At 47.3% G+C, this 470777-nt stretch overlaps 14 protein-coding genes and 2 long non-coding RNA genes across 32 annotated transcripts; 8 read left to right on the top strand and 8 right to left on the bottom strand.

The window, feature by feature from the left end:
* Window positions 1-979: 979 nt before the first annotated feature.
* Window positions 980-16496, bottom strand: MICOS10 (mitochondrial contact site and cristae organizing system subunit 10). Its single transcript, XM_062593331.1, has 4 exons — window positions 16390-16496; window positions 4916-4963; window positions 4162-4271; window positions 980-1227 (listed from the first exon to the last, which is right to left on the bottom strand). The coding sequence occupies exons 1-4, from the start codon at window positions 16454-16456 to the stop codon at window positions 1219-1221; spliced, it is 234 nt and encodes a 77-aa protein (XP_062449315.1). The 5' UTR covers window positions 16457-16496; the 3' UTR covers window positions 980-1218.
* On the top strand, window positions 15855-83979 carry CAPZB (capping actin protein of muscle Z-line subunit beta). Of its 3 annotated transcripts, XM_062593329.1 has the most exons (13): window positions 15855-15994; window positions 24514-24698; window positions 25411-25481; window positions 26829-26935; window positions 43675-43764; window positions 56194-56315; window positions 60883-60996; window positions 70615-70756; window positions 71276-71392; window positions 79061-79126; window positions 80370-80446; window positions 81720-81832; window positions 83728-83816. In XM_062593329.1, exons 4-12 carry the CDS (start codon window positions 26933-26935, stop codon window positions 81820-81822), a joined length of 834 nt encoding a protein of 277 aa, XP_062449313.1. In that variant the 5' UTR covers window positions 15855-15994; window positions 24514-24698; window positions 25411-25481; window positions 26829-26932; the 3' UTR covers window positions 81823-81832; window positions 83728-83816. The 3 variants fall into 3 exon arrangements, with proteins under 3 accessions (XP_062449313.1, XP_062449314.1, XP_062449312.1); XM_062593330.1 differs by lacking the exon at window positions 81720-81832 and having other exon boundaries at window positions 83728-83979; XM_062593328.1 differs by lacking the exons at window positions 15855-15994; window positions 24514-24698; window positions 25411-25481; window positions 26829-26935 and having other exon boundaries at window positions 43657-43764.
* A 1408-nt stretch (window positions 83980-85387) lies between these two features.
* SLC66A1 (solute carrier family 66 member 1) lies at window positions 85388-90951 on the bottom strand. The gene is made up of 7 exons (XM_062593326.1): window positions 90747-90951; window positions 90432-90561; window positions 90112-90199; window positions 88667-88821; window positions 88278-88370; window positions 87858-88043; window positions 85388-87644 (listed from the first exon to the last, which is right to left on the bottom strand). Exons 1-7 carry the CDS (start codon window positions 90905-90907, stop codon window positions 87546-87548), a joined length of 912 nt encoding a protein of 303 aa, XP_062449310.1. The 5' UTR covers window positions 90908-90951; the 3' UTR covers window positions 85388-87545.
* An 84-nt stretch (window positions 90952-91035) lies between these two features.
* Window positions 91036-95870, top strand: LOC134149933 (aflatoxin B1 aldehyde reductase member 2-like). Its single transcript, XM_062593274.1, has 7 exons — window positions 91036-91246; window positions 91698-91885; window positions 92413-92517; window positions 93480-93576; window positions 94008-94107; window positions 94531-94660; window positions 95298-95870. The coding sequence occupies exons 1-7, from the start codon at window positions 91039-91041 to the stop codon at window positions 95457-95459; spliced, it is 990 nt and encodes a 329-aa protein (XP_062449258.1). The 5' UTR covers window positions 91036-91038; the 3' UTR covers window positions 95460-95870.
* Window positions 95871-97070: 1200 nt separating this feature from the next.
* On the bottom strand, window positions 97071-100499 carry MRTO4 (MRT4 homolog, ribosome maturation factor). 2 transcript variants are annotated; one of them, XM_062593273.1, is made up of 9 exons: window positions 100418-100499; window positions 100279-100337; window positions 100059-100162; window positions 99892-99973; window positions 99452-99519; window positions 98626-98777; window positions 98070-98146; window positions 97921-97963; window positions 97293-97407 (listed from the first exon to the last, which is right to left on the bottom strand). In XM_062593273.1, the coding sequence occupies exons 1-9, from the start codon at window positions 100443-100445 to the stop codon at window positions 97391-97393; spliced, it is 630 nt and encodes a 209-aa protein (XP_062449257.1). In that variant the 5' UTR covers window positions 100446-100499; the 3' UTR covers window positions 97293-97390. The 2 variants fall into 2 exon arrangements, with proteins under 2 accessions (XP_062449256.1, XP_062449257.1); XM_062593272.1 differs by lacking the exon at window positions 97921-97963 and having other exon boundaries at window positions 97071-97407.
* Window positions 100500-100622: 123 nt separating this feature from the next.
* Window positions 100623-112909, top strand: EMC1 (ER membrane protein complex subunit 1). Of its 3 annotated transcripts, XM_062593555.1 has the most exons (23): window positions 100623-100733; window positions 101019-101143; window positions 101413-101478; window positions 101647-101740; window positions 102172-102300; window positions 102846-102972; window positions 103358-103507; window positions 103728-103895; window positions 104491-104562; window positions 105041-105100; window positions 105369-105491; window positions 105736-105832; window positions 106698-106814; window positions 107796-107995; window positions 108246-108395; window positions 108818-108979; window positions 109272-109391; window positions 109647-109784; window positions 110171-110344; window positions 110512-110722; window positions 110961-111045; window positions 111565-111694; window positions 111915-112909. In XM_062593555.1, the coding sequence occupies exons 1-23, from the start codon at window positions 100639-100641 to the stop codon at window positions 112092-112094; spliced, it is 2973 nt and encodes a 990-aa protein (XP_062449539.1). In that variant the 5' UTR covers window positions 100623-100638; the 3' UTR covers window positions 112095-112909. The 3 variants fall into 3 exon arrangements, with proteins under 3 accessions (XP_062449539.1, XP_062449542.1, XP_062449541.1); XM_062593558.1 differs by lacking the exon at window positions 101413-101478; XM_062593557.1 differs by lacking the exon at window positions 105041-105100.
* Window positions 112910-113487: 578 nt separating this feature from the next.
* UBR4 (ubiquitin protein ligase E3 component n-recognin 4) lies at window positions 113488-194739 on the top strand. Of its 4 annotated transcripts, none has more exons than XM_062593536.1 (106): window positions 113488-113631; window positions 116984-117081; window positions 117818-117921; window positions 118633-118762; window positions 118867-119006; window positions 119367-119469; window positions 120123-120264; window positions 120442-120566; window positions 121030-121154; window positions 121421-121480; window positions 121619-121809; window positions 122039-122138; window positions 122227-122364; window positions 122873-122990; window positions 123393-123580; window positions 124142-124301; window positions 124434-124519; window positions 125511-125680; window positions 126312-126594; window positions 127193-127325; window positions 127801-127880; window positions 128788-128916; window positions 129359-129541; window positions 129755-129877; window positions 129967-130196; window positions 130809-130933; window positions 131536-131633; window positions 131773-131930; window positions 132673-132882; window positions 133880-133981; window positions 134893-134993; window positions 135590-135788; window positions 136018-136206; window positions 136538-136601; window positions 136797-136988; window positions 137604-137674; window positions 137808-137955; window positions 138484-138711; window positions 138994-139164; window positions 139276-139458; window positions 139752-139910; window positions 140193-140345; window positions 140628-140855; window positions 141742-141899; window positions 143025-143196; window positions 143572-143773; window positions 144069-144232; window positions 144723-144939; window positions 145333-145549; window positions 148111-148174; window positions 148659-148793; window positions 149455-149629; window positions 150182-150319; window positions 150781-150902; window positions 151251-151362; window positions 152099-152229; window positions 152433-152547; window positions 152744-152848; window positions 153760-153915; window positions 154447-154615; window positions 155368-155464; window positions 155903-156010; window positions 156485-156601; window positions 157765-157974; window positions 158733-158882; window positions 159598-159825; window positions 159937-160015; window positions 160467-160706; window positions 161664-161832; window positions 162510-162654; window positions 163353-163438; window positions 163875-163962; window positions 164099-164292; window positions 166979-167218; window positions 168364-168502; window positions 169051-169176; window positions 169353-169481; window positions 169947-170290; window positions 170511-170601; window positions 170995-171079; window positions 171492-171619; window positions 172405-172534; window positions 173035-173192; window positions 173712-173821; window positions 174026-174167; window positions 174949-175030; window positions 175610-175783; window positions 176248-176369; window positions 176757-176954; window positions 177078-177158; window positions 179392-179479; window positions 179880-180007; window positions 180457-180564; window positions 180847-180966; window positions 181682-181872; window positions 182225-182398; window positions 182933-183032; window positions 183626-183844; window positions 184114-184227; window positions 184925-185067; window positions 185402-185527; window positions 186356-186550; window positions 188377-188601; window positions 191969-192059; window positions 192634-192796; window positions 193548-194739. In XM_062593536.1, the coding sequence occupies exons 1-106, from the start codon at window positions 113495-113497 to the stop codon at window positions 193610-193612; spliced, it is 15447 nt and encodes a 5148-aa protein (XP_062449520.1). In that variant the 5' UTR covers window positions 113488-113494; the 3' UTR covers window positions 193613-194739. The 4 variants fall into 4 exon arrangements, with proteins under 4 accessions (XP_062449520.1, XP_062449519.1, XP_062449518.1 ...); XM_062593535.1 differs by having other exon boundaries at window positions 152370-152547; window positions 153784-153915; XM_062593534.1 differs by having other exon boundaries at window positions 152370-152547; window positions 153778-153915.
* A 3157-nt stretch (window positions 194740-197896) lies between these two features.
* On the top strand, window positions 197897-235864 carry IFFO2 (intermediate filament family orphan 2). The gene is made up of 9 exons (XM_062593305.1): window positions 197897-198507; window positions 221870-221930; window positions 222262-222357; window positions 224597-224737; window positions 226508-226650; window positions 229603-229723; window positions 232353-232442; window positions 233073-233203; window positions 233936-235864. Exons 1-9 carry the CDS (start codon window positions 197897-197899, stop codon window positions 234039-234041), a joined length of 1500 nt encoding a protein of 499 aa, XP_062449289.1. The 3' UTR covers window positions 234042-235864.
* Window positions 235865-239501: 3637 nt separating this feature from the next.
* LOC134150081 (uncharacterized) lies at window positions 239502-240761 on the bottom strand. The gene is made up of 2 exons (XR_009960586.1): window positions 240671-240761; window positions 239502-240246 (listed from the first exon to the last, which is right to left on the bottom strand). It is a non-coding gene; the product is annotated as an uncharacterized LOC134150081 (long non-coding RNA).
* Window positions 240762-240982: 221 nt separating this feature from the next.
* ALDH4A1 (aldehyde dehydrogenase 4 family member A1) lies at window positions 240983-247018 on the top strand. Its single transcript, XM_062593202.1, has 15 exons — window positions 240983-241038; window positions 241410-241506; window positions 241652-241744; window positions 241841-241888; window positions 242136-242291; window positions 242564-242713; window positions 242803-242877; window positions 243542-243729; window positions 244318-244391; window positions 244532-244728; window positions 245105-245152; window positions 245660-245812; window positions 246086-246207; window positions 246498-246616; window positions 246754-247018. The coding sequence occupies exons 1-15, from the start codon at window positions 241013-241015 to the stop codon at window positions 246864-246866; spliced, it is 1659 nt and encodes a 552-aa protein (XP_062449186.1). The 5' UTR covers window positions 240983-241012; the 3' UTR covers window positions 246867-247018.
* A 21816-nt stretch (window positions 247019-268834) lies between these two features.
* On the bottom strand, window positions 268835-374032 carry PAX7 (paired box 7). 3 transcript variants are annotated; one of them, XM_062593247.1, is made up of 10 exons: window positions 373948-374032; window positions 371718-371953; window positions 370831-370960; window positions 369734-369862; window positions 322240-322439; window positions 306930-307095; window positions 305984-306183; window positions 280583-280648; window positions 273046-273292; window positions 268835-268950 (listed from the first exon to the last, which is right to left on the bottom strand). In XM_062593247.1, the coding sequence occupies exons 1-10, from the start codon at window positions 374030-374032 to the stop codon at window positions 268835-268837; spliced, it is 1575 nt and encodes a 524-aa protein (XP_062449231.1). The 3 variants fall into 3 exon arrangements, with proteins under 3 accessions (XP_062449231.1, XP_062449232.1, XP_062449233.1); XM_062593248.1 differs by lacking the exon at window positions 280583-280648 and having other exon boundaries at window positions 369734-369868; XM_062593249.1 differs by lacking the exon at window positions 280583-280648.
* Window positions 374033-402333: 28301 nt separating this feature from the next.
* On the bottom strand, window positions 402334-404627 carry KLHDC7A (kelch domain containing 7A). Its single transcript, XM_062593709.1, is given in 3 exon segments — window positions 402334-402563; window positions 402566-404109; window positions 404221-404627. Coding segments are annotated over 3 exon segments (2172 nt in total). The 3' UTR covers window positions 402334-402342.
* A 499-nt stretch (window positions 404628-405126) lies between these two features.
* IGSF21 (immunoglobin superfamily member 21) lies at window positions 405127-425293 on the bottom strand. The gene is made up of 11 exons (XM_062593708.1): window positions 425262-425293; window positions 419549-419943; window positions 410059-410171; window positions 409784-409905; window positions 409404-409522; window positions 409168-409283; window positions 407979-408450; window positions 405964-406049; window positions 405697-405889; window positions 405552-405590; window positions 405127-405395 (listed from the first exon to the last, which is right to left on the bottom strand). The coding sequence occupies exons 1-11, from the start codon at window positions 425291-425293 to the stop codon at window positions 405322-405324; spliced, it is 1761 nt and encodes a 586-aa protein (XP_062449692.1). The 3' UTR covers window positions 405127-405321.
* Window positions 425294-438072: 12779 nt separating this feature from the next.
* ARHGEF10L (Rho guanine nucleotide exchange factor 10 like) lies at window positions 438073-458099 on the bottom strand. Of its 7 annotated transcripts, none has more exons than XM_062593062.1 (27): window positions 458060-458099; window positions 453144-453388; window positions 452810-452871; window positions 452611-452694; window positions 452311-452483; window positions 451690-451806; window positions 450989-451097; window positions 449767-449873; window positions 449525-449602; window positions 449239-449418; window positions 448775-448891; window positions 448272-448364; window positions 447975-448148; window positions 447299-447444; window positions 447143-447157; window positions 446635-446834; window positions 446417-446532; window positions 446123-446250; window positions 445928-446028; window positions 444766-444887; window positions 444470-444556; window positions 444171-444370; window positions 443025-443179; window positions 442583-442728; window positions 441218-441392; window positions 439580-439702; window positions 438073-438969 (listed from the first exon to the last, which is right to left on the bottom strand). In XM_062593062.1, exons 2-27 carry the CDS (start codon window positions 453338-453340, stop codon window positions 438470-438472), a joined length of 3705 nt encoding a protein of 1234 aa, XP_062449046.1. In that variant the 5' UTR covers window positions 453341-453388; window positions 458060-458099; the 3' UTR covers window positions 438073-438469. The 7 variants fall into 7 exon arrangements, with proteins under 7 accessions (XP_062449046.1, XP_062449045.1, XP_062449050.1 ...); XM_062593061.1 differs by lacking the exon at window positions 458060-458099 and adding an exon at window positions 457770-457880; XM_062593066.1 differs by lacking the exons at window positions 444171-444370; window positions 458060-458099 and adding an exon at window positions 457770-457880.
* LOC134149853 (uncharacterized) lies at window positions 450509-451953 on the top strand. The gene is made up of 3 exons (XR_009960522.1): window positions 450509-450692; window positions 451494-451685; window positions 451786-451953. It is a non-coding gene; the product is annotated as an uncharacterized LOC134149853 (long non-coding RNA).
* A 3517-nt stretch (window positions 458100-461616) lies between the features above and the next one.
* RCC2 (regulator of chromosome condensation 2) lies at window positions 461617-469666 on the top strand. The gene is made up of 12 exons (XM_062593271.1): window positions 461617-461934; window positions 463808-463901; window positions 464270-464413; window positions 464664-464795; window positions 465310-465398; window positions 466145-466272; window positions 466870-467035; window positions 467116-467296; window positions 467961-468066; window positions 468186-468258; window positions 468404-468481; window positions 468570-469666. Exons 1-12 carry the CDS (start codon window positions 461617-461619, stop codon window positions 468672-468674), a joined length of 1614 nt encoding a protein of 537 aa, XP_062449255.1. The 3' UTR covers window positions 468675-469666.
* Window positions 469667-470777: the final 1111 nt, after the last annotated feature.

The following is a 470777-nucleotide window of genomic DNA, read 5'->3' as shown; positions in this document are numbered from 1 at the left end:
CTTTTCTGGCATAGTTTAAAAAACAAACATTGTGCAACTTGCTTTCCCTTGTCTCCCCTTTCTGGAGAGGAATTTGTTGTCATTCTTCCATCTGCTTGTGCTCACCATGGAGCAGCACAGGCTTTAAATAAGGGAAAGCTCACTATCAACATACAGCTATCTCTTTCTGTCTTATCAGATCTGTATTTGCAGCTTGTGCTACCCAGACAATATGCAGCAAGCATCTTAACTGGAAGGAAGAAGAGAAGCCCTTAAGAGCCATCTCAAGAGTTACAAAAATGCACTGAATCAAGAAGCGGTGAAGGAGACCTCTCAAGTCAGGAGAGGAGCGGTAGGCTACATGCCAACAAATAATTACAAGGACTGGGGTAAACGTAAAGTACAAGAGAGTATTTGGATCCGTGACTTGCCAAGGCAATAAATAGCTTTAAATACTTGTGACCCATTCCCAGACACTGAAATCTAAGCGTTCTCCCACAGAAGAAGGATGAAAAAACAATCAACCTAAAATGTAGGCTCCGAGCCAGATGACCTGTGCATCTGTTTAATTAGCCCACTGTACCAGGAGAGTTTCAAACTTTGTTCACTCCATGACTCAAAGCTTCGAGAGACATCAGCTAGCTGAGTTAGTCACGCAGCTCGGATTTGCCCTTTTCTATTATGCCTCTTTGGAGAGGACAAAATTCCAGTTCTAAAGGGCAACTGAACAAACAGGACATAGGAGTATTTATATTCCTCTCCAAACACCGGCACCAGCAGCAGGGGTCTAGCGGGTGATTTATGAGGTGGGAATGCTTCTTTGAACTGTATATTTGATGGGGGTTGCTTTTCAAGAGTGGAGAGGAACATTCGACGGCTGTCTTTTCTGAAGAACTTTCACAGTGGCTTTACCCAGGTGGTCACAGTTGCTAGGTATTCAAAATGAAGTCCTCTCCTTGCATTCTCTCGCTCTCACTCACATACAAAGTCAACACACCAGAAAAGGCCATTTTTGCTTTATTTATTTCCCAGAAGAGCTCTTCCTTGCACTTTCCAGACACAAGATACAAAACAACGAACAAAACTTTGTTTCATGTACAGAAACAGTTTGTTGGAGTATAAAGAGTTACTGGTGATCGTTATTGAAGAATGTTGGCTTATTCCAGGGGCACTTCAGTATTCCTGAGGAATAATCATTGATTTCTCCTTCCTTCCCACTGGGATAGTCTTAGCCATTAGTCACTGTTCCTGTAAAGCAAGAAGGCTTACATTATTAAAAAGCCATTTGGGTTCCATACATGGAAGGCACCGTACGATGTAAAGCAAGCCACTAAGCCTCCTAATATTTCCAGAAGGTAGGCTAACATTTTCATCCTCAGTTAGACTGAGGAGTTGAGCATGAAGACGTTAAGCAGTTAATTTTCATAAAGGAAACATGTCATGTTTTCATGCACATAAGCCTCCACTCTGATAAACTGGGTACTTCAAAAGCCCCCCAAATTATTGTGCTTTCAAGTTAACTACTCATAATCTGTACTATTAGATAGAAACCACTTCCACAAAGGGCAGAAGGAAAGGCTCCATTTGATGAACCTCTCTTCATATTGTTGCAAAACAATACAATCCACATTGCTACAAGAGTACAGTTTTTTTTGGTGATAAATAATACAGGCTAAATAGCTGGAAAGTGATACTTCACATTTTGTGAGGCAACCTAGGCAACTTGATTTTCAGCCATATGATTTTAAGCCTAGGAATTACTGCTGGATGCAAATTTTAACTTCAGGTAAAGTCACAGGGAAAGCCATTTGATCGTAGGACTTAGAGCCCTTAGAATCTTACAACTACTGATTTGAGTTTTACTGCATTTTAAATGGTCGCTTGCTCTAGATGAACGGAATCTTCTACAGGTGTCATCAATTTAATAATCCAGAGACTGGGCAGTGTGATGACAGTTACAACCAGAATGGGTGCGAAGCTGCTTTGTAATCTCCTGCTTATTTGGCAAAATGAGGGTCCTCTGTCCTGTCTTATTCTCACTCAGAATTCAGAATCAAAAACTTGATTCTGAAGAATCAAGACTCCAGAATGGATAAAGCCTTGACTAACCTCATCTGACTTCACAGTGGATTGTGGTTTGAGGTTGGACTAGATGACTTCCTAAAGTCCCTCTCAATCTCAGTTATCCTAGGAGCATATGAACTTGACAGGTTCAGAAAACTAGAAATAACTTCCGTTCAAGTCAATCCATGTTCTATTTCTCTCTCTCTCTTAAATAAAGCTGATCTGTCTTGCAGACTCTTCTGACAAGTTTGTATTTGAACAAAAAAATCCAGCTTTGTAAAGGAAGTCCTAAAGAGTTTTGTTAGAACGGTATTTGCTAGGAAAAAAACAGATGAGTGATAATGCAACAATATTTTCCAATGCTCCTAACCACCAGAAATGAAATAATTTTGCTGTAATAACCCTGGAGCCATTATCCATGACACTACATTTTGGAGAGAATTAATGACATTAACCATTAGATGGCTTCATCTGCCTCTTCCCTCTCTCAGCATGTTCAGCCTCTTTGTGCCAGAGAAAGCTAGCGGAGACAGTGTGCTGGAAACTATTTGTCTAGTCTTGTGCCATGCAGGCAGCTGTGCTTCTTCTGGGAAGTGTCCTTTCAATTACCTCATGCATCGAAGGACCACCCTTGCTTCAGAGCACAGATTAGACCTTAATCCAAATAAAACCCCCTACCAGGATGACCCACGGGTCGACTTACTGTTGCCCAGTATCCCTAGTAAAAAGCATCTTTCAGTGAACGCTGTTTTCTCAGAACATGTGAACAAGACATTTCCACTCACAGAAAATCATAGACATTTCATTTCAGTTTCTTTTTGAGGACCTAAGCTGGAAGAATACACTCAGAATGAAGCAGAAAACTAATTCGTTTTTCACGTTAACAGATCTGTCCAGAGGAATCGTGCACGGATGTCTGGCTCTAGAGCATCACTGGGATGTAGCTCGGAATGCTCTATCAGCTGGACATAAGGCCCAGTTACTCTGTACTGCTATCCAAAGGACTTTATTTTGAATTTTATTTTGGAGAAGTAGTTCAAGAGTCTTGAGACTGTTTGCAGTTCTTTAGTCAACTGGAGAGACTCTTCTCAAACAGGTATGTCTGGTAAGGTTGCAGACGGCTGGTAAAAGCCAATCTGCCAATAAATCTGAGGAGGACCAGACTTAACTTTCACCTCTAGATGCATCTGGAAAAAAACTAAAAATATTTTCAAGACACTTTTATTAAGCCAAAAAGATATACATGATCGATTTTTTTGTTTTGTTTTGTTTTTTTACTTGCCATGAAATGCTTCTGGCAGAACATCTTACCTGAGTACTTTCTAAAGTAATAAATTAACTGTAAATACATCCTGGCGGACGTCTCTCCAAATTGAGAGATGTGTTCAGAGAGGCATCACTGAAATGCTTTTAGCAGTACATGGCTTCACAGGTTCAAAACACCCAATTTTTCTACATGCCACAACAATAAATTAGCACAAGAATAGTCCCAACTTCTACTTATGAAGAAATAGAGAATATTAATTGAATTCATTTGCAGACCTAGTGCACTCCAAGTCACTATAGGTAGTTTGTAAGCATCTGGATGGTTCCTTCTAATCAATCTATTTTTAAATATTTTATTTCAGCATTGGTGATGGTAACACTCAGTAGTCATTTGAATTATCCTCTTCAATACTTTTAAGACTGTACAACTTCTTCAGACTATTACATGACTATCCAGACAAAAAAGCCACAAAACTTAAGAATGATGAGTTTTCATGTTGCAAAAAGATTAAAGCCTTGCTTCTACAGGCAGATCCACTGAAACACATGCCTGACATGACTTAAAATTTCTTCCTAGCTCACCCCTTTCCAAGGCTGAAGACAGAATGTTACTCTTATTTTTTCAGCTTTTCTAATATGTATTGTATTAGACGTGTTTACGAGTTTTGGGAAAAGCTACCTGCAGGATCCGCTAATCCTATGCACCAGATATTCAAAATACCGTAAGAGTAGGGGAACACAAGTTTCTTCTAACAGGTACTTTTTGGGAAAGGGACAGGAATTCCGATTTAAACGGTGTCTAGATATACCATTTAATGCTAATAATTAGTAGTAACCAGTAGCGGTACTTACTTTTACAAATTTGCCATGGAGAAGATATGGAGACTGAAAGTCATGCTGACAATTGGAATAAGCCATTCCTAACCCCATCCCTGACCCAAAAGCAATAGGCCATGTCTTTCCTGTGGGGAAGGTAAGCAGAGGGGAAAAAAAACAAAATTAAAAAAAAGATCTTGAATTCCTGTTTCAGTGACAGTCTTGTCAAACAAATGCCTAGAAGGAATAAATGACTATGAAGATGCATATTAGGCATTCAAATTCTGAGTCCTAGAATCTATCAAAAAACAACAAAAAACACTTCAGAAAAATAACAAGAGTAAGTAATAAGATATTGTATTTAGAATTAGAGGGTGAACTCTGAACTCAAGATATAACTGAAAATTACTTTGTTAACAATGTATAATTAAAAAAAAAAAAAAAAAAAAAAAAAAAAGAAGAACTGAGATTAGCTTTAAGACCCTAGCAAGACTGGCATAAGATTATGTCTAGACACCTGGCTCTAGTAATTTGGTTCAGGGTTTTCTGTAATTCCAAAACTTGAGTTGAGCACAGCAGGAATTCAGAGAGATGCCACATCTAACAACCTTATTACACCGCAGCTAGAAGTTTAGATAACTGTATTTCAGCTGAAATGAGCAATAATGAAGGAGTTGGTACAACACGCCAATTAAGTCTTACATGCCTCAAAGATTTCTTGGTTTTAAAGTGCACCTACACAGACATAAGTTACGAAACCAGGCAGTCAAGGTTAGTACAATATACTTACTTTTGAAGAAGATGACTGAGAAAACGATTCCTAATCCAAATCCAGCACCTGTAAGAAAAAACGCAGCAAGTGAGGACTAAGATAATGCATAGCAATGGAAAATACTTCAGTTCTTTTCATTAATCCTTTGTTCTGGCTCAGAAATACCAAAATAGATAGTATTTCAGCACACCAAAATAAACAAACAAATAAATAAGTACTCTTAAAAAATAAAAATATTCTTGAAAAAATAATTCTTATTTTCTTAAATGTATTTAGGTAGCTAATTCAGATGTGAATCCTTATCCATTCAATAACATTACAATTGGAAAGATTTGGGAAACAAACTAAATCCTCATCCCAGGGAAAGTTACTGAATTTCTGTCACCGTTTACAATGTGGAAGAAAGATTTATTTGGCTCATTGTCACTGAATGAGAAACACTTAAATGAATTATTGGGTCCTTGAGCTTTAGATTTTGCAGATGAATATCTTATTTAGTTTATCTCGCTGCTTTAACTACTTCAACGTGTGTCCGGAGGGCAGCGAAACTTTGATGCTTTGTGTTACTCTATACCTTGCAAAGGAAAGCTCCAGGCTGCTTATCTTTCACATCCACAACATTCATTATAGAGTGTATTTAAACACATTAGGAATGAATGACTTTTCACATCCTTATACTGTATAGACATAATTGCAGCAGTTCAGAAATTTATCCAGCACCATTAAAGAACTTAGTTGGCATATTTAAAAATAATTTCTGCTTTCCTTGGAAGGTGTGCTCATGATTTCTTGTAAGAAGTCAGGCAAGTCTGCAAAATTCTTCCCAAAACCCAATAAATAACATTGAAAAATTTGAGTCCAGGGGATAAATTCTACCTTTAGTTATATCCATTAATGACAACAGTTAGAAAGGCCATATGTATGCTCCCTAAAAACATTAGTTTCAGGTTTATTTTACAACATAAGTAAATAAAATAAAAAACCCCTCTTATTTTAATGCATGAAATCTACCTGACATAACTGAGTTTTATTAATTAAAAAACTTCTTTTTAAAGTAGTCCTAAAAGCATGCAATCCTTTTTTAAGCTCCTGTTGAACGCATTACTAAGTGGGTCAAGTCCAGAACAATGCCAAAGAATCCTATACCCTCTTGGCATACAGCGGTAATCTTTTTTCCGTTTCCTTTTGCTCTTTAAACCTTTTCCCTTGCAAAAAGTACACTAACGGTTGCTCCTGTTGAAGCACAGATCACTGAAACAATACTCACTGTACTGCCTAGTAAGTTAGGCATCTTATACTTTTCACTGATTAAAAAAAAAAAAAACACTCTTGAATATTGGAACAGAGATGACTGCCTAAACAAAACCCCTGATATTTACCCTCCAGTTGACTTCACTATCTGTATTTACTGAGAAATGGAAAGCAAAGTTGCTCTGAAAACTTTTTGTGTTATTACATATTTTCACTTGATCCAATTGTGATAAAGGTAACTGCTTTACCAGGTCATTACAGTTTTAGAGCAGGTTTACAAAACATGCAGTTGCAGGGAAGAACTTTGACCGCCTGCCAAGTGGTCCTGACAACTCCCCCAGACATCCCAGAAACTGAGCATTTCGCAGAAGGTCAGGTTTTCACTCTAATCATTCGCACAGCTAAGGAAAGTCTCGGTTCTTCAGATGTCCGGTCAGAGCTTCAGGCTTCTTCTGTACTTCAGATAGTGAGAGATAAAATACTTGGAGAATTTTTTATTTATTTATTTTTATAAACAGTTAACTCTACTCATCCTGCACAACTGCCCAGCATTTACGGTCAGAGTGGAAGAGCCATCATGGATTAGTAAGAGCAGTAGTTCATCCATACTAACATCTCCACTCCCCCTCCCCAAGAAGGGCCTTCCTTCTGTACCTTTGCTATAATGCAGCTGGTGTTGGCTCGAGCCAAATATTTATGCTATTAAGGATAATTACTATCTTCAAGAATTCATCCAACAGACAACTGTTTGGCCCTCCGACCTGGCTCCCTCTGACTGTCTTCTACAATACGTAGTTACGCCGCCTTTTTGGTTTGGGCTGTTGTACTTTAGGTCCAAATATGACTTTTGGAGGCAATTACTTTCAGTTCAGACAGCCCTAGGCGTTGTTTGAACTGTCCGGCTGAGGCGGCCCGTCATGCAGGGAGCGATACTGTTCTGTGCTTCCTTTCCAAGGAAAGATTCCCTCTGCCAATCCAAACAGTTTAGCTAATCAATGAGAAATGATTTACAGGATGACAAACTGTGCATCATCTAGATGCAGAGCCCAAGCAATTGCTAATGTCGCCACATTTTCCATGTTACCAGTCAAACCCACAAGCCTGCTTACCAGTGTGGTTGCAGACTGGTTACATTTGTCTTTAAAAAAAGGTTGTGCTAAGAAAGTCACTACAGTTAATATAGTAGCTATCTTGCTATCTACATCTATAAAGCATTATTTTGTATTCTCTACCCTCCTTCAGATGCACTCTCAATTACACCCCCATCTGCAAGGGCACCACACAGATGCCATCAGTGCCATTTCCTGTTGGCCATCAGGGATGCTGCAGAACACACCTGGGGTGAAAAATATATTATTTCTGCCAACTGCAAATCAATACAAGGCCTAAAACAAAATCTAGGTCTTCCTCCACACTAATGCCCAGCACCGTTTTTAAGCATGATCTCGCATGACAGACGTTTTAAGACAGAAGGATATGTTTTCTCTAAGTTTTTTCCTACCACATTCATTTAAGCAGAACAATCACTACAGGTGACCATGGAACTATAGTTACTGTGGTGCCTACAAACAAGATTCTGAAGAAGTGAAAGTCTGGTTCCAGAAAAAGGATTTTTATTTTAATTGCTTCTCACAAAAAAAACACCACAGTGTCAGTTTTAGAGGCCATCACCCCACTCTACTCCAACCGAGAGAGGAATACAGCGGTAGATTAGCTTAGAAAGAAGATGGTAACAGATCTGGGGCCTTGCTCTAGGTTAACGAAAAGCTACAGGGAAACAAAAGCGGAAATCCAACAGCTAATTTTTTTTGTTTGTTTGTTTTCTATACAAGAAGGCAACTTGAAAAACAAAGCCTTCTTCACTTCCTTGATCCCAAAGTCAGGTTCTTTCCACTTCCCACTGAAAAATGGGCTAGAAATTATGCTGAGAAACGTTGCTTATCAAAACACCCCTTTCAACAAGAAAGGCTCACATCTCCCCTCTTGTGCAAGCCAGTGCATAGACATTTGCTCTTTTCCAATTGGCTTGAATGGTCAGTATTGGTTTTAACTTAAAACCAGAAGCTTTAGCTGCATTTAATTTCGTACCCTGCCTGGTTAAGAAGCTATTTCTGTGGACAGTTTGTCACTCATCTGCATTCCACCAGGAAGTATTTGAGGTTGTGTGGTCATTTCCTGCGTCTCCAAGACCAAGGGGGAGCTAAAACATCTTTTCTTGGAAACAAAGTAATGCATTTCACTTTAATTCTATATAAAGTTACACAAGAGATAAACAATGGCAGAGCTGCTGATGAGTTTTACAGGTTTAAGTTCTCATGCTCAATTTCCTTTAAAAGAGGCAACATGTTGCTTCAAAGAGCCTCCCACCTGACCAAGGGACACTCAGTCTGCAGCTGTTTCCACTAAAGATCAGCACCTCTAGGCCAGGCTTTAACTTCATAACAATAAAACATGAAAGGTTTATCTTACAATAAAAACAAACGAACATGGAAAAGCTAAGGGCTTGATCCATGCTGGGCACGGTCTCCCTCCCTTTCTTGCATGACAGACTCTTTGGAGGAAAAGGCCACAGGAAAGAGTGCAACACATTTTTCACCTTCTCTGACAGTTTAAAATGTTTAACTAGAAAACCAGGCTCTTCCACCCTACCTCTATCAATTCAGCTTAAAACTCATTTACAGTCATTGTCAACATGGGACAGGATGGTTCTGTGGACACGTTACTCCCGTTCCCCCATAAGCATTCCTGGCTGCTTATGTACCAAGAGAACCAGGAGGAATTGGCATTAGGCAGAGAGCCTAGTCTAAGAAACTTTTTCTTTCTACTTTTCTGGCTCATACCTCTTCCAAGAAAAATGTCATGGTACCTCAAATCAATCTAACACACAGACAAGTACGCGCCATATACCCAACAGGACATCATAAAAGCATCTCATGGAGAAACATAAATCTTTAAGATGGACTCCTGCCCCAGAAGAACATCTGGGAAAAGCTTTTTCTATAAACATAATCAACAGTCCATACAACCGAGATACTATGCAGTTCTTTCCTAGGCTATCCTAGCTACAGGCTGAAGCAGCTATCAAGACAGCCACACCTCGATATACATGTCTTTGGTAGTTTGAAGCTTAACATAGAAGGATTAAACTCTGCTCATTGGCATTTGGCAGAGGTGTTGCCGTTACGGTGGCATTCGGAAGCTTTCCGATTATTTAAGAATCTTCTTTTTGTCATCAGATAAGTCTCTTCTCCCATTCCTTATGCCCAAATACAAACCACACAACTTCAGCCTCCTTGCCTTCATGTTCTGTTGTTTTACATTCAAATAAAATAAATTATTAAAACAAAATCATGTAGCAGCTCCTGGAAGATGGCTTACTAGTTCTAAGAAAGTGGCAACTACTCTGTATGGACTAGACTCTCTGAAACAGGATTTCAGCAATCTAGTCCTTAACTAGTTAGGACAGAGAAGATTTCCTCTCAGCTAAAAAGACAATTTCCATTAGCAGCAAAACAAATCCTGCAATAGTTTCAGTAACTTAACTTGACTTTTGGGACAGTGAAAGCCATAGCCTTAAGGTTTAACACCAGTTCTCATCCACAGGCCTGACAAACTGGAGGTCTCACGTGAGCATCTGCTCAGTACAGCACTAGAATTTGCTTGATGTAAAGAAGCATTAAAAAAAAATGAAGATCTTAGAAACAAATAAAACACTCAGATTATCTCAAACTATCCATTTTCTGTTGTTGTTGAAGAGTGTTTCTCTCCTCCCCCCCCCCAAAAAAAAAATCCATGACAAGATACATAGATAAATATTGTGCAAAAATGGGGAAGAGTCTTTTTCTTATAAGAGAACCTTCACAGAATAGCACCTCGCATCAGTTAGAAATCTGAGACCATGCAATCACTTATTTACTGAGAGAACTAATTTTAAACAGCCTCTTAGCTATGCCTTTTGTGCCAGAAATCAGACTTTCTTCAAATACCAACTTTGAAGCTTTCTTTCTCATCTCCCCTGTTGCGTGGATTGTTTACATAGCAGAAAGAAAGATGAGGAAGGATATTGGAAGAAAGCGCAGTGAAACTATATACTAAGTAATCTAGGAAGAAACAGGAAAAAAAGTCTGTTTGTTTTGTTCTTGCATTTGACTGCAGCAACACGTAATACTTGGAATGACAAAATAAGAGTATCCAAATCCCAGAACAATGTAAAAATCTCGATATGTTTTCAGGGGGCACTTTTGCCCCCAAGCACTCCTGCTGTTCAACCGCTATCCAAAGACTAACCTTAGATAAACATCAGGACTTTCACACATGGACACACAGCAGCTGGAAGTATCAGTGTTAGCCACGACCTCCTAAGCAATCACAGTGATAAGAGTCTTGTAGTCTGGCCAGAAACGGTTCATATCCAGAGTGCCCAACGGGTTGGTGAGACAACAGGGCACATCAAGTTTTTCAACAAAAATGAGAGCTGCACTCGCATTAGATGCACATATATACCTGACCAGCAAGATACTCATAATATGGACAATACAATTCTGACAGAAAACTCTGTCTTGTCTTACTGTAATAAAATGATGCCGCTAGCGACAACAATAACATTGAAAGAAAAAAAAAAGTTTTGCTGGAGTGAACACATTCACACTTAGGGCTTTTGCAAGTCTAGCTGTGAGGGTTGGCAATCAGGCTTTTCCTTTCCCATCCAATATAGGTTGACCATTACTGACGTCTACTGGCCCAGCTAAGAAACAGGGACAATTAGAACAAGAATCATAGAATCAGTAAGGTTGGAAGGGACCTCTGGAGATCATCTACTCCAACCTCCCTGCTCAAGCAGGGTCACCTAGAGTATGTTAGACAGGGTTGTATCCAGGCGGGCCTTGAATATCTCCAGACAAGGAGACTCCACAACCTCTCTGGGCAACCCATTCCAGTGCTCTGTCACTCTCACAGCGAAGAAATTCCCCCTCACGTTCAGGCGGAACTTCCTGTGGTTCAGCTTTCGCCTGTTGCCTCTTGTCCTGTCACACGGGAGAACTGAAAAGAGTTTGTCTCTGTCCCCCTGACACCCTCTCTTCAGGTACTTGTACACATTGATAAGATCCCCTCTCAGTCTTCTCTTCCCCAGGCTGAAGAGGCCCAGCTCTCACAGCCGTTCCTCATAGGGCAGGTGCTCCAGCCCTTTGATCATCTTCATACCCCTATGCTAGACTCCCTCCAGTAGCTCCATGTCTCTCTTGTCCTGGGGAGCCCAGTCACAGTTTTTCTGTCAGGCTGTCTTGCCCAGCAGAAGTCCACAACAGTCTGGAAGAAGGGACCAGCAGGACTTCCCTCACTTTCACTCACAACCTGGCTAGTTAGTTGATCTAGTTGCTTTAGGGAGGACAACTTGGTCAGATGGTCTGTCAAACAGCTCAGAGAGACGCTCGCTCACTTTTTAAGTCCTTCCTGGAACAGTAGAGATGCTTTTGAGGAGATGAGCTCTGAAATCTGAAGCAAAGGCCTCCTTTAGGAAGAACACCAGGAAACAGTGCAGTTAGGGCAATAGAGAGCTAGATTCATGAAGGGGACCCCTCTGCAAGAAAAGACTTTTTGTCTTTTTTCCAAAAGGAGATAACAGTCACTTAATATTTAGGTGGGCAATGAATTCAGAGTTCTGCTAACAATGTAATTAAATATTGCTGCTAGACTTTTGACTAAAAGCCTATTCTTCAAGGAGTGCTTGTCCAGCTCTTCAAAATGAGACATCTTTCTGTTGGCTGCATTGCCTCCCACACAGTCCAAGTGAGCCATAAGCAGTTAGTATTTATATTAATTTGTCTGCTACAAGATATGACTAGTAGAATTGGACCCTCTCCTGTATGATAGGGGAAAATAGGATTACCACTGAAGTCCAAATAACAGTGCAGCTGTGTGCTTGCATAATATTCATGTTCTCCAATATTAAAAACAAAATTCCAAATAAAGTAAGTCTCTTGTCCTTGTAGTTTAATTAGCCACATTATGATAGGCAGGTAAAATAAATAAATAAATAAAACCAAACCAGTTTAGAACAGGAATCTCAGCATTTTTATATATTTAGAAAACATTTAATTCAGTTTTCAGAAAGTGTAATCAGGTTTTATCATTATATTGACTGACTTTATCCTATTGATAACCATGTAAAGCATTATTTAAAAATACTGTAATTGAAATCCATACAATGAATCTTTCTGAAAAAGTCCATCTGTGGAATGACACAAACAATACATGTTCATCCTTGCCATTAAAAAAACAGCTATTCAAGCAGACAAAAGAATGCAGCCAGAATAAATCACCCTAAAACTGTAGTAGAATTTAAAATGTTTTTTCTTCTCTTAAATAAAGTTCCTATTAAAAGGGAATCAGGAGAGTTTCATTTTCAGATGTCAAAACAGGATTAAAGGAAAACGAACATTGCTACAGTCGGTTACTTAGAAGCTTCCAAGCTGAATTTTGGACAGACAGAGACATGCATGAAAACATCTGCATCTCCTGCAAATAACCAACTTCAACCTGGGAACTTAACATACAAACGGAGACGCAAACAGCTTTCCCAGGACTACCTGTTAGTAGCAGAAAAATTATAGCATTTAAGTCATTTAAAAATACAACGGTTTCAATACAAAACACACACTCAATCTTTACTGCCTTACTGTTCCCTGGGAGCAGCATATAAGAATCATTTGTCCAAAGTTATGTGCTCTCAGAGGAAAGCAAGCGTCAGTCTTTCAGAAGTACAAATCTGAGGCCCAAGGTTGAAAGCCAGTGGGATGGAAGATGACCACAATACTATTTACTTCCATTTCTTTTCTCCACAGAACTCTACTTCCTTGATATATATATATATTTTTTAATAACAGTATTGGTTGGGATAGCTGGAGAGGACATAGGAACGTAAAGCTTTGCACTTCGAGAAGAAATCCACTGCAGCTGGATTCTCTTTTCCTACACATGAAAGGAGTAAACTTTCTGATGCATAAGAAAATTAGTATTAGGAGAATAGAATGTAAAGTTTAATTATATTGGTGATTGCACAGGTGAACAGCCTTGAAAATTGTGCACAGCTGGAGTCAGCATGATCTAGATTGCTCATCACAGAAACAGACTGGTCAGCCAAGAAAGCACAAATCAATCAACTATGCACAAAACCTTCCTACTGTGTGGTTACAACTAGGTTTAGAAAGGGAAGGGGAAGAAAAAAAATAATTTGATCTACCTAGACACATTCTCATCATTAACAAAACAAATAAATAAACTACGTCAGCCCTAATAAGGGTGGGTTAGCACCTAAACTGCATTTAACTATGTTTCGAAGTCTTGTGCAGGCTTTACAGTATCATTTGCTCTTTTAAATGAAATACTATCTTATCAGATTTGACTGTGTTCTGTTTTGAAGTAGCAGGGGGAAAAACGAAAGAGTTTAGTATGAAGTTACAGGATGTGCAAACGGAATGAGCAAGAAGTCAAAAATATAATATTGCACTTACAGATGTAACCTAAAACATATGTATTTTGGACATTTTGGTGGCAATCCTTCCAAGAACTTGATTTCCAACCAAAACAATACAGCATAATTACAAGCTATATAACCAATTACAAATAAAACGGCTTAAAAAAATCCTGTAGGCTACACAGCCCCTGCTATCATTTTAAAACGTACTATTGCTATTAGAGGTATGCCAATAGCTGCTACGTCCTCTTCTCACTCTCTTCTCTTCCCCATGCCCCCTCATCTCTCGAATAAATTTATAGGAGCTACCTGTGTCTACAATTCTGACAGACACCAGGAAACCATCTTGCACACAAGGCTTCAGAAATTCAGTGCCTTCTTTACTTACAATATCTGAAATGGGAAAACACAAGGCTATTCACAATGTTTCTCTTCCCCAGCCATTGGCTGGAATTACGTATCTTGCGATCGTGCTCAGGAAGGATGTAAAGGAACGTGCAGGAAGGAAACTACGGCTACCCAAAGGAAAAGTCTGACAAAGAGCTACTAAGGATTTGGTTAACTTTTAAATCCCACAAAAAAAGGCAAGAGAAAGAAAGATAATGAAGAAAATTATTTACTTGAGATTTCTAAGACAACAATGTCCTTGTTTATCACTCGAGCAAAAATTACAGTAACATTATGAAAACAGTCAGCACAACCACTTAAGTTTTTGAAGCCCTTGCAAAGAAAACAACCATTTCCACTGAGACAGTCTGAGAAAGTTTGTGTTAGCACTTGTTGAACAGTCCCCATTGCTAAGCCACCAGCTCATTTCACATGTAAAGGCCACCATCATCTTCAGTCACTAACTGCTGGAGCAGAAGCAACTTCTGGACTCTTACAACTTTCAAAGTTCACAAGCCATTTGTTGTTAATATTATGAAATAGGTTGTAACCACAGAGGTCTCAGTTACTGGATCAATTACTAGATGAAAGGACACAACACAGAAAAATGCTATCACAGAAAAGAGAAATATGTGTCTGAGGACATCACGCTAGGTCTAGTGCTACAGTTCCCAAATTAAGAACTGCAGCCCATGTGCCCTTTTCACGTGACCTACTGAAGAACTTCAATTTTACTGAGATCTCTGCTCAACACCTCTAGTCATCGTTGAGCTAACACTGGGAATTCTTGGTCTAGTTTTAGTGCAGAAAATATAATCACACTTTCATCCATCCATCACCACTGCAGGATGGAAGGGAACACCAAATGAAAAAGAATAGCCTGCTGGAATGACATGCTGCATCATAAAGAAGTCTCTATCCATTTCTTTCAACCTCCCAGAGAGGTTTTCCACATACAGCATTCCTACATGCTACACAGCTGCAGCACGGAAGAAATTTTAGTTTATAATTTGGCATACTTAATTTTTTATGATAAAACAAGCAATGCTACAGAAACATAAACATATCTGGACATGTTTGTCAGACAAACCTGAATAGAATTTCATAAGACAAAACACTGCTCCGGAGCACTTGACACTTTTCAAAGGCCTGCTATAAACAATGGAAGTTTCAGTTTACTCAAAACAATTAAACATCTTTTCTAACGGAAAAGTATTAAGCAACCAAAACACAGAGTGCCTCATCGGCCTGGAAAAGCATTAGGCAATAAAAACACAGAATCCCTCACCAGTTTTCAAGCATAAGACCACTAGAGAAAAAAGTCACATTTTTGAGATATTATTTATGTTTTAGAAAAAAAAAACTCCAGCACCAACACAGAACCCGCACCCTTCACGTGTGATATCTCACTTCTTGTTTCATACATTGTATTTAAAGATCTGCGTTGGGCAGACTCATTCCTTAAAGCTGCAACCTCCCTCTAGTTAGTCTGACAGCCAGTCACTGGAAGAGCACAGAACCACACGTGCATAGTTACAATCACTTTATCAGCTTTAATGAAACGTTATATAGGGGAGGTACTGATCGTACAGACACGTGCATGTTTCTAACTTTAAGGATAAAGAAATTTGGGGAAAGCAAAACAAAAACAAACTTGTATTCGTACTTAAATAAAACACACAACGGCCTGCAGGGTTGGGACATCAGAGGGGAAGCATTTCAATGTCAAACGGCGGCACATGCCAAGGCGCTGAGCGTATCACGCCGTGCATATCTCTGAACAAGTGCAGTCCACACGGCGTGATGCGACCCGCTCGGCGCAAGGGAGATTTATCAAACCGAGCCGCCACCTGCCTGGCGGCACTGAGGGAACCTCACGGAGGCCGCCCGGGGCAAGGGGACACCGGAGCCTGCCCTGGTGCCCTCAGGGACCTTCAGTAGGGATTAACCGGAGATGAAAAACAAGCTTCGGCTCCGTGGTAACGGTAAGGCCGGGATGGGGGGGAGGGGGCGCCAGAGGCGGCCCCATCGTGTGGGTGTGTGTGTGTGTGGGGGGGTGCTGCGGCCAAGGTCACCTTGCCAGGCCCGGGGCGGCGCGGCTGCTTCCCGGGCGACGAGGGGACACAGGGCGGCTGGGCCGCGAGGACACACGGCGGCTGGGCCGCGAGAGGCCGCCACCACCGCCGGCGGGTCCCCTCCGCCACCGCCGGTCGGGGCCGGGCCCTGAGGCGAGGCCCGGGGGGTTGGGGGACACTGGGCCTCAGTGTGGCCCTTCGCCGCCGGGCCCGGCCGAGCGCCGGGAGCCTGGGGGGTGGCGCCTCCACCGCCCCGAGGCGCCTGGCCCGCGGCCTCCCCACGCCCCCCGCCGCGCCGGCCTTACCCAGCTTAACGGCGGCGTCCGCCAGGCACCGGTCCCACTTCCTGCCCAGCTCGCTCTCCGACGCCATCTTCGCCGTCCCCTCCCACCTCAAGCCCGCGCGCCGCTCTCGCGAGACCCGCCGGCGCGGAGCGGGCGGGCGGCCGAGCACCAAGTCTCGCGAGATTTCCTTCCCGCCCTCCCCGTAACGGTCGGCGTGCCCGTCGCCGTTGTCAAGGTTACTGCGGGCGAGGGCGTGATGGCGGCCGCCTCGGCTGGGCCCCCAGGCCCCGGGGGAGGGGGGCGATGCCGGGCCCCCATCTCCTTGTAAAGCCGCGTAGAGTCTCACAGAGCACCCACACAAGTCTTGTATCCCACAGGCTACACAAGCGTGTGGGGCCAGCCCCGAGGACCTCTATTTAAGAGCGGCCTAAGCCTGAAGTCAAGGGGGGAGGTGGGTGGTGGCAGGGGAAGGTTGTTTTTTTTTTTTTTTGGGGGGGGGGGGGGCTGGCTGGCTGGCTGGCTGGCTGGCTGGCTATGTGCCGTGTTGGGTTGCCCATGTTAGAGAAAGGAGCCAGGGAAAGGGCGTGAGCAACTCAAAGAGGTATTTTTGCAGGCCCTGAGGTGTGCACTGGTGTTGCAGAAACGCGAATGTAAGCGCAAATAGCTTTAAGCAAGCTGTAAGGAACTTTATACTCCGAGTGATGTGTAGGCTTCTTCAAAGCTTTCTTCAGAAGCCTTGTGAAAACTACAGAGTATGTTTCAGATGACATCTCTATTCGTGCTTGGTAGGACAGTTTTTAACAGTAACTATTCTTTTACTATTTTTTTTCCAGTTTTCTGTATCAAATGTAAAGGATGAAGTGCTATTGCTTTATAAAACTGAACCTCCTAAAGTATGATCAAGTCAACAAATGGAAATCAAACAGAACTCTCTGAAGTTTTCCAGAAGTTCTCTGAATTCACTTGTTATTGTTTGCACTCTGATCTGTCCTAATGGCATGACTAGGTTTGATCCAGAGCAGTGATCTAAGACTTTCATACTTGGTGTAGCTTAACTCCTTCACAAATTACTAAATGATCCCAGTTGGCTGTGGCTTTTAATTAATTTGCAAAATCTAAATGCATTTTTTCCCTTTTCTGGAACACAAACAAGTAGTTGCAGGTTCAAAAGTTTTGCATGAAGGAGGCCGCTGTCCCCCTGTAAAGGGAATCTCTGGCTCTCTTGCTCTCCCTGCAACTCACTCAAAGTAGTTTGCATTACTGTATTGTCAGTATGAAAACTAGTGCCATGCATCAAGTTACTTGGAAAAATATCAATGGAGTGACATAGTTTTTTACTTTAACCAGATAAAAAAAAAAGCATTTTCAGAAACAACAGGTTCACTGGTACGTCCTAATGTGCCAGCTCCTCCGTGCACTTCCCAGCATTCTCAGTCCTGGAAAATACCAGGAGAGAAAAGATAGTCGAGATACTCCAGATACTTCCCCTCTCCCTCAGTTAAAATTACAGAAATCAGTATTTTAAAATAATGCAGAAATATAATCTTCCCCTTGGCAAAAACAAATACTTGGTGCTGGCTGATGCGTAGTCTCACTTCACACTTACTCATTTTCAGACTTGCAAGCTCACTGGAAAGCTCTGTTGGTTCAGGGATGAAGGAAGAGGTGGCGAGCAGCTGGACTGCAAGTAAGGTGCTTTATAAAGGGTCACGTTGCTCTATAATGGCTCTCAGTGTATTTGACAGCCTTGCATCAGGAACCTGGTGCACTAAACCCCTTCTAAGGAGATGGAATAGTTCAGTGTAATTGTTTTGAACATCCAGTTTCCTTCTGAGAATTCTGTCTGCTTCTGTTAAATCCTGGAGGAACTGAATGATCAGAGGGGGACTCTGGAAAATGTTATCCATTAACTAACTAGAGTCCATTCTCTGAACCCCTTTTCCTTTCCCTCCTCAGCCCCTGGGCAAAATTAAGGTAGGAGGGAATGTGTCCAAAGACAGGCTTTTTCCTCCATTGCTATAGTTACTTGGCAATGAGACCCTTCAATGTAATGTTGAATATTTATTATCGTGTGACTCCAAGGTGACATTTAGAACACGCTGTTTTGAAAAACCTTTTTTTGCATTTCATGGCCCCACATGTGCTGTCCCAGAGTTCTTTCCCTCCCTGTTTCCCTCACGTTCTCTCTTCTTATTTCTTTCCTGTCTTTTTGTTTGTGATAATTATATGGAAAAAAAGAAAAATAAAAGGCTGATGGTTGAAAGAAGCCAGACAGTTTCAAAAATTCCTGATTTGTATCTAATGGAAGTTAAATTCTCATAGGGTCAGAAACCTGTAGCAGCAATTTGCTTAATTAGATACCTAACTTTAATTATATATTAAGCTAGTAGGTCTACTCACACGCTAAAAGTTAGGCATTTGCTTAAACACATTGTTGATTAGTAGTTCAACAGATGCTCGTCAAACAAGCAAATGGGCAGAACTGGAAATCTAAGATGGAAAGGCACTGCTGCTGTTCTGCAAAACTGCAGTTTCCCAGGTGCCTTGTGCAAGGGGCCAAGCACAGGGCTTGGAGAAGGCAGAGTCTGCATATGCACTCAGAAGTGCTCTCCATCTCTGCAAAATACTTGCTTTTGCAGACCCCTCCAGCCCTCGAGATTACTTCTGTAACAGGTGAGGAGCTTCTCACTGCAGCTACTTATTTGAAGGGTTGTAAACCCACTTCTCAGCCACCTGCCAGGATTTCAGGACCCCTTTTAATGTATCAAACTGCTTCTTTTCTATTAATCATTTACTCTAGCTTCTACTTTTTGCTGCCCTCCTCCCTTGCCCTGTAGTTTCTGTTCTGAAACTTCAAGCAAATTTCTTTTAAATCTTGATTCTTCCCAAGGATGAAGGTATAGTTTCTTACTCCGGTGCCCAGCGCTAGGCACATTTTTCTAAGAATCTTATAGCATCTCTCCTGTATGTTCCCCACTAGATGCTAATCTGCTCTGGATCTCCTCTTTTCTGAAGAATACGCGTGTAGTTTCTCTCATATTTTTTCAGTATCATGAATCCCTTCCTACACACCCCCCTCCGCCAAGAGCAGCAGTAATCTGTATAGGAGGGAGCAGTGTAGGAGTTACCTGCTTGAAACGGTTGATAAAGCCTGAGTAAGTGGGCCCCCAGTTTGCTGTGTCTGTACTCCCAAAACAGCTCTTTCATGTTATGGAGAGAATCAGACGTGGGCAGGAAACTTGCACTCTGTCACTATGCTGTTTTTATTTTTATTTTTTTCCTCATCTCCTTTCCACACCTAATCAGCGTTAGTAGGCAGTTACCCATATTTACTTTTCTTTACCAGCCTTACGCTACCCAAGCAACAACAACTAAAAGTCTAAATCCTAAGTCAGAAGAAAAAGAACCCCCTCCTCAGCAGGACTTTGCTCTAAAATGGGAAAAGTGCCAGAGACTCCATTAAGTCTAGTTTGCTATTATTGATTTTATGTGGAAGACAGTCAGATACTGTGGGGATGAACAATAGTCTGAAGGCTTAGATAGAGTTGCATTAAGAAAGTAAGCTTGTAATACAGAGTAAAATATCATTCAGTCTTCTCATAGTGATCACATTCACGTTAATAAGCAAGTCCATTTTGTGTCTGCGCTAATGTATTTTCATGACAATTTTGCAAAGCTGATGTAATGTGATACTGAATAGCATGATACTTGCTGCTACAGTTGCCAGGTACAGCTGATGGAAGTGGAGCTTTGAAAAATGGAACAAGATGTGTCACAGCTCGTTGTGCTAATTCTGTTTTAAGCTGCTTTTGTCATGAACATGAAGTTTGCCCCCAAAATCTCTGCAGAGGAAAGCACTTACATGGAAAGACTGATCTGAGCCTTTTGCTAAATAATTTTGGCCGTCTCTAGTACAGACTAAGCGCTGCTACGACGCGTCCCATCTTTATTTGATCTGTACTATTTTGTGATCCACTTCTTATTTTCCTAGTAGAAATGAGAAAAGAACTAATGCACTGTATTGACAGAGGCTTTTTAATGAATAGGTCTGCAAGCGAGTGCTATTTATCAGCTCTTTAAGTACATTTTTCCATTAGTCCATGTCACTGACTAATTCTATACAGATTCTAACTAGTGAACCATAACTATTGTATTAAGGAATCCAGCCCTTGCAATTCTTTTGGCTGGTATATTAGTAAGCTTCAAATGAAGTGCAACGTGCAAGGAAAAAGTAAGGGAATGGAAAATTTTGTTTCTTTCTGGTGCAATCAGTTTCTCCTTGATTCTTTTTTAATGACAGCCTGCAGACATCATTACTACAGCTAATGACCAAGTTTGACAAATGTTCTCAATACTCACTTTGCTCAGGCTAAAGACATTTGTGGAAGCTCCTGTCTATAAAGCTTTCTGTGCTTAAAGAAGAGAACGTTAGACAAGCAGTCCAAAGCACGGAAGTAAAGTTTTTACTGAGCGAGGATTTCAGGTATTTCTTGGTCACATTTGCCCATTTTGTACTACACATCTTGCGAAACACAATTGTAGAATAGCTTATTGGACATGTGAAGACAGAGTGTGGCTGCAAACAACGCCGAGGCATGTCTCAACACAAACAATGTTCTCAAGATGTGGACTGGCACTTCTGGGCAGAAATAAAGCAGTAGTGCATGAGGATGTTACCTAACGCACGAAAAAAAGAATTTTCTTATGTTCAAGGTACTGACTAGATTGCGCATGTGACTTTCTAACGTGATCCTGCTTAAGCCCATCTCTGCACACCTCAGTTTCAGTTGAGTGATTAAGTCTCAGTTTCTCAATCTGTAAAAGAGGGGTATGAAATATGATCTTATCCCATTTATTTAGGCAAAATACATTATAAAAATAAAGCAAAAGCTCAACCTCGGATAAGCCCAGTGCCTCTAGCTGTACGGATGTGCAAGTGATGTGTAACTTCTGACTTTCCTGTCGTCACTGTGAAAAACCTGCCCTGGTGGTAAAGTCTTATTTTTGGCAAGTGTATGGACTGCTAGGTTGACTGTCTTTTCCATTAATCAAATACGCTTTTAAGACAGACAGCACATCTGCTTGGGTGTTGATGAAGTGAAAAGTGTTGTTCTGGAGTCTGTTTTTAACATTCTTCGCATAGGAGGGAAAATGCCTCTAACAAAATACTAAAATACTATTTTATTAAATACAGCATTTTGATTTACTCATCAGTTACTGTAGTGATTGGGAAAACTCTTAAAACCTTTACATTACGAGAGCACCTTTAGCAAAGCTGCCTTGCAACTGGAGGAAAACTTTGATATTGTTTGTGTGCTATTTTGTCAGTGTGTATAATGATCTCCATAGTGAGAAATACCTGTGGTTTAAATAGGGAATTCCAAACCATCGAGTGGTGTTGTAGGTACCTTTTACCTATATTAGTTTCCAAGAAACGCTCATTTTTCAGCCTCAAATCAAATGATGCTGCTGGTTTACTGACCCTGAGTAATAAAACCCAAGGAACTAAACTTTACCATTGCTGGAAGCAGAGACTCTTTCAGCAGTGAACTCAATTTAGGAGAACCCTCAATGATGGTTTATGGGTTTCTTTCAAGTGCCACAAGTTTGACATAGAAGAAAATGGGCAATATGACCTAAAAATCCCAAGCTGTCTTTTTCTTCAAACAGAAAAAATAATATTCAGTAAAGCCTGGCATGTTTTCTGTAGGACCTTATTTCTAAGTACATAGCTTCTCACAAGTATCTTAGGTCCTTGTGGAATTCTGGAATAAACAAAACAGCATTTCATCATGCATGCAACTCATTCAGGGGATGAAATAAAAAGCATATCATGTCAGACCGCAAATGCTTTATGAAGTTCTGGCTTAATGTGAAAAATACTCTGTAATGCTAATAAAAAGTATTTATTCTTTTGCTTTCTGAATATAATCAAATATACAGGGAAAGCATATGTATTTTATAGTTGCTGATTGCAAGATCAAAAGCACCGTTATTAATTGCACATGAATCTGGTGTTGTAGGGCCATTAAGCCGTCAACTGATATCATTGTTTGCTTCCTTTGTTTATAGACCTTCATTTTACAGATGCATAATGCCTGACACTAAGCCCTTTGAGCACACTCTTTTCTCTTTATGTGGATGATCCCGTGTCATGATATGCGGGGAAACGCCTGTAAGCTGACTAGATCCAATGAAGTACTTGAAACCGCTCTGAAAGTGGTGGTGCAGGTCCCCTACCTCTCTTCGGCTCTCTAGAGCCTGGGAATGCCAACACCTAACGAGCCTCCTGCAGAGCGCCCTGGGGCGCGGATCACAGGATGTTTTTGTTTTCCTCTCTTAGCAATCTGCACCAGTACCGACTAATCTGTATAGCACTGTATTGCGGTGGATGCTCTTAACTCCAGAAAACATAGAGAATAGAAATAAGTCTCATCCCTAGATTTAAAAATGCTGTATGAAATACAGCTGCATATAGGGAAACTCAGATCTCTGGGCTTTGAACCTGCTGCTGAGCTGTAGACTTGTGACGTAACTTGGCTTTGCGATCTGCTCCAGCAATTTTAGTGTTAGGATCTTCTTTTGCCTTTGAAACCTGCTTGGGGTTTTTACAACCCTGCAAAATGGATGGAAGTTATTTCCGGTCTTATCGAAAGGCTGTTTTTGCTCGTTTGTGTAATAACTGTTCCAAAACGCAGAGCTACGCAGAGGCTGGGCCTCTTCTCGAGCCACTCTCCAGGCTCAAAGCTCCTGTTGCTAATAATGTTTTCCAGTCTTCTCTCGTTTCCTATCCTGCCTTATGGTTGCTGTATAGATGACCTCTTCAGCTGCCTTTGTAACGCGTCTTCTGCGGCTATATTGAAACCTTATTTTTATGGCTAAATTTCTTCCTTTTCTTGCTTTCTGCAGTTATCACTCACTGTCACAACATCAAATCAGAATCAGACTTTTCCTTGAGCAGAGATTTTTCAGTACCTGTTTCTTCCACCTGTCTTGTGGTTTTCACAGTTGTTTGGCTGTTAAAATAGGAACGGATAAACTTATTTCTCTTTCTGTTGTTAAAGTGAACAAACATATGAACAAAACCTAGCAAAGTGGCCCTAACTCTCAAGTAATCCCAACTGAATTTACTTATGTGAAGAAAAAGCCTGCTGTAAGCAGAGGAAATAATACTACTGCTGTCCTTATGCCAATCAAGTGTCTTTTACCTGTGCTTCTTAAAATCAATGTGCCAGTTATGTTGCTGTTACTGCTAAAGTGATTATTTTCCTTAAGTAGATTAAATAAAAAAAGAATACAGCATCATATACAAGGGTCATCCTACTTAGCCCTGAGCTAACACCACCTCTGGAGAGGAACAAAACTAACAACGCACTTAATAACACTATCTTGCAGCACTTGTGGATTTATTGCATGTCTGCCACATACAGACTTGAACTGGTGTTTTTTTAGCTGTCAACTCCTCCAAAATCTCAGGAGAAGGTAGGGTGGCTACAACTGTAGTTAGAGGTGCAGAACCTTCTGCCTGCTCAGCTACAGTCTGCACTGCAAATTGCAGCCTACAAGGAAGAGTCTGGTCCTACATCTCAGTAAACAATCAACAAAAATTCCCTTAAGCATGTCCTGCTATAAACAAGCAAAGCAAGCAGCTGGTCCTCATTTGAAAAGATGTTCCATCAGTTTCAAAAGGAATCTGCAGATCTTCTTAATGCAAATATTTTTGGGAAAACAAAAAGCAGCTGTTTATTCTTCTTTATACCTATTAGCAGGAAAACAAACTCCAGAGTGCTTGTATTTCTTCCACTAAGAAAAACATTCCCTTGGCCTCAACATTAATTTGGATCTTAAATTGTTTAAACTACTCCAGGCTGCATGATTCTTGCTCTATTTCTTCAGTAAGAAGCTAGAAACAGTTGTTCCTAAATACAAGAACTGCTAAACTAAAAGCACAGTGATCATTGCATGCCTTACATGAGTTTTGTGACAAAAATCATGAAGTTTAGATCATTCATTTTCAAGTTGATCAGTTCTATCCTCCCGGGTCTTGCCCCAAGGAAAAATTCACATAAGATGTGTGGAGCCCTCTGTAATGAATAATTTGTTAGTGTAATGAACAGACTTGCTTTTTTTAATTACTGCTCCTAGATGCCTCTGAGGGAACATAAGGACTGAAGGATCTGCATACTGTACAAGAGAAGCCTGTTCAGATTACTGCACATTTTAAATTGGCCTCAAAGAGGCTAGGCTGACTGGAGTTGGTGAAGAATCGGATTCAAAGATCTAGAACAGGAAATGCCTTCTGAAGTCACGTGGCCTATCTGCTAGACATGGTAAGGTTGTTTCCCATTTTATGGTGTATTTGATAATGGCTTAACTCATGAATTTGTGTCCTACTGTTTTTCCTGTGAAGTGATGCAGCTCCTGATTTTCTTGAGAGATTATTTCACTGATCACGATCCTCTACTTGCTAGATTCGTTTTGTTTCTGCACTGAAAAGAGCAGCAGTTTAAAAAATGCCAACAAAGGCATGGGAGAAATGCAAAAGTGGGCAAAGGTGAACTTAAAGTAGTGAGAGCAGATTGTCAGAGTAATCAAAATATATCTAAGTTTTGATTTTATAATTTGCATGAACAGTGACAGCCATTATGTGTGCATGTGAGTCATGTTAATTTACCTACGTAACAGCTGTGCCCTTAAACTACACAGCTCATCCTGGCTGTCCTAACTGAGCACACATATCTGAACAGTTAACTCCTCTGGAAATTTAACTTGTTGCTTGCAAAACAACAAAGCTGTTTTGTCCTGAATACGTGTTAAGCAAAATAAGCATTGTTAGAGTTGTTATTTCTTGGAAGCTCTGGTCTGGGATCTAATACTTAAAACTTTAGAGTTGAGCCACTAACAACCATGATAATACATTAATGCAAAATCAGAACTTGGCCTTGGTCAGCCTCTGCCAGAAGGATGTAAAACTAAGTATCACATCCAAGGAAAAAATGAAAGGGGCCTCTTAAGAATACATAACTTCTATTAAAATTTCAGTGCAGCAATTATACACACTGTCAAGAGTTTCACACCCTCTCCAGGAGGATTACAGGAGAGCAGGAAGCAGGGTGAGTCCCCTTGTCGGCATTTCCAGTTTCCATAGCACAAGTAAACGGAACAACAAAAGAGGGCTTAGTTTGCAGGGGCCAAGTCTGCACCGCAGAAGCCGGAAGGCACCAGTTCTTGGGATCCTGGCACTCCCGCTCTGGTGAAACCCAGGCCAAATAATTGTTCCAAAGAAGCTAGAGGAAAATGTTGTCATGTAATAAATCAGATCTTCTCCTGGGGTAACTAGTTCAGTTGCATTTAACTTTACATGTCCAAAATAATTCAGAAGTGCAGGGGCTGGAATCAAGGTCAGTTTTATCTGAGATGGGTAAAAGTGAATTAATAGATTAAGAAAAAAAATGCTTTCCTTTTGGGATAGTCTGCAAAAAGCAAAAAAAAAAAAAATGTATATACACCCAAATTTGCTGATTTTGGATATCTGCATCACAGCTGCTTAAGCCCTGAAGTCATCGAAATATGTAAGCCTGTGCTTAACTTGAAGCAGGTACTTACATGCTTTGCTGAATCAAAGACTAAGCTGCCAAAGGAGGCTGAACATTTGCCTTTGCAGTTAATTAACCTTGTCCTTAAGTAGCCAGAGGCTGATTATTTTTTCCTCACAACTCACACTCGCGAGCCAAACAATTAAGAGATGAGTCTCTTCTAGGCAGCCTAAGCAAGGATGCTTATCAGCGCTGCCTCTGCAAGGGCCAGCTGTCAGCGGCCTGTTGACTTGAGGAAACGTTCAGGCTGGCTAATCGTGGGCCTCGTGCTCACTTTTTTCAGTTAATCTTAGGAAAAAAAGGTAAAATGAAAAAGGAGGAAAAAGTAGAACAGAAATAAAGGGGAAAAGGGGAGGAGGGAAATGGGGAAAAAGGATAGGGTGGAAAATAAGGGAAAAAGGACGAAAAAAAGGGGGAAAGAAAAAAAAAAAAAAGATGGGAGGGAAAAGTCCGTGGAAGCGGATGCGGCGCTTGCCGAGGGAGCCCGGGCTCTTGGCGCGCCCTCTGCAGGCCCCGCCCCCGGCTCTGATTGGCCGCCCGGCTTCCGGCCTCCACCCAGGCCGGGCTTCCCCCCCCCCACCCCCCTCCCGCCGGAGTTGGTAGCTCCCGCCGCCCCCCCCGCCCCCGCCAGCCGTCGCGCTGCCTCCGCCTCCAACCCCCGCCGCCTCCCGCCCCGGCCGCGCTTTCCCCTCCTCGGCCGTCGCGCGCTCCCTCCCCCCGCCCCCCGGCGGCGGCGCGGAATGGGCCCGCCCCGCTCGTGCGCTGCGCTCCATACTTGGCGATGGCCGGCGGGCCGCGCGCTGATTGGCGGCGCGGCGGCGGCGGGCGGGGCGGCGCGGCGCTGACCCGGATGTTCACTCCTAGGCAACGGCGGAAGTGCCAGGGCCGCGGCCTGCCTCGGAGGGAGAGCGGACGGGACCGGGAGGCGCCGCCGTTGCCACAGCCCAGCGCAGCCCCGCCGAGCCGCCATGGTAAGGGCGAGGCGGCCGCTTCCTCAGCGGGGGGCTCTGGGGGCTAGGGGCGCCTCCGCCGCTCGGCTGCCCCGGCGCAGCGCTGCCGGGGAGGCCCCGTGCGGGGAGGGCCGGTGGTGCGGCGGGCGGCAGCAGCCGTTGGGAGCTCGGGGGGAACCGTTGGCTCCCTGAGGCCGGCGAGGCAGTCGCGGTCTCGCCGCCGGGAAGCCTTTCCATTTCCTGCGCGCACCCCGCTTAAAGCGGGCCGTAACCCCCGGAATGATGGGGGGGGGGGGTCGGCAGCCGAGTGAATCTGCCGCGGGCCCGGGTCGGCTCCCCACTCTGCCTGCCCGGGTTTGCTCTAGCGGAGGCCGCCTGAGGCGACGTGACCCCCAGGATGGGTACGTTCCCTTGGAGTTCCTGGATTACCTCATCTTGTGGGAGAATTTGCGACCTGGGTGTTGAGTGTAACGGTGTAAGACACATATGTTTAGATAAAAGAGCAATTCCCAGTGCCTGACTGTGTAGCCAAGTGAAGACTAGTTAAGGAAGCAAGCGTACTCCTTTCCTTCCTATCTTTGTAAGAATTTCAGGGGCAATGCCTTATTTATCTTCCAAGTTGGAGACGATTGTGATCGTGCCACCAGTATAAAAATCTCAATTTCTAGTGAACGATGAAGAACACCTAAGATCAAGAATCTGCTATTCTATTTGTTTGAGGATGTGAGATGCTGTACCTGACCTCTGCATGTGGAGAGTGACAGCACTGAACACATTATTCCAGTTGTACATAAAAGAAGATTCTTGACTGCAGACTCCTATATGTGTAAGACCTGACTGTAGACTTTGAAATGAAGATTCCAGTAAGCTATCTGAACTTTGGCTGTAGTAGGAATCCTCATGGGGGGGGGAAATAAAGAAAAGTTGGTAGACTTCACATAAAGTGAAAGTGATGACAACCAGGTTGTTCTTTTAAGGGGATGCAAAAGTATTCTGCGAGGATAAGAACAATCCAGTTTGGATAAGAAGAATCCAATTTGGCTTTAAGTGTAACTGTATTAGCTCTTTGGGTAGAGCACGAACACTTTAGAAATTTTGTGAGTCTTACTGGCTTGTATTCTGTTACCTGATTTTTTCATGCTTAGTAATGGAGAGTGCTGGATATGGGAGAGATTTGATCAGGTCTTCCAGCAGTATGTGCTAGTTTAAGTTGTGGAGTGGACCTCAAGTGTGAACGTGCTGCAGTGGCTTTGTTGTTCAGTGGCTCTTTACAGATTTGAAGGCTCAGTTAAGTTGTAGTAATTTAAGTGTGGTTTATCTAGGTCTAGTAGGAGTGTATAAAACAAATCACTGATCACATTCAACAAGGACAAGTGACCAAATCTATTATATGTTGTTGGTGGAAGTACAGACTGAGTTTCAAAGCTAACATTGGTGATGTCTAACAAAATCTTCTGAAACTTTACTGACTCCATAGAATTAACTTACGTTACACAGATAATGCAATTGCTCTGTGTAGTTTCAACTTAAGTCTTAGTATATAAGATATCTCCAGTATCTTTAATCTTAAAGGTTATGAAAGCACAATATCGAAATGCAGCACGAACCTCAGAAATGTCCCTGGCATTGAAGGCCGGAGCACGTTTCACAACGGCTGAGAAGAGTTCTTATGGTCCAGGATGTTAGGTCAAGCACCTTCTTTGTACTGCGGCGTTACCAATACCTGTGTGGAACAGATGGATGGGAGCCGCCTTTTCTTTTGCACAGTCATTCAAGACCATCTCAAATCTGAATCATTCTTACTGAGTTTAAGTGGGAGTTCAGAATCAGAATTTCAGTCAGCTGCTAGGTGGAATGGGGCAGGGCAATGCATGAAGCTTGAAAACTGTCTAGATAGGTGTTGGTCTTCTGTGCTAAAAATAAGCTGATGGGCATGACTTTAGAAGGTGGAGCTGCTGAGGTTTCTGGAATTGTGGGTTATCAGTGGATAAAACCCAGCCACTGTCCATATAAATGGGGGGAAAAAGTCCTTTCCAGATCGTATAAACTGCCTTGATTGTGCTTATTAGTATTTCTTGTGCTATGCCACTCCTTAGTAAAAAGCAGACAATCTTGGTAAAATTTAAATTTAATCAACTGTAAGTTTGAATCGTCTAGTATAGGGTTAGCTGCATGTTGTCTATTTAGAATTTGCAAGGTAACTGAAAAGCACTGAAGCACAGCCAGTGATGCGTGATGTGACGCTGCTACTCAGGTACTTATTAGTTACTCTGAACAGCACATTAAGATTAATTTTCAGGGTAGGGGCTGTTTGTCTTGGGCAATGCTTTGCTGCTTGACTGATAACTTGGCTTTGTAAAAATTGCTTGTAAAACATTATTAAATGACATGTAAAACTGAGCAACCCAAGGCAGTACTCTTCCAGATACCTGAACACTGAGCGCCTGTCTCTCCTGCTACCCTAATCGTGTCACTTTTGAAACTCTTGTATATAGCGTAAGAGCTCGGGGTAGGTTTGCAGTGCCCGCAGAAAGTCCTTTGCGCCTCGTGCTTTTGGAGAAATACTGACTTAAGCTATTTTGTAGAGTCCATGTTTTATTAGCCAAGCCAAGTATGTGAGTTTAGCTAAATGTTATCTTAAAAGGCAAATTCCCCAAATAATCAAGTTGGAGGATGTCGTTGGGGTAGGAAATACTGCCATTGCAGTGATGCTTACTCTTGTGGTTTATTAGTGAAGGAAAAACATTCTCAAGATCAAGTTGTTCAAATAGGATTTCCTCATTTGGTAAATACATATGCTGGTATCTTACTAGTTGACAGCTGGGAGTAAAACAAAATGAAAGTACGTTCAGCTCTATTGAATTAGTCTATTTTTAGTGCTCATTACTGTAGTTGCATAGAGAAATGACTTTTTGGGAAAGAAACATTGCTGTATCACTCAATTTCTACTTGTACAATTGTCAGCTGTTTTCTGTCAGTTGGCTTTCTTGCGTGAGGGATGTGTTGTGCGTGAGCATACAACATTCCCCTTGTAGTAACTAGGTCTGTTGTGGTGGCTGCCAGTGCTGTGTAGTAGTCCAGTTTGAGTTTGACTGGGTTCGTGGATACTTCCAAAGACTGTAATGGAGAATGCAAGGGCTGGAGTTTATTCTTCTGCTTGTCTTGTGGAGGTGTATTTGGTCAAGTCCAAATGACTCCTTGCTATGCTAAATAAACTTGTAGAAAGTTGTTTTTTTTGTTGTTCCCCCTAGAGCTGGGGCACATTGTAGTAGAGCCACTTAAAGCTGAAAGGAGTACATTTTGGTGTCAGCACATGTGCTAGCAGTTTTGCCAGAGTCATGATATTCTGTAAGGCGGAGTTTAGGCCTCTGTGCTAAGCCTCGTTTTCCATACTGCTTTTATGCAATCTGATGTTTTAAGAACTTTTTTCAGGTAAAGGATGCAACTGAAATATATGGAAGTTGCTCCAGGTGTTTGTTTTGTTTCCTTAATAATCACATTCTTCAAACACTGTGTGTTGTAATTGCCCTGTTTTCCCATTGATTTACACCAGGTGTCCTGAAGAGTCTTAAACCCCAATCCAACCTTCGTCTCTCTCACTTCAATGCACAAAGTCCAAAGCATGTGTGTACTTCAATTCTTCTACTGCTTTGCTGTTTCCAGGAAAGAGGGAAAAGATCTTATTTTAAAACATGGAACTTGAAATATGAATTTCCTTTATGGATGAAACCCGTGTGGTTTGAAGAAGCAATTAATGCAGCTGGACAGCCTAAGCCTTTCACATGCTTCATAGTCTCTATAGTTGAGTTGTTGCCCGAGGTTTGTTTGCTGATAGTCTATGCTATTAAAAACGCTTTGCAAATTTGAACGTGGAAGTCAAGAATTCAGCCCAGTGCAGTGGGAGATTGCAAACACTTTAAGATAAACTTACCTTTCTTTGAAGTCTTTAGTGCAGCGCCTTCTTAAGTACTTAAGTCCAAAGATGTTCATGTTAATACTGTGTGAGAATTGATCAAATACTATGAGTAGTATGCCAAAGCAGTGCACCTAAATGTGCAATGCCTTTGGAGAATATTAAATTTTTGTGGCTCAGTTGAACGGAATAATACTGGGTTCCCATCATCTTCGCCTGCTTTGGCCAGAATTCACTAATGTGGTCTTAATGTCCTGAAGCAGTATTGGGAGCAGATCTTCCAAATGAGCTGTCCTGGGAAGTCCAAGCTCCTGTGTGTGTGTGACAGGTGAAGCATTTCTCTTTGAAATTTCCTTTACGCGGCACTAGTGTAGATGCTGATTGAGTAAGTTTTCATGATAGTTCCCTGTTAGTTGAGCCGAACTGGAGAAAATGCAATGTACTCAGGGAAGTTGCTCTACTTGTGTTACATATTTTTAGCATAGTGGCATAAGACTTGGCACCAACCAATAAGATAAATTTTTTTTATGTTACCTGGTGCTGTTCTTTTGCCCTGCCTTCATCTTTTAGTACTTGAAAGGAAAACACGCAGTTTGCTTTGGGCTTGTGCTCTTTGGTCAATCCAGCTTGGAAGAGACTGCATAAAGAATTGCAGAATGTATTTGCGCACGCTTGTGGCTGCCCTTCTCATAAATTATCTATCTTATTACTGCTCTGTGCTAACTAAGTCTTATCAGTTTATATTTCACCAGCGTAGCCTGGCTTCTTTTTCAGTGCAGGGTTGGTCTAGGAGGCCTGCTTCTATGCTTAAACCCACGAGACTTTCCTCCACGCACTTGCAAGTGTGTTGCAGAGCGTGTCCTTGCTGGTGCTGTTTCCGTGAGTGCAATACGAGTGTCCCACGCGTCTTTTTTTGTTGCTGCACAAAGTGGAGCTGAGTTATTTCCTGGCAGATTGACTAGGATTTTAAGTTGCATCTTGTAAAGTGGACAAGTTATCAGCCTTGGTGAAAGCAGAACCTGGGATCTGGCAGTTTTAACTGCATCAGCTAGACAAGAATGAACTGGCACTTAAGAGGATTTTGTGTGGAAGGAAAAAAGGTTGAGACTGCATTGAAGATGCGTAAGCTTAGTGGTTGCCTTAAGCCACCAATCTAAGCTACCATAAATAATATACTCTTTATTCAGTCAAGGAATTTTTTTTTATTATTTCTTCAGCTGAGGCTTGCTATCTTGACTACTTAACAGAGCACTGAGTTTGAAAGCGATGTCCTGTTACCTGCCTTCCCCAGTTATTTTTGCTGCAGTAAATATCAGGATTTAAAAAAAGCTTGCTGCTAGCAAAGGTGATTGGCAGTTGTCTGATAGCCTGTGCTTGCAATCTGAGACAGGCTCTAGGAAAAAAAAAAGAGCTCTGATCTTACTCTAAGCTAATTTAAAGGATGAGAGCACTATGAAATGGAGGAATGAGGTAAAATATCAGCTACGTAATGCTGATTACAGCAGTTAAATCCAGCTATTCTGTCAACATTATCTACTGAGTTGGGTTGCTGTACAAATCTAGGAGTCGGAGTTTTGGATGTAACACTAAGAACAGATGTGATCTTGGCTCAGCAGTGATGGAGCTCTGCTAGATGGTCAAGTGCAACCCTCACGTAGCCATTAGAACAGCTGGAATTATTTCTTAAGAACTAGGAATGCTGAAGGGAAAACGGCACTCGGTAAGGTGAAAATTGGCTGACAGCGAGTATGAGCTTCATCTTACGTTGAAGGATGCGGCAGGAGAAATCTGTCAAGGATTGCAGTTGGCACAGACGGGTTATGTGAAGCACTACTCCAGTACAAGCTGTCTACTAATTAAACTTACGAAAAGGTTAGCCAGAGTTATGTGCATTGCTAGATCACATATCTGTCCAGAGTTATGATTTACAGCCAGGTTAGGCCTATTCAGAAAGGGCAAGGAAGATGTGAAAGGGTTGAAAGATTAGCCAGAACGGGAAGGTTTAGGAGTTATGGTGGGGAAAGGAATCCCAGACAACGTGAACATCCTTCTAGGTGGAGAAATGATGTTCTTATGGCCTAATTATATGCACAGCTATTAGCCTTCTGGTTTAAAACCTGAAATCCTTATAAGTGACTCTGCTAAACTCTGAACTCTCTTGCAAATTTTGAAATGCAATCGGCAAGGTGTGTCTTGCTAAAAGTAAGTAAAAGACATTAACCTATTTTTTGACATTTTGGTAATCGGAGAACAGTCAGGGATGAGAACTAATTAGATAACTTCTCCCTCTCTTCCTTACTAGGGATCTGATTACTTGCCAGAGTTATCCCATGAATTTACAACCCTAGCTAGTAGACACTGGAAAGTGCTGAGTTTGTGTACTAAATTGGGTAGCTGTAAGTGTGGTGGCTGCTTTCCTGCAGTGACTGAGCTGGACACTAGCCATGGGGAGGCATAAATCATTATCCTGAATTCATAATGCTAAATATTTCTGTGTTAGCTATGCTTTTTAGTAAGTGTATCTACATTTGTAGCTATCTTGGTGATGGACCGTATGCCTCCTTGCTGCTCTATTACTGTAAAAATCAAGAATAGATGAATATAGTAAAAAGGATTTAAATAACTATGGCTCTTGGAAATGTGGAAGATGGTTGAATTTCTGGTGAATGTTTTCTGCAGATCTCAATGTACGTTTTCTATAATGTCTTTGATGGAAGTGACTTCTCATATGGGGGGAAAAAAATCTAGGTTGTAGTTGACTGGAAGAAGAACCTGGATCTGCCATGGTGGGAAGGAATTTGCCAAGTTCAAGAGTCCCTTTTATTTAAAGATGCTTATAGGCTGTTCCTGCAAATTACACTTGTGTTCTCTTTGTTTCAGTTGGGCAGTTCTCTTCAGATTTGCTCATGACCAAGTTTATTCAATCATGAAATAAGCCATAGATGAGTAAACCAACACTTGAATATCCAGCATTAGCAGGATTAAAAGAAAACCAACGCAAATAATGCATTCATAGATGTTCAAGATGACAAGTGACAAAATCTAATTTCAAGAGCTGTAGTATTTGTAGCTCTAGTGTTTGTGAGTTAAAATGTTGAAGGAGTTTCCATGAAGAAACATGCACACATGTCTGAAGTTGCTAAGCATTTGCAGGCAAAGCTTGGTGCCACAGGGCTATCTTCTGGAAAGGGACTGCAGCTCACAGTAGAATCTCATGTTTAGGAGGCTTGTGATAACAGTGCCCGTTATAAAGCAGGACTCCTCAAATGGCAGGTACTGATATCTGATGCATTCCTGCAGAGATCTCTTAATTTCTGCTGTTCCAGCTCTTTCCTCCAAACATCTACTACACCTCCCAGTCCCAAAGACGACCAACAGAACCTGACTGGCCTGATGGCCAGTATTGTTTTCTGCTGGGGAGGCTTAAGTTTATCCATTAAATTCCAGTAAAAATTTGGTTGTCCTGCTGTAAAGGCTGGTCTGATGTCGGAGCTTCAATAATGCTACTTGAATGGGAGGCAAGAAGCCAATGTGCCTGCGAAGAAGGGTCACCAACGCAGGGCAGAATACCTACTGTATTGGTTTATTTTGAAAGCTGCTCTCACCCAACTAGTGAAAGTAGAAGGTATATCGAGAAAGAACAGAAAATGAGTTGGGGGGGGGGATAGGGAGCATTAATTTGGGGTGCATCTGCAGGGTTAAAGCTTGAAGAGCTGTACAAAATGGCTAGACAAAGGTAGCGAGAGTTTAGCTGGCGATGTCAGGAAGAAGATTCTGTAAATGATTTCCTGTTGTGTGAACTGCAGAACCTTTACTAGCCGCTTGGCGTTAGTCCGCTCTTTGGAGTGAGTCAGTGTGAGTAAACGGATGGAGGGGCGAGAAGGATGATCAGGAGGTATATTGCTAGTTTTAGAAAGCTAGACTGCCATGCCTAATACCTTAAAATCAACTACAGGATTTGTGAAGCTACAGAAAATGACTAAAGTATAGCGCTGACTTTGAGTCACAAGGCTCTGCCTAGAGGTATTCTAATCTACCTGATGCATTAATTAGGACTGAGAGGTGATTACGCTGTCAGTAAAGCAGTCTCCGTCTCCTTTGTGGTGGTATATATGTGCTTGTGCTCCAGCCAGTGTTGATTCTGATAGTGAAACTGTTAAGCAGACATGTAAGCTTCCTTTATGAAGTGTTTGCAAGAGCAAGTGTCGTTTTTGTTTCTCAGTGCTGTGCTGTAACAGCATTTTCATTTTTTTTACTGATATTTCCTGTCTGTAGAAATACCAAACAAACAGAACTTGCGTCAAATCCAGACTTAAACTGGAGAAAATAAATCAAGTGTTCAATTTTGTACAGAAACTTCAGCATAATTCTTAAATTTATTTAGAGTAGGTGGTCAGCTCTACCATCAAGTTCGGTGACTTTAATCCTATTTATTAATAGCTAGTGATATTGTTTTGCAGTCTGCAGCTTTTCTATATAGCTGTAGTGCTTTCCCCATTTTATTATTTTTTATGTGAGCCTAATAGATTGCACATATACTTGATGCCTTGATTTATTGGAAAAAGGCTTTTTGCAAAGTTTGTGCAGTACAGGAATTCTTGGCACCAGATGAAAGCTAGTAAATTATGTTGCCGTGTTCAATGTTTTGTATTTATAAATATATATAAAAATTATTTTATAAATAAAACATTGTTTCAGTTACTCAGAAGACAAACACTGGTGCAGAAATCATTAGTGATCATGGCAAGAGGTCAAGCTGACTAGCCTGTTCCCAGAGAGGCTTGCTTGTTGCTGGTCCATTTGTGACAGTGTGTCAAAATCTTCTTTGTTTTCTCACTTCTGTTTGTACTCTCTCTCTGTTCCTTGGACAGGTGACTGAGATTTGTACTGGAATTTATATAAACTGATGTTAATATAAACCGATATAATGACCAATGTTAAATTAGTTCTGAAAGCAGATGCAAGTATCTGACCTCCTGAAATCCCTCCTTAGTGGGAAGGAGGTGCCAAAGCATGTTGTATCCTCCTCCTCCTCTTCTCCTGCACTGTCCCTCATTGTGTACTATACATCTTTATAGGTGTCCTAAGAGGAGGTGGTATGCATCTAGTAGAAAAATAACTTGAAGTAGTGAAAACTAGCTGCAGAATGTACTTCAGGAGATGCTGAATTCTTGCATATAAAGCAAATAACAAATTCCAGTCAAATGTTTTGCTCCAGACTACCAGGGGTTTTAGAGTTTTTGCCAATTGGTGCGAAATAAGCTTGACATATAGTCACTGTGTGAGACTGAGCTTCTTAATAAGCTAATGCAAGTGGCTTGGGTTTATTTTGAAACTAATGGACAGAGAGGTCTCCAGTGCATTACAGCCCCTCTCATAACTTCTTCTGAGGTTCAGGTAGGACGCTGGGTGATATCCTGCAAATAGCGAGCGACATAAAGCTTGCCTGATGTAGGAGTAACAATGAGGAAGTAAGTTGAACCCTAATCTATGAATCAAAGAACACGTGAAAGCATCTACCTGGAGGTAAAGAAATGAGGGAGGAGTTGGCAAGTCACTGATGGCAAGCTAGGAGGTGCTTGTTGAGTTTGAATGGAGATGTCCTCTTTGGTAGTGGCTCCTAGATGGCTGTTGCCACACTTTTAATCCACCTAGAAGGAGCCTGAGTTGCACTGCCAGCCTGAAATGGTGATAAGTATCCAGTGGCATCAGCATGCTGGTGGTAGTGAAACTTGAGCTGCCTCGTTCGCTGTCCTTCTCGTAGATGAGTTTAGCGCCCTAAGTGAGCCTTCGCTGCAGGCTTGTAAGTTACTTGTCCCTCTTGAAAGAAGTAATCCGGTACAAGCACTTCCCCTCTCAAGTGAGCGTGACTGAACTTGCTGGATCAGTGTAAAACAAAAGCCCCTCTAGAGCATCTCTGAGAAGACTTTGGCCCTGGTGTGATGTATGCAATTGCTGTGTGAGTAAATGCAGGTTACAGAGGAGCTGCGGGAGACTGAGTACAGCAGCTTTTGCTTGCGCCTTGTAGTTCAACATTTATTTAATTGAATATTTAATCCTTCTCGTTTGAAATCGTTAGAATGAGCATTCTCAGCAATCTGTGTTACTTGGTCTTAACCACAACAGTAATGTACTGGAGAACTGAACTAAATATTTGTAAACATATTGCATGCTTACAACTGTGAGGCATTAATAAAAGCCACTGGATCATGCTCTAGCCAAAGAAAACCAAGCTAGAAGTAGTTGAAAAGAAGAATGTAGTCTGCATCAGTGTCATGTTTTTTGTTAATCTTTGACCTTACTCTTTAGGTTGATAAAGAAGTTATCTACAGTCTGGAGTATTCTGGGTTTTCTTCTACCTCATTCCTGCCTATTTCTTAAAAATAGGCTGTCACTGTTCTTCCCAGTAGTACACCTAGCTGTCAGGAAGCCATGATTTATAAGTGTATTACAAGTGGTTTTAATAGGCTCTGCCCAAAGAGGGTTAATAGTCAAGGGAAGAATTTTGTAGGAAAACTGATTGTGTGAAATATGTGCAGTTGCTGGAAGAGGCATGATGGCAGAACTTGTCCGGAACACACGCTGCACAGAGTTACTGCTGTTCCCATCTAGTATCCTGGGAAGTGAATGCTGACAGCCTGTTGTGTTAGGAGCAAAGCAGGGAATCCTGCGACTTAGAAACCTACTCTATATTTTATTACGCAGAGGTTATAGTCCTTCAAGCCTCCGAGAATGCTAAAGATTCTAGCAGTGACACTATGCTGTTGTGTAATTCGAAAAAGGAATCTTATGTCTTTTGAGTTCTAGCAGTTGGAAAGGATTAAAAAGACAAGCAGGACAGGAAATTGTGTGTCTACTTCAGTTTCTTAAAAAAAAAAAAAAAAAAAAGGAGAGAGAGAGAGAGAGAAATTAGTGTTAATACTACAGAGTTGAACAGTTGGACATTCCTTTTGGGAGAACTGACAGGAAATAATGATTTACAATCCTGGAGTATGTCTGCAACATAAAAGGAAGGGGAAAAAAAGTCACTTGCTGGTTGTGTACTTCTGGTCCTGGATAAGAAATGCCTGTTTTGATGAATTAGCTTACTGAGAAATTTTGCTTAAAACTGACTAGTGATCAAAGTGGTGGGATGCGTGGCTGCTTCAAATTGCGTAACTTAGGCAAATATTAAATTTTTGGTATCTTTTCAGATTATGGCTGTGTTACAGTTCTGTTCTGTGAAAACTGAGCTACCAATTTGTAGCTCGAGTTTGGATAGCTTTTCAGATAGCAGTCACGAGCAAAGCTTGTGCTCTCGGCACCTGGAAGACCTTCGTTTTCTTACCCGTTACAACGGTGTGCGAGAGCCACACAAGCTCGGCGTTTCGGAGGCAAAGCCGAATGTTCGGTTGACAGACATGAACAGCTCTAGCCAGGTAGTCAGTGCTCTTGCTACACATACAGTTGGTTGATTATTTGTTTTTATTCCAGCAATTATGATAAAAGTTTAATTTTAAAAATTTTAAAGTCCTCCAGTTCTTCTAAACTTTCATCGGAGTTGGGGAGGAGGACAGGTCAGCACGGTGCGGTCATGCCCCGAGTGCCAGTGGTGTTGTACTTGGTTTTCCAGTGGTGTTGTACTTGGTTTTCCAGTTGCAAAGATCTAGTGGCCTAAATAGCTTATTTCCCTGAAAGGACTAACATAAGGCGAAGCTACTGCTGCAGTAGCGTTTAGCCACCCCAGCTGGTTTCTGTTGGCTCAGGAGTTAGCTCAGAGTAGTGTTATTATGGGGACGATGCAGAACTGAAACTGGTCTGGCTTTCTTTTTGAAGAAGCTGCCTAACTCTGTTTATGCCAGGCAATAACATAGTCAAATGAGGAGCAGCTATCAGAGCTGTGAAGACCAGGCAATTAAATCTGCAGGCTTATGTGATAAATACAAGCAAGTTCCTGCTGGCTGTAAGGCTGAGAGCTTTCAATATAATCTTTTCCCCTCTCAAATGTAATGGCCTAGCCTTTGAAATGGATAGAGCTGCAGTTTTGTATAAACGTGCTTTTAACCCTATTGGTATGGTGAAATCTCAGTTAATTAGCGATGGATAGTTGTGAAAGCTTGTGCGTGAAGCCTTGGAATTTTTGTCAGCTCTTGCTGACTGGTGTTATCAGTGTACAGTATCGTGGCTGGGAGAGGGTTAACAAGGGCAGAGCTGTTCCTGGGCTTAGTGCCCCCATCCTTGCCAAGTCCCGGGGAACTGGGCTGGTTAGAGGAGCTGAGGAGTGGGAGTCGAAAGGGAGTTAAGCTGAGTTGTTGCACTTTGCATCCTCTTCGGTGGTGACTGCTGCAAACGCAAGGTCAGAAGAGTCAAATGCTCTTAAAACAAATAGTGTCAGTGGTGCACCTTTGTTTTGAGTACCGAAAATGGAAACACATTGGTTTATTATGTAGTCTACAAACACACTTGCTCAAAACAATTAAACAAAACCTGTAGTAACTTCCTGGGTTTTCCTGTTTGTCTTTTCTGCATTGAACAGCATCTGTCCCAACACAACCTTTGAACGATATTGCTTAAATTATGAGTAGAATTAAAAAAAAAACTGTACAGTTATGCATCTGTGTAACCATACATCTACATAATTATTTTTAGTACAAACTTGTTTTTATTTGAGCCTCAACACAGAGTGTTTAGATGACCAGAGACCTGTGGACGTTTTGGCGGAGGGTGCTTTTCCTGGAAGTAAAGCTAAGTGCAGTGAACACCCTGAAGAGAAAAGCAGATGCTGGCAAAGACAGCTAAACAAACTTAGATACTCTTATAGACATCTTCATAATGTTTTTCCCTGCAGTGGTACCATGGGAACACTATAGCAGATACTTAACTGGAGATTCTAGATAGCTGAACATCTTTGGAGGAAACTTATTACAGAGCTTTCATCTAAGGTAATATTTTTAGTCTTTGAAATTCCTATGATCTCTAAATCCTTTGGTGACTTGAGCTGTAATAAAACTTCATTTAGGATTTCTGTCTGAACTCCCTACTCCTCCACAGGAGTTCTGTGCTGGATGAAGCAGGAATGGTGGAAAACTGCCTCATGTCAAGTAAACACTAAGCTCATTAAGTCCTGCAGCCTCAAAGAGCTTGGCTCCAAGAGCAGCCCAGACTGGGAGACGGGCTGTCTAATCACCTTCTCAGTGAGCAGAGGTTTATAAGCCTCTCCATGTCTACAGGCAAGAATTCTGTACGAGTGTTTTGTCTGGAGATCTGTTAAGAAAGCCCTGTCTTCAGTATCTAATTTACCCTGAAAATTAAGCAAACAGAAATCTACATGTGGACTGTAGAGGTAGATTAACTCTGTTCTTGTTATGGCATAGATCAAATGGATTGAGTCAACTGTAGTAAGGTAAAATATGTCCAGAGTTGGGGGGGGACACCCTCATTCTTACGCAGTTTGTGAAGACTTTATGGGATTTTTAAGTGCCTATGTTAGTTCTTATATGCTGCTGTCAAAACTGAAAAAAATACATCACTGGGAGCGCTCTTTCCTTTATACATTCAGAGAACATGTACTGCTGGTTTTGACATCTTAGATGTGGTTCCTATCTCTTTGTATGTAAATGTCTACAGCTACTTTAGATACTCCAGCAGAGACAGAGGTCTGGAACCAAAGGTTGCTGCTTTAATGGTGGTTTTTTAGCATCATCTTTCCCTAGTTTTTCTGTCTTCTATTAAACAATTCCAGCTGGCAGAGGAGGAATGAGCACTTCCATCAGTGTTCCCACGATCACTAAGTAAGGAGCACGACCCTGTGACCACGTGCCAGCTTTCCTTCTTTGACGTAAGAGATAGTGGGAGGTAAAGACAATACTTGGTAAGAAAGATCCCCTGCCTGAGCTTGGCTGCGGGAGCTGGGCTGTCACAGGCCACCTAAATAGTGCCTTTCTCTGGAGACCGAAAGGCTAGTAGCAAAAAGTGCATATTCTGCCTTATCTGTATTTGGAGGAAAGAAGAAAACGTTACCGTCACTAGGCAGCAGGAGGTTGTTCCTAAGCCCTTTGGTTGTACCTTTCCTTTAGCACAGACTGATATTTCATCTTCAGCTGTTCTTAAATATTTGGCCCTTCCCGAGAAGGGGACTGTTTTCTGTGCCCGAGTAGGAGGAAGTGATTTGCCAGAGCACTCGTGAACAGTATTTGGGGTAACTTCCTATTTTTGACCTTGCCAACTGCACAGATCAGCCTACGAGGGGTGGGGAGGGGGAAGGGAACAGACTGACCAGAGCTTTTGAGGCTTCTTGAGATATTAGTGCTTGATGAAGATCTAGTGTGGATGTAGTTGCTTGGCCCTCATTTCTCCAGCTCCTTGCTGGTAACCTTCTGTTGCAGGCTACGTGCTTCTTTGCCAAGGTAATAGCATCTTCATAGTTAAAAGGCAGCCATGCAGTTTGCCACTTTTGCTGATCTGTTTTAATAAAACAAGAAGGAGTTGTGCGCCACAGAATTCTGTCTGCAAGGAAGATGCAAGAGCAGTATCCAGTCTTTTGCCTCCATTGAAACCTACCTTGTACGGAGCGTCATCTTTACTGGAGGGGAAAAAAATTATTAATGCACATCTAATGAAAATGAGGGGAAGCTTGGACTTTGTAAAGACTTAGTCACCACTTCTGATGTGAATGTGATAGTCAGTTTAGTAATGGATATGTGGTAGCTTTTGAAGATAACTAGACTTCACTCCAGACTTGATTCACCCAAGCATCTGCTTGCTGTGTTATTCAAGTATTTAAAGAATATGGGGATGTTATATGCTTGTGAGTAAATCTTCCTTCAATCACAACCAGTTGCTATTACAATCTTCTATTCTTAGCGTCAATGCACCTTGCTTTTAGTTGAGGTGAGGGCTTAGATATTTGGGATACTATGGCAGCTGTGTCGGGGTTGATGCCTACTCTCTTGTGAATGAGAGTATTTTGAAGAGATGATGTCCTGTAGCCTAAAGTGGATGAGAAATAAGTAATCCCCCAACCTAGGCAGTCTTAACTTGCTGGCTGTTAAATACTTACTTTTGCTAGTGAGCAGCTAGTGGCTTTTGAGAATGGATGTCTAATTTCAGAATGGATGTCTACTAAGCTAAGAACTCCTTCGTTTCTTCAGTGGTAGAGTATAACTTAATTGCAGGAAACTTCACTTCCTGCTTCTCCTTACGTGTTTGTGTGTGCTACTTTAACAGTTTGATCATGTAACTGCTTTAGTTTTGAAGCCTTCCTTAAATACATTTTTTTAGAGTGTGGATGAACATAAGAGGGAGCCATTAATGCGAAGTACGTTGTAGGTGGCTGGAAACAGCAAAGAGAAAAGGAAGGGTAGGAAGCAATAAAAACAAACTTGCTGTGCTTCTGCTGTATGATGACCTGTGAAACGAAGTGACTTGTGCAGATTTTGGATACTATTAGGTTTGTGGAGAAATACCTGTTTATATCTGTTGGCAAGAAGTAGAGCTAAAGGGTTCAGCTGATCAAGTATCTGTGGGAATGTCTGTTGCAGATATTCAGCCTCTCTAAAGTCAAATTTAATCTCTTTTTTTTCTTGTCAAAATTGGATATAAGACCAGCTGCAACAAGCCCAGTTGGACTATGTTGCTGTGGTTTCTCTAAATAACTAAAGCCCCTGATTTCTCACGTACAGGGAGCTTTTAGTTTGTGTTTTGTAGGAAGAAGGAAATAATGTGTCAAATCTTGTGTACATTTCAATCTGTTCTTTGATAAAGCTGAAGGAGGGAGAGCTCTGCATTGAAACAGACTTTGCTTTGGATACTGATTATCTCAGACTGAACTGCACAATATAAATAAGGAAGTACTAAAACTGCTTCAGGAGGGGAATCTTACAGTTTGCTAACACAGATTATTGTTAAGATACCATAGGAAAAAAACAGTGCGTGAAACAAAGTAGATTAATGTAGAACAAGGCACTGGTAAAATGGGTTTCTGGAGGGGTAAGGCTTTCTGCTGCCCTTCCTGAAGAAGGAAGTAATGCAGGGACAGGTATGCAAATATGTTATGCTTCGGAGAAGATAGTTATCTATAAACTGTATAAAGGAATTGCCTGTGTTGCAGCTGCACACTTGAATCGAGGATTTGTAAATGAAACCTGTTCACTGTATATGACGGAGTTGCGTATTTAACCATTTCCATCAACTCCAGTAGCAGAGGGTCTGCTGTAGCATGCCTCGTACAGTGGGATTTCAGGCTCGTGAAGATGCATCTCTTGCACTTGCCTCAATTAGTGTCAAGATAGCGTGCACAAAGTCTACAACGAGATTTCATCTGCTAGCTCGCGTTGAAGAGACGATGTAGCTTATGCTTTAATTTGTGAAGTTTCCTGTTCTGCATAGAATTGTAGCATCAGAACAATAACCATACAACCAAGATCCAAGTCTCACGAGCTGAAAGCTTGGTGCTGACAAAAATGGTCCTGCTGTGTTTCTTGCTTTGCTCAGTCATGTATTAGAGCTGGTTCAGCTTGCTGAAGGAGGCATGCAAGCGTTGGAAAGTCTTTGATGAGGTAAGGATTAGACTCGTATTCACCAGCAGCAGGATGTTAAATTGGTGACATGCCACCAGTTTAAGCCATGCCCTCAAATCCCTGGCCTAGCAATATGAAGGCAATCATCAGCAATCAAATGGCACTGAGCTTTATTGACATCTCTCGATATTAATATAAAAGATGATGTTGCTTAGAACTAGAATCTATATCTCTGTCCTGTTAGAAGAGTTAAGCACAATTCTGGTGCAGTTTGTGCTTTTTTTTGTGTGTGTATGAATGAGGTACTCAGCTGTACGTATTGTGACTGAAGGATGTTGTTATTTCTGCAGAGTGACCAGCAGCTGGATTGTGCCTTGGATTTGATGAGGCGTCTGCCTCCCCAGCAGATAGAGAAGAATCTCAGTGACCTCATTGACTTGGTGAGTATTGGATGTTTTAACCAAATAACGGCCTGAGTGTGATGAAGGTCTGGTTTGTAAGTATATGTCGTGAAGCATCTTTGAGGTGGGGTGATCCATGGTTCTCTACTTGCATTTTGGCAAGGTCCAGGAATAGAGCAATTGCCAAAACAGTGTCAGGAATCTAGATGTTTATTTTGGGCAAGCCAACAGATGCTAGTATGTGCGCATGGGCATGCTTTGGATGAAGGGTCATTAGCAGCTTTTTTTTTTTTTTAATAAAATCACCAGTTTGGAGGGTCCTGTTCAGTAAAACTATTTTGGAACAGTTAATCCAAGCTCGATGCACATGTATATGTGGGTATTATCTCCTGTTAGGCTAGCTGCCAGCCTATGCTTTCACACAGGATTTCTGCTGTAGGTACAGTGGACGTGCTATGACATGTGCTTCAAAGACATGACTGTGATGGAATGTTTCAGAACTGTAACTCTGGGATTCTGGAGAATGCTCAAGTTTGTTTATCTGTAAACAATGCCAGTGAATATCTGAGGGTGTGGGGGAGGAGGAGATGATGACCTCCCCCCAAAAAAACCAAACATGGCTGAGTGACGTTGTGCTAACACCTTTTTTTTTTAAAAAAAAAAAACTCTTGCCCCAGCAACATTTACTTCTCTTCCATAAATTGTTAGGAGTGGAAACTAACCTGTAAAGACTTAATGATGCACATGCTCATCACCAGCTGCATAGAATTTATTTGTCCTTGCTGTGAAGTGAGTAGATATTCTTGGTTTCTTACACTTGGTTTCTTACAGTGTCAACTGTCCCAGAAAAGTGTGTGACACAGTTGCCCCTGGAACAACTTTATGTATTACAGAAATATGGATATAATGTACATAAAACCTGCTGTATAGGCAGTTGGGAAAACTTCCCTTGTCCAGTCCAAGTACATGGCTTGTCTACAGCTTTCTAACCTAAGCTTCCAAGCTTTTGTGGACTGATGACATGGAGAGGTCTTTGACCTTTGAATGAAGCCTGTTTTACCTTTTCATGAGAAATGCATTCCTTTTCTGTGGCCAAACGTCTGAATTTATTTTCCTACATTTCTGACAAACCTGGAGCCTTGTCTGATGAGAGACCTTAATCTGATGGTTCTGCACATCGTAGCCACTTGAACTTAGTACTTCACTTGTTTAAACAGTGCTTGAGCCCTCTGTCATCTTTGTGTGCAGACGTGCTGATCTTGTATCACCTATAGTGTAAGTGATGCCTAACCTTCAAGTGAAAGTTTAGCTGACCTGTTCAGCAGACCTCCAGACGAAAAGATCGTATGTAAAGGATTCCCTCGAATGGCCTTGGACCTCTTGTGTACGAGCATCACAGTGGATACCCTGTTCAGATTTCTGAAGTCTCAAAAAGTTATTTGTATCCCTAGATCTATTCAGGAGATCACTGAGGATGCAGGAAGGGAAAAGCCTTTCCTACCTGACCAAAGAAGTTGATATTTGATCTGGTATGTGCTCAGCATATTCCTTCAGCAGCAGAAGTCCTACAGAAAGAAGCTTCAAGAAAAGCTTCAAGCAAGCCATATTCACCATGAATAAACTGGTGAAATGCCTGAACTCTTCTCTGCCAAAGACTTTTTCTTTTAATAGATCAGGAAAATAATTCCTTCTGTTGTATGCTTTGTGCTGTGATTTGAGTAGGCTTTCCATATGATATTGAAGCTGATGTTAGTGAACTTGGGAGGAACGGTCAAAAAGCTATAGCTGAATAAAGTTTATCAAATGCTACTTAAATGCTGCTTTTAGCCCCGTAAGTCAGGGTACAGGTAAGAAAACTGGGTCAGGAAAGAAATTACTCTGTGCGGGAAGGTAGTATTTCTCTTCCTTGAAAGCGTTTAGTAATTGGCTACATCTGCACCATCTAGACTCCTCGCAAATGAAACATCATTTTGTGGCTACTGCTGGACGTAGGATGAAGAATAACTAAATCGTTGAGATGGTTTGGTGTGAATACAGTTGATTTTCTGATGAAGCTTGGAGTGAACTAAGATCAAGATTTGAGCAAGTCTAAGGACTATCTGGAACAATGAGATGTTTGGGGAATTATGGTAAACTTGACTGTATAATTAGCATGAGGTTTTTTTAATGACTCAGAAAATTGCTGGTTACCTCTAAATGTTGGAATTACTTCTGGATGGTGCTCATTAGTGCTCTACATGCTTTCTGTCAGCAGCACGCTCGCTAGCCTTCTTCTTCGTATTGAAAGTGTAATGTGAAACAGAGCAGTTTGAACCATGCTCATTAGAATGAGGGTCTATAATTCCCACTCTGCTTTCTGCATTCCCTGCTCTGGGATGGAGTTGAAATAATCTGTGAAATCCAGAATGACTACTTTATTGCTGAGACATCCATAGATCTCTTTTGCAGCCTGCTCTGACTGACCTTCAGCATACAGAAGTTCACACTCCTGTTAGACAAGAGCAATGTATACATTGATACTGCAATAGTAATATTATACCTGCAATGGTTCCAAAAACATCATGAGTCAGACTCAAGCAAATAGTTCTTGACCTTTTTTTGGCAGTTTTATCGAAACCTTTACAGTCTATGGTTTTATACTGTTTGCTATCATTACCAGACAGTAGCCTCCTTGACTCGCAGGACGGTTGAGGCTGGAAGGAACCTCTGAAAATCATCTAGTCCAACCCTTTACCCTGCTCAAGCAGAGTCCTAGAGCACATTGTTCAGGATTGTGTCCAGATGGCTTTTGAATATCTTCCAAGGAAGGAGACTCCACAACTTCTCTGGGTCGCCTGTTCCAGTGCTCAGTCACCCTTGCAGTAAAGAGGTTTGAAGTAAAAGGTCAGACTCCAAATGCATGACAAGCACGAGCAGGTTCATTAAATCTGTGATAGAATTATAAAAGATGGCACGCTGACTTCCCTTTCTTCGTATTTCGTTTTCTTGCCTCATTACACTTCCATGCTGGAGTAGACTTGACACAGAGGCCCAACTCTTTTTTTCTTTCTTTTTTTTTCTTTTCCCCTCCTCTGTGTATGGAGCATAGCTTATTTCTTAAATCTGCTTACAGCTTACCTTTAATAGTCTTTCTATAGTTCTGTGCCATGAGGCTGGAAATTGCTCTCCAGACCGGTGTGTGTAACTACTGTTCTGATGCTGTTTTTTTAAGATCCAGTGAGAAGAGATGGTGATGACTTTGACTTTGCATGCAAAGAGGTTTCCAAAACCAATATAGTAAGAAACTGACATCAACTTCCAAGGCTTGTCATCCTGCTGGGAAGGATAACAGTGCTTAAGTCCCCTCACTCAGGTCCTTGTTGCTCTATCAAAGCCAGGTTCTGCTGCTTTTTAATAAAAACATCTGAATGCCAGTGCATGTATGGAACATGTTCAGGATTGTACATTACTGCCCCCAAGTGTTGAGCTGACAAGGGAAAGGGTCCAAACTTGAACATGAAGAAAGAGGTTGGGTAGAAGAGGAGAATTTTTGGGTCACTGGCCCTCATCAGACCAGACACTTTTCATTCGTTAGCAATAACAGTTTGTGGTTTGCCCTTTTGCCACATCTGTTGTTGCTTTTTCAGGCTGCAGAGTCTTCAATTAGAGTTCATTAGAGACCTTGTCAGTCATAGGACTCTCAAAGTCCTGCCTGAAAGAAACTGTGCGTGGTGCTAGTAATGTTGCTAGTAATGTGCCTTGGCATGGAGTGCTCTGTTTGGAGTTTAATTAGTCGTTACTTGTACATAGACTACTTGGAGGCTGTCAGAATATACATGAGGACTTCGAAATCACACTACAAAAAGTAGAGTTTACTGTAGGTGCATAACCTTTTTAAGGATGACTGATCTAAACCTGAATAGTTTTCTGTTTAGCTCTTTTGAGCACAGGAATAACAAGCCTTGGAACATATAACTGTCCACAAGCAAGTTCACAGTGTAATGCAGTTCCCATAACAGCAAAATCGTAAAGGTGTCTACACTGTTCTTAAATGGTGTTGTCATGAGGGTACCCCAAGTGATAGCACTCATCGTATTATTACAGGTTTTGATTCTGTGTTGCGTGGATACTGTCTCACCTCCTTATTGCCTTAAGTTGTCCAGAAGAAATAGGCGCTATCGATATCCTGTACTTCTGTGATAAGTAACGAAACAGATGCATCTCCCTTCTGTTCCTGTCACTTGTCTGAAAGGAGAATGTTAAAGGCATTTCTGGATGGAAAAGCTGCTTGTATCATTTAAGAATAAGATTTTCTTCTGGTTCATGACACCAGGTGGTGTGAAGTAAGAATGCTGGTAGAAGTCACTTCTGAGTGGCTAAATGGTTTGTATCAAAAGATCAGGACAGTCCTGAAGAATTATCCTGCTTCCTTCCTCTTGAGATAGCAAGTTGACAAACAGAATTTCTGAGGATCTCTTTGAAATAAGTATCTCTTGTCTCTTGCAAGAGTATTTGAATCTATTTGCTTTGGCTAGAAGACAATGGAGTTCTATTTAGCTGGAAATAAGTGCCACCTTCGACAGAAATATCCTATAAATGTGTGGCTCTTGTAGTCTGTCTTGAAGTTAATGTAAGAGCTTTTGTTTTTGAGAGAGACATCATGGAAGGTGATTCATAGTGTTCTGCGTTTCAGGAAGCAGGTGGAACATTCCATATTTATGTTCCAAAGCCATAAGGTTATATGGAGTCTGACCTTAGTTTAGGCTATTCTGGTGTGCAGAATACCTGCCTGCCTACTTCATTTCCTCCAAAAGAGTATGGTTAAATGCCTCACATGAGTGGGCTTGGGGAGAGAGGAGGCATGGGAGTGTGTGGGGTAAGTCAGTGTCCCTGTACTTTTAGCTGTGCTCTTCCCAAGAGAAACCTTGAAGAAGGCAGAGGCTTTCAGGTAGTGCTGTTCTGGAGGATCTCTTCCAAGGACAACTTGGAAGCACAAAGAACAAGGTAGGTGAAAGACAGTCTGTCATGCCTTCCTTTTTTCTTGCAAGGCTGTTAGCTTTGCAGATTTATCTTGGAGGGGTGAATCTCTGGCCAAGGCAGAGAATAGGAGGAGAAAGATGGAATTTGGATTAATTGTGCTCATGGGCCATGTGCAGCAAATAAGGGGTCTCTAATAGGTCAGTCTCAATGACTTTGACCTGAGTAGGAAAGTTAATGTGCTCTCGGCCTTGGCAGAAGCTAGGCAGGTTCCTTTGCAAGTAAGAAATTCCTGTTGAGTGTTTATTCTGGATGTTAGCCTATACATATACATGTGTATATATATAAACGAGACAAAAAAATCCAGCAGACTCGGAAAGATCAGGTTGCTAGCATGAAGCGGGGACAGAGAATCATCCTGACAAAACTGGATCAAGAAACAAACAAGCAGACTGGCCAAAGGAGTGGCATTTGCTCACAGCCATGACTACTTCATCTCTTTTCCCAGTAAGATTAAGATATAGATAACATTCTACTTAGTCCCATTTCTACTCTTTCTGTGTTAAATATGAAAACTTACTGGAAGTAGCAACTCAAGTCCCTGCTACCATGGAAGGATCAATAGAACTTAAGTTCTTCCCCATAAATGTAGTAACCAATAACTTTTTTTTTTTTTTTTAAGGGTTCATTTGCAGTTAAAAGATTTGGGAAGGTGCTAATCTTGTGTTTTGGTTTCTCATCACAGGAGCATGATTAGAAGTTTTTAGTAGAATGCATTATTCTACTTTTCAGAAGGTCACAGAGTGATGTTTCAAAGTGTTTGAGATATTTGAACACTCTTCAGGAGCTTGCTTCCTATGGATAGTGTACTTCTAGACAAGCCTCAAGTGTGCTTGCATGCCTTTAGTACCTGAAGATACATGAAGCTGAAGAATTTATCCACAGAGAAACTTAATTGCTCGGGCGCAAACCATGAAGAACATGAGAATGTGATTGAAACTCTGTGTTTTGAATCCAAAAGCCTCAGCAGTATACAGTATTGAGTAGAAAGATAAAAACACAATTGAATGCAGATGGTTAGTTGAACGAGTAGCAAGGGTGGAAGGTGATTTAAAAAAAATAATTAAAAAAAATCAGCCCCAGTAAAAAATGGAAGCAGAGCTGCATTGATGGCCCAGAGGTCTCAAAGCCAAGATCCCTTGACCTGCGGTTCTTTCTGAACTTGTTGACGTGTGTGATAGGCTCTAAGCTCTCAGCAGCTACCCAGCTGGGTTTCTAACACAGAGGGGTTTGGCTAAGGAACAGGAGTCTTGTTCACTGAGTAAGTTGATAGTTGCTGAGAGCCAGTTTTCCATTTGGTGAGTGGCTGTGAGTTAGAAGCATTTCCAGCTAGAAAAGATTGCCTCTGGATACCTTGATGGGAATTGGAGATAGCAATTAATGTATGTAAATTGTTAATGTGACACTTGGCCTAGAGTTAGCAACCCCATTTCCCATTTACTTGCATGAAATTATATAAATTTTGACTTCACTTCTTGTTTCATATTCACTATTCTTTCTCTTTTTAAGCCTAAGCAATCTTCCCCCCTCCCCCCCGGCTTCTCCCATTGCACTGCTGATGTTGCAAACCCTGAGAAAAATGCCTGTTTAGATACATTTCTAATGGAATATTGGGGTGGTGGTAGAAGGGAGGTGCTTGATTGGTTTGAAGTCTAATTAGAAACTCATCTAACCTCTTCCAAAGAGAGAAGCGAGGCTATGGAAATGTCATGGTAAAAGAGTGAATGTCCCTGTGTTTTCCTTAATTGTTGCTGGATATCTCCAGCACCAGCTGGACTCTTGACACAAATAGTCAAGACTTCCCAAGATATTGATACGCTGTGATGGCTCCTGGGACTTGTGACTGGTAATGAGATACAGAAGCCTTCGCCTGGAGGTCACTAGTCAAAATCTAGGGCAGTCTGGTTGTGCCTGCCAGATGGCTAGCTTTTGTTTCTCCATAAGCTACCTAATGCTGCCTCTAGCAAAAGCCCTGTTCTATCCCACAAATCACAAGGAATGCCGAAGATTGTTTTTTGAAGAGCAGTCACCTTTCAGAGTTTTTATGTATAGTCCTTCAGCTAAATTGAAAAATTCTCTGTAATCAACGTGTTTCTGTTGTGACACTGCTAACTAGACCAAATCAGCTCTCCAACCCTATTACTTTTTGCCTTTTTTTTTTTCTTTCTTTTTTTTCCTTGCTTTTCATTTTTGCTAGTACTTGCTGTGCTGGAATTCAACACAAATACTTGAATAAAGCTGAGCTGTTTCAAATATCAATTACATCTGGTCTTAAATGGACTTCTGTGCTTAAGTGTCACTTAATAAACAAAGCTTGAGAAGAATTTGTGGCCCTTGGACATCCGATGGATCAAATTAAGGTTTAGCAATGTGTAGATTTGTGGGGGTGACTTTACTAGTGGTTATAGGCCCACGATGAGTAGAGCCAGGCTTTCTTCCTGAGTTTCCACAACATCCGCTAAGCCGTGTCTGTGTTCTGCAGGAACAGGAAATTCTGAGGCTGTGGAATGCCTCAAAAATTATAACGATATTTTATTAGACGCTGGCCCAGAGGGGAGGAATCCAGGCTGAAGTGGATTCTTGCAGAAGCACTGGGTAACGTGTGTTGCCTGCTGTTTGCGTTTGAGTGATTCTTCCCGGGCAACGTGGACAGTCTGTTTTTGCTTCTGTAATGACCTAAGTTGTCTTCCCTCTTATCCCTAAAATACGTAAATAAACAAAATAAAAGCTCTAGGATTTTACCCACAATTAAAAAATACATCTTTCTATGTGCATGTGGGTTTTATTTAAAAACTGCTTGTGTCATGTGTAAACGGATGCTGCGTGCAAGTATTGATTTTTTTTGAAACTCAGGTGGACTAGATCTAGTAGTATGTCACTGAATGTTCCCTCTCATTCCTTGAGGAAAGATGGGTTTCATCTTTAATTTTGCTGCATTTAGTGTAGTTTCCCAGTGTGTGAGGTTCCTGTGCAGGTCAGTACACACTTGAAGCAGACTCTGAAACGGGGAGAAGCAGGTATTTCTAAGCACAGAAGCTCATGCAAACAGCATTACTCTTTCAGTTATAAACATGATTTATTTCAGTCAAGGCTGTAAGAGGGGAAAAAAATATTACCTTAGTGTATGTGAAATGCATAGCTGCTAAACCAGAATCCTAACTCTGTTCTGAACAGGTTAGGTGGAGATTTTGATGCAGTTCAACTGGCATGATCAAAACAAAGGTGGAGAAGGGATGGGGTACCCAAAGAGCTAAACTTGCGTTTCTTCTGAGCTTTTTTTTTTTTTTTTTTTTTTTTACAAGTTTATTTAATCATCTTTAGAAAATGATACAGAAACAATTGTTTAGTTGATAAACCTCCCTTTGCGACTCTCTTATTAGGCTCGCTGGTCCAGCAAGTGTACAGTTTCTGCTCTGGCACAAATGATTATTTGTCTTGATAGCAGAACGGCTGACTTAATTAAAACACTGTCCGCATACCTGGCTCACTGCGATGGAGACTACTGTTACACGAGACAACAGAATCCTTGTTCGACACGCGGTAGAAGATGCTGAACTCGGTTTCATTCATTCCCCCTCCCTTCTGTACTACACGCTCATTGTATATCCGCTCGGAAAGCCGGGGAGGGGGGAGACCCTCACGAACACGGTGCTTGTTGCACGCTCGGTGCTTCTCAATGGCACTGCTATTCAGCTCCCTTCTGAACAGCCGAGTCTGAACCCCTGAGATTGCTCTTTTCTTTTTCTTTTTTTTTTCGTTTTTAATTTACACTGAGGGTGGTCTATACATACAACCACTGTAATAGATGGTTGAAGACTTATTTGTGGAAATACAGGCGCATTGGGGGCTGGTGTGTGCTATGAGCCGAATTAACTTAGTAATGACCTTTAGCAAAAGATATAAAGTTAAGATTGTATTCTACGTTTGACCTTCCACTGCTTGTAAGAGGGGAAAACTTGTGTCAGAATAAAGAGAGGGAGAACGCTCTTTGCTTATAAAAGCAGCTACTCCTGTATTCAGTGTTTTTCTTGTAATGACACTTACTTATAATGAAGTGATAAATTGAATAAAATCACTGCTTTGGCATTTCAGGATTTGGCCTGCAAGGGTGGGTACACTTTAGTGTATAAATCGAAGTAAAAATTCCCTATATATGATGGTTGGAGAGAGGTGCGCCTACCCCAGTACAGCGAAGTGCCTTTTGGCTTTCCGCTTACCAAACAGCAAGCTAGCAGGAAAGGTTCGCAGTGCAGCTCATCTGGTTCAGACTGAAAATTCAGAAAGTAAATGGATCACTTGATCTTCTAAGCGCTGCAGCCTTCAGGAGAACTTAAGATTCCCCCCCCCCCCCCATGAATATAAACTCTTAATTGTAGAAGAATCTGAATGTGCATCAAAGTAATTTAAATGCTTTAGGAAGCATATGAAAAAATTTAAGGAAAGGTACATGTAAAATAATTGCTCAGTGGTTACACTGCAGCAGTTTGTTTAGCCTGGCTGTGCCAAGTGTCTTACCATTGCTTGTTCTGAATTGCAAAGGACTTAAATTCAGAAGGAATTGAGTATTCTCACAAGCACGTTGCTGAGACGTTTAAAAATACAAATGACTTTGGATTACTGCCTTTGCCTTGTAAGCAGCTTCATGACATAGAAGGGGAAGACTAAGGTGTGTAAATCCTTTAAATTCATTCTTAGAAAGAAGTACAATAGCTGTTGAAAACTGATGTAGTAAATGGCACGGAAATTATTCTCTTGGAGTAACTGTGCCACGCTTGGATGTTTTGCTGATAGTTAGAATTACATGAGTAGTTCCATCATCTGGAATATCGCCTTTCTTTTTGTAATGCAATTGAAATTATCTGGCACTCCCTAGGTAGGTGAGTGGGGTTTCTTCCCCATTTTATGCTGAAAAAAACACAAATAGTATCTTGCCTAAAGTCCTGCAGAATGTCTGTAACAAGAAAAATAGGTTTATAGTATAGTGCAGTGTTATACTTGAGATAAGATTATATGATACAGTACATTTGCTTTAATTCTGTAAGAGTTACCACTGCTCTTAGAAAATGAAGTGGTTTGTGCTTAGGAGTGTCTGTATTATCAGCTGATCCAGAGATAATTTTAGTTCATCAGTATGGTGTGGAAATTAAATACAGTGCATCTTAAAAGCAAGGTGTGCTTTTATTTTGTGGCAGTGGCTCTCCACGTTGTCTGAACAGTCTCTTGAATAGCTGGACTTCTTCATTTGTGTGGCTTTTTATAAGAGTCTTAAATCCACATGTCTATTAGCAGCTTTTCTGCAGGGGAATTGACTTCAGCCTTTGGTTGTCTTAAGTTTGGGAGTTCTTTGGAAAATGCTTTGTGCATATATTTTAGTTCGAAGGTTTGTGCAGCGAGACCTCTACTGGTCTCTTACCCCGCGTGTAGCAGCCTAGGGCTTTTCCCAAATAAATTCGACAGAAACGGTGTCTGGGAAAAATGCCACTTTTCTCTGAATTCTGCTTTCATCGCTATTATTCATCTAAATGGGCAGCAGAACGAGGAGTCTGTTTCTAGACCCCTATCTCAGTGGCAACGGGCAGCTGGCCAAAGAGCAGCCGAGAAGATGCAGTATGTTCAGCCGGACCCTCTTGAGAAGGACCCGGAGCGTAGCTCTCGAAGATGAGGCACTTTGGATCTTGTTGGATGTGCATCTGAAAGTGAAGCAGCCGTCTCAAGTTGCTCTTTGCCCGCGTAGTTAGCCTAACATTAATAGCTAACGGAGAAGTGAAGGAAGAGGCAAAGTGGAACCAGATGGGCTCGTGAATACAGATGCATCATTTCACTTGACTTGTGCCATGACACTTGTGATTTGTATCAGCTTCATGGAGTATTGGGATTGTCTGTTTGCAGAAAAAGTGAAGATTTTCCTAGAAGCTGCTTCCTTCCTTTCCACTTTTTATTTATTCAGTCGCTGCCTAATGGTTTTGAGATTGCTTCAGCCAGGTCCCCAAATATCAAATGGTGACCTCCTACAAGAAAGGTTTATACAAATACTCACTGCTTGTTCCTTATTCTAATCTGAGGTCTTTTCCTGTTATCACTGGGTACCACGTTATGGTGTGTGTTGAGTGAATAAAAAAAAATACATTAATATTTCAACTTTTTCCTGCTCTATCAGTAGCTTTTCCAACAATTTCTTGGTTTTCCTCTTAGTTTTCATTTGCTTATGGGATGACTGGGTGAGTTAGCTGTTACGTCTCTTGCTAGTTGAATCTAGTTTTCCCCTTTGGCTTTTCTGTGTTTTTTTCTTTTTCTTTTTCTTTTTTTTTTTTTTTGTCTTTTATGGTCATGTTATTTTATATTTGTCCTTGCTTACTTTGACTTAATATCTTTCTCTGTATGTTGGCTTCCTCTACTTGGGATTAGGTTTGATCTTCCATTATGCTTTGTGTTAATACAGTTTGCGCTTCTGCTTTTGAAAGCTGTTGCACCCCTTAACCTGTTTTTCCCTTTAGATTCGTTTCCTTTGAGATCGTACCAACCATTTCACCGAACCAATGGCAAGAAGAGAAGAAAGCAGGTTTCCTTAGGTTTATTACGTCTTCCTCCCCGCTTCACTTGCGAGTTGTGACTTCCTCCTGCGTGGAGGAAGCTGCTAGTGTGTACAGACGTAACTCTGCGGTGGCCAAAGCCTGCAGCGAACGGCTGTTGATGGCAATAGCTTGGCTGTCGCCAGCTCCAGAGCACGAGACCGAGGGATGGAATTTGCTATTTTTGTTTGTGCTCCCGTTCGCCCTGGCTTCAGGCTGCAAGATGTCAGTTCATCTCTTTGTAGTACATCAAAGCTTCTCTGCTGGGTTAAAAGCAAATCTCCTAGACCTTCTCCAGACAAAGTGCAGGGAGACAGCTGGGATTATGAATCCATTAAAAGCTACCTGTGCAGGAGACGTTTGATTTTATATGGACGCACGCTCACATGCACACATATATTTTTATTAGCCAGCCTGGTAATGTTTGGCGAGCTGCCTGGAAACTATTCTAAACTCTACCCAGAGTGGGAGCTTGTGAAAAATAAATTCTAGTGTATGGATGGCGTATTCTTTTAGCAGTTCCCTAGTTTCCACTCCATTATAAATATTTACCTTTATTCATCAGTTCTCAACAATCACTTTACTGGCCTTCTTTGGCAAGAAGCTAACAGCGAGAGTGTATATATTTAAAATTACTGGACCACACTAGTGGTTTGGTAATTAAGTCTGAAATTATTAGAGGTGGAGGCATAGGATTGTGTTGTAACTTAAGTGCAGCTTTTCTTTTTTCTTTCTTTTTTCCCCTCTTAGGGTTCCTGGTTTTGAGACAGATGTGGGCTATTCATAACAAAATCTGTTCTTAGGTCTCCTTTAATCTTAATGTATTATCCTCTCTCTCCTCCCTGTTTTTTTTTTTTTTTTCCTTCTCTCTCCTAACCACCAGGTCCCAAGCCTGTGTGAAGATCTCCTCTCCTCTGTTGATCAGCCGTTGAAGATTGCTCGAGACAAGGTAGTAGGAAAAGACTATCTATTGTGCGACTACAACAGAGATGGAGACTCGTATAGGTGAGTTCGTATCCAAAGAAAGGAACTGATTTACTTTTCAAAGCAGAACTATGTGCTAATGTTGCAGTCCTTTCTCCCTCTTATTCTGAGGAAAAAAAACCCCATATGATACTAAACTCTGTTAACTGATGAAGTAGGGACTGTTTCAAATCCTTGTGTCTCGGGTAAGACCTTGACTGTGGACATAGTCCTTAGCCGGTATTTACTTAATGCAGAAAGGGTTAAACATCATTTCCAGGCCCCTGGAAAGTCTTTCTAGTTCAGGTAACCTGGTTATATGGCTGCTAATCTGATGGGTTTTGTGGGGCAGGTCCCTACTACCGTTCATCTTCTGTGCTGAGGGAACAAGAGTCAGCCGTTCTGCCTGCTCTGGTTTTGATTATAAGGGTTATATCCCTGGCTGCCATTGTTCCTTCACTGTAATAACTTACAGTTTTAGTGGTAACAACTGGAACTGATCTACAGTGAGAATTTAGCTTTGCTTTGTGCAGATTTGCAGTTGTGACTTAAACACGTTTGGCCAGGATGCTTCAAGAATTCTGTTTCAAGGTGGAATGTCAGAAAATATTTAACTTTTTTTTTTTCTTTGACTCATCATTGCAGAATCAGGTAATAGCTTCTGGTAAGACATTTAGTTTTCCTCCCGGTGTTATAGCATTCTTGTTTAGGCAAACTAATGTCAGTCAGCCATTTGTGAGAGTTGTTCATAAAAGGTTGTAGATTAATTGGTTTTAAGCACTTTGAGTTGCAGTAAAGTTTCTTATTTAAATTGAGAACATACTTCTCTGTAGATGACTGATACAAAGAACATACTGAGATTCATTTTGTCCTAAAAATGGAAGGAGGAGGCTGCTGATGAATGCAGAGTTTCAGTGTTTGCATCTGAATTGTGGCTGACTGTAAATCTTAGTGAGTTTTTTTTATACATCCTCTATTGCAGTGGACCAGCAAGTGAGAAGATCGCTGAAGTGAAGTATTCACTGATGTACTTTAGGAGACTTTTAACATGGGAACTTGGTAGAACCCTCTAAAAAGGGCTCGATGCTTTTTAAAAGCATTTGTGTGTTAAGCTCTTATGTCTGAGTTAGGTCTGCGTTAGGAGGCAAGATGATGTGCACACATCTGCGTCCCTTGTGGCAGATGCAAGAGAAGGGCCTAGATCACAGATACGGTGTTTTCCGTGGGTCCTCTGGGAGATGCTTTCTCTCTGACGTTGCTGATGCAGTCCTTACAGTCTCCTTGAATCCTTTTTAGTCTGTTGACAGAAAACATGTCTCTAAAGCTTGCTGAGCATCTATCACCACAGACACAGAAAACTTGAAAAGGCACTTGTCAAACAATACTGTGACATGCTGCAATAACTAATAACAGCTGCTCTCCCCCGGTATTTAATTAGTGCATTTGGCACCTCTTTCTTTAAGGTTAGTTTTCAAGCGTGCCTCGGAAATTTGCTCCATCTCTTTCTTGCTGAAAAGATACTGAAATGGTTACAAGGAAGCAGGAAGACTTATGTTTTTAAAAATACTTAGAAAATTTCAGGACGTATTATGTGATGAGATTCCAGAAAAGGTATTTTGGTATCTATTTCGTTCAATTGGATAGCTGTAACGTGTGACCTACTGGTATTAAAGAATGCCTGCCTTCTTGAAGACTACATTCTGCCTGCCTTCTTGAAGACTGCATTCAAGTGTTCTGGACTGAAGCGATTCTTCCTTCTGGAATTGATTGGCCTCAGTTCTGTTTCGTGAAATAAATTCTTTCTTTCCTTCAACACAGAGCAAATGCTTTTGAAAACCTAAAGAAAAAAAAACCACCCCAACAAAAGCCTAATGTGCATGTGTTAATCCTATTCTGTGCCTGTTTTTCCGACACTGTTGTTCTTACCTCATAAAATCTGAAGTTGTTACTGGGAAGTGGCTGTTATACTAATTTAATCAATTAGGCCAGAATCTAAGAGGAGTTTAACATGCCTTTAAGACCTTTTGATAGTTCCACAAAGCTTTTCAGAACTACATGCTAGATCAGAAATCTCAACAAATACTATTCCCTGCTTGTAAAATGCTACGTCCCAAATTACTGTGTGCTTCAAACAAGATTTCAGTGTTCTTATCGGAGAGGTTGCTAATTGCATTTGTTCTGCATTTTAATACGAATTTGTGCTCTCTTATCCAAGGATTTCAAAGCGTCCTGCGGACGGCTGAGCTTCATACTACTTCTACAAGAAAGGCAGGCAGACCTTGTCACTGGGAGCCACGTGCTGTAGTTTTTACCTTGATAAGAGTGCCTCTACAGTTTGAGAGTCAGCTTGGAAAAAAAGATTATGGGATGTTCAGCTGTTCTGGTGATTAAATTTGCTTGTTTTGCAGTGCATCATCGTAGAGGGAAGTGAATATCCTGGGAGCTTTGCCGATGCTTGGCAATTGCTTTTAGCCAATTGTAGTTTACTCCCTTCTTCATATTTAGATAGGCTTTGTTTTCTTCATGTTGAGCATGGATCAGTCCAAAAGGTACATTTTGATGTCTCTCTTAGGTCTTCATGGACTGCTAGTTGTTGTTTTCCTCATGTTATCGTGCCCTCTGTGCACGTTTTGAACAGAGTTCCTGCAATAACACAGGTTTGTGAGCCATCTCAAACAGCAGTGGAATCCATGGTTTGAAGGCAGAGCTTTTTAAATTTTTTGATATAAGACTTTGGGGTCTCTGACTTTTTCCATTCTAAGTATGTTTGATCACTCTGTTGAATGGAATCCTTATGGGGAATTTGGTGCCAACAACACAGTTTGAAACCTGTTAGCTGAAACAAAAAACATTCTCTTTTAAGGAAATTAGAGGCCTGACTTTTGAAATGTAAGCGCTCTTGTCCATCTGTCTTTCTTCAAATAGTCACCATTTAAGCTTTTAAACGTGTTCTGAGTACTCTTCTACAAAAAGAAAAAAAATGGGGCAGTGTTACGAATTTCTTTAAGTGAAGTTGTTGCTGGCGCCAGCTGTAATAGGTTGAAAATGCCACAATCTGCAAGCTAGAAGAAAATATATTACTAGGCTTCTAAATGCCATTCCTGCCACATGCAAAAGTGATCTAATGATTACAGTGAAAATCATCTCCAACTTCTACATGGATTCCCTTCTCAGCAATTTCCTTGTACCTGATGGAGAAGCACAAAGTCTTTTGAGTGTACAGAAAACAGCAGATTTTATTTATTTATTTATTTATTTATGAAATCTGCCTTTTTGTATTTAGTAGAAGAAGAGGAAGAAAAGCCAAGTGCATCGTATGAACGCTACTGATTAAGTAGTATAGTTCTGCATTGCACCGTGTACAAACCCCGCCTTTATTTTCACAGACTTCTGGTAGAAGGGTCAATGTACTGTCTGCCTGATTTTTTTCAATGCAGTTTGGTTCCTGTTTGTATTGCCTGATGTATGTAGGTGTTTGGTTTGGGCACTGGTGGTGATTGTCGTGTGAGCTTCTTCCAGATTTAAGAGAAACGTTGGGCGAATACTACTGTAGCTGTCTACTCTTCTCCAAAGCAACTGGGTTTTTAGCAACTGTTTTTAAATAGGAACTACTGCCTGAAAAACATTGCCCTAGGTGGGTGTGACAGAATGATTTAGCCTTTTCCCGATGTCTCACCTTTTGAGTCAAATGGGGTGGGGAGGAGTGTGAGGGGAGTGAAGTGTTGTGGAAGCAGAGCCTGTTCTTTGTGCTCGGCATTAAGCAGATGTCAAAAACTAGACACCTCTCTGAGAAATGAGGAACAAATGGCTACTGGGGAAAAAGCCATTACGTATGGACTGCGTTAGGTACCTGTGTTAGCAGGCTGGAGTATTTTGAAAAGTGAGTAGGGAAAGGCTAGTGGTACCTTTTTTGAAACCAGTGGTGATATGTGTGGGTTGGTTATCCACAGGGGAAATGAAAAGGAGAATGCAAGTTTATAGAATGGGAATTATAAAAGTCTCAAGCAGATGGGCAAAGGGTTCCATTAATCCTTTTATACCAAATCTTTCATTAAAAGCTCCAAATCTCTTCCACACCTGCAGAAATTAATAGTAGAAACTTCATCTTTACAGACTCTGTTAAATCCTTCTAACTGTTCAAATGTTTTCCTAATGCTGTGCTAAAAGTAGATTTATTTTAAAATAGTGGAGAAGAACTTAGACCTTAATAGGAGGCAATAGTATCTGGCATAAGTACTATCAAATCTCAGACAGACTACCCAACTATCTATGTTTGCATGCAAATTATTTTAAATGTGTAATGTGTAACAGCTAAGGCCTCATCTTTGAGTATTTAAGAAGTAACGGAAGAAATTCAAACACAAGCATGATTATTCATACAATAGAAACCTGAAGACAGGGGACTACCCCCAGGTACACTGTAGAGTTTAAGGAGTCAGTCCTGCCTTTTGTCAATGTTTGAAATGACTGTTTATGGTGAGATTCTTATAGACTGACTTTGTTTTTGCAAGTCCAGCATCTGTGGATCGGGTCAGACCCACCATTCTCCAACCTTTCAAAGTTTGCCTTCATTGCCTAAATGTCTCCGTTTTCTTTGTCTCCTTGGCAGATCACCCTGGAGTAACAAATATGATCCTCCCCTGGAAGACGGTGCCATGCCATCTGCTCGGCTGCGCAAGCTGGAGGTGGAAGCCAACAATGCCTTTGACCAGTACAGAGACTTGTATGTCAGTTCTACCATACAGAGCCCTCTGCTTTCTTATGTTTCCTTCAGCAGGCGTGCGATACGTGCAGTGAGTCTAAAATGCGATCATTAGCTGCCTTTGAGAGTGGCATACCAATGTATAGCCGAGGAGGAAGGGTAGGCAGCAGCTGATCTACTCTTGGTGAATTTATCCACTGTGATTTCACAAAATAAAAATATGGTCAAATTTGTCAGCTGGTTCCGAAGGCAGATGTTGAAGTGCTTTTCTGCCTCCCTCCCCTCTTTTAACAGATTAATGGAATCTTTGTCCTGAAATGACCTGTGTTCTCTTTGATCTTGGCTAAGTTCATTTTTAAACCATCTGCTTTCCCCATTCCCTCAAGACTGTAGCCTCTCTCAAAAGAAAAAAAAAAAATAAAAAAGGAAAGAAAAAAAAGAGTAGCAGCAACTTTCACATCCTCCTGTAAAATGGTACATGTTAGTATATGGAAATGCAGCAGTTACATGGGGATTAATGTGCTTCTGTTGCAAAGGCCATTCTCTGGTGCTTATGTTTTAGCTCTGATCTTGTTAGATATAAAGCAAAGGAATTAACGGAGCAGATGTAAGAAAAATGTTAGGCGTTGTTCTTCTGAAGTGCGGTAGCATACTGTCCTGGTGACTTTCCAATCAAAGAATTTGTCTAAAAGATGAGACTGCACAGAATCTTGCATTGCATTCGCGTCTAATGCCTCACAATGCAATCAGGTTTAGCTGTTTCCCATATAGAGTGCAGTCTCTTAAGCAGCAACGGGGTGGAAATGTTAACGTTGTTAAATCTAACACAAGTGTGTTGCAAACTGAAACTTGTTGCTTTATCCAATAAAGGGATGTTTTCTTATTGAAGATCCCTAATGACCTTAGGAAAGGTGAGCAGACCTCTTTACTTCTTCGTGTTGCCCCAAATTTGAGATAAAACACATCCCTAGATGTAGTCCTTTGTGTCACTGTTGAAATTTATACTATTTTAGCATTAATAACTGCAGGTAGAAAAGTATTATTTCTTGTTTCTGCGATGTTGCTCCGCATGGTGCTTGCTTCACTACTCAGATTTAAAATGCATCTTATACTGGTCATTGCATGGCTAATGGCAGAGGAAGATGCTTATTTTCTAAAGAAAAAGAAGTGTTTTTGAGAATAGGTGCTATTCCCATTCTTCTGGTGGCAGCATTAATTAGGTCCAAGCTTCCTCTTGATTGACTCATTTTCTGTGCTCATTAAGTGATAATGCTCATAAAGTTCATCTCAGGCCTTTTTCAAAACTTCAGATACTCTCAGGTTTCCCTTGTGTCAGTCCCATTTGGCCCCTTTCCTTTTTAGATTTCTGTTCTACTCGGGTGCAGTGAGTATGCACCTACATTTAGTGAGTCATTGGCATATATTTGCCATTTCCCAAGGATGTTGCCACCTGCTCCTGTGGGTCTTTGAGGGAAACAAACTGTTAAGTATTTGTTAACAGTTGGTGTAAAATAATCCATTCAGATTTGTTCGCTGGTGACTAGTCTTTGAGTTTTGTCCCTAAAAACTTACAGGCCAGTGCACTGAGTAACAGTAGTTTGAAGCAAGCTTGAAGCACTTTTGTAGTATCACTTGGAATTGCTTCAAATCATGAAAGTTTGTTAAGAAAAGCTTTGCCAGGCCACTGCATCTTCAGTGCCTCCTAACCAGTGCAGAGTTACTTCTTGCAAGTGTCTGTTTTAATGCAAACTATTTTAAAGTAAGTCTAGGGTTGCCCACCTTTTATTTCTGGAGACATACTGTTTTCTATTTAGGTCAAAGACGAAGTATACTAGGTTTTAATTCAGTCTCTAGTAAATATGTTAAACCAGCATATTTCTTAGTTATCTGCTTTACAAAAATGCATGTCGCTTTCCCAAAAAACAACGGTTTAATTTTGATCTCCTGCTGCCAGGTTTAACTCAGACACTGCCTGAAGCTAATGCCCTGGTATGTTTTTGTTCAGGAGGTTATTATTCCCAGATGGATGTCTAACATCTTACACCGTTCGATTAGAACCCTGGCTCTCCACTTCCAATATCGTGAAGATAATTTCTTCAAACACATGGTTGTAATTTATTGCCCTTTGCTTGACGGGTGCGTGCAATTGATTGAAATCAAAGCATAATGAGGACCAGGGAGCCTGGATAAATCTATCTATTCTAGATTCTGTGCTCTGTCGTTTGGGGTACAAGATAATCAGGGCTTTAATGAAGTAATCTAATCATCCTTTATTGTCTGGAAGAAGTTGTTTTTGAAGTGATTAAATAGACCTCCCCGAGGAAGGATGCTGCAGATGTGAATATTTCTGCAAAGAAGATGAGCTGTGGCAACTTTTGACTAGTTTAGTAAGCTGACATATGTTTAGAGAGCTATTTCTTACCTCTCTTTCTTGAGTTCAGTTGGATTTATTGATCCTTTTAATTTCTAAAAGCTTTAAAAAAGATAAAATTCTCATCTGAATCATTCTGTTTCTGAAAATATGTTTGTTGATGAAGGTTTTGAATTCCTTCAACAGAGTAAGCTAAGCCATAAAGCCTTGAACTTCCCTTCTATCTTTGTTTTCAAGTTGATCCGTTTTCAAAGTTGTTATATTAAGGCTCTGGACAAGGAATTTCTTAGGAGGGGAAAGAGGTCTGGAAGAGGATTGACCTCTAAAATATGTCTTCATTGTGTGTAATCCTCCTGTTACTGAATTTGAGGTCGGGATCACGTCCAAACTGGAGTTAGTGCCTCAAGTAGTTGACTATGTTAGCAGTGCTGAGGAGGGCACCCGTGCCCAGTGATCTGAACACTAGCAGTGCACTGAACGGGGTGCAGTTCAGTGTGCAGCCCTGGTGTTGCCTAAATTGAACCATCCACCACCTTTCTCTTTTCAGCTCGAGGAGGAAAGGCTACAGCAATCTCTGGTATGCGTGTTCCTGCAGGAATAAGTAGATTCGTGAGCCTTTTGCTAGATAGCTCGAAGGGGCTGCTGGTCGGGTGCAGTTGTGACATCCCATTGACAGACAAGTGCTGAACAGCCTTCATCTGCCTCGGGGGTGTCTCATTTTACCTCGTTTCTGGCTCTTTGCCGTCAAAGCTTGTGCCGTTGTCCCTACCACCAAGCATGTTCGTACGCTGTAAGCTGCTGGATAGCTTTTCCCCTTGCTAGCTGTTTTTACAGCTAGTTTGTTTTGCACTGTGTACATGGACTACCTTTGATACTAGCCTTTGTCCACTCATCTTGATATGAAAAACTGGAAAACCTCTCTGTGCTGCCCTCAGAAGGTAACTTTTATGGAGTGATGCATAGTTTGCAACCTAACATCACCTTCCCTGCCTCTCTATATTCCTTTACCTGGTATCGTATGTCCCTTTACCTGGGCTGATGGACGACGAGATCCTCCGAGCGGTGTTTGTTCCTCTCTGATTTGGAAAATGCTTTGTTTTTCTGGCAGGGAAATTGCTGTATTGGTTGGTTTGGCTGGCTTTGATTTATTTTGTGTATGGAACAGTGCTGATCCCACCAAGTAAACAAAAGGCGAGTACCAGATGTCAGCGGCACGGTTTGCGTTTTTGGCCTTAGCGCAGTCTACCCGTGCTCCTGCCCTTAGCCGTGCGTGGGGGAAGAGTCGCTCAACTTCGATGCCGGCAGTGTAACTTCCAACTCACAAAGTGATTAGGCAGCTGTGAGCTCTTTATATGAGCTCTCTGTCTGTGTTTAGATGTAAACCTAGTTTGCCCAAACTGAAAACCTGGGGAAAGCTTTGAAGTGACTTTATTGCCATTAGCTCACTGTTCCTCATTAATGGTTACTAGCCCTTTGTGATGGCTTTCTCCTGGGCATCATTTTTACTGTGGTTTTTGCAGCGAGGGCCCTGCAGATTGAATCCAGATGCATTTGTTGTGCATCGCAGCACTAAGGAAACCTGACTTTCCATCTCGCTGCCGGCGAGGGTTTTGCACAATAGGGTGTGACATCAAGATTATGTCATCTAGGAGAGTCTTGCCTCCGGGTTAGAGTGATAAGTACAAGGTCAAGCCTCAGAAGAGGGCCGTAGACTGCCAGGATGCTAGCTGCTTTAATGTTTGTGTGCTATTAAAATTAAAACTGTGATGTTTTCCCAAGGAAACTGCTTGGGTATAAGAGTAAACAGAGCAGAATTGGGGTCCCTTCCTTAAGTTGCCTATAGCCAGCTCAAAAAAGAATTGATAAGAGAAGCTGCTCATACGTGTTACACAGACTAGAGTGAACTTACTGGAAAAGAGGAAAAAAACTGAGCAGGCTGTGAAAACTGACAGCTTTTCCTCTGAATTTTTTTCTTTTTTTGGTGCTTCATTTTGGAGCCTCACTGTACAGATTACATTCTTATGTTCTGAATCTCGGATTTTCAGCGGAGGAGGAGTTTTTCCCTTGGGTTCCCACGGTTCTCTCTGTGATTGCATAAAATCTGAACACAGGGGGTGGAAAGCTTGTGTTAGGAGGTCGGCACTGATGATGCGATGTTGTCCTCAAACACCATTCCATTTAGGCTTAAAATCCCTAAAAAGGAACGGTTTACATCCTTGCAAGATGGAATGGAACAAAATTGTAAAGTGTCAGTTTATCGTGGCTTGGAGTTTCTTGTTCAGTTAGCTCTAATAATACATACTTATGCTTTCACTTGCAGGAATACCTCAAGGTTCTCACAAATATATACATTTTATATTTTGTGTGTGTGTGTGTATAAATTGAATAGATGACACACAAGACTTGTGTTGCTGTCTTTTCCCCTCCCACTCGTAGTTGAATTATGGTCAGCTGAATTATAAACGTGTCAGACCGCTGGTCGATGAAGCGGTGGGCTGTCTCTGCCAAACGCCCTGGTCAAACGGATGAGTACGGGTGAAAGACTTGTAAGCGCTCTCTGCTTCCTGGCGGTTAATGGACCAGTTAAGCGTTTAGACGTGTTACAAAGTGATCCGTTGTCTCAGTTATTAGGTGGCAAATGGAACTGTTTCCAGGTGACTTCTCTAAAGGGGTTTGATCATTAGATTCAGCACAGGCCAGAAGTGATTGGATGGCAAGGAAATGTGAGCAATAAGTTTTTTTTTTTTTTAATAATGAAAAGTATTAAAAAGCCATTGAACCTGAGGTTCTGGGACGTTTTTTTAGCTTTCAGGATCCCATTGTTTGAATGCCGTTTTCCTTCCATGCAGAGTTCTTACACTGCACAGCTCTGCTCGTATTTTGAGTCATCCCGCCACGGTCCAGATGTGTGCTTTTAAGTACAACTGGCATGGAAGTTGCACATACCTAAGTAGATTGGTATGTTTGCTCAGGGGACTTGTGCACCTGTGTATGCTGGAAAGAATTTCTGTAAAATACCTGTACAGAGTCCACAAGCATACTTGGGGCTGTGTTCATAAACTGGTGAAAAGCAGCTGGTTTTATACACCAAACATTTAACCTTCATTTTAAGCATTTAGGTAACATTCTAAGTAGTGTTATATGGTGGCCCTCCTAGGAGCAAGGAAGGAGAGAAAGAGGAGTTTTAAATCATCTGCACTCAAGCCAGTGAGGAGAAGTGTTGCTTCCCGGTATTAACCTGCCCTTTTATTATAGAACAAGCTGGTTAGCTTCATTGCAAGACCACTGGACTGAGGACAGAGATGCGATGAGATTACAGACAGCTCTGATCTTTTGGTGTTGTCCTAAGGATGCTCTTCCCCTTGCTTGAGCTACTAGTTTGCAGGTGATTTGAATAAAACCCTTAGCAGAGTTTTGGATTTGGTGGCAGGTAGGTTGCACTTCACCTCTTTCATCATATTTCTTGTGCTGTCAGTGTATTTGTTGGTTTGAAATGACGGGGTGCAGGTGTAGAGGGGAGTGTGCAGTGAAATGTGTACCAAGTCCCCTGCTGTGATACCCAGTCGTCTGTCTGTTTTAGTAACAGCTGAAGTGTCTGCTTTCTCATCTAATCTTCTGGGTAATGTTTTTTGTGGGTTTGAATTACTGTTAGACACTAACTTTTATGCTTGTGACTTTAGTCATTGTCACTGTAATGAAAACATTTGTAGGTGAATGCTGCAAGTTTTTCTTTGGGGTAGAGTTTGGTTTTTTTTGAGATGAGTGTCTTGAAGTCTGATCAAGATCGATGGAGGTGCTTCCTTTTTCGATGCTAAACTTCAGCAGTTGGAAGAAATATCTATATAACCTCTGGAAAAAGGAAAATAAACTCTACTGCTTTACAAGATTCAAGCTGAAACGTTGTGCAACTCTTTTGGAAGACTTGCACAGCCAATCTGAGCTTCCAGGTACTGGTACTTGGCATCAGGATTTGGTGGCTTAGTGTTGCAAGAATCATAAGCCAGATACAAAAACCACCCACTGTCTTTGGCCCTCGGTTACTTACTGGAAAATGCACAAGTGTTTTTATGGATGAGTGATTTGGTTCTAAAGTGTAATTGAGAGTCATAGCTTGTTTTTATTGCTCTGTGGTGGAAACTCATTTTCTCAGTATATAGTCCAGCATTCATTGCAAGGCTTGTGGGAAGTGCAGAAGGCTATTGGGAAGGTTACAGTGTCCTTTCTGATCTGTTCCTTAATGGCAAAACAAAGCAATTTCTCTCTCCTCCTTTTTGGAGGGGTATAGTGGAAGCGGGGAGGGATTTCCTCCCCTACCACGTCCCTCGTGAAGTTATGGCTTTGTTCTGGCCGTGCTCTCTCCGTTTTATGGTTACAGTTTGAGTTCCTTAAACAAGTTTCCATCCTGTGTCTCCACCCGCCTAAACTTCAAACACTTCATAAAGCTTTGGATCACTCTTAGCTTAAATATTTTCTTTATTCTCACATTCAGAAAGTAGGTCAATCCAAAGTGTGAGGTGTTGGGTTTTTTTCCTTTTTAAATAAAAAAGGCTTTTTTCCAGGAGTTCTGGGGCTGATGAGTAACGGGTATAGAGCTTGAGCTTTTGATCTCTTGGGCATCTTGATTTGTGTTGGTCCTTGGATGCTTTGGGGGCTGACATGAGCACTTTTAAAGAAGATTGTCTCTGCCATGTGCCATTTAGAAATGCCATTATACGGAAAGTCCGGAGCAGGAGTATCCAGGTGGGCCATCAAAGACGACTCCATTCGATCCGGGAACGACATACCGCTTTCTAAGTGTTCTGCTGCAGCGACTGCATGCCATCTTCACGGGCCCGTGCGCTGCTTTGCTCGTACGTTTCTTTAGCAAGATGCCAGTTTATGCCTTGCAGGAGCATTTTCCAAGCTCGTTACCTCTCCTGCTTGGATTTTATTAACTGCTGCTTTCTCATCCGGTGATGGGGGTTTCTTGGAGAGGGTCCAGTCTTCTTGCAGCGAATCCAGGTTTATGAATGTAGATTTAAATTCCTACCAATCTGCCTGTCATCCAGTTTTCTATTACGTAGCAGCTAATTAACCTGTAGCACTACTTTATTTTTCCTGAAGAAAACAGGTTTCAAGGCATGTTCCCCTCCCCAAACATTGCTTTCCTGGATTTAAGTAGTCTTCAGAAATCTCTCACTTCAGTACATTTTAGTTGCTGTGTGCGGAAAGGTGAAATATAATGTTGTGATCAATTATATATATTTTTCCCCATGAAAAATGTGTGATTTTTTTTGTACGATTAAATATTGGTGAAGCACCCAGCAGATTTTGGCTTATATTTATCCCGACATGCCTTAGATTCGTAAGTGCTCAATCACTGGCATTGTTGTTTAAGTCTCAAGATATGGGATCTGGCTATGTCAAAGCAACTTTATTGAAATAGCATGTTAGTATTTAAAACAATATTAATACTATATTTGATTCATTAAGTATACAAAGGCAAGTTAAAGCATTTCCATGTGTGCACTGTTAGTTCTGGCGGGAGGTTCTTCAGATGGTTTTATGTGGTTTCAGACAACATTTTAGCACATTCTTAAAATACCCACAAAAGCCTTTATGTAAAATCTCATAAAGGTGAAGCACATAAAAAATATTTTTTCCCTGTTTCATGTCATTAGGATCAAAGTACAGTAGGTAAGAATAAATTTCCAAAACCCTTGTTTCAGTCCCTCTCTTAATTAATGTTTCATGCTCATAGCAAGCTCATAAAATAGGTAATGGGGAAACTCTCTGTACACACCGTAGTATTCTCAGGGGCTGCCAGTTCATTTTGAGAGAATTCACTTATGAGAGATATATCTGTTTTTCTAAAACAGACTTGCTCTGGAAATAGATAATATTTTCTGCTCTCTAGCCTTTCACTCCTACTGCTCTTTTGTCTGAGGAAGCATCAGTCCGGTTGGAACGTAGGTTTGTTGAGAAACTGAATTTCCCATCAACCGCGGTAGCTAAAATCCATTTGTGAATTCTCAAGGAGCTGTAAAAAGGGGTGCATGTTGGTTTGTTAGGTGTAAATTGCTGCAGAGTCCTTCTGTAACATTATATTATCAGTGGCTAAACAAATGTCATAGGACAGTGCTGTTCGTTTGCTGCTTAAACACTAAGTCTTTGCAGTAACTTCCTGCTCTCTTTCCCGGTTTGTAGAAAAGGAGGGGTTTTTAATTCAAATTATTTCTGCATCTGCGGCACTTGAATCTAATACATAAAGTCCAAAATGGCACAGTAAATTAGATCTTGAGTGCCGTTAACAAATGTCAAGCTCGTGTTTAAAAAGGAGGGGAGAATGAAAATAGGAGAGTTCAGCAGGTTTCGCGTGTCTGCGGTGAGCGATGCTTCTCTTTTTTTGCCGAAGAGGAGAAACATGCAGGCACTTGCAGGGCTGTGTGATCACCTTGCTCATGACAGCAAGAGGCAGGGATATAGGGCTGTTTAATCCGCGTGACATTTTTCCAGCTTAGCAGCTGGGAGCTGTCAGTCAGAGAAGCTCGACGTCTCCTTGGATGAAAGGCTTTTGCTCTCCTCTGGACACAAAATTCTCAGGTGTTTCGTCTGCTTTATACATGCACATGTATATGAAAACTGCTATTAGGTGGTTTACCTTATTCTCTCCTGTATACTGCATCCCCAGCTGGACTTTCATGTAAACCTGGACAGCATCCCTCCTTTCCTAAGAACCTTGGTTCGATTTAACTCCACTTGCAATGAATCAAAAAATCAACTTCACACAAACTTCTGAGACAGCAGCATAAAACTACTTACTTGCTCCCTTTTGTCTTAATTAGCGGGCTTTGTTGTAAAGAACTTCCAGACTTTCCCAATAGGGAGAGAAAAGGGCGAAAAAAACTCAAAACCCTATAAAATAAAGCCTTACTTTCAGCCTACTTTGTAGCTTGCTTTTTTACCAGCTGTTAGAGTTAATTGGAATCAGAGGAACTGTTTGCTGAAGAACTATGGAAGTCTGTAACTAGCTCCGTTTCTCACCAGACTTTTATTCTCCTTAAGAGAAATACACATTTTTTTTTAGTGAAAATCAATGCACTGTAAAATCATTTTAAACTGCTATGCTTCTAGGTATCTAGCTGTTGAGAGTGTGCTATCTTTAAAAATATATATCTTTACTAGGATAGAGAGACTCTGCATGTTTAAGATTATGATAGTTGTTACTATCTGACTTTGGCTTGGATCCTGCTTGCTTTTAACCTGCCTATTGGATTGCTTCCTTGCAGGTATTTTGAAGGTGGAGTCTCCTCTGTCTACCTCTGGGATCTGGATCATGGTTTCGCCGGTGTGATCCTCATTAAGAAAGCTGGAGATGGATCAAAGAAGATTAAGGGATGCTGGGATTCCATCCACGTGGTGGAGGTTCAGGTACAGCCTCTGGGGCAGCTGATATTCCTAAGTGAAAACAAAACCCAGTTAATTCCAGACAATTAATGAGCACAGGTGTTCGACAGAACAATGCAATATTGTGTGGGGGCTGTAAACTCCTTTCCCCTGTTAATTTTTGAGAATTCCCTGAAGCAATTTGGATGAAGATAAGTCAGGACTGTAATCAAAAAGAATCCCAGAAGAATTGAAAGTATGCTACTTTCTGTGCATGCGATCATGAGATAATTTCTTTTTTCGACATAAAGGTCTACAGATGAATATCACTAATTAGGTAATAAAAACAAGGTAATGGCAGGTTAAATTGCTACAACCAGTTTTGCTTTTGGAAATCTGGGGGAATGTGCACACGTACAATTATTTTTTTAGAAAACAGGCTATGCTATGTGAGCGGCGCTACACATACCTGTCTTGCTGATTGTGGGGCAAGAGACCTTTTAGGTTTTGGAGCGAGTGTGATCGCTTGTCTCTCTCCTTTTTTTCTCACCCCTCCACCTTCAGGAGAAATCCAATGGCCGTACTGCTCATTACAAGCTGACCTCCACAGTGATGCTGTGGCTGCAGACTAATAAAACTGGGTCTGGTACCATGAACCTTGGAGGGAGCCTTACCAGACAGGTATGTCTGTATGTTAGCCCTAGTTTATGCTTTGGACCTATGGCATGCCTTTCCGTATTTATATGCCTAATAGCCTCGATCAGAAACAAAAAGTTTATTTTGTGAGGTTTTGTATAAACATCTATTCTCCTGCTGCATTTGCCATCCAGTGAAACAGTCAATGCGTATATCTGTGGTCACCAAGACACCTCTTGAACTTCTCTTGATGGCTTTCAGTTAAAAATATAAAACACACATTCTTTCTTTTAAGTGTCAGTTTTGCATTTGATATACCTAAATTTTTCTATTTTCTTATGTGTAGTCCAGGCAGATACTTTTATCCATCAGATTTGTCCACCCTTTTACCAGAGGATTTTCAGCGGATTGTAAAAATATAAGACAATCTCTCTTCTGTATTTTGTGTTGACTACAAGATTCTTTTATTCTTAAAATCTTCATGTATCTCTTAGTATCCCTCGTAAGTATTTTGCTGCTGCTGTACCTGGACATCGATGAAAGTCAAACCTCTTCTAAACACTTGAATTTTTGGGCCAGTGCAAATTGCTTTGACTTCCTCTTACTACAGCCATTTTTTTTGCAAGTTGCCAGACCTAGGACTGTTCAGGCCATGCTGCTGTCTCAGTCTCCGACAAGCAGGGTTGTAGCAGACTGGTTGAAGGTGGTTCTGCCCCAGCCACCTGCCAAAGGTTGTTTTCTTGGTATCTCAAGCTGCTAATGAATTGGGATTTGTCTAAGATCTGGACTGTGGAAATCAATGACTTGAACATCTTAATAAACTCTAGGGGACAGCAGACGTATTGTTACGGTCATGAGTGACTAGAGAGATTGGCAGTAGCTAAAACTGCTTTATGAGACTTCCCAGGGTGGACTGTGGCTTTCCATACAAAGGACAATGCAGACTCTGTTAAATGGTTGGTGTTTCCGTATGGCTTTGAGCCAGGCGAAGGGAAGAAGGACCTGTGATTGCGGAGAGGAGCTGAAATTGTGTGTTAGCATTGCAGTCTCAAAAGCTTGCCCTAGACCTAGAGGACTTTTCTTTCCACGTTGTTGACTTACAGAAGAAGCTGATGGAGGAGTGGGGAGAAAAAAAAAGCCCACTTTGGAGACAGTTTTCAGCGTTGTGTACTCTTTTAAAACTTTTTCAGTAATTACACCCAAGTTAATGGTGACCTGGACAAATATTTAATCGTAGGCCTTCCTAATACTTTAAATTATAGCTGTGAAGTGGAGGCCAAGGGCTTGACTGCGGCTGTGGCGTTACGGTGTGTGACAGCTATGCCAAGGAAAACAATAGTCTGTTGAGAATGGGTGTCCTCAGTACACCTTGGCCTGAACTGCTCGGCCTTGTTTAGTTTGACTTTCACTCTTCGAGCTTCAGTGGGGAGATTCATGCTTCTGTCATCGTTTTAACAGCAGATCATTTAGTTCATCTGTGATGCATTAAAGCAGGGGCCTGCTTCCAATGTAAGTAACCATAAAAAAGCCACCGGGGTAATGATGCACTGCTGCTGCACAAACAATGGAAACTTGACTTTCAAGATCTTGCTTTGGGCATGAGATTTTTCAGCTTTGCAGATGCCAGAGGAGGCTCAGCAGTGGGACAGGGTTTGTCAGAATCTGCTGCAAGAAAGGCAAAATCTTCATCCTGCCTTGAGGTACGCTGTGCGAGGAGGAACTGTTTGTCCAGAGCCATTTATTTAGCTGCAGCTAGACTGAGCTCCAGAGTGCCGGGCTTTTCATGCTGCGATTTCAGTGTGCCACATCACCTAGGGACAGCAGTGTTTTGGGGTTTGTGTGTGGTTTTTTTTTGTTTTTTGTTTTTTTTTAATGGACTTTTCATGCAGTCTGCAGTGAACTTGGGTACTGAAAACAGGTTTTAGTTCTGTTGGGAGTGCTGTGTTACTCTTTTACCTTGACAGTATCAGAAATCTAATGCCCTAAGTGTAATTTTGAAATAACTTTGTGGTGAATTCTACATGGTTCTGGTCAACTCCCCATTTAAGCTACTGATTGAGCACCTTTGATCCTAAAATGTGAATAGCAGATGGCCTTGTGTTTCAGTGGGAGCTTTTGAAGTGTTCACAAGCTTTGTAATATCCTGGCTTATAAACTGATGGCAGAGAGAACCTTTCAATGCCCTGAAAGGGAAGTCTGTTGAGAGCCATTACATTGAAACCAGTTTCGCCTCCTAGCTGCAAATCGGCTATTTTTTGAGTGATGACTGGAATGATTAACTTGGTGGCCAGAAGCAGGCGCAAAGAAACAGCTAATGTAATGCCTCCTAATTCACCAGTGCTGGCAGCTACGCGTAGCTGGGCATGTCTCGTGTTGAAATGTTATGGTGCTACGCCATGGGGAGCATTTTCAACTTGGGATGGAAACATTTGCTCAATAATTCCCGTTCCAAATGGCTGCAGAGATGACACTTGGTGCAACTAATCAAGCAATACTTTTCCTTTTTTTTGTGCCTGGACAGTGTGGTACAGCTGAACGTGGATGGAGAAGCTAGAAACAGCTGTTCTCTGCTGTCATTTCCTGTTGGTGGAATATTGTTGCCTTGCATCGGACACAAACATGCTTTTTTTTGTTGTTGATGTTGCCTTTGTCAAGACGATTTGGAAAAAACTTATCTCGTGTACACCCAGACTCCTCTGGGGTAGAAGGCTCCCAGTGAGGCTATTCCTAAACGTCACACTGAATTTCTCAGAATAGTTTACTTTTCTCTCTCTTCCCAAGACACTGTGTGTTTGAGTATTCTTAGGGCTGGCTTGGGGCCACGGAGATGTTACGTTCCAGAGAGATACTCCTTGGAAGACATTGCCCTATGCAATATCTGCTTTAATATCATACAATGAGAGTTGACACATCTCTTCCTATCCTCTAAGCTACTCCTCCTCATTGGCTCTCCCAGTGCAGCTTTTGGTATGCTGCAGTAGGAGCTGGCATATGTAAATAAATGTAAATATTGTGTCTTTGTCCTTGTTTAGAATTGGAAAGTAACTGTACAAGCATTTATGATTTGTAAGGGGACAGAATAAGGCAAGAGAAGGAGCGACGGGAGAGAGTAAGGACTTTACCTGTTTTGCGAGCCTGGAAATCTCCTTTGGTTAGCTTTAAGTTACTCGGCTTGGTGATTTTTGGAAGAACTGCTTCAGGCTTTTGCTTTATCAATTCAATTTTGCAATTTTTTTTTAAGAGTTGGAGTTTTAACTAATTGAAATAATATGTCGTGTGATCCGTTCACTGAGCTATGAATTTCGGCTTTGTTTAAAATGTAGAAATTCAAATTCTTTCCTAGTTCAGTATGGAAGTGTGTGTGTGTTTATATACATACACAAAAAATATCCAATGCTATATGCGTACGTGCATAACTTGCATGTGATTGTGTGTTTGTATGTATAAATTTGTACATACACGTATGCATTCACACGCACATCTGTATATCTAATGATAAAAATTCTGGTCAGATGCATGCACTTAAATCCATCCGTTGGTTATAATTTTAGTTTGACAGCTTGGATAGAGTTAAAGACTAAGTGACACCTTCACATTAGACTCCTTGTTAGATACTTGTTGAAAGTCATATGTGTGAGAAAATAATTTTCTACTCGCCTAGTGAACATTTTGTTCTAATCTTTAGCAATATATGTTTTTTTTAGGAATAAATACTGACACAGTGAATGTGGTCATCTTGGTTTTGAGTATAAGTGACGTTATAGGAGAACGCTTGGGTTGGACTGGAAGGAGAAAACTGATTTTGTTTCATCTCCTTCCCCCAAAGGCACAAAATGTCAGATAGAGAGCTTTATTTTACAGTTGCCTAAACAAGGGTGCTCTCCCAGGCACTTTGTGTTCTGGAGACAAGGCTGGATGCAGTTCAAGGGAGCTCCGAGTTGAAGCACCACAGGCCAGGATGGAGGAAGTAACTCCCAGCTCACATCCGACACTGGCAGGCTTCAGTAAATACAAGGAATGAGGCTGGAATTTGGAGAGGGGAAATAGTGATTCGTGTGTTATATGCTGTCTGCCTTGATGAGGGACAGCAGATTGAGGTGGTGCACGTCCGAGAGAAAAGCACAGGACGTGCTACCTTCAGTTAACAACAAAGGGAGCAGCTTTTAGAGGGAAATGGAAAATACTAGCAGCTTTTCCATTACCTTGCACATTCTCCAATGACTGCAGGTAACTCCCACCCCTTTCCTGATTCAAGCCAGATGCTTGGCAGATGGTTGTCTCTCCCTGACGGACGTCAGGGTCCTGTCCTCTCGGTGTGTATGTTGGAATTGCTTGCGTTGCTTGCCGTGGCACTGTACTGCTTTGGCTCAATTTTGTGGTTTCATTAGGCTGCGCTTCGACTTGAGATAAGGGCAGCTGTACGGTCCTGTTTCATTTTATGTAAAGCAGAGGTAGCCTTCCAGTTTCTGGCAAATAGTCAAAACAGCACTTTGGACAGAATTCTGGAGCTCCCTTCTTAGAGGCAAAACTAACAGGTGCCTTTCTGAGATCTTGCACACAAAAAAAAAACCTGTGTGTTTCTCCGAAGCCAGGACGAACATTGTGAGGAAGTGCCGATTTGCTGAGAAAGAAGTTGGCTCAAAAGTCAGAGTTTATTTACATCTGTCAGTATGGGAAGGGGAGGGTATGAATTTGTGGAGGAAACGTAGCCTGGGATTTGAGATTAAAGCTCTACAGATGTATGTTGATTTTTGTATTTGAAATATGAAGGTGAAACATTTTGCCGAGCTGGATGAAGGCTGATTTGTTGCAAACTGAGCTTTTCCTGCATTCAGGAAGATGTGCGCCGTGATATATTGTAGCTCAATAAAACACCAGCAGAGACATTCTGCCATTTATCATAATAGGTAAATCCTCCGAGGCTTGTACTCCGCAATTAGACAAGTCATATATTTCCCTCAAGTTGAGCTTTCATGTAAAGGCCTATCCCACTGGCTTCCAGATGCTGTGAGGAGACGGGGAGAGTATTTCCACCAGAGAGATTTTCAAGTTGTAGCAGCCACAATCCTTAAGCTCCCCCTCAGCAAGTGGTTGCTAAATGAGCAGTATTTTGGGGTGCGGAGGACTGCAGAGGTGTACTGAACGCTAACTGTCTAGGAAATGATTTCTGCTTTACGTGGATTTTTACGGTGGTACAGTTGTGTAATAGTTGGGTTGGAATAAAAGAGAGGGAGTAGAAGAGATGAGCAAGTATGGACTAGTAGCATAGAGAACTAATATACAGTCACCAGATATACTCATGGTTTTGAATTTACAGTTTGGTAAAGGATCAGGGGCACCTTGGTAACGCTGATAGAAATAAATGTGCTTGAAGGCTGTGGAAGGATGAGGTAAGTTTTCAGTGGATTTGTGCAAAGCTGCGAGTTATATGGTGCTCACAGCCTTCATTTGTATGGTTGGAGTTTGAAATGAGTGTTGGAGAAAAAGGCCAAATTTTGCCTCATTGATATCCAAATAATTCCACATATTTTCCACCTGCAGACTTCAGTCTGCCCACTGGCTGTGGCTTTGGGAGCTGTTGGCTTGCATTGGTCTGTATCTCTCGGACGGGAGAAGAGCGACCGAGCCATGTAGATCGGGCTTGGCTCATTCCGGAGTGTTAGGTTTTTTGGCTGAGCTCAACGGCAGATGGGGAGTGACAGTGGGAAGATGAGCTGCTTGTTAACATCAACTTGCAGAATGGAATTTCCCCTCAAAGCAAATTAACCCCTTTCTTTAAGCAGCTATAAGCTTTCGGCTTAGACTTGTGCAGGAACAGCCCACAGAAGGAAGCTTTAAAAATCCCAGCGACTCGGCTGTTTGTGTAACATGGCTGCTTACTGACTCCGAACTCCATTAAAACAGCCTCTCCTAACATCTGGCCTTCTGCAGCATATACAAAATGTTTTCCTTCTGGCAGCGGATTTTATGGAGATGTAATAATATACATTTTGCAAAAAGCAATTCTATTTTCAGATTCTGTTTCTTACCCAATGTGCTTGGTGTGTCCAGGTGTGGAGTAGACGCGGTGGGGAGTCCGTGGAAATAAATTACCCGCTGCCAACTCCCCTGCTGCCCCAGTTTTGGTCAATTTGCTGCTAGTTCCCAAACTCACTGTAACATGTATATGTGTGTTTGCATAGTTCAGATTTATATTCTCCCTCTACTGTGGTTGGATCCATTCTCCTGGCAGCATGTCTCCACTATATGTAAACAATCCGACTGTAATCTAAAGGAAAACTTAAACGTTCTTGTTCTTTTTCTCCCCCACTTCTAGGTTATCTTTTGCCTTCAGGGTTCCAACTAAATTACATGCTTCCCCAAGCCTGTTAGATACTTGGCTTACTAGAAGAAACCTGTAGCTGGCCCAGATTTTTAAACTCTGCCCTGAGGGAGGGATATGAACAGATGGATAAGAGAATTCAGTGGGATTAGTAAAACCCTTTGAAGACTGTTCTTCCCACTGCATTTTTCTCCCAGTTGTGTTTTCATGCCATCTCAGCACATATTGTATCAGTTGAGTTTCCTGTGACTGATGTTCGTTGTTCAACAGCTTGTCTGCATTTAGTCAGAAGAATTTTCATCTCCAGAACCAGGGGAGATGGTCGTCTTCTCTAGCACCGGAAGCTCACAGATCGTGTACGGCCAGCCGCGGCCTCCAGATGAACATCCTATTAGGCAAAGGTGGATCGAATAAAGAGCACATGGCGTTTTACTCTGCCAGCTCGCAGTTGTGATCTTGGTCAAGAGGGAGCTTCCGAATCTCTGCTGGTTTGCTACCTGTCTCCTGTTCCAACCGTACTAAGAATAGGGGACCGTTACATGCTTAATGTGATCCAGCTCTACAAACGGTAGTTGTCTTCTTCCCTCCAAACCTCCCTCCAGTACTTCCTTCCCCTGGACAGTTAGGCAAATGTATGGTATACTGGTTCAGCTTGTTGATCTAAAAGAAAACACCAAAGACTCATTCGGTGATATTTCTCTTCCTGTATAATTGCATACGAGTGTCATCTTAAAGTCGGCGGTAGTTTAAGTCATCAGCAGTCTTGCAGGTAGCTGTGACTTCTGCATTCTCTATTCCTTCCCTTGGTACTGGCAGATAAATCATGTCTAAGGTGTAGTTCACCAGGAGAGCCTGAAAACGGAGACTCTGCCGCACGTGTGCTGGAGGTAGCATCGAGATGAAGATGCAAAGCAACAGCTGGCTTTGCAGGGATAGTTCACAGCTGTTAAACTGGCAGCACCAAACTTGTGTGCATCTCATCAGCAACAACAACGTCTTTCACGTCCCCACGCTGTGCTACTGTGCTCCTTGTCCTGCTGCGTGTGCGCTACCGTAGATCTGCAGCCCCTTAGCAGGCAGGGAACGACCATTTCGTAGTGCCTGGCTACGCCTTTGGGTTACGTAGAAGTGAAGGAGCTTGCTTGTGCCAACAGGGTTTTATTTTGATTCATGGTTTTCATTACCTTATGCTTCCCTTATGAAGATGTGAGTCATTTGTCTAGTTCTGGGAATTTCTCATTATGTTATTAGCCTGTGTGCACATTGAAAGAATAGTTGCTTGAGGATGTCGACATCCATGTTCTTCAGTCCCCTCTCTCGATACGTAAAATTTCTACGTATCTGCTCTCTGATTTTCACGCTAGCAATGGCTCCGTGTCTTTTTGTTCTAGATGGAGAAAGATGAGACTGTGAGCGACTCCTCTCCACACATAGCCAATATTGGACGCTTGGTAGAGGTAAGTGCGGTCAAGCCATCACAGCTTGAGCCTGCTGCAGGCTCTCTTGCCCGTGTTTGGTCCCATGCCTAAGAATTTTGTTGTATGCTTTTGTCTTTACAAAGTTATTTACTCCTTTTGTACAAAGTCTAGTCTTCTGATTTCGCTCGGTATTTGACGGCTTTGCGGTATTTGCGCAAGTTTGTAGATAGAAAAAGTCCACTCTGTGCACTATTTTGCTCTTTCCTACTCAATACAATAGTAAAATTTTCATGCAAAATATTTTATCACTAGTTAATTCAGCACTAGTTAACAATTTCCTACGCTCATGCTTGTTGTACAGTCACTTTTGGGCAGAATTATTTAAAGCCAGGCTGTAATGTACAGAACTATCCTTTAGACTGAAATTTGAGTGTGTAGTAAGCACTTCCTAAATCCACTGGAATTGTTTTTGTTGGTACTTTGTTTTATTGCAGTTGTCGGTCATCTCTGCTCAGCATGCTGAGAGTGACGCGTGTGATTGCATTAGCCACTCAGAAGGGCTTTGGTGCGACGCTGTCCTGTATAAAGCTGTTTTAGATTTCCTTGATCTTCATAGTTGCTTTGGGAAGAGAGAAGGAAATTCTTAAATAAAATAGATTATAATGCATTTATTAAACTGAGGCCTCGAAAGCAGGCAGATATTTCTTTTTTTTTCTAAGTATCTGGCTTGAGTGAAAGTGACCTACAGAAAGAAGATACTGCTTACTTGCAAGATACGTCTCAAAACAGTTTGCTACCCAGGTTTAACGAATTAGTCAATAGCTCAAAAACTCAAAGAAACCCACAAGCACAAAACTGGACGTGTTGGCTGTGCTAAGTGACTGACTTGCAACTTGGACTCTGTTCAGTGCCACCAAATTCCCAAGCAAGGTTGAGGTGAAATGCTATTTCTTTTTTGCAGTTGGATGCAGAAAAATTGGACAGAAACTGCCCTCTTGTGGTCCTGAACAGGTATCTTGTGTGCACAGTCTAGAGCAACAGCCAGGAAGAGAAACTGCTCAGACAGCAATGGAGCTAAACCTTTCTCTTAGATAAGACCAGAGAGATGAGGTCGTATAGTCTCCCGTGAAAGTTTATGCGGTAGGAATACGCTGCGTTGAACCGTGCTCTGGCGGGTGTTGTACGTCCAGATGAACCTGTAAGACAACGTAGCAGGATGTAACTGCACCCATGCTAAAAACCATTGGAATGACTAAGAATCTGGTTTCTTGCTTTCTTACAGGATATGGAAAACAAAATCAGAAGTACATTGAATGAGATTTATTTTGGAAAAACAAAGGACATCGTTAATGGGCTGAGGTAAGGGGCTTTCCAGCTGCCTGCGTTCCCCGTAGTGCCCGTGGTGCTGTGCCCAGCCTGGCCCTGGTCAGCTTTCTTCTGCTGGAACTTCCCTTTCCTACACAAAGTCTTTTCACATTCCTAATTAATCGGCACGATTTGGAAACACTGTTTGTGCTGTGGTGTTTTGGGAACACTGCTTTTCTGCCTTTTAACTGCAGGAATTTGAAGCAATGTTTTAATCCCTTGTTCCCTCAACAGGAAGAAAATAGCAGTTAGCAATGCTTGTTCTTCAGGATTATTTTTAATTGGGGGTTTTACTTCTCCACATTCCTAAAAGTGGTCCTTAAATTCTGAATCTTCTTTCTAGCATTCTTAAAAACAGTTAGCTGGTCCCAGAGTTAAAACATGACATTAATGGTTTGCAGTGTTTAGGCTTTTGTTTTAAATTCTCACTTTCTCTCAATACTTCTGGCCAAAATGCAGTGTACTAGAAAGATAACTGAATAAGCCCTCTGTGCCTTTCTGAAGGGAACTGCACTGTGCTTTGCAACCCCTGCTCATGCCTGGTCGGGGGTTCTGTGTAGAAATCCCAAGTTGATTGTTCTCAGACTCCTAGAGGAAAGTGCAGACCGGTGATGCCAAATCCTCTCATTTTAAACATCACAAATAAACGTCCCCTGCACAGGGTGATGATGCAGAATGGACGAATGGCGCAAGTACGTGTGCTGCTGAAATATGGGGGTGGGGGGAATCCATAACCTCTCCTTCAGACGATAGAATAATGGTGCTAATTAAATATTTGTGATGCCTTCTTAACAGCATGGGCAGAAGCAGTCGACAGTATCTGAGAAAGCAGCTGCTCTCTTTTTTTTTTCTTCCCCAAACCCCTGCTTTCATAACAGGCCTGTATTTTCATTTTGTGGTGTGCAGGGGTTTAGCCAGGAAGCATTTATTAGCATTAAAGGGAAATATGTAATGCAGTCTTTTTCCTTGTGAACATTGCCTTAAGCTTTTGTAATTGAATCTATTTCCTATGTCTTCCCATTGCTCGGTTTGAGTCATGTTATCCTCTGCATTGGTTTTGCTGGTCTGTTTAGAACTTGTAACGTGTGGAGCATCTGGCTTTGGCTTTTTTCTAGCCTTTTCCCTGTTTCTTCTAACCTGTGTTTTTACAATTATTCTTCCTGAGCGTGCTTCTGGTGGTTTCCAGCATACCAACTCTGTGTTACTGAGTTCTTCTGACTGTTCTTTTCCCTGTTTACTTCCCTCATTTCTAAACTGCTCTCTGTAGATCTATTGATGCTATCCCCGACAACCAAAAGTATAAGCAGTTGCAGAGGGAGCTTTCTCAAGTGTTGACCCAGCGCCAGATCTACATCCAGCCTGATAACTAAACCAATCCAGGTACCCCTGCCTGTGAGGTGTGACAACCAGCACTAAACCAGGACTCACCCAGCCAAGACCTCTGCATGATAACTGAGACCAGAACTAACCCCTAACTCCTGTGGACTGATAAAGAACATTTGATCCATGTTTCACCCAAGGGTTAATTCTTCATCTGGCCAACTAAGTGTTGTGATTTCATTTTAAGTGTTTCTCTTCCCCCTTATTCCATTTGAAATATCACGCTCTGAAATGTGGCAGGACTTACCGCTTTGCACTCTAGCTCGGGAGCAAGAAAACAGCGTGCGGTCATGTACCCAAAGCGGTGTTAGCTTGGACTTACTCTGTCCAAAAACCCTTGGACTCCGTCCCTTGTGCGCTGTCAGTTTTTACAGCTGTGGTACACCACTTTAATGAACAAATTCCCTGTAATCTTAGTCTTCCTTGCAGAAAGACAAGAAATCTTGGAAATAAATGGCTGTTCTTGCAGTTATGAAAAATTATGGCTGTGGTACTTCCTGAGACTTCTGAGTAAACAGGAGCTTCCCGCACACGCATCTCCCCCGTTTGCCTTGTGCATCTTGAATTGCCTTGGAGCTTGAAACTTCAGTCCCACTCGAGCTCTGCTGAAATGTTTCTGGCCTCCATTTGCTTGTGCTCTGCACAGCCTGTAAAGGGATTTGTTCCTGTGCTCGCGTTTGCGCTGGAGCTCTGAGTGCCTAGGACGCGCGTCGGTGACTAACCCTGAGCCAGTTTAACCTTCCACTCCAATTCCTAATGAGTTACAGATGTTGTCTTAAACGCGTTACGCTGACGAAGGGGAAAATGCACTGTTTGTTGATAATGGCTGAGAACCACTTCTTTAGCCTATGACAAATGCAAATATAAAATGTATATATTTTTATTAAAGCAGTGAAGTGTCTCTCCGGAGACAAGAGAATGGAAATACTGTTATAAAAATGTTAGGAAAATAACAGACACAAAGAACAGCCTTGTTTACAGGAGACAGCGTCCAGGCAAAATAAAGTAGCCTTGACTACAGAAGACAGTGTGAACTATAGTTTATGTGGGAAGAAGTCCTACCAAACTGGATGCTAATCACTTCTCTGTTGTGTTAGCATCTCCTGAAGAGTCTAGTATTGTTATTCTATTGATGATCATGTTTATGAGTTCAGGTTTTTTTTAAATAAGAAGTCTCTTACTGCACTGCTGAAAGTCTAAGTTCCTCCACAGCCGCCTAACAGAGCAGTGAGCCATGATGAATCCTTAAAGGATTTTTTTCCGTGACCAAACTTCTAGTAAAAGGGAACCCGTGAAATAATCTTGCCTGCAGTCTCTCTGTTACTCTTCAGCTGCTTTGGTTTACCAGTTGCTATAGGTGAAGTATAAGCTGGAAAAGCAAATTCCAGATCAGAAACTACAGCCGCTTTTCCCCCTGGTGAACGTGCTGGCAGGAGGTTGTGACATGCTGCCCCTAGCCCAGGAAAACTCTGCGAGAACTTTCAGGAGCTCCCACAGCCCGGCCCCTTCCGCCTTCGCTGGGAGAGGCTGGATTTCTCTGCCTTCTCGGCATGATTGGTTTGAGATGAGAGCGCTAACACCCTTTGCTGGTAGTACACCTGGATTTTTCCAGTTGTCACATGAAAATTGGGAATCTCCTTCCAGCATAGGGAGGCTTCATGGGAAGCACCGTGTCTTTGGTGCCATCCTTGCTAGAGTGAATTTTGCTTTGATATACTCACTGAAGTGTTCGCTTTGCTTTCTGTCTTCCCTGCTTACAACAGGCAAGCTGAGTTTTGTTTCCTCTAAGCCTGGGTTGAGGTGCTTCTCCTCTAGACTCACGTGCCAGAAGAACGGTTAAAACGGCCTCCTTTCCGCTGCATCGCTTCTGATTTGTGCTTCCTCTTTCCCAACAGGTCTGTGCAGACTTTTGCAGACAAATCAAAACAAGAAGCTCTTAAAAATGACCTGGTGGAGGCTTTGAAGAGAAAGCAGCAAAGTTAAAATACTCTTCATGCTAACGAGACTTGCCATGCACTCATTAGATTCCTTTCTTAGAAAACTCATTTCGCCCCCACCCCTTTTTCTGTTACATTACATCACAACTTGCATTCAATACTGCCCATGCAACGCCATCTTCTCCCCGTGAATAAAGCTGTACAAACTTTTTCAGTCTCTGAGGCCTACTTTGCACCACATTTTACTATCGAGACCTTAGGCTATGTTGCTGTAGAAGTCCATGTTTTTTCCCCCCTCCCCTTCTTCCACCCTCCTCCCATTTATATGCATAAACACGGATCATCGTTTGTCTTTTCCTCTCCTCTCCTGCCTTTTGTTACATTGGTGTAAAAAATGTAAAACAAAAATTTATTAAATACTGTGGTGTGTGAAAGAGGAAGAACTGGAAAAAAAAATAAATCTATTCCACGTATGTTTGGGGGCTGGGCACAGGGGCTGGCTGGTGGGAGGGAGGGACGAGAGGGTGTTCCTCGGTGTTGTACTATACTGACTCAACCAGATTCGCAAGGAGACGGCGGTTAGGAGACCTGCTGAACGTTCTGCTCTTCTAGAGCCTGGTTCCAAGGCGCTTTTCTGTCAATTTTTAATGGAATGCAAAAGGGGTTTTTGTTTCGATTTTGGTTTTTTTTGTAAAGCTTAAATTGAATCTACATCTGATACTTGATCCTCCATACTAAAAAAAAAAAAAACAGAAAAAGATTGAAAACAACAAAAAAAAATAAAAATAAAAAAAATCCCAGGAGCAGCATGTGCATTTGGTGTCCTTATTTCTCTTTCCTTCCCCCTTGCGTTACTTGGGGTTTGTGCCCTAAGCGCGTTCCTTCACGGCACCTGGAAGCGATTGCCCTGTCCGTAGGTAGACGCGCTCGAACGCTGAGGCAACCACCGAGCCCGGGAATCCGAGCAGCCTCTGTGTTAGATGCCGGCTTAAAGCACGAAAGCGCTTTTCCTCTCGCTCCACCTTCCTCACTTCGAGTGAGGTTCAACGTGCTGCTGCTCCTCACACCCCCAGCGGCGCGCGGCTGCCGGCCTTGCAAGCCGTCGGCATCCGGAAGCTGGCATCCCGCCGCACGCTGGGACCGACGCTTCAGGCGGCCAGCAAACGCGGAACAGATGCCTGGCTGCCTCCAAAAAAACAAAAAAAAAACCAAAACAAAACAGAAAAAAAAACGAGAAGAAGTCCTGCAGGCAGAGGAGAGGCTTTTTGGTGCACCAACGCTTGGCGGTTTTACGTGTGTGGATGGTTCTGCCCACAGATGGTAGCGAAAAGGCAGCTCGGGGCCTCCCTGCGCGGGCTGGGAACCTGCTCCAGACCTTCCCTCTCGCCAAAAAAAAATCTGGCCTAAGGGGCTCATTAAGGCAGGGGGTGCTCCGAGTTGCACCTCGCTCTGCTCCAGGTCTGCTGCATCTGCGTGCTTAACGACCTCTTTAATCCCGGTGAAACACGGGAAGAGAAAGCACGTGCCTGCTGGGCTCTTCCTGCACGTGGCCGACGGCGTTCGCCTTTGGATGAACCGCAGCAGAGCACGCCTGTTGGCATTAATATTGATTAACATGCTCTAATTTTACTCTAATTTTGCTTTTCCAGCGTGACCCGTTTAACATCCAGACATCTGCAGGTGATTATGGTCCCGTGCCGAAGTATTTACCCAGGGGCCTCCGGGCTCTAACGCGACTCATATGGGACGCAGGCTGGAGAAAGGGCGCGCGCATATGCTCGCCTTAAAGCGGGCAGCGCTGAGGGGCTCATGCTGGGATTTTTGTTGGTGTTGCCTCTCAGACCCTTTTTGATGTCAGAAATAAGTTCGCGTGAAGCGTTGAAGCTGGAAAAAAAAATAGCATGTGAAGCCGGGACGGGGGGGAGCATCTCGCTTCCTCGCTGCCGTTTCCGATTGCAGCGGGCGTGTGTGCGCGAAGGGTTCGGAGCAGGAGGGCGTGGGTTGGCTTTCCTTCGCCAAAGCTGTCCCTGCACACAAGCCGGAACAAAAGAGCATCTGATTTCAGTTCCTTTTGTGGCATATGGAGGACAAGCACTTTTCACAGAAAAATTGTGCAGGTAGAAGCTTTGAGATAGGCACAGCTAGTGCGTCAGTTTATTCCTCTTCTTGAAGCGGCATAAATTAAGTGTTTGGCTACAAACCTCCAGATCGGGCTTGGCTTCTACGAGCCTGCAACTTCCTGAATCTGCTGTCGTGTTATTCCGCAAGTTCGGGACAAGTTCATTCGTGCCTGCACCTCTCCTGCTGCGCTGCAATGCTCACGTATTTCTCAAATCTTAAATCGCAGGCTCTTCCGGGAACAGGGCTGAATTAGAGCAGAGCATCAGCGGCTGTTTCACCTTGCTCCCATCCTACCTAAACCGAGTAGGGCTGAATTAAAGCAGCCCTAAACCAGCATCACCCTTATCGGTGTTTCAACTGCACCTGAGGGGGAAGGAATTAAGTTACATGTATTTTTTGCCTCCTTTAGTTTAGTTCACCATCCTCTAGGTGAGCTCAGTCAATTCAGGGGCTCAGTTTTTCTTTTAATCAACCTGCTGCCGTAGCCTGATATGCATTTAGTCGCGTGACTCCTATTTTGCAGCTGTCAAGGCTGTATTGCGTAAACACGGAGCTGCGGCTCAGCGAGGACGGACACAGGGAGCAACGACTTCCCCTTCCCAGGGAAGGGCAGATGTCACAGGACAGGCTGAGCAAGAGGAAAGCAACGATGATAAACAAACAAACAATGAGAGGGCTTAAAACGGGGGCTCAGGAGGTGAGCAGCTGGGACGGGTGGATGTTAGGAGAGCTGATGGTTGACAGAAGTGAGCACAGGTAACGGAGAAAGGAAGATAGTTTCTCCTGTCTAGCCCTCAGCCGAGGTGTAGGGCTATCATGAACACCGCTAGGAAGGGGGTGGGACAGAGGAGTTGGGGATAAATTTGTCAGGGAGAGAGGATGGGACTAAAACCAAGCCTGAGCAGAAAGCCAGCAGCCAGGACTGCAGCCTTGCTGAAAGCCACAGCAAAACGAAAGGCAGCAAAGTCCATGCGTTTCTGGGAAAGGGGGAACACAAAGTTAAGAGGCAGCAACAGCCAGATAAACCTGCAGAACAAAAGCAACGGAGGCATGGGTGGGGGGCAAGGACTTGTTTTTATAGAAGTGTGAGCCATTGCAATCAAAATACATATGCGTGGACTAAAACACTTTTGCTACTCCCTCTCCTCACCAGTTCCCCTCACTGCCGGCTCTTCCAGAATTTCAGCGGTGGAGGTGAGAGCGCAGCAGCGAGCGAAGGGCAGAAGGGAAGTGTGTTTGTGCAGGTGACGGGCCACTCTTAGCTCTGTCCCCTCCCCGCAGCTCCTTGGGCTCTTTTCACTTTTGCCAGTAACAGGGAAGCTCGAGATCCCCTTTGAGATACAGTACAGAGAGCAGAAGTGGCCAAGCGCAGCTGTGGGGCTCAAGGGCAGTGAAGAGCGACCGTCTGAGGTATCTAGTTCTTCCCCGTTTATGCTGTTAGCATCATTGGTATCGACAAGACACGAGGTCTCCCAGCGGAGTCCTAGGCAGGCAGGACACTTTAGCAGCATAACACATCACTCCCTGCCTTGTGGCCTCCTCTGCCAGGGGCCACTCAAAGAGGATGACAGGATGGAGAGTCCAGTTTGCCTGGCTTTAAAGTCAGCTTTCTTGCCTGCATCATCATGTCCTCATGCTGGGGCAAGCGCCCTTGGTCAGCTGTCAAAGGGCTCGTCCTGCTCGCCAAGAAGGGCGTCTCCCTCTTCCGGAGCACCAGGCCTTTCTCTCTGGTAAAGGAGGAACTGGAAAGAAATCTGGGGAAGGGTTAAGGTTCCACACATGGAGAAGCATCACTGTCTGCATGACAAGCTGGGTCTTACCACCCCCCAAAAAAGATGCTCATGCTGGGAAAGCAGGCAAACAGTCTTTGATGTGGAAACAGCACAAACAGCCTCATGCAAGCAAGCATCTGAAGCATTTAGCTGTTGCAACACAATTAGTCACTAACATGTGAGGGAGAAGGATACAATTACGTCAAGGGAGAGGACACCCAGGCTGCCGATGAGCCAGGGAAGATGGTGTAGGATGTAGTCGCCTTCGCTTTGGCCCGGCTCTGGGTTCTTCAGGAGCACGCTGACGCCATACAAAGTGTTCCCCAGCATCACCAGAGCAAACAGGGAGTAGGAGACCCCAACAGTCGATTTCCTCTTGTACTGAAGGGAAAGCACACAAACAAAACCCTGACTCACATGCCTTTCAATTCCCCTCTTCACTTGTAAATAAATAAGCAAAAGCCCCACTCAGAGTCTCTGCATTTCAAAGGGAGAGGAGAAAAATCAAGATCCCAAGTAAATACCCCACTGCCCCTCTTTAATTTACCATCCCAAGCTGAAAGAGCCCAGGACCAGGCTGCCCCCCCCCCCCCCCGCACACAGTGTGGCACTTACGTTAGTGTAGATCTGGGGGAGCCGGGAGCACAGGTACAGCACGGAGGAGATGGAGCCGATGGCGAAGCCGATCATTTCATTCCTGGTGAACGGCTGCAAGGCAAGGCAGGCCGTGAACAACGCGCGTGTTTTCGGGGATACGCTCGTGTACCAGAGCCGCCAATCCGCGCAACAGCGATTGTGGGACCAAGATCAAGTCTCTTGCTCCTCCAACCGTACCTTGCCTGGATAATCCCAACCAGAAGTGGGGTTACATTGGTGTTGCCAAGGATCATAAGCAGCAGATACGATTTCCTGCTGCTTATTATCGCTGCTTAATATTTCCACCCCCGTGAGTGGTTTGTCTCTTCTCTGCCCTCTTCACTACTCTGATTTAGGAACCGGCTCACCGTATACCCGGACTCCTGCACACCAGCGGACAGCAGAGCCCTCCCTTTGAACGCAGCCGGTTCCCGCACCAAGCCGGTGTCTCTGCCCAGGAAGGACACGGTTGACGCCGTTCCGAGGAAAACGAAGACAAAGGCAGCGTTGATCAGAGCACGGACTGCAGAGCAAGCAGAGGTCATCAGGGACGGCTCGTTTGTCAGCCCCGAGGGCGGCCGGCTCTACCCTCCGGCAGCCCTCCTGGGGAGGAATACTGCTGAGTAAGAAGTTAAAATTCTCTTATCTTTGTCTGTGGCTGCAGAGTTAGTAGCAAGTAACTAGAGCAATAACTTGCCTGGGCTTTTTATCTTGCAGTGATAAGGATGATTTGCAAGTTATCTGGGAGGAAACTGTTCCTATCTGAGCTGACCAAGAACAGTAAAGTTTCTTCGGTTTTAAGATTCTTTTAAAAACCATTCCACTCATCTTGAGGCTTTTCGCTGCCTTAAATCACAGCGGTGCAAATTCAAACCCCTACCGTGCCAAGCTCTTTCACAGCAGAACTTGTCTGTAGACACTGTTTTTACTTTCTAGCTCTCCTATTTCAGCCAGATATTGTCCGACTGGATTTACAGGTTGCTCCAAAAATCAAGGCCTTCGCGTTCCTGTTACTAGTTCTGCCCATTATGGCTCCAGCTGCACAGCCTGCCATGATGAGGGATGGCAGTAAGAAGGGCTCTCTTTGTATTAGATTCTGTAATTAAGTTCTCCAACATTGGCTTTCTGTCAATCAGCTTAATAAGTTAAAAAAGTTTCAGGGTCCTGAGAGATTCCTGTTTGTAGTGCACAGGAAGCCACTATGCTAAAAAGCAGCTTTTTTTTCTTGCTGTTTATGAAAACTGCAGTGCAACTAAACAGCTTCTCCTTTTTTTAAGCCTCTCTTGGGTTTTTTTAACCCCATCCCAACAGGGAGAAAGTTCTTCCCAAGGCCTCTCCATAGTGTTGGGGCTGCCCTTACTTGCAAGAAGGTCACTCACCCCAAAGCCAGCCGGTGACCGATGGCACAAGAGCCAGAAAGCTCTCCCCCTTCCCTTAAGGGACCTAGCAGCAGCTCCAACATGGAGCTGCTAGGTGACCGTAAGTCATTTCCTCCTGTGCTTATGCAGCTTACCAGGGGTTTCATTTCAACCCAGGCACCACGCATGGTTTCTTTGTGAGCTAGCAGCTATTCAGGACCTGTGGCCCATTTTAAAATAGCGCAGCTTTTACAGGTGTTCAGATAACAGCAAAAGCAAGCAGAGGCACCTAACAGCTGTATTAGCATGTATCCAAGGTACCACTGCCAAGATGGATCTCCCCTGGGGATTGCTCGCTTTGACTGTGCTCTCCTGGCTCCATAGCTGAGTATAAGCAAGCTTTAAAGACGCTGGAAAGGGACAGCACTGCCAAGCTATGGTTATAACTAACTCACATCCTCCACTTTGGTTCTTGGCTTTGTAGTAGCAGTACAGGGACAGCATGACCAGGTCTGCCAGCACGTAGTAAATGGCAGTGTAAACCTGCGGGAGAAGGACAGGTTGGTCACGTCGCAGGAAGGGCTCCCTCCGCAGCCAGCCCCTCCGCTCCGAACGAGGGCTGCGCGCCGCTAGCTGCCCCGACGGCTTCGAGCTCGAGCAGCGTATGCCAAGGAGAAGGGACGCGAGCAGCCCCGCAGGGTCCCAGTGCAGAAGCAAAGGGAGGGAGCGGGCTGCGCCACGGCTGCCCCCTCCACACCCCGGGCTCGGGACCCACCTGCAGGGGCAGCTGGTTAGCCAGGAAGGAGCCGATGAGGTTGAGGAGGTCTCCGCCCAGCCAGCCCAGCAGGAAGTAGATGGAGAGAGCCTGGTCCATGATGCCCGTCTTGCAGGCCTGGTACAGCTGCCTGCAGGGAGGGAGTTCAGCGCTGACCCCGGGCGCGGGGCCGCGTTTCTGCGGCTGCTGCAGGGACAACGAGGCGCCGGGGCCAGGCTCGCTGCCTTCCCCCCTCCTCCTCCTCCTCGTCCCCTCAGCGCAGCCCCCCCCCCCCGCCCCGGGATCCACCGCCTCGCTGCGGCCGGGGTCACTCACGGGAAGGAGGCGGCGGCGAAGCAGCCGATGGAGACGAGCCCCAGCACCACGCTGGCCACGTCGCGGCCGTCGCGGGCGCACTCGTTGAACACGTCGCGCACCCACCGCGAGCCGTTGGGGCAGCCCGCGAGGGGGGAAACGGCCGTGGCTGCCGCCGCCATAGCAGCCGGCGAGGCAGGCGCCGCGCTGCGCCGTTTAACCTCCCTCCCCGCCGCCGCCGCCGCCGCCGCCCCTTCCGGCCCCGCGGCCCCCTCCCCCGGGGCGCATGCGCGGCGGCATGCGGCGGGCGGCGATGGCGGCGGCGGCGGCGGGGGCCGTGCGGCCCGGCACGGTGCTGGGCACCATGGAGATGGGGCGGCGCGCGGGGCCCGAGGCCAGCGCGGCGCTGCTGCGGGCTTTCCTGGCCCGCGGCCTCCGCCTCCTCGATACCGCCTACATATACGCGGGCGGCAGCTCCGAGCGTATCCTGGGGACGCTGCTGGTCACCGAGAGTTCGCCGGGTACGGGGGGGGCGGCCCGGCCCGGCCCGGCCCGGCCGTGAGGGAGGAGGGAGAGACGGTCGCCCCCGGTCCCTGAGGGAAGGGGCGTAACGGTCGCCGCGTAACGGTCGCCCGCGGTGCCTGAGGGAAGGGGCGTAACGGTCGTCGTGACGTAGTCTCCCCTAATCCCTGAGGGGAGAGGGGCGCAACGGTCACCCTGTAACGGCCGCCCCTAGTCCCTGAGGGAAGGGGGCGTAACCGTCGCCGTGTATAGGTCGCCCCCGGTGCCTGAGGGAAGGAGGCGCAACGGTCGCCGCGTAACGGTCCCTCCCGGTCTCTGAGGGAAGGGGCTCCCATGTGAAGGCTGAGCCTGGGAAAGCCCGACCCTGGTCCCTGAGGAGGGGCGCCTCCCCCTTGCAGTGTGCGCCTTCCTGCCTCTTCATCCCCTGCCTTTCTGCTTCTCTCTCATCAGTGGAAATCGCCACAAAGGCCAATCCCTTGGAGGGGAACACGCTGAAGCCCGACAGCATCCGGTCGCAGCTGGAGACGTCTCTGGAGCGGCTGGGGAGGAAGAGCGTGGAGATCTTCTACCTGCACATGCCTGACCATGGGACCCCAGTGGAAGAGACGTTGCGTGCCTGCAATGAGCTGCACAAAGAAGTAAAAGGCCAAACTCAGATCACCTCTTAATTCTTACCCCGTTTTTTAAATCATGGCTGAGCTGTGCAAAAAAAAAAAAAAAAAAAACTCACAAAGGAACAAAAAGGAAGAGGGAACACAGCTGGTGGGGGAAGGGCAAACAAAACAACTGATAGTCTTTTGCATGTTCACAATCTGATGAACTTTGTTCTCAGGAGCTCTTGCAAGCATTACTTGAACTTTATTTTCTGCTGTATAAACTAACTAGGTTAAAGTTAGTGTTGGTAATGGGTGAAGAAGAGTTATTCTCCTCATCGATGTCATTTAAATCAGACAAATGCAATTTAAATGAGAAGGTGTGAATTAATAAAAGGGGAAGTATTTTGTCCAATCTGATAGTTCATCTTCATTTGGAAGAGGTAAACAGGGATGAACACAGAGCTCGGGGGACTAAAATTTGGTGGCTCTTTTTCACTGTATGCACTTGCACCATGTATGTACAAATGTACTCCTTAAAACGAACTAAATACCCTTTCATTCCATTACAGGGAAAGTTCAAAGAGCTTGGTCTATCAAACTATGCAGCATGGGAGGTAGCAGAAATCTGCAGCATCTGTAAACACAACAAGTGGGTGATCCCAACTGTGTACCAGGTGAGGGATGTGGGCTTGCCACGCTCCAGCATATCTTTTGTGGAAGCTGAGACAAGTCAACCCAAAAGAATCTGAGGCTTCAGATCAAAGTGGCTGATGGCAGGTTGTCTGTGTTGTTACAGTGACGTCAGGTCAGTCGCCGTGAGGTAGGGTCTGTGAGCCCCTAGTCTTGGAACAGACCCCAACGTGTCAGATGTAAACACAGAACAGGAAGCTGCTGCAGTTAGTCTGGGAAGTGCTTTCAGGACATGCACAATTAGAAAGTGGAGTGAGGTCATTTCTTAGATAAAGCTGAGTATGTGTTTGTTGTCCATGTCAGTAATAATACCCTTGATATGGAACTTAAAGTTTTTTACATTATTGAGCAATCTTTAGAGAATCTGTTGCTAAGCAGATAGTAATCTTGTATGACCTGAAGCCTCTCTGTTCTGATCCCTTCTGGATAAGATATAATATTGTTAGGCAAGGGTGGGGAAAAGGCTTTTCCAGCTCCTTTGGTGCACCATTGAGAAAACTGTGATTAATAGACTGGGGCACTCGCACACTGTTTAGTGGGAGTTAGTCTGCAGATATTCACGCTTTGAAATTCTGACGAGGCATTTGACTGCTACAGACCTGTTGTTTTTTCAGGAACTAGTAAAAAAGTTAAAAAGACTTACATTTTCCCAGATTATTTGGCCATGAGGAAGGTCCCAGAACACCAGGTTTTACTTCTGAGCAGAAATTAAGATGAAAAGCGGAACAAAGTGCAGAGATGCATTACTCTCAGCATTAACTATGTTGTTGCTGATCAGTGCAGCAGTGTCACTGCTGCACCTTACCAAGGTACCATCTGATAAGCGGACATAAGTCATGATTTGCTAGCCGGGATTTGTGCCAGGAGGCCTGAAGCTATTCTGTGCAAATCACCACTGCTGTGAACTAGTGTTTGAAGTTCTTTGTCTCCTTCATGTTCGTGGCAGGGCATGTACAATGCAACCACTCGCCAGGTGGAGACTGAGCTGTTTCCTTGCCTGAGATACTATGGATTGCGGTTCTACGCCTACAATCCACTGGCTGGTATGGGGAGGAATGGGTGAGGGTGAGGAGCTGTGAGTGGGGTTGTGGAGGCTGGGAGGGCCACGGCCATGGTACACCAAAAAGAGCCAAGAAACTATTCTGCAGCCCTCAGCTTTTGTTCAGGTGTTGTACATGTTGGAGCTGTTGGGCTACTGCCTCACTCCAACTGTGGATTGATTTTGTGACTCAGAATTGGAGACGGCAGTTGTCATGGATGGATTATAAGAGTGAATGATCAGGGTTCATTTTTACATCTGTGAATTGGAACAGCCACATGCAGTCCATTCTTTCATTTGCTTCCAGGCCAGTGCTGATGGACAGACCCTGCACGTAGAGCTGTGGGTGGTCATGGAGGCTTTGAGACTAAAATTCATGAAACGCGGGCTATAAAAGAACCACCCCATCACTAACATGTTGCCGACCCTTTGCAGGAGGACTGCTGACAGGCAAGTACAAGTATGAAGACAAAGATACAAACCAGCCTGCTGGAAGGTTTTTTGGGAATGACTGGGCTGAGATCTACAGGAACAGGTACATTTTCAACTAATAAAAGAGCAGGGAGGTGGGGCAGGAATGGCTGCATACAAACCTAATAATTAGCTAGGAAGCAGCAGAATTGACCAAAACTTGTTCAGTGATTATGTCCACAGGCTTGCATCCTCTCTGGGCTGCAGCAGGGCAGATTTTATGCTGCCCTCGTTTGGGACTCAGGTAACAGGGTGCTGAGCATTTTCCTTCTTTTGAATGTGGTTGGGGCCACGGCTTGCATTTAGGCTTTGTGGAGAGGGTTTTAGGCTCAGCTTCCTCCTGACTTACTGTGAAGTCCTTGGAGGCTAGGAAGAGCTGTATGAGATTTTGTGAAAGCCTTTCATACTTGCTTGGAATATAGATCTATGATTCATTAGAGGAAACTAGAGGTCTTAGAGGTAATAACATTCGTTTCTTTTGCTGTAGATACTGGAAAAAGCACCATTTTGAAGCAATTGCCCTAGTAGAAAGAGCTCTGAAGGATGCTTATGGTTCCAATCCACCAAGCCTGACCTCTGCTGCTTTGCGTTGGATATACAATCACTCCAAACTTCAGGTAAGAAAGAGCTCTGATGCTGCTGTAGACAGCAGTCTGCGCAGCAGCACCACAACTGGGCAGCATCTCATCTGCTTGCAGTACACAAACTGGGAAATGACTGCGTACAAACAGTTATCTTTCCATCTGAGCATCCCATGGGCTTGTGGTGCTTCGAAATGAGCAGCGCTGTATGGTCTATGCTTGCCAGGCTGTTGGGATGCAGACAACTGTAGGAGTGAGTCACCTTTACCTTTCTGCACCCTATCTTGCACTCGTCAGACTGGAAGAAGGTGGAAGATTTTAAGGGCCAGTTGCTATGGTCTTGGCTTCCCACCAAAACAATTTCCCTGTGAGAAGATAACTTGGCTTTTCACTGGGCTAGGAAATTAATGTTATTTCCCCATTTCCCAGAGTGTCCCTCTTGCCTCACAGAAGAGTAGTATGTGGCAGCTTTTGATGAACTGCCATATTGTGCAGATGGTGATTACTAGGTGCTGGCCTTGTAAGCAGAACTTCATTGCGTCAGTTGTCTAAACATCCCATAGTTATTGCTTTACTATGTTGCTTGAAAGAAATGTTTAAAGATTGGCCTGTGATGGCTTAGGAGATGAATTAGGTTTCTTTCAGGATGGACAATTCCTTTACCACTTTACAGGGTTCCCTCGGAGATGCGGTGATCATTGGCATGTCCAATCTGGAGCAGCTAGAGCAGAACCTTGACTGCAGCGAGGAGGGTCCTCTGCTCCCGGCTGTAGTGGAAGCGTTCGATAAAGCCTGGAAACTCACTGCGCACGACTGCCCCAACTACTTCCGCTAGAAATGAGGGCAGGGAAAGGAAAGCTGGTGTCAAGGGGCTAGATAATCAGATCTGCCAGTCTCAAGTACACATTTTAAATCTCTTGAATGGGAGAGGTACTTATCCACCCTGCCCTTTGATCCACACCAACAGGCTGTGAATTCCGTCCATGAATGAAACTCGTAGGATCAGCTTTTCTTGTACCTACGCTAACACTGTCGGCACTTGTTGTGCGGGCGATGCCTTATTCTTTCTCGCCTCGTGCGCCTTCACTTTTGCACAATGTGTATGATGATTAAGGATGCTTCTGATATGGGAAAAAGATTATGTAATTGGGTGAAGGCTATCGTTCTGCTTTCAGTTATTATGGTACCTTAAATTTTAAATAATTACCTCTGTAGACAAATAAAGATTTCTCTAATGCAGACCTTATCTCTGATTTGTAGCATAGTTTATGGTTTGACAGCTCAATCCAACTGTAGTGGCAGCTAGGATCCTGTGATGGGGGAGCTGGTTCAGGGACAACACAGCTGCCTTCATTGTGGAAGCGACTTTGGCCAAGTCCTTGGACCTGTATTTCCTATATTCCAGCTGTGGGCCTAAGCATACCTGAAAAGACTAGAGCCAACCTTGAAACAACAAGGCCTGATGAAGCTGGCCTGAGCTGACAGGAATGCTGTGGCCAGGATGCGAGCTCGTGACATTTTAAGTTGAGCATCAGATGAAAGAGCCTTTAATTTATTTGGCCAGCTTGAGATGGTATTAGAGATGACAACCTTTCCCTTTGCTACATAAGCTTAGCTGTTCAGCACTGTCTACCCAACTTCCCTTCAATCTGTCAACATCAGGAGTTGGAACAGGAGACAAATTGACATTACAAAACAAATGCCAAGCTTAGTCCTGTTGAATAAGGAATTTCAACATGTCAGCCTGGAGACAGCACCTTGGGAGTTTGACTGTGGCTTCTGCGAGACCTGCCATCAGCTAACTCCAAGAACATGCTGCCTCCTTTCACTGTTCCTCTTATTTCCTAAGTGATTTTTCCCTTCCCCCCTCCTACCATGGCTGGTCCATACACCATTTACCTCCCCCTTTCCACTAGGGAATACAGCTTCTGTTCTTTGACAGAGTCCCTGCATGTGCTCCTTTAGCTCTGCTGTGCTTGTCATCTCCTGATCACTGCTCAGGAACACTGAAATCAACAGATTCTTCTATATCAGAAGCTGAGCATGGTCCTTGGCATCTTAGCTGGTGCTATGTGTAAGCTGCATCACAAACTACTAAAGCTTTACTAGAGTAGTGGGCACGGAGAGGGATGTTTACTTGAAGCATCTGCCTGAGCCTTCAGCTCTGCACTCAAAAACAGACTTGGCCCAGGCTGCCTAGAATTAAAATTACTCCTAACGTAATAGAAGTTATAAGCATGACAGACTTGGCTGCACTGTAAGTGTGAAAGTTGACTGTTGAAACAGAAGTGGATCTCCCTGGAAACTGCCCCTTCTTCCGAGGGACTGCTGCTGCGAAGACGGCCGTTCAGACTTTTGCACACACAAGCATTTACGTATGCTCTACCTAGCTTTCACATCTGATGTAGCCTTCGAGCAGATCCAGTGGTACTCAAACAATAACAAGTAGCAGTAACAACAATCCAAAGTTTTATACATAGGCTTATATAAAAAAACATAATCAGATCATCCTTTATGAAGGGCATGTTTGAAGTGATCAGCCTTGTCTTCCTGCTGCAGGCAGGGAAGAAAAACACCTCTGTCTTTGAAATACAGTAGAACTGTCTAGTGTCCAAATGCAAGGACTGCCACTAGTCCTCATTGCTGTCATCCTCCTCTTCCTCCTCCTCTTCGTCATCCTCCTCCTCTGGGTCTCCCGTAAGCTGCTGGAAGTCTCCCGTCTCAGAATTCCACAGGAATTTGATGGTCACTTTGAACTCTGCCATCTCATAGCCAAAGAGTTTCTAGGAAAGGAGACACACTTATCTGTCATTCCTGCTCGGTCATCTCTGTGGCAAGCCTACCTAAAATACTTCCACTAAGCAACTCTTCCACATGGGGACTGCAGCAAAGCAAGAAGCAAAGTAAGTGTTAGATTTAAACCTCAGAAAATCTGAAAGCAGCTATAGTTCAGCTATGGAGCTATGGTTCAGAGCTGAATTCAACTCTATTCCAATTTAATACTCTTCTGGTTTTACAGCTAGTGTCAAAAGCTTCCTGTACGGGTACTACTTAAAGTTAGTTTCAGGAAATATTGTGCAGAACAGTTGCTTTCTCTAATAGGCAAGAGTTAGTACAGGGTTGCTCATTTTGCTGACTGTAACTGCTTAATGACCAACTTGGCCTCCACTGCATTTTGGATTACCAGCTCTTCAGACTGGCTGTTAAACCTCAGTCTTCGGTACTACTGCCTTAGAGCCAAAGCAGAGTTTTGGTGCTTGCGTTAAGAATACACAAGAACGTTAGCTGCATCCTACCGATTCTTATCAAGAAGCGCTGTTCACGTTTGTCTGAGAACTCCTACCCTCAAGGAAAACAAAACCCAACAGTTAACAATGGTAGCATACCTGGAAAGATTCGGGGGAGCTACTAGTTCGCGCAGATGCCGTGCTGACGCATTACTCACCAGGACACGAGCTTGTTCAGGGGTCAAAACGTCCCCTTCTTTGCAGACTTCGTAATCTGAAAGTAGCGTCACCACTCCTGCAGGAATGAGAGGGAGAGGGGCTGAGTCTTGGAGAGAGGGGAAACCCGGGAGGAAGATAGTTCAGGGCTGTTGGACGGATCAGAACTTCCTGCCAGTCCCAGTTTACCATCCGACATGAAGCCCGTGGCAGATGACAAGGCAGTTTTAAGTGAAAGACAGCTGACTTGACAGCATTTCAGACAGACAGGAGCGTAACCAGGGCAGATGCAGGAGTTCGTAGCAAGCCTCAGTTCTTGATACAGGCTTCTAAATACTGAATAAATCCACTTCAGCCATTAGGAATGCGAAGCCGGGACTAAGACTTTCTCAAACGCTGTCCTTCAATTCTACGTTACTATTTAACCTTGTCCTTAAAAAAAAGCTTATCTGCACCAAGATGGCAGTTATCTTTAGCAACTTGCAGCAAAAGTTCGTGAAGTAAAATTTAAGTGGCAGAAGGGCAATTAAGGTCACTTTCTGCAGCCAGATCACCTACCTTTTTTTAAAGCCGTTGGCAATCCCAGCTGCCGTAGCTGAGGCTCCATGGAGTGGGGAAACTGCTCCAAGGGCCCCGTGTCCAGGCTGACTGTGTATGTTGCCTTGTTCCCTGCACGGGCAAAGTCCACCTCTTTGAACTGGGAGAACCATCTGGGATAAGGGACAGGTAACAAGACCATCAGCTGCGTAAGAAACATCGCACGGGCTGAGACTGAGATCATTCCCGGCTGATTTCTTCAACAGGGAGCAAATCAGGACAGCACTTAACCCTGAGCTTCACAGTAGTCTCTGTGGCTGCAAATATCCAAAGAACTTTAGATGTAAAGTGGGCTAATTAAAACCATAATGGAATTCCATGGGATAGGTGGGTACACAAGAAAATGATAAATTAGGAGTTAGATTCAAACAGAAGAAACACACTGTGTTGGCTCCATTTATGGGCAGGAGATGAATACACGTGATCACCACCACTATCCTCATCTACTGCTAAGCTCAACTGTTAGAGCATTCCCTGTCCTCCTACGCTCAGCTTCCGTGGTCGCAGCCACGCGAGACAGACGGCCCTCCCGTGTTCTTTCTCAGTCGTGGTGTAGCCCGCTGTAGCTATTTCCCCTGCTGCAGCCCTCAACCTTATGGTGCCAGAGCCAGACAAGCAGAAAAATCTCATGAGAGCATCACAGTTTTGAGAGCAGCGGTGAGCGCAGTGGCAGATTTGCCACCACCAGCAGCCAAAAAACAACAAAAAAAAAAAAAAAAAAGAAAGAAAGAAAAAAAGCCCTTTTCTGCACTTCAGTATCACAGCTACCAGCCACACGCATACTTACTCATTCACCTCCTCTTTGGTGCGGTTAGTGAACAGGAGACCGACTTCACCTCTCAGATGTTTGCTGACCTGGAACAAAGAAGCCACCCATGGGATTCACCAGCACTCCCAGCAGGCAGCATCCAGCCTCCTGGCGTTTTCTGGTGCAGGGTCCAGTGCAGCTGCAAAGTCCACGAGCAGGCAACACCACCACACAGATCTGCACAGTCAGTTCTACTCACAATCGCACCTGACATTTTCTTCTTGCCTTTAGGCGTCATTTGATACTGGCTTGCTCAGTTAAGGACAACATACACGCAGAAATATGATTGGAAAAGCTCCGCCTTGACTCGAAGCTTATTCCACGCTGACGAAAGCGGCCGTGTTTGCAAGCTGTTCATCGTGCGCCCGGCACGGGCGAGATGCTGCGCGCACCGCAACGCTTTAGCCTCCGGCACGTACCTTGTGCAGGTTCTCCTTGTACTCGCTGGCTGGCTCCCGGCCCAGCGCCACCATCATCACTTTGTTTTTCCCGAAGAAGATCCTGAGGCGACACAGGGAAAAGCGGCTCAGTGCGGGCGGCGAGCGCGGGGCGCGGCGGGGGGGTGGGGGCTGCCGCCGCCGCTCACCTGCTGTGCTTCCAGGCGCTCCTCACGCTCTTGAGCTTGTTGTTGCGCATGTTGGCCACGGAGAAGAGGAAGAGGTGCCTGTAGGTGTCCACGCACTGCCGCAGCTGCGGGCGGGAGCCGTCAGGGGCGCGGAGGGCAGGAAGGGAGGGAGGGAGGGAGGGAGGGAGACCCGGCGCGGCCCGCGATGGGGGCCGGGGGCAGGCCGCGGCCGCGCACTCACCTCGGCGATGAGGGCCTGCTTGGCCTCCAGCCCCTTCCTGGGCGTCCGCGTCAGGGACACTGCGGGGAGCGGAGCAGAGAGGGAGCGTTAGAGCCGGCGGCGGCGCGGAGGGGGCCGCGCGGCGCGGCGCGGCGCTCACCCTTGCGGTCCCGCTTCGACTTCGGCATGGTCGCCGCGCCGCGCCGCGAGGCCCCCTCCGTGCCGCGGCGCCGCGGGGGCTGCTGGGAACGTCCTCAGACCGCCCGCGCCTGATCCGGCCGCTTTTCCGCACAGGCGCCGGCGCGGGCGGCCCCGGTGGAGCGAGGCCCCCTGCGGCCGCCGACGCCGCGGGGCGCGCCGGGATTGCGGCGGGCCGCTGTCATGGCGGCAGCGCTCGGGGGGCTGGTGGTGCTGCTGCTGCTGCTGGCGCCGTTGGTGGCCGCCGTCTACGAGGACCAAGTGGGCAAGTTTGACTGGTGGGTGCGGGCCGGGGCCGGGGCCGGGGCCGGGGGGAAGCGGCGGGGGGAGCTGGGGGGCCGGGCTTGCCCCGTCCGCGGTGCCGGCCCGGTAGCGGTGGGCCTCGTCTCCGTGCGATGTGCGTGTGCGTGGGGGAAGCAGCTCTTCTGCTTTGGTTTTCCCCCTCTCCGTTCTTTCCTGGTGCCCCGTCCTGCTGTATCCTCTCCGTGTGGGGGCTTTCCCCGCTCGCTGCCTCGGTGAGGCTCCTCGTGGCCCCTTCTCACCCCTTCCCTCTTCTCTCCCAGGAGGCAGCAGTATGTGGGGAAGCTCAAGTTCGCCTCCCTGGAGGCCTCGCAGGGCTCAAAGAAGCTCATCGTGGCTACCGAGAAGAATGTTGTGGCTGCGCTGAACTCCAGGAACGGTGAAATCCGTGAGTGAGCCGGGTTTTAGGGCTGAACAGGATTTTCTCTTGGGCAGTCTGCTGGCGGTGGTGGGGCTAATGCTATGTTTTCATATCAGTAAGTTAATATTGGCCAGACTGCTATGTCAGCTCACAGATCAAAAGCTTACTGCTTAGGACAGACAGACTCATGCATTGCAGGAGCTTTTAGCTGTAAAAAACCTAAATTTAAACATAATAGCAAGTAAAAGCATTTGGGGGAGCAAATCTGTTTCCTACTTAACTCTTTGTTCCTTCAGTGTGGCGCCACGTAGATAAGGGAACTCCCGAAGGAGCAATAGATGCGATGCTGATCCATGGACAGGGTAAGGAGAATATTAATAGGTATTCTGGGGAATAGTAACTGTCCTTGCATGAGAGATTCCAGCCATGTGTTGTTGGACTAACCATTAAACTTGCCAAAACTACTTGTCTCGCTACTTTATGATGGAAAAAGTCCTGTATTTATGTCCTTTTGTTTGCTTTCTATGCAGATGCCATCACTGTGTCCAACGGTGGGCGCATTCTCCGCTCCTGGGAGACCAACATTGGTGGGTTGAACTGGGAGACATCACTGGACACTGGCAGGTGGGTGCTTGGACTGTCTCTTTCCCTTTGTAGTGCTGATGTAGGAAGCAGAGGTTGTGTTCTAGGGAAATGTTATTTAGGTGTGAGGTTTCTAAAATAAAACATGGACAAATACTTTAGGAATTCCTGAAGCTTACAGTCAGGTCTAATGCTGTTTCTACCCTTTGGCAGACAAGTAGTAGGAGGAGATACAAAGTCTTTCATAGGTAAGTTTTCTCCCCCAGTGTACAACATGTTGAACAGGGAATGTGCCGCTTTGATATGGGGCATTTGCATTCCAGCCTAATACTCTCTGTTGAAATCACTAAAGATAGGTAAAGCGGACTATGTTTAGTTTCGGTTTGCTATTGAATGCTTGAAGAAGGTCTTTAAACAGAGTGGATTCTTCATAAACATCATTTTCTCCTCCACTGTTTCTGCCCTGTGCTTAGTTTCCAGATGGCTAGTCTGGTGGGGCTACAGGACACTGTGAAATACGTGGCGGTCCTGAAGAAGGCAGCCGTCTCTCTTCACTACCTTTCCAATGGGCACCAGAAATGGGTAGAGCATTTACCAGGAAGGTAAGAACGTATTTTAAGCAGAAGCTTCAATTGCTGACGTGCAACCTGATCTCTTGAGAATAAGAGGATGCTGTGCTTTCCTTTTACTTACAAAAACTACTTAGGTACTAAAACAAATAAAGCTAGGCGTTACTTGCTGAAAGGATAAAAACAGAGTCAGTAGGGAGGGAACTTCCATGTGTTTTATGAGCGTTGCCAATGGAATACTCTTTCCAGAAAATGACAGAGGTCCTCCCGTCTGAAACCACAAACTATTTTGCTTTGTTTAATTGTATAGGAAGAATATTGGGCAGAGTGTAAGAGAAGGATGGAGAAATTCACCACCTGTTATGTCTCTGTCATCTTTACATTTTTCATTGCAGAAAGCGGTAACTGAAGGCGAGATGTCCATAAAATATTGTGCTGATGGAAAGAATATTTCTTTTAGAACAAGCGAGTTAGGAGTTGAGTCAGTTTTTCCTCAGAAGACCCATAATAGTGTAATTTGAGTGTAGTTTTGAGCAATAACTGAAGATGATGCTTTACAGTAGCTGCTTCTCTTACAGTGAGACTGCTCACTACCAGCTATTATATTCCCACGGGACTGGAATGATCCACGTACTTGGAATTGTTCCTCAGAGCCACTTGAATGTTCTAACCTTCAGTGTGGAGGATGGAGAAATCACAAAACAGGTAGTGCTTGAATAGGGATTCAAAATGTTGGATTTGTTGCCAGCTTGGCTTTGATGTTACTGAATGTTGTTCCAACTAGATAGCTATGGTGCGATGTGCAGAGAAATTAATTTTTAGAGTACTAGAGTCTAAACTTTCCTTTTACTGTGGCATTGCTTATGGGCCAAGAAATAGATTTCCACTGCTGAATGCCCTGAAAAGCAAAAGTTAATCAGATTTGCATCTGGCAGAGTCAAGACCATCCTGGAAATCTCAGGCTGATGGACAGTTTGTCCTGGGGTCATGGGTAAAAACACTTCTGACTTTAATATCTTGGTCATGGCCATGTTGGTTCTTCAAAGTTTTTTTCTGCTGTTGACAACTTTGCCTGCGTCTTGCTTGGCAGATCGTAGTAGCAGCCCCATGGCTGAAGAGCTTACCTGGAGCATGCGGCGTGGTGGGGGAGGCCGTGCTGGTGTGCGTGGACGTGGAGACGCTCTCGCTCTATGTTTGCTCCTTGGCGACGGAGCAGGAGATGAAGCAGATCCCACTGCAGGTGAGCAGCGCTGACAGAGCATCATCAGTAATTACTTGTCCAACTAAGCATACCAAACTGATTGATCCAGAGCTTTGCTCCAGTGGTAGTGCAAGCTTCCTTGCTTCTATTCCATGTTTATCCTGATACGAACAACCTCTTTATAAAGCATGCGTTGCTGGTTATAAAAGGAAGATGCTAGGTTCACTGGAGAAAACATGTGCTGATCTCCCTCTCTCAGTCGCTTGACCTGGAGTTTGCTGATGGCTTCCAGCCCAGGATATTGGCCACTCAACCCAGTTTTGTCAGCATTTCGCGGACCCAGTTCTTCCTTCAGCTGTCTCCAAGCCACTTCTCCCTGCTGCAGTACAGGCACGGGCTGCTCAGCCACCTTCGGGACTTCCAGCAGGTAACCAAGATAAATGCAGCTGCAGAACTCTTAACTGAAAGAGCTGACTGTAGCTTAAAAATTTTAGAAACAAGCAGAACCCCCTGCCCCCACCTGGCATTGCGAACAAGCTGCTGAGTTTCCCATTTCAATTGTGCTTTCTGCTGCAACATTTGAAAACCATTTGATTTCATTCATATTAGCTGATGAAATATTTTTAAACGTCAGTTTAGGTGTGCTTTGTTGCTGACAACTGTTAGCGTGGGGTAGATCTGCTGGTTTTGAGCTAGACAGAGAGTCGTGTACGTCTAAATGACCAGTGACATAGTAGTACTTCTCTGAGACCAGCTGAGAAGTTTTGAAAGGTGAAAAAGCTTTAAAAAGCTCAATAATACTAAAGGTAGTGGTTCAAAAGCTTGTGCAGGTCAAACATTTACTTCTTTACAAGAACCTTTTTTAGGCTTTGAAGAAGTGTAATTTTATCTTTGGTGAGATGATAAAATCTGGAATTTGGTTGTAGAGGAGCCACTGTTAGTTTCAGTAGGGCTTAATTTCCTGCGCAGGTAGTTCTTGTTGTTTTTGTTGGCTTTAAGCTTTCCTATTAATTTATTTTCAGGCAGCTCTGGTGAGCTTTGCAACAACTGGGGAGAAAACTGTGGCTGCTGTCCTCACCTGCAGGAGTGAACTGGTGAATACAATTTGCTTGTACTATGTGACCAGCACAGTTTTGTAATATGGACATGCGCTGAGATTGGATTCCTCAAGAATTTTCCTTCACAGGTCCAGGAGTGTTTAGTAACCTCAAAAAGAGTAAGATTTTATTAGTTTTGCAGACATGTGAAGACAACACAAGCAGATCTTGATTACATCCAGCTGAAGCTACCTCTGGCTTCATGAAACACGCTGCCTTGTGTACAGCCTATTTTAACCTTGTGTAAGCTGCTTGTATGCAGCCTATGAATCAGCTTTATCCATCCATAGAGGGTTTCTGTTCTTAGGAATATTGAACTTAGCAAGCTTTCATCTTTTTCAGAACTGTCTCTGGCCTGTTTTTAGAGTCAAGTCCAGAGATAGAGCTTGCTGTTGTCAGGCACTCAAAGCCCCATATTCATCCACACACTCATTGTGCTCCCAAGCCATGTTATCTCTTCTCATCCTCACTGCAGAAATCTGGAAGTTCTGATGGCCTTCATGCTGAAAGTACTCTGGAGGATTCCCAGAAACAGGTATAAAACAAGTTTGTTCCCAAGAGCAGTGGAAATTCTTGATGATTGATAGTCCATTTTCTTCCTTCACATGGGAACAGAATGAAAATGGTATTATATCATATTTTTGGAGACGCGTGTTTTGCACCAATTCTGTATAACCAATCTAAAACCATCTTAAAACCTCTTGAAGCCACAAGAATTTGCTAAACATGAAACCTTCTTATGGAATTTGATTTGGTGTGATGTGTGTGTTTAACTTGTTTTTTTCTCCTCCATGATGTTGTAGGAATCCTTAACTTGTTCCAATCACACCTACAATATTAATCTCTACCTGGTTGAAACTGGTCAAAGATTGTTGGATACCACAATTACCTTTAGCCTGGATCAGAGTGGTGCCAAACCGGAGCAGGTGAGCAGGGAGCTTATTTCAATCATGTGGCTTATCAGACTTGTACTGCTCTCTATAACCCAATTTGGCAGGACCAGTAGAGCTCTTCAGACAAGGTGAAAGGCTTGCTGCTGATGTATGAGACTGGTGCCTACAGCCATACTGTTTGTACTCCTTTCACTTTTGAGGCCTGAGGGTTGTTTCTGTTTTGTCCAAGCAGCTGATGGACATCATCCTCAGTGCTTCACTTGCTCTTTTTTTCCAGCTATACATCCAGGTCTTTCTGAAGAAGGATGACTCTGTGGGCTATCGAGCGCTGGTACAAACAGAAGATCACATGCTAGTGTTCCTCCAGCAGCCTGGTAAGTGGCACAAACAGCTAAAATGGTCCATTTTGTCACTGTAGGACAAGAAGTTATCTCCAGAGTTATGGAATCCAGTCCCAAACTATCATATCTTATCACTGCTCTCTTTGGAAAGTGGCAAAATTAATTTGACTTGTGTGATTGCAATATACAGGTTACTGAGCTTAATGGATGGTCCTGAGCTAAGTCCTGGGAAGGAGACCAGAAAGTCATATTATCTTCCACTGTCACAAGAGAATCCATCTGAGAAACCTATTCTGCAGTGGTGTTTGTGCAGACAGAGCCTTTGAGTTTCATGGATTTCTACAGATTTCAGAACTCTCATTGTAGAATGAGAGCCTAAGCCCTCTTGTAGATCTTTCTTAAAGTGTCTTCAAAAAAGATCTTCAAGGCAAAATTGTTAGTTTACAGAAAAGGCTGAAAGTCTGTCTTGACAACTTGAATCCTCGAGGGCTTAATAGGCATTCCGGAGTTCATACGTTGTGTCTGTTATTTTAAATGGACTTAATGGCTTCAACCCTTTCAAAATGTTTGATTGCTCTTATTGTTCCTATGTTTTCTGAAGTGATTCCAGTTGAATAAGGTATTTTTCATAGTCTTTGTGTGAAATACTAGGGCACATTATATTAAACAGATGTACAGTATTTTGCATTGCTTCCAGAACCAGTGATTTGCATTTTAAGGACCATTGGAAGATCTTAGAGTGAGCAAAGATTTTACCTTTGAAAATCTATTTCCAGAGATGAAATTCAAAAGATCTTCAGTTGCTTTAGCCAATCCTGATAGTGGACGTAACACATATGTGCAGTATGCTTGTGCTTTTTTTTTAATTTGCCGATATTCTACTTGTATTTCTTTCCAGGAAAAGTTGTATGGAGTAGAGAGGAGTCACTAGCAGAGGTGGTAAGCTTGGAGATGGTGGATCTACCTCTAACAGGGGCACAGGCTGAGTTGGAGGGGGAATTTGGAAAGAAAGCAGGTAAGCCATAAACTTAATGGTATTAGCTATAAACATGTGAGTTTCTGGTTTTTTGTTTTGTTTTGTTTTCCTGAAGAAATGTATAGTTTTTCTCTAAGCCGTGAGTTCTTTGGATTTAAATTTTCACTATTGGCAACATGATCAATAGGATCAGAAATAAACTCATTTCTGTCCCAACTTTTAAAGCCCAATGCCAAAGGCAAATCACGTGAGTCTATGAATGTAACAGAGGTAGGAAAGACTTTTGCCATCTTTCCTAAACATTTCCCTTTGATCCTCTTATTGTCTTTTCTGGAAGACTCATTTGCAATAGCTTTTGTTTTTGCTTTGTTTTGTTTTTCTTGCTGTCCTGGATGCAGCCATTCAAGGTAACCTCAGAGACTGTATGCAGTGTTTCCAAATCTTTCTGACAAGTTTTTTCTAGTGCATCTTTATCTTTTTTACTGCTTGTTTTCCTCAGTGGTGAAATATAGTTGTCTGGTGTTTTTAGCTCCTTGACAGGAGCAATATAAACCCTCACTGGGCAGAATTAAGTTTTGGGGTTTTTTTCCTTCCTCACATGTGGTTCTGTTACTCTGAATAACAAGCACAAACAGAACTTGAGACTATGTAGGCAGGTTAGCTTTGGGTGGGCACTTGCTGAGTACACCAGTGAGAAAGAAGGAATACAAAAGAAGAGAGCATATCCTCTGCAAACTGAAAGTTTGCTTTCAGTTGCTGAGAGTGTCTTTTGGAATGAGCTGCACTAGGGTGAAGTGGGAAAAGGACGGTAAATACCCAAAAGTCCGTAATAGAAATGGTAAATATAAATCTGCTGTTCTGGAGAGGAAGGCAGAAGCCAAGAGTTGTCTAAGTTCAGGCATGGCCCCTTACTTTTACTGACGGAGACTGTAATTGAATTATAGAATGGGAAGTAACATTTTTCCCCTTCAGTTATGTAATATTTTCCCCCTTCAGTTATCATTTTTGGTCCTTTTGTAGATGGTTTGCTAGGGATGTTTCTGAAGCGGCTGTCCTCCCAACTTATCCTGCTGCAAGCCTGGACAGCACATCTTTGGAAGATGTTTTATGATGCCAGGAAACCCCGGAGCCAGATCAAGAATGAGATTAATATTGATAATTTGGCTAGAGATGAATTCAATCTCCAGAAAATGATGGTGATGGTCACAGCTTCAGGCAAGGTGAGGAAGGTAGGGTAGGAATCTGTTTCTAGACTGTAGCAAAGGATCTCACCACTGAATTTTCCCTGCATCATGTAAGAATATCCTGAAAATATGAGCAGTGTGTTTTGTGGTGGCATTGGAGAGGGACTAAGACTCTTCTTTCTTTGTCATCCTCCAAAGCAAGCTGCAGAGCTTAAACTGCAGTGCTTAAATGTGAAAGATGCGTTGATCTAGACTTTGGCTTTTTTGTGGTCTCTCTGTTGCTCAGCTTTTTGGTATTGAGAGCAGTTCTGGCACCATCCTGTGGAAGCAGTACCTCAGGAATGTGAGACCAGGTTCCTCCTTTAAGCTGATGGTCCAGAGAACAACAGCCCATTTCCCCCACCCTCCACAATGTACGCTGCTTGTGAAGGACAAGGTGAGTTCCTTTTCTCTATCCCTCTGTTGAATCCGCTTAACTAGGGAAACTGCATTTAGGAAGCATTTTTGGGGGGTGATCATGTGGTTATCACTGATGTGGGTAGGGAGAGGAGGGGAATGACAGCTGAAGGGAAGCAAAGCTCAACACAGTCCTAACTCTGTCGGGATGCTTGTTTTGAATTATTTAAATAAAAAGAATAATGTGATTCATTTTTTCAGCAGGTGGCAGATAGGGGTTAGATAGAACAATGTTTACTCTCTCAACAGAGGATTGTTTTGGTATGCGTGTTCAAACAGAACGCGTTTTCAGAGTGGAGCGGTTGAACCCAGGGTCTGAATAGCCCGCACCAGTATGTGGTGATGGAAAAACAGCTCTTTTGTTGGCTTTAAAGAAAGTTTTGCATCTTGTTTGTTTTTTAGGAAACCAAAATGAGTTTTCTCTATGTCTTCAACCCCATCTTTGGGAAGCGGAGTCAGGTAGCTCCGCCTGTTCTGAAGCGTCCGATCCTTCAGACTTTGCTTCTGCCTATTATGGATCAAGACTATGCCAAAGTACTGCTCCTGATTGATGATGAGTATAAGGTAAATTGCTTTGCCTCCAGGCAGCATTCTTCCTGTTCAGGTTAATTATTCCTCCCATTTTTTTGGAGCAAGGTAAAAAAAAAAAAAAAAAAAGAGAGAGAGAGAGTTAGAGAGTTACATTGAAAAAAAGAGATGAGGTTATTTATTCAAGTAAAACTTCATAACAAATGTGTTCTAAAATATCCAGTGGTCTTTTTTTGTTTGTTTTGCATGTTTGTTGGTTGATTTTTTTTTAATTATTGTTTTATATTATTATTAACCTGTGTTACAATTCTTTCCTTTTCTTTTCTAGGTCACAGCTTTCCCAGCAACTAAGAACGTTCTTCGTCAGTTAGAAGAAATAGCCCACTCTATCTTTTTTTATTTAGTGGATGCCGACCAGGGAAAACTGTCTGGGTTCAGGCTGAAAAAGGTATAGAAGAAACATTACAGCATAAGTGATATTTTCCTGTAAGTTCTCTAGATAACAGTAGATCTTTGCACTTCTTTTATGGAGTTTTGTTTGGAGTGTAAACGGTTCAGCTCGCTTTTGACTTCTACTAAGCCTCAGAACATTCCTAAAAAGCTTTCAAAATCCAAAAGCGGAGGAAGCTTCCTGTGTCTTATTAGTGGAGACTCTGTCTTCAGAGGATCAGATAAAACCTTCTACATCCTGTGTTTCTTGCAGGACCTGACAACAGAGGAGAGTTGGGAGGTGGTCATTCCCACGGAAGTGCAGAAGATAGTGACTGTGAAAGGGAAGAGATCCAGTGAGCATGTGCACTCCCAGGGCCGCGTGATGGGTGATCGCAGCGTTCTCTATAAGGTGCTGTAGAAACTTTTGTGGTGATGCATTAGATCACTGGAAGATCTCTATACCCTGTTTAGGCACTGCTGGTACTAAATCTTTGCTCTATGATGCCATTTTTTTCTATACAGAAGTCAGTGTCCCTAACCTAAGAAAATCAGAATCTTCTGCAGAAGATACTAATTTTGGTGGGCTTTTTTATATGAAATGTTTTCATGCAGCAATTAAAAGCCAATCAAACATCTGAGGATGGGAGGGATTGCTGCTTGATTTCTCCAGATGATCTATGCTAATAAGATATTTTGTTCATTACTTCTCTGGTCCCACATGAAATGCAGGTAACTATGGTGCCTTGGACACTAAAGTAGGGATCTCAGCTGCCTTTTTTTCTTTTCCTGCTACAGTCCTTGAATCCAAACCTGCTTGCTGTGGTGACAGAGAGCACTGATACACATCATGAGCGCACTTTCATTGGAATACATCTGATCGATGGAGTCACAGGCAGGATCATTCACTCGTCAGTGCAGAAGAAAGCGAAGGGACCTGTTCACATTGTCCATTCGGAGAACTGGGTGGTGGTAAGAACTCCTGTCTTCTTGTGCTTTATTTTTAGGAGGTAGGAGCAGTTGCCAAACCTGTATGCAAACTACTTCCTGACCTTTCTCTGATTTGCTGCTACCTCTGTACTGTAGACTTGACTTGCTCTGTATTCCTGAAGGACATCCATCTTCCTCTCTTGTTTCAGTACCAGTACTGGAATACTAAGGCACGTCGGAACGAGTTCACTGTGCTGGAGCTGTATGAGGGGACGGAGCAATACAACGCCACAGCCTTCAGCTCCCTCGACCGTCCGCTTTTACCTCAGGTCCTGCAGCAGTCTTACATCTTCCCGTCTGCTATCAGTGCCATGGAGGCCACTATCACTGAACGAGGCATCACCAGTCGTCACTTGCTCGGTAAGTGCACGCTGCTCTGTTCTGAATGTATTCAGAGATTGTTGCTACCTGCACGAACCAGGCATCACACTTAAAACTGAGCGATAGGCAGCTTTTTGCCAAAGATCCTACCTGCTTTTTGGCTGCGTTGGACTCTTGACAAGTGCAAGGACATGCACGAGGAGGGCATTTACATTAGTTGTTAGAAAATGCTGTCAGAAATGACCATTTGTAAGATGCACCTCTTTTTAATGCACAGTTGGGCTTCCCTCTGGGGCCATCCTCTCCCTTCCAAAGGCTCTGCTGGATCCTCGCCGTCCTGAAATCCCTACGGAACAAAGCAGGTAAGGAAAGCGCGATAACCACTGTTCACGGACAACGTTCATGAGCCTTTTGAGAGTGACAAGTTTGTGTGTAATATGCTGAAGTAGAACAAATTTTCGTGGACAGATTCAAGACAATCTTTTCATGACACTTCATGCAGCTGTCTTTTTGCCCATCTGTGATGACAGAGGACATTTATCTGTAACACAGCAGGTCCTGTCACCAGGGGAAAAATGCCTATTGTTTGCTGTTAAAGAAACAGCAGTCGATGTAACCAAAGTTTCTAGAATGACACTTGATTATTTTTAAACCTTTAGAACCCTAAAAGGAGTCTGCTGCAGTATAGTGTGACCCAGCTGGCACGTGTTTTCTACTTGTTGCAAAAATAAACCTGCACTATGAAAAGCTGCTAAATTTGTTACTTTAGGTCAGTAGTTTACAATGGTCAGACTTGATTCCTAGGAAACAAAATGTGAGTGAAGTTTTCCTTTGCATGCTATGTTTAGATGGTTTTTTATTTCTCTTTCAACGCCTTTCAGAGAAGAGAACTTGATTCCGTATTCTCCGGACGTGCAGATCCATGCTGAGAGGTTTATCAACTACAATCAAACCATATCGCGAATGAGAGGAATTTATACAGCCCCCTCTGGCCTAGAGTCCACTTGTTTGGTGAGTACAGGGCAGAGGCTTCTTGGCAGAGCTGTGGAGATGGCAGTTAGAGCAGCACGATACTATAACCCGTGGCAGGGAGTCTGTAACTTCACATCACACAGCTGCTCGCTGCTTAATCATTTCTTCTTTCAATGAGAGCTAAAAAGGTCCATCGCTTTTGATGTACCTGGCTTTGTGCTTGAAGCTGCATTACCAGCGTGTGATCTCCTCTCTTTAGGTTGTTGCGTATGGCCTGGACCTCTATCAGACCCGAGTGTACCCATCGAAGCAGTTCGATGTCCTGAAAGATGACTATGACTACGTGCTGATAAGCAGCGTTCTCTTTGGCCTGGTTTTCGCCACTATGATTACAAAGAGACTTGCTCAGGTGAAGCTGCTGAACCGTGCCTGGCGGTAAGCCTGCGGGCGAAGGGAATGTTGAGGGCATCGATGAGGCTGGAGAAGAAAGTATCTGAGACTCGGACTGGCTGATGGTCTGCAACCCAGTGTCGCCGCTGGGTTCATTTAGAAATTCCTGTTTTCCTGGCTGCAACGGAGGTGAGTATCTATATTGCATTTCTGCTGGAAGATATTTGAAAGGAGAAGCTGCTAGGACAACAAAACAGTATGTTGCCTGTATGCCTCCTACTGAGAAGAAATGGAACAGAGACAATAAAGAGACATCAGTCTGTTATGACTTTAAAAAAACCCTCCAAAACTTTCAAAATGAGGTTAAAAAAAAGTCCTAATGCCCTAGAATCTGGTGCTCACATTATCTTCCCAAAGCACGGTACCCCGATTTTACCTGAACCAACGTTCTCAGGATGAGTGTCCAGTTGATGCTAACTCTTCTTCAACCCCAACCCTTACTCAAGCCTTGGCAAGAGGGGCAGTCGGACACTGACAACTACTGTGGTTTGAATGCTGGACTTGGTAAATGTGTGAGCTACTGTATGCAAGACGTGAGAAGAAGAGGTGGCGCTGAATCAGTTCACTGAGAGGAACATTCGGAGTTGCGTGAATGTTGGTGGGAAATTTAAGCATGAGACCATTTGAAGTATGTTGCAAGGGCGTGGGAGGAGTTTGAATGTCAAGTCTCTCATGGTCTTTATTTATTATTTCTTCCTGTTTTGAAAAATTTCCCATGTTTGGTGGACAGCTCAGAGCTCATTTATTTGGCTGTTTCTGGTGTCATTCTTTAACAGAAAGAAAATAAAGAATCGTGTCCAAAAAGGTGAGACGTGAATTGTGTTGAACTGCACCTGTAAAGTGGCTCATTGGTAACTCAAAGCTGGGTTTCATGAACTGTCATTTAGGAGTAAAGATCTTTCGTTTTCCCTCGGTGGAGCTTGGAAGTTGGCTTCTATGGTATGGTTTAATGTCAGGCTCTGATTTTAAGTTGTCCTAATCAAGTTTTGCAGCTAGTTGTACCTCACTGGGACACTTCTCCTAACGGTCACCGCTGTACTTAAGCTCCCTCTCCAAACAACACAAGGGTGCTGCTTCACGCACCGAGTCCCCACGGTTTATTAAGTGGATTTGCCTCTTTTGGGTCATTCTTCAAGGATGACAGAGGGGAGGGAGGAGGCACCGCGCATGCGCACACCCACCCGCCCCTGTAGGGCCAGGGCGCACGCGCCGCAAAGTTGCTGACTCATCTACTGCGCAGGCGCCGGGGCCGGGCTCCGCGCTTCCAATGAGAAGGCGCGGCGCGTGCGGCGCCACTTCCTGTCTGGCGGCGGGGCGGGAGGGGCCGCTTCCGCCTTGCGCCGTCCCACTGCGCCGCTTCCCCCCCCCCGCGCCCAGCGCAGCGGCAAGATGGCGGCGGGCGGCGGCGGCGCGGGGGCCGCAGCGGAGCTGGGCTGGGAGGTGGCCGTGCGGCCCCTGCTCTCCGCCTCCTACTCGGCTTTCGAGATGAAGGAGCTCCCGCAGCTGCTGGCCTCGGTTATCGAGAGGTGAGGGGAGGAGCGGGGTCTCCCCGCCGGGGCAGGCCGGCCGCGGGGGGTGGGGCAGCGTTAGTCGCGGCCTGCCGCAGCCCGGGAGGCGCCGCGGCCGGGAAGGGCAGAGGGGCCTTTTCTCGGCGCGTGGGCGCACTCCGCGCTTCGGCGCGGTTTGTAGCTCGTTTTGCGGCCTAAGACGCTAGGTCGGAACAGCACAGCAGCGTGTCCTCCAGTTACACGTTAGGAAACGAAGACTAAGTGCCGTAGTAACGAGGATAACAAAATCCAGCCTTGTGGTGTGCTGTTTTGGCGCAGAGTGGCTGAACTGGGTGCCTGAAACCAGTGCGCTGCGCCTTTGTACGTAGGCACAGCGGTCCGCCCAGGCACCTGCGCGTGCTGAGCGTTTATGCTATCCAGGTGCTTCTTAGAGTAATTTTTCTTTTACTGACCTTCCCGCCTCAGCTCTGTCTTGTGGAGCTCTGCTGTCACTGTGCTTAATGCTCATTGAATCGTTTCTGTATGACAGTATCACTAAACAGATATGCTTGACTTTTGTGGGAGGGTCCTTCCCCCGCTTAGTGAAAATGATGGCTTTAAAGTCATGGAAGTTCGAGGGCCGTGGAGTCCTGCGGAACGATGTCTTGTATTTCGTGCGTTGGCGTAGCATGTTACATGTCACAGGGGATGAAAATCCCTTCTTCAGAGTTGGAGTCATGCTCTTTATAGTCTGCACAAATAACCTATCCGTTGATTTCTGAAAAGGCTGTATCTGCTCAGCTTATTTTGGTAAGATGCTTGGCAGGTGTTTCAGAGAGACTGCTGGTTGATATAGCCCACAAACTAATCACCAGTAAATAAAAATGGCGTAATAACAGCAAAATCAGCACTGTGATTCTTTTTGAAATAAATAGATTTACATGTTTTTCTCACGAGTGGTTTGCTTCATTTTTGAGTTTAGGCATCAGCAGGTCACTGGAATTTTCTTATTAGCAGGTACATTCAGGAATTAGTAGGCTTTGGCCTCTTATTTAACATAAGTTATGGAAATACTGACTGGGAGAGACACAGTTGACTTGGGATGCGGTCAGTTTACAAAGTCTGTGGTGGTCAAATGGGTCTGATTATTTTTTTTTTCAGGAGTCTTTCAGTAGCCAGCAAACTCCTGCACCTACTGTTTATGCCTTTTCAAGGAAGAGGCTGCTTTTGTGCCTGCTGTCTTACACAAGAGGTCTATTTCTGACCCCTTTAAAATTTGGAAGCAGAACTGAGAAGGGAGATGGTATTTGTTGCTGACATGTTATATTTGATAGTGACATGGAGGCCTCTGGGTTAGCGTGAGTAAGGATTTTTTTTTCTGTGAAGCAGATACTTAAGTGACTCTCGCTATGCAAAGCCTGAATTATTAATAAATTTCATTATATAAAAAACATTATTCTGGCTTATTCTAGATTAAACTGTTACATTTACTTGCAAAGACTTGATGATGATTAGTTGACAGTTGTCTTCCACTTTTAAAGGTTGTTTTATACCCTAAGATGTCCATGACTTATTTGTATAAAACACAAATCACTTATTTTCAGACTGTCATGAAATACCCTGACTTGTTCTAGTTTCTATACCTTTATTTCTATATCTCATGGATTTTCCACATTGCACAGCTTGACCTATGCAGCAGAATGGTAACGGAGGAGCTGCCAAATTTTTCTGTACTACAGTATTCCCAATGTGTTCTTATTTGTTCTCTTGAAATATATTTCATATATTTCCTGCTTCTAAGGTATGGTTGCACATAGAGGTAGATGAGCAAAACTGGTGTCTCAGCATATGAGATGTGAACTTTTTTGCGTGTTTGAGTCTGGGCTTTTGACCCAGCAGTGCATTTCTGGCAAGCGAGCCTGGTGAGGCAAACCTTTGAAATCCAGTACTGTTGCGTTACTGAATGTTTTCAAGCAAAGCTTCCCAGTTTGTAACAGCTATTTTTCCATTTAAGCTTTTTGCGTAGGCTACTGAAAAAAATGTTCTCGGGACTGTGAAAGCACAGCTACAAAGCTGTTGAGTATTTCTCTCCCTCTTTCTGTGGCAGACAAAAACCCCATCTTCCATGGTTTGTTCTGTTTCAGTAACACTTTCCCTTGGGTCAGGAAGAGATGACAGAAGATAGGGAAAGTGACTGGGCATAAATAGGTCAGACTTGAGGTCAGCAGGGAACGGTGCGTCCTCTTCCTCTCCCCGTTCGTTAAAGCTGGCATCGTTGGCTGCGAGCGCGTGAAGGGGATAAGTGGCTCATTTTGCAGTGGTGCTGGCCGTTTCCGGAGGCAGAATGCTGAACATGGGAAATCATCGTTTTAGTTGGATATAGCAATCCTTGGCGGGATGAGACCTTCGTTTAATAGGCAGGTGTCTGTGTTACTTAATTTTATTACAGTAAAAATCAAGGGCTGAGCTAGCCCTGGAGGCAGAGCACTGTTTCTCTTCAGCTTTCTGTTCAAGCAGGATGTGGTGTGAAGCTTTGCTGCTGCTGCCTTTAGCGCGTTGTTTCTGTGCGTAATAGATGTCTTCCTTGGCTAGGAAGCTTCCTTGAGAAACCCGTGTTGGTGTATATTTTGCTTTACAGTTTTCACTTTTGATTTGAGCTGATGTTAAATTTTTGCTCACTCTGCGCTCTGTGTGGATTTCTGCGGTGGTGGAATAGCGAAACGATGCGGTTTTCAGAAGTTGTAAGTCTCTACCCATGAGGCAGGTTAAGAGTGTGTGATTTATTTTTCTCTGCTGTGGGTTACCTGCTAAAACTCCGTACTCTCCAACACAAATACACGTTGAGTATTTGTTGTTATAGCGCAACTGGCTGTTTTGATTCTCTGTTTTGCAGAATTGCATAAACTTCAGTTGACAACGTGCCTTGATAGGGAATGAATGCCTGTATTCCGGTCCTGGCAAGTGCTGTGTAGCATTAACAGAACAAACTGTCCAAACTTTGCAGGAGTTCAGTAGTAAGCAAGCTTTAGGTAATTCTGGAAGGGCAGTTTTTTAAAGATGCTGACCTGTTGGCAATATAAATGAAAAATACATGCAGTATCAAAATTGTTTCCTTCAACTTGTGATGTGGAGAGTGATCCTGGTGCCTCAATCCACGTGCTACTGGAGGGATCTGCCCTGAGGATGCGCGAGATGGGACGTAGGGCAGAGGTTTCTGTCTTGGTCTGGAAATACCGTTTTGTTTTCCAGATGGGGATTTGGAAAGAGTATGGGATTTTAACGAGCTCGGCTTGCGTATATTAGTAGATATATCGTGTTCTGAGTGTTGTATGGCAGCTGCTATTGTGCTGTATCTAATTGACTTATCTTCTGTTCCGTTCTCTTATCGCAGCGAATCTGAAATCCTGCACCATGACAAACAATACGAGCCCTTCTACTCCTCCTTTGTTGCACTTTCTACGCATTACATCACTACTGTGTGCGGTCTGAGTAAGTGTTCTCCATGCTCTGCTTTTGTTTGCTCTTAACGACTAGGAGATAGTAAAAGTAGACTAAGATTGTTGTCCTTTCGGTATTTGTCTCAAATCCTGTTTCTGAATCACCAGGCTAGCGTTGCTAGCTTTTGTTCTAACGGCAAATGAATTCAGATGGAAAGAGGCATTTGTCGATATCAGAGTTTGGCCTCGAATTGTGGGTGGCTTTGATTTTTTTGGTGTTTCGTATGTTGACCTGACTTCATGTAGGGGAAATTATTTTTGGTCAAATACTTCATTTGAATGTATTTTCAGTGTTTTTAAATTACTCTTTAGCATGTGAAAGTAAAGTTATGTTACTGTGCTAGACTTAATGATCAAGAGTTTTTGACTGAAAACATTTTAGATTGTTTAGTCCGGAAGAACTTGATAATTTCTGTGAAAAAGTCAACCTCTTTCATGTTCTTCAGTGCTTTCTCTGTCAGTTTGGTATTAATAGTAAGTGTTCCTAGAGAAGCCGTTGTATCTGTTCGTTTTAGTCCCTGCACCTGGGTGGTAGGTATCATCCTTACTTTATGGACACTTCTTTTGTTACATTTTGGTGAGACTGAATTCATATTGCATCTGTGTCTTAGACAGGAGAGATTGTCTGTGCGCATGTGTGCATTCTGTTATTTTGAAAGCATTAAGAATACATTACACTGAATTATTTAAAAACTAGTGACTGATGCAAACATCTATTTTTTTTTCAGTACCAAGAAACCAGCTGCAGTCAGTGGCAGCTGCTTGCAAAGTTCTGATTGAATTCTCACTGCTGCGTCTTGAGAACCCAGATGAAGCGTGTGCTGTCTCACAGGTGAGCACAGATTTTGAACGTGTGAGCAAAAGGCCTCTTCCATGTTTGCTTCCATGTTGTACAAAGCAAAATTCCTGAAGTTCTGAAAATGTTTAAGATCTAGCACTTTGGTAGATGCTACTACCTGCTGTGTCTTCCCTATGCTTTCTTTTTTTTCAAAATTTCAGCTTGGGAGCACTGAAATGAATGTTGCCTGAAGCCTTGTTTAAACAGACCTGTTCGGGAACGTCAGCTAATTCAAGTGTTTCTGATGCAATTCCCTGTAGTCTGTTTTGTTTTTATATAATGATGTAGATCAGAACAGTCCTTTCAGTCTTTTAGGACAGATTCTTCTCGGGTTGTATTTTAGTCTTCTAGGAAGAGCTTGAATCTTAAAAGGCTTTAAGAGGAAAAGCATGTTACATTATGTTAATTAAATCTGTTCAGACACTGTAGCTTCTGACAGGGCTTGTCTTAAGCCTTAGCATGCCGTAAGAAAGATAGCTTTTTCAGGCACTGTTCCATAACAAGTGCACAAGACAATGTTAGCTGAATCAGCTGCAATTAATAAGCCTTCCTGATCTTTGATATGAGAGCAGAGTTGATCTGTGAGGGTGCAATAACCTTATTAGCTGAAGTTGCAGTTGTTTCAATGCAGCTGTTGAGAGTAAATGACACCAAAGAATAATTGGAATCAAGAGAATTTGAATTTTACGTGATGTCTCTTTGCAGAAACACTTGATTCTGTTGATAAAGGGGCTGTGCACAGGCTGCAGCCGCCTGGATCGAACTGAAATTATTACTTTCACGGCAATGATGAAATCAGCCAAGTTGCCTCAGACCGTCAAAACGCTCTCTGATGGTAGGTGTTTTAATGTATGATTATTTCGCTGTGGCACTTGAGTTAGGCGTGGAAAATACAATGTTTTTGATAAGTGAAACTATGATTTGCTGCTTCTCCTACAGTAGAGGACCAGAAGGAGCTGGCCTCCCCAGTGAGCCCGGAACTAAGACAGAAGGAAGTGCAGATGAACTTCCTGAATCAGCTGACATCAGTGTTTAATCCCAGAGTCTCATCATCGCTATCAGTCACGCCAGAGACACAGGTGATCAAGTAACCCTAGAATAGAAGTGGTCTGTTTTTTTTTTTTTTTAGTGTTAATAATGTTGACACAGAGAAGGGCAGTGGGCAGTAAGTGGTAGCTTTTTAATCCACATGTATAAGTAAAACCTTTCTTTACTGTTTAAATATCCCTTGCTTGTTGAGGAACAAAGTAGCAGAAAATACAGTATGCCTTGAACTGGTTATAATGATTTTAACGGCTTATGGAAGCTAATGTTTTCTGTGATACTTGCAGCTCTTTGGAACTGTACTGCTGATGAGCCTTTCTCCTTTAGGGAGACTCATTGCAATACTATGTGCTCTAAATGCTTCTGTGATGTATTTAGCATACGCTTCTCTTTAGGTGGAAGGAGAAAATGAAGATCAGGCTTCTACAGATCAAACCTCTGCTGCAAAGACGAAAAACATATTCATCGCTCAGAATGTAGCCAGCCTGCAAGAACTTGGTGAGAATCAGATTTTTAGGTTGGGGGGGGTAAAAAAAAAAAGGGCTAGAGGAAATGTCTGTCCTGTGTTACACCCTATGACTCTGAACAGGAGGAAACTTTCTGACCTAAAGCAGTTGTTCTTTAAGAGCCACTTGTTGGTCATCATGTTATATGCTGACATTGCTACGGGAAGTTGTGATTGTAACATAGTCTCATTTTCATTGTAGAAGAAATGAACACAATATATTTGTATACAGCAGCTGTGTTTTGCGGGGAAGAAAAAGGACAATATGAAGTAGCATTGTGGGATGAGTTACTGAGCAGGTGTGGGAGGAAGGGAGAGCTTGCTGTTTGAATTAGGCCTGATGTGCCATGTAGCATGCACACAGAGCCTCTGACACCTGTTACAAGTAATGACTGAAAATGTCACTCTCTGGTTAAGCATTGTAAACTAGGTTTAAGTCTTTAACCTATTACCTCATCTATGATGGTATTTTTTCACCACAAAGTGTAATTAAGTCAGCTTCTGATGAAGGTCAGATGAAACAGATGGTAGACATGAAACAACAGGAGAAAGCGTAGTATTGAAGTTAGCCTGTGGCTCATCTGTTTGAGCTAAAAACTCTCCCACAGAACAATAAAAATAAAGCACTGCTATTTTTGTTTGGTAGGTGGCTCTGAAAAACTGCTGAGAGTGTGCCTGAACTTGCCGTACTTTTTGCGATACATAAATCGATTTCAAGACGCAGTGTCAGCCAACTCGTTTTTTATTATGCCAGCCACGGTGGCAGATGCCACTGCTGTTCGCAATGGGTAAGACTCTGTAGTCGCTGTTCTCCAGTATATGCTGGGTGCACTGTAGGAGACAATGTAAATGGGCAAACTGTGTGGTATTGGTTACTGTGCTGCTTCTGTGAGCTGTCTGATGCAGAAAGCCCTTTTCTGAGTGTACATTGCATTTCTGAACCTTAATTTGTGGTGTTACTGTAGATTTCATTCGCTGGTAATAGATGTGACCATGGCTCTGGATACTCTGTCTCTGCCTGTACTGGAGCCCCTGACACCCACGCGGCTCCAAGATGTGACTGTTCTTGCTCTCAGCTGTCTCTATGCAGGTGAGTGGATTTTCTTTATTGTTTGCAGAGCTTTAAGGTGCTCTTGCTTTTTCTCTGCTTTGTTAAGTACCTATTTAAGGGTCAGCTTAAAAGCAACCTTTATTTCCCATGGACTTGAAAGCTAATTGTATAATGTGGTGACTCTGCCAATCTGAAAATTGTTCCAGTTACACTGATACCCTGATATATTCTATAAAGGTGAGCGAAGGTGAGTGTGAAGATTGCCGTAAAGATGATATTGATTTGTTTACATACATCATATTTTATTTATCAGACAAAACTTTACTCTTTTGGGAATACTTCAGAAAGATTTTCTAATCTGTCAGTTGTATTACTGAGTATTCTCAACTCCCTCAAGTTTATGTGCGTGTTTAATAGTGCTTGTCCTAATGTACTGAATAGAAACAGTTAGTCCCAAGATCATCTATTAATAAGAATGTTACCTTCACTTATCTACAATCAGGTGTGAGCGTGGCAACTTGCATGGCCATCCTACACGTGGGTAGCACTCAACAGGTACGAACTGGGTCAACAAGTTCTAAAGAGGAAGATTATGAAAATGATGCTGCCACTATTGTACAGAAATGTGTAAGTAGATGAGAAGGAGAACATATTTGTTGTTTTCATTCTTGGCAAGTGATGTACCTAGAATTTGTATTTATTTGGATTGCCGTACATATCTGTTGCTGCTAGGCATTAGGCTAGCTGATCTCTCAAGAAGTAATGGGGTTGTTAATTGTGGAGGGCAAAAAAATTCCTGTTTGAGACATGGGAGTCCTAAAAGTGTGTGGAATGGTTTAGTTATTGCCCAGTAGAGTTCTTAAACGTTATGGAGGTTTTTGATTTATTTGCAGCTTGAAATCTATGAAATGATTGGACAAGCCATCAGCAATTCACGCCGTGCTGGTGGTGAGGTAAGATTTGTCTCTTCAGGAAGCGTTTTTGCTTTTTTGTGCTGGTATATTTTGGCATTTGGTTTTATACTCTCTCTCTCTCTTTTTTTTTTTCCCTTCCCCCTCCCCTCCTCTACTTGTTCCATTTTTGGATGATAGCATTATCAGAACTTCCAGCTGCTTGGGGCCTGGTGTTTGCTAAACAGCCTCTTCCTCATCTTGAACCTCAGCCCCACGGCCTTGGCTGATAAGGGAAAGGAGAAAGATCCATTGGCCGCTTTACGTGTCAGAGACATTATTGCTCGCACTAAGGAGGGAGTTGGGTCTCCCAAGCTAGGACCTGGGAAAGGGTATGTTGATGTTTCATGGAGGTAATCATTTTCCATGTATCTAAGAAGGCATAGCAAGCAACTGCTTCAGAGTCTTGCTGGTCTCTTTAAATTTTCTCCATGTTTGTAATTCGAGTCTTGATTCTTTATTGCCTAGTTCTTTTCTTTCAGTTTAGCAAAACAGTTCCTTAATCCACTTGCTCAATTTGGTGTTCTTTGAGGTTACATCTTATCTTTTGTTTTTCTGTAGACATCAAGGGTTTGGTGTTCTGTCAGTAGTGCTAGCGAATCATGCCATCAAACTGCTATCATCGCTCTTTCAAGATCTGCAAGTGGAGGCATTGCACAAGGTGTGTAGGTAGCATGTATGTTCTTGTGAAATATTTTCCTTTCTGCATGGATACACACTTCAAATTCTCTTTCGATGCTGTTGTCCAGGGCTGGGAGAGTGATGGTCCACCAGCAGTGCTGGATATCATGGCACAAAGCACTTCAATTCAGAGAATCCAGCGGCTGATAGATTCTGTACCACTCACTAATTTGTTGCTGACTTTGCTGTCTACTTCCTACAGAAAGGTAGGAACTGGCATGCTGCTAGAGAAGTTGTGTAGCAGAACCACTCTCACAAAGTGTCAGCTGCATGAAAAATTCTTTCATTACAAGCTATGAATATATTAAGAAGAATTTAGAATTAAGCTATCAACTGGGGGCTCTCTCTGTCTCTCTTCCCCCCTCCCCCCCACCTTTTAGGAGACTGTAGGTTTGACAAACCTGTTCTAGAACAATTTTTCTGTAAGCTCAGTGCTATTTGTGAATTAAGTGAGAAGATGAAAAGTCTGTGTTCAACACAGGTGCTTTTTTGTTGAAACTGTTACCTGAAGTGTTGCTTACAAGCTTGGTGTAGATGACTTGTTTTGAACTTTTCTACATATTTTTGATACAAATTAAGGGGGGGGAGCCTTGAAGAAATGTTAATAGATAATTTAGTAGATTTTTGCTGGAAGAAAATTAAAACCGTGTTAGGAAGATGGTCTTGTTTTCAAGTTCTTATCTTCCATGTTTCTAAAATTTCACTTGTTTTAAGGCTTGTGTCCTGCAACGTCAGAGGAAAGGCTCCATGAGCAGTGATGCAAGTGCCTCCACTGATTCAAATACATACTATGAGGATGATTTTAGCAGCACTGAGGAGGACAGCAGCCAAGGTAGAGTTTGCAGCAAGCAACTTAACTCAGGATTTTACACTTTCAGACTTAGTGGAAACCTAGCTCCTGGGCTTTTGCCTTCATGGACTGGAATGAAATAGAATGCTGCAAATACGAAGCAGTTTGTAAGATCTATTTGGCAAAAGCAGAGTATATTCTTTTATGTAAACTGAAGCCAGAGACCCTGGGATTTGGCAGTAATTCTTAGGAGGAGGTTGGAAATAACTTCTTGTGAATTCCTGCTGGATTGCTGTAAAAGTACTTGGCCTTGTGACTGGAAGGGGAAAAATGAAGATAGCAGCAGCCTTAACTCTGAAACTCTGCCAGGTTTTTTCTAAGCTGAGTGGTTTGTAGAAGGTAATCACTTAAAATACTGTCTTTGTTTTTCCTGCATCCTATTAGATGATGACAGTGAACCCATCCTTGGGCAATGGTTTGAAGAGACGATCTCTCCAAGCAAAGAGAAAGTGGCCCCCCCACCGCCCCCTCCACCACCGCCTTTGGAGAGCTCCCCTAGAGTGAAAAGCCCTAACAAACAGACTGCTGGAGAGAACGGGAACATCCTGGCCAGCCGAAAAGATCCAGAACTGGTAGGGGAAGATCTTCACGGTTAATGAAATAGCTGACGTGCTGTCAGTGGCTACCTGTGTTGACAGATAACATGATAAGTGTCAGGTGTTCGAAGTACACTGCTGATGGAGAATCAGTGACTGTCTTGGCTTTGAAAAAAATTTTTTGCTGTACTCTTTTCTATAGTATTTGTTATTGCCAAGGGAGGAAAGAAGAAAAATGGTATCCATTTGGGTTATAGAGGGAGAGGGAAAACGAGGGCAGAACTATTAAGTAAAATACTTGTCTAAGAGAATGCTTTTAACAACTCCTCTGGGTAAAGTTGAAGATTAATCATGCGGTTTAGAAGATGGACTTGCCAACTCTTCAGAGAATTACAAAATCCGTCCTGATAAAGAGCACAGTAAGAGTGCAGTGAGCTGGACTGTAATGAGTGAAGTTAATCTGCACTCTACTGCCAGGGTGGAGTGGGAGACTCGATTTATTTTGCTGATTTAGTGACAGTTTTGTTTCTGTTTAATGCTCGCTTGCACGCCTTCTGTTTTTGGTGCTTCTATAGAGCCTTTCTCTTTCTCTTTCAGTTTCTGAGCCTAGCTTCAAACATTTTGAACTTTATTACTTCTTCTATGCTGAACTCCAGGAATAACTTCATTCGCAACTACCTGAGCGTGTCTCTTTCGGAGCAGCACATGGCTACGCTGGCGAGCATCATCAAGGAGGTGGATAAAGATGGACTGAAGGGTGAGTGAGCAGAACTTCTGTACTAGTGAACACGTAGAATAGGATGTATAGATGTATGTTTTCTTTGTTTTATGTGGATATTTTAGTTACAAGAGAGCAACGGTGGTAAATGACTTGTTCTCTGTGTTATAGGCACATCAGATGAGGAGTTTGCTGCTGCACTGTATCACTTTAACCATTCCTTGGTGACCTCGGATCTTCAGTCACCTGCCTTGCAGGTTGGTCTGTGATGAATGGGTAAATGAACTGAAGAGCTGGCATATATTAATGTCTCTACATGGAGTATGTATTAATTCCTTTGCTTTCGTGTGCTAACTCTGTGGCCTTCTAGGTTTCTTTGCTAGGCTGTGTGCTGACCTGGCTTAACATGTTAAGTAGGGGTTGTCAGTCTACTTACCAGTTAGTGAATTCAATCCCTATACTTTTTGATGACTCTTCTACTGCTATTTAAAATACTTTTTCTAAAGCAGCTAGACTCTTAAAAGAAGGTACATCTGAAAAGAAGCAGTCATTACTGTGATCAGTAGAAGGAGTGGTCTTCCAAATTCTTAGATCTTGAACATAGTACTTTTCTTATTGAATGCTGAGATAAATAAAAATTAATTTTTTTATGTCAGTTTTAAAGGGCATTGAATGAAGAGCCTGTACTGTTTCTTGAAGCAAATAGTCCCAACTCCACTCCTTTTATTGGATCTAATGGAGTGTTTTCCTTTTCTAAGCTCTTTGTTTCTTACTCTGCCACGTCTGGAGAAATATTATACCCTCCAAAGGCACTTCTGATCTGTTGTGACCTTTTACAACTTGAAGAATACTCAGTTTCTAACGTTTACTAGTTATAGTACCAGCCAGAGTAAATGTAGACTCTACAAGCTGACCTGTATGACTCTGCCAAAGCATAACATCTCCTGTTAGGATTTTGCCGTAAATGAGTAAAGCTCATTAATACCACTTTTAATTCCCCCTCCCCTCCCCCTGCCTCCACTTTGGCATTGCAATTGAAAGGTGGTTGTGTTTTAAGTGGCAAAGTGGAAACGCAAGTTCCTTCAATACCTGTACCAGTACTCTGGAAAGGAGAAATACTGATATATTAACCATTTGTAGCCACTAAGAGCCCTACTGTTTATTGCCATCTGTGTGTTCAAAGGATGCTGTTAACTGAAGTAGCAGGTAGGATTTGCCTCTTTACATCAAGCCTCTGTTTTGTTCCAGAACACACTTCTTCAGCAGCTGGGAGTTGCTCCTTTCTCTGAAGGACCATGGCCTCTCTACATCCATCCTCAAAGTTTGTCGGTGCTATCTCGACTTCTCCTAATTTGGCAACATAAAGCCAGTGCCCAGGGAGATCCCGATGTCCCAGAGTGCCTTAAAGTTTGGGAAAGGTGGGATAATTTTATGTTATGCTGAAAATTAGTCCTCTCTTACCTGTCTGATGTTCTATTAAATGACAGTTCTCCTGGACCAACTTAACTCCAATGGCTATGCAGTGCTCAGAGGAGCTCGGAGTTATTCTGTGTTGCTGGAATTCCTTTTGTGTTGTATAAGAAATGAAATTGGTCACCAGAATTTAGGATTTAGGTGGGTGGAAATTGAAAAACCTACAGCAGTGCTGGTTTTAAAAAGGAGATGCAAATGTCTTATTTCAGCAGGTTTCTGGTAGGAGCAATGGTCCCAAGCCTTTTCCACTTCGTGTTGTTACCTGGATGTGAAAGCTTCTAATTGAGTTTAACTGACTTAAAGTCAGAGTGGATGGCCTTTCCGGTGGGAATGAGTTTGCATCTCTTTTTCTGCTTTAAATGATTGTTCGTATTTCCCATGAAATGTGTTTGCTAATTGAATTTATGAAGGTTTTACTTTTGTATAGTCTCATTCCAGTGGATGGTATAGTATTTGTTAGAAGTATAAGCAGAAAATAATTATTGAAATGTTTCTTGAAGTTCTAGTTGAAAGGATTTTAAGAAGGGATCTAAGCGAACAGAAATGTCATTTATAAACCTCCTTTTTTATTGTCAGGTTTGTGGGCACACTGAAGCAAAATGCCTTGCAGGGGACTCTTCCCAGTGACACAGAAGATCTGAATGTCGAACATCTCCAGCTGCTGCTGCTTATTTTTCACAACTTCTCTGAAAGAGGCCGCAGATCCATCTTGACGCTCTGTATCCAGACAATCCTGGAGCTGACAGTGAACATGGACACGCAGCTGTGTTCTGTACCGCTCATTGTGGCTCGTCTGCTCTTGGTGTTTGACTACCTGCTCCATCAGTATTCCAAGGCCCCTATGTATCTATTTGAACAGGTAAGATTTTGAGATTGTGTTTTGGGTATTTATTTGGTCATTCAGCAGAAATCTGTAGCAGGTGATCATTTGCTGTGTTGTGGTCTCTTCAGGGCCTTTGAAAGTAACTCAGTTTTGATTTTTGTTAACAGCCTTTGGGATAATAACAAATAAATAATTGCATCTAATTCCTGGCAGCGGATTGAGATACAGTGTAAATTCCTGGTGTAGCTACTGTCTAATAAACACAAAAATGAGGACAATGGGCAAGGTGAAAGCCCACCTTATCTTTCAAAAGCATGAGTATTTGGGGTGTTTAGGCACTATTTCATGAATACTTTATACATAGTCTTCTTGCTTTAGCTTTTCACTATTGGGCTTGTTTGGTGCTGTTCTTGTCAGTGGGTTGCTAGTGTTCAGCTTTTCCAGTTGTTGGAATCATGACTATTGATTTAAGCTGCTTACTCCAAAGTAAAAGTTACCAGGGATGGTCCAGGGCTTCCCTCAGATGCTGGGAAGTTTGCATTTTAGCAGTGGAATTGTTTGGGGCTTACGGGATTCCATCTGCCACCCTAAATAATGAGGATGCCTTTTTTTCTTTTTTTTTCCTTCCACTTAGGTGCAATATAATTTGCTGACTCCACCCATTGGCTGGGTGAGTGGATCCCAGGACAGCAGCAGACGAACTTCTGTCCCGCTCTATCATGGATTTAAAGAAGTGGAAGAAAACTGGACTAAACACTGCTCATCAGGTCAGAGAGGGAAATGTACAGGAATTTTTTTTTTTCATTTCAAGATACGGTTTTACAAAAAATTGAAGCCCTTTCTGAGGCCTGGCATGAGTACCTTTCCCTGCTTTTGAGGGGTATAGTTAAAACAGATGAGATAAAAATGCATGTAATTTTAAATAGAAAAGGAAGAAGTCAACAAATACTTTTGAGCACTTGAGCGGTTTTATTGAACGAAGTAATTGTGGTCTAGGAGCATGCTACAAGAACTTCAAAATAAGTCGTTATTTCTTATGTCAGGGCTATGGGAGTTCGAAAACCTTGGCTGCCTGCACCGTTGGTTAAAAGCATGTATAATGTATCATGCCACTAGATCAGTAGACTCTGATACAAGCTTTAAAATATGAAAGGGCTTTGGGGGATGGAGGGGAGAGGGTGAGACAGTACTGCTAACTACAGCCTGTCACTTTGAACATTATTTTCACTACTCACGTTCCAGATGCAGTTCCACAGCCCAGGTTCTACTGCATCCTCTCTCTAGAAGCTTCTGAAGATGATCTGAACCGTCTAGATAGCTCGGTATTGGAATTTTTGTTTTAAAGACATTTCTCTAAGCTTTTAGAGGATTTGTACTGTCTTGACAACTGGCAGAGAAAGTAGAAGGAAAGACTTGATGAAGCAGCTAGCACAGAAATCTTCCTCCAAGCGGAGAGAAGAATAGTGGGTCAGTAAGATTAGATGGGATTCTCATTCTCTTTTGGTACTTCCCTGCAAGTCAGGGAAATCTGTATGCAAAGTAAAGTGTATTACTATGAAGATGTATTGGGCTACTTTTAGTAATACCCTAAAAAGGGCTGCATGTATTACTATAGCTTTAGAAAGTTGCAAAAGACTTTTTTTTTTTTTTTTTGATATGATGAATATGTTGCTTACATTGAAGTATGTAAGCAGAGCCTAACTTAAAAGCTGTTGAGTGAGGTAGTCCTTGCTCATCCAGTTCTGTCCTGATGTCTTGGTAGCTTATTTGGGAGAATTGAAGGCTGCCTGGGTTGCACTGAAGTAAATAGTAACTAAGGAGAGATGACAGAATCTTTTCTGTTCATTTGTAGCCCGTGATTGTAATAAGCATGATATGACAGAGGGCTCTATCGTGTCTGTACTGATTTTTTTTTTCAGTGCTGATGAAATATCTGAGATAAAGACACTAGGTAGTGAAGTTGCTTTACCTTCCTTTTGCTCTGTGTTTTTTTTATTTTTCCTGGATTTTGTTGTCATTAAGTTTTGGATGACACGCCAGGGTATGTATATGCAGCATGTATTAATGCTGTATTGGCACCCTGACTTGAGGGGAGAAGCACTTGACAGAATTAACCTTCTGAAGTTATTCTGAGGCTATTCTGAATATCTGAAGGAGGACTTTGACTGTATAAAAATGATCAGTTGTACAGTCTGCAAGGCAACAATCCTGATTTGGCCTCTTTTGCAGGTTTGTGAAGTCCTTTTCTCTAGGACTATGAAGTATGATGAGCTTTACACAGCCTTGACTTCACTCCTTGCAGCTGGATCACAGTTTGATACGCTCAGGAGGAAAGAGAACAAAAATGTCACTGCACTGGTGAGGCTTTGGGTGTTGCAGTAACGTTGTCTGTGTTGAGAAAATGGAGGATCTCTAGTCTGGAAAGTGGTTGGAGGAATGAAGAACTTTAAAAAAAACTTATGGCTAGTGGTAGTACTTTTGGTGATAGTAAGTTCTGTACGAGCTTTTAATTCATAACATGTTTTAGACTTGCTGTATGCCCCTGGGAGTTCCAAGAGGTTTGACTGAACCTCCCCCAACTCATCTTTAGAAGGAAGTGAGGTGAGATGATTAAATGAAGTCAGACTCAGCAGAGTTAAACTTGGTGCATAATGTGACAAAAAGTCAGTCCAGCATTTGTCATCTGATTTGGCACATCTGTGGAAGTCCAGGGGTCCTTGATGAGCTAACATTACAGTGGCTGTAACGATTGCAGCAGCATTTTTTCTTTACTAATATATCCAACTGTACTTCCATTTAGGAGGCCTGTGCACTTCAGTACTACTTCCTGATACTGTGGCGGATATTGGGGATTTTGCCTCCATCCAAAAACTACATGAATCAGTTGGCCACGAACACACCAGAAATGAGTGAATGTGATATTTTACACACGTTGCGCTGGTCTTCCCGTCTGCGTATCGCATCTTATGTCACATGGATCAAGGTACAGCCTCATCTTTATAGGGGTGTTTTGTAGAGTTGTGAGTGTGAATCTCTGATATTCTACACTGACTGCACACGGGAATCACGCGGGTTTGGTGGTTAGAAAATGCAGACGCAAGTTCCCATTCCTCAAGTGTTCTAGTCTGGTAGTTGGCGGTGTGGTTAATTTTTATAGCCTTTCTAAAATTGTTAAGTGTGATGAATCTTTTTCTAGGATCACCTTACCAAGCAGGGCATGAAAGCTGAACATGCCGCATCTCTCATTGAATTGGCCTCAGGCAAGTGCAGTTCAGTGAAGTATGATGTGGAAATAGCAGAGGAGTACTTTGCTCGGCAGGTAGGCTAGTGTGAACGCTACTGTGTACGTGGGTCATCTATTTTTGTGGAATGATTTGCACTTACAGTTCCATTACTTTATATTTTAAGATATCTTCTTTCTGTGGCGTTGACTGCACCACTATTCTTCAGCTGCATGAAGTTCCTAGTTTACAGTCCATTTACACCCTTGATGCTGCAATTTCAAAGATCCAGGTTTCTCTAGATGAGCACTTCTCCAAGCTAGCTGCAGAAACTGATCCGCACAAGTCTTCGGAGATAACCAAGAACCTCTTGCCGGCTACGCTGCAGCTTATTGACACTTACGCTACGTTTACCAGGTACGACCTTTAGCACCTCTCACAGGACTGTGACTTCCTTCTGTGCATGGGGCTTTTCACTTTGTGTTTTGTCGTCTTAGAATTGGGTACCTTTTTATAGTCCAGTGTAATTATTCTAACTTATCCTCTAAAATATCAAATGTTTGTTCTTTTTTTAAAAAAATAACTTCTTAAGCACATGTGTGTAGTTGTTACTTCTCAGTAGTCTACTTGCCTGATCTTTCAAGACCCTGCAAAACAGCTTTTCTTCTCCTTATCTTACCAATCTGTGGAGTAGTACTATGCAAAGATACTTCACTGAGCTATAATTGAGACTATCAGAGAGACTGGTAAGGGAGAGAGGAGTGTTAATTCTTACAGTAAGTCTGAGGTCTTCTCAACTCTCTTTAGCTCCTGTGTACAAGAAAGCAAAAGTAAATCGGTTTTTCTTTTGAGTAGTCACTTCTCCTGGTAAGTGGCTTAGAGGAGATAAAAGCACAGAACTCCCTTAGTGGTGTCACATGAAGTATGGGGCACAACTTCTGAAGTTTGCTTTCCTATTTATCCCTGTATTGGCACACTTGGTTTTGAAATGCTGTTTCCTGAAATGACTCTTTTCCATCCTGAATGCAGATCTTACTTGCTGCGGAGCCTCTCCGAAGAGGGCTCCCCTGAGAAAAAACCCTCTGAAGAGAAGCTACGAGGTTATGCTGCTGTCCTCGCGATTGGATCCAGCCGTTGCAAGTCAAATACTCTAGGTGAGAGTCCTGGAGAGTTTAGATGTCCTTTTGCACGTAGCTGAAGCTTTCTACAGTCCTGCCAACATCATTTTCAAAGCTATGTGCTGCTTAGTGCCTTATCTTTCTTGACCACTTATTTCAAATCTGTGTGTCACCTGTCAGCAGCAGACTGGATATGTCTTCCTTTTAGTATTGTAGCAGCTGAAAAAGAGAGGGTGCCTTGAAAAAATAACTATCTTATGGGATTATCTGGCTTTGAAATGCTTTTACAGCCATGTCAGTGCTCCAGCAGCAAAGCAGGGCATAGTAGGGGGAATTCTGAAATTTCGTACGTTAAAGAGTGTTGTGAATTAATATTTTTTCCATGTTTCCTTTTGCCCTAATAAGATGAAAGAAGCGGCAAAGCTCATGCAAACTTTAGCGATAATTTTGACTTGTAGCAAAGTGTGAAACTAGCCTTCAGCAGAACTAGAGTTCAAAGTTAGCTGTGTCTTTCTGATCAAGACAGTTATGACTGATTCAAATAAAGATCCAGTTTTAAACAGTGCCTTAATAGCATTCTACTGTTCAGCAATATCCATGCAATTATTCAGTGACTTAAGTGCCTGTATTGACTGCAGGTCCAACGCTTGTTCAGAATTTGCCATCAGCTGTGCAGACTTTATGTGAATCGTGGAACAACATTCATACAAATGAGTTTCCGAACATAGGCTCATGGGTGAGTCCAGTCCTGTGGATAGATGTGACGTAATCTTAACTCTGTAAATTGCTGGGAATGCTAGGTAGTGTGCTTTTCAGTTTAAAGATAAGTTCTTCTGATTCTCTCTTTTTTTTTTTTTTATCTTGATTTTTCTTAGCGCAATGCCTTCGCAAATGACACGATCCCTGCAGAAAGCTACATCAGCGCAGTTCAGGCCGCTCACCTCGGCACGCTGTGCAGTCAAAGTCTACCTCTTGCAGCTTCCCTAAAGCACACCCTCCTCTCCCTGGTCAGACTTACTGGGGATCTCATTGTGTAAGTGCCCTTTTTTATATTGTAGTCTTGCTTTTTATATTGTATTCTTGCTTTCTTTGCTCTTTTGAATTTCTGTCTTCATCCAACTCTTTAGATAGAGCATTTCCTGAACTGTGTATATATTTTGAACTAAGCCTTTAATTGAGCTACTTTACACTCAAGTTCCAAATTCAAAAATGAATGAAAATTAGCCGTGCTGTCTCTATTAAATATCTCTAGAAGTCAGACACCTTGCAAAAAATCTATAGTGCTTCTTGTTGAACCAGGAAAATGAACTGTGGCAATATGGATCTAATGGATTAATTTGTATTTTGTTACTGTTTGGTTGTGTGATATTTTCAAAGCATAGGAAAGAATTGAAATGAAAACAGTTATTTTTTTTCCGGTGACCTTTTTTAAGATATTCTGAAACAAAATAGTTACTGACAATGCAAACATGTCTGAAGACCATACTAAACGGTAGTAGGACTGTCTAGGAAAATGTTGTAGCTGTGTGTACGCGAAAAATTAAATAAAAATAAAAGGCAAAATCTTGGAAATGAGAACCATTTTTCCAAGGGGAAAATGGTTGGGATGGTATGGGATGGTATATCTATTCCTGCTTTTTGCAAAGGGCTTTTAATTTAGGCTTCCATTCAGACTTGTCTGTCTTGTATGACATTTGATTTATTCAATAAGGAAATTTCCTTGCTGTATCATGTAGACACTTACCTTTTTTGTTTGTTTTGTTTGTGTTTTCAAGGTGGTCAGACGATTTGAACCCACCACAGGTCATTCATTCCCTGTTGCCCCTTCTTTTGGAGACCAGCACAGAGAGCGTGGCAGAGATAAGCAGCAACTCCCTGGAAAGGATCTTGGGCCCTGCAGAGTCTGATGAATTCCTCGCACGTGTTTATGAAAAGTTGATCACAGGATGCTATAACATACTGGCGAATCACTCTGACCCAAACAGGTAGTAGGTAGTCCTCTTTCAGCAAAGCTGCCTACAAAGAATTATTGCAGATCTTAATAAAGTAGTTTCTTCAGTAGCACAACAGAGAGGCTAAAAACCAGCTTATTTTCATCTGTTGAAGACTGTTGTACTTGTTGACTAAAAAATGCAGAATATTTTATCCAAGTTACTTTCAGTGTTGCAATTTAGGCAATGTGGATTTTAGCTGTTTGTTGTGACTCTGGATGGATCACGTGATATATCGTGATACTTTGTTATTTAAGCAAATAAATTATGAAAATACAAGCACAAAATCAGAGCTGAAGATGTCAAGCTGATTTGCTTTACGTTCCTTTGTCTCTCTTTTGCTCTTATATGAATGCCTAATCCCTGATGTGTAACGGCAAACTAGCCAGATTTATGCTTCCCTCTCCTTACTTGCTGTACGTATAGAGAGAATAAGCTTGATGCACAGATGTTGATTCCACCAGGCTGGAACATAAAACTATTAGGATGATTATATTGCATCTTGTTAATACTGATCCCCTCTGGATGGGAGGTATTCAGAAGGAGATCCACTGCGCCTTGTGGTAGAGAATGTAAATATAATTGGATTTTACTTGGGGGTTGCATTGTGGAGTGCAGATGAACAGAGGAGGGAATGAAGAGGAGTAAAGCTAAAAGAGACTTAAGGTATAAAAAGAGCAGCCAGTTAGAGGAATTTCTAATGTGATGTGTCTGAGAGGTCTAGATGATTCTAGGATTCTGAATGCGTAATTTTCCTTACAGCATCATCCACTGCTTTTTTTCCTGATCATTTGGTAGATTTGTCAGTGTTTACGTCATGGTAGTTGATCAGTTGTTTTCCTCCTGCGTCTTGGAAGGAGAGTCGCTTTCAGCTCGCAGAAGGTTTATTAGAATTGTGTTGGCAGAATTAGTCGCTTCTTGGCTCTCAGTTGTTGCAACTGTTGATATTTTGTTTATATATTTTTGTTTAATGTGCATCTTTGATCCTCAGTGGCCTCGATGAGTCCATCTTGGAGGAATGTTTGCAGCATCTGGAGAAACAGCTGGAGAGCAGCCAGGCCCGAAAAGCCATGGAGGAATTCTTTTCAGAAAGGTAAAGCCATCCTGCAAGTTGTAGGCCACAGACTTTATTTGTCGTCTTTTCTCTTAGCTTATCACTCTTGATACTTATGTTAAAGCCTTTGTGCCGGAAAATGCAGAACTGTATAAACACAAGATACTTTTCAAGCGAAACAGGAGAGTGGAAAGACTTTCTGTGTGAGAGAGGAGCTAGGTCTTAGTCACTCCTAATAAAATACTCAGTGAGTCCTTGTAGCGATCAGCAATGAAGATGTTGGAGATTGGAAATGCGAGTGTTGTGTCGAGGGCCTTAAAAGGACATTTTTGGGAGGTGTTGGTGTATAAGGCGCTACCATTTGGGTTGCAAAATCCCATGTTTTCTCATCCCTCCTCTGGGCAATAGATTCATATTTTTAAGGGTAGTAGTAGTGTGTTAGCCTGACTTACAAGAATGAATGCAGACTGTGATAGAAACTGCATAGCACAACAGCAATGTTGGGAAGGGATGCAAGAGAGGGACTGGAGAAAAATTTCTTCCTATTAGAAAGTTTACTGATTTTTGCTCTCGACTTGTTCAGCAGTCCAAAACTGAAACAGTTTGGCTGTTGTGGGTTGTTAATGTGAAAAAAGAAAACATAGGCCAAGAAACATTGAAATTTAATTTGGAAACAGGTGCCTCTGTGATGAATTTGTGATGAATAATGGTTTGTGAGATATGAGTCTGAGATTTAGAGGTTTGAATCTGAGCGGAGAGTTTGCCATTTGTCTGAAAGCACCTACTGTGGCTTGGTTGCAGAGCAATGTTGGCGTTGCAGTGTGCTTTCCAGACTTCTTCCATCTCTGCCTAGGGCAAACAATTACATATCAGAGTAGCTGTAACTAAATGGAAGTGAGGAAAAAGGGGCTTTTACAAAACTTGACTTAATTTTTTCCCCCTTCCAATAGTGGAGAATTAGTCCAGATCATGATGGCAACAGCCAATGAGAATCTCTCAGCGAAGTTCTGTAACAGGGTGCTGAAATTCTTCACCAAGCTCTTCCAGCTGAGTAAGTGCTTGTGTTCACTATCTGCATCATGCTTTTGTCCACCTAACACTGTTCTTTCACCTTCCCATTGCAATCTCTCTAGTACTTCAAAGAGAAGCTTTGAAAGGAAGTGACAGATTTATACTTTACATTTTCCCGTCTTGTTTGTGTTTTGCTGTTTTCTTTCTCATTTCCCCTACTCAGCTGCACGTGGTTTTTGGCCATATTCTTTTTTAGTATGGGGGAGGGTAAGATGATTTAGCTCTGCGAAAAGGCAGGTGGGCTTTCTGTGCTCGTATTCTCACAAGGCCTGTGAAGAAATAATTTTTACGTGTTGGAGAAATGCCTTTTGCTCTTTATAGGTGATTACTTGTCACAGTAAAGAGGGAAAGCATGTGTTTGAGAGAAGCTAGCAAAGGAACAAAACTTAGAATGACTATCTAGTCGTACGCTTCATACTCTGTGTGCGAACGTGCGAAGTCTATTCTGTTTTGCACTTGGCACCATCTCCAATGAAACATTTTGTATCTGAGTGAAACCAGGAACAGAGGGAAAGCCATCTTCAGAAACATCCCTTTATAGCCTCTCTGTCACTCACCGGTAATTTTTCCTATTAGCTGAGAAGAGTCCCAACCCCAGCCTATTACGACTTTGTGGCTCTTTGGCTCAGTTGGCTTGTGTGGAACCTGTACGTCTGCAGGCCTGGTTAACCAGGATGACCATGTCACCACCCAAAGATTCGGATCAACTGGATGTTGTTCAAGAGAACAGGCAGTTGCTGCAACTCTTGACAACTTACATTGTTCGGGAAAACAGGTAAGGTACAGCTTTTGTCAATGGTACACAGTTTATTTGTTTTGCTCTGTAGATATGTAAGTTAATTATGAGTTGCTGATGGCTTCCTGTTGTCAGTTTTCGGATAGAATAATTGAGATAAGGCTATTCACAATGCAGGCATTGCTGTGTCAGTGCTCTTGCAGCGTGGAGCTTAGCTTTACCTTAGTGGGTGGTATACTGTATCTGCAACTTTCTTCTTTTTGATTAGCCAAGTCGGAGAAGGCGTGTGCACTGTTCTGCTGAGTACTCTAATACCAATGGCAACAGAAATGTTGGCCAATGGCGATGGTACCGGCTTTCCTGAGCTGATGGTCGTGATGGCAACTTTGGCTAGTGCAGGACAAGGTGCAGGACATCTCCAGCTTCACAGTGCTGCTGTTGACTGGCTAGGCAGATGGTAAGAGCAAACTGTCTACTACTGTTTGTTCACTTCTATGGCTTTTCTAGCAGTTTAGAGCCAGGAGTGAATGTTTGCTGATACAGACTTGTTTTCCAGTTTAATGGAATACAGAGTGATTGAGATGGGCCTCTTTGTATGTCTCTATGGGGAACAACCATGTGATCTCTTTGACTTTTCCACGCTTGGTGATTTAAGTAATTACTGCATTGATGTATTTCCTGTTGCTGATAGCTTCAAGCATTTCATTTGCTTTCTGTTTGTGAGAACTGTGCTTATACTTCCTAAAGGCTGTCAGTTGTAACAAATTTTCCTCTCTCTTCTCTTACAGCAAGAAATACTTGTCTCAAAAGAATGTGATAGAAAAAATGAATGCCAATGTCATGCAGGGGAAGGTAAGGCATGTGGCTGTTACTCAATTTGCAGGATTAAATCTCAGGCATGAGCTGTATCGGCTGTCCTGTTCTGCTTGCGTGGTGGGGGTTGAAATGGATTTGATCTGGGGGGGGGTGTGTTACATTTTTCCTGTGCTATAGCAGCTATTGTGGGGTGTAAGTGTTGCCTCTCGTTTTCACGATCTTTGCTTATAGCATGTTACTATCCTGGAGTGTACGTGCCATATCGTCTCTTACCTGGCTGACGTCACCAATGCGCTGAGCCAGACCAGTGGCCAAGGACCAAGTCATCTTTCCGTTGACGGAGAAGAACGTGCTATTGAGGTGGATTCGGACTGGGTGGAAGAGTTGGCTGTGGAGGAGGAAGACTCTCAAGCTGAAGATTCGGTAAGTGAAAATCATGGTTAATGCTGCAAATGAGATGGAGACTTCTGTTGCAGTGATCAGAGTTGTTCAGGTTATAAATTAAGATATTTTTGTCTGTTCCTAATGTGAGGTTGAGTGAAGAGCCTTAGTTGTCGGATCTGGAAGGGAATGTGTCATTCCTGCGTGAATCTTTTGCCTTCATGATGTCAACAAGGTCAAAAGCTTTCTTCTTCTAAAGAAAGGAAGAAATGGAGCAGGAATAAGATCTCTGTTTTTAGCAAATTGTTATCAATTATTAGCTTTCTTTATTGACAAGCAACTTAAAGTAGGCTATTAAGTGCTGCTGGGTGAAAAGCGAGGTGTTATTAACTCATTCTTTAAAATTTCTCATCTCCAAATAGTATTTTTGTTACTACTTCCTTTTTATTGGTTCATTCTTTCTAGTTACTGTAAAATAAGGCCATGTCGTCTTTCCACGTGATTTGATACCAGCTGCCTCCTTTTGGCTAGATGGTGCCAAAACTAACTGTTCTTGAAATGCACATTTAGTAGATGAAGAACATATTCTGTACCATGGGCCTTCAGCATGGCCATGCAGTTGTAATGCCTTACTAAAACACCTTTCTTTTCATACAGGATGAAGATTCTCTTTGCAATAAACTCTGTACCTTCACCATCACACAGAAAGAATTCATGAACCAGCATTGGTAAGAATCTTTCAAGACTTCCTGGTCAGGATTGCGGCCTGATGTTTCTGGCTATTGAGAAGGAGAGAAATGCAGTCTGTAGAGTCTTCCTAAGGCACTGTAATTTTTAACTCATCTTGTTTATTTTGTACAGGTATCACTGTCACACTTGCAAGATGGTTGATGGGGTTGGTGTTTGCACAGTTTGTGCTAAAGTTTGTCACAAGGATCATGAGATTTCTTATGCCAAATACGGATCATTCTTCTGTGACTGTGGAGCCAAGGAGGATGGCAGTTGCCTGGTAAACTCTCTTTTTGTCAAAATTCAAGCAGTTTGGCCCCCTAAAAGTGATTTACTGAGTTTTTAAGGACTTCTGCAGAGTTTTCTGTTCTTCAGTAATTTATGTCACAATACGAATACATAAGAATAGAGACTTGAAGGCCTTGGTTTTACAAGAACTTTAGCTTGCTTACAGCTTGTCTGGTGACTTAATGTTTTTTCGCCAAATAAATGCATTGACAAATCTCTCTACTGGATGGCAACTGGGATTCCACATACTTTATCCAGAATTCACAAGTTGACTTGAGCTGTCTGACTGTCAGATACCAGCTCTTCCCATGCTTTCCACTAGCAGCAACTAAGTTGCTTTGAAATATGAATGTTTTCCTAAAGCTTGGGTGGAGAGCAACATGCAAGATACAGGACGATTGTTCTTACTTCATTAAAATTGCATTCTGTGAGAATTACATTCTGTGTTTTTTTGTTTTTTTGTTTTTTTTTTGATTGCCAATTTTGATTTGGGCTCTCAGTATTGCTGTTTCATTCTCAGGCTTTGGTGAAGAGAACCCCCAGCAGTGGTATGAGCTCTACCATGAAAGAATCTGCATTCCAGAGCGAGCCCAGAGTGCCTGAGAGTGTCATTCGACATGCAAGCACGTCTCCCGCAGAGAAAGCTAAGGTCACTATCAGTGAGGGGAAGGGCCCTGACGAAGAAAAACCCAAGAAGAGCAGCCTGTGTAGAAACATCGAGGGCTGTCGGGAGGAACTGCAGTCCCAGGTATAATTATAAGCTAGCTGTTAAAGGGAAGGCGGTCTATGGTGCAGGTTAAGTTTGAATTCTGTATTGAGTGCTGTCATTAGCAGTTTAGTCTGGTGAAGGTTGAATCTTAGGCAGGCTTTTTTGGTTATCAGCTAAGTTGCATCATTTTTGAGCTTTTCATTATGCTAACGGAGATCATAAAAGCAGCATCAGGTTTTAAAGAATAGCTGAAACGCAGCTCTTGTGAAGATTTCCAGCAGGAGTATCTTGTGTCTGACTTGCCACATCTGTTTCTTGTAGGCTAACTTCTCCTTTGCTCCTTTGGTGCTGGAGATGCTGAATTTCTTAATGGATGCCATCCAGATAAACTTCCAGCAAGCTTCAGCCATGGGCAGCAGCAGTCGTGCACAGCACGCTCTCAATGAGCTGCACACTTTGGACAAGACAGTAGAAATGACAGATCAGTTAATGGTATGATACTGCAGGTTTTAGGAATACTTGGAGTACGAGTGGGAGGGATCGCTTTTAAGCAGATAAGTTTGTGATACGCTTTGTATGTGCTGTTCATTACCGATGACTCAGGTCCCAACTCTTGGCTCTCAAGAAGGTGCTTTTGAAAACGTCCGCATGAACTACAGTGGTGACCAGGGCCAGACGATCCGACAGCTGATCAGCGCTCACGTGCTGAGGCGGGTGGCGATGTGCGTGCTGTCTTCCCCGCATGGACGTCGGCAGCACCTGGCTGTGAGCCATGAAAAGGGCAAGGTGAGTTCTGAGAAGACAGACACTGCTAGCTCTGTGAATGAGGTTGGATTGTAAAAAAGAATGAAACAGCCTTAAAATACTAAACAACAGATAGAAAAAGACTCAGGCTCCCTGTCTTTAGATCTGGGTCTTCTGTAAAGTATTAGATAACTGAGAAAAAGCTCTTCAGAGAAAAGTATTCTTGCAGCAGACACGGTGAAAACTGGGAGGATGTAATGATAGAATTGATTACAGTGTCCCCCCCCTTTCTCCTGATGCTGAAGTTGGATAACTAATTTCATTTCATTTTGTAGATTACAGTTCTCCAGCTCTCAGCATTGCTGAAACAAGCAGACTCCAGCAAGAGAAAATTGACCCTTACTCGCCTTGCATCTGCACCAGTTCCATTTACTGTCCTGAGCCTCACTGGAAATCCCTGCAAGGAGGACTACCTGGCTGTGTGTGGACTGAAAGTAAGTGTCTGACAAGCCCTTTTCTGGACAGTTGGAGGTATCTTCTCAAACCAGGCTGTATTTCTTTGCTCTGAGGAGTTGAACTGTAAAAGTTAGAGGTCTGTCACTAATACTAGTTCATAAATCACTTTCATACTAGATAAACTGATACATACTAGGTATATAGATATCCTATATGAATCACTGGAGCGAAGAGGAATGCTGGCTTTTAACTCTGTTCTTGGCTTAAAATGTCTACATTTTTTGTTCTAATATTTGACTTAATGTTTTTCATTACTCAAGGATTGCCACGTGTTAACGTTCAGCAGCTCTGGATCGGTCTCTGATCATTTGGTACTTCATCCCCAACTAGCCACTGGAAATTTCATCATTAAAGCTGTGTGGCTGCCAGGATCTCAAACAGAGCTTGCTATTGTGACGGCAGACTTTGTGAAGGTATGGTTAGTCGTAAGCTACAGATGGTATTTCATCGTCTTGTTTTCAGACATTAGAGCCTGGGTCTCTAATGACTTGCGTGTAGGAGAATATTACAGCATTCTTAGTTAGAAGTGAATTAGAAATATAAATTTGAGGTGTTTGACTATTTTTTTTTTGTTGTTAAAGAGAATGTCCCTGACATCTAGTAGGCATTCGCTTGTCTCAATTTATGTCTGTTTGCATTGTCAAAAAGGACTGTTCTCTAGCTTAGCAGTTAACTCTTCCTGATTCTTCCCACAGATTTATGACCTTTCTGTAGATGCCTTGAGCCCGACATTTTATTTCCTTCTACCAAGCTCCAAAATCAGGGATGTCACTTTCCTCTTCAATGAGGAGGGGAAGAACATAATAGTGATCATGTCCTCTGCTGGGTACATTTATACGCAGCTTATGGAAGAGGCAAGCAGTGCCCAGCACGGACCATTCTATGTCACCAACGTACTTGAAGTCAACCATGAAGACCTAAAGGTAATGATGGCTTCCCTTTCTTAAGGTATGAGCTGCAGCAGCTTTTGCTTTCATTTGCATCTAACAGTTGAAGGCAGAAATTGTCTTTTTTCCTTCTTTTTTCTTTCTCTAATTTCCCAATCTAGATCAGCTTGGTTGCTGTTCTTCTAAAGAGAGAAATATCCTTGCAGTGAAAGGGGGTGAGGGTGAAAATTAAACTCCTTGATCCTTTGATCTAGAAAACAGATCATGTTTTCCATGGTTGGGTTATGCCCATGTATGAAGTTATGCCCAACAGGATTTCTCAGCAGGGAGATGGTTTCAGAGCAGGGCTGTTCTCAGAGCAAGGTACTCTAAAGGTGCAGTAACCAGAATTGGCAAGGTTTTCAGCCACTGCTGGGGCTGCAGAGGTGCTTTGAGCATCCTTTCTGGTTGGTAGCAGCTCTCAAGTGCTCTTGGTGCATGCTACACGTGCAGGTGCCTTTTGAAATCTGTCCAAATTTTATACGGTGCTTTTCTCCCAGGCTGCTCCAAAACAGGGAGATAGATGAGAGGATCTTGCAGGAAAACTCCTTTATGAGCTGAGAACATGGGGAGGACTCCATGTGAGATTGTCATATAACATTCGAGCGTACAGACGCTGTAGCTGAGCACACTGCCTACAGCCTGTGGGTATGCAGTCTCAGTATCCCATTCAGAAGCCTTTGAAGTATCTGATAGATGAGTTCACCAAGGAGCTCAGCTCATAAAATTGTCATTTAGGACTGTGTTTAGGGCGATGGGGGCAGCTGGGGAGAGGCTTTGGAAATAATTCTGTCAGCTGAGAAGTTAAAATGCCTGACTGCTGGGAGTCGTTCAGAAGATGCGTGTTAATCTGCAATGCCGTTGTTTTTCTCCGATCCTGCAGGACAGTAACGGCCAGGTAGCAGGAGGTGGTGTGTCGGTGTATTACTCCCATGTCCTGCAGATGTTATTCTTCAGTTACTGTCAAGGCAAATCCTTTGCAGCCACCGTCAGCCGGGCCAATCTGGAGGTACAGCGGCTATTCCCAATTAACATAAAGAGGTGAGGATCATCTGGAAGACTCCCCCAATATTTCTGTTTCTCACTAATCCTTAACAACTCAGCTCCTCATGGCCAAAGCTGGTGGTGAAGTTTGTTTTCGTCTGATGATTTCGTGCTATTCTCCATGCTGTCTCTGCCCTGATTGCAAAATAGTTTGAAACCATAGCTGGCTGCGTGGGCAGTGGGGCGTGAATGCATTTCTTCTGCTCGCTAGGATTTCACGGCAGAAAGGTGGCTTCCGAGCAGCCTTGCCGCTCAGTGTGGAGCTGCTGCTGGTGCAGCAGCTGGAACTGATGGGATTACCCACCCGCACGGGGGATGCAGAGCAGGAAGCCTTTGTTTCCTTTCGGCGCCAGTGCTGCAGTGGACCTTGTCATATTAAGGCTCATTTTCAGGCTTCCCTGAGGGAGACCTATCTCTTATGCTATGAAAACGTCAAGGAAAAATCTCTTCTATCATCTATTCTGACAACTAGAGCTGGGCACTTAGGCCACAGATAGCCTAACTCTCTCTCGCTAGCCTAAGACAAAGCCATTAACTTGAATAGGTTTTGTGGAAGTGCCAGGTTGCAAGAGCTCCATTGCTCCCGGTCAAATTTGGTATAATATTTTTGCAGCTTTTTGTTTCAAAGAGCAGAATCGCACAGATTCTCTTGTGTTGGCCTTTGCTTAGTACTGTTGGGTGTATTGAAACGTAGAGCTGCTCATCTGTTTGTGTTGACTCTTAACACTGCTAGGATGTAGCAGTATAGTTTGTTATTCCTCCAGTAATGGTTGATAACAGGAGCACGTGCTTTTAAAAAATAGCTTAAAGCTGTTTTAAAATTACTTCCTTGGTTTTGGGCAAAAAATACTGCTAGGTAAATGTCTTCTCTCAAGTCTTCTGGGTAGAGATCAGGGCTGTGAGTTGGGGTGCTCGTGCCTTCTGCTCACTTAAATGACTCCTTGGTTTCTCACCTATAAACTGGGCAACAGGGCAGCTATGTTCCTGGCTGTTCATCAGTGAAGTGCTTATGGTTCCTGCTGAAGAGGAAACTTTAACTAGTTTGAATGGTAAATGATTTTGTCTATTTCCACATGTTGTTACTTCTTAAATTAATGTCGTTCTGCCTTTTATCTCTTGCAGTTCAAATGGTGGGAGTAAGACTTCACCAGCGCTGTGTCAGTGGTCTGAGGTCATGAACCATCCTGGCTTGGTCTGCTGTGTTCAGCAAACCACGGGTGTTCCACTGGTGGTGATGGTGAAGCCAGATACCTTTCTCATCCAGGAGATTAAAACCTTGCCAGCGAAAGCAAAGGTTGGTTGTGGTTCTCTGTGTTTCTTGGCCATTCAAACATAAACTTTCTTGTGGTTCCATCACAAGATGGTTTTTCATAATGCAAGTTTTTGTCATGGTGTCCTGAAGAAGACTCCCACTCATAATGGCTTTTAACTGCTGTTGGGAATGTTTTTTTTGTTATACAAGCTTTTTTGACTCATCTGTGTTTTTTAAAGCGTTTAGAACATATTTTCCTCTGCTTCCAAGCAGTTATGTTTTGCTCTGGTTTATCATCATCTTTGAGCTTCTTATCTGCACTCTCTAATTTTTGCAGCCTCTCTCATGCAAAGAGTTTGTTGCTGCAAATGGCAGTTACCGGATTCTTCCCTTGACTCATATGCCCCACTTTTCCAGATTCAGGACATGGTGGCCATCCGTCACACCGCCTGTAATGAACAGCAGAGGACTACTATGATCTTGCTGTGTGAAGATGGCAGTCTGCGGATCTACATGGCTAATGTAGAAAATACTTCCTACTGGCTCCAGCCCTCTCTCCAACCTAGCAGTGTCATCAGCATCATGAAGCCAGTTCGCAAGCGCAAGGCAACTGCCATTAGTAAGGCATTTTTTTTGTGTGTGTATTTTGTCTAAGGTACCAATGGCAAATACAGATGTGAAAATTGATCGGTGTCCTATAGAAACTTCAGACAGTCACTTCTGACAGTTACTGGTTAACTTCAGGACTAAGTCTGACAGTCATGGGGGAATGTTTTCATAGGCATGTATGATAAATGCATAACTATTGGACCACCACAGGCATTTCCAAAAGAAGTGAGCTCAATCTGCAGCTTTTGTACCTTAGCTTTATCTGTTAATATCTCTTGTAAAAAATTCTCTCTCTTTTCTTTTAGCAACTCGCACGTCTAGCCAAGTAAACTTCCCTATTGACTTCTTTGAGCACAACCAGCAACTCACGGATGTGGAGTTTGGAGGCAATGACCTGCTGCAGGTTTACAATGCTCAGCAGATAAAGCACCGGCTCAATTCCACTGGCATGTATGTGGCCAACACAAAGGTAAATGAAGCAACCTGGGGAGCTCTGTTAACACTTCTAGGTGACATTACTGGCAGGGTTGATGGTGTGTCTTTTCTCAGAAGTCTGCATTGTTTTTCAAACAGTCCTATGCAAAATCAGTAATAATACTGTTACACACACACTGAAGGCACCTACATACAGATTTCCATTGTATGCTCAAATGCAGACATCTGAACAGTCAGCTCTGCATGCAAATTACAGCCAGTCTTCTGCTTTCAAGGATTAATCCTCCACTATAGAAGGCTCTACAGAACAAACTGTGTGTCTGCTTTCACATGCAGGGCTTCCAAACAGGCATTTGCTTCTAAAAAGAACACAGTAGAAAGTCAGATTTGATTCTCGGGGAATAGCTCATTGTGCCATGGTGCAAAATGGCCCTTGATCTTGCAGGGAGATGATGTAATGTAAGGTTGTAGTTAGCAGTGTGGGTTTTTTTGACTTTCCCTGAGCTGTGATTTGTTTCCTACAGCCTGGAGGTTTCACCATTGAAGTGACAAACAATAACAGCACAATGGTGATGACAGGCATGCGGGTCCAGATTGGCACGCAAGCAATAGAAAGAGCACCCTCGTACCTGGAGATATTTGGCCGCACCATGCAGCTGAACATGACTAGGGCTCGCTGGTTCGATTTCCCTTTCACTCGTGAGGAAGCCTTGCAGGCTGACAAAAAGCTAACCATCTTCAGTAAGTCTTTGTTGATTGTTTGCTTTGACTACCTGTTGGTCTAGCTTGTTGAAGCTACTGTGCTTGATCTCGTAGTAAGGAGGATTTCCACGAGCTGTTTGTTGGACCTGAGCACAGGAAGAGTTTGAGGTGCAGATCCTGCACATGTAATGGTTCTTGAGGGCCTGGCTTCTTGTTGCACTGAACAAATGTGCCATACCTCAGTTCAGCTCAAGAATTTTGTGTTGAGGTAATATGGAAGGAAAGCAGCCTCGAAAAGGAGGTGAAACAGTAAGTCAGTGGGTGTATGAAAGTAACAGTGTAATCACTATCCTGACCTGAAGAAGCTGTGCTTGTTGATATTCAGGAGAAGGTGTTTTACGAGTGTTTAAGAAACCTCTCTTGTCATTGCAGTTGGGGCTTCTGTGGATCCTGCTGGAGTCACAATGATGGATTCCATAAAGATTTATGGCAAAACCAAAGAGCAGTTTGGGTGGCCTGACGAGCCCCCCGAAGATTTTCCATCTGCTTCCGTGAGCAATGTTTGTCCCCCAAACCTGAATCAAGGCAACGGTACTGGAGACACGGAGACAGCTGCCCCTGCTGCTGCCAGCGGAACTGTTCTGGAAAGGTATCTGTGTAGTCTTGCTTTTATTTGCCTTTGAAAAGTGGCTAGTTGCTCTAGAGGGGCCCTAGAAACACTTGTGTGTTCTTAACGGGGAGAACGTGCAGGGTTAGTGAAGCGTTCTCAGTGCCATACAAAATAGCACCTGAACTATCAATGATTCTCTCCCGAAGAGGGCTTCCCACTCACTCTTGAAGTATCTGGCGGAGTAGAGGATAGATCTGTGTTCGCGCTTCATGTTGCTAAGTTCATTTGTTACGGCTGTCTTGATGAGCTAGAAGAGATTTCTGCTGCCTCGGTATATTTTCTCATTTCAAGCTAGCCCTTTTTTAGTCTCCAGAGCTCTCAAAAGTTAGGCCTCTCTGAACCTGAGTTCAGTTTTGAGGAGGACTTTGTGCATGACCTTGCCCTAGACGAGTGATTCCCAAGAGCTTATCTTACAGGCTGAACGTTACAACTACGGTGGTGTAAAAAGTGATTGCTTTTTTTTTTTTCTTTTCCTCCCCTACTATGTCCCTGCTGAGAAACCAACTGCAGGGCTGAGTTGGGCATGCATTTGGCAGAAGCGAGAGAACTTTTTTACATCCATCATATTTTCTTTCCATGAGCTCATATGGTCTATGCTGTAAAGGTTGTAAAAAGCCTGCAAGCTGGTAGGAACAGGAGCAGGAGGGAAAACAGATCAGAGAAGAACCAGCACTGCTGAAAACTAAACATTTTAAAGTATATGCTCCTGGATTTAAGTCATGCTTTAAGGGGCAGTTGCATCTTGTTGCAGGATTTTGGCAGCTATTGCTGTCCTGTAATATTTTATATAATAGTTCGTGGGATTTTCTCCTGTGCATAATTTCTCTTTTCTTCTCTCCTCTGCTTTGACATCTCCACAAGATGTCTCTCTCTCTGCACAGACGTGCTTTTTGTTTTCTCCAAAGCATTGAGATTATTTTCTTAAAACCCAGAACTAAAGTATTTTTATTTTTACTTACGTGTTGCAGAATACTGTTACCTTATAATGGGCTTCTTGAGTAGGAACAGCTAATAGTTGGCAGGAGGCAGTTTTCCCATCAGAAGTTTGGTGTCTGTATCTTTGAATTTGACCCTCAATGATGCTTTAAGCGGTGTGTTTGGCTTCTGTTCTAGGTGGCCTGGATCTCCTTTAATTTCTTTTGCTATTAGGCAGGCGTGCACTGCCCAGATAGGTAGAGCCCTGCTTAGATTTACTGTATATATTGCTCTCCCAGCTTCCTGATTCCCCATTTAATTTGCCTTTTGCTTAGAATGTGTTCTAGGGAGTTTTTCTGTGAGCTTTACACATGTTTGTTTTTTTTTCTTTTTTTTTTTCCCTTCTTCTCCCTTTTTCTTTGCTCCCCCAAAGTTCTGAAACTGAGTCCCTAACCACCTTGGACCGGTTAGTATGCCATCCTTTTCTCTGCACGAATGAGTGTGTGTCAGAGAGACGAAACACATGATGTGGCTTTTGTTGACTGTTTTCTGTTTTTCAAGCGACATTTGCTTCTTTACATTCTGGTCATTGCATGGCAGATGATTTAGCGAAATGTAAAGAGGAGGCGGTTTGCAGCTTTCCGCTGGATACAGCGTAACTGTTGTTTGTTTGACAGACTCTTCTTGCTTTTGTCCCTCCTTATGTCTTTCTCCCACTTATATTTCCCTACTAGCTTTATGGAGGGTGGCTGAGAGTAGGGGGAATGTACTGTTGTTTGTCACCACCACACCAGAGAGTTTGCCTCGTTCTTGTATTGTTTCTTCTACTTAGCATCCACTCCTTCGTTGTTATTCCTCCCCTTAACGCTATCTCTTCCGTCCCGTTATCCGTATTCTTGCACTGCTCCTTTCGGTGTGTCAGATGGCATTTCAGGTAGTTGCACCGCAAGGCGAGGAGTGGTGCTGCAAGGGAGATTCAGCACTGCTGCAAGCTGTAAATGAGGTTTTCCCTTGGGGCAAGTATTTTACTAGCCTGCCTTGCCTGCTGTCAAAAGTGGCCGAATGCAGGCTGTATGGACTTTAGGATCTCTCACTTGAGTCAGACTTGGTGCTCAGAGTTAATTTTCCTCCGGAGTATTTTGGGCTGATACTCCAAATTGAAAAGAGCAACCTGTGTGAAAATAGCAAGCGGGTAGAATCTTGCTCCCTTAGAAAAGTCGGTTACGCTTTTTCCCATGTGTCATGCCAACCCTTGATCTGCAGTCATATGTACGTCTGTGGGCCATGGTGAATTGGTACTGTCAAGACAATCCAAGTTATCCCTGCTGCAGGCTGCGTAAGGAAATGTTTTATCCTCTTTGGTAGAGAAAAGCCCCTGTCTTTCAGCTGTGGATTATTAAAGCAGTCCTAAGTTTGTCTGTGAGCGTGAGCCAGGTTTAACTCTGGTCTGTAACACAATGAAATGATATGCATGGTGCCTGTGGCAGGTTTTATCATGCTTTGATTTTGTACTTGGCATTCGTTAGCTGTCTCTGAGCTACTCATGACTGTAGCCTGCATAAAGCAAAGTGCTAAGGAGGGAGAAGGGTTGCTGTACTCAAGCCTGCTTTCCTTTCTCCCTTCAGGCTAGTAGTGAGTTCTTTAGAAGCGCTGGAAAGCTGCTTTGCTGTAGGACCAGTCAACGAGAAGGCAAGTAACTTTCTGAATACATGCTTGAGCTTTCAGAGACGAGGGAGGAGGGGCAAGATCAGCAGCACCTCCTGCAGCCCTAGGGGCCTGATACCAGAAGAGAGCCGCATCCGTTTTGCTCAGAGCACTGATCTGAAAGTTGACTTAGCGAAAAGCGTTTGAAACTAGTTTAGAATGACAATTGGCATTTGCATTTATCGCTGGTGGGATTTTTGTGCTGTAGAGTGACCTCGTTTGCAAAAACAGCAGTGTAGCAGCCCGCAGATCTCAGAAGGACTTCTCTTGTGTAGACGTGTGAATCATCCTTTAAATGTCAAATAATAAATTGAGTGGGATATCAAAACTGTTTTGAGTGGAGGTAGAAACCTGTGTGCTCAGCAGGGAAGAGTAGAGCGAGGAGGGGAGCCTCAGGTACACCGAGAAATCGGACTCTTAGCGTCACCTTCATGGTAAATGTACTGAAGAACGGTTTTTGTCTGTTCAGGAGAAGAATAAGGTGGCAGCTCAGGAACTGGCTACTATGCTGTTGTCAATGCCAGCTCCTTCCAGCGTCCAGCAGCAAACCAAGAGTCTCTTGGCCAGCTTGCACACCAGTCGTTCAGCATACCATAACCACAAGGTAATGTGCAAGGATTTCAAAGTCTACTGTATCTTGCCAGTTTATGGTTGAGGTGCAACATGCCCCTGGAAAGCACTTTGTCCATGCAGTTTATACCTGCTGGATAATTTTTCTTTTTGGAAGGGCCTTCCTGAGAGTCTGTTTCATCAGAACTTCACTACTTAAAATGCTTCTGGAAGACTTTGGTGGGAAATAATACCTGTTAATCTAGGAAAATCGCTATCTTGAATCATGTGAAGTTTGTTTGCCAGCTGTGTCCCATAGCTCTGTTTCCTCTGGTTCCCATTTCTGCAGGCATCTAACTCTAGTATGATAAGAAAATGTAAGGATAAATAGTGGTTAGACTATACACTAACATAACAGAAATACGTAGATTCCTGTTGAAAACTGCTTAACTGGCAAGCAAAGGCTATCTTTATACACTGGTCTTTCCATTTACATTACAGTCAGGGGTGGAGGGGAGGAAGGAAGAGAAAAACAATTCTGCAGCCAGACTCTTTTCTTGTTATTGGATGACTTTTAATATTAGTTGTCCTTTCTAAATGATCCTGACCAAGAATTAATGCAGTGAGTGCCAGATTTCACCATGCAACTGTGTTTCAGTTGTTTTGCTGCTGTTGTCTCTTTTGTTCCTTTACCTACAATATCTTTCACTTTACAGGATCAAGCATTGCTAAGTAAAGCCATTCAGTACTTGAGTTCCTCAACCAAAGAAGGGAAAGACCTTGATCCTGAAGTGTTCCAGAGATTGGTTATCACTGCTCGATCCATTGCTATTATGAGACCCAACAATCTTGTTCATTATACGGAGTCAAAGCTGCCACAGTTGGAATCAGGTAGATAAGTCTGGATTTTTTTATTCAATTTTCTCATGTGATAACTGAAAATGTCTTGTGGTGTCTGGCTCAGTGCGACAGTGATCGTAAATACTTTATCTTGGAGAGCTCTCGAGTAAATGTGATCATTTACAATCCCTTTCATCTCTCCTTTTTTAAGGGCTACTGTTCCACAATCTTTGTAGAATCTTATGCTACTTAAATGTTAAGAAAAAAAAATTCAGACAGTAAGTCAGAAAGGGAGCATCCTAGAATGGATTCAGAGCAAAGGTATTAAAAGGAGTCAATTATTGCTGTAAAGGAAGAAAGGTTTCCCACAAACACAGATGGACTGAAGATGCTGGGGACTGTTCATAAGACATTTCTCTCTTGAGCAATCCTATTACCAATTTTTAAAGTATAAATGGTTCTTGGCATGTTTAGTGTGAGATAGTTTTTGTAATGAAGATATCGGAGCCTCTAACAAAAGCCCTTTCAAATAAACGTAGTGTTACTCTGCTGGTTGATGCTTTTGCCTGTGCAGTTCTGACAGCTGTTTTTTGATCTGTACAGAGAGTGAAGAAGGACAAGAGGCCCAGAAACACGCTGAAGGAGATGGGTGCACGTTTATTACCCAGCTGGTCAACCACTTCTGGAAACTACATGCCTCAAAACCCAAAAACGCCTTCCTTGCCCCTGCCTGCTTGCCAGGTGTGCTACCTCTTTATTTGCTGTTACTGAGCTTACGTATTTTGCAAAAACATTTTTTTTAAGCTTGTAAATAGAATAAGTGGCTTGTTCCAAACTAGACTTAAGATCTTAATGATGCCGTGCATGCCCTCTAAGTATATCTGCAAATTCTGCTCTAATGCTTTTGTTCAAAAGTATAAGGGGACTGATGACTGATGATTTATTCGCATCTGACTATGTGGATGGTTATTTTGGTGTTAAAGGATATTTGGTGGCACTGGTATATGGTACGTGCATTATTCTATATGTTAGAGTGGCAAGAAGGGTATGTAAGGTAATTTTGAACTGGAACTTTAGTATTTTTAGGCTGCTAACGTTGTGCCCTGAAGTCTACAAACAAAAGATGCTTCCTGCAAGTGTGTCGCTTCATATGCTGAAATGGACAGATAGATGATTACAGTCCTACTTCTATTCCTCTTCAGGTCTGACGCATGTTGAGGCCACGGTCAATGCTTTGGTGGATATTATCCATGGATACTGCACATGTGAACTGGACTGTATCCACACAGCATCCAAGATCTATATGCAGATGTTACTTTGCCCTGTACGTAATCTTGCTCTGTTCTGTATCATCCTGTAGTACTGTAACATAGAGGCAGTTAAATGCAAGACAGTTTGCAAGGTTATGCAGAACGAAGATATGCAGCCAAAAACACAGCTGGGAGACAAGTGAATGAATGAGAAATTATGTGGAAGGATAGGTAATGCTGTATAGCTGCTGGTGGAAATAGTGTTTAGAAGTTAGGAGGTGACGTATGCTTTACATGAATCGTGTGAGATTCTTACACAATCTTAATCTTACAGAGACTAAGTGTATTTCTAGCTGCATTTCCAAGTACTATGAAGGAACAGTAAACCTTTGAAATTTAACAATTAATTTTTAACCCTGTAGGATCCTGCAGTGAGCTTTTCTTGCAAACAAGCTTTGATCAGAGTGCTGAGACCAAGGAACAAGCGGAGACATGTGACCTTGCCATCTTCCCCTCGGAGCAATACTCCTATGGGTATGCGAGATCCGTTTGTCTTTGTCTTTAAAGAGCATGACCTACCTTCTTTGTCATAAAAGATAAAGCTCGTTCTTGACAAGAAAATAAACCTCGTCCTTTAAATGGAACAAAAACAGTCTTTCTCCTTTCTTTTCCTTTCTTCCTTCTCTCTTGTCCCCCAAAGACTATTTTGTTTCCACATTCACCTCTTCCTTGATGCTATTGGTCTCAAATTAGAGATCTTTCTAAGATATTCCCGTTTCTGTAGTAGGGACGGTTAACTGTTTGGTTAACTGGGTGTAGTAGTTCAGACAATTGTATTTTTGTGAATATCTTCAAGTCTTTATAAATCAATCTTAGAAATGTGTGCAGACTAGAATTAGCATATCGTATCTCTATCCAAGAGATACTTTATAGTATTTGTGTGAATTTTAGTTGTCCTGGAAGCTATTAAAGACTGTGGGTAAATAAAGGACAGCTTAGTTTTTTTTTGTTTTTTTTTTTCTATCTGGCTTGCCTCGTACTCTTTGGGAGGCTTGTAGGCCTGTAGGTGTTAAAGTTTCAGCCTCAGGAATGCTCCGGATTCCTGCAACAGATAGAAGTGGGATTGAAAAAACTAATCCTGGGCTCTCTACGCAGCAGCGTTGCAACCCACTGTAATAGGGCTGGTATGCTGTTGATGCTCATGGTATTGGCGACCTTGCTCTTGTTGTGAGGAAAGAATGCATTTGTGAATTAATCCTTTGTAACTCAGGAGATAAAGATGACGATGACGACGACGATGCAGAAGACAAGCTGCAAAGTTCTGGGATTGCAAATGGTGAGCATATCCGACAAGAGAGCCAGGAGCAAAGCGAGGTTGATCACGGGGACTTTGAGATGGTGGTAAGTCCGAAGGACTTCTCTTTGAACCTTTCAAGTCTGTTATGTGCTTGGATTTAGTTTAGTTAACATGGATCAATCCTTAGTGCTCCTTTAGCTAGTAGTGGTTTGGCAACAGCTCTCACTGTGTTCCTTCTCGATAGTCTGAATCAATGGTTCTGGAGACTTCTGAAAACGTGAATAATGGGAACCCTTCTCCCCTGGAGGCTCTTCTGGCTGGAGCAGAGGGTTTCCCACCAATGCTGGACATTCCTCCAGATGCAGATGATGAAACAATGGTGGAATTGGCTATTGCCTTGAGCCTGCAACAAGATCAGCAAGGTAAGATGTGCGCGTTATCGGCCATTACAAAGGCAAATAGGGTATGAGGAAATTGAGAAAGAAACATAGAGCAGAAACTGTTGATGTGACCACCAACAAAGCAGAGGAGATCCATAAAATGTAGCGGGAAGGCCAGCGAGAACTCTTTTTATGAAAGCATTATTTATACTAATGTTCATCATTTGTTCTCCTGCAGGGAGCAGCAGTAGTGCTCTTGGACTTCAGAGCTTAGGACTGTCTGGCCAAGCACCCAGCTCTTCCTCTCTCGATGCTGGAACGCTCTCTGATACAACAGCATCAGGTAACTGTTCACTGCGAAGAATCAAACTTTTTTAGTTCATCTTAAAAATGTATATAGCCGTCCTGCTTGTGCTGTGGTGTCTTCTGCAGGTGCTTAATCATTTCAAAATGATTTTGACAAGGAGCACTTAACTGGGTGCTGTTTTGTTCCTTGCTGTAAAATGAACAATGCCACTGGATTTTTGCGGCTTAAAGCATGTGTCTGCTTTTCCTGTGGTTATTCGACTAAAATGCATCTTGTTAAGGAAAAGTTTCGGGGGTGAATTTTTGATGTTACATGTGGCTAGGATCAAAGTAAAGTCCAAGTGGCAGTTTTTGCAACGTGCTAGCTCTTTAAGTTATTAGATTTTGCTCATTTTAAAGAAATATGGGAAGATTAAAATAAGAAAAAGTACAACATATTTCTCTTAAACTTCTTGGTTATTTCCAGGCCCAGGGCAAACACTTACGAAATCATTTATTTTCTGTATGCGGGCAGAATGTAATGTGTGAATCATTTTGAGTACTACCACTTGCACCTGCATAGGATAACTACTGATATCAACAGATGCCAACAGCAAATAATTCTCATCTGTATTTATGATTATTACTCAGCTCTCTTTAGCAAGCTTCGTCTATAATTTCTAACCTAAATGATGACTTTAAAATGTGTTGGTAAATAAGGTTTCGAAGGGCCAGTTATTACTTTTGGCTTCATGTATAATTGTCCATTTGATGAGAAGGTTTCCTTCTCAAGGTATCTCCCCTACACTGCTTTTAGCAGGCTTAAATGTACAAAAGACACTTCCGAGTTCCCTTATGATTTGTAGTTGAAAATTGACCCAGAAACCTAAGATGAATCCTTGTGGCTTTTCTTTCATGGTGTGTGCTTCTTTTGGAGTTTTATCAAGACAGTGTTTTTACTTGTAACAGCTCTCGTTATTCTTTTAGCTCCAGCATCTGATGATGAAGGCAGCACAGCTGCAACAGACGGCTCGACTCTTCGGACCTCACCCGCTGACCACGGTGGAAGCGTGGGCTCTGAGAGCGGCGGCAGCGCAGTGGACTCTGTGGCTGGTGAGCACAGTGGTAAGCACCTCTTGCTGGACTGGGGTTTGCACATCAGATTTTTACTGTAACTTTGCGGTGGTGGGGGGAGAAGGTGATCCCTGACAAAGAGAGAATCTGCTCCAAATAGGAAAGTTCTTCATGTATTTAAAGGTTATCAGTAATCACAAGCTTTTATGAAAAATTACATCCGTGCTGCCCATGCTGTATACAACACCCCTCTTCCAACTCTGTTTAAATCTAATTATTGCTATGGAACCAATTCAGTTTGTGTCACCAAGATGAGGCTAGCAAATGGAACGTTGCTAGGTGCAGGTGCTTAATTGTTTCAAAATGATTTTGTTAAATAGCGTCTCTGGAAACGATGTTTGTTTTTTAAGTTTGAAGATAACCACAGACACCATCTCCTTATAGCCATAATTTTGAAAGGATAGCTCAACTTTATGAGTCGCTGTGAAGCGCCAACACGTATGTTCAGTTGAGCTAATATTCTTTCCCCTTCCCTTTTTTTTCCTTTTTCTTCTTTCTCCTTTTTCCTTTGATCTTTTTCAGTGTCTGGTCGTAGTAGTGCCTATGGGGACACAACAGCAGAGGGCCACCCTGCTGGACCAGGCAGTGTCAGCTCAAGCACGGGTGCTATAAGCACTACTACTGGCCAGCAAGAAGGAGATGGTTCGGAAGGCGAAGGCGAGGCTGAAGGAGATGTCCACACCAGCAACAGGCAAGGGGCTTTGTTTTCCTTTTCTGAGAATAGTACATCTGTTCAGCAGCACCATTGTTTGTAGCAGAATAGACCATAGGTGCTTAAATGCATTGAAAATGATTAGCAACTTTGGAAAATAGAAGTCAAAAGTCAGTCTGGCAGGGGTCTGAAACAGTCTAGAGCAAACTGTGCCTCTGCAAAATGCCTCCATCTGTGCATTCACCAGTGTAACATGTTACACAAACCTGATGTTTGTCCTATAAAACTTGTACATGTATAAAAGTGATGAAAAAAATCCTGCATAAGGCTGTTAAACAGAGGGCTCGCTAAAACATAAAGCTTGGTAGATAGTGAAATTCAGTGCCACGGAAAAAGTAGTATGTGCTGAACACTTTGAGACTTGAGAAAACACTGTGGTTTCTCATTACATGAGAACATGCTCAGTCATTTGTTTTACAGTGAGTTTGGAACTGACTTATGTGTTTCTAGACAGTTAATTTCTGTAGGTAATCATACTCAGCAGTATCGTTCTGAAGTGAAGAAGTAACTGTGTCCTTTGTCAGAGTTGCTCTGCATCTTTGACGTTGCTTGGCTGTCAGGGACTCTCAGGGAGTCCACTCCTGTCCCTGTTAAGTTGATCACTTTAGGATTTCTTCTTACTCTCAACTTTTGTGATAAATTCTAGTGCTCTGTTGGTGATCCTGCTGCGTCCTGTTTATTGTACTATGTGGAAGGGCTTCATGTCTAATTCCTGGCTTCTGATTTCCCAGGCTGCACATGGTCCGACTGATGTTACTGGAGAGGCTGCTGCAAAACTTACCCCAGCTGAGGAATGTTGGAGGAGTCCGTGCCATTCCTTACATGCAGGTAGCTGTGGAAGGCTGAAAAGTTAGGGCTTAATCAAAGAGTTAATCACTATTGCTACGGATTCTTTTTTATTTGCACGTGCTTTTCTCTTCCTCTTCCCTGTCCAGGCACTGTGCAAGTCCCTCTTTAAAGTGTTCATTGTATTGCACAGCATTCTTTTCCCATAGATTTTTTTGGTAGATATGTACCCTTTTTCAGTGCGGGGTTGCTGTTGGCTAGTGAACCTAAGGGCTAAAACCCTTGAATCTCATGACTTTGGAAGAGTCTTTGGGGTTTATACTAAATGGTCATATTGGGGTGTGAGGGTGCAGGCAGAATTTGGGAAAGAGCATATATTAATCTAAGATGATATCTGCAGGGTGTTTACAGAAGCTATTCTGCATCTGTCTTGAAAATGTGGAACCTGTCTTCTGATACTTCCCTGACTTCTATTTCCAGGTTATTCTGATGCTCACGACAGACCTAGATGGAGACGATGAGAAAGACAAGGGAGCTTTGGATAACCTTCTGTCCCAGCTCATTGCAGAACTGTGCATGGACAAAAAGGTAAGTTAAACTGAGTACACGCTCTCAATTTGCTCCTCTTAGACAGGGTTTCTTTCCTTGGGAGAAATTAGGTACAGAGGAGTCTTACAAACGGATTGCTGTGCCAATGTACTCAGACAGTTTCTTTTTCTTGGCTCATTGCATATAAGGTAGAAAACGACATGAGTGTAACTCCCTCCTGCCTGGTTCTGGCATCAACAAGTTAGCATAAATTCCTCAATATAAGGGTAGACAGTGGCCTGGATTCCAGAGAACAGTTACAAAAATGAAAAAAAAAAAAATCTCTATGTTGTATTACATATCACCGATCATGCCTGTTTGAAGAGCTGAATTAAGGGTAATAAAAAAACAGCATGAAAACTTGTTTTTGCTTGAGCTTCATTTAGAAATGCTTCTTGAGGATCAGAGCATTGAAATTTTGATACCTGGGACATTGTGCTCAAGTCTGTTAGTGAGTAAACTGTGTCCCTGCAGGATGTTTCTAAGAAAAATGAACGCTCTCCTGTGAATGAAGTGCACTTGGTGGTAATGAGACTGCTTAGTGTGTTCATGTCCAGAACTAAGTCAGGATCCAAGTCTTCCATTTGTGAGGTATGTTCTTATGTTCTTCAAACTGCTTTTTTCAGGGAAGTGATGAGGTTGGGGAGCTTTTGGTCATCAAAGATGGTCTAAGTGCTGGTAACTATAATGTGTGGTCTAAGACTGAAAAACACCCAAATGTGCTTTGGAATAATTTGTGAGTAATCAACTGTGTTGCCATTACCTGGCTATTGTGAAAAAAGATTTCTGCTGAAACTCAGAATGGAGGAAACCAGCATGAAAAGATAAATAGATTCACTTGTTTTGTGGGGAGTTTCTGACTGGGCTCAAGGCAGCACATAAATGATGTTTCTTAAAATGGCCTAGCGGATTTTTTGTTGCATCCTACTGGTGCTGAAGGGGTTAAAGAGGATTTGTAATGTGATTATTGGAAAGCAATATGCTGCTGTGTCAACGTAAAAGTCGCTAAGAGGATTCCTTAGATATTTGTTGCTAAAAGGTACAGTAATAAGGCATAAAAAGCAGTATGTGTGGTGGGAAGGAGATTAATAAAAAAGCATAGAGGTTAAAAAATTTAGTCTGAACTGCATCAAATTTTAATGAGCTTATGAGCTGTGGGGTTTGTTTGGATTTACAGGGCTGCTTTAATAGTTTTATTTACAGTAGCTTTTTCTCCAGCCTTTGTTATTCACTAGAGCTTCCCACAGAAATCAAAGCTCATCGTCTTGCAGAATGCAGGTGGAGCAATACCTGGGTGGAGCAGAGCCTCTGAGCAGCATCTGTAACAGGGACTCTTTCTCTACCGGAATTCACCCCCAGTTGGCCAAATCCCAGATAAACAAATAGAAATCCCAACTTAAAAAAAAAAAGCAAAAATAAAAAAGCACCCTAGTTGTCTAATCCATTGCATAGTGGCCTCTGGCACATGTGTCGAGGGGAGATTAGAGTTAAGAGGAGATTTTATTTGTTTTCTTTTACTAAGCGCTTGTTCAAAAGAGTCTCTGTAAATATTTGAGTTGCTTTTCTTAAACACACACACAAAAAGAAAAACCCAACCTCAAACAAACCCCAAACTTAAAAGCTGCCTGTAAAGTTTCATAAGAACCTGCTTTTATCCTTACTGTCAGCAAATGCTGTCTGACTCTCAGCTTCCCTTGCTCTTCTGAAAATGTGGTTCTCAGGTGCTCTAATAATCCCTCTCCTCTTTGTCTCAGTCTTCCTCCCTCATCTCTAGTGCCACTGCTGCTGCGTTGCTGAGCTCTGGTGCTGTTGACTACTGCCTGCATGTGCTGAAGTCTCTGCTTGAGTACTGGAAAAGCCAGCAGAATGATGAGGAGCCTGTAGCCTCCAGCCAGCTCCTGAAACCTCACACTACTTCTTCTCCACCTGACATGAGCCCTTTTTTCCTCCGCCAGTACGTGAAGGTGAGTCCTACCCTATGCTATTAACATTACACAACCCACATAAAAGCGCTGCTTCACGGATATGAAAGCATCTGCAGAAGTGCTGTGCTGTCAAGTTGACATCTGCCCCACAGTTGTGCAATTAAAATCCATTCTTTCGCGGTGTAGTTAGTTAGGATTGCTTTGAGTTCTCTGTCAGAGTAGCCCAGCTTGCTAGATCCACTGATGCACTCCTGAACCAGGCAGTTCTGTGGAGCTGCTGTCATTGTTTCTGGTTGAAGTGTTAATCTTCCTGAAGGGAAGCTACTTCGTCGTGTGACTCCTTTTGCTTGGCAGGCAGAATTTCTGAACCGCTGCTACTTACTGTGGCAAGGAAGCCTAGCAGCTGATGAGGATTTTCATACTAAATCCTAGGCTTGTTCAACCACGGTGCCTTTATTTTAAGATTCCACTAATGTCAGGGGAGGCTTTGACATATGCACAGGTGCAGTGAAGTAAGCCTAGTTAAAGGTAAGAATGTCTCCTAAGCTGAAGGCTAGTGCATTAAAATGTCTTAGGCCTCTAGAGAAGCTTTCTGCATCCCAACAGTTGCCTTTTAGTTGAAGTCCTGATGCAAATTTGTTGGTTTTGTGCTCATTTATCAGTCAGGAGTGTTTCTTGTGGTAACTAAGGTGCAGAAGGGCTGTATTTTTAGAAAATGAACAACTGCGCCCTGTAGTTCTCATGCCAACACTGAGAGTATTCTGTGCCGGGGGCTGATTGGATCTTCCTGCTTCCAGGGTCATGCTGCTGATGTTTTTGAGGCCTACACTCAGCTTCTGACCGAGATGGTACTGCGGCTGCCCTATCAGATCAAGAAGATTGCAGACACAAACTCCCGCATTCCACCTCCCGTCTTTGATCACTCCTGGTTCTACTTCTTGTCTGAGGTAGGTGAGCGTGTGTCACACCTGCAAATTTTAACTGAAAAATATTAGTAATGTCTTTTGTGGGAGAAGTGAGCTTCTGTAGGACTGTTTCAGGTCTTTTTCTGATTTTCTCCTCCTTAAAAGGTCAACTTTTCGCATTGCTTTATTCGTGTTTAATGAGAATCTGTATGAAAGCATGTTTGAAGAAGACGACTGCTATTCTCTCTGTAACTCAGTGCTGTTTGCTGCCAGAAAACTCAGATACAGTACCTTTTCTGAGATGGTACAATATAATAGCATGTTCTGCTGTTAGTACTTGGTCCTTTAAAAAAAGAAATCACTAAGATATTTGGAATTTACATTTTCAGTTCCCTTGTCTGATTGTACAGCTTCCTACTTGAGATAAGTTACCTTACATTCATACAAGTTTGGGAAAGTATTTCTTGATTGGGCTTGACTAGCCTTTTATTTGAGATCACAGACAGATAACAAAGAATGGCCTTTGGAAGCAGTTTCACAGTTTCCCAGCTCAGGATGCTGTAATATTGCAGTGTAATGTGTCTTCTGCCTCAGACGTTTTTACAATGGTGAATTTACAGTATCTTAACCCTGAAGGGTTCGTTTCTGCATCTCCAGTTTGTTTTCTCTTTGTAAGAAAACCCATTGTATTTTTGGTGCTACGGGGTGCCTGTTGGTGAGTTCACTGTACTAATATCGTAGGCTTTTCTTTGTCTAGTACCTGATGATCCAGCAGACTCCGTTTGTGCGCCGCCAAGTCCGCAAGCTTTTGCTCTTTATCTGTGGATCAAAGGAGAAGTACCGCCAGCTCCGAGACCTTCACACCTTGGACTCTCACGTTCGTGGAATTAAAAAGCTCCTAGAAGAGCAAGGCATCTTCCTTCGTGCCAGTGTGGTCACAGCAAGTTCAGGCTCTGCCCTGCAGTACGATACATTAATCAGCCTGGTAAGGAGAACTGTGCAACTGTACTAGGAAAAAAAGTGTACGTTGCACTCATGTAAGATGTCAGTAATAGAAATACTGACACTTGTAATCCAGTCCTATTTTGCCTTTCAGATGGAACATTTAAAGGCTTGCGCAGAGATTGCCACACAGCGAACAGTAAACTGGCAGAAATTCTGCATTAAAGATGACTGTGAGTTGTTTCTCAGAGTATTTCAGAGGGCAGAGGGCATGTTTTTTTATGTCTCGGTTTGAATTGCGGCTTCTCAGATGGGGAGGCTCAGCAGAGAGAAATAAGAGTTTTGAGTAGGACTGAATTGTTTCCAGCACTAATTATCACAGTGCTCCAACTGCATCTGCTCCTGAGCTAAAGAATGTGCGGGGATTCGGTTATTGGCAATACAGTGTAATGGATAACTTAAAAGAATGGGAATAAGAGATTTGCTTTGTGTTGCTTGCACTGCTGTTGTGCCAGGGTGCAGTTTGGGATGAAACACCTTACCTTGGTGAACCCAGACTTTGTGCTTTCCTGATGTAGGGGTGGATGGTTCTGCTAGTTTGTGGAACAGTCCTTGTTGTGTTCTGAGTTCTCTTGATTTAGGTTTCAAAGATTTTTGTTTGTTTGTTTTTCTTTTCCCCTGCAGCGGTTCTTTATTTCCTCCTTCAAGTCAGCTTCCTGGTAGATGAAGGAGTATCCCCGGTTCTCCTGCAGCTGCTGTCTTGTGCTCTGTGTGGCAGTAAAGTGCTGTCTGTGGCTTCATCTTCTGGATCAAGTACCTCTTCCGCCTCTGCTCCTGCAGCCTCAGGCTCTGGGCAGCCAGCAACACAGAGCAAATCCTCCACTAAAAAGAGCAAGAAAGAAGAAAAGGAAAAGGAGCGAGAAGGTGAGCTGCAGCTGTGCCCTGTTCTGTGCTGCTTTTAGGGTTAAAGCCTGCTGCTCTCAATTTTTCATATTCCTGTTCAGAGGCAATTGCTTTGCATCTTGTGATAAATACTACTGCAGTGAAAGGGGCATGGCTCTTGGCAAGAGCACCTGCAGAATTTAGCATCAGCTAGGGCAGAAGGACAGTTTTACTGCAGGTGGGTTGGAATGGGTCAAAGATGAAGCAGTATACTCTGAAAGTTTGGACTCAAATTAGGTGCTGGGTGTATTCCAAGCCCACTATGAGTGTCTATTAGTTTGACTGGGCTTTAGATTGTGTCATGAAAATTGCCTGTACCAGTGACAGAGAATTTCCATGTGAGCTCTCTGGCCCAGGTTGCAGGAGACTGAAAGACTTATGGGGATTAAAACAAGTACTGGAGATGCACACCTAGTTAACTCTTCTTTTCAATGACTATGTTCAGGCTTGTTTCCTCTGCCCAATTTATAAGCTACCTTGGAGCCAGAACTGCTTCTTAGTAGATGTCCAAACTCTTGGGAAAGTAATTAAGCTTTCCTATAAAAATCTTGGGCATGAATACTGTCTTGGCTTTTCTTCAAGGGACCATTTTGTTTTTCTCTCAGACAATTCTATGATGCTTTCTACTTTATAGATGTCCCATGGTGGATCTTTTTTTTTTTCTCTCTCTCTTTCCCCCCCACATGTTTACGGGCAAGTATTTCAGCAGTTTACCTGTGTACTGATCAAGAATATTAGGTTATGTTTTGCACAAAAGAGAGGAACATTGAACTTGTTTGTTGCCTGTGAACATCTACAGTACATGGACTGAACCACAGTCACTGTCCACGTTATCCTTGCTGAATGTTCTATAAAGCAGAAAGCTGGCCTGCCTGTGATTTACTCTGCTTCATCATCTTTCTTAAGCGTTTCTTTCTTGTGCCACCGGGTGTCCCCTAGGTGAGAGTTCAGGCAGTCAGGAAGATCAACTGTGTACAGCTCTGGTGAACCAGCTGAACAAGTTTGCTGATAAGGAAACCCTCATCCAGTTCCTGCGCTGCTTCTTGTTGGAGTCCAACTCATCCTCAGTGAGATGGCAGGCCCACTGCCTCGCACTCCACATCTACAGGTGAGCACGGAGGAGGCCGCTGAGCTGGCTCATCAGTGAAGCTCTGCTATGGGTGAAGGTGTGCACACCTGATAACGGTGGCTCTCTGTCGGATGTCTCTGTAAAGCACTGGCCAGCTAGTCTCAGCTCAAACAAGCTCTGTCCTGAGGAGGTAGTGCTTGAGCCTCTGTCCTAAAGGGTGCTGAGGCTTGCAGATGGATGGCATCCCTTTGAGTTGCTCATGCTGTTCTGCAGTTGTCAGGGCTGGGGCAGGGGTGGCTTATTTATTGCTGATCAACTTCAGTGATCATCTGAAAACAGCATTTTATTTTGGCTTGCACAATCTGCCTCATGACGTCTACAGTATAGGTATTTTGAGGGAGATACAGACTGACGCAGTTAAAAAGGTGGGAATGTAGATGATATAGGGGAAGACAGAGTTCAGAGTGCTGAGCTCCTTCAGGACGCTGTTCTGTAGTTGCGAGGTAGCTGCCTTCATTTCAGAAAGCACTGGAATACTGCCAGTGGCAAGAAGAGATGAGGTTTAATCAGGTGAATTTGGATGTATAGAAAGATAAGTTACCTACTTGTAGATGCTTTGGTTAACTGTAGCACGTATTTTCCTTTTGAAGACTATGTACCAAGCAGTCTATGCAGTTATTTCCATGAGCTGAATGGATATGTAATCTGTTCAACAGGAACTCTAACAAGTCCCAGCAAGAGTTACTGTTGGATCTCATGTGGTCAATCTGGCCAGAACTTCCAGCCTATGGAAGAAAAGCTGCCCAGTTTGTAGACCTCTTGGGATACTTCTCTCTGAAAACACAGCAGACTGAGAAAAAGGTATAGTGGCATTCTGAAAAGAAGGAGCAGCATCCCAGGTGCCGCTGCTGCTTCTAAATTCTGTTAATACTTGTTTATGATAGAACTGTTTCTGTCAAAACTGCTTCTGGGAGAAATCATTCCCAAAATTTGAGTGTTAAAGCATGCAGACTCCTTAAGAAATTATTCTTTGAATTAAATTGTTAACATTTAGCATTTTGAGGATGCATGTTGAGGGTGTTTTTTTTTTCTTTTAAACAAAAAAACATTTCCTGTTCCCACAGGAAGACTTTGTGGGAAAATGTATTTCTCTTCCAGGTCTGGTTTATGGATTTTTGATATTATGGTTCTTAGAAATCTCTTACAACCACTCCTTTTGAACAAAGGAAGTGGTAGGATTTCTCAGGGGACCAGCGGGCTGAGAACATATACTTTAGACTCACTGATAGTTGCATATATATGTGCAAAGAGTTGGGAATGCCCTGCAGAAGCTTAGCAGGAATCTGTGGTCAGTGGCTGGCTAATAGTCATTATTGCGGTGAAGATTTCATTTTAGGATCAATTACATTTCTGGCTAATGATTTAACCGCACAAATTCTTGCGGGTATGGTGTATGCATCTTCTGGGTGACATGGAATGCCAGAAGAGGAGAAATCTTTGTCATTGTTGCCATAAAAAGAATATGTAGGGAAGATGATATTTTCCTAATTGTTTTTCAGTTGAAGGAATATTCCCAAAAGGCTGTGGAGATTCTCCGCACTCAAAACCACATTCTTACCAATCACCCCAACTCCAACATTTACAAGTGAGTCACTGCTGGCTTTGATCCATTTTATTAAAGGAGTTTTTCAGCAGATGAGCTGTTATCCAGAGCAGGGGGACTGGATATTTCTTCTAATAAAGCCATAGTGGAGGAGGGCCTCCTACTGATGTTATGTGCTTGTTGCAGCTGGCATTTTAGGAAGGGCAGTCTCCTATTTACCAAGTTAACGAAAAAACAAAAACCCCTCTAATTATACTGAAATGCTGCTTGGTGAAGAGCAACACTTTTCTATGTAGCAAAGATAGATGGAAACTTACTTTCTTCAAGTTACATTGTAACACTTTGTTATGAAATTTGGGAGTGGGGTGAGGGGTAGGGTGGGACTACAGCTAAACTAAAACTATTCTGATTGCTGGAGTGACTCATGATTGCAACACAGTGAATGTCAAATTACATATGTTTTCTTCTCTCGCTCCAGCACTCTGTCTGGGCTGGTGGAATTTGATGGCTATTACCTAGAGAGTGATCCTTGCCTTGTCTGCAACAATCCAGAGGTGCCCTTCTGCGTAAGTAGCTGGTGTTCTTTAACCCGGTAGGGATCTGTAAGGATCCCAGCCTTTTATGGCAGCGTGATTTGCAGTGTTTCTGTGTTTTGGGGGATGTGATCGTAGTGGCAGCGTGTCCCTGTTTTTGTCTTCCCAGTACATAAAACTTTCCTCCATTAAAGTGGACACACGGTATACTACCACTCAGCAAGTGGTGAAGCTCATTGGCAGCCACACCATCAGCAAAGTGACAGTGAAGATAGGAGACCTGAAACGCACCAAGATGGTCCGAACCATCAACCTCTATTACAACAACAGGACAGTGCAAGCCATAGTGGAGCTGAAAAACAAGTATGTTCATCTCTGTATCAGATGCATGGTAGGAGAACTGGTGGGGGTTGAAAAACACAAATTTAATATGATACTTATACATTCCTAGTACTGATATGGTTCTTTCTCAAAGCAGTTATTGTACAGATGCACTGACTTAGCTTGATAAAACTTGCAGGTTATTTGTGGAGAAGAGTGCTTCCTTAGCATTGTGTTGTTATGCCATGTGCATCTTACAAATTGGGATGTAGGCAAGAATAAGTCCTTGAAGATCCACATAAAACTATCTCGTAGTTCCTTTGTGTTGAAAGACAGTTTCCTCGTCCAGTTGGGAATCAAAATGCTCAAGTGTTTCTAACCTGGGCTTGTCCCCTCTGAGTGCCTCCAGACAATTTCTCCAAAGTAGTTTATTGTTTTATGTGTTAGGCTGTTTTGTCCTGGATTTTGCTTATATTGCTAATCTGCAAACTCTGTAATCTTTTTTTTTTTTTTTTTTCCCCTCCCTCCAGCAGCTAGGAGGTATATCAGTCTCTGAATTTAATGTTATTTCTGGTGAGGTGAATAGGTGGAATGTGTATTTGCCATTTTGCACTCAGTTGGTTTCATCTGTCTGGCTTCTTTTTGGCTCACATTCCTCCTTAAGCTGCTACCAGTCACTGGAAGTGCACCTTGAGTGGGATTGTTCTCTCAAAAGATGTTGAAGAAAAAAATCCAAATTTCTCCTAGAGCCTGAAACATGCCTGTAAAATTAGTGTACAACAATTTTGTGCAGGCTCAATTTTAAACGCTTAACTTAATTGTCTGGAGACGAATATCAATACCAAAACCACAGCCTGGGGAATCTGATTCTTGAAACTTATCTTGCAGCACGTCCAGAAACGCAGAAAGCGTTAAATAACGAGTCGGTAGTAGAATTAAAATTAGAAGTCGAATGGCCTAACTCTTGACTGCCGCTTTAGCCCTGCGCAATGCTCCTTTCCAATACGTTGCTCCGCCTGAAGCCGGTTCTGTTTTGTACTTTCCCCTCTTCCTTCCTGAGACGGTCTCACCAGAATCGGATCCCTGTGGCTTAGGGAGTTAATCTGTGCCTGCTGCTTATTGCTGCTTTGAGGCCGCAGGGCCCCCCCCATCCCCTGCTGTGAGGTCACAGGGGCTGCAGCCCCCCCCTGCTGTGACATCACAGGGGCCGCAGCCCCCCCCCCCGCCCCCTGCTGTGATGTCACAGGGGCCGCAGCCCTCCTGCCCCTGCTGTGAGGTCACAGGGGCCGCAGCCCCCCCCCCCCCCCCGCCCCCTGCTGTGAGGTCACATGGGCCGCAGCCCCCCCCCCCCCCGCCCCCTGCTGTGAGGTCACATGGGCCGCAGCCCCCCCCCCCCCCGCCCCCTGCTGTGAGGTCACAGGGGCCGCAGCCCCCCCCCCCCCCCGCCCCCTGCTGTGAGGTCACAGGGGCCGCAGCCCCCCCCCCGTGAGGTCACAGGGGCTGCAGCCCCCCCTTCTGCCCCCTGCTGTGGTGTCACAGGGGCCGCAGCCCCCCCCCCCGCCCCCTGCTGTGGTGTCACAGGGGGCCGCAGCCCCCCCCATCCCCCCCCGTGACGTCACAGGGGCCGCAGCCCCCCCCAGTGACGTCACAGGGGCTGCAGCCCCCCCGCCCCCTGCTGTGACGTCACAGGGGCCGCAGCCCCCCCCACCCCCTACTGTAAGGTCACAGGGGCCGCAGCCCGCCCCCTGCTGTGACGTCACAGGGGCCGCAGCCCCCCCCCCCCCGCCCCCTGCTGTGAGGTCACAGGGGCCGCAGCCCCCCCCCGCCCCCTGCTGTGAGGTCACAGGGGCCGCAGCCCCCCCCGTGATGTCACAGGGGCTGCAGCCCCCCCTTCTGCCCCCTGCTGTGGTGTCACAGGGGCCGCAGCCCCCCCCCCCCCGCTGTGAGGTCACAGGGGCTGCAGCCCCCCCCACTGTGAGGTCACAGGGGCTGCAGCCCCCCCCGCTGTGAGGTCACAGGGGCTGCAGCCCCCCCCGCTGTGAGGTCACAGGGGCTGCAGCCCCCCGCCCCTCGCTGTGACATCACAGGGGCCGCAGCCCCCCCCCCCCCGCCCCCTGCTGTGGTGTCACAGGGGCTGCAGCCCCCCTCTCCCCCCTGCTGTGAGGTCACAAGGGCCGCAGCCCTCCCCGCCCCCCCGCTGTGAGGTCACAAGGGCCGCAGCCCTCCCCACCCCCCCGCTGTGAGGTCACAGGGGCCGCAGCCCCTGCCCGCTGTTATGAGGTCACAGGGACCACAGCCCCCCCCGCTGTGACGTCACAGGGAGAGGATTACGATGTCACAGAGCGAGGCTGCTGTTTCGGGTTGGGAAGGAGCAGGGGGAGCGCAGGAGATCTTTGGAAGTCGGGAGCCTGTTCCCATGCGAGCGTCTTTCCTAACGGAGGTGAAAATCCCTAGGTGTTGTCTGAGGCACTGAAGTTTTTCCATGAGGCATCAACAGCTCTTTAATCCAAACTGGTCTCTCCCTGTGAAGCAGATAAAAGCTTAAAATACATTCCTGGCTACGTGTCATGTCAGTGCAGAAGCTAAGGAAACGAATCCTAGAACTGCTCTCCATTCATCCCCTTTAAAGTCGATTTTGAGCTGAGGCGGTTGTGTTTGGCTTCCCTTCATCTGTGGGCAGGAGGGTACTTTCCTGTTGAAAAGAAATGCGACTTGCTTTCTTTCCCAGGCCGGCTCGTTGGCACAAAGCCAAAAAAGTCCAGCTGACCCCAGGCCAGACGGAGGTGAAGATCGACTTGCCGCTGCCCATTGTGGCTTCCAACCTGATGATTGAATTTGCAGATTTTTATGAGAATTACCAGGCTTCCACGGAGACCCTGCAGTGCCCTCGGTGTAGCGCGTCTGTCCCGGCCAACCCGGGAGTGTGTGGGAACTGTGGAGAGAACGTATACCAGTGCCACAAGTGCAGGTACGTCACCCTCGTGCCTGCCCCCGGAGTCAGTGCAGGGGGTTTCTGGAGCCCTTGTGCTGTTGCCCGTGTTGAATGTTCAGCAAAACTCCCTGCTACTTAAATACATGATTCTGGTTAATACCGCTGCACAATCAAGTTAGTCTAGAGTATAAAACAGGCTTATAGGGATTTAACGTTAATGCAGGCGAGCAAAAGAAACCTGATATGACAATGTTGAAAGAACACAGAAGTTTCAAATCAAGCCCTCAGAAGTTTAAGAAAGAAGATTCCCAGGGTAAGGTTATTTTTGGCTGGCCTGTTCAAGGGTTGAGAGGCTGGGATTCAGTTACCGGAATGTGAACAGGGGGTGCTTTCTGTGCAGGATGGACAGTGCTCGCTTGTCTATTCAGTGCTTTTGTTGTGCTCTCCTCATTCAGACTAAGGCTCAGGGCCTAATTTACTGTGCGCTATTCAGGCTTTAACCACAGAGTTATAAATCCTTCTCTTTTTTCTTTTTCGAGATCTGTCTCCTCGTCTGATATTTCTCCTCCCCTTGTGGTTGTCCCACACTCCCCTCTAATCCTGAAGGGATTCACGGTGCTTAGGAGATTCTTCGCAGGGATGAATTGATTATTGGTATATTGAGAGGTTTTCATATCCCCGGTTGAGTTACAGGAGCTGTAAATCAGTTTGTGTCATGCTACTCTGGTCTGCAACAGGAGATAGTTAAGTGTGCTGTAGCTAGTCCTCCTGCAGCAATGCACAGTGTTAGCTATTCAAAACATAGACCTTAAAAAACCAAAATGGATTCTTTTTATCTGTATTCTCATAAAGGGCACAGTGCCCTAGTCTGGCATTCTGCTGGGAAATAGTGTAGTTAAAGTAGCATTGATGAGAACAAATTCATATCCGTTACTGCTTACTGGGATGAGTATGGTAGCTATCCTGTAAGGATTTTTGGTGCCTGATTTATAAGTTGTGATTTACGTGTACCTTATGTATTTTGCTTATGATGCTTTCCCAGGGCAATTTGGTAGATGAGCCGTTTTATGGGCCATTCTTCTTTTACTTGCCAAGTGCATTCACAGCTTGCTTATGTCATTCCCCTAGTTATCTCTGTAAGCTTAACAGCCTTCTTTTGACTGTTCTGGCTTGCCTTTCAGATCCATTAATTATGATGAGAAGGATCCTTTCCTTTGCAATGCCTGTGGGTTCTGTAAATACGCTCGCTTTGACTTCATGTTGTATGCCAAGCCTTGCTGCGCAGTGGATCCTATAGAGAACGAAGAGGATCGAAAGAAGGTGAGACTAATAGCTGATTCATTTGCTTTGATGCTGATGATCTCAAAAAGATCTCAGTTCTGTCTCTGTTTTTGAGAGAGGTATGGAGTACAGTCTCTTGTTTACTAACTTACTCCACCAAATAGATAATTCTTCAGATGATGTTATCCAGTGCTTTATTTCTCCTGAACTAGCTATCTAGCACTGCACCTCTCTGTCTTGTTGTACAAGAGGGTGAATTTGGAGGAAGCTTCATGGCACATTTGCAGTCATCTGTAGGAGCTTCTCTGGCATCTGGAAGCAAAGTATCAAGGATTCTGGCTTCCCTGTTGCATTTTCTGCAGAGGAATCTCACTAGGCTTTCTGTGCCTGGGTTTTGATGTGTGGCCACCATGATTTCGAGGAGCCCACGTTCCCAAAGCATTGTAATTAGTGCTGCTTCTCAGTCAGAGACAGAGAAAGGTGGAAGAGAAGAAAGACCTGGAGGCTATGGGGTGTAGTTTTATGGAAGTGGAATTAAAAAGCTTGTCAATGTAAAAACAAGAGTTTCCTTGTCTTTTTATTTGTAGGCAGTAACAAATATTAACACTCTGCTGGACAAGGCTGACAGAGTGTATCACCAGCTAATGGGACACCGACCACAGCTGGAAAACCTGTTGTGTAAAGTGAACGAGGCTGCTCCTGAAAAGCCACAGGTAACAGGAGACAGATGCATCTTCGCAGAACCCTTGCAGGAGACAAGCTCGTGAGACACTGACCTTTTATACTGCCCAGAAGAGCTAAAGGTCTTTGCCTCAGGTGCTGCTCTGTGAGTGTTACTTGTATGTGTAGTCTCTGCATCCGATTTCTTTTGTTTTCCCCTCTGTACCAGGATGAATCTGGTAGTAGTGGAGGGATCAGCTCTACCTCAGCTAGTGTGAACAGATACATACTCCAGTTAGCCCAGGAGTACTGTGGTGACTGCAAGAACTCTTTTGATGAACTTTCCAAAATCATCCAGGTACGATGCTGTTTGATTTGAATTTAGGCCATTTGTTACCCTATATTACTAGATACAGTGCACATCAGAAGTAGGAAGTAAGATGCTGCTGTTCTGTGTTCAGTGATATAGCTAATGATAGGTGTTCAACTGCATATTTTCAGGGAAAAGACCAAAAAGATTGTTTCTAAAAGCTGCATTTACTGTGAATGTAATTGATGTGTAACCTTTACAATATTATATTGCATGTAATGCAGAAAACTTGTCTTTATATAGAGCAGATAACTGAGTTAGGCTCGGATTTCTAATGAATTTCCCAAGTGTACCATTGACTTGAAGGATTTTGAATTTTGAGATACTTGGTTAGCAAGGTTTCTCCATAAAATATGTAGTGAAAAAGAAAATAGCATAGCCGGTGAATAGGATTAGCAAACGTGTACTTTTTCATAATTCCATAGTTTTCATTTCTCCTGCTCTGTATTGCAGAAAGTGTTTGCTTCTCGAAAGGAGCTTCTGGAATATGATCTGCAGCAGAGAGAGGCAGCGACTAAGTCCTCACGAACTACCGTCCAGCCCACGTTTACTGCCAGCCAGTATCGTGCCTTGTCTGTTCTAGGCTGTGGCCACACATCCTCAACGAAATGCTACGGCTGTGCCTCAGCCGTCACTGAACACTGCATAACATTGCTCCGGGCCTTGGCCACCAACTCTGCCATCAGGCATATCCTTGTGTCCCAGGGCCTTATCCGAGAACTGTTTGACTACAACTTGCGCCGTGGCGCAGCCACTATGCGGGAGGAGGTCCGTCAGCTCATGTGCCTTCTGACCAGGTTAGGTCTGATTCTCTGTTCATGTCTGATGAACTCTGGAAAGCCACATGCTTAAAAAAAAACCCTATTGGAAAGGTCTTATGGTGGAGATGTCTTACATATGCTGTATGTTTTTGTACGTTTTTCATCATTTAAGTTGAAACCACAGGAGTGTTGAGTATTTAGTGTGCATAATATTAAATACAGAGCATAATAGTATTTTCTTTGCTTCTGAAATTAGGGACAATCCAGAGGCCACACAACAAATGAATGACTTAATCATTGGGAAGGTTTCTGCAGCTCTGAAAGGACACTGGGCAAATCCAGACTTGGTAAGAAACTGCAGTGTCTTCCTATTTCTCTTTTCTGACCCCCTGAACTGCTGGTGTTTGCTAATTATTATATCTTCTCTATTATCACAATCTGTCTGTAATATGGATAGCGTTTCTGTCTTGGTGGGAATTAAGATATATGTCGGAGCAAATCACAAAGTTGTGCAAAGATAGACACACAAGTTTCCTCAGGCAGTTTTGCCTGTTGTAGCTGTGTATCGCAGCTTCCCTTGCAGCCTCTCAAACAGATTGCTAGTTATCCCAAATAGGTATGGGATTAAGTTTATTGGGATGCCTGTGTTTTGAACATGGGCTTTTTATTATCAAAAGACAAAAGTGACTGCTGCATTACCAAGAATTCCTGAGATTTTCCATATGTTGTCTGTATTACAGGCTAGCAGCCTCCAGTATGAAATGTTGCTGCTAACAGACTCTATCTCGAAGGAAGACAGCTGCTGGGAGCTCCGACTGCGTTGTGGTGAGTTCGAACGACTAATGTGAAATCTTTATTTTAAAACATTATAACCACATCTGTGTACAGAAACGAAATTTTTATGGAAGGAAAGTGATCCTGGCTCAGATGGCTTGTGGTTTGGGTTAGAAGTGCAGTTAGCACCAGATACATTATCTTGAGATGAAGCTATTTTTTTGACTTGGGAGTGCTGAAAAGCAAAAAAGTGGAGGAATAAAGCTGGAAGGGAAGGATCGCAAAGTTCTTTCCTGTAAGAGAAAATAAATGTTTCTCATTCGTAACTCCATGAGAGTGTGATAGCTTTAGCTTAAGGACATGAGCTTTTACCAGATACTGAGCACTTCTGATGTGCTGTGCAGAGCTATAGAGATGTCACATCTCCACGTCCTGTGTATGAACACTTATATCCTCCTTTCAGCTCTCAGCCTCTTTCTGATGGCGGTGAACATTAAGACCCCAGTGGTGGTGGAAAACATCACCCTCATGTGCCTGCGCATTCTGCAAAAGCTGATCAAACCACCTGCTCCAACCAGCAAGAAAAATAAGGTACTGCTTCACACAGGTGCTGAGCAAAGCATGTCAAAGCGAGCTGATTGAAGTCTGGCACACCAGCCGTGGAGAGAAACACCTTTGGGAGGATACTAGAGATTTCTTTTCCTTGTCACAGTTGCTGGGGAAGCACAAGTGCAGCGGGTTGTGTCCTGTGACTCTTGCCTTTGCAGACTGAGAATTACAGATTATTAGTTTCCATTTTCAAGTGTTGTTTGGTGGCTTTACTACTATTCAAGACAGTACTTTGCTTTTATCCTTTCAGATTTGTGGCATGGGGGAAGAGGAGAGCTACTTCAAAACTGCAACTTAGTTATTTTAGGCAAGCTCTTGGTGCTTTCACCAGTTCTGTAGAATCAAGTACCTTTGACTCAAATTTAAATGTAGAGCTGCAGTTCCCATAATATGATATCGATTGGCTGCTCTTACTTGGAAGTTGGATAACGTTTGCAAAGGGGAGCTATGTTTCTCCCTTGGCTTAGCTATCTGATATTCATGGCTTGATGTCAAAGATGAGTGTACTGATATTTCAGTAGTATCAGCATCTTCTTTAGTCTAAAGTATCTATCTTAGTTCATTGTTCTTAGTAGTGGGAAATGAGAAAAGGAGTGTTGCTTGACTCACAGCAAAATTGGAAATAACTGCTTTGTAGGGATAATGTGCTTTTATGCAAGAGCTGCATTTACCTATCCACTGAGCAGGTGCAGCTAATGGTTACACCTGCAGGAGTAACTCTTAAGAGGGCCAAATGTGACTTCCACAAATCTCTTTTTGCTTGTTAGGATGTGCCTATGGATGCACTCACCACTGTGAAGCCTTACAGCAATGAAATCCATGCACAAGCTCAGCTGTGGCTCAAGAGGGACCCCAAAGCATCATACGAAGCTTGGAAAAAGTGCCTCCCTGCCAGAGGTAGTCTTGAGCTTTCATCTTTGTGTAATTTAGCTCGCTTTGTGAAAGAGTATGCACGTCCTCCAAGTTTAACAAGGAACACGCTTGTGTAGAGGTGTCAGCTTCTGTCCTGTGACATCAGATATCATCTTCATGCTTAGCTGTAGTCCTTAGCAATTACAGCACTGATCTGTCTAGGCTACCTGGCTAAATCTCTGAGCAGAAAATGCACTGTACCTGAAGAACATCGTGGAAAATCAAAAATGAAATTTGCTGTTTATTTAAAATGAAAGCAGCCAACTAAAAGGTAGAATTGAGTAACCTGAGAGGCTCTGGGATTTGCATCTGGATTGGAGGTGAACGTATGTCCAAATGGAAGTGAAAATGGCAGTAGAAAGAACCAAGAAGCTTCTCAGAATTCCAAATGGAGTTGGAGGTGGTCCAGTATGCAAAATAAAATACAACAGTGTTAGTAATTACTAGCTGCTGACAGTTCTCTTAAACTGTGTTCAATTTTGCAGGTATAGATTCCAATGGGAAAGCTCCCAGCAAAACTGAGCTTCACCAGCTCTACTTGTTGGAAAAATATGTCTGGAAATGGAAACAGTTCATGAGTCGCCGTGGGAAGAGAACTTGCCCTCTGGATCTCAAGCTGGGACACAACAATTGGTTGCGTCAGGTAAGTGCTAGTGAAAACTTGATTGGGATGCACCGACCTATCCAACAGCTTAGGACAGAGTTAACCATCAGAGATTATTGATGCACATCTGTGTACTTTGCAGTCAGTCTGAGCAGTGATTTTTTTGGAGAGACTGTAACATCTAATTCTGAGAAAGATTTGCAGCTTTGTTCCATACAAATGCTGTTTAAAAATGTTTATCCAGTATTCTGGATATGCTCTCGGAGTCTTAAATTGCTACGATGCTTCTACCAGTCTAATAGCTGCATTTGGACTACTGGGTTTTCATCGGTCTTGTACAAAGGCTTTTCTTCCTGTATACGTGCATCAGTATGTCGCCTACGCAGTGCGTTGTTTGAAAATGTTGATGGAGAACAGGGTAGACCACCTCACTGAACCAAGTCTTCGAGGGAACAGAGGTGCACTGCTATCCCGATGTATGCTTTGCTGTTTTAGTAAAATGTTGTTAGTTTATATGTGCACATCAAATGATACCTTATTTTAATGCTCTTACCTTAGGTGCTGTTTACTCCTGCCACGCAAGCCGCCAGGCAGGCTGCGTGCACTATTGTGGAAGCTCTGGCTACCATCCCCAGCCGTAAACAGCAGGTCCTTGATCTCCTTACAAGGTATTCCTTAGGATGCCGCACTTGGCAGCTCCGGAATGATTTTTCTCTAATTCCCATGAGAATTTTTCTCCCTAAAAATAGGGAGAAAGTTTGGATAAGTTTCTGGAGGGGTGCTTTTTAAACTTTCTTTCTATGCTAAACTTAATTTGTGAATGTTGCGTATTGCTGTGAAGCAGTTGCCAACCAGTGCTTTCTTTTCACAAGCTACCTGGATGAGCTGAGCGTTGCTGGCGAGTGTGCTGCTGAGTACCTGGCACTGTATCAGAAACTCATCAAACCTGCCCACTGGAAGGTCTACCTGGCTGCCAGAGGGGTTTTGCCCTATATTGGCAGCCTCATCACTAAGGTATGGGTCTCTGGAGGAGCTGTGTAGCAGTGGGAAGCTTGTCCCTGCCTTGTCAGTCAGCTCATTTAACACTTTGAGATATGTTACATCTCTCTGTTCAGTGCCCTGTTGCTGACCCATGTCTGGTTTAGAAAGTTTGTACTTTTGCAGTATCTGTCACCTCTGAGCACAAAATAACTCCAGCTGTATCTGGCCTCAGTGCAAACTGGCCAGTTCATGTTAGGTAGCTTTTCTCTGGGCGTCTGTGCTAAAGGGTATAAATATTGCTCCACTGACTTGGCACTGGGTCCTGGCTGGAAGCTGTCTTAACTGGCAGACTGGACTCCAGAAGCCCTTAATGACAAGGGAGGATGAGGTGTGCTACTATTCCTCCAGTGTGAATTACAGCCTGCTGAAGAGGGAACGCTTTTAAGTTGTAATCCTCAGATAGTTGGGTTTTAGCAGTTCGCTAGTGAGACATAACTCAGTCCCATGACAGATAACACCCTCTGTGTTAATGTTGGTCCTGAGTCCTGTGCACCTAGAGCGCAGGGGGCACAGCCTGGCACTGAGAGTTGTCCTGGCGGGCCACTCGAGCAAAAAGAGGGAGAAGATCAGGAGAATATTTGGGTCAGTTTTTCTCCCCCTGTACTTCAACACTGCAATTCTGATTTCTCTGTGGTTGGCTGTTTCTTTGTTATGTTCACATACAGGTCAGTTAGTTTTCAGAGTGTTGGACACTGTCCAGCTAGTCATTATCAGCATTGTAGTTTATCCTAATGGGCATGTTAATTATTTTCAGGAAATAGCTCGTTTACTTGCCTTGGAGGAAGCAACGCTCAGCACTGATCTGCAGCAGGGATATGCCTTGAAGAGTCTCACAGGTATTTGCTGGCATCAACAGAAGTCATATAGTGGGATTAGAGACAGGGTGATTGTTGTTCTATTACAGCACGTAGCAGAGTTTTGAACAGATGTGCTGCAGTGTTCTGCAATCATCGGCATTGGAATTTTACCCATCAGTTTAGCTCTGTCAGTGAATAGATTTTTCCCATAGGTTTTTGTGGTCGGTTTTAGTTTTTAGTTACCTGAACTAATTTTGTGTCATGAGCAAACTTTGTTGTATCACTTTACAACAAAGTGATACAACATGCTCTTCTCCATATTTTGATTACATTTATTGAACAGTATAGTTCCCAGGACTATTGTAAACACTGCTGATTTATTCCTTAGTTATTAACATTTTAGCAACTTGCCCTTTTATTTCATTGGGGTGGCTTTTCTTTGCCGTCTCTGGTATACTTTTTTCAAAAACTTGTTTGAAATGGAAATACATCATATCAGTTCGATCACTCTTTTTCATATTTTCTTTTATGATGGAGCTTCATATTTGCTGGCCACAGGAAACTTTCAGCTAGCAAATCAAACTGTTTCTACTTCCTAAACGTTTCGTTTCTATATAGGTCTTCTCTCTTCCTTCGTGGAGGTGGAGTCTATCAAACGACACTTCAAAAGCCGCCTGGTGGGTACAGTCCTGAACGGTTACCTGTGTTTGAGGAAGTTAGTGGTGCAGAGAACAAAGCTGATCGATGAAACCCAGGATATGCTGTTGGAAATGCTGGAAGATATGACAACAGGTAAAGCCACTGGAGTTCCAGAAATCCAGACTCTAAATCAACCAGGAAGGAAAAAGCAGGTGGTATAACTATATAAAGGACTCATAAAGGTTCTAAAATGCTACTATAGGGATGGGTTTTGTTGTTGTTGTATTGTTGTTTGTTTGTTTACTGGCTTGGACCTTTTAATATTTCCTTTTGGCACAGTAAAGGTAAATGACGTTCCTGGAATCATCTCTTATTTCCCAGAAATTTAAACTTCCTCCTTAACCGGGCTGTTTCTACTGCAGCACAAGCATGCAAAGGGGTTTCCCAGTAACCATGCCAATAAACAGCCTTTTCTTTGCTAGGTGGCTGGTACATGAAAGAAGAGGGCACCGAAGAGTGGTTCTTGCTGCATGAGGATTTGTTGTGTATATTGGGTTAAAATAGAGCCCTTAAAAACTGGTCCATGTGTCTCTCTTAATGCTTCCTTTTCTTGGCAGGCACAGAATCCGAAACAAAGGCATTTATGGCAGTGTGTATAGAGACTGCAAAACGTTACAGCCTTGATGACTACAGGACACCTGTGTTTATCTTTGAGAGACTTTGCAGTATTATCTATCCTGTAAGTATACAGATGGCTGTAGCATCACTTACAAAATGAGACTTCTTGAATAAAGTTGTTTGCATTTCAGCAAAGCAAAATAATAGCATAGACAATGATGATTTAATATTGGCCAATGTAGAGCTGTAGTAATATGCTGTCTGGTTTTGAGGTTTTAATATTCAGGTTCCTTGCTCTGGCCTGTTTTGTGCAAAGGAGAACAGGTAGGGTTGTCATTTTGCGTTCTTACCAAAGTCTGTGTGAGGCAATATAAAGCAGGATGCACCAGTGATGAAAGGACTTATGGTTTAGGGATGCCCTGCAAATTGCTAATATGTGAATGCAGGAAATGGAGCGTGTTTTGGGGGGGGGGGGAAATGTCACACTGCCTCTGCTTTTGCTCTTTAGGAAGAGAATGAAGTGACTGAGTTCTTTGTAACGCTGGAGAAAGATCCCCAGCAGGAAGACTTCTTGCAGGGCAGAATGCCAGGCAATCCCTACAGCAGTAATGAACCTGGCATTGGGCCACTCATGAGGGACATCAAGAACAAAATCTGTCAGGACTGTGACCTGGTAGCTCTGCTGGAGGATGACAGTGGAATGGAGGTGAGAAAGCCCAAGTGTGGATGTCTTGCACGGACATGTGGAACTCGTTCCTAAATAGCTTATAGCTGCTAACCTAGCAATGCGGTGTGAACTTGTTCGAGACTTTTTTTTTTTTCCTTTCAGCTTTTGGTGAACAATAAGATCATTAGTTTGGACTTGCCTGTAGCTGAGGTCTACAAGAAAGTGTGGTGTCCTACTAATGAGGTATGTGTCTGTAGCGTCGTCTTTGATATTTTAAAAGAAAATCATACGAGTCGGGATTTATTTCCTGGCATATAATTTTCCTAGCTATAATTGTTCAGCACCTTTTTGTGCTCTATTTGGATACACTGTTGCTCAATTCTGCAACATAAATGACTTAAAAGGGCATAATACCGACCCAGGTGAGTGTATTGAACTTAGGGTGTAGCACGTGCAGTTATCTGAGCTGTCATTGTGAGCAACAAACTTTCTTACCTTTCCTTTGGGGAAATGGCTGAATTTTGTGTCACTGCCTTTCAAAACTCACTTCACGCTCCATCTGCACATAGCAGTTTAATGCGAGCGTACAGCCTGGGATACCAGATTGCTCTGTCAATCTGCATTTCAGAGATGAACCCAAATTATTTGTGCAGAGAGAGCGTCCAACATTTCTCCGTATCGCTTTGTGCTACTACTGTTGTGCTTTTCATTTAGAACTCCAAGAACTTGGCAGATATAATCCACTCAATTCGCTACAGGCAGGTATCGCCTGTTTTCCAGAAGAAGATACGAACACAACAGTCTTGAGGGACTAGGCCAACAGTGTCACAGCAAGCTCATTCCAGAGGTGGACATAGAGCCCAGAACAGGCCATTCCCTTCGTGTTTGTGGTGGCCACTGAAACTCCCACTGAAAAGGAGTCTGTCAGAGTGAATCTTGCCCATTACCGATGTGTTCTCTAGAGTTTCTGCTAGTAGCACTGGAGATTTTAAAAGAAGACCAGTTTGCCTAATGTTTCTCATTCGTTCTCCTGTTTGAGTTGATTATACTCACAGGAAAAAAAAATCAAGCTTTGTTTAAAAAATAACACACGCTGTGAAATCCAGCCCAGGCAACTGATTATTTTTTAGTAAGGTACCAACTTTGATAGGGAAGCGAGGTGCAGGGCTTACCCGCTGAATTCTCATCTGAGCTCTGATCCCTTTACCAAGGGGAATAACTCGTGACGACTGCGTGTGCCACTGCGGCCCGCGTGCCCGCTCCGAGCGGGGAGCTGCCGTTCCCGGGGGACGCTGCGCTGTACCCGACGCGCTCCGCTCCTGAGGTGCGGTGCTGGCCGGGAAAGGCAGAGTTTGCTCAGCGGTACGGTCGCCGAACGGCTCTCGTCCGTCTTCCTTTGTGCACACCTTGACGAAGCGCTTCTGGAGCTCCGGCTCACGTTCCCTAGGAAATAGGCAGGCTCACAGGAAGCCAACCTCAGGCCCCTTTTTGTTCCCCTTGTCTCTCACTGGCTTTTTTTCTTTTTTTTATTATTATTATTATTATTATTATTATTCATCTGCCGTTTTACCAGGACCCCTGTGGTGTTAATTGCTGGTCTCTAGTGCGGCCTTTGAGCAGATCTTCCCCCCGGGGCTTTCCCGGCGCTTATGTATTTGCTGTGACATTAAGCACTGCTTATTCCACATTAGGCTTAGTGCGCTTTCTGACAGGTTTTCTCTTGCAAGGTCTCCTGCTTCCAAATCTGGGATTTTTCCTTTCTGCTTTTTATTTAGACCTATGGATTAAAATGGAAATTTTAGTGATATGCAGTCAGTATTTCCAGCTGGAAATGCATCTAGAAAACCAACCCCTTCCCAGAGTAAAAGTGTGGCTGGTCCTTTACTGTTTTAAGCTCTCTACTTGTAGCAATATACTGTCTTAGTGAAAACCCATTAAATTGCCCTTACTTCTCTTGTTCCGTTTTCCATCGCTGCAGATTTTTCATAGTTGAAAGCATGGCTTCAATTAGCCTCCTCTGCTTCATTTATTGGGCTATGCCTTATCTGTGTATATCCCAGGTATGCTGTGGAATACCCTAGAAAAGGAAGGTTGATGCATAAAGCAGACATTTCTCTATAGATAAATGCATGTTCTGCTTGGACAGATTGTTCCTTGATGCTAAAGGAGGGGACCAAAGGAGGAAAGACTTTATTACCACACTATCCATCTAATTGGCAACATCAGGAAAAAACGGACAGACCAGCTGATGATTTGTTGAACGTTTTTGCAGGTTGTGGCTTTGCAGTTGTTATTTTTAATTCATCTTAATAACGGGAGGATGAGGGAGTGAAAGATTGTTCTGTGTTATCTTCTGTCAAAAGAGCACAAAGGAGAGAGAGACTTACATGTCTGCTGCACACTGTAAAGAAAATCACACTCGTGTACGTGTGTCCAGACAGGCATAGTTAATATAACGCCCTCCTCTCTCTCGCAGGGGGAGCCGATGAGGATCATTTACCGCATGCGAGGGTTACTGGGAGATGCCACTGAGGAATTCATCGAATCTCTAGACTCCACTACTGGTAATGCACTTGTCTCCCAAAAGCTCGGATTAGATTTGAAATCTGAGGGGTTCGCTGTAGAGCAATGACACTCTTATCCTTTCTGCCGTGAGCTTAAAGTTGATTGACGTTACTTTTGCTGCATTTACCTGCTTCCCCCACAGTGAATGCTGATTTTTAACAACACTTAACGGCTGTACTTTCAACCTGAATACTTGTATGGCACAGGACCATTCACTGTTGCTCCTCTTCATATTCCTGCTCATCGTTCTTTTCAAATTTGACATGGTTGCTGTAACTTCAGCTGCTGGTACATGTGGCCTGCTGCTCTGTTTTTACTTCACTGTTTAGTCCTCTGTGGGCTGCCTGAGCTTGCCATTGTGGCTTCTTCCTTTCTTCATAATCTGTGTGTATCCTGTAGATGAAGAGGAGGATGAGGAAGAAGTGTACAAGATGGCAGGTGTGATGGCCCAGTGTGGAGGCCTGGAGTGCATGCTGAACAGACTGACTGGGATTAAGGACTTCAAACAAGGCCGGCACCTCTTAACGGTGAGTCTGGGATGCTGTCCTTTGGAGTTAGGAGTTGCATGGCAGGAAGTTCCACAGACATGAGTGAAGTTTCCACCTTTTGCCATTTGTCTTATGTCTCAGTTCAAGTGTTGGAGCAGAGGTTGCAATTCACTCATTTATTAGAACCTGAAAATTCCCTTCTTTCTCCCTCCCAGTCCCCTCGGTTAGCAATTCTTTACAAAACTTTTGAAACATGTAGAAGCCGAAGAGTCGATAAGACTGAATCGTACCTTGCTAGAATGATTGTTTTCTGTCTTGGTTATAACGGAAAACGAAAGCTGTCCGAAGGTTAATGTTGGTATAAAACTCTGACTTGTACTTTACCCCTCAATCTGGAAACTAGCTAAACGATCAGGTGCTTTTTGTTTCAGTAATATCTCGATGCTCATTTTGAAGCTACAGCACAGAATGCGTTCTCTGTTTTTTAGGTGCTGTTAAAACTGTTCAGTTACTGCGTGAAGGTGAAAGTAAATCGTCAGCAACTGGTCAAGCCTGAGATGAACACTTTGAATGTCATGCTGGGAACCCTTAACTTGGTAAGGATAACTGAGGGGGTGCAGTTAGCTTGCGAATGACCGGCACCAAGCCAGTCCTATTCAACAAGTAAACTTGGGCTTCCGTAAAGTGTCTACTGTGGTCTTGAATGAGTTTAAAACTAGCTCAAATTGTCTTCCTTCCTTATGACAACTGTAAGAGATGTCTGGACTAGCCCAGCAGATTTTTTCTTAGCCATTCCCTAGCTACAAGTAACAGGAAATGTATAGCTCAGTTAGACCTGTTAGTGTTGGTGCTGTAAAGAGTGCTGTTATCTTCTCCAGGCTCTTGTGGCTGAGCAGGAAAGCAAGGACAGTGGAGGAGCAGCCGTGGCAGAGCAAGTGCTCAGTATAATGGAGATCATACTGGATGAATCCAATGCAGAACCTCTGAGTGAGGACAAGGTGAGGGGCTGATCGGGAATGTTGACTGCGATTCAAGGCTTGTGCGTGTCTTATTACAGTGATGCTGAGCTTCAGGACTTGTAGAGGTGTGTTGAATGGGAGTCTCACCCTTCCCAGCCAGGTCTTAGCCGGCCTTGGAGGTAGGGCAGGAGGAGTGCCCTGAACTAAAGGCACTGTGAGGCTGCTTCTGGATGGTTTGTGCATGGTTGAGGTGGGGGAGAGTAGGTACTGCTCGGATGCCTTCTCTGCTCCTTTGGGTCACAGGGCTGTGATCCATAAAGAAAGAGGCCATTCTGCCTTTAGTTATTGAGTGCTTTTGTACATATTGAGAACATAGTTGATTTTCCAGCTATTTGGGGATATAAACTATCTCCAGTTTACATACCAGTCATTTTAAAAGATGAGAATGAAACTTTTCTTATTTTAATGTAAGAATCTGACTTCTTTGGGGCAGAAATTAGACCTTTTTGACTAGAGAATGCTTTAACAGTAGGTGAAGGAAGTCAGGTGTCAGCTAGAGGAGTTGATAGCAGCCATTCCACTGGACATTTGGGAATGAGGCTGGCTTTTTTTCTTTTTCAGTCTATTTTATCAGGGTCGAGAGCTCTAATTCATCAACATCAGGGCGGTATACCAGCTACTGGGGAGAGAGAGGGTTTTCATGAAGGATGTTGATTAATTCCTGAATGTAAACCATGCCCCTCTTCCTTTGCAGGGTAACCTCCTGCTGACTGGTGACAAGGATCAACTGGTAATGTTGCTCGATCAGATCAACAGCACTTTTGTCCGCTCCAATCTCAGTGTTCTGCAAGGCCTGTTACGCATCATTCCTTACCTGTCCTTCGGGGAAATGGAGAAAATGCAGATTCTCGTTGATCGATTCAAACCCTACTGTAACTTTGATAAGTATGTCAACAGATTTCAACTAAAAATATGTGAAATGAGATACACGGAGAAATCTGTACCTTTTCTCATTGATGCTCGTTTCAGTGCAGTGCAAAGCTTCAGGGATTCCTGGTGCATAACTTTAATTTCCCTTTTCACTTACAGCGATTTCTAGGAGAAATATGTGACTCTGTAGCTCAGGAATACGGTTTTAAAGTGTATTCTGCAATGATGAGCCTGAGTTGCGATGGTGGATGTTCTGAGTCTCTGAGCTGGAACGTGTGTGCATTCAGTGATAATATAATAAGAATCATTATCCAGACCGATTTTTTTTTGAACAGCCTCCAAATCACTGTTTCTTTTCCTAACTCAGGTATGATGAGGAGCACAGTGGAGATGACAAAGTTTTCCTAGACTGCTTCTGCAAAATAGCAGCCGGGATAAAGAATAACAGCAATGGCCATCAGCTGAAAGATCTGATCCTCCAGAAGGGGATTACACAGAATGCCCTTGACTACATGAAAAAGCACATTCCCAGTGCAAAGAAGTGAGTTGCTTCCTTGTGTACGTGGTAAACTTTAGTATCCCTATCTCACTTTAGCACCACCAAGTAGAGCCATCTTCCAAGAAAACAACATGTCCACATTTAGAAGCACTTGTACTTGGTACTGCTGTGGTGCAGAGGGTCTGTTAGGCCATTACTACTATTAGAAGGGGCTAAAAGTTCAGTAATATTTCCATTTGGAATCCTTCTGAACTGATTTCTTGGATGCTGTGATCTGTGCGTTTCCTTCCTGTTTCCTACCCATTATCCTATAACGGAGCTTTTGTTGTTGATGACCAGCTCATAAATACAAAACAAATCCTGAGGCTGAGAGTTGACACTGACTATTAGTGTGCACAACATGGAAGTGGGAGTGTGAATGTCACTTCGTTAATTAGTGGAGGAGGAATGCAGAGGGAGGGATGCTTCTCTTTGCCTGCAGCCTGTGCCCTGCAAGCTGTGCTGTTGGCCGGCGGCCAGGTGCCTTTTCAGAACGGGTGACTGTCCTTCAACTGCTCCCTCTTGTTTTCTGTGCAGTTTGGATGCAGACGTATGGAAGAAATTCTTATCTCGGCCTGCGCTTCCTTTTATCCTACGCCTGCTTCGAGGACTTGCCACGCAGCACCCTGCTACACAGGTAAGGAGGTCGTCTTAGAAGCAGAGCAGGACAGGACTGGCTTGTTACTCTGCTTTTTGTGGCCGCAGCTAAGCAGCTATTTCTGTAGTAGTTAATTCTCTGCTGTTTATATTGAGCTTGGAGAAGTACGCTGGCTTCAGGTGTTGTCTGCTAGTCTGGTAAAGACTGGAGGGCAGAGATTTTGCCTTAAATATATTTCATGCTGTATGGTGTGAGGTTTACACACAAGCTTTTGAAGAAAAGGTAATTTGGGAGTGTGAACTGTATAGTATTGATAGGCTTCTCGAGGCCAAATGGCTACTTTAAAAATGCTGTTTATATAGCATTCACATCTGAGCTTTTAGTAATGTCCAGTGCAGAAGCAAATTGCCACTGTCTTATATACAGCTTTAGGCCCCAGGGTCCGTAGTGTAGAAGCATCAAAGAAGAAAGTAAAACACTACAGTTGCTGAAAAATGTTACAAATCCGTACTTCTGCTCAGCTGCTATGGGTGGGATTAGAGGGAACAGCTGCTGTTGTGGGAATCCTTTTTTCTTTCTTTCTTTTTTTTTTTTTTTTTTTGAAAAAGATGCTCTGTTTCAATCTTAACTAGGTGCTGATAGGTACAGACTCCATTACAAACCTGCACAAACTGGAGCAGGTGTCTAGTGATGAAGGGATTGGGACATTAGCAGAGAATCTTCTGGAGGCACTGAGGGAACATCCAGAGGTGAATAAAAAGATTGATGCTGCCCGGAAGGAGACACGTGCGGAGAAGAAGCGTATGGCTATGGCAATGCGACAAAAGGCCTTGGGCACTCTGGGCATGACGGTAATGTCTGTTTGCACTGACGGCAGGCTAGTGATCTCACGATCTTTTTATTTCTGTCCTGCTAAAACTGCCACACAAGGAATTGTGTAAAATGATTTATTGACAGATATTGGAGAGCTCAAGCCCATGGTGTGTCTGGCACCCCTGGGAGAGTAAATATGGTTGCTACTAGCAGGCTGGGAAGTAGATTGGGCATTCCTGATACAGTGGTGGGGATGGTGCTGTTCATTGTGGTCTTTTCAACCTACTTGAATCATTCTCCCTTTCAGACAAATGAGAAGGGTCAGGTAGTGACCAAGACCGCGCTGCTTAAACAGATGGAGGAGCTTATAGAAGAACCAGGTCTGACTTGCTGCATCTGCAGGGAAGGATACAAGTTTCAGGTAAAGTGAGAAACATTTGTAAAGCCCTCTAATCCACTGAGGAAACTTGCCAGCATACAGCTGGCCAAGGCTTGGTGCTTTGGCCCTGGGAGAGCGGGGAATCGCAGGTTTGGTTCGAGAGGTTGTTGGGAAATGAAAAGGGAGAGATGCACATGTATGTATGTATGTGTGTCTATTTTTAAAGTTGTATCTTTTAGGGCTTCCTCAATAATTATTGAACCCATTGCTCTAGGCAAGACATTTGAGATGGTTTCTGGACCAAGTGAACTCTTTAGAGCTCCTTCATTGCCCCTCAGCCCCTGAATGATACTAGAAGCATCAGAACAGCCTTGCTGACTTCTGTTTATAGTTTGTTATAGCCAATTTATTCTGGCTTGTTTGCTTGTTCTTAACTGTAGCAATTACCTTTGGGGGTGGTGGTGTGTTCAGAGGGGGGCTCAGCGGTTTGTTTCGAGTGGATGTATGTGTGTGCGTGTCATTCTGTTTTGAGTTCTGCTGTGATAAACCCCTTCAAACTCATTGTATCTTACTTTCATTCCTACTGGAAAAAAAGAATTGACCCATGTCGGGTTGAAGTAGGAAGGTTGTTGCCTTAATGGCCCGAAGAGACAGGAGTCAGTGCAGTGTCAAACCAGTATAAAGCGTGAACTGTTTACAGATGTGAATAAACTCTAACACGCTGTTGTCTTTGTTGCAGCCAACGAAGGTCCTAGGTATTTATACATTCACCAAGCGTGTTGCACTGGAGGAGTTTGAGAACAAGCCCCGAAAACAGCAGGGGTACAGCACAGTCTCTCATTTCAACATCGTCCATTACGATTGTCACCTTGCAGCTGTAAGGTACGCTGTGGTTGCGGGCGGAGTAGTGCTGGTTGATGTTACATTTCAAGGTGGTTTTGGGGTATGGGACTTGCCCTTGTAACTCAAAATGGATTTGCTTATGAGTTGGTCATTTGGTAGCTTGGAGACTGCCACTGGCTTCTCTGTTGTGGTCTGCTTTAATACAAAAAAAGAGAGGTCAGGCCTGAGCACCAAAAGGTGAAGTCCACTATCATTAGAAATAACTGCTGCATGGTTTGAAGGAGCTATGGAATTGCCATTTTCTTGATGACTTCTTTGACAAAAGCTTGCCTACTTCTAAGTTGCCTGGCCATGGCTTGCTTTCTCACTGCAGGCTGGCTCGTGGCCGTGAAGAGTGGGAGAGCGCAGCCCTACAAAATGCCAACACAAAGTGTAATGGGCTCCTGCCAGTCTGGGGACCTCATGTGCCAGAGTCTGCTTTTGCTACTTGCTTAGCAAGGTGAGTAGGCCAAGTTACTCCCCGAGTTGTTTTGCGTTTGGAGTAGGTGAGGCAGTATGTTACCACAGTGGCATGAAAGTTTCAAACCATGTAATCAAGAGGACAGCAGCTGAGTCTTAGTAACCCTGAACTGTTTCAGACTCTGCTGTCAAGGAATCCAAAACAGATTACATCTCAGAAAAAAGAGCCGGTGTCTGTCTGCTTCTTGGCTTCACATTGATCCATGACCTGATCAGTTCTTTACCTCCATAGGCCCAAATCGCTTCTGAACATACAGTGTGCTAATAACAGTGACTTGCTTGCAGATGGGTGCCTGTATTCTGTCTGAGGAGTGGGAGAGAATTCAGATAGGGAGGCGCTTTACTAAATAAACCTGTCTGACACCAACAGGTTCCCTTGCATAGATTTCCAAAGTATGTTGGACAGTAATGAAGGTCAGTAACTGATGAATTCTGACCAGTTCCCAAAAGCAAATGAAGATTGTTCATCATGTTGTCCATACTCTAGTCCATGTAGCTGTCTCCTTTGGTAACATCTCGAACATATTTTAAGCCAAGGAGCTTTACCCTAAGCCCTGAACATGGGGAAAATATATGTATAGGCAGATGGGATTGGATTTGCAAGAGCAAGCCAAGAGCTTCCCTTCTAGGGAGGTTAACAGAAAGTTGGCAGTGCTTGCGTTTTCATGTTCTCCTTTGTTTTTTAAAGCTTTTCTCTGCAATATTTGCTCAGGTCTGAGCTTTTGGATTATTTGTGGTGCAGGAGAGGAAACTTAATCAGCATTTTTAAAGGATATTTAATAAAGTAACACTAACTGCTGTTTTTCAGACACAACACGTACCTCCAGGAATGCACAGGGCAGCGGGAACCCACCTACCAGCTCAACGTCCATGACATTAAACTGCTATTTCTCCGTTTTGCAATGGAGCAATCATTCAGCGTAGACACTGGAGGAGGAGGAAGGGAGAGCAACATACACCTCATTCCATACATAATCCACACGGTGCTTTATGTCCTCAACACGTCAGTATCTCCTTCTTAGCAACAGCCTGACCCTCCCTCACTTAATCTCAGAACAGGTCTACAGGTGGTACAATTTGGACTTGTATGTGCATGTGGCCAGAAAGGTGGGAAAACTCACGAATTCTAGAAGGAACCAAACTGCCTGTTTTAAGCAGAGTTACAGGTTGAAATTGTTCACAGTGAAGCGTCGCAGCTTGTGAACATGCAGGTTAACAGGGAGCAGAACACACTACTGAACAGAAGCACGTTGGGAATCATCTCCTTTTTCTCTTCTAGGTGTAATTATTACCTCTGGGCTGAGCAATGGGATTATTAAATTAAAGGAACACTGCCAGTTTAGTTTGTTTTGGAAGAGCAGTAAGGAGACTTCAATGAAGTAATTACTATTGATTGAAAACCCAGCCCTGGTATTATTATTTGAGGTGACAGTCAGCTTCAGCTCAAGTTCTGACACTAGATTTCTTCTGTAGTGTTCAGGTTCTTAGACTCTCTCTCTCTCTTTTTTTAAGACTATGGGGGGTGTTTTGGTTTTTGTTGTTGTTTTTTTAATAATTAACAGCAGCATAACAGCACTTCCCTTTATTTTATAAGAACTTACTTATACAAAGCATAAGTATCAATCGTGCTTTGGCTTGACACTATGTCTGAGTGTACAAATGTGTAGATACTTAACAAGTTTTGAAAACATGAGCTAGTTCTGGTAATACATCGTATGTAAGAAAAAAAGTGCCTACTAGGCTTTTATTTACACAGTGGGGTACAGGAAAGTAATATTAATTAGATGAGGGTATATATATGTCTCTTAAACCAAGGTCACTTCAAATTGAGTGAAATGAAATCTCAGCTTACTTTCCATCCTGGAACTAATCAGCATTTTGGCTCTTAGATATTAAAAACAACACACAAATTGTTTATCTCCATATCCCTACACTATTGTTTACTGATTCCCTTGAGGGACAAATGAATGAAACTATTCATTTCGTTTCATAACTGTTTGGTGGCACTAGAGAGATCAGAACCCACTGTGTGGCTGCTGTGTAAAAATGCATTACATAGTTTCCAGAAAGTCTTTGTTTCTAAAGGTATTAAATGTAGAGGATGAAGAACTATCAGTTGGCTACCTGCTGCATAATGTAGCGAAGGAAAAGTTTATCCGAGTTGACTGCTAGACAGAGTTTTGTCTGCTAGGGATACTGCTTTATGCATTCCTGGTAGGGAAAGCATGCCTGACTTCAAAATCAAGGAACTTACTTGACTGGCAGCTGCTTTCTGATCAAGTAGAGCAGGAGGTTGTGGTAGGCAGTGATGCATCTTCCCAAGGCACGTGGTAGCTCAGAGTGCATAGCTGCTATGCTATCTTTTTGTCTTCGAAATTGGCTTCTATCTTATCCTTGATTGCTTTTGCAGTATATGAATAATATAAGTTGATTCTAAGGTCTAGAAGCTGCAGTCACATGCTTAGTGTTGGCCAGGAGGTGAGTTGTTACAAGGTGAACGCCCGCCCTGACTCTTTGCCGAACAAAAGGGGGAAAAATGGCTTTATAATAGCCTTGCCCTCTACTGGGGTGATGCAGATCGCCTTGCAAACCTCTCTGTTGCTATACACAGCTCTAAAACATGAGTTTGCTAGGCTTGTATGTCTCACCATGAACAAATCCTTAACTAGTGGATGACTTTGGGGAAGATCTGAGAGTGCAAAGCGAGCGATGCCTTATTTTCTGGGTAGAACTGCTTGAACGTGGTACTTCAAAGCTTCTGAGAAGTAACAAATTACGTGTATGAGCAGGTGAGTTGGAACAGCTGCTGATGCTTCTCTTGTGTTTCAGAACTCGAGCAACTTCGAGGGAGGAGAAAAACCTCCAAAGCTTCATGGAGCATCCCAAAGAGAAGTGGGTGGAGAGTGCCTACGAGGTGGACGGGCCCCATTACTACACCGTGCTGGCGCTGCACATCTTGCCCCCTGAGAAGTGGAAAGCCATGCGAGTGGAGATCCTCAAGAGACTTCTCGTTACCTCCCACGCGCGTGTGGTGTCACCAGGGGGAGCCAGCAGGTTAGCCACAACCCCATCGCTGCTCTGCAGCTGCCATATTACTGTCACAGCAGTCAGAGCCGCAGCACAGCTTACAGGCAGCTAAGGAAAGGAACGTGCGTATTTTAGAATAGTGGCTATTATAGGAGGTTAATTTCTCCTATTTTAGAATAGGAGATATTAACCCTTGCTGAGTAGTTTCGTACTCTGCATTGCAGAGGCATGAGCAGGAGCATTCAGTTCTGGGTGCTTGTCGGAGTGGATGTATCAGGAGATGTGTCGTGCTTTTAATTTTTTCTTTTCCAGAGCCGTTAGCATGCTCTGTGCTTGCCTTGGCTAAAGAGACTGTTTCTTTGCTCTTTATAATCAGTGCAACAGCTTCCTTAAATAGAAAAATAGAAATAGAAATCAAATGCTGTTGCTTTCAAAAAAAAAAAGAGGAGGAGGGAGGGAAATCAATAGCAGCTGTCAAGCACTTGAGAAATACAAGAATAAATGGCTGTGCCTGCCTGACAAAAGAAAGTATTTCCGGAGAAGGAGGGGGAATTCCGTTTTCTGAAAGGAAGATTTTAAATAGCTGTCATAATTAGGACTGAATTCATTATTATTCTAAGTCGTCTTAAAGGGCGTTCTTATTCTGATGACATAATTACGTGTTTGATAAAGTCATTACATTGTAGTAACATACAACACAGCATGCATCAATGCTATTAGAGGCATCAAAAGCAAAAGAGCTTCCTTGCCCTTAAGGGGTCCACCGTATTGATTCCTGCGTAGTTTCTGCCGTTCGAGCGCAGCCTGTTCTGCGTTCGTGTCTCCCGTTGCCGCCGCTCGAGTTCCTCGCGGCTACAGGAGATGCTACCCGGGAGGTCTGCTTTCTCGGACGCGAGGACGTGCTGCCTTTCACGTGGCCTGAGAAAGCGATTAGCAAAGGAAAGTCCCTGTGGGGTTTGCCGCGGGCGTTCCGTGTTTCGGACAACCCTCCGCAATTAATTCCTGTTTCTTTCCCAAGTTATCTCTAAGCACGTATGCAATAAAAGCGCATCGAAATGGACATAGCCAGAAACTTCCAGCTAACCATCTGATCTGTGAGATTTCAGGGGAAAACACTTGGGAATAGTTGTCAAGAATTATGTCAAGGTTTATTCAAGGGCTTTCTTTAATCCCTGTAGACTAAGAGAGCATGAAGCCTTGACTGATAATGCTTTTCAGAGATAGAAATATGGGAATTCTTATTTCCAACGTCTTAGCTTATTTACTCTTGTGGTGAAGCCAGGAAGGAGGAGATGGACGGTGATGTGCTCTGCAGATAAGTACCAACGCCATGAATTTGTAGGCTAAGCCAAAGGGGAAGGTAGTTTGACACCTGTAACATTGGAGTAATTTGCCTGTGTACAAAAGATGAGAATCAGCATTCTGCAGGGGCGTTATCTGGGAATGCAACCATATGGAGTGTGTCGGGATGGTGTGGACCGAAGGTTAGAAAGATACAAGGGTTCACTACTACTCTCACCGGGGAAGCTGGAGAGAAGTTGCTATAGCAATTGTCCGTGCGTCTAAAAGCAGCTGAGGATCAACTTGTGTTCTTAAAAAGCCCCTGCAGACCTTGCTGATGAAGATGCCGCTCGCTGTAGCCAAGGAGTAAGGCAAGCTGCCAGTGCCCTGTCCTGTGCTCGGGGGCTTTCTCCAGCTGCCCAGCATCCTTTCTCTGCTGCGAGCTGCAGCTGTGACGGTTTACGTGCAGGACCCAAGTGAGAAGTGCTCAGCACCTACCGTGTTTTAGGAACATCTCGTATTTAAACCCAGTGGCAAAACTTACCAGTATGGAGAGTTGATTTTTTTTTTTAATTTAATTTCTACTAATACTGTTTACAAATTCCAAAGAAAAGGATCAATTGACTGAATATCCGCTGATTATTATTGACCCAAGAATTCAGGCTAGAAAAATCCTGTAGACAATTTGCAGTGTAGTTTTTGTGCGGGGTTTGAGGGGATGGTGTCCTTTTGGATTTTTTTTTCCCTTTGCTCCTGACTCTGACCTTTTTAAAATATTCATGAGAGCAGTACGACTTCCCAAGTGTTAATGTCTGACTTTCTGCTGGAAATCCATGCCTGGCTGATGAGGCTGAACCAGCTTACATTAATGAAAATGCAGCGGCTATTATAGGATGTAGCTGTTGCAGAAGGTAGCCACGCAGCCCTAACCCACAAGGGCCTTTCAGCTTTCAATTAAAGGAACAGAGTCCGATTAGATCAAAGAAATGAAAAGAAAATTCTGTCTTGCAGAATTTGGGAGGCTGGCATTAGCCCTGCTCTAAGTTGCTCTTCTTCCCGTGGAAATTTAGTCACCTTTACTAATTGGTTTTCCTTTAAATAATTAAGCTTTGCTGCCCGAGCAGACTGCCACCTACCAAGATCACGTAGTCACGCATTCATAGCTGCTTAGAATAAGAGCAGCAAAGCATTTGTTTCACAAGACATAAGCTTGGGCCCATAGTTAGCTGATGCCTTGTCTCGATGGCTTGTGTCCGTGGCAGCAGGACTAGCTCTAGGTATATGAAAGGTATATAAAATATATATAAAAATATGTATACATATTTTTCAAAGCCTTTGAGGAGTGGGCAGGAGGCAGCATGTGATGAAGCCAGATGTACCTGTGAAACGCATGCAAGAAAATTCCTAACCCATTAGACTTGCTGGCAGGATGTTCCATCTTGCCAGAACCTGTTCATGATTAATCCTGTAAACTTCAGCAAATTGTGGGAGCAAATTGTTATCCCGGACCAGCTCTGCACCTTTTATAGCATTTCTCCAGCTAGGCAGTAGCCTTTGAAAAGAAGTCCTTTCATGGCAATAGAATAATCAAGCAGGTATTAAATTTTGAAATTCTTCCATTTGTTCAAAGCTATTCTGTGGGGCCAGGGCAGGATATTTCCCTCAGAGTCTTTCCGAACCATTTTTTGTGAGTTAAAAGCAAAGAAAATTTATTCTCTGCCATTAATACAGACTGTTTGAAACCTAGAATTACTCATTTCCACAGGGTTCAGGACTCTCCTATACTCAAACCACTGCCATGCATTTTTTTTTCCCAGCTCTGCTGTTGTCTTCCTACGTAGTCTTAGCAGACCACTTCCCTCTGTGCTTATTTTCCATCCTGTGAATTCAGATTTGCCTGACTGACCTGCCTCGGTTACGCTCGGTACAGCTTGTAGAGCAGTTTAGTAGCCGTAGGAGTCGGTGGACAGAAATCAAGGGTGCACTCCGAGACGTGCCCCGCGCGTATTATTGATGGGCTTTTGGGCCATTTCAGCTTTCGTGCTATTCATCAACGGGTTACCAAAGGGGGGTAAAGTGATTAACTCGGAGATTGATTTCATTATCTTCCCAGGCTGGCAGATAAGACAATGAAGGAATATGCAACGTACCGCTCTGGCCTTCTCTTCTGGGCCCTAGTAGATCTCATTTACAACATGTTCAAGGTAAGAAAAACCATTACAGTTAATCTGCGTCAGCTTTCTAATCTGAAGACCTGCGCACACGCTTCAAAGAGAAGGCAGAGTTTGAAACCCCTTCTTCCAGAGTCTTGGAAACTTAGAATTTCACCTGCTTACGCAGACAGAAAGGCTGCAAGAGTTGTTCGGTGCTTGTGTACCCGCAGCAATTTGATACCCGAGGAACCGAGCGGTTCTCGGAGCTCGCAGCCCTCCTGTGTTGTTCTCTCGCTTCTCTGCCTGTTTATTCTATTTCTGGTTCACTCGAGCAAGGATGTTCCGCGCTGCACCAGGGAAACGGCTGGGTGAGGGGGACGTGGGGTCATCCACCAGATGTTTGCTTAGGGCTTCCAAAGAGGGTTAAATAATTCGAGTGAGAAAATGCCCACGACCTTTTTTGGTACTTCGTGGAGAAACGTTAAGAGGTCGTATAGGAGGCTTCTTTACGAGGCAGGGAACTGGAGTTCAAGGGCACCGAGGAGAAGGCATCAGGTTTGGAGCTCTTCTTCCGAAAGGTTATTTCTGTGGGCTAATTTGCACTACTGGTCTCACTTCCTCGCAGAAGGTGCCTACCAGTAACACAGAGGGAGGCTGGTCCTACTCTCTGGCTGAATTTATACGACACAACGACATGCCAATACACGAAGCCGCAGACAAGGCCCTGAAAACCTTCCAGGAGGAGTTCATGCCAGTTGAAACATTTTCCGAGTTTTTGGATGTGGCTGGTAAGCATTCGCTTTACCTTTTATAGGCTGTCTTATGTAAATGGTGACTGCCAGTGGCTTGAGACAACAGCATTCCAGGCGCTGTTGCGGCACTTTGTTTGTGTGAGACAGGGAAAGGAGGAGACCTCAACGCTCGCTGTTGCCTAAGCCATTTCAATAACACTTGGCAGACTTGCTTGACATCCCCAGACAGGAAAATTTCTCTCGCCTGATCCTGCAGGTGTGCGGCTCCCCCCCCCCCACCCCCCACACACCCTGCTTTGCAAAACACGTGTAATTGCATCACAGCTCGAGTCTTGGGGGGTATAGGTGATTTAAAGGCTGCTCATATGCAGATTTGTAATGTGACCGGGTACTGGAGACTGCAGTTCTGTGCCGTGGGAGTTCCTACAGTAGGAAATTTGATCTCCCGAGAACAAAGAGATGCTGAAAATTCACCTGCAGAGAGGCTACTCTTGCTTCTGTTAAGAGTTAATAGTGCTCCAGCGTAGAGCTGCCAGCCAGCTAGCGGGGTCCCTACGCTCGTTCTGTCGCACAAGAATAAGCGTCATATGGATTTAATGGACGCACGCTTCAGTGCCTTCTGCACGTGTCCAGCGAGGGTTTATCTTTGTCTTGTCCATACCTAAAATAACGTTGCAGCTGTCATTGTTAACTCATGATACGTACGCCCTAGCCCAAATTCCTAACGCGGGCAGAGGAAACTGCTTTGTCGAGCTAATGAGTCCGTATCGTCTCTTTTTGTTTTAAGGACTCTTATCAGAAATCAGTGACCCCGACAGCTTTCTCCAGGATCTTCTGAACTCCATCCCCTGAGCCAACCGGTACAGAGACGCATCGTGCGAGGACTACGTTAGCTTGCCTTCCATCCCTTCGTGTTCCTCCTTGTGCAGCCTGTCCCTTCCCTGAGGAGTGCTGCAGTTTGTTGGTTTCTTTTTTTTTTTTTTTTATTTTATTTTATTTTATTTTCTACATTTTTTTTCCCTTGGAGTGATTTGGAATTAGATTTGTTTTATCTTGTATTTCAGTGCTTCTAACTGTAAAGCTTCATGTATTCAAACTGGTTGAAAGAACTTGTACAGGGGAATCCAAACCAGAAAATCTTAATGCTTTAGTGTGCACCTCTGTGAAGCTGAATAAATCAAACAAATGGGTAAGATGGGCTTGCCTAGTATTTTAACAACACAGTAGCCTAAATGCTAGGTTCTTTCTCACCTTTTCTTTCAGAGCTGCTGCTCTCAGGGCTGAGAGCAGCTGCTCTTCCTGGCCCGTAGCACAGACAAGGGAGCGCGCAGGAAACGAGACTTGCAGTGAGCAAGAAAGCGGGTCGACACCGTGTTTACCGCCTCTGTGTACGACAGAGCAGGTTTCCTCCTGCCCGAGAGGTTCGTGGCTTGCAAGGGGAGCGTTTCCTTCCCTCCCTGCCTTACCTGGGCGACGGGAGCTGCTGTCCCAGCTGCAGCCGTTTGCCGTGGCGCCGGGGAGTTTAACCCCTCTCGGAGGCTTCCTGCCTCTCACAGTGTCTTTGCTGACTTTATTCCCACCGAGGCTGCGTTCAAAGCAAGCGTACGTTTTATCACTTCAGGTAGCGTGCCGATGGCAACGTTGCCTCCGAAAGGGACGGACGGATGCTACTCTCAGCTTTTTTAGTATTATTATTATTTTAATATTTTTTCTCTATCCAGTAAAGTTGTCAGTTTCAGCAAAATGCATGGAGAACAGACACTGGGCGCTTCTTGATCTGGCTGCTTGCTCTTTCGATAGCAAAAGCTTGTGTTTTGGTGTGCGTCCCTTGGCTTGAAGCCGCGTACCCCTTTTGAATACAGCCTTGCCTTTTCTCGGCGAGTTCTGCATGCTGGTAACTTACTCTGCCATCAGTTCTGCCATCCTGTAACCCGCCTGACGGACGGTTAAGCTGGACTCTAATAAAGCTTTTCCCTGTCTTTCTCGTCTCTGTTTGAACTTGAGTTTCCGCAATCCTAACGCAGGCCCGCCACGCGGTGCGCAACGCAACCCCGTAAATAATAATCATCTCAGCGGCTGAATAACCAGGCAGCCTGTTTGATGCCTTCTATTAGTGCTGAGCATGGGTTATGGTTTGGTGATTAGCAAATGGGTGAAGCCACGCGATTGCTTTTTCCTCGCCTCCGTGGGTGCTGATTTCACCTCTGTGTAACGTGTTTATGGGTGGATGCACAACTTGCAACCCAGTGACACTGTACAGCAGCCTGGCTCTAAGAAGTCAGACACTACTAAAATCCTTTTGCTTCCAAAAGTAAAGGACCTTTCCACTCGGTGTAATTTCTGAAAGCGGCAGTAAGCAGGTCCCAAGAACCTGGGTTTTTATTACTGTGGTTCTGACGCATCTCCCACTACACAGAGTTCAGGTGCAAGACTGAAGCCCCAATGCGTTTCAGCTGCATATTTTTGGTAAGATTTGCTCCCTGCACACCATTTAGATTATCCTCCCCCCTTCATTGGCATATATTTAGACTCTGATAACACATCTCCCCTTCCTACATCTCTTTTTTTTGTATAAAGTTGGGCAAAACCCCGCTCTGAGCAAGCGCTGTTAATATTCGCGAAGGAAACCACGGTGCCTTTTCAATCAGCTTTTCACTTCGCTGTAGCAATAGCTTTTCCCTCCTGCCGCAGCCCCAGCGTGCCGCGTGGTCCATCGTTGGCTTTTGCTCCACTGTCGTCGCTTCACGGAAACAGAAGGATGTTACAAGTGCCTTGCGCGGTAGCCGTCTTCCCCGCAAGCACGGTAACTTCAGCGTTGCACGAGCGTTTGCTGATGCAAACCCTGGTATAATCCTGTTTCTGCTGGCACAGGTCTTTTGCCAAAACAGCCTCTGCTGTTACAGAAGCTCGTAAAGTTTATAGCTGCAGAAAAGAAAATAGAATAGTTGTGTTGTTTCCTCCTCCGGTGCAATTGTATCAGCAAATGCTTGAGCTTACCTAGAGCCGAACACGATTATCGTTCGTTCACTGACAATTTTACAACCCCGAGGAAGCCTTAAGCAGGGGCTAGAGTCCTATAAACGGATTTCCGCAAGGCCAATTGGCAATAAACCACTCAAGCCTGGAGGCCTTTGCAAAAGTCCAGGCGCGGATTTTGGAAAGCGGGGTAGCAGTAACAAGTGCTGCTCGGCCAGAGTGGGAGAGGGCTGTGATTTATGGGGAAGCCTCGTTCAAAAAGAAGACAAATAGCTAATAGCGATAGGAGCTCCAAAAGCCCTAGGGAAGGGCAAAAATGAAAAATATTTTGGAAAGCTTCAGGTGTCGCAGCCCGCGTGTGCAACGCTAGAGCCGTGGCGGCGCTGCACGATGTCCAAGCGCTGGTGGGGCTGGCGGAAGCGCTCGGCACTGCGGTTCAGCGGAGCTTTTGGGAAAGCACGCTTTTTTTTTAATTATTTTCCTAATTCGTATTAAACTTTATTGCAGCAGGGCAACACAGGGGGTTATAATCTCCCTCCCAATTTCCCCTCCAGCCCCGCGAGGGTTTTTTCTCTGATATTTTCCATCCTGTCTTCCTACCGCCGGGATGCTCCGGTGCCCCATAGTGCCCCAAGAGGGAGAAAAGCAGCCCTCAGCCCCCGGTATGAATTTCGCCGTCCGCTAACAGGCGAAACCCTCCTCACAGAGGCGAGGAGCCGCCCCGTCCGCCTTTGGAGAGCTTCTATTTATTTAATTATTTATTTTGCCTTTGCCACTTTTTTGTTCTCCGTTGTTTGCTAATACTCTGAGTCCACCTTTGGCTGTCGCGCGCTGAAACGATGCGGCTAACAGCTTCCAAAAGAGAGACTTGGGGGTTAAAAATGGATCTGATTTCCGCCCAGCTCAGCTTGCAAAATTTGGGAGGAAATTAAAAAAAAAAATTTAAAAATTAATCAGTGCCAGAGCTGACCTGATCTCTGGGCAGCAAAGCGCTTATCAGGGCCAGGCCGAGAGGCTTCTGGCCGGATGTATTTTGACGTGGAAAGCCAGAGTTGACGTTCATCCCGACAGGTTCATTTCTCCGGAGGGGAGATTCATTTCTCCCCTGGGAAATGCTGCCTGTTCCTCCCCCCGCACCCCGTGCCCTATCCGCGTCACCCGACGTCGGGAGTCGGCAGCCGCGGCGTGAACAAGAGCGAGGAATTACGGGCGTTTTCCTGCATTTAGTTTAATTCGGCGCCTCCGCCCAGGACGTTGCCTTCCCGGAAGGGAAAGTGGGAAAGGCGCAGCTAAAACCTTAATGCTCCTTGCATAACACGTACATTAGTTTGTGCTGAAGCAGCACGCTCCGTGCGGATGGCCGTCACCAAACTTCAGTCTCTCTAATTTAATCTTACCCGTGAGGGAGCTTCCCTAGAAGCCCAAAGCACTAACAGTGCGAATTTTAGCTACTTTTTCACTATTAAAGTCATTTACCCAGTATTCAACTATTCTAACAAGCTGCCAAAGCAGCCCCGGCTGTTCCCCCCGGCTGCGGCAGCAGGGCCGGACAGCACGTCCCGCTGGGAACCCCCCTTTTTTGTTTGTTTGGTTGGGTTTTTTCAGTTTTTGTTGCATTTATTTTCAATTTTCGCCCAGGCTCCGGCCTCGCCGCGGGGCCCACGTGGAGCTGCCGGCCGGGGGGCGTGGCCTGGCGGTGCGGAGGCGTGGCCTCGCGCCGCAGGGCGTGGTTCTGCGGCAGGGGGCGTGGTTAGGCGGCGGCGGGGGCGTGGCCTCGGCGCGGCGGGCGGGGCTTGGCGGCGGCGGCGCCCGCAGCGGTAGCGGCGGCGGGCGGCGGCGGCGGCGCGGCGGGGCGGAGCCGGGCCCGCCCCGCGCCGGCGGCCGCTCAGTGCCCGGGCAGCGGCGGCGGATGCGGCAGAGGCAGCCGCGGCTGCCGCAGGAGCGCGAGGCGGCGGCGGCGGCGGCGCGCGCGGCACCTTCCCCCCTCCCCCTCAGCCGTTAGCGGCCGTTGGGGTCCCCAACGGTCGCGTCGCCTCAGCCGCGCCGACCGTTAAACCGCCACTTCCGGCCCCCCCTTCCTCCCCCCGCCCCCCACTCACCTCAGCGGCAGCGGCGGCGGCGGGCAGGGGCGGCCGGGCCGGGCCGGGCTCCCGCAGCATGATGAACTCGCTGCTCTTCGGCGAGATGGCCCGCGCCTTCTCGGCGGGCGCGGCGGCCCCCGGCGGGGCGCCCTGCCCGCTGGGGCCCGGCGGCGGCCCCGGCGGCCCGGCGGCGGCGGCGGCAGCGGCAGCGGCAGCGGGGGGCCCGCCGGTGACGGCGGCGCTGCGCAACGACCTGGGCTCCAACATCCATTTGCTGAAGGGGCTCAACGTGCGGTTCCGCTGCTTCCTGGCCAAGGTGCACGAGCTGGAGCGGCGCAACCGGCTGCTGGAGAAGCAGCTGGCGGCGCAGCAGAGCGAGCGCGACCGCCGCCTCCGCTACAAGACCTTCTGCCGCGACCAGGCCGTGCAGACGGACGCCGTGCCCCCGCAGCCCGGCGCCGCCGCCCTCTCGCCGCCGCAGCACTACAGCCGCCTGCCCGGCACCATCTGGAGCTACACGCAGGTGCGGCGCACGGGCGGCGGCGGCCTGGAGACCCTGCAGGGTCCCGGCGTCTCCTGGATCCACCCGGACGGCGTCGGCGTCCAGATCGACACCATCACCCCCGAGATCCGCGCTCTCTACAACGTGCTGGCCAAAGTGAAGCGGGAGCGCGACGAGTACAAGAGGAAGTGAGTGTGTGTGTGTGTGTGTGTGTGTGTGTGTGTCCGGCGCAGCTCCCCCCACCCCACCCCGGGAGATGCCCTCAGCATCCCCGAAGGTCGTCCCCCCCCCCCCCCCGCCCCAAACCCCCTCCTCCCGCCGCAGACCACCGGAGGGTCCCTCCTCCGCAGGCCCCTCTGCCCTCACTGTCCGCACAGCAGCGTCGTCAGCTTGACTTCAAAACAACCGCCACCACCCCCCAAAAAATCCCCCTCCCTTCCAAAATATCCCTCTCTGGAGAAGAGAATTAATCCCTCGTTAATATTGCTTTGCTCCTAAATTTAGCTCGTCGTCTTTTTTTTTCTTCCCTTCTCTTCCCTCCTCCCCCTTCTTCTTGAGCCGATGGCTCCGGTAGTCGATTCGGCGTGCCAGCTCTCCTGAATTAGCTCAGTGCTGCAATATTTGGGTTGCAAATACTGCAGGGGAAGGTTTCCGTTCAAAGATGTTTCTCTGAATTGGTTAAAAATAAAAATAGGTGAGAGGACCACAAACCCAATTATTAAAACCCCCATAATGGTAGCCTCTGCAAACCTCGGTAATCTTGAGGTTTTTCTTAGCTTACTGCAAAGCCTGGGTGTTTTTTTTTTTTTTGGGCTTTCACACGATGGTTTTTTCCTAGCGGTTGACAGTGAGCCTTTTGGTTTTGCTATATCTGCCTGCTCGCCGTAGCTGTGATGGAGATGGTGGCCAGGAAAAAAAGGGGAGTTGGGATTCTGCAGGGAGATTCCTGCGTTGTCTGAAGAGCTGTGTGTCCTTTGGGACTGCTGTGCATGCTCCCATTTTTCAGGTTTTATCACCCTAAAGTGTGTTTGCTCGTTTCTTATTTTATTTTATTTTACTGGAGAACAATGTATGTTTTTTTTTTTTTTTTTTCTGGAGGCAGCCAGCGTTTCTTGGCTCTGCGGCCTATGAAGCACATCTTAATTTCTTCTCTCCAGTGTGGCAGAACTGCAGTGTTTTCTCTGTATGCTTCTAGTCGTCAGCTTTTAACAGTTCCTGTGAATTAACGTCATTTGGAGAAGTTTTATAGACAGGTATATGCTGTACGAGTAATATTTTCTGGTGTACTTGTTCACCAGCAAAGTACTACCTCCTTCCAGTGCATCATCTTGAAGCTTGGATGCCCTGATTTCCAAGCTTAGTACCGTGACTGGACTCCCTACTGAATTTGGGTGAAAGGGAGGGGTTTTTGTCCAGCAGACACAGTCATGCCATGGTGGTGTTTTTGTAGTTAGTACCAAGGAGACGGGTGTAGTGGCACTTGAAAGGAAATTGCGTTTGATAATGTTTTGTTTAAGGAAGATATGTGTTGGGTGCAAGTTATCTTGCCATAAGCTGGTGATACTTCCTCTTTTTAATGGGTATTTGCTTTTTTGTCCTTACACAAGAGGAGGCTAAAGGGTGGTCTGAGTTCAGGTCTGTCTACTAGTATGTAGTTAACGCTGTCTGGCGTTCTCTTCTGTACAGCAAGTTCTACCCCCAGCATCTTTATTCAGCTGTAATTGCTTGTACGGTTATTGCCATGGATCTTGTATAAACCAAATAAATGTATTGGGAGGGGGGCGGCGAGACTTCTTGTAGGCAGCTACAGATGCTTGTTTTCAACACCCTTCCTTTTCCTAGAAAAGGCTTTCCTCCTAACGCTTGGAAATAAAATGTGGTTAATGCATAATCAGCATGTACCACTCTAGTATTATATTTGCAGTGTGTCTTTTATGGTATGTTCATTACTGAGTAATAGGAATGATTATTCCATTCTTCAGTGACCTTCACTGATAGATATCCCACATCATGCTCTTTGGGATAGGTAGGCCCTTTGGTTTGTGGCCTTGAGCACACTTCTGCGTGCTTACGAAGTACTACTGGGCGGTTTTCATCTGAGTAGTTGGAGCAGATTAGTCAATTTGATTTCCTTAGCACGAGCTAACGTGGTGTTGCAATGCTTGTCAGTAATCCTGCGGAGATTGGTGCAAGCGAGCGTTGTTTCTGGGCTGATGAAGTTTTGTCTTTTGTGCGCGTACAGACATACGTGTACATAAACACATGCTTTGGGTTTATGCTATCTTGCTGTGAACCCTTCTATGACCAAATTGTATTTAGCGAAGTGGTCTGCAGCTGGAGAGGAAGCCTTGTGCCTGTCTCCTGGAGGTGTTGCTAGGGGGTTGCACGTGTTTCTCACTCGGTTTTGGGGCCAGGGAGAGGCCAGCAGGCATCTTGGGCAGCTCGAAGCGCAGGCGCTTGGCCGAGCAGGCGGTTGGTCCCTCGCGGCACCGCTGTGGAAGGACGTGGCGTGGAGAACGCTTAAGCAGGTAGGGATGTGTTACAGCTTTCCCCTAAAACAACTGAGGCTTTTTTTCCACCCCTCCAATGTGACTGCTTGATTAAGGAAGGCACAGCTAGCAAACACTTCTGTTTTAAAATATTTACCTACCAGGAAAACACTGTGGTATCAACACACCAGGCAGATGATTACTTGGCCAAGAGCGCGCATACTTCTTGGTCGGAAGCGTCTGGCTCATGTGATGTGCCTGGTGTCGTCGAGGACACCGGCTCGCTCCCACCCCCTCTTCTCAACTGGAAAACACACTGGTCGAACTGAGAGGTGAAATCATGATTTTGAAGATGGTTTTACTGCTGCTGCTAGGAAGTAATAGCTGACGATCATCAGCAATATTCTTCCGAGTGAAGTTCTGTGTTTGGGTTAAAACACTTTTTGGAATTATAAATGGCTTCTCTGTTAGGAAAATGTGTTCTGCTCCTTTGTTCTGTTCCCCAAAATCATTTTTCTTAGACTTGGATCGTATTTTACCAACATTTTGCTTATGTCTGAAGTACAAATGAGAAAAGGCTTCCCTAAGGAGCCTGGCAACTATTTTAAACAAAACTTACTCTTTTCAAAAAATCAAATCATGTTATTTCACAAAAATGGTATATAAACTCAAATCTTTTTCTTACTTAACTGTGATGTCTTCACCCTACAGTCATACCTACAGTGATTGGTTGTGCTTTTACAGTGTGGGCTATGGTTTCAGCCACCCAAGTCAGCGATCGGAGGAAAGGCTTATATGAAAATTGAACTTTTTTTTTCTTCTTATATTTTTTCCAACCACTGCTAACATTTAAAGGAGGGTCTGCTAATAGATCTGATTCCAAATGCTTTTGGAACTTCTGTCTGGAATTAGCTTTTTCCGTTAAGAAAGTGGGGGGCGGAAATCATCCGCCTTCGTGCGACCGCTAAGCCGACCGTGCGTTGGGTAACGGCCGCGCTGGGGGCCGCGCAGCCGCGGCGCGATCTGGCGCCCCGCGTTCCCGGCCGAACCGCGCGCCCGGGTCGTTAAACCCGCGCCGCCGCGGGAGGAGGAAAGCGTACGCGCTCGCTTTTCCCTTCTTGGCGGTCGCACGGCCGAGCGAGGCTGAAGCGTCGCGGGCGTTCCTCACGAGCCGGCTCCTTCGCGTCCGCGGGCGCCTTGCCCCGAGACCTCCCTCGGAGGCGAGGCGACGCTTGTAACGCTGCCGCCAGCCGGAGCCTGCTGCGCCGGGGCAAACCCTCTGCAGCCTCCTGGCCTTCCCCCGCGAGGAGCCTGGGAGAGCGCCGGTGCGGACGCTTGCCTGGATCGGTCTATTAAGGTGTCAGAATTTCGTTCTCCATTGGTCCGGGTACTTAGTCCGCCAGATGTTAGTCGTCTTTTCCAGCAGGGTCTTAACCGTTACTAACAGTTGAACTGGAAATAGTTGTTTTACCTCAGGATGGAATTTCATTTGGAAGATTAATAAAGTCCACTTGAAATAGAGATTACCTTAAATTTGCTGCAGCTGGAGAGGACAAAGATTATCATTGTCAAAGGCAACGCGCGTCAAAACTAACTGGGTCTCGTTCTTTAAAAGAGGGAACTTAATAAAAATGTGCTTAAGACAAACCCCGGAGGAATGTCTGAAAACGTTTAAAGCTAAAATATCAGTGGTAACAAGATGCAAATGTTACATACGGACCCGCTGAAAAACCATTTTTTTAGGCGCAGAGAGGAATGTAATCAGCATGCTGGACTGCTGTCCACGTTTCAATTGGTTACAGAGTTGGTAATAATGCGTTCTCTGTGCGCAGCCATATAGTTTTAATTCTGATATTTCTACTCCTTACATTTTAAAGGAGTAGTTATGTTTCAATGTGGCTTTTCACTGCACTTATTTAGTATTCCTATTTCCAAAGTAGTCACGCATCCTGCTATTGGAGATTCTGGATACCCCTTAGAAGATGCCAAGTCTGATGTTAGATGCTTGCTCTCTTGAAATTTGATATTCAGTGTTGAGCAGATAGTTACTTGCACTGGTGGGACTGGTAGTTTCTTTCTGAAAAATAAACAAAATTGTCTAATGTGAGGGGAGGGGGGGAAACTTGGCTGTGTAATAGAAAACAATCTTTGTAGTTGCAGGGTTGAACTCCTTGGAGCTGTGAAAATTAAACCCTTTGAGAATAATTCATTTTTAGGTGTTAGATGCATTTTTTTCCTTAAATCATGCCACGTTTGTTTCTCTAATGAAATTCAAAGATGTGCTTTCACAATATACATGACTATCTGAAGTACTCCTAACAAATCTTTGATTTTTTTTTTTTTGTCTTGATATAAGTAGAAGCAGGGATTTCTGGACTGTAGTAAAGTAGGAAAACTTTTGGAAAGAGAGGAGCCTATTTTCCTTTGATCCTTCTTTTTAATAGTGCTCCACAGACTCAAGTGGGATTGGAGCTGTGCTTAGTTAAATGTTTAAGCAGATAAAACTGTGTGTGTGCCTTGCTTAACCTGCCTTGTAATGGGAGCAACCAGAGAGGGCCAAGATGCTAAGCCTGATTTGGAATTCTTTTCTAAATTACATAAGGTAACTATTTATTCTGAACTTTATCTTTACTTAACTGATAATTCTAAATTTCGATTAAAATAACCAATTCACAGACCAACTAAATTGGCTATGATGGGGTGAAAAATCCCTCCCGCCTCGCGTTGTGGTTAGAGTTTCAGAGAAACTTGGGCTAGGATCTGTGCCATGGTCTTCAAAGAACAACTTCCTCTGCTGAGAAAGAACCACAAGGCTTGGTGTGTGTATAGCTTGAATATACCTTTTGATTCCTGCTGTGACTCATGGAGGGAAGCCATGGATTTTCTGAAGACAAAAAAGCAGACTTCCAAAATAGAACTTAAGGACTGAGTAGGTCTGTGGGAGGGGAACAAAATCCCCCAAATACCTCTGATCTTAAACCCAAATAATCTCTGCAGATCCTTGCAATTTAAGGCTGAGGGGAAAACAAACCTAGAAACAAGTTATTTCTAGCTCTTCCTCATGCGCAGTCACAGGCTTTCGCTGCAGTCGTGCAGCTTGAGTGCTGGGCTTGTAGCTAAAGAAAGGACTGGATCCCCGTGCAGCTCAACAGCTGCTTTCTTGTGGTTAAGGTTTCGTGGCGATGCTCTGCCAGGTCTTACAGAGGCTTCCTGCACACTCTTTCCTGTGACTTTTTTCTTTTTCTTTCTTTCTTTCTTTCTTTTTTTTTTTTTTTTTTAACTTTGCTGAAAATATTCACAGGATGTTGCGCTTTCTTTGTGGTTTAAGTCACTATCCGTATGTTTATGTCCAGCCTACGCTTAAACTGGAGGGATGAATTTTGTGTGTATATGTTTGTACAAGAAGAATAGATATTTATTGCTAGCTGGGGTGAAAAATGTTAAAAATTTAACAGTGTGTATTTGTACATCTTTCCATTTAACTGAAGCTCTTCAGCCTTGTGTCTAGACCATAATAAAAGATTTTCTAGCTCCCAGACGCCTGAAATCATTTGCACTAATAAACAGAGCAAGAAGGGTTTGGCTTAGTGAATAAGGTGCAGGTAGGACATAGGTATCGAGGCTGTTCTTTTAAATCACTTTTCAAACTTCTTTGCTCCACTAGCCTTGTATAGGAAGTTCCCTTTTCTCTGTTTTGCTCTCTCTCCCCTTGTGTTTTGTATGAATGCTCTTGGGCTCCTTTCATGTGCTGATGTTACCCTGATAATGTTTTTGTTTTTTGTTTTTTTTTGCCCCTATCCTCAAGTTCCTGTGCATATCCCCTCCCACCAGATAAAGCGTATAAAATAAAGGAGCACATCTCTACTCTAAAACATGCGTAAAGTAGGAAGAAATTGTAACATCGTGGTAGTTTGGTGATAGCTTGGATGCACGAAGAAATTGTAACATCGTGGTAGTTCGGTCATAGCTTGGATGCACTGGTAGATTATTGAATTTTAACTATTATCTCATTAAAATGCTTTGGTTTGGGATTAGAGGTGAACAAATGTAGCTGGTGACCCAGAGATGCCTGAGCTTGCTGGTAATGAAAGAGTAGTTTAGGAGGGTGGGATTTGTTTTTATTTTATTTTTTATGCAAAGGGAATAAATAATGCGTATGCTGTTGCATAATCCCTGGCTGTCAGCTTGTCTAGGAATAGTACCTCATCAGATCTTCCTACTTCAAAGCGGACGTGAAAAAAGATAAGGCAAGGTATCAGTGCTAGTGTAACGTGGATTGCACAGGTTGTGGTGGTTCTTCTGGAAAATGTGGAATGATTCAGTGACTTCTAGTACTGCAGCAGAACGTTGTGACCGGGAGGCTTTTATTTCCACCGCGATGGGATTGACAAGGTGCTTGATTTCAAATGACTTTTAAAAATGAGATTGTTAGTATTTGTTTGTATAACTAAAAACATGCGGGAATCTTTCTCTTCGGCCGTATCTGCCGTGAGTGGTGTTGCTCCGTGTGCAGTACACTACGGCCATTCTGCCTCTGGATCGACTTCAAAAGCCAAGGGAGGCTGGAGAGAATGGTGCTCTGTGCCCATTAACGATGCGTCCCGCTTGTTAGCAACACAGAACACAGTCCCGTTGCGTTGTTGCTGTGTGGAATTGAATCACGGATGATGCCTTTCTTGAGCCTTTTGTTTAAGCATTTCGACCCTCCGTAACTCATCTACACATGACTGGTGTTTACTGGACTCCATTTGGAAGCGTTCTGCTGGATGTGATGCATCCAGCTTTGCCCAAAAGCCTGTTAATTTGAATCTTCTTCCAAACAGATTTCACAATTGTGACCAGTCACGTCTGTCATGGTTGACAGATTTGTTACAAGTTTTCAGTATGGTGGCTTCAAAAATAAACCCGCTGCTAATTCGGAGAACTTGTTCTCGCTGAATAAATGTTCCCTTCTCCCCTTTTCAGTGGATTCTGTCCTGGAAGCTTCCGGTGTGTGTTACTTAAGGGAAGGGGTTTTGATGCATGTGCTCTAACGGATGGCTTGCGTTGCTACTGTTTGTAATGGAGTTCCAAGTTTAATCTTCAATCTGATGCTAATTTTGGTGGATTTACTCTGAATTTGCACAAAAATACAGTTGAAAGCAAAACTTGGCATTTTAATCTGAGCCTGAATTCCATATAACTTCATAAATCCCTTGATGCTGTAGGCAAGCCAAATATTTTGATTTCTCAAAATTTAAGTTGTTTCACAAATCTGAATCAGAACCACAAAGCTTTTGCAAACAGATAAACTTCAGATTAAGTTGCTTATTGCAATGCAGTAGCACACCGACCTGTCCTTTTAAAAACTTATTTTTGTTTGTGTATAAGCAAAGATTAACACTGGTTGAAAGACATTACAGTTTAAAGACCCTGCATTAACAAGAGGAATGCCAGCCCAGAGGGACTGGATGTGATTGTTAATCTATTTTCTTTTTTTCCCCCCAACTCGTCGTACATTTGATGTAAAACACAGGGGAGAATTAGCTTAGCCTTCTTCATGCGAGCTAGCACGCTTGTTAATTTATAAAACAGATTTTCACGATGGCTCTTTAACACAGAGAATCCAGATGTCGAAGGAAATGATGATGTGTGATTGTGCTGGATCCCCCTTTACCCTAAATACAGTGGATGTCTTCAGTCCGTCCAGTGACTGATGCTGGAATGAGAGATCAAAGGGATTCTGGCTCAGTATTTATTCTGAATCAGTGGTTTCAATGGAAAACGCATTCCTGTCTCTGGATTCTTATAGGCAACATTTGGCTGCCTGCCTCTGAGGAGGAAAATAGATTGGTGTCACTTTTTTTTTTTTTTTTTTAAAAAAAATAGCCCACTTCATGTGATAGGAGGAACAGACTTTAAATTTAGCAGGCTTGTGCCTTTTCAATCAAAGAAATTGAACTCCAAGTCAAATCTCGTTAATAAAAATACTAGATGGTGATGTAATTTTTACATAATTCTGCAAAATGGCATGGATTCGTTAATACTGGGTTGTGCTTGGAATATCTCAAGAGTTCAAATACCTGTTGTCACTAAAACCACTACAAGAAAATTCCACCTCACAGGTATATAAAACCTCTCAATCTTCTTATTTGCCCCTCTAATCTTTAGAATAAAGCCTTGGCCATTTGACAGTGGTGGGCAGCCTGGGCACTCTGATCCTGACTCTACTAATTTTTTTCCCAAGTGACCGTAACCAAGTCCTATGTTTGACTGTTCCTTTCATTAGGTCCTTCTGTTCCTTATGTAGTCAGACTCTTCCCTTTCGGGTTTCACCGGCTGGATGGAGTTTACTGTCTTCTCTCCTCCTTATTTGCCGGGGGAGTCTTCGGAAGCTTTCTGGTCGCGTAAAGGTAGGCCATGCTGCTGCTGATGCCCTGAGCTAGATGTTGATGCACCGAAGCAGAATCACTTTGCAGCTCTGATAAGGATGCCCTCCTATTTTTGAGCGTATGGCCTTTTATGTTATTTCGGCAAAGTGTTGATTACTGTAGGATCTCCCACCTCTAAAAGCCAGGTACGGCTCTGGACTGTTGCACAGGGGTTTATTCCCCACACTGTGCTGGTGTGGCTCTCCTGTTGAGTGGGCTTTGATTGCCGTGGGGTTTGGGCACGTGACTCATAGCCTAGTTAGTGTGTAATTGCTTGGTAGCCTGAAGACGGGGGAATGAGGTCAGCGGCTCAGTCACTCTGCTCCTTTTCACTGGCCTTTTGCATGAAAACCGAGTCTGGACTGGAACTCTTCAAGTGGCCGTTTTCCCCGGCACTCTCCCCCCAGCAAGCAGCCCAGGGTTGCCATTGCTTGTAGTTCGTATCTCACTAATAACTCTGTGGCTGTTTCCAATAACTTGAGTAATAAACGGTGTTAGTTTAGCACAGGTAGTTTAGGTGTTTGTTCTTTGTAGCAGATCTATGACAGCAGCCGCCAGGTCTGTTAGGTGTTTGGTGAGGAGCAACAGTGGGCCGAGGTTCCTCCCACCTTCTCCCCTGGTTGAACGTCCTGCAAAGGTCGCTAGTGGTGCTTTTGGCTCTTCTGTTGTCTCTTATTTCCTGTGCTTAGAGCTTCACTTTCATCCGTGTGGCTAGGGCGGTGATTTTGACAACGAGATGATTTTCTGGACCCTACAGTTTGCGTCATTTCTGGCTGCCTTAAAATTGGATTGGATTGATGAAATCTTAGCTGCTTTAACTTTCTTTACAGGTGTGAAGGAGATGAGCCTTTGCGAAATGTGTGACTGGTTTCTCTGCTGGTATTCCGTTGCATGCCTTTGTGTTTATCAGGTTTGGTTTTTCATTATTCGTTTGTGAGTTCAAGTACTAAAAAGCAGTGTCAGTGGGAATGTGGGCAACCAGAAGAGCAAGAGGAGGTTGCACACAGGTGAATTTGACTCACCTGCGTTTGTACGCGTTATTTCTTGGAGGACTATGTGAGGAGTGCCATATGTTCCCTCACGTTTCCTGTGAGTCTGAGAGCAGCTGATGTCTTACCATCTGCTAATATTTCCTTTTATTTTATTTTATTTTTTTTTTAGAATCCTGATACTGAATATAGAAACTACACTTCATCTGTTTGTAAAGATAACCCAATTCTTAAAATATAGATAAGATAAAAATGGATGCAGGAGAACACTAGTGGAGACTTTTCTACATGCTAGCTGTGTATCTCGGCTACTTTCCTTGCTCCTGAAAGTTGATAAGCTTTATCTCCTCTCTCTCTCTCTCTCTCTCTCTTCTGTCTTTTTTTTTTTTTTAAAAAAAGTCTTAATCTCTAGTAGCTTTGGTAAAGCTGTTCAGTGCTGGGGCAGAGATTTCTAGCTCTTGACTTTGAAGCTAGTTCCTAACGGACATGGACCAAGAGAGAGGGGAGATAAAGGTAAGGCTGAAGTGAAGGTAAGCAAAGTAGGGAGCTCTCTAGCTGCAAGTTACAATTATTCTTGGCCTCTCTGGCCACGAAATCGCAGTGCTGATTGAAAACGCTACGATATTGCGTTCCAGCAGTATCTCTGGTTCCTCTCCGCAGAAGAGGAATCGCAGTCTGCTATTGGAGCCTGTGCCTGTCGGAATTAGTCTGAGCTGATAACAGCAGGGTGGTTTCAGTGTGGCTCGTGAGAGGGAAGGCTTGCGTACCGCAGGAGTTCACTCATAAAATCAGTAAGACTCAGATGAAGGCCTGTTACGAAAGAATGTTAAGATATCAGTGTTTTGAATTTAGAGCAGGTTACGTTCTAGCAGTTACGTTTAGCTCATTTTACGTTAGTTCTGCATTTCTTAAGAGATGCATGGATATTTTCTCAAAGCGGATGGGAATATTGGAAGTAGAGAAGGTCTTTGTGTCTGAAAAGGTGGAGAATTTTATGTCTTAGATTGCAGCAGGTATCAAATAAGGCACTCTCTGGTGGTGACCTTTTTTTTAAGGTCACCAGCTAGCCAAGTGCTATTTAGTCTGATGTATTCCTAAAGCAATCCTATAGAAAGGCTATCAGTTTAATGGGATTTTTTTCAGCTATTGACTATGGAACTGAGGCAGACGGAGCTTTAACTTCTCCAGAGGACTACTGGGCTTCACGCTGGCTAACTGTGAAAACACCTCTTCAGGAACGATCTAGCTGGGAATCCATTTGGTAGAACTCGACTTCCAGCCCACAGATGGACAACAAGTGTACAGTGCCAGAAAATCCCTGCTCCTGCTAGAGAGCAGGAGACCTGAACTGTAAATGCAGTAGTCAAACCATCTCGATTTTCCTCTTAGTAACAGATGGCCATGAAGTCATAAGGCAGTTCTAAAAAAAAAAAAAAAAAAAATAATAATCCTCACCCTACATGGGAAAATTTCCTGTAGTTAGAGCCATGCTAGATGACTTCTCTTAGAACCATGGTTTAAGAGTCTGCCTTATAGTCATGTGCATCAGCTGAGATAATGTGCTATTTTAACTTGGCAGCCTCCGAGATGACATTCAAGAAGACTTTCATTAGGTGTTTATAGAAAATAGAAAGGAAATTCATGCCACAGAAGTTTGCCTGTACTTTCCGACAGCTTAGCGTTAGATCTTATTATGGCTTTAAATCTCTTCTGTAACTGCTTGTCTTCTCAGCTGCCAGACTTTTGGCAAGGTGTCTGTATTTTGCTAAGAGTTCTTAGCAGCAGTAGGAGGTGAGAAATTACAACTGAAATGTCCCGAGTACCATGAAAATGCAAATGTATTTTTAAAATTGTGATGGTATACTAGAGTGCGCTTCTATGACGCCTTCACGACATTGCTACAATGGCTGGAACTAAGTCGAATGATACTCCTGGGTTACCATCAGCGTTTTCGACTGAGTAGGTTTTAGATCAGTCCTATTGCATGCTTTATTTCCTTTCTTTTTCTTCCTGTCTTTTCCTCCCCACAAAAATACTATTCCATACTAATAATTTTAGAAGCTCGTCAGGTGTCTCCTACATTCTTGAAGATAAATAAACCAGTAAATAGGGATGAGAGTTGGGATGAAAGAAGGCTTCCTCCCTTTCCCTCACCAGTCTGTCTTATGTAAGATGTGGATCCTTGTGCTGCTAAAACACTAGAGGGAGAAACCTGAAAATGGGCTGAAATCTCAGGTACTGGATTTACTTGGGACAATGTGGAGGTCTTGGGGTGCTTGGCTTCATAAACAAATCAGATATAAGTGTGACATGGTCATCTGTGCTGGTAATGCTTTCACCAACCTGTTAGAATGAATAACTGCTATTTTATATCACTCCTCTAAAGTTAACTTTGGTATTAATATTTTTTTAAATGTTCTTACATCTTTTCAAAAATCGTGTCCTTGCACTGCTGGAAGATAGCAACATATATGCTGATGCACTGGCTGTTCCTTGCAGAACTTGGATCCCATGCAGAGGAGTTTTGTGATGCTGGTGTGTCACATTATTTGTGCAAGTTTTCTACAGGTCTAGCAGTATAGATCACTAGTTCAGTGATGCTGGTAGGCACTGAAAGTCATAGTTAGTGATGGGCTGCAGGAAGTTCTGTTAGCTATAAAAATTTGCCTTAACACTACTAAGTGTGCAGTTCACAATTGATATTAATTTATTCTGAAATACTAGTGCTAATCTTTTTACATCTTGAGAAAGGACATATTAAATGCAATCAAGGCCTGGAGTAACGCTGTTCATAAATTGTGCTTTTGGTTTGTGTGAGCATGCATATATATATATATATATATATATATATATATATGTATGTATGTGTGTATATATATATATATATGTTTTTTTTTTTTTTTTTCCGCCAGCAAGGCTTCAGATTTTGGGACAGGCATGCTGGTGCCTATCTTCTGCTGTTTAAATACTTTTGATTAACTTCAGAACATGAAGCAATTTAAGTTTCTCTGAACAGTGGATGGATTTTTCTGTGGTAATAACATGAGTCAGTTATAATAACCCCTTTCCATTGTGCAGTTTCGTTCCTGAAACCGAGCATTGAAGTATTCTTGGTGACTCCCTTGTAAACATCCTCGCTTCCAAGTCGCTTAAGAATTTCAGCGAGCGTGCTGATTTTCTTGCTCTGTTCTATTAAACTCTAGCCAGTATTTCCTTCAGTAACGATGCGGATGTTGGAGACGAGCTGTCAGAAGGAACCGCATGGCGTTCCTGGGACACCGTGATAACGGCACGCTGTATTCCACAGCTTGGACTCGCCACGCAGCTTGCCCGTTGCCTGCGCGGGATCTCTAAAAGCTTTTGCTTGACCTTTCCAGTGCGAGGGACTTCAATCCTACAGTCTTCTCACATTAATGCTTGTAGCAGACTATTTCTGTACAGTAATGAAGCACGTTTTCGATGCTGAATAGCCTATGCAATAATTGCAGTGTAATTTCAAAGTGTTGGGTGGGCTGCCATTTTCTGCCATGCTCTTGTAGGGTTGGGGGAAAAAAAGTGTTTTAAGATGTCCAGCTTCTCATTTCCTCGTTCCAAGGTGCTTGTGCGTGTCTGGAATAATGAACTGTAAAAGCAGCCTGGCGTGCCTCCGGCAGCTAGATCAACGTGGAGCAGTTACTCGGAAGGAGCAGAGGGAAACAGGCACCTTGTTGTCTTTTGCAGGAAGTGGGATTAAAAGGTCAAACAGTGCTTGTTCAGGTTCTTAGCAACTCTTCTGTTCTTTGTCCCTCGCTTAAGTTTTATAGCATCTGTCGCTTTCTTTCTGTAGCATTTCCTTTGATGAGAATGGCTGTTAGTCAGGAGTTGTGAATTACTTGGCTGAATGTGCCCAGTAATTTCCTATAAATGCCAGCGCCAAAGTGTTAGGACAAACCCCCTGAATGTTCAGCGTATTAAATACCATCAAACTGCAGCTTGTTGATGGGCAGAGTTGTAAAATGTGGTTTGTATAAATGATCAGCTGCCTTTGATGCATGAAGTTAATATGTTTTGGGAGAGGTTCCCTTCCATGGCAAGTCAGTATTTGATAATTAACTCATAGCTAGCAGCTGTATACGGTAATGTAATCTCATGCTTTCAGATTACCAGAATGGTTACCTGTTTCAAAATGAGTCAGACTGATTACTTTTTTTTCCAGTTATGACAACAGTTTTAGAGAAAAGTGATATCCTTTGCATTGGGTATTTTGTCAGCTGTAGTTAGTTTTCTTTTAGAGGTGTGTGTGTGTGTGTGTGTGTGTGTATATATATATATATATATATATGTGTGTGTGTGTGTGTGTGGATAGATCAACAAAAGGGGAAAAATCTTGGACATGATTGTTACAGTAGGAAAAGAACTGAGAGTGAGTACTGACCAAGGAATGCTTATATAATAGCTACATATGCTATAGTGAAATATTTACAAAGATGACTTCACTCTGCTTAGCTAAGCTCGAAAAAAAAATCAATATAGCGTGACGCTTTTGGCAAGAAGAGAATCAGAACACTCTATTTTGGGCTTTTTTCTTTTATGTGTCAACTAGGTGTTTTGGTCTAAGTATTATCAGATATTTGGTAGTTAGACCTAGTCATACTACTTGTGCCATGTGTGGGCTGTATTATATTCCTGGATTCAAAACTGACTTGCACAGTAAACTGTCTGACTTCTGCCTTTCAGACGAAAATGTTGCTGCAGGTTTCCTGGGCACGCAGAGACATGGCGCCAGAAGATCCTACTCCCTAGCTGTCTGCTGAATTTAGTAGGCATGTTGTAGAAATGGAGTATCATTGGAATAGGGAATAGTAGCTGCCTGCCTTGGTGGCAAAGCGCAGCTTGCTACGGGTTAATACCTTTGCTAATTTAATGAGAGTTTTACAGCTCATATGTCCAATGCTATAAATGTTTTTGGTAGCTGAAAGGCTCTCTAAATAAGACGAAGAACTGATCTCAGCAACTGGAAGTTTTCAGTTCATCATAACTCTCCCCTTTTGCAGTGGGGAACTTGTGAGATGTGGACTGAGTGGTTCCTCTTCTGTATGTATGCCACATCCCCGCTGTCTAAGTCTTTGCCTAATCTTGAGCTATTAACTTTTTTTACCCTGGACAGTTTTATCCTCACCTTGCTTTCTTGACTTCTTTTCCTTTATTGCATAGATTAAATGCTGAACTCCCCCCCCCCTTCCCCAAATAAAGGAAGCCCACAGGCCAAACTTGTAGGCCTTGCACTTCCCTGAGTCCCTTTTTCACAAGGCTCTTTTGTTAGAAATTGAAAAGGGCTAACTATAGTTACTGCTAAGCTGCTTGGAAAAAGGAAGGCAGGCAATCCCTGCACTCTCATGTTACTGAACAAACTCCCTCTCCCCTCCCTGGGGTCTGGTATATGTGGTAACCCCCCCCCCCCCAACACACACACACATTTCAGCTGTCCAGAAAGTGTGATAGCTCCGCATTGCAGAATTGTTTGTGCGTGCTTAAGAAAAGTATATTTGTTCAGGGATTGCAAACACTGTCGTGAAGGTTCTGACATGAGTAAAAAATGAATTTGGCTCGTGCTGAGCGGAATACAGCTCGCGTTAATTCTGCCTGGAACGCTTCATTGCAGGCTGTCACTACCTGCTGCTTTGTGCTGAGAGGTGAATGTAGCTTGATCTTAGTATTTCCCATAGCCTTTTTTTTTTTTTTTTTTTTTTTTTTTTTTTTTTTTTTTTTTTTTGCTGTTGGTAGGACGGGTTAGGTGCAAATTTGTAAAGCTGTCTTGTCTTGCTGGCAAACATAGGAGGATATAGAAAGAAGTATTTAGTTTACCTTATGCATTAGTTATCATTATCATGGATTACACTGTAATCCTTGTGCCTAGTGCTCACAGTTTGATGATATCTTATCAGCCGGAACAGTTTATAACTTACCAGAAATCTTTTCTGTTTGCGGAGAACACTAGTGGTAAAACATGCTTTTAATTATAATCTGATACTAGAATATGGAAAGCAGTTGTGCTTTCCATATGCCTGAGCCTAACCGGAGTAGCGGATCGGCTCTGCAGAAGTGTAAAGGTGCTGTTAGGTCTAGAACTATGTTAACGGTTCAGGCTCATTTCAGGAGGGTGTATTCCTGGCCATCATATTTAAATTGTATTTAAAATTATTTTTAGCCGTAGAATAGGCTGGTCAGTGATATGCAGGTTCGGTCTGTGTTGTGATGGGCCTGATCCCTCTCTTTAGGTGAATATGAACTGTGTTTAGAAAAGCCAGGAGTACCAGGGAACGAGGTGGCTGTACAAAACTTTTCTTTGCAGTGGAAGTTAATCTCCTTACACAAGTTCTGGACTCACTCTTGTGGAATGGCTTAGAAATGAGGATTCTGATTAGACTATAAGCATGAGGGAAAATAAGACTTCCTTGCATGGCATTTTACTTTTCCAGTTGAGAACTAAAACACTTTCACGTTCTACGTGCAAGTGGAATCAAACTTCTTGAATCAGGAGCAGTTAAATAATAAATATTAAATAATGAAGTTGGTTCTCTGAACTTAGTTTTACTTAACTTAGTTTTTACTTAATCTTAGTCTTACCAAGTTTTTTTTTTTAATAGATCGTTTTTCTATCCAGTCTTAGCTTTGCAGTAAATTGAATTTAAGATTGCATTAAGAAATCAGCTTATTCACAAATACTATCTCTTGGTTAAATGAGCATTTTTAAGACCCTGTACTTCAGGAATTCTTCTAGACTATCCCAAAGACAGACCATTCTGATCCCATGTGCTCTGGCTTCTTATTGAAAGAAATTAAATGTTAGTTGATGGGCTCCATGTAAAATGTATTAATTTAATGTGAACGTCTGATTCCATTAGAGCCTGGCTCTAACACAACAGCAGCAGCACTCCCGAATGAAGTCATCTGTTGCTTGCAGCAGACAAGAAGCATCCTCCCCGCATAATCCCCGCATAAATCTCTTTGCTGAAAGTCAGTCATTGCAGCATCAGATTTTCCAAACCTAAGAGCAGCGGAGTCAGCACCCTTGAACCTTGGGCGATGGTCTAGATTGTACAGGTTGCATAATACAGCTCAGGCTTGTCCTCTTCTCACCCTTAAAACTTGGGGTTTGTTATAAAGGCAAGACTAATTTAAAGCCTTATTCTAGACTTCTGCCCCACTTGTAACAACATACAGGCCTTTGAACAACAACAATCTAGTGTGAGAAGAATGAAAGAACTCTCTGTGCTGGAAAAAATTGCATCATTATGCCTTGTGATCATATTCACCTGGAGAGATGCTTGAGCCTGTTACTGGAACCACAATAAAAATCATCTGCCACTTAATTTGAGTTTTGTTCCTGACCACGCTAGGTGCTTAAACAAAAGCTGCGCATAATGTCACAGAAGTTTAACAGCTTCAGGTAAAAGCACCAACCATGGTTGCATTCCTTTAGAGAGAAGACACTGATGCTTTTGACACATTAGGAGCATCTACATATAATTGTGCAGTGTTCATAACATTAAACACATTTTGAGCTACATAATCACAAGTCATAGGCTACTGCATGATGTGCTCTGGCAAGCAACAGCAAAAGGGAAAAATTAGAGACCAGTTTTGTATCTGAGGTATCTTGGATAAGCTTTGGACCACTCCTTTTGTACTTGCACCCACTGCCAGGCGCAAAAGCTCGTCACCAAAGGTACAGGATACTTACTGAAAGTCAGTCTAATGTGTTTGTAGTTTTCACTGTATTTATTTTCTGAAAGAAAAAGCACTGAAGAGATCACCTGTCTTGGAAAGGAGTTTGCATTAGGCAAGAGTGCAAAAGTAAGTCTGGAGAGGAAAAAGATCTATTAAGCTAGGGCTCTGAAAGCAGAGAGGGTGCCAAGTTGTTGATTGGCATTTGAGCTCAACACGACAGAAGGTGGCTTCATAGAGCTCCGTGGTTTTGTTTTTCAATGAAATCCATCCCGAACAATCAGATTTTGTTGAATTAATGAAAACCTGCAGACAGCCATTCCAATTTGCAACCAAGAATTATCTCCTAGAATCTGGGACAGGTTAGTGAGATTGTAGCTGCAGGTACTCTCCTTAGTTAAGAAACGCTACCTGATATTGGGCAAAGTGTTAGAGGCTGACGCTGCAGCAGGATTTTTATGTAATGAAGATTTGTTAACATCTGCCCCAAAAGTTTTGAATATGATGTCTTATCCCAAGCTACCAGAATATGTTCCTCTTGAACAAAATGCCCTGCCAGAATTTGTCTTTGACCAATTACCAGCTTAAACTGAATTCTTTTGTATGGGAATGTAAGTTTGTACTGCTGATGGGTCATTAAGTCAATTAGAATGAAATCGGTGCGCAATAACCAGAGTTATAAACTGTAATGTTGATAGTTACCATCTAAGTATTGGAGAAGGGATTAATGGGCATGTTCCTACAGACCCACAATGAGCGGTGGCATGAAACTGCGATGAGTAATCAGCAATGATTAAACTGGGCTTGTGCATGGTTAAGTGTTAAATCTCATGCCAGCGCTAGCGAGCAGTGAGGTTTGCCTTGCCATTTGGAGTCTGTATAAACAAGGTACGGGCGTCGGAAGGATCGGAAACCACGCAAGAACAAGCAGTGCTGCTGCAGGGGAGTGAGAGCACAAAAATGTGTCTCTGACTCGTGACTGCAGAGTACAATCCCTTTCGGGCAACACCTGAGCTGTAATTACTTGCTGCTGCCATCAAATGTATTTTTTTTCCATCTTTGCCTTTGCAGGTGTGGTGCATCAAAGAATAGGTTTTTAGATGCCTCACATATAACCGATGAGCAAGGCTAGGTGGGTCTGATACCAAATGAAATTGTGGTGTTTTAGCATGCAAGAGATGACAACATGCTGTCTCCTGAAATGGCACTGACAGCTCATCAGTTCAGTATATTAATATTTTCAGGGGTCTTTAGTGGCTAGTACTTTCATGAACAGTTACAGTAATCGTTCAAGTTAATGCTTTTGTTTCCTGCTGTGGACTCGGGCACCCCGAGCTGTTAGGTTTTCCTTTCTGCTCCTCCTTCCCATAAAGCAGGGGGCAGATGTAGCAACAGTAACGCAGCTGAGTGAAAAGCTTCCAAGTTGCTCTTGAGGGGAAGGCAAGGGGAAAAACTTAGACCTGTGTAAACCTTTTCTATGCATTCCTGCTCCCTCGCTGGCATGACTCCGTCTAAAACTACTGGGAAGAAGGGTCTTACTTCCTGAAGAGTTTCTTACAGGAGAAAAAAAAACTATTGTCATTAAATTTTTTTGAGAAATATTTGTCAGTATGAAGAATGATATTTCTAATGACGAAAATAATGCAATTGATGGTTACTAGTGCCTGACACTAGTGTATGTCTGTCAGCTGAGATGGGGGAGATTTAAAGCACTAAGTCTGTATCTGGCATATTTTGTAAGCATAGAGTCTACTGGCTTAAGATGTACTTGAAGATACTAAATTCTCTAAATTCTTCTGCTAAACTAAATTCTTGTACTAAATTCTCATTTCCAAGGGATTTTGTGCATCTGCTGCAATGGACAGTTCTCTTCAGTAGTTGCTCTTGATTCCTACATTAGATCTGACCGTACATTGGTAGAAAAGAAAGGAAGATCTTTTGTGTTCATTGACCCAGGTACTCAGGGATTTGGAAAGTGGTTTACATGCTAATTAATTTGTCCACGTAGATTGCTCAGGTTAATTCCATGGAACACTTGGAAGCTTAGAGAAGCTTTTTGATGGCTAGTACCTACTTCTCGAAGCCTCCATCCACTTTCTTTGGTGCAGCAGAGTGTTTGTCCTGGTGATCTCATAGCTCCTGTTCAAAGGAAACGCACCAGTTTGCGGTGTGACTCAGCTGTACCGGGATCCTGCTCTAAGCAATGTTAATTCTAACTTGACTATTCATGTGTTTTGTTGGTCTAATATCCTTGTAATGTAGCTATTCCCTTTAAAGAAAGCAAATGGCCTTTGTTCTCCTCTAAGCTATGTAAGACACTTACTCTCAGTCGCATGACTGCAGAAGGAGTTTGGGGCCTGAAGCTGCGATGACTGAATGCAGCTGGAATGTAACATGTCACATCTAGAAAAGGGGGAGTAGATCCATAATTTTAAAGCTTAAGACTAACCCTCATGTTCAGTCAACCATAGTATGAGTCTTTCTCTCTCTCTCTCTCTCTCTCTCTCTCTCTCTCTCTCTTTTTTTTTGGAGGGGGGTGGTAATAACCAAAACACCCTTAGTTGATGGGAAAGGGGAGGGGGGGAAGCTTGATAAACTCAAAATGGATCTGGATTTTTTCTTTTAGAAAAAATAAAAGAAAGTAAAGAAAGTAATTAAAAACTCTGAAGTCTGGTGTACTTTGACATTGGTGTTTCTGGGTCTGAAAAACAGTTTTGGATACAGCTGGAAATCGTAGTAATTGATGCATCTGAGCCAAGAAATAACTGTATGTGAGACTAGCAGAAGCAGCTGTCTAGCTAATATCCTGCAGCAAATATGTGAAGACTGCTGTTTTTTTAGCCTATAGTGAATACAGCCATTTCCCTTCTGGGTGTTACAGCCCTAGCAACCCCGTCACTGCCGGTGCTTTTCCTTGAGAGCCGCCAGTGCTCCTGCGCCGATGGACAACGTCCATCTGGCCGCCCTGCGGAGACCCTACCTGTCTGCTCTGCTTCTGCCGGAGGTGACGCATCGAGTGGTGTCTTTCATCTTCCTGGAGACTAAACCTTCTGCCCTACGACAGTAACAGGGGAGGACGATACTCATCGGGAGAAAATATTGGGAGAATAGCTTAGAGCACGTCAAGTATTACCGGACGGTGGCACCACGGTTAGCATCTCCTCGCTGGCATGCTGACTCTCTACTTACTGCTGCGTTCGTGGGAGTGAATAGTAGCAGCAGCTGCCAAGGTCCCTACTAAAGTCTAGTGTGTTAGAGCAAATAGAGGGTGATCGTATGAATGAGCAATGCTTCTGTTGTCTCACTCGCCTGGAAGTTTAAATGGAGAATCAATCTTCGTGTTTCATTGTCATCCTCTACCTTCCCCTCCTCCTTTACCCTCTTTTCTCTTCAAATGGTCTTCCGAGGTTTAAGTGTGAGGAGAAAGCAAGATTGATGTTGTTAGCTATTAAATGAGGTTAATCAGCTTGGTGGTGGGTAGGTGGGGAGATTAAGAATGTGATATTAATGATTAGTGGGACCCTTATTATCTGTCTGACATAACATTCTTCTGTCAGATGTCAACTTTTTGATTAAACATGACCTGATCGTTTTATTGTCCCCATGATTCTGTGAAACAGAGAGAGTACGCTGTGTGCGTATGTAAAGAAGGCGTCCTTTTCCTGTTCTCACCAAGATACTGTCTTGGGTCTGATGGAAAGAAATTAGGGCTGTAAATCAGTGTTCTGTGAAATTCATTTTAACTGGCATGAAGAGAAGAAATGGAACTACTGAAATTCCTGCAGGATGAGGAAGGCTAGTCTGAGTAGACTTGGAGATGCAGAATTTTGGCAGTTGCCCAGAATGGCTGAACTGCTGAGGAGGAATGCTAATCCTTTTTGCTAGCTTTTTGGCGTAGTCAGTGAAAATATGCAGATACTTTATTTTCCAAAAACACATCCCTCTTTGTGGAATGCCCAGTGCACTGTAGGGTTACAAAGAATAGCAGGAAAACCTGAATGCAGCTAGCATTCCTCATTTCAACAGTTAAAACCTCGAGAAGCAGCATATCAATTTTTGCAATGTCTGCTTTGACTTAAATCCATAAATGACAGCCTGCTGCCAGGAAGACCAGAAGGAGTGATTAAAGCTATGCAACACTCCTTCTGTAACAGAAGGACACCATCTTACAGATTGTGAATATAATTGACTGCTTTAATTCCACTTTCTTGACTTTAATGTTGAAGGCTGAAAAACGAAGTTACTATTTTTATAGAAATGTAACATAATTAGTAGTCAACATACAAACAGGATATTGAAATGCAAGCTAAACCGTTTGATGACAAATGCAAATTTGAGCCTAAATATTTTACTCTGCTTGGCAGTAAATCACTGCTGGGAAAATGATGTACAACAAGCCGTCCTGCATAAATCGAAATGCAGCTGTACAACGGAGAATTCATATTCTGTAACGTTTGCTATTCCTGCACCACAATAGCAGGAAAGAGCAGATGTGGTGAGCGTGTCATCTCGGCACTGCACTAGGCAGTAGATGCATCGAGATGTAGCGCATTCAGGTGCCTCCGATCGAGACTGAAGACAGTGAGTGACCTGCAATACGGTGGTGACTGCTTGTGCCCTTTCCTGCTGAAACTGTTCTCCCTGGCTCCCGTTCCAGATAGGATTAAATTTGCGCTTTGAATGCAGAGAGGTGCAGAGTAGCACAAAGATGGTTATGTATCTTAAAGGAGAACTGGTTACCTTAGTGGGAGTATCCCATAATCTAGCCATCACCAGATTTCAGTGTGAATTTGAATATACGATGAAAATGATGCATTTTGGCAGATTTAACCGTGCATTTTTAAGAATGCTGTGGTTTAATACATTTCCGGGCCTGTGTTTTGCCACTTTCATTTCAACTATAAAAAAAAAAAAAGTTCAAGTGATAACACAAATAATGATGACAGGACTTGGGGATTATATTCACGGGGGTCATGTGCTATCAAATATTCGTTGGATTTTTGAAAGGCAATGTCTTAATGGAAGCAATCAGTCCAAGTTTGCAACTAGGCTTTGAAGGTTGTGGGCTTTGCTAAGGGATTTGCGGAGCAGAAGGTTTGCGCAGCCCGTGGGACCCACTGTGTTGGGAAGGCTTGCTGAACAGAAACCCTAAATGTTTGACTAAGTCGGCACATCTTGGTTCCTTCTCACTGCGAGTGCCAAAATTGAGCTTCTGCTCAACTATAAAAAGAAATGCGGGCTTTCTTGGGAGGATCCCTCATTGCTTGATGAAGCTACTGTTTTGGTTTTTGTTTGTTGGTTGTCTGGTATGTTAAATGCCTCAGACAGGTTTTTTGTTTTTGTTTTTTTTTCCCCACTAGAGGTAAAATTCCTGCTGTTAGTAGACTGAACAAGTCTCCTGTGGGACTACTGCCCGTTCAAAACAGTGGCACGCATTTTATTTCCTTGTAATGCCAACAAATGATCTGCATGCATATGAAGCTTATAGTCACGTTCTCAAGAATCTTTGCTCTCGAGTTAGTGTTGTGAATTTTTGTTCCTTGCTCTTTGAAGGCTTTCTGTGCATGGAAAGAGCTACCAGGTACACTAAGTCCACTAAGCTACACTTAGTCCAATAATGAACGCAGACATAATAATACTTCATTATGATGTTTAATTATATAATTTGTAACTTTGTAATACCTTTTACTCTTTCAGTATTGCAGTAAGAGTGAATGTATATACCAAGAGCAGGAAGGGTGCTGATCCTGATTAAAGCTGATCTAGCTTCTGTTCTTTTATAGACTTCTGTTACTCGTTTGAGGGTGTTCAAGTGAGGGAGCCCATCTGCTTGACGTTTGAAATAACTGTCATCATCCTACAGCTATCAGAAGACTTGTGACTTGAAAAATCTCTCTTTCTCTCCCTCTTCTTTTCCCAATAGTTTACGCTTTATCTGCAAATTTTCTCTTTCAGGTGGGAGGAGGAACTGACTAGAAGAATGAGTCTGGAATCTTTGGTAGAAACCTTGCGGGAGGTAGGTTTTGAATAGTATATAGACTGTACCTTCTGAGCTGGGCTTTGTACGTCATGGATTTTCTCCTCTCCACACCTTTCAGTATGCCGTTAATCTTTTGAACAAACGTTGTCGTTTTGTTAAGAATCTCTTTACCGGTTAGAGCAGCTGAGTGCGTTGCTGTATGCTAGAGGATAGCATTAATGTTTGGAAGCTGAAGCGGGAAGGTGCTGAATTTTCTGACAAAGTGAAGTTCAGGGGGTGGTGATGTGCCTTAGCACCTTATCCGGTTAAGTGAGGAAGCGTGTGTTGTCCCATTACCTCTTAGTTCTTTCCATGCTCTCTCTTGCAGGAAGCGCAGGAAGCGGAAGCCCTTCAGGAGGAGTTAAATGAAAAGATTGAGAGACTGAAAGCAGAACTTGTTGTCTTTAAGGGTCTGATGAGTGATGTAAGTACACCAGAGAGCAGAGTGGCCAACTCCCACTGCCTTTGTGAAATGTATGTGTCATGCAAATGGCTTCATTCATAAAAAGGTTATGGTCCTAGCGAGTGCTGCTTTGTAGTTAGCGTTTCGGCTGCCTTTAATGCATCAGACAGATCACTCTTCCCCTGCTTCCTGTCCGGTCTGTGTAGAGATGCATTAACTTGCTGCTTAGCCCATAACCTGGACTCTGCCCTCCCTCCCCGTTTTCCACAGCTGGCAGTGCTGGCTTTCAAATCTGCAGCCATGGAAAAAAATGTTGGAGAACTCGCATGGTAGGGTGAAAGGTGCAGTCACCGCGCAGCCACTGGTACTTTGGACGAGGGGGGGGCGGCTTGGTTTGCTCTGAATCACACAGGAAGTTAACGTCAGAAAGGAATGCTGTAATACGTTTTCCAACCCTGTTGATGAAAGCTCTGAAGAGGTGAACCGAGTATCACTAGTTCAGGCTCTGGCTTTGTTTCCAGTGCTGCTTCTACCTCAAAACAGAACAAAACAAGACAAACCCTGTTTTCTGAGTTCACTCGTATCTCATTATAGGTACTTTCCTTTAAATCTCAGGGGGCTGTTAGGCTATGACAGGAGAACTGTCTTTGACATACTGAGAAAATCTGCTCATGCAGGTATACAGAAAAATAAGCCAGGTGAGCATTAAGGTGCCTTTCCCTGTAAGACTGAAGCGCTGCTGATGCCAGTTGTATAATGAAGATTTTTTATTACGCTTATTTAGTCTGTGATTTTTTTAATCTTTATTAGAACTGTTTCCTTCTGCCCTACATAAGCTTGCAGAACCTGCACCCTGATTTCATGTACGTTCTCTCAGGGCCACTAGATCTGTTCATATAAAAGTCAGCAGTTAGCTGTCTCGTCTTTTGGGGTTTAATAAAACACAGGCATGCTTGCTCGGCTAGAGGCAGTGTGCAAGGGAGAAATGCATCCGGACTACATCCCCGTTACGATTTTTTTTCACTGAGGAAGAAACGTTAGTCAGTGTGTACAAAAGGGGTGGTGGAAAACGCGAACATCCGCTTCAATTTGAGAGAAAGTGCTTTGGGCTTTGCAAACTCTGCAAGGTGGAAGAGCGCCTAAGGAAAGCAATGAGGATGCTTGTTCTGAATCCCATTGCCTGAATATTTCGGGTGGAGAAATAGCAAATGCTGGCACATGACTCTTATCTGCCTGTTGATATGAATCACTTTTACCTAGTTAGTTAATAGGATAGCGTTTAGAGTGTTTCAGTGTTTAGGAATGCCTTTTTACAAAAATCCCACAAACTTGTCCAAAGGTGGTTGACGCTAGCTGAAGAACCCTGTCAAAAAATTAATAAAATAAAACAAACAAAACCTCCTTTATTTCTTCATAAGAGGATTTGGTACTTAAAAGAATTCTACGCTCTGTAAAGAGTTTTTCTGCTTTTCTTGTCAAAGTGGAAGCAGTGCCTAGTCATTGAGGTGATGCTTCCCAAGAGAGCGTGTTTTGTCTAGGCTAGAAAATATCCTTTTTACATAACAATATTTCTTCGTAAGGAGCCAACAGTATTGTCTGTGAGGGGATAATATCTCTTACAAATAACATTTATAATTGCTGCCCAGTGGGAAGCAATACAAAATGTTTTTTGTGTAGGCTTTTTGGTAGGCTGGAAGGCAGTTTAATGCCAATATGAGTATTATTTTTTGTGTGAGTATTATTTTTTTGTGCTACAGGCTTTCATGGATCTCTTTTGATTACGCCCTGGCTTTACTTCTTTGTGGCACGTACAAAGTTGTTGTTGTAGCCTGGATTCTGTTTTGAGAGCAACTTCTCCTTGCAGGCACATCTTTTTCCTGTTTGAAATGGGGGAATGATGGGCTTTTTAGATTTCATTCTGCACTTGCTCAACAGGTGTTTTTTTTTCTCTCCATTTTTAAAACTTTATTGACCTATAAAAGATCATTTTTTGCCAGATCTAGGAGTTTTTGGGGGTGAGTATAAGTTTTTTTTCTGTGGCAGATCACTCTCAGAATAGAAATTTCATTGGAATTGGATACTAGCGTTAATTCCTAGTTCTCAGGTCTGTCTAGACTGCCCATATACTGCCTTTCCTGGAGAACAAAGTTTAATATTGTTTAAGAATGATATAGCCTGGGGTTAGAGAGATACTGTGGGGTATCTCTTCTTTCCTGAACTGTATAATAATGGAAGATAATCACTACTGTCCTTCCTGCAGCCCATGACAGACCTGGACACAAAGATTCAAGAAAAGGCCATGAAGGTGGACATGGACATCTGTCGGCGAATCGATATCACAGCCAAGCTGTGCGATGTAGCGCAGCAGCGCAACTCTGAAGACGTTTCCAAGATATTCCAGGTGATTAGGCCATGAATTTTCCCTAGGGTAGGACAAGTGTGAGGGGACAAGAGGGAGCAGTGCTGAGGAATGTGGTCCAGCTCATTCACAACTTTTTGAAATTTTTCTAAGTAGGCATATTTTCTTCTTCCTCAGTTTCCAAGCATAGCTCTGATCTACAGAAGCTGCTGCAGCACTGAGATCTCAAAATTCAGAGAGTATTTAAAATAAGTCTCAGGATGACCTTTGAGATAGGTTGTTAGTCTGATGCTAGTCTACAATAAATGCCGGAAAAAAAAATTACAGGGTTCTATGTTTAAATGGCTTCATCACACTTACTCTCTTCACAGGCGAGAGGTTTTAAGCTTGTAGACCTGTCATCCGAAAGTTCTTATTTCTGGCTTGGGCTCCGTGACCAGAAATAACACATTTACGGTGGGGAGCTATGATTGCTTTGTGACTCTAGAAAATCCAGTTTGCTTTCCTTTAGCTATTTTTGTTCCTTGGTGCTAGTTGGAGAAAGTCATTTAATTTGCTCCAAAAGCAAGCAGTTGCAGCTCTATGTAGAACAAACCTGTAACTCCTAATGCACTTGTTCCTGTGTCATGACTGCACTTTCAGTTGTGATTAACCCAGCTTCCTTCCACTTTGATCTGAATGTGTCTTGTTCAGTCTTTCAATAGGTCTGGTTATTTTTTTCTGTGTAATGATGCCATATAGGGTGTGTTGCACTAAATGCTGTACAAAAAAGCACTATAAATATGGTTGTGGTCTCTCCACTGGTTGTGCTTTTTGGCTCTTGTGAAGTTACCTGAATGTTTGCTGGGTTTTATATCCAGAAATAGATCCAAACGTCCTAACTGGAGACAACTGTTTTTCTTACATGTTGAGCCACTGCATTTTTCTAGAGGTTCTTTCTTGTCTTTGGCTAGAGTTGGTGTGTCTTTCTGCTCAATGGTAACTGCAAAGCAAACTTTTGGTCAAGCATGCAGTGGTTAAAATGATCAGTGTGAAGTATAATACCAATAAGGGTTGGCTCACGTGCCAATTAATGAAAAAACAGAGTAGCTTTGGAAAGGGCCGTGTGTTTGTGACTCTGTGGCACCATCGTGTAAACCTGGGTGAATATCTGTTATGTTCGCAATCCTCAGATGAAGAAATAATCCTCTGTGTTCTTGGCTGCAATATCCTTTGGGTTCTCTCTGCACATCTGTAAACTTGCTTTGAGGTTGTCCAGGCACTTCCATGGTTCACTTAACCCGTATTCTGTCAAATTGAAGACTAGCAGTCTATGCCCCTGGTTATGGGGTGGGAATGACCCTGAAGCGAAGACTATCTAGAAAGGTTTCTTCTGTACTCTTCTGTGGTGGTTGAACGGTGGAAGCATTGGGTCTGTGGTGGTGGCAGGAGAGGGAAAGTTCTGTCATCACTCTGAAGCCTGCTGCCTGGGCCTTCTTGCCAGCTTATGCTTTTACCCTGTATCATTCTAACCTCTGCATGTTCTCTGGTAGATCACAGACTGTTGCCAATGAACATACAAACATATGTAGAATGCTGGTGGCCTGCAGCTTGCTTTGCTCTTTGCCATTTTGAGCTGCTTTCTTGTGCTCTTCGTTCACCACTCATTAACAGATGCAGTTCTGTCTTTAATATGTGCAATCATTGAATCGCCTGGGAACTGATGAACAGTTACATTTACTCAGACCTAATGCTGTTCCTTTCTTATCTCTGCGCCTCAGGGTGCAGCACCTCATTTGAACCTTCTAGTTATTGCCCTTCTCTCCAATTAAGGTGGCTTCCAAGAAGAAAGAACGCAAGCTAACATCTGATGACGACCTCTCTGAACAGGATGGAGAGAATGGCAGGTTCTCTGACGATGAGGTCAGCTGTTCTTTGAACATCACCGATGAAATGAAGCGTATGTTTAATCAGCTGTAAGTATCTTGGACAATGTGGAGAAAACTTATTCTGAAGTGCAGACTTGATTTTAATTCCAGAACTCAAGTACTGAGATATTTCTGAAGGTTTTCAGTCCAGGAATCTCTCTTTTTTTTCCCTCCCCCTTTTTTCCCTCTCTCTCTCTGCTCAGTATTGACTGTGAGCTGAACTGCCAGCATTGCACTTTTTCAAAAATTTGCAAGAAGTTCAAATAAGATTAACAAAAAATGATTTTTTTTTCCTCCCTTAAACAGGAAGGAGACTATAGAGAATATAAGAATATAGCCAAACTTTTATACTTGCCCTTGTTATAGCTTATAACAGTAAGAAGAGAAGAAGCATATAAAATCTAGGAAGTGTTTGCCTGAGTGTTTGGCTTAATATTAGATCTCTGAAATCTCATAGCTGATTTGAATGGATAGAAATTGAGAACATTGTCACTAAAACCAACTTCTATAGTATTTCACATGATTTTTCAGTTGAGTTGTAGGCAAATGGTAGTGGTGGATGTGTCCAGAAGACCAGTTGCTGTAGCAGAGGACAACAGTTTATAGATTCCAAGAGTATCAGTGTTGTAAACCTTGCTGCAGTTCCCAGATTGGAAGAATCCTGATTTATTTTGCCTAAAGCTTTACCTGAAATGGGCATGTTAGCAGGTTGGTGGCAGCTAAGAGGAGACTGCGCCTTGGCGCTACGTATAGTGGTTTGTGAAGCTGGTGGGCGATGTGTGCAGCTGTCCTGCTCTGCCCTGGAAATGCCGGGGTGGCTGGGGAGAGTTCTAGGGATCCCCGCGGTTTTCTTTTGGCAAAGGGGAGCCCCAGCCAGTGCAGCAGATTTGACCTTCTGAGCGTTTGGACGCGCAAGCCGTCTGCCAGCTTCTGCAGTGACTGTGCTGGGAGAGGGAACAATTCCCAGTGCTTTCCCACACAATGTAGGGCAGTATTTAATACATAAGAGTAAACATGATACTCTCTAAGGAGCACTAGCTGCTTTCTACTGTCAGCTGTTGCCAGAAGATTTATTTTGAGGGTACATGTATACTTCTTTCCTCCTCAATTTTGTATGTAGAGGAAGACATGCTTTGCCCAAAAGCTGTAGGTAACTCCTCTTGTTAGGACTCCTGTTTTAGATGTTGTTAGACACTTATTAATATTTCTTCCTCAGGCTCATTTCTCTTTGTCAAGTGTAAAGCATCCAGATTTCAGTGTAATAAATGCAGATTTTTCATCTCTGCTGGAATTCAATATGACAGCAAATAGCATGTTGATTTTTCTTAGGAAAAACAAGAGGCTCCAGCTTAGCCACTAGGTTGGTAACACATATAAGTTTTAGTGGCATTGTTAAACCTGACCTGTGATAACCAGCTTTTATTGATTTTGCTGATTGAAATTTTTTTCTCCTGGTCCTGTACTAGTTGGCAGATAATTACTGACCACATAAATATTTTAAAACTTACCTTGGACTAAATTTACAGTTCTTACTTGTGCCACAAAGACACAGTTGTACTACCAGCTATCTTTTCAAATAGATTGTCCACGCAACGTATCTTAAATTGTCTGTAAAACAACTTTGTTACTGAAAGGTGGACACCTTCACGTAGTTCAGTAGTTCTTGGTTTCAACAAGAGGAAAAAAAATAATACCTCAGGAATCATCGTGATAGATTTGAAGCAGGTTGATTTAGATCAGTGTTCATGGCTTATCGAAGGTGATTTCACACCTGAAGTATGCTTGGGGGCATTTTGAGGTAGAAGGGAAGGGTTTACAGACAGCAGAGCAACTTGCCTCATTAACAGAAATTCAAAGCAATTTGCATGTTATCTAATAAAGAACCAAGTGTTTAGCAAAACGCAGCCAAAATGCAATCATCTTGGAGCGATTTGTGTGACTGAAGTAAGCAGCAGCGGGAACTGGGAGTCCTTGTGCTCTCTAACAAAGATAGCTCTTGCGAAAAGAAACCGATTTGAACAAATTGTATTGCAAAAGGCAGAATCACTTATGTCCGAGTGTGTGTGTGTTTTTTTGTTTGAGTCAGATTGAGTGTAGGCACAGACTGCCTCTTTTGTGAAGCTCTTTAGTCTCCTAAAGACAGTGTTGTACTCAGCTTCCGGCTCAAGATGTTATCTGCTTAAAAGGAAATGAACTAAAGAAACAAAAATGCCTCACTCAGAAATCAGCGGACTTCTTCTGTGAGCATTTTCAGATTTTTGTCAGGCTTCCTTAACAAGGACAAGAAGCAGCTACTGGGGCTTGGCTCTGCTTCTGTTCAAACCAGAAGCAACTCAAGAGCCTTCTGAAACTTTCCTTAATTGCACAACCAGCTGCACTGCAGAGGCTTGACCACATAACGGTGTTATAGGCCACTTCTACCCGTGTTTATTCTTAGTTTTAAGTGGTTTTAGTAGTATTCTTGTTGTTCAATTCAGTAATAATTATTTATATTATTTTGTGCGTTGTTTTGGGGAACAGCTTTTTTTCATCGCTGTCTTGAAGCTAACTTTTGTAACTGCTGCAGGGAAAACGTTGGCAAAACTTCAGCATTAAAATCAGCAGGGAGTCTTCTAGTGGCTACTTCTTGTAAAAATTTCTCAAACTGTATTTGGGTTCGTTTTCCCACATAGAAAAAGAATAGTTTAAACAATTTTTGTGGTTTTGCAAATAGGGGAGACTAACTTGCAGCACCACCTGGAGGTGGAAGCTGAGAGTGTGTTCTTGAACTGGGAATGTTAACAAGGTCCCTTTATTGTGCTGGGGGTGGCAAAGAGCCCAGGCGCGAGGGACTTGCAGGCAGCGGCACAGCCTGTCTTTAAAAACTTCCAAGATTTGCAACAGTTGTATTGTCTCCTTCACTCAGTTCTCATAGTCTTTTCCTGTAGAAGATCACTGAAGGACTGAGGAAATGGGGCTAGAGTTGTTTTCCCTCGTGCTTTTTTTCTGTGTTCTTACCAGACGTGAGACCTTTGATTTTGATGACGACTGTGATAGTTTAACATGGGAGGAGAATGAGGAAACATTGCTACTCTGGGAAGACTTCACAAATTGCAATCCGTCGATTGACCTCCAAGGAGAGGTGAGTTTCCTTAAACTGGTCTCTGCAGGAATGGTGTCCTTCAGCTGCTCTTTTAGCTGTTTCCGCCTTCGGGTATTTGGCTGGTGATCTAGTTTGCCAGGCAAACTTGCTTCGATTTCAAATCCTCTTAGTGCTTTCTGTTTATGGTTGCTTTTCGATCTGTCCAATCAGTTTATTTGCCAAACTTCATTTCTTCTACTCCTTTAAAATAAGTGTTTAAAATACCAAGTGAGTGTCAAGGGATCTGATGTGTCTTAGCTGTTGCAGAAGCATCACACAATCTGTCTCCCTAACCAGTTATTCATCTAAAGCCCTATATCCTTCACACAGCATCTTGCTTTCTCTGTGGATTATCATTCACACCTTTACTGACACAGAAATAATGCACACAGGATGTGGGATGGTACTGCACATTTTTCTAGTGGGGAGAAAAATAAGTTCAGTATGGTCCCTAAATGATATTAAACTATAAACGGCCTGTCAGAAACAAAGAGGCTGTGATGGCAGAAGACCTCATGGCGCTTCTGAACCAGTGACTCTTGTGCTTCCGTCTTTCCTGCCGTTAGGCATCTCCTGGCTTTGGTGGATGATAAACAGCTTGCTTTTAATCCTCAGGATTCCATGCAAAATAAACTAATGGCTTCATGCTGCCTCATTCAGTGACTCCTGAGCCCTTTTAAACAGGCCTAAAGACAGATTTAAATGGCAAGGTCTGGCTTTGTGCAGGCAATCTTAAACATGATGTTATTATTTCATTACTGGATAGTATGACAGCAGTAGGTGAGAAATAATCCTGCTTTCTTCCATCACCGCTATAGTGTAAAGATGCTGAGGCAGCAACCTCCTGAATATTGTCTCGTGTTGGCTGCCAGAGGTGCGTTAATTTACTCGTGCCATTTGTTTATCATCTGGAATACAGTGAAACTGCAGAGATTATTTAAAAGTGCTAGAACCGCAGAAAGCCGTGTACTTAGCTGTATGTTGTCTTGTGAGCAGGGCGAGTGGCAGAGTGATAACATGTAACTATGCGCTGGAATTAGTGACAGATTTATTTGCATATACCCATGTGTGCATGTATAAGCACAGTTATCAGAGGAATATTGCAGAACTCAAACCTTCCATGCAAAAACTCTAAAGGTTTTAAGAAGCTTAAATCCTTCTAAATGAAAATTATACAAGGAAAGGGTAGATTTGTCTTGTAGATGGAGATGCAGAATAAAGACTGCTCAGTCTGTGCCTGGTTTTTAACATAGTGCTTTACATGCCTGAGTCTTCCACTGGCTTTATTCCTTTCAAGTTCTTATGCAAGTGCCCTAGCCACCTTCTTTTATGACCTTCCTCCTTAAAGCTCTCCTGCATATAAAAGGATAAGTGGAATGATTCTTGTTACTATGGGCTGGTTAGCCTGACGCTGATCCCAGGTAGGATCCTGATAAATCTGCTACAGATGTGGCCAGAGGATGGTGACATAATTGATGCTCCTCAGTTGCATTAAATTGACAATAACATTTTTTCTGAAAAAAAGTGAGGTAGATGATAACATGAAAGAACGAATAGTGACATCATTAAACTAGAAAACAGTTGGTTTAGTCCCTCTGACGGTGTGGAGTAGTGCTATATGTTTGAGTTCATAGCTCAGACCACAAGTTATGTGCTCTGGATACCAAGGAACGACAATAGAGGTATTGTTGCCAAGCAGGGTGTTTCTGGTGGGTGACGCCACGTGTCTGTGATCTTATGTGCACTGTTTCCATCAGCAGTGTGCTTGAGAGAGCTCGTCTTACTCAGCAGTTACGTGAAGAATTGTAATAAGAAGCAATGCACGTGGAGTATACGTGCAAGACGATGGAGACTGGAAGGACTTGAGAGTAATAGTGTATAATCTGAAAATGAGCTTCCGCTGCAAAGCTGTTAGCAGTGGGTTGGTCACTGCAGAAGCAAGGAAAAATCGAATATGTCTAGAGAGCTATTACCATCTTTGTGCACTGATCAGACTGTTACTGGGGCACTTGTCTGGTTCTGAGTGGAACTTGAAAATCAGCATTGGGAAAGATTCAGAAAAGACCTACTAAAATACATATTTTTGAGGGGTTCTTTGGTGTGCATCAAGTACTTGAGTGTCATTGTTGGAGTCTGGTCAGTAGGATCCTTGACTAGAGACTTTTCTAGCTGTGTGTACAAAGCCGTGATCGTACTGTACAAAAGTGTCTTCACCTAGTGTGCCATTTGAATGGAGCAGTATTCCTTCTTGTCATAAAAAAAAAAACTTTGTATGAAAGACCATAAGAACTTGTATTTCTGAATGAATTTAGTGAGAATCTTCAATCTGCAGATGAATTGCTCACGTAATGAAGTTTGCGTGCTCATGGTTGTGTACTCCACTTCACCGCACAGAGCATGCACTTTTTTTAGGCTGTCTGCAGCCTTTTCTTCAAGAAACTGAGGAAGGCAGCTCTGTATTAAAACACAGTGCTAATATCATGCTGCTAGGAAATAACGTTGAATGGTTACGTTGTTGTGGGGAAAACAGAACAATCCCTGGAAGAAGATTGAACAAACTGGTTTGTGTGGTGTTTGGGACCTTTTATGATTTCTCACTGATTACTCTATATCCTTCTTTCTCCTGCAGGAGGAAAACCTGGGAAACTTGATTCACGAAACAGAATCTTTCTTTAAAACAAGAGACAAAGAATACCAAGAAACAATAGGACAAATAGAGGTAAGGAAATGATTCATGACAAAATATATATTGTTTTAAATGGAAGAAAACCCTGTGAGGTTATTCTGATACACATGCACACACGGTGGAGTGTATATATGTGTAAGAAGGCAGAAGTGTTTTCCTTTTTCTTACCCTTGGGATTTTTTCTAAATACAACTCTCCATATAGCACTGTTAGTGAGTAAGCATAAATCTGTAACCTCCAGGACAGAGAACAAAAAATGCACTATTTTTTTCCCAGTTGACTTAGGTACCCACCATCTCACTGGGAAACACTTTATAAGAAATATTCTCAAAGGTTGCCAGGCTAAACAGCTGTAGCTTCTCAAAAACCTTTGTGCTGCCTAGAACATGCTTTTGTTACTTACTGCACGTTGACAAACAAGATACTAAGCAGCAAAAAGTTCAAGAGGTGTTTAAAAACAATGTCAAGCTCTGACTAAAATACTCTTCACAAGCTGAGGCTACGATGACAGCAGGCAACAGTGAGGTTTGAGGGCATATTGCGGGCGTTTTGGGTCAACTCCGGGCAGTTTTAGCCTCTCCAGCAGTGTGTCACATAGAACGAGGCTGGGAGAAGCAGCAAGCAAGTCGCCTGAGGTTCATCGCTCTCTCTTCTTCCGTACAGCTGGAACTGGCTACGGCAAAGAGTGACATGAATCGCCACCTTCATGAATATATGGAAATGTGTAGTATGAAAAGGGGCCTGGATGTACAAATGGAAACCTGTCGTAGACTTATTAAAGGCTCTGCTGACAGGTAAGATGAGGTCACCGTGCTGTCTGGGGTGCCTCGGAGACTCACTTTGCTCGTATGTTGCCTGACACCTTGTTAGTAGACAGTAGTATTGTTTTGCCTCAAGGTTTGTTATTTGGATAATGTTTTCTTGTTCAGGGACAAGTAACAGTCTTAAAAGAAACTTTGTAATTGTGTATAGGGTTCAGCCAACACCACCGCTTAGTCTAAAATGTCCTAGATCTAGACCTAATCTGTCTAGATTCTAAAATAAACAAACACCCCTAAAATAAACTGCCCGCTTCCGCCCAAAAAAACAGAACAAAAAAATCCCTCCAAGCCCTTGTCTATGGCCTTGTACAAAAAACTCTACCTTTTCTTTTTTATATATTGAGAACCTATTTATATGGCATAGAGGGATTTTTCTCCTCTCACTTGCCCTTCCTGTCCTGGCTTAAAAGAACAACAAAAACTTTTCTCAAGGTGCGACATGAGTTTGAAGCTCTCTATTATGTTGCACTAGCATGTTCACTGGGCTGCCTTTATGTTTAAATAGCAGGTTGCATATGTGGGGTTGGGAGCCCATGGAATGCTTATGCTTATTACTGGTGCTTAATGCAAAACTGCTCTTTCATAAGGGATATTCATAACTGTTTGGGACAGTGAAAGAGCACCTTTTCTTTAAGGACTTCTTTTTTCTTCTTTGTTATTAGCATTTAGTTCTTTGTCTCAACCTATCTCTGAATTTCTCTACAGGAATTCTCCATCTCCCAGCTCTGTAGCCAGCAGCGACTCAGGAAACACAGATGAAATTCAGGACGAGTTGGACAGAGAGGCGGATGTGGAACCCATGGTCAGCTGATACGTATTTGGAGCATTCCAGGGAAAGGGAAAATTTGAGAAAAGATTAAAAAAACAATACATGGATGGAGGAAAAAAGACTTTTAAGCCCGTGCACAGGGTTTCTAAGGACTCATTCCTACACGCATCCCCACCCCACCCAAGGATTGGTGCTGTAAATTTCTACTGTTATACAAATCATAAATGCAGAGTCCTGTAAGAAAACATGGTGTTTTAATTGTGCCTTTGCCCCAAGCTGAGCCACTTTGAGCTCCAGTGGAATACTAATAGCAGGTGTTTTTATAAAAAATATTATAAAAAAAATCTGGCAGCAGCAAAGATTGGTGCTGCAAAGGCTCTGGGTATTTCAATAAGCTTATGGTTTTATTGAACTGCTGCACTGATTGGCAAAAGGAACACTGGCAAATTGAGAAGCGAATCCAGGACAATTAAGGTATGATTAAAAATGTCTGGCATAAAAAAGAATGCCTCCAAATTGAACTGTAAACACTTAAAAATAATAGTGGGTTTAGAGAGAGCTTTTAGGATTAAGCAGCTATACAGTATTTAAAGGAATTTCTTCATTCCATCTTTCTGGGTGAAGGAGCTTTTGAGATCTGCACAAGCTTTCTGCTAAACTCGAGAATCCGACAAAGCAGGTCTCAGCTCGGTGGCAAAGCGGGTGGCAAAAGGAGGGGTCAGTGGGGTGGGAATATCACTGATAAACTACTATGCAAAAAAAAGCTCGCCTTATTTATATGGAATGTTTGGTCCTTGCTGGGCTGCAGTTATCTCTTGGGGAAAGGAAAGCTAAAACCACATTTGCACATGTTAGTTATCTGTAGAGCTTCCTTTGAGGAGGAATGTCTTGTTACAAAGCCTTTGTTTCCAGTGATTGGATTATGAGGGGAATCAGCCCTTCGGTTCCCCCAGTATTTTCTTTTTTTTTCTTTCTTTTTTTACTGTAATGTTTGCAGATTTTACTTTGACTGGGAGATAACTACATTTTTTGCTGCTTTCATGATGTTTAGAGTGGGATAGTCAAAGCATCAGGATAAACTGACATGCCATGCTATAGATGTAGGCTTGAGACGGGACTTTGGGAGAGTTCCAGACCACTGTTCTTCAGAGAAGCTGGAAATCAGAAAATACTGTAATCCTTTTTAGGGCGTAGTAAAATGAATCCCAAACTACTGCTGTCCTAGAATTAGGGAAGAAGAGCCATGTGCTTTCTCTGTGAGAAAGTGAGAAGACCTGGGCTTTATTTGTCAGTCTCTCTGTATTTTTGAAACCAGAGAAAGCAGCATCAGAAGTCTGATTACTTGGTAACAGAGGGAACTCTGGCATGAACAGGCTGTTTATGGTCATTAAGGGGAGTTGTAGCACCTCAGCCAGGTAAAAACAGGGTGTAAACCTAAGCCAATACACTTCTCTTGTTGTTATTTTTTAGGCCCAGGTGGAAAGTACGGTTAATACTGCCTAAAAGTTACTGTAGAGTTAACTAGCACTTGCATGACTTGAGTATAAATACCAAATGTATGGGGTTTTTTTTTCCTGCCAGAAAACTTAGAAACTGTTATGGAAGGAGCAGTGCTAAGGCTGGACAGGGAAAAACCGGATTAAAGCACCTTCTCAGTGTTTTGTGGAGCTAAGATGGCCAACGTTTTAGCTTCCTGAGTTTTGTTTCTAAGCCTCTCCCACTTATTGATCTGCGATCAGTGGGATTGCTTTGTAAGCAAGCAGCCGGGGCTGACCAGCGTTGCTTCCTTCCTAAAGGGCCCGAGTGTTTCAGTGGATGATGGTGCGTTTCCAGGCAGAAGGCGCCTCTCCGTCCTGCCGGGCGAAATGCCGGAGGGTTCCCGCGGGCGCTGTCGTGGCGGGAGTGAAACGGTCCCCTCGACGTGAGCGTAGTGCGTTGCTGCCCGCAGTTTTCCTCTGGGCTTTGATCCATCTCCTGCTGAGACACGACGGTGCTTTTAGGCCCCGCCGGTCAGATGGGCTCCCTGTGGTTTTCCGAATGGAGAGAATTACGATGATCCATCTGGATCCACAGTGATCCGTCAGTGACTTCCGTCCATAAAAAAAAGAGACTCAAGGATGTTCTTGGGGTTTCCTTGCCGTTTGAAATACTCGGTGCAGTTATTCATAGAGTAGCTAGTAACTTCATGGTTCTTGTGTTGTCCGTTAGGGGCTTTTTCAAAGCCCATTTCATCCCATAGATACAACTTTTCTCTGAAGAAGAAACCTTATTCCAAAGTGCTCATTCCTATTATTTTTTTATGTGGCCAAAGTGGTAAATGCTATGTTCATTAAGGCTGCAAGTTTGGGGGGTGGGTGGGCAGGGGCAAGAAATACCAGCTGTGGTATTTCTTGGGTTTTTTTGAGGGGACCAGGATTGCATGTTTTCCTTCAAGTATTCTTACGGTTACCGAGCCTGTTTGAACTGCAGCTGCTAAAGGTGTCGTTTCTCAGGAGGCTGAGAAACCCGTCCGCCAAAGCTGAACGTCTGTAGTGCTTTGGGGGCTTTCGGCGGAGGCATCCTTTGAGCGATCTGCTTGCCCGGCGAGTCAGCCGCCTCGGAGGCTGTCCTTCGGCTGTCCTCAGATTACAAAGTGCTCTTTGGTACTGGAGACACCGAGCGATTTGAACAGCCGTCCAGCTTAGCTGCGGGGGGTTATTTTTATTATTATTATATTTCTTTAAAACTCAGTGTCCTAGTAGGGAGAGGGCTGAGTGTTCCTGAAACTAGCAGCTGGTATGTTGAGGTAGGAAAGAATATGCTCAGTTGGACAGTGTGAGCCAAATGAGGAAGTGGGTGTTCCGCTGTCAGTATGTTATCCGTAACCTACAGTTTTTAATCTCATAGCCATAATTATGAGGAGCATCGGTAAGGGGGCTGCATTTGTTCGTAAGTGTAAGGGATGTGGGGCTGTAGTGAAGAGTATAGAAATAATGTGTATGATGGTGATGTGTACGATGGTAAATTACCGTGGTGGTTGGTGTCCGTTTCTTATAACCGTATGTAATCAGCTTTAAGAAGAGAAAAGATGTTTTTATACCTGGGATTGGGGGGGGTTATTTTCCTCTAGGCTGTATAGGACTTAGTAGCTGGTGGTCAACCTTCTGGGAGTTACGGGGGTTGCTGCTTGGTAGTTTCCCTAGCAAGTTTCTGGTTAGTTTAGTCTCAAGTGATGCTGCTGATTTAACCGACAGTGGTCCTGTTCTGTTTGCGTTTAACCACTCTGTAGCAACCAGATCAAACGCTTGCCAGAAAAAAATTGTGAAAATGCTGGAAATGATTTTGGTGACCTCTTTTTTGTTTTTTTTTTCTTTGTAAAGCTGTAAATACTTTATTTTTGTTTTCTATTCTTAATGCGGTGTCATATTGACACTTTTTTAGACTTCTAATCAGAAAATCCTCCTCATTGTTTCTCATTTTTTAAAAGGGGATTTCAAGGAAGCAAATTTTTTTGCTTGTTAGCAGTGTAATAATAGATCAAATTACTAAAATGGATTTGTACAAAATGTTTTCAGTACACAAATGGCAGTTGCTTTTGTGGATGCATGTTGTTCAAAACCGTCCAAAGAATCATATGATACAACCATTTTTCAAGGATTTAGTAACTATCGTATTAGTTCAGACGACAAAAAATCAAAATTGTTTTAAAAAGTTTCTTTTGGGGGGGGGGCATATAATGGAATTGAACTAAGCTAAATGTGTAATGTATTTATAAATACCACAGTATATATTCTATTTTTATTAGAGGTTTTTAAAGTGCAAACGGATTTCTGTTAGCAAATACAATTATTCCCTTGTAAAGTATCTTCTGCTTTGACGAGACTCCAGATTCTCAAGCGGTTTCAAGCGACAGCGCAGGCCTGGCTGTGACGCACCCGCCCGTCGCGAGAGGGGAACAGGCGCCCGGTCACCAGCTTTTCTGTCACTGCAGAACTGTCGCCGTTTCCCCGGTTTTGGCCCCCCCTGATTTCCAGGCCTTCTGCTAGAGGGTGAGTAAGGACCGATCTGCTCTGCTGACTGCAGGTGATAAGGCCTGGAGTGAAACTTGGGTCTTACCTGGCTGGACGAAAACCTGCGTTTGCCTGCGATGAAACAAAGCAACGGGGCAGAATTGTGCTGGAGTTTAGACCGAACGCTGTTTCCCTCTCGTAAGAGATGTTCTGGCATGACTATTCCTGCCAGCAAAAATACCAGCTCTGTCGCCGCCCGAGGCGGGCTGAGTGAAAGCAGCGGTGGTAGGTGGGTGCTCACAGCCGTGCCGCAGCACTGCAGTCTCTACAAAGCAGCAGTTTGCTTATGTTTCCCTTGGCTCCGGAAAGACGAGAAGAATGTTTGTGCCTGCGACGTGTGACGAAGAGACCTGCAAGGCTGGGAAGTCTTTGACTGCGCTTCGTGTTTGTGAGCGCTTCGTTATAGAGTCGAGCGTTTAACGTGAGACTTGCTGCAAAACAAGTAAGCAGTGAAAACGCTGTGTAACGAGAGGGACCGGACTCTTCCCGTGCCGTGTTCCGTCGTGTAATGCCCTCATGAGGATTTTCAGCATTTTTGCTTCGGGACTTCAGGGCTTGGATTCTCTTGCGCTGGTCCAGGGCTTGGGTTGGAGGGGAACACACAGGTTTTAAAACGTTTTCCTTCAGTGTTACGTCACCTAAATGCCCGACTTGAAGCTTTTATTAAAATGGAACTTGAACCGGTTTGAGTTTTAAGCGCCCTGTTAAGGCAACGCGTAGTATCCTTGTGCTAAAAGCACTGGGTTTAAAGGTGAACTAGAAATGCTACCGGCCAAACTGTAAATTCTGCTCCTTGCCAGCCCGCTTCTAGCGAGAGCGCGAGGGGGGAACGCTGAAGGCTTGAACACGAGTCTGGCAAAGTAGTGAATAAACACGTGCTTTCTTTTTTTGTGCCTGTTTTTGTGTGTAGTTCAGTGTCTTGAGACGCTTCTGCACTTGCAGAAGCCTTTCAAGCTGCTTCTTTTGAAGAAGCAAAAATTATAAGAAATGGCAATTTGATGATGCTTCTTGAAATCTGGATTCCCTCCGGTCCAGTTTGAGGCACTCCCACGCTGAACCCCTCTGTAAGCGAGGGACGGGGGGTGCTTTTACGTCCGGCTGGGTCAGCGCGCCGAGGAAATGAAGATGTTAACGCTGAAGGAAAACCCCAGGGTGCGTCGCGGAGGGCTTTGCAGCTGACGGTCTGTGTCGTTCCTGTGGCTGAAGGCTCCGGTACTGCGGTGCTGCAAGCCTAATTAGTGTGGTTTGTTGGCTGCCTGAACTGACAATCCCTAAGTAGATTTAATCTAAAATCCTAAAAGTGTTCTTTTTTTCTTTTTTTTTCTTAATTAGAAAGGGTTTAGGATGATTAAAAGCTTGGTCACTGTAGACGCACTTCCTGTGTAATGTGGTCTCACCGGAAGAAACACGCAATTTAGTCTCTGAAACACATTACCTGTGGCTAACGTGTATGTAGCTCGGTTCTGCCAAAAAAAAAAAAAAAAAAAAGGTTATTTATTATTTAAAGTGTTTAAATGGAGGATATCGATTCATCTTCTCCCACGCCACGTCACTTCCTGTCCGTTCTTCTTAGGTCATGTAAGAATTTGTTTTATACACATGAAAACAGACTACTGATCAGTGTGGAAATGAACCTGTTTACCGTACTGTTGTAAATATTGTGCTTTATATTCTGTATATTAGCTTCTTTTAAAGAAAAAGACTTAACTGATAACGCTATTTGATCTCTGGTAAGGAAAGGTCCAAGGATGAACCAGTTCCTGAGCTTGCTCCAAAGAGCTGCGGTCCCTTGCCCCGAGTTCGGATTTAAATCCGTTTCCCCCGCCTTGAAGTCCGTCCTTGGCGTTTGGAAGCGGGCCGAGCGTCGGTGCCCCCGGCGAGCTCAGCCCGTCGGAAGGGGCACCCGGAGACGCGCAGCGAGAGCGTCGCAGCCCCTGCCGATCACCTCCCTTTCCCTTTCAGTGCCAAAAAGCCCACGCGCTCGAGGGCCGGCGTCCAGCCGCCGGCGCCGCCGCGTCCTCTCCCCGGCCCCCCGCTCGCTGCCGCCAGCCCGCTCCCGGAGAGGCGCCGGCGTCCTGGTTCATCCTTGGGGGCCCGATCCGTAAACTCCGAAGTGTGAACGGTCGATCGCCGAGTCGCGGACTGAACGGGCTTCTCCGCTCGGACGCTCGTCGAGGAAAACGGGTTACAGTACTTCTCTGGTTACGAGGAAAAAAAAAAATAAATGCCAAACTCCTGGTGCTCGTCTGCGCGTGTTCATTCCCGTGCTGCACGGCGCCGGGTCCGAGCGACGCTCCCTCGGGGCTCCGCGGTTGGGGAAGAGCTGGGGGGGCCCTTCCCGTGCCCCCCTCCCCCGTGTCCCCGCAGCGGATCCCCCCTGCCAGCGGGGCCGAGCCCCGGGCCCCCCTTCCAGAGCCAAAGGGCTCCTAACAGCCCCAAAGCGTTCACACGCTCGGAAAACGCGAGTGCCATCCGCAAAAAAGCGGCCGGTGCTGCCCCGCCGCTCTGCGTCAACAAGCCCCTCCCGGGGCTAGCAGGGCCCTGCGCTGTACCCCTTAAGAAGGCCCCCATTATTATTATTATTATTATTATTACTACTACTATTATTATTATTATTATTACTGTTATTATGCCGTTTAAAAGCCGCGGCCTCGCCGCCTTCAGCTGGCCGCTTCCTCCCTCGCCCGCCGGTCGCAGGCGCGAGGAGGCTGCAGCCGCCCGCCCGCGCCGCCGGGCGCCAGGAAGAGGCAATTTTTTTTTTTACTACTATTTGTTTTCGGTTTCCCCTTTCGCTTTCTGTTAGGCGCGCCCGCCCGCGCGGGCTGGGGGGGGGTGGGGGAGGCAGGCGGGCTCCCATTGGCGGCGGGAGGGGGCGGGGCCGTGGGCAGCGGCGCGCGGCGGCGGGGCGGCGGCGGCGGCGCGCGCGCGGGGCCGTGGGCGCGGGGCCGTGGGAGCGGCGCGGCGATGTGGCGGGCGCTGCGCAGCGTCGGGTGAGTCCTGCGGCGGCGGCGGCGGCCCGGGCCCGTTCGCTGCAAAACGGCGGTTCGCGGCGTGGCGAAACGCCGTTTCCCCGCCGGCTTTGCCCGTTTCTGGCTTTTTCTCGCGCGACCGCTCCGCGGCGGGGTCGGGGGCGTTTTAACCCCTTTCGGGACGCGTGATTTGAGGCCGCGCAGCGTTTGGCAAACGCGTAGCGTGCGGCGGCCGCCCCTAACGCGCAGCCCGGCACGGTGGAGCGCCGCGCCGGGCTGTGCCGCGCCGCGCCGGGCCGGCCTGGGCTTGCTCGGCCGCTTTCGCCGGGCAGGCACGGGCTGAGCGCTGACGGCGGCGCGGGGCGGCGGGTTGAGCGTCGCTCTCGCCCTAGGCGCAGGTGGCGGCACCGCTCCGCCGCCGGCGAGGTGGCCAACGAGCCCGTCCTGGAGTTCAGACCCGGGAGCCCCGAGCGAGCGGCGCTGCTGGAGGTAACGCCGCGCCCGGGAGGCGCTTTGGGGCCCGCTGCAGCCGTGGCTCCTGCTCGGCCCGTCGGGGCGAAGAGGGCGAAGGGAACGTGGCGCCGGGCTTGGCGGGGCGGCGGCGGCCGCTGACGCGCTGCCGTTGCCCCGCCAGGCGCTCGGCGAGCTGAGGGGCAAGACCGAAGCCGTCCCGTGCGTGGTCGGCGGAGAGGAGGTGTGGACATCCGCCGTGCGGTACCAGCTCTCGGTGAGCCTGGGGCAAGAGCCGCCCGCCTGGAAGCGGCACGACGGGGAGGCGCGCTGGCGCGGGAATGACGGAGGTTTTTTTTCCTTCTCTTTCCAGCCGTTCAATCATTCGCACAAGGTGGCCAAGTTCTGCTATGCCGACAAGGTGAGCGCGCCTGGGACAGCAGCTGCGGTGGCCTGGCCGGACACCAGCGGGGTGACGAGGCGCCTCAGCTACGGGTTCCCCTGCGCTGGAGGGGGATGGCGGGGGAGGATCTTGGCTTTCCCAATCCCAGGGATCCTGGACGGAATCACCGCCGGGAGCCGCAGGATGGAGGTCGTGGTGGGAAGGGGCTTGCGGCGACTTTGCGCGCGGGTCCTCGGCATCGCCGCTGTCCCCCTCTGCTCTGCAGGAGCTCATTAACAAAGCCATCAACGCCGCTGTGGCGGCGAGGACCGAATGGGACCTGAAACCCGTCGGGGACCGGGCCCAGATCTTCCTCAAGGCGGCTGAGCTGCTGAGCGGCCCGCGGCGAGCGGAAGTGCTGGCCAAAACCATGGTCGGGCAGGTAGGAGGGGGCCGGGGGCGGCCGAGAGGAGCTGCCGGTGGCGAACGGCTGCAAGGGCGGAAGCGCCTGTCGCTGGGCTCTTCCCTGTTCGCCAAGGACGAGGGGGGCGCGGGGTGGCGTGGCAGCCCCCCCGCGGACCGCGGCCCCCTTTCCCGCGGGAGAAGGCTCGCGCGGCCGAGAGCAGCCGTGGCGTGGGGGAAGCTGGAAAACCGCCCGCGGAGGGCCCGGAGGAGGCTCCTCCATTTCGTTCTTCTGCTCTCCCTCCCCGGCAGGGCAAGACGGTCATCCAGGCGGAGATCGATGCGGCCGCCGAGCTGATCGACTTCTTCCGCTTCAACGCCAAGTACGCGGTGGAGCTGGAGAGCAGCCAGCCGCTCAGCGCGGGCGCCAGCACCAACAGCATGGTCTACCGGGGGCTGGAGGTGAGCGGAGGCCGCCGGAGCTCCCGGCCCAGCCTGGAGCCAACGCGCTGCCCGCCGCCTCACCGGGCCCTTTCCCCCCCGTCTCGCAGGGCTTCGTGGCGGCTGTCTCTCCCTTCAACTTCACGGCGATCGGCGGGAACCTGGCTGGCGCTCCGGCTTTGATGGTGAGCGTCGCAGCGGGTGTCCGCCTCTGTTGGAGGCGAGCCGGAGCAACGAGAGGGGCCCTGGCCCGAGTCTCGGGTCAAAACCCTGTCCTGAACCCTTTGCTAACTAGGAGCTCAGATTTAATCCTGGTGCCCAGGGGTCCCCTGCCGCAGCAGTGCCCTGTGCTAGCGACAGGAGATGTGGGAGTGCACCAAGCTTTTAATTCACGGTAATGCAAGATGCAGCACGTGAACCCATGAATTTTGGAAGGGAGGAATGGGGAGAGCGAAGGAAGAGGGTGAAGCTAACACAGGAGCTGGGAAATCTGTTTTTGCGGGGGTGACGGGGAGCAGATGCACGCGGGGAGCTCCCCGGCCTGCGGCACCTGGAATCGAAGTCGCGAGACGCCGGTGATTTATTAATCGGCGGATGTTAATCAGTGCCCCGGCAATGGCTGAGCGGACGGGTCGCTGCGGTCGGCGCCAGGGGCCGGCGCGGTCGCCGCACCGCTCCGCTGGCCGGGCAGCCCCGGCGCCCTCATCTCCGCCAAGGGCGTCGCTGCTCCGATCCTGTCCGCCGCGGGCGGCGAGATGGACTTCGGCGGACGCGCCTGGGCCGTGGCGCCCCGAGCTGGTGGCACCGGGGCGCGTTTCGGGGTGCTCTGACTTTCTCCTCTCGCTCCAGGGCAACGTGGTGCTGTGGAAGCCCAGCGACACTGCCATGCTCTCCAGCTACGCCGTGTACAGGATCCTCCTCGAAGCCGGGCTGCCTCCCAACGTCGTTCAGTTCGTGCCGGCGGACGGGCCCGTCTTCGGCGACACCGTCACCGCCTCCGAGCACTTCTGCGGGCTCAACTTCACCGGCAGCGTGCCGTAAGCGTGCCGGCGCGGGCCTGCTTTGCCCCGGGGCATTTTGCCAAGTCGCGCCCTGCCGGTGCTTCAGGGTGCGTTAGCGTCTCCGAGCGCCCCGGAGCGTCGCTCCCAAGGGCGATCACGGGCTATTAAACGCCGGGGCCCAGCTCGACCGGCAAATGACATGGTCTGATGAGCGTCGTGCTTTAAAGGTGGGAAGCTCATAAATTAGTATTAGCGGCTGTGCCTCCTGGTGGGAGTTTATTAGCATTTTTATTGTTTTGCAGCCAAGGGGTTTGTCACAGTAAGAACCACAAAGAAGGGGGGGGAAGGAGAAGAGCAGGAAACTTCTTTATTCTGCCCTGTGACATGTAGCTGTTTCTTACATTTGGAAATCTCGGGGTGGTCTGTAGTGCCCGTTGCTTTGGTATCTGGGGCCTTGTTCTTGGCTGGCATCGCCCGGAAGGCCGGTCGGTCCTTCGGGGATGGGCCTGTGGATTCGGCACGGGCTCCTCTGCAGCCGGGCCGAGACCCGGAGCTGCCTTTTCCACCTTCCCCGTGGCATGCAAATGCACGAGCTTTCTAACCAGCTCCTCTTTCCTCTTTCAGGACTTTCAAGCGCCTCTGGAAGCAGGTGTCTGAGAACCTGGACCGGTACCGCAACTTCCCGCGTCTGGCTGGAGGTAATTTGGGGGCGCAGGGCGGCCAAGGCCGAGCGCCGGGCGCTTAGAGGTGCTCAGGAGTTTGGGACCGGCCGTGGCTCGTGCAGCCGGAACAAACTCCTCGCTCGCTGCTTCCTTTTCCTCCCCCTCTCGGAGACCAGAGTGTGGCGGGAAGAACTTCCACCTCGTGCACAGCTCGGCCGACGTGTCCAGCGTGGTGAACGGGACCCTGCGCTCGGCCTTCGAGTACGGCGGCCAAAAATGCTCGGCTTGTTCCCGCCTCTACGCCCCGGACTCGCTGTGGCCCCAGATCAAAGAGAAGCTGCTGGAGGAGCACAAGAAGATCAAAGTGGGAGACGTGAGTGGAGCTGCCGGGCTGCTGAAGGGCTTTGCGGCTCAGCGGGTGGTTGATGGGATTAGAGACTGCGGTAACTGGCTACTAATTCCTATTGAACCAAGCTTTTTATCCACTGCTTCTCCCCCCACACAGCCCTCTGTCCCGTCCCCCCCCCCCCCCCCGTCATCTTTTTTTAGTGATTAAAAATTAACTTGTAGCCAGTGTCTGCGGGAAGGATTGTGCAAGTCACCGAACGCTGCAGACTAATTGAAAAGCAGTAGCTTGCCCCCCTCTGTGTGTCAGGGTGGGAAATTCGGGGAATTTCAGCTCCCTGCTTCGGAGTTACCCTCCTGGCGCAGCGCGGCCCTTGCATGTTCTCCTTTCTTTCCTCCCGCAGCCCGTCCAGGACTTCGGGACGTTTTTCTCCGCGGTGATTGACGACAAGGTAAGCACGAGCGTCCCGTTTCCGCTGGCGGCGGCGCACGTCGGCCCCTCGGCTCAGTGGTTTTATTTAAGCCTTGGGTGAAGCGCGAACGTCGGTGCTTAGTCGCAGCGGCGGCGATAGGGACGTGGGAGCTCTCTCTCCTTCCCGAAGTATTGCCTCGCTTTGTTGCTGCCCCTCTTGAAAAGTACCTTTTCAGGGGAGAAACTGTCGTTTCTGGGACGGCATCTCTGGCTCCCAGCAGTGTAGGAAACTACCTGGACACCACAGTCCTCTCCTCCTCGCTGCCTGCTTGCCTTCGCTGGGTGCCTTAGCAGGGAGTCCTTCCTCCCTGGCCTGGTGTCCATGCCGCAGCTGCTGCCTCTCTCAGGCTGGTTTCATCCCAGCCCTCTTGAGCTGGAAGAGAGCTTGGAGCAGCATAGCGATCGCCCGCGGTGCCGCAGCCCCGCTCCTGGAGAGCAGAGACCCCCAAACTCACAGGCTTCTATTTTTATTTTTATTTTTTCTCAGTCTTTCGCCCGTATAAAGAAATGGATCGAGCACGCCAAGACGTCCTCCAATCTGAGCATCCTGGCCGGAGGCGGCTGCGACGACAGCGTCGGGTATTTCGTGGAGCCGTGTATTGTGGAGAGCAAAGACCCGAAGGATCCTATCATGAGAGAGGTGAGGGCAGCTCGGTGGGAGCTTGCGCAGGGCCGGGGGGGAAGAAACAGCAGTAAAGGTGTAGAAAGAGGCCGCAGACCCCCAGCCGCAGGTGGCTGCTGGGCACCGCAGCAAGTTGACCGCCATAAGGTGCTGCGGGGACTTTCCTCTACCCCCGGGGCTTTAGCTGAGCGCCGAAGCGCCCGCTGCTCCGAAGCCCTCCAGCTTCAGAGGCTGTGGGTCGCATGGGGAAGTTCTCCCTGCTGTCTGAACACCTCTCTTTTTACCCCGCAGGAAATTTTTGGGCCGGTGCTCACCGTGTACGTCTACCCGGAGAAGAAGTACGAGGACGTCTTGGAGCTCATCGACACCACGACGCCCTACGGCCTCACGGGGGCAGTCTTCGCCCGGGAGAAGTAAGTGCCAAAATCGGCCTGGACGCTGCGCGTTCGCGTCCCGCTGCCTTGCGGCGCGCTGAGACAGCGGGTCAATCCGCGGGCCAGCCACGGCATGGGGTGGCCACCTCGGCGGCGCAGCGTTGCTCGGAGCCCCGCGCTCTGCACTACCCAGCAAGGACAAACTTAAATCAAGTGCCGAGCGCATACGTTCCTTGGAGCGTGTTTAAAATGCAGTGTGTTTGATTGCACCAATCTTGTCCGGTCTGCTCCGTGCGCCGGGCTGAGCCGGTTGTTTCCCTTCCTCCTAGGAGCATCGTGGAGCAAGCGAGGAAGCGCTTGCGAAACGCCGCTGGCAACTTCTACATCAACGATAAGTCGACGGGCGCTGTTGTGGCTCAGCAGCCCTTCGGAGGCTCCCGCGTCTCGGGTGAGAGGAAGAACGCCGGCGGGGAAGGAGAGCGCTGAACGCTGCACGTCTCTCGTGTCGGAGCGCTCCGCCTGGCGGGACGCGTCCCACCTGCTCCGGCTCGTTGTCGCAGCCGCTTTCTTTTCCTCCCGAAACAGGAACCAACGACAAACCCGGCGGCCCGCACTACATCCTGCGCTGGACGTCGCCGCAGGCCGTCAAGGAGACGCACGTGCCCTTGACGGAGTGGCGCTACGCCTACATGCAGTGACGCCGCCTCCCCGGCCCCGCTCCCGTACTACTGACGCTTGACGCACACAGAGCACTGGAAAGCACTTAAAGCAAGTTACATGTAACGCAAGAAATTACGGTTTATTTTAGGGGGGAAATGAATTATTAAATGGATAACTCAAGAAAGAGAAAGTCTTTGGGATTTCTTGGTGGGGTAAGCGCGCTGGCAAGGGCAGAGCACGGTGAGAGCGTGCTGCAGGCACCAGAAACCCCGGGCCGGAGAGCAAAGGCTGGATCCCAGCTGCCTCCGACTTGTTCTGCCCTAAATCTGCAAAGGGACAAGGCCTCGGCCATGTGATTTTTCTCTCTAATTTCGGCTTAAGAGGGGGATGCCCGGTGATGGAATAGAAGCTTACGCAAACATGGAAGAAGTTTCCTGTTAATACTCTCATTTCAAGGCTTAATTTAATAGCCACGCGCCTCTTCAAGGGGCTTTGGGCTTACCAGCGGAGCTGAAAGCCGGGATGCAGTTGGAAAAGTGGGGCTGCGACGCCCGCTTGCCTTTGCCATCGCGATCCCCCTCCTGGCCGACGCGAGAGGCGCCAGACTTTTCCCTCTTGCCTGGCCAGGAGTGCTGGAATTAAAAGCAGGAAAGGGTGTTAAAAAGCTGGGCTTATCCCCAGCGCTGGAAAACACCGGCTCCCCCAGGTCAGGCCTGCCGGGAGATTCCCAGACTGAAGCGCCTCGGGTAACGCTCCGAAGCTGCTCCGGGAGGGCGTCCCCGCGCCTCCGGAGATGGGTCCAGCGGTGAGAACCTATCCTAAGCACCGACGCTTCCTGCTTTCCGGGATTAAAACGTTTCCCCGGTTAAACCGTGGCACTGCGGACCCCCAGCTTTGGGGAGAGGGATGCCACGTGTTGGACCAAGCTTTAGCAATTTTGCTTTTTTCTTTTTTTTTTTAAAGCAAAACCCCCCAAAGTTGCTGCCTCGGGAGATGAATTATTCCTCGTCAGCCGAAGGCCTCCGAAGACGGAGGACCCAGAGCTCGCAGTGGCCGGGCATTAGGCGCAAGCTCCTCCATGTGCAGGACCGCCGGCCCCCTGTTTTGCCCTGCATAGTTTCCCGCTGCGGACGAGCCCCGGGGCCGCCCTTGGCGCCGGTGCCTCCCCCTGGCCCTTCGCTCGGGTGCTTAAAACGCATCCGCTGCTCCGGCTTGGCTGCTACTCCCCCCTACCTCGCCGATCTGCGTGGACGCAGCACCTGGCAAATCGCTTGCAAAGAGCTGCTTCCTCCAACGAATTTTTTTCCCCCCTTCCTTGTGCTGATTATTAATATCATCGCATGAGATTTTTCTTTCCCCCTACCCCCTGCTCCTCCCTGGGTGTTGCGCTCGCTGATTTAAGATCACAAACGTGACATTTTGGTGCCTGCGCCGTGATGCCAGGCGGGCAAAACCCACCCGGAATAATCCATTCGCTCTGCGTCGGCTCTCGGTGCCATCCGAAAACGTTTAATTGATGCGGCATCAGCCCTGCCGGCAACTCTTGCTCGCTTCCCCCCAACCCTGGCTCCGCCGCCTCCCCGATCCAGGGAAATAAAAGCCGAGAGCCTGGCGTTTGCCCCCCTGCCGCTGCCGCTGCCGCGACTCAGCGGGGCTGTTCTGCAAGGCTGCTTTGGACACCGAAGAAGAGGAGCAGCCTTCCTCCAGCACGCGAGGCATGCTGCAAAATCCTCCCCCCCCCACTCCCGATGCAAATATTGCAGCAATCCCAGAAAAAACCCACCCCGACTGCAGATTTCCCCAGTCTGCCGGGTGCCGCTGACCGTTGCACGGGCCTGCTTGGACGGTTAAGCCCCATATTGCATCCGGAGCGAGCAGGCGCCCCGGGATGCGCCCTAAAACACTTCCCATCAGAGAAGCCCCCATCGGGCCGGTGCTCAGCAGGGTGCAGAGCGCCGCTGCCCCCGACCCTGGCAAATAACCGCCCCGGGATCGCGCGCCGCTCCCCCAGCGGAAATGGCCTTGCTCCAGCCCTAAGGGCTGGACCGGGCTGCCAAGCAGCAGCTGACTCCGGAGGAAAAGTCTCCAGGTGGCTGGGAACGTGCAAAGCGGGGTCGTTCCCGTGTGCCAACGCTGCCCGGACGAAGCTGGAGGAACCCAAACCATCCCGAAGGAAGGCAGGAAGAAGGGATCTCCAGCCCGCTGCGCTTCCCGGAGCCCCAAAACCTCGGGGTGCCATGCGGAAGAGGTCTGGATAGGTCCGCGGGGAGCCGCAGTCCTCCGGCGGGAGGACAGGAGTGAGGCAACCGCCGTCGAGCAGAAGACACGTTGGCCGTCGGCCTGGTCTTCAAGCCCGCGGAGAGACGGTGCTGGTGGAGCAGCCTTCTTCTCCAGTGAGGCACCAGCAACCGAGCCCAGCTTGTTGCTGGGCTTACGGGGCCGGGGGGATTGGATGTCGGTCGGCTGAGCCCTTGAAAACCCAATCCTTTCTGGGTCGCTCTGCCTCACGGGTTCCTCGGACCCATCAATCAGCGCGGGCGACACGATCGTGTTTTATAGCCCGAGCTGCTTGTGAAACTCAAGCTCTTGCACGGCAGTCGCCGCTTTTTTGCCTGCTCGGAGGTGGACGGCTTCGGAGCTGCCTGCAAGCGGTTGAGCCGCCAAGTCCCTACATGAGTCCGGGCCAGGCACTGCCCGGATGTGCAAAGCCCTTCTCGTGTTTTTACGTATTTTGAGCACCTGGCAATGGGTCTAAAACCAAAAAAAAAGGGGGGAAAAAAAGGACGGGGCACAAGGGTAGCAACTCGACCGTGCCGCGGAAGGCAGGTTGCATTTGCTGGCTCGCTGGGGGTGTTTGAACCGACCCTTGAGACCTTCCTTGCTCGTGGAGGAACCCCGCCAAGCACTACCTACACTCCGGGGACCTGTGAAAACTTGAGCTTTTTTTGGTATGTTAATGAGAATGACTTGTCAGGCCACAAATGAGCCAGCTAACAAAATGGGTAAACACATGCAACATTGGGACTTCAGGGTTTTATCAGCTCTAGGCACCGTGTTTTCAGTTTGAATGCAAACGATGGGGTTTTGCAATGCGGGAAGAACTTGTCCTGGCTCCAGCCCTTCATCCATGTGCTTTCTAACCACGCTTGCCCACGGGCAGCAGTTTCTGGGTCTTTTTACTGCTGGCGACGGGCTGCTGGCAGCACAGACACCTTGGGGTAGCTCCTTTTGGCACTGCCCGCTGAGGGCAGCGGGGTGGCCCCGTGCAGGCATTCAACCGGGCGCCCGCTCGGCACCTCGGAAAGCAAGGGCAGAAGGCACAGATTTGAACGCCCACCTGGAGGGGCTCCAGGAAGGGTTAATTAACAGCGATTTCCATGGTTAATGAGTTACCCACAGAGCAGGACTGCAGTGCTCTAGGATTCAAGGGTCTCTTGGCATGGTCCTAGCTGCTCCTCTCCAGAGGTTAAAGGCACCTGGTGTCTGCTATTTCCACCTTCCATCCCAGGCTGCGGAGAACGGTTGCTTACACAGCGCCTCCGTAAGCGCCAGCCCATGCAACGGCTGTAGCCACAACGAGCCCTCGCTAGCAAACGGTGGATTAGAAATGAATGAATCTGTCGAAGGAATAAATTGAGCGCACACCAAGGAGACGAGCTGAAGTGGTTTCCACGCTATCAAAAATAGGAACTGGCTGATTAAATCAGGCCTGGTTTCCACTGGCTTTGCAAGGAGCTGACGCCAGGAGTGTGCAGAGCTGGTCGCACTTGCGAAGCAATGAGGACCTGCCTCCTACTTCCAGCTCAGCCATCGTGTGCTGCTGGACAGCCAAGGGCATTTAGCGCTGTTAAAATGTAGGCTGGTTGCAAAGGCACTGCTGCAAGAGCTGTTCACATAGTTTATATTAAACCACCGTATTTTATATTAAACCCCCAGGTGCCTTGTTTAGGTCTGAAGAAGGTAGTTTAATATAAACTACGTGAACAGCTCTTGCAGCAGGATTTCTTGCTCCCATTTGAGGGGCAGGGAGTAGCTCTAAGCTGAATGTGGAAGGAGAAAAGAAGGAAGAAAGCAGCCAAATTCTCATCTTCTCCTTCGGCTGTGAAAACGGGAACTGTGTAGCCTTTCCCGCAGCCCCTGACCCAGCTGGTGTGTTCAGGGTGCTCTGAGGATCCCCCGCTGTCCGGCGCCCCATGAAGACCTGGGTTATCTCCCGAGTCCCTCGAGTCCGGTTAGGAGGTGATCGGTGTGAAGCAACTTAGCGGTGGGATCTACTCCCTAAAGCCCGTTTCTGAACCCAAACTCCCTGCTGCCTCTGAACGTCCTCGTCCCTGAACAGTATCTTAGTAGCACTGATTTACTACTGCCCGGGCTGCAGGAAGGTGATAATTCCTTGGTAACACCTGCATTTATGGCCCGTTCAGCGCCGCTGCCACCCTCCATTTGTCAGCTCCTTTTAACTGCAGCTGATAACTTGTCAGAGGCTCTTGACATTATTTTTCCCCGAGTTTGGCAATGTGGTGAGCAGCTGCACACGGAGAAAGTCTCATCTTTCTACTCCAGCCAGGGAGAATCCTTCCGTAACCTCCCAACCTCTCGTTTTCATTACGAGCACTAAGACTTTGGCACCACTTCAGACTCTCTCTCCTTTCCCGGGGTGGGGTGGAAGCCAGCTGTGATGCCTTCTCACAGCCTGGGAAAATAGTTCAGGACTCCACTTTTCCCTGAGAGCCCTGAAACTTGAGTGGCCAGTGCTCGTGCTCCCCCTCCCTTCTCCCTTTCATTTTCCCTCCTCTTTCCTCATCCTCCCCTCCATACCCCTTGCTGAAAATTAAGCATTTTTTCCTCTCTCATTAGTGGCTATGTTTGGCCATCCATCCCATGCCCTGCAAGGAGCCTTGGTGCCATATTCATCCCACACCTATTTTCCCCAGAAATATTAACCCCTTCCTTCTCTGCATTCATACCTTAATGCTACTTGACAAACACAGGGCCCAGTTTTCTCCTGGGACTGTTTATTTTTCTGGAAAATATCACCAAATCAGCGTGGTAATATTTTACACCCATCTTGTGCCATAGAAAACTGTAGCACACGATGCCATCAACAGCCATCGTACGGATATATGGGCCTCTTCGTTTGGGTTCAGCACAAGTTTCTGCCCGGGAAGCTCTCAGATGCTCTAGTGCAAGATCTCTTAACACAAGAAACGGTTTCAGCTGCTCACGTAGTATAAAGAAAGAAGGGTGGCTGCATCCCACCAGTGTGGACAGTTGGACAAGGATGTATCTCAAGTAGTTTGTGTGGGAAGGAAATGCCGGTATGAGCAACACTAGGGTTTTACTAGGCGAATGCATCTCTTCTTTCTCTGATTTTCTACTTTTACAGGAGAAATGTGACTGCTCAGGACACCAGCAGCCTCTCCTAGTCTGTACTTTCTCTCTAGCAATGACCGCTGGCAGAAGCTTCAGATGTGCACCTAAATCACAGGACTCGGATGATTTGGATTAGCAGATTGTCACAACCTGCTCAGCTCCTCGGATTTCAAAGATGGGAAAGATGAACAGATGTGAAACCTCATTGGTACCGCTTTGATTTGAGGTCAGATTGACAACCACATGGAGCGTGATTTTTTTTTTTTTTTTTTTTTTTGATTCAGGTTCAGGCACAGCTGAAAGCCCAAGAATTGTGACCCAGCATGATCAGAAAATGTGGTGGCACTTCCACCACTGGCCAGTAAGAGGGCCAGCACCCGAAGTCTCCTCCTCTCACCGGCTACCTCCAGCGTTACTCCTGGCTGCAGGCAGGGAAGCAGTGGCGGTATCGTATCTGCGAGGCTCTCGACCCACCCTGCCTTGCTCCCGCGTGCCGCTCAACCTCCGGGTTGAGCTCAGCTCCCCGTGCATGGGAAAGGCGCATCTGGCTGCCGAGAGGAATCTGAACCGCTGGCCCCTTTCCGACAGCCCCAGCTGGCAGGGTGCAGTGTGGTCCTGGCACAGAGACACCGAAAGGATTTACTGTAACGGTTCCTTCTCCTCCCTTCCTCGCCGTGCGCCAAGGAGATATCCGAGGAGTGGACGGGTCCCGATCCCGGGTAGGGCCCGACCTGCTCCCAGCAAGGCCACAGCACTGGGACCAGGGCCGGCTCTTAGCAGCTCCGAGATGTCACTTGGAGCCCACGGGCCCCTGAGCCCCCCTGAAACCCGGCGGCAGTGATGAAGGCTGATAGTTGAAAGGCTTTAATTAATTCGAGCCTAATCACTGCAATAGGAGAAGGCAGCTTTTATAACAGCTGTGAAATGCTACAGGGATCGGCGCACCGATGCTCTCGCCGGCTCCCTCTTCCAGCCTCTCGCCATCCCGCCACGCTGTTTGGCTGGTCCTGGAAGCTGGGGGTTGGCAAAGAGGGGCCGGGTGTCACTGAAGAGCCCTGGAAAGGAGGAATCCGCTCGCGCTTCTGACGTGTTCAACATACAAAAAAAAAAAAAAAAAAAAAAAAATCCCAACTGACCCAGTTTATCCCCTCTCCCTTCCCCTCGCGGCTTCACTGTTAAGGAGGTGTGAAAACCGCACAGGAAGCTGCGAAGGTCGGTGGCCTGAGCTCCGCTTGGGAGAGGTGGTCCAGAGAACGTTTATGGTCCTCCCCACGCTAACCGATTTCACGCTGGAGCAGCCGCCGCGAAGGCAGCGACGCCAGCGGCAGCCGACGACCCAAAGCACGTGGGAGTCAGCGCCCACAGAAAAGCGAGAGCTGCGGGCAAGTTTGCTCCTCGGGAGGCGCTGGGGGGGCCAATATCCCCCTCTTTTGCACCAGTTTCCCCCCCTCCCACCGCCCCCAGCACGACTCCCTTAGGCGACGCATGTCAGAGTAGTCGAGGACCGAAGCAGCTGAGAAGTGAAGGTCTCTGCGGGGCGGGCCCGTAGCTGAGCCGCTCCGTCCTGAGCCGAGCCAGGGTGCTCAGGGGCCTTGGCAGCTGCAGGCACCTGCTGTACGGATTTAAGGGATCAGATGCAACAGGAAAAAAAAAATAAAATCAAATGGCAAACAAAGCAGAACAGCGCATCCGACATCCTGGGAATTCATCGGTGAACGGGGCCAGCCCGCAGGGCAAGCCGGGCCTGGGACGCTGGCTCTAACCCTGATTAAATTAGAGGTGCAAGAAAATGTCTCTTTTGCCGTCAAACGAGACGCAAGCGCTGCGCCGCGGCCCCTGCCCGCCGGGCGGGAAGTCAAGAGCGCGGGAAAGCCGAGACGCAGCCACGCTCCACGCCGGCGCCCTTTCCCTCGCTTTCCTTTTCTCTTCCTTCCTTTCTTTTTCTTTCTTTCTTTCCTTTCTTTCTTTCTCTCCTCCTTTTGCGCATGGCCAACGGGGAAGGCAAAAGCAAGTTGCTTTGCGCCCCCCCCCCCCGCCCCCCGCCTCCGCCATGCCAGCGAATTTCCAATTTTCAGCTAATATCAAGGTCGTGGCAGAAAGCGCAGAGGCCCTGGTAGGACATAATGGCAGAAGAATTGTAAATGTTGCTTTTAGTGAATGCAGAATGAGGAAGGGCCAAGAAGGGGAAATTTTCCATTCAGCCCCGGCCTCTGAAAAGCGAATACATTTTCTCCTCTAGTGTGTCGCATTAGATTTCCAGAGGTGCTCGGCACCAGGTACATGTCATTAGTAACAGTTTGCGTGGTAATGAATCTTTTTATTTCTCTTCCACACAGCTCATGAATACATAAAGAGGCCGGTTTTAGGCGCATCTGCTTCAGCTGCTGGAGCCTCACGTACGTAACTTAATTTCGGAGCCTCTTGAGCGCGGCGGCAAGCCCAGCTGGGGCCGCCGGCGGCCGGGAGGGCTCTCGTGCCTTGCCTTGCCGCTCGCCCCCCGGTCCCCAGCGCTTCCCTCGGGATCCTTTGCTTTCACTCAGCGGAAGAGAGGTGCTCGCGTTTGACCCCCCGCGTTTGTAGGCTTTAGGGATCCCCCCCCCAAAAAATCCCTCCTTTGGTCTTGTTTTTCCCCCTCCCACACCTTCCTAGCAGATCCAGGACCCGAGAGCTACGCTCGCAGCCAGGAATTACGGCTGCATTAGCACCCCTGCTCGGGAGGAGATGAACTGCTGCCAGCACTAGATCAGTCTAATTGCTATGTTTTCCCCCTTCTTAAGTTGTATCTTTAGAATTATAATTAATTACTTTGCAATTTTAATCGTAATAATAATAATAATAATAAAAAGGATCGTTCTCTCGCTTTCGGCTCGTTGCTAACTGCCCCTCGGGGCCGCGGCGCGCGGGCTGCAAAGCGCTGCTGCCGGAGTCGCTTAACGGTCGCTGCCAGGGAAGAGGGATTCCCTCTTCCAACGAAACCGCCTGTTGAACACGAACGGGGAACAAATTAGGCCCAGACCGTCTCGAACAGCCAGCAACTCCAGCCCCGGCGGGAGCTGCGCTGCGTCTCGCTTGCTGAGCCCCGGTTTCCGGCCTCGTTGCGCCTGCAACACGTCGACTCCAGCACAACGCCAAACCCAAGATGCTGGAAGCAGGATGGAGGGAGCAGCGCCGAGGACCGGGCTCTCCCAGGGTGCCGGGGATAGTCCCTTTCCCAAAGTTTTTGGTCCGTTGTTTGCAACAAGCATAGCCGAGCCCAGAGCGGCGGGATGCAGCTCTGCATTTCCAGCATCCCTATCGCCCTTTGGCTCCTGGAAGCAGCCGTATCTCTACTGGCTGAGAGGTGTATTGGCCTCGTTTGGGTTCAAAGCCAAGCGAAAATACATCCGTGAAGCGTTTTTATGCCTTTTGGTACAAGGCTTGGGAGATTTGAAGCTTTTGGCTCACCACGAGCCCAGAACTTGAGACCCATCTGCCCGTGGCTTTAGTTGGAGGAATAAACTCCCGGGGAACCGGGCAGGTAGAAACGCAGGACGGCGCAAAGCAGTTAAGGAGCCAGTCTGAGCCCTAAGCCAGCCCGCGCGCCCCGAAAGGGCCGCGCTCTCTTCCAGGAGGACTCGCTCACTCCGGGAACCGCGCTGGCCGGGGAAACTCCTTGCTCTGTGCCCTGAACAGGCTTCTGCTGGAGCTGTTCCTACAACTCATTTCCTAATTGCCCACGCTGATAAGAACAGGAAGGCGGCATCTAGCCCTGAGTGGGCTTAATCCCACCTTCCTGCTCTCTGTTTTCTTCCCCCTGCTAGACCCTGCCTCTCCGCTCCTTCTCGAGGGGGTGAAATGAAGGAAAAGCAAGGTGTCTCTCGACCTCATTTATGCTTTTTGCTTCAGTTGCGCCGGCCGGTAACTTATTCCATATGTTTATTACCTTTTGCATGAACTAGTTTTTCTAAAGTTCCTCCATTCGCTGCCGTCTGATGTTAATCAGCTGCAGGCACAGAAACGGGTCAGCAGCAGCTGCCTGCATTTGTGCTCTCCGACCTGTCCAACGTATTAAGTACCCGAGACAAGGAAAAATTACACAAATATGTTGATAAAACTAAATATTGCAATGGAAAAGAAAGGTATTTCCTGGCAAATCCTACTATCCTCTGCCACGTAGCTCCTGGCGCAGATGAGACTTGGAGAATTTGCAGTAAACAGCACTCAAATTCTTCCTCCAAATTAACACTAAGGCCAGAACAAGGAACTTCCTCCGAGATGTGCCGGCTGGGACGGTGGTGGGTGACGGAAACAGTGGCACGGGATGCTTCTCTCCCCGCAGACTCCTGCCTTGCTGGCAGGCACCCTCCTTGGGGGTAAAATACACCCTCCCCAAAGCCTTCGCTTGCGATTTCTGGTGCTATTTCTTCCTTTAGACGTGTTCGAGCCGGCTTGCATTGGCTGCTGAGCTAATCAAACGTCCAGATTTTTTTTTTTGCCACAAGCTCCTCTTGATTTTCCAACAGACCCAAAAGTTGTTCCCTACCCAATGTGCTGCTGTGTTGAACGCGGATTACGGAGGGCGCAGCTGCATTCAGAAACCTGTGCCTGGTTACCGGGCGCTCATGCCGAACCCCTGAGCCTAGGGCTACAGTCGGCCCCCCGCCCCCGTGCAACGCGGGTGTTTGCATCAGCAGGTTGCAAAGCCGTCGCTGAAGGAGCGCGCTTCCCGCTTTGCAGAGCAGGAAACAATGACAGAGATTTGCTTACATCGTCCAGGCTTCTTGGGCGAAACTTCCCGGTTAGAAAGAGCAGAAAGTTTGCATCGTGAAAGGGTTTCCCATCGAAAGATACTCCATTTAACCACAGCAAAAGCCCTCCAAAAGGGATGAAGTGTGACTGATTTTGTAGGCGAATTAGGAAAGGAACTGCTCTACACCCGATTCTGCTGAGCCCTCTGCTACAGCCCCACCGAGGCACCTAGGGGCCCTGATCCCTTCTCCCGCTCCCCCACCAGCTTTTCATGGAAGCACGTGCTGAACGAGATCACAGATCAGGGCGCAGGAATAGTGGCCAGCATTTGCAAAAGTTATGGCCTGAAATGCACTGAAACCCTTTTTTTTTTTGCACACTTCAGATCTCATCAGCCCGAAGGCGAGGGGCTGCTGGAAGCCCCGAGCTTCCGCGTCGAGCAAGGCAGCCTCCCTTTAGACGCGGGAGGAGGAAATTTTTCCCCAAATAACTAACCGGCCTAACGCTACGCAGCGGCACAGCTGGGCAGAGCTGGCTCTCGCGTTGCTGGGCCGGTCTCTGCAGCAGGTTTGCTTGGATGGGGGGGGGGGATAATAAAGGAATCTCAGCGTTTTCTCAGCCCCCAAAGCACTTGACAGAGATAAAGCTGCTTCAAGCAGCTCCCTGGGGAGCCCGCCATCCAGAAGAGTTTCGCGGCGTCCTCGCCCGAGTGGCCGGGCGCCGAGGCCGCTCTCAGCCGCCCGCCTTTGCTCGCCGGCATCTGCCCGCTTCTGCAAACTTTCCTGTTTTCATCCGTTTTCTTCTCCCTCCCCTCCCCGTCCCTCGCTCCGTGTGCATGCGTGCGCCTGTACTAATTCCTCTGATTCGCCTTGTATCTCCAGCTATAAAGCGGGAGCATAATGGAAAAATAATTAAAAAATAAAAGGGAGGAATAAAAAACCCATCATTTTAAGGGAGAAAGGGGGGAGGGCCAGGAGATCTGCGGAGCTGGTAGATAACCAGCAGATGTGATTTTTGCAGATAAGCGTAGTAATTTAGATAAATCTGGAGGCTTTAGAGCCTTTCGCTTGCGTTCCTTTTCTTTCTGTCTGATTTTTTTTTCAATTTTATCTCGCAAGTCAAGAGGAGGGAGAGTGAGAAGGAGGGAGCGGGGGGGGGGCCTTAATCTTTGGGTAGTTTTTCTTTTCTTTTGAATGTGTTTTTCCCCAGAAGGTGGGATAATGCGAGCGGCTCTTCCCCCCCTCCCCAACACGCACATACACGCACATGCACACAGAAGCTGGGGCTATGTTTTTTAAAAGCGGCGGACAAAAATCAAAATATTTGAAAATGTATTTCATGGTAATTATGTCATATTTCATGGACTGATGCCACTACTGAAAGAGAGCCTGAATGCCTTAATTTGTATAGAAATTGTAATCATTTGTTCATTTCAAGGTGAAAATTGCATTTTTTAATTTAAATTGTATCCTGCGTGATAGTCTATTATCTAGTAAAATTGTCTCCATGTCTGAATGCCTTATATGCAGCTGCAATGCTTGTTACAAATCCAGTTATATTCATAAAAGCTTTGTCGACGTCTTGGGAAATGGGAACAGTTTCTTGTGGGTTTCTCCTCTGTCTTTTTTCTTTTTTTCCTTTCTTTCCCCTCTTCCCTCCCATTCTAGTCCTCCCTCCCCGTCCCCCTCCCCAGTTAAAATAAACCCATTTCTACTATTATTAATAATTAGCCTGGGTGTATACAAAAGGCAATTGTACGTGGGGTAGGGCGCAAGATGTGCCGATCGCATCCCGGACTCCTGCTTATTTAGTTATTTCTGGACCGCCTCAAGGTTGCACGTCGCCCAAGAGGCAGGAGAAGAGAAAGAACAAGCGAAGGGAAGGCCCTGACCCCCGGGGAAGCCGAGGAGCGAGGGCTGCGTCGCTCCTCGGCCTGACTCGGGGACGCCTGGAGTCTGCTGGGGCCAAAACGCAGCCCGAGAGGCGGCCGGGCGACGGCGGCGGCGGCGCTCGGCCGGGTCTCCCCGTCTCAGATCTGCGGGCCTGAACCCACCTCGGCTCCCAGAGGTCTTTTGGGGAAAAAAGTCAGCTTCGGAGCAGGAAACATCGGAAATATTGGCCCAAGGGCGTACAGCCTTAAGAAACCAGCTTAACACTCCTTGTGGCCGGACTGCAGGATAAGCTTGCCGGCTAGCAGAGATCAGCCCAGCCAGTTAAAATTCTGGGCTGGTTTGCACCAGGTGAGCATGTGGCCCACCCGGTATAGGATATTAATTATAATAATCCTTAAAAAAGAAAAAAAATCAGCCTGCCAAGGAAATCCTTTTTCGGTCATTTAATTCCCTTTCATACACCTCTCCCTGCTCTGAGCACCCTTATTTTATGCAGGTCCACAGCCTATTATAATAAACTTCCCTACACCTACTCTGAAAAGAAATTGCTCATGAAATGCTGTAATGCTAAAGGCTGCTGAGCCAAATTTGACAGCACAGTCCCTCCTGGCCAGGAACAGCAGATCTAAACAGCGGTCATGAGACAGGGCTGCCCTCCGAGCCGGGCAAACATCCCCAGAGGATTAAGCCTTGGAAACGGGGGTACCAGTGCCGTTACCGCCGTGATTTATACGCTCGGTGCCATAGGATGCGTTCAGCCAGGCGCGCTTTGCAGGCACGCGAGGGTGTCTTAGGCTTTCTGCAGCCGTGCCTTTCTTGCAGCTTCCTTCGTGATCTTCCCAGTTTATCCAGGAGGTTTAGCAGGTTCATACAGCTCAGACACCGGCAGTCGAAACAGCAAGTTAAACCCCGCGTCGAAGGGAATATTGTAGGGTCGTAAGGACGGCTCGTGAAAAATGCGGGTGCCGGCCAGAAGCGGGTCTAACATGAAGCACAGAGGGAAATGTCCTTCCGAAAAAGACTTGTCACTGCCCTGTCCCCTCTGCTTTGCTATCCAACAAGTGGCATCTGCTATATAGGAGACACCTGAATTAACTTCACTTGAGGCTCACCCAGGAGTTGAAGCCAGCGGGGAAAGGTTGACGTTTTCCGGCGATTCTGGTTCCTGCTGTAAGCGTTCGAAAGGGACCTGGTTCGTACCGGATGGGTGCTATGCACTCCCCCCCTCCCAAAATGAAGGCACTGATGCCATGTGAAATTAAGCAAAAATCAAGAGCGCGTTTTAAAAGCCTCAGTCCACTGCTTGAAAGCACGAACTGCTGTTTGGAGAGACACACAGACGGCAGGACTCCTGCTTTCTAACGTGCCCCCCCCCCCCCCGGGACATGCCTATATTAGACATGATCTGCACATTTTTACGGGGTCCTACTGTTGGAAACTAGTTTCTTCAAAAAATGCAAACTAACAGAATCCAAGATGAAGACAGAATAGTGAAAAACCCAAAGAAAGTGTCATAGCATTCACGCCTCACAGGGGCAGTCGCTCTGGCTCCCTTCAATCTTCAGCTAGAACTGGGCATCGCTCAGCAGAGACACGAATTAGATTTTTGACACTTAAAACAACATGATCCTGCACAAGTCACTTACTTACTTAACCTTCATTCACCTGTTTGTAAAGCAGTGTTGGAATTTTACAGGTTTAAAAAGGCAAAAATATTTTGTTTCCCTTCTGGGTTGTTCTTCTCTTTTCTTCTTTCTTCCACCTCTTCTAAGTTGGAAGAAATAATGAGAAAGAAGAAAACAGCCTCAGTACTAAACATCTTTTTAGTTCGTCCTCTCTCTCAAGAAAAAAAAAAAAAGGAACGAAAATGGGAAAACAATGTTTTTCCCTAAATTTCTTGAGAATATTTTGCGCTTTCTTGGAGTAGTTAAACGGCAGAGTTCCTTTCCTCCAAAAGGAAGAGCATGAACGCATATATATGCATTTAGAGTCGCGTTGTCCAGCGCTTTCCCAAGCTGCTAAATGACGACGGCATCGTCCCGGGGGAATATTCAGCAGGAGATTAAAGGGGAGGCTGCAGCGATCGCATCGGCGACGGCCGACCGTGGCTGGGGGCTCGGCGCGGGAACCGAGGCTCCGCGCTTCGGCAGTGATTTGAGAGAACATTTAAGGTCGGAGAGAGCCCGAGCCTTTCCGGGATTGCCTGAAACCCTCCGCAGAGGGGAAAGCGGAGCGGGGAACTGAACCAGCCCCCAGGTGAAGTGAGGCCAGAGCACCGGGGTGAAACCCGGGAGCCCCGACGGTGCGGTTTTAGCAGTGCAACACAGAGCGGAGCAGGCGCAGCTTAGCGATGCCTGGGGTTAGATGCCAACAGGGCAGAGGTACTGCGATGCCCAAGCATGTGCAGGCAGCGTGTACGTCCCTACGGGGAGACAGGCCCAGAGACAGCGGAGCAGCGGGCGACCTGTGCTCGCTGCCGTGTCAGCGCCCGGGCCCCAGAAGTTAGCAGCTGGGGTCGGATTGACTTGAATTTGATTTATCACTGGCTTATCAGCAGATTAAAGCTGATGACAGCTTAGAGCCATAATTGACCAGCGATACTTGTAGCAGGAGCTGCATCGGCCCGAGCAGCTCCCTCGTGGGCTAGCTTGTGCCCTTGATGCCTTTCAGAGCGCAGCAGATCGACTGCTGCAAGGCCTGGGAAATCTCCTGCGCTCCTCAGATAAGGTTTGAATCGTTACCAGGCAGGACGAGGAGCTCAAGGAACAGTTGAGGGCAGTGTTGAAACGCCGGCAACTGCCGGGCCCCAGGCAACGGAGCCTGAACGTGACCATTGCCGGAGCAAAGTCGTTTCGGGGAGCGCAGGCGAGCAAGCACAGAGCTGTCACCTTCCTGCAGTGGGCTGGCCCAGATTTAAAAACAGGCACATGGGTAGGAATAAAATAACGGTCTCCTGTTTTAGGGTTTCTAGAAAATAACAGTCCTCTGCCAGTCACCCACACCCTTCCTCTGGAAACCCCTCCAAGTGCAAACATATGCCATGGCCAACTCAGCTGCCACCAAAATGCACCGGCTCCGGGGTGAAAAACAGCTAATAAAAGCTCTGCAGGGCAGGAAGCCCCGACCCGCAGGTAACGCTGAAACACTGCTCTAGAGGCACACGAACACCACCGCTATCACCCTTAACCCTTATTTCTCCGCTGCTACGTCTGCCTGGGAGATTTGCTGCCCAAACGATGCCTTGTCCCAAACCAGAGGAGCTCCCTGGAGCCAGTGGGTATGCCAAGGTAGGGAGGGCGGCAGCAAGCTAAAAGCCACCTTCCTTGCAAAGCTATCTGCCAGGTCAAGCTGGCCAAGCTGCTGTTAGCAAAACCTTGTGCAGGGACAGGATTACGGCAAAAACTTCAAGCCGGTGAGACAAAGTCATCGAGTCAGGCCCTCTCTCACCACTTTTGACGCACGTACTCCAATGCTGCAGACCTCCAACCACGTCGGTGTGGGTCACGGAATGACCCCAGGTAAACAGAAAGGCCCTGGCACCTGGTGCCGGCTCTGCAGCTGCGTCACGGAGGTGGCGTGAAGGGGAAACGCCGAGCTCCCAGGTCACCAGGAAGCCTGGTCAGGAAGGAGAAGTCTTATTGCTTGGTATTCTTGTGGGGACTCAGACAAGGTCTGGCTTTGGCCGTACCTGAGGTTTCTCCATCCCAGATCACCTGAAGATAGTTTTGGCATGCACTAAGTACAGCTTTGGTGCCCGGCTGCGCCCAGGGGACAGCAGGTGACACCACCCGACTTCCAGTGACGGTCTCTCCCTAAACGCAAGGCTCTAGGTACTAGCTCAGTATTTCTTCAAAGACATAATACCAAGGGAAGCAGAATAGTTTTAAGACGGGATCTCAGCGGGTGCTCGATAAGGGACTAACTCTGAAGCTCCGCGTGACCAGCAGGGTGCCCGCGAGGAGAGGAACGCCTGTGCCAGCAGCGTTTGCAAACGCCGAAGCCCTTGTTCCTCCTCTGATCCTTCCTGTGCTGGTGCAAGACTCCAGGCGGGCAGATTACTGCCTCTTTTGCTCACAAAACACTCGAGCCACATCTTGTCATGCAGTTGGCATGTCTTATCTAATGCTGATCTCATCTGGGTTGGAGAAGCCAGTCAGTTCCCACTGCCCATTTGTGGATTGATCTCCTTGCTGAGAGGCACCCGGGGAAAAAAAAAAAAAAAACACAACTAACTAGGCTTACTTCTGTGTGCGGATATTCGTCCAGCACAACTTGGATGAAGATCAGCTAATTTTACGGAGAGCCAGAATGTCTTCGGATGGAAATGACTTTTGAATTCTGCGCTTTGTTTAAAGGCGAAATGCTTTGTTACCGATTGCCGAAGCCCCAAGCCATGTATCCCTCCGTAGAGTTTCAAAATATTTTTCCGCTTGTTGATACTGTGCTTTGCCCTTTAACGAAAGCCAGGTGCCTGCAAAGCTCAGAGTCAACAGGGCAGCTCGTCCCAACCTGGCCAGTTCACAGACTGTCTTGCTCTGCCCGTGCCATCGCTTGCTGCAAATGAATGCATAAGGAAGAGGTTGTGTTTAGAACAGCCTCGGGTAACTGTTCTTCTCTTGTAAAAAGTTAGAGTGAAATGAAACGTTTTATTTTTTTATCTTGTTTTTTTTCCCATGTTTTCATTATAAAACAAAACATAAGTTTTGCTTTTTAGCAAAAACATTTGCTATTTGTGTGTGTGTGAAGATTTTTGATCTACAAAAAAGATCACTTCCAATTGAAGTGAAGCTGAATTATCCAGCTGAAAAATGTATTGTCCCTGATTTATTTCGGGTTTGAGGCTGCTGCCACCATGGAGGTGTGTGGGCAAGAAACCTTCCAGCCAAGAAATGGTTTTCTTAATGAACCGTCTCCCTACATGAAATACATAGAAGGAGAATTAAGACCATTTTAAAGACCATCATTGCACATGAAACTCTCAAATTACTCAGTTATGGAACCAAACCCTTGCACAGATCAACAGTTTTTGTCCTGTAATATACTTTTTTTTCCTCCTGTGCTTGACACGCTATGGGGCAAGTGAAGCAAACGAGTGACCCGAAGACACTTTTAATCCTTTTTTTTTAATGTGTAACAGTTATGCCTGAGTTACAGAGAGACACCTACAGGCAGCAGGTAGTTAAAGCAAATACCAGTTTCTCTTTCTACTATACTACTCCATATAGCTGAATAAATTATGGTGCGATTATATATATACACACGCACGCCCACACGCGCACGCACACATACTCACACACAGGCACACACATGGAGCAAAATGGCTATGAGTCAAACACAGAAGCAACATATCCGCAGTTACTAGGAATAAGGAATGTTCTATAGTGCTATGTAGATATTCCCCAGGTGGGTATATGGAGGTGTTAGGGATGACGGGTTAGAAGCATTAAATACACAAAGTCTCTGAGCGACAGGAGCCAGATCTGCTGAGCTGCTGGATGCAGTGAGAAAACGTCCACCGCGGTCCGCAAACGGCGCCGAGAGGTGAACGTAGGCGGGGGTGCGGGAGGGGGAAAACAAACCCGCTCGCCGTTCTCGCTTCGCCCGAGGACGCTGGTTCTCATTCGCAGGCGGGGAAGAAACGTCAGCCTGCGAGAACATCCTTTGAGCGTGTCCCTTAGCTTGCTGCTCGGTTCGTGCGAGGTGGCAGAGCCGTTTCGGGATGCCCAGGCACCCTCCGAGTCGCCAGTAGTATCATCTGCTCAGTCCCTATTTGGTCCGCTTCGAGCGACTGCGACCACGCGCTCTGCAGGGTCCCACCATCCAACGCTTGCCTGCTGCCCACTGCTGCTCTTACACGCTTGGTTTTGTTTCGCCTTCACGGCGTCTCCCTCCGCTCTGTCCCCCCTCCTCCCCGTCCCACCCCCTGAGTTTGTCTCCTGTCAGCAGAACTGAGGTTGGCAATGCATAAAACTGAACCGAAATGGAACAACAAAAAAAAAAATTACTTTGACTTTCATACATGAACGTACCTTAAAACGAAACAAAGAAACCAAAAAAAAAAAAAAAAAAAGAAGAAGAAGGAAAAAAAAGATCCCCAAATCAACCCATCCCACCCTAAAGATTCTGGAATGTATTTTGAAAACACACGATAGGCAAATTTCTACGGTTCGCGTTCCCCCCCCCCTCTTTTTTTAATTTTTTTTTTAACTAGCACGGCACTCACTGTGTTTTTAGTTATAAAAAAAAGTCAACTTTCTATAAACATACAGCACATGACCAAATTTCCAACTAATGTACAAAGTGCGACCACGAGGGAAAGGTCAGAGAATAGCTATTTGCGCTAGCATAGGGCGTTTTTCATATTCCTCTAAGAACTCTATTTACAGCAGTGCCCGGGTGTTCAGGGACTTTCTGGTGAAGGTAACTGGCCAACTTTTTAGGACTTTTTACTTCCAGGGTCCTGCACTCTGGATCTGAGCTCAGCTGAAGTCCTCCTTAAGAACGCACTCGCTACCAGGACCAACCGTCCACAGTCCAGGGCCGCTTGGCAGACGGGCGGCTCGGTGCGTGCGTATTCACCCCCACACCCTAGAGAATATGAGAAAATCAACGGCAGGGAAAAGAGAGCTGACGGGTCTTTGCTAGCGGGAGCAGCGAACAAGCAATTCTCATCACAAGCTGAAACTTTCCTTCTAGTTTAGCAGGCAGCTGGGAATGCACTTGGTCAGAAATGGTGCTGAGTAATTGCGATATAAAGTACCAGGGATACGAGAAAGGATTTCAAATGGCCAGGTCAGACACGGGACCAACAATCACTGTCTACAAATTCCACTTCCCACGAACAAGGAGATGCACCAGGCTTTGGATATGAGGGTGCTCCCAAACTGGGTGATTATCATCATTTGGCCTCTTGTTAAATACTCTTTGTAGCATGCAAGAAAATCATACGCTCTGCTGTTTCTGCAGTCAGTTCAGAACAATACCGAGACACAGGAGCAAATTCAAACAGGTTTTCAGTCATTAATCTCTAAAGCAGTGTCAGTCATGGAGACACCCTTGCTTTCACCCTTGAGCCCCTGGTTCGGATGTGGCTGAAGGTTGTTGTTCTCGGGAATGACATTTAAGCCAGGACTGGAATTCAAAAGGGAATTCTTCCTTCTATCAGATCTAAAGCAAAACCAACATAAAACAGCATCTTTTGTTTCTTTTCCAGAGCTCCAACTGGCACAAAGCAGGCGGAGTGCTTCAGATAACGCTACTGGCCCAATGCATTTTGGCTCTTCGGTCACCTCAAGGAAATGAATACCTTTGGCCTCACCTATTCATCCAGCTGTAGGTGCTATATTTTGCCCTGAGAAAGGAATCGAGGAATGCAAACTTCAAGTGTTTCAAAAGTTTGGTGATCCAAGGCAGTCTCTTGTGGTTAGAGGGAGGCTTTATGAGCAACACAGCTGGACAAGCAGAGGCTGAATCGGGACTCTGCAGCACAAACGACGGTGAAACATTCTCTGGATGCAGTTGTCACCCTTCCAAGTCCTGCACAGAAATGTGCCCGTGAGTGTGTGAGAGGCAGAGTGCTCAAGCTTGTGTATTATTATGCTTTTAGGAATGCAGAGCAGGCTCTGTCACACCCATAAAACGAAGCTGATGAAAGCCATATGTGGTATCTGATAGGATGCTGAGCAATGTTAAGATGCAAAATTCTGCTTTGGTCAGAACAGGTACTTGCCCACATGGCTCAAGAGAACGTAGCTTGATGGTTCATGACAAATGATACTGGGGGCAAGGCAGGAGATAGTTCCCCAGAAAAATGTTGTTTCAGCTGCAAAAACAGGACCAGATTGATTGTTTGCAAAGAAGTGAGGAAGCAGCAACAACAGAAGAGGACACAGAAGTGTCTCCTGTAACAACCTGGCATGTACTAGACCAGAACTCATCTGATTTTGTCTCTGACAAAAGCAGATACTCGTCATCCTAAACCAGATGTTAAAAATGTATTGAAAATGCCAACCCTTGACTTTGAAAAGAGCCTAGAGTCGCTGGCTCATAAAGGTCATCTGAACTTAAATGGGGTATGTCTCACCCTTAAGTCCCAAGCTCTCCCAACACCGCTGAAAGTAAGTGTGTTATAAACACTAATGCTCTATACATCACTTTATATACCACCTACTGCCAGTTTTTTCAACATTGGACTTTACAAATCAGCTACTGGCCGGCACAGATTCGGTGCATCAGGGTGGTGATGTCAGTGGCAGCATTCCTCAACCTCTCCAGGTCATATCTCAGTGTGTTCTTGAAATGAGCTGTCTCAACGCAGGAAAAAGAGGGAAAGAAAGTCTCTAACATTAGAGTTCTGCTTAAGAATCATCAGGGATCATTACCATATCCAAAAGGGAAACTATTTAAAAACCCTTGTGGTTCATGACTTAGCAATAACCTCTTATTGTTGACTGCTTTTATCTGAGCAGTGTGATGAGCAGAATCGTGAGCCGATACAAAAGCGAGAGCACTGGCTGCTACAGGAAAGGAGGGTGATAAATCCAGAGAACAAGATCTGGCTTAGAGCGAGAGAGGCTCCACCACTGAAATAGAAAGCAGAGAGAAGGAACTGAGAGATCAAATTGTACAGAACAGTATATGAAACGCTGGGGTGGGGGAAGAGCTGGGAGGGTGCTTAGGGGCAAGCATTTCTCCCGGTAGCTAGCGGATAAAGAATGCCATTGGTAGGGTATATGATCCTTTCCTCCGCAGTACAAATAGGTGCAAGGTTGTGGCAGCCAAGGGCACCTTTTCTTCCTAGCTGCAGTTCGAGACAGACTCTTCAGGTCGTCTCCCCTGTGACTCCAAACCCACATCCACATCTCACAGCTCTGAGAAAGCACCTTTAGAACAAACGCGATTTCTTTAATATGGCCGCTTACTTGCAGAAGAACCTGGCTTCGCAAACTGGCCCTTCCAAATAGGCATCTAACATCTTCTGACTCTTCCCTCTCCTGTCTTTGCTCTCCTGGCCAGCCTCTCTCTCCCTTTGCGAGTGCTGTGTGAAAGAAGGGCCTCTGACAGTCCTCATCTTTCTTGACTGGATGGGCAAAAGCTCCGATGTGATCAGATGCATCTCATGCCCTTCCTCTGTGCACACAAGGTCAGGGTTTGCTATCACATCTCCTGCTGCTGCTATGTGATGCCAATGTTTTTTCAGTGATAATTGGGTCTAACTTGGTCCCTAAGAGGAAAAGCGAATGTTGCTCCTGCCTGTGCCCAGAATCTCCAGTCCTCATGCAGCAGTTTACATTTACATTTTCCAAAGGTCCCAGGCTGGATAGACTTACATCTTGCCCCTGCTTAGCAGCAACTTGGCCTGCTTCGGCCCTGCTTTGGGAAGCCATCAGTGAAAACAGAAGAGTGGGGAAATTTGCTGTCACTTTATGTTTATGATTTTTTTTGTTTTTGTCTTTATGGAATTTTCTTGAACAAGTTCTTCTATTTGGTCCATAGGTCTTCTGTGGTCCCGAATTGTATCACCCTTAACGATCAGCTTAGTTACTCCTTCCTATACAACATTCACCAAATTTACAGCAATGAAAAGGAAAGGAAATAAAATGAAACACTTCTTTTTTTACAAAGAAAAAAAGATCAATTTGGCTTTGACTATGCCAACTACCTAGATCAATGGAAAGTCCTCAAGTGTGGGCAAAATGCCATTCTGGCCAGGTAGGTTAGAGGGAGGGCATGAATTCAGGGTTAATAAATGTACCCAACCCATTGTCTCTGGCCATGGGAGGAGTCAAATCATAGAGGCCTGGCACGCCTCTGAGAAGAGTGCTCTTTGAGGAGCTGGATACTTGGAGAGCCCTCCCCCTCTTTCCCGTCTCCTTCACAGCTCAAGTTGGTGCTAGCTGGAAGGGAATTGGGAAGGAGGAGGGTCTGGGTACAGGTAGATCCCTGGAAGGCTGGTGGTGTTTTCTCCAGTGGTACCAAGTTGCTGGAGTGGGTTGTTGGCACAGTCGGACTCTTCAGTAAGCTTGGCCTGTCTCTACTGGTAGGAGGCCCAGAACGGCTGAATGTTCTCCCAGCTTCATCCTACGCTGTGTAGACAGGCTCACGTTCTTGGCCAAATAATCAACAGCAGCTGAAGAAGAGGGAAAAAAGGAGGGTAAGAAAACAACACAACATGAGGATTAGGGTTTGGTGGAAATGAGGCAATTGGCTTCATAGAGTGTAACCAACAGAACCTGCAGACTGACTCTGAGAAGGAGAGGCCTAAAGCAGTGGTTGTCACAGACACAAGGGCCCTGTTGCACAGGCAATGACCAGTACACCTAGGAAAGAGCACGAACGGACGGTGGTCCTGCTACAGCAGCCTGACAAGACAGATCCCTCTGGGTTTAAGTGCAGCTGTGGTGTGCACAGAACTCCACATATATTGCTGCAGTCCTTCAAATCTCTCTGTGGACCTACTGAAAACGGAGAGACGTCTGTCATAGAAAATGGTGTTTCCAGGGGAGCTACCTGATGATGAGCCTGAACAGAAAGCCAGCGGGATGAGCCTTCAGTCCTCACCTCCCTGTGTCATCTCATGGCTGCGAAGCCAACTGCTGCTCTAAGAGATGCCAGGGTACATGATGCCAGAGACTTCAGTGGGACTTCACCAGTCTGGACGGAGTTTGAATCTGACTCATCCACTGCGTGCTGACTCATCTCTGACAGTTCTGCTGCCTGCCTTCATTTGCCCTTCCTAAGGGAAACCGCTCTGCTCATCTCCATCTTCTCGCGAAACAGCAACAATTCCTGAGCCGATGCAGGAACCCGTATCCCAGTTTGACTGATTGCCCCATGGTCTGAGGGAGAAGAGGACTGGGGCAGGATGGTGACATTGCTCATTAGCTGAGCTTCAGTCAAACTCTCTCCCTTTCACTAGCTTTAATGTCTCAAATTAGATTAATAAGGAGCTGGCAGGAGATGTACAATCGGTGCCAATGAGTAAACAAATTTCAGCCATCAACGTCTTGTCAGACGCCTGCCCCAAAGGAGGTCCCTTCCAGACACAAATTCTTATTAGACTTGTCATATCTATTAGAATTCCTTTCACGCTTCTGCGTTCCATCACCAGCATCATTAACACAGCTCCGGCCTTTGGGAACCGCAAGGACCACATTAATTTGGCATCTCTGCTCCACACCGGCTGGGACAGCACAGACTATGTAAGCACTCGCAGGCTGGCGTGCAGGAAGCGAGGGGACTGGGCACAGGGCAAGTTACACAGATGTGCAAAGGGTTGAAGGGAGGTCTGCTGGGGAGTGAAGTTTCAGTAGACATCAGAGTCTGAAGAGACCCGAATTAGGAAACTGGAGATGGCATGCTGCCTGGCGTGCCTCAGGCTGGGATCCTGGAGCAGCTTGTTTTGACTGCCAGGCTCTATAAAGCTGTACTATGCTGCCTCTAACTTCAGGGGATGTGTACATAGGAGCAGAGGGTGGGAAAGACCTCAGGCTATGGCTCTTGTGCAGACTTTATCAGCTTGGTCCCCTGAAATTTCAGGTAGCCAGATTATATAATGTCTTTGAGAGGCTGGAGGTGCAGGCTGGGCTAGAAAAGCAAATTCCCTCGTCAGGTATGTCGGGCCTGTGCATGCACATGTGGTTACTTGTGCCTCTGCTGTTGGGTATCTGTCTTTGCGCCTGCTTCACTTGCGTGTTGGTATGTACGCTCTGGGTGAATTCAGACGTATACTTAGGAAAGGAGGGAGAGCAAGGCGAACGCTCAGAGCTGTTCATCCTGTGCTGGGCACATCCAGCAAAGTAAATTTGGTGACAACTCCATCCCCCTAAAAAAAACTCCCAATATTGCTTTTTGTGCCTGTGGGAAGAGTTCAAAAGTATCAGTGCACCTCACATCAGAAGCCAAGGGCATGTTTTGCTGGTTTAATTTACAGTGAAAACCAAACCAAAAGGAGAAACATACCAAATGCGCTGTGTGTTTATTTGCTTCTGTGAGAGTGAAGGTGTGCACATGTGAGTGTTTCTAAAACAGAGAATGAGAAGGAGAGACATGGGAAGAGAAAGAGATCCTCTCTAGGCCTGGTCCAAAGTCTACTGAAGCTAGAGAACTCTCCATCGTATCCTGGACAAGCCCTGACTATGTCCTCTGTTACATGGAACTTATTCTCACCATAACAAAACTTCATTTTTATTACATCACAGCGTTCACCACGTCAGTATGATGAAGAAACAAATGACTTGAACTGAACATCAATAAACAGCTTTTGTGGAGGTCACCTCACACTGATCAGCATTTAAACAACTTTTGATAAGAAGCAGTAAAGAATTAAAATGCAAGGGAATTAAAAACATTGGCTAAATACAACATGAACAGAGAAAGATGAGAAAAAGTATTATATTAAGGTCAACTTCATGTGTTTGCTCTGACAGGACTAATTATTGGAGAAAAAACATTTCCTCCTGTAAAGGTTATTACCAACAGGGCTCTTTCTAAGAAAGGTTTACAGCGAAATGAACTTGCATGTTGCCTTTACGTACACGTATCTATATACACACGTGCACACACGCAGAATGCACTGTTTAGTATCAATCCTACCTTAGAGCAGTTAGCTGGCTTGCGCTGCATCTGCCATGCAACTCGCCTTTGGCTTTATCTGTAGGATTTGCCATCATGCTGGCTGCGACTCCAATTCCCCGTGCTGGGAATCACTGCGGATCGTGAGTGTATATAGGTTCTCACCTACCTTCATTGCCTCAGCAGGAAGAATGCCTTCATGACTTGCTACCCGGATGTTTCTGGGCATTGGGACACAGCGGGACTTACTCTACCGACCTCACAAAACTTGCTGCTGGCCACAGAACACCTGGCAGCCTTGATTCTTGTTAATAGGAAAATATCCCTATTATCCTATAATATCCTATAAACCAAGCCTAGTGGACTGAACCCTGATCTCAGATCTGGGCTTCTAAATTGAATGGGTGTTCAGCAGAAAAGAGGGAGCTGTGTGACACAGACCAGGAAAGGGAAGCAAGTAACAAAAGCAAGGAGCAGTGGACAGATTTTCATGAGCACAAGGACAGGCCCAAGTAAAAATTCCTGCAGCAAATCAAGACAAACCCTTCTTTCTCTTTCCCTCTCCTTTGCTGGTTTCTCTCTTTCAGAAAATTTAGTTTGTCCTCCTTATTTTATTTTTTACACACATGGGTGTGACTAACGTCTTGCCCAAGGGAATCTTTATTGGAAATACATGGTATTGGAATTTGTTTAAGATTTTTATCAATAGCACGTGTGTCCAGCCTCACATCCAGAAGCGAAGGGAAGGTCAAGGGGTCACAGATCAAACTCCCGAAAAACAAAAAAAGGAGGGGTGGGGGGAAGCTGCTATTGATCCCGTCTGCCGCCACAGCCGGTTCTCATTTAGCTGTAGAAGTTAAAGACATTAAAGGGCTGTGACGGAGAGAGGAATAAAAAGCCACAGCCAAATGGAAGGAAAGGTCACTGAGGACAAGCTATGGGCAAGCAGGAGCACTCCCGGAGGAAGAGGATGCACCTTTAACCCTCCGCGGATCACTCTCTCACAACACCACACTTATTATTAGTTTAACACCGGCAGGTGAGCCCTTTGCCAGGCTCGTTGGTGTTTTTGTGACCCAGCCATTCGGGAGGAGAAACAGACTCTCCCAGGCACTGCATTTAGGGTCTGGCATTTGGGTTCAGGGTTACAGTTCCAGCCTCACTTCAGCTTTCTTAGCACCAAGTCTAGCTGATAGGGATTTGCTTAATGGCTTTTGTAGCAAAGCTGCTGAGCGTGGACCCAGCCCATACCTCATGGAGGGCACAGAAGGAAGTGACACACACTGCTCTGCATCACTAAGCGATACTTTAAAATCCCAACTTTCCTTTGGCTGAGGCACAGTGAACATTTTGTAGGGCTTTTGGAGATGCAAGAATTGGAGAGGAAGAAGGAGAGAGGCCTGGAAATGCTTGTTCTTCTTTTCTAATAGCAATGTTTTACCTAAAATCTTTTATTTGGGACTTCTGAAATGGACTGCAAGGGTATTGGGGAGGTTGTATGGAGTAAGCTGCACCTATGTCTGGTGGCTAGATTCCCTTTCTCTCTCTAGATAAACAATATCCATGCCTTGTTAGATCCCTCCCTCTCTTCTCCTGTTCCCTGTGCAGAGGGAATACATTCAGCAAACTCTCCAGTTCAACAGATACTCACTTTGTCCGTATTGTCCATATTGGTAGCCAGCCACTGGGTCCACACTGTAACTGGTGGTGCTGTAGGTGGGAGGACAGTAAGACTGTGAAGTTGGGAGGCTGTCCACGGACTTGATGGAGTCACTCCGCTGGCTGCAGCTCGCAGAAATGGAGTTGGTGGTGTCCAAGCCACCGTGAAGAGGAGAGATGGAGAAGTCAGCCTGGGGTTGCGGAGGAACCCCGCTGGGATTGCTCAGAATGCTCATCACCTGGAGAAACACAAGAGACACTAAGTCAACGAGTGGAGGAGAAAGGACAGCATATGTCTGCAGCTGCCTTCATGCATACCAGGGAGAGCCAGTCCACATACAGTGGTGCTGACATCAGCACAGGTTTGGCCAGGCTGGCGAATGAAGGACTACTTCCAGCTAATAAAGACAGACAGACCCCGTGGAGAGCTTCCCCGTGCCTAACGCTTTACTTGGAAGACCCTGAAAGGGACAACTGAGACGTTTATTCTTTATGGCCCACTCGGTCTTTCTTTGCTGACCTGCCAAATAAAATGTCAGCCAGTGCTCATTTCCCATCAGTCTGACCATCGAGATCACTAGCCATCCGTTCTCCAGAATGAACACTGGAGAAAGAACTAAATCAGGGACAAGCCTGGGAAGGGCCAGTATTAATGTGGGAAGACAGACAATCATGAGAATGGTTCCTTCTTATCCTAAAAAGTTGGGATAATTTTTCCAAGAACCAGACTGTGATGTGGGAAGGAAACCTACTTAGGGACTCAAATGCCAAAGTTCTCTTTACCCCCAAATGTCCGGGAGTGAAATGATTACAGGTCCTGGTTCTGCTCATTTCAATATAACTCTTGGTTTTAAAATGTAATTAAATCTGCACACAAGCAATCTTCCTGCTTTGAGACCTGAAACAGATGAACTTAAGGTTTTGTTTTCCTTTGCAGCAAAAATGCCAGATTTGTTCTTCAGGGTGAGCTTGGGGTAAGCCACTGCCTACAGGCCTTCACACAAGGCCCCTGTTCCTGCTCGCACTTTAATGCAATTGCCTTCTGCCATCAGCAAAATGACCGCGGGGTTGCCAAGTTGAGAGCGTAAAGGGTTTGCAGAAATGGGGCCATGGCGAGGGAAGGAAGGGAACTCGTGACGTGCCTCGGCCGCGCTCCTTGCTTGCCGCGGGCTGAGGGCAGCTCGCGGTATTGTGCTGGGGAAGGGTGGAGGGAGAGGGGACAGCCAGGCACCTCGGGGGGCCAGGACAGCGCTCGGACTGCTGAAAATCTCCAAATTTAGCATAACCTTGCTGACATCAATTAAAGTGGCAAATTGGAAATATTTGGAGCCTGGCAAGTGGTAAAATGAGCCCTTTATCCCCCACCAGTGGCCTGGTGAGCTATTGTGCGGAGGAGACATTCTCTGGAAGGACACAAGAGGGGTTGTATGGATCGGCTTCTCCCCTTCCTGCTCGCCCTGACACCTTCCTCGTCCCCTCCTCCCTCACCTTCCTGCCCGAGCGGCAGCTTAGGCTGAATGGCGGGCCACTCGCTGGCCTTTGCTTTCTAAAGCTTCCCCCCCCCCCCCCCGCCCCCGGAAGGACTCCAGAGTCCCCAGAGTCCCGCAAAGATGCTTTTGCCTTGATGTAATGCCACCTCCCGACTTAGCCGGCCTAAGATCCTTCTCAGGCATTTGTCTGTGCGGGGAATTCACTGAGTGGAGATGGCTGGACCCCTGTAGAGGAGGAGGTGGTAGGGAGGTGCTGGTGAGGTGGTTAGTTAAAAAGCCTGGAAAATCAGCATAAGCCTCACCACTGGGTTTGTCTGCAGTGCAGTACAGAAACACAGAAACTAGCTTTAAACAAGCTAAGTAAAAGCAGTGCAGTGGCGGCAGCTCGGACGGAGCTCCTTCACCCTTTCCTCCTTCAGGTTTTTCAGCCCGCACTGAGCTTCAATCTGCAGCAGCTAGTTTGCCCCTGGTCCTCAATACTTAAACTTAGTTTAGGTGTCTCTGTGCTGCAGGGCCCACTGCAGTCCACACAGAGGCCAATTTGCCTCCGGCTATCTAGACCCTCGGCACACAGCGATTAAGACTGGAGGCGTCTAGACGAAGTTGCTTAGACGCAATGCAGAGCAAAATGTGCCCAAGGGACTCCCTGCCCCACGACAGCACAAAGACTGAAAGACAGAGGGATGGAAAAGGAAATTGCCATTTAAATATGCAAGTCAGAGCTGGAGTGGATTAATATGAGAAGGAGCCTGTCCTGCTTTTCTGTGTGGCTGCAAGGTAACCTTCTCTGCCTCAAGGCTTAGGGGAAACCACAGGAGTGCAACCTGAAGGTAGGTCTTCCAGCTGCAAAGTTGTTTGCAATCTTCCTCTAAAGCTGGCTTGGGAACTTTGATCTGGTTCAGCTACGAATTCTCCTTCTCTGTTCCTCAGTCCCACTAGCTGCAGGCATCCCTCAGCTTCAGCATCCCTTCAGCTCTAGGTGTTACGTACACGCCGCACCACTTCGCCTCGATGCGTATCCAGGACGCTTGCACACACGGCAGCCACAACACGTTATTGCATTTCATTCACAAGTAGAATCAGATGTTTAAAACAATAAACATGCTTCCTACACGCACAGACGCTGCCATAAGCTGTTTTTGGAAAGCTCCAGCTCAGCCAGCATGAAGTAAAGACGTTTCTGCCTCTCCTCCTGCTCCTTCCTGAGCTGTCCAGGTCTTGCAGTGCTGCTTGACTGGGAACTTGCTGTCGAGCAGCAAATCCATGCAGGCACAGGAAGAAATCGCCCGCAATAAGACAAAAGCCAAGTGGAACCACTTAGAGACTGAAGGGTTTCCAAATGCTTCTCCTCATGGCTGTCTCCCCCAAAACAGTCAGCTGCTTTATATTACTCGGGGAAAATAAAAGGGTCTTAAAGCAAGCAGAAGCCATATTAACACTTCCGCTAAGGCCCCTTTTAAAAAGGAAGAGTGATGTAAAGCAACTTTCATAAATGAAACCCAGATTCACACTCTTCAAATTCAGAGGAGCTGAGGCTGGAGAAGATGCTTGCACAAATCTTACTAAAGACAGTAATTGGCTTTAATCAGTCATAATCAAGACTGTTTTTAATTCCAGCTCTGCTACTGGCTCACAAGAGCATGTGCAGGTCCCTTAAGCTAAGACTCACCTCAACTAACCTTAGCCATGTGAAGGCAAGTTTCCAGTCTTCCTGAACTCTCTGGAATCCCTCTACGGAAAGACTGGCATTTCTGAAGGACAATTTGTCCTATTCTGAGACCACTTCTGAAAAAGATGGGCTGAATTTCCCTCTGGAAGTCCGTTGCGAGACGCAAGGATGCCCATATTTCATCACGATGCCAGGCTGCTGAATGGACATGCAACTGTACAGAGGTTTGGAAGCAGGGGCTGGAAGGCGGCTAAGGAGCATACATCCCATCATGGTGGGACAGCCTGCGCTACGGATTAGCTTGGATCAACACGTGGAGTTCAGCAGGCCACAGGCTGCGGCGCTCAGGCGAGCCAGGAACCCCAAAGGCCTCTGTCCCCTCTCCGGCAGCTCTGACCGTGGGAAAAGTTTGCCTTTTCTAGGTACGCTGTGAACAGTCTGGGACAGGGCGCCCCTGAAACTCTGTTTGCGCAACTTTATCAGAGGATGGCATCCCATCTCCCCCACCCTAGAACATCAAGGTATTAGAAATTACAAGAGTGAACTAGAGTGAACCAGAGATTTCCACTCCCCCGCTGCTATACAGCCACCCAGCATGGATAACCCAGCACAGATAACTCTGTACAAGCCCTCCAGCCTCAGTAGGCCAGCATTACCTGAATTCTTGTTTCAGCTGGATAAACTCATTTTCCAGGCAACTTTTGAACTTAGGAAAGTCTGGGGCATATGGAGAAATCCCTTCCTCAAGAATGCAAAGTCCTTTTACCTTTTCTTTTTGACCTTGCTTTCTTATAATTTATTACTTCTTGGTGCATTATCATCACTAACTAAAAATCAATACCCACTTCACATCTGTAAGGATTTATCTGGAGGGAAATCTGCTACCTGTCACTCTCAGTGACTGGCAGCCTTCCCTTTCCCCTCCCTCTCATCGGTTGTCTCTCTCCCTTTCCCCATCTCCTCTTCCGTTGCTGCTGTCCCAAATCAGTCACAGGTTTGGCGTGAGCTTGCACTTCAGGGTAAGTCAATAACAGCCACGATGCTAGGAGTCTCTGGCTCTGTTTCTACCCTTTTAGGAGGTCATTTGTCATGGGGGAGAGCGAGTAGGGGTCTTGGCGTGTTGGGAAGACCAAGGTTAAGGCATAAAGGACCCTCCTGGATTAAAGAGGCAGCTCCTGCCTTGCCTCCTGCTGCTGCTTCCCTCCCCACCCTCGTCTCTGCAGCTTCCCCCTGTTCCCCCCCCACCCCCGGGACGTTTCATCACTCTCTCCCATGCTTTAAAAGAAGGGGAGTTTAAAAAATGTAATTAATTCCCTCCATTTCTGAGCTGGCCCTCAGGGCCTCTGGCCATGGAAACTGTAGCAGGGGAAATGTGCACCCTTTATGATAAACGAACGCGGCTTTGGAAAGGGAAGCGCAATTAGGGCCTTCAATCTGGGCAATCAGGGCCTCCAGATTTGAGGTTTGGAGGTTATGGGGGGAAGATTGGGTGTGTTGTGGAGGACAGAGGGGCTGGAGGGACAGCCAAGCGATCGCGAGAGATACTGCTTGGCTGGAGAAGCCGGGGGGTGATACTGGTTTGCTCTAGGCCTGCAAAGATACCCAGCCAGGAGAGACGTCAGGCCCTGAGACACGGTGGATTTCATATCTACAGCTCCAGCAGCCAGTGTGTCATGCTGCACGGTCCCACGGCCAGAAAGACCCGGACCACTCGTAAGGAGATCAGATTCAAGCAATCAGAGCGGTCAGGAGGCAGGTGCGCAAGGACAGCGTTTTCTGAACTGACCGCTGATCCCGCGCATCTCCGTTTTTGGGTGCCCAATTTGACATAGCGTAAAGCATCCAAAATCAGAGGCTGCACTAGAAAACGGTTGCATTTAGAAACTGCTGAGCCTGGCTGAGCTCTGAATAAAGGGAAGATGTAATAATCTGCAACTAGCTCAAGGGTGTTAACTCCGAAGAAGCAGAAGGGTTGTCCCAAAGGAACGTAAATTGGATACGAGGAAGAAACTGAAAAGGGAAAATCTGCGGCAGGATCTCCTGGCAGTGGGTAGTACTTATGAGGCTGTGGTAGTATTTTCCTAGGGGTGGGGTAGAAATCCTCTCTCTTAGGGAAAGGCTGGAAATGTTATCGGGTGGAATATTTAATATGAAGGCAGACCAAAAAATTCCTGTTGTGCAAACTCTATTTGCAGGCTGAAATCTCTCCACCTCTTTTTTCAGCTTCTGTTGTGTCACCATTTACACCAGTTAATGGGGAATGGAAAGTCTGACAGAGGCCTGGATAACCATGCTGGGAGACACGTTGGATATTTTGGTCTTACTAGCTACATGGAGCAAGTTCCCCTCCGAGTTCCTCCACAAGGGAATGATGCCTCTGTCATTTGTAGTTAATTCAGCTTTTCCTTTGGGTAGGTCATCTCTGCCCTCCAAAGCTGTTCTTAGCCACTTCATGGGGACCCAGCCTAATCTTTTCCATCTCTACTTTGCAACCCGTTCAGCTAATCTTTTCCTTCTCCCTTGCAGGATCCAACCCTTCCTCATATTAATGCTTTTTGATCTCTGTGGATTCATTTTCACATGGTGGGAAGAGGAAGAGTAGATTATTTTACACATACATTAAATGGAAACAAAATGAAGAGGTGACTGTAGGACTACTGAAAGCTGAAGAAAGGGTTGGGAGGAGATAAATACAGTTTCCCCAAAGATCTTCACTTGAAAGGAGGATAAATATATGCAAATATGCCCCTAGGTAGGACTAAAATGACTTATGTAGCAATCACTAACAGTGCACTCACAAAACCAAGCAATTAATTTTGAATATTTTCTAAATCACTAGGCCCAGCTGAGTTGTATCCCAATAAGCCAAGTCAATCCAGTAAGTATACCCATTAAATTTGACTTTGCAGTCAGGCCAAGCAGCAGTAGACTAGACAGAGCTTCATATTTCTTGCTCCTAGAAAACATCTGATCCAGGTAACTGCAGTCTCCTTAGTCTAATGCCCATTCCCAATAAACTGTGAAGCCCAGGGCGTAATTTTACATTAGACTCCCACGAGGGTTACTCCACTGATTTTAGGCATAGTCCTGTTTTCAACGGCATGAATGAGAAGGTGGCCTAACTCTGTGCTTCTGTTTTGTTGTGGGTTAAAATATAAGGAACCTGATGCTTCATTTCATTGCCCCAGCCTTACTTCACTGTCTTCATGCAATTCCAGGGACACAAGACCCAGTGAAAATGGCACGGAGAGCCTCTGAATGGGCTCCATCCAATGCCCACTAGTCTGAACAGAAGAAGGAGCAGAAACAAATCTCACAGCCTAGAAGATTTTGTTTTATTTCAACATAATGTAAAATTTAGTAAAGCTTTCTAAACAAGATTTGAAAAGTCAGGAAGGACATGCAGGTTCCAGTGAGGTAACCTGGTAAATTCAGGTTTAGCCATTAATTTAATGGGGCATTCATTTTGCTCTAGAAGTTGATTATATTACAAAAGACAGTTGAGGTAAAGGGCTTCATCTAGCCAGGTATTTGTAAGCCACCTATCAGCATGCAACCTGAGCACCAGACAAGGATTTCTAGTGCTGAAGAGAACAGTGTTATAAATATGAGCCACCACAATCTTACAAGCTTTAGATAATTCCCGTTCAACCCAAATTCTTCCGTAAAAGAAGCAGTTAGGCTATTGATTAAGGGAATGATTATGGTCTTCCTGAGTGGACTTTCTTATAACCACAGGAGCAGTAAGGTATATTTGCTTCCCATGGTAATCAACATGATACCGGAACTCTTGTATTTAGATAGAATAGAGATAGATCAAATAGAAAACAAAAAGGTTCACTACAAATGGCAAAGGGTTGCTGTGGAAGGGCTCCAGACCTGACCTCACTGCTGTTGCATAGTGTAAGTACTTCATTTTCCTAACTTTTGCACTTCAGATGGGAAAGCATGTGGAGATAAGTGAAATCCTTTCTGGTGTGTATGGGACAGGTCATACTATATCCCTTGAGAGTGATCAGAAATGGTAGCTATGGGTCTGTGTTTGAACAGCGGTAGACTTTGCCAGCGAACAGTAAAACCACAAATATCATCAATGCCTTTCAATGACTTAAAACATCTGAAGGGATGTTTCAGTGCCATAAGGGAATGCTTTAAGACACAGCGAATGAAATGGAGATGAGCATTTGTAACCTGAGATGACCCTGGTCACTTGATGGATGAAGAACTGCCACACACTAACGATGGAGAGGGCTTATGGAGTTGTGTTGGTGAGGAGATGGAGTTGAGGGTGCAATGGTAGGCTGCAGCAAAGCAGGCCAAGGCAGGCTGCACAAGGGGAGGATTAGAAAAAGGCGATGGGAAGTTATTACCTGATTGTTCAAGGCTATGGTGAGGTTCCACCTGGAGCACTGCATCTTGTTTTGGGCACCCTGCTTCTGTAGAGATGTACAAATTATGGAGACGGTCTAAAGAAAAGTTTCTAAGCTATACAAAAGAAGGGGGAGATCTTAGCTATAATGATAAGAGAAACTGCTTGAGTCTGGATGGTCTGGGAAAGAGAAAGGGGCTCTTCTTGTGGTGGAAATACCTTAAGAAAACCAGAAGCGTCACAGGGTTATATACCTGGCAAGGGCTACAACAAACCTTGTAGTAGAAGTGTAATTTGGAGGGGAATGGGGTAGGTATTGCTGCAGGTAAGAATTACATTTAAAACTGCTTGATCTAGAAACATGAGCCACTATCCCCAGTTAGGGCACCAAACTCTACGATCATTCAGATAAAAGCAGATAGAAAAAATTTAATTAACCTGGATAACCAGAGAAGAAACAAAAAGGCTACTGTGGGCTATCTAAAGCAAAGGGGCATCCAGTTCTATGCGTCCTGATTGTACTAACAAACAAAATCAGCCCAAGACACAGACTCACCCCTTCCAGAAGTGAGAGACTAAAGCCAAAAGGCTGACTAGTGTCTTGCCATGATGAAACTTTCAAAGGAGTTTGATTTTCAGGCACGGCTGAGCATCTCCGCTCTAAAAACCAGGTTCCTCAGAGATGTCCCTAGGTATGCAATGAGTGAGTATTTGGCCTGCTGCCTTCGCTGGAGTCAGGCTGATTTATCCCAGCTGAGGACCTGGCCTGCTGTGCCCGCATTCATTTTTGAAGGCTGGAGTCCCTGAAGGATTCTCAGTGTCCATTAGAGTCGTTGCCTCTTTGTAATGATTCTAAAAATAGTTTTTTGGGAGCATTTGAGCTGTTTCTGTTTTGCTAACCCACCTCATGGTAATTCACCTTGTGTTATGTAAACACAAGGCTTATGGGCCAGCTCGGCAATCAGTTATGTCTCTTATTCTGCACCTATTTGTCCACTCCTGGATAAGCTCAGACCTGCTGATGGCAGACGAGAAAGGAAAAGGTTTGGGGGCTTGACGGGAGATTGAAAATACCCCCAAATAAACAAACACAAAGATTTCCTGCCAAATCAGCCCTAAATCTATTGCTACGCATGTGCCTGATGGGAATTACGGCAGGGTGGGGAGCTCACACAGCGCAGCTAAGTCCCAGCAAATTAAAACTGTTTTATAAACTTCTGTCATTCCCCATGGAGAGATCTCTCCCTTCGCATGCTTCATGCCAGCAGAGGTTGACAAAGACAAACCAAAATTCACAGGCAGGTCTCCTTTCTCCTCCTCCCTTTCCGTTTCTCTCTCTCACTTTATTTATTTATTTTCGGTTCGCAGCTAAGCTGATCTGTGCTCGCTCACTATCACAACCCCCCGCGGACACTGGTAATAGAGTGCGGGTGCTGACTTACTGCTTCGAAACCAGGTTTCCTGAGATCCTTTGAGTCCTCTTCCTGCACCCCTCCCCCCGCCTTTTTCTCTCTGTCTCTCTTTTTGGAAGCATCTGTAAATGTGAAAGGGAGCTGCACTACAAAGAATCCCTCGAGTGGCATATCCCAGCCCCAGGCGAAGCTGCTTGGTGCACTGATAGTCCTGCGTATCTGCTCTAGAACTCCTCTCCCTCTCTTTTTTTTTTTCTCTTCCCCTCCCTCTTTCTCTGATCAATCAAGGGCTGTAATCAGTTAAGGTCCAGCTTAACTGCAGTGTAAGATACACCAGTTAAGTAAAGCCAATGCCTCCAGGGTTCCCATCGTAAATACGGAGAGGTCATGGGGAGATGAAATAACCCTGATAAGTTCAGCAAGTGCAATGCTAGCTAGACTCGTGCCAAACACTTAATAACTCGAGCTGGCAAAAGAATGGAAGAAAGAGAAAATCAGAAGTGCTTCATATCGCCAACTCCTCTGCTGCCTGCTCATTTGCTCCTTCAATTCCCAGCTTTCCCAGAGGGGGCTCGGTGCATTTTTTAAGGTGAGGGTTTCTCTTTCCAGTTCAGTTTAATGCATGAACAACCTGGACCCTGGTTTGGCCCCATTCAGTCCCTATCAAATTTGCACCCAAATTCTACTTGGTCTTAATCCCAAACTCACGATTCTAGATGAACACAACATGATATTTGGATACAAATATGACTGTGTTGACTCACTTCTAATTAGACATTGGCCCACTAGGCATTACAGACGGGGGGAAAAAAACACGTAGGATTTATTAAAAACCATGCAGACACACAAAGAGCTGAACAAAATCTTTAACCACAAGTGATAAGAAAGCCCTAAAGAATTTTAGTTTAGATAAGTATTCCTGGACTCTTGAGTCCTCCAGCTCTCTAAAAGCTATTTGACTGGAGTTTTCCTGTAGTGCTGAAGGTGCTTATTTAAGCAGAGGACGAGATTAGCTCTTCCTTGGGTGTTTTGGCACTCTTACACCTGGAGTCTGCTGAAGAGCAGCACAAAACTTTCCAAGTTGACAGTGATTATTTGACTGGTCATCACTAACAGGTGATGTTTTTGAACAATAAAGTGACAGTGTAAAAGCAAAAGAAACACCTGGCCTAATGCACCATTAACTTGCCTTCTTATTTGCCAGTCAAAAATCAATTTTGGTTATGTCTGATGTTACTCTGAAGTAAAAATACTTTTTTACAATTATAATATGCCTAATACTCCATACTGTGCAGAACAATTTGTTCAAGACTGGAGCTCATAATAACATCAGTTCTTGCAAGAGCTACTCATTCGATGCACCAGGATGGAGAGAAGCCATGAGGAAGCAATCTCAAACATCAGAGGAGCAAAACTCCAGTTTTTAAATCCCTAGTTTTCTTACTAATGACATCCACTCTCTTAAAAAGTGTTTTTTTAAGAAGATATACTGATGAAAGGTAGCTATCTGCTGGCAAAACTATGTCTGTGCCAAAGGGAAAGGTAATTACCTCATTAGAAATTAAACCTCTTCCAAAACAACACAGTAATACCCACACTAAATGGGTACATAAACCCGCGCATAGCTCGGCCTCCTGTACGAATGCAAGCAAAAACCTTCCAGCATTAACCTCGCAACTCCTGTCTGAGTTACAGCTTCTTTTTGATGAAGACATCTTGATTAAAAGACTCGAAGTGATGGAGAATCCTCTAATGTGCTGGGTACAGTGGTGCCCCTCACCTGTCCTCCGCATTGCAGGGCCAGGAGTGAAGGTATCACAGCCAGCACTACTTGAGTAGAGTTTGCAAGTCATCTCCTGCATGCAGAAGTTTAAAAGCATACAAGCCATTGCTGATCCAGAGATAAATAGTGGAAAAGGGATTAGAAATACTTAGCGGAGGAGAGGGAAGACTCAGGAAGGGCTGATTATTTTAAAGATATGACTATTTAAAGATAATGATTGCATAAATTTAATTAATGCATTTTCATGCTGCAAATGGCCGTTTTGTAATTAATGTATCTGGCCTCGCTAAGCATGGGAGATCACATCTCCCAACCCCCCCCCCTTCCAGTTCCCCCCTCCGCCTCTCGTTTAATGAAAGACAGAAAGCAGATGACAGAAACAATTTGTCAGCCAGTACGGGTGTCAGATGCCTAATTGGTTGCGCTGAGTTAGTGGAAAGTAAAGGGGGAGAGGGTCGAGGTTGGGGGGACTCTTTCCTCTTTATCCCAGGCTTCAGGGTGGGTGTCTGTTTTGGTGGAGGGGGGCGAGGGGCCGAAAGTGTTTCTTGTTAATTGATGGAGATTAGGACACAGATTGGCTGTGGCAGGGACTGGGCAGTGACAAGAAGGGGACAGGAGAGGCTGGTTAACACCCGTGCAAACAAGCTGCCATATCTCACAATACGTTAAGTCTCGGCACCGTTGACAACATCAATAGTTATCTCCCGCTCTCCCTGTGCCCGCTGCACCCTGTTCCCCCGGCTGCGCCTGCCGGGGCAGAGCTTAGTGCATCAATCAGCAGCCTTGGGCACTGCTTGCGCCCGTGTGATTTGCAGCCCTTGGGAAGAGCCGGATTGTACCCTCCGGCTTTGAGACGAAGCGGTCCCTTGGCAGAAAAGGAGCCACGTCAGTCCCGGGAGACCAAAAAGAAATCAAAACCGGAGCTTTGCCCAAGCCTTCCCTGCCCTAAGCTTTGCCCTGGGTTCAGATCACTGCTGCAGTGTCACCAACTGAGAGACCCTCAGAAAACTTGCACGGCCTCTCTCCCCGCTTCCCTGCCCCGCGAAGAGATTGCCTTAGAAACGGCAAGACTAAACAAAACTGGCATTTAATGTATTTGCCAGCTGGTGCCTAAGCTTTGTGGGTGTGTTTGGGTCACCAGTAATAAAGCCCCCATCCGATCACGTTAACACTCCCCTCGTCCTTATGCGGAGAGGAAACCCCCCTCCTCGGCACAAGAAGGCCCAAGAGGGAGAGCGCTAGCTCAGCTCACAGCAGACGCTATGATACAAGCAGAAACGTGGCTTATTTCTGCAAAGTTTTTCTCTTTTCAAGGACTTCCATGACCTCTGCACCAGGCAGCTTGCCTGCTTTAATGCATTTACTACCATCATTGCTGGGTGAGCTGCCACTTCTCACCTTACAGCTGGGAAAACTGAGCCCAGTAAAGGTTAATAACTCAAGACCGCACAGAAATGTATCAGGGAACAAGAATTCGAACATCACAAATTCATGGCTGATGTCCTATTTCCACATGGCCTTACCTGTCCCCTTGTAATAAGTTAAACACAGAAATGAGGTGAACATCAAAATGTCAGTGGCATATGATGCTAACTGTTTAGTGTATCTCTAGACCGGAGATATAAGGAAGTTTTACACAGGAGGAAACGCTTTTCTTTGCTCTGTCTCACTCTCAGAAGTAACAAAGATGAGAAGGTAGGTAAGTCCCACGTCATTTGACCCTGCACAAAGCAAGAAGCAAAATCCCAAAGCCCCAAACCGCCAGTGAATTTCAGGTTTGGAGCCCGGCCTTCTCCCCTGGGGCCTGGCTCTCTCCTATCCCACCCCCCCCCCCAAAAAAAAAAAAAAAAGATACAGAAGAAAAAGAAATCCAGAAAAGAAAAAGAATTCGGAGCAGGCCCCAGATTCCTGAACCGATTCCCCTGCAAAGCCAGCACTGCCCTCCCACCCTTTCCGCCTGCCACTGACACAGTCAGTAAGTGTCAGGGCTAAGTGTTAAGACAGATCCACGTATTCCAAAGCAATCTCTGATTTGAGGATACCCGATGCAGACACCTCGGAGCTCTTTCCTCTCCTCCAACTCCAGCCTCCGGAGAAGAAAAAAAAAAAAAGCCTTAGGATGCTGCAGGTAAAAGGTAGTAACTGGAATTACTGGTCCCTTTAGAGAATTTGTCTTGCCTCGAAATTTAGCAAGCGCTCAGCGTTTAGTCCTTGCAAAAAGACAGTGCAGTCTCTCCCTGCACACACCCCAGCACAGTCCTTCAGCCTCTTGCAGAAACACAAGCTTTTCCCTCCGGTTTAGAAGATGTAAATCACTCTGCCAGGCCTATTGTGTATTAAGCAAAGACCAAATGATTACAAGCACCATATTGGCTGAGAAAGAAGCAGGCTGCGGTGAGTTGTGTATCTGTCACATCGCTGCTCCTGCTTGGCAAATAAGTTCTAACGCACAATTGGTATTTATTAGATGACATACAACAACTGTCTCATTAAATCAGGGTTTGAGTGTAGGCCGGAAGTCTTAATTTAAAGTGTCACCAGCTATTGAAATCAGACAGGTTAGGGAGGCGCAGAGGGAAGGGAAGGAAAGAAGTGGGGCCTGAAGAAGTAGGAAACGGTAACTGGTCCTGACTCACCTTTCCAAATGGTTTGTGATCTCTGAGCTGGGCACGGGTTCAAAAAAATATTTGTTCTGCATTCGCTTTCTCTCTCTCGCTCCCCTCTACGCGCGCTTTCCAACTCTCCCCCTAATAAACGGTTGAGCACCTTTCTCTGTGTTTTAAATGCAGCGTCGAAAGCAAAGGTTAATGCTGGAGATTGCATTCCAATTGAAAACGCGGCAACCGATAAATTTGGTTTGTTTAGAGTGGAAATGCTTGAACTGCTGTAGATGGGTGGCGGGTGCGAGAGCGTGGGGAGAGGAGGGTGGGAGATGCTCCCTGCGCCCTGGCTCCTCTCCGGACAAAATTAAATTTCAAAGTTTAATGAGTTGCGAAGGGCGCTGGATTAGAAAGGCTGGTCTCTGCGCTGCCAAAACCAAAGCAGTGCGATGAAAAAAAAAAAAAAAGATAGAGAGAGGGGGAGAGAAAGACAGAGAAAAAAAATCCCACCAAATCCAAAACGTCAGGGAACAGAGCAAGTGAAAAATGTCAGGGCAAATTGCTCTTGACAGTGTTAATATCTGCACCTCATAGCAATAATTACATGTAAATAAATAGTGAAATAGCTCTCAGCTGGAGTCTGTACTCTGAGTGCAGATGCCACTAACAGCCAGCTGGGGACCTTTCGCTCTTCGACTGCCGTTCTCCCCCCTTTCCTCCCTCCCTCTCCCCATTTCATCTTTGCCAGAGCTGAGAGCGCAATTGCGGGCGACTGCAGAAGGCTGCTCGCAGCCCCCCCCTGCTCGTGGCACCACATTCACTCCCTCCTCACACCAGCCTCCCCAGCCCAGGAACCGCTGCGGCCGTCAGGGGAAAATATATTGTCTTTAGTCCCTTGCAAGGGGAAAACAAGCTTTACTGGATTCAGGTCTGACCATCGCATGAGCAAAGCTGAGGCGGGGGGCAAGGCATGTCTGACTATCCTTCCATCTCCATCCCTCCCCTCCTAAAAATGTCAGGAGGGACGTTGCTCGCAGTTGTAGCACTGAGATTACATTCTTCTTATCACCAAGGCTGTCTGTATTTCGAAAAGGACACAAGAGAACTTATGGTTTGGCATCAGGATGCAAAAGATGCTTCAGTTCCACAGGAGAGTTGTCTCCCACGGCTATCAGTAGCATCTGCAGAGATTTCTAAGCCTGACTTTGCCTGAGCTTGTGCCTCTAACCCTAGTCCATGGGCAAAACGCACTTTTGCAAATCCACATCATTCCTTCCAAGCGCACAGCTTAACGCAGTGCTTTGCTGCAAAACTGCCCTGGTCCAAGCAAGGGAAAGAAAGTCATCGTACCATCAGCATCTCTGGCGAAGGTGGGCTGGAAGCTCTTCGTGCCATTCCTTCCCTGGACTCCGGGGACACGACAGTAGCCTAAGAAATCATGAATGATGTGGAGAGGGCGAGTATGAATTAATTACTCACTGCCATTTCCAGCACACATCAAACACAGGTCGTAAGGGTGAAATCCAAAGCAAAGTGGTGCTTTACTCAGTGGAGAAGCAACCTGTGGAACTCCTTGCTAAAGGAAGCAGTGGATGCAAAAGCCGCAGGGGTTTGGGAGGACACTGGTTAAGTACATGGAAGAGAGGTTCACTGAGGATGACTAGATAGAAAAAATACTTCCTGTTTAGGAAATCTTCCGAGCTGATAGTAGTGAGAGGCTGGGAAAGTTCTCAGGGAGAAGTACCATCTCTTTGTCCTGCTCTTGATCCTCATGAGGTGTCTGCTTACAGCCACTGTCACAGAGCACCTACTGGGCTAGGCAGAGCTTGGCTCAAAGCTAACGCAGCTAATGTGGCCAAAGGGCTGTGGAGGACTCCAAGTGTCATCTGGGAGGGAAGATTTGAAGACTCCGAAGGACTGAAACTAAACTTATCATTAGATACAAATACAGGATTACTAAATGTGGAAACACTTTTTCAGAGGCAGTCTTTGGGGCTAGCAGAAGGCCTTGACTATACCCAAGGTCTAGGGTGATGAGGTTCCTAGCTCACATGTCTAAATTTAAGCAGGATAAACACTGTGCCCCCCTTCTTGATCTTGGAGATAACAACGTTCCTTGCGGTACTGTGAGGAAATGCATTCTAGGATGATGAGATACTCAGATATTATGATGAAAGTCTTGGAGAAAGTCAAGCTCATTGTTTTGGCCCTCATGCTCTTTCACTTGCTCGATTTATCCCTCCGTGCCCTTACTCTAGCTCTCAGCCTTGCAAATCACCACCCAGTGTGCGCCATGGGGCTGTGCTAAGCCTCCAGCAGGCCCACGCTGCTTGCTTCTCTTCGGCTCTTCGCTGGAAGAACAGAAACACCTTGTGGTTCGAGATAGGCAGCAATAAGGCCTGTGAGATCAGCGCATGCGAGAAGAGGGCAACTGCGCATCCCGAGACACGCCGGCTCAGAGCCAGAGGAGAGCTGCTCCTCCAGCACAGCACCTGGCAGGATGGAAACACTTCGGGAGCCGCCCTGAGTGAAGCTGGTGTGTGCCCACCTCACCAGGGGAAGAGGGCACGCTCTCACACTGACACACGCTCGTTAGCCACTCCCTAATCGGCATCCCAACCGAACCACTAGACCAAAACAAATAAAAAAACTAACCTGCCACTGATGGGAGGCAGACGCTCTTGCTGAACTGCTGCCTTGTGCAAGGGAGAAAAGCTTTGAGGCCTTTCCTTTCGGCTAATGAAATTCATAACAACACCCCACACTGTACGAAGCAACAAACACAGCTCCTTTATTTGAAAAACAAATATGTTCTTTAGAGCTTCCTGGTTGTCAAACACCTTTTTGTTTAGCTCAACAACTAATCCACTTATCAGAGGATAAAGCTGCCAGTGAATCACCAGTATGATAAAAGCATGCACAAAATTAGCAAAAATTTGCCTATGGCTCCTGCACATTTAACAAACACCAGCTAAGAGAAAAATGATTCCTATTTTTTTTTAATAACTGAGATCCCCAGGAGAGATTCTGTCAGATAGCAGCTTTTATTTTGCTTGCAGTTTTTTTTTCCTCGCTCTCTCTCTTCCCATATAACCCAAGCACTGAGGCTGGGAGATGCAGGGAGCTGATATCAGATCCACGGTGTAATTGACAGTATTTGAATAAGCAAGAGATGGAACCAGGCAAAATTTTAATACATTTTTTAAAATAGAAAAACAACGTTCAGGTATTAGCTTCTCTAGGAAGTCAGTATTGCTGGATGTTTTCCTGTTCGTGAGGTCATAACGCCTGCAGGATGCTGCATTTGTCCTTCTCTGCTCTGAACATTTTGGCGTTTTGGACCCCTTTGTGATTTTAGATTCTCTGCACTCCTGCATGGCAGATCCGTGCTACTGTCTCCACTACATGGATGGGGAAACCCCTGCACACAAGAGTTAGTAGCTTGCCCAGGTTGTGTATTCAAGTTAGTAGCACGGGATGCAGGTTGTGTGACACCCAGTCCTCTGCCACAGCCATTAAACCACCTCTAACTCACCTTGAACTCTTTTGCTGCAACCTTCAGAGAGACCATGCTCCTGATGAGAGAATTAACTGGGGTAAACACTATTTACCTACTCTCTGAAATTCATTCAGCCACATAAACCTTGGGAATTTCTACAGCAGTATCTATGCAAAGATCTTCTGATGAGATTTCCAGCATTTTTGGTCCCACCTATAAACCAGCATGTATGAGCCAGAGAGACTCCTTAGAGTTGGACTCGGAGCTCACATCCCACCTGAACAGCTCAAAGCTCTGGAAATGTTTCTCTTTCTGGTTGAGACGTATTTGCAGAGGGGACTGCTGGAAGAAGATTCCTGAAGAGCTGTCCTAAAGTCAATGGACTCCAATTTGGGACTGGAATCCATTTGGTTTCAGAGTCCATTTCCATGGTTAGGACATGCTGGGGAGCCTAATCTACATCACTCCATGCCTATGGAGGTTCAGAGATTTGAGGGGTTTTGCTGGAGTCTTGGGGAACTTGGAAAAAGTAAAAAGACTGGTTCCATTAAAGACAAAATTAATGTCTCCGTAGTTTGTGAAGTCAGCAAAGAGCAATTCAGTTATTCTGAAGTTTGACTCATTCTCTGAAGACCCCTGTCTCTCTGCACTGATTATACAGAGAATGTAAGATGACGTTGCCCCTAATGGAGCTGCCTTGGGTAAGTGGAATGAATTTGAATGATATTCTCTTTGCTAACTCTAAATGAAGACATTCAAAAAGGAAGAATGACTACAGCATGACTCTGCTACCTTTAAGCTTACTGAAATCACACTACCGTAGCAGTTACTGGTCAGGAACAAACAGTCAACTGACACACTTAACCTAAGACAGGCAGTCGAGCTGTGAGAATCAGAGGCTTTGAAGGCTTCTGGCCGTACCTTTTAGGCACAGATCTTTACTGAAACAAGGCGTCAGCAAGAGGAGTGTCAGAGATGAAGATTCGCAGACGTTCGAGGCCACGGAGCCACTGCGAGAGTCTGAAGCAGGAGAGCAAAATTCATTCTGGTATTATTCTCCTTTCCCCCCACAACTTTGCCTAGGCTTGAATGGGACCACAGCACATGACGATGGGAGCATTTAGGGGAGCTGGGAATTAATCAAGAGGCACACACCTGTCAGGCTGGTATCTGGAACTAAACAGAAACACTTGCTAGTGCTTGACCTTGTGCCCTCCAGACAAGCCTGTGGCTCTCGAGTGGTTTGAGAAACTCTCTTGCTGGTGCCGCAGCTCCAAGGTCCTGGGTGAAAGGCAGCAAGGGCAGCGAGCAAGCAAACAGCGGGAAGAGATGCAGAAGCCATGTTTCAAGTGATGGGGGGAAGGAGAAAGAGGCCTTAGCTAGTGGCACTGATGAAGGGACAGGCAATCTTCTGGCAAGGTTGGGAGAATTTAGCCAGGCAGCTAGTGTAATAACCTGGACATGATGGGAAAAACCACAGCATGCAAGAGGTTGGCCAACAGGCCAAAAGCAGAAGCTACCTGAGGCACAGTGCTGCAGGTAAGAGAGGCTGGATAGTGTAAGGCACTGAAGACATTTAAAGTCAGACATCCCCAAGAATTTCTATACCTCCCCTGGATAGGATTTGTTTGGGGTCAGATATATGTGATACATCAGTATGTGCTGATTAGCAGTCCAGCACATGCTTCAGTATTAAATCAGTTCTGCTTGTAGATTATGAAGGCCAAAACTCCGCACTGAGTAGTGTTCAAACAGTGAAAGCTCAGGCAAAGCTAATTCTGCCAAAAAACATAACAAAGCCCTGAATGCACGACCAGGGAGCCATAGATCTTAAAATACCAGTCTTAAGATCTTAATCCTATACCTTAATCTTAATTCTTAAAGAGATGTGGGGCACTTACACTTTAAAATGCATGAATAGATTCTAAATTCATAAACAGATGTAAAATGGCTCAGCCACTCTGATAGCACTGACCTCAGACCCAGATAATGTGAAAAGCGAGATGTCACTGTACTTTTGGCTTTCACATTTTCTGTTTTAGGGCTTCCAGGGTGTCTGTGTAAACACCTGAGAGAAGGGGAAAGGACAAACACTTGAAGAGAAGCCAGCTTGCTCCAGCTGCCCCCAGTACTGAAGAGAAAACGAAAACAGAATGTACCAAATATAGTCAACAGCATGAGGTGTTGGGACACCCTACACCTGCGACTGCGTCCTACAAGAGCCCGTACATGAAGTTGTATGAGTCAGTTTGCTAGTCTGCAAGATTCTAGTGTTTCCACCAGGCATCCTGCTGTGCCTGCTCTCTCCGCATCTGACATGAAACCCCCTCATTCCCCTAGCAGCAGAAAGCAGTCAAGCATTCGAATTACTGAGGGGCTAAAGTGCCTCCTGAGAGAGGCCCAGATCCTGAGGGTCCAGTTCCAAGGATGCCCAAGTGCCCAGGAACCTTTGAAAGCTTCTGTGTTTGCTTTCCGAGCTATAACGAGCCTGTGGCCTAGCAGTGCAAGCAGGAGACCAGAAGTGGCTGCTGTAGGAAGCAAGAAAACATTTTCTACAACTGATGTCTACTTTTTCTTCTCCATTGGTTCAAGTAGCCAAGCCGTGATGACTGAAAGACCCCAAGGTCTTTCAAGCCAAGGCTCAAAGCCTCACTGTGCTAGCTGCTGTACCAAAATGTGCCTGAACCACTTTCCCTTGAGCTAACAACCTGAGCCTATGGATTCTGCAGTTAGCAATGATTTTTACGGACTCTCATATATATATAGGCAAGATCAGGAAACAGAGCATGCCTCCAGCCAAGGATGAAAAACATCTGGGGTGTGTAAGTGGCTAAAATGAACAGCCTAGGAATGTCAGCCCTATCTAGTGTTGAAACCACTCTACTCTCTGGAGAGCGAGACGTGCCACAAACCCACACCATGAACTAGGATAGTGCAAATGCCTTCAGAAGCAGGCATGGCCGCAGCCCTTTTCTGCTGCAGTACAAGCGACCACCTGCAGCCACGTCCAGGGAGAGCCCAGCTCTCCTGCCTCTTTGACCCGCTCTCACCGCTGCTGCCCATTTCGAGGAGGTCGCGTGCCCCAGGCAGACAGAGGCTCTGCATCGCCTCCTTCTCTTCGCTGCTGCAGACGAGTCCCGCCACAGGCCTTGGTGCGCACCTTGGGGTGGCTCCTGCCCCGTCTGCCGGGTGAAGCAGGGCATGGAGGCACTATTAGCAGCACCCGCTGCCCAGAGCTTCGTTAGAGTTGGCAGACCCACGCTCCTGACAGAGCTGCTGAATCCGGTGTTGGCTTTTCGGGTCGGGGAGACCCCATGTGGCTCCTAATTCGGGGCTGGATTTGTGCTCAGCTGCGCACTCTAATCACTAATTAAAGGTTTGCCATCATCCTCCAGCAGCTGTTAGTGTCCTACAGGTCGATCCCCCAGCAACACTCTGCTGAGCCAGAGCTGCCGATTGGAAAGTTCATTGTATGGGCACTGTCCAACCCCCTCCCCATCCCCAATCCACCCGGGTATTTATTTCCTCATCAGAAAAGAGCTGCAATATCAGACAATGCTGTGCTTTGTACCACCTCTTCTTCTCCCCTCCTTGCAGTTAGGCCCCAAATATTTCTTGTCCCCCCCTTCCTTGTTCATTCTTTCTTTCCTCCCTTTCTTTTCTTCTTTTCGAACGAAAAAAATGTTATTTTGTGCCTCCTGAGCCTTGCCAGCTGGGCTCGGCGTCTGTATCAGCTGGAGGAGCTTATGAGCCTCGTCTCCTCGGATTTAGACTGAAATTTTGATTTTCTGCCGCGCTCAGATAATGTGGAAATCCTGTTCCCCGATATTTACTGTTTATCAGTGCAGCGCAGCGCAGTTCTGGGGGGAAGGGAATCTGTCTCTCCGTGTGTCCCCCCTCACTCCCCGCCACCCCCCATCCTGCATGCTAATGGAGTTGGACTTTGGAGCAGACGCTACAACAAAAGCCTAATTACAGCGAGCTGAGGGGAAGAGGAACTCCCTGGAAAAGAGGCTCTGCGGCCCTGGGACCAACTCTCATCCTTGCCATCATCTGAGCCAGCCGGAGCAAAGTGCTGATCCCTTGCCCTGTCCCAAGTCACCAAGCAACCTGCCCCTCTCTGGCCCCAACCCCCAGGTCTCCAGTCTCCATCGGTTAAGAGAAACACCCAGGGTCCCCTCCAGCTTTATGAAGTTCAGGATTGGGAAGTGCAGGAGCTAGGCGAGTCGTGCCATGCCCCTTTCCCCCAGCTCTTCACCTGGATTAATTGGCCCTGTCTCGTTTGTCCAAGTCAGGTTGGCCTCGGCATCCCAGTCTACCAGGCCAGCCCTCTGCCTCCTTCCCACCGTGCTCGTCCTGAAGGGAGCCTGTGCAGGACCATCGGACCATCTGCTCAGCATCTCCCTGTGATGGAGGGATGTGTGTCTGGGGACTCCCAGGCAGCCTGCCTGCAAGCATCATCCCCTTCCAAGGGGCACAACATCCCGCTGCCCTGTGGGCCAACACGCACACAAAGTCCTGTATCCTGCATTACATATTAGTCTTGTTGAGCCCTTGCAACTCACTCCTGCGAGTGACTGGGAAAGGAGAAGGAGAAGGAGAAGGAGAAGGAGAAGGAGAAGGAGAAGGAGAAGGAGAAGGAGAAGGAGAAGGAGAAGGAGAAGGAGAGGTGGGGGGACACTTCCCTCCATAAGTAACACAAACTATGCAAGAGAAGTAAAATAATAAAAAAAAAAATCTGGGGCTCAGCAGCAGGGGAACAGCTCTAAGGACAACTTAAGTGGCCAGCGGTGCATAATGCCTCGTTGTTAATGAAGCCTGCTGCCGGTCACTGGAAGGATTGGTTACTGCCAGATAATGTACAGGGCTTTCTTTCTCCCCCCAGCCCCTCACGGGGAAGGCAGGCATTTCCCTGTGGTTGGGATTGAACTGAATAATGTCCTGGCCACCTGCAAATGTGCTAGGCTTTCTCTGTAACTGCATAATTAGAGGCAGCAGTGGGGTGAGGCAGCAGGGTAACGCAGCATGCAGAAAGGAGGGAAAGAAAAATGGGAAAAGGGAGGTTTTTTTCTAAAAAGAGGGGGAAAGGAATGGAAAGGGAGACAGGAAACATGATAAAGCTCAGCCAGGCGCTCTCTGCTTGTGCTGTTCTCTGCGCAGCTTGGCTGTTGGCTGGCTCTTCTGGTTTAAAGTGACTCCGCTTCTTATGGAAACGGAGAGGCGGTATTAAAAAAAAAAAAAAAAAAAAAACCCAAGACACAGAGAGCTTCCTTATCTCATGGAGACAGTTGTCAGGAATCACTTTGACTGAGTCGTTTTGTCTCCATGCTTTTTTTCGCTGTCAAGCAGGCCTCAGGACATGGATCAAAGGAGAGGCGCCGAGCGCTCGCTGAAACTTCTGATCCCTTCTCGGTACAGACGCGCGAGTGGCAGACAGCTCTCCTCCACATCAAATGGAAGGAGAGAGGAGAGGGAGGAAGAAGGGAAGGGAGAGGGAGAAGAAAAGCTGGGAGAGAGACAGGCAGAGAGGAGGCTGCGAGGGGCTCGCTCTGCCACTCTGGATCTCATGGGGAAGACAGAAAACAGCCGCCTTTGCTTCCCTTCTCCCCCTTTCCCCATCGGGAGCATCCTCCTGCCTGCATCCCTCCTAAAGAGGGGGTTTGGCAGCCCTGCGAGTGCTAGAGAGAGGGGGCGCATGGAGTGACACAGATACATCCCCCAGCCTAGCGGTGAGCTCCCCACGGTGCCTGTCCCGACCCAGGCGGTCCCCGGGCAGCAGTGGGGCTCAGACCAAGCTCTGCATTGGAGCTAGCGTCATCCCAAGAGCTCCCACTCGCATGGCCCTGCTTTGGCTTCTGTATTGGTTCGGTGGGTGAATTCGCACCCCACAAACCACCCCCTCAGCAGCAGCTTTGCTGCTTCTTCTTCAGTCTCTCAAGCCTGTCCCAGTGATTTTCTCATTTCTGCTTAGCAAGCAGCTCCCTACCCTTTCCCCTCGGTTGCTCATGATCCCCTTTCAGGTGCTTATTCCCTGAAATAAGATCCCCCTCATCTCCAAACTGGATAGGCTTAAGAACTGACTCCAGCTTATTGTGGCGAGCTAAGACCTTCCACACCTTTGATCAATTTACTACTCACACACCCCAGACCCCGCTAGGATTTCTGATCTTCAGCCCCTGCTGTAAATTGATCTTGTGCACGCCTGTCTGATGGATGCAGGAAGCAGCATCTTGCAGCGGGAGGCCTTGCCGCACCCACGCAATCCTCCCGCACATCCAGCGCTGCGCGAGGTGGAAACCCCCTCATGGCAACTCACTCCGCAACCCGCTAGCCCCCCGACACATACCTGCTGCACAAGGCTACACCACCTCTCCTCTGCACTGCCCGCACAAGGCTATGTTCCCCGCACATTACGAGAGCTGCTGCACAGCCCCGAAACCCCAAACTGCTAAAGCACGGATTGCACGGCCATACGCTTACTCCCCCCTCCATGCCCGATGCATCAAGAGAGCCAGCCAGACGAACACTCTGCAAGCTGATGCAATACCAAACTGCCTCGCGTCTCACACAAAAGCCTGGCGCCTCATCCCTTTAGGGTACATCTCTCCTGACGCTTCGGGGCGTAGCACTGCGCCGCTCTTCTGAGCGGCCCTCCATCCTCCGAGACGGTCCGCAGAGTCCTCACTGCCCTCCAAGCGCCTGGAAGTCCTGCCTGCAACCTTCACCACCAGAGCATGCAAGCTGGCTGGCTCCAGGATGGCAGCGAATGCACGTTCTTTTCATTATTAGCACAAACAGAAGGTGAAATGAAAAAAAAACAAACCAGACTGAAAAAGAGCCGCATTCAAAATGTGGGCATTCAAAAGGGGAAAGCTGGTGGTCACTGCAGATTCCCCTATCATGGCCCTACGTGAGCAGCTCACAGTCCTCGCTGTTGGGGTTGGGGTTAGTGTCTGATCCACCACAAAGTATACTGCTGTAGATTTTTCTTAGTAGACAACTTTTTACAGGCAGTGCACAGCTGGAGCCTGGCTCTTACGCTGCAGCCAGATTTTAGCAGGCACACAAAACACAGGGGTGCACACACCGGTGTGCACACGCAGCACAGGCAAGGAGGGCATTGATGCCCATCTGCACACTGGCGCACAGAAATACACGCATGCGCCCCTGCCTCTGAATCCTAATTATTCCTCTTATTGCATTCCTCCCTTTTAAGCTTCCCCTCTATCTTGCATCGCCCATTCCGGTGCTGCCTTTGCCCAATGTGGCCCCTCGATTCCTCTTGCAGCTCGGCACCAGCTACCCAGTCCCTCCCTGGGTTATTGCAGCTCTTCGAACCATGTGGCGAAACGCTCACCTCTGAATGCCAGAGGTCACTCAGAAATGCCTGTCACCAGACTGGCTGCTGTACTAATTGCTAATCTCTCATTTTCTCTATCTGCCCTGCCTGCCTTGTCTCGAGTTCCCTTATTAATCATAAAGCAGGGCAAATCCTGCATTTGAATTCTCCGAGTCTGTGTCTCCTAGCCAAGTGCCTCTTACCCTCCCTGGTGTGGAGAAGAGACAAGACCCAGAGGAGAGGCATTTTGAACAAGCTGATGCAACACAGCTGAAAGCCCCATCAGGCCTGTTTAGGCTGCAGCATCAATTACAGTCCCTGCAATGGCTCTTCCACCCACCCTGGTTTGGCTTTGCTCCTGCTACTACATAGATGGGTAGCTACAGCACAGAGAGGGGGTTCAAAGATGCTTAAAGATTTCAGGCACAGATTTCTCTGTCTTAGCCCTGTGTGTTTTCAGTACGTGCTCCCAGTTCCTATGGCCTTCATTCCTCGCCTGCCTGGAAGCTCATCAGACCTTTTCTCTTCTCCCCAGATTTCTTCTTCCCACTGTCATTGTTCTTGTTGTTCTTCTGTATTTCTTCTGTTTTCTTCTTATTCTCCTTTCCCTCTACTCTGTCTACTTTGGATACTTGGGTTTACAAACAGTGCAGGGGGGCTGATCCACTGAAACTCATGAAAAAGCTTCTGCTGAATTCAAAGGCTCCGGACCCAACTGTTTGCTCCGTCACCCTTCAGCACTTCTGATGTTTTAACATCTCAGTAATACACACATATAACAATGACTGGAGTGGAAATCACATACAAGTAAACGCGATCAGTGCCACTCAGAGCACGAAAGCAAGGCTTAAGGTTATTACCTTGTGAGATACTAGCCTCATTTGGTTTTATCAGTTTTCAATAGGACCTGGGCATCCGAAGCAATTAAAGCAACTCTTGAAACCTCATCTCATATTTCCACCTCCACCTCTGCTGCAACAAGGGCTAAACGCAGTTTCTGCCACCTTCCTTGCAAGTGCAGGGAGAAACTGAGGGAAGGATCACGGCCATAGTTTGTCCAGCTCCAGTTATAGGACAGGGAGGTGTAAATGGTGTGGGAGAAGATACAGTTTCACTGCATGGGGAAGATTGACAGAAAATGTTTGGGCCCCTCAGATGTGAATCTCCCCCTTCTCACCCTACTCCTTCGCTCACAGAAACAAAGTCATTAGGAATCAGGCAAATAAATACATATCGATTTTCACACGAGAAAAATGTTCCGTTCTCCCCATTTCCCTTTGCTTACAGCAGAGGCGTCTAATTGACAAGAGCAGATGGGCTTTGGTGGGGTAGATTTTTTTTTTTTTAAAAAAAAAAAAAAAACTTTAGTGGAAAAACTACCAGCTTTCCTGGGATACATAGGTTAAAAGTTTACAGAGACTGAGCTGCATTTGATACCAAGCAAGGGAAAACGCCAACGCAGTCTTGGCAGAGTCAGTTTCTCCCAGAGAGCAACCTGGAGCACCTGCGCCCCCCCCCCCCCCAATTCCCCCGGTATTAAAAAAAAGAAAAAAAAAAAAAAAAGAAAAAAAACCCACGATGTTCACCTCCTTCTCCAGAAATCCCATATGCAATCTGCCACGAGGTCATGGGGAGGCTTAAGACCCCGCACTGAGGAAGAAACAGGGCACAAAGAATAATTGCAACTTAAAAAAAGGGCCAGCAGTCACTTTCCGCAGGAGAGAAATCTCGTGCGAGGGAGTCACACTCCTCTGGAGAGCTGGGGCTGCTGGGGGAGCTCGGAGGAGAGAGCGCAGGGGCGACAGCGCACATCCCTGCCTGCACATCGGGGGAAAAAGGGAGGGAGGGAGGCAAAGAGAAAGAAGAGATGAAAAAGAAAGGTAGAGAAAAGCAGGAGGAAAGGTTAAAAAAAAAAGCCCTCGTGCAGGGTGGCACCCAAGAGCGTCAGAGGTTAAAGAATATTAGAAGAACATGTTCCTACACTAAGATAAGCCGGAGAAATGAATCCTTATCCGTCCAAAACCAACCCTTTAAAATCGAGCGAGAGAAGGGTCTCCTTTCAGGGAAACGGGGAATCCTTAATGCTTCCTCCCTCAGCAACTGTAATGCCAGGATGTTCCCAATCTGCTTTGAGGGATGGAAAGATTAAGAATAATAAAAAAATTGCAATAAAATATGTGTGAACGAGGGGGTAATTGTGGACAAATGCAGCATTCAAATTCATTTTTCAGCTCTTTTACACACCATTTCAATCTTATTTTCTGCTTGTTAATGAGATCTTGTTGGTTGGGGTGGGCACGGCTGCCCAGTATCGCTTGGGTAATTGCACATAATTTTCTCTCTACTAGTGATTTGCATCAGATTTTTTTTTCTAATTCTTTGCTATTTAAACCCCCTCCTCCCTTTCCCCCTCCCCCCCAAATCTCACCCTCTCCTCCCCCTCTCTTTACCCCTCCCCTTCTCCTGGCCCAGCAAGACTCATTTTGAATGCTTATTATAGGCACAGTGTCTCCAAAAGAAAAAAAAAAGAAAAAAAAGAAAGGAAAAAAAAAAAGGAACCAGACGGAAAGGATCCGTGTCACTGAATGGAGGAGCGCTGTCTCGCTGGAGCCAGACACCGTGATGCCTGGTCTCCTCTCGCCAGCTAACATCATGTCCTTCCCAATTGCCAGGTTTCCCCAAAAAAAGGACTCAGCTGGCTTTTCTCACACTTCTGCCAGTATCAGGGCACTCCTGACAGGGATTTAGATCATCTGTAATCCCATCCCTCCGAAGTTGAGGAAAATGTTACCCAGGAGGGTGGAAGGGACTGGAGCCCTGAAATGACATCAGGAAATTTCTTAGTTGTGCTGTGTTGTGCAGACTTAGAAGGTCCCAAAGTTCAAAGCGTAAATTTGTGGGCAGCAGGGCAGAAAAGCAGTTCTTGCAGAGACACGGCAAAACCTGCTTGAGCAATTCATTTCTGCTCTGCTCTGCTCCCTTTTCATCCCCTCCACCCTGTATGGCATGCCAAGGGGTTTGAAGACACTTTCCTTTTAGCTTCTACTCTCTGAGAAGCTCAGAAAAGGCATATGAAATCCCTTCTCTACAGTTACTGCCCCTGCCTTCATTTGTAGGAATGCTGGATCGGGGAGGAGGAGAAGGAAGAACAGCAGCAGTGCTCAAGGCTGTTTCCTTACTCTTATTCCCTCACTTAACTCAAAATCCTGAAAATTGGAGGAAAAAAACGGTAAGGAAAGCAGACACAGGGTAACCTTATTTCCCACTGGGCAGAAATACCAAGGCTTCGTCAGTGCTCAAAGCATCAGAACTGGTTCTAGCAAAGCATCTGGCTGCCTGTGTCTATCTGAAGATGGCAAAAAAAAACGCTTGAGCAACCAACTGGATTTCTGCACTGCCTCGATATGACAAAGCAGGTAAACTACCAGATGGTAAATACGCTGCAGGGCTGTGCTGTTGTTTTTTGGGTGTGTTAGTATCAAATTAACATCAACTCAGAGCCTGACCTGTGACTTCAAGTCTCCCTCCAGGAACCCTATCAAGAAATTATGATCAACCCAGAAACCGTAAAACCTGACTCCAACCTTCAGTCTCCAGCCATAGCCACATTAATGCTGAGTTGAATATACAACCATTATGCTGGGAATGAATCTGCTTATGGAGCAAAAAAGCCACTGAAAGCCCTGAGAAAATTAAAGCAACAAATACAAGATGGAGAACGAGTTTCTCTTGGCTCTTGATATTTCTGGAATTATCTTAATCTCTGGGTGATCCTGTGGGTTTCCTCAGAGACTCAAAGGTCTCAGAAACGGCATGTTATGGATGTACAGGAATTGCCTGACCACAATCTTAAACATAACCACCTTAATATGTTAATATGTTCTCCTGATAGACAGATGCTGTACTGGTAAGCACCAGTGCCAAAACTTAAGAGGTAGGTGGCCAGCATACTACATAGATCAGTAAGTAGTTATTTACAGATTATTAACTGGCTAAATAGACTGATAAATAAACTAAAACAGGGGAAAGGCGAGTTTAGCTGGCAGTAAATAACAATATTTTGCTGTTTCTCTATTGCTCCTCTATCTGTGATCCAAGTACGCCACTGTAATTGCGTGCAAAATACTAAGGATCACTTCTAAACATCTCCACTGCCTGATCTCTTTTTATGGAGCCACATCACTCGCCACCTCCCTGGTTAGCTGCCATCTATCAAAACCATTGGGATGAGGAGAGCATGGAACTGCTTCATTCCCCTTCCAGTCACAACATTTCATGAGCTGCTGAAACTTCTGCTACAAGGCATTTGCAACAAGCGAACGATCTCTTGCCCCTGAATAATCCGGTGCAAGATCTCAACATGCTACACCCAATGGTCAGATACATTTAAGATACAAGTCTGGTTATAAAAGGGCAGTGGAAACTGTAGGAGGGGAAGCAGTGAGCAAAACCCTTGTAACGTACTGCCTAAATTACTGCACTGTCCCTTCCTCCCACCTCAGCTCACACTGAAGTGTACACCTTTCTTGGAGGATTGTCAGACAAATCTTGATGAGGACTTAGCTGGAATTATATCAAGTTTACTGTTATATTGAGCTGTTTATCATAAACCTTGTGCCACCTCAGTGAGTGAAGATTCCCAACTAGCAAAGATCTGAATTTCAGACAGACTCAACACTTGTTTTTGCTGCCAGTATGAAGCTTGACTCAGCTAAGGAGGTCTTGGTACCTGGTCTTGTTATAATCAGGGTTGGTAAGTATTGTCAAGTAAATGGAAAATGATCCTTTAAAAATGCTGGGATGAAAATGAGTTGGAAATGTTTGAAATGTATTTATGAAATTCTCCTCCTGACTGACACACACACACACACACACACACTTGATTTCAACCCACTCTTATCCCAGTACTGTGAGAAAAAATGAGAGAGAAGCTCCAGGGCCAGAAATTGCATTTGCTCTGACTCCAGTTACTCGCTCTTCTGATTCAACCTTGCTTTGTATCTGTATCTCCTTGCTGATTTTTGGCACAGCAAGCGTGCCAGCCGGGAGGCAGTTACAAGCCACTGAGTCAGCCCAGCTGAATGTGGAACAGCTGCTGCTATCCATGCAACCTTTGGGGAGAGATGGGGACCGCACTGCTGCAAGTTCTGGGTCCCTGGTACCAAACCACTTTTTGATAATCCGTGACTGCTGCAGCCACCGATTCCACCCTGACAGATGCCAGGTGACTCATCTGGCTGCAGCTGGCCGGCCTAAGAAGTTCACTTTCTCAAACAGGCAACACTCAGAGCAAAATGTCTCTCCTTCCAAGGCTGTCCCAGCATGAAACCATCACAAATAACTGCTCAGATTACCCTTTCTCACTAAGATCTGGCACAGAGTATGGCATGGAGGATTGTGCTAGGTAGCGGTTTAATTATTTGGGAATACCCCTTGTCCAACCAAGACGAGTGTTCATAAATGAAGTGTCACACAAAATGATTTGGAGAGTTCAGGGGATGCTTTGGTGCAATGTGCGAGAAGGGGAAAGGAGTTCCTACAGCCTCAGAGCTCAAGGGAGTTGAGAAGAGAAATAACCAAGCACATGATGGAGCTGTGATGAAGGCTAGGAAATGATGGGATGGAGTAGCTGAAAGCCAAAATTCCCAGCAGACCTCACTGGATGTCAGTTCTGGGAAATGCTTTAAGGATCCAGGAGCAGAGCTGGACAGGCGAAAAGCTCTTGTGTGCTGTAAGCCAGAAAAGAAGCAAGAAACATGCCTGTTCCCACATGAAGTTTGGGTAAAATTTTCAGCAGTGTCTGCTCTTTCTGCGAGGAGGGGGAGGACTAAAGTGTGTGCGTGCAGGGGGAGTTGAGCCTGCAGAGGCCGAACGTAATCCCCTTTTCTCTTTTGTGAGAATGGAAATGCCATGCCTCTCCTCTAGAATTTCAGTTGCCAGCACCGAGCCCGTCTGGTGGATTCTGGCTGGGATACCCAATCCCGGGGTAACTGGATAGCGTCCCGAGCGGCAGCAAATGCTGGGAGCTCTCCCCCAGGCCTGTCCCCAACCCCCTTGTCTAAACTGCAAAGAAATCTCCCTCCTGCTGCTGCTAAGGGATGAAACTAGAGAACTATCTGTTTGCAGCTCAGACAAATCACCATCATTTTAAGTTTCCAACCTTTTTTCTATCTCCTGAACACCCTCCATTCCTGTGGTTGGTGTCTACCCCTGCACAGAGTGGCCAGTTACACAGATAACTGGATAGGAAGACAGGAGGAGTGAGGTGCATTGATTTTACCTCTAATGCTGTGGAATAGCTGTGTTATGTACAAATAAATTGCACAGAGCAACCCAAACTGAGACCTCACAAAATTTCTACTCACTCCACTGCGTAAAAGAGAACACTTCTAAGAGTTCTTATTCACATTATTTGGAGTATTTCTTGCATCCTTCCACTAGGAACAGCAGAGGGCTTAGAAAGGCAGGAAGGCAGCCGCGCAAGTAAACAGAAAGCACTCGTAAAATAACCTGAGTTAGTCTTTCTATGCACAAAAGAAATAGAAGAATTTATATGCCAATATCTTGGCCCTTGCATGATTAGAAGCATTAGGAAAATGGGAATCTCCCTTTCTTGGGGATGCAAAGCTCTCTTTTCTTCAGGACTGCAAGATAATGTATCCTCTCTTTCCCATACAAAGGGCTTATTGGCTCAGGACGCTATCTTCCTCTACCCTGAGCCTGGGGGCAGGGTAATTTGGGATAGGGATAAGGATAGGAAGCAGCATTGGTCTGGTCACTTCAATGAGCTTCTGATTCAGTGAGCGGGACCTAGTAAGCAGATGATGAAGCTACAGAAATGGAAATTGCCTGATGGACTTTTATATGTCTAATGCTTGTGGAGCTTATCATGTGGATCTCACCATGACTGATTCCATGGTGCTAAATTGCACTTGTGATAATCTGAATTAATCATGTGCCCTGGACTATCGAACCTACAGTCTGCCTTTGAATTCCATACCACAAGCTCGCCTCCCAAGCCTAACACTACTAGAAATCTCTTGTCAGAAAGATATCTCCCTACTTCCCCCACAAATTACACTCTCTGAGGCAATATTCAGCCCCATGCCAGTAACACTTTTACATTTTATATCTTATGACCATTCAAAGCTAGAAGTGAGATTTTTATACCATTGCAGAGAAGCTGCAAAATTTCCCTCTCTCCATTGACACTCAATGTTTGTTTTCACACTTGAGAGATCACAAGCTATTGGACCTTAAAATCCATATACCTCTCTGATGTCCCCATTTATTGGACTCCTCTCTAAACAGTTGTAGCCTTTTCATTTCAGATGCCTACCTAATTTCTCCCCATAGTTTCACATTATTTTGCACTTCCTGTCTTAAATAGTGCTGATGTCCACTCTGAAACAACTGCTACAGTGCACTTCATACAGCTCTGTACTTCAGAAGTGATTGAGAGCAAAAATAAAACGCACTTGGTACCCCTCCAGCATGGCAGACGCCACACAAATACAAGTCCTTGTTAACTTTTAGTGTACAATATGTGCCTCGTTCCCCTTAAAAGCAAATGTGTATTTGGAAGACAGATTACTTCAAGTAAAGCAAAGGGAAGATTAAAGGCTCCACCTAACGAGGTGACAGAAAATTAGAATTCTTATTTCAGGATGGTGATAGAGAGCGGAGGTATTGTGGACTGTACTCTCAGCTGGCAAATCCTGACATCCCTTACTGACTTCTGTGGAGCTCACCAACTGAGAACGTAGGTCCACTCCCATTGCACACACACAGCGTGAGCTCTGCTCTTTGCTTTCTCCAGACCTGTTGATGATGGAGGACTTAACCTCTCCGCATTGCTGAGGCTTGTTTTTCTATTGTGTACAGCACTGAAAAGCCATGCACACGACTGGTAACGATCTGATAAAACCTGGGAGAGGGGCTCTTTGAAAGGCAGCTGGGCTAAGGCCAGATCCAAGAGTCAGGTCATGGGCGTTCTATTCTGAGTTCAGGCAGGGATTTTAATATCAGGGGTGCGTTACATGGCGAGGCTGTGGCTGCTGCCTCATAAACTTCATATACACATGCTCCATTCTTTGACACGAACACATCAAAGCATGTGGAATATATCTTTTCTCCTTTAAAGCTTACCTATACCTCTTACTCCCACCTTGTGGAAGGTGGTCATAAGCAGAATTGATTATATGACTATTAGTTCCTTGAAACCAAATCCCAGATCTACACATCCCTGCATTTCAAGGAAGTTCAGATCCATGAGATTTTCACAGGTAGGGGCTTTCCCCTGTTCCAGCCAGACTTCAACAAGTTGGCTCAAGCTAATCTCTAGATTAGTGGCTCACAAATCATGGACTACTCCTAAAAAGCCTGCAAAAAGAAACTAAGAAAATCAAATTTGATGTCATTAGGCTAAAATCAACAATCAAAGGGCCCACCTACAATGGATTTTTTTTAAGAGGGCTAAGAAGATGTACAACAATGCTCTAGGTCCCAGTGTTTGCAACTACAGCGTGCTGTCTGGAATATAGGAACTAACAGGATACAAATGCTCTGGCAGTATGTCTCAGGACAGACATATTGCTGATAAACAGATCAACTAATTGCTTTAACTAGGCAACCTCCAGGAGTACATGACAGTAACTCCCCTGTTAATCACAATACATTGTGATAGCCTGAAGCTTGCCCTGCTCTCAGAGGATCTGGACCAGCCAAATGCTCTCAGCCAAAGAAAGAGAATGGAAATGGGTCACATACCTGTGGAGAGAGGCCATTGCTAACAGGATTCATGTGGTTGGCAGGAGCTGCAGCATTCATGAAACTGTCTGAGTAGCTAGAGAAGCTGTGTCGGGCCCCGTAGGCAGAGCCGGTGTCAGCAGCAGCTGCTGCGGCAAGCCCTCCCTGGTGCATGGTGGATGGCGGCAGCGGCTGGGGTCTGTGTACGGTGCTTCCCCCATCTGTGGAGAGATTGTTCATAGGTAAATGGTCATGGGATGCTACAGCTGGGACTGTGCAAAACATGGACTGATGGCTTGTCCATCCTGATCTCAGCCCTGTGCTAATGCAGCTTCTATATCTCACCATCTGTGTGCTTCATATGAACGTATTGTTTGACAGTTTACGTACAGTAAAAAATATGCAAACTTGGGGTGAAATATCTGACTTTTCTCTTGATTTCCTCCAGACAGAAGCTACAAATTCCTTTAGATGCCAAAGACACTGGGAATCAGCAACAGCCCTTCCACTAGGTTCAGAACCTGCTCCTAGAGGACAGCCCCCAATATACTTTGCTCTCAAGAAAACCATTTCTAAAGGAAACGCAAGAACTGGTGAAAATTGGTTCACAACTGAGTCGCAGTACAGAGTTTAATCCATCATGTGGGATAGCCTATATTACACTTGCTTTAGATTGTAGATTGACGTGCTCTCTATTTCAAAGCTGAGTGGATTATCAAAAGATATGAGACACGTTGATACAGCAGAAAGGACCACAGGACAGAGAGCAAACTGGTTCTCCCTGTTTTCCAGAGGAGACACTGTGGAGTTTCCACTGACTTGAGACAAAAGTTGGCCTCCCTGGCCAAAAAGAACCCACCTACCTACTACAGGAGCCTAAGAGGAGTGGCACAATTCAGAAAGGGAAGAGCTGATGGGATGATGTAGGGCAAGCAGAGAGGAGCAGTATACAGGAATTGGAGCTCACCTTGGGAAATGGTGGTTGTGGGGTAGGTGGAATCCGGCAGCTGGTATGGGGGGAGAGTCGGCATTCCTGTCGGTGGGAAGCCCCCCGGCAGCAGGTGGTTGAAAGCCGCAAGCTGGTTCGCTCCCGCTTGTTTGCGCCACCTCGCTCTTCGGTTACTGAACCACACCTGAGACGGGGAAGAGGAAAGAGCACGTGTGATTCGCTCTGAGCTCCTGTCCCATCTTGTCTGGGTTGCTGATGAATCAGATGGAAACACGTCTGGAAGCCAGAGGAAAAGATGGGGAATACAGAGAAAGAGAGAAAAAGACAGAGAGGCCACGTCCCAGTGATTAGAGCACTGGCCAAAAACAGGTTCAAGACACCACCTGATACTAGTACTAGTCTGTTCTTCGGTTTTCTCTCTCTCAAATTAGAATACTACTACTCCCTTGCCTCCTAGGGAGATGGTGAAAATACACGCATTTAATATTATGAAAGATTCAGCTACTATTAAGACTGGAAGAGTGGCTATCAGCAGCAGGGTGAGATGAAGAGGAATAATTTAGCTTGTGCATTCCAAGAGAGTCCATAGCAAGTAGATGTATTGCTACCACCTGGCCATTCTGCCTTGTTATCTGACAACTATGTGAATTATGCTAAAGGATTAAGTACCATCATAGCAACACGGCTGCACTGTTAGGAGGGATAAATAGATAGATTAGCATCATGGTTTCTATGTTAGACAAGCTAAATAGATAGAACCAGACCGGAGGGAATACAGGGGTTTCTTAGCTTCTCTGTGCTGCAGCAAATCACTCTTGTCTGTATGCTAAGACATGTTCTCCTTGCAAGGGGCACTGTGGTATGTGCTAGCATTGTACTGTAGCCAATTTAAATCTCTGTGCATTAAAATAAACCTAGTATTAATGCACGTGCAAAGCCGTGGTCATGTTTCCTACAGTACAGGTTTACCTGGGAGATGCGAGGAGAGGTATTTCTAAATGGCCTGCCCTGATGTGTTTTATCATAGGCAATCTCTCTTCTGGGTAGTGGGAAGGGCTTCTCAAACTGTCTCTTGGTTTTGCTTTACTTTAATCATAGAGGCTCCCAGGACCGATTCCTGTTTGGGGTTGAGAAGTATGTGGATAAGCTTTCAAGACAGATGAGAACGCAGCTGCTGGACTTTGTGAGGCCTAAAGGGCTAGAAAACATGATTAAATTTCACAGCAATAAGAAAAAATGGAACAAAAATCAAGAGTGTAAAGCATTCAAGAGGAAAAAAAAATCCTGTATCAGGCTTCCAAGCTGCTCAACATCAGATCAGAAGCTGGGGTTACAAGGGTTTGAAGCACTGAGTGTCTCCAGATCTTGTGAATCAAAACAAAACTTTCTTCCCTAAATAAAGTGAAGATGAGTCTGATTCTCGTCTCACTTCAGACAAGCTCAAGATCTCAAAATGGAAGTCTTTCTCCAGCCTTTAAATCGAGTTCCCCTATAAATGGTCACTTCTTAGTTTCCTTTCTTCTTAATTTGTACCTATACGCTTAATATACGCCTATATTTTCACCTGTATGTTTAACTCATTTGACACGACAAGGCAACATGTTTGCACTGAGAGCTTCTTATGGAGTGCTGGATCTCAGTCCACCCATGCTGCACTGGTGCTCCAACTGTATGCAGAGCTGCAGCGAAGAGCTCAAGGTGACAGTGCAAGATTTTCATTATAGTTGGCATAAACAGATTTTTGCATTGGGGGAACAGAACCAGGCCTGATAAGCAAAGGTGAATTGCTAGTTGCAAAAGGAAGCATACAGTGAACTTCACGCACAAATTACTGCGAGGCACTCTGGATTGCAGTCTATTACTGCTCTTTCTATTAGCATTACTCATCTAACCAGAGTGCTGTGGAAACAGTTTGATTCCAACCTGCTAATGACAGCTCTGGGTGACCTACTGATGACATTTACAAACGAGGTAGGCTCAGGTTCTGGGCAGTCCTTCACTTGATGCTGTTATTTACATCCATGTACAGCAAAACCAAAAAATGCTGTCAAAATAAATATTTCGTGTTTCTCTACAGCCTTTCAGTTGAGCCTCCCTGGGTGTATCCATATTAGTGTTTTAGTTTAGATGAGAAATGCACTTTTGAAGTGAATGTCCTGACTCACTTTCAGCCCTTCAGTTCATGCTGTGGACTTCTCTTGGGAGTGTGCGAGCTAGGTTCCTTCAAGGTTAAATTCAACTGAAATATGCACGTCGGGCATGCACACAGCGCACTCCAGTTGATAAATCCATTCAGTCAGTGGGACCAGACCAGAGCTGGTCTAAAGTAACCTCCCCAAAATGCATACAGTGTTGATGTCACGTCCTGGGCACCAAATGTTTCCCTTTAAAGGGCTGCTCCTATTCCACAGTACTCCTTGCTAAAGTAGCATAACCTTTTAGCACCTTCCAAAAGCCTGACAGAAATAGGTCAGCTTACATCCGATCTGCATTGATCAACAACGTCCATGCAGGTCAGAATCTCTGTGTTCATTGCTGGCACCAAACTCAAGGAACTCTAGTGAAATTAGGACAGAGTTAAGGAGAGAGAAATGAATGAACATCAAGGTCTGAAATATTTAGTAACTCTTTTATACAGTCTAGCACAGGGTCTAGTCCATGACATAGTTTTTAGGAGCAGTAAGCAACACAAATATATAAATAAAATATATAAATATAAATAAAAATTAAAGACCTTAACCTTTTGTTTAACCCAGTTACACAAAGTGAATGGTCCTGTCCTTTTCCCTTATTTTACTTGCACATGCATGTAGGTGTAATTCATGCTCATTAAGGAAACAGAACTTGGCTCCTTCTTTCACATCATTTGCTTCCACTTTACAAGTTAAGAAGGACATCAAAACTTTCAAAATGTTTCTATTAACCGGATAGGAACATAAGGAGAGATATAAATCTCCAGGGGAAAAAAGACCTAGTCCCTGTCTGGAAGAGCTTCCATTCCAAGAAAAAGGCCTCACTCCTGAGGACAGCATATAGAATAACTGGAGAGAAAATGCTACCAAGCAGCTATGAATCCAGGAATCAGGAAGGAAAGAGAATTTGGACTCTGAGAAAGTAAAAGCCACTCCAGTGAATTCTGACACTTTTCTGACGTTAGAAAGGGTGGGAAAGTTCCTTCTTGTAACTAAGAGCCAGATGCTGGCAAATCCACTCTGGATTAGAAGTTTAGAAGAAACATGTGGAATGAGATGGTCGAGTATGGGACAGGTTTCTCAAACAACATACCCTCATGTACTCTGGTTCTCCCTGTGGTGGTTTGTCAGTTGGATTAGCTAACATAACAGAGTTTTGGTGAGATCTGCACTACGTTATGTTATACTTGATACAGCAAGTATCAACAGAGAAGCCAAGGGTGTTTCACGGTGATGGCACAGACCCTTTATTCTCAACCTTAAAAGGGTGATCTTTGTTCTGTGCTAGTGAAACCAGTAGGGACCCGGACACTGCTTTCAGCACCAGCAGGGCCAGGCTATCCAAAGGGAGCGACCTGCTTATGTTTTTGCCTTTTCACCATCCCGCTCCCTTTCTTGGCTCGTCTTTGTGTTTTCATTCATATCATACAAACATGGTTAGAAGTCTCTGATTCTCCTCCTCGGCCTTCACAAACTCTACTTTTCCTCTAGATTTTTCCTGAGAAGCCCTTTTTGCTACCATGCTCTTCTACCCAAGCCTCCTTCTCTGGTCTTGCTCCTCCATATCCATTTGGGCAATGTTGATCTTTTTGTGTCTTAAGGGAGAAAAAAAGATATGCTGAATCCTTTTACAACTAGATACAGCTGACCAGGAAGGCCTGCATGTGGGGCATCCTCTGGGTGTCCTGCATACTTCAGTCTGCAATGCACACAGGCTTGAGAAGGAAGGAAAGTTAATTTTCTGGGCAGTGGACTATCACCAAAGCAAGAAAGTTAGTTCCTAATGATCCTACAGGTGCCTTGTATGACACAACATTGCTGCATTCAACAAAATTTGATCCTTACACTATCCATGCATGAGATCACCACTTCTAAAGTGAGGATGAAAGCACATTCTCTCATCTTTTTGTTTCAATGATCAGCTACCTGAGACAGAGACTCTCTTGAACTACAGACACAAACACTACCCAGCACAGTGAGATCTCTGCTTTAGTTGGAGCATCACAGTAAAACAAGTAACAAACAATAAAAACAGTAGATACACAGGCACCAAATGCAATGCACAACTACACACTTAGCTGTAGAGTTTCCTTACAGAGACTGGTTGAAGGAGCCAACTACAAATATACTAAAACCTTCAACAAATAATTTTATAGGATTTATCTTCCTTTGCAGAGGAAGGGACGTTTCATGGCCCAAACAGGTTGATTCTGCCCCTTACTTATAACCCACAGAAAAAAAAAGAAGATACATTCCAGCTAATGACGTTAGCAATTCTTTTCCTTCCCCTGCCTTAAAGGTGGCTCAGGCCTTTATGCTTATAAATCACTTTATTGGTAGTTGAAATACAGAGGCTAGAGCAGCCAACTGTAATGCAAGGCACACTTCAAAGGGAACCTGCTTTCATTTCATAACAGTTAAGGTTTTATCAGCCACTAAAGATTCCCCCTGCCAGAGGATCCTGTTACGCCATGTTAAGCCCAGGGTGAAGGCTACAGCTGTTAAAACCAAACCATGGTGGGAAGAAGATGAGGAAGAAGTTTTGAAACTGCTGGTCCACCTGTGGAGACATTGCTCTGGAGGCTGCTGGAATGGGCTTTCGCAGAACTGCCTAGCTGAACTTTTCTACTGGGACAAACTTAGTTGCCACTTGGAAAAAGAACTGTTCAGAGAACCCAACAGCCAATAAACAGGCATAGCAGAAACCTGCTTTTTCTTAAAAAGACAAAAATCTTCGTGATCACTGGTCTGGGCTTGGCAGAGGGCTCCTGCACTGTGTAAACCTGCTACCTTTCAAGGGCAAGCAACAATTTGTACCTGCTAAAAACACCGCGGAGTCTGTGAACCATTTTCCAAAGAGTACATCATATAGACAGGAGACCTTACAAGAGCTAATCGCTGTTCTAACAGCTGTGGACCCAGCATCTTGTTTCTAAACTTACTAAACCCAGGGCAGAGCAGAACATTGTCCTGCATTTCACCCATTATGACTACCCAACTAACTGCACCGTCTGCTCACTCTCCAGCTTAGCTGTATGTAGCCCCAAATGATGCCTTCCTTCAGAGGCCTGCATCCTGCCTTTAACCTCTCCACAATCCTGACTCTGCTCCATCTTCCGTGCCCCTTTTCAGATCCAAATACCTGAAGTCTTCCCAGAGAAACAGGTTTATAGAGTTAAAAACATTCCCCTACCTTAGTTGTAGTGAGGAAAAGCACAGATACATGAGCACCCACACAGAAAATAACTTCTGAGAAGATATCTGAACGGGTTGTTCTTGTTTTAGCCATGCTCGGGATCAGATAAGATTAGAGTCCCTCATTGGGTGACATGCTGCACTTCTGCAGAACTTGCTGCCAGAAGGATCCTGCATGCTAATTATTCAGTGCAGAATATTACTCAACCTGTTACCTTCACCATCTTCTTTAGAGATGGGAGAGGGAGGCACAGAGAGGCTAAAAAACCTCTCCAATCCATCACTGTCTGCCTAGCAGAGCCAGCTGATTCCAGAACAGCCAAACCTCCTAGTAACCTTGCATTTGGCACAAAAGGTTAGCACTGGTTTTTATTTAACCTGAACGCCTGCACGCAGCCCTGCCAACAGCCTACCCAAGATGTCCTAGCAACTCGTTCTCAACCAGCAGAGCAGCGGAGAAGGGCTGTGGAGACAGCTGCCTGCCAGGATGGGGCTGGACTGAATTATCCCCGCAGCCGCTGAGATATGGGTCAGCTCCCACAATTTGTCAGACAAGGAGAGGAAAGGAAGGTCAAAGAGAGCCTCCTGTGGGAAAGAAAGCCTGTTGTGTTCCTGCTCAGCCTAATCAGGACTTGATGTTGGAGAAAGATGGATAGGATAAATGAGCTCATAAATGAAAACAGGGATAGAAGAGTCAAGTCGTGTCCCAGCTCTCCAGCAGAATAGAAGAGATGCAACATGTGTTTGTTTTCACAGACCCAAGAGGTTGCAGAAACCAGGTGGAAAAGAATCACATGGCCACTTATGGCTAAAGCACATAAAAAACTTCCACCAAAATCAGAGAAGGTGCCTCCCAGCAGCAACTACTTGCACGGAGGAGGCTTTGCCAGAGCAGGTCCCTAAAGGTCACCTCAGAAGCAGGGCAGTTCTTCACCCTGCCTTGCTTTGTCCACACTAGTTGCAAGCGCTGTAGATGCTGGGCTTTCTAGCAGAATCATGCAGGAGGTTTTTAGAAAGGGCGACAGAGTGGCTCTTGCTGCAACAGTGGCGAGAGACCAAGGGTAGTTACTGCTCCATTTGAATGTCTTCTTTCAGATGCTGCTGAAAGTCAGCTCTTCCCAACTGAAAAGTGCTGAGATGTTACAGTGAGATGGGGTCCGGTAAGTCCCTACAACAGCTTAGTGATGGTTACGCTTCCTCTGCCAGGAGCTGAGGAAAGCAAAAACCCGACATCAGAGACATGCAAGCATCATTGGGGCTATTCAGATAATTCCTTACAGAACATGAAAGCAGCCTATGACTGCACACAGACTTTAAGCATGTAGATTTTACCTGTACATGTAAGGATATGGCCATATCTACTGACGCTTTGGTTCAACGTTTAAAACACTGAGCTTCTGTCACTTGTGAGTGATATGGTTAAGATAAATGTTAAACAAAGTTAGTAGGGCAGAACAAATGATTCTTCACAAAAGAGATTATCCAGTGAATTTAGCCTATATTTCTCTTGGCATTTCCCAGTTCCTGAAGGTGTTAGCTATTTATAACTGTCTATTGAAGAGTTTAAACACAGCTTCTGGTATGTGGATTTTCTTGCCAGCTACTTTAACAAATCATTGTTAGTAGTGAAATATTCAATGTATGACATTGGTTGTTTTACTCTTCCTAGTCTTTGGTTGGCAATCTGGAAAATAAATATTTTAAGAAAATAAGGTAGGCAGAAAAAAAGAAATGCATTTTTTCCCGCAGGAGTGCAGTTGCTCACATACCTATAGTAAACAATCTGAAAATTTATCATGCCACAACCACTTACTCTACCAATAGTGCGTCTCTGACTTAAATGTCCGTTACAGTATGAACACCTCATAACCACAAAGGGATTTCATCCTCCAGACGGAGAAACAGCAGACAGGAGAAATGGAAGAGCTCAGTCCACTTCTGTAGTGAGACATCCTGCCCAAGTCAGGATTTGAACTCATGGATTGACAGGTCCAAGCCCAACCCTGCATAGAGATGCAGCTTTTCCACTTACTGTAATGAGGAGGTTTTATGTTCAGCAAATAAGAAAGATTAGCACCATGCGAAACAGCTATTGGATACTGAATGACTGTTTGCAAATACAGTTACTGTTACATTTTCCAGTTCTGCATTTGATATACTGTGCTTGCCTCTCAGTGATTATTTGTCAGAGAAAATTCTGTTAAATGAATAAAATGAAAAACCACTTCTGTTTTACTTTTCTGTTTATCTCTCTATAAACTGTATGTCTGAGGATGAATGGGACTTGTGAAAGCTGAAAGAGCTTCATCATGATGAATTCACTGCTGTCATAAAGTAGCTGCAAGGCAGTGTGGTTTGTGAAGTGCCTTCTCTCCACTTGAATACCTGCTTTTTAGATGGCCCATTCTTAACGGTGTTAGAGCTGCATTTAAACGTTCCAGAACAGGCTTTGATGTTCACATCTCACTGAGGTGTATGAGATGCTGGGGAGTAGATTTCCTGCTGCTATTGTCTGGCTGGACATAGACTGGGCTCTAACAACAAACCAGCAGCAAACTGATTTATACTATCAAGATTTTCTTTGCAAAAGAAAAAGCTATGACCCTTTAAAAATACCTTAAACACTGTAGAAAAGGGATAGAAGAGTAAAACATCCTGGCAAACTCTGCTCTTAATTCTTATAAAGATTTTTCATTATCAACCAATCTATTTAATTGGTACGCTAGTAAATAGAAGGCCTCCTTCCCGAACTGGGGAGATCGAGGAACAGCCTCAGGCACCCTGCCTGCTCGAAGCAAGGGCACACTTAACTCACTTTACCTGGCATGCTGCATGGTGGCTGTGGTAGAATTAAAAATTCAGCCTAGCATATACATGACAAATGTATGAGACTCAGCTTGGTCTGCCCTTGTTGGACTGCAAATTTTGTGATGAAAGTTCTTCTCATAAAACCTCTAGGAGGCCCTATTTGTTTTTAATACAATGGCACAGACACTCTGCTGCTATAAATCAGTGCAACTTCACTGATCTCCATTTAGCCCAGCTGAGGGTGCAGCGTTATACACTACCATTTCATCCAAGAAACTGGGACCTAGTTCATTGCTTTGGCCTCTGGGTCCTTTTTTCTTTGTAAGAAAATCAGATCATTAGCATGTTGTTTAGTGGCTCCCTCTTTCAGCTCGGCAACCATAAGGCTGGCTATTCTGCTCCTCAGTCCAAAGCAGACTGAGAACAGCAGAAAGTTTAGTGAGAACAGGACAAACAAGCTGAAAAAAAGAACAAACTTATCTGAATCTTAATAAAATTCACAATTTTATCTAAAATTCAATGTTTGTCACATTTTACTGAACCTGAATGGATTCCTGTCTCTGCCTCTACAGGTTATCCACAGTAGCTAGCAAGTTTGAAAGAGTATTTTCTGACATAGGTTACTCCAGTTATTTCATATAGATTCCCTGCTGTACAGATACAAAACCAGTTGGTCTAAACAAATTATGCAGCAAAGCCTGGAGCTTTTATTTATTCTTGTTGATTTCAGCCAATGTTTTGCTAGAAGGACTACCAAATTAGGCTTTTCATCTTTTGCAAACTATAATATACTTAATGGAATAGGTCCGACTCCATTACGTAGCTGTGAATTGACCCTTCAGTGGGACATTTTTCTGTTCCCAAGGGTGCTTATTACTGTATTCCTACTAAAGATATCAAAAGTCTTGATCCTTTTCTAAGCAAACCCTTGTATATGGACATAGGATGTGCTGCAACTTTGAGAAATGATCTTTGGCTTTTGCAAAAGTCAGATAGAAAAAGATTTGCCACTGAAGCTTGGATACCTGGAAATTTACTACACTTTTCTTTGTATTCAGTTTTGATGTGACTAATAGATGGATTCAGGGCTCATTTAGAGGATATTAGCTGCAGCAAGTGTGCTATGCCTTACTCTTTAACCCAATTTCATTTCTGTTTCTAATTCAGTCTGGAGAGATGTGAAAGAAGAACAGCAAGGCAGAGAGACATCAAGCGCATGTATAGGAAACGAATGGAAAGCGATGCTACGAGGCCGTAACCAGCCTGCCCCTTTCTCTCCTTAGCAGCAGCCCCGTGCAGCGAGGTCCCCACGAGACACGAGGGGGAAGCATCTGGACCCTCCTCACCATCGCAGCTGCATTCAGCAGCGCAGGGTCCTGGCCGGCTTTACCTAGAGAAGCTGCTTCTTTAAAGAGGGCTCCTCTCAGCCCCAACCTCTCCCGGAGCTGGGTGTCGCTTGGCATCGCGCGGTGGCTACCTCGCCGTGCCCGGGCGCGCGCATAAGCAGCGCCGCTGAGGTTCTCACGGACCAACTGCCACGGTGCCAGGGGCTGTTCTCACCACCCTGGGTCGACTATCCAGGCGCTGCAGTGCGTGAGAGCGCTGCTGGCCTGATACCGTGGCAAACGAGCATGCCAAGTCAGCCTCTGCCAACGAGAGCCCCAGCTCCCTGCTCCTGTGCGCAGCCTCTCAGTGCCCTGGCTCCTGCCAAAAACACAGGGCAGCTGTCATGCCATAACCTCATCCTAGCCCTCTTCACAAGAAATGTAAACTAGTCAGACCCACAGGAAGAAAGAAAACATTCTCAGCTGACCTTTAGGAGAGAGAGATTGCCTTAGAAGAGCCAGCTTGGAAACGTCTCAAAGAGTTTCGGAATCAAAACACCAGGCAAACAACATTAGACTCGAGCAACTTAGCATGACTCCAATTAATGCTCAGAGCCGGGGGTGACCTGCTCATTCCTGCAGCACCCTGCCAGACAATCTCTCATTTTCAGAAAGCATCACCTTAAAATCTGGTATAAATCTTTGACCAGAATGACACCTGGTGACAGAGCATTGGGGTCCCCACTAGCTGTTTAAGAAGTTGCTGGGAAATTCATTTATTTCTCTGGAACTGGACTTCAGAGAGCTACTGGGAAATGGGAAACTGGTGGTTTTCAGCTTCTTCACCTTGAAAATTGAATTACTTTGTGCAAAAATTTCAAACAAATTTGAATGGATTTTTTTTTCCCTGGTGCTCTGTCTAGCATTTCTGAGATACCAGACCACAGTCTAGAATATAGCTGCTTGTTTACTACAGGTTGAAACTGTGTCATAAAATACATATTACATGAGTACCCTCAGCACGCACTGAGATTTCAGAGACAGAACTGCTCTGAGCCTTTTTATTAAATGAAACAGCCATTTTCTCCCAGGCAGAAATCACAACGGTATCAATCATAAAACTGATCAATAAAGCATTGGGTTGCGACTCGTTCTCTCTAGTTTAATTTTGTTATTGAAATAAGAATTTCTCAGTGCATGGAATTTCCTGAGGATTAATAACAGAAATCAGCATCACAACACACCCACCCCTTCTTGCTTCTTATCCATTTCCAGAAACTACTCACTGCCCGAACCATAAGAATTTGGATCAACATATTCGCCTGTGGTATGCGTGCTTGTACCCAGCTGCCTGTGGTATGACCATCTGAATCACCCGCAGGTGATGCTGAGTAGCAAAAGCTGCCATCTATTTTTGGGGAACACTTCTGGTAGGTTTTCTGGGAAAGTTTGAGATAATACTTTGGAATCAAATCTGACTCATTATAGCATAAGGATGAGTAGAGATGGGCTGCTTGCATGGGCTTATACATCAGAGTCTGTATGGGAAAGATGTTTTCAGTGCACAGATTTCTAAGAGATTTGGGACTGAAGCTCATCTGAGGACAATTTGGGCACACGCTCTGCTTTGTCTTATCTTACACATTGATATTGTTCAACTCAAACTACAACTAAGATCCTTGTGCAACTAGTCTTAAAAGTACAGCACCTTCGGCTACCTAAATCCACAAATGTTGTTTAAGCGATGCATTAGGTCCAGCTTATTAGACCTGAGACTGAGGCACCCAGGGTCTCTCTTAACACTGACATCAGTGTTGTCTTGGGAAGTCATTTCTAGACCTAGGCAGCAATTTCTGACCAAACTGTTTTTCTACTGAAGGATGCTGTATTGGCAACGCTGAAGCTGTTTGTGAAAAAACAGTAGTTCTGATAAAATTTCCCTTCGCTGGAAACACCGGGGAGAAAAGCTCCCAAATCATCACAGCATCCCACTTCATTCTTTTTTTTTTTAACAGACAAGAAGTTTGACATTGTCAGTTCAGATAACCACAAAAACTGAGGTAAAACCCAAAATACACTGAAGACCAAAAGCAGGACTTCTGTTACATTTTCTAAGTGAATTGCTCAGCTGTTAATTTAATTATTCCTTGTAAAAATGTTTCAAAATTGGTGTTCAGGCTGGAGATGGAATTTTTTTTCTAAGCTCTTGAAAATTCTTGCAGAACAAGAACAGTCTTTTGCAGTGTTTTAGTTGCTTTCTTCTCTCTATGTCTCAGCTCTCTCGCAGCATGGGATCCTAGCACATAGGTACATAGCACATATGATACAAATCCAAGCGAAAGAGGGTCATCAACTCAGCCTGACAACAAGCAGCAAGCTTTCTTCTCCTGTCATACTATATCTATAGCTATGACACTCACAATGGAGGTGCTGGAAATGAGTGAAGATTTGTGGCTGTTTTGTTTGCAACTTCAAAATCCCTGAGGTCTGAATTTGTTATAATCTGAAGCATGATACAAGGGCTCCTTAACTGCGGATGTAGAGATGGGAGTCAGAGTAAATGATCTGTTTGCAGATTATATTAGTTTATACAGAGCCATGGTCCTAAGTATCCAGTTATGATACTGTCCTTGAACCAGAAAGGTAGACATCTAATTCCCAGAGTTCACAAATTTGAACCTGCAATTGCATCCAGGCACAGAACTGCATGCCAATTTTAACCTCAGCACTTGGAAAATGATTAAAAAACAGGATGCAAGTTCAACAAGTTCAAAAACGTGTTCTGTGAGGGGCAATTAGTGTGGATATAGGAGTCAAGACATTGCCTCGCGCAAAAACAAGTCAGTGGGAATTTCCCTCCGGTGGTTTCCCTGGGCAGGGATCTGGCACTGTGGTTCTGATCCTGTGGAAATCCACAGCAGTCTCGATCCTCACTACACTGAGCTTTGGGTTAACCTGTGAACGATGTGCACCTTTGGGTATGTCCAAGTCCAAATGCTGGAATCCTGCATCTCAGCCACACAGACACATCAGTAACCCTGCAAAAATACTGCTCACCCTCCAGTGCTCTTCCTAGCAGATGAGAAACTGGAGCTTGAAACTGGGTCCCCCTCCAGCCCCCTCTTGTTGTTCAGCTTGTGAATTTTATTAGCTGTCAACATGTCAAACTTCCACTTATCTGGACAGCTGCGTGACCGGCCGGACTCCAAGGCCTGCCAATAAAGTTTAACAGAGCTATCAGCTTTTCACGTTGAGGAGATTATGGTATGTGGATACATAGGTTCCAGAGAGAATGAAGGAGAGTTGGCTTAGCTCACCCTTCCTATGGTAAAGCAAATAGGAATGAGAGGGAGAAAGAAGCAAACTAATGGCTTGGTCTTTTGTTCGGTGCTGGTACAGAGATCAACTCAACAGGATTCTAGCACAGGAATGGAGTTTATATACGATACAGTAATAAAGCCCTCGAGCAACATCAGAGCTCCAATTCACAGACTTTGCATTTGATCTGGGAATTGGTCAGCCCTAGTCATACAGCAGACAGGAGACACTGTGATCCAGAAGACAGAGAAAGCAGTGAACAAGCACAAAGCGCAGCGCAGGTTAGTCCTGCATCTTTTCTGCGACTATGGGTCACAAAATATTTTCTGCATCTTTTCCTCCACCTACCACTCCCCCCTTTTATTTGTTAACATAACAAGCTTTTGGGGACAAAGCTTGTCTCCAAGTAAATGTTTTCATGGTCCTTAGCACCCAAAAACCCTGCTCTCAGCTGGCCCTACTGTTACTAGAGCTATCTTAAGTCCAAAATATCTCTTTTGGCCTTACAAATAAGACTATAAGGTGGTAGGAGATTCCCTGCTTGGGGGAGTGAGTGAGTGAGTGTGTGTGTGTGTGTGTGTGTGTGAGAGAGAGAGAGAGAGAGAGAGAGAGAGAGTGTGTGTGGCTTTATTTCCTTCACAAGAGCTTGACTGACTAATGTTTGTAGGTCCCGAGAGCCAGTAAAAGATCTGCTCTGATATCCAGAAAATTTTACAAGGGGCGGCAGGCTTAAAAGTGGTGGGAAGAAGCTGAGTCTGCCAGGATGTCGGAATGAGAAAGCCATCAGGAATGTGCCTCGGAGAACAGCTGCTACTAGAGCCCTGGCAGAAACCTCCATGCAACTGCCTGGGAGCAAATAGACGGATTCAGAGATCACAGCTTGAGATGAGGGAAGGGGTCTCTTTATTTATTTATTTAGCTTTCCCTTTCTCTACTTTCACCTCCCTCCCTTCTCCCAGCCTTGTCATGGTGAGGTCAGACTGCCTTGGAAAAGAGAGACCCTGCCTCTGGTTTTGCACTCCCAGGTACTTCAGGGCTTTCCCTTCCTCCCCAGCACGCCCTTATCACTGCTCATGCAGTGCAGGCTTCTCTTACACCATAAAGAGGTGTACTTAAACTCAGTTCTCCCTTAAAATGCCTGTTCTAGTCTTCTTTCAACAGCAACATCTCTGTTTTCCCCATTAGCATCTTTCTTATACCCATCCATGTAAGCAAGAGTAATTAGAAACTGAATATACGAAACAAAAGTGGGAGTATTCACACATTCCAACTTCAGGTAGTTTAAGCACCTAAAATTAGCCAATTTCAAGACAAAGCTGGAGGGAGAAAAGCTATCTGCTGCAGTACTAGCACAGTCTTGACACCTCTTTGGGAAAAGAGGGCTAGTGGGAAACACCCTTAATCAGTGAACATCCCAGATGCATGTGGGAAATGTCCATTCCCGGACAGCTTGGGAAGCAGCTCAACCTTTTGTGCTTTTGGTTTCTGAGTTAGCACATCAAGCTCCTTCTCCTGCGCACTGCAGAACAAGAAAAAGCTTGTTTTGCTTCTGAGGGGCTAGTTAATTGACTGTTTCCTCGTCACAAGCCTCTGTACTCTTTCCCTTCTCTCTCAGTACCCACAATTCTACTCTAGGCTGCATGCAGAGACCCCTGTACTTAGTCTGAAACCTAATAGCACTGGCCACACGGAGGACGGACTGCTGGGGTCTCCATTTCACTTCTTTAACCCAGCACAATCCCCAATCCCTCCCCCTTTCTTTCCCTGTCCCCAAGGGACTCTATTATACCCCCCGATCTGTTCACACTCCTTATCCCTCTGCGTGTTTGCACACACTGCTGACCCAGCCTTTATCTGGAAGACATAAGGGTCTCTGTGTGGAGTTCCCACAAGGGCTATTAATCGTGTAGATGTCAGAGTCTCCCTGCTCCAAACCCTCCCTTCCTGCTTCTTCCCTCTTTTTCCCTCCCCCTGCCCTCTCTGTACTCTCTGGAGACTAGGGGGAGAAAAAGTTTTATGAAAATTCACACACACAACTAGCAAACTTTGCAAAATATGATCTGCTCCCTTGGGCAAAGCTGGTAAATGGTACAATTTCTCCTAAAACACCAAATACAAACATGCGTACACACATTGCTTCCTCCTAGGCAAATGGAGGAATTTCCTCAAACAGAACATGGGGCTAAACAGCTTGCCTAGCTAGCGACAGTTTGGCTCCTGATCCCGACCCAGATGGAAATCTTCCAGCCGGTACCTTTATAACGGGCCAAATCAACATGGCACATCTACAGATCCATGGAACATGAGGAAGCTACAGAACTGGACTGGTATAACTGCTCATACATATCAGATCCTTGGGAATACAGTTCTAGAGAAGAGGTACATGCACATCATCTTTCAACATCCTCATCCCCAGCAGCATCACTTCCTTCCACACCGTAACCACACTCAGAAGCTGTGCCATCGCCGCTCACTCACTCCCGGCCTTACCTGAACACGGGCCTCGGTGAGCTTGGTTCTCTGAGCTAGCTCCTCCCGTGTGTAGATGTCTGGGTAGTGGGTTCTCTCAAAGGCCTTCTCCAACTCCTCTAGCTGCTCAGCAGTGAAAGTGGTTCGACTGCGGCGCTGCTTGCGCTTCAAAGGCAGGTCTGGTTCGGATTCGACATCAGAGCCTTCGTCCAGCCTGTTACCTGGGATGGGAAAGAAACGGCAAGTGAGGCTTGTTTGGTTTAAAAGCCATAGGGAGAAAGGCTATTGAAGAAATTAAGTAACCCAGGGAAGTAACCTCAAATCTACACTGATGGTAGCCATCAGAGCAAATACTCCAACTACAGTACATTCCACCAGGTTTCTTTTACTGCTTTTTTTCCACCTTGTGAAAAGACAATCTAACATAATCAGAACTGTTTGCAGGAAAGGGATGATTCAACAAGGTCCACTGTTCAACATGTTATAGCAAAAAAAAAAAAAAAAAAAAAAAAAAATACACCACAAGCCCTTCACAACTGCCTACTTATCCTATTTCAAGAAATTCCCATTTTTTTGTTTGAAATGATGTTGTGCTTTAAGTGTCAGACAGTTGAAAATTAGACACTGAAAAGATGTACAAATTTAAAAGAGCACTTAAAAATTTCAAGACAAGATGCTCTGACTTGTACATGCTAATTTCCTCCTGTGTTTCTGAAGCATCAGTGTTTGAGTTACCAATTTTTAACCACCTTGGGAAGAAAAGAAAGAAATATTAGTAATTTTTACGGCCGGGGGAAACATTTCCTGCTCAGGTTCACCTCTGGATTGGGCTGCCCACAGGATACAAATCCTGTTCGCTGACTCTTACTTCCCAAAATTCAGCAGGAGTTTTGCAGAAGGCCAGACTCCAACAGCATTAAGATGCCATGGATATCCTTTGCCAAGGCCTACCTGGGCACCTACTTCCTCTACCTTCACTTGCCCTGGACCTCTGCCTTTCCCGCCTCCCTGCCTTGAACACCCTGGACCACAACCGTCCCTTCCACAGGCTCTTTGCCTCTTTGCTGCTTCATAAAAGCAGAGAAGAACATGATACATGCAGCCTTTCAGCTACACGAGTGATCAGGTCTCTCTTTCTCCTTCTCTCTCATGAAGGCAGAAGGCTCACTAAACGTGTACTCATTATTTGCAAAAAGCTTGATTAATACCTTCCAGAATACCAGTGCATACATCAGACTGGGGGCCAGAGTCTGCTTAAACATAGCGCTTGCATGGGATTTTGTTTCTTTCAGATAAACCTTTACTCACCTACAATTAGAAGCAGGACTTACATCTGCTCATCTTTAAAACAGATTCTCTAAAGTTAGTAATATTGTGTCGCAGTTCTCTCTTTTTGCTCAGCTCCTATGCAACAGTCTGAACTTGCAACCAAAATCTGCCTTTTTTTTCCTTCAGAGCTGAAAATGGCAGCTGTGACTTCCCCAACAGCTGCTGAAGAGCAGCAGCAGCCTGAGGAGTATGAGGCAAATCTCCCATTGGAGCTCACTTGTTTATACTGAGGAGGTCACAAAACGGCACTGCATTCAGCTTGGTGCAACACAAAATGCTTTTAGGTCTTGGATCTTCACAGGGAGGACGCAGTGTCAGAACCGAGCTGGTAACTACAGCCGCGGTGGAGTCACATTCCACTGCACTGAAATGGATGGCTTCTCCAGGGGCCAAAGAAATCACCTTAGGAGGTTTTCCTTTGCTTCTAACTCCAGCTATGGTTTACCGAGGCACAGGGTCTTCACACACTAATCTTCTCAGATAAAGAGCCATTTATTTCTCACTGTTGACTTCAGTGGAACAGCATCTGTCCCATGTTAACACAGTTTTATTACCCTGTCCATAGGAGAAATTTGGTACTAAACTAGCTTTCAGGTTACTTGCATTTTCAGTGGAAGGTCTAGTGTAAAAAGAACATCTGTACTCTAGAATAGCATCCTTGCACATCTGGGTCCCAGATGATCTGGGCCAGGTAGAAGCACATCTGGACTCCGGAATTCCATACTGTGCAAAAGCACATCTGGAAGCCTACAGCATACAGAGCATTAGGTTAATCGCTTAAGTCACTGGTTTAAGTCATTGGTTTAATCAGTCAGTATCTTTTTTGGAAATACCCAATATAAAAAAAATGAGGACAGAGATGAGTTTTGGTCTAGAATGAGAGAGGCCCAGTGGGAAGAGGGGAAAGGAAGGGACATTAAAGTGTGACTTGTCTCTGCAGCAGAATATATTTCTGTATAGTTAATACAGACGCCTAAGTAGCAACTTTCAGTCTTTCAGCCTGTGAGCTCAGCACAGGAATTGTCATTTGCGGCACATTTCATGCCTACCGCAACAAAGCCCCAGTCTGGTTGGCAAGCATTATGGTGACAGGAACATTAAAATGACTTTTCAAAACCTAGCTCTCCTGCCCATTTGACGGTAATGCTATCACATCTCCTACCACTCATCTGCTTGCCTGGTGCAACTGCCTGCATAGCATACAGCAAGGATGCAATCCCCTAACTCCCCAGGTGTGGAAGAAAGAGTCCAGAAGAGAATCTGTAACAGGTTTCATCTCCCACACCTCACTACTCTTGTTGTTGTTGTTGCTCTGTAGGTCTGGAAGGAAAACAGCCAAACCTCCTTCAACGGCTTTAGGCTGCTCGTTAAGAATCCCTGGCTCAGCCGCAGGATTTTGGCAGAGGACAGTGAATTGTCGTAACAATCGGTCCAATTCACAGCAACACCAGCCACTGTGCTGGCCATCACCCTGGCTCCAGGGCTAAGAGGGGAGAGCACTGAACCTTGCAACATAGAGCTAAATAACATTTTATCTGCATATCTCCAAATAGCTCCAGACTGGCATTATCTCCATTTTACAACTGGGAGAAGCGTGGCATGGGTGGCAGAAGTGACCCGCCTACAGTCACCCTGTGAGTCAGGAGCAAAGCTGGGAAAAGAAACCACAACTCCTTGTGCCAAGTACGAGGCTCGAACAACACAACTACAAAGATGAAACCAAGAGAGCAAGAAAAATCCCAGGGCATGTCTGGAACCAGCTGGTCTAAGTACGATGCAGCTGCTGCTGTCAGACACAGATTTATTAAATAATACAGACAGGTTTTTGGCTGAGAGTGATGGCAGTATGAGCCTGTTATCTAATGTGTCCTCTATTATCAGGGGACAGTCTCTGCCTGAAGGTGGACTCGATCTAACAGGTCTTCTCCATTCCTAAGCAGCTGAAACCTGCCAGACAAACCACTGCGCTTTTCATGCAAGACACTTTTGCCCATGCCCCTATGGACACAATCCAATGAGAAAGAGCAGAATGATGCAGGAAAAGCTGGTTTTGCAGCACTGGGGTCCTCCTAGGAGCCTCATAGCATACCCAGCCTGGCTATGGGGGTCTAAGAGACACCTGATCCGGGTGCGACCTACAGACAGGTCTTTTATCTGTAAGGCCGCACAGTTTCTATTGAACACAGAGCCTTACCCATAAAAAGGTGCTTTGTGTCATTGCAGTTTGGTTGCCTTTCCTAGGGACACAGGCTATACTGGCATATTCACTCCTGTGCATTAGCACACTTGCATCACTCAGGCAGGGCTGTACAAGTCTAGTGAAAGAAATACGGGTTTTCAAGTCAGTAACTCAGAACTGTACAGTTCGAGCCTCCTCTGCCTTATGCCTACTCACTTCCACCTAAAGAAGGGGGCCAAAAAATGGATATACAGCACTGCCATGAACACAAGCAAGTGGAGAAACCTGCAGTTTACCACTGTTGGAAACCCAACCTCCAGCACAACAGAGCTGTCGCCCCAGCAGTAACAGTAAGAGAGTGCTAGTAGCGTCTTACACTTACTCACAGACAGCAATGAACAGCCTGTAAATGTAACAGTGAAGAAATGTCTAGCACCAGCTCCTTGTACGGTTTACCAATCGCTAGCTGTGATGAAAGATGGGAAACAGCTAGCTGCCTGATATTCAGCACCTCCAGGATAGCATACTGGCTGAGACTGACAGAAAAGAATGGAACTGGGAGGTGAAGGGAGACAAAAATCTCACAAGAGGATGAGTCACTCAGACTAAGAGAAAGCTAAGAGGTAGTGCCTGTATTACACAGGACACTCACGGATCCCTGTTATATTTCTTTCTTTCTTTCTCTTTTATTTTTAGAGGAGTGTTTCCATCTCTATTTAGCATAACTGCTTTGTAGCTAGAAAAGGAAAAAAAAAAAACCCAAACTGCTCTATTTACTTTGTAATACTCTTAAAAATAAAGAATTGCAAGTTTCATTAAAGGAATGCCAATAAGTTTGCCAGTGTGGAAACTGTTAAGTTCTGTCCAGAGTGGGCAGGGGCTCCTCCCGACCACACGAATGTGCAGCCACCTTCTTGCCGCACATACCAATGTGGTTGCTAAGAAAGGGGAAAGAAAACTGTGAAGGGACTTGCTGAAGCTTTGCATGCACCCATGTCAAGCCCCACATCTCGAGAGGATGAGCTGGGGAAAACGGAATAAGCTAAAATGATTTTTCCCCCTTTGGAAAGGAGCGTGATCAGAGCACGTGTGCAGGAAGGGTGACAAGGCCTTGTCCTGCTCTTGTGTGAGGAAACGTGCAGATTATGGCCCACAAATATTGCATTGGGGGAGTAATTAGCACAAGTTAGGCAGAGTTTTCTGGAGGGGCTTGAAAGGGATAGAAGTGGAGGGCAGCTTGAGGAAAGGAAGAAGGAAAAAAACCTTAGTAATTATAGACTGGATTTGTCCTCCCTCTCCCTTCCCTCTTCCACCTCCCTCCCTCTCCCTCTGCCTTTCTCCTCTCCGTCATCTCCATTCACTGCTTCTGGAAGCCTCTTAGCCCCGGAGTTAAATTAATCAACAGGATTAGGTGGAATCGGCCACAACAAGACCCTCCAGGCTCAGACTGAGCCCTTGATGCTCTACAAGGACCTGCTGCCTTGTCTCGAAGCACCTTGGTGCTGTCTGGAAGGATTGGCAGACAGGATCAGACATGAAAACGCATTCATTAAAGTGGGGATCGGATTTTGTTAGAGGGTAAAGGGGAGTCGCACATTCTCTCCTGCAGTATTTCTCATCTCTTTGTCACCCTCTCTCCTGCAACTCATTTCCTCTCTTTCTCTCTTGCTTCCAGCTGCACTACCCTAAAAATTAAATGTGTGGTGGAGGGGATAGTGAGAGGGGGAAGGGAACGGTTTTCTGGATGGCTTAGCTGCACTGCACCTTTTGTGCTGCAACTGGCTTCAGCAAACTCACCCAGACGCTGCTGGAGCAACAGTGACATGCCAAACCAACTCCAGGAAATCAGTTCTGGAGGTGACTGGTCAGGCAGCTGATTCAGTCACTGCAGAGACTGGATTTAATAGCGCAAGAGGGCTCACTTGGAAAGGATCGGTAAGAGCTGAGCACCACCATATGCTGCAGCCCCACATCTCTCAGCACTGCCAGATCCCCCCTTCTTCAGAGCTCTCCACCCCCTAAAGCTGCCACCCTTAGTGGCCCCAACAGTTACCCCTGCACAAGCGTATGCACGCTCATTTTCCAAGTCACATTTATCTCTGAAATTTAGACCATGATATCTTATGCTAGAAGACAATTAAAGGGTTTCTCAGTGACCTTGGAAAGGACAGGCTTCACCTGACACTTGACTCTTTTGCTGCCTGACTTTGCCTTAATAACTGGAGCCCTGGTATCACTCTCAACAGATGGAAATACCTCCCAATTGTGAATACTTTGTCATAAGAACCTGAAATAATAAAATAGGAAATATATCTAGGTATGTCCAGTATACCAAATACAGCCACACTGTTACTCTCCTCACTCCTGCTTCGCTTTTGAGCCCTCTTACTGAAGTTTGCTCATAGGGGCTTTAAATAGACCACAGTCTAGATCTGTAGTGCTGGTTATTTCCTTGCTCTTTTTTCCCTTTGCCCATGCAACTAGCCTGTTGTTGGCACCCAAAATATTGTGGCAATAAGCAGATTTTCTCTGCTACTTGGAACAAAAGAAGTCACAAACCTCAAGCTCCCAGGACTAAACAAACAAAAATCCGTCTTGGCTAAGGAGACGCAGCAGTGTCAGAAGACTAGTTGTCTACTGCTAGCATTTATACAGGAAATAATCTGTAAGCCAGAAACAGGACTGCTTACACTGCCCGTAACTAAATAATTATTTACCTCGGCACTCACGTTGCAACAGGACAGTCAATTCTGCCCAGTGCACCAACAACAGAGGCTTTGGTTAGAAAAAAGTTTGGTGAGAAGATGTCAGAACAGATTCACTTTGGATTTCAGATACAGGATGTCTGTTGGAGCACAAGATTTGGGATTGTGCAGTTTGCAATTTCTACTCCCCAAAAAGGATATGAGCATCCCTGGATGGGATGAACAAGAATCAGCAGGATGCGGCCTTTTATTCAGAGAGTATGCACCCCATCCCGGACCTGCAGCCAATGGCTCTGGGGGCAAGAGCTCAAACTCTCCCTGAATTCTTAGCACCTGCCTTTCCCTCTGACAGAAAGCAAACAAAACCCATCAAAATGTAAACAAGACTATGGAAAGCCTGAATGAAGGAGACACATAGTGGCAGTCTCTCGGGCATGGAATTATATTTCCTTGACTTTTCCAATGTAAAAACTAGAACAGCTTTTTATCTCTTGTTGAAAACCGATGAAGTCTTGAGCTCACAAGATGTGTCTGTATGTGTGCACATGTGTGAGCTAGACAGAGAGAGCCTAAGCAACCAGATCTCTGCAGAATAGCCCCCCACTCACCTCCAAACCTATTTAACAGCAGGTGGGACTGCAAAGGGGACAGAGGTGTTTCAGATTCAGCTCTTGCTCTCCTTACCCTGTCCAGTCACATTCCCAGACACAAAAACCAATAATCCACACAGCACATACAATAAAGCTTGGGTTTCCCCCTTCCCTCCCCTTTCTAACCTGTAAACTCCCCGTTCTCCAGCATTTGCTCGTGCCTGCGCAGCTGTATTACAGTTTAACATAGTTTAGAGGCTCTGGTGTGGAGCAGCAGCAGAAAAATGAATCACATAATAGTTGATATGCGTTTTAATCAAGTAATTCGGCCCAAGCAGAATGATAGCGCCTGTTGGTGGGGTGCCCTTGAATACCAAACAGACCAGGTAGCAGGCCTAGGAAAATGAAAAAGTCATTTACAGCTCAGCTGGGGACTGCAGTGTTCAGTAAAGCATTAGTGTGGGGGCCTTAGGAGATAAAGGTTTGGGTATTTTTTCTTTTCTTCTTTTTTTTTTTTTTTCTCTTTTTTTTATACAGGCACTGAACTGGCCAGCTGTAACCAAACCACAGATTGAGGTAATGTCCATTATGGACTTTACAACTTGAAAATAATACTAGCAATGAAGCTGATGCTCTTGAAGAAAAGAGGCAGAAAGCAAGTGAGTGAATGAGTGTACATGCATGTGTGCGTGTCTAGGGGGAATACAGGAGGGAGTAAAAGAGAGGTGTTTCACAGCTGGCTAATTCCCTCACCATGTCATGATTTCTTCTGAATGAGAGAGATCAGGTATGGAGGTGAAGTTGTATAAAAGACAGAGAACAGAAAGCCAGAGGTTTAACAGATGAAAAGGGAGCACATACAAAATGTAAGAAAGCAAACATATCTCACAGTATCACAATCCACTCTGGCTCAGGACAAGCGATACAACCATTTCTCCATGTCTGAATGCTCAAGATTCACCCCAGAGGAGTCCCATGTTCAAATACCGGGCTTGAAGATTCAAAGTGAGATGTGGATTGAGGCATCAAGTTTTACCTGGTTCCAGTTAAGAAGAACAGCAATGCTGTCCTACTTCCCCGACTACTCACCCAAACCTTACTTTCCTCCCTGCTCTGCCAGAATCTGGTTCATAACTCTCAAAGAGATTTTGGGCTCTTACCAAAACTTTCATGTGGGAGCATCTCATCTGACATTTTGCCACGAAAAACATACATGTCTCTAAGCAAGACAAGGCAAACTGTTCCCATTGGTTAGGGTGCTGACTTTGGATGTACAGAAGTCCAAATTTCAGCTCTAGGTTCTATCACAAACTCTCTGCATATCCTTGGACAAGTACCATAGCTGTCTTGGGTTCAGTTCTAGCTGAGTTCATAGGCATAACTACAGCTGGAGTGTTACAAGATTTCAGAAAGAAAAGCTATGATACAAACTGGCAGTTGCACCAATTTATCCCTAAAGCTAGAGAGACCCCATTTTCTAGGGACAGTCATCTGTCACCAAGAGTTTTTTTTCCCCCAAAATGAGGACTTGCACTGAGTGAAGGTGTAAGCCAACAGCTCTCCTTTGCATTCCTTCCTGCATCTACTTTGCCTATTCCAGGTAACCCTGTGCAGGTTGGGAACATGCCTTGAAGCTGGAAGTTAAGCTGGATGAGGGCTTTTCCAACCCTCTGCAGCCCCTGAGAGGAGCAGAGATTGCACCCCTAACCCAGTTCCTTGTCCATAATCCATGCTGCCCACAAAGATCAAGCAAACTCCTTTGCTGGCATACATCAGTGCAGTTCTGGTAAAGACCAAGAAGCTGCACTCATTTATCTTCATGGAGGGATCTGGCCATGGAGACTTCATCTACTCTGCATGTGAAAGTAGTAATAGACACCAGAGCCCCAGTGAACCCTACCACAAATCAGGGTCTGGCAGCATAGGTACCAGCTGCAGTGCCCCCATGCAAAGACACATGGTCACAAAAAATAAAACATATTCTATTCCTTGCAAGCAGTGAACAAAACCAAATCATCCAGAGCATTTGGAGAGAGATAGGGAGGGAGAGAGGGAGAAAGAAAGTCTATGTCTCCAGCAGCCTTTGTTAATTCCCAGCACTGGCCTGAACATAAACAGATGGAATATCCATCAACTCCAGTCGTCTTTTCTTTTCTTTCAACTTTTTTCTAGTTCTCGCCTCCCTGCCCCCTCCACCCCTAACGCTCTTTCTTCTGGCTTTTGTTTGGCCTTTTAAAGAACCTCGAGGTAATGAGGCCTGCCCCAACTCCCCAGCACATCTGTGAAGTCCATAAAAGGCCCCCTTTTCACTTCAATATTCATAGCTGCGTGCTTGTGGCAGGCACAGGATCCAGCGGAAGGCTGCACGAAAGGGGCTGCAGGGGTTTGCTGGCTCCTCTACTTGCACTGAAATGATGTAGTTAGGGAGGCATCAATAGTGCTCCCAAAACTGGGAAGCAAAGGGAGACGAGTCGGGACTCAGGGGGAAAGAGGAGGCTGGGAATGGGAAGAGCTTGGATTGCTTTTTCTGTGCTTTTTCCTCCTCTGCTCTTTCCTTTTCAGGATATGGGTAAGTGGGATGCTGGAAGCTGGCCAGAATTAAGGATCGAGGATTTGATCCTTTGATAACACCCCTTGACTTGTATGCCAAAGATGCGAAAGAGTACCTGGCTTGCGGCGTGGGAAGCCAGGTCCTTCACCCTGGCAAGGACTGATATCTATATGGTGGCAGGGGTAGACAAGAGGTACCATTACAACAGGTGCATAACCAAGGAGTAAAAATAAGCATACGCACCCAGTTTGGTACTCTGCTTTGTTTCAACAGTGTTCCTGGCAGAGGTATTTGGCACTTGCCAAGGACAGCAACGCAGCATGGCCCCAGGTCAGCGCATCGTCCCTCTCCCCTCAGGCTCAACCCAAGTCTCTGACCTTCACCCGTTGCTCCAGGCCCCCGGAGTGCACTAAGGTCGATGCTATGCCTCTACAGGGTCTACATGACTTGCTATAATCATGCTCTCTGGACTCCAGCCATGCCCATTTTCCCCAGCAGCAAGAGTACCTAACATCAGAGCCACTATAATAAGGGAGTGAACTTCTAGAGCCTGTTACACCAGTTTGACTCTTTGTTCTGAACACACAGCGTAACACCTAACTCCTCCCTGCATGTGTTATGGCCATCCTCTGAGGGTGCTGGGAGGTACAATACTGGAACAGGACTGTGCCATGCAAACACCTTTTGAACGTAATTCTTGAATCCATAGGACTGAGGCACATAGAATTGACTCCATCCAGAAAAAACATCTTAGGGCAGTTCGGCCCTTACTGACAAGTTTTGATCTTGAGAAACGTACTTGCTTCTATTCCAGTCCCAATCCCCTGTCCTTAATCTACTTAAATACCTTTTCCTGAGGCTGGCTGGTAATTTTACCAAAGTTTACTGAGCACCATACCAATGGCAGAGATATTAGTAATAGTTGATCTGGACCAGCGTACTCTAGATCTGGACCAGAATCTACTCAGTGTAGCCCGACAGTACATGTTCCTCAGCACTCCATGTATGCACAGATACACCATCTAAGAGGTTCAGCATCCTAGCAGAGATGCACAAATCCAAGTTTCGCAGTTCTTTGTCTGTGACAATCGCTGCTCCTCCTGGATTTGTCCCAGCACAGCTCTGCTCATGTCCTTGAAGCACTGTCACTGCTTCTGTGCCAGGTCTGGGCCCCAAGCACTCTGCCAATACATGTCAGTCTTGGCCTACAGCTGCCTTGCTATTCCCACTCCAGGATCCCCACACAACTCTTGTCATTGCTCCTCCACCTCCATTTGCAACGCCCTCTTTTATTTCAATATAGCTCTGCCAGTGGTCCTTAACCTTGTCCTGCAGTTCCTCTGCTATTCCAGCCCTGGCCTCCCTGGCTGGATACATCAAGGTAAAGACCTTTCAATGTAAGACTCTTTCAGGAAAGATAAACAAATTTAACCTCGTAAACCTTTCCCAATCCTGAAAAACCAGCCTGGGAGAATGAGGCACCAGAGACCACTTAACCACACATGAGAAACACACTCCTCCTGCTGTTTGCAGGCCCTGCTTCATTTATCTGAATGTCAGACTGGCTGCCTCAAGCCAAGAGGTGTATGAGAGAGGGCATGAGCAACCACTTTGCTTCCTTTACTTTGTCCTCTGCTGTGTCTGTGAAAACATAGGGGTGCAGCAGAAGACATCAAGGCAATTGTAGCTGGAAAGCATTCACCTGACTGTTTTTACCCTCTTCTTCCTTCCCTTTCCTGACTCCTTATGCATGGACACCCTAGCCTCTCATTTCATTGCTGGTTTCACTTCCCCTTGCTTTCCTGTTCTCTCCACTACACTCCTGAAGGCTCCCCCCCCCCCTCTCCCCCTCTCCCTCCGTATTTATGCCCCTCCCCATCTACTTTTCTCCCAACACACAAACACTCACTGCTCTGAGCTTTACATTAATTTCAGTGCACAGAGAAAACACCACAACATGCAACTGTAAAGAAGCCTAAGAGAAAAGGGCCCGCAGGCAGACAGTTCCTCTCATCAAGCTGGCCAACAGCAACTTCGGCTGCCACTGAAAACGCGTTGAGAAGCTGGACTGTGACATTCGCCTGCAATTGAACCCCTCTGCTTGTCTCTGCTGCTCTCTGCTAGCTGAGCCAGGAGAAGAAAGAGAAGAAAGAAAAGTGTAGGGAGGAGAGAATGAAAGTGACAGAAAGAAGGATTGAATGAAGGAGTGAAAAGAAAGAAAGATATCCCTGCGCCGCTTGGTCCTTTATCAGCCCTGTCATCTGGTGCAGGGCCCTGTTTGCATTGTCTCACCTTGGACAAAACAAAAAGGCGTTTTTGTGCAGATTCCTTTAGAGCTGCCAGAGCCCGCACCTTAGGGGGTCGCTAAAGGCTGAATGTGCAGCTGACAGCCCTGTGCAGCCCGATGTGATATCAATAAACTCCGACACGTCAACTCTTCAGCACAGCTCATGTGGAAGGTACGGCTTGAATATTAAAACCTCCAGAGGCCGAGAAATAAGCTTGGGGCGGGGGTGGAGGGGAGGAGGAGGAGGTAGCTCAGAGCAAGAGGAGGTCGGCGAGTGAGGAGGCTGCTTTAGCACAGGCTAGGGGCAAGGCAGCCAAAACACAGACCATTACAGCTCTGCTACCTGCTGTTTCAGCAACTGTTCCATGCCTTTTGGCTTTCATTCTTGACCACAAGTGAGGACGAGAGGTATGCAGGAATTGCTAGAGCTGGACCAGGATTCACCTACACCAGAACTTAGTCTCCGGTGATAACCAGAGCCAGCTACTGTGGGGAAGGATGCAAAGACCCTGGAAGGCCAGCAACTGTGCTTCAGTTCTACTCAGAGGGGAGATAAGTGTCCATCCAGGACCACATTTCAGCCAAAACAAGAAGTTTTCACTGCAGGTCCTGGGACAAGGATGCTCCACTTGGAGCCAGATGGGACAGAAGCCCAGCAGCTAAACCAGAATGTGTGCTCAGTTGCTCGGTATTATATCCTGCCTCCCACTTGGCAGGCATTTGCTTCAGGGCAGGTGTAGCACCTGCACAAGTTAACAAATATACTGCTTCTTCATCCACTGCTGATTATCCAACAGTGCTCAAAGGCACAGGTTGGTGACAGGGTCTCAGCCACGCTGCTGGCAAAACCAGCAAAGTGGCAAGCCAGGCAAAGGAATTGCCTGTTTTGCTGAGGGGCCTGACACACAGTAGTGATTTGCTGCCATTCAGGACACGAGAGCAAGATACTATTCCAGAAGAGCAGGCATAGCATCATGATAGAAGTGCTGTGGCTCTTTCATGCCCACTAGCCCCGGCTGCAAAACGTTTTCCTCTACTGACGCTTTCTACCACTGAGTTCAGGACTGAACATGCTCAACTGAAATGGAAGGGGCAGCTTACTCCATCGGAACTCAGTATGCTAAGCCTGTGCCAAGCTAGGCTGCCTGAAGACCCCATAGCTTTCCCTTCCACTCACATTACAATTCTGAAATTTTATTTTTGAAAGTTGTATGGATTAGAATTTTATCTGAGTTAAATACTTGGACTCCTAGATGCTGGTTCCTTGGTGGGAGAGGAGTACCACTGTTTAGCTGTACTAAACACTTCAACCTTTCCTTCCAGGTCTGACGAAAGCAGGACACAATTGGCACAGGTACCATGATCAAAACCAAAGAGGCAGGTTTCAAAGTCTAGTTTGAGTCTACAGAGGAGCTTTTCAGGAGGCAGAGAACTGTGTATGGTATTTTGTGGTTTATATCTGCCAAGTATTTCCCAGGATTCATGACTTCATTCTTCAACTATGTCAGGATGCAAAAAGGAATTTTTCGGAAAGTGAGGATGATCTCTTTCCCTCTTGCATTGTGATCCTATGAGGCAACTATGCCCTGACAGAACAATAGCACAAGTTGAAACCTTTTAACTACTTTTTGCTTAAGAATTCAGAAACAGGAGCAAAGTTGAAGACATTTCCCATCATCATTAAAGCAGAAGGACATATTTAGCAGAGCTCTGCTCCTAAGAGATAGAGGGGCAGAATACGTGCAGAATAATACTATAGCCTGCCAGTCACATGCAGGAACCAATACGTTTGCCACTAGATCACATTTTCCAGTTTGACAGCCACATTCCCCAAGTGCAGGGACATGGGGACTGGGAGAACAGGCATTGTTTCAGGATAGCTTTAAATAATTTCTTTTTTGACTGGGTTGTTTTATGAAACAAAGAAATCAAAAGATTTTATCTCAGGTAGTAGAGACAGTTCAGCTGACCTGAAATGGCACCTTGCTTTGTTCGCAGGTTATATGATTACACTCTTTAACCATAAGTATTTTCATTTTAGAACGAAGTTGCCATTTGAGAAGACATTGAAAACACTTTGGATTCCCCTCCCCTTCTTCTAGTAAATACAGTATTTAAATATATATACATATATTTTATACTATATACACATATACCTATATATTTTATATATGTACATGTGTGTTTGTATATAGATCTATGTGCATACATTCATCTGTATACATACCTGCCTAAGCCTGCAAGACCTTTATTCTTGCTTTAGTTCAGTTTTGACTGCATGTCCTTTGTCAGTCAGAATTCAAGAGAGCCAAGAGTTGGTACAATGTTGTTTAGCCATGTTGGGGAGATGGCGCTTGGTCTTCTGATTTGGCCAGAAACAGAAGCATAATACAGAAACACTGAATGCTCTGTGACCCAGCTGGGGGTCTGGCAGTGGCAAGTCAGAATAGTGGTGGATAAGAAGTGGCACTGAAGGCTGTTTAAGCTGGACAGACATTAAGCAGCAGTTTGGAAGGTCTCTAACACCAAATGGTCATTCCTCAGTGGCCACAGCTGTGCAACTGGGAGAATATGAGCACGCCTGGCTCTGACCACTGTGGGCTGCTCTCTGACCAGCACAGGACAAGCAATCTTTTCTGTCATGCAAGGTGATTTCTGGTAGCCAGGCTAGCAAGGTGATGGGCACATTAGCCATATCTAATGAGTTAAATGCGAGATTGGCACTACCAGCTAACAAACAGATTCTGAGCGAAAGGCAGGTGAACCAGCAAATAAAGAAACTAATGACTCTCACTCAAAGACTTTGTCAGAAATGCTGAGAAATCTACTTCAAAAACCAAACTGGAACTAGAAACAAAGTAGTGAAACATGACAAGAAGGAAATTCCCACACACAGGTTGGACAGACATAGCAAGTGTACAAGATGTCACAAAACAACATTTTTCCAGTTACTGACAAGCCTGCATGAGAATTGCTCAGCCTCCAAGGGGCTCAGTAATATGTGAGTCAGTTCCACGCCACGAAGAGTTTTGAAAGCTGAGCGCTGACCTCGTGAAAGCCTAACCCCTTTCATCCACCCCTTCTTCCCAACCAAATTTTACAGACCAGAGAAAATTAGTTGGAATGTTTAATGAACCTTTTGATATTCATACTTCTTCAGCTGGTAAATAATTTCATTCTGCACACTAAGGACATTCAGGGTGCAAGCATGGAGATTTTCTCTTGGTATAGGGCAAGTTGGCTTAGCTAAATTAAGAAGTTACCTCCCCTGAAATTTGAAACAGTTTAAAAACGCAGTTGCTGCGTTGTCCAGATTCTGTGTTTCAAAGTGTGAAACATTATTAACCGTTATTTGTTTCTGTAGTTCCTAAAGCCCCATAACTAGGGTTAGGCAGAAGCTTTGCACTGTACTGAAACAAACACCAAAAAATGATGGCAGGAGAGCCACAGAAGAAAAATGGATAACAGAAATTCATTTAACATGTCAGAGTCAATACCAGAAACTGAATTTGGACCTCCTGGCTCCCAGGCTGCTGCCAGGTCCACTGGCTTTTTAATTCATTATGCCAGAAAAAGTGATGACTTTGCCCAATTTGCACACCTTGCCAAATGTGCTGCATGACTCCTACATCAAGTCCCCAAACTCCCGGTTAGGCGAACACATACCTTTTTGAAAGACATCACTTGCCAGAAAATCACCTACGGCAACACATTATTAATCCAACACATTATTCAAGTAATTGATTAGCCTGCCCTTCTTACTTCAACACTTTACTCCGTACCCAAGGATTCCCATTTCATGCTTCAAAAATCCCTGAGAGAAGAAGCTCTTGGACTGCACAAGTTTGCTGGACTACGCCAGAGTTGTTAGCAATGGTAACAAGGCAAGTCTCTCTACTAAACACCCAAGCAGAGCGGTCAGATACCATCTAGCAAAGTCAACAGGTCAAAAGTTTGGCTTTGAAGGTGTCCTCTGAAAGTGTTTGTTTCAGGGGATGTTTTCTAATGGTTTCAGGTTAACGGACAAACATCAAGCAACCTTCTCCCCTATGCAAAATAATGTGGTAGGACAGTAAGAAGTGTGAGCCACTGACCTAGATGTGAAGCCTCAGTAAACCGCAAGCAGAGAGCTGGACCATGCCCCTGGATGTTAATTTTAACCCCGGGCATGCTGTGATTTCAGGGAGAAACCCCACCGGGACATTCAAGCACTGGGCTCCAATTGGCAGCGGCGTGAGCCGAGTCCTCTTCTGGGAATAGCAGGGCTGCTCAAGGTCACGTAGACACTGCTCCACTCCCCACTGCGAGGGGCCCCAGCTCTGGATATTTGCAACCGGCTTTAGTGTCACAGTGGGAGCTGGAGAGGACTTACCAGGCCATTGTGATGGATACGCTTTTCGGTCCAATGCTGCCAGCGCTATCGCTATTAGTAATGCCACCAGAATACAGGATAGATTTTCCACTCCCTTCTCATCCATTATCTTATCTGTCTGTATTGTCTCCTGCTTGGTATTGGGCTCAGGGACAGCTGACAGAGATTCAACGCGAGAAGTTCCAGCAAGCCTTGAACCTCAGCGCGCGGGCCATGACTGGGTCTTTTAAAGGCACGCTTTGCACACTGTGTCTCTGCAATCTGTGAGAGATGCTGATATTTATGGGAAAGGCTTTCGAAGTGCAGTGTGTGCCCAACACCTACTTAGTATTAGGTGGAAGCACCCATCTCAAACCAAGGGAGATTGAGTACTCCCTTTGTAGCTAGGGGAAACCTTCCCCTCTAACGGATTAAGAGATTTTGCAATGCACTGACTCCATGGGAGCGTTGCGTTAGATGTCGCACAGACCCAGGAAAGGGTGTGGTACCTGCTCCACACTTAATACTCTGATTCTATAGAAGCAAAATCCAGCAGGCATGCATTTTGAGAGCAGGGTCACTCTCAGTTTCTAAGTTAAAGTTCATAATCATTGTCTATAGCCAATCTTAGAAAGTCTGTAACAACACAGACTTCGCTTTACTGGAAGAAGTGAAACCTAATGTTTATCTGTTACTAACTTTTAAGGCTATACTATTTTATTTTCTGCAGAACTTCACTGGAATCAATTTCACACCTGGAAGATATAAGAGTTGCTCTCTCAATAACAGAAATTTGCATCAAAAACACACATACTAGACCAACCAGTCGCGTATTTTAAAAAATAAAGACTAATTTAACAATATTTACAAAAGTAAGAGTATTTAGGCTCAGAAATAATGATATTAGGGGATTTTTTTGTGCATGTGTGTGTTCCACAGCAACGCTATTTAAAATACTATTAAAAATCACAGAACAGTGATTTATGAACTAAAAATAAACTCTAAGTTGTGAACAATTTTCACAAAACCTGACTTCATTTCTTAGAATTTGAATGATTTCTAAACACTCAGACTTCAAAGTTTGTCGATGATACTCAAGATACTTCCCAAACCTGCACAATGTCACCCTCTGCTGACACATTCAAATAGAAGTTTGTTATAACAAAAGAAATAAATGGTCAATTTAATCCAGTATCCTGCCTCTGACAGGTCCTCACACTGGATACTTCAAACACAGCACAGGCTACTGTGTAATGATCTACTACATTACTTCTCTTCAGTGAAGGATTGTCTTCTCAATGCCAATTAAATCATGTCTGGCTTATATGAAAATTTGCCTCTCGTCTATTAAAAAGAGTTACCAAGTTTTTCAGGATCAAGCTGATAAATACTCTAAAAACTCAGGTGCCACCTAGGACATCTTGGGCCTGAAGAACTGAGCTGGAAAAAAATCTCCCAAGAACGGCACAGAAAGCAACATCTGAAAGACTTCTACATAAACAGATGAAGAAAAAAAACCCAAAAAACAAAAAACAGACATTTCATTAGATCCCAACAAAATATTCCACACTGAAAACTGTAAGCCTAAGAGGAACTGGGGGCTATCTAGAGAAGGTCATAAACAATACTCTTTACTAGAAAAGCTTTCACATTCATGAGACAATCAAGTAGTATGCTAGAGTCTTTTCCTTCCTAACCTCCTTTGCTTTCTCTGCAGAGGCACTTACTTGTTTTAACAGCTTGTTTTCTGACACCAACAAGCGCTAATTTAGCTCTGATCTCTTACCATTTCCTAAATCCTGTTCCACCAGCTTTAACTGGAGGCAGAAATTATATTTGAATATTATCACCTGATACTTACTGGTCCTAGTGGCCAAATAAGTCTCTACAGAGAAACAGACATCACTCTACTAATGAATGGAAACACACCTAAATAAAGACAGGGAAAAGCACGGCAAGGGCCAACACAAACTACATACCAATAAAGTACTGACCTCCTTGTATGCTTACATATGCTGTGCATGATCCCTAAAGGGGACGATGTCTAGATCTGGGCTACTAAACCTTCAAGAAGGACTGCATCTAGTGTTTCCATCATAAATCCCTGTCCTCAGAGGCATTCCTCATCAGACAGTAAAGGAGACATAATGAGGTAGGGTATTTTGTTGTGCTCCAAATGACAATGGGAGGAGATTAGGAGGATAAAAACAGGGCTGGAGTAAACAACAACAGGGGTATATACAAACAACATGCCTGATGGGTTGACAATAACAGGCGAGGTTGCTTTACCTGAAAGTTGTCACTAGATGGAGGAGAGATAAAATGAGAATGACTGAAGGCACAAAACAAACTTCCACCAACACACTAGAAATTGATGTTTTACTTTCTCAAGGTAAAACAAGAGAAAAGTCTGGAATCCCTTGGGGCAAGATCATATGTAACTGCAGGCCAGCAGAGTTGCCATGAAATAAGTGATCTGGATTGTCTGCTAGGATGAATACAAGCTGGTGAAACTGAACCACACATCTACCAACATGAAAACTTCTTCCTCTGGGCCGATCATTCACTCGGCCCAAACTGCCTCTCACTACTCCTTCTGCCCACCATTGCTCTCTCTCCTTCCTAAGGCACTGGAGACTGAGATAATAAGAATTCAGAATGTTTTTTCCCTAACCTCTCAGCTTCCTCTGAAACAAATCCAACAACTCAGCTAGCCTGCCTCTTATTTTTGTTGGAGAGACTCCCCCCAGCCCAGCCCTCCCTCCCATGGATCTGCTGCTAGTAAGACTCATGTAAGTTTATTGTACAACTGCCAAATTTTTGGATGGGACCAGAGCCAACTTGCATGCTGGTTGTTTTTCCTGAAAGAGATAGCCTGCAAGGGCAGAGGAAAGGCAGGGGAGACTAATGCAGCACCTGAATACCATGGCTGGAAAATATTGCAGTAACTGCCCTGCATTGCACAACTGACACTGTTTCAGTAGAGCAGAGGGAGGCAATAAAAGGGATGGAGAAGTAAGAAGGATGGAAGAGCACATGGACATTAGCACTCAGTTAGCAATGCCCCTGGAGATTACTAAAAAGGAAACCCAGACCCTGTGATGTGCTTTACCAAGGGGAAGCAGAGGCTGAAGCTAACACAGTATTTACCTTGCACTGTTTTCATTGCAGTCATGCCTACAAAGCAAAGTCATTTGGAATATCATAGTGCCAGGGGCTGTATAGACACATACAAACAGCAGCACACAGGGAAGTAAGGCACAGCCAAAACAGGGCTAAGCTGACACTGCAGGGAGCATGCTACAGGGGAGCAGGCAGTTCTAGTACAGGCTGTAAGAAGGGCTCTGACCTTGCTGAGGCTGCGGCATGTCGCTGGAACCCTGCTGGCTTTGGAGACACTGGAACAGCATCACGCCACAGCTGAGCTGTCATCCCGGCTGGCAGACCATGCTGGGCTGCACAGCCAGCTCGACAGGCCACAGCAGGCCACGGGGCCGATCGGATGGATGGACTGACCACACCGCAGCAGCCTGGCCGCCCTGATAGCTAGCCACACCAGGGCCACCCTGAGAGCCTTCTCCAGGGCTGGCCCAACTGACTGACCCCACCACAGCCACCCTCACAGGCGGGCAGACAGACAGACTGACCGCACATGGACTCTGCTGCCACTTGAGCACGCCAAGGCTGCCCTGACTGGACACTGTCTGTCTTCGATGGGGTGCTGGCCAACCACCCTGACTAACAGACCCCATCAAGACCACCCCGACCAACTGCCCGGGCAGGTGGACAGACAGACTAACTGCTCCCTGTCCCCCACCAGGCAGCACCAACGGTCCCTCACCACACGCGCACACAGCGCCCCCCAACCGCCTCTTGGCCGCCTGTCACGAGGCGCGGCGCGCTCCCATTGGCTACCTGCCCCGCCGGCCCGCCCCTTACCGGTAGCCCGGCCAATCCGAGCTGGGCGGCGGCCGCGTGCCTCGCGGCATTGCCTGATGCGCGCGGCGGGCCCCGCCCCTCGGGGCGACCGTTACGGCTGAGGTGTGTGGGGGGGAGGGGTTCGACCAGCGGTGAGGTACGGAGGTGGCCGAGACCCGGGCTCGGCTGGTGCCGAGGCGCGAAGGCTGGCTGGCTTCAGCAGGGCTTCATCGCTTGGGGTCTAAGGGGCCTGAGGCGGTTTGGAGTTAAACGATGGCAGCTTGAGGGGGGAGCGGAGTTGCCCGTCAGCCGAAGAACGAGGCAGGAAGAGTTTCTGGTGGAAGGTGATTTGATGGAGTCATGTCTAAGAAGAGAGAGGAGATGCGGGAAATGGTTCGAAAGAGGTGAAAGAAATAGGAAAGAAGAGGCTGGGTGCAGTGCAGGAAACAAGAAGGATGAACAATTTAGTAGGTCATCTTCTGCATACGTCCGTCAGCACAAGGCTGTTTCTGCCAGTAAGAATTTTTCCTTCAGAAGTTGATAGTTCAGTTTAAGTCCCAGTGTTTTCTCTAGTCTTCAAATGCCACAAGAGAGGGAAATCTGGGCATTCTGACTTCACTAACCGCTAAGTCCTAAAATCTTTTTTCTCCCTGCCCCTATTTCTTTTGATTCAGATGAAACTCTCTCTGAAGCTGAGGGGACCAAATACGAGGGCGTTTTTACTCAAAGCTCAATTCAGATGTCACTAGGGGTAAATCTCCATAATGCCAGCTGGCGCTTGCATGAGCGAGCAGTCATTACTCTCTTAAGTCAGCCGCCTGGTAAAACCTAAACCAGGCCCGCAGGAGGTTGGCCCTAGCTGGGCTAAAGAGTTAGATAATAGTACTAAAGATGCAAGCCCGGTATCGAGGAGAACCGAGTTCAGTTCCCTGCTGCACCACGGACTTCTGTATGATCTTAGAAAAACCGTGTAGCTTCTGTGTTTGCAAGCTGTGAAGCAGGGATGGCAGCACACAGTCCGCTTTAAAGGTGAGGGCAGCATGCAGCTATTCTGGTAATAAGGCCAGGCAAGCGTTTTTTTTTCCATAAATTGTACCAACTAAGATGACTCGGTATGTGTTACAGCATCACGATCTGGTCCATTGAGCTGTCCACAGAAGGCTTTAATCATGATTTACGGAGGCTGAACTAATAGCAGACGAGAGGCTGCACTGGTTTGAAATCACAGGCTCTGTTGGAATGGCAGTGGTCCACTGATTCAGACCAGTTAAAAATACGTCTCCCAAGCTCCTATGACCTGAGTGAGATGTACTTAATCTTTTTTTCACTCTGCAGGCAGGAGCTCTTGTTTATTCCTTGCCGCTTGAACAGTATGGGACACATTAAAACAGAACAAAGCAAAAAGCCTGAATCAAAAACCTCCGTAGTAGGAAGGGGGGAAAAGTTAGTTAAAACTCAATGAAGGCAACAGCCGTTTCTTCCCGCCTCAGGTCTGATTCAATCAGGTCTTTCAAAAGAAACTCCTGTCACCATAAACTGCCTTTTCATGCCAGATTCCTCTGGCTCCCCCTCTCTGCCCCATCCCAGCGACTTCCAACAGCACCGATCAATCTCCAAGAGACACCCTGCCCCCCCTCCCAGCTGCCTCCAGCCACCGCCGTTCCCAAGCAAAAGGCAGCTTCACCCAGGAAGGTGGTGGAAAAAATGTGGACAAATTTCTGATTTGCAACACTCTGGGAATGGGTTTATTGCCATTGTTTGAGTGCAAATGTATAAATAAAGCAAAACGAAGATTCCAGGGTGAGTCCGATGAAAAGCAGAAAACAAGAAATTTTATGGCCATAAGTGGCGTGGGCTAATGGTGATTTTTGAGGCACTGGACCATGGTAGTTACTTAGCTAAATGATTGCTGTGAAACCGGGCAAGAGGCTTATTTCTTAATTACTGTTACATATTATGTCAAGCTGACACTTGGAGGCATGCTCAGGCAATGATAAAGTTAGCCAAAAAAAAAAAAAGAAAAGAAAAAAAAAGAAAGAAAGAAACAGCCTTTACCATTCTGAGAAGCTGTTTCTGAAGGGTGTTACTTGGGGGTCAGAGCTGGCTCTGGGAAAAGGCGAGGTTGGCTCCCAGAAGAGTGTGTACTGGGCTTGCACTAACCTCCAGCCAACAAGTATCTCTAAGCAAGAAATCCTGTATCACACTGAACCAGCATAATCCAAGCGAGTTATGAAGAGTGCTTGGGTTACCCTTTTGCTGAATACCCTGTAATGCAGACTGCAGAGAATGCTCCCTTCAGTCCTTTCCCCTGGGGAAATCCGGCATCATCAGCCAAGCCCATGCTTAATTTAAAGGGTGTTTAGCTGACTGTGCAATGGTAGAGAATTAACGGCACTGCTTACCTCTAGATCCATAGGATAGAACGAGACTGGATGAATCTCTGGGAACCTGGCAGCCTTTCAGCTGGCTTATTCGCTGCTGCCGTATCCCTGCCCTGATTGTCTCCAGCTAGCCCAAAGCAAAGCACAGCCACTGACTGCAGCTAAGCAGAAAAAGCTAGAGGAGCCTGGAAAGAGCCAAGAGGCCCAATAGCACTAGCACACAGGAGGGGAACAGTCCCTGCCATACAGTCATTTAGAAGGAGGGATAGCCAGATTTTTCTCCTGGCTGCATGGAGCCAGCCCACTGCTGTTGCAGCCCAAGCTTTACAACTGGGAGTGTAACACAGCCCCATGAAGAAGGACACGCGCAGGACAGATTGTGGAGCAAAGCAGCATGTCGTCCCCAACTCAGTGGGGCTATCTCATTTCCAGTGGTCACAGAGCTGTTTCCATTTAGCACAAAGCTCTCCAGAGCCCAAGTCCTGCCAGGACACCAACCTCTTTCTGCAGGTCAAAATACTTGAATTAAGTTTTCCCCGGGGCCACGTCATTGCTGCCCTGCCCTGGGAGCAGCCCCTGGCAACTGCTTCTCTTTTGACTGCTTTGCCATAACATAGCATGTAACACATAGGGTACACGCTGATTTCCCACCCCCTGCTCTTTGATTATCTATCTATCTATATATTATCAATTTTATTGTACATATACTTCAACTATATATAGCCCATACGTAAAAATCTCACTTGCAAGTAGCTCTAATTTGTGGTTCCTTACATATCCCATAGGCTTTCAGTGACACAGGCTGAAGTCCTGGCCTCTGTTACTTCACAAAATAAATGTGCATTTATAGAACTTCCAAGACACTACCTTCTCCCTCCTTTTTTGCCCACTGCACCAGGAGGTGTATGAATGCTGAACAAAAGCATGGTCTCTGTACTAAAATCTTACGACCTGGGCTAGCAAACGTGTGCTTTTGTCAACGTATTTTGGAGCGTATCTGTTACGAGAGGAGGACATTTTCACAGTGGGAAAAAAATCTTCCCTTTTTAAAGAAAGGGGCCTACAAAGCAAGCTTTTAAACATGGAGATCTTTTCCCTACTAGTTCTTCTGCGAGCCCTCCTGGGTCCCGTGCACTGTAAAAAAAAGTTGCATGAGCTGTAAGAAACGTACCAAAGTGTTTTTTATCTCAAAGTCCTCCTGCTTCCCTCTTCCCCTTTCCACCCAGTCTAAACCAATGCACTCCAGAAGAAGAAATAAAAATTACACATTACACACATTACACTTTCAGTCCAGTTCACCACTGATTCAAGTTGGATATAAACAAACTCTAGAGAATATTGGGCTGAGAGAGATGGAAGGAGAGCGTTACGGTGTCCTATATGATCCCTGTCTTGAATTTGATTTAATCGACCAAATCAACACCTCTACTACCATATAACCCTTCAATTTGTGGCATGCAAATTCCAGATACTACTTTTACAGCTAGGTCAGTTTTACCCTATGTAAGCTGATTATACACTGCATTAAAAAAAATAAATAAAGACTCACTGTGCAGGAATGCTAATGGCAAAATATGTTCACAGTTTATTTAATAACCCAAACTGCGTAATTACAACAGGTAAGCTCATCCCGGGGTGTTTAACTAATATTTTGTGAGCAGAAAATTCCCTGAAAAAAAAAGGAAAAATAAAAGTCTTTGCTGAGAACTTTTTCTCAGACTGAGATATTTCATTCCTTTGGAATTAGTTTCTGTCCTCAAAACTTCTCTGAACAAATGTAATTATTTGTAAATTGTGGGACTTGTTTCGTAGCTAACTGGCCATGGTCCCGAAAAATGCACTGGGCGCCATTGGTGCTGGAGAACAAGTAAGGGCACACTTTCAAAACTCAGGGAAAAGGAAAAAGAAAAAAAAAAGAATACAAAAAGTCGGGTTCCTTTTTTTAATTCCGTCTTCTTTTCCTTTCAGCTCTTTGGAATAATTTGCCTTCAAGAGCCCTGGATTTGCTCCAGTATTTTTGAGGTAGGAAACATGCAGAGGTTTAATTCTTTATTGACTCCATCAGGTTCAGGTTACATGTTGGGGTATAAAATTATAAACAAATGGGCGGCATTTACATTTCTGAAGTGTTGCCAGTTCCCTCACCCCACTTAAAGGCACATCACCATAAGCAGTGCCGCATGGGTAAAGGAAGCCAGGTGGCTTGACCAATAAACAAGACATCCTTTTTACCCTCTTCCTAAGAACAGCCTGCTCTCTCCCTCGGGTTCCTGGCTTGGGTCCAGTCTGAAATCTTACATACATTGAGTAGGTCAGTCTCAGGTGAACCCTGAGGAAAAGCAAACTGTGTCCCAAACCCATCGACCTGAGCAGTTATAATTGAGTAGGTCCCAGTAACATGAGTGGCTGATGTAAAACAAGCTCTAAAATGCCTCTGTTCATGGACAGTCACTGCTGATCAGAATCAAAGAGAAGGTGTCAAAGAAACAGGACAGGAAGATGCCCAATAACTTTTTTTACTGCAGTCCTCGTAGCTAGTGTGAGCCCAGCCCTACTGCATTTTCAGGGAGAATGTCAATTCAGACCGGCTTGGCAAATGGGCCCAGAAGTATTTTCTCCCTCTATTGAAACGAACAGCCATCACTTGCTCTGTTGTCATATTTGTGACTGGGAAGTGAGGAAGTGGAAATTGTAAAGTCACACAACTCTAATCGAGGCTTACGGTTCCTGGAGAGAGGAGGGACAAAGTGACACCAGTGCTGCCTATGTCACTTTTTGTTCTAACGCGTTTCAAGTAGACAGTCCTGCCCAACCCTCCAAACCCCCCGCAAAGATCAGAGACTTGAACGGCAAGAATATGCGGGCAACTGGAGGGAATGCTGGAATCAAAGCCAACGAAACCCCATACAAATCACTGACAACCAGAGTTTCCCCTTGACATAATGGTTTGTCATTTTTACTCATAAATACAGCACTTCTCATAATGATATTTAATCTTGATGGTGAAGTGGTAACAATGCCACTTTCCGATTAATATTGATACATTCCTTGCACATCACTGTATGAATGCAAAGGCAACACAAGCTATAGCAAAGTCTTGTTTCAAGATCCCGACTGACATGTAACTAGTGTTGGGGTGGAACACAGTAGCTGTGCAAATGCTAGCGGTCATTCTTTGCAGAGAAGCAAGGAAAGAAGTATGACTGCAACAAGGCAACTTTCTGTGAGACAGACCGTAAATGACCCAAAGTGGCACATGGGTAAGACACCAAAGCACAGAGCCTTAAGGCTAACGAATAGTTAAAGGTCCAAAGATTATTAAGAGCAGTCTGCTTGGAGCCTTGACTTTAGCATCCTAGCTACAGCTGAGACATGATAAAGGGCTGGTCTAGAGGTGGTTCACGTGGAAAAGGGTCACCTGCTGAATTATTAACAGCTGCTCTTGCAGCACGTGGATGTTTTTCAGACATCTCCAGCCTCAGGAGATGCTAAGCTAAACCAGAGCAGCAGTAGTGTGTTTAAGGTAAGAATGAGACAGCTTGGGCATGTTTGTTCCCTGTTATGCTGGGCACTGGATGAACGCGTAGTAAGAGGCTGTCCCTGCTCAGGCAAGACAGACAGAGGTGGGAACAGAAACAGAGCCACAGAAAGGTAAAGCAGCTTGATCAAAAACGCAAAGCAAGTCAATGGCAGGGGCAGATTAAAACCCAGGTCTTTAGAGCCCCTGTTCGGTTCCAGATCTGCTAGACAAAAGATTGAGAGAGCAGATAAGAGGCAGGACCATGCTGTACGTTTGCAGATTAACTGAACTGATGGTCACGGTAGTGGTGGTGAAATAAGATTCAGTTGCTTTTTTAATATCAATTTAACAGGTGAAGTTCCTTATTTTGTGAGCTAATTTGGCAAACTAAAGTAGGTCCATCAGACTCAATGAAGCTCTACCAGTTAATGCCAGAATCTGTCCCTTAACCCTTGCAGTGCATGAGCACAGCTCTGTTACAAGGACTGTAAAAAGAGATCCTGTACACTCTGGGAAATATTTATCACTAACTGAGCTAAGTGTCATTGTTTCAGCTGTTCACTTTTATAGGAGATTGTAGTGGAAATACCTTCTCATATCGTGGCTGTGTTTCAAGCCATCAGACTACTCGCGTGTATAAAGTTGAATATGGACATAAGTAATTGCAGATTTGTGACGTGAGGCAAGAAGGACCAAATTTTCAGTGGCTAAGCCTTGGCCTCCAAAACTGCATGCCTTAAATTGGGAGATGTGGTTATGAACGATCACGTTTTCATATGCCCCAAAGCTCTGAAATACACATAAACATGTTTTGCATGCACCAGACCAATTTCTGAGCAGCGAAACCCAAGCCAAAAATTTATAGATGGGGGGAGGGAGAAAGGTAACTGATCCCTTCTTTGATCCAACTGGAGAATCTCCTACGAAATAACCTATTTTCTTTGCGTGTAAGGAGCATAATTCTAGACTAGCCTTTATGAGATGTACTATAGATGTCAGTGTGGACAAGTCTTAGCAAAAAAAAATGGGGCGAACAGTGGAATCATCTGCCAAATAAGAAATGCTATTCTTAGAAATGTACCCCGCCTCCCCCCCCCCAAAAAAAAGGGGGGGGGAGAGAAAAAATAATTGAGCCTACAGGTCACAGACCTGAAATACCAAAAGGCCCTTCTCAGATCCACAGTCTGTGGCCTACTCAGCAGAGGTAAATCTGTAAAACTCCACTAGGTCAAACCATTTTACATTATTTTGGCGGAATTTAGTTCAGTGAGTGCTTTTAGCCTTGGTATTGAGATGATTTGTGAAGATGGAGGAGGCTGTAATGGAGGGGAAAACTCAAGAGACGTGGATTCAGCTCCTTGTTTAGCTGTGGACTCTTGATGAGACATGAGCTTTAATTTCATCACCTGTAAAGTACTGATTATATTGCCTATCTTCTGGTGTATCGTGACCCAAAATCAAATAATGATGCTCTGGTAAATAGGGGCATGAGAGTTCCTGGGTAGATTTTCCAGCTAGTCGTATTGCACTGTGACTTTTAAAAGGTTTTTCTTGACACTACAAAATACAGTATGTCTGTCTGAGTGGAAAAAAGCAACAGACATCTATTCAGTGCCTGCTTGCAAAGAAAAAGAAAAAAAACCCCGCAACATTCAGAAGAGATACAAGTGCTCACAGGAGCCTTGAAATATATATTTTTTTGGTTAACTGTGATGTTGCCTGTAGCTCTTTATAACACTTTTAAAGCATCAAAGCTCAGTTTGTTATATTGAACCTGGAAAGCTTCAAAAAGTTTTTGTAAATTAAAATTAAAAAAAATATACTAAAAGCTATGAAGTGGTATTTTTCAGATGGGAATACGCTTTGATTTCAGTGGCTAATGCAAATAATACTCTCTTCTCCTCCTCCTTCCCCCTACACCCCCAGCAGAGTTTTCAGTGTGGCAGACAGAAGGTGGGGAAAAACAAATATGACATAAATAGTCTTGGTAAACAAGTAAATAGTGTCATTTAACTCTTCCCCCTATGGTTCCTTGCTGGAACTCTGAATTAGTTTATGGCAGGGCTCTGTCAAAAGACCCCCCTCCCTGGAAACAGAGGTGAGACCTCAAAAGCCATTGTCTCTTTAGTTAATTAATTAAGGTAATATTGAGTAGAGCTTTGCTTCTAAGTTCAAGGAACCCAGCTGGGGGCAGCAGCCTCTTGTTTGATGCCATGAATACGATGGAATGAGCTCCAGGCCCTGCATTAAAATCCAAAATCATTTAAAACATTCCGGGGAGGAGGGGGTGGGGGAAAGAGAAGGGGGAGAGCCCAGTTTATAGAGCTTTACAGCAGGGCTGAACCTTCTTCAAATAACTACAGGGGGTTACTTTGCATTTTACACCACTGTCAGGCTAAGCAGCAACCAGTTACTTGCTTCGGGACTTCTGTCTTGTAAGACTAAGACAGGAGGAAGCTATTTAATTTTCAGAATACCTAGCAAGCAACAAGGTTGCAATCTTCTTCTAAGTTTTTGCAGAGCTGATTTTTTCGCCATGCATCCTCCTTTGGTTAGGGAAGGCTTCTTACCCGTGTCTGGCCCAATCCCTATAAATGTCGTATTGGTCAATTTTGCTTACATGAGGAATCCTCTCATAGACATGGGTTGGATGACTCATTTGGATAAAGTCACCCACAAATGTAAGCCTTTGCTGGCCTAAGCTGGAAATATGTTTTATTTCCAAGTAGCATCTATTTTGCTCTGTGAGCTGATTTGCCTCTAAAGTAAAGAAAAAAAAATCTCCAGGTCCATATTCAATCTTTGGTTTAAACTCCCACAGATACCATGGGAATTTGCCTGCATAAAACCACCAAATTTTGAAGAAAAAGCCTGTGGATGGGGCTCTGCTTAGTAATTTACACAAGGTTCCAGTCTTGGCTTTGCTACTGATACGCTGCGTGAACTTGGGCAAGCTGCTTCACTTCAGTTATCCTCCAGCTCTTTTCCATGCTGCAAGCTGTCTCTTACTATGCATCCATGCACTACATAACACAATGGCTGCAAATGTCAGTCCTGTCCCGTAAAGAAAATAATATTCATCTGTTCCATCTGCAAAACAAGGTATGATGTCCTAACTCACACGTAAACACGGATCTATTTATTTGCTTTCCTTATAAAATGGGAAGTTACAAACTGATGGATGCCAGATTTAATACATGGAGACTGCACCATCTTTGTGGATTTGAACCTGTCTTTTCCCCTCATCCCCATATGCTGTGTACTAACGTCTGCCACTGTGTTAAGTCTAATTTAGTTTGGTATCTTCTCAGGGGAGAGGTTGGCTCTCGTCTGTATGTGGCTGCAGAGTGCCAGGCGCACCAGTGGCACTGTATAAATAACAGTGATCATAAATAGCTGACAACACCTGCTGGTTTTGAATTGGCAACAAGTGATAATCCTGTGAGCAGCTAAATGGGACTTTGGGATTCCGAGTATTGGCCCGGTTAACTGGTTCCTTGGTTTGATTATGTGCTTGTGTTTTCCCATTTCTTTTTTCTGCGAAATGCCTCAGGGAGCCACCGTGGGGACAGAAATGACACAAAATCTGTTGGTCTTTCATCACTTCAATTATTCATCTATGTGGTGTTGGGTTTTATTTTTATTTATTTATTTATTTATTTGTCCCCAGCCCCATTTATGGTGCATACCCTATGGCAACCCCAAGGGGAAATAGTAAAATTATATCCTACACTGGAAGGGCAGTAAAGGATCTCCTGTCCTGCAAAAACTTGGGGCCAAGAGTAGTTCCATGGAAGTCAGTGAGATTATTCATACGAGTAAAATGAAGTGTGCATGCATTTGCTCAGAGGGTGAGAGGCCTGATTTATTCTAGCATGGGAATACGTTGTCCTACTTCTCCATGGATGATCCCTACAAACGAGACTCGGGGTTGGGCATGCACGTGGGTTTATTCTGGAGCAAGGGAACTTGTCTGAGGCAATAAGGTATTGCCACTATGTGTGTAGGTGCTTCCTGTGCGGGAAGCATTGCCAATAACCACCTCTCAACTGCAGCTAACGTGGGTGCCTGCGCTAAAATCCTCTGTGGGTTTGCAAAGAGCTAAATGGCAAGACTCTATATCCAAAACTGCACATCAAGTTCCTACGGTTCCTTGCAAACTTCAGAGGAAAGGAAAAAAAAAGTTGTATTTTGTCTATATCATATCTATTGGTTTCTTTCTCCACCTAAATAGCATAGTGGCAGGATGTGCTAGGCAGGTATCCCTGTATTAAGGCTTGCTGCAAATTGCACTATCATTCTCGAAAGCATTGACAGATTCATCTTGCCTCAAATATAGAGAAATTAAGGCCCAATCCTGCAAGGCACAGGGCACCGGGATGAATTCCCCTCCAGTTTCACCTCTTGGCGACAGTAGGGGCCAGTGAGCCTCGGGATAGGGCCCTAATTTTGAACCAAAAGAGCAGAGAAACTGATTGTACCAGTTGAACAGGGTTTGTGGCAAGGTCATAAACCTGATAGACAGATGTGGCAGTACTTTGGGTTGGCTTTGACAGGGAGGGTTAAGCTGGACGCTATTGAGCTAGCTGAATATTTCCCTAAATGGGAAACAATTCTGGTTTTTTGCTCAGTGTTTCTTCTCCCTGTTGCTGTTTTCTTTTTTCTTTTTCCTTTTTTTTCCCCCCTCAATAGATTGAGTTTGCCCTTGTGGCTCAGCCTCTATTCAGGTCATCTCTCCAGGAGTACATGTGCTTTGGAAAGCACTGAGTACAGGTTAGGAGGGTCATAAGTCACAGGACCCCCTTGAGGGAAGTTTGATTTTAGCCAGCCATGAAATAGCAACTCTTCCGCTGCAAAGGGGAAGGTGAGGCTGGAGGAGGAGGTGGGGGGAGACTTAGTTTTATTACTATTATCATCAGTTGACCTCCCAACCCAGTGCTCGGAACTGTCTCTCGTTAGGAGTATGTACACAGGCATATGGCTTTGCGATCGCCAGAGAGGAACCAGACCGATCCATCATGCAAATTAGCAGCCCCAACCAGCACGGCCTTGCCGGCCGCCGTGGCAGCGGCGCTGGGGACGTTCCCACCATTTGCCTCCGGCTCCCACATGCCTCGGGTGGCTGTGCAGTACCTTAGCGTGGCAGTGGGCACCGAGGAGACCTGCAGGCCCCCAGGGCTGGGACGTGAAGGCAAGGACACAGGCGTTTGGGTGGGCTGGGAAATCTCTGTGTTCACATTTACGTCCTTCCTGGGCTGTTTGGTTGTTGCAGTTGCTCCTTGAGAAGTTATTTGGAGGGGCTAAGTAATAAGAAACTCGCTCTTTTCCTATTTTTTCCTGCTGTTCAGGCAAAGAAATACCATAAGATCGTAAAGCTAAAATGCCATATACTTCAAATTAGACGTTCTCCTCTTGCCACACTTTTAAAAACTTTTCTGTATTAACGTGGGCTGTACGGGTGTTGAAGGTGGAAAAAGAGTGAAAGAAGCAGAGGGGAAAAAAATGGACACTGATACAGGTCATTGCAGTTTGAAGGGAGAAACCCAAGCTGCTCAACGTACCCCAACCCTGGCCGGCCCCTCTCCCCTCCGTCCCCAACACGGCAATAAAAGCCAAGAGCGACCGGCCCTGGCAGCGGAGCCCAGGGTGCAGGGGAGCTTTGGGCATTAATTTCCACATGTTTTGGGGTGTCTAGTGGCAGATTTGCCATCCCTGACCCCACTTGCCGCCTCGCTGCGAGGCTTTTCACGGAGATGGGATGGTCGGGGCTTTTTCAGGCATTTCTCACCACTGCTGCATCCTGCTAAGGCAGTGCTGACATCCCATCAAAAAAAAAATAAAATGTAATAAAATAAATCCGTCAAAGCCTATTAGTAAAACTGCTCTGTGCAAACCTAATTGACCACAAGGGATCTCCTAGACAAGCAGGCCGTAAATCGCGATTTAAACAACGACGATGGGGGGGGGGGGAGAAGAAAGTTTGCGATTGCTGGGGATCACTTTAGGCAACTGCCTTGCTAGAGGTTTCAGAGAAAGGAGGCCTGATCTGCAGCATATGGTGCAAAGAGCTGGTGCCGGGGGTTGGAAGAATTAGGAAAAAAAAAAAAAAAAAAAAGGAGAGAGAGAGAGAGAGAGAGAGACCGTCCCAGATCCTAAGGAGCTATTTATTCCTCCCCCTGCAGATGTACATTAATGCAGGAGGAGTAAGGGGGGGGGGTGGAAGCAGATCTTTTGGTTGGAAAAAAAAAAGAGAAACAGCGCTCCTTCCTTTTAACATGCTGTTGTCTGGCTTGATCTTGTCACTCCAAAGGAGCCCATTCAGAGGTATTCATGCATCTGCCTCGGAGGCACAATGGAACCTTAGTTTATAAACTGTCTGTCCAGTTGCCTGCGGCCTTTAGTCCTTTTGTTTTGGCTTCTCTTAATAAACTTTTTGGGGGAGTTCATCAATACGCTTGAATAGCTGATGTTCTCATTCTCAGAGCGGGGAATAACAGAAGGTCTCGGAGTTTTGGTTGTTGTTTTTTTGTTTTTTTTTTTTTTTTAATAGGGGTGGGGGGATTTTTTTTCTCCCCTTAAAGGGGAACCGAGGCTTGAAAAGCATCAGAAAAACCCTTAAAAAAAAATCTGAATCAACCCCAAACAAAACCTCTATTCAAAAGACACAGAGAATTATGCAACATTTAATTGCACCCCCCGACTCCCGAAAGCAATTTTCGTCCTGCTGACAGAATTAAGACGATCGCGAACTAATTTTATAGCTCTCAAAATATTTGGGGTGGCGGGATTGGGAAGGAATTTCGGAGACCAGGCTCATTTCCAGGGGATTTAGGGCTGAAAGCTGCCTCTAACCTTTCTCCCCTCGACTCCCCCCATTGCAAAGGCAGAAATAATAGCCGAGCGGATAATTTCCCCCCGCGCACACACACACTCCGTTGAAATCGCAGCGCTTTTTTCCGAGCAAAACGGGAGGCGGCGGCGCTGCACCGCCCCCCCGCCCGCCCCGGGCCGCCTTTTAGGCGCAGCGCGGAGGGAGGGTGCGGAGATGCCCCCAGTGCCAAGGCGCAGCTAAGCACCAGCGCAAAGTCCGCCCCCCTGGCCGGGCCGGCTCCCTCTCTCCTCCCTTGATTTCTTTCTTAACGCGCCGCTTTCGCCTTCGCAGCCGCCTTCTCCCGCCCCGCAAATTCCCTTCGCCGCGGCGGCCGCAGCCCCCTCCCCACGTCTCCTTCCAGAGGCAGCCCCCCACCAACCGCTCTCCCCAGCGGCTCTCGCTCAGCGTTTTAAGGCCCTAATGAGTGTTGACAAGTTTAATGAGTTTGTTTTAAAGAGGAAAAAACTGGTCAAGTCGAGATTTCCGAGTCAAATCCATTAGGAGATCCCATTCAACCCCCGGCTGACAGCTCCGCCGCTCTCACACTGCGGCAGCCAGCACCGGGCCGGGAGCTGAGCCCGGCGCCCCCCGGCCCCGCTGCGCCCCCCTACCCCGGGCAACGCCCGGACCGGCCCTTCTCCGCCGCGGTGGGGTGGGGGGAGCCGGTGCGCGGCGGGGCAGGATTGGGCCCTTCACCTCCTCGCCGGGTACCAGCTCCCCGGGGAGCAGGCGAGCCCTGAAGAGCGGGGGGGGGGGGGGGGGAAATCCCAATAGAAATGAATTCCCAGTGCAGCTAGCTTGCATTTCCATCGGGAATTACACTAAATGCCCCGCTCTTTTCCTTTCTCCCCCGTTTTTTTAATTTTTTCTCCCCCTTTCTCAGCCTCTCTCTTTCGGCCTCCCCCGCCCGCAACCTTCATATAAGTAAACAGCGCTGTGAAGCCGAGGTGGAGGTCATGTTAAGTCATGCAGTCTGACTTCGTGAACTTTGAGCCGGGCGATTAGGAGGGGGGTTCTCCTTTTTCAATTTCTCCACTTCCTAGGTCTCTCCATTGTTCCAATTCCAAACAGCTGCTGGTGCTAATCTTTCGGTTATTTGCAATCAGGAGGAAGAAATACCCACACCCTAGAGTGCTCCAATATTAGCCCTGCCAGCGGAGTAAAGAGACCGCTGGAAGCTGGGGATGTGGAGAAAAACAAAACAGAACGAAGTTATTGAACTCAGTTTGACTCTGAGCCTTTCAGGTACCTCTCAATCCCAAATCCGCGCGGGCAGAAAGCCATGGAAATTAGACTTGCAGGTACCACATCACTTAAGGGCAGACTTGATTTTCGAAAGGTTAAACTCCTCCATCCCCTGGAAGTCTGGCCAGAGCCGGAGGGCAGGGGGAGGCTACCAGCTGAGGGCAAACTGGAAGTTAAAAAACACCACAAAAGCCCAGCTGGAGAGAAACCCGGAGAGCTACACCCGGGAATGCCCAGGAGTGTTTTGCCAGCGTTGGCTCTGAAGTTTTTTTTTTTTTTTTTTTTTTTTTATTATTATTATTAAGAAGGGCCGGAGAGACTAAAGGATTCAAGAAAAGGGCTGGAAACCTGCAGTTTCTTTTGCGGAAAATAAATAAACCCACCTACATGCGTGCAGATGTTGGCACACCCGGCCCCACAGCTGGCCATGCCTGCGCAGCTGCTGATCCCCTTCCCCTTTTACTTATTCCCCTACTAAGTAGGATAGGGGCAGCTTCTACCGGAGGCATCCCGAAGGAGAAAAGGCAATCGCCCCCGGGCTTTCCGGGCAGCCCAAAAAGTGGTGATAGCTCCGACCCCGGCGAAGCGGCAGCCGCTCCGGGGCCGCGCGGCGCTGCCCGGGCCGCCGCTTTCCCCGCGTTTTCGCAATACGCTGCGCTGGCCCTGCCAGGGAGGGAGGAGGGTGGTGGGGGAGAAGCCCATTAAGGCCTCGATATTCTTACACAGGCTCTGTCTGGCTTGCAGCCCTCTCACCAGCAACGCGGAGCCTTTATTGGTTTACTTAGGTGTTAATCCCTTAACAATCAAGTTGTCTGACCGTGGAGCCCGTCTCTATTCTTGTTTACATCTAATTACGGGTCTGAAACGCCACTTCCCTCCCCCCCCCCGCTCCCCATCCGCTTCAAACTAACTTTCATTTCACCCAATTTAAGCAGGTAAAGCTCCCCTCCCTTCTTCCCCTCCGCTTCTCCCAAGGAAGCAATTGCAGGTAATTACAGCTGCGCTACCGCGGCAGCATCGTCCGGCCAGCTCTGCTCCGCGGAGCCGGAGGGGCAGAAAACCACCCCCCGGGCCCCGGCCGGCACGGTGCAAAGCGGTGCCCGCAGCCGCTCGGGGATCGGGCCCTGCGAGCCACCCCTTGGCAGAGCGCTCTCTCCTCCCGGTGTCACGAGCATCTTAGAGCTGCGCTTAATTCAATTAAGACTCGTAAGTGCAGGAAACCGGCGGAGATCCACCCAAGGCAGCCAGTAGGCCGGGCTAACAAAGGACTTTTCTTTACAGAGGGTGCAAGGACCCGGCTGGCCCATGTGTCATCCATACCCGGAGACTACTGGCTCTTCGGGGTTAACGATTCAGACACCACTGCGAGCTCTGGGACTGCAGCTTGGCTTAGATAGTGTCTCAGCCCTGGGGCGATTCCTCTAAATCAATTTTCAAAACAATCAGTTTAGGGGCTTTTAATTAAGCTTTAAACCGGTGGTTAAAAATAGCAGTTTACTTCTTTGGGATGCAAACTAGGCTAGCATAAAAATAAATCAGAGAGACGAACCCACTGCCTTTTGGGATTCAGCGAAACGTAGATTATATACGTCCCAAGATTACGAGGATTTTTCCTTCTTTTAACTCTTATTTCCTTTCACCACAGCTGCTCTTTCCCTGTCAGATACTGAACTGTCCGTGGGCCTGTAAATGGGGGAGATCCCACGCGTCTTTCCGAAACCGGAGCACCGGAAAATTTCCGCGAGGATCCCCGGGCGCCGTCCCTGCAGGTAGCCCAGGCTGGGCTCCCGCTGCGGACAACACGCTCCTCGCCTAATTCTAGCCAATGTGAAGGAGAAAATAATAATAATAATAAAAATCTGGCCGAGCTTTAATCCGAAGGGGGAGGATAATGCAAAAAAAGCCCGGGCAAACCTGCGATGCGCCCGCCGAGCCCGCAGCTCCCGGCGCAGCTTGCCGCTCCCCTCCTTGGGGCGTTCAAAACCCACCTAGCAGGCGCGGGGCTTCTCTAGCAGACATCAGGAGAGACCCATAGGCGCAGCAAGGACGAGTCAAGATAAATTTAGGCTTCTCTCTCTTTTTTTTTTTTTTTTTTTTTTTTGACCTTTCCTTTCTTCCTTCCTTTTTTTTTTTTTTTTTTAATTATTAGTTTAAATCAGATCTTTCAGCTAATTTTGACCTCCACCACCATCCTCCTCTTTTGTTTAATACTCTTGTGGTTATAGCGAAAGGGGCACTTGCAGGGCCTAGCCCGAAATACGCACTCCACACCTTTAAACCTCTTAAGCTGGAACATTTTTTTTTTATTGTTGTTCCCCAGGCTCGGTCAGAAAGCAGATGCTTAAATGCAGCATTTGCACCAAAGGGAGCTCTTTAAAGACACCACGGTGTTAGGTTGATTAAAGAGTAATTAAGGGCTGTGGGACTCCTTTGGAGCTGCTGCTCCTAGGACTGTCGGTACCCGGAGGATTTCTCCCTAGGTGACCCAGATAAATTACAGATACGGCTGAAATAACTTTTGTCCGCTACGGGCTGGCGTGAGCGAGCACCGCAAATCCCGACACGGTCGTCGGGCAGCCCTACAAACCGCGGCCGCTCAGCGCGCAGCGAAACGGCTCACGGAGCCGCGGGGGCTTCGCGGATCGCTGCCCGGCTCCGACAGCCCCTAATTCACAGCCCTTCCCCAAAGACAAACCCGGCTCCGGGCAGCCCCCCGGCCCGAGCACCCGGCGGCGGGGAGGGGGCCAGAGAGCCGGAGGAGGCTCGGGGTTGCATATCCAATAACAATAACAATAATAATCTCCTAATCACAAAGAAAGATGCACGAGGGGATGCAAATAAAGGCAAAAAAAAACCACCACGGGGCTGGCGGAGCGAGGGGCAGGAAGGAGGTTTCCCAGGCCAACCTGCTCTTTCCAGCCCGGAGTCGGGAGCAAACTTTCCACCGGAGGATTCGTCCTTCCTCCTCCTCAACACACCTCCTCACCTCTCTCCTTCCCTTTCCGCCTTAATTTCAAGGACTTTTCTACCGTTACTTTTGCCTCCGCTTCTTCCCCCGCCTTCCTCCCCCCCACTCCCCCCACCCCTCGCTCCCTTCAGATCTCAGCGTGTTTGCTCTTGACTTCATCCCCTAAGTCAATAGTTTGGAGATGCCCTCATCCTCAGAGGCCCGAGCCCCCGTGTCCCCTCCCTGTTTTCTCCTGCGGATAATGGCAGTCTTTTGTGGTGCAATCAAGCTCCCGAGGGGTTGGGAGACAGATATAGATTCTTGGCATTTGTCGGTGAAAATGAAAGCTGGATTAGGCAGAGGCGGCTGCACACTCCATGGTAAAGGACAACAACTATTCCCCCATTGAAAGTCCCATTCTGGTTTGGTTATTTTATCTTTAAAGTTGTTTGTATTTCTAAAGTGGCTATTGATGCACTTAGAAAGTGTAGCAAGCTGTAAAGCCTCGCTTCGAATGAAAGGAGGACAAAAAGAAGAGGAGGTTAAGGGGAGAAAACAGAGTGAGAAAAAATACCATCATAAAAGGAGGGGGGGGGAGAGAGAGAGGAGGAGGAGAAGGAGGGGGAAAGAGTTAAAAAGATCAGATTCAGCCAGGATAAAGTTTAAAATCGGAGAGAAAAGTCACGAAGTCACAGCAGCAGGGAAAAGAGCAATAGCACTGGGGTTTCGGCCCCGGTTTTGGCGCAAGGGTGTCTATACGATCGCCCCTGCCCTGCCTATTCGAGTGCCTTGCCGGGGGGGGGGGGGGGGGGGAATTACAATATTTAGGTTTCCCTCCTGCGCGATTAGCTGTCGGATCGGTTTTGACTGGGATATTTTTTTCTCCGCGGGGGACACTTGACTCTTTGCAACTGAATTCTAAACCTAACCAGATTTTTGTTCTTCGCTGAAGTTATTTTATTCTTTAGCAATTGATCATAACAACCACCCTATTTTCTCCTTGACAGAGATTTGTTGCGACTCTGTTGCCAAGCATAAATGGGGAAGATTGTTCATCTCTGCACTATTAACCTTTGCGCATTTTCCCTTGAGAAGCATGGAGATTTTGACAATATATATATAATTTTCACCCAAACATCACTCGGATTTAACCATTTGGGATCCCCTCGTTCTTTAGATGCGTCTTAGTCTGCACCTCTTTGTATATTTTCCCTTCTAGTGAATAGAAGGTAGCAAGAACTGGGTTGTTTTGTTTGTTTGTTTGTTTGTTTTTTTCCTTAAAGAAAAACATTTGTTTAAACCCCAAACTTTTCTGCTCCTTTTGCTGGAGTTTCAGGAATGGAAATTGCAGCTTACCCGCTGCGAGCATATTCAGCCGCACACACAAGGGAGAGTTTGTGGTTGGAAGGAGATTAAGAAGAAAACTCTGGGATAAAGAAACAGAGCAACAAGGTACAAACCAAATGTTCATATTCTCTCTCTCTCAAAAAAAAAAAAAAAAAAAAAAGACAAAAAAAGCTTCAAATAGCTCAATTTGCTGCTATTTAGCATCAAACAGTCATCTTTTCGAGAAGTGAGGAGAGTACTGGAAATAATTTAAAAGAATTAAGTTACTCCACAGAAATAATGAATCCCTCTAGAAAATGCCAGCGTTTCACTAACCGCATGCATGTTTACATTTATATATATATATGTATATATATACGTATATATATATTCCTTAAATTCACCAGCAGCTCCGACTATCTGCCCTCTTTTGGATAATTTACAATATACAAAGGTTGGGTGCTATTAATCCCTCCCCCCATCCCTATTCATGTCAATGTTTCTTTCTTTCTTTTTCTTTTTTTTTCCTAGCAATCAAATATATGGGAAGCAACCTGCCGAATTTAAACACGAGTGTCCCCTGCATATCCCTTGACATCTAACTGTCCTTTGCACATTCGCCCTCTCTTTTTAAAGAGGCTTCTACGTTAAAATAAATAAATAAATAATAATGCAACCGCTGCATCGTTAATGGACAGCACCAGCCTCCAGATGGAATGGCCAAACTCCTTAAAAAAACAAACAAATAACCCCCCCAAAAATCTAGAAAGATGTTTAACAGCGGGAAGTTTCACAGATTTAAGGAAGCTTCCTTCTAACTTTAGGAAAAGCGAAAACCACCCCAGCCTTTTTCCCTCCGCTTGCAGGGAAGTTGCTCCAAAGCAGCTTCTTATGGCGAAATCCTGTTGAGTCAACTTTCCTTTCCCTCCTTTAATTCCCAATAAACATGCAAATCAATTCGCCCCTATAACGCGAATAAAAGGGAGGGATCGGACCAAACCGCGGTCAGCTCGGACGCAGCTTCCTGAGCCCCTTTCGGCCCCTGCCCTCTGCGGCAGGAGCCACCAGGTCGCTTTGATGTGCGGCTCCGGGGGCTGCGGACAAAGGCGGCTGCGGAGGCCGAAGGCTGCCGAGCGTCTTCCTCCCGCCGCCACGGCACCCAGAGCCGCCGGCGGAGCCGGCGAGCTGCCCTCGGCCCCGTTCGCCAGGGTCAGGCAAAGTGCTTCCTTCCAATTTTAGCAACGCCAAAACCCCCCAAAAAGAGTGAAAACCAAGGAGGAGGGAGGCCGGCCCGCAGGGGACAGGCGACGGGCAGGGGGCAGCGCGTAGAAAAAGACTTTGAGGGAGGATACCCCCCCTAAAAAACGGGGGGGGGGGCTTTTGCCCATTCTCCCTGCAAATCCCGGGGGGGGGGTTTCGATGTATTTATTATTTATTTATTGCCGTTTCCCGGGCAGGTGGAGGTGCAAAGGGAGCCGCCTGGATGGGAGGGGGGGGGGGGACCCTCGGCCGACTGCGCCCCCTCCGCCGCCACACTCAACGCGGGGCAAAAGCTACGGGCGGGCAGGTTTGGCCGAGGAGGGGCTGCTGTTGCATTTTCTTCCAAACAAGCGCTTTTCCTCGCCCCCCCTTGGTTAAAAGCCTCCGCGCCCTCCAAAAATAATAAATAAATAAAATAAATAAATAAACAAACAGGAGCCCCAAAGCTGCCCGCTCCCCGCGTGAGCTGAGCTGTTTCCCCAGCCGCCCGTTTACACGAACGAGCAGCCCCCGTCCCCTCTCGCTCCCCGCGTAGGTGTAGAGATTAGGTAGATACAGATACATTCCGCGAACGAGCACAGACGGAGGCTCCCCGCCACGCACCCCCCGCGTCCCCGGCTCTCCCTGCCGAGCCCATCGACAGAAACGGCCCTTCGCAGCGAGGCATCACAGGACCCGGAGCCATCCAAGCAAGTAATATGTAGCCTCAGATCTAGCGTGTCCCACAAGACAGAGCGCCTGCTAATTAATAGACAGTGATTCCTGCAAGCAGCCCTAGCAGTCTGTAATATGATGAACTTCCTTTGTACCGGTGTCACCACAAATGTTTCTGATAAGGAAAAGCATCCAAGGATCAAAGACTATAAGCTTCTCAATTTCCTCAAGCTGCCTCTACTTTTCCTCACCTACTTTTTCTTTCTCTCTCCCTCTCATTTTTCCTCCCTCTTTTTTTTCCCCCCTCTCTCCCTCCCTTGCCCCGTTTCGGTCCCTCCATCGAGGCGCGACCCGCGCTCCCGGTTTTGACACCTCCGAGGCTCACGGCTCCGTCCCCGATCTCGCAATCGCGTTTTTATTAATCGCACCTTCATCTTCCGTTTCCCACGGCTCTAAGGCTAGGCTTTTCCTCCCCCCTAAACCCCCCGCCTCCCCCGGCATCTCCTCATCTCTTCGCCACTTTCCCCCAACTCCGGATGACAAATGTCTTTATAACCGGGCATTAGCTGACATCTAATTTCTTTTGTGGCAAGAGCGTGCAAAGCGCAGCGCAGAAACGAGCCCTCCGGAGCCGGTGCCGTCCCCGAGCACCTCGCAGCCGGGCTTGGGGGGCGGCGATGCCGCACCTGTGCCTCCCTTTCCCTGCTCCTGTCTTTTATTTTGTTTCATTTTTTTTTTCCGGCTACACAATAACCCCCCAGTTCCTCGGCCACCTGGGCCGGCTGGTTTCTCCACGGAGGTACCTGCATATATATATATATATATATATATATGTGTGTGTGTGTGTGTGTGTGTGTGTGTGTGTGTAAATATCTATCTATCTGTATAGATATATATGTATGTATGTATAAAGCACCTCGCAGGGGGGAAGCAGGGAGGAGCCGCTGGGAAGCGAGGAAGGCAGTTTCCCCATCCTCATCCTCATCCTCATCCCTTCGCCGGCCTGGCAGCCCCGAAGCATCTCCGCACCCCGAAGCGCAACTCGAATGAGCAAGGAAAAGGCATTTTCGGGGGGGGGGGGGGTTGTGGTGGGGGGGGAAAGAGTGATGGGACTCCTGCTGGAAATGGGCTTTTTGGGGTAGTAGTAGTAAAGAAAAACAGTCTCTCTCTATGTGTATATCATCTCCTAAGCTCAGGTCTTAAGAAGGTCCCTTATTTGCTTATTTCTTTTGTAGCAAACGTAATTTTCAGAAAGATATCTCCCCCCCCCACCCCACGCCTTACCCTAATGCTCGAGTAAGTACCTTACAGCTTTAAGGCTAGTGTTATATATGCTTTAAAATCCTCCCATGTAAATTCCACTGAAAAATTTGGAAAGCTTTTCGGGGGGGGGGGGAAGGAGGGTGAGGGGGGGCCGGGGAGAGGGGGAGGGGGAGAAAGGGGAGGTTAATCCGGGTTTAATGCTATGATGCAGTCACAGGACCAGGGCTAGGCTGATTGTGTTATCTCTTCCCAACATTTGGGTCTCCCATATTTCACCCAGCCAAATAGCTGCGAGAAAAAAGTGCGTATGGAGGCACTCCTGACGCCTCAGGAAAATATGTTATTAATATCTAAATAACTTCCCAATACTGTCTCTAAATCTCCCCTTCACCACTCCAGATGATGAATTCGTTTGAAGTGTTCTCCCGTCTCATCTTTTCAGTGTCTCTCCCTTTTTTTATAACCAGGCTTATTTCAAACTGGTAAATATCTAATTCCTTTAACCACACTGCACACACGTCTCTCTCCCTCTCTTATATACAATTCCCATTTAGAGATCCATATATATATATATATATATATATATATATACACGCACAGTATAGAATAAAGCCCAACCTAGCCCTAAACTAGTTCTTAAAATCATTTGGGGTTTCAGAGCATGTTTTTTTTTTGGGGGGGGGGGTCACCCAGAAAGGACCCCCCCCACACGCACCCACACCTGGATCCCACGTATTTGCCTTGCAGTCTTCCTGCCGATTAATTCAATCTGTGCTTTCCCTCTCCCTTACCCCAATTACGAACAAGACGCCGGCTTAGAAACACACCTTACCGTTTCCTTCCTCTTCTGCTCTATCACGGAATCTATCTCCCACACTCAATTACGAATCAGCAAATACCTGCTTCCTAGTGTATAATGTAATCTACCGTCCAGCTTCAAACTATAGACTACAACCGGCTGCTTTATATTTCCTTTCTCTTCCTGCTACATGAGCAAGCTAAACCCCGGGCACCCCACCTGCCAGCCGCCGCTCCCCATAGGAATATTCACCTTATTTTTTTTTCCTGGGCTATAATTGAACCTGTTCTCCCCACCCACAGCCGAAAAGGGAGGGGAGGTGTGTGTGGGGGGGGGAGCAAGAGAGAGGAAAAAAAAAGGAAAACAAACAACCCCCTGGATCATAAACGTCTCCCTTATTTTATTGCATTTCCCGCTGTATAATTGCACCTCTCTCCCCGCATCCTTGTCTTAAGTTTGTTTTTTAAAACGTCTTGTATTAGATTATACTCGTTTATTCCCCCCTCCAACCTTATCTCTCCTCCTCTCTTCTCTCCTTCCCGTCACACTTGATTTAGGAAGGAGTTTATCTTGCAAACATTTGCCTACTTTGTTTATGTAGACCAGGTTCTGCAGCTACTTGTTCCCAAAAGCCACTGTTTGCCTTTGTAATTGTTATCTGTGTTTATTGTTGTACCTCATTTGTCTCAGCTTTTTTTGTGACATGTAAGCTCCGTGTGTGCTCACATACCGCCCCCCCTTCCTCCTCTCTCCCTAGGTTTTTTCCTCTCTATTTTTTTTCCTTTTACCCTCCTTCTCTCCGCTCGCTTGCTCTCCTCTTTTCCCTCCAACACGCACAGAATAGCTGAGCCTAAAGCCAAGGAATTGCTTGACACTACCCTATCTCTCTCCTGCCCCCCATTATTAGAGCTGATCCCGCTCCGCACACTCACAAATCCCGCCTGGGCTCTGTTTGATTAGATTGCCAACCTTTCGTAATCCCTTGATTTGATGAAGTGTCTACCCCCCCCCCATTTCCCTTCTAAACACACATTTACAGAGAAAGCGCTTGTTGGTTTTAAATCAATGCAGATTGTTTGCTGATAAATCCACTCGATCTCCCCCCACTACCACCACCCCGGCCCAGGTTTCCCCCTCCCCAGCTCCGATGCGGGGAGACAAAGCCGCTTCCCAGGTGTGCAAGGAAAAAAAATGCAGCGGAGGGGAGAAAAGGGGTGTTGGGGGGTCCCCTTCCTTCTCCTCGGTCATTCGCTCCCCCCTCACACCAAGCCTAATTAAATTTGGGCAGCCAAAACAGGGAAAAAAAAAAAAAAACACCCAAAACAACAAAACCCCCCCACGAGCAGCAATGACGGCGACCGAATTAATTTGTTACCACCTCGACTTGGAAGTGGCCAAACAGTCACACGCCCTCGCTGCTGTTCACACCTGGGCACGTTTCCCTCTCCCCGCCCCCAGGAAGGATAATAAATAATGATAATAAATAATAATTATTATTATTAGGCCTTTGGGATTCTCGGTTTTCCCGAGCTCCTTGCCACCCCGCGCAATCTTTTTCGCGTGGGGCGGGTGTTTTTCACCCCGCTTCAGGCGCTAAGCCGAACGCGCCGCGGAGAAAGGGAGCGGGGGAAGCGCGTGGGGCCGCGCCGCGCGTGGGAACGCGCCGAGCTGCACTTATCCTCCCTTTCCTTTCAAGGCCCAAACCCCCTCCGCTTTAGGGAGGAGGGGGTCCAAATACCCCCCCCCCCCGCCGCTGCCTCGGACACCCCGCATCTGGCCGCATCCTGCCCCGTGCGAGAGGCAGCAGAGTGTCCTCCCCCCTCCCCCGCCACGCGTGACCCTCCCTAATAAACCCCAATAGTCATAATAAATAACAACAACAAAAATAATAATAACTCGGTCTTAACAAGGATAAAAAAAAAAAAATAAAGTGAAGCCTCATGAATATATGCCCAGGGCTAGCTGGAGTGAGCCGTTTAAAGATGAAAGTGCAAAGAAATAAAGGCTCAATTTAATCTGCCTTAAAACCCTTCAACTTAACGTTTGTGCTTGGAACTCAGAGAGTGAGTACTGATTGGGGATAAATACATTTCTTAGCATGCCTTGGAGCTATTACACCCTTCTCCAACACAGCTCCCTATTCAACAGCCACAGTTTTCATTACCAGCTCTAATAAGTCTTAACATTATTAAATGCCAAGCAGACGATAGAAAGAAACAGGCGCAGGGTGGAATCTTTCTTTAACACTTAAAAAGAGAGAGCATTTAGGGCTGTCTTCCTCCGGCTCCCCGCAAGGAGAACCCACAAATGGAGCAAAGGCGTTTGTCAGGAGGAAAAAAAAAAAAAAAAAAAAAAAAAAAAAAAAAAAAAAGGCCAAAACAAAGTTTCCCCCTTTCCTTCCCTTGCCACTCTGCCCCCCTCCATCCGCAATAGTAATAAAATTGCATATATATATATACACACACACATACATATACACACCCCCACCCCCATGTAGTGAAAGGCAGAGCTGGTGCGGCAGAGCTAAACAAGCGAATAGAACAAGTGTCGGGAATGCGTTGGTATTTTGATTTTATTGACCCCCTCCCCGCCCGCTCTCCCAGGAAAAACAGTCCCAGTGGAGTGGGAGAGGGAGGCAAGAGCGCCAAGGAGCATCGCTATTCCCGAGCCAGAGAGCGCAGAGAGGCCGAACACGCACTGCGCGCACCCACCCACCGCCTGCAAGTGTTTTACAACTTAAGAGTGGTCATTAGTTATCTTAATTGGGGGCTATTAAAACTCCTCCAGACGTAAAAATATACATCGATAGCTTTTTTTTTCTCTCCTTTTTTTTCTCTCCCCCCCCCCTTTTTTTTGAGGGGTTAAATTACATGAGATCCTTGCAAGATTGTGGCGAGCACTTTAGCTGCACAAGATCAAATTCGGGGGGACAAACGGGCTTCCCGCTGCCGCCCGGTCTCCCCCGCGTTCCCCAACGAATTACACTTGCCCGACTCCAGTATTTGTGCTTGCTGTTACTTCTACCCCCTCCGCCAAAGACTTTCGAGACACTTTTTTTTTTTTTTTTTTTTTTCCCCTATCTGCAGAGTCGGGAAAGAGGAGGGGAAAAAAACCCCACCATAAATAGCGATTTTTCTCAAGGGCTGGGGAGAGCGCGGCGGCTGGGGTGCGCTCCGAGGGGTCCGGCCTCAGGAAATTGCCCAAATTAGCACTCGATTCAAAACGGACTGGTTTCATAAAGAAATGGGGACTCGCGTTTTATTTGCCCGTGATATTACCCGTGAAGAAATAGCCCGGGTTTTGTTTCCCTTACTGACACGCGCTTCTGCATATTATTAAGGAATAAAAAGCCTCCGGCGACTTCATCCTTTTTGGGTTTGGAGGGGTGAAGAGAGAAGACGACGCAGGGGAAAAAGAAAAAAAAAAAAAGTCATTTTGTTGCAGTTATTTTTCTTTTTCAAGCGCCGAGCCTCAGATAAAATAAAACTGGGAAATAAAATCTCTCCCCAGCCCCCCCCAAAAAATAAAAGTAGCCCCCAACCTGATGCGGGGGGGGGGGGGGGGGGTGTGCTGTTCTCAGACACAATGGACCCGATTTGCAAATGAGCATTGCCTATTTCCAAATCACAAGAAACATTTTGCAACGTCCAACGGCTATCCTTTTTTCAACAGACGGTCCTATAATATTACAAAACTATCTAACAGCAGGGAGTTTTGAATAATTTATCTCCCTTTCTTCCCTTCCTTGGCCTTTTGTCCAAACTTTTTCTCCTCCTTGCAGAATTTTGAATGAGAATAGACAAGCCCTCCCTCCCCCATCCCTTTACTCCATTTTTAAGGCAGCCTAGGGTTTCCCCCCCTTTTTTTCCCCTTTCTTTTTTTTTTCTTTCTTTCTTTTTTTTTCTTTCTTTTTTTTTTTCTTCCACTGTTTGCTTTTGTGGTCAGGAATCTTTTGCTTATAAAGCTTCAATAGACTTGAAGGTCTTTGTAAGTGAAGTTCATCTTCAAGGTTGGAAAAAAAAAGGGGGGGGGTCGGATCCTTAAAGAAACCCCCTTTGTGCACCTTCATTTGAAACTTAGAGTAATGTTTGATTGTGACACGGAGAAACTTTTCTCGGCCCCTATTTTACCCTGCCCTCGAAAACCAAATTTCACCGCGCTTCAATATTGCGAGTCGCTCGCATTGTTCCGAATTGGGGAAACTTTGCGGCTGGTGAGAAACTTTGTCGGTGATTTCTCTCCCCCCCTTCCTTCCTGCACAGCGATTTGTGACTGTTTCAATCTAAAATAATAATAATAATAATAATTTGTGTTCTACTCCTTGGCCCGATACCGGTATTATCGCAAACCCTCCGAAGGAACCAAAAATCAAAAATCTCAATCGTTCAAACCCAGTGCAAGAACAACAGTCCTGAGCAATCGCCATTTTGCAGTAAATTTTGCGATGGAAAAATAGGGAAACCCTAAAGCTCGGGACTTCTAAAATTGCTATCCTGCCGCCCAGAAAAGCGCCCAGTTCTTCGACACAAGGAAATAACAGTTTTCTGCCTGAACCGACGCAGCAGTCCCTCCATCCCATCCCGTTGCTTACAACATCCCTGTGCTTGCAAATACCCTAATCAATAAATCTTAAATAGGTCCCTTAAAAAAAAAAAAAAAAAACCACCTCTCCCCCTCCTTTTTTGGGGGGGAGAGGGGCGGGAGGAGAGAGGAGGGATCATTGCGAAAAGTTGATTTAATCGGGAAAGAAACGCAAAGGTTGGAGTCTGCAGGCGACTCTTCCCCTCCCAAACGCCCAGGTAGAGTCACCCTCATCCCCCCAGATTTTCTCACCCATTTTAAATATCCCCCCAGCTTCCCGCAAACGGAATTGCGGGGGCGGCTGGGACGGGGGAGAAGAAGCTGCAGAAGTGCGGGGCGACGCGGTGGGGGCCCCTCGGCTCGTCCCCGCCGCCCGCCATTCGGCACCCTATCTTCATCCTCCTCTTCCTCCTCATTATTGTTATTATTATTATTATTTCCCCGAGGAGGGAGCTCGGCCGCCGCTCTCGGAGCCGCAGCGCAGCGCGATATCCCGGCTTCGCTAATTGATATTGATTGGCCAAATCGGTCACCTGTCAGGCCGAGTTTCAGGGGACCACTTAGAGAGCAGGGCCGGGATCTGTTTAACAAATTCATTTAGGAACGGGAGAGTCATCCCCCAGCCACCTCCGCTCGCTCCTGCTCCCCCCCCCCCCCCCCGGCTCTTCCCAACTCCTTCATAAATCACCGATCCCGAGTGACTGCAAGCGAAACGCCACCGAGTCGCCGGAGCATCCCAGCCCCGGCGGCGACTTTACCTTTGTCGCCCAAGATGCCGTCTATGCTGTGCTTGGCTTTCTTCTCCCCGTCTTCCTCCTTCTTGTCGCAATCCTCCTCTTCCTCTTTCTTCCCGAATTTGATTCGTAGCACACGGCTAATCGAACTCACTAAACCTCAGACAGTCAAAGGCAGAAACGCAAGTATAAGCTGCCTGGGGTGTGTGGGGGGGGTGAGTGTGTGTCGGGGGGAGCAGCACCCGCCCGAAGCCACCTCGCTTCCCCCCACCCCGTTGAGACCAGAGACCCCCGAAACTGGGCGCTCCCGTGGTCGCCCCCAAACCCCAGTCCAGGGCTGCGCTCCCCCCCCCCCCACCGTGCACCCGGCGCTATTCCCTGCCTTTTTTTTTTTCTGAAGAGGGGAAAGTCCCCCCCCGCCCCGTTATCCCCCATCCCTTGGCTTGCACCCCGGCGCTAAAGCCGAGAGCCTTCGCGGCGATGGAGCCTTGGGGCGAGATGCGGCCCGCGGTGGGGTTGGGGGCGGGGAGGCAGAGCCAGCAAAGCCCCCAACAGAAGGAGCCAGGACCGGGGGGAAAAAAAAGAAAAAAAAATAACCTCCTAAGCAGGCCCTGCGTGGCCATTTTGGGGTGCAAGGAGATGGGTGATCCCCCTCCACGCAGCCCCAGGGGCACCCACCACCCAGAAACAGGCCGCACGGGGCGAGGGGCAACCCGGGACCCCTCCGCGGCCCATCTTTGGGGTGCTGCCAAGGCAGGACACCTCCCCCCCTCCCCCAGTGCTTTCGAGGGAGCTGCGAGAAGTTGGGGAAGTCGGTTTGCTCGTGTGTTTGTTTTTCCAGCAGTCCGCAGGGCTGCGCGGCCTGCGCCCAAACTCTCCTCACCTCCCTGCTTTGGGCTCCTTTGCTGCTGCTGCGGCTTTGCTTGGGGTGCTTTTATTATCATTATTATTTGTATTTTATTTTATTTCCCCCCCCCTTTCAAGCAAGGGCTCAGAGGGTGTTTGGAGCCCCTGGAAACATGTTGGGTGTCAAGTCCGCGGCGGCTGCAGATGGTCCTTTCCCTACGTGCTTCTCCACGCGTGGGTGTGTGGGCGCATTTCTTGCCAAGCAGCCTTCTCACCTGAGGGGACCGTGCTCCTGTCGCAGTGCCCGTCCTTCAGGAGCCTGTCTCGGATCTCCCAGCTAAACATCCCGGGATTCTCGCGCTTATATTCCTCGATTTTCTTTTCCACGTCGGGAGTTGCGACCTGCTTTTGTGATCAAGGGAGGCCAGCGCGTTGCCCGCGTGTGCATGTGCAGAGAAAGGGAAGGGGGGGAACAGAGAGAGACAGGAAAAAACCCACTTTTAATTTAAAGAAGAACCCGAAGGCACCGTTCAATGCAATCCTTCTCGCCCTGGGTGCTAATTTCGGGGCTCAGCATGGGATTTGCAGGGGCAGGGAGGAGGAAAATAAAAGCGCTCCTGTTCCCCCCTCCACCCCCAAACTCAAATCGCAGAGGGGGAAGCAATGCAAGCGGCAGGGCTGGATGCAGCCCCAGCCCCGGGGAGGGAGAGCGGGGGGGGGGGGGGGCTGCCTTTCGGGGCGTTATATACGCCCGATTTATTCCTCCTTGCAACTCCAGCTGGCTCGCCTCCTCCCGACACACCGGGAACCGAAGCAAATGCCTAAATGCGCGCCACTTGTTGCATATGGAAAATCGCTCTAATTTATTCATAGCCTTCAACTCGGCACCGTTTTCTACCCATTTGCGTCTGCAAATTGCAGCTTTATTAAAGCCCGTTCCACCTCTTTCACTCTATATTCACTTCATAACCTTCCTCCATACCCCCCCCAAAAAAAAGGAAGAAGAAAAAAAAGAAACCTAATGCATTTTAATAGCCCCGCTGCAGCAAGCTCGGCGAGGGGGCGAAGCGAGGGCCCCGCTGTTTGCGAGGAGGAAGGGGGGGGGGGGGAAGGGGGTCCGGGAGGCTCCTGCTCGGGGCGAGGGCGGCCCTTGCTCACTCACCCTGGGCTTGCTGCCGCCGATAGCTCCGGGGCGGATGGAGCCCGTTTCCTGGTACCTGCAGAGGATTTTGGAGACGCAGCCGTGGGAGACCCGCAGCTGCCGGGAGATCACGCAGGGCCGGATGCCGTGGTGGGCCATCTCCACGATTTTGTGGCGGATGTGGTTGGGCAGCGGCCGCCCGTTGATGAACACCCCGCCGAGCTGGTTGACTCTGCCCTGGCCCAGCGGAGTGGAAACTGCGAACCGGAGCGGGGAGGGAAAAAAAAAAAAAAAAAAAAATGTTGAGAGAGGGCAAAACCCGAGAATTTGCACCTTAGTTCCCCGCCGTCCTGTCCCGTCTCGCCTTTATCCCGATCTCTGCTTTACGCAGCTGCGCCCAGTCGCGCACCCGGTGCCCTCCGAGCCGCTCGCAGCCGGGGAAATACTTTTTTTTTTTTCGTTCGATATACTAAAAATAAAAATAGCCCAGGACCCCCACTGCCCCGCTACCCTCTTCTCTTCCGAGGGGGCTGCTATATTTGTTCCCCCTTTTTTTTTCTTTTTTTCCTCCTTCTCCCTCCTTCCTTCCTCCCGGGCATTTCATACCCACGTTTTAAATCCCGTCTGAAACACGGCAAGATTCAAAACTGCAATTGCGAAGCAGAAAAAAAAAGTTTCCAAGCTCACTCCAGTACTAGCTCCGGGCGAGGTGGATTTTTATTTTCAAACAAACTTTCGGAAATAACCTCTTTAAATACCCTTGAGGGTCCCCCCCCCTTTTTTTTAATTTTGGCGGGGAGGAAAGGCTTTTTTGGGGAGGCTCGAGGGTCTTTTGGGCTCGGGGACGGAGCGGCGCGGGCGCGGCTCCGCGCTGCGCGGAGGGTCCCCCCGCAGCGGGGGCCACCGGCTCTCTAATCCCCGGCTCGCATCCCCAATTTGTTTAATATCTCGCAATGTAGATCTTGCAGATTAATACGATTTCACAGACTCAAAATTAAAAAGAAAAAAAAAAGAAAGAAAGAAGAAGCGGGGGGAAGAACTCAGCTGCATAATTTGCAGAAAGGCTGGAGGGGGTGAGGGACAGCTAAGGCGAGGGGTTGATTTTCTCTATACAAAGAAAAGTCGATTCCAGAAATTGCCTCGCAATTTAATAAGAATCATGCACTACTAATTCAAAGTCACTTGGCCAGCACTCCCTGGATATATCATTATCGACAGATAACACTCGAGTGGCCAATTTTACATTCAAGAGGTACTAAAATCACCGGCCGCTCTCTCTTTTCATTATTCCCAGTCATGTTGTGCAAATATTGTTGTAATCCTTTGATCCTTTCCCTTGCCGTCTGTTTTACTTCATTTGCTACAGAAAAGCACTTCAGCAAATCCCCCTAGCTTGTATGTTTTGCAGCCTGCGTGGTTTTCCACGGGTTTGAGTTTAGCCACTTGATCACGGTCTGTATGAAATTCTGCTGTTTAATAAATGCGAGGAGAAGGATCCTACTCTAATTTTGATTTTTTTTTGATTTTTTTTCCTTTTCTGCGCAGAAATAACAACGCCGGGGCCGGGCGCACACAAAGGGGAGAGCAGATGAGTCGCGAAGTTAAAGCCGCCGCGCTGCGAGGTGGGCATGACACTTAGCGAGGTGACAGCTTCACGGGGGCCTTCGGGAGCTCCGAAGTCCCCGGTGGCACAGCGAGACACCCCGCCGCCGCCTCCCCCGGCCCCGCTTCCCCTCGCCGGCCGCGGGGCTTCGCTGCGTGGGGCGCGCATCTGCCCCCGCGGAGAGCAGATGCTGCCGTTGCTTCATCGGGAAAGTTGGGAACAATAAGTTTTTCCCCTCGTCTTTAGGAGCTGGGGAAATTTAGGCGTTTGGCGGAGAGAAAAATAATAATAATAACAATAATAATAAACAAGCCTAAACACAAACCTGCCAAAAAATGTCAGCAAGCTGCTTATTATAACTACCTAAAAAATAAAGATAAAAAGCCAAAGCCGGTGCGAACGCGCTAGCGTGCGGAATCAGAGCAGCTACAGCTGCGCGGGGAGGCAGCGAAACATCAGCGAGAAGTTGGATGCGGCGGCGAGGAGCCGCGGAGGATTTAAAGTTTCGCTTCCAACCTGGCCCCGTCCGCGCCTGGAGCAGCCCGGCCCGCTCCCCCCACCCCCTCCGCGCTTAATTAAGAGGCACTTAATTAAAGAAGTGCTCTCGGAGGTTCCCCCCCCCCCACTAACCCCATCACCACCACGTACCTTCCAGGGGGAAGCCGGTGCGCGGGTAGTTCTGCCCCGGCGCCGGGCGCATCATCCGCGGCACCGTGCCGGGTAGAGCGGCCATGGCGCGGAGCCGGTGCGGAGCCGGTGCGGAGCCGGCGCGGAGCCTCTCGCTCGGCCCCCCGCTCCTCCAAGCGAAGCTCGCTCAATCTCCCCCCCCACTTTTTTTAAAATTTTTTCCTTCCAGCCCGCGGCTGCAAAATAAGGGAGAAATCTTTGCTCCACCAAAAAAAAAAAAAAAAAAAAAAAAAAAAGGGGGGGGGGGAGAGGTGGGGCTGGGGAGCAGGGGGAGGAAAAGCGGCTGGTGGTGGGGGAAAATCACCCACCAGAAATTCTCCTTAAAGTTTTTTCGGGCTATGACACAGCCGGCCTGAGCGGGCGCTCCGCAGGAATGTAACGCAGACTGCGCGGAGGAGCAGACACATCCAAAGTTGCCTCGGTGCTGGGCTGGGCTTACGGATTGGGGGGGGGGGGCAGCTGTTTCCCCCTTCTTTCTTATTTTCTCTCTCTCCTTTTTTTTTTTTTTTTTTTTTTTTGTGTGTGTGTGTGTGTGTGTGTGGTTGGTGCCTGTTGGTGATGGCAGTTGGGGGGGGAGGGGGGAGGATGCAGATGGAGGGTTTGGAAGTTGTTAAAGCGCCTAACTTGGGCGCCGTGGGGAGGAAGGAGCGAGCCCCGAGTGCGCTGTGATAGGCTCCGGCTTCTTTCTTTTATTCATGAAGAGCGAAGGGGGTACCACGATGGGGCCGAGGGACCAATAAGAGACAGCAGCTTCCCAACGCACAGGCAAATCTATAGGGTTGGGTTATTTTTTTTTTTATATATTATTATTATTATTCATTACTAGGCTTGGCCTCGTTTTGATGGAAAGCTGGGGTCTCTCCCCCCCCCCCTTTTATAAATAAATATATTAGTGGAGGTACGGGTGAAAGGAGCTAGGAAAAACTTTAGATAAGTGATTTCTTCGCCTAGAAAAACTGAGCGCGCCCAGCCCGGAGCATCCGTGCGGGGTCCCGCTCGGTCGGGCCGGGCGCTGCCCCGGTTCAAAAACAAAACAAAACAAAACAAACAAACAAACAAAAAAAAACTCCCCCCCAAAAAATCCAATATCCTTCTCTGCCCGCTAGTACTCAGCACTTGTCGCTCGCAGCCCGGCCCCCCTCGCCCCTTGGGGGAGGATTTCGGGGGCACCCGGGCTCGCTTTCAGCCTCCCCCCCTTCTCCCCCCCAAGATGCATGTCCCCATGCTGAGGGATTAACGGGCCCCAGGTAGCTCCCTGCGCGCCTTCCTCGGCGTTATCCCCCGGTTAATGAAAGAGGAGCATCCCGGGGGCCGCCCTGCACCGCGCCGCGCCGCGCCGCTCTCCCGCGGGCTGCCCGCTCGCTCGCACCGCCCAGGTGCCGCTGCTGCCCGGGCCCCGCTGACCCGCGCCGGGCTCAACAAACAGCCGCTGTTTTGCCCCGAAGGTGGGAACGGGGGCAGGAATCCTCCTCGCAGCGGGGCATGACGCCAGGGCCCGCAAGACCTTTTGTTCCCAGCTGTAAAAGGACTTTTCCGCGCAAACCGCTGGCAACTTCACCCCCCCCCCTTTCCTTCACCCTCTCCTTGGGGGAAAAACACAGGCGAGAGACTTTTCCGACCCCCAAACGCCGTCCCGAAACTCGCCACCCTCCACGGGCACCCCTCCAACCCCCCTTCCCCGCCGCCTCTTCCTGCATCGTCTTTTAAAGCAACCAAATAAAAGCCCTTGGCGGACCCCTAAGGGCACGGCCGCATCTTCATCGCTCGCTCCTCTTCCTCCCTCCGCAGCGCCAACCTCCGCCCGCCTCGCTGCTCGGAGCGGCCCCAGCTCGTTTGATTTTATCACGTTCCTACCCCTCGACTTCACCCCCCCCCAGGAAAAAAAAAAAAAAAAACACAAGGAGGGGGGAAAAGTAAGGGGAAAGTAAAAAAAAAAAAAAAAAAAAAAAAAAAAAATCCGTGCCGACAAATTCTTTCTGAGGTGTCAAGTTGCTCCCGAAGTCTCCTAATCTCGGTGCAACGCCGAGTTTGGGGCTGCGGCAAACGAAAATATAGACGGGCTCTCCCCCCCCGCCCCCAAAGTGCCAATGCCCGAAGTTTTAGGCAGAAAAATAACGGGCGGCTGTGAGGAAATCGGGCTGAACGGGACCAAATCGGAGCGACTCGGAGATCTTTATTAGCCGCATTCCTCCAGCGCCGCCGTAATTCAATTATTTTGCTTTTCACTGGGTTAGAGTGGGGGAAGAGTCCGGGAATAAAGTTGGAAATTCAACATTTCTGCTTCCCCAGCACCCGGGCGGCGCGCTGCTCCCTCGGGCAACGGGGTGCCCCACTTCTCCCCGCCCCCCACCTCCCCCAAATTCCCCCGGGCTGCGGAGGTTTGGGGCTAAAGCGGGCAATGCCAGGCGAGGGGCCGCCTCCGCCAGCCCTTGGAGGGGATGGATTTGGGGGATATGAAGGGTAGGGGGCACGGCCGCCGCCCAGCAATTTCACCGATTTTATATATTTATTTTTATTTTATTTTATTTTATTTTGCAACAGTTGAGGATTATGCGGGCGGTGAAACGGCGATTTCACAAGCGCGTCTGGGGTGCGGTGGGGGCTGCGGGCGCTACCTGCGCGCCCAAGCGGAGAGCTGGGCGCGGAATCTCCCCCTCCCCTCCCTTTTTAATTTTTATTTAATTATTATCATTATTTTCGCCCGGTGCTCTGCTCCATTAGCCACGTCCACAAAAGAGAAGACCCCTTCTTCCCTCTCCTGGGAGCAGCGAGCAATAGATTAAAAACAAGCATCAATCAGGAAAGAAGCAAGTAACTGCTTAAAGGAACAGGGCAGAATTCCTCGCTTTCCCCTCGCTGCCCGTATCTCCATGGTTTCCTAAGGTATGTTTCTGGTTGCTCAACGCTGTATATCACTATTCCCTTTGGAGAAAGCGGCTTGTGCGGCAGCACCGGAGGACAACTCGGAAGCAGAAGCTTGGCTCTTTCCAGCACATCGCCCCCGACACCCATCGCCTTTCGCTGCTGCGGGAAGGAGCGTTGCAAGCGCGAGGTGTCAGATGTCGCTTCGTTGCAAGGGGCTAAGACGCCTCTGCCACTGCTAAGAGGGTGGGGGGGGGGAAGGACTGGGAAAAAAAAGAAAAAATCTGTTTATTAAATTCTTGCCTTCAGAAAGGCGCACACAGGTTAGCTAAGCCTGCTCGGAAAACCAGTGAGGCGTGAGCGTTTGCGGTTCTCCTCCAAAGAAAGTCGCGCTCGTTTCGTCGGGATGCGATCCGGTTCCTGGAGTAACACTGATCTTGGGGAGCACAGGAAGGAGGAATCTTCTCCTCAGCAGATAAAGTCCCATGCGTCTCCTGTCTCTAACCAGGAGACGTAAAATTTTGATTACGTTTTTTTTTTTCTTTTCAGAAGTATGATATGAAAAAATATGCCTGGGGACGAATTATTTAATGAAAAGTTGCTACCTTCTGCAATTACAAGAAGATTACTAATGTGGGAAGGTTTTCCATTTGAGATCCTGGAGTAATAGGCATTATTTTTTAAGCGATTATCCAATAAATCTCTCTTTAAAGGGTGATAAAGCCACCTTGAAAACTGGGGATTTAAAAGAAAATATTTCTGAGGGATTTCCGCATTTTTTGAAATGACCATTGAAAAATCGTGAAAGGAAGAGTAACGCATTCAGTCTCAAGTGTTTGTTTTCTCAGAAAACCCAGAAAGGAGAGAAGGGATATTTGCAGCAGAGCTCAACAAGGCAGGCTCAGGAAAGGCTGCTTATTCAAAAACGTGCTTCAGAGCTGTAAAAAAAACATCAGAGGGCTATTCCAGAGCTCATTGCCAAGACCAGAGAAGCAAAGTTAAGGTAGACATGTGCTTCACGTAATTGAAATTGCTTGAGTTAAAGTCTAGAAGCTGGCAAATGAAGAGGACGCAGTTTTGGTGGGGATATTTGGTGCCTGATCCAACTCTCACGTGAGCCTCTTGCAGCTTCCTTGACCTGCTCGGGAAGAAGTCTCCTCTCCAGAGGTGTCCTACACAAATGCCCCCAAGGCAGCCCTATCTCCCAGGTCCTGGAAGAGCTCCAAGTGCCCATGGGTACTACCAAGGTCCTCGGGCAACACAGCAGCTCTTCAGCAGGTCACCTGCAGCCAGATGGACTGCATTTGCTGCAAGGATGCGCTTTCTTGTCCCAGGTGGGTTAGGAGAAGAGGGAAAGGCAGGTTCAGGTCTGAGGGCCTGCTTGTGCCACTGAGCAGCTCGGCTCCCTGGCTGCAGAGTGTGACCCTCTTCGTTTGCATGGAGAGTGTAGTGCCGGCCTGTAATTCTCCTACTTCCTCTGCCTCCCCCGCTTTCTCAGGCAAACAAGGCTCTGTTTATTTGCAAGAGATGCTCTTAAGTTAGTCGCTAAAGAGGAAAGCGGTCCCATGCAATCACACCACGAGTTCTTTTCAAGCCCCGAAGTGGGGAGAGAGAGCTGTTTCTCTTCCAAGATCATTTCTAAAGGAAAGTTTGCATTTTTTTTTGCCCTGAATGCAGAGTGCTCTTGCACCAGTGCAAACATGACAGAGACCCTCCAGCTTTGCAAAGGAGCCCCGTTAGCCACGCCGCTCGTTTGCGTGGAACGGGGACCTGGTTTAGTTTTTCCCAGGGACTTCCTCAAGGGATAGTGAGACTCAAACCCGAAGGGATAAGACTCTTTCAACCCCGCTCCCCGTCAGGAGGCCGAGCAGAAGGCCACCGCGCCGCCGGGCCAGATTCCTCGGTGCTCCTCGCGTCTGCCTCTCCGCTGGGCCACGTTTAATTTGCCCAGAGTGCGGCATTAATAGGATGTAAGCTGCGCCCTTGAACAATTACCTTATCAAAGCATAACATCTATGGAATGAGCGGAGTATTTTCATTAAACAAATCAAAATAATAAGGCTGGCAATGGCCTTGCTTGTTCTTTGAACCTGTAAGTGGCTTTAGAGATATTCAACGGTACCACACCAACTTCTATTGCACTGGTAGCCCCTGCTTAGTTTTTTTTTTTCCCTAAAGAAGATTAACTACTCCTTGCTAAAAGGCTCAGCTCTACTTTTGTCAGGGTGCACAGACTAATTGGGTTTACCCTGCGTACAACAGGATTCCTGCGCTCGCAGGCTCACTTCCCATTTCACGTGGCTTTTCAGGGCGGGGAGAGCACTTTCCTCCCTGCGTTTGGGTTTGCTCAGCGCGCCGCATCTCCAAGCATCTGCAAAAATAGGGCCTGACCCTATAGGAAGTGGGACCGTAATGTGAGAGCTACTGTTGGAGCAGAACAAGAATGCAAAAAGAAAAAAAAAAAAGATATTTTTCAGATGAGAGAGTGCCCTCAAATGAGTCAAGATGCTTCTGTTCTGAGCGCGCATCCCAAGCCTCGACTTTCTGCAAGGACAGGCTCCTAACTCTGCCTTGGCTGCTCTCAGATAAATCCCGCTCGGAGCCAAAAACCCACAGCGAGACGGCGAGGCTGCCGAAGGAGCCCGCGGGGCGAGTGTGCTGCGGCGGCGGCAGCCACGCGCGCGGGCTTGGGCCCTCGCCGAAGCGCCTGCGATCGGACGGAGCCAAGCTGCACATTTGTCTGGGTGAATTAAGAGCACAATCCCTTCTTCCCAGAGGGAGCAGTCGCTTCGTATTTATGCATTTAGTCTTACAGGTGTAAAATAGGTTCCCTTTATGCTTATATAATAAATTCTTTTTCCCCCCATTTGAATTTCAAGGCTTTATTCCCTTCTTTGGATTCAAGTCTCCTACCTGAACCTGATTCTCCATATTGCCATTAATTCCTTCATCACAGAAATGAATTCCATTTAATTCTCTATAGTGGTTGTTAAGGCAGATCAAAAAGTACATTTGCAAGGGTTCCTTCCTCCTCTCCTCTCTCTCTCCTGCATGGTTTCCGGCTCCCCCGTGTTGCACGCGAAGCCGCGCCGCTGCTTGCTGCTATTTTTTTTTCCACAACTAACTTATAGAAACTGGACTATATTAACATCAACACAGCTATAATTAAGACCCTGAAGCAAAACAGCTTCGTAGCCCAGTCACTACAGCTTGTAGAAACACAGCACAAGCCACTCAGTTAATTAAAGTATTGATGGAAATAAGCCGGCAGCAGCAACAACGCTGAACCCAGTGCAGGCCAGACCGGCCCTCAACAGGTATCATTTTTCCTAGGTTTGTTGCTGCTGCAACTTTAATGTTATGATTCAAACTGACCACTTAGGAACCGTTCCTAGAAGCCTTTCATTCGGTACCCGGCTCTGATAACCGCTTGCAAGGTTCCCAACAGCCCCACAAGCTTAACGCTCCCGTTTCAAGCGAGGGGAGACTTCCCAGGCACAATATTGCAGCAGGAGGGCTGCGTTACTACCAAGAGGAACACTGGGTTAAAGCAATACTATTGCAGCAGTGAAATAAAGTCAAAGAGGTTTCAAGCCTTCCAAAACTTTGCTACAGCATCTAGAGTTAGCATCTCCATAGTAATAAACTCGCATGTTCTAGCTATGGCCAACGCACTTCAGAGTTATACTTCAGAAAACAGCACAATAAAACTGATTTGTTCAAATTATTAAGGCTACAAAACAAGGTACATGTCAAGGACTGAAGAGCAGGATGCTGTCCAAGCACGAAAAAACAGAGCTTGGGCAACTGCTGCCTTCTATAGAGCTGGAGACCCCTCAAGGCCCAGCCATACAGCAGGGGCACAGTACAGCTGGTTTAGGCGAGTAGAGCTTGTGATTTCTCATAGGTTTAACTGGGAGGGAGCTGGGACTTATCCCAGTTGCTCTGGGACTTGCAAAGAGCGTAGGGGAAGGCTGGACTATTTTCGGCAAGCTCGAAGTAGGTGCAGAGCAAGCCTTGTTTTCCCGAGCGCAAGCTCGACGGGCTTCGCCCGCACGGCATTTCGCCACTGGGACAGCGCCGAGAATCTCTCCTCCGAAGCCGATTTGGCTGCTGCTGGATTCGAGGAAGAAACCAGGGAGGAAAAGGGTTAAATCCCGCGGAGCAAACCTCCCCTCCGCCTTCACACCAGGTACCTTCTAATTACTCCAAATGGGAAAGGTCAGGAGGTGGGTGGAGGCGGCCACAACAAGGGAGAAAGAGGGGGGCGGAAAAATGTTTTATTAGCCGGCGAGTTAAGGGCCCTGCATCCCGCCGGGCTCGGCACGCTTTCCGCGGCTCGAGGAGTGAACCCCGACACCTGGCTCTCCCGGCGGAGCCACGCTTTGCCCCCGCGACGGCGTGAGCATGGCCTTTTTGCTTAATACGTTATTTTAAGTATGATTTAATACATCTTAAAATGTGTTTTTTTAGCTGTTCTCCCCCCCCATCCGATAATAGTTATTACACCAATTCATGGGGAGACAAAACCTTAAAGAAAAATGCTGGACCAAGAAATGCATTTTTTTTTTTGTCTGAAGCAGATAAGTCTTCAGAAACACAGAAGGAAATTTGCACGCGTCTCAGCCTTATAGCACTTAATCTCACGCAATAATCGTCGCTGCTTGGCTTGGCAGAAGAATAATTAAACAGATATTAAAATTGCAATCAGCTGTCACTGAAGCCTAATGAGAAAACCCCGTGCGATCAACATCCGAACTGCTTGCTGCAGACCAGGAGTCCAGGGTGTTGCTCTGCTGGAAGTTTTTGCCGGCCCCCAGCCGGTCGTTGCAAGGACTTTGGTCCTTGGAAATTAATTAAGGTCATTGCTGACTTCTCTTCCCCTTCTCCCCGTAACTACTTTAAGGTTTGGCGGAGGTTCCCCAGCTCGTCTCCAAGCTTCGAGTTGTTTCGCTGTCTTGTGTCTTGGAAATTGCTCTGCTGAGCGGGTGGTCGTGATGGCTCAGGCCCTGGAAACCTCCTTGCGAAGGAGGTGAGGAAGGGGGGTCCCGGCTCCGTCCAGAGTCCCTGGAAATTCAGTAGGGCTTAAGCCAAGCTTGAAGCTGTTCGGGGTAAGCTGGGAAGCAAGTTGAGTGTTGGCCTGGGAGAGACCACGGCTGGAACGGCAGGTAGCTCGGGGCAGCAGGGCACCAAGGAAGCGGCTCCCCGGCCACCGCTTAGTTTTTATCTGTCTGTACGTTTAGCAAATGGCACTGGTGTTATCGGCTGGCTTGGCTCTATGGCCATCGGGAGCTGCCTCACTGTAGCAAAGGATTTAATTTGCTTTTCTTCCAGACAGGCCTTAGAAATAAGTTTGGAGAAGCTCCCTTAAGCGCCGGCCGCATTCCCTCCGCTTTCCCGAATGTGACAAGACCCGTTGGGTCAAATGGCAACGCCGGCTAGTTTAAAACAAGGCAAAAAAAGAAACCCCCTGAAGTATGTTTACCATATTGTAATCCCAAAGTGGTCTCCGAGGATGGGCAGAGATGTGCAGTGTTGTGGAGCGAAAAGCAGTAATCCTGCGCTCAACCAGCTGCTCGGGCTAACGTGAGTTTACTTGAGCAAGCCGATTTCGGCGCGGGAGTCGCTGCAACGCTGCTTCTCCCTACAGCAGCCGTCTGCCCGGTCCGGCTAAGCCCAAAGATGCTGTTATAAGCAGCGCATTGAGAGCAGAATGGAAAATAAATCGCTAATAAAAACTCTAGGGGATGCCGTGCGCATAAGAATGGAAATAGAGCCCCAGCATACGGCTGCACCGACTTCAATGGAGTTGCACCGTGTTGTTCCCCCGCCTGCTTTTGGTGATAAATTGCAGCGCGTTCGTGACGGGAGTGGAATGATTAAGCTCAGATGTCTTATTAAGATCTCTCCTTTCCAAAATGTCATGTTGCCTTGATGTTTAAAGGTCTCTGCGGTGCAACAAGCGCAGCATTGTGGCGAGCAGCAGGCCCTCCGCTGCCTTTCACGGCGTCGGGCCGGCAGGGCTGGGCGAGCCCGCCGAGACGTGCGTGCGAGGGCAGGATTGGCAGCTCCCCTCGCCGCCTGCATCCTGACCCCGCTGCCAGAGCCCCGGCTATGGAAGGAGGGGAAACGCTCTGGGCCTGGCATTGCTCAGAAGGCTCTCCCCAAATTTGCCTCTTCCTCCCTACCAATTTGGCCCCCGGGGCCCCGTTTGGTCCTCCGTCACCTGGGCTGTGCGCCTGGCTGCGCCAAGCCGACCCCTTGCTGGCATCGCTCATGGCCTCCTGCCTTCTCAAAGCAGGGTTGCCGTCCTTGCCGGTGGGTCTGGCAGCACGTGCACCAGCTCCACAACCCTATGTCCTCTCTTGCCCAGCCCCGTATTGCAACTGGAGGGGTCAAATCCTGCCGTGCACCTGGAGCTTGTGCAGTGGAGCAGGTGCGTGGCTGGAGAGCGATGCCCCGTGGGCACTGACAGGGGATTGCATGGCCCTTAGTGAAGGACTGGGGGGTTTTTAAGTGGTTCCTTGAGCCTTTTGCTCTGGAGGTCAGCCCTCGGCACCCGCTGCAAGCGTAGTATTACTCATACGGCTTGTGGCTGAGGACTGAAGATGGAGTCCCAGTTCAGTGAGTTTCTCTGACCCTTAACAGCATGAGTATGTGTCGGTGTCCTTGAAGCGACAGCGCTCTGAACTCAGTGTGTGCGGAAGTTCTTGGGTAAACCAGGAGCTCAATGCTGCTAGAGGCAGCCGAGGGAGCCCAAAAGGCGATGGGGAGAATGGAGGTGACTGCTCCATTTCCCCTCCTTGCTGTGGGGCCTCCTGCCTCCGTGCTCTTGCAACACTGCAGCATGGAGTGGTTTGAGGAGCTCCTCAAGGCTCTGCTCCACACCTCGTTTGCTCTGTGGCTGTAGATGAGCCTTCTGCAATGAGGTGGCTCCTCTAGCTTTTGGAGCAGCAGTGGGATGGCTGTATAGCATTTGCTGTGACTGAGCTGCAGTGGCAGCCACCGGAGGCAGGGTGGATATCGTGCTGCTCACTTGGTGGGCAGCAGCTTTGGCCTGCCTTGCTGCCCTACAGCTCCTCAGGTAACAAGTTACGCGTGGGTGAGATCAGCTGATAGCACAGCACAGCCTAAACATCAAGGTCTAAGATGGGGTCAGAAACGAGCCATCCAGCTGGAGTTCAAGTGTAACAGCAACTGAAGCAATGTGGCAGAAGATGCTGTCGCAGAGTGTGCTCACACTCCTGCCTCATCCTGCGACGGGGACCTGGACATTGCTCAGCTGTGCACAGAGCATAAAGAAGCAAAACAAGCCCACGGCCACGTTGGGATCGGGGCTGATCTCTTTGTATCGCCCCGATGATGCTGATCCATGAGGCAAAGAGGTGCTGCTTGCTTGGAGAGGAGAACTTCGCTGGGCTTTGCCCCAGGGTCGTGAAACTACTGCCGATTTGGTGTCTCGCCTCTGCAGTTTCTTTTTTAGTGGAGTTCTTGTGACCTTAAACTGGTAACTGTGTGAGAGCTTTATCAGCAAAGCTTCATCATGCTTAAACGAAGCGCTTGCCTAGCTAGTGTTTCCGGGCAGGTGCCTGAAAACTTTGTGTTCAGGGTTACTGGATGGATTGAACTTTTAGCATCAGCTTTTTCAGCATCTGAGAGCTGTACCTCTGTGAGGATGACTTGGTTTTCCCCTTTCCGTTGGTCACTCGCTACTGCCCGCTGACCTGCAGAGGTGCCGCTCCGTGTTCGCCGCCGCGGGGTTCGCGCGGTTCCCATTCTCCAGCCCCTGGCTTTCTGCTCGAGGCTTTTTGCAAGCTTTTTTGCATGTTTTTTAACGCGGCTCAGTGGCCCCCTCCGGTGCTGGTCCTGCTCCCGAGGGGGGATGCGGAGGAGAAGGGGAGGCTCCAGGCCCTCTGCGGCGGCCTGCAAGCTCCAGCTCTCCATCGGCAGATGCCTACTGCCACCCCGTGGTCTCGGCCGGGAAGATTCCGGGAAGGCAGCGCAGCCCCGGAGCCTTGCGCGGTTCCTCGTCCTTGCAGCGTGTTTTGGAGACCTCACTCGCTCTGAATGGGCTCAGCCTTTCCTTCTGCCTTTGGTTTGTTTCGGCGTGTTCTGGAGCGTGGTGACCTTTTCATGTACTGAACATCACTGTGAATCAAGCCTTACTAGAGGATCTTCAGGGTGGCAATAGGGTAAACTGTCCCCAGGGTGCCTAAGCAAGTCTGGGGTTGGGGGGAAGAGACTTAATATTGACTTTTAGTGGGATTTGGATGCCTGAAAATATCCTCATGTTAGTGTTTTCAGTGTCTAGCATGTTGAATCCCTATTTATGGTGGGAACCTTTGGTCTGAATGAGCCCTAATACTAATAACTAGGGGCTAGAGAGCTTATGTGGGCTGCTTCTGCAGGCGTTTTGCCCAAGTGTCGATGGAACTGCTCTTGCACTAGGCCACTGCAATCTGGGTAGCGTGGTGGCAAGGTTTCTCTCCCTTCAAAGACTTTGGGGCTTGGTTTGAGCATGTTTCTATTCTAGATACTTGGCTTACCAGAGCACCTCAGCACAGGTTGACTCCTAGCTTTTCTCGGTAAAGTGGTTCTGCTGAATTAGACCTTGACTTAAAGCCTGCAGAAGAAAAAAAAATCTTCGTTCTGCTTCTCAGCTTGCAGCAAACCAAATGTGTCAGTGGAGAACAGGGGCTGGCGCAGCCAGGACCTTCCCTCTACCGGCGCCCTGGTCCCGAGGTGTCTCCCAGCACCTGCCAGAAGCACCGAGCGGCTGTGGCGCAGGTTGCGCTCGGCCCCGCGGCGGCTGGCGGATGGGGAGCTGAGTGCTCAGCAGGTTCTGGAGGGGAGAGAGGAGCCTCCAGCTCAGCTCGCCTGTCATGGGAAGTCACTCATTTCCTGCCCTGGGCTCTCTGGGGAGAGAAGCTTCTCTTTGACAAGCTTCTTAATTAGCCAGAAAGTTGGGTCATAACCACTGCTGTGTCTCCCCTTGTCATGGTTAGACTCCAGGGTGTGTGAAAAATTGAAGCAGTACAATGAGCGTTTAGAGCAGCCCATGTTAATTTTAGAGAATGAAAGGAGGACTTTTTTTTTTTTTTTCCCTGTTGATAATGATTTTTTTTTTGGAGCGCTGAATACCCTCAGGAAAGGAAGAGAAAAGGGGTCTCTTTCTAAACAGTTTTAAAAACGTGTCCCCTTGGAGCACCTGCAGTTCAGGCGGGAGGCGCTTGGCCGGCCGGCTTGTGCAACGGGCTCCAGCGGGGCTCCCGTAAGGACAGTCTGGGGCTGGCTGCCGCGGGCTCGGCCAGCCAATAGCTCCTGGGTTTTTGCTCTTGTCCTCAGGGCAGTACAATGGAGTTAAAGGCAGGCCGTAAGCTTCGGAAAGCACGGTAATAGTTGGTCTTTGGCAAAGCACCGCCCTGGCTTTAGGAGAAGATTGAGGAGGTGTAAATATACTCGCGGACTGGGAGCACTCGCAAGGCTCTTTACGCTTCTGAAGAGCCAACATATCCCGAAAGCCAATGGAGTGTGAAGTCAACAGAGCTTAAGGAATATCTCCTTCTGAACAGAATAACCGACAAGCTCAAACCAAAATGTATCTTGAACGGTCATAAAGACCCACAGCCAATGCGAACTGGCTCAATTTCAGTGGAGCTTCCTGACTCCAGAAGAGGATCTGGTGGCTTGGTCCTTTAACCCTTCCCCGTCCCCTTGCTACCGGGTGGAAGGAGTCAGTTTGGGAGCAGCGGGCGCGAGGCAGGCTCTGCTCAAGATGCTTCCAGCAAGTTCTTGGTGTCCGAGGAGTTGGGATGAGTTGCGTCACGCAACCCTGACGCTACAGTGAAGCCTGGGTACAAGGATTTGTGCTTTGATCCCACTGCCTTAAGCCAAACCTTCCCCTCCCCCCTGATATTCTGTAGGTTGTCCTGGAATTGGCTGCTCCACGTTTCTTACTACAGAGCCGAATATAACACAGTGCAGGCGCTTGGCTTCTCTCGGGCCTGATCAGCTGCCTGGTTCTGCTGAGCTTCAGAGTTCAGAGAAGCTTTGATTTAAGTTCCTACTTATTTCAGCGTGGTTTTCTCCTCTGTAGTACTTCCACTGTAGTATCTGATTGCAATATGTGATAGTGAAGTCTCTGACACAGAAAGGTACTTCAGTGCTCTTTAAATCCCGCCAATAAACTTCGGTATGCATGAAAGTCCTGAGAAGTGGCATCCTGGGCTAAGGGCTTAGCTGCTTGGAGTATTTTCTGTGTCGACGAGATCTGTCAGACTTCTCTCTCCAGTGCCAGTTGTCTTGCCGAGCTGGAGGATGGGGCGCTCCGTGCGATTAGCAATGGTGAGTCTGCTGGGGCTAAGCCCCACGTCCTGCCTCTCGGAGCAATGAGCCGGTGGTTTCGATGGGCTGAATGTCCCGTAAGTCCCAGTGCTTTGGTTGGTTCTTTTGGCGTGCCTAAACATCCTCACTTGGGCTCCCGAGGCAGCAGGTCGCACGGCCCTGGCTCTTGCCCATCCTTGGGTCCAGGTGATTCAGCAGCGGGCTTCTGGCAGGAGCTCCAAGTGCAGCGTGAACGATGGCTGGTGGCCCACGTACGGTACTTGCGACGCCTCCTGAAATGCGCTGGGGTTGTGCCTGCTTCACAGATGGGAAATGAGGCTAGGAAGGACTCTTGCAAAGTAACCACTTGAACCTGGGTGTCGTGGGACTTTTTTTTTTTTTTTGGCTTAGCTCTTCTGCTTTTTCTGTAGACAACTGTGTAAAAAGTGGAAATGCAAAAAATGTTTTTTTCAAAGCCGTTCCCACCTGTTAGTGGTCGCTCTGGATTAACAGTTCCAGTTTTTGCTCAGGTACTTTGTGGACTTGGGAGGAAGCAAAGCATGATGTGTGACCAAGTTTTTATTCATCTTAGGACAGATCCCCTTCTTAAAAAAAACATCTTAGCAGAGTTATTTCTGGAACTTCTGCCTTTGTTTTGATTAATTGCTGTAATAATGCTCAAAGCTTTGTTCATATAACAGCAGTTAAGAAGATAAAGGTAAAAATGTGTGTGCACAGTCCCTTCTGAAATAAAAGCCTGGGAGCCCAATGAAAAAAAGCGTCCATTCAAAATTAATGCAATTATTTGTGTAACATTTCGACAGCAATGAAAACATCCCTGCAGGATTTCAAAGCTGAAAGCTTTTGCCACACTGCTGAAGTTCAATGACTCAGGTACACTGAGGCTGCTTTATTGCATTTCTCTGCTATTAGCTTACACACTTGTCTGGGCGTGCTGCCATCCCTCTCTGCAACACTGAGCTCGCGTTTCCTGCGTCTCCAGAGCAATCGGCGCTACCGGGAGCGCGTGAGGCTTGTCCTTCGGTCTCCCTGGATCCGATTTAGGTCAAGGTTAGGTTCTAATTTTCCAGGCTAATGCTCGACCTCCACCAGCTAGCAGGAGTGCTTGAAGCCCAGATACCAAGAGAGGATATTTTGTTGGCTTGTCTGTTTTTTCTGGGTTTGTGTGTGAGGAAATAGCCGGGGTGGAGCGTGCCCAAGAAGCTTGTGTCTCTGGCACGGTGGAGCTCTTCAGTGCTGCAGTGAAGGCATCAGCTTACAGGAGCCATCAAAGCTGATGGTGAGAAGGTGTCTGTGCTTCTGAGACCTCGTGTTATTTTTTTTTCAGAGCAAGCACAAAATAAGGGAAGTGGTAACAATGCCAGAAAGTGGCTTTGTATAAAGCGTTTGGCACCCGTTCAGCTCTGGACCTGAGCAGAGGCGCAGAGGTGAGGAAAACGAGTCTCTCCAGGAAGTCTGGTTTGCTTAGGGGAGAGATAGGTTTGCTGATGCAGTTTCTTTTAGAGTTAACAGATTACCAGATGCTACTGTTCCCGGTCCTGCTAATGCAGCAGGTTCTTGTGTAGACACTAGCTCTTCATTGAGCTTTCTTAGCAGGTGCTGCAAAAGCAAGTTATACCTACTAAATCTCTTATGGAAGCTCTAGCTATTTTGTTGGCTGGCTTCCGGTGGCCTGAAAGCAAGATAATGAGGAGAGAGTGCCCTTTAAGGCTTTCCAGTTATTTTAAAGGAAAATACTACATAGCCAAAGCGTAATTCACCTCATCTGGGCAGGTGTTTTCCCTGTCTGAAGGTTTAGGAAAATGAATTAAAGGGATTAAATCTCTTGCCAGGCTCTTGGACAGTATTAGTGGCAGAACAGAACATGTAGTTACGGGGTCAAGGTTAACGGTTGCACCAGAGAACTTGCTTGATAAATGAACATCCAGTCTCCTGCTGTGGACCAGGGAGTGACAGCTCTAATCCGGGTTCCTTGTCCACGAAGACTGGTCCATGTGAGAGCAGTATGCTAACGTGGGTAGTTCAGAAAGGGGCCTAGATGTAAGAAATGGTCTAATGAAATAGCTAGGACTGGCTTCCAAGGGCTGAGCTCCTTTCAAGTGATGCCTGTCATGTGCATCTCTTCTGCCTGGTCTGCTAACAGCTTGGCTTCCGAGTTGACGTGCATTCAAATGATGTGGTTTTTTTAAAACAGGATCCAAAAAGACAATGTCCTAAATGCACTGGAGAGTGAGATGTCAAAGACCAAAGTCTTGCTCTATACCCCTTCCCCCAGACTGACTTCAAACACTTCTCAACAGTCATGAGATGATAATTCAATTAAATCCTTCCTTCTTGACCTTTCCATGAAAGCCAAATCATGATTCCTCATGCGAACGCCCTCCTATGACATGTGTGCACACATATTGACAGACACAATGCAATGCGCTTGCAAACCAACACGAGCAGACCCACAAGTGCTCTACAAAGCTTGGCTTGGTCCAGTTGCTTCCTAAAAGGTGATTTCCAGTGACTCCAATGCAGCTGAGATGTGTTTAACCTGGTGTGTTTAGGAGCTATACCCTTCAGTGTGTTCAAAACAGATTTCAGTCTCACACCAGTGTTTCTGTTGCTTTTTAGATGGGTGACCCTGTGCACAGTGAAGAAATCCATATAGACGGTGGAGAAAAATGTCCCTCAAACCTTGTAGCAACCCATCTGTTGATAGCAGTGGATGTCCAGGTAACGAAGGCTTTTATTTCTTTGATCTGCAGGAGTAAATAAAGGAGAAGACTTGAAGGGATGGTGGTGTCTGGAGTTATGTCATTTAAAAGCTTGGATGGAGAAAGGGCAGCTCCTTAGTGAGGAGAAGTGGGGCACTCGGAGCATGCAGTGGAGCAGCAAACTGAGTCAAGGAGAAAGGGCCTTGTGCCAAGTCTTAAGCAACTGGGAAAGAGCCAGTTGCCTTAGGCCAGGGGCTGAGAGAAGCTCGTGAATTAGCCTTATTTGTAATGGGCTGGAAGAGGAGTTCCTGGTGCACTATCTTCACTGCTTGCCATGCCTTGACTGCAGAGAGAGGCTTTGGGGTAGATCCTGCCAAAGGTGGAGCAGTCGTCCCCAAGGGCCTTGGGCAGGTATGCGAAAGCACGTACATCAAGGTACCACTGCTTTTGGAGAAGACCTGGAGAGTCCCACGTGTTCCTACCAGGTGGCCTCAAATCACTGAAATGCACAAAGCCACAATATGCTCTGATCTTCCGCAATGCTCGGCGCCTGCGTTGCGCTGCCGATCATCAAAGCGCCAGGCAGGTGTTGACTGCTCAGCCTTGAGAAAGCTGGCTGCCTCCGCGCCACGCGCCGCCGTGCTTCGGTTATCAGCTGGCGAAGGGAAGCTCCCCTTGCCCTGGGTAGAGGAACCCCCGCTCAGAAGCAGAGCTTTCATGTGGGCTGGGTGTTTTGTGAACTTCTTGCCGTCTGTGCTGTTGGAGAAACGTCTGAGGACTCGATCAGCGGCGTGAAAGCCAGGCTGAGAACTGTGCTCTGCATGTCACTTAGTGTTTATTGCATCCCACTTGAAACAGCTCTGCGGGACTGATGGGAAAGAAATGTGCTGCTGGGGTAGTTGCATTTCTGCTGTGGGATGGAAGGATTCCTGTCTGCAGCTTGCAAATCCCCCCGGGGAGCCGGCAAAGTGCTTTGCGGTCCTTCTGAATGACTGGAAATGTATTTATAGCTAGCCCCAGGATGTTTACTGCTAATGAGATGTGCACAGGGCTTCAATCATATGAGTCAGTGTTGGCAGTCTTGGCTCAAGTGATCCAAGCTTATTCCTATTACAGTGATGTGTAAGGACTTAAACAAGGACAGGGCTCTGGGCTTTTGGATGCTGCCTGGCAGAAGACAGTCTCTTCTGAAGAGCTGGTTTCTAAATAGACAAGATCCAAGCTTAGAGAGGGGGTGGTGGAGGGAAAGGGGCTTGTTTTGAGTCACAGTGGTGGTTGGTACCAGCCCCGGGAACAGATGCTGCGTCACAAGCTCTGTCCCACGTCTCCTCTCCTGCGCCGCACCGCGATGGCGAGGTGTGGTGTGAAGGTCTCTAAGGACACCTCACTGGGAGGTTCATGTGGATTTTGTTAGGGGCGTGAAATAGCGATACTGGTAAGGGCGTTCCTGGGCCATTTATCACCGTCTAGGCAGACGGGGTGGGAGATGGGCAAAGCCAGCTGATGGAGCCGCTCGGTAGCTGTAACAAATAAGTGAATAATGACAAGCAAAATCCCACCTAACACACAGCCCCATTCTCTCCTGCCTGCCCTGCTCACCACATGCATTTCTCTGCTCAATCCTGTCCTCTGCCTAGCATCTGCAACACCTCTGGCCCTGGAAATACGGGGTGGAGGGTATTAGTCAGCTGCTATGAGAAATGTCCTTCATTCCCACTTGGAGCTCCTCTGCTAGAGGAAACTCATTTGTTTCTCTGGCTGAGGATTTTTGGGTAGATCTCCTGTGCCAAGTTTATGTCAAAAGAGAGGCAGGGGAGCAGGTGAATTTGGAAGATAGATGTCTCACCTGTTAGGTCGTGTTAGTGTCAAGACATAGGCGAGACATTGGTGTGAACAGGTATTAAGCCAGAAAACCCAAGGAGAAGAAAAATAACATGTAGACATAAGGAAAAAAGCACTTTCAGCTGAACTATCTAAGTGTCACACTGTCTGCTTGTTTGATGCAGAATATGTGGAGCTGCTTCATAACAACCTGCAAATACTGCATGCTGGGCAGCTATTTTGGTTTTAACTGTGTGAATATATGGGCTTAGCTTGATACGGGTCATTCAAAGGCAGCCAGGAAGCAGAATCACTGAGGAGAGGGGCCTTTTGCCAAACATAGGTGGTTTGTCAAGATGATGAGCTTCTGGTGGATTTATCCTGTCTTCAGCCAGTCTGGTCCAGATACATGAAGGTCAGGGCTAGCTGAACACAAGAGCCTAAGTCATCAGAGAGGTCGCTTGGGCTTAAAGTGATCAATGTGGCAAGGGACAGTGGTTGGATGGACACATCTCTACCTTGTGAGAGGTTGTGTTCCTACGTCTGCAGTCCCGCAGCATGTTTGAGCAGATTTACATGCATGTCCTTTGCTCCAGGGCTGGCTAAGGTGATGTTACCCTCAAACTGCTGGCATTCTACCAGCTGGCATGCTACCTTCATTTCCCTCTTCCTATTCTAGTTCTTGGTGTTCTGCTTAGCTCAGTTGCTGCTGGGCTGCCTATAAAACCTTGGCTTCCTCCTTTATGGGCAGATGGAGCATGTCTAAATTTATGTAAACTCAAACTGTAGAGTCCAGAGAGCAGCCAGCTCCCTTTGTTTGGGCAGGTGCCACTTTAACGGATTAAATGGGTGGTGGAAATCCATGAAATGCCTCTGAAATGGATTGCATCTTTCTTAATTAAGCTTAGCTTGATTTCAGATGTGAGGGAAGATGGTGGGAGGCAGGGATGTTGTGGTAGTTGCTGCTTCCACGGCTGGTCTTGTGCAAAATGACAACTTATGACTGAAGCCCCATGTTTCAAGCCAGGCATGTCTCCAGTTTTGGAAAAAGCTGGCAGACTAATAGAAATCTATTCATGTAAAATGTTTGGTGCTGTTGAGGCTCTGTAGGCATGCTCTCTCTCCTTGATTATGAACTGTATTACCTAGATAAGGTGCATGTATTGGATCTCCTCTCTGAATGCATCACTACTTGCGTTTGCAGAGTTTTAGTTAGATGCAGTACTGGGGTCTTAATTGGGAACAGCGGCTCAAACTTCAGCTCTTCAGTGCTGGTCTTCCCAGCAAGGTACTTGCTGAGAGACTTGAGTCTGAAACTGCTTTTCTGGGAGATGAAGTAGGAAGGAAGATGCTTCAAGCAAAGATGGTAAATTTGAGAGAAACCTAGGACAGTCTGAACATGGAGAGCGACTGCGGGAGCTCTGACTCTGCACTCTCCTGTGAAGTGCATGTCTGCTTTGTGAAAATAGAGGAAAACCTGCACCACTGAAATGTCTGAATTTCAGAATAGAGGGTTTCTCATATGGCGGGGTGAAAGGGGTCCTGCAGTGCTGCTGGTGGAGGCTCTGGCCATCCTTGCGGTCATGCCCTGTGTGCAGCCTGCAAAGCAGACGTGGGTGGAGGAACTGTCACTGCTTTTGTAGAGCACATGTACATTTGGGCAACAGTAAATTGGCTCTAGTACAATTTCTTGTCTTGCAAGTGTTGTGCTCCAGGTGGAAAAGCCTTGGCTAACAGGAGGGAAGGACGGCATCCTCCCCTGGGGCAAGACTGACTCTCTATTTGGGGAACTGGAGGCCTGAAACGGCTTGGGGCACTGCACTCTCAAACACCACTTCAAAACATCTTAGCTAGGAAGTCAGCAAAAGCTGGGCTAGGCCAGTTAGACTGGTTGAGACTAGGCTGTATACAAACATCATGCTTGTGACTTTCCCCCTTCTAGTCTCTTTCTGGACTACGAAACTTCTGAGAAGTTCTCCTCCAATTAGTGTACTGCCTGAACAACCAGCCATTGAGCCAGGGGGTCACCACAGGCTTCTGTTTTGAACCTCTGGCTGAGGAATGCAGGACCCAAGCAGCTATCAAATGAAAGAGTTTCTGTTTTGGTTTTGGAGGTAGCTGTGACCTGTTCCAAATCATGGCCAGAGATGTTTGGCTAACGGACTGCCACTTAAATGAAGCCATTCCATCACGGTTGCAGATGGCAGGCACCACATGGCCTCTCCAGAAATGCCACTGAGTTGGGAGGGATTTACAACAGAAACTGTCAACACGCAGCCTGTTGAGACTTGAAGTGCTTTTAATTCATGAACACTTAAGAGTTCAGTAGAGGAAGAAGTAGCCAAAATATGGACTCAAAAGTTGCTACGGTTTTACTGGAAAGGAAATACCAGATCCGTGATCACAGCCAGCTCTGCCGGTAGTCTGTCTCAGTCCTTCCAGCTATGGAGTTCAGATATGCAGTGGAGCTGAGGCAATGTATGCTGGTAAAAGTGACCCTATAGGTCTAGGACAAAAGCAGATTTCGCTTCAAGCATCCCAGTGCTTATGTCAGGTTGGCTGGGCTCAATGTACAGGGCAAGAATCAAAAATACTCATGAGTAATTCTGAATAACCAGTGCTTTGAGAGCCAATGTAACTGTCTCCTACCACGAGTGAACGCCTTGGCAGTGAGGGATCCTGAAGGATGTCTTGCATTGCTGCTTCTCCTGCGGGGCCAACTTGCACAGGCCGGTGGCAGGCTGGTGTTGATAAACTTGCTCCGTAAAGCTTTCCAATGTGCTCAGTGCTGCCATGTGCCAGTGGCTGGCTATAGATCATGCGTGTCATGAGGGCACTCCGTGTGACATGAGAAATGATATATGGAGAGATTGTCCCTTGCACTCTGGTTACCCAAGGCTATAAAAAGGTGCCCTGATCCAGCCTCTAACCTCTGGTATGGTTTCTGGCTTCGCTAAATAGAGCTTGCATGTGTGCAAATATAGAGAATAATTAGTGATCTGAAGATATTTGTGACTTTGCTCTTCCTCATCTCCTCTCCCTGCAGCCATGCATGTGACTCAGGCTCCACACTAGAGAGACTTGTTATTGTAGTGTCTCAGTCACGGTGGAGTTATCTGATACTACTGACACGTGACAGAAAGATGTTGGGAAGACCATCAAAGCTGGGTCTTCACAGGGAGCCCTTGTCTGCATGGAGGCCTTTGGACTGGAAAATAAAATGAATCTGGAGCGGGGGAGAAGCCTTAAACAGACCAAATAAATAACAAAGCCTTCTGGCCATTAGATAATGTAGCACAGCAAAAGAACCTTGAACACAGGGGCCTTTGCTAGATGTGGAGGTGGGTTATTAGTGACGGACACGTGCATAGAGATGCACGTGATGAAGTACAGAGGGATAATAGAGGCTGTGTCTTAAAGGCACCGGGGGTATACGCTGATGGAGTGACGTCCCTCTGATTTCTAAGCAAAGCCCTGCCTTCCACTAAGAGAAAACCCTGGGCATGGGTAGCTGGGTTAAACCCACAAACTTAGGATTTGGCCCTAAGTGCTCATATGGCTTCGGGAGATCTCATTTAGCTTCTTTACTAGATATGTCCTGGAATCCTCTCTGCTTTCCCCCCCGCCTTGTGTTGGACAAATTGGATACTCAGAGCAGTATATCCAACTCTGGTACCAGTCGGTAATGTTGGTCTCAAGGTCCACGGAAATAAGCAGGAAGACTTTGATTCACCACCACTCTTCAGCAGAGCCTTGAAGTCAGCCTATGACTGGTTTCTGCCTTAGCTCTGACCTCCTCCCCAGGGAAAGATCGACTTTCTGTTCCTCTGCTTAAGGTCCACACCTGGATAACTAAATCATTGCCCTCCCCTTCCCCCCCAAAAAAAGCAGGAATAGAGGGAAAGATGCCTTGCCACTTCTCTTCCTGTCAGTTGGAGAAGACCGGCTGCTCACCAGGCGCCTCCTGGATACCTGTACATGGTGCTGATCGTTGCAATACCCTGCTCTTGACACTGCTGGTGTCGACCAGTGGCTCCAGTGAAGATAAAGACCGATCTCGAGGGCTGTAAATTATATCTGATCTCTGCAACCCACTGGTGGGTAAAGCAGTGCCCTCTGCTACACGAACTCTGTGGCCTCACGGACTTCTGCCATGTGCTGTGGGTGCCAGATTGGCTCGGTTTGGCTGCGGTGCCACCGAGTGGTTGCAGAAAGGCATGCTCAGACACCAGAGAGTAAATATTAAACTCCCTAGCTGTTAAATCTTGCAGCTCAGCGATGTGCTGTCGCCCCTGCCTGGATCTGGCATTCCCTTAGTTAACTGACAAATGTCAAGTGAAGAAGCTACCAGCTGTGGTTACGGGCACGAAGGCTCTGTCCAACTTGGGGCATGCTTCCTGGTGGTGCTCGGAGCCTACAGTGTATTCATTCCTGCCTGGGAGTCTCTTACTTTGGTTGTGAACAGAGTTGCATTGCTGTGGGGAGGAAAAAGAAGGGGAAAATAGCAATCTGTTTGTGCAGATCTTAAATTTTGACCTAAATCAATGCTCTGCCGCTATCTCCTGTACATGTCCTGGGTTCCTGTGTGCTTAGAGGAAGACCTCGGTGAAGAATGCAGCATGCCTGACCAAGAGGCACTAAAGGGCCCCTCAGTTGCTTAAAATGTGGTCACCTTTAAGCCGAATGGTGATGAGTGCAGGTTTGCCTCAGAGGTAAGAGCTGACTGGATAAGATGCGTTGCAAGTGTGTTTTTCATTGCCAATAGGAATGGTGGGAGAAATGCAGCTGCTGCTTTTCCTGTACATAAAATTCTGTAACCTTTGGGCTCTGTAATTTCAGTTAAATATAATACTGCTAGAATCGCTTTCTCAGCTTGCAATGTGCTTTTTCATCTCTTCAAACAATCTCACATTAAAGGCACATTGGGAGGTACATGTCCTCTCTGGGGGAGGGCAGGAGAGGAGGGGAAGTTCTTGGAGCTATCTTGCAGATGCCAGTTTTAGAGGGCTATAAATAGAATGAGAGAAAAACAGGGGCCTCCCTCTCCTCCTACAATACATCATGGAGAAAAATGATGCTGAACCATTTCTAAAAGCGATTCTCCAAATGTGTCCCATCTCTGATGGGAGCTTTCAATTGACACTGCAGTTCAAGAATTTGCTGGTCAGGTCTTCTGGAGCCAGATCAGGTCTCCATAATCCTCCGGAAAAGTAGTTTGTTGTCTTTTAAAACCTTTAGGGCAGTGAAGACAAATGTTGGCTTATGATCTGCTGTGGGGTGCAGGTATTTTAGTGATGCAGGTGTCCAGATCTGGCCCTAGAGTTCCTCATCTGAACACCTGGAGCCTGGCATCCAAAGGATAGGTGGGAAATGAGAAAGGACTTCTGAACAAGGTGAGGTGATAGGCTAGATAAGCCCTGTGCCTGAAGCTCAGGAAGGGAACAGCACAGCAGATGCCTGACCATGTACCTTTGAATATCTAAAGGGATCCTTTGACTAAGGGAAGGGATGTGGAGAAATGTCCAGATGAGACTGGCTTTTCCCCTCCTGTCTTCCCAAGTATGTGGTGTGACTTGCTCTTGGGCTGTCCCAGGCGATACCATCTCTCCTATCTTGTGCAGAGCTGCCCTTTGATTCTCATCTATCTGTCTGTGCCTCATCATTTTACTGAACTGCCTTTTTGTTTTTGTTTTTTTTCCCGTAAAGTTCCCATTCCCTTTATTTAATTTTATCTCAATGCTTGTTCTCCCTCTAGAAAAAGCATCTGCAGTAAGTCGTGCCTGTTTTCCCTTATATGACAGCTTTGGAAGAAGAGTATAAGGGGTCGACAGAGATTTAAGTAGCTCTGGCTTCTTAAAAATGAGTACATGTAGAGCAGTTGGCAATGAGGTGCCGTACACCTAGAAGGAGGAGTTCTCCTGGATGCTCACCTCCAAAGCAGCAGATGTTTTCTTGTTCCTAAACAAGGTTTGGAGTGAGTTGCTGGGAAGAATATGCCACTGTAAAAGCGCTGAGCCTTGTCCAATACTGATTTCCGACACAAGCTACATGACAGCAGACTAGGGCAAGCTATGGGCTATAAAAAGGCTCATTAGTATGCCATTAAGCACAAAGCTTTTTTTATGTTGGAGACTTGAAGCATCTGTTTTCTGACAATTTCTGGGCTGAACAGAGCTCTTGGCAATGGAGAAGGATAAAATTACCTAACATGTTATGCACAGAGCCTGATAGTCCTGCAGAACAAGGGTGCAGCTCTCAGATGTGTCAGCTGTGCCTGAACTGGGAATCCACCTGCACCCAAAGTCATCTTTGCTACAAGTTTTTCCTCCATGTCCTTCATGTGGTGGGTTGGGTGTTGGCCCCCTAAGTCAGTCTTGCCCCGTTAGAGCTAATGCTCAGATGATAAATTGGCTAAAATCCACTGAACTGCTAGTTTTTTACAGCTGCACTCTGCCCCTTTCTTTGTGTCCCTCTGAAAAAGGTTCCACAGCAGGGAAAGTGGTGACCAGCGTGAGACTGAGCAACCATTTTTTCTCCACCATAGATTGTAAGAAAGGGAATTAAAGTCTTGGTAGGACTGAAACCAAGAGTTTGAGGGCTAAGGTTAGACGTCAGCCTTCCATTTCCTCAGCAATAGACGAGCAGCTTAATGATATAATCCCCCAAATCACTTTTATGTCCTGCTCTGAGATGCAACGGCATACTTTTTGTACTCCTAGTTTTTTTCCTGCAGAAACATGAAATGCGTTGATATAATAGTAATAGAAACCTTAGGGAAAAACTGCCAGATACTGCAAGAGTTGAAAGAATATTGAGTTGTCAAGTTTAGGGTCTGACTGGTGAACTTCTATAATCAGGGGAACTGTACAGGCAGAGATGCTCATCTCTTGGGCCATTTTCTTCTGGCCAAAGGGTCTGCTCTGGCTTTGATTTTATTATTTATTTATTTATTTATTTCTGGGGACCTCTTCTACAGTGCTCATCCATAGCTGGGTGCATGCTCTATCTTACCAAACCCTTTGCAGAGCTGATGTGTGTGTGGAGGAGATGAATTGGCAGCCCCTGGATGGAGTAGGAAGGTGCCAGATGGTTGAAGGGCAGCAACACCCAAAGCAGTCAGGGTAGATGATGCAGGTGTGTGCTCAAGAGCTGGGCCCTTTGCAAGGGCCACCGAAACCTCTGAAGGAGTCAAACACAAAAAGATGAGAAGGAAAATGCAGGCAAAATGGGTGTCAGCTGTGAAATGGTTCTTCTCAAGTCCTCAAATAGCTACTGGTATAGGGGCAACCCCAATCACGGATGTGCAGGAGGGCCCGTGCGTGCCCAGAGCAGAAGATGGCCCTTGGCCCACAGAGCGGAGGGAGCAGAAGGAAATAACAGCTTTCAAATCCCATTTCTATAACTAGAGTTAAGGAGTTATTGCACATCAGATGGCCTGATGCCGCTTAGAGATGGAAACGGCAGGGAAAAATCCTTTCTGCTAGTGTTTGCATTCAACCAAAGAGCCACTAGATGGCAAGAATACCCTGTAAGGAGCGAGGCTCCGAGCTGTGCTCCGAAGATGTGCTAAGCTCAGGGGGAGGGATGTGGATTTTGAGGGGGATCCTGGGCCGTGGTTGACTCTGGATGTCGCTTTACATCCACTTTGCCTTGACCACCAGGTTTGAGCGCATTCGGGGCAGTCCCGTGACTCTTAACTTAGGGCTAGTGCATTTTTAACACCTCCAGCAGGTGCAGGGGAGGGCCAGGTCAGTTGGAAGTTTTAACTTCTCTGCTCAGTCAAACATCCAAAAGGTGGGTGTGAAATGGCTTAGGCTTCACACACGAGGTGGACTTTCAGCTCACGCTGTGCTCTGTTGCCCTTGCTGGCCCCAAAATAAGAAGATGTTTGAGCAGGTTTTTGATGCTGAAGCCTTCAGACTGTGGTGGTGGAGGGAGAGTCCATGCCTGTCCAGGGCTCCTCAGTAGTGTCTGCAAACTTAAAATCTCTTTGAGTGCTTATTCTTGGGCCTCCTGGTTGTTCCTGGCCTTACTGGAGATCCTACACTTCAATCATAAATAGCAAACTGGTAATAAACGTGGCTCTGACAGAGGCTTTGGGAGCAACCGGTGGAAGATGCAGTTCAAGGGCAAACATCGGGGTCCCTGCTCTGCTTTACGGTCTTGGCCCTTTTGGGGACTTAGCGAGAACAAGTTTTCAGACAGTTCCTCTTCTAGGCACATTCGTTCTCCACTGAGGGGAAGCGCTGATGTGCGGACGGGAACGCTGTGATTTTATGTGTTTATAAACTACCGGCGGCATCTCTGATCTGCGCGCTGCGCGTTTTATCGGCCGTAAATTCATGCTGCTGCCACGCTTTACTGCGCCCGTAAGTAGGCAGGTGGCTGCGCCGTTTATAACCCTTAAAACGCTATATTTCTTCCTGGTTTGGGGGTTTGTCCTTTTATGGACGTAAACGGAGGTGTTGACTTAAAGCGCCTATGCTCAGATGCCCTTAAATGACACCCCGGAGGAGATGAGTCACCTCCACAGGCTCAGACTCGAATCTTGGCTCGCCCTTAAATCCCGGCGCTTAAAAGCGAAGCAAGCGGTGAGAACCTCCTTCCCAGAAAGTCAGGAATTAAATCTGTGCCTCGTAAGGACAGGATTCGCTTTTATTAAATGCCGGTTTTACTACTATTGATTTTTTTTTTATTGCTTTTTCTTTCTTCCAGTTGTACCGACCTGCTGGTTCAGCCTCCGTAGATCATCCCAAACGAGAAAGAGAGGAAAGAAACAATTAGCAGAAAGCAAAATGGCTCGCGACGGCTGCATTTTTAATTACTAACAAAAAGTGCTCCAGCTAGGCCTATCATGCAGAAATAAAAATTTCGGATGCTTGGCTTGGCGCAGATGCTTTTCTCTGCACAAATGGCTGTTGCCGCTCCAGCTCTCTGTTTATTTGTGGAAAAGAAGGGGGAAAAGCAGCTGCGTTTTTCCTCTTTCGGAGACGCTGGGTGGGCAAATTTACGGGCTTAGCAGGCGTATGGGGAGCATTTATTTGCTGGCCAGGAATTGATAATGGGGAAAGGCAAAGGGGGGGTAATTCATATTTTTTTCCTGTGCATAGCAGTACCCAGCCTGGCAACCCAGCCAGGGATGCCGCGGAGGCCGGTGCTGCCAGCGTTTCGCTCGCTGCCGGGGTAAATGCAATTTGTTCTCCCCGGTGCTGTAGTAAAACGGGAAAAATTATTTGGGAAAAAGGAAAACAAAATCTAGGAGCTGACACGTTTGAGGTAGCTGCCTTTTGCTAAAAGACAAGATTTTAAAAGGCAGGCTTTGCGCTTCTTCTGATTGCCTGGCACACTCCAAATGCCAAAAAAAAAAAAAAAAAAAAAAAAAAAGAGAGAGAGAAAGAAAACACATGGTAAATAAGTAATGTGTAGTTCACCGTTTCCTAAACAAAAATGTAAAAATTTAAGAAGTTGAAGCAACATGATTGCCTAATTAACCACGTCCGGCTTAAATAAACCTCAGCCAAAAGCAGTTTCGGCAGTGTTTCGCCCGCTTTCTTGCCCGAAACCCGCTCCCCGTGCACGGCGCGGCACATTCCCGGCGCCGTTGCGTCTCGTCGGGGCCGACCGGGTTCCCGGCGCCGCTGCATCTCGTCGGGGCCGACCGGGTTCCCGTCGGAGCGGGTGGGAGAGTCGCTGCTGGTGCCGGGGAGATTGCCCTGCTCTTCGCCCGGCCGCTCCTGCTAAGGGTCCTGCTTTGCTCCTGGTTTCCTCCACCGAGATGTTGTCCAATCTACAATTAAAACGTCCCCCGGCCTCTCCGGTCCCCTGAGGTTTTGCTAAGACTTTAAATGACGCGCAACAGCAGCCGGCGGTTAAATTTTTGAATGCTCGTTTTGATTTTATTTAACGCCAACTGTCTATAGCTCTGTAGCGTCTATACACGCAGCGTGCATATAAATAAACCTATATATTATTCCGTACTGAGGACGAACGAGGCAGTAGATAACGAGGCGAGAGCAGACGCCCTGGAGCAGCGTTCGTGCCCTGCGCCGCTCGGGATGGACTCGACCTGCCCTGCAAGGCTGGGGGGGGATGCCGCGATGCCGCGCTCCGGCTGGGGAAGCAGAGGCACGCAGGGTAGGCAACGGGGTTGGCACCACCAGGACGTGCGAGCGATGGAGTTTGGGCTGGGCATGCCGGCGTCTGGGTCGATGTTTAAGACCTGGTGGTTGTAGAGTGTAGGCTAAGACCTGGTGGCTACGGCAGCCAGCAGCAGGCTGCTTCTCTTTGCATCTAACTGGACACACCTAATTTAAATAACTCTGAGCAAACATGTCCACCCGGTCCCTGCTTTGCCTTTCCTTGTGTCATCAGGGATGGGTTTGCTGGCAGCAGGAAAAGTGCAGTTTGTCTCCTTTCCCCCTTACGGGGACTGGAACGAGGGCTGCTCCTTGGTGGGCCACCTTCACCCTGTTGGTGTTGCTCCAACGCTACAGCTAGGTCAGCGAGGTCCTTGAGGAGGCTCTCGCTGACCTTTGGGATGAAAATGTGGGCTGGTGGCTCCCGCAAGGAACTGCCTTGTACCCTGCAACTGCCCCCAAGCCGCCCCCGCTGGGGCAGCGCAGCGCCCTCAGACCCGCGTCTGCACCCTGCCCGCCTGCGGCAGCGCCAGGACGGCAGGCAGCAGGCTGCCGCGGGGTGCTGGGAAGGGCCGCAGTGCCTTGGCCCCGAAGCGCGGCGACACCGTGTCGGCCAGGAAGCGGAGGTGGAAGTGCCGGCCGACGCAGTGCACCAGGCTGCCCATGGCGGCGCACTGGAAGCAGGTCGGGTAGGGCATGGCGTAGGTGGCAACTCGTACCACAGCTTGGCCTTGGTACCGCAGCGGTAGACGCCGATGCCCATGCTGCGGTTGAGGTCGAAGCGGTAGACGAAGCCGTTGGCGGTGACCATCTCGGCGGTCCGGTCCTTGCTGCCGCCAGTGAGGCCGACCTTCCAGCTGTCTTGGCGGGGGGCATAGCGGAGCAGCAGGTAGCGCAAGGTGCCCCCCGTCACGTAGATCTCCCCGTCACACACCGTGGCTGTGTGGGCCACGGCGAAGGTGTCGTTGGGCAGGGGGGCGGTGAAGGCCCAGTGGTCCTGCTGCGGGTCGTACCGCTCCACCGTGTAGAGGCACTCGCCGCCGATGGCGTACAGGCAGCCGTCCAGGGCCACAAGCTTGCAGTGGGGCCGCGCTTGGTTCAAGGGGCAGATCTCCCGCCAGATGTTGGTCAGCGGGTTGTAGCAGAAGACACGGTTGGAGGGCTGCTGCGCGCGGCCCAGGCCCTCGCAGCCGGCCACCACGAAGAGGTAGTTGAACATGCTGCACATGGCGCACCCCCTGGAAACCACCTCTGGCGGCACGTGGCAGAGATGATGCCAGCGGTCACCTCCGTCATCGTAGTAGCAGAGCCTGCTGGCGTGAAGGCCCGGCTCTTGGGTGCTGATGTCCGCCACAGCGAGGCATTTCTTGCCCTTCATCCTCCGCTGGAGGATGAGCTCCTGCTCGCTGGTGCTGAGGAAGCTGTAAATGGAGGGGTTCCTCAGGACCTGCAGGTAGTTGTCACTCATGACCTTGTAGGCGGCCTCCTGGAGGTGGCTCAGCTTCTGCGCCTTGGCCATGCAGAGGACTTCATAGCAGTTCCCCAGGTCCAGGTGGACGTCTGCGGTGAGCTCCGGTGGCATTTGGAAGAAGCTGGTGCCTGCCACAAGCTCTAGCCGGGGCTGAGGCAGTGGGGCTGCACGACGGGGGCTCGCCGGCGGCGTGCCGGCCTCTGCGGCCTCGCCGGGCGGCGTCGGCACCCCGAAGCCGTCCATCCGCACCTGGAGGTCGGGATTCTCCGTGATGTGGAGGACGCTGTCCTTGCGGCCGAAGGAAGGGCCCACCCTAGCTCCCGTGCCTCCGCCGGGGGAAACCGCAGAGTTTGCCACGAGCGGCGGCGGGAGAACAGGAGAGGCGACGGGGTCAGCTAGGGGCACTGACGCTCTCCTGCTGTCTGGCGTCTCCGGATCCGGAGACACTGCTTGGGACCGGCACGTGCTGAGCTGGCCCTCAAAGCCCTGCAGATCTTTGGGGCCCTGCTGCGAGCTGCGGAGCGGGGCGGTACCCGGGTGGACATAGGGGCGAGAACTCTTCTTGGACACCGAGTGGGAGATCGATTGGACATAGTAGTCGTAGACTTTGCCTTTGAGGCCGGAGGCCGCGGGGGCTGCGTGCCCGGCCCCGGCGTGCCTCTTGGTGATGTAATTCTCCTCCACTTGGATCTTTGCAACAGAGGAGAAGGAGTAGGAGGTGTCCGAGCCCGCGTTGCTCACCGTTATCGTCAGCCCCAGGTCCGAGGTGACGCTGAGGGCCTGCATCCTTGCCCCGCTCGCCTGGGCCAGCCCCGCGCTCGCAGCTCTCCTGGTCCAATCCCGCTCTGTGCTCTGGGCACGGCTGGCCAGCGCGGCGGCTGGGCTCGCCAGCTGGAACGTCCCGCGCGTGCCCTCCTGCTCCCCGAGGCCGGCCCGGCTCGGCTCACCTCCAGCTGCCAGAGCCGTCTCGCCCGGATCGGAGACTGGCTGCCTGCCTCGCTCTCCTTCCTCTTCCTCCTCCTCCTCCTCCTTGCCCGCCGGTAGACTTTGCTCTGCCCAGCCGCCTCCGATCCGCCTGCGCCGGGGGCCCGGCGGTGCCTCTCCAGCACTGTCCCTGTCCCCGTACCGCGCAGCCGCTGGCCTCTGCCGCGTCTCTGCGCCGGGCTCGGCTTGGGCGCCCATGCCGGCAGGCGCTCGGCGCTTGCGCGAGCGAAACACCAATGCCAGCAGCAGCAATGCGGCGGCGGCGGCCGAGAGGAGCAGCTTGCCAGCCAGCGGCACATTCACCGGCCAGTCCGGGCTCATTTTTAGTATTATTATTATTATTATTTCGCCGAGGAACGCAAAGAAGCCGCTTAGGTACTGCCGAGGCCGGGTGGTGCCGGGGGCAAGGTGCCTCCGAGCGGGCAGCCGGCGGGCGCAACGGCTGCTTTCCATAAAAGCTTTGCATATTTGAGCAAGGCGGGCCGGGGCGGAAAGGTGCAACGCGGGAGCTGGCGGCACAGAGCTGCTTTTATTAGGACGGGTAAACACAGACGAACCTCGGGGCAGGGAAACCGGCCGCCAGGCGCGATTCCCGCCCGGAGCGCACCTCGTGGCCCAGCGGGAACGGCTCCAAGCAGGATGCGGGCTGATTGCTACGCTTTTATTATTATTATTATTATTTTAATTTATCATCCATTTCCGGGCAAGTGAGTTTGCCGAGAGCCCCAGGGCATGGCCCGATCGCCGGCCGCCCCATGTGAACGTGCCGCCGGCGCGGCACTCCAGTGGGCAAAATATTAAGCGCAATCTGCTAGGGGAAAAGAAGGGAGCGAATTTGTCGCATTTTAATTAATTTGGCTGAGGATGCCAAGACACAGACAGAAAGAGCCCGAGACTGCAAATATTATAGAAAAAAAAAAAGAAAAAAGAGAGAGAACCAGTTGCTGGAGGCGTGAAAGCCGGCTGGAGCCGCGAGGAGGAAGAGGAGGAGGAGGAGGACGAGGCGGGCGAAGCTTCACGTGAGCTCCAGGGTGGCTGTCAGGGCGAGCACCGCGGCGAGCCCGAAGCCGCGGCGGCCGGGCGCCGAACCTGGCAGGAAGGAGAGAAGGGGCCGGCGCGTCGGTGGAGCGGCGCCACCGGGCTCACGCCCGTCTCCCTTCCCGCGGGGGCTGGACACGAGCTCCCTGGGCGAGAAACCAGGAACGGGCGGAAAAGTCCATCTGTCTGGAAATGCTTTGCACTCACCGTTGGAGTCCTCAGTTCCTCTGGGAATATTGGGATTTTCTAACAGGAGACAAAAGGCAAAAGCGCGGGTTAGCCAGGGACCAAGCTGGGACGCCGGGGCGCTTTCCCGGTGCGTCACAGTCTCCTGGTGGGGCCAGGGCCGTACCAAAGACGATGAGCCTGGTGTGGGTGTCCGTGGAGCCGAGCGGGTTCTGCGCCGTGCAGCGGTACATGGAGCCGTTGAGCTCGGCCGGCACCCGCTCCAGCACCAGCTCCTTGCCGGCGTGCTCGGCGCTGCCGTCCAGCAGCCTGCTGCCCACCCGGGTCCAGGTGAACAGCGGCTCTGGGAAGACTTCGTTCTGCGACCCGGGAGAAGCGGGTTGTGAGATGGGCACTCAAGCACCCCGGTCCCGGTCCCGGCCCGCCACCTCACCTGAAAGCCCTGCACCAAGATGCGCACGGTGTCGCCGACGCGGGCTCTCGTCGGGGTCATGGTGATCTTCGGGCCCTTGGGAGCCACTGCAAGGAAAGGGAAGGGTCGTCAGAGTGGATTCCCCACCTGGACGCCCTTGGCCAGGATCGACGGCGCTTGGACGGACAGTCCCGGTGAGAGGCTCGGTGCAGTGGGCTCACGTCTAGGAGATCAGCAGATGATTGTCCTGAAAAATACCCATTGGTGGATGCCGGCGGTCGAGAAGGGCACCCGCTCACCGTGATGCCGTGCAGGGGCTTCTGTGGTGGCGGGCTGCAGAAGCAGCCCAGTGCAGGGCAGAACGTCGTGCCCAACGGCAGGCACCCAATGCAGGGACTCGGTTAATTTTGAGGTTAGTTGTGTGTTGAGAGAGGTCCTTCAGGCCGGTAGGCGGAGGTGAGGGCTTGCTGTCAGCAAGCAAGTGGCAGCCCTCCTCATCGAGGTCTTGGGCTGTGGGACCTCCTGGCCAAGGGAGATGGTTACTTGAGCTCCTGGCTCAAGGATCCTCTGGGGCTCTGCAGCACGGAAAGTGCTGAAATGCAGGACTTAGTTTATTCTTGGGCATATTTTGCGCTGGGAGAGGGCTCCTTGTTAGTAAGCCACCCATGAGACCCAGCGAAGCAGCTGCTTAAGGCCTTGATGAGGTGAGAAGGTGCTGAAATGCAGGACTTGGGTTATTTTTTGGCTAGGTGTGTGGTGGTGGTAGGAGTTGGTCTATATTAGCAACCTGTCTCCCTCTCACCCAACCCCGTGAGGTGGTTCATGAGCTGGGAAGCTGCAGGGGGCCAAAATGCAGGGCTTGGTTTACTTTTCAACTTGGTGTGTGTTGGGAGAGGTCCTTGAGGCTGAGAGGGTCCTGCATTAGCAAGCGTCCTCCTGCCCTGCCACCAATTCCTCAGGACTTGACGAGCCTCCAGCACACAAGGCAGCTCAAGGAGAGGAGTTCAGCCCACCAGAGGCCAATGAGGTGGAGCTCTCCCAGTGAAGATGATGCAGCTGAGTGCCCTGGAGCAAAGCCAAGGCACCATCCTCTCCTTCATTGGGCCCCAGGGGGAGGAAGACTGGAGCTGCCTAGCCTTGTCTGGGGACTGTCATGGCAGGGTTGCACAGCATGGAGTGGTGGTTGGTGGGCCGAGTGAATGGCCCTTGTCAACTGCCCCGTTTGCTGGCCCCCCATGGTTGCTGCGCTCTCATGGTCACTTGGGGAGCTTCCGCTCTTCTGGGAGCCAACAGGGCTGGCCCAACCTCATGGCCAAGGCCTTGTCAACCCCATAGGCTGCCCCTGTGTGGGGGCTGGCCAGGCTCCTTGCCAGCACCCCAGGTGGGATGGGTTGGGTGGTCGTGGCCAGCAAGCCTATCATCTGGGGCATCTGCAGCCTCGCTGCCTCCAGGGAGGCTCCTGGCATGGCCTCATTCTCCTGGGACCAAGTGTAGATGGTTGGAGGTGACATCTCTAAGGGGGTGAAGACCCCTCCAAGATATGAGTCTGTCCAGGAGACTCAGATTGAGACCACTACCACCACCAAAGGAGATAACAAGGGTCCACCACGTCCCCTCTGGGTGGCAGAAAATCAAGTCAAGGACCCACCAAACACCTATGCCAGGACCCCAAACACCTTCCCACAAATCCCAGCTCCCTGCTTGCCTGGACCTAGACCTGGATCTGGACCCAGACTTACACTAGATCCAGTCATAGTCGCCCCCAGGCTTCCCATCCACGGGTCCCTCCCCTACAAACACCCTTTCCTTGCTGGCACCCTGCCTTCGTCCCCACTCCAGCATCCCCAAACTGCCCCTTGCACCCAACTAGCCTCCTGGAAGCCCTTGGAGCACTGCGTATCTTACGGCACCTGACCGTAGCCCCACTGTCACCTGATGAACCCCCCCCCAAATCATGCACAACCCTCCCGAGGGCACCTCGACCTCCCTGGAGCCCCTGCAGCACCACTGGCCCCATCCTGCTCGAGGGTTCGTACCGAGGGTCACCTCCGCCTGCATGGGCATGGAGAGCGCCGGGTGCTTCACCTCGCAGCTGAAGAGCGCCTCGTTGTCGATCTGGGGGTTCAGGGTCCACGTCAGGGTGGCCCGCGCCTCCACCGTGCCGTCGCTGACGGGCACCTGCACGTGCCGGACGTAGTAGATGGGCTCGGCCACGTGCACCCAGCGTGGGAACTCGCGGCTCACCACCGTCTCGGGGATGGCTTCGGTGGCGGGGCCCCGCTCGGCCGCCAGCCCCCAGGGCGGCTCCGCCGTGCCAGGCGGCCGCCCGCCCCGCGCCTCCGCCTCGGCCGCCCACAGCGGCTTCGGCACCTTGGTGTCGTCCAGGTCGCGGTGCAGCAGGTTACGGGGCGCCCGGCCCTCCAGCGAGCTGCCGCCGCCACCGCCGCCGCTCGGCGGCTCCGGCAGCGGCGTCACCTCGATGGGCTCCCCGTCGCGCTTGAAGTACACCTGCGTGGGGGGCGAGAACGGGGCGCAATGACGCACACGCTCGACCCGCTGCACCGACCAGCTAAGGCCTTTGCACATACCGACCCGCTGCGCCGCTTGCACATACTCAACCTGCCGCAGCGTTTGCACCAACCCGTTGTGCTGCATGCGCTGACCCACTGCACTGCTTGCACCAACCCGCTGCACTGCTTGCACTGACCCGTCGCAGCGCTTGCACTGACCCACTGCGGCCTTTGCACCGACCCGCCACAGTGCTTGCACCAACCTGCCGCAGTGTTTGCACAGACCCGCTGCAGCACTTGCACCGACCCACAGTGCTGCATGCACCGACCCACTGCACTGCTTGCACTGACCCGTCGCGGTGCTTGCACCAACCCACTGCACCGCTTGCACCAACCCGCTGCAGCGTTTTCACCAACCTGTTGTGCTACATGCACTGACCCGCTGCACTGCTTACACTGACCCATCGCGGCGCTTGCACCGACCCAACCTGCTGCACTGCTTGCACATACTCAGCCTGCTGTACTGCTTGCACCACCGTACCACACCGCTCGCACGGGCCCACTGCAGCATTTGCACCGACCCGCCGTGCCACTCGCACCGACCCGCTGCACCGTTTGCACTGACCCGCTGTGCCGCTTGCGCGTGCTCAACCCGCGGCACCGTTTGCAGCGACCCGCTGCGCCCACCCGTCTCGCCCGCGCCCGGCGTGCTCACCAGCGGTGCGGGCTTGCCTCCGGCCACCACGCACACCAGCGTGAAGTTCTGCGCTTGGTAGCGGCTGAAGGGCGCCGGCGTGTCGGCGGCGACCACCGAGATGGACGTGGGAGGCGCTGCCGGCGTCGGGGGCGAGAGAAGGCAGCCCGTGAGCCTCCCCAGCTGCCAAACCCCCCCCCCCCCCGCCACGGGCAAGCGCGCTGCTCCATCGCCGCGGACCCGAGGGTCTCCCTCACCCATGACGTTGAGGAAGACGTTCCCGGAGGCCAGCACCACCTTCTCCCGCGTGGCTCGGTCGTAAATGCCCACGTGGCATTCGTAGGGGCCGTTGTCCGAGATGCGCACCTCCGGCAGCCTGGGGCGGACGGCGAGCGGCCGTGACGCCGCCGGCATCCCTGGCCTCCCCATCCTTCCCCCTTCCCCCCCGAAAAGGAAAATAATTCGGCGACGGAGCGATTCCTGCGGCCCGTTGTGCTCCGAGATATATTTATCACCCCGTTAATTCCCGCAATCGAAGCGGGCAGAGCCAAGAAAACACAATAAAGCCGGATTAAACCCCGCTGGAATTTGGCATCGGGGGCGGAAAACGCAGGCGCCGGGGTTGCTCTCCGCTTACCGCACCGTCGACTGGTAGAGCAGGTCTTCCCGCCTGCGGGGGCTCTCAGCATGCGAGTAGTTGGTGGAGAACATGGCATCGAAGGTGAAGAGCTTCTGCTTGATGGTGCCACCGTCCGTCACCTGCCGAGGAAAGGAACGGAAAATATTTTTATATATTTTTTTGTATATATATATATATAATTTTTATTTTTTTAAATACAAAAATAATAATAAAATTATTTTAAAATTTTAAAAAATTAAAAAAGTAGCCTCTGGCAGCGGGCCCGCGCGTACCCGGTACCAGACGATCTCGCGCATCCTGCCGTCCGTCTTGAAGTTGCATTTGAGGGTCACGGCGTCGCCCACCACCACGGGCGGCAGCGGCTCGATGCTCACCGTGAGGTAGCCTGCGAAGGGGCGGGGAGAGGGGGTGGTGGGGGATGGCGACATGATGCGGACGAACGTGGGGGTTTGGGGTTTTTTTGGGGGGGGGAGGAAGAGGAGAAAAAAGGGAAAAAAAAAAGCAAAAGAGCTCTTCCTGACTTTATAGCTCTGCTTTGGCCCCCTAAAGCTGCAATTTCAGACCCCCCCCCACGGTACCTGCAACCGTGTTTATGCTGCCCCTATAAATAGAGAACTAGAAAAATCCCCGGGGATATTAAAGGTTCGGCGCCAGCGCATCCCTTTCATTAATACTTCGTTAACCACAGTGAGAGAAATCGCCTCCCTTCGATTTATTGCGGCCTTCCCCCCCCCCCGCCCCCCAATCTCCCACCTTCTTTGGTGGGAAAACAGCAGTAACAGGTATTAGGTTATTTTGGAGCGCGGGACGGCGCGCAGCAGCCCTCCGATGAGATTACGACCGGGGGAAATTGAGCCCGTCGGTCCGATCAGAGCGCCTGGAAATAGAGTCTGCTGCTGAGATTGCGTCCTGGGGGCCGGGTGGTGGGGGGGGACACGAATAGTTTTGCTAGCGAGCAGCGGGAATTCTTGCTACGTCAAGTTAAAAAAAAAAAAAAGGAAAAAGCGGCGAGGAGAGATAAATGAAACGTCCTTTTAAATCAGGAGTGACACGTTAATAAAAGCGGCGCGTGGTAACACGCTCGGCGCTTTCAATTACCGAGGAGCTGCGAGGGAGGAGGCAGGTTGCGTGCAAACGAGCCAGCGCAAGCAGGGAACCGGCACGGCCGTGGCGGGGGGAAAAGCCCACCCAGCTCGCGTGGGCCATGCTCCTGCCGTGGGGAAATGCCCCCCGTGTCCCAGGAAAATACCCTGCTGCTGGGGGAAAGCGCCCTCCCGCCGCGGGAAAATGCCCCCTGCTGTGGGAAAATGCCCCCCTACCATGGGAAAATGCCCCCCTACTGTGGGAAAAATACCCTCCTGCCATGAGAAAATGCCCCCCTACCATGGGAAAATACCCTCCTGCCAGGGGAAAATGCCCCCTTGCCATGGGAAAGTGCCCCCCTGCGGTGGGAAAATGCCCCCCTACCATGGGAAAAATACCCTCCCACCATGGGAAAATGCCCCCCCGCCTCATCCTGCGCTTAATCCGCAGCTCCACATCCAACTGCGCTGCGGAGAACCGCTGGGCTTTTCCTTACCCAGCTCGTGGCTGAAGAATAACCCCATGGGGGTGGGCGGCGTTATTTACTTATTATTATTTATTTCTTATTTTTTACTGCTTCACCCCAGCGTCCCTCGGGAAAAGGAGACCCTGGTGGCCGGGCTCCAGCTCCTTTCGGGCGCCTTGGGGCAATTCCCTGGGGGCATTTGCCAGTTGCCAGGTTCTTCCTTTTTTTTTTTTTTTTCCTTCCCCGCAGAAAGGCGGAATTTTATAGCGACTCTGGATTGAGATTTTTTTTTTCCTCCCCATCCCAAGCCGGAGCATTGCCCGGCGCCGATGCCTTGTGCCAAAAAGGAGGAGCAACGTGTGGCTGAGGACGGAGAGGACACGGCGGGGGGGGATGCAGCCGTCCGGTGCCAGCGCGTCCCCCTCGGCGGTGGGAATACGAACGCGGTGACGTTTTAATCAGCGCTTGATTAGCGGGGGGCTCATGAATAATTCACGCCGATGCTTCCGGCTGCCTTTTTTTCCGAGGCGTCCCGTCCCCAGCGACTCCTGCTGGAGCAGCACCCAAGGGTGGGGGGCAAGAGCTTACCCCTGCCAGCCCGCGGGGCATCAAGGCTGGAAACACATCCCCTAAAAAATAAATATACCCCGGGCAATGCCGTCGCCCCAAAGCATCGCGTAGAAAACGCCTCGGCTCGCGGCGCCTGGTAACATCTCGTTCATTAAAGATTCAACGCCGGCGGTCGCCGCTTTTGCTGCGAGCGCAGCGAGACGCTCGCTCTGCCGCCTGCCCGCGCGCTCGTGCCGCCGATGTCTTATTTATGATCTTACGGGCGGCTTTGCAATTAATTCTGGTGTGTCGCTGCGAAACCAGGGAGGGCTGCAAAGGGCCAAAAAAAAAAAAAAAAAAGAAAGAAAGAAAAAAAAAGAAAAAAAAAAAGGAAAACCCTCAAATCTGTCCCATTCCAGATTTGCTGATTCCGGGTTTTTTCCTCCTCGCTTTGCTGGCAAGCTTCTGCACTGACCTCTCTTTCTTTCAGGAGCAGAGGAGGGAGAGCTGGTGGCCGTGAGGAACGAGGGCCGGCGAGGTTTGAGATCTGCATGGGCTCGCTTTGCCGCCGGCGAGCGGCCCCGCGAAGGCAGCTGAAACCCCGGCCGCCGCCGCCGCCGCGAGGAAGAGCGAGCAGCGAGTTGTATTAATCCCGCGTAAAGAGGCTATTAAGCAGGCTGGCCGCGCAATTAAGAGCGGGTAATTAAAATTCATCTTCCTCCGCACCGTAGCGTAGGAAAGTACAAACATTTAATTATGTGCCTCTTACCTCCCCGATTTGCATAAGCGGGAAGAAACGCTTAGCTGTTGCACTTCTAATTACTCCTCGCGTGGGCTGGCTTGGCTTGGCGAGCCCGAGCCGGGTGGTTTGGAGCCGGCTTGCTGGAATCGCCGGCAATCCCTAAATGTTTGGGTTTTCCCAGAGAACGGCCGCTTTAGAGGCGATCGCGGAGGAGTTTGCTGCAGGGAGAGGCCTGCGCGGTGCACGTGCATGCACGCGCCCGGCTGCGAGCGCCTTGCAATGATGCGCCTTGCTGGGATGCGCCTCGCATGGATGCATCTTGCATGGATGCACCTTGCTGGGATGCGCCTCGCATCGATGCATCCTGCATGGAGGCATTTTACTGGGATGAGCCTTGCCAGGATGAAGATTTGCATGCATGCACCTCGCCATGATGCACCTCACCATGGTGCACCCTGCAGTGATGCACCCTGCAACGGTGCACCCTGCAACGATGCACCTTGCCATGATACAGGCTGCAATGATGCACCTCACCATGATGCACCCTTCAATGATGCACATTACAGTGATGCACCCTGCAATGATGCACCCTGCAACGATGCACCTTGCCATGATACAGGCTGCAATGATGCACCTCACCATGATGCACCCTTCAATGATGCACCCTGCAATGATGCACCTCACCTTGATGCACCTTGCAACGATGCACTCTGCAATGATGCACCTCACCACAGCGCACGTTGCCGTGAGACTCCTTGCCACAACACGCCTTGCAAGGATGCACCCTGCCACCAAGCTGGTCGGGACCGCAAGCCGCTTCGGCTTCGTTCCAAGGGAAGCGGCAAACGCAACCCCACATTTTTCCTTCGCATGGTTAAAATACACCGTGGTCCGCTTTCTGTGACTGCAGAGGGTGCTTCGAGCTGCACCCTCACCCATCGCCCCCCCTGCAGCTTTGCATTGGCTTCGCTCGCTGCAATTTTAATCGATGCATTGACTGAGCGTGGCCCCTTTGGCTGCTTTTAAGGGAAAGACCGACCGCGGGAAGCGCTGCGTGTGCTTATTTTGCCTTTGCCGCTCCGTGCCTCGGTTTCCCCATCTGCTGCGGGCCTGACGACACCGACCTCCGCCACTACCTTAACCCCCGCCCGTCTCCGCGCTGCTGAGAAATTGCTGCTAATTAATACATTTCTGTGTCCGCTGGCTAACGATATCCTCCTTGCTCCTCGCCACCAATCTCAAAGACCGGTATGAAAAACTCCCCGCTCGATGCCAATGCTGCTTTGCAAAAACATCCCTTTTGGGGAATATTTGGCCCCCAAACACCCCAAAAGAGCATCTTTTGCACCTCCCTTTAGGTGCTGGCCAGAGCATCACTGGGATTTGCAGGTGGACCCCCCGCCAAAAAAAAAGACGAGGGAAACCCAGCCAGTGAGGCGACGAAGGCGGCGGGGGAGGCTGGAGCGCCGCTTTTAATAGGACGTAACGGAGCGTGCGATCGTAAAATATTTCCTTTAATTCAGGGCTCCCGCGAGGGCGGGTGATAGCGGCTCGGGAAGGCGGTAGGTTTTCCTGGCGGCTCGCCGGTGCCGGCCCGTTTGCAACCCGCCGCGGCCGTAAACGCTCGCCTGCCGGAGCATATATACATGCATAGCTATACACACACACATAGATATAAATATATATGCATATATACATATATATATGTATATATATATATCTCCTAGGTGGCGTGGCATAAGTGATTAACAGTCCTGCTCGCTCTCTGTCAGACGTCTCCCCACATCTGCTTTCTCCTTGCCATAACCACTAAACCGTTTCCAGGTGAGATAAGGTCATTTAAATGAAGCCCTTCCGATTTTAAAGGGTTTGGGCTGTTTTCTCATGGCGGGAAGTGCCGTTCGTACGGAGCTTTGCAACGCTGGGAGACCGGCCGGCCGGCATTGCAAATTCGCTTCTCCTGTAGGAACCTCATCTTGATGGTCCCACCAAAGCAGGGAGACGTCCCTGAGCCCTTCCCTGCCAAACCAGCGGTTGCAAAAGGGAAGAGGCTGCCGACGCGCTCCGGATGCGGAAGGAAAAGAAAGGAACAGGGCAGCGTGGGCTTTGCAGCCAATGGCCCTCGGGGGTTAAGTGAACGTCGACTGGCGCTTGGTAGGTGGCCAAGCAGTGGCCAGAACGCCTGGCAGATGGGGAAGTCGCTCGCGCTCCGTGTTCCTCCTGCCAATTACGAGCTCCTAACCTTCGAGTAAGCACTAGTTAACTATTTCTATTAAATGCTCGTCTCTCGTAGACGTGGCTCGACTGTGTCCCCTTGTGAGGAGGAGGAGGAGGAGGAGGTGGCGATGGCCACTTTTGGAGTAGGACCTGCTGCACTGCATGAGTGGCATGGGCCCGAGCAGTGTGTAGCAGGGCCTGCGGTGCCCCCAGAGACCTCAGGATCAAGGTGCCCCCATGCCGTTGGCCCATGGACACCTGATAACAGCTTCTCCCTCATGAGGAGTCTTCCTGACTGGGAAGCTCGAGCCGTTATCCTCCTTCTCAGGGCCATCAGCTCCTGTCCAAGTTGGTCCTTGGCTCCCTCTAGCCATCCTGCAACCGTGACAATTACCAGCCTAAATTGCCCCTTTCACCCTCATCCTCCTCCTCTTAACTGTTGCCAGCATGAAAAGCAAACGTGCCATCTGTGGCCATCTCCAGTGATGGTCCTGCACCCAAACGGCTTCTAGAGACACCCAGAGTCTCTCCAAACAAGAGTTTGATCTCAACCAACATGTCTGCACATTGATTGGTATCATCAAACTGATGATGACCCCACAAAATCCCACGTCGAGATGAGCTGGGATTTCTGAAGGCCAGAAAGCATGCCCATGGATGGTGGTCCTCAAGAGCAGCAGGCCCTACTGCAGCCTCTCTTCATCCCAGGTGCCACCCATCACCATGCTCTTATCAGGGAAGACCAGCACCTCTCCTACCCATCCCCACACTATGGATCAAGGCCTAAAATTGCTCAAATCGCCTTCCAAATAAACACATATAAATGAACGTGCAAGGCAGGCACATTCCCCATGGCTTCTCTGGGCAACCGGTGGTGCCCCCAGGTCCCAGCTCCCCTGGCCTGGGCAGATAGGATTTATCTGCAAGCGAGGGGAGGTGCAGCAAGGATGAAAAAACCACCACTAATCCCTTTCCCTCTCCCCACAAAGTGTATTCTTGAACGCATTATATGAACTGTGAATATACAGAGGTTGGGTTAGAACAGAAACTAATCTCTGTCTCCCTGGTCCATTTTCAAACACTGGCAGTCCTCAGAGACGCCTTCTCTTTCAGCCGAGAAGGTTTTCTTTGCAGATAGAGATTTGCTCATCTGAATAGGCAGAATGTGTGGTCTATGGGCCTGGGCCAGCTCGGCACTGGTGGCCTCTGCCGGCACAGCCCCTTCCCCCGCGGCAGCGATGGGAGAGACCTTGCCCATGCCCAGGGGCTCAGGAGGGTCTCACCAACCCAGACAAGACGTCTAGCTGTGTTAAAATCCTTCCATGAGATCTCAGACAAGCTCTGTGGGTGCAGATCCCCAAACTGTCTTCTTTCCTTGCTTTTTTGTGCCGTGGAGGGGTTCAAGTCGCTGGGAGTAGGTGTTCCCCTGCCCATGCTCCTGCCCCTCACCTGGCGGGAGACCTTGAGGACCAGTTGAGGCCTCTCAACTGGGCCAGCAACCAGGAAAGGGGCTCCTTCCTCCACCAGCACCAGCTGGAGGTAACTCAACATCTGCCACCACCATAGCCCCTGGCACCCTCGTGCATGGCTCCACTCCTCGGTGCTGTTGTGTCCCAATGGCACGAGGAGATGATGTCTTCCAATGGGATATGTGTTTGTTTTTCTTTTATGGCAGGTTGCTCAGACCTCCTGGGGTCAAGCCCTACGTCCCTGCAAATCTGTAGGAAAAAATGAAAACCCAAGGTAGAGTCTACAGCTTGCACCTCCGGTGACCTCCAGCTGCTCCTTTGTAAGACATTGCGCTTGACCCCACTGGTCCTTTCCGGCGTTCCTGGGCAGCTGGAACCTGGTGGGACGTAGCTCCTCAAGCAGAGAAACGCAACGGGAACCCGTCACCGCCGGGCGTCTTGTGGCCTGCTGCCGGCCGTCCCCCGCGGCTGGCGAGGGGGGCAGTCACGCGGAGGGGAGACGCCGCGGCGGGGCGGTGGTGCCCTGAGCTTCCGCTGCCCGTGGCGCTGGTGCCACCAAGCCCGAAAACAAGCCGGTGATTGACGGTTTATTTTAGGAAGGAGAAGGAGGCGGGAGGGAAAGTGGGAAGGAGACACTGTGAGCTCCAGCGCTGTGAGCAAGCGAACAGAAAGGGCAAAGAGAGAAGCTTGGCGTGGGAACAGGAGGCGGCCGGCTCAGCTGCGTCCCCCCCGGCTCCGCTCCTGCTCCGTCGCCAGCGAGAAGGGGCCCGCGGGCTTCCTCCCAGCAACAGGAGCCCGGCAGCTCCGAGCGCTTTGCAAAATGGGACCCAATAGCCCCCGACGCGGGGCGTGGGAGCGAGCCGTGAAAATCTTCCCGTGGAAAAGCCTCTGGAGGGTCCTTCTGCGCCACGGGAAAAGACGCAGGAGGGAGAGGGAGGGGGAGAAACACAGCTCCACGATGAAACTGTAACTGCAAAGGAAACCGGCCGGAGCCGGGGCTGGATCGCTCGCGTTTCCAGCAGGAAGAGCGTTCCCACGGATGGGGGCGATCCGGACAGCTCTGCAAACCGCTGCCCGGCCCTGGCAATGCTCCGGGGTGCTGGCAGCCGAGCGCAGATCCGAGCTAGTTCACGCGGGGCATCGCACGGCACAGCGGATTTTGCCCCAGGGAGATTTAAACAAGGAGCTCCACCTGGATTTTTCCCACTGGCTTTCCAAAATGTGGGAGCTGGAGCTACTGCTTCACCTCTGTGAACCTGCTGCCCGGCTCCTTAACCCGCTTAGCTCAGCCCATGCTCTGCCGCACGTCAGCAGCCGACCCGATGGCTCGGGTTTCGCCCTCCGCTTCCCTCCGGCCTCTTCCCGGGTGTTGCATGGGATCTGGCACAGCTGGATCCCATCTGAACCCTTGCCCTGGTGAGCAGCCCTTTCTGGATGAGTTTTCCTCTCCAGGTGAGTATCCATCTCTGGATGAGCATCCTTCTCTGGATGAGCATCCTTCTCCAGATAAGCATCCCTCTCTGGACGAGCATCCTCCCTCGCCCACGCGGATCTTGGTCCATGCGGCCGGCAACGCTGTCGGCTGAGGAAAAACCATCTGCCTTCTGCAGCTGGCTGGGTTTCGGGAGCTGCTCCATGCCTCTCTCCGTTGGAGCCGCCGCCGAGCGGGCTGAATACGACCTTTTCCGCTGGAGGATCCAGGTGCCTGCCTATCCCTGCTGAATTGAGGTCACCTGCTTTCGGAGCGACCAAGATAGGAGCTGGGGCTCGGCAGGCTTCGGAGCGGGACGGGGCGGGGAAGCTCTGCTGTTTGCTCGCAGAGTGGAGAGCTCGGATAACACCAGTTTTGGGGACGTTTCGGGACATCATTTCTTCACCTGACTGCAATAGGAGACTCCAAGGTGCTTATCTTAGAAAACAGCAGCCATAGCCCAGCTTTTAAGGGTGGAAACCTGGCTCTCAGAAGAACAAATCCAGGCTCTCACTGTCACATCTTGCCTCTGGACTTTGCCAGCTTGGGACCGATTTACAACACAAAGCCCCGGCGTTGGGGTGGAGGGGAAGTGGCGAGGGAGAGCGATCGCCCAGAAGTGCCCGTAGCAATAAAACCAGGCGGAACGGAGGACACCGCTTTGCGAAGCAGTGACGGAGAGCTCGCCCGTGGGCGGAAAAAGCCGGTGAACCTTGAAAACGATCCACCCGTGACCTTAAAAACACAGCGCAATAGAGGGAAAAAAGGCAAAAAAAAAAAAAAAAAAGCAATAGTGGCGGCTGAGGTCGGCAACTGGGCCGACAGCAGCGGGTTTCACGTCTTCTAAGATGCAGCCCGGCGCCGTTCAGCTCTGCTGCTGGAGCTGCGTGTCACCAAAACCCTGCCCTTGCCGAAAGCGGCCCGGAGAGGCTGCCGAGAAGGAGCCCTGGGTTGCCCTCGCCCCTCGCTCGCCCTAGTTTTGCCGCTGGGAAGCAGCAACGAGGAGAAAACCGAGCTCGGGAAACCAGCTCCTTTGTGTCGCTCCGGCTTCGGTAAATCCGGCGGCTGCTTTCCCCTCTCCTTAGCGAGGAGGGAGGGACCCCTGGGAGGGACTCTCCCCCCCAAACCTTGCAAAAGCAAAAGGAGAGCACAAGAGCCTCGAAAGCTGCAGCTCCCCGGCCCCTTCCCGCAGCCTCCCCCACCGCGAACGACCGGGTTTTGCGGGGCCGGTGCGGGCAGCGCAGACCGGGGGTTCAGCCCGTGTCCTGCCGTTTTCCCGGCTCTGCTCGCCCGCCAGCTAACAGCGGATTTTTTAGGAAAAGGAAAGAAAAGGAAAAGGAGAAAGGGGGAAAAAAAAAAACTCTCTTCCCCCCCCCCCCCCTCGCCCCGCGCACGCACTGTGTCGGATGCAGGAGGCAGATTTGGCACGAGCAGATTAAGCATCGCTGCGGCGCCAGGACGGGCTCCGGCAGAGCCCTGTCTAACGCCAGAGCCACAAAAAGCAGTCGGGGGGTTTGGGGGAAGGGGGGGGGAGGGCGCTCGGTTATGCCTCAAAACCACGGAGCGACGGAAGCTTTTGGGGGTCTGCGAGGGGTACCCCGCTATCGGGTCCAGAGTGGGGACTTTATTAGCGGGGCCGAAGCAGGGACCCTGTTAACGGGTCCGGAGTGGGGAGCCGGGTGGGCGCTGCTGGATTGGGGGGGGGGGAGGGATGCAGAGGGTGGCCAAAGGCATGCACCTTTGAGGGGGGGGGGATGCCACTCACCCAGCGCCGCGTCCAGCAGGTCCCAGAGCAGCAGGGCGAGGGGCAGGGGGCTCATCTTGCGCCGCGCCTCCGCGCCGGGGGCTGCCCCATGCGGCTCACAAGCGCCCCGCGCCGCCGCCCGCGGCCCCCGGGGGTGGGTGGGGGTCCGTACCCCGGGGTGGGGGGGGGTCCGCACCCCGGAGAGGGTTCCGCACCCCGGGGATGCTCCGCGGTGGCGGGGGGGTGATGGCGGTGATTCCGCACCCCGGGGATGCTCCGCGCCCCCGGGGGAGGGGGGGGGCTCCGCGCCCCCGGGGATGCTGCTCCGCGGCTCGGCCGCTCCCCCCCCCCTCCTCCGCGCCCCCGTATTCGAGGTTAATCCCGGCTGCGCGGCCGCGCTGCCGCCCTCTAAGCCGCTTTATGGCAGCGAGGCAGGAGAGCGCGGCGCTGCCGCCCGCCCCCCGTCCCCCCCCCCCCCGCCCGCCGCCGCTGTTAACCCTCCGGCGGCTGCAGCCCCGCGGCCCGGCCCGCTGCGGGGGGGGGGGGAGGGGGAAGCGGGGACCATGCGGGGGGGGGAGGCAGGGAGCGGGGGATGCACGGGGGGAATGGGAGGTCCCTGGGGGGCCTGAGATGCAGGCAGAGATGTGGAGTCCAGGCAGGGATGGGGGAAGCAGGGGGAGACATGAGGTGCAGGCAGGGATGCAGGATGCAGGCAGGGATGCGGGATGCAGGGGGAGACATGCGATGGGGGATGCAGGCAGGGATGGGGGATGCAGGCAGGGATGGGGGATGCGCAGGGGGATGGGAGGTCCAGGGGGGCCCGGGATGCAGGCAGGGATGTGGGAGGCAGGGAGAGACATGCAGTGCAGGCAGGGATGCGATTCAGGGCGACCTGGGATGCACTCAGGGATTTGGGGTCCAGGCAGGGATGGGGGATGCAGGCAGGGATGCAGGATGTGCACGGGGATATGAGGTCCAGGGGGACCTGGATTGCAGGCAGGAATGTGGCATCCAGACAGGGATGCAGGAGGCCGGGGGAGGCACATGGTGCAGGTAGGGATGTGGGATGCAGGCAGGGATGCAGGATACAGGCAGGGATGCAGGAGGGAGTGCGGGAGGCAGGGGGGGAATGGGAGGTCCAGGAGGAGCTGGGATTCAGGCAGGAATGTGGGATCCAGGCAGGGATGCGCAGCCTAGGAGAGGCTGTGGGACATGAACTGAGACGAGCAGGGTAGGAGCTGCTGGAATTCAGGCAGGGATAGGCAGTCCGGGAGGGGATGGGGGATGCAGAAGCAGGTAGCTGTGGCCTTCTTTGCACATTGACTCATTTTCTTCCAACTTCCCCCATTTAATTAGTTGCTGGACGTATGGGGCCACTTTGGGGCTGAGCTGATGGCTTTCTTCTTTTTCCTCTCAAATCAGAAACAGAAAAACAGTCAAAAAGAAAAAAAAAACTACCCTAAAAAAACCCCAAATCAACCACCCTGCTCTATTTAAAGCAAAGCAAAATGTTTCAGGTGAGGCCTGGCTGAAGGTCTAGGTATTCCCGCCCTGCCTCTTCCGCATCAGCATCTGTTTTGAACAAAAAAAGCCATTTTCACGTGCCAAAATGTGGTGGTTCGGAGGGAACCGCCGCCGCTTTGCCGTGCTTCCTCCTCCGGGCCTGCCCCAAATTTGCAAAAATCTCCGGGAATCCTCCCGTTGCGTTGCAGTACTTTTTACCGCGACGCCGAGGCGCCGGCGCATGACCGGGGCCGGGTAACGCTAAGCGCCGGCGACGGGACCCCGGTGCCCCTGAGACCCCGGAGAGAATTAAAGCAATTTCCGTGATGCTTTTTTAATAGCTTGACAAGCCGAGCACGGAAAGGGCTACCGCGGCCTTCCGTTAGCAACGGGCTTTTTAGTGTTGGATAATTAATACGCTCCGGGACCGCAGAACTGCTCCGCTTGCTTCCCAGCTCAGCCTTGCTCCGGCCGGAGGGAAAAAAAAAAAAAAAAACAAAAAAAACCCCAAAGCCCTAAAAACACACGCGCTTTCACCCCTCAAATCTCCGAGCACCGCAGGTATTTTCAACCCAGCCCTTCGCATCGCTTGCAAGCTGCAAGGAGTCGGCTGCAGATTTACGCGGCTGGCGTTTGCAGCCGTAATTGCTCGTTTAAATCTGTCCTGGCGCCAAGCGCTTTTAAGCAGCCCCTATTTCACCGCCCCGACGCGGTCAGGACGTGGGATGTTTGCTTCGCTTGAGTTACGGCTCTCCGGCAGGGCTCTGATATACGGCTCCCTCCCTGGTGCTGGCAAAGCACTTTTATTTCCCGGCTGTTTTGCACATGCATTGCATGCAATAAATACAAATAAATGATAAAAAAATAATAAAGGGGCTGAAATGGGGCATCAGATAGGCAAAACGTCCTGCAAAGCTGTGAGTCACTGGTGAGGCTGGGTGGGCTGTTGCCAACCCTAGCGAGCATCTGGGGGAGCGGAGAGACGGATTTGGAGAGTTGCATGACTGTAAGTCATACTGCTAGATTTTGCTGGGTTTGAGTATCATTAAAAAAAAAACTTATAAAAAAAGAGCCTTTTGAAAGGATTAGCTTGGCCTTTCTCCCTCTGCTCCAATGCAAGTTTTCATTTTTTCGGTTGGAAAGAACATTTTGTTTCCGAAATCCCTTAACTTTCTTTTTTTTCATCTTTTTTTTCCCCTTCTGCGAATTAAAACAACAACAAAAAAACGTTTCAGCTGTGTTGGAAACGAAACAGCTCAGCTGCTTGGAGTTTTTCTCCCCAACCCTTGGCGTGCCGGAAACCTTGCCGGTTTCCTTCCCCGTCCGCGGTTAACTTCTTCCCCGGCACGTTGCCGAAATCGTGCCCGTCGCTTTGCTGAACGAACCCTCCCAGGAGCCGTATAAATATAACCGACTGCATGCATATGTATTTATATAGATATATTTTTATATATTTATATTTAATGCTTTGGAGAGGAGCGCCTGAGCAGCTGTATAAATAGGTCGCTGCCATGCGCTGCGGGGCTAGAGAGGAGGCTGAAAGCGGCAGGGTGGCTCGCTGCCTTCCTCCGCGCTCCTCCTCGCCCGCCGCCCGTCCGACGGGGTTTTCCAGCCTGAAGCAAGCATAAATTCGCACGTGTCGTCCGGGGAGTGTTTGCAATGCCTGCGTCGCCCTGGGCGCGTAACATGACGTCGTGCGAAGCGGCATCTGTCTGAGTGGAGACACCTTTGCTTTCTGCTCTAGCTGCCCAGTCGGAGAGGTGCCGGATGCCCGAGCATCCCTTTACTTGCGATATTCAACACCCTTGGGTTTGGCCGACTCATTTTGGGATGTTTCTGTTCCTTTTTTCCACCCCGTCTCCCGCTGGCGATGCCACAAGGCAGCAGGCTCACTTGCTATCTGCAAATTTGGTTTATATTAGGGGGGAAATATCTCGAGGAGCAGAATAAACCTGAGCTGAAATTTTGCTCACCCTGGCTGCTAAAATAAAGCCATGGGTGGGCAACACGTGGTGGCCTAGGTGCTACACCGAGCTCTCGCTCGAGCCAACCCGCCAAAGCCACCTCCGCTCACGTGCAGCGCTGCCAGTTTGCCCGGGTAACGCCTGCTCAGCTGCGCTCACGGCTGGTCCGGGTCCAACCACGTCGCGGAAAGATCGGAAAAAAAGAAGACGCAAAGCAAGGGTGCCAGTTCAAGCCAGTTCAAGAAGAGCAGCGTCCTTCTCCCAGACCAAAACCCAACCCCAGCAAAGGCCCGTTGGCTCCAACCTGATGAAAAGCAGAGGGGCAGAGGGATAAGGAGCTGTTTTCAGGTGGAGGATGCAACATGACACCCTATCTGGGCATGTACTTAATCAAGCTGGGGGAAGGGACCCACTGGGCGTCTAGATGAGGCCTGTTACTCCATTACACTGAGCGACTCTGCTGTCAAGAGGTTCCAGACTTCCAGTCGTTCGAGGCACTTATCTCCCCACGATTTAATTAAAGTCTAGTGTGTAATGACACAATGTGCAGCTAATTATTTTCCGTCGGTTGTCAGGAGGCTGCTTTTTGCAGTTGCGAAGCAAGATTTTAATTACGACGAGGAAGGAGTGGCTGGGTACTATCTGGAGGGCTCTTGGGGACAAGGAGCTTTGGGTGGGCAAGTGATGGACTCAGCTCTACTCAGCAAGGATGAGGAGCAAGGTCTGCCTGGAGCTCATCTACACGATGGATGGAGAAGAACTGGGGAGCTGAGGGACACCTCTAGCTTCCTCCGCTCCTCCTTAGTCAAGGTGGCTAAGGAGAGTAGCTTAAAAGGTGACACGCAGGTGTGTCCCACATTGTCTTATCATCATGGAGACTTGGTCCACAGAGGTGCAAGAGCTTTGGGATATGGTATAACCTGCAGGATGCAAGCAGGTTGGGTCACTGCAAGAGCATCGCATGAAAACCAGATAGATATTGAGCTTTTTCCATACAAGAAGAGGTTCCTGTATCAATACAGTACAATCCTGACTCTGTTCCCTAAAGGATCTTCTCACGTGCACCCTCCAGGTCTACTCTGACCAGACATTTGGGCCAGGATGCATTTGCCTAACCCAACGTGAATTTTGGGTGGCCCAGCAGCGGGAGATGTGCTCCTCCAAGGGACAACGCTGCCCAGCGGGAAGCCGTCACTCTTGGAGCAGAGCTCACGCTCATCTCGAACCATTTCTTCTTGAAAGCCGAGCTATTCCCTCTCTGGAGCCCACGATGGCTTGTCGGCGAGCTAACACGTTGGCTGCAATTTTCACACTCGGCGATTTCAGCCAAGTCAGCAGAAGAACAGACAGAGACGTGGGAATCCTGTTTTTCCTTCCTGCCTCCAGCCGTTGTCCGCGGGGAGATCTCCTGTCCCTAAGCCTCAGTTTCTCCCGTAAAGCGAAGATAACGACGCGCGTCTGCTTTGCGAATGCCTTTGATCTCCAGTGTTGAAGGGGGCTCTAAAAGACTTAATTACTCATGTCACGACGGCGCCTTTGCCGAACGCATTAAAGCGCCTTAAGCTGCCTGACAATGCAGAAGAGACCCGTGCGCGGAGGATTGACGGGCGAAAACGCCCATCTGCGAGCAGAGCCACCAGTTTTGCGGTTTCGAAGACGCCTGGCTAAGTTCTGCGGGTGATAAGTAGCTTTGAGCAATTCCCCGTCACTTTTGCACAACACTTTATTAATTTTTTTTCTTTTTTCCCCCCTTCGCTAGCCCAATATGTCCTTTTGGCACCGCTTGAGGCTTGTCCGCGTGGAAGAGCTGGTTGGCAGCAGGTCTAGGTCCGAGAGCATCTTCTCAGAGGACCTTTGGTTGGAAAGGTGCCGTTCTGCTCCACACCGTGGTGAAGGTGTCATGACAAAATGTCCCATGGACATGCTGCAATACAGATTTCGGAGCCACAACGCGTCGATCCGTAGCTTTGCATCGGCACCACGCGATGCGAGAGCGCCCGAGGCATTAAAAGCGCTCCGAGAGCGTTAAATGCTCCTTAAATACCCAAAACCTGGGCGATGGTGGGAGAAATACCTGCAATATTGTGCACACGGATGTGACCGCTGGAGCAGCTGGCCGCTTCGCCGAGCCCTGTCGAAGGGGGCTTTAACCCCAGGAATGAAAGGACTTTTTTTTTCTCGCGAGTGGCTGAGCAAAACGCCTCGCGGTGACTAATCTGCTGGCTGGATTTAAGCTGCTCTCCTCCCGCCGCGCGCCGCAATCTCACCCAATTTGCTCCTTAGTCGGCGGTAAAGCCATGTCTGCGATGCTTTGGGCTCGTTTTTTAACCGGCTTTTCCGTGCTCGGCACGGGCTGGGGAAATAAAAAAAAAAAAAAAAAGAAAAAAAAGATCGTCACAAACTCACGTCCCAAGGACATGAAAAATCAGATTTCAGGGATGCTCATAGGGAAAATAAAGGTTTCCCAATCTCTCCGAAGGAAAACTCCAAGAAAAGTCATGGCCTGGGTCAGCTGAAGAGCTTCCGTTTAGACTTCTCTGAAGTGTTGGATTAGATATTTCAGTAACATTTAGAATTAAATACTTTAAAGTAGGAAAACAGGAGAAAAAAGGTCATTTGGAAAGATAGAAAAATAAGCATTTCTGCTGCCTCTAGACCTTTCTCCTCCTCCCAGTCTTCTTTCAAAAGAGGGAGTTTTGATGAAACCAGCTGCATTTTTGCAAAGCCTTCTCCAGTCTGTGTCTCTCGGCACCTAAATCCACCTCGAGGAAGCTGATTCTTCCAAGCCCATCGGCTAAACCAAGGGTGGCCCCGGTAGTGGTCACCACCAAAAACCACGACTGCATTTTGGGTGAGACGAGGGATTTTTCATCATTCAGGTGCCTGCCTGTTCCCCAGAGAATGAGATCTCTGTAGCAACATGCTTGACCGAGGCAGGTGGCCACTCCAGTGCTGGTGGTTAGGTGTTCCCCAAGGCCTAGGGCCATCAAGTATCTGGTGAAAACCTCATACTCCTCAAATGGTGACCCGCGGAGAGAGGAACTGGTGAAGCACCACACTGCAAAGCCTCTGTCCTTCAAGGAAAGGGAAATGTTAAGGTCTCCGTGGCCCAGAAACAATAGAACTGTAAAGCACCATCTGATAAGATGCATGTTCATCTCATTCCCAGGCACTACATGACCCTTGGTCTTGCTCTTGGTGGTCCCTATTGTGGTGGGATCACTGGAGGCAACATCTCCTGGGTTTCCCGCTCGTTGAAAGGCTCTGGCAGCCACCATGGTTGGAGGCAATATTGCTGGGGACTCCTGCCGCTTGCTCACTGCCCCAGCTCAAACAACTCCATGAATCCAACGGAGAGAGGCAACAGCTTTCCGCCGCCTCCTCCTGCTCCCCGCAGCCGCCTATCGCCAGGTTTCCCGTAGGGCTGATTATCTCAGCCACACGAGCAGAAGAGTCCCCTGGAAATGTTTACTGTAAAATCAATAGGCGTTTCATTTTAATTGAATTTTTGAGCTCTGTAGAAAGCACCTCCCGCTCCCACTTCTATCCTGGTACAATAGTAGTGATGTAGACAGACAAATGGACCATGCCATTGCGGTCAAATGAGCCAGTGATGCAGGTCGATTTGGTCTCGGCTGAGCTGCGGTGAATAACAGCCCGTGCAGTCGAGGGAAAGAAGCAAAATCTCGCTTTCTGGATGTTTGAGCCCCCCTGAGGTCTTGCTGCAGCAACTGCTACTTGGGGCTCCCCAAACGCTCTGCTGCTTTCTCGTGATGTCTCTTCTCGGGGCGCTGGATGCAAGATGTGCTGACACATGCACATCTAGGCTGCCTGTGGTCCCTCTTGGTGGGGATGGACAGCAGAAGGTCCCACTTGGTGGGGATGGAAGGTGGAAGATGGGAGGTTCTGCTTGGAGGGGACGAGAGGTCCCCACTTAGTGGGATGGAGGTGAAAGATGAGAGATCCTGCTCAGCAGGCATGGAAGGTGGGAGACAGGAGGTCCCCACTCCGAAGGAAGTGATGTAGAGGATGGCAGGTCCTGCTCAGTGGGAGAAGGTGGAAGACAGGAGGTTCTGCTTGGTGGGGATGGAAGACCCCCACTCAGTGGGGACAGGTGTTGGAGGACAGGAGGTACCCACTTAGTGGGAACGGAGGTGGAAGATGGGAGGTCCTGCTCAGCAGGGGTGGAAGGTGGAGGGCAGGAGGTCCCTGCTTGGCTGAGATGGGAGATCCCTGCTTCGTGGGGACAGGTGAGGGTGAAGGAGGTACAAATTGTCCCCATTTGGACCATGAAGCTTCTCCACTCCTCACGTGAGCAGTCAGCCGGCTCAGGACGTAGGGAAAGCAATCTGGGAGCAGAAACCCGCCAGAGAAACACGCAGAGACCCAAACTCTAACCAGGATTCAGGATGCAGCAGGCAAAACGGGGTTGGGTTTCTTTGCTGCGGGGAGCCAAGCGCTGCCCAAGCTCCGTGGTCCCCGCAAGTCCTTCCTAAAGGGCACCAGTTTGCACGGCGAAGGTCTCCCGTTTAGGTCGCTTCCGCGGTGGCACTTATTACCCGCCGTCTAGCGCAGCTCTATCGCCGGAGGAGCGCGAGAAGGACGCCCCGGCGGAGCCGCCAGCTGCTAATCCCTTCTCGCGTCGCCACCGGAAACTCAACGAATTTGGGCAAAAGCCAAAGAGCAGAAGGCCCTGGGGCTCGCGAGCCGGTTTCGAGCCCCGGCGCAGCACGGGAGGAGGAAGGTTGGAAATTAAGCCCAGGATAAGGTTGGAAAAAAACGTCCCTGGGCTGCTGCTGGATGCAATTCCCATCGCCGTCGGCTGCTTCCTGACGGTCAGCCCTGTAAATGGTCATTTTTGGCAGCATTAGGTTTTGAGTTAAATACGCTCTTGTCGCTCCGTTTGATATATTTTCTTTTCCCCCTCCGTCCAACAAAGCGACGCGCTGAAAAACGTCTCACTGCTGGGCGATTTTTTCCGAGTCGTATGAAAGAAAACGATCCGTTTCAGGCATTTCTAAGGAAAGCAATGCAAAAAAAAAAAAAAAAAAAAAAAAAAGAAGAAAAAAGAAAAAAAAGAGCTCAATACATTAAAAAGAGGGGAAGAAAAAGGAAGAAGGAGCGCTCGCGGCTTTTATCTGACGGCTCGGGCTTTGCAGCATGTCCCCAGGGCTCGCGCCCCGCTGCCGCCCTCTCTATTTTGGGGGCTTTGCTTTCACAACGCTGCTTTTTGCGCCGCCGCCGAGCGACGCAACCAGGTCACCCCCAAGTTTTGCGCCCGGTGGACCCTGAATTCCCATTTCCCAAGCCTGGGCAGGGCTTTCAGTGCTCTTCTCGTGCCCCCCCCAACCCCAACTTTCCTTTTTCCTCCCCGTTCGACAAATCTGACCCAAATTCGCAGATCAAAATTCACAGATCGCCTTATCGTGCTGGAAAGGGCTTTTTTGCAGCAACCCCAGAAGTCACTCCCCGGCTTAGGGGAGGCTTTTTTTTTTTGGGGGGGGGGGGGTAAGAGCCCAAATAGGGTCCCCGGCCCCGTGGCAAGGGCTGCTCGGCCCCGCCAGGGTCCCAGCGCGCACCCCAGTCCCTCCGCGGCGCCAGCGGGGCCGGGCCAGTGCCGAGCGGCGGGCGCAGCGCTTGCAAAAAAATGTATAATCACAGTATAATTATAAGTTAATTAAAGCAGAAGAGATCAAAGCCACTTTAGACAGATGAACGATACGACGAGCGCCAGCAATTTTCCCTGTTTCAGGTGCTAACCGCGTTGCCGGCGCCTCTTCCCGTCCTCTCCCTCCTTTTGCCATGCGTGCCAGGCGCGCTCCCCCCGGCGCGCCACCGTCAGTCCGTCCCCCCCCCCCGCGCCTCTTTCTTTGCCTCTCTTGATGGATGAAGGATTTGAAGTCCTAACAGCTGCGGGGATTTGCGTGTGGAGGAGAGGAAACATTCAAAGGATTATCGAGCGAAAAAAATCAGCTTGCTTAAAAAGAAACGAAATAAAAAAATAACAGAGGAGGGGGATAGGGGACTGGCCGGGACCCCTCCAGCCTCATCCCTTTCCCGCGGGTGCTGAGTGAAACGCTGAGATTTTCCCAGCGGGGAGGGAGGTGACCGAAAGGCGCCGCGGGGGCCCGCTGCGAGCCACGAGAGGTTTTTTTTTTTTTCCTCCTCCTCACTCGAAACCTTTCCCTTTCCCTCCCCACCACACCGATGCTAATTTATGGAAATCAAAGCCGGCAATAAGGCAGGAGCGGTATTAAATAGGAAGAGGTGTGTGTGGGGGGGGGATGAGAGTGGGGAGGTGGGGCTGCAAATACTAATTGCTCTGCAAGGAGCCTGCGTTTTATTTTCTTCCTAAAGGCAAGGTTATGTTTAATTAAATCTGCTTGCTCTCCGCTTACGAGCCCGGATTTCAAATGAGCTATTATTTATTTAAATTTTTTTTTGAATGGTCCAAACATGCCACTCCCACATGCCGCTTCCTTCTCACCCAGCTCAAGCTTAAGGTTTCCCCAACAAGCCCCCCCCCCCAAAAAAAAAGAAGGGTTGGTCCTTGCGGCTTGGTGTGTCCATCTGGACCGAGCAATATTTCTTCAAACCACCAATATTCCCCCTGAGCCAAGGGGCTACTTTCACCATCCTGCAATTTTTCCTCCCTCCGACCTCTTTGGCTCCAGCTCTTACAACCGCTCGGGAAGGGCCAGGCGCTGGATAGTGTCTGCACACATCTTTTTCCTTATAAATATGGTGAAAAATGTCATGATGGGAGAAAATGAGGCTTTTCCAACAACTGGGACAAACTGGCCAAGCCCTGGCTCAGCTTTGAACCTTGCAGGAGGGGAAAAGCCAGGCAAAGGGGGGGAAAAATAATTAAATAAAAATCCCTGTTACCTGGAGAGCAGGACCCGCTCTCCCAAGCCGAGCGCATGGGATTTCGGGACTTGCGGCACGGGAGTATGAGGCTTTTACCCGAGCAAAACCCGCAATCCTGTTAGGGCAGGTGGCAACTTAAGGGGGATCCTGTCAAAACACCCCCGCTGCGGTGCGGAGCGGCAGCTAATGGGGTTTTGGAAAGCGAAATAAAAATAACCCCCCGGCCCTCCCCCAAAAAATCTGGGTGAGTTATTCCGCGCATAATCTCCAACCCGGAGATTTCCCACGCGGCCAAGCAAGCCGGAGTGCCATGAAAGCGTGGGAGGGGAGAGGGACGGGGAGCGCAGGCGGGAGTTATTTATAGCAGAGGCTTTTTTTTTTTTCTTTTTTTCTTTCTTTTTTTGCCAGGGAAAGAGAGATCCGTGCCAAGCAGAGATTGTAAAAATAATTCTGGAGACAGGTGCCTTCGGGAGGAGGCTGCTGCCAGCTACAGCAGCTCACGCTTGGAAGAGATGCAAAGGTAGGAAAAAAAAAGGTGGGGGGAAGGAAGGAAAAAAAAGGGGGAACCCCCCCCACGCTTGCACTTTCCATGTGCTTGCATCAGCCCTTTGCAGGGGGCTCGCGCGGAGCCACCCCGAGTCCCCAGCAGCTCCTTTGCCGTCCCGTCACTTGCATCCCTGGAGCCGCTTAGAGAGCAAAGCCGAAATTGTGCCACATATATATATACAAAAATATAAATAAAATGGGAAAAGCCATCGTGAACGGAGAGGGGGGCACTGAGTGCGCCGGGCGAGGAGGGAGGCAGCGAGCGCGTAAGTGCAGCCGAGCGGCGCGAGCGGCATTTCGACGGCTCGGTGGTTTTCCCCTCCCCACTGCCTCCTCGCCCCCCGTCGCCGCTCGGCTTTCATCGCCTTGTCACGGAGCGACGAGGAGCCCGGCTGCCAAGAGCAAAGCGAAAACATCAGTGAGAAGCGGGGGGGGGGGGGGGGGAAATAAATAAATATATTTTTTCTCATATGAAGCAACCGCTTCCACGCTGTGGCACGGAAAAGGGACGGCACGAAAGCAGGACGGACGTGAGATGCGCTCGGTCCCGGCCTGGTTTGTGGAGTTATTGCTGCCTGCAAAGTAGGCAAAGCTCTTTTTTTCCGCCCTTCCATTTGTGGTAGGGATGGAGTCCCACCAGAAACTTCCCTCGCTTTCCCACCTCCTTTCAAACGGGGCAGGACCCGGACTAAATCTCTGGGAAAGCGCATGGAAAATAAGTGACCATGTGGAGGAGCGAGATGCCGGCACGTTTCTGGAGGAGCAAAGGCAGCAGGCGTGAGCTCAACCCTTGCGAGACATCAGAGAACCCCAAAAGGCGCTTCAGGTCTCCAGGAATTGGCCTTCCTCACTGCTCAGTGGAGGAGTAAGCGAAGGAGAAGACCGAGGAGTATGGTCCAAGTCTGTCCGCAACACTCCCTGCTGGACCCCGGCACCTGGCTGCGAGATGTCCCTCTGAGGACATCCCTGGGGACGTCCCTGGGGACGCTGGCACCATTCCCACTCTTGCCTGCCCCAGGGGTCGGAAGGACCAGCTGCTGGGATTTCTCCCCATGAGGAGCAGCATGGACAGCTTTTAGCAGATTTGGGCAGATTATGCCGCAGAAACAACCTCTTGGGCAATATTTCACCCAAATGCTGTTGGTGTCTCTCCACGGACCATCTTCAAGAGGAGGAAGACATACAGACAGATGAGTCCAGGAGGGCCCTCCACTGTGCCAGCAGCACGGACCTGTGCTTCAGCTGACAACGGAGGACAAATGAGACCGTTCAGCTAGTAATTAGGCACTAATGACCTCCTTGGAGGTCTCCACCACACAGGCAAGAACCTGTGCTGGGACTCGGAGGAAGCGAGGCTGAGTGTACTCAGCAGTTCATCAGGTTATTGCAGCCTCGCAGGGAGCCGGTGACCGAGTCATTAACTCCATTATTGGCCTCTGATTCTCATATCCATTTTAAATAAAGCCATTTCTTAAAAGCCCTCAGTCCCTCAACAGCTTCCACCCCACCGCACTCCCTTTGCCAGTCTCCTACAGCAGAGCTGAGAGTTGGAGGATGCCCACCCGCCTCTGTAGGACCCACTGTTCAGAGCATGCAAGAAAAGGGGTCCTAAGCCCCAGATTTCCAGCTCCTGGAGGGTTTTAACTCGTGCCCAGTGGAGCCTGCAATGCAGCAGTGGATTTATGCCCTGCCTGTACACCAAACGGGTCATCGCAGCAGCTGAAAAGCCGAGTTTGCTGTGGCCGTCCCCGACACGGGGGCACCATTTTCCCCCACTGCACATGGCCACCAGCTGAGCAGAGCTCAGACGGCTGCTAGCCTCTCGCTTCCCCCCATCTCTTCATCTTCATCAGGCAGGAGAACTGCTCTGGTCCCCTGTCATGGGGAAGGCTCTTCCAAGCTTCAGCTCTATATAGAAACTCTTACACAGAAGGAATGGATTGTACTTTAGGGGGGAAGTGATCTTTGTCCAAGTTTCATATTTACGTACTGCCAAGCCCATGAAATTTTAATGAACGTCTTGGCAAGCCAGTTAGGTTTGAGCAATGCCACGTGCAGATCCTTTCTCACGTCCCTCTCCACCAGGTACAAAGCTCCCCTCCCTCTGAGCGAGCATCTTGGCAACCCTCAACACAGCCACGGCAGAAGGCTGGAGAACATCAACCAGCCGATTCCTGCAAGCTGGAGAGGGTAAATGCTCCCCTCGCCCACTGCCTTGGATGGGATCCCATCCCTTGGCAAAGCAGCTGGAAGCAACACGAGCCATCCTGCGTGATTTCTCCAGTAATCCGTGTTTTTGGCACGGCACGAAGGCTGCAAAGAATAACCTCCGCTAAGGAAGTGGAGAATTGGGCAAGCATTTCCCAGCCTGGCAACGGCAGAGCCTGATTTGGATTGCGAATCAAAGTTCAAGCTTTTCCTTCCTTCCAGTTTACTTGCTTCTCGCAGAGATAGGAGTCACGCGAGCAGTAAGGGCACCAGACCTTTCATGAATGTACCTTCTGGCCTCCCTGGCACCCAGCCAGGAGAGAAACCCAAGGTGGGCTTCACCTTCATCATGTCAGAAGGCTTTACTAGAGATATTTGCCCTTCATGCTCTTGAGGGCCAAAGGAGGAGACCTTCTTGGGCAGAACATAGCTGACTTGGGCAGCACCCTGTGGGATACGGCAGCGCGGAGGATCATTAATTGCTGTTATACTCCATTTACTCTCCAAGGTGATATCATCTTGCTTCACAGCATCGAGACATCCATCTGTCACGGCGTCGCAGCGCCCGGCCGAGCCGTGCCAGTGCGCTGCCTCGCCGTGACGCTAACGCGCCGCGACTCGCCCGACATCTGCTCCGTTGGCAGCGCGTCCCACTCCGCGCTGGCGGGCCCCGTCCGCACGCGTTTGCGTTAGCTCCAACAGAACCCGTATGGTACTCAACCCATCACTACCTCTTAAGATCAACCGGGAGACAAGCCGGTGCTGCTCCGAAAACGGCATTAATAATTCACGGGCAAGACGTGCAGCATGGGGGAGATGTCAAGGAAGCCCGTGGCTCTCCCAAGACCCAAAACGTATTTCCGTGGTCGGGCAGGTAGAGGTTGAAAATGGATTTATCACCTAGAATAGGAAAGTTGGTGCAGCCGAGTGTGGGAACACGTAGCCTTGAGGACACCCCATGGCTTCTGTCAACATGTCGAAGAGGAGCAATGTGCTTGATGGAGAGCAAGCTGGCCAAACCAGCAAGGGGAAGAAGAAAGGTTTCTCTCCTTTACCGTGCTTCGAGATAGACTTTCTCCTTTTTTTTTTTTTTTACCATTTTTGCCATTTTTAGAAGGATTATTTAAGCATAAAAATGGCTGCGAGCAGGCCCAATATAATCAGCAATCTGATTTTTTGTTGTTGTTGTTGTGGAAAACTGTTTTAAGCTAAAATTTGCACAGAATTGGGAGCCATCCACGCTTGTAGTTACTTATTTTAACGCGCTGCTCAACAGCTTGTGCCATCGCTGTGTTTTTTGGGGCTTTTTGCTCCCGGCATCGAAGGGGAAATGCAGCCCTCGACCACAGAGAGAGAGAAAAAAAAAATATATATATGTATATCACCAGAGAAACGGTGCCAATACTCACGGCCAACCCAAAGGAGGTGGGAAAGGACCCACCTGGGATTGCTTTTCCCATGCCGGATGAGCCCGAGCTCTCAGGGATTCCCGTTTCCCTCCAGCACACGCAGATGCACGTGCAGGTAGGGCTGAGCAAAGACACGCTCAGGCTTTAAAAGACGCTTCTGCGCAATTTGCATTTTTCTCCTGATAATGAATTTTTTTGGGGTGGGGAAACATTCTCATAGGTGGATTTTGGTTTATAGGCGCAATGCCTTGCCTAACTGGATGACGGATGACAAAAAAAAATAAAACAAAAAAGGTCAAAAATTTAATTAATGTGGTGAAATGTGATTAATTTTAATTGGTCCTGATAGTTCATTGTTTAAGACTGTTAATAATTGTAAAAAAAAAAAAATCCTAATGCCCAGTAACGGCCCTGTAATGGGATAATTACGCTTTCGCCGCGGAAGCGCTTGATTTAAAAATGCTCGGAAATGGGTCCTGGGTGTCGAGGAAGCCGGAGAGCGGGAAGGTGGCCGGCTCTCTCGCCCATCCGGAGCCGGATAATTTTGCAGCTAAGGGGTTGGATGTGGGATCAGGGTGTCCCCAGGGTCTGGGGGTGGGTCTGGGTGGTCCTTAGGGGGCTAGATGGGGGGTCAGGGTGTCTCCAAGGAGTGCAGGGGTCTGGGTGGTCCTTAGGGGGCTGGATGGAGGGGGTCAGGGTGCTGCCAGGATCTGGGGAGGGGTGTCTGGGGGTGGAGGGATGGAAGGGGGGGCAGAGCATCCCTAAGGAGTTTGAAGGTGTCTGGGGGGTCCTTGGGGGTCTGGATGGGGGTTCAGGGTACCCCAAGGAGCTGGTGGAGATCTGGAGGTCCTTGGGGGTCTGGATGGGGGGGTCAGGGTATCCTCAAGGAGATTGGGGGGTCTGGGGGTCCTTGGGGTCTGGATGGGAGGGTCAAGCTGCCCCAAGAAGCTGGGGGGAATGGGGGTCCTTGGGGGGCTAGAGAGGGGGTCAAGGTGACCCCAAGGAGCTGGGGGGTCTGGGAGTCCTTGGGGGGTTGGATAGAAGGGTCAGGGTGCCCCTAAGTAGCTGGGGGTCCCTGGGATCCTGGATGGGGGGGGTCAGGGTGTCCTCAAGGAGCTGGTGGAGGCCTGGGGGTCCTTGGGGTGCTGGATAGGGGGTCAAGGTGCCCTCAAGAAACTGAGGGAGGGGGCTGGGGGCCTTGGGGGTCTGTATGGGGGGGTCAGGGTGCCCCTAAGGAGCCGGACATCTGTCGGGAAGGCGCCAGCCACCGCGTCCCCGGTGGCGGCGGCCGGGTGAAACCCGCTGCCGTCACCTGCCTGCAGGGAAGCTCCTTGGGCTCCCCCCCCCCCCAAAAAAAGAAAAATAAATAGAAAAAGGCGATTTCAGACTCATCGGGAGGATGTGCGAGAGGAGAGCTCCGGCGCCGGCCCGGCCCCAAATTCGGGGCGATTTAATCGCTCCTGTTCTTCACCTCGGGACACCCGGAGGTGTTTTAACATCCTTTTTCCCACTCGATGGTCCGGAAAGCGCTAAGGCGGTGCTGGCGGTGGGAAACCCGGCCCCGAGCCGGGAGCTCGTGAGGTTACGGATGAAACCAGAGTGGGGTCGGAGAGCTGCTCGGCTCCCGAGCGCCGCAGAGCCGCTAATCAGGGCTGTGGCCCCCTCCCAATCACCCCACCGCGGGAATCAGTGATTAATGATGCTAATTATAGCAGGAGCTTGCGTGGGTAAAATTAGGCCCCATGCATAAAACATCGGCGTTCCTTGTTCCTCAAATTAGACTTAACGGATCGACGCTCGCACAGACGCCGGCCCAGCAATTAGAAGCGGCCGGGATGCTGCCGCCTTCGGGTGTCCGGGAGCGCGGCGGGAGGGCTGAGACCCCCTGCAACTCGTCGCAGCGGTGGCCGTGGCGGAGCGGATGCTGGGCAAAAGGAGACAGCAAGAAGAGTTTTATTATTATTATTATTATTATTACTTTTTAGGTGACCCAAGACACCCCCGTCCCCCTGTCCTGGCTCAGTTTGCAGCAAACTGCCTAAAAACCTCCCCGGTTCTCGCCCACGAGAGCGCTGCGATTTCTTTAACCTATATTATGAGATTGAGAAGGAGAGAGAGGAGGGGAAAATGCAATTTCTTCCCATCCAGGAGAGCAAGCAGACGCCGGAGGGGGGAAAAAAACGGGGAAAATAAAAAGAAAAGGGATTTTTTTTTCTTTCCTAGCTTCTCCGAGCTCTTCCCTCTCATTTCTGCCTAGCTGATGGCTGCAAATGGCAATTGCCAATTGCTGTTACAGCCTCGGAATATAGATACGTGAATTATCCCGTCTGCAGGAGAAGGTGGAGGAACCACGGGAACCGGCGCTGCCTCCGTTCCTGAGCCAGAAAGCAAAAAAACAAAACAAAAAAAAGCAAGAACAAAAAACCCCCAAATGAAAGTCACCCACGGGCGAACCGACGCCATGCGCTCCCAAGGGCTCCCTGCCCTTGACCCGCTTCGCTTTTTCCTTTTTTATTCCTTTTAGTTGTTTATCTGTGTCTGTCTCCCAGAAAAACCTGCCAGCTATGCCACTAAGTGCGGCCTTGGAAAAAAAATAGGAATAAAAAGGCAAGAGCTGGGAAGGATTTTCACACCCCCGGGAATCCCCCGCTTTCTCTGAGCTGCCAAGACCCAACATCGATGGACGGGTTTGGGGGCCGGAGGGAACCGGAGGCGCCACGGAGGCTCCTCATCTGGCTTAGCGGGCAGCAGCTTGGTTCAGGTGGCCCCTGGCTAAGTTTTATGGAATAATTTCTGCCTAAAATATATATATATACATATATTTATAATGCATGCGTTATTTGAATGCTCCCAAATCCCAGTGGGAAGAACCGTGTTCCTTATCTTTTGCTGCGAGCCTGACTTCAGAGCCGGCCTCTGCTCCGCTCTGTGGGCAATTTCTCCTTTGCTCCTTCTCTCCTGGGGCTCCCCTGTTATTATTAATTATAATCATTATCATCATTATTATAAATGCAGTTTTGAAGCTGCTACTCCGAAGCGGGGGTCCAGGCGCTGCGGGACGGGGCAACTCCTGCTGCCACCCATGGGAAAGTTTCCTGCGTTTTTCCCACGCTCCCACAACACAAATTTCTGCAGGTTTGGGGGGGGGGAACACTAAAAAAAAAAAGGGAAAAAAACCTGGGGGCTGCTTCTGTTTTTTTGGAAAAAAAATTCCAAATCTGTGTCCTCTGCCTCCGGTGTATCTCCTACGGGAATGCAAAGATGCGGCAAGGACTTGCCGTGATGTCCGAGTCGGGCCTAAAGATACTCCACGTGCGGCGGCTTTAGCTGCCCACTGGGGATTTTTAGTCAGGCAGCTTGCTCCTTTCATTATTTTTTTTTCCAGCCCCCCTTTTTGCCCATTTTGCTTGTGCTTCCTTTATCGCTGCTGCTCGCTGCGGCATCTCCAACCCTCTTGCAGGGCCTGGTAATAAGGGATAAGAGCAGAGATTAAGGGCTGGCGAGGGCTCGGCGCTCGCGGCAGAGTATTGATCTCGGCAGCGATGATGATGAAAAGAAAGGGGGGAAAAAAAAGAAGGGGAAAAAACGGAAAAATGAATGGGCAGGTTGGGTCGTTTCTCCTGGCTGGTCCTTTCCCGGCTTTCCCGCAGACCTTCCTTTTCCATCCTAGGAAAGCCATACAGCAAGGGAAAAAAGAGCAGTTTTTTTTTTTGCAAAAAAGTAATGAAAATAAAAATAATAAAAATAAAAGAAGCACTTTTTGCAAATAAATAAATAAATTAATTAAATCACAACCTACTGCTTGAGCTGGTCGTTAGCTGCTGCTGGACCCGAGGCAGCTGGGCAGAGCCCCCTGACCCTCAACCTAGTGCGGGCGAATCACCCAGGATTTTTTGGGATCATCTGGAATAACTCAGCCCATCTGATGCCAAAAATCAACCCCTCCCCGCCTCCCCCCCCCGAAGCACCGAAATGCGTTGAAACGGGGACTATTTCCCTGGTTCGGAGGCAGGCGCCTCCCGCTTCACCATGGCCGGCCACCTGCTAGCGTTCACACTTGTTTTATTTCTGCAGCTCCACATGCTCCCATATATACAGATTTGCTTCTCTATACAGGTAATAATATACAACATTTATATATATATATATTTATATTATATATATATATATTTTTTTTTTTTTTGCACACACGCACACAGACAGCCCACACCTTCATCCGAAGAGCCCGGCAAAATCCCGGCGCCTCCAAAGCCCGCAGGGAGGCCGCCGTTAAAATTCCCCCACCCTTTTGCCCCCTCTTCCCCCCCCCAAAAAAAAAATCCAAGATTTTTTTTTTGGGGGGGGGAGAAAGGGGGAAAAAAAAGAGAAAAAAGTCAATTCAGTCCTATTTTTTTTTCTTCCTTAAAAAAAGAAAAAGGAGGGGGGAAGGCTTTTCCCCGGTGCTATAGCGTCAGCGGCACCTGCCAGATGAGGAGGGTGCTGTCCGCCCCGCCGGCGGGCACCGAGCCGCGGCCGGCGGCGCCGAAGTTGCGGTAGCCCCGGCCGCCGGAGACGATGGCCACGGAGGAAATCTCCTTGCGGGGGGCGTCGCGGGCGCAGGGCCGGCTGCGCACCCACACGTCCGGGTCGTCGGCCATCTCGTAGACGGAGCCGTCCTCCTCGGCGTGCTCCGGCGCGGCACCGGCCGGCGCGTCCCGCACCGACAGCAGCTGCCCCGGCAAATGCGACGTGGAGCGCAGGCGATATTGCAGCAAAATCCCTTTTTTCCGCGGCTCGCCGGGCGGCGGCGGCGGGCCGGCAGCCTCCTCTTCCTCCTCTTCCTCGCCGCCTCCCGGCTCTTCCTCCCGCTCGCTCTTGAGGACCTCGGGTGCCAGGGTGCTCAGCGCCACCGCCAGAAAGGCCACGGGGCCGCCGTGCCCGTTGAGGGACACCATGCCTTTGCCTGGGAGGGGACGGAGAGGGGCAGCACGGGAATTCGCGGCGCCCGCGGGAATTCGCGGCGCCCGCGGGAATTCGCGGCACCCACGGGAATTTGCGGTGCCCGCGGGAATTTGTGGTGCCCACGGGAATTTGTGGTGCCCACGGGAATTCACACCACCCACGGGAATTCGCGGCACCCACGGGAATTTGTGGTGCCTGCGGGAATTTGCGGTGCCCGTGGGAATTTGCGGCACCCGCGGGAATTTGCGGCGCTCACGGGAATTCACACCACCCACGGGAATTCGCGGCACCCACGGGAATTTGTGGTGCCTGCGGGAATTTGCGGTGCCCATGGGAATTTGCAGCACCCACAGGCATTTGTGGCGCCCGTGGGAATTTGCGGCCCCCGCAGGAATTTGCGGCGCCTGCAGGAATTTGCGGCACTGGTGGGAATTCGCGGTGCCGGTGGGAATTCGCGGTGCCGGTGGGAATACCGCAGGGAAAAAAGCCAGGTCTGGGGACCTCCGGGCTTGCAAGCAAGCGGAAAACTCCTCTTTGGGGGGAGTTTTTATCTTTGTTTTGGTTGGTTTGGGGGTGACTTTGGCTGTTTTGGCGGAGGAGGGGGGGCTCACCGGTGATTTTGGGGATGCCCTCGAGCCGCGGCACGGGCAGCAGCACGATGATGCCCTGATCGGTGCCCACCCAGAGGAGGCCTTGGCAGATGAGCAGGCTGGTGACGCGCACGTGCTTCTGGCCTGCGGGAGAGAGGCCGGCATGAGCCCGGCGCCCCGCGGCACGCGGGGAAAAGGAAAGCGGGGAAAAAAAAGGAGGAGCAGGGAAAAAAAAGGAGAAAAGTGGGAAAGCCTGAGGATGCCCCGTCGCACGGGAAAAACACGATGCTGAATGTTTTTGCATGGGATAAGGACTTGTAACGGGCAGGGAATATTCTGCGGCGGAGCCGCTCGCTTTTTTAGTGCCCTGGAAAGGAGGAGGGTGGGTGCGAGCTGGGGGAGAAAGGGGAAAAGAAGGGAGAAAAAGGGGAAAAGAAGGGGAAAAGGAGAAAGGGGAGGAAAAGGGAAGAAGAAGGAGGAAAAAGGGAAAAGAAAGGAGGAAAAGGGAAAAGAAGGGAGGAAAAGGGGAAAAGAAGGGGAAAAGGGGAAAAGAAGGGGAAAAGGGGAAAAGGGGAAAAGAAGGGAGGAAAGGGGGGAAAAGGGAGGAAAAGGGGGAAAAGAGGGAGAAAAGGGGGAAAGAAGGAGGGAAAAGTGGAAAGAAGGGAGAAAAGGGGTAAAAGAAGGGAGAAAGGGGGAAAGAAGGAGGGAAAAGGGAAAAGAAAGGAGAAAGGGGTAAAGAAGGGGGGAAAGGAAAAGAAGGGAGAAAAGGGGGAAAGGAAGGGAGAAAAGGGGGAAAGAAGGGGAAAATGAGAAAGGGGAGGAAAAGGGGAAAAGAAGGGAAAAAAGGGGGCAAGAAGGGAGAAAAGGAGAAAGGGGAGGAAAAGGGGAAAAGGGAGGAAAAGGGGAAAGGGGAGGAAAAGGGAAGAAGGAGGAAAAGGGGGAAAAGAAGGGAGGAAAAGGGGGAAAAGAAGGGAGGAAAAGGGGGAAAAGAGGGAGAAAAGGAGAAAGGGGAGGAAAAGGAAAAGGGAGGAAAAGGGGAAAGGGGAGGAAAAGGGAAGAAGAAGGAGGAAAAAGGGAAAAGAAGGGAGGAAAAGGGAAAAGAAGGGAGGAAAAGGGGAAAAGAAGGGGAAAAGGGGAAAAGAAGGGAGAAAAAGGGGGAAAAGAAGGGAGAAAAGGGGGAAAAGGGAGGAAAAGGGGGAAAAGGGAGGAAAAGGGGGAAAGAAGGAGGGAAAAGTGGAAAGAAGGAGGGAAAAGGGAAAAGAAAGGAGAAAAGGGAGAAAGGAAGGGAGAAAAGGGGGAAAGAGGAGAGAAAGGGGAAAAGAAGGAGAGAAAGGGGAAAGAAGGGGGGAAGGGAAAAGAAGGGAAAAGGGAAAAGATGGAGAAAAGAAGGGGGAAAAAGCAAAAGGGGGAAAGAAAAGAGGCAAAAAGAAAAGGAGGGAAAAGAGAAAGAAGGGGAAAAGAAAGGAAGGGAGAAAAAGAAAGGAAGGGGGAAAGAAGGGGAAAAGGAGAAGAAAAAAGAAAAGAAGGGGAAAATGGGGAAAAAAAGGGGAAAAAGTGAAGGAGAGGAAAAAAGAAAAGGGGGAAAAAGAAAAGAATGGGGGAAAAAGAGAAGAAGGGGGGAGAGCAGCGTGGGGGCGGCTGGCGAGGGCCCCCGCTCACCGGGGAGGACGAAGGTGGTCCGTGTGGCGATGTTGATCTCCTGCAGGTGCTCCAGCGTCTCCGTGTGGAAGAGGCGGATGGAGGAGCCGGAGGAAAAGGCCATCCAGACGCCGCTGCCCGCCTTGATCATGTGCGTCACGCTGGCCTCGGCGTCCGGGTGCGCCTCGAAGGTTTGCTGCCAGCGGGGCCAGGGCGAAAAAGTGAAATTAAAGGGGAAAAACCAGGGGGGAAAAAAAGGGGGAAAAAAATTAAAAGTAGGTAAAAAAAAATAAATAGAAAAGAATTAAAAATAGAAAACATTAAGGAATAGAAGAAATGAAGAAATAGGAAAAAAATTAAATAGAAAAAAATTAAAAATGGAAAAAATTAATAGAAAAAAATAAGAAATAGGAAAAAAATTTAAAATAGAAAAAATTAAGGAATAGGAAAAAATAGGAAAAAATAGGAAAAATTTAAAAAGGGGGAAAAAGGAAAAAATAAATAAAAATAATAAATAAGTACAAACAGAAAACCCAGAAAATAAAACCTGCTCAGAGTGAGGTCGCCCGGCGCTCAGCGACCCCCAGGCCCGGGGTGCCCCGGAGTGGGGGGAGGGACGGGGGGGCCGTTCCCGCTCCGTCGCGAGCGGCTCGGTGGAGATTTCCCGGCCGCTTCCAGAAATAGCCCCTGGCTGGGGCTCGCTCCAGCGGCTGCGGAGCCGGAGCCGGCCGCGGCGAGCCCGCCGGGGGACGGCAAGGTGACCTTGAGCGGTGCCCTTCTTGTCCCCCCCGCCCCCCGCCTTCCCTGGGAGGGTTACGCAGCCATTTGAACCCCCTCCGTGGGCTATTTCAGAAAAAAGAAAAAAAAATATATATATATATGTATATATGCTGCTTAGATTTTTGTTGCGCAGCGACTTCTGGATAAGAAAGAGGAGCAGAGGGGGGGAAAAAAAAAGGAAAAAAAAAATCCACCATTTTCGTATAAAGCCCGTTTTGCAAAAGGTCCGAAGCGGCGAGCAGCGGTTTCAGCTCGGAGCATGATTTTTCAGCCCCACTGGATTTACCAAACCCTGAATAAGCGGAAAAAGCTGGGGCGCTCGGGCAAATTAAACTTTTGGGGGCTTCTTCCTTGTGGCAACGGATTTGCTCTTTAATGGGAACAGTTTCCACGGGAATAGCCCCAAACCGTGGACCTTAAATTTGCTTTTTTTTTTTTTTTTTTTTTTTGCATTAAAATTGCCTGGTTGTGGGAAAGTTTTGCAGAGCTGGAAAAAGCGAGGCTGGAAAATCTCTTAATGGCAACCTCCCGTCGGGGCTTCTGATGCAAAAAGGGAAAGAAAAAGGTGGGGGGAAAAAGAAGGGAAGGAAAGAAAACGCCGGTTACCTGCGGCTGGAGGCTGCCGGCGTCGAGGACGGTGACGTGGTTGGCGCAGCTGGCCCAGAGGCTCTCGTCGAGGGCCAGCAGCGCCCGCACGGGCCCGCTGCCCACAGCCAGGCAGGCTGGCTGCTCCGCCAGGCGCCCCGGCCCGCCTGCGGGACACAGCGGGGAATAACAGAAAAAAATAAATAAAAAAATAGTAAAAATAAAAATAAATAAAATTAAAATAAAATAATAAGATAAATAAAAATAAAAATAAAATAAATAAAAATAAAATTAATAAAATAAGATAAAGAAAAAATAAAAATAAAGTAAATAAAAATAAAGTAAAAATAAAAATAAAATAAAGTAAAATAAAATAAAATCCTAGTTCTCAACCATCGTATGTGAAAAGCCTGCCGGAAAGCCGCCCGAGCGCTGGGAGCCGGCCCGCGTCGCCGCGGCTCACCGTCGTTCCTGGCGTAGGCGGCCACGGTGCCGTCCTGCAGCCCGGCGAAGAGGTATTCGGCGCTGTGCTTGAGGCAGAGGACGGGTTGCGAGCCGGGGCTCCGGCGGGTCAGCAAGCACTGCGTGCCGGCGTCCACGCTGCCGTACGCCACGATGCTGCGGGGGAGAAAGAAAGCAAAAAAAAAAAAAAAAAGCAAAAAAAATAGCAAAAAGAGGAAAAAATAGCAAAACCAGAAAAAATAGCAAAACCAGAAAGAATAGCAAAAAAGGAAAAATTGCAAAAAAGGGAAAAATTGCAAAAAAAAGGGGGGGGAAAATATCATAGAATCATAGAATTGGCAAGGCTGGAAGGGACCTCTGGAGATCATCTAGTCCAGCCCCCAAACACGTGGCCCGTGCGGGGATCAAACCTGCGACCTTGGCGTTATTAGCACCACGCTCTAACCAACCGAGCTGAATAGCGAAAAAGGGAAAGGGAAAGGAGAAAGGGAGAGGAAATAGCGAAAAAAAAGAAGGGAAACATGGCAAAAAAAAAAAGGGGGGGCAAGTAAGGTGAAAAAAAGGAAAAAATTGCAAAAAAAAAAAAAAAAGGAAAAAAGGGGGGAAATACCAAAAAGGGGAAAAAATAACAAAAAAGGGAAAAATAGTAAAAAAGGGAAAAAAGCAAAAAAGGGGAAAATAGCACAACAAGGGGGAAAATAGCAAAACAAGGGAGGGAAATAGCAAAAAAAGGGGGAAAATAGCAAAAAAAGGGGAAAAGAGCAAAAAAGGGGGAAAAGAGCAAAAAAGGGGGAAAAGAGCAAAAAAGGGGGAAAAGAGCAAAAAAGGGGGGGAAAGAGCAAAAAAAGGGGGGAAAATAACAAAAAAGGGGGGGAACAGCAAAAAAATGAAAAAATAGCAAAACAAGGGGGGAAATAGCAAAACAAGGGGGGGGGAAATCGCAAAAGGGAGGGGAATAACAAAAAAGAGGGAAAATAGCAAAAAAGAGGGAAAATAGCAAAAAAGAGGGGAAAATAGCAAAACAAGGGGGAAAATAGCAAAAAAAAAAGGAACAAATAGCAAAACAAGGGGGAAAACAGCACAACAAGGGGGGGGAAATAGCAAAAAGGGGGGAAATAGCAAAAAAGGGGGAAAATAGCAGGCTCACCTGCCGTCGCGCAGGCCCAGGCAGATGGCGGGGCCGGGCGGCTGCTCGGCGCCGGGCCCCGCCAGCGGCTCCCGCTCGGGGACGTACTCCATGCAGAGCACCGGCGAGGCCACCGCGAAGAACTTGACGGTGCGCGGCGCGGCGCGGTTCAGCGAGAAAATCTCCACCTGGCCCCCGGCTCCTTCCTGGCCGCCCCCGACCTGCCGGGACGCGGCGGCGGCGGAGGTTTGCGCCGGATTTCCTCCCCCCCCGTCCCCTTTCCCCTCCCGTTTTGGCAGCCCGGCTCCGGCCCCGCTCACCCAGAGGTAGCCCTGCGGCAGCGAGGTGCTGACGGCGGCGAAGCCCAGCAGCGAGGACTGCACGGGGTTGTGCACGGCGGCGCCGAGCTGCGGGACGGGGCGGGAGGCGCGTTGCTGCTTTTTCATCATCATCATCATCATTTTCTTTTATCCCCCCCCCCTTCCTTTTTCTCCCTCCACCCTCAAAATAAAGCTGCTGGGAGAGCTCAGCATCTCCCGCGCATTCCCCGCTCGAACGCGTCCACCTTCGCTTCATTTTAGCACCTTAATTTATCCATTTCTTGCTTTCTTTTTACCTGCAGGTCGAGGGCCTTGGAGGAGAAGGCGGGTACGTGGCAGGAGAGGATGGGGCACCAGAACGGCGCTTTGCTCTTCTTGTCCTCGTCGGGACACAGCCAGCCCGGCTGGTTTTCCTCCCCTGCGGAAAGCGGCGGCCTGAGGGGCTTCGCGCGGCGGCACGGGAAAATAAACCCCTCCGGCGCGGGGAAAAAAGTAAAAAAAATAATCACGGCGCGGGAAAAAGCCCACCAGCATGGGAAAAAACCTTCTGGCATGGGGGGGGGAGAAAGCATGGAGGGAGAAAAAAAACAGCGTGGGGAAAACAAAAACAGCATGGGAAAAAAAATAGCGTGGGAAACCCCTCCCTCCGGCACCCCCAGGGCTCGCTGCGGACGGGTGCAAGCCCGGTCCAGCGGGAATCAGCGTTTGGGGATGGGGAGAGGGTGCAGGAGCTGGGGGGGTGGGTGGGGGTGTGAAGCACCCGTGTTAAGCGGCAGCAGCAAAAGAAAAAAAAGAATTATATATATATATATATATATATATGTATATATATATATATATAAAGACATTAAAAAATATAAAAAATGTAAAAGTATATAAAAATATATGAATATACATATTTTATATATGTGTGTGTGTGTATGTATATACGTGTGTGTATATATATATATTTAATCTAAAGAGAAGGCTTCTTCACATCAGGTTTCAACGCATTTTCATGTCTAACTCGTAGATACGGGGTTATCCTCCAGGCATCCTAGATTAAAACAAACAACTTCCCCCCCCAAAAAAAAAATCCACAAAAAGAACCGCAGACTCTTAAAAAAAGCAAAGAATCCAAAATCGCTGCAGCCTGGGGGGAGCCACCTGCTCAAATATGATTTCAGATGGCTTTCCTTTCTTCCATTAAACTTTTCTTTTATTTCTTTGTTTTTATATATTTTTTTTTATTTTGCTGCAGTGGCTCGTGGAGTTAAATAGCAATTGAGGCGAGGGCGAGGCGTCAAGGGGGAGGACGGGCGCGAGCGGGTGCAAAGAGGCCGCAGGGGCTGCAGGAGGCGAAGGGCCGGGGAGGGCGGCAGAGGCCGGAGCAGCTCGTGACACCGGCGTCGCCTTCGGCTTCCCGGAAACGGGGAGGATGGAGAAGGAGGGGGGAAACGGGGTTGGGGTTTCACTCACGCAGCCCGATCTTGGCCAAGTGCAGCCGGTTCACCCAGGAGATCTTGCTCAAGGGGTTGGGCGTGATGAAGACCACCATGAAGCTGATGGGCCGGCCGGACCTGGGGCAGGGCGAAGGCGGCCGGCTCAGGCGCGTCCTCGCTGGAGGGGGCGAACGGGGCAGAGCCGGCGCCCGCTCCACCGCCCGCGACTCACTTGTCCGGCTTCCCGGGGAGCAGCAGCCGGAGGCGGCACTTGTTGGCCGAGTGGATCTCCTCCTCCTTCACCTTCATCATCCTCTGCAGGGCCAAGCACCAGTCCTGCGCCACCGTCATGTTGAGGTTCTGGTAGAGGAAAGGAGGAAGGAAAAGGGAAAAAAAAAAAAAAAAAAAAAAGGAGGAAAACCCCAAATCGATCCGTCACGGAGGTGCCGGCACCTGGAGGCAACCGGAGCTGCTGGAACCGGCCACCGACGCTCGTGGCGGTTGCAACCTCGAGGCCGGAGCCCACCTGGTAGGTGCCGTGGAGGGTGCTGATGAGCAGCGTGATCTGCTCCACCACGGCCAGGTCCTTCTGCAAGTCCTGCAGCTCCTGGAAGAGCCGCGGCGGCCCCAGGTAGACCTTATCTTGGGGAAGGGGAGGAAAAGCGGATGCAGCAAAGCTCCTCGGCGGCGCGGGGACGGCGACGAAGAGGAGCCGGGGCGCGGGGGAAGCCCGCGGCCACTCACTGTGCGAGGCCTGGCCGCCGGGCGCGTGCTTCTTGGCGGCGGCGTTGGGGCCACCGGCGCCGTGGCCGCTGGCGTTGTCCCGGTCGTAGGCGCCGCTCTCCTGGCCCACCTCCACCACCTGCACCTGGGGCAGCGCTGTGCTCCACTTCACCACGTACTTGGGGCCCAGCGGCACCAGGCTGCTGATTTCCAGCTGCCCCCTGCGAAGAGCACGTAAAGGGGGGTTGGGGGGGAGAGGAAAAAATAATAATAATAAAAAAAAATAAACTGAAATAATAAAAATCCCAAATGAGCTGATTCCCACGCAGCATCCGCCGCCCTCCTGCACCACCAGCCAAGCGAGCAGCTCATGCAAGGAGCCCCACCGGATTAGAGTTTATTTTATTTTTTATTATTATTATTATTATTATTTATTTATTGCAAGCTTTGCAAGCTGGAGCCGCACACCTGCAGCACACTTCGCGCCGGGGCGCAAAACAAATCAGAGCATGCCGCGCTCGGCTCCTACCTGGCATTCACGGGCCTGGAGGGGAGGGGAAAACGAGTTTAATGGAGCTGCTATTTTTGCAAGATAGGTTGCAAAAAGAGTTATTTTTCCATGCCTCCGCTCCGGCCTCCGGAGAGGCGGGAAAGGCCCCCCCCGGCGCGCGCCGCCGCGACCTACTTGAAGTTGATGTTGGCGCAGACCAGCATGTCGTTGAGCAGGAAGACCTTGCGCTCCTTGGACTTGATGAGCTGGCCCCGGTCGCCGTAGACCGTCTCCGTGAGGGTCTCGCAGAGCAGCAGCTGCCGCTGGCCCGAGCTCAGGAGCTGCGGCGGGGCGGCAGCCGGCGGGGGATCTCTCTCGCCGCTTCCCGCCGCCCCGGCTTTCCGAAATCCTGCTCGCGGCCCGTCCTCCCGCCGTTCCCGAACCATCCCCAAACCTCCCACTGTTTTTTTTTTTTTTTTTTTTTCCCCTTCGGAGCGGAAGAGGTCGCCGCGGGACAGCCCGGCTCCCCCGTGCACAGGATGTTTTGCAACAGCTTCGATCGGGGTTTGGTTTTTATTCCATCCCCCCAGCGGCGCTTGCAAAATCAGGCAGCTGGACGGAGGGGTGGAGGCAGCCACAGACCATAGCCGAAAAAAAATACCCAGCCAAGCTCATCCCTTCCTTTCCCTCCACCCTGTTCTCCTTTTTTTTTCCTTTTCCCCCCCCTCCACCATCTCCGCCGGGAAGGGGAATTTCTGCCGCACGCCTTTGGGATTCCTAGGTGCGAAACTCCTGAAGCCCGGAGAGGATTTTCCCTGCCTGGACCACGGCGTGCTTGGAAAACCCTCGGGAACCGACAGGTTTCTCCTACCTTGTTGAGGCTGCTGCGGTCGCTGATGCTCTTGCTGAGCTGCTGGATTTCGGCCAGCTGGTCGGCCAGGCGCTTCTGCTCGTTGAGCTTCTCGGCCAGCGTCTCCAGCTCGGTGAGGGCCAGTTGCAGCGACAGGCGGTCCGCATGGCCCTTGGGGGTGTTTTTCAGCATGTCCTGGCCGGGAGAAGGAAGGGAAGAAGAAGCAGGGATGTGGCTGAAGGCTGTTGACTCCAAACGGGAGTGACCGGCCGGTTGCAAAGTTGGGGTCTTCCTCCTACGGTCCACCCTTGGCTGTACCTGCAGCAGCAGGATGAACTGTGGGAACCTCTGGATGGGTTTCACCATCAGCCCGTAGAGTGTGACCCGGTCGGCGCTGGCCATCTGCCGCTTCTGCCGGGAGAGGAGGCACTCACAGTTGTCCAACCCCAGCAGCACCCTTGGGCCTCCCGGACCCACCCAGGGCCTGCATGATGATGAACGAGATGGCCTCCACACCACCTTCATCCCTCTCTCATCTTGCCTGCCCATCCAAGACCCTGATGATGATGAATGAAACGGCTTCCATATCACCTTCATCCTGCCCTCCTCTTCCCAACCCACACAGGACCCTGATGATGATGAACGACTTGGCTTCCACCCCACTGCCACCCCTCCTTCCTCTTCCTTCCGCTCTCTTCCTCCGTGGACGAGTCAAAGGATGCACCAAGTCCAGCCAACCATCCTTTCACCACCCGGAGGAGAGACTGAGCCTGGAAAAACCATCTTGATGGCAAACAGAGGTGGAAAGCGGGAGCACCGACCTTGAGGAACTCGAGGAAGGCAGGTTTGGTGAGACAGGCTTTCTTGATGAGGGACATGGCCGTGGTGAAGTTGTTGACGTAATCACTGTACACATCCAGCACCATTGACTTGGAGAACTGGGGGCAGCAAAACGAGGGGAGTCAGAGCCACCTCGGGGAGCCAGCAAAGGCAGAGGGAGTTTTTGGAGGTTTCTGCTCATCTGGGTTTCAGGGCTGCTACCCGGAGGTAGCCTGTGGGCTGCTCTTGCAACAAAACCACATGCAGCAGCTCCTGCAAAGCCAAGCTTTGGTGCAAGCTGGTCCAGCTACCAGTCCACCCGCCGCACCAGGGTGGAGAGATGGCATGATGCTCGTGCATTTTTGGAGGTGGTCTGGGATCTCGGGGTGGTGGAATGAGGGAAGGTCACCCAAATGCTCCAAATTGGCCCAATTTGCTGGGGAAGCTTGCCCCCCCGTTCGCCTACCGAGGCCACGAAGAGGTCCCCGATCTTCTCGGTGGCGTCCCACTCGGCCACGCGGGATGCCAGGGCGATCTGGAACATGGAGTGACACTGCAGGATCTCCTTGAGGCGGAAAAACACCACCTGGCACTTCCTGGCGCTCAGCACCTTGGGCTCCATCTCCAGCAAGGGGTTCCTGTAATCCTGCGGGCCGCCCCGTGCCGTCAGCGCCGGCCGAACCCGAAACCGCCTCCGCCCGCCCCCCAAAAAAGCGGGGAGAGCGCGTGTGTCCCTGCCGCCCCGTCTCTACCTGCAAGATGCGCTTCAAGGAGTCCACGTAGCTCCTCTCGCTCTGCACGATGGAGCCCAGGATGTGGCGGCGCACGACCTGCGAGGCGCCGGGGGGCTGAGCCGTGGGGCATCCGGGATCGCCGCGCATCGGGGCGGCTTGCGCAATTCCCGCGGCGGCCGAGGGGAAGCCGGGTTTTTTTTTTTCCACCACCCCCCTCCTTCCCACACGCCTTCCTTCCCCCTCTCCGAAAGCCGCTCGACCTGCTGGGGGCTCAGCCCCTCGGGCATGGGGCTCAGCTCCGGCGGCGGGTGCTTCATGTCGGAGACGGTCACCTCCAGAAAGCCCGTGTCCTCCTCCTCCGAGTCGCCTGCGAAGCAAAGCACCCCCCCGAAAAAAAAAAGGAAAAAAAACCCACTTTTTTTAAAGGTTTTTGCAGCAGGCCTGTTGCATCCAAGAGCCCGCTGCCCCGGCGAACCCAGGATTGGGAGCGCTGCCGGGCTCCGGTCGGGTTTCCGAGCCCGCTGGGCGGCTGGCGGCGGCGCTGACACCGGACACCGGGCTCAACCGCGTGAGTCAGTCCTGTCTCCCCCCCTCTCCCAGCCCCGTCCGCCCCCACCCCGGGAAGCCGGGAGCTGGCGCCGGGGCCGAGCCGCGGCCCGTTTCGGCCCATGGCCTTGGACCGCCACGGGGAGGGGGTGGGGAAAGAAAAAAAAATCCTAATAATAATAATAATAATAATAATAATAATAATAATAAATCAGGAAGGGAGGAGAGCGGCGGCCGCCCTTACCCGAGGCCGAAGCAGCGGAGGAGGAGGAGGGCGAGCGGGCGAGGGCGCCGTCGCCGGCCGGCCGTCTCCTCCACATAGTGCCGCCCGCATCGCCCGCCAGCTCCGGCCGCTTCCCCTTTCCCCCCTGCCGGCCCCGCTCCCGGGCGCCCGGATAAACAGCCGGCGCGGAGGGGAGGGGAGGAAGAGGAGGAGGAGGAGGAGGAGGAGGGCAGGCGGCTGCCTGGCGCGCAGCTGACCTTTCTCCTTCCCTAATTTTGGAAAGGGAGGATCAGCGGGCGCTGAGCCCGTGCCCGCTCCCGCGCTCCCTCGGGCGCCCGGCCGCGGGATGCTCCGCGGGATCCCTCCCAGTATCAACCTTTCCGGAATAAGCTCCAAAGCCCCCTTTGCACCCGCCAGGTGACAGCTCCGGCCGGGCGCCCGCGTGGGGGGGACGGGCGACGGCGCCCGGAGGAGCAGCGGGCGCTGGGGAAGAGCCAGGCGGGTTGAACTTGCCCGGCAATGCAAAGAGGGAAAGAAATCGGTGGGGGGAAAAAGGGGGGAAAAAAGCTTAAAATGCAGAAGAGAAAATTGCTGGTGGGAAGAGTTCAAAGGAATACGTGTGATTGCACAGATTTTTTTTTTTTTTTAAACTACCCTCATAGGGTTTTTTTTCCCCGCTCTCGCAAGCCAAGGGGGGAGTTTTCCCGGCTCACCTGGCGCCTCTTTCCGGTGCAGGAAAGTCACTTTCCTCATGACGGCGATCTTGGTCTTCTCCAGCCCGTCCTTGGTGCCGCTCTTGGCGGCTTTCATCAGCTGGGTCATCTGCGAAGAAGGGGCGGGAGAGGAGATGGGAGGCTGGAGGCGGCCGAGCGGCGCCCCGGGGAGCCTCCGCTGTGCCGGCTCGGTGCGGGTGCCCAACGGCACGACCCTGGCCTCCTTTCAATTTATTTTATTTTATTATTTTATTTATTATTATTATTTTATTTTATTTATTATTTTATTATTTTATCTTATTTTATTTTATTTTTATTTTCATTTCATTTTATTTCATTTTATTTTATTTCATTTTATCTTAGTTCATTTTATTTTCATTTCATTTTCCCATTTGCATTCGGAGCCCACGCTGCAATTTCAAGCTCCCGTGTGGATGGGAGCCCTGTGCCAGCCGCGACAGCTCCTGAAAATCCCGTTTCCCCCCACCCCCAACTGTTTTCCCAGGCGGCGAAAGGACTCGGAGCGGCCGAGGAGGAGACGGAGGGGCGCGAGCGGGCAGCGGAAGCGAGCGGCGAGGCGAGCGGAGAGCGAGGCGACCGCGGGGCGAGAGCCCGGCACAGGATCCAGCCGAAAACCCTCCGGGAAAAGTTTTCCTTCCCCTGTTCCCAGGGTCGGAAGGGGCCCGATGGGAGGACGGTACCTTAAAATCGTACTTGTGCTTCAGCTCCTGCATGTCTCTCCCCCCAACTCTTAAAGCCAGGATGTCCCGCTTAGTCCTGGCGTATTTCTCCTTTAGTCTATTCAGGTCTGGAGAAAGCTGAGCCCCAAGCGAAGGAAAAGCAGGAGCGGGGAAGAGAGGCAGAGAAGAGAGAGTCGGATTAAGCAGCCAAAACCGCCCCGGCGGGAGAAACCCAAGCGCAAGGCGGCAAAAAGCAGCGAGCGACAGCCAGGCTCGGGGGGGAAAAGGGGGGAAAAAAAGAGAAAACGGGATGAGATTTGAATTTCCGCTTCTTCCGAGGCGTTTTTTATGTTTTTTTTTTTCCCCCGCGGCCCTGAGCCGTGGGAAAAGGGCCGGAGCGGGTGCGAGAACGGCGGCGGAAGCGGCTCTCCGAGCCGGGCTGCGGCTCCTCATCCCGCTCCGGCGTTTTGGTCGAAAGCGGGGAGAAGAGGTGGGGGGAAAAGAAAAAAAAAAAAAAGAAAAGAAAATCGGCGGCGCTGGGGGATAGAGGGGCACCGGTGGGAACGGGACGGCGCCGGGAACAACCGCCCCCACGACGCGCGCGCGCGAGCCGGCTCGGGAAAGCCGATCCACCGCCGTTACCTTCGGCTGGAAAGACGCCCGCTGCTTGGCCGGCTCGGCCTCGGCTTTGGCCTCCTCTCCCGAATCCTCGCTGTAGCTCTCGAACTCGCTGGAGCTCCAGCCCAAATCCTCCGCTTCCCGCGACCCCTCGTCCCGCTGCCGCACGTCCTCGTATATCAGGCCGCGCTCCGGCCCTGCCGCGATGCCGACAGCGCGTCGCCGGCGGGAAATTTCCTTCCCCCCCCCTCCCCTGCCTCCAAGGAAGGCGGCTTTTCCCGCGGGAAACGGGTTTATCGGGCCCTTTCCCGGTCGGCTTCCTACCGTCCTGCTCCGCCTCGACGCTTTCGCACGGGACGTCGTCGTAGATCACGTCGTCCTCCGCGGCCGGCGGCTCGAAGCGCTTGTCTGCCGACGGGGGGTGGGTGGGATGGGATGGGATTCAGCCGGGAAACCCGGATCCTTCCCCTGCCGCTTCCCTCCGCCGCCCCGGCGGGGGGTTTTGCCTCCCGCGTCCCTTTACCTCCGTGGCAGCTCTCCCGCTCTGAGCCGAAGGCTTCGCCGTCGCTCGCCCCCGGGAAAATCCTACGGGAAGGAGGGAGGCGTCGTCAGCCGGCACCGAGCATCCCGCAGCCGGATTTTTTTTCCTCCCCCCCCCACTATCCCACGCCTGCCAAGGCTTCAAGGCCGCCCGTGGCCGAATGCATTCGGGATTAGGGATTCGGAGCGTTCCCCGCCAGCGCTTTCTGCAGACAGGCTCGGAGCAGCGTCTTGCACCGACGGACGGGATGTTTCCTGCTGGAAAAGCTGGGAAAAGCTTCCCCCCGCCTGCCGGCGGCGCCCCGCTTCCCGCTTACTCGGCTTGGGGCTGCGGCGCGGCGCCCGGCGGGCTGCCCCGATCCGCGTCTTCCTCTTCCTCCTCCTCCTCCTCCTCTTCCTCGGCGTCCTCCAAGGCGAAGGCCGTGCCGGGATCCTCCTCCGTCTCGGCAGCGGGGGGCCGCGGCGGGCTCACAGCGCCTACCGCGGTGCCCGGTGGCAGGCGGGACGAGGCCATGGCTCCGGCGATGCGGCCGCGCCGGCGGCGGCCCTCCCCGCCGCTCTCCTTGGGGGGCACGGGGAGAAACGGGCTCAGCAAGGGGGAATTTGCACCCCTGCGGCCGCCCCTCGGGAGAGGAAGCCGGGGTGGGGGGGAAGGCACGCCCCGTTTGCCCCATCACTTCAGCAATTTGCCCCGCGCACGGCCAATTCGCCCCGGTGCAAGGCGAATTCACAAGGTTGCACGGCCAATTCCTCCGTGCACGGCCAATTCGCCCCGTTGCACAGTGAATTCACTACGTTGCACAGCCAGTTCCTCTGTGCACGGGCAGTTTGCCCTGTTGCATGGCGAATTCACTACGTTGCACGGCCAGTTCCCCCATGCACGGCCAATTCGCCCCCGCTGCACGGCCAGTTCCCCTGTTGCACTGTCAGTTCACCCCGTGCACGACCAATCCGTCCCATGCACGGCCAGTTTGCCCCTTGCACAGCCAATTCACCCCGTGCATGGCCAGTCTGCCCCGCGCATGGCCAATTTGCCCCTTGCACAGCCAATTTGCCCCTTGTTCGGCCAATTCACCCCGTTGCACAGCCAGTCCGCCCCGTGCGTGGCCAATTTGCCCCGTGCATGGCCAATTTACCCCTTGCATGGCCAATTTGCTCCCGTGCATGGCCAGTCCACCCCGTGTATGGCCAATTTGCCCCATGCACGGCCAGTTTGCCCCTTGCATGGCCAATTTGCCTCCTTGCATGGCCAGTCCGCCCCGTGCATGGCCAATTTGCCCCATGCACGGCCAATTTGCCCCTTGCATGGCCAATTTGCCTCCTTGCATGGCCAGTCCACCCCGTGCATGGCCAATTTGCCCCATGCATGGCCAATTTGCCCCCGTGCATGGCCAGTCCACCCCGTGCATGGCCAGTTTGCCCTGTGCACGGCCAATCTGCCCCGTGCACGGCCGATTTGCCCCGTGCACGGCCAATTTGCCTCCTTGCATGGCCAGTCCACCCCGTGCATGGCCAATCTGTCCCGTGCATGGCCAATCTGCCCCGTGCACGGCCAATTTGCCCCATGCATGGCCAATTTGCCCCGTGCATGGCCAGTCCACCCTGTGCATGGCCAATCTGCCCGTGCACGGTCAATTTGCCCCGTGCATGGCCAATTTGCCTCCTTGCATAGCCAATCTGCCCCGTGCATGGCCAATTTGCCTCCTTGCATGGCCAATCTGTCCTGTGCATGGCCAATCTGCCCCGTGCACGGCCAATCTGCCCCATGCACGGCCAATTTGCCTCCTTGCATGGCCAATTTGCCTCCTTGCATGGCCAATTTGCCCTGTGCATGGCCAACCTGCCCCGTGCACGGCCAATTTGCCTCCTTGCATGGCCAATTTGCCCCTTGCATGGCCAATTCACCCCGTTGCACAGTCAATTCGCCCCCTTACATGGCCAGTCTGCCCCGTGCACAGCCAATTTGCCCCTTGTGCGGCCAATTCACCCCGTTGCACAGCCAGTCCGCCCCGTGCGTGGCCAATTTGCCCCATGCACGGCCAATTTGCCCCCTTGCATGGCCAGTCCACCCCGTGCATGGCCAATTTGCCCTGTGCACGGCCAATTCACAAGGTCGCACCGCCGACGCTCGGGCATTTTCGCCACGCGGCACAATGGCTCCGGCGGCGTTCAAAGGCGGAAAGCGCCACGCACCCTCCCCGCGATCGATGCCTCGTCCTCCTCGGAAACTCAAAATCTCCGGAGTGACAGGAGGGAGCCGACGGGTGGCGAAATCCCGCTGCGCCACCCTGGAAGCGGCGGGCAGAGATCGGCCCCAGGGGAGGGCCGAGGAAGAGGGCAGGAATGAGGAAGACGAGGCCAGAACAGGCGGGGAAATCATTAACTTCCCCCCAGCGATGCCGATCCCTGCCCAGCTCCGTGGAGAAAGGAGGAAAAAAAGCAGCGAATCCCCCTCGGCACCAGCTGCCCCATGCAAGAGCCCCGGCTTGCAACCGCCGGCGGCGCGGCGCAAAGGGCCGGGGAGCTGCCGCAACCTGTGTCGCGGCGACGGTTGCAAAAGAAACGAAAAAATAGGGGAAAAAAAAGAAAAATAGAAATAAAACCCCCAAAACGCTCTGCTTAAACACCTCTGGCGCTGCCCCAAGCAGAGAAAAACCCTTCTGGGCCCTCGACGAGGAAAGCGTTTTGCAGCCAGTGCGTGTTTTCGCGCTGCTCTCATCTCACCCGAACTGCTTCCCGTTAACGCTTGCGAAGCCTCTGACCTCCTCTCCAGCCGAAGGAAAAGGCTCCTCTCCGGCAAATCTTTTCCTTTTTCCCCTTATTTTGAGCCATCCGTCCACCCGCCAGCCCCAAAATTTGCAACTCCTCCCGAAAAAAATCCCGACGCTCCCGGCGCGTTGCTACCTGCGTCCCGGCGCGATGCCGCTGGCCAAAACCTCTTTTTTTTCTACCCCCAAAAAATAAAATAAAAGTTTCCTCCCGGCTCTTTCGCAGGTTCGCGGCCTCCCGAGCGCGGCTGCTCGGCCGCCCGCTCGCCCGGTTTCCCCGCTCTCCGCCCCGGCTGTAAAACGCCCATAAAAACCACCCGCATGGATGGGTGTGGGCACGAGCGAGAACCCAGTTTTGACAGTGGCGCGGTCGAAACCGTCCCCCTCCGCTCCCAGCTCCAAACTCGGGCCCATGCAAACTGCCTAAATCAACCCAAAATCAAGGCCTTGAGGCTCTTTTTGCTGCTCGGTGGGTTTTTAACTTGACCTCTTGCCAGCTTTGGCCACAGCTGACGCCAGCGGTGCTGCGTTCCCGAATGTTTTTGCCTTTTCCTTTTTTTTTTTTTTATTTTTTCCACCCTTTTCTTCACAGATATTCCCGCGGTCGCAGCTCGCTCGGCGGCAAAAACAAAAGCTCCGGCGTCAAAACCGCCGTCGGTCTTTTTTTCTTTTTTCTCCCCCTCCCTTCCCCCCTTATCTGGCTTTTCAACAGTGCTGCTGAACTGGAAAAAAAAAGAAAAGCAAAAAGAAAAGAGAAGAAAAATCTCGGCCTGCTCAGGCCGCGAGAAAACACCAGCAGCGGGGAGGGAGGGGGGAGAGGGAAAGAACAAAAAAAGAAGGGGAAAATTTTATTAAAAATATATATATATTAATAAATAAAATATAAATAAAAAATCCTCCCGGCGAGACTCACCCGCAGCTCAGCATCGAGGCGTTTTGCAAACCCGTTTTTGCCCTGGGTGGGAAGTTTATCGCTCTTAAACGATGCCGGAAAAGAATTGGGAGCCCCAAATGGTAAACGGAAAAGGAGGAGAAATAGGAACAGTGAGGGGTTTGGGGGAAGCCCCCGTAGTTTTCGGTCGAGGTGGGGGGTGTTTTTTCTTGCCCACGTTTTTTTTTTCCCATCGCTGGGCAGGCACGGGGGAGCGTGGGAAAAAAAGCCGCCCCCCCCCTCGGGGGGCCGAGCATCCCGCCTGGAATCACGGCGCGGGAATCGCTCCGCTGCGGGCCCTGGAATAACCGAGAGCTGCTAAAACCTCGGCGCTGCTAAAAGCGGTGCCAGAGCAAAAACCAAAAAAAAAAAAAAAGAAAAAAGAAAAGAAAAAGAAAGAAAAAGAAAAAACCCCAAACCCAAAATCAAATAAAACAAAGCGAAAAGCAGCTGCGTTTGCCTGGAAACGGGGCCTTCGGGAAGCAAACTGGGGGCGCAAATAGATACAAACAGATAGAAATAGATATAGGGAGAGAAACAGAGACAGGTATAAATGACATAAACGTGGAGGAGCCGGACAGGGAGGAGACGCAGATGAGCCAGAGCTGATACAGCGATAAATAATGCAGATAGGAGATGATAAAAGACGAGATGGAGATGGTATCGATACAGCTCGAGATGAGAGAGGGACGACAGGGAGAAACAGAGACAGAGACGGCAGCGGTATAGATACATGGCTAGAGACGATAGGGAGAAGTGGAGCCAGAGCTATAGATGATATAAAGATACAGATGATATAGAGATATAGGCGATATATAGATGATACAGAGATATAGATGATATAGAGAGACATAGATACAGAAATATAGACGATGTAGAGAGATATAGATATAGACGTGGATGATAGAGATGATACTGAGCTATAGAGACAGATGTAGCTCACGCAGAGAGCGAGGCAGACGCTATAGGTGAAAATACGGATATAGCTGCGGATAGAGATGTATATGGTGGTTCCCAGCGGCCGGAGCAGCCTGCCTCCCGCCCGGCGTTTCGGCGGGGTGGGAAAAGGGGCGACTTCACCCCGGCTTTCCTACCGGCTGCCGAGCCCCTCGGCCGGCGCATCCCCGCTGCTGCTGCCCCCCCCCCCCCAGCCCCGGCTGAGCCCCCGCGGGGTGTTTATCAGCGGCGGAGCGGGGAGAAGGAAGGAGAGGGGAGGGGAGGGGAGGACGGACATTTTTGCTGACCTGGGAAGGCTGCTTTTCCTCCGGCTTTGTGTCCGCATCGGCCCTCGGCGGGGTTGTAGCTTTTTATTTTATTTTATTGTTTTCCTTCCCCACGCCGGGCCGCCCTCCCCGCGGCGGGCGAAGGCCGTGCACAGCCCCCCCCCCTCCCCAGCACCCTGCCGAGCTGCGGGATAAAAACGGACAGCTCGCTAATCCCGCCTCGGGAAGGAAGGAAGGAAAGGGAGGAAGGAAGGAAGGAAGGGAGGAAGGAAGGAAAGAAGGAAGGGGAGGACGCCGGCGCGCTCGCTCACCCGCCTTTGCGGCGCTCCTGCAAAGCGGCGGCGAGGCCGCGGCGGGCCGGACCCCCCCGCTCGCCAGCCCCGGCCGCCTTCGGGCCCCCGCGCGAGCTGCCGGGGCAGGCCGGCGCGGGCCGAGGGGGGCAGCACTGATTTATATTCCTGCATCCCCCCGGGATGGGCTGAGTGGGGCAGCACTGATTTATATTCCTGCATCCCCCCCGGGATGGGCAGAGTGGGGCAGCACTGATTTATATTCAACCCCCCCGAGATGGGCCGAGTGGGGCAGCACTGATTTATATTCAACCCCCCCCCCCGGATGGACCGAGGGGGGCAGCACTGATTTATATTCACCCCCCCCCCAGGATGGGCCGAGTGGGGCAGCACTGATTTATATTCCTGCACCCCACCCCCAGGATGGGCCGAGTGGGGCAGCACTGATTTATATTCACCCCCCCCCGAGATGGGCCGAGTGGGGCAGCACTGATTTATATTCACCCCCCCCCCCGAGGATGGGCTGAGTGGGAACCAGCAAGCGACAGGACCCACGTTCGAGGCCAGGAACTTCTTTGGATGCTGGAAACTATTGGGAATTTTCCCCTCTCGGCACGCCGGGGCGGTCGGGACTGGTCACCCCAGCCGGGCTGCTGCCCATCGCCCTCCGACACTACTGGCTCGGCTTAAAAACATTAATTGCAACCAAATAAAAGGCGTCTGCCTGGTTATTGCAGCCCGAACCGGACGGACCAGCCCGGCAAAACGTGGATGTTCCCTGGAAAACGCTTTCCGGCGAGTCCCGGCCCTCGCTTTTCCATCTAATCCGGGCCGCGTTCGCACGCGCGGGTGTCGCCGACGCAAGGCAGGCGCCGGACGTGCGCGTGCGCCAGCTGCGGGGTTTTTTTTTTTAATATCCGTGGGGTTTTTCATATCCGTATCGGCGGCGACGGAGCCGGTCTGGGGATGCCCTCTGCTGGCACCGGCCGGCACGTCGGAGCGGGCGAGCGCCGCGGGCCCGCCAGCGCGGCGCGGGGGGCCCAGGGCGCCCCCCGACCCCGCTGCAGGCCCTACGGATATAATAAGCTGATTTTACTCTTCCTCCGCTCCTAATTTATGCAGGATAAAATGGCAGCTAGGGAAAATAATTATTTATTTATTTTTTCAATTTGGATTTTTTTTTTCCCCTCCGCCGCTCGCTTCGGGCCAGGTTATTGCAAATCGGAGCTGAAATGCGCCGCCTGCGTGGGCACGGCCGAGGCCTCTTCGGGTGAAAAGGCGGCGTGCCAAAGAGCTAACCGGCCAGACCAGTTCTTCGTTAGCCAAATCACCTTCCCGGGGCGGCCCCCAGGGAAAAACCAGTTTCCCCACAGCCCAGAGCCCCGGGGATTTTGGCATAGAAAGAGGGTGGGTGCAAAAAAAAAAAAAAAAAAAAAACTTCCGTGTCCTTGTCCCCGCCGATGGCAGGTTTTGAGCCTCTTCGCTGGCGTTTTGCACCCATCGAGGTTGGCGAAGCACTTTCGGTCGCAAAATTCCCCCGAGAGGAAACTGGATGCGGTTCTCCTACCCGGCTGCCGTCAACGGGGAGCAGTCGGAGTGAAAATTGGTGCCGGGTTGTCAACAGGATGGGCCAGAAAAAGAAAAAAAAAACAAAAAAAAAAAAAAAAAAAGAAAGAAAGAAAAATGAAATGGTTCACGGTGACTCACGAAAATGCTGCCCTAAAAACCAGGAATGAGCTTTTTTCCCAGCCCAGAGCTGAGCCAGCCCTTTGCTTTCTCACGGCCAACTCCAGTTTGGGGTTTTGGGGTTGGGTGCATCTTCTTCCCCTGGGAAAAAAAAAAAAAAAAAAAAAGAAAAAAGAAAAAAACCTCCTTGCAAGGCCCTTTTCGCAAGCATCTTTCCTCCCTGAAAAAAAAAGAAAGAAAAAAAAACCCTGCAAGCAGGCAGGACATCTTTCTGCGAGAAGGGGAATCCCTTTACGACTGGCATAAAATCCCTCGTTCCTCTTCCCCCGCCGGAGTCTTCCTGTCCTAAAGATGGAGCTGTGCACGCCGCGCCGGACTTTACAGCCTCTTCCTCCTCCAAGCGTTTTTTTTTTCTTTTTTTTTTTTCCCTTTCCTGCCCATACATGTGTTTCTGTTTTGTATTGTAGCATTTGTTCTCGCGGCTCATATTTACATTTTAAGTGCATCTGGTGGGTGGGCGCTAGGGGAGGAAAGGGAAAGAAAGAAAGAAAGAGAGAGAGAGAGAGAGAGAGGAAAAAAAAAAGCCTCCCTTTTCTGCAACAGGAAACACCACCAAAAATATTGCAAAGGCCCCGAGTTGTTGCTTTGCTTTTATGCTGCACCCCTTCGCCCTAAAAACCAGGTAGAGCTTTGCAATCGTGCCGGGGGGGGGGGGGGGAGGTGCGCGAAGTTGGGGGGGGGGGTTTAAGGGGAGGGGGAAAAGGGATGGGGGGTGAATTATTATTATTATTATTTTAAAAAAAAGGGGGGGGAGGAAGGAAGGCGGATCCACGTGGTTTAATGGGAGACAGACAGAGATCCCATTGTTCAAAATCAATAAAAAAGGGGGGGAAAAGAAAAAGAAAGGCGGGGGGGCGGCGGGGGGGGGGGGGGGAGGCAGCGGCCCGGTACCCCCCCTCCCCCCCCCCCCCCCCCCCCCCCGCAGCACCGCGCCGCGCACGGCTCCCGCTTTCCCTTTATTTATTTCTTTTCGGCCACCCCCCCCAAAAAAAAAAAAGAAAAGAAATCCCTCCTCCCAAAATATCCAAAACAGAAACAAAACCCAACCGACGAATTCCCCCCCCCCCCCGGGCGCCCCCCTCCAACCAACCAAGCGACAAAAGGCCGCAGCAGCAGCCAGCGGCAAAGCCGGGCCGCCCCCCCGAAGGCAGCCGGTGGACCGGGGGGGGGGGGAGCGGCTTCCCCCCCCCGCTTTTGCCCCCTTTTTATTTTGCCCTTACTCCCCCCGCTTTTGCCCCCTTTTCCCCCCGCTTTCGCTATTTTTCCTCCCCTCCCGCCCCCACTTTTGCTTTCTTTTCGCCTCGGCGCGGGGGGTGAGAGGGGAAGGGGGAGGGGGCGATGCCGGTGCCACGCGGGGAGCGGCGGTGCAAAAACTCACTTCCCGGCTTGCGCTCTCATTTATCTAATTACAAAAAAAGAAAGAAAAAAAAAAGAGAGAGAGATAGAGAGAGAGAGAAAAGAAAAAAAAAAAAAAAAGAAGAAATTGTCGGGGCGGGGGGGTAAAGAAGAGGCGCTTTCACGGCGCTTATTTTTCAAAGTAATCCGCGCAAGGCGACGCCAGCCCTTTTTAAAGTTTGCCCAAGCGCGATTCAAAGCAGGCAGGGGGGGAAGGGGGGGGGGGAGCATTAATTAATTGATTTTTTCTTTTTCTTTTCTTTTTTTTTCTTTCTTTCTTTCTTTTTTTTTTTTTTTTTTGGCTTTGCTTTTGCCGGAAAAGCTCCGTTCCGCCCGCGTTTCTTTTTTATTTTATTTTTTTTTATTTTTATTTTTTTAATTTTTTTTGACGGGGGGTGGTGTGGGAAGAGGGGGGGGGGGTCCGAGGCGCGCGCGCGATGCCCCGCAGGAAGGCGACGGCGACGGCGGCGGGGCCGCCCTGGGAGCCGGGTTCGGGCAACGGGACGGCGCCGAGGAAGCGGCCGGGCCCGGCGGCGGCGGCGGCGGCGGCGGCGGCGGCTGCGGGCGGGCGGCGGCGGCCGCGCCCGGAGCGCGGCGGCGGCGGCGGCAGCAGCGACGAGGAGGCTCCGCGCGAGCGGCGGCCGCGGGACGGCAGCCCCGGCGGCAGGAGACCCCCCCGGGCCGGCGCCCCCGGGGGTCCCGCCCGGGGCCAGGCCGTGATCATCTGCGAGCCCGAGCACAGCAAGGAGCGCGTCGTGAGCCATCTCCCCCCCCCCAAATTTCCCCCCCCAATTTCCAACCCCCAAATCCCCCCCTCCCCTCGCTGCACCCACTCCGTTGCAACCCTTACTTGCACCCCCCCATCCGCGAACCCCTGTGCTGCCCCCTCCTAACGCACGCCCTCGTTGCACCCTCTCAGGCACCCCATTTCCTCCCCCGCCTCGTTGCACCCCCTCGTTGAACCCCGGAATGCGCCCGCGTTGCACTCCTTTAGGCACCCTGTTTCCCCTCCCCCCTCACTGCACCCCCTCGTTGCACCGCAGAATGCCCCCCCGTTGCACCCCAACATGTCTCCTTGCTGCACCCCCTTAGGCACCCTGTTCCCCCCCCCTTGTCGCACCCCTTTGTGCACCCCACCACTGCACCCCGGAATGCCCCCCCGTTGCACCCTGTGCCCCCCCATGCACCCCACCACTGCACCCCCTCATTGCACCCCGATGCACCCCAGAATGCCCCCCCCTCGTTGCAGGGTGCCCCTTTAGGCACCCTGTTTCCCCCCCCATTTCCCCGCTTTGTGCACCCCACCGCTTCACCCCCTCGTTGCACCCCGATGCACCCCAGAATGCCCCCCATTGCACCCCCTTAGGCACCCATTTTTCCCCCCCTCGTTGCACCCCCCCGTACACCCCACCGCTGCACCCCCTCTTTGCACCCCACTTCACCCTCTGATGTGGGCCTTCATTGCACCCCCTTGCCCCCCATTTTACCCCTCGCTGCACCCCGTGCACCCCCCTGCTGCACCCCTTCCTGCACCCCCGACCTCGCCATGTCCGTCCCCCCCCTTTCCTCCAGTGACCCCCCCCACTTTGGCCTAGTTCAGGGAGGGGGGGGGGGGGAATGTAAAAATAGCTTCTGGGCTGATTTTTTGTTTTGGTTTGTTTTTTTTTTCCTGCAAAATCGATCCATTTTGGGGCTCGGTGGGAATTCTTGCCGGCGGCCCCTATAGAGATGCCCCTATATAACATACGGCGGGCAGCTCGCAAACTTCTTTTCCTTCCCCACCCCCGCCCCGGTTTTGCGAGCCCTAAATTGCCCCGAACCGCATGCGTCCGTCTGTCCGTCCATCCATCCGTCGCCACCGCCGTCACGTCATGTTCACCCCCTCCAACCAGCTCCGGCTTCTCCATCCCTGGCAGCTGCTTTTCCGGCTATTCCAGGCGGAGTTTACAGCTCCCTCTAACTCCTTCCTCGGCAAAAAGCCGGAGAAAACGCAAAACGCTCCCGTTTTGGGGCGGTTTTGGGACGGCTCCGACGGCAAAGGCGGATTCTCCGTTATCACCTCCCTCCCTCCCGGGAAGCGACTTGGGAAGCGACTTAGGCAGCGCCACATGCCGCCCCGGCGCTTCCCGCTGCCTTGCGGCGCCGGAGCCTCCCAAACTTTTTGTGCCGGAAAAAGTCGGAAGCGCCGTTTTGGCCGGCTCGACTCCTTGCAAACGCGGTGCCGGAGCGGGATTTTTTTATCCGGGAAAAGCCATTTTTTGCTGACAGACGGCAGCAGCCCCGGGCGTTTGCTTTTCCCAGCTCCGGCTGGCGTTCCCACTTTTTTTTTTTCCCAGCGTTTTTCCCTTGTTTTGGCAGCGGTGTGCTCGCTCCTCAAATTGAGGAAGGAATAACTCCCCCCCCCCCCAAAAAAAATCCAATAAATCCGATAAACGGGATTAATAACCCAGCTGGGCCAGGGGGTGCGCGGGAATTTCCACCCCCTTTTTCCCGCGGTCGCCCCGGCTCTGTTGGCGGCCGCGGTCGGGCACGCTCCAAACCCGCCTCTTCCCTCCTGCCTCCGAGGAAGCCGATGGCTTTTATTTATTTATCTATTTATTTTCCCCCCTCGCCCCCCGTCCCTTGCAGAAACTCGAAGGCTCCAAGTGCAGGGGACAACTGCTGATTTTCGGAGCCACCAACTGGGACTTGATCGGCCGCAAAGAAGTGCCTAAGCAGCAAGGTGGGAGAAAGCGCCCGCCCCGTCCTGCGGCTTTATTGTAAAATTTAAATTCTATCATTAACTTAAACTAATTAATTAATTAATATATATGTATATGCATAAATTGAAAAAATATATATTTGTATATATATATAAAATCATATATGCGTGCGTATATATTTTAAATTTATTTTTAAAAAACAATTGTTTTAAAGTTTGCTTTTAAAAAATTAAATCTTGAAATTTAAAAATTTAAAATGCAATATTTTAATTTTAACTTTTAAAAGAGTTGAACTTTTAAAATTTAAAATTTTGAGATTTTAATTCTTAAAAATTTTATTTTTTTATGAAAAAAAAGCTATTTTTTTCCCTTTCTTTTCTCGCCGCAGCTGCTTATCGTAACCTGGGCCAAAACCTGTGGGGGCCGCACAGGTATGGGTGTCTCTCAGGGATTCAGGTGCGGACGGTGGTGTCCGGCCCCTGTGCCGCTCACAGCCTGCTCATCACCGCCGAGGGCAAACTCTGGAGCTGGGGTGAGCCACCAAAAACAGCAAAAAAAAAAAGAAAAAGAAAAAAGAAAAAAGGCAAAAAAAAAGCAAAAAAAAAAAAAGCAAAAAAAAAAGCAAATAAAAAAGGCAAAAAAAAAAAAAGCAAAAGAAAAGCAAAAGAAAAGCAAAAGAAAAGCAAAAAAAAAGCAAAAAAAAAGCAAAAAAAAAAGCAAAAAAAAAAGCAAACCCCCCCCCCCAAACCCACCGAACCTCCCCGTCCGCTTCCGCCGCGCAGGTCGCAACGAGAAGGGGCAGCTGGGCCACGGCGACACGACGCGGGTGGAGGCGCCGCGGCTCGTCGAGGCGCTCGCCGGCGAGGCCGTGGCGCTGGCAGCCTGCGGCCGCAGCCACACGCTGGCGCTGACGGGTACCGTGAGCGGGGGGCGGGCGCTGGGCGCCGCCGGCCCCCCCGGCCCCCCCTTCACTTCCTCCTTTTTTCCCTGTTTTGTTTTTTTTTTTCCTGTTTTTTCCCTATTTTCCCCTTTCTCCCCCTTTTCCCTTTTTCCCCTTTCTTCCCCCCTTTTCCCTTTCCCCCTTCCCCCCTTTTCCCCGTTCCCCCCTTTTTTGCCTTCCCCTTCCCCCTTTTTTGCCTTCCCCTTCCCCCTTTTTCCCCCTTCCCCTTTCCCCCTTTTTCCCCTTTCCCCCTTTCCCCTTTTCCCCCTTCCCTTTCTTCCCTTCTCCCTTTTTCCCCCCTTTTCCCCTTTCCTCTTTTTTCCCCTTTCCCTTTTTTCCCCCTTCCCCTTTTCCCCTTTTTCCCCTTTTTTCCCCTTTCCCCTTTTTTCCCCTTTCCCCTTTTTTCCCCCTTCCCCCTTTTTTCCCCCTTCCCCCTTCTTTTCCCCTTTCCCCCTGCTGCCGCCTCCGGCTTTTTGCCGGCCCGGCAGAGAGCGGCTCCGTCTTCGCCTTCGGGGAGAACAAGATGGGGCAGCTCGGCCTCGGGAACCAGACGGACGCCGTGCCCAGCCCCACGCAGGTGAGTCGCCGCCTCGCCGCCGCCTGCCCTTTATTCCCGTCGATTTATCTATTTATTTATCTATTTATTTATCTATTTTCTCCCCTGCGGGAGACGGCGGGGGTGCAGCCGCCTCTGCCCTCGAATCGCCGCTTCTTAACTTTATCGTCCGTTAAAAAAGAAATATATTTTTTCAATTTTTAAATTTTGCTGTTAAAAAAAATGATAAAATTTCAAATTTTTAGCTCGTTAAAGTTTTTGTCTTTCTGAACCAGTGAAGCTTTTTAATTTTGATTTCTTTATTTTGTGTTTAATGGGAAAATTTAACTAACGCCGGGAAAATTTAACTAACGTCGGCAAAATTTAACTAATATTGGGCAAATTTAACTTCAGGAAAATTTGATGTCGGGAAAATGTAACGGGAAAATTTTAACTGATGTCGGGAAAATTTGACATCGGGCAAATTTAACGGGAAAATTTTAACTGATGTCGGGAAAATGTAACGGGAAAATTTTAACGTCGGGAAAATTTGACGTCGGGCAAATTTAACGGGAAAATTTTAACTGATGTCGGGAAAATTTAACGGGAAAATTTTAACGTTGGGAAAATTTAACGGGAAAATTTTAACTGATGTCGGGAAAATTTGACGTCGGGCAAATTTTAGCTTTGGCCGAATGTATGTTTGGAGACGAGGGGAGTTGCAGGAGAGGGGGGTGCTCGGGGGGGGGGGCCGCGCCGGGCTGACGCGCTCCCCGCCGGCGCCGCAGGTCGCCTACGACGGGCAGCCGCTCACCAGGGCGGCCTGCGGCGCCGAGTTCAGCATGCTCGTGGACTGCAAGGGCAACCTCTACTCCTTCGGCTGCCCCGAGTACGGCCAGCTGGGTACGGCCCCCCCGCCGCGCCGGCCCCCGGCCCCCCCCTCCCCGCCCCTCCTCTTTCTTTCTTTCTTCCTTTCTTTTCTTTTCTTTCATTTTTTCCTCTTTCTTCTTTCTTTTTTTCTCAATTTCTTTTCTTTCATATTTTTTCTTTCTTTTCTCCCTTCCTCCTCCTTCCCTCCCTCCTTGCTTCTCCCTCCCTCCTTCCTCCTCCTCCCTCCTTCCCTCCTTCCTTCTGCTTCCTCCTCCTTCCTCCCTCCCTTTTTCCTCCTCCCTCCTTCCCTCCCTCTTTCCTCCTCCTCCTTTCCTCCTCCTTCCTCCTTTCCTCCTCCCTCCTCCTTTCCTCCTCCTCCTCCTTCCTCCTCCCTCCCTTTCCTCCTCCTCCCTCCCTTTCCTCCTCCCTCCTCCTTTCCTCCTCCTCCTCCTTTCCTCCTCCCTCCCTCTTTCTTCCTCCTCCTCCTTCCTCCTCCCTTCCTCTTTCCTCCTCCTCCTCCCTCCCTCCCTCCTCCCTCCTGTCCATCCGTCCATCCTCTTTCTCCCCTCCTTTTTATTTCCTTTTTTGCCCCCTTTTCCGCCCCCTTTTCACCTGCCCCCCCCCCCCCCGGCCACCGCCGCAGGCACAACTCGGACGGCAAGTTCATCGCCCGGGCGCAGCGCATCGAGTACGACTGCGAGCTGGTGCCGCGGCGCGTCGCCATCTTCATCGAGAAGACCAAAGACGGCCAGATCCTGCCCGTGCCCAACGTGGTGGTGCGCGACGTGGCCTGCGGCGCCAACCACACGGTGAGCGCGCCGGCGCCGGCGGATGCCCCCACCGCCGCCGCCGGCGCCCCGCTCAGCGTCGCCCCTCCGCTCCCCGCCAGCTCGTCCTGGACTCGCAGAAACGCGTCTTCTCGTGGGGCTTCGGCGGCTACGGGCGCCTGGGCCACGCCGAGCAGAAGGACGAGATGGTGCCGCGCCTGGTGAAGCTCTTCGACTTCCCCGGCCGCGGGGCGGCCCAGATCTACGCCGGCTACACGTGCTCCTTCGCCGTCAGCGAGACAGGTCGGGCCGGCGGCGCGGGCGGGCGGCGCGGGGCGGGCGGTGGGCGCTTCGGCACCGGCCGACGTGCCCGGTCCCCTCTCTTTTTTTTTCCTCTCTTTTTCCTTTTTTTTTGCTCCTTCCCCCCCCTTTTTTTGCTTCCTTTCCTTTTTTCCCTTCCTCTTTTCCTCTTCCTCTTCCCCTTTTCCCCTCCTCTTCCTCTTCCCCTTTTCCCCTCCTCTTCCTCTTTCCTCTTTCCCCCTTCCTCTTTCCCCTTTTCCCCCTCTTCTTCCTCTTCCCCCTCCTCTTCCCCCTTTCCCCTTTCCCCCTCTTCCTCTTTCCTCTTTTCCTCCTCCTCTTCCTCTTCCCCCCTTCCTCTTTCCTCTTTCTCCCCTCTTCCTCCTTCCCCTTTTCCCCCTCCTCTTCCTCTTCCCTTTCCCCCTCCTCTTCTCCTTTTCCCCTTTCCCCCTCTTCCTCTTTCCCCTTTTCCCCCTCCTCTTCCTCTTCCCCTTTTTCCTCTTTTCCCCCTCCTCTTCCTCTTTTCCCCTTCCCCTTCCCCTTCCCCCTGCCTTTTCCTCCTCCTCTTCCCTTTCCCCCCCTTTTCCTCTTCCTCTTTCCTCTTTTCCCCCTCCTTTTCCTTTTTTTTTTGTTGTTTTTTCTCCCCCCCTTCCTCTGCCCGGCTTCGCAGGCGGCCTCTTTTTTTGGGGAGCCACCAACACGTCACGCGAGTCCACCATGTACCCCAAGGCGGTGCAGGACCTGTGCGGCTGGAAGATCCGCAGCTTGGCCTGCGGGTAAGCGCCGTGCCGGGCCGGGCCGGGCCATGCCGGGCCATGCCGGGCCGAGGGGGCTCAGTGCCGCATCCTGCCGGCGCTGAGCCCCGTGTGCCGCCTCCCCCCCCCCCCCCCCGCAGCAAGAGCAGCATCATCGTGGCGGCGGACGAGAGCACCATCAGCTGGGGGCCGTCGCCCACCTTCGGCGAGCTGGTGAGGAGCTCGCCGGCGCCGCGGGAACCGGGAGAAGGGTTGGGGAAAAAAAACCGAAAAAATAAAAAATAAGAATAAAAATCGCCGGCGCCGCCCGGGCGCATCCTCAACGGAGCCGCCGGCGCCGCCGGACGCCTTCCCGCAGGGCTACGGCGACCACAAGCCCAAGTCGTCGACGGCGGCGCAGGAGGTGAAGACGTTGGACGGGATCTACGCGGAGCAGGTGAGGGAATCCCTGGGATCGGGGGGGGGGGGGGCGACGGCGAGGCGGCGGCGGCGAGCGCCCGCCGCTTTCGCCTTTCCTCGCCCAGGTGGCCATGGGCTACTCGCACTCGCTGGTGATCGCCCGCGACGAGAGCGACGCCGAGAAGGAGAGGCTCGGGAAGCTGCCCGAGTACAACCCTCGCACGCTGTGAGCCGCCCGGCGCCGCGCCGGAGCCCGCCGCGCCGCCCGAGCCTCCCCGGCCGCGCCGGAGCGCGCCTTGCTCTATTTTATTTTATTTTAGCTTTTTTTTTTTTTTTCCCTCATTTGTTTTGCTGCGTTTCGGGGGCAGGGGGAGGGAAAAGCAGGAGGGGGCAACCAGATGGGCATAGGTTGTTTTTTTTTTTTTTTTAATTATTATTATTTTATTTTTTCTTTTTAAAATTTTTATTTTATTATTATTATTTTTTTTTCCTCCTCCCCCCACCCCCCCGGCCACAAGCGCTCGGCCGTTCCGCATTTAAGGGCTTCGAAAGCCTTCAGAAATTTTCTTCCCCCTCCTGCAACCCCAGCCCGGTCCGGGGAACCGCGGGAGCTCGGTGCCGCCGGCTGAGCCCGGAGCGGAGCCGGATCCTCGCCGGGTGGCCGAAGCCCCCCGAGATGCCGCTTTTCCCACGGCGGACAGCAGGGCGTCTCGTAAATTATAAAATATATATACATATATATATGTGTATGTGTGTATATATATGTATATATATATAAAATGCCCGGTGGCTCTGGCGACCTTTCTTTTATAATTATTATTTTTATTTCGCACCCTGGTCCCCCCAACCCGGGCTGGGGCGTTGCTTCCCTTATTCCCTCTTCCGTCTTTCCCTTTTCCTCCCTGTTTCCTCCCCGTTTTCCCCTCTCTTCCCCATTTTCCTCCTTTTCCCCTCTCTTCCCCATTTTCCTCCTTTTCCCTCCCCTTTTCCTCCCCCTTTTCCCCAGTTTTCCTCCCCATTTCCTTCTTTTTCCCCCCATTTTCCTCCGTTTCCTTCTTCCCCCCTTTTTTCTCCCCATATTTCCCCCGTTTCCCCCCATTCCCCCTTCCCCAATTTTCCTTCCCATTTCCCCCATTTCTCCCCCATTTCCCCTCTCCTCAGTTTTCCTTCCCATTTACCCCATTTCCCCCCCTTTTTCCTCCCCGTTTCCCCCCTCTTTTCCCCTTTTCTCCCCATTCCCCCTCTTTCCCCCCTTTTTCCTCCCCATTTTCCCCTCTTTTTCTCCTCTTCCCACCCCCTTTTTTTCCACCCCCTTTTCCCTCTCCCCCCCCCCATCCCCGCTGCAGCCTGCGTCGTGGCCGCCCCCAGCCCCTGCTCCGGTGCCGCGCGCAGAGCCGGGAACCAAGGTGCCTTTTCCGCAGCCGCCCTGGGACTCTTGCAGTACTCACCAAAAGGGTGGGGTTAATTATTATTATTATTATTATTACAATTTTTTTAAAAAATTGCTTTGGGGGTTCAGGGTTTTGGGGGGTTTTTTTGGTATGTTTATTAGGATGGGGAAAAAAAAAAGGAAAAAAGAAATCTTCCGAGCAAGGAGAGCAGCCGGGCGGAGAAGCTGCACGTCCGGCACCGGGGCTTTTTTAGCAATATGTTATGCAATATGTTAGGAGGAAGCATCGTGCGATGTCCCTCCCCGACCCCTCCTGGGAAAGGGTTTTGAGAGAAGGGCAAAAAAAAAATCCCCTTTTCCCCCTCGCTCCTAAAAAAGGGGGAAAAAAAAGGGAAAAGGGGGAAAAAAGGAAAAAAAAAAAAAAAGAAAAAAAGGGAAAAAGAAAAAAAGAAAAAAAAATTTTAAAGAAAAGCTCCTAGGGGTTGGTTTGTGGAGGCCGGCCGGATCCTGCCCGTAAACGAAATGGGGGGGGGGGGGGGAAGGGGGAAAAAACAAAACAAAAAAAAAAACCCTTATTACTCTTTGGGGATTTCTCTCCCCGCCCTTGAGCGGCGCAGGAAGGGCTCGAAATAAAATCCTAAAGCGCAGGGATCCGGGAAGGATTTTTAATTTAGTGCTGGAATTGTCTTCTCACGTTTGGGTTTAATTTTTTTTTTTGGTTGTTGTTTTTATATATATTTCTCGGAGTAAATGTTTAAATAAACGCCGTCATTGTGTACAGCCCTGGGCTCTGCTGGCTCTGCTCCTGCCGGGGCGCGACACGTTACCCGTATTTTTTTTCATCCGAATATTTTTTCAAAAAAAATCAGATTATCTTGACATTTTTTCTTAATTTTTTCATCGCAAAATTTTTTCCTCCAAAATTTGTTCTCCATCTGAATTC

The sequence above is a fragment of the Rhea pennata genome, chromosome 22 (assembly GCF_028389875.1).
Source record: "Rhea pennata isolate bPtePen1 chromosome 22, bPtePen1.pri, whole genome shotgun sequence".
NCBI lineage: Eukaryota > Metazoa > Chordata > Aves > Rheiformes > Rheidae > Rhea > Rhea pennata.
This window is presented reverse-complemented; position numbering and strand designations above follow the sequence as displayed.

Bases quoted from the DNA above. Each gene is read 5' to 3' on its own strand.
- MICOS10 (XM_062593331.1), bottom strand. From the start codon at position 16,456: ATGGCGTCGGAGAGCGAGCTGGGCAGGAAGTGGGACCGGTGCCTGGCG. The intron at 4,964-16,389 runs GTAAGGCCGGCG...TTTTTCTTACAG, and splicing joins GGACGCCGCCGTTAAGCTGG to GTGCTGGATTTGGATTAGGA. The intron at 4,272-4,915 runs GTAAGTATATTG...CCTTCCCCACAG, and splicing joins CTCAGTCATCTTCTTCAAAA to GAAAGACATGGCCTATTGCT.
- CAPZB (XM_062593328.1), top strand. From the start codon at position 43,657: ATGTTGTTATTTCTGCAGAGTGACCAGCAGCTGGATTGTGCCTTGGAT. The intron at 71,393-79,060 runs GTATGTCTGTAT...TTTTTGTTCTAG, and splicing joins GAGGGAGCCTTACCAGACAG to ATGGAGAAAGATGAGACTGT. The intron at 79,127-80,369 runs GTAAGTGCGGTC...GCTTTCTTACAG, and splicing joins ATATTGGACGCTTGGTAGAG to GATATGGAAAACAAAATCAG.
- SLC66A1 (XM_062593326.1), bottom strand. From the start codon at position 90,907: ATGGCGGCGGCAGCCACGGCCGTTTCCCCCCTCGCGGGCTGCCCCAAC. The intron at 88,822-90,111 runs GTGAGTTAGTTA...CTTGCTCTGCAG, and splicing joins CAAGAACCAAAGTGGAGGAT to TCCGTGCTCTGATCAACGCT. The intron at 88,371-88,666 runs GTGAGCCGGTTC...CTTGCCTTGCAG, and splicing joins TGCAGGAGTCCGGGTATACG to CCGTTCACCAGGAATGAAAT.
- LOC134149933 (XM_062593274.1), top strand. From the start codon at position 91,039: ATGGCGGCGGCGGCGGCGGGGGCCGTGCGGCCCGGCACGGTGCTGGGC. The intron at 93,577-94,007 runs GTATGGGGAGGA...GACCCTTTGCAG, and splicing joins CGCCTACAATCCACTGGCTG to GAGGACTGCTGACAGGCAAG. The intron at 94,108-94,530 runs GTACATTTTCAA...CTTTTGCTGTAG, and splicing joins GCTGAGATCTACAGGAACAG to ATACTGGAAAAAGCACCATT.
- MRTO4 (XM_062593272.1), bottom strand. From the start codon at position 100,445: ATGCCGAAGTCGAAGCGGGACCGCAAGG. The intron at 98,778-99,451 runs GTAAGTATGCGT...CCCTTATCCCAG, and splicing joins ACCAAAGAGGAGGTGAATGA to ATGGTTCTCCCAGTTCAAAG. The intron at 98,147-98,625 runs GTAGGTGATCTG...TCATTCCTGCAG, and splicing joins GCCAACGGCTTTAAAAAAAG to GAGTGGTGACGCTACTTTCA.
- EMC1 (XM_062593555.1), top strand. From the start codon at position 100,639: ATGGCGGCAGCGCTCGGGGGGCTGGTGGTGCTGCTGCTGCTGCTGGCG. The intron at 108,980-109,271 runs GTAAATTGCTTT...TTTCTTTTCTAG, and splicing joins TGATTGATGATGAGTATAAG to GTCACAGCTTTCCCAGCAAC. The intron at 109,392-109,646 runs GTATAGAAGAAA...TGTTTCTTGCAG, and splicing joins CTGGGTTCAGGCTGAAAAAG to GACCTGACAACAGAGGAGAG.
- UBR4 (XM_062593534.1), top strand. From the start codon at position 113,495: ATGGCGGCGGGCGGCGGCGGCGCGGGGGCCGCAGCGGAGCTGGGCTGG. The intron at 144,233-144,722 runs GTAAATGAAGCA...TGTTTCCTACAG, and splicing joins TGTATGTGGCCAACACAAAG to CCTGGAGGTTTCACCATTGA. The intron at 180,008-180,456 runs GTGAGTCTGGGA...TCTGTTTTTTAG, and splicing joins AAGGCCGGCACCTCTTAACG to GTGCTGTTAAAACTGTTCAG.
- IFFO2 (XM_062593305.1), top strand. From the start codon at position 197,897: ATGAACTCGCTGCTCTTCGGCGAGATGGCCCGCGCCTTCTCGGCGGGC. The intron at 224,738-226,507 runs GTGATTAGGCCA...TCTCCAATTAAG, and splicing joins ACGTTTCCAAGATATTCCAG to GTGGCTTCCAAGAAGAAAGA. The intron at 233,204-233,935 runs GTAAGATGAGGT...ATTTCTCTACAG, and splicing joins ATTAAAGGCTCTGCTGACAG to GAATTCTCCATCTCCCAGCT.
- ALDH4A1 (XM_062593202.1), top strand. From the start codon at position 241,013: ATGTGGCGGGCGCTGCGCAGCGTCGG. The intron at 244,729-245,104 runs GTGAGTGGAGCT...TTCCTCCCGCAG, and splicing joins AGAAGATCAAAGTGGGAGAC to CCCGTCCAGGACTTCGGGAC. The intron at 245,153-245,659 runs GTAAGCACGAGC...ATTTTTTCTCAG, and splicing joins CCGCGGTGATTGACGACAAG to TCTTTCGCCCGTATAAAGAA.
- PAX7 (XM_062593247.1), bottom strand. From the start codon at position 374,032: ATGGCCGCTCTACCCGGCACGGTGCCGCGGATGATGCGCCCGGCGCCG. The intron at 369,863-370,830 runs GTGAGAAGGCTG...TCTGAGGTTTAG, and splicing joins CAGGAGCACGGTCCCCTCAG to TGAGTTCGATTAGCCGTGTG. The intron at 280,649-305,983 runs GTATGTGACCCA...ACATCTCTACAG, and splicing joins GCAATGGCCTCTCTCCACAG to AAGCAGGGTGCCCAAAACAA.
- IGSF21 (XM_062593708.1), bottom strand. From the start codon at position 425,293: ATGGCTTTACCGCCGACTAAGGAGCAAATTGG. The intron at 409,906-410,058 runs GTACGCGCGGGC...TTTCCTCGGCAG, and splicing joins GCGAGATCGTCTGGTACCGG to GTGACGGACGGTGGCACCAT. The intron at 405,591-405,696 runs GTACGGCCCTGG...GTCTCCTGTTAG, and splicing joins CACCAGGCTCATCGTCTTTG to AAAATCCCAATATTCCCAGA.
- ARHGEF10L (XM_062593062.1), bottom strand. From the start codon at position 453,340: ATGGCCTCGTCCCGCCTGCCACCGGGCACCGCGGTAGGCGCTGTGAGC. The intron at 446,533-446,634 runs GTGAGTGGCCGC...CCCTTCCCCAAG, and splicing joins CGGCGGCCAGGCCTCGCACA to ATAAGGTCTACCTGGGGCCG. The intron at 444,888-445,927 runs GTGAGTGAAACC...CGCTTTCCGCAG, and splicing joins CTTGGCCAAGATCGGGCTGC to GGGAGGAAAACCAGCCGGGC.
- RCC2 (XM_062593271.1), top strand. From the start codon at position 461,617: ATGCCCCGCAGGAAGGCGACGGCGACGGCGGCGGGGCCGCCCTGGGAG. The intron at 463,902-464,269 runs GTGGGAGAAAGC...TTCTCGCCGCAG, and splicing joins AGAAGTGCCTAAGCAGCAAG to CTGCTTATCGTAACCTGGGC. The intron at 464,796-465,309 runs GTACCGTGAGCG...CCGGCCCGGCAG, and splicing joins CCACACGCTGGCGCTGACGG to AGAGCGGCTCCGTCTTCGCC.